Source organism: Syngnathus floridae, chromosome 13 (genome assembly GCF_059516105.1).
Source record: "Syngnathus floridae isolate MCC-2025c chromosome 13, RoL_Sflo_1.0, whole genome shotgun sequence".
NCBI lineage: Eukaryota > Metazoa > Chordata > Actinopteri > Syngnathiformes > Syngnathidae > Syngnathus > Syngnathus floridae.
In genome coordinates, this window is record NC_142425.1 from 5,743,256 (window position 1) to 6,319,971 (window position 576,716).

The 576,716-nt window shown below is 39.1% G+C and overlaps 21 protein-coding genes, 2 long non-coding RNA genes and 1 other non-coding gene across 70 annotated transcripts in view; 13 read left to right on the forward strand and 11 right to left on the reverse strand.

Annotated features, from left to right (window-relative positions):
* Positions 1–4,179: 4,179 nt before the first annotated feature.
* tbxa2r (thromboxane A2 receptor) lies at positions 4,180–11,822 on the forward strand. 4 transcript variants are annotated; one of them, XR_015862085.1, is made up of 4 exons: positions 4,180–4,492; positions 7,118–7,990; positions 9,251–10,591; positions 10,672–10,814. XR_015862085.1 is itself a non-coding variant. In XM_088394031.1 (4 exons), exons 2-4 carry the CDS (start codon positions 7,172–7,174, stop codon positions 10,750–10,752), a joined length of 942 nt encoding a protein of 313 aa, XP_088250157.1. In that variant the 5' UTR covers positions 4,181–4,492; positions 7,118–7,171; the 3' UTR covers positions 10,753–10,814. The 4 variants fall into 4 exon arrangements, 3 of the variants coding, with proteins under 3 accessions (XP_088250156.1, XP_088250157.1, XP_088250155.1); XM_088394031.1 differs by having other exon boundaries at positions 4,181–4,492; positions 10,550–10,591; XM_088394030.1 differs by having other exon boundaries at positions 9,251–10,693.
* Positions 11,823–12,024: 202 nt separating this feature from the next.
* gipc3 (GIPC PDZ domain containing family, member 3) lies at positions 12,025–19,725 on the reverse strand. 2 transcript variants are annotated; one of them, XM_088394033.1, is made up of 6 exons: positions 19,328–19,725; positions 16,754–16,939; positions 16,398–16,578; positions 14,162–14,271; positions 13,802–13,880; positions 12,025–13,198 (listed from the first exon to the last, which is right to left on the reverse strand). In XM_088394033.1, the coding sequence occupies exons 1-6, from the start codon at positions 19,658–19,660 to the stop codon at positions 13,047–13,049; spliced, it is 1,041 nt and encodes a 346-aa protein (XP_088250159.1). In that variant the 5' UTR covers positions 19,661–19,725; the 3' UTR covers positions 12,025–13,046. The 2 variants fall into 2 exon arrangements, with proteins under 2 accessions (XP_088250159.1, XP_088250158.1); XM_088394032.1 differs by having other exon boundaries at positions 13,802–13,883; positions 19,328–19,723.
* A 6,537-nt stretch (positions 19,726–26,262) lies between these two features.
* On the forward strand, positions 26,263–36,946 carry LOC148388304 (GRAM domain-containing protein 2B). 4 transcript variants are annotated; one of them, XM_088394025.1, is made up of 13 exons: positions 26,263–26,499; positions 31,255–31,428; positions 31,776–31,839; positions 32,219–32,291; positions 32,367–32,470; positions 32,586–32,684; positions 32,771–32,842; positions 33,010–33,078; positions 33,251–33,344; positions 33,870–33,965; positions 34,167–34,272; positions 34,502–34,609; positions 35,204–36,946. In XM_088394025.1, exons 1-13 carry the CDS (start codon positions 26,408–26,410, stop codon positions 35,220–35,222), a joined length of 1,170 nt encoding a protein of 389 aa, XP_088250151.1. In that variant the 5' UTR covers positions 26,263–26,407; the 3' UTR covers positions 35,223–36,946. The 4 variants fall into 4 exon arrangements, with proteins under 4 accessions (XP_088250151.1, XP_088250150.1, XP_088250154.1 ...); XM_088394024.1 differs by having other exon boundaries at positions 26,265–26,499; positions 31,252–31,428; XM_088394028.1 differs by lacking the exon at positions 26,263–26,499 and adding an exon at positions 30,415–30,654.
* A 1,260-nt stretch (positions 36,947–38,206) lies between these two features.
* On the reverse strand, positions 38,207–40,082 carry lim2.2 (lens intrinsic membrane protein 2.2). Of its 2 annotated transcripts, XM_088394155.1 has the most exons (6): positions 39,985–40,019; positions 39,880–39,914; positions 39,163–39,370; positions 38,781–38,921; positions 38,555–38,689; positions 38,207–38,322 (listed from the first exon to the last, which is right to left on the reverse strand). In XM_088394155.1, exons 3-6 carry the CDS (start codon positions 39,338–39,340, stop codon positions 38,252–38,254), a joined length of 525 nt encoding a protein of 174 aa, XP_088250281.1. In that variant the 5' UTR covers positions 39,341–39,370; positions 39,880–39,914; positions 39,985–40,019; the 3' UTR covers positions 38,207–38,251. The 2 variants fall into 2 exon arrangements, with proteins under 2 accessions (XP_088250281.1, XP_088250280.1); XM_088394154.1 differs by lacking the exon at positions 39,880–39,914 and having other exon boundaries at positions 39,985–40,082.
* Positions 40,083–40,483: 401 nt separating this feature from the next.
* LOC148388306 (WD repeat-containing protein 47-like) lies at positions 40,484–50,897 on the reverse strand. 3 transcript variants are annotated; one of them, XM_088394938.1, is made up of 16 exons: positions 50,738–50,897; positions 48,600–48,790; positions 48,444–48,527; positions 48,174–48,258; positions 47,698–48,006; positions 46,970–47,409; positions 46,768–46,861; positions 45,205–45,377; positions 44,529–44,756; positions 44,275–44,347; positions 44,048–44,205; positions 43,755–43,924; positions 43,489–43,659; positions 43,085–43,216; positions 42,534–42,752; positions 40,484–42,463 (listed from the first exon to the last, which is right to left on the reverse strand). In XM_088394938.1, the coding sequence occupies exons 2-16, from the start codon at positions 48,755–48,757 to the stop codon at positions 42,321–42,323; spliced, it is 2,637 nt and encodes an 878-aa protein (XP_088251064.1). In that variant the 5' UTR covers positions 48,758–48,790; positions 50,738–50,897; the 3' UTR covers positions 40,484–42,320. The 3 variants fall into 3 exon arrangements, with proteins under 3 accessions (XP_088251064.1, XP_088251063.1, XP_088251061.1); XM_088394937.1 differs by lacking the exon at positions 50,738–50,897 and adding an exon at positions 50,574–50,665 and having other exon boundaries at positions 45,205–45,374; XM_088394935.1 differs by lacking the exon at positions 50,738–50,897 and adding an exon at positions 50,574–50,665.
* An 882-nt stretch (positions 50,898–51,779) lies between these two features.
* Positions 51,780–75,352, reverse strand: camsap2a (calmodulin regulated spectrin-associated protein family, member 2a). 2 transcript variants are annotated; one of them, XM_088394374.1, is made up of 18 exons: positions 74,599–75,352; positions 71,818–72,077; positions 66,396–66,554; positions 65,753–65,839; positions 63,972–64,004; positions 63,020–63,161; positions 62,260–62,399; positions 60,002–60,098; positions 59,791–59,887; positions 59,642–59,673; positions 59,424–59,493; positions 57,331–59,326; positions 56,712–56,848; positions 56,124–56,347; positions 55,802–55,874; positions 54,639–54,754; positions 54,098–54,216; positions 51,780–53,807 (listed from the first exon to the last, which is right to left on the reverse strand). In XM_088394374.1, exons 1-18 carry the CDS (start codon positions 74,735–74,737, stop codon positions 53,499–53,501), a joined length of 4,230 nt encoding a protein of 1,409 aa, XP_088250500.1. In that variant the 5' UTR covers positions 74,738–75,352; the 3' UTR covers positions 51,780–53,498. The 2 variants fall into 2 exon arrangements, with proteins under 2 accessions (XP_088250500.1, XP_088250501.1); XM_088394375.1 differs by lacking the exon at positions 63,972–64,004.
* A 777-nt stretch (positions 75,353–76,129) lies between these two features.
* On the forward strand, positions 76,130–79,869 carry ddx59 (DEAD (Asp-Glu-Ala-Asp) box polypeptide 59). Its single transcript, XM_088395062.1, has 8 exons — positions 76,130–76,379; positions 76,662–77,601; positions 77,688–77,870; positions 77,990–78,079; positions 78,168–78,419; positions 78,948–79,100; positions 79,236–79,364; positions 79,442–79,869. Exons 2-8 carry the CDS (start codon positions 76,678–76,680, stop codon positions 79,700–79,702), a joined length of 1,992 nt encoding a protein of 663 aa, XP_088251188.1. The 5' UTR covers positions 76,130–76,379; positions 76,662–76,677; the 3' UTR covers positions 79,703–79,869.
* Positions 79,870–80,233: 364 nt separating this feature from the next.
* kif14 (kinesin family member 14) lies at positions 80,234–95,217 on the forward strand. 2 transcript variants are annotated; one of them, XM_088394941.1, is made up of 29 exons: positions 80,234–81,447; positions 81,679–81,933; positions 82,062–82,149; positions 82,442–82,540; positions 82,676–82,728; positions 82,811–82,841; positions 83,418–83,525; positions 83,636–83,752; positions 83,931–84,049; positions 84,745–84,917; positions 85,694–85,841; positions 86,183–86,246; positions 86,326–86,510; positions 87,158–87,260; positions 87,395–87,552; positions 87,826–87,973; positions 88,193–88,339; positions 88,630–88,762; positions 89,049–89,142; positions 89,265–89,406; positions 89,797–89,903; positions 90,110–90,210; positions 90,521–90,751; positions 91,464–91,651; positions 92,093–92,245; positions 92,909–93,031; positions 93,134–93,208; positions 94,251–94,404; positions 94,557–95,217. In XM_088394941.1, exons 1-29 carry the CDS (start codon positions 80,441–80,443, stop codon positions 94,913–94,915), a joined length of 4,863 nt encoding a protein of 1,620 aa, XP_088251067.1. In that variant the 5' UTR covers positions 80,234–80,440; the 3' UTR covers positions 94,916–95,217. The 2 variants fall into 2 exon arrangements, with proteins under 2 accessions (XP_088251067.1, XP_088251068.1); XM_088394942.1 differs by having other exon boundaries at positions 94,254–94,404.
* Positions 95,218–95,346: 129 nt separating this feature from the next.
* On the forward strand, positions 95,347–186,930 carry LOC148388310 (adhesion G protein-coupled receptor D2). Of its 7 annotated transcripts, XM_088393677.1 has the most exons (28): positions 95,347–95,622; positions 95,715–95,751; positions 95,989–96,013; positions 96,877–97,101; positions 99,440–99,625; positions 100,339–100,418; positions 100,557–100,841; positions 100,985–101,096; positions 101,336–101,482; positions 101,560–101,662; positions 101,771–101,882; positions 102,583–102,638; positions 102,734–102,860; positions 103,163–103,266; positions 103,772–103,874; positions 104,627–104,780; positions 104,988–105,121; positions 105,448–105,563; positions 107,170–107,290; positions 121,393–121,434; positions 124,443–124,496; positions 126,063–126,210; positions 136,185–136,264; positions 148,503–148,660; positions 150,401–150,442; positions 150,884–151,043; positions 177,922–178,006; positions 186,834–186,930. In XM_088393677.1, exons 2-24 carry the CDS (start codon positions 95,716–95,718, stop codon positions 148,617–148,619), a joined length of 2,667 nt encoding a protein of 888 aa, XP_088249803.1. In that variant the 5' UTR covers positions 95,347–95,622; position 95,715; the 3' UTR covers positions 148,620–148,660; positions 150,401–150,442; positions 150,884–151,043; positions 177,922–178,006; positions 186,834–186,930. The 7 variants fall into 7 exon arrangements, with proteins under 7 accessions (XP_088249803.1, XP_088249807.1, XP_088249806.1 ...); XM_088393681.1 differs by lacking the exon at positions 148,503–148,660; XM_088393682.1 differs by lacking the exons at positions 150,401–150,442; positions 150,884–151,043; positions 177,922–178,006; positions 186,834–186,930 and adding an exon at positions 145,656–145,748 and having other exon boundaries at positions 95,348–95,622; positions 148,503–148,643.
* Positions 149,398–202,527, reverse strand: nr5a2 (nuclear receptor subfamily 5, group A, member 2). Its single transcript, XM_088393685.1, has 7 exons — positions 201,971–202,527; positions 199,479–199,597; positions 196,591–196,732; positions 189,582–190,288; positions 173,212–173,331; positions 171,004–171,151; positions 149,398–151,035 (listed from the first exon to the last, which is right to left on the reverse strand). Exons 1-7 carry the CDS (start codon positions 202,050–202,052, stop codon positions 150,788–150,790), a joined length of 1,566 nt encoding a protein of 521 aa, XP_088249811.1. The 5' UTR covers positions 202,053–202,527; the 3' UTR covers positions 149,398–150,787.
* Positions 202,528–203,108: 581 nt separating this feature from the next.
* LOC148388312 (uncharacterized) lies at positions 203,109–231,379 on the forward strand. 3 transcript variants are annotated; one of them, XR_015862022.1, is made up of 8 exons: positions 203,109–203,166; positions 203,548–203,600; positions 204,683–204,818; positions 210,073–210,163; positions 217,525–217,613; positions 226,620–226,765; positions 230,763–230,827; positions 231,010–231,379. It is a non-coding gene; the product is annotated as an uncharacterized LOC148388312 (long non-coding RNA). The 3 variants fall into 3 exon arrangements; XR_015862021.1 differs by lacking the exons at positions 230,763–230,827; positions 231,010–231,379 and adding an exon at positions 227,411–228,229; XR_015862023.1 differs by lacking the exons at positions 226,620–226,765; positions 230,763–230,827; positions 231,010–231,379 and adding an exon at positions 218,604–219,621.
* Positions 231,380–236,892: 5,513 nt separating this feature from the next.
* ankle1 (ankyrin repeat and LEM domain containing 1) lies at positions 236,893–310,383 on the reverse strand. Of its 6 annotated transcripts, none has more exons than XR_015862165.1 (12): positions 310,041–310,383; positions 309,432–309,584; positions 308,955–309,060; positions 308,755–308,878; positions 306,050–308,353; positions 305,769–305,940; positions 305,468–305,630; positions 305,218–305,350; positions 304,888–305,016; positions 300,663–300,814; positions 297,852–298,005; positions 236,893–237,243 (listed from the first exon to the last, which is right to left on the reverse strand). XR_015862165.1 is itself a non-coding variant. In XM_088394363.1 (9 exons), the coding sequence occupies exons 1-9, from the start codon at positions 310,103–310,105 to the stop codon at positions 304,850–304,852; spliced, it is 3,387 nt and encodes a 1,128-aa protein (XP_088250489.1). In that variant the 5' UTR covers positions 310,106–310,383; the 3' UTR covers positions 303,870–304,849. The 6 variants fall into 6 exon arrangements, 2 of the variants coding, with proteins under 2 accessions (XP_088250489.1, XP_088250491.1); XR_015862167.1 differs by lacking the exon at positions 297,852–298,005 and adding an exon at positions 264,978–265,038 and having other exon boundaries at positions 236,895–237,243; XR_015862164.1 differs by lacking the exon at positions 236,893–237,243 and having other exon boundaries at positions 297,587–298,005.
* LOC148388314 (uncharacterized) lies at positions 281,392–304,077 on the forward strand. The gene is made up of 4 exons (XR_015862168.1): positions 281,392–281,554; positions 292,054–292,191; positions 298,440–298,524; positions 300,472–304,077. It is a non-coding gene; the product is annotated as an uncharacterized LOC148388314 (long non-coding RNA).
* A 190-nt stretch (positions 310,384–310,573) lies between the features above and the next one.
* Positions 310,574–316,244, reverse strand: LOC148388315 (alkaline phosphatase-like). Its single transcript, XM_088393897.1, has 11 exons — positions 316,130–316,244; positions 315,830–315,946; positions 314,975–315,090; positions 314,681–314,855; positions 313,157–313,329; positions 312,960–313,085; positions 312,746–312,815; positions 312,501–312,635; positions 311,970–312,161; positions 311,781–311,897; positions 310,574–311,297 (listed from the first exon to the last, which is right to left on the reverse strand). Exons 1-11 carry the CDS (start codon positions 316,203–316,205, stop codon positions 311,026–311,028), a joined length of 1,569 nt encoding a protein of 522 aa, XP_088250023.1. The 5' UTR covers positions 316,206–316,244; the 3' UTR covers positions 310,574–311,025.
* A 590-nt stretch (positions 316,245–316,834) lies between these two features.
* LOC148388316 (intestinal-type alkaline phosphatase 1-like) lies at positions 316,835–326,930 on the reverse strand. 2 transcript variants are annotated; one of them, XM_088393890.1, is made up of 11 exons: positions 326,649–326,930; positions 326,139–326,264; positions 324,143–324,258; positions 322,840–323,014; positions 321,820–321,992; positions 320,540–320,674; positions 320,356–320,431; positions 319,260–319,394; positions 318,885–319,076; positions 318,677–318,793; positions 316,835–317,803 (listed from the first exon to the last, which is right to left on the reverse strand). In XM_088393890.1, the coding sequence occupies exons 1-11, from the start codon at positions 326,740–326,742 to the stop codon at positions 317,532–317,534; spliced, it is 1,611 nt and encodes a 536-aa protein (XP_088250016.1). In that variant the 5' UTR covers positions 326,743–326,930; the 3' UTR covers positions 316,835–317,531. The 2 variants fall into 2 exon arrangements, with proteins under 2 accessions (XP_088250016.1, XP_088250017.1); XM_088393891.1 differs by lacking the exons at positions 326,139–326,264; positions 326,649–326,930 and adding an exon at positions 324,349–324,420.
* A 6,002-nt stretch (positions 326,931–332,932) lies between these two features.
* Positions 332,933–334,606, forward strand: srek1ip1 (SREK1-interacting protein 1). Its single transcript, XM_088394104.1, has 5 exons — positions 332,933–333,091; positions 333,253–333,300; positions 333,404–333,538; positions 333,864–333,936; positions 334,027–334,606. The coding sequence occupies exons 1-5, from the start codon at positions 333,079–333,081 to the stop codon at positions 334,247–334,249; spliced, it is 492 nt and encodes a 163-aa protein (XP_088250230.1). The 5' UTR covers positions 332,933–333,078; the 3' UTR covers positions 334,250–334,606.
* Positions 334,607–374,508: 39,902 nt separating this feature from the next.
* On the forward strand, positions 374,509–376,804 carry nppc (natriuretic peptide C). Its single transcript, XM_088394438.1, has 3 exons — positions 374,509–374,717; positions 375,183–375,475; positions 376,459–376,804. Exons 1-2 carry the CDS (start codon positions 374,625–374,627, stop codon positions 375,450–375,452), a joined length of 363 nt encoding a protein of 120 aa, XP_088250564.1. The 5' UTR covers positions 374,509–374,624; the 3' UTR covers positions 375,453–375,475; positions 376,459–376,804.
* Positions 376,805–379,058: 2,254 nt separating this feature from the next.
* nucleolin (nucleolin multifunctional protein) lies at positions 379,059–385,024 on the forward strand. 2 transcript variants are annotated; one of them, XM_088394360.1, is made up of 15 exons: positions 379,059–379,226; positions 380,194–380,295; positions 380,375–380,489; positions 380,852–381,112; positions 381,289–381,462; positions 381,757–381,840; positions 381,942–382,065; positions 382,287–382,423; positions 382,491–382,617; positions 382,703–382,842; positions 382,948–383,077; positions 383,324–383,454; positions 383,642–383,768; positions 383,869–384,182; positions 384,300–385,024. In XM_088394360.1, the coding sequence occupies exons 1-15, from the start codon at positions 379,209–379,211 to the stop codon at positions 384,362–384,364; spliced, it is 2,049 nt and encodes a 682-aa protein (XP_088250486.1). In that variant the 5' UTR covers positions 379,059–379,208; the 3' UTR covers positions 384,365–385,024. The 2 variants fall into 2 exon arrangements, with proteins under 2 accessions (XP_088250486.1, XP_088250487.1); XM_088394361.1 differs by having other exon boundaries at positions 382,951–383,077.
* Positions 380,644–380,781, forward strand: LOC148388320 (small nucleolar RNA SNORA57). Its single transcript, XR_015862394.1, has one exon. It is a non-coding gene; the product is annotated as a small nucleolar RNA SNORA57 (small nucleolar RNA).
* Positions 385,025–385,211: 187 nt separating the features above from the next.
* b3gnt7 (UDP-GlcNAc:betaGal beta-1,3-N-acetylglucosaminyltransferase 7) lies at positions 385,212–389,261 on the reverse strand. The gene is made up of 2 exons (XM_088394362.1): positions 389,047–389,261; positions 385,212–388,184 (listed from the first exon to the last, which is right to left on the reverse strand). Coding segments are annotated over exons 1-2 (1,242 nt in total). The 5' UTR covers positions 389,049–389,261; the 3' UTR covers positions 385,212–386,944.
* A 4,817-nt stretch (positions 389,262–394,078) lies between these two features.
* On the reverse strand, positions 394,079–404,658 carry armc9 (armadillo repeat containing 9). 5 transcript variants are annotated; one of them, XM_088394812.1, is made up of 26 exons: positions 404,463–404,658; positions 404,210–404,284; positions 403,990–404,115; positions 403,667–403,837; positions 403,028–403,183; positions 402,852–402,944; positions 402,025–402,049; positions 401,689–401,846; positions 401,324–401,422; positions 401,015–401,044; positions 400,295–400,329; positions 400,095–400,206; positions 399,864–399,956; positions 399,535–399,625; positions 399,154–399,274; positions 398,889–399,028; positions 398,680–398,756; positions 398,457–398,531; positions 398,177–398,267; positions 397,708–397,766; positions 397,271–397,369; positions 396,949–397,064; positions 396,407–396,576; positions 396,143–396,248; positions 395,065–395,240; positions 394,079–394,283 (listed from the first exon to the last, which is right to left on the reverse strand). In XM_088394812.1, exons 2-26 carry the CDS (start codon positions 404,282–404,284, stop codon positions 394,228–394,230), a joined length of 2,550 nt encoding a protein of 849 aa, XP_088250938.1. In that variant the 5' UTR covers positions 404,463–404,658; the 3' UTR covers positions 394,079–394,227. The 5 variants fall into 5 exon arrangements, with proteins under 5 accessions (XP_088250938.1, XP_088250936.1, XP_088250937.1 ...); XM_088394810.1 differs by having other exon boundaries at positions 404,401–404,658; XM_088394811.1 differs by having other exon boundaries at positions 404,593–404,657.
* Positions 404,659–404,850: 192 nt separating this feature from the next.
* polr2h (RNA polymerase II, I and III subunit H) lies at positions 404,851–406,591 on the forward strand. Its single transcript, XM_088394684.1, has 6 exons — positions 404,851–405,056; positions 405,338–405,424; positions 405,617–405,700; positions 405,868–405,961; positions 406,087–406,170; positions 406,255–406,591. Exons 2-6 carry the CDS (start codon positions 405,352–405,354, stop codon positions 406,370–406,372), a joined length of 453 nt encoding a protein of 150 aa, XP_088250810.1. The 5' UTR covers positions 404,851–405,056; positions 405,338–405,351; the 3' UTR covers positions 406,373–406,591.
* Positions 406,592–407,907: 1,316 nt separating this feature from the next.
* mfsd8l1 (major facilitator superfamily domain containing 8-like 1) overlaps positions 407,908–576,716 on the forward strand; it is a 240,800-nt gene continuing 71,991 nt past the window's right edge. The window contains exons 1-22 of one of the 8 annotated variants that reach the window (XR_015862205.1): positions 407,908–408,334; positions 409,251–409,436; positions 409,546–409,608; positions 409,891–410,010; positions 410,398–410,477; positions 410,786–411,149; positions 411,235–411,308; positions 411,426–411,639; positions 411,780–411,902; positions 411,973–412,103; positions 412,303–412,388; positions 430,185–430,276; positions 430,578–430,736; positions 441,533–441,678; positions 445,668–445,893; positions 446,270–446,538; positions 448,157–448,288; positions 497,153–497,318; positions 497,527–498,381; positions 515,908–516,103; positions 517,200–517,238; positions 550,234–550,798. Coding sequence is in view for 3 of the 8 variants with exons in the window: in XM_088394681.1 (XP_088250807.1) it covers positions 408,259–408,334; positions 409,251–409,436; positions 409,546–409,608; positions 409,891–410,010; positions 410,398–410,477; positions 410,786–411,149; positions 411,235–411,308; positions 411,426–411,639; positions 411,780–411,902; positions 411,973–412,103; positions 412,303–412,377 (1,506 nt within the window). In the remaining 5 variants the exon portion in view is untranslated. Of the gene's footprint in view, positions 408,335–409,250; positions 409,437–409,545; positions 409,609–409,890; positions 410,011–410,397; positions 410,478–410,785; positions 411,150–411,234; positions 411,309–411,425; positions 411,640–411,779; positions 411,903–411,972; positions 412,104–412,302; positions 413,744–421,654; positions 421,674–430,184; positions 430,277–430,577; positions 430,737–441,532; positions 441,679–445,667; positions 445,894–446,269; positions 446,539–448,156; positions 448,289–472,327; positions 472,434–472,771; positions 472,867–497,152; positions 497,319–497,526; positions 498,382–515,907; positions 516,104–517,199; positions 517,239–550,233; positions 550,799–576,716 lie in introns of those variants that run through there. The other 7 variants (XR_015862206.1, XR_015862209.1, XR_015862204.1 and 4 more) reach the window with 7 other exon arrangements.
* The window catches only part of ephb3b (eph receptor B3b), a 49,062-nt gene continuing 28,812 nt past the window's right edge, over positions 556,467–576,716 (reverse strand). The window contains exons 3-16 of one of the 9 annotated variants that reach the window (XM_088394671.1): positions 576,255–576,716; positions 572,865–573,020; positions 571,633–571,968; positions 569,759–569,895; positions 568,980–569,142; positions 568,643–568,751; positions 567,178–567,230; positions 566,531–566,758; positions 563,697–563,944; positions 563,221–563,436; positions 562,388–562,537; positions 562,017–562,216; positions 559,566–559,721; positions 556,467–558,048 (exon numbers count right to left, since the gene is read on the reverse strand). The exon at positions 576,255–576,716 is cut by the window's right edge and continues 211 nt beyond it. In XM_088394671.1, the coding sequence (XP_088250797.1) occupies positions 557,940–558,048; positions 559,566–559,721; positions 562,017–562,216; positions 562,388–562,537; positions 563,221–563,436; positions 563,697–563,944; positions 566,531–566,758; positions 567,178–567,230; positions 568,643–568,751; positions 568,980–569,142; positions 569,759–569,895; positions 571,633–571,968; positions 572,865–573,020; positions 576,255–576,716 (2,723 nt within the window). In that variant the 3' untranslated portion in view covers positions 556,467–557,939. Of the gene's footprint in view, positions 558,049–559,565; positions 559,722–562,016; positions 562,217–562,387; positions 562,538–563,220; positions 563,437–563,696; positions 563,945–566,530; positions 566,771–567,177; positions 567,231–568,642; positions 568,752–568,979; positions 569,143–569,758; positions 569,896–571,632; positions 571,969–572,864; positions 573,021–576,254 lie in introns of all 9 variants that reach the window. The other 8 variants (XM_088394672.1, XM_088394669.1, XM_088394678.1 and 5 more) reach the window with 8 other exon arrangements.

Sequence of the window (576,716 nt, forward strand, 5' to 3'; positions counted from 1 at the left end):
GATGTGTAATTTCTATTCAATTTAACACAGATGATGTATTGAATTGTATTATCTTCTCCAGAGGCGCTTGTTAATGTTAATTACACTGTTCTGAGGCATGCTTAGTAACGCTTCAACTTCCACTCCAATGCACATCAGTCATTATGCCCAATAAAAGCATGTTTGACTGCAGTTTTGCTAATTGTTGTCAAAAAAAGAACTTTAAACATTGAAGTGTCTTTAATGATTAGATCCCCACATGGCCTGGGGATAGTCTTTGTGAAACATCTGCCAGCAGTAAACGTTGATCGTTCTAAAAGTGTACAATGCCATGGTTCCTGTGTTTATGTCCTCTTGCTGTTATTTCCTATCATCTGTCTTATGTTCCCCGAGTCCTTACAGCCTCTCTGTGTCCAACGAAAGTGTTGTCACTTGACAGATTGCTGTCATTAAAATAAAAAAGGGAAGAGGTTTTTCTTTGCTCCTTTTCCCTCTTGTGGGCCATCAAATAGACCTTTGGCTCTTTGTCCTCTGGCTGCATAGTTTCAACTCTGTTTACGTCAGATTCCTGGTTGTCACACATAATTCACTTGAGGGTTTGTCTCAAAGTTATATGAATACTGCAAGCGACAGTACAAGAGTTGTAAACATTTTTTCCAAAATGTTAATAAGTTTACTGGATGTGTTAAATGCAGAGGAGATATTTTTTTTTAAAAGAACATAAGTGAGGATTAATCACAGTAAAGATTAGTCTTCGTATCTTTACTGTCTTTCTCTTTTGGTGTCCATATGAAAATAATGAACATTCATAGAACATATAAAGCTTGTTTGAAACTGTCCTGTATTGATGGGCAAATTAGGGTTCAAATTTGCTTCATGAACCAATTGTATTGTTTTACTCCACTAGATGGCAGTGTTGGTTTAAATTGAGGGCTTTAAGTAATCGTAAGTCTGTGTACTTTCAGCCCAATGTTAAACAGAGAGTACCATCTTGCGGACTCAAAAAATACAACTGTGGTCCATGAACAAAATTTGAAGCTTCCTATCACTACTTTCCTGCCCTGCAGTCTCCTGAAGAAAAAAACAGTTAAAAGTTGCTCTTAAACAGATTAGTCTTTAAATGTAGGCTTATGTGTTGACAAAATGGTTTCTCACAGCTCATTAGCACTTTGGTCTCAAATGTCAGCTAATGTACTTTGCAAATTGAGGCATAATAGTATCGTAACAGAAAAGCACAAGAATGATGGCGGAGAATAAAATCTGACAGAGCTGTCTGCACCAAAACACTCTCAAGTGAATAATTCAATAATAATTAAGGACACCTGAAACCGCCAGAAATGGAGCTATTACAGCTTCCCTGTAAACATGTCCATTTGGACATAATCAAATCAAATTCCAGCAGAGTTAGTGTTTGTAGTGAAAGTGTGACTAAATGCTAAGAAATTGAGCTGGAGGAAATTGAGTGAAAAAGTTTGGGAGTGTCATGATGAGCCCAGAAAAAATCTCTGGCATCAATTTTTTGATTTACCTAACTTTGTTTAATCCATACATTTCCAAGCAATTAGATCTAAAAAAAAAATGAAAGCTCTGTATCTGCTAAAAGTCTTCCTCTAATGAAGAGCGCCTTCTGCTTTCGCCTTTTATGAAACTAGGCAAAAGTATTTCATGGTATTAGTAATGTTGGGCCATGATTTTTCATCAGAGCTTCTTGGGGGTCATTTAAGACCACACATTTCCTACTGAGATGTATTCAATCAAATCATAAAGTAGTTGCTATAATTGGTATTGTGTTTGTGCTGCATATGATTCCAAATCCACAAAAGAATAATCAGGCATATTTGAGGTTCTAATTCTGCAAATTTGCATATTTGCTGATATTTTTTTTTCTCTTTCATTTTTCCCAGTTTTTTTCTGAATTATTAGTGCATGAGCGTGTGTGTGTGTGTGTGTGTGTGTGTGTGTGTGTGTGTGTGTGTGTGTGTGTATGTGTGTGTGTGTGTGTGTGTGTGTGTGTGTGTGTGTGTGTGTGTGTGTGTGTGTGTGTGCATGCGCACGCTGAAAGAAAGCCTTGTTATTTTGTCATGGAGACTTTTGTCACAGGTATGACCCTTAATCTGGCTGAGTTCACCCTAAGTTTATTCAGTTGTTTTGCATTTTCTCAGCTTTGGGTGCTCTTTCTTTTATTTCTGCAGAAATTTTCCAGCTCATTAGTGAACAAACAAAACTTCAGGCTTAAGCCTGCTGTTTGTTGATGGATACACGGAAGAATAAAAGGAATGCTAGATGAAAGCGACACTGTATTTTTCACTCAATTTGATCATATCGTTGCTTATAGAGTTTGTTATTTGTTACAGCTGCTACCTTGCATCACTCCCCTTGATAAACAGCCAATGTCTAAACAGAAAATATACATCTGGGTTACAGTTGGAAAATATAATTAAAGTATCTAATTTATTTTTAGGGCGAGGGGCTGAAATAAATTCAATAATAAAGACGACTGACTCGCATCCAAAAGCCACATTTTTGGCCTAATTAGTAGCTTGATAGCTGCCATCGCCCTAAATAGCAAAAATATGACCTGCCCTATAGAATAAACATAAAGTACCATATTTTCCGGACTATAAGGCGCACCTAAAAACCTAAAATTTTCTCAAAAGCCGACAGTGCGCCTTATAGTCCGGAAAATACAGTATTGAAAAAATTACATGAATCCTACACACTTTTAGCAACCATCTGTGAGCATAAATGTAAATGTGTCAGCACCATTTGAAAATTAAAAGTTGACATAATAATTTTTAACTTTTGATTGCATTATTTAAAATGGTCTATCTTTGGGGTTTTATGATACCCCATTGTATGATGCGGATGTACTATGTAAAAAGCTTGGAGAAATGAGAGTAGAAGAAGATAATGCGAGTTTTGTGCGGCAGTTAAAAGCCAGCCTGATTGCACGTAATGCAGTGGAAATCCTTTTAAAGTTGGATGGATTAGAGTTAGACAAAATATATGTCCGGATGTGGTGAGTCGACAGATGCAAACAATGGTTGTGATTGGCTTGCTTGAGACCACCACGTCAATGAGAGTGTGACTTGTGCAAACTAAAATGGAATGCTAATAGGGGCAGCTCTGAGCTGGGGAAAATTGAAGGAATATCCAAATTACTTAGACAAAGAAAAGATAATAAAGTTGAAGTGATATGAGCTGGGGATTGATTGTGTGTTTAAATTACAAAAGCGGCAAAGACAATTATAAGGGTGGTTTCATGGTTCAACCACTAAAATCTAATCGCCAAAATTGAAGAAAACATTAAATTGAGCATGTTTCATACAATCCTGATAATATTGTCTAGATATCCCATTTATACTAAAGTGTAGGGAATAGAGGAGGAAAATAATGATGTATAAAGGCAGAATTGAATTTCATTATTTAAGTCATGTAAAATTAGCTGTTCAATAATACCCACATTTGTGTTTTCAAGTACGTAATTCATGGCTAATTGTGTTCTTGGATTGGTTATTAGAACTTATTTCGTTTGACAAACACTTCAATTAGAGAATCTTATCAAACACTTTGTTTTTCATTTACAACAATGATTTGAAGCCTAAAAAAAAAAAACCATGTCTCGCCTCTTTAACCACTGTGACCATGGTGATGTCATGTTTGCTTTTTCTACATTTGGGTGCAACTGCATCAGCACCACACTTTGGCATTATTATAAAGTGATTGATACTACTATATAGCAGCCTGACTGACACATATCTGCGAAGCCATTTTTTTTTTAGAAAAAACAAATATCGATATTAGATCCTGGACCAAAAATCTGAAAAACTTTCATAGCTGACTTAAATTTGGATTTAGAAGTATTGGTCCAGATCTGCACCACTTAGGTCTGTCTTAAAAAGCTATTAAGCAAAACAAATAAGACCTAAACAATGGAACCATTGGCAGTGTTTTCTTTTATGTTCTTAGCTTAATACAAGTTAGATAATTTCTAAAATGTATACGTGGTTTATTGCATACACAAGCAGCTTTTATGGTTTATATGATACCCTTTTATGGGTGCACAAGTTAGAGGACGACATATCCTTAAAATGAGACAGATGCTTACAAAACCCCCACCCCTCCCCCCAGTGGACCACTTATAAATGTCTTACTTATGGTTTGAAAAAATTTTTGTGAACCTCATTCTTGCCTCAAATAGTTTCTAACTGTTGCCAAAGCCCTTCCCCTTTTTGCAGGGAGCTAAAGGAAGCATGACTCAAGGGAAAGATGATTATCTGAGCTGCTGAGAGCTGGGCAGCAGCAGAAGAAAGGATATGTTGAAGGGTTATTGTTAAGTGTGTTGTGGCACACTTAACTTTTTTTTTTTGTGTGTAACTTTCCTTTGACAGGGTGCATACCTTGAAAATGGTCCCCAGTTTTCTATGGCCGTTGCGTTAGATCCATGACTAATGAGAAGCAGATTGATGGTCTGGATGGAGAGCTCAAAGTCAGCATCTAAGCTTCTCTAATGGTAAGACAAAAACTCATTACCACCTCACTTGATAAACATACAAAATGCACAGCGGTTTCTGTTAGAAGAACAGCGTTCACAATGTTGCCTTTAAATGTCTTACTTTGGCAAGAGTTTTTTTCTGGTTGCTGGAGTTGGGTTTAAGCATATACAAAACAGTTACATAGAGATGCTGTTGTATTTCTTGCAATTAGTACCAGTGGTATTGTGGGCATAATTTTTCTGTGAGCTGTCAAATACTGTAATCTTCAAGAAAACTACTGTACAGTATTTTTAGCAACTTTTTTTTTCTTGCACAGTAGAAACTTTTATCAAGCATTTTACAAATTTGACAGTTTGTGGTTTATAACCACACACGTGCTATTAAAAAAAAGGCTACGGACCACATTAGTTTTCCATTTAAAATGGAATCTCCACAGTCGATAAATACAAAAGTCCAACTTAACTAAAATGTCACTGTCCTGCTTGCTTGGTACAATAATGCAGTACTAAAGCAACATAAATAAAAATGACAAAAGGTACTCACCAAAGTAAGCCTCGTATTTTGATGACAGAGATGTGCGTGCAAGGCATACACAATATCCATTAAATTTTTACTTCAACAACTAAATAACACACTTGCATTTCATTTTTGAAATCGGTTTACTTCTAAATATTTATTGAGCTGCTGTTTTTAATTAACTTTAATGTACAGTACAGTTTTTTTGAATCCTTATTCAAGTAGTTTGTCTTCATCCTATATTTAAGCACATTGTTAAGGTTCAAACAATCCATACTGTTGCATTAACTCACAATAATTGTAAATACTCATTTTTAGAATAAAACCTTGTTTAACGCTACACTTCTTTTTCATTTAAGAGATCCAAATATTTTTTCAAGTGCTATTTTGTGTAAAACGTGTGATAACCACTGTTTTGCGGCATATAATTGTAGCGAGTGTGAGCAGAGGCAAAATCGATCGATAGTGGCCCACTGATATTCTTTTAATGACTTTATAAACAGAGACACGGGCGGACTACAGCCGTATAATTAGCGTAATCTTTGCATTTTGCATGCAACACACACACACACTTAAGTTTCTGTGGTTTCCCATTTTCTTTCACTGAGAAACAATTTGCATGTCTCCTTTAAGCTAAACTGAATATGATAGACTGACATATTGATTCCGAAGCTAATGGGCACTTTTGTCTAATGGTAGACTTAAAAGTTTTTCAGTTCAAGCACCATCGGCCTCGTGTTAGAATTGTCCAAGGGAGTGAAGTTACTTCCCTGTATAGACCACAAATTTGGGTCTGTCAGTTACAAAACAACTAATAGTTTTAGTTACCTAACTATGTTAGGTAATTTTAAAAAAGATGCTGTTTTCATTCATCTCGAGTGGATGTTATTGTAGAAAAAATAAAGTTACCAAAGTGTTTCATGAATTGATTTACAAATGAGAAGTGGATTAATATACATTGCACAGAAAAGCTAAGGATGACTTTTTGATGTACCAATGAGGGGCTGTCTTTATCGATGTTTATTTGTATGTTCTGCCCATGCTCAACAGCTACAGGGCAATAAGTCAAACAGGTGGGAACCCGGATGCGAGCTGTCCATGATAATGTTTCCCGTTCTGCTGAGGCAGCAGATTTTGTAAATGTCCTTCTGGGAAAGGAGGGAACATCGAATGACCTTCTGAGAGCAGCGTTGGAAAGTCAGCAGCTTTCCTTCCATGTTTTTGCCTCCTGAGCACCCTCAGATGGAGCAGGCAATGTCATACCTTCTACCTTTTTAGTATCTGTGGATTATCTGGCGTATCTATTTGAAGTCCAAAATGATTTAATTCAACCGTACTGAACACGACAAAGTAAATATCAGGATATTTTCCATGCCAGCTTAATATTTTGTCATTTCGGAGTAAGATTGATGATTTCAACTATGAAACTCTCATTGTGTTGTCATTGACTGCACTGTGATAGTTATGGACTATAAAGTATGGTACATTTGTTTTATTTCTGGTTAAAATGTGATCCACAACAAACACCACTTATTTTAATTCCCTTACATGAAGTCATCTCACTTTTCCAAATGAGTCCAAGCATCCTGAAAAAAACGGGGTTACTTTGTTTACGATGTCTGAAATGTCGGAAATGATTACTGGGGGGAATTTTCGTCTGACTGTGTTTCCTTTTACTGGCTGAATCAATCTCATAAATGTTTCCTGGACGTTTATCAGTTAGGGTCGCTCTTCAATGTTCTATGCATCTTTTCTTAGTTTGTTGTCCATTAAAATGATCAAAAACATGATTTTATAGCCATGGATATTTCTTAGTTAATGATTGCACATTTACCAGTATTCACTTGCATTTAAGACAGGTAATCAGACTTGACAACTGGGAGTAAATGTTATCAGTATTCATTCATGCTTAAATTATTTATTGCAATAATTTAGATTCTGAAATCTTACTTGTATTCCTGACTGTATGCAGATTAATGTATGTAAAATACAATAGAAAAAACTAATACACATGGTGGGCCAACTACCACATTTAAAAAATGTTATGTTTAATATGTTAAGTGGATCGTATGTGTGTTGTGTGTGTTTACACAAAATAAATGATGGATTTTGTATTTCTTTTCAAGGTGGAAGAGCCGTATTCTTCGTAGTGATATTGTTCTCCACAATCTAAAGTGGACATGCCATCTCATCTGGACACCATGAACACATCAATGGAAGCACCCTCCAACGACACCCCAATCTGCTACTCCATTAACAATCCTCCATTTAAGATTGTCCCCACCATCGCCTCAGCTTACTTCTCTTCCATCTTCAGTGTGTTGGGTATCACCTCCAATCTCGTCGCCTTTGTGGTTCTCGTCAAATCGTTCCAACGGACTCACAGCAGCTCACGTTCTTCTTTTCTCATTTTCCTGGGTGGCCTGGTGGTCACTGACTTCATGGGTCTGGTGGTTACAGGCAGCATTGTGGTCTCCTTTCATGTGACACACTTCAACTGGCGTAATTTAGATCCACACTGCCATTTCTGTAACTTCATGGGCATGTCAATGGTCTTCTATGGACTGTGCCCACTGCTCCTTGGTGCTGCTATGGCTTTGGAGCGCTTCATTGGCATCACCCGTCCATTTGCACGTACCACCACCATGCCCAAGAAGCGAACAGTCTTCATTTTGCTGCTGGTGTGGTTCATTGCCAGCTGTATAGCATCACTGCCTCTGACTGGAGTCGGGAGCTACCACATGCAGATACCTGGCTCTTGGTGTTTTTTCAACATTAGTTCAGAGGGCAGTGACCTGACCTTTTCTGTGCTCTTCTCCATGGTTGGGTTGACATGCATTGCGATGTCCTTTGTGTTGAACACCGTGAGTGTTGTAACGCTCATCAAGGTGTGCTGCGGACAAGATAAGATGCAACGTCCCCGAGACCAGGAAGTGGAAATGATGGTGCAGCTTATCCTGATCATGGCCATCGCTTCCATCTGCTGGTGCCCGATACTGGTAAATCTGTTTGTCCGAATGGTAATCTAAAATATAATACTGCAATGATTTAATTTGAGTCATATTTTCTGTACTAATCATGAGAATTTGTCCCAGACACAAAAGGTATACATAGTTGTAATTTTAGTCAAGCCAGTTTCCCAATTTAGCACAGTGAACGATTCATCGTTGCCAATATAAATCAGTGAACGCTTTGTCATTGCCTTTATAAGGACACGAGACTGCAACGAAAATAAATAAGAAAACATTCACGGTACATTTCAAGAAGGGTTTCCGCATCATGTCTTTAGTACACAAAAATTAACTGACTCCACGTAGTAACCACCATATGGCATCACTCTAACATCTGAAAGGCATCTAAAGCATCCAGCACCCTATTCTGGCATTTTAATCTTTTTTTTCTTTTTCTTTTATCAGCACTACCATAATGGGGCATCATGCCATCCTAGGAGATTTTACTGTGCTTCCTTTCTACATGCTTCATTGCTCATCAGCAATGCAACGTCCTCATGAGCTGAACTAAAAGCCTGCCGATAACCTGAGGGACTTTAACTCTCTACAGTAGTTGATATTTGCTGTACAGCACAGGCAAAGTCAGCATCCTCAAAAAGAAAACTACTCTTACATGTATGTCATGTCGGTCTCCATGGAGATATTAGAAATCAGCACATTGTTCTAGCTAAAAGCAAGCTAAAAGCAAATAAAAAGACTTGCCAGCGCTCCATAGAAGGTGGTGTTAGATGATACGGTCAGTGCTCCATCACTGTCTGTTTTTGACCTTTGGCAACTGCAGCGGAACCTCAAAATAGACCAAGACAATAAACTTCAACGTAGAAAAGTGATCTACACATCTGTCCTGGCTGCTGAGTACCATTGTTTTTCACTTGGTTAACATGAAAACATCATCATAGCAACTAGCTGATGCTGATGAAAGAAGTAACAAACATTTGTCTTGCATTTTTAGATGATGTGATAAATTTTGCAAACGTGCAAAATGTCTTCATAATCTCTTTTACTTCTCTAAATACAGGCGTCACTCAAAATCAGAGTTAATGTTTGCATACAATTCATGTTTAGATTTAAATCACCGTTCAGAATATTCATGTTAAAACATTGCAACAAGAGTTGACCACGTCTTTATATAAAGATTTAGATTATAATATTCAGCAAACAATATGGGTGTGACGTGTATAGGCCCATTAAATACAATATTTGGTTTGCGGCCCTGGTCTAACTTTGATTGTGTGATACCTTGCGCAGATTTATATTCTGGTGAATTCTTCGACTGGGGAAGCCGTAAAAGGTGAAAGTATTTTGTTGTACATACGGTTGGCCACCTGCAATCAGATTTTTGACCCCTGGATATACATCATGTGTCACCTTTCCCGAATAAGGCGAGTGAAATGAGAATGTTAGATGTCTCGCACAGTTTCATCATAATCATCAGTCACCCCACTTAACATCGGTCTGGAATTCTACCAAGCCAAACAAACCATGAGGTCATTCATTTATTCAATGGCCGTTCTCCTCTAACCCACCAAATCACTGGGTTAGCCATTGTCTCATCTTTTTGTGATGCTGCTGCTGTTTGTTTATACTTGCTTTTTATGTCCTGTCATTTGTTAAAGGCATGTTACACAGTGCTGTCTTATATCATGCGGAAAATATGTAAACTGTAACATCCCACTTTTCAGCGTTTCAAATAATCTATGAGAACAATATTGCATGACTGTTTTGTATGTGTGCTGCAGTGTATTGTCAAACTAGCCTTATTGTCACTTGGCATGGATATATGGCTGCTGTTCCAAAGAGTGACTGCTTGTCGTATTCATGGTAAAGTGCAGACATGCAAACTGTTGCTCCCTGTGGCATGTCTGCCCTACCAAAGATGTATTTTCATATTACCGTATTTTCCGGACTATAAGGCGCGCCGGACTATAAGGCGCACCATTAATGCATCATGTCAGATTTTTAATCCAAATCAAATCATTTTGCATTTTATCTTTTTTATTTCAACTTCAGATGCAACAAATTACTTTATAATCACAAAATAATGATCCATAGTCTTTTTGATTCATGATTCATAGTCTTCAGCAGGCCACTTATAATTGATTTCATGACACAATGCTTCGGGCCAGTTTAAATTTAGGAATTTGGTCCATAAATAAGGCCCACCGGACTATAAAGCGCACTGTCGGCTTTAGAAAAGAGAAAATTTTCGGGTTTTAGGTGCGTCTTATAGTCCAGAAAATATGGTAATCCATCTATCCATTTTCTGAACTGCTTCATGTCATCAATAATGCCAGTTGACTGTGCAATTCAACAATAACAAAAAGCCGCTGTGGAAAAGTTAATCCAACATAATTGTCAGGCCAGGTTAATTTATTGCCAATCCAATTAATTCATCAATTTTACTCTAAACTCATTTCTCATCATACTTTGTCCTTGTTCATTTTGTATCATTAATACAAGTATGACTTCCCCGTTCGAATTATCACCACACCTATGGTACTTAATTTATTAATGTTGATTTGTTTTGTTTCTTTCCTCCTCCATCAGGTCTTTATTGCACAAACTGTGCTGAGTGGACGTCCTCTCCAGGTCATATATCTTCTGCTGTGGCTGCGCTTTGCATCTTGGAACCAGATCTTAGACCCATGGGTGTATATCCTGTTTCGCAGGGCGGTATTACAGAGAGTCTACCCCCGCATGGACTGGTCCCGATGGTCCACCTTAAACCAATCATTCAGGAGCACCATTAACAGATTAACACATTCTTCTTCACTTGGACGGCCTCTCAGCTCAGATGAAATGGGACAGAATGAAAAATTAAATGACACACCCCTTACACTAGAAAGCCACTACTTGGATGGTTGATCTGTGGTTCAGCGAACAGAAGAAGCTTGGTTATAGTAATGATCTGCTTTGCAGTCAGTGCTGACTTGCTGTCTTGAGTGACACCCTGTGGAAGATCCCGTCTTGACTCTTACCCCAACACATACACCATAATGAAAAACATGCTGGAGTGGACCATAAATTGAATTGTAATCAATAAGAAGACAGCAACAGCAACGAATCATTACAATTATGGGACTGTTGTACTTTATCAAAATAACATGTACTTTGTCTCGCATTGTGTTTGCTTTGTTTGATAGACAAATAATTTCAAAACGCAAAATCTCCTAACTCTGTCGTGCAATTTACATTTCCCATCATTCCACAGGACTCCCCCAACTGTTCTGCATATGATGACTCCACAGCACACATATCCAGTAATCACATTCCAATCAATAATAATAATGATAAAGCATGTATGCATTTTTAAGTGGAAAAATAATGGGGTTCCATAAGGAACAACAAAGATCACTGGCAATACAATATAAATACAATATACTGCAAGACATTACAATTTATGACATAGATCTTATTTTTCCCATCACATTATTTGCAACTAGAACAGAACAGAACAGAACAGAAAAAAATGAAGAAAAATAAAAACAAACAGTCAACACTAAGGAAATTACTCTACAACATCATAGCATAAAGATAGATGCCCCTGATGCCAAATCGTCACTCAATCTCTTGATTAAAAAGTTTATGCAATAATCTACTGTGATTATTTTAAACACAGGCATACTTGAGAGATAAATGCGCATATTCACATTTTCATACGTAGGAATGATCAAGTTTCTATTTTCAGATGCATGTAAGCTATGCACGATTGTCTGTCATATATGCATTAGTTGGAAAAAAATGTAAAAGTTGTGCTACTAAAGAAACCACTGAAATTTGTATTTAAATGAATGATACAAATAAATGTTTGTGGAAAATATTTGTAGCTTTATTAATTATGGTATACTTATGTTATCAATTCATGTTTGCATGAACCCTTAGATAGCAATTAACATTGATAATATCACGTGGTATCTGTCCCAAAATGGTTTTGGAAGACATTAATACAATATTTGTCGAATATTTTCCCAAGAGCCGCTGAGTAAAACATCTAAGGATGTCCAAAATATTGCAGTCTTGAGTGTTCTACTGAGAATTGTGATATTCTGCTTTTTATTCTGCTCTCCAAGACGTTTGACCTTGAGGTTTGAATGTTTTGAAAAATTGTGAGTGGAACTGCTGCCTTATAAAGACTATGAAAATTAAAAGAAAAAAAAACATCCACTCATTCAGTACTTCTCACAAACTAGAACAAAATTATATTGCGTTTTATTCTTCATTTAATATATGAAATGTACCATACATCTTGTTTATCTTTGCAAAATCAGACAACCAATAATAGTAGTCTCCTTTGAAAGTATAGTAGTGGTGGAATATTTACTCCATAAAAGGGAAATATTTTTGTTACATGCTTGTGTCTCTTTGAGAGAAAAACAATACACAATGCACATTTGAGTCAGTGTTACAAAAAGAAACCCATTTAATTCCTTGCATGACGATGATTCTTAAGAAGCCTTGAACTGAAAATTCCTCATAGACTCACAGGAAGATATCTGACTTCCTGATTTTGATCCAAGGCTGATTGTTTTTCCTGCTGCAGTTATTCCCTGACAGATGCTTTGAAGTCATTATCTCCACAGACTAAAAGGATTTTTTTTTAAACAAATACCCTGTAAATTACTTTGAAAAATAGCTGTCTGTCCAGAATACAGATAATATATTTTTTTAAATAAGCACAATATGAACAATCAATATTGTTGTAAACACGGATATTTATTTTTTCTATTATTATTGACTTTCAGTGTACTGTAAATGCAATGCATTTTCTGTGCATTATTTATTTGACTTGAAAATGTACGTGGTGGTTAAGTTCTCAGTCTGATGTGAACATTAATATGCCTAGAGACCGAAACAGAAAGCATACATTAATTTTCAGTCCCTGTCATGGTTCGAGAAGAAAGTTATTCTTGCATAAATGTTAAATGTATGCAAGCATTAAACATTTATGAATGAATTAAACATTCATGTAAGAAATGAGAAGGCTACAATGCCTTCTTATAATTGGATGTGCCAGGAAACATAGCTCTCCGGTCTCCACACAAATCTAGTTTCTCTCATTCTTCACGTCACCAATTACTCCCCAGACGTCAAACAAAAACACGTCAGGAAACGCGAAATCTCCCAGGACTGAGTCCAGAGCTTCTGCAAAGTCATCAGGGTTCTTCTTGTCTTTGCCTGCTTCCACGATGGTAGTTGCTGCACAGATAAAGGGATACACACATTTACATTTTCTCGGATTCATGTCAGTAAAAGACTGAATGATATTTGATGAGTTACATTACTTTTTAGATCAGTTTGTTCAACCATTCTGGTTTAGCTAAATAGATGTGTCGATGGTGAATGGTTGTATTTATGTCTTATATATTATTTGGAATATTCTTCACATTTACATTTTTATTTTAATCTTACCAGAATGATGAAGAATAGAGTAAGGAACAGATCAGTCAAGTATAAAATGTTCCTTACGTTAATATATTCTACACAACCCCACTAATGGTATGGTATTCTGATTCTTGTTGTGTTTGTGGAATATGAAATGAGCGACAAAATTCTTAAAGTTCTGCATCTCCGGGGGCGGCCATTTTGCCACTTACTGGAGATTGAAAATGACATCATAGAAATGGACTCGGTGGGGTTTGTGCAGAAGACTGGAGCATGCGGTAATCATAGTAGTCAGCTGCACGTGTGAAATGGCCGATTGGATACCTCCTTGCATCCCCGCTTGTGTGTCTCTGTGTGACCTTTGGCCCAAATATAGCAACTATTCATATATACTTTACGCCAGTAAGGTATTCTTACCAAGCTCTAAATCTCGAATGCCCATGTAGCTTTCCAGCAGGTCATCCACTTTCATGGTGGCCCGTTCTTCAAACTCATTCTGCTGAGGAAAATTCACAACTCAAGTTATGCATTTAGCTTTTTAAACTACAATGTATCCAATGAAATTGGCCTTTAGGGTAAAAGTGATGGCAAAAAGCTATTTTGGAGAGCAGTACATTTTCTGGGTGATTGCTTCATGTTCTTTTTATGGCAAATTTGTTGCTTTTACGGGGAATAAATTTGTTTCCATAGTTACCTGGAACCTTCCAGGTGTGGGGTAAAGTCTCCAGGAAATGTGTATGTGTCGCTGATAGTTCAACCACTATCCTCCAAACTTACCACTTCCTGGACGGTCGCGGAACCTTTGGAACGAAGGCGCAGAGTTTCCCTTCCATTGGCCATTTTGCCCTCAGTTGACTTTGGTGCTTTGGTTCTCATTCCAATCATGTCTAAACACACACACACACACATCCACACACATGACATGTAATATAATCAGAGATTACCCCTTTTTTTTGTGTGTGTGTATTATAAGATGCCTTTACCCTTTGTCCCTACTGTATATTTTTATTTAAGAAAACCTTTTCTCGTTAAAAAGCTGAAATATCTTCCTTGCAAGATGAGTATGCATCATTTCCAACGATTTATATTGTTATATTATATTGTATTCTCTCACCATTAACATATTTGACATATTCAACTGTAAAAGCATAATTTATCTAACAAGTTTTGCCAATATATACAGTTGATAATCAAGAAGCTTCCCACGAGAGTAGAAATTTAGATCTGGACTGGATCATTTGGAAAAATGATTTCATCCATCTAGCTAGTTGGAATTGTTTGTCCGTGTTTCCCAGTAAACTACGTCAATTAATGTAGAGTTGGATGTGTCACTCTCTGCCAGAAGGGCAATTATTTAGAGATGATGATGAGGGGGGGTGGTTACATTATTGACCTGCCTACATATTTTCCTGTCTGGCGACCGTGAAATCTGCATGCACTTTACAAATACAGTAAATGGCTCTGTTCCCACTCGCTTCCACTGCTCCTCGGGCATGTGTGTGTCAGTGGGAATATTTCCCACTCATTCAACAAGTACGTTATCCGGTAAGGGTTCACTTATGTTGGAAAAGCCTGATTCGCAATATCTAAAATATAGTTCATCTTGAAGCTTTGGTTGATACAAGGTCTCTTGAGTTCGTCTATTCCAACATCATTGACACATGTGGACAAACATTTTAGTCCCTATGTTAATGAAAAAATAGATAAAAAATAAAAATTGATTGAAACATAATTTCATTATAAAGTGCAATTCAAATTTTTTTGTCTGTGACCTGGGGATAAGGTCAAGAAAAGACAAACTCCCGAGTTTGTTTGTGATGTAACCTTGACCAAAGTGGCCCTTGTTACATTGTACTGTTTGGTGGAAGTCACCTCATTGACACCTCATTTTGTTTTCGATCGAATACAAAAGGTCTACCACGGAAAGGCTCCAGCCTTGTCCGTTTTATTCACTCACAACGACAAACCGGTACTCCTTAATTTCCTTTCCAATGTGTTGTGATTAAGTGTGATGAATAAGGCTTTTGGGAAAACATTTATGGGAGAGAGAAAGGGAGACAGACGCCTACATGGCGAAGAGTTTTGTAAATAAACCAAAGGTTAATTTGATGTTGTTTTGATTATGCAGGATTACGTTGCCAAGGAAAGTATCATCAAAGTGTGTACGTATGTTCTTCCCATTGGTGTATAAATGTGTGTGTGAATGGGTGAATGTGATGCATTGTAAAGTGTGGGTGTAGATAAAAGTGCTATATAAGTTCATTCCATTTACCATTTTTTGGGATACGATGTTATGTAGAGGTGTACTTATTGCAATTTTATACTATGTATAGTCACTCGGGAGAGTTGGGGGTGGTATGAAATGTTTTCTTCCCGAGGGGGGGGGTAACAGTAAAAGATTGAGAAGCACTGACGTAACCAATGTTCATTTACAGTAAATCAAGTCACATTTTTGTCCATTGGCCACTTGGGTCCATGTTCAATCACCAGACCAAAGATACAATTGCACCCTTAGTTTCATTATACAGAACCAGTTGGAATGGTGAGGTTAATCTTCAAAGTAATGCTGGGAAATGGCCACACTTCCTGTTTTGCGCCCTTTCTGATGATAGATACTGCCTGCCTTGTTTTGTTTTTTGGAGAGTTAGATTGATTAAAAGACCTACGTAACTTCCTGCAGGCTTATACGCTCTCATCATCCTAATAAGGCTCTTTTCACACGCATGGTGACTCTTTATCCATTATCTTTTTTTACATAATTTGCTGAACATAAAGTTATCATTGACGTAACGAAACATCTATTCGTCAAAGTATATCAGCTCTTACGCAATGCATTTTGCAGTCACAAGGCAGGATGGTGGATTTGACTTGAGCAACAAATGTAAAAATTCATTCTCACACTATCAAACCATGAGCATACAGTAGAAATTACTGTAGGATACTTAAAATGAAAAAAATATTCTCAAATTTACTCTGATGTTAATTATTCTTTAAAGAGCAAGTGTTATCTCACCAAAGGCCCTCTTGGGTCCAACCAGGCGTAAAGTAAAGGGAATGCCTCTTGGTTGCTCTTTGAGCATCTTGGCCACTTCGTAATGTCGACACCCCACAATGCTCTGGTCGTTGATGGCCTCAATGTGGTCACCAACACACACCGTCTTGAGTTGATCTATAGTGCTGCCTTCTTTTATTCTCTAAAGGGAGAAAGAATACACTTTTAACTCGTTTAGGTGTCCTTGTAGTCTAATTAGAAGAAACTGAAAACATAAAGGTGTCAATTTAAAGAAGATAGTTGGTTTGATATATCCAAAAAATTCTCTCATTGTGGTGAAAGAAAAATATTCATTACAGCACAATGTCCTTATTCACCTTGATGAATGCATAGCCAGCACCATTGTCTGTAATGGTGAGCCCCAATGCATCCTCTGTCTTGGTCACCTCCACCTCCTTAGTCTCTCCTCTGACATGAGCGAATATGAAATCCTCCAGTCCAATCTGCCCCCCGAGTAACTTCTGCATGTCCACTTTATAGGAGTTGAGGGTGCAGAACAGGATCTAAAATACGGGAAAGATGGGTGCATCTCAATAAATGATCAAAAAGCTAAACAAAATTTAGCATAAATACAATAACATGGAGGATTGAGCAGCAATTTTAACGCCCGCTACCCTAAAGCAAATTTCCATTCATTAATATTTAATTGTAAAAATTAAATTTATCATATTTTAATGATGTGCAAATGATGTACACATTATAAGTAGTTTGTAGGAAAATTGAAAGGATTTTTTTTCTGTGTACTTTATTGCTGAAAAATGATCGGTTGTACTGCAATTTAGCTCCAGTAAACTGTCATGTAACAGAAACTCCCCAACTGTGCTTTATGGATTTTGAACAGCAGGGGGAAACAATTTACAAGAGAAGACATGCAGGGTGGATTACATACAGTACTGTATTATGTTTAGTCTTTTATGGATTGCTTCATTCATATTTTTCCTATTGAATGTGCTTAACATTTGATTTGTAACTGCTGGTTTTAAATTATCCCTAGATATGTATTACTCTCAATGTTTCTTCAAATGTATGTGCAACCTTGTTTTTGTTTAAAACAGTTCAATTTTGTCATGTCTGAGAAGAAAGCAAAATTCAAACTGTGCCATACAAAAATATCAATAAAAACCGAATTGATTTGGGGAAACTAACTTTTTTTTTCATAGGCTGCAAGAAAAATAGAAGATAACCTCCGTCACTTATTATCTAACCTGGCACTTAGCTATTGCTCACATGCGATACTAAAGCCTGACTACAGTTCAAGGTCTTTTTTGTGATGTCGCTGCACTGTTAAGTTAGCAGCCGCACTTCAGTTCACATAAGAGCAAGGTTGTGCTCCTTGTTATCTTGAATATCCTTATTACATGTCTGACTGCTGTTAGAGGTTTTAGATGTTTGTTGAAGGATTTTATCTGTGCATTACTAAAGTTTATTAGTTTGTGAAATTTCCCTGAAAGTCATTTGGAAGCCAAGGCCCTCATGGCAGGCTGAGTTAAAAGTTCAATTTGTACATTAGTTCAACAAAATTATTTATACTACTTGATAAAATGTTAATTGATGAACTAACAATGTATTCTCAACTCATAAGAATATGAAAGTCCATGTTTTATTCGTAAGGAATTCGTAGTATTAACATCCAACATTGGATTATTTGCATCTTGCGTGACTTTAGCCAGTCACGTCAGCATAATGGTGGCTAGTGTCTTGTTGATAAGAATGTGAAGGATGGCTTTTGTGGAATATACTTGGTCTAATCTTCACTTCCGTGCGTCCTTCAAGGAGAAATGCAGATAGCAAAAGCCTTCATATCGACCTTAATATCACCACAGATTGGCACTGCAGGTGTTTTACTGCTCACTTGCTCAGTGAATTGTACAGTCTTTTTTTTTTTGAGCGAATATACTGATTAGCATAGAGATACAGTTATTGTACAGCTACATATTTGCAACTTGAAAGTTTTCAAAATCAAGTAGGCTACACGTGCGAAGGAACTGATATGCAAACTGACACTTGGATTCTGCGTCATCTTTTTCTTACTGCTGTAGATCAGAGGTGTCAAACTCAAGGCCTGGGGGCCAGATACAGCCACATCATTTTATGTGGCCCCCAAAGACAAAAACTACAAATTGTCTTCACTTTTAAAGAAATAGATATTGCTTGGAAATTGTGTTAACATTCATGTTTTAATTTTTTTTGAACAGTTTTAGTCTCCAGTTTCAAACCTAGTTATTTATCAGTTGTGTAGCCTCTACTGTATATAATAAAAGGCGTTGACGGTCATAATGGCCCTCCGAAGAAAATTATGACTACGATGCAGCCCGTGACAAAAATGGGTTCTACACCTCTGCTGTTGATAAATAACCCCATGAATGTTAGAAGACATTACTACTAATAAATAAACATAAATAAACATGACTATATTTTATATTCATAATTGAAACCATGAATTTGCCGCAAAGTATGATCCTAAACACGCTAATAGAATTGCCAATGCTTAAAAAAAAACCACATCAAATATTGCTTTACCCTCAAATATACATCTTATAGCTGAGCAAGCAGATGCACAGTGTACTTGATGTAAACCTAAGCAATTTTGGAGATGAGTGCAGTCCAGTATAAAACAATAAACATTTGACTTTATTGATGATGTCGATGCTGTTGCGGTGGCCTGATGGGAAATGCGACTGATTTGTGCATAGACTTCAGTATTTATACTGATGTGAAACCACTTGATCCATACAGTGACAAATAACAATAGCAGTTACTGTTATATTGTGCTGTCATGACCCGTGTAAAGATGAGGTGTCACTTTAATAGTGTTTCATGAGAACCAAAATAAAAGAACACCAAAAAGGCTTGATCAACTTGAATGAAATAGCACAAAACCGGTTTTGTACCTCCGAGGGAGAGATGTTGAAAACTTCAGCAATCTTGGCATACAGCTCCTTGACATTGGTGAATCCATGGATTCGACCTGTGGGGCTTCCATGAGCAAGCTGCGTGTGGAAAATAAGCCTCGGCCGTGGGTATTCCGGCGGCCCCGTTGGTGGCGGTGAAGGAGGAGGAAGTGGAGGCGCTGTGGGCTCCATACGCCCCTGATTGTGGCTTTGGGCCTTGTGTCCTTCCATGGCCTCTGCCTCAGTTGCCTTGGACTCCTGTGGGCTCATAGCCTCCCTATTCTGCATCTGTTCACGTGCCTTCCTTCTCTGGTGGTGCAACTGCCCTAGCATAAAGAGACAAACACTGACCACCCCCTAGCTAGCTGGCCAACCATCCAACCACCATCAGCTTCGGGGAGAACTGACTGATGAATTAGTCATGAAAAAAAGCACGGTAACATTAGCTTCCATGTAGAAACCAAATACCCTTCGAGTGGATGACTGCATGCGTTATACCTGAGCCGTCGGTAGCTTAAACTCGGGAAATAGAATCAAGTTGGATTGTAAAACTTACAAAATAGCACACAAATCCAGCATCAGCCTGCCTTTGAGGACTGCAACTTCTATTGATTTTTTTTTGTGTACGAAAAAGCCCAACTGCGGAGTAAGATGATTGTCAAGCTTAAAAAAAAAAAAAAACATCCCAGAAGAAGAGGTAAACTGATCGGGGAGTCTTGTCTAGCCTCACTGACTGACATGCTGGGGTGAATTCTTGGTGATGTAATGACCTTTTGGCTTGTGGAGACAGACCCTTCAATAGATATTTCATTCATATTGGCAATGCATATAACAAGAAAAACAATGTACATAATAGTTAAACAGTGCACCACTACACACTGCAAGCACAATAGTCATACTAATACATTCTGAAATTTGGTTTCTATCCACACCTGTCAGTAGAATTCAGAATCTTCCTGCTTGTGCAGCTATCAAAGTTCAACAAAATCGAGATAAACCAGCTGACCCGGTAGTTAGACGTGGTCTGATCGAGCGTAACTTTAGACCTGTCTGTCACCAAATTGTCATTTGGATGCGTCACCTAGAACACCTGTTGGCTACGGACGAACGCCCAGCTTGGCACAGACCTAATTAGAAAACGCCCTGCGCTTGCACCTAAAGGAAAAGCCACAATTGACACGCTATCGCATCTGCGTCGTCAATGACAATAAAACCCATTATTATTCACTCGAGTGATTATTTTCATTGTAAGAGCAGAATTGTCGATCCCTGTAAGGAATCTCTTTAGATTAGATTACTAACTAATTTGGAGTAATGTACAGAAACTGGTTTTATAATTGCATTTCAGTAATTGCAGTAGTAATAAAAACAGTGGTGTATGAAAAAAGACACCTGATTAAAAACTCAGCAAAGTCCATATTTAAGCATGCTAATTGCTCATAGAAAAAAACTATCTACAAATTTGCTTGCCTGCATTATTTTGGCAACACCTAACAGACTTGAATGGTCTCTCAGGAATGAAACAGTGATGCCACATTTTTCTTTCATTGTCTAACCAGTTGGAAATGACTTGTTGCAAAGTATAAAATGTGTATTCCCTTTGTTATATAAGCAGGTTGTCCTGGCAATGAAGTCAGTAAACAACATGCATTCTTTTAGTTAATTGATCAGTTTGTGTTATATAATTTAAACTGATGCTTACTACAGTGACACAATGTATTAGCATGATATTTGATTGAATATTTCTCATCACTGACAGTCATGTGCTCAGTGATGCAAACACCGCGGAAAGGACAGAACTCCATCAATGCTGATTTTCAACAGTAAAATTAATGTGGTCACCCTACCACTCAGGTCAAGGTCGATTTCCAAGAAATGTTGGGGGGGGGGGAAGAAAAAATTATGAAATGAAATGATTGTTAAAAACACGCCAAATAATTGCGCAGATCACATTTTAAACTACCAGCTGAGATTGTGTCATTGGAGCGTGATTGCAACGTGGATGCCATTAGTCAAAGAGCGCTTTAAATTGATTGCATAGTGGTCTTACCACGAGAATGTCACAGGAAAGCAACAACGCTCAATTATGTTGGAAATTGCAAGAAATACACATCCACAAAGTCTGATTAGTATGAAATGTCAGTTTATTTGCACTGAGAAGCGAATGGTGGATGGCTATTATTTCAGAACAGCATACAGACTCTCATGACTACCCAAAACAGCCATTTTTGGAATCTCTTCCTTTTTTAAATTGACATTCTCTGCCTGTGACCTCCCAGTGAATGCTGATGACAGCTAGACTTATTTTCCCCCTTATTTTGTAAGTTGATGCTGCTTATGATTACTTCTTCCACCATTGTTATGGCTTTCTATTCTGCTTATTAATCCGTATGGCACACCAGCTGTAGGCTTCAGTCCTGTACAAAATGTGCAGTATGTGCGTCATGGCCTGGTTTTTTGTTTTTTGTTTTTTTTACCAGGCTAAAGTGATGCCATGATTCCCAAGGTCAGCATGGTTATGCATGTTTAACACCCGATAGCAAGGGGGGAGGTCCTCAAACCTCCCAACAGATAAGACAGTCATGGAAGTAAAGCAATTGACATGTTTGTTCATGCAGACATAATTGATAACGTGAGTATCTCTCGTGTCGCAGAAAACATAGATTTTTCGTCGGCAACTTAGATAATGAAGTGGTTGTTTTTCCAACTATATAACTGGCCATACAGGAAACAATCTGTCATCCGTTTTATTTGTGGTTACATCATTAAAAGCCAGATTTAAGTGCAACTAAAGAGTGATGTGGACAATTCATAATCACATTGTTCCATCACCACAGATGTCTGAAAATAGACATCCAGACAGATGGGTTCTGAATATCCGAGAAAAAAAGGGAAGAAAAAAAAACAACTAGAAAGGCATACCTCTGCCAAATCCAAATTACATTATAACAATCCCCAAATGTACACCTACTCCACGTGCTTGATTTTGGTCACGAAAAACCTTTAAATGATTTACTGTTAATCTATCCTATTTCAACCAAAGACTGTTAAATCTTAACTGTTTAGAAATAATTATCATGTTCATTCTAGTGAGCTACGACGTATTTAATAATAACCTTAGTTCACTACCACCTAAGTGTTTGTTAGCAAATATTGTAACTTGTCCAAAAGGCGCTTGAATATATTAGGGGTATTTATCTTCAGCAAATGTATTCCGGTTATTGGATTCTTCCTTGGCTCATAACATTCGCAACTTATATTCTTCAATAACAATGAAATAGTAAAAATTCAAAATGTGTCTTTGTTTTTGCATTTAAAACCGTTTACACGTTTCTTTCATTGAGCTTGAACGCAAGTGTAAGCTGTTTTCTTTTTCTTTTTAAATGTTGACTCTCTCCACTATAATAATTCCAGTTTTGTGACTCAGTGTAAATATTTGCAAAACATCTCATGTGGCACATTTCCCGATATTTGCATGGCCATTTTCCCTGAACTTTTTTCTTTAGCACAAACAATATGCTGCCCAGAATCCTTCCTCACAGTGTTGTTTGGAAACTTTCTTTGATATTTGCAGTGTATTAGTATTTTATTTGATGTCTACTTTGATGTATAACGTTCTCATCAAACGTATTGTGATATTTGCATGATCATGCCTGCATTAACTATAAAGCTATACAGTGCAAAACCTTGCGTCACAAACAACAATTAATTTACTTTTATGCGACACTGTCTCTTCTGTTCCTGACCTGCATAGCTGCCCCACTGCGTGTCCTCCACCCTAAGTAAACTACTTCAAGGTCTACATTACCAAGGTCTGCAGTGAAGTAAAACATCCTAACGAAAGTTGCGTTGTAAGGAAAATGAAGCAGGTTAGTATTTTTGTCAAAATGTTACATATTGAAACACTGAGAGATTCTGATGTACTGTCGTGGTCCCTCAACTCAGTGAACTGACAAGGTTTTAGATGTGTGCTTTACTTGATTTGCAGACTGGTACCGTCAATCAGATGGTTATTTTTCTTTATAGCTTTGGAATGTCCTGGCCACTGATTTCAGATTCTTATTCTGTTGTACGGAAGAAAATTAGGACCAGTGAAGAAAAACAAAAGGGGGTGACAGTCAGAAGATTCAATATTCAAGATTCAAGAGTTTTTAGTCGCCATGTTTGAGCGTGCCAAACAAGGAATTTGACATTGGTAAATCACAGCCTCTGTTCAACATTTAGGCGACTAACAATACTCAGGACATGTGAAAAATGGCAAATATTCTCAAACATCCCCTGATCTTAAATTCCCAAGAGGGCAAGGAAAAACTCAAAACTCCAGCTAGGGGAAATGAGAAACCTTAAGAAGAGACCACAGATGGGAGGGTCCCTCTTCCAGGATGACCAGGCTGCAATGGATGCAGAGAGGACACATAGTACAAATGGTGTAAACAATTCAAAAAAAGGTGTGGAGAGCAAGGTGTTATTGCACAGCAATGACTCTGAGACTCGAAGAGTGGTGTGAGTTCATCAGAGCAACAGCCTGGGGAAAGAAGCTGTCTCTGTGTCTGCTTGTTTTGGCGTACAGAGCTCTATAACGCTGTCGGGAGGGGAGTAGTTCAAACAGACTGCAACCTGGGTGAGAAGGGTCTGTAGAGATGTTACTTGCACATTTCCTGGTCCTTGACAGGTACAAGTCTTGGATAGATGGGAGGTTGATTCCAATTATCTTTTCTGCAGTCCTGATTGTCCGTTGCAGTCTGTGCTTGTCTTGTTTGGAAGCCGATCCACACCAGACAGTGATGGAGGTGCAGAGGACAGACTGTATGATGGCAGTGTAGAAGGCAGGTTGAACTTCTTGAGCTGTCTCAAGAAGTACAGCCTCTGCTGGCGCCTGACTTTAAAGTGAGAATTCCCACTTTCTGACTTTAAAGTCAGAATTCTGACTTTGATCTCAGAAATCTGACTTTAAAGTTAGAATCCTCACTTTAAAGTCAGAATTCTGAGAAAAAAAAGTCAGAATCCTGTCACCCCCTTTTTTTTCCTGCACTGGCCCTAATCCTTTTCCGTACTTTAGTGTGGAGATACAAACATTCATTTATTTTGGAACCCTACTCCAAAACCTAACAAATAACCCCAAACGCTAAAATGTGTGTCCGTTGTCCAATCTTGCATTATACGGCAGCATTTTATTATATTTACTGCAGATAACAACAACAAAAAAAACATGCATTATGGATTTAATCATTTCTAACAGTGTTCATTTTAGAATATATGTCTTATTTAATTACTTTATTCATGCCTGGTGATGAATTTTGTTTTTACTTAACATTGTTTCCTGCAAGTAACATTATTGGCTTTCGACGGCTCAAATCTTTTTCCTGTGCCACCAACAGTGAAGATGGAATGCAGTTACTTCGACCTTGTCATCGGCGTGGCTTACATAAATGTTTAGTTTCTGTGTCAATAGAACACTAATGTACTACCAAAGCAATGTCCTTGGTAATTTTGGTGTGAAAGGTATCTAAGGTGTTCTAGTGTTAAGGTCAGCCACAAATATAAACTCTTGCTCAAGTATTTATTGTATCAGTGAACTAAGCCAATTTTTGCTAAAGTTCAATCCCGAAAAGGTCAGATAAGCAATAAAACAACATATCAGCTTCTGGAGTATACTGATTATTATCATCATTTTGCAACACAATACATTATGATTGTAACAAAGTATGGAGTAGGAAAATTGGTTTTGATTTAAAAGTGAATGCATCTGTGCAAGAACAAATAAATGAGTCTCCATAAAGCTTGAAGCCAGGCAAAAAAAGGATTAAAAAGTTATGAATGCATTCAATGGTGCTGATGATTTGTTGTTTCTTTAATTGCATCATTTGGGCTTTAGAGAGCTTATACATGTTATCTGTCAATGCATTATTTATTGTCAAGGTAATGTAATAAAAATATAGAAAGAATTTCCAACTATTTGAAATGCCCTAAAGTTAGCATGATACAATTTTGTTGACGTAACTAAAAACGACCAGATGCCACTGCAAACGGCACATTTGCCAAGTTTTGAACAAAGTGTTATTCCACAAATTGTTGACGTTTTGTGATTGGCTATTAATTCAACATAAATCCAGGCAAGTGACCAATTTGAGGAAAAGGTGCAGACTAGGTTTTGTGGCTATGGTTCTTCCACATGCTACTGAGCAATAACCTCAGTAGCTTGTTACAGTAAATAAATAAATTGTTAAATTTAAACTGCCAAAATGTCTTGTTTCATTGAATCTTCATCCAGTAGAAGAAGAGAAAAGGACAACAGCAAAGTAAGCTGTTTACATTAGCAGAGAACATTTGGCAAATTCGTCATCCCACATCTAACTAAATTGGGTGATAATGTCATAAAAAAGCTTTCCAATGGCATAAGCTTAATTTCAATAAAGATATTGTGACAACAAAAAAATAATCAACCACCAACACGTTTCCTTACTTTTTGTGCTGTGTTTCAATACTCAATGTTAAACTGACTGGTGTCTTAATATTTGATCTACTCTATTTAGCTACATTTGAAAAAGTAAATATTATAAATAGTTTAGTCCAATACTGTTGATCAGAATTTTTTTTTTTTTTACGTGGTGGGATCTGAAAATGATCGAGTGCCAGAAAACAGACGAAAAAAATATTAACAGTTTATTGCAGGCTCCATCAAACAGTTCCCTATTCGCGTGCTGGTGTATACACGTGAAAAGTTAACGCCTTGAGTAAATTATTGATTACACGGGTCCTTGACTTACCATAATAATACAGCGCGTTCCAGATGTTAATGAATGAGGACGCCCATTCTCCATATTAGGTGATAGGCGGTCTGTCCAAACCCACTAGTCCAATCTGATTGGATGGTTGGTCTGACATGACCGTTTTTAAGCAGCCTCTCTCGATGCTCATTGGTTCATGGACTTGGTCCGATTTAAGGGCATTATCCTAATCAGCAGCAGTGGATGAGTCAAGGGGAGGGGGGGTCAAGGCAGAATCCTAAACAAGAGCTGTGAGCCTTGGCGTGGCACTCCGTTTCCTCACGAACTGACCACCACTGGCAGCGGGTGAAGAATGCTCGAAAACAAGAGAGAACGCTTGAAAACCTTCATTCGGAAGATCGACGAGAAGGCCATTGTCAGAATCAAGCACTACATGAAAGAGAGGTAAGCGGAACGAATGCTAGCGACAGCCGGTGAGCATCACCCATAGAACAGATACAACCATTGATTGTCATTTCATTGATGCCTGCAAATCTCCCTGTTTCAAAGAAGGAGTCTGATAGAATGGGGATCGATATTTTGAATTGCCATAAATTTGCAACGTGGAAGAGTCGTAGATACAAATACTGCTGCTATGCGAGCTAGTTAGCCAACCTGTGGTCTGAAGATGCTAAGACCTTTAAATGAAGGGTCATACGTGTCACAAGTTCCGCATTTCAGATGCTAATACGATTTTTTTTTTTTTACCTACACGATGCTAAACTGGATTATTTCTGCAAAGTGTGTGTGCACAGTCTTTAATTCATTACCCTTGACCCCACGGCAGTTTTTGTAAACGTAGAAAGTGACGATGGTAAAATACGTGCAAGTAGTCAAATGACCGTTTTGTCATGTTTAAATGAAATGTACTGCTGTGTGACCATAAAGGAACTACGTCAGTGACTGTTTCAGTAAGTGACGACCATACTGACCAAATGGGTCTGCTCTGCTGTCCCCTCATGCTGAGCAATCATGACGTCATCCATCTCACTATATGTGGGTCAGATTGGCGTCACTATTTATTCCTCTATATTCTTGGCAGACCAAAAAGACTGAAACATTTGTAAATCACCTGGTTAAGTCTTGCAGTCACATGTCACCTTGATAAGTGCATATGCACAGTGATCCTCTACAGAAACGTCATGGGGGGAGTTACGTATCAGTGGGCTTGTTTTCTAAGAAATTGGTCTAGGTCTCATGAGTTGTGTCACAGGTGCTACGTGGTGTTATGCAGGCAGAGTGAAAGAGTTTGATTCTCTTGTAATAATAATATTGCCATTCAGATCTCATGGTGGCTTCTAAATGGAACAAAAGAGGATGAAAAAACAACATGCTTGATTCCTGCGGTCAGTGCCGAACTTCAATCAAAGGATGTGCTCCAGGCTTGTGAAGAAGGTTGGATCAAGTTAGCAGGATTGTTTGAGTTTCCCACAAATCAGCTGGTCATAGCTGAAGTCATGTGTTGCCTCTGTCAAGGCAGGGCTAATGACCACTCCTTTGTTCTTGAAAAAGTGGTTGGCTGACTTTCAGCATTAAAAAAAACAATATACAGAGAACACCATCATCATGTGTTTGACACCGTGTGGCTACATTTCTTGATTTGAATTCATAATTGAATAGCCCTGGCGTACCTTTTTGCTCATGTGTGCGCTCACTGGGAAGATTTGAAGAATGATCGCCTCTGTCCGCATTGCCAGTCCACATACAGGAAATGATGTGAGGCACTGCATGCACTGGGCCGCATGACTTTCTCACAAACACACATTGACTGCCGGTAATGCATGCACACGGACGCAAACGTGCACACCAACACACACTGCATTCTACAGGCTGGCAGGCTGCCACTAAATGCATTTTTTTTTTTTTTTGGCCTTAGCAAGTAGCTGACTTCCCTGCCCTTCCTGTCTGCTCTGTTAAAGCTCAAACACTTAGGCTGGCTGGCATGTCCAAGTGCCCATTTCTGATCTAATGCTGAATGTATTTTATATTTACAGAGTACGGTGAACCAATGTTCATGTGCAGAAAGCCCAAATTGTGTATCAACACTGGACGCCTGTAAATTCAACATTGATTCTGGTCGCTGTAACCCAGAATAATATTTTAGTTGCCTTTAATTTTCATAGTTTGTCATAGCCGCCCGTTATATGTGAAAGTGGGGTAATCACAGAGTTAAAACCAAAAGTGGGTAATTTATGGTTTTGCTCTACTTTTCTCTTATGCAGTTTTATTTGGGTGTTGACAATTTTGAGAACCTCTACTGTAATTTTTCATCAAAGTGTATACACCTTAAATGTCATTTAAATATACTGCACCAAAGTTCTGTTTCACATAACAAAATACATTGCAGTCAAAAATACCCGCATCTTAAAATGTTGGCCTTAAAACCTACCGTGTTTGCAATAACATTTAGCTTGAATTTAATTGGCACGAAACATTATTCTAGGAATCAAGCTGTAACGACGACTTTTAAGTAAGACAAAACGTTTTTCTCCAGAAGATGGTATTCTCGCACTTTATTTATTTTTTCTTTTAATTTTTGTTTAAATGTACTAGATTTTCCAAGCTTCCCTAATTGGCATTTCTATTGTATTACATTTATTTAAATCAAATTCTTATTTAATTGGGTCATTTGAGAACCAACTTAAAAGTACATAACTCACCAAAAGGTTTGTTAAAACCCCCCCATCATTTACCACCTACTGCTATAACCATTACCATAACAACACAGTCTCTGACCACTAGAAAAGACGATGCTCATTGTGTTTTTCGGCCTGGACCCCAACCACCTCTTTTGTTTTTTTTTGTTTCTCTCTACTTTGCTTTTCAGCCTCTTTGCTTGTTTTAGTTCTTGGGTGTTGCTACAGAAGGAGGAAGAGAAAAAAAGGAAAAGACCTTTACTCCCATTACATTAATCAGTCGATGTGTCTAAGTGCAAAAGGTCTCCCTAGTATTGCAGACATGGATAGAAGCGAAGCGACGATACGGAGGCGTGTTACTCGTAATGGTGGTGCTGAGGTTTTAGAAAGGTAAGACTGGAAAATCACCAAGTCCCTATCTCGATGTGAATCTTGACGTGGTGGGTGGTTAATGTTTTTAAAAGCATGCCTGGGGACGTGTTTTATTTCATTTGACTACTGTTGGGCTGCAGTTGTTAAAGCTTCAAAAGAGATTTCCATTTGATGTTTAGCAGTATATCAGTGAGCTCAACGGATCAATTGTAAAGTGTAGAATGTGGTTCTCCTCAAGTAAAACTTCCGCACATGTGCAAATGAAATTTTTTTTGTGGTCTGTAGTCTGACAAACTAAACTCAAATGAGTTTAGTTGTACCATTTTTGTAGTCTTGTGGAAAATGAATGTTTATTTTAGTAGATAAGGAAAATGACACTCACTTTTCTTAGTTTCTTGTCATGTAAATTGTTCCACTGTATGTGATTTGCATATTTGCAAACCAAATGCTCTTTGCTAATTCAATGTAATGAAGTCAGGAGGTGGCAGATAGTGCGATGCAAAAACTCCCTTTTTTGTGTGTCCGGTTAACATCCTCCCCTTTCCAAACCCGTGATGATGCTCTTTGAATACTGTCTCTGTTGGCCATTTTAGTTCAACCTCATGTCAAGAGGAAATGGAGCAGACAGACTGACAGAAAAATAATGTCTGTATGTTTGTCTGCGGCCTGTATGTTTGTCTGCGGACCAGGTGGTAGGGTGCGGGGTATCCACCTTATTTTTTTTCTGCTCATCACAACATTGAGAGGTTCTGTCAGCTGCTGAAACATGTCATAGACATGCCTTTAAGATAGAACTAGAATTAGCTCACCACTCCCAGCTTTTACTCGAATGGTTAATGCATAATGACATGGTCTGCCTCCCACTAAGGCTCCATTGCTCATCTTCCCTTTACCGCCTGACCTTTGCTCCAGATGCGGAATGTGATGCTTGGCAGAGCACATTCTCACCTGGAAAACACCAAGTGGTGGGCAATTATTCATTTTAATTGTATTATAATTTGCGTGCTGGCTCCTTTTTGTTGGATTGTCCGAATGCTAGTCTTCAAATGTAATATAATCACGTGGCACCACTCCTAGTTAATTATAACTTGACTGGCCAGTTTGAGCAGTTTATTTTTTTTGCATCTGCTTTTACTTGTTCACAAGAAGAACAACATTGATATTGACATTTGTAAGTGAAAAGTTCAAAAGTAGTTTGTGTGTGCACTTTGTGCTCGGGTATGTGTGCTCTGCTGCTTTATTTCAGGCTTGTTTGGCTTCAGGGGGGGAGTGGTTAGATTTGACGTCACTCTTACGGAGTGTCACACCACCACAAGCACATACGGTAGTGGCTTCCTCTTTCAGGGCATTCATACAAAACATAGCACAATGAAGACTGTTTCTACCCCGCCGCAAGGATTACAATTAAATTGAGAGAAAATCTAGCTTTTCTTTGAAGCCAGATATATTTTAGGATAGATTTGAGCCTTTTTTCCCCCTCGCAAGTAAGGGAAATGCCAACTGTCAGCAGGTATATGAGTTTTCGTTCATCAAAAAGGATTAAGTTTTCCAGGTAAGGTGGATGTTTTTTTTCCCCCTTCTCACCTAATAATTGTGTACTATTTGTTGATTTTAATTAGGACTCTATTTTAGCATTGCAAAGACTTCTACATGTCAGTCAGTTGTCATTTTGTTCCCCGAGGCTAGCCCAAAAAAGGACATGTGTGAAATTTTATTTTAAACACAGGTGTTGGTTTTCTGCATTCCCGCTTTAAGGATAGAATACAGAATTACACTTGTAGTTTTTGGAGAGCCTTTGTGATCTCCTGAGCTTAAGCTCAGTTCTCACCTGTACTTTCCCAAAAACAACTGTGCCGTCATAATCACCATTTGCGCAGCCTATTTCCGCAGGTGAAATTTTGCAAAGATTTTACACTTTACCTTTCACAATAAACGCCGCATTAACTTGATGCAATAGAATGACGTCTCACAAGAGGAAAGTAACAACAATGGTTGTGAAATAATGGTTGAGACCACAAGAGATTGTAGATTCTGTTAATGGGTGATTTATTTACTGTACAAAAAAGATCATGAAAAATGTGTTGGTTCCATCCTGTGCGTGCATATCAAATGATTCTCATATATCAAATGTGTCTTTTTCTATATCCAGCAGCTACCCTGTAGAGAGCGGTGGTGGCGGAGTGCCAGCCAAAGTTAAGAAGAGCAGGAGCACCTTAAGCAAAGACGGCATCAAAAAAGTAGAGGCCAAGAAGGCGTTGAGTCTGGAGACCGCTCAGCTGGAGCTCCAGGAGCAACACAAAACGCTCAGCAGACAGTTATCTCTCAGGTAAGAATTTCAGTCAGAGCTGCATCAATATAATTTTTGGGAGAAAGTAGAATGCCTTAAATCACACGCAGAATGTGCTGTGGGTGGCTTGATATGGCGTCACAATAACTTGAACATGTATCACAAGACTTGAAGCAGTTGGGTCAGGTTGTGACACACAATTGCGCTGTTCAGGCTCACATGATTTAAATGTGTGTGTGTGTGTGTGTGTGTATGTGTTGCCCTCATGATATCATACATAATGAGGTTGTCTACATAATCATGAGAACATCATTCAAGAATGTCAAATAGTGTCGCGGCTAACTGAGTACATTTGTGGTTTATAAACAACCATACTGTATTTTTAGGTCGCAAACTTTGGATGTTGAGTACAGAGGCTTCGAAAGGACTAAGGCCAGCGGCACACAAAGCGTAAGTCCACCTCACCTTTTTTGAAGTGTGTTGTTGTAATGTTAGGAGGAGGTGTGCCTCTCTGTTGTTGGGAGGCATGTGCAAACACAACAGTCACACTTGGAATGCCGCACAAGCTGAGACCTACAAGTCACTCTGTGATCACCTTAAATAAACTGCAAAACATTTCTTGCAGAATTCATTTGCTGCAGTCTGTGGAACTCATTAAACTTGTAGTGTGTAGTTATAAACACTGGTCTCTCTGTAATTTTAGAGATGGCAATAGATAACTTGAGTTTATAGCTTGGGCTGATGTTTAAATGTTGCATGGGTTGAAAAGTACTATATGGTCGACCTTTTCTTTACAAAATGACTGATCATTTTTTCTTCTGTCTTGTAGAGTTTCATAAAGCACAATGCAACATTCCATAAGTTGTTTCCAGACATTCCAGAAAATGAAGACTTATTACATGGTAGGTAAACGTGAATCAAGACCTTGACTCGGCTCTGGATTAGAATGCTGATATGAACCACTTTTTTTCCCCCAGCATACATCTGTGCCCTGCAAAAAGAAGTGCCCTACCATGGTCGACTGTACATTACTAACAGCCATGCCTGTTTCCATTCCTCTGTTCTGCTCAAGGACACCAAGGTAAGCAGGCAGGCGGTTGCAAAATCAAAATTGCAATAGCCTACCTAAACCTTTCGGGACAGATTTTTATTTTTTTTTGCTCTTTAATCTGACTTTCCCGTTGACACCATTCCAGGTAGTGATCCCCGTCTCCTGCATTCATATTGTCAAAAAGCAGAACACTGCTTTGCTTGTACCAAATGCCTTGTCAGTCCGAACCACAGATGGAGAAAAGGTGAGTTCTCCTCACACCAACGGATCTTGTAATCACGTCTGCCAGTAGCTCATGTTCTGTCTGTCCTGTTCCCTGATGTCTTTCAGTTCCTGTTTGTCTCGTTACGGAACCGAGAAGCTTGTTATCAGCTGCTGCGCTCCGTCTGTCCTCAAGTTGAGGTGAGTGGTCAAGGACGCCAGTACGCTTGCAAGTTAATCAAACTGTAGATAAATAACGCAGTGTGATGCAAGATACAAGACAATTTAGAAAGAAAAGAAAGAGGGCAGTGTTACAGACTTGCAAGTTTGTGCAGTGCCTTCATCATAAGCATGTGTTCCGTTTACAGGACCGCAGTGCCAACAGTAGTCCAGTCATCTCTTCTGCAGAGCACAGCTACGACAAGAACAAACTGGTGGTAAGCAAGTCATACTGTTGTTTTTGCTTTCTCCTGCTGCTGGGTGTGTATTGAAACCACTGGAGATGATTTTAATTCAGTCATGTCTTCTCCGTCCTGCACAAAAACATCATGTCAGCAGCTGTGTGCCGCTGGATAAACTCATTATTGTCTCTGTGTCCCATCATGACAGAACTCCAGCCAGTCCAGTCTGGATGGCAGCTTTGACCTCAACGGGTCCGAGTCACAGTCGTTACAAGACCAACCTCTGGACAGCACAAACAAAGGTGAGAGGTTAACACTTTGGATAATATTTTTTCTATTCACATCAAATAAAAATACTTTGGCAAAAACACACATCTATAATTTGTTAGTTCACCATGACAATTAAAAATAATGCTTAGTTATTCTTTAAGATTTATTCAATCCACACTTATCACACAATTGTTGACTTTTGATTAGTGCAGGATAATTCTGTGAAAATGTTTCTAGTAAAATCAGCAAATAGATTAAATTTGTCAATTTTGGCACTTGCTTGTAAGCATTTAGCAAGTAGCAACAAACTACTCTTCCTTGTTGGACTAAGTGAAAGGGACATAGCTGAGGCAACCATAGTTTAGCCTCAAATCAAATTACTAGACTTGACAAGTGAAAGGGACATAGCTGAGGCAACCATAGTTTAGCCTCAAATCAAATTACTAGACTTGACAAAGAAGCGTGAAAAAGTAGGAGAACAACCAATCCGTAAACTTGATCAATTTGGACAGGTAGTGTGAACCAAGTCATTGATGTCTATTTCTCTTTGTCTGCAGAGTCTGCACTACCCAGTGAAAAAGAATCCTCTTTCAAGAGCCTGCATGAGCCACAGAGTAACAGCTCATCTTCAGAGGACAATCTGCCTGTTTCAGGTATAAAAAAAAAAAAAATTCCCACAATATGCTTGGTTAACTGTTGGAATGTTAAAATGCAGTGTTTTCGAGTGCACCGCTTTATGCGTCCTGCTTTTGAACGCTCTTAAATAAATGATAGCGGAAAGCCAAATTTAGATGCTGCCTGCCAACGTGACATTGACATTAATGTTGTCCTTGCATGTCTGCTTCCCCCCGCAGCTGCAGGTGGCTGGTGGGTTTGGAATGTGCCGGAGAAGGCCAAGTCTCTGCTGGTTCAGAGAGAGGCCAGCACCCTCAACACGCTGCTCTTTATCTACTTGATACTGTAAGTCGCTTTGTCTTCACTCCTTGCGTCAATGCTGTCTTCTTGCGATAAACTAAATCTGCTGCACACTCCTCCTGCAAAAGGTTTTCATCTTAGTAACTATTCGTCGAAGCTCGTATGTTTGCAAACGGTTGATCAAACGTTGTGTTTTCCTCACAACATTTCAAGTTATTATTATGCCCACATAGATGGGTGTGAGTGTTTGTTTCAACTTGTCTCCGCTCCTCAGGGTGGTGGTGCTGTTGCTGTCTTCGGGCTACATTGGCTTGCGTATTGTGGCCCTTGAGGAACAGCTGACGTCACTTGGTGCATTGCCAGAGTTCACCCTACAGAGCGGGTAAGTCGTTGCCCATGCCAAGCACGAATGAAATGAATTGAGCAATACAGCTTGGGCATCACATTAAAATATAAAATGCTCTCGAAATGTAAATTTGATGCTGGGCTCGGCATAATGAGCAGATTCCAATTGCATTTTGAAAGTCAAAATTCACATTGCATCTCGGATAAACACATTACGGCTAAGAGATGTTTATGTGGCAAGTTTATCTCAAGTGTGAGCATTTTAAGTTGGAAAGTCAACCAGTAAAATATTTGTTAGCTTCAGCCTTGTATTCAATTCTCATTTTATCTTGTCATAGTTTTATTGCTTCAGGTCCCTGCTAATAATCAGCAAAGAAATGCTCCTCAAAATTAGAAAGTTTCTCCTTATTAGCAAAATTGCTCCTCAATGGGGAGAAAAAAGTTATTAGGAACCTTGTTATGACAAGTGACACTTCTGAGGAAATGAGTAGGTGGTTTCCTACCTGCAAGGCAAGTTCACAATGACAAAGTAACGGGGAATTCTAAAAATTCTTCTGCCCTACACTCATGCTTGACATGCTTGTTCGCTTACATCTTGGTGTGCCTCACTCACTCACTCTATTTTCTTTAGGTACCGCCAAGACACATAACACTCAGCGACAGAAGGAGAGGTCGAATGACTGACTTGTGACTTGGAGGATCGCTTCCTGCTGAAGACTCTTCACGTGCTCGGAACGTGCACCCAAAACACGTCACGTCAAGAGAAAGTTGGCCAAACTGTGCAATTTCTGAGACAACTTTTTAACTTGAAGGGCTAAGCTTGCAGTAGTTTAAAACAAAAACAAACAAAAAAAGATGCCACCACTTAAGTCACACAGAACCGAGCCAAAACGCATGTACATCCTGCCTGGTTGCAGCGTGTCTTGCTGTGTGGACCAAAGCTTGGAGGACGTGCGAGCGACTGTTCCACCTCTTCTTGCACTCCTTCAGATTGAACAGGGCTATACCTGTCAGCATTAGCCAGCTGTTGTGCGCACCTCGGCACCGCAGACGTCGCGCTGCCGCTAGCCAAAGATGTGCGCGTCTCTCCCCATGGCGTTCGCCTTTCCTCCTGTCTTTGGAGGAACGTGTCTGTCTTATTGTAAATGTGGGTACCTCTCTTTTGAATGTCTTCTCCTCCGAACCTGCTGTGGGCTGAGATGATGATGATGACGATCAGCCCACAGTGGTCTCCTCTCGTGTTTCTTCTGTTTCTCTGTCTCTTCCTCTTCTTTGACGTGATTTCAGAAGTTTATTGATCAATGCTCGGAGGTTGTCGGGAAAGTCGGACAACATGTTTGAATGTGTTGTCAGCAGAAGTTTTTGGACAGAGTAGCATTTCAACATTTTGAGTTAAATTTCGTTTTGGGTTTTTTTAGATACACCAATCATGTATTGCTAATGGTTATTGGGGGTCTACATGTAGGGGAACTGACTACAAGTTGTCCCTTCCCTAAGTGCAGGACAACTCAAAACCGCAATTGTTGATAAGGTCCAAATTTCAATGGTAACACAAAGAATAGCGCCACAAAATTTCAAACCATAACAAATGAGTATTATGCATGGCAAAATGTCTTTTATTCCGATGTGCTGTTTTAAAAATCAAAGAAAATGTGTTCGAAAGAAAGAAAATATGTAAGTTGAAAGGAGCGAGTGCACTTTACCAAATGCGTTGTGCCTGTCACAATCCAAGACACTGGATTGAGTAGAAATGGCGAAAAGTTGTCTTTTCAGGTGTTTGTCTGGCGGTGCTAAGTTCTTTTGTTTGTTTTAAAGTGTATTCACTCAGGGCTGGTGGGCATGACCCACCAGGTAGATATTCCTTTGTCATTTCAAAGTCTAGTGCATGTCACTGGGATCTACGTCTTGACTTGGGTGCTTCTCCACAGACCCTTTGAGAGAGAGCTCGCCACTTTAGTAATTTGACTTCATTGCTTGACTTGATTATTTCTATGTAAGAGCCTCTCCCACCTGCCTGATGATGCATATATCCACGCTACAGCTCACACTTTGTTGTGGAGGTGCTCCTTTCCACAGCAAGGTGCAGATACACTGCATCACGAGTTACGTTTGCTGCATTAGACACACGCAGTACTGTCAGTTCCCCACCAGGGGGTAGCACACGCACACATCCACGGTCCTCAAGCAAAAATCCTGATGAGGGCAGAGTTTGTGTGGATTTGCACTATTCAAAGTGTACATTTTGTAACAATTGTTAAAATCCTTAATTATACTATGGCTCTATATATATATTTATTTGCATTCTGTGTAATTCAAAGTAGTCTCTGTGAGATGACTTTGCTTTTGTTGAAAATAAATCAAATGTTGCGAAGAACTGTTGTCTAATTTTGTTTCCCCTCAAGACTTGTTTTCTTTTTCCCCCTTTAGCAAGAAACCAACAATGTAAGAGTGCCCCACCTTTTCACAGATGTCAGAAAAGATGCAGTTTTTACAATTCACAAACTATTTAAATTAATAACGTGATCCACATTAGAAAGTTTATCCAATGAGCAGAAAAAAGTTATGTATTGCACATATTGTACTGTGGTACAGTTGCAAGGCATAAGCTTGCCATCTCGTGGAGAAACTTATTCACTGCTACTGCTTTTACAAGGCTCCTTGTTTTACGACACAGGTATCAAACTCAAGGCCCGGGGGCCAGATATGGCCCACCACATCATTTTATGAAGACAAATTGTGCATCAAATTCGTGTGTCATTACTAGAATTGCAAATTGTCTTCACTTTTAATCTTTTTTTTAAATATTTGACCAGTTTTTACTCGTCTGATTTGAAAACAAGTTGTCAGTTTGTTTTGTAGCTTTTACTGTATATAATACTGTATATAATATGAGGCGCTCATACATTTATTTGGGTCATAATGGCCATCAGAAAGAAGCTATGACTACATTGCGGCCCGTGAAAATAATGAGTTTGACACCCCTGTTTTACAACATGTATTGCAATGTCACGAACGGCATTAATTACGTGAAGGTACCACCTCTAATACGTGCTAATTTCAATAAGCAATTGTATATTTTCTGAAAATGCGCCACAAGCTACAAAATAGTCAAAGCTTATAAAATCTTAATATAGATAGTTTTGTCACTACTCGTCCCCGGTTATTTTATATGTAGGTTGTCATGGTTTCTGTCCGTCTGTGTACTCGCCCCTCCCTTCCTGTTTCAACTCACAATCAATGTACTAATCACAGTCACCCGCCTCTCGTTACCTGTCTCGTATTTAAGTCCTGTCAGATGGTTGATGTCTTTTTGTTTCATGTCTTTGTCGGTCTGTTCCGTTTCTGTTATCCAGTCTGTCGGTCAGTCCTGTTGTTGGTGTTGTTAGGAAGTTATGTTAGTTTGCCGGTTCTGCTGGTTTGTCCCCTCATCCTCCCTTCCAACTACCGTTTCCCCCAATAAACCCTGGTCCAAGCTGCATTTGGTCGCCTTGCTCCATTCCGATCCGTGACAGGTTTAGGTCCTTTGATATTAGTGTAAGGGGAAAGTTGAGATTTTTTTTCTTGTTCTTTACAATTGCCTTACCGTGTGAGGCCTGCAAAACTTTATTTTTATAGAGCAGAGAAGACACACAAGGGATGGGAATGATATTTATTCTAACTACAGACAAGGTGCTGTGGTTCAACTGTCAGGAACATTTGATGGTGAAGGTTCTGCAGTTGTTCGCTGGTAAGCACAGAGTTGAAATACACCTGTAGTGGATGAGATGAATGTTTTATGACAATTATATCATTAGGATTAGAAGTTGTGATGATGGTCAATAATCAGTTACATATTTTAATGTTGAATAAATAAATATAAGAGCAGTATGACTTCTTTAAAAAGTACATATAAAATTGTTAAAACAAAAAGCTTTTAATAATCCACAGTGATGTCTGAATTCCATCACCACGCACACTAAGTAATAAGAACCATCAGAAATACCTGCTGCAAAAGCCAAGATGATGGCTACCCAGCCGATGATGTAGGACCATGAAAATCGCCAGTCCAAGAAGCGTTTCCCAAAGAAAGTGACTGTCACTCCCGTGTAGATAGAGAGAGCCAAGAGAGCAAGAAAACCTGAGAGGGGCACCAAGTAGTCATATTGCATTGAGACGGCTGGATTTTATGGAATGTAAATGTTGATTTAAAGGATTTTTTTGCGTGTCACCTGAGAAGACCAGGGCAATACCCCCCATGCGGACCCTCTTGTTCTTGGTACCATTGGTGAAAGCACTCAGGCCGAGCACCACGCCAGCGAAACAGCTGAGCACAGCCAGTAACATAAAGGCCCGTGTTGCATCCCAAAAGGCTGAGGGTCACATGTTTACTTGGTTAGTGTTTCCCCCCCAAAAAAACACTATTAACTAGAGAATGAGTGTGAGTGTGAAGGTGAAGAAGCTGGATAAAAACATGGGGAATGCTATGGAATGATGTCAAACGATACTGAATGACAGGAAGAATTATACAATGACTGACAATGATCTGAAAATGTCAGTCAAGATCATCACGTTGCGATGTTTGCCTCGTCGTCTCCCAAATTACAAACTTACCTACGGTGATGGTGTGAGCATGACATTTATGATTGATGCAAAACCTCCAGAGGCCCTGGTTGGCTGAGCTACCCGAGTAACGATACTGCATCCAGAAATCGGTCGCTGTGGATACGATCAGGAGCACAAGCGCAGCCACGCCGCAAAGTGTGCCTCCTCCGGCCAGAGTGTACAACATTTTGGAGAAGTCTGCAGAGCTTCTCTCCTCCTGAACTCACAATAGAGGATGAAAGGGAAGCACAAATAAGATGGGTGACAATTTGTGCAAACAAACAACCACAGGGAATTTGCTGCAACCACCACTAGAAATGAATTGTCTAGAAAACAAAAGCAAATGCTTTTTCAACGTAAAATGTTTTCTACGATTCGTGAAATGGGTTGAGGCTAGCATAACACTTGACCTGTAGCTGCTGACTGACAATGAGAGTGCACGATAGGCAGCGCTGAGCCATTGTTCACCCATTCCCCTTTGTGCAAATGACACTACTCTGACAATAATGAACAAGTGAGGTGTCAGCAGTCACTGTATGGGTCCAAGCAAACACAAGCTGATGACACTTTCAGAACTCTTCTATGCAAAATCTAAAAAACTAAAAACTTTAAACTATGCTAAACACACACCAGTCTACAACATTAAAAATGAAGTGCGTATCTTAAGCACAGATGAAACCTTAAAAAATAAACTACACGGTGAAGCAGAGAAGCTCAGTCACTCACACCTTGATATTTGAGGATCTTCAAATTGTTGACTTCTGGAATTTTAAAGATAATATCATCCAATCAGTAAAGATAAGCTAATAAAAGTCTAGGATTTTCTGATACCTCTAGCTTGGTTGAGCGGTCCGGTCCCTCTAGGCTGGTTGGGTTGACAGAGTGCGTATGCTTTTTAAACCCCCAAATGTTGCCTCACATTGTCCCCCATCACAAAGGAGCGAATGATCGAGCGAGGCATGTGAGCCAACTGAGCCAAGCTCCCCCCCACAGGAAAACCCAATATATTAACATGGGGGCTCATCACTAACTAACATCATTGAACATTTGAACCTGACCTTTGGGCAGTACATTCATAGCCTCTTATTGGTACCAAATGTTGACTGTTGTCATTATTAATAAATATTAATAATTTCAATTGTACATTCACAGGTAATTGAGGCTTAGTTGTGGTCTAAACGGTTCAATGAAGACTTTCAAATAAACGTTGAAATGTAGGTGATTTCATTGATAAAATTATACTTTTGTATTATTCAGGACTATTTAGTCCTTGCATGCAATATTATCAATACAAAGTGGAGACTTGGAGAAATGTTGATCTAACACCCAATCAATTATCACCAGTGAAATTGTTTTATTTCAATCTTTTGAACTCTAATGGCCCTGTGGCTGGTGAGAGAACAATAAAAGGTCCCACAGTGAGCCACAGAGGCAACATCACAATGTCGAGATATGTGGAACATACACTGTGTACAAAAGCGCAAGGTGATTGAACATATTTTAACATACAAACACAGAAGATTTATAGTGTAAGGTAAGGTAAGCTGAAGTTGGAATGGTTCAACTGAGACAGTGTGCAAGCCAAGCAACAGCTGACAATCATTTTGACACATCTGCAAGTCAAACCAACAGCTTTCTGCATAGTATCAAAGTTGAGTAAGTTTTGTCATATTTTCATGTGCACTACCTTTTCATTTAAAGTGCATGAATGAAAAATACTAAATGAATGAATGAATAAACACAAACAAATAAACAAACAAATAAATGAATAAGTAAGTAAGTAAGTAAATACATACATACACACATAAATAAATAAATAAATAAATAAATAAATAAATAAATAAATAAATAAATAAAGAAAGAAAGAAAGAAAGAAAGAAAGAAAGAAAGAAATAAAGAAATAAGTAAATAAATAAATGTCAGCCATTACTAGGAATAGGCCCCAGTAAGAACATAAAAAGGGATAAGTGGTGATAAATTGATTAACTGGGTTGTCACAGAATATGTGGCTACCATTCTTTTATAAGAAATATTTGAAGATATGAGTCACTAGTGATGGAATGAAGCTTCAAATTTGCTTTATAAACCAGTTGTTGACCATCTCAAGGAGTGAAAAAAAAATACAACTGGTTCCCAAGGCAAATTTGAAGCTTCATTTTTCCTTTTCATCCATCGCTATTATTCAGTATCACACTTTACATCCTTGCTTCTAAAGAGCACAGCTTTTGATGAGTGATTAAACTCATCAAAATAGTTCTCAATTCAACATCACCTCATCTTACGAGAAAGATGAATTGTGCTTTTCTTCAGGTCATTGACAAACACATCTGTACATGTCCGTCAACAGTCTTAATGGTGCAATTCATGAATTTGATTTGCATGCAACCAAATGCATGTGACACATCAACAAATTAATGTGTTCAGCAAGTCAATTGCTAGCTTCTATTCATGTTGTGCAATGTGATCATTGTGTTACCTACTATTCAGTCAGTTCATACCTTATAACAGTAAGACAGACATAAAATGTGCACAGTAAGCAATACTACAAAAATATACATGTGTCAAGGTGCATACAGCACATGGTAAAAATAAATATATCATTCACTTACTACATCAACCCAAAATCTCTTATAAGTGTTTAAAAAGGCACACTATGTCATAAATTCCTCACTATAGCTTTTAAGTGTATTAGTAGCAATCCTTCGTATTTCATTAATAAAGTTTAGTAAGCCAACAGGGTATAATAAAATATTTTGCACTAAATGTTTCTCTTTTTTTCTTATAGGTTTTCTATTGGAGGTCTTCTCGCAAAACTCAATTCAAATACAATCTCCAGATTTAAAGCGCGAGTTAAAATCCAAACGCCTGATTAGTTCTGTGTGTACAAGCACAGCGCACGACTAAACTATTTCAAGTCAGCGTACTCACCAACATAATATACAACTCCATTTGCTGCCATCTCCTCTCTTCTGCACCAAAAAACAAAGTTTGACGACAGCGTGATGTGACAAGCATGAAATAAATATGAGTTAGGTTTTCTACATCTTCATATGAACATTGCCTGCACTGACATTTTAGTGCATTGACACAAAAATATCAACACTGGTGTATTCTTAATGTCCGACTGCGTGCTCGCTGCTGATTTTGCTGAGGATATACCGACTTTCTCAGGGATTGGTAGCCCAGAGTACAACGGTCCGATCAGCAGAGGAAGAGAGGAAGGTTCGGTCTTTGGGATGCCATCGACACTGAATCACCTTGTCCCAGTGTTCTCCTGCCAGCGTCTGAGGGAGTGCTTTAGTTAGGTCACCTACGGTCAAAGAAAAAGATTGAAGTTAGCATAACAATGCCAATGCAGCATCATAATCGTCTGCTGCTACCTTGCAGGTCACTGATGATGATTTTGTTGTCATAGGAACCAGTGAGAAGATGATGGGCTCCAGGTGAGAAGCGTACTGAACGAATATCACTGCTGTGGGGCCGGTAGGTCTGGACTATGCGGCCTCCTCTGATGTCATAGAGCATGCAGGTGCTGTCCTCCTGGCCAGTGGCGAGCAAGCGGCCGCTAGGATCCACTGCCACCGAAACTACCGCACTCCCTGTGCGAAGTTTTAAAATCAGAGATGAGTAAAAACTGTTCAAATATTTTTAAAAAGATGAATGGTAATAATAATTGCTAGCAATATATATATATATTTTTAAATATCTTTTGAAGTGAAGACAATTTGTAATTTTAGTATTGACACACGAACTCGATGAAAAATTTGTCTTGGCGGGCCACATAAAATGTGGCGGGTCATATCTGGTCCCCGGGCCTTCAATTTGACACCCATGTAATAAAGCCATCAGAAAATAATGGAATGTACACCACACAGTCAGATGCACGGTGGCCATAGTTTCATATTACCTTGAATGAATGCAGTCGACTTACCTGAGCCATGCAGGGTGGTACCCACAACACGCACACAACTTGGAACCCGCAGGTCCCAGAACCGGACTGTCTTGTCCTGGGATCCAGAAGTGATCATCCATCCTCCCCATGTGAATAGAGTCAAAATGTGGCCTGTTCAAAAGCACAGGTGACACCATAACTATATTACCGTATTGGCCTGAATATAAGACGAACACGATTATAAGACGACCCCCTCTTTTTCAAGACTCAAGTTTGAAAAAAGCCTTTGTATAGACCCCGAATGTAAGACGACCCGCCTTTTTATTTCAATGAAAAAAAACCTCGTCTTATATTCGGGCCAATACGGTATGTACTGGTGAAAATGTTGCTTATTGAAATGTACTCAACTAAGAGCCAGAGCAAAATGTTTCAAGGTCAGATACCAGTGTGTCCATTCAAAGCGTGAAGGCCTTGTCCTCTCTGGCAGTCAGTGGTGTAGATGTTGCAGTCTCCGGCTCCAGCGCTAATCAAGATGGACCCTCCACTCTCAGGACCCTCCATGAAGGCCAAGTCCCTGATGGTTCCGTCATGCATGCTGAATTCCAGATCAGGACCTGAATGTTGTCATAAAACCACCTCAGTATAGTCTTCATCCTGCTTGGATGTTTATCGACTAGTTTATGATTACTGTAAAGTCATATTTATGGACCTGTCGCATTGCAGCTGTCAGCATTGAAAGGCAGAACTTTGACATATTTGTCATTGGAGCCGGTGGCCAAGAGCTGTCCACAGCAGCTCCATGCGACACAGTAGATGGAACCTTTGTGGTGTTTATTCCTTCTGAAGCGCACCACCGGCTGCTCGATGACATCCGGAGTGCTGAACATGCCGAGAAGAAAACAGCATACGAAGAAGTTATAATTGAATGTATTAATTGATATGTACTAATTATTTCAGTAACAACAAGTATAACAATATATGCTGCTTTAATACAATCCAGACCTGGTTGTTAGGGTGTCAGGGTAGGCGCAAACTCGGAGAGTTTTCGAGTTGGAACCAACAGCATAAAACAATCCAGAAGGATGGAAGGCCACAGATCGTACCGCCTGCGTGTCTTCAAGCTGGCTCACTTTGAAAAATTGGGTTTTGGCCTTTCCTGGCTATAAAGAGGAGTCCAGAAAAAAAACATTTATTTTTCTGGAACAATTTTTAATTGGTGGTGGTGGTACCTGCTGGGTTGTGCAACGTGTCACATGGCTGCTGGAATCATCTTGCCCTGGGGCTCTAATGCTTTCAGCTGCACTGCAGTCACAATGCACAAATACAATTACACAAAAATGCCTGTTATTAAATTGGCAGACTAATTTTCTCTTAGTGCTCAGAAGGAATGAATGAATAATGAATACAGTCCGACACACACATGGCCCCATATTAGAACTAAAATCACATGAATTTATCTTGGAACAAAACCCCCATTTATTACCTAGCAGGAAGTGGTGGCTCACTGACGTGTTGCAGCCATTGGCTCAAAGCCCCTTGTGAGGGGGTGTTGCATACACTACCAGGCTTTGCCTTTTGTACCACCCCCGGGTCTTGGATTTTGGATGTGCTGCCCTCATGTACCACGCCATTACACTGCTGGCCAAGAGGGGTCGCCTCAGCTCCATGGTGGTCAATGCCAACATTCATCTCCTCCAGTTTCTGAATCGATCTGGACAGAAAACACTGTAAGACTTTTCAACCATGTAACACATGCTTCAAAGTAATCCAACATTATTGATAGAAAGATACAGTTGTCTCAAAAATTAGTTAACAATATTATATAATATATCATTCTTATGATCAACAGCATCGCATTGAATATAATCAATTAATTCACTTGTATGGTTGACAAATAATTAATAATAATAAATAAAATAAAATAATACTAAAAAGTTATTATATTTTACAAGTAATGGTGACTCTATAATTGCTCAAAATATTTCATAAAATGTGTATAGTGCTAAATGAATACCATTCCAAGCAGCAAAGTATTGCCACTAGGGGGGAGCATGAACACATTTTTGGCAACGCTCACTGGTTGTTTATTATTGAGTATTTTTTTTAATTTTCTGCTTTCTATTCATGATTGCACTTTGCAAAAATACATAACCTCTTACCGAGTGAGGAAGGTCTCAGTGAGGTTGTTTTGCGCTCCGTCGAGTGGTTTTACACCCCCCTCAAGCAGCATCTGCTGGTAAAGCTGTCTCTGCTGTTGCTTCTGTTCCAGATGTTGCTGCACACGCAGACGCTGCCTGTAGTACTCCTGCATGTGCTCTGTGGAGTCAGGCTGCTGAAAAACAAACCAAGGCATTGTGAGAAATAATTTGTCTGTAAATGACCTTTTAAAGCGGTGTTGCTGTTTGATTGCCATTTCGAAATTTCTGCTCGCTTGTTTTTTCTGGATAACTTTGGATGGATGCAAATGTGCCAATCTATATTAGACACAAACACATATGAAAGATCATCAATTTACTGTCTGTAATAGACAAACTCTCCTAAGAGCTCTACTGCCAAGTCTTCCTCTCAAGGCTTTCTACCACATCATCCATTCCATAAAAAAAGTTTTCAGGGCCCTCATCATAGTGAGTCTACACTACTGTCCCTTCAACAACTTTTCACGCACACACACGCACCACATCCAATATGAACACGTTACTCTATTAGCTGAAACCTAGGATGCATAAAGATGAGTGATGATGGAGTCACTGAGCCATCTCGGGTACGACAGCAAATCAAACCAGATTATCTGCCTCCTTTTCCCATGACCTCCACCACTTTCATGCGGCAGGGGCACCGGGTCACAAGTGTCTCTGGACAGTTGAGGCAGGGCAGTTAGGAGGGATTTATGAGCAACGGCATTATGGAGATGAGGTGGTTCACGGGTTCAGGGGGAATCTATTCTAAATCTCTTTTTCGCTTGTTACTCTTTGCAATAATTCCCAAGACAAGACATTGCCTCAGACAACCTTTATTTGCTTTTTCAGTCTTGATTCATTGAAGCAATCCAGCCTGAGCAACCAAAAGGTGAGCGCTTAAACTATTTACTATACCTGCAATACTTCCTTTATAACACATACACACCACCAAATTGGAAGTTATTGTGTAGAGTTCTCACCAACAAGATTTGCAAAATCCTTCCTAAAATAATTAACAAAAATGCCATAATTGACCCCATTTTTTGTGATATTCCTTGATCTGATCTGCAAGTTTTGTGAGTATTGACAAGGTAAAAAATATCCATATGTTATTATAGTACAGTAGCCACAAGTTGCACTGCCACAATTGTTGTCACGGTAGTGATTGGAAAATGAAGCTTCATGAAGCATTTGTTCCATTTTTTGACTCCCCTAGATGACACTCTCAGTTCACTAATGGCCTGAGAGTTCACTGACTTGCCAGTTTTTAAACCCCTTTAATTAAACCAACAGTGATGTTATCCAGGAGTCATAAAATACAACAACTGGTTCATGAAGCAATTTTGAAGCTTCATTTTTCCATTACTAGGCCACGACATAGCCTTTGTGACACCATTGCTGCAACCTTTCTGACTCTTTGTTCACTAGTACTTGACTAGCTTTATATTGTCAAGGGACGAGATTATATAGAGATTCAAATTCATTGTCTAGAATGTTGCATCGTTTTAGAGCTCATTGCTTGTTATCATTTGCTCTTGTTGTTACCTCAACTCTCTCTGTGCATGCTGTTCCACCATCTCTACCAGGAGTCAGAGGAGTGCGAGTTGTCTTAGGACCTTCCAAACCTTGTGGATACGTTCTACAGTTAAGAAACAAACAACACAAAAAAGCCACGGACCAGTTAATGTCAGTTTATGTTCAATATTGATGTGTTTTTTGTATTTCAAGTCAAGAAGCAGATTTTTACTTCTCAGGGGAATCATCCAGTTGATGAACATTACTCTCCACCAGGCTTCGACTGAGAGCTGATTTCATGTTACCCTCCATGCCTCTCTTGTCCTGGGCAGCCAAGCCGTGGGACAGTCCGTCCAGAGCCGGGTTCAGGGACCTTGACATGTACGTGTCGGCTGAGTGCGGCCTTTGGCGGAAAGGTGAGGCCGGGCAGGGGGACAGGCGGTTGATCAGAGGGGTGAGGAGGTCGGCATGACCGGCCTTGCTGGGCTTAACCAGGCGGTCGACATGGATGCTGAGTGTCTTCTGTTGGAAGGCGCATGAAAACGCTCCAGGAGAAAGGTTTTGAAGCCAGGACAGCAGCGATAGATCCACTTCATCACAACCATTTCCGCAGAGCAAGTCTACCCCGAGTAACACCTCACCCTCAGTTATTGCCTCTCCAGTGGCTTTGCTCTGCAAGTTAAAAATGTCGTTAAGATGGATTAGCTCATACAAATGAGAGAAAATTATTAAGGTGCGCGATAAGCGTTTAGACATTTGAGTGAATTTATTCATTACAAACAATGTACATTTTAGTTCATCTATCAATGCAGAAAAATTAACTGCTCTTCCATTCGACTGAAAAAGCTATTGCTATTCATACAACAGAATAAGTCATGGTTTCAAGACGGTATTGAAAAAAAAAAAGCAACAGACACTCAGCCACTAAAAGATGTTATAGCTGCAAAAGCGTCGCCTCACTTGGCAGAATTCAACGCAGCACTCATAAAGGATTCCTTTGATGAGGAGATGGAAAAGACGGTTCCCACTCGCTCGGAAGCCCGCCTCGCTCAGCTTCCTGTCAGCTGGAATAAACTCAGCAACCATCACGCAGGCTTCCTCGAAGCAGTGGACGCGTGCCGTACTCGGGTTCCAGTCCCTGAACTCAGCATGGTGGGTGAGTCGAGGCAGCGTGAGGAGGAGGCAGAGTTTGCCGTAGTCATCCTTCGATGGGCAGAACTCTTCGAGGTTGTGCAGGCACCTGACAGCCTCCTGCATGGTAAGCTCCAGCTGCATGTGACAGAAGATTCATAACATTGGACATTTGACTGTCAACATAATAATTTGAACACGTTTGAACTAGTGGAGCACAATGCTGTTGAGTTAGACAAATATTTTTTTTTTCTTAGCAATGGTGAGAATGTTAAAGAACCTTTGTTATGTGAAATACTACGTACATTTTGAGGATCTTCAATGGCAGACATGGCATTATTCACACACAAAGCCTCAAGAAACTTCTGCTTCAGAATGATATAGCGGAACCTGAAAAATAAAGAAACATTTCAACACTGAAGTAAATCATGCAAAGATGGGTATAATTTTATTTCTGTTTGTATAGAACCACATATTTTCTTTTGCTTTGAACATAGAGTATATTGTTTGCCTTCATATTATCTTGTGACAAAACCATTTTATATTATTAATTTTAATTAGAGAATTTATTTCACCTTTTCTTGTCAAATTTGTCCAACCCTTCTAAAGGCTGAATAAACTGCATCACCTCCTCCCATTGACCATCCAGAATGAGTTGCCTGTCAATGAGGAGCAAATGCATTATTTTTCTTGAAAGTTATAATGTGGTCTGTGATGCTGTCATAGCCTACCTGAGGAAGAGCATATCATCGGAGTAGAGACCGTTGATGACACTGCTCTCCTTCTCCAACGCCAACATGCTGATGTGAAGCTTCCTGGAGCTGAGGAAGTCGAGGACGAGCTTCACCACTTCTGCTTCCTTGATGTTGATTTTCTCCTCTGCTGTCATGGTGACCCACTTCAGGTGGCAGCTTATAGGCCACTTCAATACAGATGCATTTGGAGATAGTGGATTTAGAGGCGAGTGTCAAAAAGTCAAGGTTGTGATTGATTTCTTGTGCAGAAAATGTAAAAATGCTCTACATGATATCAGTGGTTGTCTTCAAAACAAAAATACAAATGTGGTAAATGTGCCCAATGTTAAGGAACAATACCCTGACCCAGGGGTCGGCAATCCGCGGCTCCAGAGCCGCATGCGGCTCTTTAGCACGCCCCTAGCGGCTCCCTGGAATTTTTGCAAAAATGTGTGAAAATGGAAAAAATATGTTGTTTTTTGTTGTTGTTTTTTTTTTAAATCTGGTTTTTATATGGTAATCATGACACAACCATTCTTATGCTGTAACTCAACTATTTGCTTTCATTGCCAATGCTGAAGCATTGCCTGCATGTTTGATTTGCAATGAGAAGTTGTCAAATAACAAGAAGAGGAATTTGGAGCGACATTTTCAGCTAAAGCATGCTAAATTTGCTGCCGATCACACAGTTGCAACTGAGAGGAAACGTGCAATTGCAGTGCTGGTGGAGAAATTTGAGGACCAAAAAAACAGTTTCAAGAAGTGAAGAACTCTTCTACTGATGCAAATTTTGTTGCAGCCCGGGAGATAATAAAGAGCGTATCTTGGGACTTCAAAAACAAAACCGAGATCATTCAGAAAATTAAAGACATGCCTCTCCGCACAAACAATATCACCAATCAGCAAATCAAGGACATCAATTTAGCTCCAGCTTTTTCCAATTGCCTGTGATGGATGAGTCGTGTGATGTGACCGATATCGAACAGACAGCTCTGCTATGCAGGTACGTGAACTCTAATGGGCCGCAAGAAGAAATGATCAAATTGATATCACTATTTTTTTTATTTTATTATTTTAATAGTAGGCATACAACTTATGTATTGACAGTCTATGTTGCATTATAAAAGGCTTTTAGATTTTTGCGGCTCCAGACAGGTATGTTTTTGGGTTATTTTGGGCCAATGTGGCTCTTTGAACATTTTTGGTTGCCGAACCCTGCCCTGACCATTACTATCTTTATCAAGCAAATTTTGTTTTCAATATATATATTTCTTAGCAATCACAAGATTACACCTAATGCTGTGATCAGTTAATGTATAAAACAGGGGTGTCAAACTCATTTTTTTTCGTGGGCTGCATTGTAGTCATAGTTTCTTTCGGAGGGCCATTATGACTGTCAACCCAAATAAATGTACGATGAGCACCTCATATTATATACAGCATAAGCTACAAAACAAACTGACAAATAACTCGTTTTCAAATCAGACAAGCAAAAACTGGTCAAATATATATAAAAAAAGATATTTTTTAAAAGTGATGACAATTTGCAATTCTAGTAATGACACGGATTTGATGCACAATTTGTCTTCGCGGGCCACATAAAATGATGTGGCGGGCCGTATCTGGCCCCCGGGCCTTGAGTTTGAAACATATGGTATAAAACATTACATAGAAGCAATCAGTTTTGCAGCAACAGTTGTAACAATAAGTAATCGATCCAGCCATCATTTCATTATTTACAATTAATGACCCTTTGAATTACCGGTAACTCCCAAACACAGGTAACATCATTTTTTCACTTGAGCGACCACAGCAAGTCCCGTTTGCTGCAACACCAGGAAGGATATTATCTAAGACGAAATAATTGCCATTCACTGCTGCATCAAGTTTATCATAAGCATCTTTGGTGATATGCACGCGGTTACTCATTCCGACATTAAACGCGATTATAAGGCGCTCAAGGGTCTTTACCCTGCATGCAAAGTGCACAATATGTTGATCGTAGTTCTGTATGGTGCGTAGCGGGCAGGCACCGCCCATGCAGGCACAGACACACACGCAGCGGACACACACTCATGCCATTCATTTCTATGCTGCACGCTTAATATCTTGTCGAATTGTTAGCGAGTCCTGACCTGTCAGAGTGCACCAAACCACCGGCGTAAAGCAAGGTGTCTGCAATAAATCCCGGCTTGCTAGCAAAGCTCTCTTCCTGTCTTATTTGTGGAGCGCAGGTCGCGTTTCCATGCGGACGCACGCAGCCAAAAACGTCCAATCCGGAGCGCCATTGTCGAAGTCACACCTATTCTTTGTGCAAGCATAAGTAAAAGCTACAACTTCTTGGCAGGATGAGACACAGCATTTGTCTGTCCGTCCATCTGTCTGTCTATTGATTGCTCTAATGATCTTTCGTTTCAATTAATTAGGGTATTTGGGAAAAAAAATGCATTTATTCACATTTGGCCATTTCTTAACTCCAGCTGGCATGTCTTTTCTCATTAGGTTAATTCCTGGCACAGCAAAAACAATGATGCAATTGGTTGAGGGTACAGGGAGAACTAAAGGGATTTTTTTTAAATCATGATTTTAAAAAATCACTGCAGTGTCTCTGTGTAAATTAAATCATTCAGGTCATTGTAACCCACAAAGGTTGAGTCAAGGCAACCTGCACTCTTATGCAATTCTTAAGTGTGAAGTCTTCCTATTTGAAATACATTTTGTATATAGTTTTCCATTTCCCAATGGGGTGGGGTGGTCACAATAAAGTTGTTGTTGCTGCTCCCGGTTTCTCATTTTCCCTAGTAGGAGTTTTGAGTTTTTCCTTGCCCTCCTGGGAGTTTAAGATCAGGGGATGTTTGAGAATATTTGTCAATTTTCGCACATGTCCTGAGTGTTGTTAGTCAACTAAATGTTGAACAGAGGCTGAGATGTACCGAAGTCAAATTCCTTGTTTGGCATGCTCAAACATGGCCAATAAAAAATTCTTGATTCTTGATTCTATTGTGACCAACTGGCCTTTCACCTGTCTGATTTGAAACCAACTCAAAAAAAACAGCAGCTATATTCCTGTGGAATGAGGCAATCCTTTGCAGAAAAATAATAGCATATTGTTGTACTAATGTAAAAAATAACGTTTTAAATTGATTGAACAATAGTTAACAAGACTCAACATTCGTGTTTATTTTGAGGGCTATGCTGAGTTTATTGATAGCAGAAAAAAACAAACTACATGTTCAGCAAGCTTTTTTGACACCGCATTGACAAAAAGTGTCATCATTGCATGAAGATATGAATTCACATGAACACACCGTACAATAATAGTTTAGTTTAAATATTTGCTTCCCTTGGTTTCCAGTTGTCGATAACCAATAGGGAAACACACTAGACTACGTTTTAAATAAAAGTACATGCTCCTTGAGTCATAAATACCCCCCCATCACACCCCAAATTTAAATGATGCATCACGTCAGTAGAACTGTTCACACTTAACCTGTTTATGAGTTTGGCACAAACAAAAATGGTGCAATTTTACCCGTATGCAGCAAAACATCATCTGTTTCACAACACAGTATGACTTTTCTACAAAATGTAAAATTCGACCGAAGCTAAAACAAACTTTTTTTATGATGTTCATTTGGTTTTCAACGCATTATCATTTATTAATATTGTGTTATTCTAAATAAATGAAAGTAATAAAACCATGAATGGCATCCAGCAGTTCACTTAATGGGTGGGAATTCAGTTCGTATGACCGATTCCACCGTGTGTGATTGATTAAAAAATATCTTCCTGACCAAAAGCTGAAATGGTAAACCGTCAGAAATGATAATTCCACACACAGCTATTACTCATTAGCAGTGACAAATTTGTTTAAAAATGACATGTGCTAGAGCACCGACATAAAACCTGACCATTAACCCAAGTTAATTGAAACATTTTGGATTGGATGAATCGCTCGATGTAAATAGAGTTCAAACTGTGGCGTGTTGGAAAATACCAGATTAAGCTGTTCAAATTGTAATTTGTAACAAGAAAACTGGGAATCGACAATGTTTTAAGGTTTGCGCTACCTGAGCTTAGCCATTTTATGTCTGTTATCAGTCAAAATAAATATGATTCTTAATAAGTTAAGAGTAGAGAATATATTAATAAATAACTATACCATAAGTGCAAAGAAATCACAAATGGAGGAATTCTACAAAATGTACTCAATAGCGAGAAAATTGATCAGTCACTAACTATAACATGTATTTTCACACATCTTGATAGCCGAGAAGAATCTTATCAGGAGTGATGTCCTACATTCTTCCTAAGAAAATGGTCGTGTAAAAGCTGAAACCGTCTGACTTTGTTGAGTTGAACACACACGTGCTGTGTGGCAAACGCTAGCTGTATGCAATCAATCGTTTTTGGCCCTTAGATTTACGTACCTTAATATACAAACGCCTTTACTGACAAATAACAACAAAAAGGCTTCTTCCAAAGACATACAAAACAGCAACTCGGAATGTTGCTTTACAATCAGCTCACACGCTAAAGCCTAAGGCGTGTAAGGCCGCACATAAACTTATTGCAAATGAAATTCGACCTGTACATGGATTATTAAACATTCAGTGCTTCAGTGTTCTGAGTCAAATGTCCTAGCATTCATATTGTCTTTTTACTTTTGGCACAAAGGAAATAAAAACACTACTCACACATGCCTTCATTTCCAACATGACTTGTCTTTAAAAATACATAAGATATTTACATCATTCTTTATCAGTGGCTTACATTCCAGTTGTAGCAATCTGACAAAACGCAAAAGGGAAAACATGGGTGTGCACTGCAGGTGTTTGAATCATTATAGGAATAAACAGTGAGAGCGCAAACTGAAATTTTCACGATCAGTTTTTATCAGGACTGGGTGGCAGGCACAACTTTTTTAGGGGTGGCTGGCTTCTTGGTTTGCCACAAATGGCTATGGATGGTCACGGCATCCACACTGGCTGACATGGTCTTAGCGGGTATCTGGCTGAACTGCTTCTTGTCAGAGTTGTACTTGTACAGGCCGTCAATCATCTTGCGTGTGATGTTCTTGGGGCCGATACCCGTGAGCTTGTTGATCTCCTCAATGTCCGGGAAGTAAGTGTAGAGGGAGCGAAACTGACAGCCGGCATCTCGGAACAAAACCAGGAAGTTGTTCGCCTCTGATTTCTCCATTTCCTGTTGCAGTAGAAAAGAAATCTCAAAATATGAGTTGTGTGCTGAAGCCAATAACATGTTTAGGCAATATGACTTGAGTCCCACCCAGCAGTTTAACCAATATAGTAAATATAACTACACATTTTCTAGTTCTTGAAAATGTTTTAACAAAAATTATAAATATAATAAAAAATAAAACAATAAAATAACAAATATTAATAATAATAATAACAATAATAATAATTTGTGTATATATTATTCCATGCGAGAAAAAATTCTGTTGATTAAAAACAAGCACCCTGAGCTATTACCTCCAGGATTTTGTTCTTCTGTCCTTCGTTGACTTTGCCAGCAAGGCAGCAGTGGGCCAGCGCATTCTGGATGATGTGCTTGTTTGATTTGGCACTTGGTTCCTTGTAGAGCTTCGGTCCTGGGGTGGAAACAGGACCGAAAATTGTTTCAGCTTTCATCATAGTGATTATGACGCCTTCAGTCAAGTCAAACAATTTACTGCGCAATTCTTACTCAACTTGATTAATCCGAAAGCTTTGTTAAATTGCAATTCAATTAGCGTGACATTTGAATGGTATTATGAGGTCCAGACGAAGGGATTTGCAACATAATACACTTGCACTGAGAATATAACTATATGGAGAAGCAACCATTTCAAAAGAAGTTGTAATATTCCGGCTTCTATGTGTTCTTGCATGGCCCAGTTTGACAAATGTTTAAATAATATGTATACCAGCCAAAAATAAAAGTGTGATGCAGTACAGCCCTGTAGTTCTCCACCAATAAAAACCACAGTGTTTTAAATACAAACAACAGATTCTGGTGAACAACAACACTAACCTGTGTACTCTGTGGTTGATGTAACGGAGGAGGTTGTGGATCCATTCTCCCAGTCCTTCTCTCCATTTTTGCTGCTGGTGCGACTCGGGGACAGGAAGCAATCTGCTGAATCTGGCCTAGAAAACATAAAAAAATAAAAAGAAAATAAATCTACTTTTGAAATGGTTGCTACTCCATAGATGGATCCAATTCATCCAATTTATTGTATTCATGCATCAATTGATGTAAAAGATATTCTTTCACTATATCATCACTAATCTGTGTAATTTTGCAGCAAGAAAGGTTAAAAACAATCATCACTAAAGAGGCTGTCTGGTCTTCTGGTGCATAATATCAGTCACAAGTTTGCAAAACACAAGGTTGTGTGGGGCAGTGATGTGAAGCAGTCGGGTGGCAATCATCTTTGCAATGCTAACTAAATCTTATCTCACTAAAATACTTTTTTAAGTATGTAAAATCATTTAAGCTTTTAATAATCACTGTATATGATCAGGAATTCAAGTTGAGGGCATGTTATGAACAAATATACCAGTTCAGCTATCAAACAGACAAGCAAAAAAAAAAAATAGTGCTGTTCTCAATCAAGTCAAAGCCAGTGTGAGGACAAGGTACAGTGCAGAATCGGGGGCCGGAATAACATGAAGCGCCGTGATCTCAGTACCAAGCAGGAACTAACCTTCTTCTTCGCAGTTTAGGAGCGCTCAGAAACCAGAGGAGACTACCAGAGGCTAAACTAGCACTTCTGGCATGTGTGATTGAGCAGGACAGTACAAGAATATATATAAAAAAAAAAGTTAGGAATATGTTGTCGGGATAGTCAGGAAAATTGCATTGTAAAAGCAGTGTTAGATCGTTCTATGTCCGACTCACTTTGCAGAACACAAGATATAATGACAGAACTGTCACTGCGAAGGCAAGTAGCCATTTTATGCAGCTTTGTTTTTCGTTTTTTACAATTTTTTTTCTTACCACTAAAATATGAGGATGATTATCTTTGTGTATAGGCAGAATTTTTGCTGCAGTTCTTGTTATGGACTTTATTTCATGATGTGAAGTACTACTTTGCAATGTGTTTTTTACATAAATACCCAACGTACAATATATTTTCTAATTTGATAAAATCAAGGTCGCATCAGCACTTACATATGCACGTACGATCTTACCTTTGTGCTCTCTTCCCTGAGTCTACACTCTCGCCGTCTCCCAAGTTAAGGGATGCCAGGGACAAACTAGAGACTGAAAAGAGAAATTATTGGAAACCTAAATATGAGACATTGGAGATGGGACCCAGCATGACAGTTACAGCGATAACCATGCACAGGACACTGGAGGCCTGTCCATAGCAATGCAGTCTAAAATGAATAGTAATTAAAACATCATCAACAAGAATAAATGAATACGTTACAAATTTCCACATACATGTACATGACGATATAAAGCTTGGGAATTGACAAATGGGTCATAATGTGTTGACTCTGCGGTTACCTGTCGCGGCTCTGACCGGAGTTTTTGGGGAGTCGATGCTGTCGCGACGGACTGACTTGGGTCGACTTCGTCTTTGTTTAGCGCCGGCAGAAGGTCGGGGTTTAATGACCGTGTCCATGTCTTCCATTAGTTTCAGCTGCTTCCTCCTCAGATACTCCTGCTTGATGAACTCCTTCCTGGCTTTGTCTTCTTCCTTTCGGATACGCTCCTCCTCCGCTTTCAACCTGGGCAAACAATGGAAAATGATTCAATGGAATAGATAATATTCTATCCAAATATTTTTTGTGCATTACATAATATGTTGGTTCACTCAGATGAATTTAACTCCCCTGTTACAAATCTGCTTATTTATATAAACATAATAATGAGCTTTGTTTATAAAGCACCTTTTGAAATAGTTGCTTCACATAAACCCAGTCAAGGCAACTTATGAAACATAAACATGAAACTAACAAAACATGAATTTTTATTTAGGAAAAGTCAGCGTAACACATTAAAGTGTCCAGAAAAGTGCCCTAAATCTTCAGAAATCATTTTATCGAATCAAAAAAGAAAAGTTGATTTGATACAGAATTAAAAAGACCATACCGGGCCTCCTCTTTCTTTTGCTCTTGCTCCACCTCCTGCTGCATCCTCCTCTGCTGGCTCTCTTTCTCCCTCCTCATCCTCTTCTCCAGCAGTGCCGCCCTCCGCTGAGCCATGTTCTCCTCTGCCTTTCCATCCTCCTGACACAATTAGTATGAGACAAGGTCAAGTCACACACTGCAAAGGTCCTTGAAAATTCATGATGCAATCTGTCAATAGGAGGGCAACCCACATTGCAAAATAAATTTGGGCTTTAAATTCTTGTCAGACATTAGCGGAAACACACAATCACCAAAGGTAATTAGTTTGATTTTGGTTCCTTTTTTTTTGGTGTGATCACGTATTACTAACCCTCGTGCAGCTTCTCTACGAGTGCATGTCTCTGCAGTGGTGCCTGAATTATTCACATCAGACCCATTTCTGTGACCCACATCGCAGCTCACACTGCAGCTGGCAAGCAGTCCTCACAAACTATAAACAGCAAGATGAGGTCGCCCTCATCTTTGCTGAATCATTTATACCATCACGTAAAAATTACGTAGTAATCTATAACAAGATTTTGAGCTAGTTGGGTTATCTGGAGGCCAAACTGTGACAATCACCGTGTGAAATGAGAACTGACCTTGAAGAAGAAGCCGCGACGAATCTTCTGTTCATCCTCCTGGCCTTCCATTTCCGAGCCGTCGTCAAGCGTCAGGTCATTCAACGACTTCACAACTGATAAGGGAACCTCAATCAGGTTGCCCTTGACTTCAGGCAACGTGGGGATCTCCGTGGGGGTCACCGTGAAGGTCTCAACTACCGGGTGGGCCAGAATCTCAGCAAATGACGACTGTGGAGGTTCGAGATCTACTTTTTCCTTATCAGTGGTGTTTGGTTGGCTGAGAGCTTCCTCGTGGATTTTTGTATTTGAGTCTATTTGTGTTTGCTCTTGTTTGGGTGAGCTGGGAGGAGATCCGCAGACACCACTGAGGTCTTTTTCTGTGTCTGTCTCCTTGTTGGCTGGCGTCTCACCCATGTAAACAAAAGAGCTATCTGTGGGGAGACGGGGGGAAAAACGGCGCAGCCTTGGGATACTATCCACAGACTGGGGAGCTGTGAGGATGCGGTTGTAAGGGGCCAACTTGAGCTCATTAGGGCGAGCGGTGCGAGGATTGCGTGAGTGGAAGGAAGCCGATTTGCGCTTGATGCTGGTCGGAGAACGGTGGGCCGAGCGAGGCGAGTCCACCGGAGAAGAGGGTCCTGAGGATCGAGTGACATTGCCGCCTTTTCCGTATTTTTGCGGCATGGGTGTGGCACGAGACGGAGGGATGACCCAAGCCTGCTGATGTTGCTGCTCCCTCATGGCCATGATGACTTCCTGCTGCTGAGCTAGCCTCTGCATCTCAGTCTGGAGGAAGGCTAAAGAATGATTGAGCTTCTCAATGGATCGCGTATACTCGGCAAGATCCGCCTCGGTTAGCGGGGTGTGCCCTTGACCACCCTCTTCGTCTCGACTGGGCGACCTTGGCCAACAGGAGCTTGTGCTGCTTTGCTCCGCACCATCAGGTGTGTCTGCACTGCTTCGACCACACCTCAAGGTGGGACTTATCGACTTGACTTCACCCTTAAACTTCCCTCCTTCTTCTGTTCCACTCGCAGCTCCGTCTCCTTTACGCTTCACCACACTGAGGAAAGCAGAGTGACCGACCTTTTGTCGGTGCCTCGTGAAAGCTGCTTCTACTTTTTTTTTCTGCGCTTCGATAGCTTTCCGTTTCTCCTCCAAGCGCATCCTCAGCTCAACCATTTCGGTTGCCATGACCTGAGCCGGGTCATTGTGTGGAAGCTGGACAACTTTTGCAGGTGCCTTTGGCATTTGTTGACGGACGGGACTGTGTTCTGGAGTTGGGGCCCATGAAACCGATAGCGGCAAACCAAAATCCGAACCCTCTGGAGTCGTTTTAAGGGAGCTGCTGCTCTCGCGTCCTGAGTCTGGTGCTGGTGGAGTGATCTTCTTCATCTTCTGTTCAGCAAAGTTGGTAGTCCTAAATGCTGAGGGGGATTTGCTCTGACTGCTTGGGCAAGGGCTGGGTGTATCCATATCAAGGTCCATGTTCACAGAGCAGTCTTTCAGTGATGAATCTTCATCCAGCATATCGTCTGTATGAATGTGGATGCCAGTGTCAACCTCTGTGGTGTCTGTCAGACTCGAACGTTCTTTGGAGTCCAACTCCGACAGCGGCTCCAAGCTACCGTGGCCAGTTCCAATTTCTGGACCATGCAGGAAGAAGCCATGGTTGATTCCTTCCACGGGGGGCCTACTTGGACTGTGAATAATCTGAAGGGCCTCTTCTATAGAGGGAGTTGTCATGCTAGATCCGCTAGTGTAGGTTCGCCTTTCAGGTTCCATACCAGCTAGACTGTCGGGGCATCCTTCCTCCTCTATGCCAATGCTCGTGCCATTGACTGGTTGGAAGGAAAGGTTCCGCTTCATCCCTCGAGGAAGGTGGTGGACTTTAAAACCAGAACCGTCGTCAGTGCTGACCGATCTGACCATGCCACGTGTGGCAGTATGAGATGAAGATGCAGCTTCCTCTTTGTCCAAGGGAATGTCAAAAGATACTCCATAAGGTCCAGACCTAAAGAAACAGATTGAAGAAATGTATTGAGGGATAATAAATACTACATTTGAAATGAATTATTTCAAATTTTTTTTTTTTGATATGCCATACTGACCGTTTCTCTTTGGGCCAAGTACCAAGGTTGCTATCAACAAAGGACATGGAGGTTGATTTCTTCATCTCACCTGGATGACACAAGCAACATACAAAATGCTTTTATTTTGTTATTTACTCTTATGTGTGCGAAAGACTATCTCTAATAGATACCATTTCAAATCGATATATTCATGGTATGTATATAGACATACGAGAGTTCAAAACAAAAGTAGATACCTGCATTTCTAGGCTGGGGTCGCAGAGGCAAACTAAAAAGACAGCAATATCACATGAAGGTTGTATTATTATTAGCAATGGATATGGTGAATCACGGAATGCATTTCTATTTCACAAAAGCTTTACCAATTTGGACTAAAATACTATACCTTGGTCTTTCAGGACTTGGGGATCTTTCCATGAAACTCTTCTTAGTCGCTTTAGAGATTGGGACAGCTGGGATATTCTTCAACAAGGACGAGAGCTCTGGGGGGAAAAAAAATCCCAAAATATTGTTGACTCATTTTTAATTGCTTGTATTCTGGATACAAATGCATCTTACAGATTTTTACTAGTAATGTGAAATCATATATGACTGACCTGGGGCTTCGTTGTCCAAAATATTAGGATTCACAAATTCAGGCTTGACCTCCTCAAACCACCAAAAGAGCTCTGCCATGAATGCCAAGTAGTTGTTCTATGGGACGAATCAAATTAGATAAACATTAGAGCATACATTTAAATGGCTGTTGCACACCCGCATCGAACACGACTGAGAGTGCTATAATATAATAATAATCCACTATTTGACGATTTATTGATTATCAAAAAAACAATTGCTGATGAATTTAAACATTGATTAGTTGATGATTAACCATTGCATCTTTAATTCCTGTTAGCAAGAGCAACAAACATGGAGTGTGACACGTTACGAAAAGCTCAATTTACACTTACACATAATTATGTCAACAGTAGCTACCGGTGAGATTATGGCATTAACCTAATTTATAAAATAGAGGTCAGCTATTTTATTTTCGCTCTCAATCACCTGCATGTGATGCTGGCTGACAGTATGAATGAAATGTGTGATATGAATAAAATTTGATTCGCAAAACGTGAGTCTTTTAGTGACACCGAGGGCCAAGAAAATGTCTGCAGGGTCTAGACTACAGCATTTTCTATTCGGGCTCCAGAGCTTTGGAATGCCCTACCAATGGATATTAGAACTGCTACCTCAGTAGAAACATTTAAGACACATTTAAAGACACATTTCTATGATATGGCCTTTAATGAACCTGTAGTGACCGATATGGCTGGAGTTTGTTTTTGCTCCCTTTCCCCACCACCCTCCCCGGCTGGGGAGGTGGTTAGGTGGCACCCAAGCTGACAGCGGCTATCTGGATTATCGTGGACCAATTCAGGATGAGGGAACTGCAGCTCAGCATCCTCGAAGACACTGCCAGGACAATCCGGCAGCTCTTCGCTTTGACTTGGACATCCACTTTTTCATTGATTTTCATATTATGTATTATTTGTGCCCTCTATGCATCTATTGCAGCCTGGTGAACCTGAAAGGGGGATCCTTCCATCTGTGGTCCCTTCTCAAGTTTTCTCATTTTCCCCTGGTAGGGTTTTTTTCAGTTTTTCCTTGCCCTTTTGGGAGCTTATGATCAGGGGATGCTTTGAGAATAATTGTCAATTTTTGTCTATGTGAAGCCCTTTGAGACTGCTTGTGGGCTATACAAATAAACTTGACTTGACTTGATTTGGTAGTGTGTTGGTCCAGAGCTAAAATTAAGATATTGTGACTATGGCCCACCATCAAGGTTATTTTTATGATTATTCAAAAAAACAAAATTAAAAAAAAGGAAACAAACAAGACATTTTTACAAATGCTTCCATTCATTTAGTCCATTATCAATAGTTACAAATGATCATATATTTAGTTAAATAAAGTCAAATACAGTAAAAATAAGCACTTTCCCGAGATTAGGTTTGATCATTAGTCTCGTAGGCAGTTTTGGCGGTGAACATGTTGGCACACACACGTAAAACCAGAACAGCATGACGAGAACGACCTTGAGGAAACATGTTCGCCCTCCCCCCCCCATCCACCTTCTGTGGTCTGCTGACAAAGACAATGCTGCACAGCTCAGCTCTCAAGGTACCTGATTCATCAGCAACATTTCTCTCAACCATGCATTGCCACATGCAGTGAACCAAAGTCCAATAAGAACAACGTAGGCCATCAAGAATAATGTCATGCTAAATGCAAAGTTAAAATGGACTAAATTAGAACAAAATTGTTAACAGTTGATTATTCTGTGAGGATAGGTTTTAATGACCAAAAATTAAATCATTTGATACCAAATGTTTGTCAAACCTATATCTGAAGAATCATCTCATAAATTAACTGCAATTTCGGAAAAGGTATCAAGCAGTAATAAAGAAAAACTAAACGTTTGCCTCCATATCAACAATGTCTCGACTGCATGTCTATAATAAGGTCTGTGTTAGTGTGACACACTGCTACTGCGGGTGTGGATGCAGGGGAAACTAGGTCAAGGTTACCGAATTTAATTTATCCGGCTTTTATGCAGTTTGAGGCACACCGATGCTCTCAAGACAGCCATGCCCTGGTGGGTCATTTTTCTCTCGTTTAATCTGTGTCAACAGAGTGCTGAAATTTTCCCATTGACATAATTAAATTTAACATCATTAGTTTTCCGGCATGGTGGGTGGTGATACTTTTAATTATCTTGGCTTTAAATTAGATTTTTCTATTTTGTGTGTGAAACATGTTCTATTTTTGGTCCATATATGACAATATTATATTACAGTTTTTAGCTGAGGAGTACCTTGAGGCTGGACGGAGCATAGAGCATATCCTCCAAACTGAAGTGGCAGCAGCCTTCCAAGTTGTCACTACAGAAATGTTGAATGAGCTGCAAGTTGTAGAGACGATCCGCCAGCGTCATGTTCTGCTTCAGGCACACATCTGGGAACACGGAGGGAGCCATCAGCTTGCTTGTGCTCAAATTATTTTTGGTGAATTTGAAATATTACTGCTGGATGTGATCACGAATGGCGTGTTCCGGTTTCCTCTGCTTGGGAAATGTGAGGCTATTTAAGTGTTGGTGGATGACGACTGAATGATCAATGATTAAGCAGGCTGAGACCTGCATTAACGCATTTGAAAAGAAAACAATGTTCACTGATTGTTTCTTTTGTGTTGCTGTGTAAATGTGCCTGATTTTGAAGTCATCATCACACATTGACAGCTGATGTGATTTTGTAACGTCACACTCTATTGTGTACAACAGGAAAGGCACTATTGCTTAATCAATTCCCAGTCATTAAACATTGTGTGGACTGACAATGCACAAGTTAAGCACTTGTCCAAAATACATATAAATAATCTGAAATTTGGGATTTTCTACTTCAAAAAGTGAGTTTTTAAAACATCATTTGTATTGTCTCTTATTACATTACAGAGATGTGCCAAATCAAGTGCAAGTGAGGAAAATATAAATTGACATCTCTAACTTTTGGAATTGGGATTTTGTTCTTAAAATCTTTGTATGAATTAGTGTCATTATGCTGCAAAACAACTCTTACCACTGAGAGGCAGCAGCTGGGGGCAGTAGAAGTGCAGCAGAGCACCCAGTGCCGATCCATCGATGGTGTCCTTCAGCAAGTTGTCCACTGGGGGGATCCAGGGCATCACCTGGCTGCTGCTCTGCTCCTTCCTGTAGCGGGCCTGAACACCATAAACAAAGTCACAATATTGAGCACACCATGATGTAGCCCTGCAAGCTAAGGTGCCTCATTTTGGCTTTTGAACAATCAAATCAAAGCAAATAATTTGCTCAAATGAGGATAATGGAAAAATGCAATCGTAGGAAGTAATATGAAGAGAAGCATCATTAACGATTTTTTTCCTTCTTTTTTTTGTATGAGGTATGACTCATTAATAGTGATAACACTGTGGGCACACCCACTAGAATACAATGCAACACATAACAATGCATTATCAATATCTCAGTTGTGTTTGGACAGAGGGAGCAGCCTGAGGCATGACAGAGAGTGTTCCATGTGCCAATGTAGCCACGGAAAGTCTACAAGGACATTCATTTCCTGCCAAGTACTGCCAGAATGAGACAAGCGTCTGAACCTTTGTTGGAGGTTTTACACAAGGGGTCAAACCAAATGGTTGCAGTAAAGTGGTAAACCTATAATTATGGACAGTGACATCAGATGTGATAACGTTTTTTCCACCATAAAAACTAAAAAGGGTATCTTGAACCTAACACCATCTTTACATTCGTGCACAAATCTAGTCGGTGAAATGATTTCTACTTTAGCAGTGAGTAGTAGTAGAGCTTTTTTTTTTTTTTTTTGCTGTTTTGGGCTACCAGTCAAGCATATTGTATGATGATTGGCCTTGTTCTTGGTCCTGGTTTGTTTTCCTGTGATTTAAGAACTACTGTGGCAAAAGCACAAGGTGGTGGTAGTGAGGGTCATGAATGGTGCGATGAAGGACGGAATTAGCATTGATGGGTTGACTTACAGGCACAAGCTTCATGTACCACTTGGTTGGAGACTGCAGTAGCAAAAGGCAAACAGCAACAACAAAGAAAATAACCTGTTAGTGAGATTAGTCAACAACATGATTGGCAAGCACAGACAAGAGTTGCAACAACACACATATGAAACAGTGTAATCTGTTCACACAGTAATTATTGAATATATTATATGATGCACATTTGCATTTGAAAAAAAGACATGGCTCAAGGATAAACAAGTGTTTTCATTTGCATGTTAGGCATGTTTATTGATCTGATGGGGAAAAAAAGCATTTATAGACAAAAAAGAAAAACATAGGAATTAGTCAAAATTAAAATAAATGTTATAATTTAGTTCTGGTTTAGCAATCTACATAATTAATGATTCTCCTTGCATAAATTTGTTATTTTTGTTATTATGCCTTACTCAGAAGTGACTGTGAACTGTGAACGCTTTTTGTGTGGGCGTTTAAATACAAAATGAAGCAGAGTAGATGAAAGGTCACTTTACTGGTTTCTCCTGATGTGATTAAAGTCGTAGGTTTCTAAATGGTAATAGAAGTCACCAGCTGAGGTTTGATGTCTTCAAAGAAGAAACACTGTTAATCGGGTTTGACTACAAAGCTTTCACATCATGGCAAATGAAGCACAATTACAAAGAAAATTTGTAAGTGGAAGAGAAACCGGGCTGTTATTTTTTTCCCATACGGCAAGCAGCTAAAAATGACCTTGCATACACGGCTCTCAGAGTCCAAAATGGACATGTGGTGGTAGGAGGGGGGTAGCAGATTTTCTGGAAGAAGGGGAGCGTGACACGAGATGGAGGATTTGGGAAATGAATATTTGTTATATGAATAGAAGTCATATGAACACACACAAAAGTATCGTAAGGTGTGTTTTCCATTATCCTCTAACATTGAGGTTATGTTCTCATCAGCCTTCTCTTCATGAACACACACACGCATGGACACGTTTCGGTCTCCAGATGGAACAATTTTACATATTTAAGTTTACATGTTTAAATCAATGACATTAAAAAGACAAGTGGCTTGTGTTGAGCAAAAAAAAAAAAAAAAAAAAAAAAATCAAGGGAGTCAAACTACCTAACGATTCGTTAAAATTATGCTGGTGTGCTTTTAGACTTCAACTTAGATTGCATGCTTTGGAGTTTGAAAGAAGTCATGATGAAATAATGTGAGGTCAGTACGGGCATGATGTGCTGCCTCTGCACTCTGACCGGTCAAATCAGCATCAAACAGTGAAATCTACAGGAACAGGACTGGACAGTGTCACTTTTCTACATGCTATATGGAGCGGCAGAAGGTCGTAAGAAAGCCTTCATTGGGGTATTTTGAAAGCTTCAAATATCCGAATGAGTGGTTCAGTTAACAATTTATTACAAACAGTGTGAAAAAACGCACACACACACAAATTGAGCATTCTGCCTTATGGCAATTGTAATGACTGTTGATAAAATCACCACAGATTGAGACTGCAGGCTGGACATTAGCGGCCCTCACGCAAAGAAACTAATTAAACAAGATTTTCTGATTTTCTGCTTAAGGCCCACATTTAGTGAGGGATTCTTGCAAAGATTTAAACTTTTTGTGATTCCTTCGATGAAAGCTGGATTTTAATGGCTTAGGTTTCGAGGAAGCTGCTTCCAGATAGCCGAGTAACACAGATGTCAAGGACTTAAATTCATAAAGTGGATTTGGGTAGCTTGTCTCGGGCTGTCAGTCAAACGAATTCTGCATGTTTCTGCTGAGAAAGGAGTTAAACTCACCCGAGGAGTTTCTGCAGTTTCTGCATTTTGTGTCTCCTTCTTTTTCTTCTCCTCCTGAGCCACAGTGTCTTTCAAATACTCGTTAATCTAAAATGGAGTGTAAGCAGGATCAACTTTTGCTTTGCTAGTGAAAGCACTAATAATAATTAGGTCACATTTCTGCACTAATAATAGTCATAGTCTGAATATACAATCACTGGCCAACTGTACAACACACAACCTAATGACATCAAGTAGAAATTTTGAACAGACATTTCAAACAGTGCACAAATAATAATAAAATAAAGTGTCAGCCTAGAAGAAGTCATATCAGCAGTATGGTAAACTCCAATTCTAATGAAGTTAGTGAATTGTGTAAAACGCGAATAAAAAACTGATATAATAATTTACAAATGTTTCAATTATATATTCAGTTGAAAATGCATTTTTGTTTTTCATTTTGATCATCACTATAGTTACAAATGAAAGTTACGTAAAATTCGACCACCATTGTCAAGTGTGCAGTTGTGGACTGCCATCAACCTCAATAGTTTAAAATGACTCCCCGACTCGTCTGTGTATTTTAGACCTCTGGATTTTAGCTGCTTTTTTTTTTTTTTTTTTTGCATATCGACAAGTAAAAGTACTACTGTCTGTCACCAACCTTGTTGATCCAGGTGGTGACTACATCTTCTGTGTCGTAAGGTATTTCTTCTTCATAGTTTGATGAATACTGGCGAATGCTGGCCATCACCTTCTCCACACTCAGAGTGTCCACTGAGTATGCCATCATCAGAGAGTCGATCATTGCCAGATGGGCACTCTGGAAAAAGAGGAATTGGGGGCATGATAATTACATTTTAGCATCACTTGTAATCACAGTGCTAGATTGTGTCATTCATTTTGTTTTTTCCTCCTTGTCTTTTATTCATGGAGTGACTAAGGGACAAAACTGCTGCCTTCCTGGAATAGTACAATGAAAATAATGATGGTTATATTATTTTCCATGTTTGGAGACACCAATCAACTACTGTCTGAATCATCAAGACCCAAAATTTGGACCAATTTGTCAAACTAGCTATAATTATAAGGACAACAAACGAGCTTCAAAAATAAATCTGAAACTGTCCAAAGCCCAACACTCTCTTGTGGGTGTTGCCTCGAAAATAAATGCATCCTTATCTGCCTAAAATACCGAGTGTGGTGAATTTGAATGTTCAGCCAATAAGAACAACAGTAAAATATAGCATTTGTTGTAGTTCTACGAATTATGTGACTGGACAATAAATCATAAGTGATGTTTATTTTATTTTATTTAAAATAGATTGTTATTGATGTTACTAGATACAAAAATTCAAACTTAGTACATTTCATTTCAACTTTGTGACAGCGGAATAGCGGCCCAGGAGGTGTTACTTTACTTGTGGGGCAATTTAGCTAAATTTAAGCGTATGATTTTACTGTGTAGTCTATTTTCTCTGTGACGTTGAATGGTTAGTGTAATGCTAAATTTGGAGTCTGTATAACAAGCCAGCAGCAAACCAATCCCACTTAATAACAGACTGTCAAGATGTTTCTTCTTTGCCTTTATTGAGTCTGTCTAAGCACTAGGGTTGTTTCCCTCGGAGAAACACTCCCAAACCAATACAAACAAACAAACCACGTTATCGGTTACAGCTATATTTTTCACGGGTAATAAAAAATAGATAAACAATAAACGATCAGTTCCAGGCAAGTCCAATCAGAATGTGAATCTACTCCTCAGAGGTCAGTTCCCTCTATCATCTGATCTACTCTTGAGAGCAATCTCCAGATATTGATTTAAAGCTGCTGCAGTCTGAAGACATAAAATGTCAACAAAGAAGAACCAATGTTATTTATTTGACCATAAAACTGCAGTTCTTAATTAATCAATTCAGTGCCACCAGGGCCTTATAGTGAATGGGTAATGTAGCTGTACAAATTCTTTCCAGAAATAGCAAATATTTATCAGACACAATTTAAGCGAAATGTGCATAATCTAATGAGACCATTAGGGAGTCACTGGTTATTTTTAGGGGGTCCTGCGATTGGCTGGCCACCCGTGATGTTAATGTTAATGTTATTGCAGGGTGTTTCTGAAATGTAATGCTGAAATGCAGAGTTGCAAAGGAATTAGCTGAGTTGCTGTGAAATACAAATGGATGGACAGGAAATGATCAGCTGACCGTGTGGAAATGTCAGATGAAAGCTAGAGGGAAGAAAAATAGCCTGTGTATCTGGATGGAAATAGGTCGCGCCATTTTAAGTAAGGCCTTTTCCTCTGTGATATGCACAAACATCATGTTAGATAAGCTTTACATTAGCTAATTGCATGTGCTTTCTTCCAGTTTTACTTTACTTCATAAAATATTCACATACATAGGAACATATATTGCCTATATACATATATATCCTATATTTAACATGTGACCAGTGTGTCCTGTGAATTCATGGGTTACTTGTGAATCAAACACTTTACTTGGGACAATAGATGAATGTAGAGGGGATGTGTTGCCAAATATTGCAATGAATAAAATCAATTTATTATTGCATGAGTGTTTACTTGCATAGTTATAATTTTCTAATTCCACACATATTGGAACACTTACACATTTTGGGGGGCTTTTTGTTTCCATTTTTTAAACATCCTTTCAAGTTTCGGTTATGAAAAAAAAAAAAAAAAGGTGCCGTATTTTCCGCACCATAAGGCGCACCGGATTATAAGGCGCACCTTCAATGAATGGTCCATTTTAAAACTTTGTCCATATATAAAGCACACCGGATTATAGGGCGCACCTTCAATGAATGGCCCATTTTAAAACTTTGTCCATATATAAGATATATGTATACATTTGGCCCGCGAGCCGAACTTTGGACACGCCTGCTATAGTGGCTCAATATTGGCCCATATATAAGGCGCACCTTATTATAAGGCGCACTGTCAGCTTTTGAGAAAATTGGAGGTTTTTAGGTGCGCCTTATAGTGCGGAAAATACGGTAAGTATTTTTCTGTTCTGAAATCTACTCTCTTCAAGACCTCAATAAGCCATTACATTGAAAACTTAGAACGCTGTCGTGTTTACAGAGTACAGTAGTTCATGTCCTCCTACGGCAGTAATGCCCTTGAAACTCAGTGACTTTTAAACTGCAAACTATGCTGATTACAGCATCATGTCGAGTTAACTATGGATATCCTGTGGGAAAAGGAGCCAAGTGAACCGCAAAATACAACGCTGCATTGCAGTCCACTGGACCTCCTTTTGCCTGAAAGACACAAGGCTGTCGAGAATGTAGGATAAAATGTAAAAATAATCTGGTGCGTTCATTATCACAGGCCAGCAGGCACCATGCTGAGGTCAAAGGTTTAAATTTGAATCTGTCAAGCTTCAAGTAACTTCATGGAACCTCTGCTGGACATGGAAAAGCACTCAGCTGGCCCCTTTTTCTTATCACCAAGGAGGGTCACTTTGAGGACATTTTTTCCCTGCAGTATTTAACAACACTTCAATGACCTGCAGCAGTTTATTCTGACATGGGTCTCACAATAATGCCTAATTTAAGAATTTTTAATTATGCACACACATATTTTTGAAAAACTCATTTCCAATATAAAGATTTGCCTAGATGTTTCAATACTTCTGTGTGCTATACACCAAGTAGAGAGCATGACGAACACAGGAGAGAGCTATTTTCATGTCAGTAAAGAACCCAAACTCTTGATTATTGTAAACTATTGAGATAACTGAATAAGAGGTTGGTTATTATTTTGATACGAGTTAAAACTGGAAGACCAATTTGAACATTTTGGAGCTTCAGGAAAGAGAATGATTTAATACGCCCTGTTTAAATGAAGAATTAGGATTTAAGAGATTAACTAGTACAATCCCAGACTGATTAAGCCATGTCTTAACACTTTACTCCACACGGTGTACAGTCACTAGGTAATCATTTTGTTAATGCAAATGAATGTAACTAATCCGGTTACTCGGATGCATGTATGTGTGAACAGTAAAATTACCTGCAATTATATGAATGGAAAACCTATCAATGTAAACTTGTCACTTACTCAAGTGTAAAATATTGTTTTCTCTGCTTGTTAAGTGGGCTCAATTGTGCTGTGATAGCCTTTTCTCACCAAGAGAATGTAGTTAAAATGTGAGTAGCCTTCAAATTTAATTAAACGAAAATGTTCATCTGAATGCCAGAGACAGCAGCTTTATTTGGTCCAATATGGGATCAGAATTCTCTCAAAGGTTCCTTTAACTGCCACACTGTGAGTTTTATATATAGAAAGCGTGGTAAGAAATTGCCCATGAAAAAGTGGCTTTCAGTAGTACGTTCCAAATCTAAGCCTCAAATTATATAGCAACCTCTAAGTTATCCATAAAAAACTGTGTATGTAGTGTCTGGAATTACCTAGACTCAAAATAATATTCACAATATGTGTGTATATGAGCATAAATGTAGCCATGGTCATCACAAACTAACATCTACATTGTATGTATTGTGTTCTGGCAAGGGTTTTATTCCAACGTCTCATGCGTCATATTATTACATTGTGCTGTCCACCTCAGTCATCAGAATATAATTCATCAGAATTTAATTATTGTATAAAAGAAGATTGACATTGAGAAGCATATCACCTGCACAACATTTCTCAACCATTGAAAATACAAACATACATTTAGAAATTAGTATCATACAACTAGAATCTTTATCCACATTGCAAAGGTGGTGTATTACTGAGGCACCTGAAGCCAAAAAATAGGAAACCCAACCATAGATGTTTGTAGTTCTTTGTATTACCCTTGTTAGCTCTTACCAGGGGGCTTTTTTCCTCCCCGTAGTTCACAAAGCAAGACAGTCTACTCCACGGTGCCATAACAGCAATTCTACTGAAACGCACAGCAAAATTTTGACAGCAAATATCAATGTAGTAAAAATAAGATTTGTTATCATATTAAACAACGGCGGTCAGCACTGGTTAATGGAGAAAGATGCCATCATGTTCAATGCACACTGCCTACCCATCCATACTGTGTCACCCTGGAGTGCCCGTTGGCACTGAGCACAACATGCTGGCTGTGACTTCACTGAGGCTGACAAGAACAGAGAGGACTTGGAACAGCCTCCCTTCTCCCCTGCTGCGTCCACTCATCTTTGTGCATTAGAACAATTGCAGTATAATAATAAGGGCTGCGGACGTCACTTAAATGCTAAGAAATTATTGTCTGCCTGCCTTTCCTGTGTGTGTAGGAGAGAGCTAAAGCATTTTAGGATTCTTGCTTAGCTTCCATAAAAGGTTTACAAGAGCACAGCATGTCAGAATTCTTTGCCTTGGTGCTTACATTTCCAGCCCCCATCATATACACACTTTACATATGGCTTGAGCATGAGCACTCCCCACTCTAGCAACCACCCACTCACACTTACGAACAACACCCTGGCCCTGCACGCTGGAGTGTTACCATGGTAACGCATTGCCTTTGCAATAGTGTGATGGAAGCTGCAGAGATGGAGGCATGCAGAAGGAGCAGTGTCCATCTTCTTTCAAAATTTAACCGAGCTGTTTTACCCATATCAGTCACCAGAAACACAAAACGTATTGTTAATTATTCTTATATCTTAATTACCTCTTGGAGATGTTGCTGATTATATAGGCATGTGCATGCTCAGTTGATTATATAGCATCATGATTTTAAATTTGTCAGGGATATAAGAAGCTATAAGATGTTGTCTTGTTGAAGTTCCAGAAGAATTTAAGTAACTTTGTAATTAGCATAAAAGGGAAATTAGGAGCAGCAAGACTCTGTAAACAGACTGCAGGCACACTGTGTGCTAATTGTTTCGAGCTCACAGCAACTTGCAGCTCATTGAGCCAGTCAAGCTTCCTATTGAGACACAAATCAACGAGGACGCCCAATTCTTGCTTAATCCGGCAGTTGATAAATTCTTTTATTTTCAAAATTGTTCATGGGGAGGTAAGTGAACTACAATTTAATTCCCAACACTGATACCTTAAACAATTTAGAAACTTTTGAAATAATATAAAAACACACTCCTACCATTTGCAGAGGCCTCTTTTGAAGGTCCTTCTCAGTGACAACTCTGTTGTGATCGGTGACATAGAGACCTCGCTGGGCCAGAGCCTGTAAGACAGCATCGTGGCCCAGCAGAGGCTCGGCCGGATCGTTCTTCAAGATGAGGTTGGCGGCCCGGCAGTAGATATCAGCAGACAATAGGAGACTGGCCACTGGAGGCTTTAGGTGCTCCTGCTCATACTGGTCCGTGTAGAATGGCTCTTTCATGTCTGTTGGGATGTTGTCTGTTTAACAAATGGGAGGAAATTTAGATAATTGTAATAAAATAAAATAAAAATCCACAATGGCTTGGCTTCATAAATCAATGTGTACAAATTCATACGAATGCGCAGATTCGCTGACAATACTTTTTACAGCCCTTAGGCCTGTTCCTTATTCATGTCCCCTGCCGTGCCTTGGCAGTAACTTGTCATGGAGATACATGGAGAAACCTGTAATGTTACCATAGCAACCAGAGTCGGAGCGCCACACTATTGATTCATCTCGTCTGTATCTCCACAACATTCAGCTCCCTGGGAACACCCTGTCTCATCAAAAAGAGATGCTCTGTTTTTGTGTGTGTGTTGTGTGTTTGGTCACAGATTTCATTTTGCCGGCAAAATGGGACTCTTACGTTGTTACAAAGATTACAAAATTAGATTAAGGGGAAAGGGTTAGAGGTCCTGGCCATGATTAATTAACTGAATAAAGTCATTTGGTGAATGAAAGCTATGAAGATTATCAGGAATGTTTGTCAAATCCAAGATCAGCACCAGAACAGTTGATGTAAAAATTCATTTTGTGGCGAGCATGTGGTAAAGCAATTTCTTGCACTCTCCAACACAACAAATTTAAACAGTCAGTCGGTCGATGAATCACATCCTCATGACCACTGTCAATGAGGTCATCTCCAGATGGACCCTTTGTCAATACAGAAATTCAGCCTTCTTTGCTCCAAAGCCTTTTAGTGTTTACGTTCACATAGTACAGTATTGATTCTAGTCAATATCAATATTTCCTCCTGTCCCATTTACATGGGAGTCAGACGTCAAAGCTGAGTTAGGATAATGCCCACCGCAACCGATATGAAATCATTATCTGCTCCGGACATGTCAGATTCTAGTCGTGGGTATGGCTCAGGTGGTTGATATTCTCCTGGTAAGATTAGCAGCCTTCAACATGAGAAGAATATATTCACTTTGTTACTATGATGTGGATTTTGTTCCTACTCAGTGAGCAGGACATAGTTGGACAATCAGTCTTTTCAGCATTTTTCAGCAATCAATCAACAAATGAATTAAAAAAAAAATCCTGCTTATCCAAGGACTTTTTAATATGTGTTGTGTAGGCTAACAGGAAAAAAAAGATGTATCAGTATTTATATCAACTGTATTTATTTTAAACATTGCTACCCAGGCTTTAGTCTGCATTCTGACTTTTGCAACAATTTGAGAAATCATCTGTTCTTCTGGGCAGGTTTTTATTGACAACACAGCACTTCTGCGTGGGTTCAATAAGGGAGCTACATGTGAAGCATTCAGAAGAGAAAAGCGTAGGCTGAGATCTCGATATAAGCCTGCTCGCTCACAATCTCTGGAGGCCTATATTTTTGGACTCAGCCCATTTCATTCAGTGCTGACTGAAGATGAACTGAGGATCTGAAAGGGAACTCATGTTTGCCGGGCTTTTCCGACAGCCTGACAATGGGCTGTGTGCCTTGCAGCTATGACTGCATATTGTTCCAACAAAGAGGAATATATTAGTCATTTTATAATGTGAAAGGACAGTACATATGATGATTTTTTTTAAATTTATGTTATCTCTATTAATACTGTTGAAAAATACAAATCAGACATCTGAAAAATGCAAACATATTTGAATATGGATATTATAATTATTTAGTTGACATGTCCTCGCTGTTTTCTTGATAAATGCAAGATGCACTGAATCAGTCAAGCCAAGAATGCAAAGCAGTTATTCATAAAATGTTTTGGAAAACTTATTTTTCCTCAGGTAGCCTTTATAAAGACTTAGCAATATACCATCAAGAAACTTGTCATTGTGAGAGGACAGCAGAACACCATGCTTGTGTGGAAAAAAATGGACAACCAAAGCTAATTACATAATGTAAAATATGTAATTAAATTACATTAATCCTACTGCAGCTGAATTATCTGCAGCTAATCGGAATCATAACTCTATTTGGTTACACAGTAAAACAACTTCATTATTATCCCTTACTATTAAATATATCAATTGGTTAACCTAGTATTTATTATCCAGTATGACGAGTGCTCTCCATAATGCATCTTTTGTGCAACACCATCTGTAATAAACCTTTTATGGTATTAACCAGGTGAGGCACCAACACATAACGATGATCTTTAGTATGAGATGGTTGCAGTGATTTCAAGGTTACTCCTTGAAACCCAGTCGGCAACACTGAGTTACCATCACGTAAGACTGTAACATACTGTTCACTGTAAACCACTTAGGGAATTGCGTTTATCTAATCTCATAAATTGTTTTTCCATCCCACAGTTAATTAAGGAATGAAGACGCATTTGAGGACAAAAGGGTTACATCGTAAAGGTGGGTCAGGTAATATAAACAGGTATATTTTATATTTTAGTTGTTTGCTTTAGTGATATATATTTTTAATATATCACTAAAGCAAACAACCAACATCGATCACGTTTGCAGAATAATGGTGCTGAAATGATCGGGACTACAACAAAAACAATGATGCAGGTAACTGATACCTACCTCTCATATAAGATTTGGACAGAAGCCATGAGAGACTGCAACAGATTTTAGCACGGGAAAAGTCATAATGTTCAAAAGACTTGATAGATGGAGCAACGAAGACCTTCTTCGCATTATTTAGGTCCTGAACTTCACCCATATTTCCACGCAGTCGGTTTCTTCAGTCCTTCACAGCAAAGAAGCACCAAAGCATCACGCGAGTGGAATTCGATGGAAAACAACGAGTAGCTGTCAAATGAAAATGAAGCTACTGTCTCGAAAACATGTCTCGTTGGCACAATGAATCGTGGTGCATTTTATCCATTCATCAAATGAGACGGGCTTCTTTGCACAAAGCAGAAGGGTCGCGTTCCTTCAATTTCACGGGAGGAAAAGGTGGTCTTCATTAGGATTGTGGCGGTTTCCATTCTTTGATTCATCTGGAATTCTAGGATTTCTTCTTTTCCTGTCCATATGTTCTTGTTAAAAAAAAGAAGGTATGATTAGAGCCTTTAACTCTCTTTTCACAGTGCTATTGCCCTGGTACCGTTTCTCTCCCTGCAGCAGCGACTGCGAGCCTTTCCAAAAACGCTCCAACCTCTGCACCCAAATTGAGTTTAGTGCGCATGCGCGTACGGTGCTTTTATGAAAAGTGAACGATTATATACTTTTTTCACTGCGTTTGAAACCAATGTTTTAAAAAATTTATTGAGCGAAGAAGGCACATCATTGAAGATGTCATTAAGAGTATGCAGACTCTTAATGATACACTTATTCACTGTAAAATCTGTGCCTGCTTAAACGAGGAAGCATGTTTTATTTTGTTGCATGAAAGGCTTTGTTGCACTTGCTGTCATCCAAAGGAAGAGTGCTGTATTTGTTCTATCTGTCACTATACGTCATAGATTAAAAAGATATATTTTAATCAATAAATATTAATTTTATGTCAAATTATCTGAAATCTTATGATTTCTGCCGCCACATTGCATGGCTTGTTGTGAATCACTATATTAACTCGAATAATAATAATGATAATAATAAAAAAAACATTTTAAATGCAGCTACGGGGGTTGTGACCTGAGTGTCTATGGAAAGCAGCCACGGAATTGAGTTAGCACTGTTTACAACATTATCACATGTACGATTGCACACACTGCTTTTATTCTGTCCAGAGGAAGACTGCAGTTTGAATGTTCTCGAACTACCTTGTGAATGTCATTTAGTAAGAATGCTCCGAGCAATGAATTTAAATTGAGTAGGCCTTGAACTCGGGATAGATTTATTTGATTTCTGGTTTGTAGCTTAAACAAACAAACCAACAAACCAACCAACCAACCAACCAACCAACCAACCAACCAACCAACCAACCAACCAACCAACCAACCAACCAACCAACCAACCAACCAACCAACCAACCAACCAACCAACCAACCAACCAACCAACCAACCAACCAACCAACCAACCAACCAACCAACCAACCAACCAACCAACCAACAAACCAACAAACAAACAAACAAACAAAAACAATCATCAAAACAAAAACAATCATCAAAACAAAAACAAACAAATGAGCAAACAATCTCTAGTTTCTGCCTTTTTAAAAATGTATTACATGTACAGACAGAAATGGGTTTTCTTCCTAAACCAGAGTGAATACCGTCGACGGACTACAGTTCCCAGGATGCTAAGTATTGACGTCATAAATCTGCGCCTTCGTTCTGGTTGTTTTGAATAGCAGAGGTGTACCTTATTCTGGAACTTTATCGTGTTATATATTTGGAGATGCTTCTGAACGCTGCAGGTTCGTATGCTTTTTATTCAGTGCAACACGATGACATTCATTTTAACTAGTTATTTACTCATCCTTTGTGATTTCTGGAATTAGCCACTTCAGCAACAGCACACACGAGACGCCTTACAGACCGAAACAGCCAAGTAACGACTTATTGTCGAGTAAACTGATACAACTTGCGCTCAATTATAGGAAGCCCATAAATTACACGGCTTAACGTATACATTCAGCAAAAAATAAATAAATAATATAATCATTATTGATTGTGTTGTGTATTATCTGTGTTCCCAGAGTAATATCTCGTAAAATGTTTATGCCGAGAGCCCTTAAAGTGAAGAGACCAGCAGAGGACCGAAATCATATTTTGAAGAGGAGTAAAGGTGACGCAGATCAGGATCAGAACAATGGCGAAGACGGCTCGACGACGCATGTTCACCAGGGGCTCACAGATTGCAAAGTCGAAGATAACACAGTAAAACCCGGAGGGGACCCCGTCGCTGTTGTTAAGATCCCATTGCAAGAGGACCAGGAGTGTTCCTCAAGTGGTACTGAAAAAGTTGAAGATAACGCAGTAAAACCGGGTGGGGACCCCGTCGCTGAGGTTAAGATCCCATTACAAGAAGAGGAGCAGGAGTGTTCTGCAAGTGGTACTGAAGAAGAGGAAGAACCGGTGAAGTCATTTAAAAAGAATCAGAGATGGGCAGAGCCAGGAGAACCTATCTGTGTGATGTGCGGTCGCTATGGAGAGTACATCTGTGACAGCACTGACAGTGATGTTTGCAGTCTGGAATGCAAAGCCCGCCACTTGGCCCAAATGGGCTTCAGGACTGGGGCAGAAATCTTTCATCAGAAGGACACAAATAAAGATAAAGAAAGTCATCAAGATGAACTTACTACATCCTCTACAGATACTTTTGAAATAAACTATTCCTATAAAGAGGATTTGTTCATATCAGGGCTAACTGATGAGCAGGTGCAGCATATTAAACAAGAACTGTGCATTGAAACCCAGGGGAGAGATGTAAAGAGGCCAATTATAGAATTTGCACACTGCGGCTTCCCTGCTACTCTTAATGCCAACTTGAAGTCAGCTAGTTATGACGTGCCTACACCAGTGCAGATGCAGATGCTGCCTGTTGGTCTCACTGGCAGGGATGTGATCACAAGTGCTGACACAGGGTCCGGCAAGACTATAGCTTTTCTCCTGCCAGTTGTCCTGAGGGCAATAAAGGTACAGTAGATCATTGCTTCACTCAGTTTTAATTCTCTCTGTTGGCATTAAATTACTGTTCTCTCCATGTGTACCTTCTCTTTCAGGAGAAAACTCAGAGAGTGGGCAGCCCAGTGGCCCTCATCCTGACCCCCACCAGAGAACTGGCCATACAGATAGAGAGACAGGCTAAAGAGGTGGTGATTGGCCTGCCCAATATGAGAACTGCCCTGCTGGTGGGAGGCATGCCTCTACCCCCTCAGCTCCACCGACTCAAGCACAGCATTAAAGTATTCATTAAATTCAAATGTTTCTCTTCAATAGTCATTCCTCAATGAAAATATTTAGACCACCCAAAAATGATTTGACATGAAAATATCTTCCTTGTGTTCTCTGGATCATTTTGTAGATCGTCATAGCAACCCCAGGGCGACTCCTCGAGATTTTAAAGCAGAAAGCTGTAAAGCTGGATAAAGTGAATATTGTTGTGGTTGATGAGGTATGATTGACTCTACTGAATCAAGACAGTAAGTGGCTACTAAGACCGGTTAGCATCCAATAATATTTTGCTGTGACATATTTTGCAGGTTGACACTATGCTTAAGATGGGCTTCCAGCAGCAGGTACTAGAAGTTTTAGAGCATGTCCCTGAAGATCACCAGACCCTCCTGGCATCAGCCACCATCCCAACAGGGACAGAGGAGCTGGCGGCCCGACTGGTGCGTGATCCAATCCGTATTGCTGTAGGAGAGAAGAACCAGCCCTGCGCCAACGTCCGACAGATCCTGCTGTGGGTTGAGGAACCCTCGAAAAAGAAGAAGCTGTTTGAAATTCTCAATGTAGGTTCTACACACAGGTGGTTGTGAATTCATGAATTTGTGCATTCTTATAATCTTTCAGAAAACATCTCAAATGGACTAAGAATAAATAATTACATTACACGCTTTTTTTTTTTTAATAATAAATATACTGTAATATAATTGCTAGTCAATTTGCTCTAAAAAAAGGTAAGTTGGTCTTGACCAGATAATGCCGCCCATAGCTGTAGCTGTGGCCTCTGTGTGCAGGAAATGGGTGTGCCCAGACTTAAGGCTGCACTCCAAGAATTCCAGTAATGCCTGGACCATTTGTTCAAGCATCGTATAAGATCAGTCTACTTTTTTTGAGGAATATATTGGTTAGACCATTGTGTGAAATAACAGCTTGTAAGTCATCTGTGCAAATGTACCACACATATTTTGCTCTGTTCTTTTAATCTTCTCAAAGGGGAAATAGTTGTAATGAAGGGAAAAGCACTCCATGGTCTAATCATGCTTTGGATGAAGATTTGTATTCATTACTTTCAAAGCTGTCATTTGGTTTTACAGGACAACAAGTTATACCAACCTCCAGTGGTAGTGTTTGTGGACTGCAAGCTTGGTGCTGATCTGCTATGTGAAGCGGTTGTCAAGGTGACAGGACTCAATACAGTGGCAATCCACTCTGACAAGAGCCAGTTGGAACGTAATCGCATCCTCAAGGTGAGGCCACTGTCACTCAGAACACACAAATATTGAGAGGATAATTGCCTCTGCGCCCCAGATTGGGTTCAACCATGTTGGTCATTTTCTGGTTTTATGTGTAAGAGGGCTGTGTTTGTTCATTTGTGTCTTCAGGGGCTTCTGGAGGGGAACTTTGAGGTGGTGATCAGTACCGGCGTGCTTGGCAGAGGACTGGACTTGGCTAATGTCAGAGTGGTGGTTAATTTTGATATGCCGAACACCATGGATGAATATGTCCATCAGGTTAGTGATTTTGCAGATATGAATTCCTGCTTGGTTTGTAATGAACTGAGCACAAAGACATATTTGTTCCTGTTTAGGTGGGAAGAGCGGGCCGTTTGGGACACAGGGGAACTGCCATCACCTTTCTTAACAATAACAACAAACGACTGTTTTTGGGGGTGGTGAATAGGGTCAAACCAACAGGAACCATCCTACCCCCACAGCTCCTCAACTCACCTCATCTCTATGAGCAGCAGAGAAGAGAAAAACAGCAAGGCAAGTTTGGACCTGGCGACACACTGGTGAACAAAAATAACCTCATCGATATTATCAAGAAACATGACCGACGGAAAAAATAGTCTTACAATTAGTCTGCTGACTAAGTGGTCATTGAAGTAGTTGTATAGATGCTCTATGTAAAGTGATTATGTCTTCAGCTCATGCTTTCTTTCAATCTATTATGTATTTTAGGTTTACCACAGAGTATCACTTACAAATTGAACGTGTAATAAACTTGTCTCATCCACATGGTGCTGTCGAGGAATAATTTCTAGCAGTTGAAAAAAAAAAAAACTAAGAAAAAGAAAAAAACACTTAGAAAAGTTAGTGTATCTGTAGTGTTCTCACCTATATTTTAGCACAAATTGTCACGTCTGTTGTGAAATCAAATCTTGCATAAAATACTTGTTTTGTCAGTAAATCAGTAAGAAGCCATCAGGCTTTGTTTTAACAAATCATCCATAAAATACTTTGTCAGTAAATGTTGCTTTTTAACACGCAGTACGGTGCTGCTACCCAGTGTCGGCCTGTGGTATTTACATTACACCACGTGAAAATGACGTAATTTTTAAGTATCCAATCAGCTGCCACTATTGTCTTGGATTTGAAATTGAAGCGGGCGAAGGCGGAAGCGATAATCAGCGCAGTTGACAACAATCCAACAGTAACGTCTTTTACCGCTGACGATTACTTTCTTTATGAAAATTGACTTGTATATATTTTTTAAATACATCGCGGAGTGTTTGTCTGAAAGTACACGTTTTTGAATTGTTTAAGGAAACCTACGATATTTTATTTATCTCTCAGCAGTCGTTAAAATGTCGCTATTCAGCGTGCAGGCGAGAAAGCACACAGTTTACTACGACCATCTCATGTCAACAACCAGGACCCAAGGCAGTGAGTGTTCGGCTGAGAGAAAGGCAGTCAAAACTCTTGCCAAGGATGAGGCACCACCCGGAGACCCTACGTGTTCGGACAGCGATAAAAGCAGCGCCATAAACCGGACGTATGTCATCTCTGCGCTGTCAAAAAGCGAACAGACACCCCATCGCGGTCGGCTCACTCTCCAAAGGAGGTCACGGCGAAAGACCGGAGCTGATAGTGCGGAGGACACAGCGGTGGAGCCAAGCCAAAATAACGTAACAACAACTCTAGAGAAGAGAATGACCTTGCAACGGAGGTCCAAGACGCCCTCCACGGGTAAAAGTGCTACGGTACCGCGTGTGGTCAGTTCACACACAACGCCTAAAATCCTTCAAGAATCCAACGGGAGAACTCCCACTTTATCCCGCTCCATTAGCTTGAGAGAGTCTGCCAGTAAAGGACGAGAAGGGAAGCTGGCGCACAGCAAGACTCCATCCTCCTCGTCCCAGTCACTAGTCTCCACAGGTAGGCCGTCTGATGAGCAATCCCAGACGTTCAAAACCCCCACTAAAAAGACACCGTTTGTCAAAATCGCCGCACGGAGAGATGTCTTCGAGAAACTGAGTGTGAAGGAAATCCCCAAACCAGTGCTGAACAAAGCAGTAAATTCAGACAGGTCCAAAAGCAGAGTAAGCAAGCAAGCGGAGGACAGCAAACCAATCCCAGTTCCTCGAACAAGTAAGGCTGGTGTGCTTAAAGCAACCACGGCCTCACAGATGAGGGCTACTACTGCGATCTCATGCTCAAAGCTAGAAAACACCAGGATGCCAACAACCACATCTGCTGCAGCACCTAAACAGTCCTTGCCACGTCCCAGTGAGGCCTCCAAGACACAAGACTCACTAAAGATGGAGAACAGTGCAGTGGCTGTTGCAGTGCGTGTTCGTCCTTTTAATGCCAGGTTTGTGTTTGCATGGAAAACAAATGCCTTTTTCAATTTAGGCCTAATGCTATCCTTTCCTGAAAAATGATCCAAAATGCTTAAATTTGACTTAGAAAAGATTTGGGATGCTGTATGAAATTATTGAGTGCAAAAAATAACTAAAATCCATAATTACTGGTTTTAAATATTTTCAATGTGTCTTAACTCCACACTGCTGGAAAACCACCATGTGTTTCTCATCCATCCTAGGGAGAAGGCCGAAAAGGCCTCACAGGTGATTTTCATGAGTGGCCAGGAGACAGTTGTGCAACATCCAGACTCAAAACAGAGTTATTCCTTCACCTTTGACTTCTCCTTGTGCTCTGTGGATCCGAGTGATGCCTCCTTCGCCAGCCAGCAGATGGTGTACGATACTTTGGCAAAACCGCTGCTGCTGCGGGCTTTTGATGGATTTAACACCTGCCTCTTTGCATACGGACAAACTGGCTCTGGAAAATCATATACGTGGGTATTTTTCTGGCAGACTTCGTAATTCATTTTCATTCATCTATTCAGTTTCCTTTCTTTATGCTTCAATGTTGTGCTTGAAAGGTTTTCTGATCTGCTTTTTGTTTTAAATGTTTGTTTGGCAGCATGATGGGCTTTGGAGAGGAGGCTGGAGTCATTCCTCGGTTCTGCCGGGAACTTTTTTTGAGGCTTTCCGCCATGGAAAATGAACAGGTATTTTATGGGCTAGAATATTTTTACCATGTTGATTTGCTGTAACAGAGCTTGCATATTGAATGTATGAGAATTTTGCAAAACATGATCTGCCAACCACTTCATTAGGTACACCTTCATTCACAACTCTCGTTAAAGTTTAAATTAAAATTTACGTTGCCTGACAATTAAAGCTTTCTGTAAAAAATTATATGATCCAAGATAATGGGATCGAAATTATGCCTACTTACTAAAATTAGATGGCATTACATGACAGGCAAAATATTAGCTAACTTTGGTTGTGACTTTACAGGTCAAATGTCATGTGGAGATGAGCTTCTTTGAAGTCTACAATGAGAAGATCCATGACCTCCTCGTGACCAGAGATGATCCAAACCAGAGGAGGATGCCCGTAAGTACTGAGCTGTTTGCAAAATTATACCTTGTCCAAAAATGTATCTAGCCTCAAGTAAAGCACTTTAACATGGATGTGATCATTGGTGTTGCTTTTTTATAGTCTTAGAATAAATTGCATTTGTTATTTCAGTTGAGGGTGAGGGAGCACCCAATCCATGGACCTTATGTTGAAGAGCTATCTGCGTAAGAACATATTTTGTAATGTATATTTTTATTTTCTTAGTCATTTTGTCTCACCAGAATTACTTGCCTTGTTTCTTCACAGGAATGTTGTGGAATCGTACAATGACATTCAGGTAAGTTGAACCATTTTAGAAGTTTATGTGAATATCAATATAGAACAGATCAGCAAACATTGTGACCGCACGCTTCCGGGTACTCACTCGAGAGGCTTGTTCTAAAAGTAGCGCACCAGTGATGGGACGACGTGATTTCTGAGGAACGTTGTGGAAGTCGTCATTTGAAAATAAGATTTCTTATAATAATGTATTGCATATTAATGTTTGTTTCCTTACTTGTTCAAATACTTGTTATTGTGCAAAATCATTAACATAATCATTGTCTTTCACAATCATTAATAAATATTTATTATTGATAGATAACATAATAAAAGGCAGAACATTGAATTTACCTTTGTTGTCATTCATACAACAGAAATGTTTTGCTCTGAGTAATTAAATTGTTTGTAAATTGAGTTGAGATTATCATATTTCAGCACATATATTTTTTTTCAGAGTCATGCCGTGGAAATTTCCTAATGTAAACTATAGCATGTGTGTAACTTGGCTCATTAAGAGAGCACTGATGTCAACAACCAATATTTGGCTGCTCAGTTTGTTATGAAATTCTAACTGATTGTTTCATTTTTCCAGGGATGGTTTGAACTAGGAAACAAGCAGAGAGCAACAGCCGCCACTGGGATGAATGATAAAAGCTCCAGATCTCACTCTGTCTTTACACTTGTGATGACTCAGACTAAGGTGCTTTGAATGCATACCACAGTTCCCAAAAACAAATTTGGTGTATAAATTGGGTATGTAGTTTACTACATTCCATGAATATGAGTTTGGATACATGTGCTGGTTCACAGACTGAGTTGGTGGAGGGAGAAGAACATGACCACAACATCACCAGTAGAATCAACCTGGTGGACTTGGCAGGCAGTGAACGGTCTAACGTCGCACAGACAAGTGGAGATCGACTCAGGGTACGCACAGCCAATATCGATATCATAATTTGTAATTTTATTATCACTAATGAAAAGGTTGTATACATATATATTTTGGATTAATTATTGGTGCCTCCTTTACTATCATAAACCTGTTTCTATTGGGGATAATTGTTTTCCACCAAATTAATGAGGAGAATTTTTTGTATCCTTTTAGGAGGGTGCTAGTATAAACAAATCTCTGCTGACACTTGGAAAAGTCATCTCCGCACTGGCTGATCAAGCATTAACAAAGAAGAAGGTTTTTATACCCTACAGGGAGTCTGTCCTCACATGGTGAGAACACCTGATTTTTTTTTTAGGTTTGGTTGATTCTATTTGGGAATTCAACCGCAACCCCAGTCGAGCATTTATGGATGCGACAATAGTTGAGATTTTGATTCAGTCCCTTATACTGACTTGCCTCATGTTTTTATTTTTATTTTTTTTTAATTTTTATTTATTGTTTCCATTAGGGCAGGGGTGCCCAAACATTTTCAGCTTGCGAGCTACTTATGAAATGACCAAGTCACAAAGATCTACCCACTAAAAAAATAATTAATTTTATATACATATATTTATATAAGTCCTCCCATTCCCTATGAAAGTGATAATTTTTTTTTTAATCTTTTTACTTTGTCCAGCTGCCCTTTTTATACCCTTTCTTAAGTTTAAGAGAAAAAACAGGGATCTGACAATTGGAGGGAACTCGCGAGCGTTAGTGTTGTGTTGTTAGCGCCGTTGTTTGCGCACGCGTCAAGTGCGAAAAACCCCTAAAACCATTTTAATGTCACGCGATTGACCAGTAGTGGCTAGGTGATCAACCAGTCGATCGCAATCGTTGTATTGGGCACCCCTGCATTAGGGTAATGTTATTGTCCTCTCACAACTTAAATATACAAAACAAAGTGGTTACAAAAAACCTGCATACATTTTGTGCAAAGGGTTTAGTGGGAAGATCTCCCCTACAATCACCTTTACTTCTTGATCAGGCTGCTAAAGGAGAGTCTGGGCGGTAACTCTAAGACGGCTATGATTGCCACACTGAGTCCAGCCGGGAGCAACGTGGAGGAAAGCTTAAGCACGCTGCGCTACGCCCAACAGGCTCGCACAATCATAAATGTGGCCAAGGTCAACGAGGACACGAATGCAAAGCTCATCCGAGGTCAGATATACTCTTGATGCAATTTAGCCCCTACTTGAATTTGTAGACCTCTGGGCTGCAGTGATTTGAGTGAATGGATTGTTATCACCGTGCAGGTTGTGTGGGTGAGCAGTTGTGTGATCTGTGTTGCAACTCACACCTTGCTGCCCGGGGGAAAACAATGTTTATCTTCTCATGGACTGTACTTTGTTTTGCTCCAATTCCTTTCTTTTTGTTTTCTCAGTTGTGCAACTTGTTTTAGAATGTAGGCCCTTTCTGACCTTCCATCCGCCATTCCAGTTTGCTCTGCCTCTGAATATTCTTCTCATTCCCTTTCTTCATATGAGAATCTTTACTTTCCTGTTTATGTCTTGCTCTTGATCTCCCCTCTCTCCCACATGCCCTCCTGTCTGCCCATCTATCCATCACCAGCTTATGCCCTACCCACTTCAATTAAGGGCCGGGCCCTGACCTTGCCTCCGGGCCATATTTATGCACTGTCAGCCGCACATGGCGGATAACTGTCATGCAAGTATTATTTTTCATTAGATCATCAGGCTCCCGTTTGACATTTTTAGCACGAAGGGGAGCTAATGCTGTGGATTTCGCTCACGTCCCCTGACACAGTATGAAAATCATAGTGGATGTGAGTCTGAGGTTACAATTTGGGTCAATGTTAGGTCCATAATGTTCTTTTGATGGGCTAAACTTTATCTGGAGTCACCTGTTGAGTAACTTTATGATTAAATTCCTATAGACATAAATACATTTTCGTGATACGTTGTCGTGTTGCTCAGAGTTGAAGGCGGAAGTGGAGAAGCTGCGAGCCGCGCAAGCGAGCATCCGTGGTATTGAACCAGAGCGGGTCAGGCTCTTCCAGCAGGAGATCAGTTGTCTGAAGAACAAACTCTGCCAGCAAGAGCAAGAGATGATGGAGGCCAACAGGTCAGCATTACTTTGATTACCATTTATTTTATTATTTTATCTACTGATGCAACAACACAAATACAACTTCTAATTCCAAAATATCATATTGGGATGTCCACATTTACTGAAATTCTTTTTGCTTAGTGCCCAATGTGTTGTTTTTGAAAAATGTGGTCTACGCAATCAACAATGAAAAGCAATATTGATACTATATTATTTCCCTCTTTTCAATACAAAACTAAGCTTTTGATTTTTAACTTTAAAAAAAAAAGGAAAACTTGAGATGATTTGAGATACTTAAGAAGCTCTCACTTAAAATGGTTCACTTTATTTCTTTTCTTATTAAAAACAAACTATAGGAAATGGCGAGAGAAACTTGAGCAAGCTGAAATTCGCAAACGTGAAGAAACCAAAGAGTTACAGGTACGTATGTTGCCCCGCAAAGAAAGTTCACTGGCCGTAACTGATATGCTCTACTATCTTTTGTTCTCCTTGTCTGCAGAAATCAGGCGTGACATTCAAAGTGGATAACCGTCTCCCCAATCTGGTTAACCTGAATGAGGACCCTCAGCTGTCTGAGATGCTTCTCTACATGATTAAAGAGGGTCAAACGACAGTTGGCAAACTCAAGTTTGGCTGCACACATGACATTCAGCTGACTGGCGCCCTCATTGCTGACCAGCACTGGTGAGAACAAACGTAAATACTTATCAGCCACATCAATGCACACTTACCGTATTTCCCGCACTATAAGGTGCACCGGATTATAACGCGCACCTTCAATGAATGGCCCATTTTAAAACTTTGTTCATATATAAGGAGCACCGGATTATAAGGCGCATAGAATAAATAACTCAACGTTGCTCAAACGTTAATGCAGTCACAATATAGTAAAACTCGAAATAGTGAAAACGATAACAATATATCAGTAACTCAACGTTGCTCAAACGTTAATATCACACAACACACAAAAAAACACGTAAAGCTTACTTTAATAAATTAGTCCTCATCCACGAATCCATATTGGTCCATATATAAGGCACATCGGATTATAAGGTGCACTGTCAGCTTTTGAGAAAATTGGAGGTTTTTAGGTGCGCCTTATAGTGCGGAAAATACGGTACTCAAAATGAGGTCCTGTTAAGTAACTAAATTAGCCAGCCAAAATGTCAGTACCTCACCTTGAGTCTCTGCAAATTTAGACTACCAACAACTATAGTAATTAATGTCTTTGGGAAATATACCCACGTACAGCATTTTATTTTTCCAGGGTCATGTCTCATCTTGATGAGATTTTTAGCTCCAAAAACGAATGACTTTGTTTCTTGTTACAGCGTTATAACAAACGCCCATGGTACCGTCAGCATCACACCCATGGAAAATGCCAAGACCTTTGTGAATGGAAACTTAATATCAGAATCAACTATTTTGCACCACGTAAGTATGCAATATTTTATTTGGAATTGATTGTCATTTTAAGCAAACTTTTTATGATCCGAATTAAAACAGTTTACCAACCTATCTGTTTTATAAATACTGTACATCTAGTATTTCTTAATTTCTGTCGGCAGGGAGACAGGGTGATTCTGGGTGGAGACCATTACTTGCGTTTCAACCATCCCGCAGAGGTGCAGAGTGGAAAGCGCGTATCATGTTGGACCGGTGCAGGCGACGGCCATAAAGATTTTGAGTTTGCCAAAAATGAATTGCTTGCAGCTCAAAGAGCAAAGTAAGTGAGAAGGGCACAGAGCAATTATGGGTGATTAGGGATCAGGCCAGCCCGTGAATCGCAAAAATCCATATATAATTGATGCCCATTATGAATACCTTAAAGAAAATTTTGATTATTTTTTTTAAACCCTAAATGTTCAGAAAATAAAAAGAATAAATCGCCCATGAATGTGTTGATGCCAGTCCACTGTATACATTTTTAACACACTGTTTAGTGTCAGTTTATTGTCAGTTTTTCCACTCCCTTCTAAGTTATATTTTGTTATCCCAGGCTGGAGGCAGAAATTGAAGAGGCTCAGGTGAAGGCCAAAGAGGAAATGATGCAGGGTATCCAGATGGCCAAAGAGGTTGCCCAAAAAGAGCTTTCTGATCAGAAAGCCCTTTATGAGAACAAGATCCAAGCAATGGAAAAAGTGCTGGTACAGGAATTTTTTATTTGGAAAAATCCATTTGCACTGTCCACACTTGACCTTTTTTTTCCCTAGTTACAATAATTGTGATTTTAATGATTTTTTTTTCTTTTCAAACCACCCGTATCTACTGTTCATTTAGAACCAGTTGTCTTTTGACAGACTTCATTATGCTTGCTCAGCCTTTTCCACTTGTCCTGAGTTATACCAAAAATGTCATTCATTCAGAACGAGGAAAATGAGCGTAAGCGTCTCCAGGAGCTCAACCAGCAAAGGGTAGCCAGCCAGATGGAAGAACTGAAGATGGCAAATAAAGAGTTGGAGCAAGAGGTGGACTCCCAGAAGAAACGCCTCCGTCTACACATGGAGGCCCAGGTCAGGGTTTAGTAGACTAACACTTTCACTTGAAAGTGGAAAGCTGGCTTATATTGTGCAACACGGGTTTTGCACCACCAGAATGTGGAAAAATACTCCCACACAGATCATTGTGGGCAGTTTTTAAATAACAGTTTCATGAGGAGCTATGTCTTAAGGTTAGAAACAGGGTCCATATGTATGTGATTAAAGTGAAACAATGTTGTCTTGGTTCTCTTTCAATATCACAACCTAAGTGAAATTGAGACATCACACCATACAATTCAAATAATCATCATTATTTATTTAAGGTGATGGAGGAACACCATGTGTGTCAAGCAAAGATCGTTGAGGCATTGGAAGTTGAGAAGAGAAAGCTCAGCAAAGAGCTTGAAGAAATCCAGCGGAAACGGGCAATGAGGTTAATCCACACTCCAAGAGATGGTGAGTCATTTTTGTGGCTCACTAGTGACTGCCCACCTTTATGAGCAAGCTCAGTTTTGGATAGAGTAGTACGAGTCATTGTTTTTGCCTCAGAACCACTGCGTATAGCTCCTCTCTAGAATCTGATGAAAAAAAAAACAATATTTACGTTTTAATGGTGATGGGTATCATAGTAAAATTCAATTTTATTATTTTTCCCAACTATTATGCGATCCAATAGAATAATCTACAATTTTTTTGTTTTTGTTTATCAAGACAAGCACTATATGTCATGTCTTTATTGCAGTGTCTCCACGCTGGGATGCTATGAAACTCTCCTTGATGGTTGAAGAAGCCAATAAAATCAGTGCTAACTTGAACAAAAACACCGTCTTCAGCAGGTATACAAGATCACATGACAGTACACCCCAAAAAAAATCTAAGGCTGACACAGTTTAACTTAAGTGTTTGTTTGTGGCAGTGCCAGTGAGATACGTACATTGTGAAATTACTGTGTTTGTAGACACGAGAGCTCTGACAATGGCCACCCAGGCCAAGGGGATGTTGTTCAAGTCCGGGTCCAAAATACAAAGCTGGGGATCTCTACTTTCTGGAGCCTGGATAAGTTTCAAAACAACTTGGCTGCTATGAGAGAAATGGAACAGGTTAATTTTGATGTTGGATGAAATATCTGGATGGTTCTCAGAAAGAATGGTCCACCCAGCAGCCAGATGTTCAAACTCGGATTTACTTCATAAATCAATATTTCGCTTTTCTTTAACAGTTACCAGATTTCACTGCTTACAATATTGGTGACTTACTGCAGAGACAAATAAGCCAACTTAAAACCTTCTCAGTTCAAACAATATTTTAAGAAGTGCCAATCCAGTTAGAACAACTTTATAGACTTATGACTTTTTAACATTTCCAATTGGCAGTCATTGTAAAGTTCAATATTGCCTAGTGTTACAAAAGCATTTTTACTGTATGTTGATATTCTTTCCCAATAGGTTTGCCAGTTGTGTGTCTCAGCTGTTATTTCTTTTTCTCCTTAGGGTGATCCGGCTTCTAAAGAGGATGATGTGTTCTATGCACCTGATGATGAGTGGGAGCAAGATATATCATCTTCCTCAGCCTCATCTTCCACCTTTTCACGTCGAAGGTAATATTCAACATCCTTCTGTTTGGTTTATCCCAAACATGCGTTGATGACATCATGAAGTTCAAAATTTTAGTGCTGGAGGCAGCTGAAAGTTTGGTGGATGTGTCTGGCTGCCTCCAAAAATACCTGACTAACATGAAAATCATGAAAATGTCTCTTGGTGAAAAACTGTTATAATTTTCTTCTATTTTGGTGCAACTGTTTAGGAGCAGGAGTTTATTAAAGAGCAAGAGACTTTCAGGGCGTCTTTATGAGATCCGTGTTCATCCCATTCAGAGCCTTCTTAAGGGCTCCTCCCACTCTGATGGTAAGGCTGATGATTCAAAATGACTTTTTCCCCCTCTGTTTTCACAATTTAAATGCATAAGGCTCACCAGTCGGTTCCCTGGTGTAGTCTGGGAATCAGGAAAATGAAAATTCCCAAACTCGGCCGCCGCTGCATCTTTTTTTAAACGATAACATGTGATCCAAGGGTGTTGCCACTTGAAGTAAAAACGGAGTCCCGGAAGACGATATGACAAATTCAGTTTCTAATATGACACGTTGTTCAAAAAAAAAAAGTGATCTCTGATGAAGTCATGTTTTCACACCCCAAGTGATCTCTGTGTCTGTCCCAGGGTTAATGGGTGTTGCCACACCACCCTCTACACATTCCAGCAGCACTGAATCTTCATTGCCTGCTATCTGCAAGGAGCTGGTGAGCCAATCAATTGCCCGCTTACGCAGCTTTGGAGGAGCTGACGAAAGCTTGGCTGATAGGTTGGCGTCAGATTTGCACTGGGTATACACAGTTATCCAGACCATATCGGATCTGTACGACAGCTTAGATGATGACAGCCAAGAGAATGGTGAGTTAACCACACTTGTTCATATTGAGCATTTGTTTTATCGCTGATCAACAGGCAGAACACAACAAAATTACATTCAAATGAAGCAGAGTGGCATTTTCGCATTGAAATCTATATTGACCCAAATTTGAGTATCTGCTCTTATAAACTCATCATGCCATATAGCAGGGGTGTCAAGCTCATTTTTTTCACGGGCCGGGCCGCATTGTAGTCATAGTTTCTGTCGGAGGGCCATTATGACTGTCAACCCAAATAAATATATGAGCACCTCATATTATATACAGTAAAAGCTACAAAACAAACTGACAACTCGTTTTCAAATCAGACGAGTAAAAATTTGTCAAATATTTCCTAAAATTTAAAAAATAATAATAATAAAAATTAAATAAAATATTACGAAAAGTGAAGACAATTTGCAATTCTAGTAATGACACTCGAATTTGATGCACAATTTGTCTTCGCGGGCCACACAAAATGTCGTGGGCCGTATCTGGCCCCCGGGCCTTGAGTTTGACACCTGTGCCCTATCGTAATTCTGAAACCTATTTCACTCATCACATTTACTGAAAAGACTAAACAAAAACACAAGTCAGTCTACTGATAGTGACGTAATATAAAGTTAACACATGTAATAAATAGTGAGGAAAGAATTTTCACAACAAGACAATTGAAAGACATTTCTAATCTTCACTTATCCTCCCCCTCTACGTAGTGTTTGTGGGTAATGTGTCGGCCCTGACTCAACTGATCAAGGCCGCAACAGCTACCGAGAGTGCAGTGTTCGTCATCAGACAGTGGTTGGCTCGTGTGAAAGCCTCCTCTGGCCTACTCTACACACTCGCTGAAGAACTCAAGAGCCAAGTCAAGAAGATGGGAGGATATCTGCAGCTGCTCATTCAAGTGACTATACATAAATTCACTTTTCAGTCTCGTACTTCAATTAATTGAGTGAAAAAAATCTTAGGTGGCAAATAATTTTGGTTTTTGGCATAGGCTGGTTAATAAAAATTCAAAGCCTTGATTGACGGGTCTTGGCTCTGAGCTGTTTGAGCTGCGTCTATGGAAATGACTAAGCAGAGGGAATTGTGAACCTTGAGCCTCAAACAGAACATGAATATATGGAAAATGAATCTAATTTCCTTATAAGCCTCAGTACCTAAACACAAATTTCTTCTACATCCAAGTTTTTTGTATGTGTTTTCATTTATTTAAAAAGCCCCGCAGAACATTCCACCCATTTGTTCGCTTGTTTTCATTGATTCACTACTAAATATATTCAAATTCCACCTGTTGCTGAGGGCTTACTCGATGTTTACTGAAAATGAAAATCTCCTTGTTTAGGGTTGCGAATCCGAGATCACGTCAATGGTGGGCGAAGCACGAAGGAAGAGTGGTCAGTGCCTGCGTGCAGCATTGCTCACACTTAGCCACCTGGCGGTGTTGTCAGGCATGCCACTTAGTGTTATGGAGTTGGGTTTCCAGGCCACAGGCAAGGTAACAATACCATTAATACCATAGTAGCGTCTGTCTCCGTCTGGCTCTGGGATTTGCCGTAATTAAGATCAGATTAAACATTACAGAGGAATAGAACATTAGCTGTATGGAGCTCCGAGGTAAAAAAGTATTGGAATATGTGATGTTATTAAATTAAAATGCCATTTAACTAATTGAAATTGCAGCGTGCATACTAACTAAGTATATCAGCTTTTAAGAATGTTACATATGCATTTGTCCCATCTTTTTTTTTTTTCTTTCTTTCATTCATTGCTTGGATCTACATACATAAGCAGTGGAAATCAATTATTTTGTGTAGGACTAGTAAAGTAAGGAACGTAAGGTTTGCTTGGCAGTCAAAGTTCGGTTTATTTCGATGCATATTTTATTAGCCAAGGGAATTTGTTGGTCATGCAAAACAAAAAAAATCGATCCACAAATTTTGAAGGGTGTTAGGCGTCTTCAAATCCAGTGTATGTGCAGTATTTTCCCTATTTTGATGAATTTTAAATTTAAAAGTATTTTGCTTATGAGCCGATACTGCATGACTCTTCCTCATGAAATAAATATCTTTCTCATCGTTTTGATGGAAATTGTGCTTTTTAGACAGCCATTGTCTGATGTGAATGTTGTACATATAAACATCATAAAACCTATTTTCAGGTATCATTTGTAGCATATCTGATGAAAGGAACAAATAAAGGTGTACACTCCATCTTGGAAGAAAGTCTCCTCTCCACCAAGGAAATACAGAGAGCGGCTCAGTTCGCTCATCCAAGGAACCCAGTAAGATTAATAAAATAATTGTTGTGATGTGATTAGCTCCTTTTTAATGTAATCATCTAACAAGTAAAATCCAGGTGAACATTTAGCATGATCTATTCACAGGTGCTGCAGGGCCTCAAGTCCAAGGCGCTTGATTTAGCCCGCTGCATGCAGAAGTACATCCATTGTTGCATCATGGTGAGTTTGAACTCAACTCAGATTATACTACTATAATGACAAATGTATGTTGACATTTATTTTTTCCAAGCATGGTTAAAAGAGGTTTTTTTTTCTGTCCAAAATTACAAACCCTGTTGCAATATACTGGGCACGGGGACTGGTCTGACTCGCAAATAGTGAAAATGCATGTGTAATTGATGGCCATTTATATATGCATTTTGTTTATACTACGCAGGTGTATCTACTGTACATGGAATGTCTTGTAAGAATTTTTCAAAATTTGGTCTTGAGCAAAAATACAGTTCACAGACACAAGCAAGTTAAAAAAAAAAAAAAGCTTGAATATATAAGTGCATATCTAGATTTTCATTTTTCTAATAATAAAAAAAACTTTTTGCTGTGAAGTGAAAATACAGTACACCGACAGAAGCAAGTAAAAAAAATCTCAAATATTTAAATGCAAATCTAGATTTTCATTTCTTTAATAATGACTAAGAAAAAAGGGAATATATGCTGTAAAGTGTGCATGCAGCAAGGGTTTGTGAGTAAAGTTTATTATCCAATCCTGCTCAGACTTGGCACTACGCTAATAATCAAATTTCACAGAGATCCATCAAAGGTGGCCCTCATCCTTTATTGTCAGTGTAGAGCTGAATGCTCAGAAGGCTCATCTCTGTTGTCGCTAAACATTTAGTTAATTAAGGTGATAAATGAAGTGGCATTGCTTGCAGTCAACACACACGTTATCTTTGTTGAACAAATTAGTTTTTATTTATTGAAATTCAATTACGTACTCCCTCCATTGACACATTAAGTTCCAGGGCCATTTTTAATACCCATGTGTTATTGTTGTCAAGGCAGCTCAACTGAGTTAAAGTTGAAGCAAATACTTGCACAGCTTGTACATGTAGAGAGCAATGTATTTTTTTGGGGCGGGGGTTATTAATGTGTGGAGTGTGTGTTTGTACATATATATATATATATATATATCGATCGATATAATGCGCTATAAAAAATTATATTTTGGGGTTGGGTGGGGTGCTATGTTTATGGTGTTCAGCAGCGGCGTGAAAATGACCCACAAGACGTTGAGGAAAGCGAGGACAATGCTTCAGCTTCCAAATTGCAGACTTTGAGGGCTACAGCTGCCACATTGTTCAATTTGGACCAAGCCATCAAGCAGCTGCACTGCTCTTTGTCCAACACCCTGAGAGGTGAGAGTTCTTATGGATGCCACCTGCCATGTGTGCATATGAAAAAGCCCTCAAACCTTTTTGACATGGAAATCAAAAGCTTATGCACTTTCACAATGTTGACAATTGCTGTAAATAATTTACAGTCTTAAATGCTTGGAATCATTCCCCAGGTAAAGATAGACACTCTGAGTTGAGCAGCTGTAGAGAGCTCATCTCTTCCACTGCCAAGACGGTTGATGAGATTATCAGGGGTCTCTCCAAGGAAGCGGTTGGGCTTTCTCTACATCCCCCCTCTGGCCAAACTCTGATGGCTGCACAAGATGAGCTGCACTGTGCCCTGCAGTCTCTGACTTTGCCCTGGGATCAGCCGGAAGCTGTTCAGAGCAAGAACGCCGTCACATCAGAAGAAAGCAAAGATGATCAGACTGAATGCGGTACAGCTCCTCACAACAGAAGTCGAGGCATTAATAATGTTGTATATTCCCTCCCTGCGGGTGTTACGTCCAGTGGTAGCCCACGTTGGGTGTAACAGCTATGTTGTGAGAGTGGAAATTAAACATTAATATAGTATAGGAGCTTTATTATTATTTTTATCATAACATAATAGTCTTGGCAACAGAGACAGCTGCCACTGCTTGTGTTGCTCCAGCCAAGTCAACACAAAATATATTTGCACTCAGTTTTTTTTTTAGTTTTTTTTTAATAAATATATTTCAAAATATTTTTCTTCCCTACGGAACATGCATGTTGTTTGTAAGACTTTGGATATAATGTAAAAATATCTACTGATATGTTATTTTGTGTGAGCAATAAAACGTATTAAAATGACAATGTTGCACTCTTCCTCGCTGTTTTATAAATGCATTTAAATGTGTGTATTCCGGCGCATTTGAGTAAGTGATTTTAAACATAACATGTTGCTGAGAAAATAGCGCCAAGAAGGAAGCAAATGATGAATGCTCCTTGAATGACGTAATTGAGCAAACTTCATGCCAGACGCTCCAGGACCTTAGAGGCTCGTTGAACCAAACTTCGGGGCGCTGTCCTATACGCGTTACACCCTTTGCTCTTCACAAATTTCCTACCGCTTTCTCACTGCTAAAAAAGCTTCTTTCTCTTGACTCCAATTCGGCAGTGCTTGAGAAATACAAGTTCTTCCATTGCATCAAGTAAATCTGACACCGAAGTAGAGATTTAAGATGAGACATGCTAAAAGTTTCCCGGACAATCATTAAGGTAAGACGCGGCTTTGTTCATACAGAAATTCACGTTGTATGTCTAAAACAAAAGGGCAATTGTTACCCGCTGATTGACTATTTGATTTTCAGAATGCACTGGTTAATGTCTCCTCGTTCTAAACTCCTTGTAAGTATTTTTCCTTTTCTGCATATATTTGATAGTTATTGTGGTTAGATTGGTTAAATGGTTGAAGCTGCTATCCCCCTGGTTGCATCTTAAAATTTATAAATACAGTACATCTAGTTTCCTAGTATTAAAAAGTTCCTCTTCAGTCAATTTAAAGTGTGAAACTAAATACATTCAAACATATATCTGATGTATTTTAAGTCAATATTAAACTGAACTAACTGCTATTTCTCTCAGGTGTGTTGTCATGTCTTTATATCAGGTAAGTGGCTTTTTATTTTTTATTTTTCCATTCAGCGTTAGCACTGTAGAATTGCAAGACAGAATTCTGGTTAAAAAATGTAGTATTAAATAGAAATCTACTTTTTATTTTTACATTACTTCTAATATCAAACTAAGTTGCTTGGGATAAATACAGATTTATCTAGTTTTCCTACTGAACTCATAAAAACACAAATCCTTAATTTGATTTAACATTTAGAGAAAAATGTGTTTTGTAGTTTTTTATTGTTAGTAGTATTTTAAATATGCTTAGCCGCATTCCTGCATGTATTCGAAGTTCCCCTTGTTGAACACACCTGATTCAAATGATCAGTTCATCCTCATGTTCTGCAGGATTCTGATAATAATCCTGTATAATTACGACTGGAATTTGACTCCCCTTTCAGTTAAAATTTTCAATTAAATCTTATTTGTATAGAAGTCAAGATGTAAGTTGTCTCTTTACGTACTGTAGAAGTTAAATTCCATCAAGGGGAATAAAACATCTTATTTATTTAAAAAAATGTTTTTTTAAAAAAAATATATCTCCTTGTGGGATTCCGTTGCCAGTCCCACTTTTTGGAAAGAGCGCCTGCTAAATGTTAGACATGTACACTCGCTGCCCATCTGTCTTTTATTTTTTGGCTTTTCAGTTTGAATGTTTTGGTTCCTTTTACTGTCTTTGTTATTTATTTATTATCTTAACCGTGTTTGTTCTATGACTTACTTTGCTCCATGTACAGCACTTTGTATGCAGCGGTTGTTTTAAATTGCTCTACAAATCAGTTCAACTGAAACAGTTGTAGGCAATTATAACTGTTTTTTGTCGTTGTCAATAATAATGGAAGTTTTCTATTTTAACAGCTCTTTTACTGGAAAGCAGAGCCCTTATATATGAGGAGACATTGTATGAATACATACCCGATGATTTGCAATGGGGCAGTGCAGACAAACTGTGTTACCAGCGCTCTGGGGCCTTAGCGGGTATCTCCAGTCCAGTTGAGAAACAAGAGATAAATAACTATTTGAGGTCCATAAACATCTCTGAAGCTGTGTGGATTGCCAAGAAATTCACAACTCATCTGCAAAGTAAGTTCACTACTTACATATTTATTCCTGAGCTGTCCTTTTGCATGACATCATGAGACATAAGTTTCGCTTTTCTTTGGCGTTTTGTACGATCTATTCCAAAGGGGAGCATTTGCAGAGAGAGGCTTAAAAATGTAAAGTTGTACGAAATCAGGAATATACGTTTGCAAGACTGAGTTTTAAAAAATGGTTTGGACATTAAAATTTCTTATTTTTGCGCTTCAGTGTCAATGATATTTCATTCACAGTTTTATGATGATGACAGGTAGACTCAGGAATGGATTATTGCTGTAATCATTTAAGGTAAGGGTTTTTAAATGGACCCAGGTTGGATTGTATTTGACTATAAAGGTTTCGTTGTACTGTATTCTAGCTACACTTTAGTCTGCATTAGCTTTTACAATATTTCTTTTTTACGTTAACAAGGGTTATGCAAGCCAGCTTGGTCTTATAGCGGTGTTTCTGTTTTGTGTATGGTCGAGAGAAAAAAAATCAGGTGAAACTTTGGCTCTGGGGCTCAGCGAGCACTCAAACCGGAAGATTGTGCATCCTCTTCACAAGTTTTCAGACCCTAACTGCTTTGCAATTTCCAGCGCTGTTTCTTATTCCACCCAGTCATATATTAATGATTTCCAGCTTTGTGCAAACCTTATCCAAGGAAAGCCTGCACAGCTGGCTCTGCTAGTACATGGTATTCATGGTGCTTACCAAGAAGTCTTCATCCCCGACGGATCCTGGCACCGAATTTGCGTTTCTTGGAAACAGAACGGTGGACGCTAGACACTATTAGCCGATGGCCATACAATCTACATTGGGAATGTCTTGAACACTTTTGACAGCATTGGGCCAGATGGCCTTTTTATTATCGGTCAGGAGCAGGACACCTTTGGGGGCTCATTTGAGAAGTATGAGTCATTCTCAGGAAGCATCACTGAGATTCACATATGGGATCAAGTACTGAAAAGAAGTGAAAGTTTTATGGGAAAGTTATGTCCACCGAACATATCTGGGCTGATTTTCAAGTGGAACTGGGCATCCATGGAAATAGAGTCCTTTCTTCCAAAGCTGTGGAGCAGGAGCCCATATAATAGGTAATTTGGCCAGCTTTCAGCATCATCATAATGGGGGAAAAAATGAAAGGCTACCACATTCATTTAAAGAAGATCTCATCAAGAACAGACACAAATCTACTGCATGCACATGGTTTGGCACAGTATCGTTGCTGCACTGGTATTCAGGGCGGGTATGGTTGCTGTGCAGAAAAACAATCACATAGAGGCTAGTCGAAAGTCATTCTGGGATGCACACGTCCGGACTTGCACGTTTGCCAAAAATCTGAGAAGCATTTATGTGGGGAATCCACCCATTTGGAAATATGTGTGTGTGTGTGTATTTGGGGAACCAAACAACAGACTCTCAATCAAAATATTGAAAAAGACTCCCCCCGCCCCACACACACACACTTTCACACAAAGTATCTGCCTCAAACAAATTCTCTTTAAAATGTATTCTTAGAATGTAGAAAATGACATGACTGACATTTGTTTGAAAACATAAGAGGATCAAATCTTAAACTTTCAAAAGTAAATGAGCTTTTCTTATCTAATGAAGTCAGCAAAGTTACATCCAAAACTGGAGCAACTATGCATCCAAATGGCTAGCTAGCAAAACTTGTTTCATTGCCAGTACAGAACAAAAGCAAGCAATTGAAATTTAATGCAGTGATAGTAGTATTTACTTCAGATTGTACCGGAAAAATGAGAACTATAAAGTAACTATTTTTTTTTTGCAGCATCAACAACACAAAGAATTCAGTTTGAAAGCGAGTTCTTCCCCACTTTAGCCAACTTCAACATGTTAATAAAATCACACATGCTCATTATTAATGTTTAATGGGGTTTGTGGTCTGACAGAATCCCTCTCAAGCCCGTTTCCCCTGCTCTACCCAATTTCAGCTCCTTACAGTTCTTGTAAATGTTTTGTGGCTCACGTCACTTGTAATCCACCCATAACAGCAAACTCTGTCCCATTCTGACTTCATAGTCCCCTATGAGCACTGAGTGTCCAAAATTCACTTCCCAGTAGGTTGAACACATTTATACTCATTAAATAACTTGCTGCCCAGGAACAAACAGTTTTAGGGATTTGTGGATTTTTTTTTTCTTTCACTTTGCTTCTTTTGCTGCCGTAGGACTTGGGTAGGTGATTGAATAATGTAGGTTAGTAATGTGGAAATGTTCAAGAAGAAACGTTGGCCAAAATTAAACAGTGTTGTTGTTTATCATCATGGCTATATTAGTTTGCTTTTTTTTTTAACCCTCTGCTTTTATTCATCTAGGTAACATATCTGTCTTTTTGGACTCTATCTTGTCTGGAGATTCCTCAGAGAATCGGACATTTTCCCTAGAGATTGTCCAAACCCCCCAGCCTGACGGAGTGTGCGACATTTTTGATCCTGTTACAGGGAGTTTGGGCCACGACGACTGTGACACTTATCGAGGAACCGTCTGCCAGTACAAGAAAGGTGCCTTTGACAATGTGTATTGTGACAATGCTATACCATTTTCATGTGTGTCAAAATAGCATCTTTGTATCATATGTAAATAATTTAGTATCAGCTTGTGTTGAAAAGCCGATTTTTCTATTTTCTGCTTGCCCTAGACTCTGTCTCTCCCCTTCTCAAACGGAAAAGCGTAAAAATCAATTTTTTTACTTGAAGGGGCCTATTTTTGTCGACAGGTGCACCTCTAGTTTACTGTTTCAGAATTTGAGTTGCACCTCGCTGGGGACTGTTTTCTATTATACTCCCCCTTACAATTTGTTGACTGAAAATGGACTAGAATTTAGACAAGCTCGAAGCAGGTGTAAGTTGTGGCACAGGTTGTGTGATGCGATTTTGCTGGATTTGATTGAGGCGCAAGTTGGCAGAGCTTTAGCTCTAATGATGCCCTTTTGGACCTGCGCCTGTCTACCAAAATAACAAAAGAAAGTAAACTCCACCCATGTGCATAGTCAGACAGAGGTTTGGGCCAAATTTGTGTTTGGCACAAAAATAGTGGCCACAGTAGCTTACAGTAGCATAGCAAGTTTAATTTTTTTCTTCTATTCTCTGGTGACCTCCCGGGGAGGTGTGCAAAACACTTGGAAAACCACTGTTTAATATTATTAATATTTTGTGTGTAATAATTGTTTTTTTTTTATTAACTTGCTTTTATGAATGCAATTCCATTTTGTTAGTTATAGAAGTTCAGGATGATTCCCATTCCCCAAAGCTGCCATTCTTCAGCATATCGAACCAGTATCCTTTACCCGGTCCTGTAAGTTAAACTTTCTCAGTGTCCTTTTTTATGTTTGTAAATGTTACGTTTTAAGGCAAAAATGTATTATTGTAGGAATATAACACTACATAATAGCGCAAATTAATATTTATCAATAATTTCTTTTGGATGTTAAAGGAGCAGATTCCTTCCTGGGACAGAGAGATAAATTCACTGCATCAGCTGGCCCTGGCTGTCCTGCACAAAATTGAGGCTGGTGGTCCCAATGTCCTCACGTCCAATGATATCCACTATGTGTCTGAAAGGATGGAGATGGGCTTGTCTGCACTGGCTAGTAGCCATGCAACCGGCACTAATGCTGCAGAGGCCATGACGTCCATTGCTAAAGATTACGTAAAGATGTCGAGTCTGATCCTAGAGCCTCATGTGGCTCAACAATGGATTGGTTTAACAGATGGCGGGGTGAGGATTGACAAAAGTATCCTTTTGATGAAGATACACCTTGAATTATTTTCTTTTCTCTTATGTCATTTTTAACAAGCCAAAATTCCTGGCATGATGCATAATTGAAATGTTTGTTTTTTTTATCTGATTTTCTTCAACAGATCAACATGGGACCTTTTACAATCGTCAATAGTATTGACAGTCTTTCTGAAACTCTGGCAGACATACTATCTGCTGAGGGAAAAAGCTTCTCACTTTCTACCAAGAACATAGGTAATGTCTAAAACATCTTAATAGATACCATAACATATTGTGATATGCCTAGATTTGATACTAGTAGTATCACATATTTTATTGGTTTTAATTCCTCTAGAGGGTTACAAATATCAGAAAGCGTAATTTTTCACTGGTCTCCTTAATTATTAACATCCATCATTCCGGTTTTTGTTTGACATTAAATGTGCTTTTTGTGTTTTTCTTTGCCCCGTGGCTTCTGCTGTTTTTGTGAGTAGATTTACTCATAAGGAGCCACAAACTGACTGAAATAAGCTGCTGTCAATCATTTAAACCATTTGACATCAGCTCCAGCACAATGAGGGGAACTGCTCAGGATGAGCTGCTAATCCCAGACTCAGAGTTACAGAGAATTCAGAAACTTGGTAACAAAAATAGACAAAATCTTGCTGCACTTTGCTCTACATTATTTTTACCGGCACAATTTCTTTTCTGATTTTAGGACATAAGGATGTGATGTTTATTCACACTCACTACAGCCATTTGAATGAGATTTTATCTGGTGCTGCAGAGCCTTTTCTGAGTCGGCATGATCAAGTGAAAAGGTTGGACATTTAATGATCTTATACTCTGAAAAGTCAATCGTGTTGGAGGAAATGTAAAGATTTGTCCCTCCTTTTTAACTAACATTTACTGAGGATGTGTCTCTTCAGATTTGTCTCAGGTCACTTGGCTTCTGCTGTGATATCAGCCACCCTCCGCGATGCTTCAAAGGCCCAAACAATCCCTGTTGCTGTCAAGTACACGTTATCGTCATCACATGGGGTAAGCAAGCTTGAGTAATAATCCTTATATTGCGCTTCAGTGAAAATGTCTTGTTCAACATTGAAGATTGAACATGTTCATCTCATAGGGCCAGGGATCAGATATGTTGCTTGTATATACGGCTGAATGAATTGCAACTAGAAATAGGAATGACTATTTATTTATTGATTCCAAGTATTTTGAAGAATTTGACTGGCTGTGTCGAAGTGATTGCTGTGTGATCTCGCAATTAAAGCAAAATGCAGTGCACTACTTGGCTGCAAAGTTTGCACATACAAATGCGAGTAATGTAATCTTGGCTATGGGAAGTTGAGCCTCAACCATGAAGACTTTTGCCAACTATTATGCTCAGTACAACATTGGTGTTGAAACAGTAGTGAAATTCTCCAATCTCAGTAAAATAATTTTAACAAACTAATAAATAATCAATCTTCACATTCACCATAGTTGACTAATTAAATGTACTCAAATGTCTATTCCTAATAACAACCGACTTGCATACTTCACCCTTTAAGTATCACAAAGGAGATACCATATTACTTTGAGTTCATACAATGCTTGTGTTCTCACAGCCCATCCCTTATGAGCTCTACACTAGAGTTGTCATCAAATTGCAATTAGTTCACATGCCATTGCATTGCAAGTAAATTCAATAAATATTATCACCAAAATGTAGTGCTGAATTTGTTTCTGTTTCCAGATGGACTATGTGCAGAGATCTTCTCCAGTCTGTGCCTTCTGGAATTTCAGCCTGATGTAGGTTTCATCAGCAAAACAATGAATACAATTGTGTCATTTAATCACGTAGTTAGTGACTGTGTTCTTGTGCATTTCTTTGTGGTGTGTCATAGGAATAATCATACCAGTGGTTGGTCCAGTGATGGCTGCAGCGTGATCTTTGCTGGCTCTGGCGTTACTTCCTGTCTATGCAACCATACCACAAACTTTGCAGTATTGATGAATTACTTGAATCCAAAGGTGAGTCATTTGGCATGTACAGTATTAAACACAAAATTATTTTTAAAATGTACTCAGAATCTGGCAAGTAAAGCATGCCGAAAGTGATAATGGTACATGAATACTGTTCCAAAAAAACCCAATCTTGAGTCTGTTTTTATCCAACAGGTGACAATCACTGTGATCTTCTAGTTTTAAAACATGCTTATTTGAATTTGGCAGTTTTTTTTTTTTTATTGGAAGGCACAGGTTTAGTAAGCCCTAGCTAACAATATTCTCCACTCTTCTTTTTTTACGCACCCATTTTTCACCCATCGTCCCAGTGGACTCCTGAGGAAGAGCTTGTTTTGACCAAGCTGACCTTCATTGGCTCGGGAGCATCTTTGTGTGCTCTGGTGGTGACATTGATGCTGTTCACTGTGTTGGAGTGAGTATTTCCTAATGCTGTCTTGCTCATCCGCAAAATTACTTGACTCTCGGTTAATGAAAGCAGTATTCAACTGTTCTCTTAAATGGTTTTGATGTCCCACCAATACACCAAAAAGATCACTATATGGTCATCGTTGTAGTAGCAGGCATTGCTTTTCTTCTGTGGCCATTTAGCATATTGACTGGTGCTAATCTTCTAATTACAGTTGTGTGCACGTGAGTTCACTCCAAAGGTTTATGGTAGCATTTTGCGGCTGGTAATTAGCTGAAGGGTCACAGAGGGATCGCAACAGGCCATGAAGGAGCTGCTATCAAAATTTATTTACTGTAGTCTATTGAGTGTCAGCTTGCCTTGTACATATGATATGCATTAAACAATACGAGTGTATTATTTAGTTATCGATAATTTAATTCAATGATCTATTTAATATTTTTGTTTCTATTGACAGTGTTTTGTGAAAGCTTCACAAAATTCAAATCATTTTTCACTTGTTTTCCGCTAGCATACCTCGATCTGATAGGACATCCATCCATAAGAACTTGTTCATTGCGCTGATCTGTGCTCAAGTGATTCTGCTCTGCAGTGGCTCGGCCATTCACAACAAGGTGCAGTATAAACTCATTGAATTGGGTGACAAGACAGTAATTAGTGATGGTGATCAATTAGTGATAATGACCTCTTAAATAAAGTTTAAGTTTTACTCACAATATACTATACTGATTGTTCAATTTAAATGATTCTTATTCGGTATGATAATCATGATTATAATTTGCTAAATGTGTTTTTAAACTGCTAACACATAATGTGATACAAAACTCTAATGTCCTATATTCACCCAATGGTCAATCATGGGTCAGTAGTTGATCATTTGACCCTAGGCCATGTCCGGGTCAGCTGTACCTCTTGGGGTTGCTTTTTGGACTATTCAATCAATGGTTTGAAATGTACAAAATATCCCAAGCGGTCATTAAGTGTGTCTCCTGTCGACTTTAATTAGGGTTTTTTAGTCAGTTCATATTTAATTGATCAGAATTGTCTTGGGTGTATTTTTACTATTTTTTTCTGGCCAAGTAATCCAAGTCTAGTATGTACTGTAGTGACATTTGGGGATTCTCCCAAAACTAAATAACTGAAATTTGCTGATTAAAAAAAAAAAAAAAAATCACTGTGCTATTATAACAGTAGGAAGAACTGTCCTGTGTGTGCTTATGCATATAAATTTAGTAAATGTAGTGAAAGCAGTGTCTCTAAAGGTAGTATATTTACTCAAGGTACATTTACTTTGGATCATTTAAGCGTATTACCGAGCATCTGAAACAGAAAGCATAATTTTGTATCTGGTTTGCTGTGCTCGTAGGTTGCGTGTACACTTGTGGCAGCATTGCTCCACCTCTTCTTTATGGCTGCCTTCAGCTGGATGCTGGTTGAGGGTCTGCTGCTTTGGAGCAAGGTGGTTGCTGTCAACCTCAGTGAAGAAAGACACATGAAGTATTATTATCTCATCGGCTGGGGTACGGTGATTTTATCTTGGGATACTTTCAATTCTATTACATTATGAACATCCAATCTGAAATAGAAAAATAGTATTTCCATTAAAATTGTCCTGTGACATTATTTATCTTGCATTTTGCTTACATTTTGTTCTATTTATTTATGTTACTCTTCACAATCCTTTATGTCTCCACTGCTATTTTTTTTACTTCTCATCCTTCTTTTAGGTCTGCCAGTGCTTATAGTCACCATCACATTGGCTTCGGCCTCAGGCAAATACTTGGCGGATGGCTATTGTTGGCTCAGTGTCCAGAACGGTGTCATATGGGGCTTTGCTGGGCCTGTCATCTTCATTATCATGGTCAGTAAATTACACCCGAGCCGTCCCTCGATTTACAGTATAATGTATTTTGTTCATTGCTGACATGACCGATGCCACGTGCAAGTAACATTCACCCATGGTATGCCTGCAAACTGCACTGCAACTAAGAGACCCGAGATTCAAAATAATTCCATTATAAACTTCTTAATTTATCTTTTTCAGTTTTTTGTGTTTTGTTTGCTTCTTAGTCGGTACCGTGTTTTTTTGTTTGCGTGTAAGTTAGTTGAAAAAAATAATTCAAATTGTCCCCCTGATTTTTTTTTTTTGTAATAATAAGTATTGTGAATGTTTTTTTTTTATTACAGGTGAATGTCATGGTACTTACTAGGGTGGTGGTCATCACTATCTCCACAGCCAAGAGGCGCTCCATTATGTTGGCGATGGGTGCCAGTCCTCTGGAACAAACCTACGAGCAAGTTAGGTACTGGCCATGAGGGGGCGCTATTTGTCCTCTTTTTAAAGCTTATTCAACATTGCGACAGGCCTTGGAACAGGCGGCTGTCTTCTGAAGGCACCAGAGAAAAGGATTTGTCATTTGTAAAATAGTGAGGCTCATTCATCAAGTAAGATAGAAATACATTTTGAATTGATTATATTAGTGTTGTCTATAAAATATTCATCAGTTTTCAGCCACTTCAAATGCTTTCAAGCCCTCTGTCCCTGAATGTTTTAGGGTCTTTTACTTTTGATCAGACACATGAATTAATTCAGACAAATTGTCTTTTTCTGTATTGACAATTAGATAACATATTATGCTAATATAATCGGGTATACAGTTTGACTTTTTAAATGATTTGGCTCTGTTATAAACTAATGTTTATCATGCAATTCTGCTTTTTTCCACCCATTTTGACTAGCAAATTAGGAATGGGATTTAGAAAAAAGATCCACATATAGCTGAAGTTATGTATGATTTCTGCAATTTCAATGAGGAAACAAGCAGGAATATATTTAATTGTATGATTTATATAAACTTCAAAAACATTTGTTAAAAACTAAAATAACCTTTAAAAAGACAATTGTCTAAATTATTATTTTTTTCAAAGCTACTCTGTAAACTCAGTTTGCATTTTTTTGCAACATCTTCCAAATTTCATCAATACATATTGATGATAACATGATCAAGAAAATATTAAGATGAGGAAGTGTTACAAGTCTGTCTTTCTACAATATCTATAATTCTAAATTTACAGTAGTTGGTCATTTGAAGTCTGGCCAAAAATCAATTCCGACTCAAATGTCTAATCAAATAAACTAGCCAATCACGTAAACCATTGCAATATGAAAATAATTAGCTTGGGCTTTCCATTTTCATTGTCAATACGCGTGTAAAAAATGTTGGGCTGATTTGTCTTTTTTGTACTTTACGTTGCCATGCAGAAACAGCACAGCTGTGTTTCTGGTCAAACTAGTATGAACTAATCTGCGTGAATCTCTCCCACATGTGATCCAGTAGATTTCCGACCAGAAGTCTTGTAAATGATTCTATTGGTGAAAGTTATGTCAAAGTGTGTATTTTTTTTTCTCAACCTCAGCCCACCAGGCCTCACAGTAGGCACACTATACACATTTTCAAAGCTGTCCTTGAACCATTTGGCACCCCTGGGTGGCAGCCATCTTGGAAACTTAAACAAATTCCTCCAATGAATAAGCGAGGGCCTGCCGCCATCCCTGTCACAATTTGAACACACACATTCACAGCTGGTGTGGTTTGGCAGTCACCTGAGTGGGAAGCTAATTCCACTCTAAATAGAATTAAATGAGATTTAAGGTGGGAAGTTGTCACCCTGTGGGTCTTCCCAGCCACACAGCCACTGCTAGTCATCCAAGGTTAGACAACGACAAGGACAAATATCCTCCCAAAAACTGCTAAGTAGAAAAAGTTAGAAAAGCGCCAATGTCCATAAGGAATGATTTGAATATTAACCCAGGATGGTTTGCCATCATGATTAGCCTCTTTATCATTTGTGTGTGTTAAAATCATGCATGGGTACTGTATGCTTAACATTACTGTCATATGGTCACAGGGCTGCTGTTAAAGCAGTTTTGGTTCTGCTGCCCATTCTTGGATTGACGTGGCTGTGTGGTGTCCTTGTGCCTTTCTCCATTGTCATGGCCTACATCTTCATCCTTCTCAATTCTCTACAGGTACACACCAAGTGACACAATAGCAAAGATGTTACAAGCATACAATAACGCACACATGAATCATAGTGAACATTATTATTATTATTATTATTATTATCATCTAAAGTAAAGTGAAAACCTAATGAAGATGAAACAAATATTTAAACGTGGTGGTAGTTCTCACTCTAACCAAATTAGCATAACCTCAATTTCATCCTCCATTTCTTACATTCCATTAGAAAAATATAAGAATGAAAACACAACTGCAACCAGGAAAGAAAACTCTAGCTACAAACTTAATCCTGTGAGGTTTTTTTTCCTGTAATGAGAAGTTGAAAGGTTTTCCATCATACCGTCTGCTTTTTCTCTGAATGTACACAGTTTGTCAAGGCTTTTATTTGTCAGTAGCAAAGGCTAGTGCAGAAATGGGAGTAATAAAAAAATGACAGAGTTTTTTATTTTATTTCAACAGTTGAATTGCATTTATATTGTTTATTTGCATTATTCCCATCATAGGCAATCTAAGGTCAACATGATTGTGATGATCAATTCAAATGCTTTTAGTGCTAAAATCTGAAGGGTGGATTTATCACAGAATTTTAGGGAGGAGCTATATTGCAGTCAAATTCTTTACCTTGGTGTTGTTGACGTTGTTGAAAATGTGTGGTAAACTTTTATAGATAATTGCCTCGATTCTCAGATCCTTTTTCTCCCTTTTTTTCCCCTGAAATTCTCAAAGGTTAGTAGTTGTTCACATATTACCCAGAATCCATCAGCTGTAGAATATTTAATTGAGCTGTATTTTAAGGAAAGAATCAATAATGGTTTTAACTGTTGTCTAATAATTAAGTGGGCTACTCGCAACAAATAGCTTCTTTCCTATAGCTAAGGATATTTTTTCATGAAGATAATTAATGCATATGGTTTTGCCGTGCTAATTAGCCTGAACATATTGATTCTTTCTCATTAGAGTAATTTCTGTGTTTTTGGTCTAAACCTTTATCAATGGGTCTTCCTTTATCTTACCACTGTCACCTGTCACAGTTATCGTGCATATTTGGCATCTTTTGTTGTCAATGGCAGTAAATGACTTCATTAGAGAGTCCTGACCTGAATCCCATCAAACACCTTTGGGATGAAAATTGTGAGCCAGACGCTCAGGTCCAACATTTGTGACCTCTGACCTCACAAAGGTCGTTTTGGATGATTTGACATCATTCATTTCCAGAGACATACTGTGTCTGAAGTCAGAGTGTGAGGTGTTTCTTGTTGCAGTGATACAAGAGCTGGTCACTAAAAGCCTGAGTATAATGGAGTATAATTAAAAGTGGCAGGGTGAAAGCTTTGATTCAAGGTAGAATCATTTCAGGTGTGTGAGAAAATGAATGTATCCCTTTCATTACATTTCTTGTGAATTTCGATATAAATTGTGACTTTTCTCTCACTGCTCAATTCTATGGACTCCATATCCATTCCCAATAGTGGTATTCTATGCTGCTCATTCTCACTAGAGTCATTGGTGTGCCGGAGCCCATGCCAGATGATTTCAGGCAAAAGGCACAATACACCCAAGACTATGCAAAACATTGCTGAAAATGATTGGGAATTAAAAAAAAAAAAAAAGGTTTCATAGAATTGTTGTTTGCCAGTCATTTTTACTGGCCCAAGCCAAAGCACCATAAAGCTAAAGTGTCAGGCTTTTACTGTTGAATCAATAAAACAGATAATGTTGACATTTCATTGCGCGTGATCGTACACTTCTAGTCCTCCTTTTCCCTTGTGACCATCTGTAATATGCCTCCACACTTCTTTCAGTTGAACTATTGCTCTTCACTGTAATCGAGCAACTTGAGTCAACATTCACAGTATATGATATTACTGTTTTGAAACTCTGAAAAGGAAGAAGTATCCATAAGACAGTTATTTTTACATTGCTTTTGTAACTCAATCCATTTACAGCAGGCACCTACAGTATTTTGAACAATTGGAAATTCCTTTATTTTCCTCTTGGTGATTTTATTTTATTTTCCCCCACAGGTTCTATATATTTACTGTAAAATAATCAAACCAAATTTTGGGTTACTCCTTTTTTGTGGTTATTATAAATATGTCTTTTTGACAATATAATTTCCCTCACGGGATGAATAAAGTTTTTATTGAAAAGGCACTTATTCATTCAAACAATCACGACACAGCATCTGCAAAGTTTCAGGAGCTATGCTATTCTCTTGAGTCTGTTTGAACTTCTATCTCGGAGTAAGTTTTATGTGCATCTTTACCATAAATACAGGCATGCCTCATCTACTTACTTATCGGGCGAAAGATAAATAGCACATGTGGTAAGGGGGCAAGGGAGTGTTTGTGGGGCCCATAAATCGCTCCACCCACTGTCATCCAATCTCTAGGCAATGTCATTCAAAACTTTTCGCACTATCCATTACCTAGGTATAATAGGCTCTTGGCCCTGCTCTGCCCATCCTATTATTAGGCCATAACATCAAACTATCAACAACTTTGAGCAACGGGTGAGGTGAGTGCAACAAGAAGCTGAAGACAACAAAGTGGGGAGATGAAAGAAGTTACGTTATAACAAAAATGTTACGCTGCCGAAATACTAGGTGTCAGCTGATGCCCAGCTAATTTAGCGCATCTTGTCCATTTTCTTCTATTTTTTTGTTAGTTTTTGGTCTTGTAATGATGTGATGTGAAAATGAAGCTTCAAATTGGCTTCATGAATCAGTTGTAGTTTTTGACCGCTCTAGATGGTCTTGTTGGTTTGAATAGAGAATTCTAAGAAATGGCAACTCCGTGTACTTTCAGCTCAATTTTTCTAGAGGAGTCAAAAAATACAACAACTGGTTCATGAAGCAAATTTGAAACTTCATTTTACAATCACTTTTGGACAATATTGCCCACACCTTTTCAAGTTCTAATTCCCTACTCTTCTACTCAACAAACAAACTGTACATTTGAGTTGCTAGTATAACATTGAACTATTTACTCAATGTGGGGGAATTGCCTATTTTCTTATATAAATAGAATTTGACATTTGGTAGTTGTATAAGCAATATAGATAATGAATGATGTTCCATTCATCTATCCGTCCAGCAACCCACACAAGCACGGCAAGAAAAAACTCGACCGTTTTAGACATGCTAGCCACATGCAGTGTCCATTATGTTCTATATTTAAACAATAATGTAAGGATGATGAAAACTTTCAAGTTTAAGTAGTCATAGGTATAATCATGTAGATTTATTTATAAATCCATGTTTTAATTGGTGTCTTTGATAATTATGAGGTGCGGTTGAAAAACAAACAAACGCGCGACATGATTGTTTGCATTTCCATTGTGAGGGAAAATAACTTTCCCTTTGAAAAGTAGTCCTGTTTGTATTGCATCCTCAATTACCAGCCGCAGCATTAAAACGATATTCAAACAGGATACCAAGGTCAGACTGATTCTCACCAAGCCTCTCTGAGGTGCCACTTCTAATGAGGGCGTTGAACAGCCTTTTTAAGTTGTATACTATTTATAGTGTTTTGTCTCAACTTGTACTTATTTGTCCTTTTCCATGTTTGCCTGTTTTCTTGCATTTTACACTTTTATCTGTGTTTGACTTTAAATTGTGGCTGATTTTAGATTATGGTCACCTATTTTTACAGTCAAAATTAAGTCTTTCACGCAACACAATGCCTTCACTCCCCTAAAAAAAAAAGGACTAAAATGAATCAATTTCGACAGTATTGTGAAATCCTTTATTCTTAACTTGTATCAAAGAGAGAAGTCAAGAAACGGCATAATATCAGATGTGAAAAATAAAGTGAAGAACACACTTCCTGTTAAAAGAGGGAGAAAATTCCTTGCGTTGTAAGGCCTCTCTTTGTGTTAAACCTGCTGACATTTATTTGGCTTAGAATTACCTGCCTGCTCAATTTGGTAATAGCCTGTGTCATAAGAAAGCAAACCATCATTTTTGTGTGTCTCGCCTTACCTGTGTGTGGTTCTACACAGCTTTCTGGCTTTTTGAAGAACAATTTCAATTTGAAACAACTGTAGGGGGGGATTTATACCTTGTGAGGACATTTTTGTTGAGTCCTCACAAACGGCAATGTCAAAAATTAGGAAAGTGAGGATTAGAAGTTTTAACCCCAGCAGATGTGCTCTTTCATCAGTTTCAGAACTCTTGATCTCACTGCCCTCCATCACCGTCACACACCCTGTCAATTGACAATGTCGTGGGGGGGAAATGGCCATGCTATTTTTATTTTCGCCTCCTTTATTTTTGTTGCTCACAAAAATCTAGTTTTGGGGGTTTAAATTTATACATACAATACATGCATACAGTATTCATTCGGTGTTGGCTGGTTGTGATTAGGTTAGAAATTGTCCTGGTTTCTGTTACACTGCCACACTGCAGTAGATCTGTAGAATTTCTGCAGCTTTGATGCATACTTTGTGGATAATTAGTGAGAACTGGGTCAGGACAGGGCAAGAAAGCAAAACCATGTTGTTCTTCTAGTGGGTGGCAGGGAGATGGTGGGATAGAGTTGAAGTGGGGGTTAGAGTGTCGGGAGGTTAAAAGGCTGTCAAATATTAGTGCCAATTCACATTGAGACATTTTCTTTTCACTGCATTAAGGTCAAAGCAAATAAGCACTGCTGTCTGTTCTTTTTCTAGACTCTTTTTTTGGTGGATGGATAACATATCGTACCAATTTTGATATTGTTTTTTTGTGAATTTAAGAAAAAACACATAGGAGAGGTAGATTGGTATGTTGCACGCTTAATATGGTATAACTTACGGTATTTGTGGAGGAAGGCACTGGAGTCACTTCATAGGGTAATAGGGTAGAGCAGGGGTCGGGAACTTATGGCTCGCGAGCCAGATATGGCTCTTGGTGACGTTAAAAACGTTATTAAAAAGAAAACATTAGTACACTCCAAAAATCGTTGGTCTTAATTAAAATACATGCATTTAAATGTATTTAACCAGTTTTTTTTTTTTTTAAAAATGGTATGGCTCCCAATGGAAATTATTTTTAAAAAATGGGCATTTATGGCTCTGTCTGCCAAAAAGTTTCCCGACCCCTGGAGTAGAGGATTTTGCACGCTGTAGTCATTGATCCAGCAAAATTGTGATCGGGTGATTGTTCCCTTCGTATATCCGTAGCAGAAATATGCCGGTGAGATATTTCAGTGTCCTGTATGGTGAGGCCCATTAGCAATTACTAGACCCACTATTGTTCTGTGAAAGCAAACAAAACAGTGGCAATGTGAGCTAAGAAACAACAGCGTGGCCAGCAGGATCTTGATTGGGATGTTGAGGGTTATCCTCACTGGACCCTTCCTGGGGTGGCCCCTGGCTTGTCCCCGACATAGCTTAGGTCATTTCCTATGCACATCAGTGTGCACAGATACGTATATGGTCTTCCCGCTGAGTGTTTACAGCCATATGCTGATTCCTATTAATCTGCGTCTTGTCGGGACAAGGTGGAGGGTGGATCCTGGAGGGTTTGTCTTGGACTTAGAGGCCACAGAAGGTGGGTAAAATCTTCAGTCACACACACAGGCAGGCAAATGTGAACACACACACACACAACCTGAAAGCCCCATCTGACAGATTGCACCAGGCCTGGTCCTCTTTTTACACTGAGCAGATGTGGTCTCACACTTGTTTTCCTTGGTAATTATCCCTCGTTAAGTGAAAGCATGTGCCAATCAAACGGCTTGGCTAGCAAGAGCAGTGCCTGAGCCAGGTTAGGGAGAGAGCGAGGGAGGTAGAGAGACCCTCTCATCTCCTCCTCTTTTTAGAGCACTGTGTCATTACTACATTAAAGCCAATTCTTGCCATGGTGTGAGAGAGCTGCAACAGCTGCAGGACTGACATTATCCCTCGTTGGACTTTCAAGTGGTTGCAAATTTGATGATTATAACAGTTAACACTTGTCATGTTAAATTATAGCTTTATGTCATATGTTTTTTTTGGGGGGCGGAATTGTGTATTAACATCAGAATTGTTAATTCATTTCGACATTGTAAAGTAACTTATTAACATAAACTTGAATCACAAATAACGGTCAAACAAATCACTTACCTATGTCTCAAAGCTGGGAGGTTCTGAGTTTGAAGAAAGTGTAAATAATTGTCGCTTATATATTTAGTGAAGCAGCGTCTAGGTTGCTGTTGGGGTACTTAGAGTATTTGTAATTACTATTTTCGGATTAAGTGTCGTGGTAATTGTAAAAGTCCTCACATTTCTTCAGTAATTAAAATCATTAACCCACAACACTGCCAACAACTAAATTGGGCTTTAAGAAAAAAAAAGCCTCTCCATCCAAATAAAAGACAGCGATTGCAAAGAGAGAAAAAAAAACGAAGATATATGAAGTCTTCATGTCGTTGAACTACCATTCATTTTCACTTTGAGGACCTACGAACCGTGGTGAAGTGTGATTGCATGTGACAGTCGCCAAGTCTGCCTGTTTATCATGATGGATACACGCTGCCACTGTGGCAGTGCAACACACAAACACACACTTGCACAGCGGGAACTGCAGGTTTATGAAGCTCTTGATATAGAAACACATTTTGCACAAGCCACATATTCACCAATTACCACACTGACTATCAAACTCTCGATACAACCAAATATTTACATAATTTATTGCATGCTGTTGTAGAATGAATGCTTTCGTCTCTGACTAATCAAAATTGACTAGAGAATTATTGGTGATGTTAAAATTCATTTTCAACTTGTAATTATTATCCCAAAAATATTCCTGCAGCTCTTGTAAGGCCCAGATTTGCAGTGAATAGCAACATTTTTTGTAAAGCTCTCAGTATGTACTCATACTCAAACAATGTATCAGTAAGTTCCCATGAAATCCAAGGTCACATGTTCAATGCAATAAAAAAGCACAAGGCACACCCATTGACCATGTTTAACCCTTAAAACGTGAAAGATGCTCTGTCTTTCCCTTTGTCTGCACTGCTCTCGCCTCCATACTTGGTGATCTTGACACATGCCATTAACCTCAGCTCGCCTCACCTCAACTGTGAGACGGGAGAGCAAAACCATCCCATAATAATACCTGTAACCATCTTTTTTTTTTTTCCTGTTTGGTACCCAAAAGCAACTTGTTCCAATTTTGCATATTGCATCCATTTGTCATTGCTAGTCAAGGGCACTGCTGCACAGTCTTGTCAGCGGTGCAATTTTATGTTTCAGTTCAAACGGGTGGTGAGTACGTGTGTGTGTGTGTGTGTGTGTGCGTCTAAGAAGTATCATTCGAGCGATTTTAAATTTGTTTTCATGCCTACAAATGTGTGCATATGAATAAGAGGACACATTTCTCCCGTGCCCGAGGAGTAGACCAAGGGCAAATATTCAGTTGTTCCTTGAGCAAAATATGCACTTTTTATGGCCCCAAAACATTGATGTATCTAGAAGCAGACAAGCACAAGAAAATGATAAAGCGATGCTTCTTCCACGTAGGAGCATGGTTTATATTGCTCCTGTTAATCATATTATGTAGTTTTACAGTAACACTCATGCATGCTACTCGTGGTTTGTTGAGAATTTTTAATGATTACTGAGGTCTGTCAGAATAAGAGTTGGATTCACAATTCCCATAATGTGGAATTTTGTTTTGACACAACCAATAGATTTGATCTGATTTTAGTGTCAATCATAATCAAATTAATCAGGCATCCCAATTTCTTTGCAACTTTTTGACGTGTTAATCTGAAGTGTTTTCCGCACTAGCAATTTAGATCTTTTATTTAAGTGGAGGAAAAAATGAACAAAAGCCATAGTACTACCAAACTCCTCTAGCCATTTCTTTATGGACCATACTGAAGGTCAGTAAGGGCCTTCCTAAACCTTTTCCCATGAAATTGGAAGCATGCATATGTCACAACTGTCATGGTTAAGATTTTGAGACCCATCCCTGATTGTTTCATTAATTTCTTAACACTCCCAATACTTTTGGACATCAAGTTTAAGATAAACGCAGATGTTAAATTACTGTAAATTGTAGACTTTCAAATAACATATTCTCATTTCTTATCCAATGTGACTAAGTTACGAACAGTAAAAGAATGCATGTTTATGCATTCTGTTCAGAAGAATATAATGTCCGGCTGCTTTTGCCAAGTTTTCCTCCTGTTTAACACGTTTTTTCCCCTCCCGCCTTCTATCTTTGGGAAAACTTAGTGGTTAAGAAACACGCTGGGATTGACAGTGAAGGCACATCCACTTTGACAAGGGTGTGCCCCAGAGCGCCTCCTTGGATACCTTAGTATTGTTAATTAAACAGTTCTCTGCATTGGCAGAACACTTTGCCTCCCTAGTTCAAAGACTCTTTCTTTGACCCATGTGCAGAATCTTTGGATCGGTTTTCTACAGCTATGTTTTGCTTGGCGCTTAAGGCACGCCAGCCCTAAATTGTCTTGTTTAAAAGCTAGTTTGTTTACAGTCCGCTTTCGCTTGCTCTCAATAGCCCCACAACCTCTCCATCCCGTTACCACATGTGCCTCGTAGAGATTTTTTTTCAAAGGGGCATTTCTAAAAGCCATTGCTCTCCCAATAAGTCCAATTTGTGTAAACATTTTAAAATTATGTTAGCATGTGTAGCAAAAAATGGAATGATCGCTTCATTCCCACCCACCCTCGGTCATACGGGTTTATTTAATCATTAACACAAAAGCGACCGCTCATCTGTTATTGCTTCAATAACGTTTGTTGCTGTGATGTAAAATCAATATGACACACCAGCTCAATGCTAGAGCAGTGGCAAACGTCATTTGTCATCGATAGGCAATAAAGATATACAATTGATTTTAGTCTATTTCAATCCACAACCTCCACCATTTATTGCTCTTTTGTGGTAGCAGAAGAAAGAAGTGGAAGAAAAAGGAATTTGAAAAAGGCGATGGAAGGACAACCTTGCCAAGCTCAATTATTCTTAAAGAAAAGGGCTGTGATGCTTTGAGGGCACGTTTGTCGACAAGCCCTGCCGGTAAAATGTGAAGAGCAATGAAATGTCTGGTTTTTTGGTTGTCATTAATGGGATGCTTTGCTGGTGATTATTGAATAGTTTTTTTTCACAAGCATGTCCTGTATGTTTTGATTTATTGTTTTTTTTGTTCTTTGTATATTTAGTTTCACCATAGATTAAGGCTTTTCCAAATTCCCATTATACAGTATTGAGCTTTGTTACTCCAAAGATTTACAAATTAAAAAAAAAAAAAAAAAAAGGAATCAAACCACACCAACATTTTTTTCTCAAAAGCAAACACTTGATAAATGAAATCAACCATTACACTCCTAAATGAATCAGAAATGTGTAATCTCCATTTGTATATGTTCTTCCATATGTCCTTTTGCGGTATATATTGTATGCAGTTCTATTCAAGTCACGGAACTCGATCATATCCTACCTTACATTTATGCATTCTGTTTTGTCTGTTGTCAGTGTTTACGTCAGAGTTACTGTTGTGTTTTGTCGCCTCTGGCTCGTGAGGCCCCAAGTTGTGTCGGTGGTAGCGAGCAACATCTGTTTTGGGCTTGTTGTTCCTCTTGGCTGCTTTTCAATTGGATTTCCTCAAGCAGGGCCAAAAGCTGTCACCTCTGCCAGGCTCTGTTAGTGATCACTGCCGGCCCCTATATTAAGTAGGTGGTTCAGGGCTAAGCTAATAACTCTCCCTCCTCTCCTGAGCCATCGCACACCAATGAGTGTTTCCACCAGCATCGGTGTGTGTATATGATCGCTTTCTAACTATAGACCCAGTAGTGGCACACTGACTTGGGGGTCTCCCGCTCAATGTGACAACCGAGTTGAGTGCATGTGGGTGTCCGATTAGTTCTTCTCAAAGAATGAACAACGCTTTTTTAAAAGTCGAATAAAATAAGGTCAAAGCACATTGTGATAATGGTACATAGTTATGTTGATGTAATGTGAGGAGTTCTATGAGATATGTCAATTTCCATTGGCATTTAAACTAATTAAGGAAAGCTCTTTCCAACAAATGTAGCTCTTTGTCTGGTGTTCTTTGTATGGCGCTGCAGTTCTTTGTGTCCTTCTGGATCACCCTGCTCTTGGGGTCATTTTGGTAGGCTGGCCTACATGGTGGCCACCCCCTGTTCAGTCTCTGACCACCCCCTGGCCACCACTAGGATGTATTTAGAGGGGACGAAAACTTTTTAATGGCAAGATATTTACTGAATATACAGCGAAGCAAAAAAGTATTTAGTCAGCCACCAATTGTGCAAGTTCTCCCACTTATAAGATGAGAGATGCCCCAAAATCTCACTGCTCTCGAGGAGATCTGCATGGAGGAATGGGCCAGAATACCAGCAACGGTGTAAGAAAACCTTTTGAAGACTTACAGAAAACGTTTGACCTCTGTCATTGCCAACAAAGAGTTTATAGCAAAGTTTTAATATGAACTTTTGTTATTGACCAAATACTTATTTTCCAACATAATTCGCAAATATATTCCTTAAAAATCAGACAATGTGATTTTCCGGATTTTTTTTTTCCTTTTGTCTTTCATAGTTGAAGTGTACCTTTGATGAAAATTACAGTCATCTCTCATCTTTTAAGTGGGAGAACTTGCACAATTGGTGGATGACTAAATACTTTTTTGCCCCACTGTATGTACTTCATGGTTTATTGTTTTTATATTGTCATTATTTCATTACTCAATAATTCCCTTGGCTTGATTTATTCCATCCATTTAGAAGACCCACTTAAATTGCCAAATCGGGTTATTTGGCCAATAATGGGGCTCATAAAGACAGCATTAAAATACCAAGGCTGCACTGATTTCGTCACTGAGAACTCAGAAGTTGCACTGTATATATGTTGCATTTGTTTCCAATTAGTTTTACTCATACAGTCTATGTAAAACCATGATCTCACATTTATACTATTTTATAGGCTGGTTGAAGGCATTTTTTTTTTTCTCTCTATGAAAGCAATCAAGTCCTGCCCCTTGGTTGTGGGTGTTAAAGCTTGCATGGGGAGGTGTTTATCTCATCAAATTGACAGCAAAGCAGCCTGGCTGTCTACCTGCCTGTTTGTCTGGCTTCATGTGGTCTTGCCAGCTTCTCTGGCCAGCTGGAGCTGTTAGACAGGGGTGAATATGAACCGAGGACCTGCACAGCATCAACCCGGTGCTTCACAGCACTGACAGATACTTTGATTTGACATGCCATGAGCAGTTAAAGTGAAAGTTATGTATACATGTTAATTAAACTGTTTATGCATAAAGGGGTCAGAGACATTAGCAAGTCCCAGTGCAGAAGTGTGAATTTCTTGTCTTTTTTCCTACATCCCAGCATTTTCACCTCCTCTGTCTCTCATTTCCGTAATGATTACCAGGTGTAAGAGCTAAATTTTTCCTCCCCGTTTTGCCAAGCAGAGATGCAGATAGCTCTATTTGTAAAAAGTGTCTCGAGTGTTTGCCTCTAGGTTGGATTTTTGACACGGGGTCTAACTTGTTGCAATAGCTCCCTTTTATTTTTGTGGCTGTTTTCAATGCACATAAAAGTTAGTCTTTTGCTCTGTAAAAGAGAAGTATTGGTCTAGTCAAACAATTCAATTGATCTGTTATAGTAAAAATTGATCAGCATTCACCCAATATGAAGTATTATTATTTTTGCTGCCTATATTTAACATTAAGAAATGGTGATAACACATTTTCTATAAAGGAGATAGATGGGAGATGGGAAACAATATAAATATATAATATAATCAACGGAAGTAATGTGATTGCAAAAGTGTGCACACCCATCTTATAACTGCCAATGTGATTGTGTTCAGAATTAACCGATTGTAAACAACTTAAATGTAAGTCAGCACACACCTCCCACAATTTCAACAGCTTCTGATTAAATTCAGATATTACTATTCTGTTAAGCAAATGCCTGAACAGTTCGCACTAACACTAACTTCATTCAAGGCCCCACTCCAGCTGAAAAAAAAAAGGCACCCAGTACCTCTCTTTATAACGAGTGTTCCTCAAGTGATAATCAGTGTTGCCGTGTTTGTGGCAAACACATCTTCAGGAATTATGGTCCAGAAATTCAACCTTGGTTTTATCGGACTGTCACAAAATCTCTCAAACGTGGGAATATGAAACCAGCCACTATCAATATTTATTCCTGAAAATTCACACAAATCCTTCAGCAATGGCACCCACTTTTTGTTTTTGTGTTAAATAAGGATTTTCTGCTATAAATTGTGTCTAGCAAAAGTGTCCAGTTAAAGCATTAGCATGTGGCCCTTTCACATGCTAATGCTTTAACTGGACACTTTTCCAATCAGTTCTTATACAACAGTCAGAGGTTGACATATGTCGAAAGGACAACAAACCAAAAACTGGTTGCGGCTTTTGGATCAGGGGATGACACTGATCATCAACTGTGGGCTTGTGAAGCTCTTTAAGACTTTGTAATTTAGGGCTAGAAAATAAAATTGACTTAACAACATTAAACTGATACAACAAAGCGCTAGTGGATTTTACAATGGTGTGGGCCAAACTCACATCACTGATAAGTATTAAAAAAAATAATCCTTTTTTTATTGTATCAAATGTATTTTTCTGTGTTTATTTGCATTGCACCACTCTCGGGAAGATGATTGTTTGTGGTCAAACACAATGTTTGGTGGATTTAACTTTTTAAACATACAATTGTTCCCTAATTAGTTGGATGCTAATTAATTTATGCTCTGTTGTTTGAAGTGCAGTATAACAATATTTTGAAAGCAACGATGCTCATCCTATGCATACATTTGTACCATTTGCTAGAGAGTTCAAAAGAAACACGACTTGGTTAAGAAAAGTGCACACACATTTAAATAATGTGCCCCAATTTTGTTTGTGTTTGTTTATAGTGGGAATATTAATGAATTAACATTTTAAACTATTTTTAACTCAATTATTCTCTAATAGACCACTTTTCTTAATGTGTGCAGGATGTTCTTCCCACTTTGTTCACTGTACAACATAAGATTAATTACAAATATGAGCAATGATCAAAAACATGGTAATCAAACAATGAGTTGGGAATTGTAATGCAATAGAATAGTGCAAATTATGTACGAAATGTGTGTGCACGTGTACATGTGTGCGCACGTTTTTAGTGCATGCGTGAACAGTTGAGTTCAATTCAATGATACACTCGACACCTATTTACAGCTTTATACGCATTTTCATGTAACATTCCTTAATTCTTGCTGCCATTAGGTAAGTTTGGTACTTTACAGGTATTGTCTTTCCATTGGACCTTGATAATTTCTTTTTCAGGTTATGCAAAGAAAAAAGATGCGCAATACTTGGAAAAGGTTTTTTTGTGTGTGTGAACTAGAACTGAATCATAATGAGACTGGCTTATCAAAGAACCCATTCTTTCTGTTGACCTTTTATAGGATTTTACCCACCTTTTCATGCTTCTTCTTTTGTGGCATATGTTACCATTTCCACAGCGGCAACAGGTTTACAATATGGCCTGAAGGCGAATGCGCAAGCTCGTGTATACAAAAATTTCCAATGAAAAATAACAATTTCTCTGTGACCAAAAGTACAGGGTTTATACATTCAAGGGTAGGTTATTGTTGGGTTCAGGGTTCTTTGAACATGAAATATCTTCTTTTATGTTTCATCTTTTCATTATGCTGCTTCTCCTCTCCCATTCTCCGATTTGCTCCAATGGTTTTCCTTGATGGTTTTGACGGGCTTGAGTTGCTCTCTTTTTGTATGTGTGTGTTTTTGTGCATCTCTTTTAGTAAGACTTTGGAACTCGCAATGTGTGTATTACATTTGCGTGCACTTGTCTGACACAATCTGTACTGAAAAAAAACTGTAGCTCTAGTTTGGGTTTGCATGTTTTGTGACGAGGTTGAAATGAGTGACACCGCTATTATAGAGGACACAAAGGAGGCCACAGTTTGCAGAAGCTGTTCACATTTTAAGTGAGACTTTTCGTTTCATAAACTGCTCATCACTCCAATCATTAGAGCTGATTTATTTATTTTTTTGATGATAAGAGAGAAAACAAGTGTAACAACTTTGTCCTCCTATCTTATTACCCCTCTCTCTTTGTCTGTTTGCAGGGCCTGTTCATCTTCCTGATATATGGGGTGTACAACACAGAGGTAAGTCTGCATTGTGTCTCAAGGCTGTCGCAGTGAATGAGAGAAATGACAAGTTTCTGATGGGCTCCATGGTTAAAAGCTGTGCCGGTTCGGGGGGTTGCGGAAAGTAGGAGGGTGTGTGTGTGTGTGTGTGTGTGTGTGTGTGGGAAGGTGGGGGTGGTCTTGAGTGCACACGTGTGTGTGTGTGTGTGCGCGTTTGTGCATGTGTGTGTGTGTGTGCGTGTGTGTGTGTGCGTGTGCGTGCGTGCGTGCGTGTGTATGTATGTATACGACGGTTGATGGTGGAAGGAGTGCTGAGATGGAAGGGAGGGGGACATCTTTTCCACGCAAGCGTCCCACTGCCCTTCATGCTTGGACTAACTTATATGCATCCGAGTCCGACCATTAAACACTGACACGGCGTCGTTCTCAGCCACTCATTGCTCACCTACATTGCCTAATATTTCACTGCCTCTTTAAGTTTTTAAACTCACGGCCCTCCATTTAGAATCCTGACAAAGCCGTTGGCCAGTGAGGTCCCGAGCAGCCTCAGTACGGAGGAAGACAGAGGAAGAAACATGCAATGAAGGACTGAGAACATATCAGACTGAGATGCCGCATTATTACCATTTAGATAAGGCAACAGAGAAAGATGCAATTTAATAGATGAGTTTCACCACATGAAAATCACTCTTAGTCAAAAATCTCTGAAGATAACATTCTGTTCATGTAGCCACGATTTACTCAAAAACTGACAAATTTTGAGTTGGTGCTATTACTAAATGCCAGTAGTATTTTGTAAAAGTTAAATAAAAAAATACATCCATTCATCTATAAGTGCAGAAAAAAAGTTATACTAAACTTTAAAGACGCCATATATTCTGTCGTGGGTTTTTTGTATATTTTTAACTGTCCCAAATCGCAATTCAAAGTTGATTGGAACATTGCCGTATGCGGTAACCAGTTTTAAAATAGTAGTACTGTTGTTTTAATAATTAAAATAAACTCAAATATATTTCGTCCAAAGTAGTGTACGTAATAAACCATTGCGTTTTGGGAGTCGCCCGTCAGCCTTTTCCTTTGTGTCTTCAGCATTGCAAGTACACAAGTTAAAATTCATACGCATCAAATTGTAAGCGAACTCGATGCAAAAAGAAAAAAGCCAATATAAGTAACGGACAAAATAGTTTTTCTGCTCATGAAGCAGATTAGATTTGATTAAACCAAATTTATTGAATTAAAAAGCAAAAACTAATTTTGATAAGATAAGGAATATTGCCTCAGTGTCGAAAAATTCATGAAGCTGGATTTCCACATTTATAAATTTGCCATGGAACGGGCTTGCCTCTAATGTACTCGAAATGCAGTGTTTTTCTTTTTTTTTATGACTAATTACCTGAGAATAGCTCCCCATTATTCATTGCAATTAGCTTTTCCTTGGTGGTCACCTTGTATTAAAATGCTTTGATGACCTTTTATTTCCATCAGCTTCAAGGATGTCGGCAGGTGTTTGTCAGCCGCTTTCATATGTTAATTGTTTAACTTTGCATCATCGCGAAACCTTGAGTGTATGCTCAAGCCCTTAAACACATAACCATCATCTAAAACAATGCCCTTCCCCTCATTGTCAAATGATTCATTAAGTGATGTCATGTAATTGCCTCAACAGGAGGCTGCTTTTGATATCAGTGAAATCTCTGGTATGTCCCCCCCCCCCCCCATAAATAATGGATGATAATGTCTCCAGCATTTAAACTTGTTGCGCATCTTGTCAAAATTAGTAGGCTCATTATACAGTGCAAGCTCTGTTGTTACTGTGCAGTTGCATGAGCCTTTCTTCATTATGTAGCTCTCCGACAGTCTTATACTTGTAAAATATATGCATATGTTTGTGTGTGTGTGCGCAGTGTCATATTTTATGAAATGCTCAGACGTAGTGAAGCCAGAAGCCATAATGCATATTCGCTATGGCGCTACAAATTTACAGTGCTGACAATGTGTGTGTCATCTATTTAGTTCTTCACAATTTTATTACAATGACAATTATAAATACAGTTAAATTACTGCCCTATTCAATAAAGGCAGTAAGTCAATATTTTAAGTTATACTAAAATACGTGATACTTGACAAGGGTAATTTTAATTTAATTTTGTAATTGAAATTTCAATATAAATATAATTTTTGTATATCTTGATTAATGTATTTAGTAAGAATGTGTCAGAACTGATTTGACACATCTCATAACCCATGGATGCTGAATTGGGGACAAATAAATTATAGTGTAAAAATAAACTGTGCATGTACTTTATTTTTACTGCAAAGCACAAGCCAGCAATACGATTATATATTTCTTTTCAAACAGCATTTATTAACGAGATTGTAGGCATATTTAAATATGTCTTTAAATGCTTCAGGTATGGATTACTCTGAATATACAAAGAATTTGTTTTAATCGCAGTAATCATTTGTGACTGTGAAAGATTGTGGAATATTTTTAAAATAATAATTTGCTATTATTTGGCAATTATACATCACGTCAAAAAAATTAAAATTGTGTTTTATCTATTGTACAGTTATCCACAGTGTGGCAATGATATTTTACATTTAATCAGGTATAAAATTTACTCTGCAATTGTGGAAACAAATCAGTTGTCTCGTACGTGATCTTACAGTTTTCATCTGGAGTATAAAAATGTAATCTGTTCTGCAAGGGCAGTCCCTTCTCCTTCAATAGCTCCATTTGTTGGTCTCGCCGCTCTGTGTTGACAGATGATATCTCGAAGTCGTCTTCTTAGTTTGCCAGCTCTATGTGTCACTTTCAAGTCCCATTAGCCACCGGGACACACTAGAGCACCTTCTCTCATGTAGGCATACACTCTTTTTATGTTTTAGCTTTTTGCTGTCAGAATCCACAAAAGCCAGCTTAGTTTTCAAAAAAATATTTTTGTATAGAAGTTAATTGATGTTTTTATGGTATGAAAGTGTGCTTCACCAAGCAGACATACTTAAAGTATCTCTTGTTCTTTTAGGTCCGGACCACGGTCAACAGGATCAAGGAAAGGAGGAAGGCGCTTAATTTCTCAGTATGTACTTTAATTCTTTTGTTTATGTGTGTGCGTGTGTGTGCGTGCCTGTGTGTGTGCGCATGCGTGTGTGTTGCGTGTTGCACACACGCCGCAAACTCAATTTTCCAATTTTCTTTTTTGTGGGGGAAACAAAATCCTCTCTCCAACAATGCCAATGAGAGCTGGCCACAAAACAGCCTCTTACATCCACTCTCCTCTTACTAGCCGACAGTCCATGTTAGATGCCCCTATAGATCAAACACACACCCTCCATAATACCCCACCCCCCCTTTACGCTGCCCATTGCGGCACCTTCATCCCCGCAATGTCAACCTCTGTGCTGGGTTACAAGTTTCTAATCCAGGACAAGCTGTCCCCTGACATTAAAGTGTCAGACCAGTATTTATACCTCGCCGTATGCTGCTGCGACGCGACCACGTGTTTGTGGTACGTGTCAGCCTAAGCAAAGCACTTTTCGGACAATTCCAAAAATACATTTCTCATCATAGCATCCAGCTTTGCCCGTCACCACATAAACACAAATTGCAATTTGTCCCTTATTAGGGATCACATCAACTTTACTCCACTTCCTCGGTTGTGAGTGAAGGCTTTACAGCCGTTAATACTCTGTCCTATCCCTCCCACCGCACCCTGACCCACACATATACACCCACCAATATTTCCCACCTTGCACTCATCAGGTCATTGCAAAAGGAATGAATCCATTACAAAGTGCAGATTGATTTTGAAAATCTCATGTGCCCCTCCACTTCCTTTGACGCCCCCGCCACCTTCGAGATTGACACTGTAAGAATGTGAAGAAATTAAATAAATAAATAGATCAGATGAGTCTGCTGGACTGGATTGGGGGCTAATGGGGCCCCTTGCCATTGGTGCAGCTTGATATATTGGCTGCTCACGGCATCAGTGATGTCCCCCCTGCACCATCTACTGTCATTTTTACTGCTTGCTCTTGAGGTGGTGGTTTTCCAATCTTGCTGGGTTCCGCTACTAGAATGCATTTTTTTAGCTATCGCTGCCACCTGACGGTTTTTAGCTAATGCTGTTTTGTGCCATAAATCCTCTTTGAAATACCGTATCCACCTGTCCTTTGGTTGCATTGGAGGCATTTGGCTCTAGATGACCGCACATGCCCCCATATATCCCCTTGTTGTAAAACACAGGATTGGGTATTGTGCCTTGCACGGTGTGAGATGAAGAAGCTTTTGCTAGTATTACTGCATATATGGGGTCATTTGAAGATGAACGACATGAGTTGCCGATGTATGGTGTCTTATATGTAAGGGATTAGGCTAATGAGGCAGATTTAATTCAGGGGGTTCAATAAAATATGCTGTCTTGTGTTTTTGGCATAAATTTGGGACTCTATGAAATTGAATTAGTTTAAATGAATTTTGTTACGTTGAGAATTTTATTCAAATATGCATTTAATGAAGTGAATTATTGCAACACAAAAGGTGGTAAATGCACGTCTATATTTGTTCATTAAAAAAAAAAAAAAGTAAACTCTTTCTGAACTGATCCTATTCTCCTGTACTGATGTATCCCTTCCTTTGGCTGCAGAACTGTGCCAGTTCCCGTCCATCCACCTCAGGCACTTGCTCTCGTCAGATTAGTTTACCAGCAGGAGCAGCCTCCAACCCAGAGGAGGCAACCACCTTCCATAACTGCAACACCCAAAATCATCAGAAGGAAGAAGAGAGTGCCACAAGTAAGTTACTCGAGCAATACAATTCATTTGTTACAGCAACACTGAAATTGTCCAAGACTCATCTGATTATAACGTAACCCTGCAGCTATTATATATAAACTATGTAGCTTATATTAGTTTTCTGTACATACTCTTTAAACCGTCTGTTGCACTGTATTTGCGCAATTGAATTTTTTTCTTGCCGACAGTCGAGCCGATGCCGCAGGGATTAGGCATAAGTCACATTTGGCCGTCGTCGGATTGGTCTATATGGGCCTTTAATTTAAAAACGTACTTCCTATTTACCAATGTCAATGTTTTAGAAATATCACAGTCATGAAAATGACATTTAAACACCAGCAATTTCCCCACTATTCAGCAGTTGGCTTTATCTGTGATGCATTAGTGCAAGGCCCCGTGTAGTTGTTGAGTGAAATCAGACATCAGAAATATCCGGTTCTCTGTAACACTAACCAGACGCGCTGTCATCAATCCATCTGAATCAGCTGACTTAAGAATACACTTGATTGTGTGAGTTACCGGATTCAAGATGGTAAAGTTAAGGTAGAGTTTAATCTCTGGTTTGGCGTCACAAATTCAAGTTCTGACATATATTTCAAGGTAGCTAGAGTAGAAAATACCTGCAATAAACATATTTTTCAGTCAATCTGTGATGTCAGTTGCTTCGTTTCTAATCATCATAACATCGCTAAGTAGTTTGCTGAGTGATAAGCATTACATGAATGCTTTTGTAATCAACTCAATTATACATCCTACAATACGTCAAATATTTACTGTATAATTTTACTTACTATTCCATGTAGTTAATTTGAGGAACCGCCAATTAACACAACTGTCCTAACCAAATAACAAAATGATCAGCTTCCCCCAAAAATGTTTCGATGTAGCCCTATTTGACTTTTTCCTCAAGTAAGTTAAAAGGTGTGATCATGTAACAAAAAAAGTAAAAAACAAAAAAAAGCATAGCTCTAAAGTTGAGCCTTTTGTTTATTGGCATGCAATTTGCAAAAATTTGTAGTGTTTATTATGATCTTCGACATCGATTCATATGTGAAACATAAGCAGAAAATTAATCGTTCCAAACATAAATGTATGGACACAAATTACCTTGTGAACCATATTGGAGTTGTATGTATTGCGTGTAGCCCTGACTCTGCAATACGCAGCGTTGTTGTTTTTTTTTTTTGCAGGTGATTTGCATGGTCCCTGACACTCTTAATGCCTCGCTCACTCACTCAATGCACAGTTAGTGTCACTGCCTGTGTCACATTTATGCGAATGAGACCACCCTGTAAGCAGACAAATGAGGCCCTGCATCACAAATAATGTGTTTAATGTAACACAATCACTAAAATAAATGATTGTCAGATGAGATTATTCAGACCATTTGCCGCTTCAATCTACTCCCGTTTCAATGTTACCACATGCAAATTGCGTTTGCATGATTGACTGACTTTATGGCCGAGCACTCAGACATACAGTACAGTAGAGGCTTGCTCTATATTAAATGTAGCAAGGACACACTGATGGGGAGAATGCTTGTGACAACTCATCATCGCACTGTTGAATGTTACATAAGGACTAAAATGCACAAAGTGTAAGTACATTTGATAAGGGATATTTAAAAGTTTTAATATTAAACACGGTATATACAAACTATACATTCTGCATTAGTTCACTGTCAATTAAAAACAGAATTCAATTAATATTAATTAATAATATCAATAAACCACACAAGAAGAACCAAAGTTATAAGAGGTAATGCTACATAACACACACGTGGACTACTAGCAGAGCACATAGTTCTTTCAAAAGCTCTTTCTCTGAGTGATTGTTTTGTGATATGTAACTGCAAGGACAAGCTGCCCTCAATATGCTTTTATATTATACTTTATATCCCTTTTCCTTTTTACTGTTTAGTGTTTGTGCACTGCATATTGTAGGGAAGACTGGGGATGATGTGAAATGTATGTATTTATTGAAGAAATACATTGAAAGAAATAGAAAAGGGCATGTGCAAAATGAGAATAGGAGTTGAAGTGTGGTGCGGAAGGTAAGGGGGGTTGAGTGGAAAGGGGAAAGGTTATGTAGGTGTTTGTGTATGTGCATGAGTGTTGCATGCCTGATGAGATGGCCCCACACAATGGCTAAGTTGAAGGTTGCGAGCTCTTTTAAACAGGAGCTGTGTGAGCTGGTGTCATCCTCTTCATTTGTTAAAAGCCTCCATCTCACTGAGCAGAGATCCAGGAGGTATCTTGTGACAATTCTCACTTTAAAGTAGATATTCTGACTTTTAAGTGAGAATTAAAGTGAGAAGTACTTTAAAGTGAGGATTTTGAGATTAAATTGAGAATTTAAAGTGAGTTAAGTGATGACACAGATTGCTTGCCATCAACACTATAGTGTTGGCTCTGTCCTCTTATGTAGCCGTCTCCGATACAACTAAGCTTGTCATGCATAGTTAGCCCAATGCATTGACATGCAACAGGATCCCATGCTCCCCAACAATGTAATGACAGTGTCATCTGGGTACCATTTCCCCATGTGCAGGTCCTCATCATAACAGTCATGATAAGTGCTGTGCCATAATGGAAATGTCAAGTTGTAATATTTTCAAACTGCGTGGCTCGGGTAATTATCCCTTTGAGGTATATTGTCGTTTTTTATATATATATATATATATATATATATATATATATATATATATATATATATATATATATATATATATATATATATATATATATATATATTTTTTTTTTTTTTTTTTCCACAGATACAGCCTGTATATGCAGTGTTGCTGATGTGTCTGCTGCATGTGCCACATGGATTTGAACTTTAACTGTGTAATTTGGTGGTGTACTGCTTTCAGGAGTGAAAATACAATCAATGTTTTTATTTTATGGGCACTCACATTTTTGTTTAGTCTCTGAGTTGTAGCTTTTGTGAATGAGAGCGGTCGCCATGGTCAAGGCTCTACAATTGCATTGTATGAGATGAAATCGCCCACTTAAAAAAGCTAAGTTCAGTGTGGCTAAGAAAAATGCACTGCATATTTTCTGTAATTCTTGATCTTGGGGCATTTTGACAAAGAATGCCACATGTTGTTAAGGTATTTACAACTACCATGGTAAAATTCAACCATTAACAACTTACAATACCTATGATATTGGAATTATTTAGAAGTAGAGTTTATTTATTTTATTTTTGGTGGATGTTCATATATTCATCAGTTCTCCCATTTATCAGAATATGCAAACACACACACCACTTTTCTTATATTTACTCTGTAGGTTTTTCAAACAAATCCATCATCATTTAAATAACCATTTTAGATTTGAAAGTATTTTGACCATATGTGACGTATATTTGAGTTGGGTATTGTATTGTGCGATGACAAAGATCTTGATCTTCAGGCACTCGCAGGATGAACAGGAAGAATGTGTTGTTGCAGAATTTACATTCAAGATTACTCACTCGGAAAAAATGCACATTGCAGATGTGATGTGTATGTGTTCCGGCAGAATTTTGGCCTGTGAGTAGCAGCCTGTGTTCATTGTCTTCCTGATGCAAAGTGATGTGCATTAAATATACATCTGGTCTAGGCAAACAAGGTTCAAAAGATAATAGATTCAAAATTCTTTACAACTGTCCTCAATTTATTACTCACAAATTTGATCCGTTATGTTTTTCAAAGTGATTGTCAAATACGGGATTAACTAGATGGGTTTGTGCCATTATGTTTTTGTTAGACTGGCTTGGACATCATCATCATGTCACAAATTCACTCTAAAACCCTTTGATTATTTTGAAAGAAATCATTCAAAGGGTGGCCATGGTATGCACTGGCATTATCAAGTGAAACAAATCAAAACATGAAAAAAACTCTGTGGCTTTAAGAGAAACTATTTATGCATATTCTCCCAGCTGCTGCAAAGCTTGCGCAATTTTTTTTTTATACTGCTCTTCTGCATAAGAACACGTCGCTGTCACCCACCGACCTAAGTCCTAAGATGAAAATCTATTCATAATTCAGAGTAACAACAGAGCAGAAGCTGTGGCATTGTCAAGTATAACAAATTGAGGTTGTGAACATGCTGAATTTGTATCTGCTTACAGAGGCTGACTGCATTATACATACTGCAGGTGCCGCTGAGTGCGTGGTAATAGGACGGATGATGGATGGCCAAGCTACATGGGCTTCCATTCTTGGGTTATTCATCCAAAGTATTTATGTGCTTATTTATTTATTGGTTCACCCAGAAAGACCCTCAAAAGTCAGGATGGCGCACGAGGGCCTAAAGGAGGTTGGGTGTAGGCCGTTATGATTCTGAGTCATCTCTTTAGCACGTGGCGGATATATTGATCTCAGTGTTCGTGTTCATTGGTGGTGCTGTCTGCAGGCTGTGATATTTTTTTTACTCTTAGTTGGTACCTTTCCCAGAGAAATAAAACAATTTATCCCTAGAAGGGCTTTTAATCAAACTGTACGTACATGAGTTTTTTCCAAGCATTCCAACAAAATTTACAAATCACATTAGTCATCAGTCAGATGAGTGCCCTTTACCACTGCAACTTCGTTGTTTTTCTTTTTCTCTCTTTCTAATTAATGAGACATACGTTGCTGTGAAAAAAAGTGTTTGCCCTCTCAAATTCAAATTTTTTGCATGTTCCCTACTTCAATTTTTGTGATCAGCAAAGAAATGTAAATATCTATATACGAATATTGCATATGCCTGATCCCTCATCCTCAAACGCCATAAGCAGGAACAACATTTATTTCGTTGTCACTCATATTTTGTGTTCTTTCCCTCTTGCATTTATTTATTAACTGTATTTATAGCGGGAAAAACATCATTACTGACCACCTCAGTCCTGAAGCATCACCACTACACAGCAGCCGCCAACAGTAGCATAAAACCAATATCAGTCTTGCCACTCCATTCCCCAGAACTGTTCTCCATCATATGCATCTCAACAGCCCGTGGCAACGACATGCTGGCAGCTTACGATGAGCCAAAGTGGGGAAGAGAAAGAGAGGGGGGTAAAGAGGGGTGAATCGGGCCGTAGATCAGGGCAGAGAGGATGGCGGCACGGCCACTAGGTGACAGGGGAATAACATCCCTTTCTCCTCAATCGACAGGGACCATAATTCCTGTCCCTCCAGGGACAGATTGAGAAAGGCAATAGCCCTAGAGGTTGTGAAGCTCGGGTGCTTAGGAGAATTGAAAGTTAAAAGAAAAACAATGTTTTCTGAACCACTATTACTGGTTCAACCGGAATTTTACACTTATACTTTTTTCCGAGAGGGATCCGAGTGGAACACTCCCGATCAGACAATGTATTCCACTGGGTTTGTTAAATATCATATACATGCATCCCAGCAGCGAGAAGACTTACCCACCTGGACCAATTGCCAATCAATTATTGAGTCAGCACATTAAGAAAGGCAACAATTCACATGCTTTTCTGACAGTTTGAGTCCATTTTGAATCTCCAATTAAAATACAAATAGATCTTGTCCCACCAGTTTGTAATTCATATAAACCTATCATGATAAAGAATAGGATGGAAATGAACATGACTGAAAAACATAAAAAACCTTGAAAACAACTTTTTCCCCCTCATATCTGAAATTATTTGCCAGTTTCACTGCATAACCTAAAATCCTTCCGACCATTCGTCCGCTTAACATTTTGGTGTGAACTGCCAATTTTCTTTTTTTAATATTCCTAATATCTGCAGTTATCTGTGTGTATTTTCACTGTTAGAACAGAGTTTTTTTTAATCAATTATCTTCGTCATGAGACTAAAATTAGATAAAAAAATATTCCTGAAATTTACATGTTTTTTTTAGTACTTCCCGCCACGTTCACATCCTAGCCATTCACCAAATGTTTTTAATTTTTTGCTTGCTTTATTTGAAAGGTTATAAAAAAATTAGGATGATATTAGTGGCTTTTGCACTGTATATAAGTGCAGCAAGGTTTTACACCCCCCGGTCCTGCACCCTCCCCACACACACACAAATGCACATTAAAAAAACACAAACACGCACAGGGGTAGGTGAGTCCTCCTCCACGCCAGTACCTGCTCCGCTGAAGGTGAAAGAAGTGCTCGCTTGAGCTCATTGAAAAGTAGATGTGACAGTAAATTTTTCAGGCCCTTGTGAGATGGGAGATCTTGTTATAGCAGTCAGGATGGGGGTCAGGGCAGTGGCTGCTTGATGATTGAGGAAAAGAGAAGTAAATTCATTCTGCTTCGGGCACTTTGTCAAGTGCCAGTAGCTTACCGTTGAGAGCCACTCACCCATCACCGTGTTACGGCCCCAGAGGTCACCTCCCTTGCCATAAATCTACCTCGACTCCTCGTCTGCTAAACCTATTGCCTTCCACCGGCTGAGCACGAGCAGTGAGAGGCTGCAGCTGCTAGTCCTCATAGTCACTCAAATGAGAAAAAAAAAAAAGACAAGAGAATATAGATGGCGCTGATAGTGTAAGGAGCAAGACTTTGGATGTTTCAGAGACATTCAGAGGGTCTTTTGACTAATCTGTGCGGGGCTGTGATGTGAGACTACCGTTTCACACTGACATATCACCTAACCTACGTACAGGTTTTAAATTAGAAGACATTTCTACAAGCAAACAGTACAGTGTGTTTTGAGGTTGGTTGTGTAAACATTTTGTCAAGCATACATATTTCTGAGTGAAACCTTCTGTAAGAAAAAGCATTGGGCTCTTGAATTAAATTCTTAGTATGTGGTCATTTTTTCAAGGCGGATGGGGTAGGCTATGAATTTTCTATTGCCAAATAATTTTCCAGGCTAATTAAAAGGCTGCAAATACACACATGAGCGAGCATTTGTTAAAAAGAGCAAGTGCCGTCTTTCACAAACACATGCCAAAAATCCATCAGTGTAAGAGTTTGGAAGCTGATAATGGAGAAAGAAAGCCAAGATACAAGCAAAGAAAGCTCAAAAAGCAAATGTCTTGATCATGATGGTTTTACGCATTTGCATTTTGAGTGTGACAATAGTTAAAGTATATTAATACAAAAGTACTTGTCGTCATTTAGCACAATATGAAGCAATTATATGCACATAAAAAATCTAATTAGTTTTCACTTTTGAGATGATGTGTGTGGAAAAATTCTTCAGCTTTTTTAATAAAGAAAATAGTTGCGCTGGGTAATTGCCATGCTTCTTGAATTCTTATTACAAATTGGTGAAGCAACTTCATTTTTAGCCTTTGAAAAAGAAATTGTATAAAGAATTATGACTTGTGAGATTTGTAAGACACTGTCAATAATTCATAAGTGTCACCTTTGCTTTACTTCTATTATATGAATACTCCATTAAAAACAGACCTTTGGGCAATTTTGATTTGCTGCACAATGAACGAGGTCTTTGGTACATCAAGGCTGATGATCTCTTCATAGTCATACACTCTCTGAACCAACTTTAATAGATGAAAAATATTGTTTAAAAAATTGCATACTGTTGTGAGACTAAACCTCTCAACAGACACAAGCCACAGCCAAATAACATCTTGTTCTTCTAGGAAGGAATGTTAAAAATAAACTTGATCAATATGTGAATCTGAGCACTTTTCCAAGTAAGTAATAAAGGAATACTGTATTAGGGAAAATTAATGGAATTTATTGTGAGTAGTCTTGGTCTCACATGATCTGCTTTTTTTTTTTTTTTTTTTTTTTTTTAAATATGTCATCATACACCATAATTACACCTGCCCCAACTTTGTGGGTATGTTTTTTGAAGTTGATTTTTTCTTTTTCTTCTGAAGGCATGTGTGTATATGCATTCCCTTCTCCAGCATATCGCATCTAAGCAACAAGCTGCTTTCAATATAACCTCTTATTAGGTGGTGATTATCTTGACTGCATCTGGCTTCTTTCATTCACTGACTTAAAGTCGAAGAGGCCAGGGGCATGCGAGGAAGAAAGGAGTGAAAACTTCCTGAACCCAGGTTTCACCTCCTACTTCTAAACTCCAGTGTACCCCTCGAACAATCACCAAGCAATCTTATATTTCGGCTGTTTATGACTAACAATGGTGTTTTGTTATTTTTGTGTATTGCAAATGCTACGTGCTCTTTCCAAGAGAGTTCAATTCATCTTCCCGCAAATATGTTGCAACTTTTGCATTGAATTGTACTAGTTGACTAATGCTTTACTTTTATCCTTAAGACATTTACTGCATGTACATACTGTACATTTTATAGACATCTCTATACTACAAGGTAGCAGTGAAATAATTAATATTTATCTAATAACATGACAAAGTATCAAAACTTGAATTAAAATACATTATACTCATCAGAAAGTTGATGCAGACCACCTTTCTTTACTCCTGCTGGTCTGTGTAAGATAGCTGTAGCACTGATCTCTAAGTGCATTTAAGAAGAAAAAAAAAACCTTTGTCAGGTTGAAACAAGGCAGGCAGCAACATTGCTGCTGGACCTACCTTCACAATGTCCAATTCTGAAAGGGATTTCATGTAATAATAGTGATCAGGCTGGGAATTTTCCCAATCAACACATTTTTGTTGCCCATATTTAGCACAACCAATCAGAGGGGTAAATATAACAAACTATTTAGCTAAAAGATATTAACTGGTAAATTTAAAATCTGATTGTTAGGGGCGAAAGAAATACAATGGTGTGTATCTGTTCGACACACTTGTGATTCTGAAGACCTTAGGCAGATTACATTTACATGGCAACTCAAAGAAGGGGAAATCTGATTGGACAAAAAATAAGATCTGTATATTGTACCCATCAAGAAATGATGATAATGAAATACAAATGCATGAACAAAGTTAACCTAATTTGAAAAACTTGACAGCACACCCCTTCAACAGCCGTAAATGTGATCTTTGCATGTTCAAAAGACTATGAAATTGCTCTCTTGACAGTTTTGCTACATTCCCATGATCTCTAAATTAGAATGTCACCAACTATGACATGCTACACAATAATTAGGGAATCTCTATGTTAAAGGAAACAAATAATTACAGTAAATAAAAATAAGACAGAAGGAAGACGTAGATGACAGGCAGAGAAAAAATAGCCAGGCTGGCGTCTTCGTAGGACCCCACTCCTCAGCTGTCACTCTGTAGGCTTCCAAAGAGTAACACAATGGACTGGACAGATGGTCCCAAATGCACCGCAGTGAGCTTGACTCTATTAAAAGCTGCTTGCTTCATGCCAGACGCCAACAAGATCTATTTGTTTCTCAGTTGGATGTACATGTTTGACTAACAGCTTTTGTTGTTGCAAGAAACCCTCGAGCATGTTTTGGCCACAAAACGGCCATTATACGCGTGACTATGATGTCTGTGTTTATTTTGATCATAATGAAGAGACAATCAAAAGCGACACATGAAGGTGTTAAACCAACATTAGTGTGACTCATTTGCACTGAGTGGCTGTCAGCCAACCTTGCAGCATATGATGAATTTAGAGCTGATTGTCCCCCGCTCTGCTGCCCTCTCGCATTTTTATGACACAGACCAATGAAGATATTTTGCAGTATTTTGGTTTGTGGGCATTGACAGGGAAATTAGTTTTGGTAGTCGTCAATGGTGCCCCCAGCCATCTTCAGATTAACCGTCATCTGAGGAGATTAATCCCGACACAGAGAGCCTGTTTGGGGGCAGACATGACAGGCGACACAGGCTCTTCAGACAAATTGGGCGGATGTTCGATGACGGTGATATACCTGCACAGATGCAGTGTCCATAAATCTTTTGGCACCATTTTAAATTAGTGACATTGCCAAATAAACCGTTACCTTAAAATTAAAATCACTTGCTTAATGAAATACTTTTCCCTTTCAATCATGGATTTTTTTCCCCACCTTCGTTTTGGTTGCTCCACCAACTTTATGCTAATGTACCGTCTTCAGAGAAAATGGACTTAACAGATTTAACAGTGCATGTCTGTCTTTGTCTCCAGCTCAGCTGTCCATTCCTCCTGTTCCAAGGGAGTCCAATTCCTCCACATCAAGTTCCGCAGTCACTCATCTGCATAGAAAGGTAATTGACTCCCTTCCCACATGTATATATACCTACTGTAGTCATTTGCAATGGGACTTTGAATCTTTCTGCTGCCTGAAAGTTTGGCAGGTTGAGACCACTGAATTTGAGCTTTAAGACCAGAATCAGCCTCAACTCTGGCTGCAGGCAGAACGTTTAGAGTATTGTGGTAAAACACTGTCACAAATTTGTCAGTGCTAAAAGCTTCTTAAGCCAGATGCATCTGGGTTTGTTTAATTGGGTTAAGTTTTGATTTATTTTAGATCTATGCCTAACACTGCCATTGAACCGTACAAAAGTTCAAACAAAACCAGATAAATATTTAATTGATGACACGTTAAATTATTGTTTGTGTCAAGTCTTCTAAAGTGGAATATATATATATATATATATATATATATATATATATATATATATATATATATATATATATATATATATATATATATATATATATATATATATATATATATATATACTATAATTTAACAACTGACTTTACTGTATGTATTACTACTTTAATTCAAATTAATTTGATTAACAAAACAATGAAATGTATAGGATTTAACAAGCCTCAAATAATTTAATGATAAACTATATAATATTCAGCCTTACTCTCCGTGCCATATGCACACAAGCACATGCTCATTTCCATGTCATTTGTCCACATGTCCCCCTAGTGAACCATCTAAGCACTACACTTTTTTACCACTACACTGTATTAAATGATTTGGATTTCATTCATACAGGACATTTTATTTACAGTACGTTTTTCATATTTATAGATTTATTTTGATTAATTTTAACAGTTAAAAATATATATTGTTTAATAGAGGTAGATAATATTTGGTATAAGTCGTTCAGGCAAGATATCGATCAGTAGTTTTACACAGTAGCTCTCAAGGACTACTGATAATAATTCACTCATTCAGTTTAAAAGTTAAAAGGCGTAAATATACACTCACTATGGATTCTTACTCTAAATGAGATTAATCTCAAATACGTATGTTTAAATATTTGGGAAGTTACGAGTATTTCTTTTCCAAAATCAGTTCAACATCTGTCACCAGTAACGTTTTCTTTATCTGCTTCATTGCCAAACAAGTGCTGTGTAACACTGTCAGACTGACCTACCTCCAAAGGGATTGAAGCTGACTTTACTCTCCATCCAGTTTTGTTGTTTCTTTTCAGATGTTGGGTGGTCCTTGTCTCTCGCTTTCTCTTCCACTCTATCTCCTTTTCACTCATTGTCAAGTTCACAGCGTCTGTTTCTCTTTGAGCTTCACGGCATCCAGCCATGGCCTGAAACTCAATACTTGAGTATACACAATTAAGTTCACACCAGAGGTTATTGGTTGCAAGTATGGGCCCGTTCTGCAAAATGTGTGAATCAACGAGAGGATGAGAGGTTAGGAGTGCTGGCAGGTTATTTGGTCAAGGTTAAATAAATATTGGAGGTTAGCAATGTGATGGGCTACATTGGATGGATTTTACCTTTGAGGGCTTTGCCTTGCAATTAAAGACAGTACAAGTCAGTGTTTAGTTTTGGTTTAGTAGATCTGTTGCAGAATGCACAATGTGGAGTATTTGATCACCATGTGATTATTGATTATTATTATATGTAAAACAAAGTGCAGATGCAATACATTTCTTTCTTCAGGTTTAAATTTATTTCTAGCGAAACAACGTTATTCCTAATATTCAAATTCTTGATTTTGTTACACAGCGTTACAGAATATAGTCAATTTATTTATCTGAATGAAATATATTTCAATTTGTGGAAGAATGGGTAAATCATGAAAAGAGACATATAAAATGATAAACCTGGTCTTGTCTCACCCCGGTTGACCTTGGTAGCCTGTTGAATGTTTCAGTGTTTTTCCCCTGTTGTTCACACGCGATTGGGAGACCCATGACAGGCCAGCTGGATCCCCCTCATTAAGACACCCCAAGTACACACACACATGCACTTATACACACACAAACACGCACACACTAATGGCCAGTGAGTCATTCAGTCATTTGATGGGCGGTGCATGAATGTGTGTATGTGTCAGGAGTGTTTTGGAGGTTTCCTGTTTTGGCCCGTGTGCCTCATGTGTTTCCTGGCAGGGGGCTGGTGGTGTCATGTCATCTTTGGGACTGGCGATACACATTAAATTTTCCCAAGGGGTAAACTGATCGGGGATACATAATAGGACATGATAGAATAAGGCGTTTATCTTGCTGTAATCAAACATTTGACATTGTGACACCTAGTCAAAACATTCTATCCCTCCATAACCTTTTTTGTCGTTTGAAATTGGTCCGAAAAACACCCTTCTCAGGATTTAAATACTTTCCATCAAAGAAGAGGTCAAATGTCAACTTCTATTATTTGTGGTGAAAACATAGCAATCACATCACACAAAACATGCATTAACTTTGGAGATGAAAAAGTCCTGTGAGTCCAAGATATTATTAAACATTTGAGAAATAGTGCATTAAACACATGCTTCTTCGAATTCATGCACAAAAATACTATCCACCATACACCCACATATTTCCATAATATAAATACCTGGAAAAGTTCATATTTTACACAAACACACACCCACAGCCTCTACACACTCATGCAGTGGTCACATTCCATTAATCCGAAGCAAGCAGTGGGGATTGATCAATTAGCCCTGCTTAAAGGTGTGGCTCAACCTGATCAATAGCACTGATCACCAGCCAAAGGTTTTTCATTAAGACTAGCTGTGCTGCATGAATGGACTCTATTAGCATAGATCACACAGGCTGTGAGGAATGCCAAGAGCGCTTTCCATACAAGTGAATGAATGACGCAGAATTCTCCAGTAAATGAAATTTAGCGGGAATCATAAACTTGATGACTGAATAATCAATGGTTGGATTATTCCTCTTCATTTTACCAAGACCATTTTATGCTTCTGACTTTGTGGGAACCATTTTCTCTTGCAGCATGTCTATGCTTGATTGAAAGCATGGTGAAAGCCCTCACATTAAACCTTTCATATTTTTACAATAGACCCATACATACTCCCAATTTAAAAAAAAAGAAGATAATAATAATAATAATAATAAATGTTTGTTGGTTTTTTGGGCAGAGTGGTTTTTCCTCCCACCTCCAATTGTAATCCTACACCTACTGGTAGAAACCCATATAAACCACTAAAACAAGGCATATTAAAAGTGCACGTAAAGGCAATGAATGACTTCTTAAATTGAATTTGAGCGTTAAACAGCTCTCTCCATTATCGTTTAATATTATGTTTTGATCAAATGTATTAATTTTCTACAATAATAACTTGACATTATAGTCTCATTCCGATGCACTGCATCCAAATAGCCTTTATTTTTCCACAGTAATTTTCGCTTTTGTTTTTAGTTACCTGGAAAAACAGCGGATGTTGCTCCATAGAGATATTTCAAATCCACGAGTCCAACGGAACCCACGGGATCAGCCGCAGCTTAAAACACAAAAACTGCCAGTGACACTCACCTTTCTCACCCTTTCGTAACCCCCAGTGGGGTTGAGGGCCATTGTTTCACTTAAACAATCCACAATGAATTAAAAAATGGTCAGTGGAGCTGATGCATACTGCTGTCACGGAACCTGTCGTTAATGTGCCATCACTGCATTTCACATCCTCGGTAGACACAGGCAGAGCTTCCTCCATCTGTGTGTGTGTGTGTTTGTGTGTGTGTGTGTGTGTGTGTGTGGTTTTGCATGATAAAGAGAAAGACAGGCTTACTGTAGGAGTGCAAGAGATGCGTAGAACGAATAACTGAGGAGGTTGGTAGGTAGGTCATGTGTGTGTTGGTGCATGTGTGTGGGTGTGTGCCCGTGTATGTTTTTGCACATAGGAAGGGAGTTGGTCACAGAGATATTGCGGCAAACGGGAAGAGATCATTCTGCTTTGGCCGTGGCTTGATGTTGAGACCTCTTTGCACGACACGGTAAATGTACAAGCATACCGTATATCCGATGTTCATGTAACTATATAAACACTAAGCATGGATTGGAGGTTATTATACAAAAAAATCGAAAGACAACTACAGTTATAATGTTGATTATTTCCCCTCGCGCTTGACATTTTTATCTCATAATTGGATGCTCATTAATTTCAGTTGTTCAGATTTAGATAAAAGCTTCAGTTAAATATCAAAATATTAAACACTAGAAGTCAAAAGTGTTCAATGACTGTCACATTGGGATGTATCGGAGAAGAATGATATTTCCGTGCGCTTTAGGTGGGTGGGAGTGGGTGGTATGGATGGACAGATGACACCCACATCCACCTCCACTGGAGAGAGGAAGTCCCTATCAGAGCACAACAGGAAAGAGACAGAGAGAAAACAAATGTCTTTTTGGACATTAAATCCCTTCCTTTTTGGCCCACTTCCCCCACGATCCTTTTCACCCCCCCAGCACGCTTGAACCAGAATTTTAGAGGACAGAGTAATCGATTAAGCGTCTTGATCTCTGTGCAGAACAGTGCGTCTCTATTTGTTTTTATCGATCCTGTTGAAGCCAACCTGTTTTGACCCAAGTTCTACTTTTCAAGTAGCCATACTCCAGAGATCCACCGGTTCAGTGTGAACATGGCAAACCTAAACACATTCTCCAGCTTGCATTAACTAACCTCACAACTCACCTTGTTGTCATGCAACCTATCTAATGTTGGAGCAGGGTCTTTTTAATGGCATCAGGAAACATCAACTGCTTCCTTTCTGAACACAAACATCTTGCGTGTCGTGTTTTTAAACTGGGCAATACCAAATGGACTTCTATAGAAATTATTATAATTAATGAAGTTTTGTGTACATCTCGCATATATTTGTTGCACTTTTCGACTCACCACTACAAGGTGTGTGTGTGTGTGGGGGGGGGGGGGGGGGGGGGGGGCAAAGATACGACTTCCTTCCCATAGGCGACTTCCTGTTTATGTCTGAATGCAGGTCAGAAGGGCTGGACAGTTGTCCCTGCCTCATTGACTGACTTTATTCCCTAAAGGTGACACCAGGCCTGCAAAGGCAGGATGTTGCAGCACCCATCCTTTACTAACAAAATCCTTTTTGTGGTATACATTCTCGAGCTGCAGGTCATAACCCACAGAAAGCGACCGAGTTTCTTCCGGAGGGTGTCTGGGCTCTTCCTTTTCAGATATACTGAGATGCTTGGTCATCAGGGAGGGGTTCTACACGTTGACAGCGCCCAGATGAGGTAGCTCAGGCATTTGGTTAGGATGCCTTCCGGACAACTCCTTGGTGAGGCATTGTCCCAGGAGGGACGACTCAGGACACGCTGGATAGACAAGAAGCCACCTGTCATTCCAATACAGTTCTCCCCTCTGTGTAATTCATAACAGCCAGACAAATTGGCTATGACCTGGACAGGTTTGTGTTGAGATGTTATACCCAAGCCTATAAACAGCGTGTTAGCTACCTGCTGTCTGCCGCTCTATACTCATCCATCTTTGGCTGGTATTGATTAAACTGATGTGCAGTGCCTCCGTGTCCATGCTCTCGCATCCCACAGCCTCTTTCCTTCATGTACCTCACCTAATATCCCGTCTGTAGCTTGTTAGGCACTCTCTTGTACTCACTCCCACTGAAAAGGCTTGTTGAGCACCATGAGCTCCGTAAATGGATTTTCTTTCTATCTTAAATTGACAAACGTGTTTTCACAACATAATTTGTCTTTGGGGAGATGTTTTTACATTTGTGCGTACCGTATTTTCCGCACCATAAGGTGCACCTAAAAACCTCCAATTTTCTCAAAAGCCGACAGTGTGCCTTATAATCAGGTGCGCCTTATATTTTGGACCAATATTGAGCCACTACAGCAGGTGTGTCCAAAGTCCGGCCCGCGGGCCAAATGTATATTTGTACAAAGTTTTAAAATGGGCCATTCATTGAAGGTGCACCTTATAATCCGGTGCGCCTTATAGCGCAGAAAATACGGTAATTTGCATCATCATAATCATCATCATTTTATTTGAAACTTGTGTAGATAATGTTTGATCTGGTGAAATCCAGTATAAGTAAGTTAAAAAGCACTTTTCATGAAGGTATAAACTGAACAGCATTTTAAAAATATTAGTGATTCATAATTAATATGGTTGAAATTCAGTCTAAATGAGTTATATTTGAATCATAGCAAGACTAGGTTTATCTTAACCAGATTCTCAAAAGTGAAAATCCAGGTGACTCAAAGATCCCAAGGTCCTTGTGTATGACCTAATGATTGACCCAAACATGCTGAAGGGATGTAACCAGCAAATATTCCCATTGGTCCAAGCTCATGTTTTTCATAGCCATGCTAAAGTCTCTGATGTTACAATGTTTGTAGCTGACTTTGGAAATGGACCGTTCCTCTGTAGAGTCCTCAGTCACTTGCAGAAAGTGTTGTTGTCCCATGAGAGGTGTGGCAGACTAAATATTCACAATGAAGGTTTAGGAGCAGCTGTTGGCCTGTGAAGGGCTGCCAGCAGTTGGACTTGGTGTTCCGAAAGACAGCAGGAGAACTAAAAGTAGCAATGGAATAAAGGAAGGATGAAAGCTCCATTCAAGTATATTTTTGCATGTAGCGCACCACAATACAATACTATATCATACATATTTATTTATACTGTAATGTGAAATTTTGCTTTTGTTTATCAGTATTTTAGCTGGTAGTCATCACCAATCTGTTAAAAATTATTGGTTCATTGATGATATCCAAAAAAGAAGCATATCATCTTTCCTTCATTATTATTTTCTTTATTGACTCATTGTCGAATAAAATTAGATAGATAGATAGATAGATAGATAGATAGATAGATACTTTATTGATCCATAAAATACATAAATAAACAGATAGACAATATAACATCGGACACCACAAAAACAGAGAGGAAGAGAATATATCTGATTAGATTAAACAGATAGGTTATTAATACTAATTAATAGTAAGATTAAATAAATGAACAATTAATAAACAATAAACTGTATCATGACCGTGATTTCTTGCATGTATTATTTGGGCTTCCATTTTTCTGTTATTTTATGCACTCACGCAAAAGCATGTGACCTGTATTGCTTCCCTTAGACCACATGTGTTAAACTCAAGGCCCGGGGGCCAGATACGGCCCGCCACATCATTTTATGTGGCCCACAAAGACAAATTGTACATCAAATTCGTGTGTCATTACTAGAATTGCAAATTGTCTTCACTTTTAATAATATCTTTATTTTTTAATATTTGACCAGTTTTTACTTGTCTGATTTGAAAACGAGTTCGCTTTTACTGTATATAACAGGAGGTACGCGTACATTTGTTTGGGTTGACAGTCATAATGGCCCTCCGAAAGAATCTATGACTACAATGCGGCCCACGAAAGAAATGAGTTTGACGCCCTTGCCTTAGACCTACAGTGACATAGCTGGTGAATAAATGTTATGTGTGCGAGTGCTAAGGGCCATGCACGTGATGGCTGACGGTCCAGCTCTCTGTTGATTATACCGCTCCCCAGCAGTAGGTCACACAGATCAAGGGTGTTTGTGCTCCTGTGGGACTTACAAAGTTCTGGTTTTATTGGAGGCGATCTGAGGCCATCACATATCTCCAATTCATTGTGCGGAATCTGTTTTTTTTTACTGTGTTCATTCATTTTGGAATGAAAGAACATGCACTGACCTCCAGCATTATTGTACAAGAAAGTTTCAAAGGGTTGAGTTATTTCATTATCGGTCAATTCAGATTTTTTTTTAAACAAGTTTTTGGTATCTGACCAAATGCTATTGTGCTTCATCATGATACAGTGTTCAATAACACAAAAACTAATTCACCAAGTATTTTTAGCTTAATTATTTTGTAATTATTTGAGTCATGAGAACTTTAACTATCCCTTTGTTATGGTAAACTCTCAAAATATATATTAAAAGTGACTCACTATAAATTATGATCCAGAGGCTAAATAGCTGAAAAAGTTTAGTTTTGATCTTTTCTTGTTGATCCAATGGCCACTGATACGTAAATACATTTAATGGGTTCTGTTAATATGGACCTTTCTTATGTATTGTATCACGGTTTTATTCTTTGTTATCCATTTCTTAAGTTATATTCTTATTTTATATTTCATTTGATAGAACACAAACAATCCAGAAGCAACAATAGAGCTCAATCCCTGCTAAATATTTGACTGCGTGGATATTGTTAACCAATTATATTTGGTGTAAATGTTAATGAAATATTATATATTGACAGAAAAGCAATCCAAACTGATGAACAGGCAATTTCTTTGGAGGAGGCAATAAGAATTTTTTTTCCATGACAAAATAAATGTCATAACATTTTTTATTTTTTATTCCATCTTACAATTTCCCACACTCTACAAATGAAAAGCAATGAAAGAAATGCTTGAACAGCCTATGACATTTTCCACGAGTAACTTTTGAAATAATCGAGTAATTAAAAAAAATATTTGTGTCAAAATAGGTTTGCCTAATTTTGGAGAATGCCCACTTACGGAGAATTATAGAAATCAATGATGTAGTGTGTAGTGAAATTCAGGTTGCCGTTTTCTTACAGTCCAGACCTCTTTGTAGATCTCGCAGGTTTGGATTTGTTGTTTTATTTTGGCACTGTCGAGGCAAAGGTCAAGATTCTATATACAGTGAAGCATTCACCTTTGCCACTCAACTGAGCTCTGGCAAGATTGAGCCTTTGTGTCCTGCGCTCTGTATGTGCTGGGTTAATTTTTTTCCACAATGGAGCCAAGCAAACACAGAAGGAGGAGTGCCTGAAAGTGTGTTTGCGCGTGCGTGCGTGTGGGCGTGCATGTGTGTGTTTGTTTTTAAAAGACATTGGTGCAACCATTTTAACAAAGCAACTCCTATTGAATTAGATGTTCTAACCCCCTGCTTGCTAAATGGATTCCTGAAGTGGCTGTAGTTGGAGGCATTCAATTGGATGCAACCTTGAGTCCTTTTTTTATGAGCTCTGTCGGATTTAAGTGCCAGTATAACATGAGCACTGAATGTGTGCTCCTTATTTTTTTTAAATTGAAGGCTCCCCCCATTGTATAGGCAATTAATGAAATGTTGGCAGCGAGGTTCAGGTGCTTGAAAGTTGCATTTTCTTTCTGCCTCTATCGCTCTCCTTTTAATTACTTATAAAGGATAATTATCAGGGAAAAAATAGTCGGCTTCCTCTTTATGCACAATGATGTATAAAGCATGCTTTGAAATGAAACGGCAGCGGCCTTCAAACCATTACATTTCCAAACCTTTCTATGTTTGTTTAGCATGCCATAGTGATGGTTTGGACTAACAATGGCGAGTGTTCCATTAACAATGCATGCCAATTCATTTCATCTTTACATGTGTAAACTTTGTCCATCAGGTCGCCAAGCTATAGGTACAACTGCTGCTTGGAGTGATTTGAAAGTTGGCTAATTGCCTCGCTGAAGACGTCTGCTGTTTCTCTTCAGTCTCGGTGAGCCGTCATCATTTTTAACATGAAGGAAGATTATAACGCATTTTATTATAGCGCACTCAGTTAAAGTGAGAGTCTTTATCAATAAGAACATTTTGATAAAGGCTGTTTAGTGTTACAATTCTTAAGTAGCAATCCAAAGCCCCTCCTACAGTTGTGAAATGTAATTTCAAGTTACGGCTAAGAACACATTTTCACACTTTAAATTCATATTGTTTTAAAACCTACAAAAAATAACTTTTTTGTGCAAGTAATGCAGACAACTCTGAACGGTAAAATTTTCAGCATGAGAGTGATGATGGTAATAATTATAATAATAATAATAATAATAATAATAATAATAATAATAATAATAATAATAATAATTTGTAGCCGAAAATCCAATGTGACCGTGTAAAAAGTAGACATGCGTAGTTCATTGCAAGACTCAGAAAAGTCTGTGCCCGTGCTCTCTAACATTAAGTCTGATTTTGGGTACCGTATTTTCCGGACTATAAGTCACAGTTTTTGTCATAGTTTGGCCAGGGGTGCAACTTATACTCAGGAGCGACTTATGTGTGAAATTATTAATAGATATCATTTCACATGTTATTTTCACACAAATCCGCATGAGGGCGCTCTAGGCCTGTGGAATAATTCGAACTGCAACTGACAATGAGTCTGACGTAAGCCACGTAGAAGAGGAAGCGCTGCATATTCTACTTCCGGAGTTAGCGGAGTTGTTTATAAGTGACACCAAGGATGAAGATTTTGTTGGATTTAATGATTTGGAGTGACACAGATGGTTCGATAAACTTGTTAGCATGTTATTCATGCTATGGTTATTTGACTAACTCTTAATATGTTACGTCAGGCACGTTCTCAGTTCTTTATGTGTTTATGTAATGTTAGCATACCGTACCGTTCAGCCTGTTGTTGCCTATTCTATTTATTTTTTAAATTGCCTTTCAAGATGACATGTCTGTTCTTGGTGTTGGATTTTATCAAATCAAGTTCCCCCAAAAATGCGACTTACGTGTATACTCTGGTGCGACTCATATATGTATTTTTCCTCTTTATTATGCATTTTATGGTTGGTGCAATTTATATACTCTGGAGCGATTTATAGTCTGGAAAATACAGTATATATGGGTGTATTTATGTCTTAAAATAATTTTAAATTATGGCTAAAATTGTTTGTATTACAAAAGGCAAGTTTTTTTTAAATTTTTGCCCAATTTGTTTTAGTTTACTTTTTTTACTGTGCACACATTATATTATAATCTAATCCAGCTAAACCTTTTGTAGTGCATTTTTCCAAATCAAGTATCCTCACTCATCTGATTCTCAACCAATCTGGAAATTCACTTCCCAAGTGGAATTTACTTCTTCTTGTATCCCCATTTGCTATTTGTGTCAGCCTGCTACATGGCCATGCAGGAGTCATGCAGGCGCATCTCAGAAAGCATGAGTGACGAGCTTCCAGAGTTTAAAAGCTTCACATAGGACTGGCAGACACAACTTGGGGCTGTTTGTGTGATGGAAAGGAAAGCCTGTTTAGAAATTGACAGCATTACATGTGTATGCCTGTGTGTGTGTGTGTGTGTTTGCGTGTGTGTGTGTGCGCGTGTGCGTGTGTGAGTGATGTTGAGTGTAATGTTGCTTTCGGCAAGTTATTTATGTGTTTTTTCTACCCCCCCTTTTCTCTCGCCATCTACTATGTGGTTATCTTTGCACTCGGTCGGTCTGGAGCTGATGTCCACCCTCGGGGACGCACACAGCATGCATTTCTGAATATTTTCACCTGAGGCTGCACTTGTTAGAGTGTGTGGATAAATTTATATACATTATTTATACAAATTCAGAGCGAGTGAAGGCAGGCAGGTTGAACGCATTTATGGACCAAGAGGTCAGGCTCTGCAAGCCAAGCTCAAAGTGAAGCTAGCTGCTTTTCCAGCTATGACTGACCGGCATGCATTATGCTGCATGAAAACAGATCTATCAGATGATCACTCAATCCTTTTGTGTTATTGAGGGGGAAGGAAAATCGTTCCGTAAACCCTACAGTCAGGAAAAAAATAATGCCACTCACTGGCAAATATTGTCACTTGCTGGTTGGTTTGTACTGTATGTCACTTCAGAGTCACAGGTTATGGGTCCGAATCTCAGCCCCAATCGTTGCCTCTGTGAAGTTGTCATTGCAAGTTTTCTCCATGGACCCAAGCTTCAAATTTTAATTATAATAATGTACCATATATTTTGCACAGTCAGGTGGTATAGGCTGGAGTTGGCCTTGAATTGGACATATTATATAAAACGCATAGATGGATGCCCAAGCTAATTTGACCATTTACGTGCTACTAGGATTGTTTCATATATCAGAAAAGGGGAACTGTAGAAGTAGTAGTTCTCTGAGTTCAGCATAGATTTTCTTTATGTATGCCAAAATATTTTTAAGGTAATGTGGATTTGAGTCACAAACTTTCCTCCATTATCCTGAGTCATTATGGACATGCATATACGGGCAGACTGATGAATATTATTAATTATAATTTTGCATACATAATCTTGTATCAGATGGCAAATTCTGTTTGTGTTATTCATGAACTTGGTTTCTTTGGCTCCTGACTGTTTTAACTTAATGCTTTTGATTCTTCTGTTTCTTTAAAAAAAAAAAAAACATTTTATGCAATACACTGTACATTGTTAGTATTCATACTAACGACCTCCTGTATTCTTGAATGCAAATAAATAGTCCCACCTCCTCCCACACAGGCCCTACCTCCTGCACAAGTGGAGGCATCACCAGCTGATTGTAGTTTCCACATCCCCTTGGAGCTCGACTTTACTGCCTCTTGCTTCTCACCTAGAAGAAATTCAACTTCATCATAGAAGGGCCTGACTCCTCGAACGAGGACCATCATATTGAAATTGTAGGATCAATCTTTGTTTGTGTGTGTGTGTGTGTGTGTGTGTGTGTGTGTGTGTGTGTGTGTGTGTGTGTGTGTGTCTGTGTGTCTGTGTGCGTGCGTGCGTGCGTGCCAGAGACAATTTTTTTTTAGCGTCTCCTGACCTTACCTAATGACAACAGGGATTAAACATTTGTCTGAAGTCACTTTTTAGTCAGTGGTCTGTCTCTGTACTGTGACAAATTAACACTTTAATGAAATAATAGAGCATCTTTGTGAACCCTTTGTGTGTGATAATGTTATTTACGTACATACGTATATATCTTTTGTGTCTTAGAACGTCTTTACGATGCTCTTTATTTCTCATGTTTGTTTCTCATGTCACTATACACTCATTTTACTATACACCCTTTATATACAACACATCTGTGTATATTATATAAAATGGTTTCACTTTCTTGTGTTTTTAAAATTGTGTCATGTGTCAAACTTCAAAAAGAAAGAATTGAATCCATGATAACTTGGCATCTCACAATGTATGTGAATAGGGCCAGTCTGCGTCGAAGCAAATGGTAATTTCTTCTGAATTCTTCAGCCCTTTTTCCTCCCCGATTCTGCTGTAAGACTAAAACCATTTAAACAACGTCGTCTGGTACAAAAAATATATAATTTTTGTTTTCTTCAAATTACATTCAGATCAGTGTATTGTGCATGTAAAATTGCTTCCTTGGTTCCCAGTTTGTGAAAACAAAACAAGAACATTCGACTGTAGACAAATTTATTGTGGCGCCGAAACCTCACGTCATGTAACACAAAGATGGAACCCAAAAGACGCAATAAATTATCTTCATTATTAAGTGTAACCAGTGACATTCTGTACATCAAAAAGGTAAAGCACTCTAAATAATGAATAAAAGTTGTACAAAAAACTGGAACAAGAAACTGAAACCTATACAGCAATACTTAAGAGACAGAGATGTTTGAATGCCAGCAGACACAAATGAATACTTTATGTGTGATTCCTTAATGATTTTAGTGTCTCACGACATAATTTAAGTACTGATTAAAACTAAAATTAAAGCACTGTACACACAACAACAAGAAAGAAAGCAACTATTTTCAATGTCAATGATGTCATCTTTTTAGGAAATCATTGCTTTGCAATTAATGTATCATCACATTTGTCTCCCTTATTACCACATGAATGTAAACACCTGTAATTATTCTTTTTTTGTGTGTTAATTTTACAACATTAATACTTTATTTATATATATTTGTACATATTTTCATTCACATCTGCACAGTTAGCTAGCATGGTAATGAAATAAGGCATGACTCACATAACTGTGACATCACAATATTTTTTTTCAGTTTTTTTTGTTTTTTGCATTTTATTTTAAATAATACTGATTATAAAGGTTTTGTGTAATTTCCTTCATCTGCAGCAAGCTTTGGTCTTTCTGGGCAAAGGCCGGCTAGAACCACATCCAAAACCACAGTTTGTTTTGTTCCATTATTTTTTGTTTAATAAAATTGTAAAATTAAGTGTGTTTTTGCAGGAAAAATGTCAATATGCTATTGTTTTTGCTGATATTAATAACTATATGTATTTAACATTTGACCCTCTGAAGTACATAGAATGACTGAAAGGGGTGAAATAAGGACACCCACCAAATTATTTCTCTTACTGGAGTAGTACTGTTTTGATCATGGAGGGACATTTCTTTCTTACCTTAACAGTCATTTCTCACATTTTTTGGTCAGGTCAAGCTGCCGCTGCTGTATCCATGAGTTCAGTGATCGCAGGTAAGGAGTCCGCTTTGGTCGACCACATGAATGCTTGTCTGTACAGTACCAACCAGAGCTAAAAGAAGCATTTAAACACAAGTCCGCATCCTATACAACGGTCTTTCTTAGTCACTGTTGTTATAAACATTGAGTCTTTAAGTTCAAGTGTTCCTCTTGGTGTCCTGTGTGACTACACTTCTTTCCTCTTGTTCCTACGTGTGCACCCTCAGTTTGTGCAGATTTCTCGAGTTTTTACACAGCTTTCCGTCTTTACAAAATCAACACAGGGCTGAGGTGGATTTAAATAAAAACACTTTGGGCTGGAGCCTCACTCCTCACGAGGTGTCCAGCAGATGTTCCCGCCTAAGCTCTCTTGGCATGGAGCATTTCAATGAGCAGATTGTTGCAGGGCACGTCGCCATTCAGGTGTTTGTAGTAAAGGTATTCTTCGGCCTGCAGGCTGATGGCTCGAATCTCTGGCAGCCGCAGGAGCAGCTGACCAAACTTGTCTGTTTGCTGCGGGTAGTTACACATGACGTAGTCCAACAGCGCCGCGTTCACCTGCTCCTGAACGCTCTCTACCAGGTGGAAGTTCTCCAGATTCTTCACATCTACGCAAGTAAGAAAAGACAACGTCAGAGTCACTGGATTTTTCATTAACCACATGACCATTGCCACCATGTCCTACTAAATGCAACAATGTTGGTTCTCAAACGACATCTCTGTTTAGCATGGCATTGTGACGATAATGCAAAGCCAAAAATGAGTCACTCATAACCTCATTTGTTGAATTGTTTGGTTGTATGACAAAACAGGCTACTTCCCATTATTTTGCTGAAAGCTATCTCTTGGGACTACTGTGTTGAAGGAATCAGGTGAAGGCATTAAAAAAAAGGGATGGGGAGAGAAAAAAAAAAAGGTCCTCCTGAGAATCAATTCCCTTGAGTCAATAAATTATGTAGGGCAGACTTACAGCCATCCTTTTTTGTCATATCAAAACAATGTCATAATAAATAAGTGACTTCCCTAAGAAGTGAACATTTGCAGAGTGCAACAAGAGTGCTAGTGTTTTAGTGTAGATTCTTTCCTTCATTGTTGGCTCCTGATGCAAATTCAAACTTTAACCCCCCAAATCCTACCTGTGTGTGCTGCCACAAGCAATTTTCCTTGGAAATAACAATAATAAGCTCACTGGGGGCTCCTACAGATTATTGCAAGACAAGTGGAAAATGTGCTAAATGGATAATGGTGGACTACAGCGGTGTGTATTTGTCATGATCACGAAGTGCAGGGCTGAAGAATTTTTAATGAGATGGCAAAGCGACTATCCCATGTCTGTGTGTGGGTGTGCGTGTGTGTGCGAGATCCTTTATTAATATATTTGACCTCAGGTTGGATGTGCTTATACAGGCTAATGGAGAACAACAGTGTGCCTGTTTCTCGTTGACACCTCCAGACACACACACACATGTGCAACCATGGAATAAATGCACATATACTGACATCCCTTTGCATTCACTTGATCTCTCTTAATTCCCAGACATATATATGATTAGACGCTAAGCCTTGGAAATACACTCTTTCTCCTTCACTAGCATTGTATTACTCGCTAACACACCTACACGACTCAGAGCATTAGCAGGGAGGAGGGAGAGATAAATCAGCAGCTAATGAGCTCTAGAGTATGAGAAGCAGTTCCCTCAAGGCATTTCCATCTATGATGCACTCTACCATGCTATTGCAATCTGTATGCATGTGTGTCGGTGCTTTTGTTGCATGTGTGAGCTGGTGTGCATTGTGTGCATGCTCACCATGACCTCTGTGTGACACGGCGAGGGGCTAAATAAGGCCAAGACGAGGACAGGAAAGGGCTGTGTGTGTGGGGGGTGGTAGGAGGGGGTGACAAAGAGGGACTCCAAACATACACGACATGCTTTTTCCTGCTGTCACTCAGCTGTGTGAGTCGTGGCCACACTTCTGAAACAGCGTCGGCGCTGATGCCAAGCTCTAATGAGGACTTACGTACACTACAGGCACGAGTGTTGCGTAGGGATGTTATATGCAGGTCAATGTGGAATAGAAAAATAAAACATTTACAATGATGCATGAAAAAAAGTTACTGATTTGCTATAAAATGAGATAAAAAGCTTACTTTCTTTTTTCAGATCTACCAGTCAGATTTGAAATGACGATCTATATTTGGAGTGTGTCTGTGGAAACTGTTGTCCGTTTGTCTAAAAGAACATGTGTGAGGTCAGAGGTTACAAATGTTGGACCCCAAAGAGAACCTGGCTCACAATCTCTGTTCAATTCATCCCTGGGGTGTTTTTATCCAACCATGCCTTTATGGACATTGCTTTGTACACGCTGGAAGAGACAGGAGACTCCAAAACTGCTCCAGCCAAGCAGGAGGCATAAAATAAACTTATACAAAATAGCTAGCTCTAGCTCGATCCTTTGATAATTGATTAATACACAGAATTTGTCGGGCAAATGCACAAAAAAAATTGTTCCATCGACCCTTCAGCCCTCTGACATGAGATCTTATAATTACACAAAATGCAAGTATGTCACATGGCCTTCTAAAATCTAGGCACCAAACGTTTAGTTTCATATCCCCAAAACAATGTCTGTGTGTTTTATAAACTGCTATCTGATGGTCATTGCATGACTGCCATATTATTTGTTTAGTGTGATAGAACCAGCAAGCGAGAAAACCAATTAGCGAGAAAAACCACTGAGCTTCTGCAACAACATGGCAACATGATAACTAAGATGAGACGGGCAGCATGTGCGCGCGCGTGCGTGTATGTGTGCATAGATAGTTGGGGGAGGGATTTACTACGAAGAGTTAAGTATGTCTCTCTGTCAAGCTGATTAGGGCGAAATTGAGGCAAAAGGACCACATTTTAATTGCTAATTATCAGTAGCCCTTTTGAAAAAATAATGAATGAGGGTCTCCATATGAGGGGTTTGCTTTTTGTCTATAATTTGCAAATGTAATGAATACAAAAAAAATATTAAAGAACAAAACCTCAATTTTTTATGTGGTCAAAATAAATTATATTTACATAATGAGTGAGAGAGAGAATAAAAAAAACACAAATCAAAAAGCAAACAGTTGATCACAAATCTCCAGACAGAGTCAGGTCGAAGCATTAAGTGTGCTAAGTGCTCTCCTTTTTCTTCACTACCTCCCCCTCACCTCAGCCACTCCTCTCCCCCCCTCCCTTCCTCTTCCTCTAACTCATCGTTCAGTCACAGTGGGACTAATTATCAAAAAAATTTTTACACATTAAACAGCCACAGTTCATCGCAGCGCTGCGTCCGAATACTCAAATGGAAACCCTGAGGTCCCGCAGAATACATTGTTCCATTTGACGGGTGATCACACTGAAGTCAGTGACCTAATGAAAAAGCACAGACACGCACACAATTCTCCTCTCCGAACCCGCTGTGCCTTTTAATTAGACTTGAAGACTAGACGTTACCACGCTGCAAGAGTGTGTTTTTACTCTGTTATACTGCCCCCCCCCCCCCCCCCCCCCCACACACACACACACACACACACGCTCTCTCCTCCAACCTGCCCAAGGTAACACACACAAACTGTTACAGTGAAGCCTTTAAAACCGAATACATTCAGTTCCGTGATACTGGTCTACGTACATATGTCAATTTTTAGAGTTGTCAAAATGAATTGACTAATCGACAATGATCAAATAATTATCAAATTAATGGATGACTATTTAAATCATTACGTAATGAGCCACTGTTTAACTTAAAATTGTCCAAATCCTCTGATTTCATCCTCTCACCAGTCAATATTATATGGTATCTGTCCTTTATAAAAGCAGCCTCATTATATTTTGTGTTTAATCAAAAAAAAAAAAAAACATCTGCTTTGACTTTGGAAAACAATCACTGAACCAGTAACTGAATCAATTTCAAACAGGTTGGTGAGAAGAGTACATCAATCCCTCTCACAATATATTGCTTAATTGTCAATTGTTTTTTAGCACTAAATAAACAATTGGTTCATAAAGAAGATTTCGGTTTTGTAATACATTTTAATGAAAAACAAAATGTCATTATTTTATTCCATTGATGGAATAATCGATTATAATCGATTCCGAAAATAGTCAAAAGTGACATACCTATTAAGATTAAAAAGGAAATTAGAAAATCAATCGTTAACACCATTAGAAATGTTAAGGCAATGTTGTAGATAATATGTTAACATTCTGGACTATTGACATCACTTTAAGAATTATTTTAATTCCACAATATGTAACTTTAAAAAAAAAAAAAGAAAAATCTATCTGACAGTGTTTAACTGTTATACTTTTGTTGTCGCTACAATATAAGCAAAACATCCACGTTATCTTCACATATTTTTAGACAAATTCCTGAGAAGTAGAATTCTAGTTTAGACTTTCCACAATACTGGTTTTCAACACATGAACTGATTGCTACTATAAGGCCACTTTGGCCTGGCACAATTTCTCAGAGACAATAATTTTTACTTCTTCCTTCATCACACAACAATTTACCGTCATGACTTCCCGGTACGAGCATCCACCTGGCAGGGTAACATGACAAAATAACTCAATGTTCTTTCACTTTCAGTGTCCCAAATCAATAAATGTCCGTGTCATATGCTGCCGATTCACTCCTTTCAAATGTCACAACATCTGCTTCCTTCTGGGTTTCAAAACAACACATAAAAGCTGGCGGGCCATAAACAGATATTGAGTCAAGCGCTGTCAGTAAACCAGTAGACAAACAAGTGACTTCCGCCATCAGGCGCTGGCCTTCCAAAAGGCCTTTTATACGACCCTATCAAAGCTGGAGCACCTTTTACTACAACTACGGCACTTTCAAGAGGACTTGAACCAGAGTCCGGGCCTCTTTATTGCATCCCACTTGTGTTGTTATCAGCTCAGCAATGTCCTGAGCTACTTTATTCATTATTAATCCATCGAGCAGTTTGGCTCCAATCAGAAAAGAGGGCGGGAACAAACGAGAACCTGATAACCGTTGATTCTGAGTAGGTTAAAGGGACCAAGTCAGGACTGTGCAGCTACATTTGGTGACATGTAGTGGTGTGTTTTCATTCACGTCTGCATCTGTGTGTTTGTACATTGGCGCTAACAAATAGAGCAGCAGGGGCAATCAAAGCAAATAAACTCATGGGACAAGGGGCAACAGCCGCATGGTTGATGTCATCGCTTAAGTAGCTCACTGAGTTATGGGACAGTGCCCTGATCCATTAGTTGAGATTGTGGTAGGATATCACAACATCCTTCACCCCCAGCTTGACACTCACACTACCATAAACTTGTGAGACCAACCCCATACACGCACGCACGCACACACACACATGCACATAGAGTTGGACAACATTCCCCTCAGCTCCCATCAATACTCTACTTACAATTCACATGAACATGCACCTTTCCTTAGCAGGAGATCGTGCTGCGCCATTAGGCCATTAAAGATCTTTTCTATTTATGCTTGCCGGCAAACGCGTTGCACCCTGGAGAACTCAGCACACTTGTTTTCCTCCGAGTCCCTTTTGGGGAATTCCTTTTCAACCGGATAAAAACCAGGGCTACGGCTGGTGCTGTGTGCGGTTCTTAACAATTAATTGGGTTTCTGTCAGATTCAGTGCACTGGAGACTAATGGGATACACAGACATGCTCAGTACACGGGAAGAGATTGAATCATCTCATTGAGCTCTAAGCAACTGAATGTTGATGTTTACGATGAAATAGACACTTATCAATTAAATTCTGAGCACTCAATTAAGAATTGGTGAATGATAAATCATCAGCAATGGTCAAAAATATACTACCACTAAAAACTGAGTGCTCCGAGTAACACCATAATGACTGACATCAAAATGCATTTGTGTAGTAGGTCTAAGTGTTCACCTCACCCAGTGACAGTGTGAATATGTCTAAGTGCCCTGCGATTAACCGGCAACCAGGCTAGGGAGTCCTTTCACTCTAAGTCAGTCGGGGTAGGCCTCAGATCACCCTGAACAGGAGAGGTGGTCTGGAAAATAGATGAACACTTTAATTCCCCTCTAACTGTGACACAAACATATGGAAGAGGCTTGATAAATTTAAAAAGTTAAAGTTAAATACCGTATCATAATTTGGTCTTGAATAAGATGCAGTTTTCTTGGAGTAACCAGGAAATACTCCCTAATCTCACCTTTTGAGCCTTTTAAAGATAAATATTGTGTGTTATTTTCAGTGGAGTCTGACCTATCACGACTATTTGGGAAAACTGACAAACAGCCACAAGTGCCCTTGAAAGCCCACATCTATATTTAATAGGCTGTAAGAAGCTGACAAATATCACACTCGGACTTCTTATACATTCAAGAAAAAGCCTCATTAAGCTCTGAACACAAGCTATCCTCTGCTGTGATTCTCTCATTGTGCTGGTTTACAGTAATTTACTGTAGGCACATGCCCTCCAGCTAATATCCAGCCCATTGTCCAGAGGCTGACGATCCTCCGCATGAGCAATAAATAATTACAAACGTCTCACACTTCCTTTCTCTCTCACCCACAAAGGGTATTTGTCAGCATGTCAAAAACAAATATGAAGGCTCAATTTGTCTATCCAGCCATCAAAAAGTCCCGTTAACCAGTCAAGAGATGTGTTGTCATGAAGCTTTGAAATAGAACTGAGTCAAGTCCAGTTGGGGATGTACGTATTAGGTTAAAGCTACAGTTTGGCTGACAACATTGCTGTTGCTGTTAACAGGTAGCAGTCTGTTCTGTTCTGTCGCCCAAGGACAGGTCGGTGGGCAATTGAGAGGGGTCAAGAGATGGAATAGAGGCAAAAGTGCCTGAGGTGTGATAAAATAAACAAGAGAGAAGGCGCTCTGTGCAGAAGAAAGCGAGAGAGAAGAGCTTCCTCATTGTCTATGCTGGCTGCAAGGTGCATGGGGATTTGTCCTGAAGTGAATTTACTTGCTGGATCAGATGCTCCTGTCTTAGCTTTGCTCCAACAGATGGATTCACCTGGGAGCTAGCAGTCTGAAAAGGATGCATTATTTCAACATTTATTTCATTGCTGATTTTCTGTTTCGTATGATTCCAAAATTGGCCGCCAGGTGGGTGAGCAGTGTGCACGTCTGACTCACAGTTTTAAAGTTCCTGGTTCGAGTCTCAGTTCTGGTCTTTGCTTCATTAGCATGTTCTTCCAGGTACTCTGGCTTTCTCCCATGTTAAAAAACATGTATCTGAGGTTTAATTAAAACTCTGAATTGAGTTCAAAGAAAATATTACATTGTCTCAGGATAATGAAAATCAATTTGCCCGAGGTACACTCAAGAGTCACGAATCAGCAAGGAAGCCACTTGCTCTTTGAGGTCCTTCTCCTCTTCCCCCTCCTCACCTTCTTGACCCTACCCCCCAACAGAAGCACCTAAAGGACCCTTCTAACTCACCTTGCTAATATTATCGCAACTATCCTAATCTTCTAAAGGACAATTAGGTGCAAATGCTGTTAGTTCATGACAGGACAATGAGGTCATAAATTTTACACGGAACGCCTCATTTGGATTAAACAAAAACATTAGATTTACCTCAAGTGTAGTGAAATTCTTTTCACCGAGACCAATATAGTGGCAGATGATATTGTCGTGCTCTCTATAACCTTGTTTACATTCAGTGCACTTTTGCGCCCCTTGGCTAATTATACACAGGGTTTGTTTAGTAGCTGTGGGAGGGCTTGCCGAGTGGAGGGGCAAGTCAACCTTTCTTGTTTATGATAAAGTGACAGAAAATCATTGGGGGGTCAAGTACCTCGCCCACAATCCCCCCCCATCGCCCCCAAAACTCCTGCAGCAGTCGGTAAGGTGCCTGTTGTGGGAAGCCTCCCCTTTAATGGTCTCATTAAAGGGCCCGTCTCCCCGTCAATAGACGCCTCTTATTCTTTTTCTGACAAATTTGAATTAATAATTCAACGGCAAGTGCCTGGGGATGTATATTTTCGGCATGAAGGACAGTTAATCCATAGCACCCCACCCCCTTGCTCTTTCTCTCTCTCTCTCTCTCTCCTTGCTCCCCCTCTCTCATTTCACGACCACTTTCTCTCTTTGCCCGTCATTCTCTCTTGATGATGGAAAGCAGTGGGTAGTGCTGACTAAAGAGAGTGTGACCATATTTTCCACACTCCTTTCAACTTCTTTGCTCTCTGTGTGATTTTGGTCCCCTGTCACATGACAAGTGGAGTCAACTTAAGTGCAAATTGCTATATGACCGCGGCCCTTCCAATCCGGTCACCCTACTATTCTTGTGTGATGACATGCTTGCACACCACTTTCTATAGCTTAAAAGTATGCGTACTTGCTCTTTGGATCTTTAGTTACAAAAGTAAAACTGATTTTTTTTTTTCCCATAGTGGACTCAAAAATGTAAGACTAGAAAGCTTAAATCGGATAAATTGTCAGAGGACTGATGAACAAAAAGCCCAAAACAATTTGCTGACCACATTACCCACAGCTGCACCATAATGAGATTCAAAGCACTTATGTATATGTGTTCAATCAGATATTGCTTATTCCTCATCTCGGTTCTGCTCAAATATTCGCATGAGATCCAAGTACCGTATTTTCCGCACTATAAGGGGCACCTAAAAACCTCCAATTTTCTCAAAAGCCGACAGTGCGCCTTCTAATCAGGTGCGCCTTATATATGGACCAATATTAAGCCACTACAGCAGGCGTGTCCAAAGGCCAGCCCGCGGGCCAAATGTATATATGGACAAAGTTTTAAAATGGGCCATTCATTGAAGGTGCGCCTTATAATCTGGTGTGCCTTATATATGGACAAAGATTTAAAATGGGTCATTCATTGAAGGTGCGCCTTATAGTGCGGAAAATACGGTAATGCTTTTTTTATGCTCTCATTGTTCGACCGTCCTCCACAAAGATTCTATATGTACAGGACACAAGTCAGAATTTTATTCGGCTCCCATTTACATTGTTTTGCTGTGATAGTATAATCTGAACATTGCTATCTCCTTAATTATGAGTTTAGGATATTTTTTCCCCTCAATATCACCCATGACCCTGTATTTGAACTCACTCAATTATTGCAAACAAAACAGTTTTATTAAAAAAAAAAAGGGGGAATAAATTGTGTTAATGACAATGCATTTCTAGGTGGCAGTTCTACCTGCATACCTACTAAAGAGGTCACTGACTCTGTCCCATAGTTAATCTTCAATCATTTAGGAAGACAAGAAGAAAGTTTCCAGTTAGGGTTTTTATTGAGTTGTTCTATGTTTGTCAGTTGTCATTGTGGAACGTTATGTTTGAATTTACTGGCATGCCGTGTAATATGTATCGTATCAGTGACTGGTGGCATTAAGGCACTGCTCATCGTTGTCGCTCAACTTTACTTTATATTACATCTATTATTTGAGTTAGATTTGAAATTATTTGATTTCGTATGACTTATTCAACAGTTGTTTGCAGCTGCTCATTAGACTGCTTTCATTTTCAAAAAAAGTCAATAGGAGAGTTAAAGCGGATGTGTTTGTTTGTGTGTGTGCAGACAGTAGTCATGTAGCTTTGTTGCTAAAAATATCCAGGATAAGAAAAGACCAATAAGGAGCCGTGATGGGTTGTAGGGGGCAACGGCAAGAGAGCGGGGATAGGAGAACTCGGGCCAGTGAGCCACGGCACCTGTTGGATCATCTGCACTTTAAAACATTTAATCACTGTCTCTGGTTACACACAAACACTCACACACACATCCACACAAACCACAGCATGCAATCACAAAACCTTAGAGCCCCTCTGTTCTCTGTCTGCTTAGAGGTATCTTGTAACCACATTGTTTAAAGGAACTGTGGTATTATAGCAGCCACCTGACCACCGTATTACCAACACCATAGTTTGAACACATGCTTGTGTACTGTGCTCAATCGTACAAGAACACAATGGCTGACAAGCCACATGCCTGGCAAGACTGCCATGCCGAGCAGCTCCATTTATGTAGTAGGTGAATGTACAAGTTTATATGTTTACACCCCAACTTGAATACATATGACTTATGTTTTTTAAGTTTAAGAACAGCAATCAAATTATATAAAATATGTGAGATACTAGAGACACCGGTGGTAAGGGATGCCGTCAAGCTGAAGAAGGAGTCCTATCGGGCCGTTTTGGCCTGTGGGACTCCGCGGCTTCGGCGGTTGCTGAGGGAAAAACCCGGGCGTGGGAGGAGTTTGGCGAGGACATGGAGAATGACTTCCGAACGGCTTCAAGGAAATTCTGGTGCACCATCCGGCGTCTCAGGAGGGGTAAGCAGTGCGCCGTCAACACTGTTTACAGTGGAGATGGCGTGCTGCTGACCTTGACTCGGGACGTCGTGAGTCGGTGGGGAGAATACCTCCTCAATTCTACTGACACGCCTTCCATTGTGGAAGCAGGGCCTGGAGACTCTGAGGTGGACTCTCCAATCTCTGGGGTCGAAGTCACTGAGGTTGTTGAAAAACTCCTCGGAGGCAAGGCCCCAGGGGAGGATGAGATCCACCCAGAGTTGTTAAAGGCTCTGGATGTTGTGGGGCTCTTTTGGCTGTCACGCCTTTCCATCATTGCGTGGACGTCGGGGACGATGCCTCTGGATTGGCAGACTGGGGTGGCGGTTCCCCTCTTTAAGAAGGGGGACCGGAGGGTGTGTACCAACTACTGAGGAATCACACTCCTCAGCCTCCCTTGTAAGGTCTATTCAGGGGTGTTGGAGAGGAGGGTCCGTTTGAAGGTTGGATCTCGGATTCAGGAGGAGCAGTGTGGTTTTCCTCCTGGCCGTGGAACAGTGGACCGGACTTGGCAGGATCATTGGAGTTCACTCAACTAGTCCACATGTGATTTGTGGACTCGGAGAAGGCATTCGATCGTGTCCCTCGGGAAGTGCTGGGGAGGGTGTTTCGGGAGTATGGCGTGCCGAACCAACTGATAAGGGCGGTTGGTCCCTGCATCACCGATGCCAGAGTTTGGTCTGCATTTCCGGCAGTAAGTCAGATTCGTTTCCAGTGAGGGTTGGACTCCGCCAAGGCTGCCCTTTGTCACCGGTTCTGTTCATAACTTTTATGGACAGAATTTGTAGGCGCAGTTAAGGCGTTGAGGGTTTGCAGTTTGGGAACCTCAGCATTGCATCTCTGCTTTTTGCAGACAATGTGGTGCTGTTTGCTTCTTCAAGCCGTGATCTCCAATTCTCAGTAGAGCGGTTCGCAGCCAAGTGTGAAGCGGTCGGGATGAGGGTCAGCACCTCCAAATCTGAGTCCATGTTCCTCAGTCGGAAAAGGGTTAAATGCCCTCTCCGGATCAGGAATGAGATCCTGCCCCAAGTGGAGGAGTTCAAGTATCTTGGGGTCTTGTTTACGAGCGAGGGCAGGATGGAGCGTGAGATCGATAGGCGGATCGGTGCAGCGTCGGCTGTAAGGCGGACTCTGTACGTGTCTGTCGTGGTGAAGAGAGAGCTGAGCCAAAAGACAAAGCTCTCAATTTACCGGTCGATCTACGCTCCTACCCTCACCTATGGGTCGCGACCGAAAGAACAAGATCCCGGATACAAGCGGCCGAAATGAGTTTCCTCCACAGGGTGTCTAGGCTCTCCCTTAGAGGTAGGGTGAGAAGCTTGGTCATCCGGGAGAGACTCGGAGAAGAGCCACTGCTCCTCCACGTTGAGAGGAGCCAGATGAGGTGGCTCGGGCATCTCATTAGGATGCCTCCTGGATGCCTCCCTGGGGAGGTGTTCCGGGTGTGTCCCACTGGCATGGATGGATGGATGGATACTAGAGACTAAAATATGGTTGAAAATTTGAGTTAATGTAGGTTACTGGTAACTTGAGTGTCCTAGATGGACTCTGATTGGCTCACAGTGAGATAATAGAACCCTTTCCCCCCAGGTTATCTATAAAACACTAAGAGTAGCTTTTAAACATGATCAAATGCAATGGTAATACATTGGTACTGCTGAATATGAGTGAATAAATATGTAAATTGTCAAAAGTCGTATTGAGTGCTGTTAAAGGTTTAAATTAATTATTGTTACATGTTTCGAGAGTATGAGTTGCTTGTTATCTACCAATGAGCAACAGTTATGACTCATCATGAGCTAAACCATAGAGACATAAAGTAGCATATTTTCTCAGGAAATGACAGCAACAACACTTATTACTGTAGAGTCCACACATATAGAAGGGCTGATGATATACTATTCTCGTTTACAGCTTTAGAAATGATTCACAGGCTTCCTGTGTAAAAGCTGGGTGTCCATCTGTTTGCAGTTTTCATTTTAAACATTTCACCTCACACTGCCCTTTGTTGTACATCCTGTTGCGTTTTTTTATTTACACAAAGGTATTTGTTTGAGTTTCCTGTAATCCTGTCCTTGCAAGGCGGGATTTTATTTAAATAAAATAAAATAAAATAAAATAAAAGGCCCATGCACTGTATTTGGTAACGGGGTGACGGATTTTCCATAAGCTGGAGTCTTGAGCCTTTATGAGTTACACATTAGACTGGAGACCAGTCAATCAGAAAACACAAATGCAAACAATCACAATTTACCTTCACATCTATAGGCAATCTTTAAGTAACCTAGCAGGCATTTTTTTGGAATGTGGGACAAAAGTGGAGGATCTGGCGAAAATCCATGTGAGCTTGGTACAGAAAGGAGCAAGTGGGAGCTCAGTATCTTGCCAAGAGAAACTTCAACATGGTCATGGCCGTTGTCCTTCCCCTGATATCATGCCACACATATGACACGACCATGTAGTAAATCTAGACACAGTCATGTGTTTTGGATTGGTAAAAATCAAGTCAGATTTGTTAACCGGTGGTCTAATTTAGTTGGGAAGAATTTGGATTATTGTGGTTTGTAATGGATGAAGGATAGTTTTGCAGGAAACAAAACATGGACCAAAATATCTCAATTCCACAAATCACTAGGTTTTGATATGATATTCTGCAACATTCATGTTTGCACAATGTGGGCTTTCTTTAACTAATATGAGCCTGTTCACCGCAGGGCCCTAGGTAGCCCGGGCCTGTCCTTCCTGGCCCAAGCATGCATCCCTTGGCCGTTAATTGGAGTGGAGCGGGTTCCTAGGCAGTACAGCACTGGGACCCAAGACGTGACCACTGAGAATGTATTAGTATTAGCATTGCGGCGGACAGACCAGTACATAATGATAACCTGAAGCTTTGGCACTTGGGAAACACACTCACACATGTACACAGTCACGAAAACAAGTGGTGTAAGTGTAATACGGCCCCACCAGTGGGCCACTCCACGACTGGAGACGGAGGCGGTAGAGGGGTGAAATGAACTTGACTTCCATTGATCGGGACTGCGAGCACAGAACCGGGGGCGGTTTGTCCCAGAAGAGCTCCTGTACTGCTGCTCGGTAGCTCCTCATAAATGTTTGAAAGGCCTCAGCCTTTTTACATTCACACTATTTGGGTGAACGCAAGCACACACGGATAACAGGTTGGTCAGTGATGATGGTTGAGGGGATCAATCGTCATCTGTGGCATGTTGAGGTGTGTTTACAGTGTTCAAACAGGTTCAATATAAGTATTAGTATGCAGGATAAAAAAATGAAACTCCCACAACTTTGCACTCAGAGGCCCCCCTATTGGCCCCCGACGGCCCGTAGTGTTTTCAACAAATGATTGTTGCTGCCTATACCACTTAGAAAACACCTGACATGCCGGGCGGAGTATCCGTAGCTCCTAAGTACAAGCTGGCAGTGGGGGCCCTCGGCCTTATCCAGACGGTAATAAAAGTTGAGAATTGATTTTCTGTAGCAGCTTGTAACTGTTAATGTTGAAACATCAATAGCCAAAGCAAATGGGAGACTGAGAACACGGAGGGCACGGGCCTAGGCGGACTCTAAATCACAGAATCTATCCGTGCCGATCGATAGGACAGTAACCGCAAGTGTCCCTCTGCTTTCCTAATGTTTTATAATAAACTGACAGCCCGTAATAAGGCAGAGGGAGAATGGAAGGGAGAGATTGTGGGCAACAATTTCGCTGGGCCACGTTAAATCACCCCACAGGAGAGAACAGGACATTGTCAGAGGAATAGGAGGAGCAGGAGGAAGGAAGTGTCTTTTTCTTTTGAAACGCATACATGTAGTTGTTGTGCTTAAGTAGTAATTGTGTTTTGTGTAACCATGCAGGTTAGTTTCTATATGGACAGAGAGGTGCTTTCACAGTATTGAGATATGAAGAACAAGGGGGTGCTGCACATGTTATGGTCATGACTGAGTAGTGACAAAGTGATTATGACTCTTGCAAAACTTGCTTTATAACTGCTGCAACTGTATGCATTATATACACACACCGATGGTGCTCTAGTAAATAAGTAACACTGCTGGTAATTATGGAAGTTGTGGGAACGAACATGCCTTTAGGCATTTGAACTGCTAGGATACTAAAAATATTATCATGCTGAGTCCTATAATTATCAACACAGCGATATACGTATATGCATTTAATTTATTTTTAATATGTACAGTGTTTTTTGTAGATTTTATATATAAAGTGCATGAGGTCATTAATCATATTTGATATTCTTTATAAAAATGATTCAAGTCAAACTAAAAATGAATGATAATGACAAAAGAGTCACATTGTGAGACCGAACACTTCCTACTGTATGAGGGATGATGACGATTGATATAAAGCGAGAATAGTACACAACTAAAATGCGTCTAAAATGAACTAATATTTTTGGAGAGGCAGCATGTTTGTCTTTTCCTATCAAAGAAGTTGAATGAGTGAATGTATTTTGATGTCATTATTGCCTCTGACATCTTGACTTTTTTTCTGTATATTTTCTCTGTGCATTTTGGGTGACAAATATTTACATTGGTAAAATGTTTAACCATCCACATTTGATGTATACTCAAGAACTAAATCAAGTGGGAGATTCAGCTTCAGTTTGGAAAGACACAATGTGAATGAATCCTGAGAATCAGAGGTTTTTAACCGGTGAGGTGTAAAACAGAAGAAAAAGAAGATTGAGTGTGACTATCTCCCCACAACTACACACAAGTCAGCACAACAGGTCTTAATGACAATAGCCTGCATTCAGTAATGACAGCAAGCCGGAGCTTTTATTGCTTCATAAATTCTGAAAGCCTTTTCCGCAGTCTGATTACGCTGAATTCCCTACAAAGTGGAAGGTGCATTATATTTCTTTGGCTAAAACTGACAGAAAATAGGTGCAAGTATTAGGTTCATTGCTTTAGGGCATATTTCCACCTACTCCTGATGAGACGGAATACGAGAAAAGAAAAGTCTGGACACTCAAACTTGATTAGTTGAGTTTGGATCTGTCGGCTAGAAAGTTTGAGCGAACTGCGAAGGACTTTTTTATTTGTTGGTTTGCTGCCTCAGAATGAAGACTGTAGGATGCTGATGGCTGGTAAAAAGATTTGTTTGAAAAGTAGATGACAGTCCAATAGTTTTCAATCAGCATGTGTTTGCCCAGCACTTTACACGACAGTCAAAGCGGAGTGATGAAGAAGGCGATGTATTGTGCATAGATTGCGCTTTATTAGCCTTATACATAAATCTTTAGTGTACCCCCACTGCAATCACCACCACTGTATTTTCCATTACTGTTGTCATTGCACCAATCTACCAGACTCCGCTATATGACGATCCCACAATCACATCGGAGATGTGGCTCGCATAAACATTCAAACACTATACACCAAACAAACAAGGATTGATGTCACCTTTTGGCACTCTTTTTCTTTCTGTTGGAATCTTTTTCTATATTTAATACAGATAATGTATTAAACTGGGAAATAAATGTGCTGTATATCAATAAATGTTACAATTTAATTCCTGGATTAATCAAAGTAATTAATCATTGTCCAGTGGGATTCATACACCAGCTTCATCATCATCATCATCATCATCATAATCATCATCACCTAGTTTTTGGACAATAGGGTAGACTTTCTCCTATGCAATTCTGCCCAGCAACATGTATCACATGGTCAGGAAAAGTAATTCATTTTCATTACTATAACAGATGAAAAGTTTTATTAATTGTCTCAAATGACTTTTTTGACCTGTGTGATTTTTAAGCACTGCATTTGGAAGAGAATGAGGACAAACCTAAACGTCCATCTGTGAAAGTATTTTAGTTTTGCCGGCACAAAGCTAAGTGGTTGGAGTGTGTGATGTATAATTATATTTAATTGTCATATTCTGTGTCATGGGTGCCACTGATGTGTCAGACTTGACAAAAAGCGAGGCCTGAGGCAGATTCGAGTGAGCAAGTGCCATGGCGGACGCTCCAAAGACAGAGCCTTCATTTAGTTCAAGGATTATGTTTTTGATGAAATGGAAAATGAGAATTGCATCATGCAATTTATAGATGAGACACATCATCTATGATATCAACCTTCATCTGTCAGACATATGTAAGGTAGCTCTGCAAACTGTGAAGCTAGACTGGTCTGGTTAGCTCGACATTTTAGGTCACCAATAGCTGAAAATTAATGCTAGTTCTGCATTTAATTGTTTGGACAATTAGGACAATAAAGTGACATTACAGATGAGGTAATCTTGAAACTGTGCCATCCAAAATGCAATTGGAAATGAATTAAGCATTTTTTGACTTGCTTGACATTTGGTGACTTTCTAAGAATCATATTTTGGAGCAGATTTAAATCAGGATTGCTAAAGTTCAACAGTGAACATTGATAAGGTAAATCAATATAACTCCATACTGCTGAGTGCATTAGAAAAAGGGCAAAAAACTATACGTATGCATAAAATAACAAGTCTATTGCATTGCTTTTAATGAGGCTATACAGTGTTTTGGATTTTACATGCTCCATTATTTGGCCCTTACATTGTGGTCCCAGCAGGAGCAAATATTGAACCATTGCCATCTTCTTAGTATGTTAATCAATGCCCCGACGAATCCAAATGATTCGGTTCATTTCAGGAAATGAATATTTGCTGTGTGTATTGGGAATGTGGAATGGGATGGGCTGTATGAACAATCTGGTCAGGGATCAGTAGATTGATTCTGAGCAGCTCAGGCTGTTGCTTAATTGGGATCCACTTGACTGGGACTTTCGTGTTTTGCCTCTTGTTCACTATATACACAGACATGATGTGAAATGGAGATAGCGCACTGTTTTATCAAGGTCAGTCACACTGACCATGTTTGTTGTCTCGTCTCGTTTTGTTGTTTGCAGTGCTTCAGTGTGTGACAAAGTCAAGATGCGAAAAAATGAGGGAGCAATGATAGAAGTACGGATACATTAAAAATAAATAAACAAATAAATAAATACATAATACAATATTTTGTTATAGATATATGCGTTATAAAATGCATTATGTTCACCGCGGTTTATTTGAAGAACTATAAGATTAAAAAATGTAAACTCTTAAAGCTGTATTAATTTCCCAAGTTATGTGGAATAAATTTGAACCTGTCATAAATCTAAACAATGTAAATATTAGATTATATTAGAGACAACCCTCTGATTTATGCAGTTGTTCCTTATACCAGAATCATAATAATCCATATATTCTGACATGTTTTTTTTAAGGCAGCATTTTACAACTTCCACAAAGGCAAGACTTGGCACATAACGCTGGGTATGAAATGCCAAAATAACGACTTAGGAGTCCAAGAGTGCACCATTATCAGTAGACCTCCAAATAATTTACCTCTCTATCAACTTTTTTTTTCTTGTCCCTAACCACTACAATTATTCTAAGTTGTATCCACAAATCTCGCTTCTCTGCTGGGAGCATTTAGCACTCAGCAGTGCTCTGACAGCTCCTCTGGTTCTCTTCCCAGCTGACGAGGACTGGCAGTGCATGTCTCACCCAATTACATCTGACGTGGTCTGACCCACAGAGCCCAGTCGCTTGCTGGCAGAGCAGACTCTGACCTCTGAACCCACAAGTGCTTTGCCAATATGAGGGCTGTCTGTCTCTAGTTGAGAGAATTTACATCAAACACCACACTTGTGAAAATTGATAAGTGATGTTTTTTTCCTTTTTTCCTTCCTCAGTTATCCCTACTCATTACAATGCAAGTGCTAAACAGCAGAGTACTGCAGAACTCACAAAGCAAACCACATTATATAGCTTTATTTGTCAATTAATAGGAAGAAAAAAAACACTTGTTTAATTTAAAGCCAAAATGTCACTTCTGTGCCTACCTGTCACCTGACGATCACTTAAAACAGCAGCTTGGCAGTATTTCTCTTCAGCACTTACGGCTTTTAAAAGGAAATCAAAGACCCATTAACAGTGTTCTGTCATCAGACAACTAGTAGTAATTCTTTCCTGAACTCTGACCTGGGCTGTACTCTGTCTCACTCGAGCTTTAATGGTTGTGACTTTACTACTGCACATACAAGCACACACATGACCATTGCTCACAGTTCCACACACCAAGATCAATGCTAGTAGAGTGATCATCGTCCTCTTGATAGAGAGCAAAAGCCTTCGCTTGAGACAAGCAAAGAATGACAACAGATAAAAGGACACCATCGAAGGAGATGGATAAAGTGAGACAGTGAGAAAATAATACCAAGACTGGAAAAAAAGACGGTCAAATTCAGGACAAGTCTTCTCTCAGCTGGAGTGACATCTATATCTCTCTCTCTTTATCGACAGGAGGCTTAACTAAGAGTTCTGTTGTCGGGGCTGTGACTTACTGACTGCTTAGCCAGGATGGGAAATAATGGAAAAAGTCAAGTTTAAGAAAAGCACGGAAAAATAGTGAATGATGATCGTTAAATGCCAGTCTAATGGTTATTGGAACATTTATTATAGGCAAATGCAGACCATGGAAATGTCAACGACCTATCCAGAATGATGGCAGTTTGTCTTGTATAATCATATGTGGGACCAAAGGCACACCTAACCACAACATAGAACAGCTTATCTGCCTATTTCTAAAATCTGTCTGAGTAAATTAGTCTGCACAGTCATTTAATAACTACTTCACCAAGGACATTGCCGTTCTGGCCGTTCCAGAGTGAACCGCAGGCCCCCATGAAACCTGGTGTTGGGGTGTTTTGAGAAAACAATATCACACTCAAACAGTTTGCATGGAAAAAATGTTTTTGAAAAATCTGAATCCCTATTTGGACTCAGCTTTCGACCAACATTTAATATGTTCTCTTTTGCCCGTGGTCTAAAAATGAAGGTAGAAATGGATTTGTTGATTAATTCTCCCAACGATCAGGTAATAGATACTATCAAGATACGATTTGCCAGTCTTAGTCGTCAGAGGGTGCTGAAAAGATAACACAAGACCCGATGCATGCCAACATATGCCGCATATGAAAACACCCAGACCGCAGTTATGGAGGATGACAGCTCGATGTTGCTAAACAGCTGACAAGTTGTATCAGGGACGGATGGTCATGTTACTGGTCCGTATATTGCCCATGTAATTTTGCAAGATTGATATAATTCTCAATTGAATTCAAGTTTAAAAAAAAAACAAAGCTTCTGAAATTAGAAGAGTTCTGGCATCTGATTAATTCATCCGAGTGTACGTTAAATGAAACTCATCCCTCTTTAGAAGCCATTTCAACGCTCAGCAGCCTACGCAAATCTACTTTCATGCCTCATTTAGCTACAGCCGTACTAATTGGTGTTGCTGGCAGCGTGCAAGCCGCTTCTGTGAGTATTTGCTTTCTCATTCCATTACACATATTCAGATCAGCCCATCAATAGCCCACCTCTGCTCAGCTGTGTTTGCTATGAATCAACGCTAAATCTCCAGGCTTTGCATTGCTGAGTCCAAACGCTGCGACTTCCGCCACCTGTGTCGGGTTTCTTCTGTGGGAGACTCAGGCATTGCTGGAAAACAGGCACTGCCGGGGGCTATACACATCCCTGAGGTCAGTCTTTCATTATGGATGATGTTTCTGCCAAATTATTTAGACTCTGGGCCCAAGCAAACCCTATGCCACGTGAAGACACATGCCGGACATAACTAACTCATAGAGGCAAACACGCTAACATGCACACAAACGTACATGCACTCATATTCTAAGGCCCCTCTGAATTCCACCTAAACAATGGATAACCACTTTGAGAACACATACACACACACGCATACGCAAAACCAAGGTAACCCTCATGTTAGTCTATAAATTGTATTCCTTCACGAATATCTCTGACTACCTCTTCTGTTCTCTTCTCATCCTTTACCATTACAATTAACCGTCACCCCTCACTAACCATCCCGCTCTCTACCGTAAGTGCAACAATAACTTGACTTGTGATCCCCAAATTTAAATCAGTATTCTTTGTGGTGAATTTGCAGTCCATATTTAGTCTGCCAGAAATCATATCAAACATTGGAAACAGGGAGCAAAATAGCTTGGCACCAAGCTCTCAATTGTATAAATACATAATTTCCTCAATTTAAGTTCAGCAACCATTATACATTATTCAATCGTTGTCATGCCAAAAAAAAACCCCAACTAATCTCCACGCATCCAAATATCCTCTGTTTAGACTCACCAAGACTGAAGAGGACCAGGAATTTCAGGCAGACAAACTCCCGTTGGTCCATTTGCAAAGAACGTAATTTCGTCACCAGTTCCTGGGCGTGGCTCAATAGATTATTGAGGGTGGCCCCAGCCTGGGATGCGATCACTCCATAGTCTACCTGCAAAAAGAAAGAAAAAATGTTTGAATTTCAGTGCAGTTTTCTGCAATATTCAATGATTGTGAAACATTATTATATAAAGACTTATATTCCATATTACTTGACATAATGCATTATGCGGTGCTATAATATTTTCTATTACTTATATTATTTTCTATTATTTACTTACATTATTTTCTATTATTTACTTATATTATTTTCTATTACTAACTTATTTTTTATAGCATTATTTTATATTTTATACAATTCATTATCATAATTGACTGTTAAGGCATTTCCAAGGAAAGGTAGATAGATGCCTTTCTTTCCTAAAGGAGGGTCTGTGTGAGCTTCAATTTAAAATTACAACACAGAAGGATTTCAAACAATATTCATTGAGAAAATAGGCTGACTGAAATTGAATGTAATCAGAAAATGTTCAGTGAAACCTCGTTTCTTCTCTCATTTATGGAGCAAGGGAGCAGCAAGAGGTATTTGTACCCTTAAAGATTCTGTCTGTACGAAATAATCCTAATTACCAGACTCCAAACTAAGACCAAAAGGTACAGTTAGCGTGTAGAAGTCACGTGCCAGGGGCAAAACCACACAAGTCACACCCCTTAAGGAACAGTGATGTACTTTTATTCTAATAGTATATGTGGTCCATTCTCTATAGAACATTTCTCCCCCCCTATTATTTTCCCAACTGCTTTTGTACTTGCTTTTCTTTTTCCCCATTCATAAAGAAGAGAGTTATGGCTCAAGTGAGAGGGAGACGATGCTCCTTTTCCAAAGTGTCAATCAATTTACATAAAATCAACTGTGCATGAAATAACTTCATTGAAGGATTGGACTGTTGATGGTGATGCCTTAGGTTATTGCCTCCTGGCCTGAAGTACAAAGAGAGGGGAAAACACTATAATGCCACTATAGCAGAGTTAGCACTAACCCAAGTGACCTGCATATCAATCAGTCAATCAATCCTACTTTATTATTCCTTTTGTAGAGACATGCTGGGTAAATATAAATAAACCTTCAGATTTGAATCCATCCTGAATCAATATGGATGGAGGACTGGTTTGAAGTGTGTTTCCAGTGTCTTTCTTTCTTTCTTTCTTTCTTTCTTTCTTTCTTTCTTTCTTTCTTTCTTTTAAATATTTTTCATTTAAATTTCATGGACACCAGCAAGATCAGGCTGTCAAAATATCAGTGCCATCATATTGAGGGCCTTGCTTAAGCTTTCAGCAGCTCAGCCCATTTGTCATTTTCTCATTGAATGTATTTTAATGAGCTCCATTTCATGTTTCAGCCCATGGCAGGAAAAAGAACACACATAGTTGTGCCTTTGTTGGTGACCCTGAGAATGAAGTTACATTCATGTTCGCTTTGTTTGAGGTCAATGTAAAAAATGAATAGGACATTTGACATGAATCAAAGAGTTAGTTTTAAATGTGCCGAACATGCAAAATGAATACGTTTTAAAGTCTCCAAGTGCCTGCTTCTCAGCAGGGTTATATGATTACCCTGGCCAAGTTTACGTGATTTTGGCCCATGGAGCTCTTCTTCCTAAATGTACTTTGTATGCTTCAATCTTCTGCTTGGATTCCTGCAAATCAATTTTGGCTTCTGCCATGTCTGGAAGGACTGTGCCCCAATTTTAAAGGGAATGAGAACAGTCATTTTGATTGGTTGTGAAACAAATCAACTGTGTGTTCACGCCCACATTGGGTTTTGCTTTCACTGTTATTGCAAATATCCTTGGTGATATGGCGGCGAGGGAGAATAGGTGATAATGGAGTCATTCAAAGCTTCCCGCACATTTCTGCAAACACAAATGCATATCCCCTCCAACAGCAGCTGCACATTGACCAAAGTATGCAAATAAAACTGACTGACTACCAATCTTTCATTCTCCTAATGGATGCAGTTTCTTTAAACTGTCGACATCTTCACTTCATCATCATTTCTGAAGTTACCCCATTGCTGCTGCTGCTGCATTTGCCTTTCCGTGTTCTCTTGTTTAAAAAAATTACCCACTTATATGTTGAAGAAATTCATGTTTTTGGTTTGCAATAACTCACCTGCTGGCCAGTGACCAATAAAATGGAGCCCTCCTTGGCGTGCATGACCTGCCTAAAGACATGGTCCAGGATTAGGAGTTCACTCCAGCAGTTCTGCAGAAGCTTCATCTGGTCATCAACCTGCCGGGGATATTAAGAAAAGCCTCTCAATTTCCCGTAAAAATACTGTTGAGTCTCTTGAGGAACAGTCCCAGTATTTAGGAAAATAAATTAAGCACAAGCAACTGTTATAGTGAAAACATGCTCAGAGGATGTACAGATCAACTGGAATTGATTATTTCCAAACTATTTATTGTTTCAATCATTCCCAAAAGTTAGTGCTAAGTTTTCTCATATGAAACTACACATTCATTTTGGTTCTGTTTCTGGGTGCCTCTTTAACAGGTTTTGGTGCAAGTTTCTCTATTTGTCCATTGTCAACAGTTTCTGGTTCGAGTGATTAAAACATTTACGCCTGCTGAATTGCAGCCGCTGGCTCCCATGGGCATGCCAAGTGAGCTTTGGAAGCAGGTCAGGTCAAACAGTTCCCCAAAACAACATCTTCCTTTGTAACAGCCAGCCTCTTCCCATGCCTGGCCATGTTAATCATTACACCACAATTGAGAGACTCAAACAAAAAAGCCGCCATTAGGGGAAAAAAGGAATGAGGAAAATGTCTTGTTTTTTTGCATCAACAAACATTGCTCTATGTTATGTCATTAAAAATAATGTGTCCTCCTGGGGCCTGTTGGTTTTTGGTGTCAGGAGTTAGTCTTTGACTTTGACAACAGTATGTGAGAACTCCATCAGTATCAACGACAGCAGTGGATGGTGAGGAATGTGGATCAATGTTAAAGGCAGCCAAAGAAGCAGGTGCAAGTATAGGTACCATGAAAAGGAATGTGGTCTTGTACTGGAGTGCTGCTAAACTTGCACAGAGATATATTTGTTGAACTGACTTTGTGTCATTGCATTCAGAAGGCAGTAAAACAATTTATTATCATGAAGGGAAAAACACACCACTGTTTGACTGCCAACTCTGGACTCTAAAGTTGATTAGGGTTGTTATGATTCTTGACTTGTGTCCAACATAATCGGTTTACCTTTGAAGAAGACAAAGCATTCACACAGCTAAGGCACACAGAGCGACCCAGCCAAATGTGACTTAACTGGTGCGCAGTTTGGCACGTTCTGCATCTGCTTTTCATAAGTGACCAGCAATCGACAACTGGTTCGATATTGAGTCAAAAATTGTGGCGAATCGAGGGAATGAGAATACTTGTCATTGAAATGCACAAGTTGAATAATTACTGAATGGGTCGTTCACATATTTAAGCTCTCTCTTTTAATTCTTGCTTGTGTCCTCTATTAGTAGCACAATAGTCAATTTCCAATCTGCATGCGCACCAATGCACCGCTGATGCCAACCTTTATAATATAGATACAATTGCAAGGGCAGTCAACCTCTTCTTTGACAATTGTGTTATATAAAAAAAAAAAAAAAAATTTTTAGTGGCTGCATGTGATGGTCTATTACCATATAAGGGCTGAAGGTTAGGTTGATCAAAACTTTAAATGGATGTGAAAGTCAAGTGTGATTGTGTCAGCACTGTGATAGCCAGCTAGATTATGCTACAGAAAATGCTACGGCTTTACCTGAACAGTGTCATACTTAAGATATTTTGAATGGAAATTAAATACATCAACTAAAATATTTTGTACAATTATAGAATATACCAAAAGCTTTTTTGTCCATTAAGTTTCTGATCACAAGTAGTCTTCGTTCCCTTCTAAGCATTACTTCTATAGTCCCATGATGGAGGTATCGCCAGCTAACGACGAAAGCAAAATTCAAATGACATCATTAAAACCATCAGAGATCACTGAAGACTTTCAAAGGAGGGGTTTCTTTGAGCCACTCGCCGGTCCTCCTCTTTCTGCCCTCTGTAAAGATCCTGGAAGCTAGTGTAATGGTGTGTATGTGTGTGTGTGTTTGAAAGGATGGGTACATGGAATGTCCAAGATCTTCAAACAACAGCATCAGTCCCACCGCATGTCAATGCTTTTAGCAAGTGTCGGGGTCCTCCATCAAAGGGCTGTCCTGCCTGCCTGGAAGCAACCCTCTGACAAGAAGCCTAGGTCATCAAAGGGAGTGTATGGCAGTGGGTGATAGCAGTGTAGACGAGGGGCAGAGGACACCCGTCTGTAAGAGGGAGACTAGTGAGAGACAAGCATAAGGCCGACACAGGGGTTGGGGTTCAGTTGGCTGACCTTTTGAGTGCAAAGGACACAAACTGTTTCCCTGACGAGCTCTTCCTTTTGCTCTGTCAAAAGAGCGACAGGCACGGCGCCTGATCCTTCAAGATCTACTCCCTGCACACATCATATGAACTCACTGACACTACATCAGACGCTTTGTTTTGTATTGCTATGCAGGCGAGTCGCATACTTTATCTCACGATTGGCTGTTTGCCATTTACTTTTTACAACTTATGGCTCTTTGATTTAATCTGAGCATAATAGCACAAAGTTCAAATCGCAGTTTGTTTGACTCGTGCCATAAAGTGTGTGGTACTATTTTAGTTGTTAAAATCTTATCTCAAGAGGATGGAAAATTTAGACAAGTGTTTCTAACTTAGGCGGTCATAAAATCAAAGCTTGAAATCAACGTGTTGCTCTCTACTATGGATAAGGGTTGAACTCCCGCTACATTGTCATTAACGGACAAGCCAATTTGTTTGAAATTTTGCTATACGTGATTTGTGAACATGAAAATCATAGAGGCATAAGAGTGGAGATGTTTTTGGAGAGCTTAAGATGATGTAGTATTCAGGAATGCCAGCAACGATAATACCAAACATTTAGCTTCTACATTCTCATTGCAGAAAAAAAAATTCTGAAAACTGGAGCTTCAAACTGACCACAGCCCCAAAATTACATTACTTTCTCAGGCTTGGTTTACTCAACATTATCACCAAATCTAGGATATTTGAAAATCCAAGCAGGGACGACTACATACATAGGCCAGCAATAAAAAAAAAAAAAGCATATCCTCCAAGAAACCAATTTACCGCCTTGATGATCGTTCAGCTGAGTGGGATCAATACACGAATCAATCGCTTAGCCCATAAGTTTTGTTCAAACCACTGGCTAGGATTAATGGGATTTTCAAGATGTAGAAAAAGAAAAGAGAGGGGGTGAGCAAGGGAATGAACCTGGCTGGGAATGGAAGAATGGGAAAACGTGCAAAAATAAAAAGGTGATTCAGAGCAGACATTGTTGCGAAGATTAAATGAAATTAAAATTGGCACAGTCAAATACTCCCTGACACACGTCATGTTTATTCATAGACCCCTGCCAAGAGTAGAGCAATCATGGGGTGCTAAGTCAAATCAGGCTGAGGTGGTAGAAAAGTTACCGCCTTTCTTGTGCCCTGGTCTTGGTATCGTGCCACGAACGTTGTTAAGTGGCGTACGGCGCGGACATTTTTAACGAGTATACACAGCTGGATCTGATTTTAATAAGTACTTCCATTTTTGATGTGGACTAATGAAGAGATTAATGGAATCTCCTTCTGTGGATGTTAATGAATGGAGAAACTCATGATATTTCTTGCACAGAGGGAGGGGTAGCATTTGGACACCAAGAGCTAATCTGCCTCAAATTCACATGAACAATTGCTCTTTTCTGGATGGAAATCAATGCCTACTACAGGTAAGGTTTGAAGCTGACTTCAATGCTGTTGTGTGTCGAGCTGCTCATCCTTTGGTGCTGTCCTATCTTAGCATCTGTTCGCCTTGAGCCAAACAGTTCCAGTATTCACCTGGGAACACGCATTAATTCACCTCGAAACAGGGCCCTTTGTCTTCAGAGTGTTGCAAACGCTTAATTATGTCGTGCCTGCGTGCTCACATCCGTTCGGCCATTTAATTAACTCATTCTAGGCATTCCTTCAAACCAAGACGGTTATTAGAATACAATTATTATGGAATTTGAAAAAAAATATTTCATTGCAATTATATTTATATCCTTGTAGCATTGCATTACTTTACGTTCGTGTTCGTACTGGCATTATTATTCTTTGGGTATTAGCTAGGCACGACTGTCGCAAAAAAACTTGACTGGGCCTTAGACTGGTCCATGGGCACACATGCTGTATCCACAACTTTGCTCTCTACCCTCTCTGCAACTGACAAGTCACTGTTTGTCATACTATCCACAGTCAGGAATTTAGAAAATCACATCTATCTAGATTGCTCACAACATGAATAATACGAGCAGGATCAAGTTTAAGTAAAACACAATGTTTGGCTGAGCTTAATTTACTACGTCATGCAATTTTATTTGCTGTGTATTGGTTTGTCTATCTTGTAGATGGATTAATGGCTACTAGGTCTAAATTTTGAACATGATTATAAAATAATTGTACTAAGTTCATCTTGTTTTTCCTTTTTTTAATCATTTCACTGGTTTCTTTTATATCAAACAAATTGTTTTAGGTTCATTACCTGACATGTTTCAGCGGTTTCTTCCGCCTTCAGCAGAGTGGACATAAAGAAACCAGTGAAATGATTATAAAATATAATAAGAAATAATTAAAATATTTAAAAAATATTTCGACCCACCAGGCACTTGTTCTCTATGACAGATGGCTAATCCAGCCCCATAGCTAGCTGTATTGAGAGGTTGATTTCAAACCCCTAACCAAATATTTTTTTCCTCTTTTTGAAGAAACAAATGCAGGAGTTCATCATATCCCTGGGAAGAAAAACAACAGTTGTGATGAAATCCACCCACCCGGGATTTCTGCTGAAATGTGAGAGAAATGATTACCTTTCCCCCCTCCTCCTTGTCCTAATTTCCCCAAAACGAACTTGTTTATCAAGGCATACAGTTCATTTGGTCTTCGATCCTACTGCTGGTGGAGTGATAAGAACGCTGGGAAAATGTGCAGGTGACACACTGTCAGGGCAGGGGTGAGCTGTCTACACATTTTTTTAAATGTCTTTTATTTTCATTGGTGTTATTGTCCACTGCAGCTCGCCATCATAAATGCAAAGTAAAGCATCTGAGGGTCTTATGCGTGTTTTCTCATTGTGTGCCCATTTTGCACAGCCAAAGTGATCATTCAGCAATGTCTGATTGATAATACTGAGACCCTGAAATTGACCATTTCCCACGGTGACTGCGCTAATTGACTCTGCGGAGTGACCTTTGATCCTGAGAACGAAAGGCTCTCTTTCGATTGAGCACGTTCACTTCACCTCATCCGTCCACACATCCTAACATCCTCACCCGTGTGTTTGTGAAAGGATGGACAACGATGAATGGGCATCCTCCACCACCCCCACCACCTTTGTTAGTCCCTCACTCAATATAGTCCCCATACAGCAACAGGAAATAAAAAAAGAATTTACTTTCAAGTGAAAATATCAATGGATGATAACTGCAAAGCGTGTACATTGCAAATATGCAAACATAAAACTAGCAGATGTGAGATCCTGTCATAAAATGCGCACCCACCCAACAATAGATTTGTGATGCCGCAAGAATTACACTAATGAGAAGTAATTGTCTCATAAAAGCCACTCGTTATGTCAACAAACACTAACCTCCACAGTAAAACGAAAACGTGCTGTTTGCTGAAATTTATCCTACATGCATAATTATTTTCAACACTGTGTATATCAAAATTCCTGAAACATCAGAACATATCCTTTAATATCCTGTGTTTCTAATCATGGGGTCAAATTTGACTAGAAATACCGTATTTTCCGGACTATAAGGCACACCAGACTATAAGGCGTACCTTCAATGAATGGCCCATTTTTAAAATGATGTCCTTTTATAAGACGCACTGGACTATAAGGCGCACCATTAATGCATCATGTCAGATTTTTAATCCAAATCAAATCATTCTCCATTTTATCTTTTTTATTTCAACTTCAGACGCAACAAATTACTTTATAATCGCAAAATAATGATCCATAGTCTTTTTGATTCATGATTCATAGTCTTCAGCGGGCCACTTATGATTGATTTCATGACACAATGCTTCGGGCCAGTTTAAATTTAGGAATTTGGTCCATATATAAGGCGCACCGGACCATAAGGTGCATTTTGAGAAAATTTTAGGTTTTTAGGTGCGCCTTATAGTCCGGAAAATACAGTACTGGTGTTACCGTTATGCCCAAATATATCGTGAGCACTTGAGACTAAAGTCTCAAACTAATGTATGTTTTTTCAAAACGCTAATACATAGTAAGTTCATGGCTTTAAGGAAAGTATCTTTTTGTACACAATAGGTTTCAGGATACCTTCAGGAGAGAGCCTACCTCCCCACCAGACACACTCGCAACCCCATACCCCAGAAATTGTAAGGCTTAAAGCTAAGAAGCTATCAACTAATTATCAAAAACACAAAAAGAACCTAATAAATTATTCACATGAACATTAGACCACTAATACACATGCAGCCCAGGGATCTGCTTCTCCCACAAGTAACCTCCTCTCTCTCAAATGCATCGACAAATGCATGCACACACATTCACAGATATATATATATATATATATATATATATATATATATATATATATATATATATATATATATATATATATATATATATATATATATATATATATATATATATACATACATACATACATACATATGTATATATTTATTTATATATTTATTTATTTATTTTAGACCCTACCAATCATAGGAATCCTATTGATCAGCACACACCCACAACTTAATCTACAGACCGATAAGCATTAAGACTGGGCCATTGGATTTTCACACCCTGCAATTATTATTGGAATTAATGCTGCGATTTATTGTGAATAGTTGTATGAGCATGAGTATGAAAGGTAGGAAGGTCTGAATATGACACGGGGCAGAGTGCGGGGGGGTTGAATTCACTTTATAATCCCTCTATCACTCTTGGCAAGGGTGAAAGAGAGGATTTATGTGCATATATGTATTTAAACGTGTGTACGTGTGCTTTTGTGTGTGTGTATTTGACTTTCATTGAGAGACAGTGGGAAATGACCTCATAATGCTTGCCTGGCCGTCTGTGTATTAAAGTAAAGAGGAGTCCGGAAAACGAGGAGACAACGGAGACAGCAGGCTATAGGCTTTTCCTGCCTCTCTTTTGTATTATTCAGAACAGAAGAGAGAGAGCATCTTACCACTGATACACAATCACAGACATGCATTTTGCATGGACACAAAAAGTCCTGCACAAACTTGAGGGAATATACTTCTTTTTTTTTTTATTTGACGGTGTGGTTACATTTTGGGGCAGACACCGCAACCAAATGTGGCTCAACTCCAGAGATCACAGCCCGTGATAGTTACATTAAACATGTGAATGAGCTAATGAAGCATTTCTGTACTTCCTGCTGTGTAAAGACAAGGACCCCAAACCACAAGACAGAACAGCAGATGGAGGCCTCTGTCTCCCTAAGGTGCATCACCTTGTGTCTTTTGACAGATGCTGACATAAATGCATCTGTATTAGAGCATGGGCGTCTTTCCATCCGACATTCCTGTTGAAGCTAAGTCTAGAGCAGCATGTGGAGTATAAAGGCCTGAGGGACATGGAGACAACAATTCACTTTACCTGATAGCCATTTCCCCTACTCTTTTGTTTGTGTTCCTGACTCCCTGGTTCATTTCTCTAGTTTTCATAGTGTTGTCAACACCTTTCACAGAAATTCCACTTTCAGCACGGATTTAGATTTATTGCTCATCTTTGTTTCACCTTGCTTGAAAAGGTTTTTTTTTTTTATGCCCTCTTCGACAATTCGAAAAGAATGCAGTGCAGTAAAACCCGTTATTAATGCGAGGCTTTTATTTTGCATGTATGGAATCATTTAGCCAAAGCTGGTGCCAAGGTTGCCGCTGCGGCCTTTTGGGTGAAAAGCAGAGAGAGATTGACAGGATGAGTGAATGATGTGAGACTCATAAAATGGCCTGGGTGTAATGTTAAAGAAATTGAGAACAAAAGGAGGAAATTAAAACCAGCAGAGAAAGGAATGCTAAAAGTAGGGTTACAAAACAGGTGTCTTTGTCCTACTTTGCTGTGCCACCAGCAAATAGCGGACCATTTTTCTCCATGGCTTGTTTTTGGCGCGAGGCCCCTGCTGAAATTTCTCTCCTGTCGTCACAACAATGTCATAATATCCAATGTTACTCTTTTAGAACGTGTGTAAATTCAGTCATCACTGTCACTAGTTGCTGCACGTACTGTAAAACATCTTATGTACATTGTCTCCTGGACAGCCCCACACACACACACCAACACACACATACACACACACCAAAGTGTCCCCGCTCCCTTTCAAGAATAGACCAGCAGCAAATAAGCATCAGAAATAGACATCGGAGGACAACTGTTGACAGGTCTGTGACGAAAGAAGCAGAGACAGGCACAATCCCTTGGCAGGCCGGATTACATCCACATAATTGCAGCCCCTACAACACTAGAACATAAGACACTAGTATAAATTTATTGGAAGGAACAACGAGGAAGAATGAGATACAGTGATGTGCGACGCTCAGACGCTACCAGTAGAGTTGTTACCTCCCACTAATGATGCTATGACCATGATCAACTACAATTTTCCGTCAACAGAAGTGGAAATGAATATATTTGTATGACCATACTTCTGCACGTTAATGAGCAATGCACTGCTTCTACTACAGGTCAGTAGTTGTACGATAGTTAACTGTCTCTTACGCAAATGAGATGCAAAAAAGAGGAAGATAAATTAGCTGACAGGTTTGCATAGTTATCTGCGGTGTGTTTAGATTAGAGGTTGGGGTCAGCATAAAGCTACAGCAGCCACACCTCGGCCCCTCTGACCTCGGAGAAACTAAATAGCCAAAGGCTATTTACAGGCAAAGTGCTGCCTCTTCACACTTGTCTTTGAAGTTGCCGTAACTACGCCGGCCACCCTCGCACCATACCATGCCTGCACGGAACCTTTTTGCCTAAAATATCCATATCTAGGCAAAGTGATATGATAATGTAGTAGAAAGTGGACTATATAACTGTTAAGACAAAGTAACAAAGTGGAACACTGTTGTGCTTGATTGGACAAATTATTTAACAACAATAATAATAATAATAATAATAATAATAATCTCTGGGGGAAACAATTCAGTGCTATGCAGGATATACAATAAAATATAAAAACAGTTTTCAATTTCATCCGAAAAATAGTCACAATAAGGTCTGACTAACTGATACAGCATTTCAGATAGTAAGCACTCAACAAAGATAAATGCACCACAGCTCCCAGCTCAACTGAGAGGGAAAGTAGAAAGTTGTTTTGTTACTTGGATAGAACTGGTGAAGTGTTGAGTTAATTTTTTAGATCAACACCCTCACATCCACTTTGTTTACCCATTTCCTTTGCCTTTTATTATCACTTTCCTCCCCATCTTTCAACTATTCCCTCCCTTAGTCCGCTGATTTGACTGCCAACTTGTGATAACAACTGTACAGGACTGTAACCGCACAGTCTCGTCACCTCCGTCACCACATTAACAAGCAGGATGACCTGCCAATAAAAAAGGCTTTTACCCTGATCATCCCCAAACAAGACTTAAACGCGACCTGCTTTCTCTCGTAGAACGCCCAGAGTGCTCACAAATGTGAATCAGGCTGCGTTAACTTGCCTGAAAATGTACCACTGGTGGAGGCCTTTTTAGCTTTTCTTTTGTCACTTCATTAGAGAAAAGACAGCTAAATTGGAGAAAGGCATGGACAGATGGAAGTTTAAAATTGCATCCCTCCAAATTTTGACAGACAAAATATCAACACACCATCTTATCGGCTAACAATCATACATCTAATGAGGTCCAATACACTAATGTGATTTATTTTGGTTTAAATGCCAAAAATAGGGCTCAGTTTCAAAACAGTCATAATTACAAACTTCCTGGCACATGGCTACAAAATAGTTTTTTAGGTTTTGGGCTGTTGCACATGACTCCAAATTTTCACAGACCCAGGTGAAATGTAGAAGCGGGAATCCTCTGTTAAAATATTGTAGGGAGTGCTGTAGAGACGTTTTTTCAAAACCGTACTAAATTCTGTAAAGTATTTATTTGCATACCAGCTTTGATGTGCATGCAAAGTTTCATGAGTTTTTGGCCAGAGTCATACCCGCAAAAACTGCATCATCACTACAGAAACCGCATGCGACAAAACAAAAAGCTTTCAATAACTTTTAATCCTAAACATGTTTTGTTGAAACAGTTAAAATATGATGTCCACGGACCCAATTTTGAACTTGTGTATCAACATTTTTTGCCCGGCCCAATATACGTGTAAAATATTGTGAAAAGGTTTTTGTTCATGTTTAGTTCCTTAAAAATGTGAATCTTTATGGAGAACAATAATGAGAATTTCTACAAGAACAATACGTAACTTTGCAGCGTTCACTGCTCGGGACCTAAATAAGTAAATGGACATTTTTCCGAGGTAGGTTTAGTCATTTAGCGGACCTCTGTATACTTTTAATCACTGGCTTTCATCCTTCATCAAAGCAACAAGTAGATGAGCAGACTTTGCTCATGCTAACCTCCTGTTGTGTCCTCTGGGAGGGACCAACCTAAATCTTTCCTTTTAACAAGTTCCAAGTCCTTCCTTCCGGCCCCCGGCGGTCCCCTGTGGTTGGACCTACGGGACCATTACAGTATTTGGGAAGCCTGTGTCTTAAAGCTAAGTCTACAACCATCAAGGGACCCGAGGAGGAAGTTCACTTTGGAGTTGTCCACACTTAGAAACATCTAAGACACTGTGGGCACTTAAAGCCCAGAGGACAACAGGTACAACAGATGGCTGCAATTGCCATCTTGCGTGCATATATGTGCTTCCTCTTCCGGGATACACCATTCAGATTCCACCTGTAGCAAAAGTTATGTTTGAGTACTGCGTCATCAAAACAAATCCTTAAATCCAGTGACTCCTGTTTGTACCAGTGCTGACACAGCAAGGCTTGTTTTACATTATTTATGAAATAGCTAACTTGATCTCCTTTCTGATGGTCTAGTATTTATGAATGAAGTGAGCCCCCAGCTTCCTATATGCAGTAAGTAGTTCAAACTCCTGTTCCTTCCCAGCGTGACTGATCAAAGAGATATTGTTACCACTAAAATAGCAGCAGCATCACACATGGAGCTCGAGAACCTGCAGTCAGGCAGTGATAAAGACAGAGCACGGGGAGGAAGACGAGCGAGAAGACTAAAATTTTGAAATTCAAAGGAGATTTAGACAACTTTCCTCAGCTTGGTGTGAGGGTGTTCGTGTGTACTGGTGGGATACTGTACACAGGTGTTCATGTGTCTGTTGGGCTCGCGAGGGGCCCTGTCATCTATCACTGGACAAATACTAGGTTGTTGGGGAGGGTGGTGCAGAGGAGGGGGGGGGGGGTTGTTGGACCGAATGGTGCTGCTCCTCAAATGAAATAATATATCTTTGAAAGCCTACGCCCCGCGCCCGTCCCCGCCGCCGTATATCAAGCACATGAGCGTCTGGTGGAGTCGCTCCAGGCCCATTAACCTTCCACCTGTCCCCCCCACCCCCCTTTTTGACACCCCCCGTCTATCGAACCCCACCTACTGATCGTCTTTTCTCCCCCTTTGCTGTCCTTCACCGCGCTCCCTCTCCTCCTCCTGCCCTTGGTCGCCGCCTCTCGCAGCCTTCTTGTTCATCTTTCCATTTAACCCCCTCCCCTGCTCCCTTCATCTTCCTCTCCTCCTCATTTCCCTCTTCCTCCCATCCAACCCTTTTCTGACAGTGCCTTTTCACAATTTCCTTTCCTCGCTCCTGCTCATCCATTTTTGCCACTTTTTTACCACCATACATATTTCTCCATACACCAGTCTTCTCCCCTCCTAAATTCACTTTATCTGTCTTTCTCTTTTGTCCCCTCACATTACTGCTAAAATCTCGTATATTTTTCTGTCATCCTCACGTCTTGTAACTCCTTCTCTCCTGCTCATGTTGCTTCTAGATTTTTTTTTTTTAACACCATAGTGGCTACTCTAAAGTGAATGTGTTGGAGAGAGCGGGGTCTGTGTATCCTGAAGAATAATAATTCAAATGCAGTGGAGCAGGGCCACAGTTACAAATCTCTGCCAAATGCACATGGCCGCCAATCCCATCATTCTCGCAGTTTGTCAGGGCAGGGGTGTCGTGGGGGTAGCGGCTGGTATATTGTTGACCTCTGTGACAAGACTGACATTGCAGCATAAGGCTTTGAATCTGATCATGTGTATGTAGAATCCGATATCCCCAAAGTTCACATATACCAAAGCCTTTATAGCTTATTAATTTCCATTTCACCTGAAATGTGTGTGTTTTCTCTCCTTGTTTTCACTATCTCTGCATTTCTTGTCTATTTGCATCCTCTCTCATCTCCCCTCTTTGTTTCACCTCTGTTCTCATTGCCTGTTCTCTCCTCTCCCTGGCCATCTGTTTATCCAATATGGCCGCCCCATCTCAGCTGGGACCTTTCCCAGGGAACCAGACTTCTAATACAGTTCCTCCTCAACTTAATGGGCCTCCTCTCTGCTTTTGCAATCCCTGGATCATGCAGACAAAAAAGAAAAGAGATATAGAAGAAGTGTCTGGATCCATCAAAAATAGTCCCTAAATGACTAAAACAAGCAGTGAAGTCACATTTGGACATGTCACAGGTTGTCGTAACTCTTTCTTTTCTATCAAGTTGATAGATTCAGTATACTGTATGAATAAAGTCACATTAGGATTTAATACCACGGATTCTGTGGCATGGTACTAAATTGGTAATGTCATCATTCGTTTGATATTTTTTTTAACCTAAGAGACAAGATAATTGAACTGCCAAGACCATTACAGCAGAATGCATGACAAGGAGATATTCTTCTGCGGAATCTGTAAAATGAATAAAGCAGATGTGAATATGATGACTGGATAATATCTATAAGATGTTTTTTTATCTTTTTTTCTTTTTTAAAGTTTTCCAGTAATTACCTGCTGGCTAGCGTGTGTTGACTAGGCACACAAAAGTGCTTCTGGTCCCAAAATAAGAGATCCATCCGGTTTATTAAAAGGTGTGGAGAGGAAAAAAAAGGGAGACAGCAGAAGTGTTGAAAAGAAAATTGAGTTCGTAAGGTTAGACATAAACATATGAATCATCAATATCATCCATCTCCCTGCTAAATTCTCTATTCCATTGTGTTAGTTGTTTGCGTTGGAACAGCTATCCCAAAATGCTTGCACAATGGAGAAGAGCGTAGCGCTAGACCAGCATGACACAGTCCTACAGTAACTGTGACAATTAACCAAAAGTAATAAAATACTGAAAAAAAGTTGAAAAAATACTATTAATCAACTACAAATATATCTTCGTTAATCCATTCATCTACAGCACTGGCATTTAGGCAGAACAATTAAATGGTCTTCACAAAATGCAAGATCATCATTAGTACGTGTTGATACTTTTTATGGCATTTTTATTGGAGGTGCTGTGAAATGTTTCTTCTTTATGAAAATTGAGTGCCTTGGCTAAATAAAGCTTGAGAAACTGGGCTAGTGGTTGGTGTGTTAAATTTGTCCATCTTAATGTCTCCTTACCAGAAAAACAAGGCTCAGCGTGCCACTCTGGAAGAGGCCAGGACAGGGATCTTCAAAAGGTCCCGCTAATGGCTAAATGCGTCCGAGTCCCGTGACAGAGGTAAACTTACGGAAACTAAATCTTTAAACACTTGTTTTGGCAGACATCTCGTACACACCCCCTGAGCTTGGCTCGATTACCAAAGAAATTCTTTTGTTCTTACCGTGCTAATAATAGTGAGCGCTCAATGTGCAAGTGTAGTCTGTGTTAGTGCGTCAGAGCGAGAGCGCAAAAAGGAGAGAGCCCAGGAGATGAATATATATATTTAGTTACCTACAGCTTCATGCCGGCTACTCGTGTGACAAACTTTTAATTCTACTCTGCTTCCTGTCTTTGTGCTTTCTAGCCAATAACCAAACATCACAAGCCAAACAGAACAGATAGATTCTATTGCACGTCAAATTCTGAACACACTTTTTTTTTAATCAACACTAACTACTATAAATGATCATTTTTAATTAAATAACCGAAAAGGAACCACATTCACGTTCATCTAGTAAGTGGGGAGAGCTAAGGTTATTTGAGTCTGTGATTTTTCCAATGCCGTAATTGAGCTACAAACATCAGTAGCAGAATTGGGTCATGAAACACACATGTAACACGGTCACAATCAAATTCAAACGTTAATTCAAACATCCGTAAAACGTAGGAGGGAAACCATTGTCAAAAGTATTTGACGTAAGAGGCCAACTCAAAACATGGGCCATAAAACAGCAATAACAGTGCTCCATTTGTTGCATTAATTGAGCCTCACCACCATTGACACTAAAATATGCTCAATTACGTATTAGTCAGTAAAAGCCTGTGCAATGTGTTGTAGGCATCCATAGTATTTATAATCATTTAGAAGGGCCTTTTGAAAAGTTATTAGAGTAGCCCGCCATCAGCTAAATTATCATCACCCATCCCAAAATAAGAGGCTGTCCGGGCAGAGAAGTGAGGGTGGGGGGTTGCTCAGGAAGAGTATTGTCCTCTATTGAGCCCATGTCATTCTCTACTTTTGTAACAGGCACCTGGCTCATTTGCTATCAAGCTTCAGTAATATGGTGGTCATTAGGACAATAAAAAGACATTACATTCCACAGCTAATCAGGGTGCGACAGACACAAGTGGTTGTGCTAATTGAATTAGGATAAGTGTATGGGAAATTGCGGTGCAAAATGATCATTCAAAATTAATGGACAAAGAGTACACAATGATTAGCAGTAGCCGCACCCTGCATGGTTGTGTGTGTGTGTGTGTGTGTGTGTGTGTGTGTGTGTGTGTGTGTGTGTGTGTGTGTGTGTGTGTGTGTGTGTGTGTGTGACTGTAGTAGCGAGGATCTCAACTGAATGCAAATGCAAATCCCCCAAAAATGTCAATAGCTGCGACACACAGTGTGCTAAATGTCAGCATGTGCTTTCAAGTACTTTGTAATTGGCTCCCTTTCATATGTTAAAAAAAAAGAATTTATTACATGTATTATTTGCCATCTGAAAATAAAATTACTTTCAATATGTGGAGGTAATTTTATGACTGCCCTCGGCCTTTTAATAAGCACTTGAGCCTTTGGCATTGTGCTATGCCAGACAAAAGGTTGCGACAACAGAAGTACGTAAAAAGACATGAGAGACAGACTGATCAAACTGAAGACCATGCCGTTCAATATATTAACCTTCGATCAGGAAGAAAATAAAACCACGATGGTGCATGTGGGCGCTATGTCGAATCATGGCCTCGTAAAATATATACAAATGGTTTGTACCTTCACTGACATTATGTCAACCAGGTACGTATGGATACGTACATTTGGTCGCAATTCCTGGAGCTCTTGTCAGATTTTCTGAAGCCCATTCTTGGAGAAATGTAAGAATGTAGGAAGAAGTGTGGTGCTAAGCTTGTTCATATGATTAGTATTATGATTTGTTTTTGATGTGTGTCTGAGATGGCTACTGATGTGATTAGGCTTACAAATCACAAAAGAAGTTTGATGACCCTGTATGTGGTTGTCAACTGGAGGAGTCACCGTCAGAAATGTGGAAAAATCTGTAGTACAGTCAAATGATATTCCTTAAAATACAATTTACACCAATATGTCCATTAAGATGAAAAAAAGAAGTATGTCATTGGATCTTGTCAGTGACCCAAAATTCTAATATGTTGCCAATGTATACCAATCAATTGTCCAACGGTACAAAAGTAGTAGCTTTGTGGATATCAGCCCTGGGACAAGAGCGCTACTACCGGGGATCAAGTCAGTCTTGATATGCTTTCAGATCACATTTGCCGTATTGTATCTCCTCTGACTCTTCAGTCAATATGCTAACCAGTGATACATCACACGGAGTGCGCACAGTCAGATCAGAGGAATCACTCATGGGCAGATAAATCAGCCAGACTACAACCCAATGAAAAAAGACCTGGAGTTATCGCAGCCCATAGCCAAAATGTGTCATGTTCGAGAAAAATACGAGTGGCTGCTGAATTGCTGATCAGTTATTAGGACAGTTTGCGTCCACAGTCCTGTGAAGATTGGTGCTGAAGCAGTACATATGAGAGGCAGATTAAAGACATGTCTTCCATCGAGTGATTGAATCAATGTCCACTGACTTTGTTTCTATTTTTGTAGATAGTGAATCATCTGTGTAATGCATGCAGACAATCGCATATTTGGACTCAACTATTACGAACACAATTTTTGAAAGATGTCTTGACACGCCATGCGCACCCACCTTGAGTTCACGAAAGAAGATGCTGCTGCGAGCCCACTCCACGATGGAGAAGAGCGTTTGGTCAGCCATCTTGCACATGAGACCGAAGGTGTTGAGCTTTTCGTGCTTTCCCCGGCTGGCCTGCTCCTGCTGCAGGTAGGCCAGGATCTTCGCTTGAATCTGAGGCTCGTCCGGTTCACACTTGAGCAGCTCTACGATCAGGTGGGGGAAACTGGGTGGCGAGCCCGACTGGTAGGCATCAACGTAGGCGTAGCCCATGATGGACTCAGGGGAGCTGGTGTATGGGTCTGGGTACTCAGACTTAATGGTGCGTGTGCCTTGGAAGTGTCCGTAGGCCGTTTGGTAGCCCTGCAAGCTGCCGGCATGCGGTGGCATTGCCATGCTGACGGGTGAAGTGACGAAAGGACTGCGGTCATAGTCTGTCGGGGGTAAGGCGGTGCCATGATGGTGGTGGTGATGGTGGTGACTGGCGTGGTGGCCAGCGTGATGGCTCAGCGGAAGGCCCTTGGAGGCAGCTGAGTGAATGTTCTGAATGGCTGATGAGATGGTGAGGTCGGTAGGGACAGCCTGCATCACCTGGCTCATGGCCTCGATTTTCAGGCCGTTAGCTCGGATCAGTGCCTTCTTCTGTTGCTTGAGGGCTCGGTCACGTTTGTACATTGGGCCGAACTTGTTGCGTCCTCCTCGCATACGATCTGCTCGCACAGCTGGAAAAGACATAATGACAAAGAGAAAGAAAGAGGCAAAAATATTATTACTGCCATTCAATGAGCACCATGTTAATAGGATTTGGTACAAAAAAGAATTAGGATAAAACTGGCATATTTTGGAAATAAATTGTATCATTCTAACCATAACCCCCTGACCCATTTGTATCCCATTTTTGTTTGGTGTTATGGCAGGTTCTCCATGTTTTTGGCTTGTGGTTGCGAAAATAATGTCCAATTTGGTTGCAGATGAAAATGTGCAAATAGATCTGTGGAAATAAATTTATAAAACATTTGTTCACTGTTAAATGGTGCAATAGAAATGAACTTAATAGTTGTAATGTCTATGTAGGACAAAGGTGTTCTGCTGTGATTACACTTGACATTGTTGACTTTTAAAGCCCACAGGTCTACCTGATAGTGAAGTTACTTATTCACCAAAGACACAAACCTCCCTGCATGGAAATACAAATGGAAAACAAAGCTAGCCACATAAAGAAATCTTTTTAAAGACCTTTGACTAATTAAGAATATTTAAAAGCTTGAAAACCAGCCTGGATAGACCAAACTACATGCTGACAAGTTGCATGGAGGTTCTCCCCTATGCCCTATAATCTTCATGCAGGATCCCACGGCGAGGATCACATCGTGTGTGTGCTCTTGGTATGTCTAATGAATGAGACGGTTACACATTGGACTGCTACGGGGGCCATGTGTGATCTGTCTGACTGCTGCCATCGCAAAGCTGCTCTGCTGCCTCCCAGTTGGGGGGTGTGGGAGTTAATTATTCATATTTAATCACCCTTTACTCCGACCCCGTACAAAGAGCTAATAGATATCAGGGATGAAACAACAGAAGACCTCATTGCAATACTACAGCAATCGGCCATCTGTAGTATTTTATGCTTTTGGCCCCTCTTGCATTTTGATTCCTGGGATATCATGGTGACTTGGCCCTGGTCCACTACAGCTCATAATGTCTTAATAGATTAGTAAAGGAACACTTGAGGACTGAGTAGTGGGTGTGGAGTACTGGAAAGGATGAGGTCCCCCCCCAGTCCCCCTACGTACCCCCTTTACATGCACTCCAAAGCTGCCTTGGGAGTGATTTTAATGACCTCCGTTAGAAAAGTGCCTGTCACTGATTTGAATGCTACGATCTAACGCACACACACACGTGCACACACACACATGCAAGTACACGCACACGCACACACACACGCGCACACACGCACGCGCGCACATACACACGTATGTATGTCTTGATCACAAATATAGATTGGAGGATAAAGTCTTGACACCTCAAAGAGCTTGTAACGCATACGTCGTGCATTACTCAATGACATACAACAGCCTCACTGGAACGTAACACACACTGCCAGGGATCATCATGAACATTTTTACTTGTAGAATCTTGACTATAAAATTACGGGGTTGTGAGAAATGTATCCATTTAATCATTTGTGTGCGTCCATTTAAGAGTATTAACGACTTCTACACAATGTTGCAATTAATGAGCCAAGAAACCAATAGGTGGCCTAGCCCTAGACAAATGAGGCTCAGTATTTTTTTTTTTTACAGGGACACATCCGGAAAATAAGGACAAGGCGTATTTCTGTGCTCACAAATACCCCTACAAACACAAATACACTCCCAAAAAAACCCCACATAACTTAATTTTTTACATCCACAAACGCGTGCAGTACACAAACATATCTAGAGGCCTCTGTTCAGCGTCACAACTTTTTCTTATGTTCTTTTGTGTGTTTTGTACTTTTTTTAGATACTGCTTTTGTTTGTTTCCTTGGTCCCATTGTGTTTTAGTCATACAGTTACATGTTGTCTCTTGTATTTATTTTTAATAAATATTTTTTAACATACTACATTCTTTTCTTGACACACATGGAGCAACATACAAACCTTTCCATACACACGCACACATGATGCACACACACCGCTCAGTGCTTATGTCCTCTGATTTATGGTTGTTTAATATACAGGAATATTAAGTGCACGCAGGTGAGGATCCCTGTCGGTCGGCAGCATATTAATGGTTCCTGCAGAGCCTTGCTGACACCCTGTTTGTCATGTCTGGGCCTCGGCCTCTGCTCCGGATGCACCCTAGCCTGTGCTCACACATGAATACCTATGATATCTACGTATAAGTAATGGGATGCGTATCGTTTTACAGTACAGGTAGTAGGAGGCTGAATACAGACAAATCAACGGAGAGGTAGATGGATAAGAAACAGTAAGTTAAATAGAAATATATATTTTTTTAATATATATTTTTTAAGTGACTACTTAGGGAACATTACCCACCAAATTCTCATTAAAAATAGAAGGCAGTGAAAATGTTGGCCAAAATGATGGCCAAGATAATGGGCTGATATTGTCTATGAAAACAAAGTATTGTTTTGTCTGTATAGACTGATGCTGCTCTTTTATTGGTGTAAATAAAGTTGTGGATGGTGAGGGTGTGTTTAAATTTAATAGATGTAGGCCTACTGTAGAAGACCCTCTTCCGACTAGAAAGAAAGTAACAGGTCTTCAAGGTTAATTAGCTTCAATTATGAACCACACTGCATCTTTTAGGCGATCCCCTCAGTGAAGGAGACATTAGGCAAGTCACTGAAGCATATAATCAAGGTATCTTCTAGAATATCCCCCCCAGTGGGGGGTGATACTCAGATGTAACATGCTTCATCAGCTCCAGTGTTAATGGGTTGAAACCTTGCTGGAATCTTACCTTCTTTCTACCAATGGTTCAACTGGCTCATATGCCACAGTGTACAGCATATTGGCAGATCACTGTGTGCATGTGGTTAAAAGAACCAGCTCATCTCCAATTTCAAATGTGTGGTAGGCATTATTCTGAGCATTTTGTCATAAATAAATAAAAATAGAAAATAAAATAAAATAAAAATCAATCAATCAATCAGCACTTTGATTGCCTGTAACGTGAACAAACTCAAACTGCAAACATCTTGTCTGTGTTGTTTTTAACCCATCATTTTGAAGCAATTATGAGTCAGATGTGTTAGGCACTCCATTTTCTATTTACCATTTTTCATACCCTATAGTAAAATAGGGAGCATCTTAAAAATGATGGTCCTTTGATATAATTCAGTATGGTCCTTCTATATTAATTAAGGGTTTCTCAAATGAATGAATTTTTTACAAGAACCACCGAAGAAAAGGTGTGTCTCTTCGTACGAGATAGAATGGTCTGCCAGCACCCTCAGCAACTCAAATTATTTGTGCCCAAAGACCATGGGCCTGATTTACTAAGATTCCAAACAGGTACTAAATTGCGTGCTCACTCTGACAGATTTTGCGCACTATTTATGGGTGTGTTGGGTGAAATCTATTGAGACTGCTGTCTTTTACTAAGCTCTTAAATGGCCGGTGCTAAACTGCATGAATACTCAGTCTAACAGATTGCATGCTGTCGGCCAAAGTTGTAAATATGGTCAATATTTAAAAGAGGGTTTTGCACTTAAGGTAACTGACGGTTTTTCAATCATATAAACTTTGGAGAAGCACAAGAAGTGCAAAATAAAGTTTGAAGTGATGGAATTGGAAGTGTAATTGGAAAACAAAAAAATATATTATTAATTTACACCAAAGAAATCTATTACTCCCATAATTTGGGGAAAGCCAGCAACTGCACAAAAGCCAGTGGTAAGCTTGCTTCATAAAGACTATGTTAAAACTCCCAAGACCACTTCTCATTTGCGTGCTTATTTACACCTGCCTTTCAGACATAGAATGTAAAATCAGCCTTTGCAATTTGTCTGAAGTCACATTGCATGTATGATTTCAACAGTTTGCAAATACACGTCCCAGAATGTGCAAAATGAACCGCAACTTGAATTAGTTTTGCATGACTGGCAAGCGCAATCCTGGATGCCTAAAGTAAGTGGATCAATTTCCACCGCTATTTTCTTAAGCAATCATCTTTGCGCCCATTTTTGCAACCAACCCTTCAGTAAATCAAACTTCATATCTTTTGTTTTTTTGAGGGCCACCGTCGTTCCAAAGTACCCAGTGAACGGATTGGAATAGAATATAATTCTATCATGCTGATCTTTTTAAAATTAATTAAGACTGACATTCCTACTGTAGTACTATTAAAATGTTTTCTTCTTTTGAAATTTCACACACCTCCTAAAATTCCACACCGACGCGAGGATAAACATTTTAACAATCTTGAATAATTTCCAAACTAGAAACAGCAGACTGTACTGGCTGCTTGCAAATCAACCAACATTAGATAATCAAAATAAACTCTCACGCAGTTGGTTTCCACTCGTTTCACATTTTGCTCCAAGCTGCTCTGTCATGCCATGAAATAAGCGTGAATCCGAACGGGCTCCCTTTTATCATTACTGTGTCTTTCCAATTGCAGCTTCACGATCTCGCCTGTGGCCCTCTGAACACCTTTGGCCTTTTCATGAATACATGTATTTGATAAGGAGTTGTGTGTGTGTGTGTGTATGTGTGTGTGTGTGTGTGTGTGCACGCGTGTGTGTGTGTGTGTGCGTGTGCGTGCGCGTGTGCGTGCGTGCGTGCGTGTGGCAGGGGGTGTCAGCCTTCCTGTGGAGGAGGGCTTTAGTGGTTGTGGCAGGAGTCGTCCACTGGAGATCCTGGGCCTTGACAGAATGCTGGAGGGCCTGTCGTGGCCCCGAGCTGAAAGTTACTGCCAACAAACCAAACACGGAAAACTGTGCGCCCACGTCAGCTGGAAAATGGCAGGATGGGATGTCGTGCCCAGCGGCCATTCATGATTAAGAGCGATTAATTACTCCTCGCATGGAGGGAAGAAGGGAGAAACTTCCGGAAAGATTTTACTTCAGGAGTTTGTTAGTTTGCTTTTATACCATGCCTGTCTTTCCTTATAGGACGGTTGACAAAATTTTTACTATACACTACTAGTTAAAACAGTGAACACAGTTTCTCATTTAATAGAACTAGAAATTGTGTCCAAACTTTTGACTGGTAGTGTATAAATACCAAGATTACAATAGAGAATAGCAATATTGGTTCTCTATTAAATAATTACCATCTTGTTTTATTATCATTGTAAAGTGACCTATAGGCCCACATATGCCCTAGAATTTGTGATTTCAGAATAAAACTAATTGATTTGAAATATTACCTTTGAAAAGGAGGATTATTTGCCCTGCCATGCTGTCACCATTCAACTTTAGCTATGTTTGAGCCGTCTTCGGAGCTGCGTTCAAATTAAACAAAGAGGCTTCAAACTGGCCGGCCAAAAGTATCATCATTACCATTCTCACCCTCATGCCAAGTTTGAGATTTTTTTTTATTCCCTGTCTGGCAGGTATTAAGTGTCCAGCAGCTACCAGATACCCCCAAACTCCCTCTGACCTCCATTTAAAATACTAATAAGCATTGCTAGTTTTCAACACACAGGAGGAAAGGAGAGGTGTTCCAGTAGTCAAAAAAAAAAACATGCAGACAATTTTATTGTCAAAGGAGGTATTCAACTGGTGTAATGTACTTTTGTGGATATCTCAATTTGGAATAAAAGCTATTCACACTCCAAATGATCATGGAATAATACATTTCAAGCCAAAGCATGAATGGCTTCTGCTACAAAGCATTCAACTGTGATTTCATGGAAAATGACGAATTTGTCATTTCACAAGAACGCTAAAAGTTTATAAAACACCTGTGTGGACGTCCAGAGGCAGTCAGCCTCCTACTTGAACTGCTCCATGCAATAATTTTTTCCTTCCACTCTCAGTGATTGCAAACAGGCATCGTATCTTGAAAACTATATGATGCTTAGCAAAGAATGTTGCCTGTTTTTGCCTTTTCACTTCTGCAGATGTGCATAACTTTTACTTTGCTTTTTATGGAGTGGTGTTCTCATAAAACTCCCATAATGAGCAAAGTGAAGTACATAAATGTTTTTGTACAGTAAATAGATTACTGGTCATACAACATGTCAGCCTAACTATTGAAATATGTCTGAGTCTTTTATATCTTTTATGCTTGTTATGCACATAAAAGCCGTCTCCACTTGTATGCATATCATTTAGACAAGAAACTTTTTGAACTCCCAAATATATATATATATATATATATATATATATATATATATATTTTTTTTTATTTTTTTTTTGCTAAGTGAGCTTTTTAACAAAGAACACAAACGCACACAGTTAGATGAAGCAGGCAAGATGCTGAATTACACGAGCAAAAGACCAGGAAAAACATTTTCTAGTCACGTTGGCATTTGAAATGTTGTAATTGCGAATGTATTGCTTTACCTTCCAGCTTCATGCCGACAGTGAGGCACTTTTGGAAGCGGCAGTACGGGCAGCGCTTCCTCTGGGTCTTGTCAATCTGGCAACTCTGGTTCTCAATACATGTGTAGCGCTTGTTGTTCTGGACCGTGCGCTTGAAGAAGCCCTGCGGAGGGAACCAATTAACATGTCAACCTGCCTGACCCCATCCATTTGATGGTAATGCACCCATTCACACGCACACTGCTTGAATGTACTCACGCACACGCAGCTATGTCACACAGTTAATATAGAAAGAAGAAGTTATTGCGCTTGTTTTTAAATGAAATGTGCTGAGATGATTTTTTTAATATAAAGTCTCAACTCACTCACACTAATATTGTACAAAGATCGACATACAACATCTTTGTGTATGAAGTTAGTACCTAAAAAATACTCAACTCATTTATGATAGCCTCCTTTAGACTTTTGACGGAAATCAACTTTCCACTTTAATAAATTTAAGCACACGAGAACACGCGCAAATCCAATACATTTACATAATTCCCAGTTCCGGGATAATAGAGTTCCTGACTGCAACACGGAATTAATTATTGGCAAAAGCAATGAAAATCAAATGGAGGAAGGATGGGAGCAGGTATAATATATTCTAGATCCATAATCTTGGAGGACTGCATGCAGCATGAACCTGCTCTTTCTCTCCCAAATAAAATAAATTAAAAGAGGCGGCTGTCGTCAATATTTTACCAAACACGGATTTAATTAACAATCTGTATCGTTAAATAAAACATAAAGTTTGGTGAGTGCAAAAAATATCTACCAAACGTTATTAAACATGAAACCAAACATTTGGAAAGTCACTCAGTTTACCAGTAACTGCATGATGAATAAGTTTTAAAGTTTCTTTTAGTTTAATAGCGGTGTGGATATAAAAAGTACAAAATGAATCTATCCTATCCATACCTCCCACCCCCCTCCCTCCCTCTCTCTCTCCCTCATCCATCCATCCATCCATCCATCCATCCATCCATCCATCCATCCATCCATCCATCCATCCATCCATCCATCCATCCATCCATCCATCCATCCATCCATCCATCCATCCATCCATCCATCCATCCATCCATCGGGTTTACTGCACACAGCATTATTGTCGTCTACTCGCAAGCAGCAAGTATTTGACACTCCTTTATTAGTCGCACACCTGGAAATTCCAGTATACAGCAGCCAACCAAGGAGTTAGAAAACAACGGAGCTCTTTTCCTATTCCCAATAACAGTGATTAAATTATATCAAATATAACTATATTAAAACTCCATTTGTAAGTAGCCTTCATACATCCAATCATTCAAGTCGAAACAGTTTTTAATCCATTTGAATTTACTTTCAAAATGCTCACTTTGGAATTGTGCCATGACACATCTATACTTGAATTTAAATTGTGAATATTCTACACCTTGACCCTGACCTTTTCACCAACTCCTTGCAGAGATCAAAATTTCAGGCACCTCTCGCCAATACCTCACCCTAAGTCTGTTTTCTCTTTACTCTTTGCACTTGAATGGCAAAGGAAAAGCCCTCAATGCATGTATGCATGTTTTTTTTAAGGGGTGGGCTGACAGCAAACTAATACATCAGCTTGGCAATTACGAGGCTGCCATTGACAATCAAGGTGGCCTCTTTATTGAGTGAATCAATGATTGGTTAGCGGTAAATATCAATATTATTAATGTTTCAACAAGGATAGACAGTGCATCATTAAAACACCTCTTCATATGCAGCCTGGAGGCACACACAAGTACACGTACACACACACGCACGCACACACACGCACACACATACACACGATTTGGAGTAAAAAGGCGCGAGGGTGTGTTTGAGGCTGAGAAGCTGCACAGATGCCACTGACGTCTCTGTGAGCAAGTGCCTATAGCATCTCAAGGTTACAATACGGAATTCAATCTATAACATCTGCTTTAAATAGTGACCACATAGGCAAAAAATGCAATATCACTGAATCAATACTGTATTAAAATACAGTACATACTCTATGTACTTCAAGTTGTATTAACGCAGAGACATTTGCCATGCTAATGCCTACATGAAGAGAGAACAGGAAATAGGACAAAAACCTGCTGATGGAGCTCAAAGTCAAAACAGTTTACTTTGCAGCCGCGTTTGTATGAGGAAGCCTTTTTCCATTCAGACACTGTCGTTCGGCTCTTAATGAACTTGCGATGAGAGTTTCACACGTGCATAAGTATACAAAGGGAGTTATAATAACCACAACATATCTCACCGTTATGAGTCTAATAATACTCTCGTTTGTTTGACACAGAGGTATTAACTTCACAGTATTGCATTGTCTGTGTTGTAAAACTGTTCTCAACCCTTTTTATGTGTAGTGGCCCCGTTTAGCAAAACACAGGGCTCAAAATATTACAAGCGGCTCTTGGATTGATGCAATGCAGTTCTACTCTACAGATAATTACACTCATAATAATAAGCACACTTTTAGCAATTAATACTGCTCCTATCGTGCCGATCAAAGCATTATTTTTTGTAAAAACAGAATGTGATACAGCCTTTATATTGCATCTCATTATTGTGCAGGTGTACCTAATGTTGCGGCCTTGAGTTTTATTTTGTGTAGCTTAGTGTTTTGCAAAATTATGTGAGCATACCACAATAAGAAAAATATTTCGCTCTTGTAGAATTTCACTTGCTTTTGTTAGCAAATAATCCCCAAACGTGAGCAAAGTGCGTTTAACACCCTGGAATAGGTTCAAAGGTCCAAAGTCTAGGTTATGAAGCCGCGTCACGGATGTTAATACTCCCGACCCCCCGCCCCCACCCCACCACACACACGCGTGCACACACGCACACACACTAAGAGGAAAAAAATGTCCAACCTTGCAGCTTTCACAGGTGAGGAGTCCGTAGTGGTAGCCTGAAACCTTGTCTCCACACACGGGACACATCTCGTCCAGGTCTTCGTCATATGAGTAGTCCATCATTTTTAATTGTGGAACTGCAAGAGACACATGCGTACACAAAATAGACTGTCACAATGCTGACTGTATTCAATTTGGAGCGCAACACGGCCCAAATAGGTGACGCTCCGTAAAGTTTTGCCTTGGGGACGTTTATTTTCAAGGGTAAACGGAAAAACGACGCACAGACGCTGTAAACGATCTCGCTTAATTCCTGCACATTGGATTGCAAATCTGACGCACCCCCAAAAAAGAAGACGATGAAAGTGAGTCTCATAAATATGCAATACATCCACGTCGAGCTCGCTGGGGGACAGATATTAGCGTTAAGGAGTGAAAGAGAACATATTGCCGCCCACAGACAAATGAAGACACAAGTGCGCGCGCACGCACATACGGACACGCACAAGTGCTCGTCACTGCAGGCCAGCACAGAAACAACCACGATTATTCCCTTTCTAACGAAAACAAAGCTGAAGGCCTCTTTATTTATGTATTTTTTTTATTTTTTGTATTTCACATTTTTGTTTTCTTGCGTGCATTCCGCATAATTGCAACGACAACCGCAATCCCAATCTTAATTTGAAGTTGTGTATTATTCGACATTATAGTATATTTATAAATTACTACCATTAAAACGTGCAGTTTATTTTATTTTTTACCTGGTTAATTATTCATTTCACTAATTACAAAGAGTTGCCTTATTCAGATGAAAAAGAGGTAGATTTGCAAATATTACAGCCGGTATAAAGGGGGGAGCTTACTTTTCTCTATTTGTTCAATTTTGTCTTCTTCGAGGCCTTCGTGTGAACAGTTTTGCCAGTCTTATATGATTTTTTGCAATTGGAATTATAATAATTTCCAAGGCAGTTGCATTCCTATATACGGATCAGCGCAACAAGTTGCACTGTGCCGCTCGGTTATTTTACATCCAGAAAGAGTAAAATGGAATAATAATAAAAACTGTATGGGTTTTAAAATGAAGTAAAAACAAACAAACAAACAAAATACACCGCGGGGCCTCTTCTCGTATGTGCAATATATTCACACAGTTTTGTCACATTAAAAGCACTTTCGGAAAGACGTTCAAATTGTAGAGTTTAGAGAGACCTGTACGACGTTGAATTAATGAAAAATACAGAAAAACGTACAGCGAGTTGCGCTCTTTTGCACCAATTTTCACACATGACAAGGACAATGAAAATACGCATTTCTGAATCGCGAAAATAAACACAAAGTTACCTTTAATTTGTAAATATTTTCTTTTCCAATCGTTGGCTTTTTACTGAGGCAATATACTCACTACAACATATCTGGCATTTGTAATCTCTAAATACTTCCAAGAAAAAGAAAAAAAAAACGTGTCCTGAGCTACCTTGTTTTATTGCGTGTGTAAAAGCAGATAAGTGTTCCCCTAACAAGCCACTCTTTTAGTTGACTTGTCAGGGAGTCTTGGCTCTGTTATCAGCATCTCATAAACACGCGCAGCTAATTGATTGCCCGCTTAGACCGCCGCGGAATGATAAAAGTATTTCGAGGTGCAGTTTGAATTTTATTTTGACAGGTGACGCAGTGACAAAAATGTTGCAACCTTGGTTTCTTTTTATTTTACTATACACGCCACAATTCAATCCGCTCTGTAACCATTTGTAAAATGATCGAGTACCTTAAATCCCAAAATATTAAATGAATACAAGGTCACATTGCAGGGATTTAAAAAAAAAAAACTATAACACGGCCAAACATGCGAAGAAATTTAAAAACACAAAATGTCTCACTGCAATATTGTTCATTTTTCAAATATATCTGAAACTTTAGTAATGTTTCACAATGTCTCTTAGAATATTTAAATACCACCTTTTAAGCATAATTTTCCCGATATAAGATGAAGATAGAAATGAATTAGTGTAATCCATGCAAAGAGTTGATGCAAATAATGTTACAAATTTAAACACTTTAAACTCGAGATTGATAAATAGCGAAGGAGGAAAACACTCCTGCCCCTCTCCCCACCCCTCACACGCGCACTCATACACATTAAATTACCGATCAGAATTAAGTCAAACGGGTCACTGGGTGCATACATTTATACACTCTATTTCGGCAGTTTGGACAGTTTTTACGCGCTCTGCGTCAGGACACGTCCAAATATAAGCGTGACTGTAAGTGATCAGTGGCAGGATCGCAAGCCACAAAATGCTCAAGTCAAAAAATACACTTTTACTTTTATTCCGACTCACAGACAGAGACCACAATTTGCTACAGAATGCTCTGCAAACCGAAACATCTTTGATTAGTCTGACAGCCAAGGAAACTATGAATTGATAGTATCACGTTCGTCATTTTGTTCTACCTAATAAAACAAGATTGGCACGTTTGTTGTCTAAAGTGAGAGGTGTGTCAACTCTTACCTTGCACGTTTCTTGGCATATGTCCCTGTTCCCCATACGATCGAGAGAGTCCCAGCGAGTCAGTCTCGACTTTGGGCAGCATGTCAGCGCCGCCGGCCTCAGCTCAGCGGGACACTCGTAAGCGAGTGACACTCTGATGGAATGGGCGCACTTTTTGTCAAAGTGGCCTGCGTCTTTCTCGAGCTATATCTGACGTTCTTCTGAAGGTCTCGGACCAAACGGGAAATAATGTTGAATATTGTCCTTGACAAAAGGAGCGCAATTCTACATGTCAGAATATCATTTTGCCACCCAAAAACAACAAACAAAAACGATACTGAGTCGCAGTTGCGCACTGAGCAAGGAATTGGGTCACCCAAACGCGCAAAACGTGGATTAAAACACGAAATAAGTTTTCTAGAATCGTCTCCAAATGTTTTGTTGGCGCGATAAACTATTAAAGTTAAAGTTAATAACTTAAAGCCTTGAGAAGAAAATCTGCGCGCTCCCCTGTGCGTAAAACCAGACTCGGTGCGTCAAGCCGGACTGCCTGAGATGTGGAAACCTCTTTTCCTCCTCTTCCTCCTCCTCGTCCCGCTGTTTACTCCCCTCCCTCCAATCCTCGACTCATGCGGCCGTCTGACGTCATTGATCCCCGGTCCAATCACACCAATGGACCGGGACACATCGCCTCGGGTTCGTCTCTCCAAAATCTCAGCTGTTAGAACCCGTTAATGGTGTACCTTAAAACTCGGCCTTAGTATCATGACTTGAAAGTGCACGAGCACATGCACGCGCAGACGGACATGGATAACTCCCTCACGCTCGTTTTTTTATGGGTGCACATGTTTATATTATGGTTACCTGCAAATGATAAGGATATAAACTTTCTTTCTTTCTTTCTTTCTTTCTTTCTTTCTTTCTTTCTTTCTTTCTTTCTTTCTTTCTTTCTTTCTTTCTTTCTGAGCATGTTGTGCTGTTATTATTATATTATATGATGTATAACGCCATATATATATATATATAAAATATTGTAGAATTCCCCTCCAACCTATTCACCTAATTTATACAAGTCGAAAACAGGGTTAAAAGTAGGGGGTGGGGTTTCATGTCAGGCAATTAGATAAGACATTTTCTGACATGATAGCACTGCTGGAATGATTAACCTGCAGGAGTGAGGGAGCTCCTCTCCGGGTCCTGAGGTGAAAGACATTGGGGTAGATACATGTGTTGCAATATATGTTTCAAAGTTATGGACCATCTCTATGTGAATGTTTACTGAATGTTGTATACAATGCAAAAAATGTGTAATTTATGTGGTATTATATTTTGAGGTTTCAAAAAAGTAACAACAAAAAAGAGCAAAAGAAATGACAGTAGCCAAGAAAAAATGCACTCAAACTTTGGACTCATCCGAGTTTTGAAATTAGGAGCACACACAAACATTGACATTCTAGCTGTCTGTTGGTATGCAGAATTGTGCGCTGGTTTACATTTGCAGATGTGTGATGTGTTGTGGGATCAGTATTATTTGTTCATATTCCTTTTGACTTTCCATTCTGCCCCAGGTCAACTACTTTTACTTGCTCCTTTCGCAGGCCTTTGACTGTGGACCGCACTGGATTGTTGGAGGAAACGGAGTGTGTCAACAGTAAGTGTTGACATTTGGGTTTAGGAGATAAACCTCACATTGGATCAAACAAAGGCTGTCCCCTTTGAGTGGAGTGCATGTGTGTGCGCGTCGATGTGCAGAAAGGTTTCAGTGCTGCAACTTTGCTGCTGACAACCTAAAGTGGAAGGACGCTGCTATCGTCTGAGGGTTTGGTTATCTCCTTCCCAAATGATTGGAAAAAACATGAAAGTGGGGCTTGTCAGAAGGTTACAGAGAACATGGGCCAACATTTTAATGAGATCTGGCTTTACAAAACAACAAAAACAGTTGGTAACGCTGATAAATAATTATCCAGAACATTTGCTTACTTATATAAAACATCAAAATGATAATTTTTTTTAAACTATGAAATTACATATCTCTGTGTAACACATTAACTATTCAAGTTATGAATGTGATAGTGTTTAAAAAATATATTATTATTATTTTAACAATTCTGTGACAATCGACAAGAGACCTGATTACATGTGTTTTACATTTTAGTCCAATGTTAAAATGATGCATTTTGAAACGGCCAAAGTATAGGAATTAAAGTAAATCATTTGAAAGTGGCAACTCATTCTGATATGACATTAGACCTGATCTATCTTGGACTATATAAGTCAACAATTTTAATTCTTATTACAATTTCATTAGATTCAAAGAGAATTGACCCCAAAAATATCCTTCAAAATTAATAGCTGTTTTTCTGTCTGACGTATCGTATAGTAAATAACTATTGTAATGCATAGAATACAGTACGTATAGTTTCTCTGTGTTGTTTTGACAAATGCATCAGAGTTAGGTTTATTACAAGGGTTTAGTAATCCCTAAATATGAGTAAGTAAAGTGCTACAGAGAGTATCAATATTAGTGGTCCAAGGAGATTAAAAGTTGACAAAAATATGGTGGAGCAATGTGACCCAGAGCAGGTCAAGGCCTGACACTTCCTCGCATCTGATGAAATGTCAGTCAAATCAGAATGGAGGATAGTAAACCAGATGGTAAATTTAATAAAAGAGTGGTGTGAATCTGGGAAGGAAAGCCTCAGTGGGGAGTTACGGCGATAATGTTTTTCACAGAAGGAAGGAAGAGCAGAAGATGACGCATAGATGAAAGCTCAACATAGAAGAAAAGACCACAACACAGAGTTGGGAGGAAGTTTCGTGGGGTTAGAAGTCCAGTGACTTGTCCAAGATCACCATTCAGATGATGCAGGTTTGGACATCAACGCAATGTATTTTCCAATGGCATTAAACATGACGCAATTGATGCAGAATACTCAAGCAAACAAATGCTACAAAATTTACAGTTATGCCAACTTCTGCGTAACAAGACATAGATCTCTGGATTAGGTTTTGAACATGGCAGCTTTGCTCGGAAAGTGGCCAATCTCTAGTTTGTTCAGTAGGTATCTCGGCCAAGACTTCCTTCGTTGTTAAACCATCGTAATTTATGGTCTGATAAGCAAGTGGAGGCATAAACTATTGCATTTGAATGAGATACTCAAATCTACTACTATCACAAATTCAACACAACAGCAACAACAACTACAATGACCACAACATTTGATCACTTATGTATTCTTTACCAACGGCATCTCGGCATATATGAATAAACATTAAGTAGAATTCACATGATCGTTTTTGAGGCCCATCGGCAAATTAAGCAATCAGAGATGTCCCATTTAATCGCAAGCTGTATTAGTTTCTTTTCACCTAAGATTTATTGCATATAATTTTTCAAGCATATGTGCCTTGGTTTAACGATCTTTGCCATGATCCAAGGACGGGGAAAAAAAAGGTGTGGTTTGAATATATAACGTTTATTCATCAGTAAATAATACCATTTTGATTTTCAGTAACAATATAGTTGCTTTCACAACATCCAATAACAAGGAAAAAACTAAATAGTTTAGTTAGAAGGTGGGTTGTAGAGAAATGTTGGTTACCACAAAATTTGGTCAACACAAAAAATTATGCCTTGAATCTGGAATTAATCATTTTAAAACCATAGTTGTAATCAATGAAACCAATGTTTGGTTCCGTGCCTGGCAGACTTTTCCGGTGACACGAGGAGGCTAATGCTCAGGGTTTGTTTTATAGTCATAAAATGACAAGAATAATGTTTTGTCATTGGAGACATGGGGTTGTTTGGAAACGGGGGTCACGGGAACCAGGGAACGTTCACGTGACTACGAACCGGTGACTGACCAGATGCACTCTATGATCTTTGAGACTACTATTCTTGTTGTCAGTGCTCAGTAAGACTTCAGAAAAACCCTGTCAGTTAACATCGTCCATGGCTACATCTATAAAAGTCAGTTTAAACTCTCCCTTAAGCCAGATATCAACAACACCCAGAAGTCCCCGGATTCCCTGCGACCGAGCTCATCTGAGATGGACTGACGCAAAGGGGAAAAATATGTTGTGGTCTGACAAGTCCACATTTCAAATCGTTTTGAATGTCATGTCGTGTCCTCTGAGCCACAGAGGAAAAGGATTGTTATCAGCGTAAAATTAAAAACATCTCTGAAGGTATGGGGTGTGTTCCAAATCTGTGAAGGCACCATTAATGCCGAAAGGTGCCTACTGACATTGGAGTTCCCATTGAAGCAGTGCCTTTGTAAGGAACGCCACCGCTTATTTCAGCAAGACACTGCCAAGCCACATTCTGCACTTGTCACAACAGTTTAGCTTGGCTTGGAGTGTGAGTGCCAGACTGGAACGACAGCACTCCAAACCTGTATCCCATCCTAAATGTGTGGCACATTATGAAGCGTAAAATATGACAACCGAGATCTGTCGCGAAACCGATGTTGTACATCAAGCAAGATTGGGAAGAAACTCCACACACGAAGCAAATTCAACAATTCGTGTCCGTAGTTCCTAAGTGCTTACTGAGTGTGAGGGGTGATGTAACTCAGCTGTAAACATGCCCCTGATCCAGCTTTGATGAAACATGTTACAGGTTTCAAATTCAAAATGAATCAGTAATCACCCCCCAAAAATAAGTAAATAAAAAAAAGTTCTTCATGGGCATTAAATATCTTCTTTTTCCGCTGATTGTGCTCAAACCGCGCTCGTCTCAAACTTTGAATGGTCAATCAAATACAATCGTTAAGCACTCGGACTACGATGGGAACTCACGAGCTTTTATGTATTTCCACATTACTGAATTACTTGATCACCAATGAACTCAATTGAAGTTAAATTGCTATAACGAAGCGCAAAAGTGACAGTCCAACTTAAGACGTCAGACATGAGAGAACTCCAGCAAGGAGACGTTTAAATATGGAGAATGAGAAAGTGCAGCAGTATGAGAAAGTAGTCACACACATATAATTCTCCATAGCGTAAACATTTTTCTCTGAGAATGTCCTGGAATATGTGCTGCGGTGGCTGTGATTTACGCAATCCAACCACTTCTCCGTCCACACTCTCAGACATACATATGCACCCACACACGTTCTGGCATGCTGCAAATGATAATTAATGTGTCTCCTTCTTTCCAGACACTTTAAGACCAGAGGGTGTAATTGTTACTTTTGCATGTCCAAGCTCTCTCGGTACTGAATGCGCTTTCTATTAAAGTTATACTATTTAATGCGACTTATTTTTTCTTACATCACGGCAAATTTAAGCACGTGAAACATTGTCTTACCTTTTTATGACACCTGCCAACAGGTGATGCCCCTCAAGGATATGCATTCTGACCTCTGAGAAACTGTTGGAGTAATTCCTCAAATCTGGAAGGTTGGTGTTGATGTAAGAAGTCATTCTTAGAGATAAAGACATTTGATGTCATTTAAAAAAAAAAAAAGTTTTGTTTTTACTTAGGAAGCACGATGGGGTTGTGGTTAGCACTAACCACAGGCTCACGATAGAGTTTCCATGTTTGAATCACAACACTGGCAGTCCTGTGTGGGGTTTGCATGGTTGCTTGTGTAGGTTTACCCGGGGGGTCCTCTCCACATCCCCTAAACTTCCATGTAAATTTAATTCCTTGAGTTATAGGTGTGAATGTGAGTTTTTTTTTACATTTGTTCCGATTGACCAGAAACCACTCCAGGGCTTATTTGACGGTTCACCCGTGACACAAATGAAGATAACTAATTAACAGTAGACAATCATGGATTATTTGAGCAGTCTTTATCACTTCTGCATATTTTCCTTATGTACATTTGCAAAATGCTGAAATGTGAACAAAACTTTATCTAAACATTTTCCGTGTCCTTTAATCGACTTCAATGTATAGTAATACTAAACTCATACTTAATGTTTTTGTAAATTTTGGACTAGAACAAAGTGGATTTTTTTCAGCAGTCTGGAATGCCTGCATGCTCTATTTTTATTTAAATACACAAGGAATGATGGAGATATTAAAGTCAGGATTATGTAAAGTGGATATCTATGTGTACACTACGTCACAAATTTTCAAATAGAATGATAATGGAGGAAGCACTGTAGTCTTATGATATACGACATGATCTTTGAATGGATTTATCCTTTAACCCCATCATTCACATTCATTATACAAGCTAGGTGATTTGGATACAGCAAGGCCACAATCAGTTTCAGACACCAGGTGAGTGTGCGGTCATTCATGACAAGGGTGCACTTATACAAGAAACACACACACACAAACACACACACACCTGACTATAAAACCTCTTCTCTATCCACATTGCTGTTTGTCTAAGTGGATCCTGGGTGATTGTGTATGTATGTTGTCGACTGCTCTTGTCTTCTGCCAGACACACACACACACACACTCACAACAACAACTGAGGTCAGTGTGCGGTTGGCTGTAACAGTCTGGTAGGTGAAAAAGTGTCCGAGAAGGATTGGACTGATTTGCTTTCTCTGCCTGTGACACAATTACTGGTGACTGGTCCAATAGTGTCTGTGTTGGCTGAGCGGTCATTTGTGACAGACACATTGTGTCCCCTCTGGCTGACCCTTCGCACTAACACACACCTATACATAAATAGTACACGACTAACACCCACACACTAAAATATGCTCAATGTACTGTCCCATCCGCTTTTAATCCAGCGCCTTTTTTACACATGGGCTGCATCATTTGTTATCATGCTAATGAGATAGAGAAAACATTGATTTAACAAAATAATGTCAACTTTATTCATTTGTGTTTTCCAGAGTCTATACTCATTTTTATTGGCTGCATTGAAAGTAAAGAAAATCCAGAAAATTACTGCTATATAAGTAACAGGCGATTATTTTTCATAAAGAATATATTTAAGCTACTGGCAACATATAATTTCACATACCTCAATATGTGACCATTTCAAAGGCAAATTAATTTATTACCCAACCTCAAAAGTGTTTTCCATTGATTTGCACGAAAAAAAATCTAAATAAAAAAAAAAAGTCTAATGACAGCATACCCTTTCCTTAAAATGTACATACCTGTAATTAAAGAAATCCTGCTGTTATGACTATTAAAGCATAGCATATTAAAAGTGGAGAACATTAATCTGGACAATACGGTTTGGAAAATATTCTGCATATTTATGATACTTTAAGTCACATATTTTAGAAAAGGTTTAACCTCCCGTCTTCCCCCGGTGTTGACCAATTTCCAGAGGTGAACACCTCTAATCAATGTGTTGCCATTCATTTAGATCTACTATTGTGCTGTGTCATGCAGAGAATGGCTAATAAAGCCTAATTGCTGCGCAGAGATCCATAAAACCAGGCAGGTGAAGAGGCACAGAGGGCTTACTTTATGGGTTGAGAAGACAACGGTGTTGGGGTGCTCATTGTTCCTCCATGATAAATCTCTACCCCTGTGTGTATATGTTTACCGAGCTCTCTCAAAATGCCTAAAGGTATCATTTTGGATGAAATGCTGTTTGAGATGTGTTTAGGCTTTAGTGGATGATGTGCCATTCACTTGTTCATCATGAGTGTAGGGGTGCATAGGGTGGTGGTGCTAGTAAGAACTAATGGAGGGTAGACATAGATCCCAAACATTTACTATTCCATAACGCTTGGTCACTGAGAGAATAGGTCACTGAGAGAATTGTTCCTCTAATTCAATGGTATATGATTCCGGTTGTCAAGAAGCACTGTCACCGCATAATTAATTAAATTTTCAAGTTGCAAAAAATGTGAAGCATCAAACAATGAAGATACCAAAATGAATAGTTAATAAGGAATTACTGTATTTCCTTATTTTCTTTTCAACACCAGAAGGGTAAAGAAGTGAGGGTTATCTGTTGATGCTTGAGCAATCAACAGAAAGATTTCAAGTGAGGTAAGCAAACTACCAATCCCCAGTTGAAGTATTCTAATCATAGTTCTTTTTTAAATTCCAGCAAGAAAATTGCCACAAAAGATGTAACTGTGTTTTCTGTGTAAAACGTTACTTTCAATACTTTTTTTTTATTATTGCAGTATCACAACTTTGACATTGATGACTTCACAAACTGTCTTTGTACATTCAGGCCACCTGAAATGAATTGCACTCTTTCTCTGAAGAACCCACGTTGGGAAAAAAAAAAAATCTACAGTCATCTGGCACAAGGGATGGAGAAAGTAAGTTCACCAATGAGTTGACAACTAGAAGTTTTTACATAAGAAGAGTTGAGATGGGAGTTTATTTGATCTGGAACGAGTCCTTCCTGCATTGAATAATTTAGATATCCAGGCAGTCAGTCAGTCGGCGGGGCGGCTTTTGGGCTGCCATAAAAATTCAGTAATTCAGCCAACCAGTCAATCATTGAATGGGACAACAAGGAATGGTTAGAGAAGGTGGTTTTACCTTCATTTCAATTCTTCACGCTTTCTGTTTCACATATAAAACATTCATTTGAAAAGCAATATATAGCTTTGATATACAAAGTTCATTATTTAGCATTATACTAATTGCATTTTTTGATGAGTTCCACCAATACTTTATCCTTTATGAATACATAGAATGATATATGGAGTTGTCTACCTGCTATATTTTCAAATTATTGGTAGGTTACATAAAACTGAGTCTATCCAGTAGATTAAAAAACAGTCCAAACATCCTTCTGTATATTTTCAGAGCAGTAGATGCAGACGTGAGCACCTGCTGTGTATGTTCGAGAGACAAGAACCAGATCATGTCTAGAACATCACACGTACTGTACAGAGATGATATGGTGCGTCGGTCAAATATGTACATAATATGTCTTTGGACCACCCATATGCCTTAATTTTTTGGCTGGGATGGTCTACGTGCGAGTTGGTTTTGTGGCATGTCGGGTGAGCAGAAGAGCGGCGACGTTGTTACACCTGTGAACTCCGTCACGACAAACCTCAAGCTCTCTGACACGAGGCAGGAGGTATAATCGTCCAGGGTGAAAATGACTCCCAGCTGTTCCTCCTTCAGGCCCACAGTGCCAAATTTTACACGTGTGGTTCATGCAGTAAGTAAATAAACATCCAGTACGAAATCCAGATATGTATAAATGTTTGAGAGTATTCTCTCTTTGGCGTCTATACGGACATTCCTGTCAATGCCTGCTTGCAAGTACTTAGCAGGAATTTTCATAGCTTAATTTTAAAGGAACAATCCGACTAAAGTGCCTTACAAACAGGATGTGTGGTTTTATATACGAGTTGCCCTCTATTGATTTCCAAGCAGATATAAACGACTCTTCAACCTCGTCTCGGTGGCAGTGGGACTTGGGGTGGTAGGAACGTTTTAAGGCATTTTAGTTGGTGTTGGAGTCACATCTGTCACACGATTTGAATATGGCTCCAAGATTCCCACTTATAGGGAAACTAATTGTTTTGGAGGAAAGATCAGCGAGAGCAACGAAATAGAGCAAAAGAGAAAAAAAAGAGAGTAGCGGTGAGAAGTGATCTGTCAGCCGGTCCAATTTATCATGATGACAAAATGGGTGCCTTCAACGTATTTCCGCTGATATGCCAAAACATCCTATTGTAAGCAAGTTTTAAGCTGACACCTAAGTCGCGAGGGTGTCTTTGTGATAACTTCTACTTTTTGTAATAACTACAAAAATACAGCAAAATGAAGACAAACCTTGAAGAAGAAAATGAAGAAGACAAATCTATAACTGCTGCTCAAACAGAGTGCTAGGATAATTCTTATGGTCATGATTATCTTGATCACAATAATGGTGACATGAGGTATTTTTCTCATATTTGAAGGTATGACCCACAAAGCTTACATCAGTTCAAGATCCTGTAGGCTATTATGTTGGCCATTTGTCATTAACAGTTTTTTTTTTTTTTTTTAAATTGAGCAGTGCACCTCACGTTCTGAGGTTGTGTGTGGCTATTAAAAATTGGCAGGAAGTGTGCCACAGTGAGGACCTCCAAAGCGGTCAGGTCAAGTCGGCCAGAAGGCTGACAGCTTTGTCCTCCTGAGAAAAGGGTGAGCCAGCTTTGGTTTGGCAAAGACCATATACATGCTAAATTGTGGGAATGCCATATGGTGTAATATAGAGCGAATGAGAGAAATGTGCATAAATGCAAACCTTGTGCAAATACAAAAGCCATGCTGTCACTCAGTGTTGCCTTTCAACACGCAGACACCTCGTAGATTATTTCCTACATACTCAAAAGTACTTTACTTGAATCATGCTAAGGTTCTTGCATTTCTGAACATGTGTCTTGGCACTTATTTTTCCTATCAAAACCAAGAAAAAGAAAAAAAACAGCGTGTCAAAGTTTTAATTCTCAGGAATGCTTCATAGACTGAGTTCTGTTTGGCCACCCACGAAAGAAACTTTCTGTAATAAGTCGTCACTATACTTTGCTATTAAAACACCACCATGACGGTTTTACAAACATCGCGTGTCTGTTGTTTTGAAGAACCGGCAAAGAAGCATCTGAATCTAATTTTGTTCCATACTGCATTCGCACACGCTGTGTGACGACTGATTCGCTGAAGGCCTGTCAATACAAAGTGTGTGCATTAGACAAAAAGAACCCCCACCCAACTCCATTCCCCAATAGGCAGCAACATAAAGAGGTGGTGGCGGCGGTGGTGTGAGGAGATAGATCATAGTAAGAGCCAATAATAAATGGATCATGCTTCTATGTTTTTAAAGCCAGTGGCAGCTGTATTGAATGGGAAACCTTGTGTGGGGGAGAAAATAGAGGTTTATTGATCAGGGATGGCGTGTCGAGTGGACTCGGGAGTGTGGGTGGAGTGGGGGGGGGGGCAGTGTTGGGGCTTTGAGGCCTGTTGACCTCCAGAAAAATAATGTTCTCACTGAGTTTTCTATGTCTTTGATAGCACCCCGCCCCCTACTTTCACCCGTCGACACACACTTCACAACACCCAGCCTTTCTGCTGCCCTGCACTTTCTCAACATTTGTAGCGTCTTTTTTAATACATGGGTGTGTAATGAAGTAGTGTTTCAGCAGCAACCGCCAGTTTCAAGTGTTTGTTTGTTTTAAAGGTGAGGGCCCATGTGATTATACTTGAACCCTTTCATTGTTATGTTTCTTGTGGGAAATTAGGAGTGCTGAAAATGTCTGCTGTGTGTGTGGAAAAAGGGCAAAATGATCGAGTTACCTGACCACTGCCACCTCTCATGCTTCCATTGGCCTTTCCATATTTTACTGAATTATAAAATATATTAATTATAAAATGAGTCTTGTGCAATGTTTTGCTTTGGTTGTCCCCTTAGGGATGAGTGCCTATGGTATTGACTGACAATGTGTTGTGTAGATTTTCCCAACAATTTCCTTATTTCTCAATGAACGGTGCTTTCATTTTGATGACAAAATCCAAGCTAGCCTATATGCATAAGTGTTTGGCTTATCATTTTGTCCCCTGATATACTAACCCTTCGACATAGTTTCCTCACTCTGATATCCATTGCATATGTAAAAAAACATGTTCAAAGCGTGACTGTAAAGGGCAATTCTTGCACTGCTTATTACCGTTTCACCAGCTGTAAGTAGATACCCACATTGTGTTTATGTGCAAACTTCATTCATCCCTTGGCTGCAGTATCTGACCAAGTGGGGAAGATAAACTACATTCAAGTATATGTTAACAAGATATAATTGAAATGTTAGGCGCCACTCTCCTTCTCAAACATTTGACATACTGATGGTGTGGTGGTAATTTGATTTGAGGAAACTTTGTACATATTTATTTTCTCAGTTGCCCTCGCCAAGCTCAAATTCCGAAAAGGATTTTCTCCCATTTGTTTCTCCTGTCTTTGCCTGGTTTTATTTTTCATTCCTTTCTTCCCTCTTGCTCGCTCCAAAAAGCCCACTCGCATGCAGACAGGATCACCAACCAATTTAAACAGCGAGGTTTTCGGCAGCCAAACGTCGGCCAACAGGAGTGCTGCGGTCTCTGCACTACTTTGTCTGTGGTCACACAATTAAGGACTTAGGTGTGGTGATAGGAAGAATGTGGGAATCGGATCCTGGCAGCCCACACCCTACAAACTCACCGTTTCTTTCTTCAGCTTCACCACTAACTTCCTAGAGTCATTTGCTCTTGTTCTTCAGCTCGCCTATTTGGCCCCCGTGTGCTTTTGGCCCGGCAATCTTTTCCTCTCTTCACCCCCTTCACCTTCTTTTTCCTTCTTCTTCTCAAAGTGTTTTTTGTTCTTGTCTTTCCTTTCGCGTCCTTTCCTTTCCTTTCGTGTCCCCCCATCAGCCCTCACATCCACATCCACACAAACGTGTGTGTGTGTGTGTGTGTGTGTGTGTGTGTGTATGTATGTACGTATGTATGTATGTATGCATATATATGTGTTCAGTATATATATATATATATATATATATATATATATATATATATATATATATATATATATATATATATATATATATACACATACACACACACACACACACACATACACACACCTGTAACTTCAAGGCTAGCTGGAGTTGAACTGCACTTTTCAATTCATCATTTGCCATTTGCCCTGCAGAAGCAATTTAAGAAAATACCTAGCATAGACCTCACAAACAGCTTTGCCATCCCACAGCAAGATCATGTTGGCTTTTGACCCATAAACTTTCCTCATTATCCCCCAGACTGTCACCAACTTATGATCCATACTCTATGAAGGACTGCCATTTATCAGCTCCAATTAAATCAATTATCATCTCTGGGATCAGGTTTTGACAAATCACTGCAGTCGATGAGCAGGTGGTCTCAGGCCATTGGGGCGTTCGGACAGGCAAAATGAGACAGGGGACAGATAGAGTCATCCTTCATGCTAAGTGGGATGGTCCTGACGCCAAGTGAGATAGACCCCAGGATGTAATGGGCCTTTTTGCCTTGACTTTCTCTGGCCTCAACAAGAGAAGCGGTCCTGGGTCAATCAGGACCTGAATAGTTTTGATCCAAAATGAAATCGCTTGCCATTTCAAAATTACAAAATGATTAATAGGGCAAATTTATAAAATGCACTTTCATTTCTCATGCCACAAATTCAATTTGTTTGTGTTAAAATAACACCTAAATGGCATATTTGTGATTTGGCCCCTATGTGTGGAGATGGTGGACTATCAACCCTTAAACAATGTGGTTCTTCAATCATCTTTGCAATCTTTTGGAAGGAGTCATTAGGGTCAACAGACAAAGTCAAGTCTCGTGCTGTAGCAAGGGAATCACAGGATGGCAAAGTGCTAGGTCATACAATAACGATGTCAAATAAAAAATTACTAAATGATCAGACGATGTTTATTTGACATTATGTTATTATGCCGACACTTTTAGCATTCATTTATTAACTTGACTTCTTATGCATCTCTCAATCCCATATGCTTGTTTAACCTAAGTGGCATTTGCCTTCATGGCTTGGAAATAATATTTAGATGTTATCTGTTAATCTACTCATCTACTTTATCAGAGCCACAGGAGCAAAAATATGGATAAACAACCATTCACACGTGAATTTATACATGTACAGACGATCTGGTTTCCAGTTGACCTAGTGAGCATGATTTAATGTTGGAGCAAACCATTTTACGGTTTGAAAAACATTGGCACGAAAGGTTTCAGTCAATATCCTATTACATTTAGGCAATCTGAACGTATTAAATACAATTTCAGGAATTAAAGACTTATTACCAATTTTCTTCAGCCATCACTTTATGGTTATGGCATGCTCCCATGTTACAAAGACACCTGTTCAAACAGACCCGAATATGCTGTAGTTTCCCATGACTTGTACAATTAATTATGGTCTCCCTCAAACATGTTAAGAGTAAGTTTTATTGATTTGATTAGCTTCTAATGCCTAGTGTAATAGTATCAAATCCTATTAGAGAAGAATGGTTGCAAAGTAAAAAATAGGTGACTGTGGCTTAATCTGAGTGCGACATAGGAGGAACAAGAAGCGGAAGAAGGAAATAAAAGGGAGCGAGTGAGACTGTGGTGGATAGCGGGCTCAAACTGCTGCTGCCTCAGCAGCAAGCGGGCCGGTCTAGCCTGAGGTGGTGTGTTTTCCTCAGGAAATATCTGAACAGGCTTGTGGGTCAAGAAAAACGAGCCCAGCCTGGTGCTTCTTATAGCTGGGAGCTGTAGGACTTGTGATGAGGACTTTTAAAAAAAAAAACTTCTCTCCTAATTATGAGATAGATCAACCCTCATGGCAGGCTTTGGCATGTCATCATGTGTTTATTGTGTGTGCTAAGTGAAAGACATAAATCAGGCAAGTTCAGTATTAACATGTAAAACACATTTCCCTGTTTAGATTCAAGCCAGTAAAACATCTGCTTATGTTTTGATGTTTTGCTGTAACCATGATGTTGGAGACATTCTGAACATTCGGCCATTTTGGGCCAAAACGCACATGTGAAGTAAATATTTTTATATTTATAAACCAGCACACACTCAGTAATTAAATTAATTTGATTCCTCAGTCTTCTGATTTTTGACGGGCCTATCCAAAGTAATTATGTTTTATTTACATTATATGCCTGTTGAATTTGCACATAGATACAAAACAGAAAAAAACCATCTCTGTATTTGGAAAATAACACTTCAAGCAAATACATTCAAAAATTTGGGCCACAGTTTCAGTACATGTAGAAAAGACGTGTAAAAAATGACGTTTGTGCCGTTGTGGGTGCGAACACTGAAGCAGAAATAGTCTAGCTGGACTCGATGCAGAGAATTAAACCGCACAAAGCATATTTAGAAAGAACTGCAAGTAGACCATTATTTTGTACCGTTAAACATTGTTAAAATAGTTTTTTCTAGTTTTTGGTCCCCATGAAAGACAAAACAAACAATATATCATCAGTTAAAGGTAGCTAAGGTAAAATGTGTTTTTCACGCAGGTAAGTGAAGAACTTTGTTGCGCTACTCGAACAATATAACCAGACAGACAATAGGAAATTATTCGGAATACTGGCAAGAGGAAATGGTCTGTTGATATGGTTCAAACTATTAGCCTCCACAGGGACTTTAATGTAGGTTTGCACTTCAAGTGTTTCTCTATATATATGCTTCTCTCAGGAAACATATACAGATTTATCCAATCATGTTATAAAAATACATTCATTTAGACAATAGGGGGTGGAAGTTGCTCATTTAGGTTGGACAGGAAGCTGGCTCTTCATGACCAACAAGGGACCGGATTATTCAAAACAAATGTTTATTACTTAGGAACTGGATCTGGTTTCTTGAAAGAGACATTTTTTTGTCCCACGTGTCTTTGATCAAAGCAGCAACTGCTTTTTTTAAGCATTTGTTTTCTTCATATGTTGTGCATACGTATATTGAAGATGTGTGTATTTCTCGATTATGTGTCTCTGTATGTATATGTAAATAATTCTAACAGTTCCTAACATTTTCACCAAACGGATCTTGTTGTGTGCATTTCTAACATGAGTCTGTGTGACTCTGCATACGTCAACGTGGACAAGATAAAATAATGCTTTCAATACGATTTGCATGTTCTTCCGCTCAGGTTCCTCCTGGCTATCTCAGGAAGAGATTAAAAACCCAGACCAGGACTTGATCGATGCGCTGCTCTGTTTAAAAGGAAGCAACAAGTGTGTGAGTATGCAGGGTGTGAGGAGGGAAAGGGGGATGGGTCAGTTATTTTGGAAATGTCCTGACGGAAATGTGGCCTAGCCCACAGAGGATGCAGATAATGTTGTCAAGTGCACAAGCACGCAAATGCTCACTTTACATTCACATGGGTTATCAATAACATATACAAACGCGTCACATTCAGTGTGAACTTTATTATTATTATTATTATTATTACTCCCGCGCCACCAGAATCACCAACAGCTTCAGTCTCCAGGCTGTTAGGATCCTGAACTCTCTTCCCCCATCTGCGTAGCGTCCTGTACTTTTGCGCTATATTCTGACTGTCTGCTGTATGCACACTTGCTCCATTTTTGCTCCTCTTATTTATTGTGTTATTTGTTTATTTATTATTTATTCATCACTCTTATTTATTCATTGTTTGTGCCTTCTTGTTTTTATTTTTTTGTGTTGTTTAATTGTATGTATATTGTGTACTATGTCTTGTCACCGTGGGATAGTGGGAACGTAATTTCGATTTCTTTGAGACTTTGACTTTGATTATTATCATCATTATTATTATCAGCATCTTCAATTGAGAAAAGGCCGACAACTCGTCTAGTGAAAATGAACTCTATATCCCTTGCGCGAGAAAATGAGTGTTGTTAAAAACACAGACAGAGAATGAGTAATTCGGGGAGACCTGAGAGATGCAACTCCAGGGTCAATGCACATGGAGGGGGCCCTGTACACTCACTCCACTCACCCGTACTTTTAAGTTGGTCTGGGGAATTGGGTATGAGGACTCCAGTCAAAGTCCATACAGTATTCTCATCCACTTGTACCAAAAATGCTGCAAGAAAATGAAGCAATAATTAAGGTATTTCATGTTACTCCGCCCTTGTGTACTTTTTACTGGTCTTGACATGAGGGATCATCAATCTCTGCAAGAAAAGTCACAGTCAGGAGAGGTTTTTTTTTTCCCCTAAATATACTCTTGGTTTCACTTTTCAGGAGTTAAAGGTCTTCACGTGTGGTCTCACCTAAAAGAGAAGAGTTAATATCACAGCTGGAAGGTGGTGAACTCAGTGGTTAAGTGCCAAAGCAGAATCCCCCCCCCCCCCCCCCCCCCCTTTCACACAGACATGAACAAGCACACACACGCACACGGCTTGCAAACGGAATCTGTATATTTCACTTAATGACACATTTCCATTCACAGCAAATGAGGAGACATGTTCACATTCATCTTGTATTTCCAAAAAAGCCACGGAGAACTTTCAGCTTGTAGGCAAACCTCCATCAGCCAGCATCTCTTTCTTCTTATCCAACATCACCATCATAAGTTCTGGTCAAACCACAATATTATGTCAAGGTGGTTAGTTACACAGCTAGGTCTCCTCCCACAGTCACTTGACCATAATAGGGGAAGAGGCTTGTCCAACATGTTTCCCATTTTAAAAAGTTAGGTTTCCCCCTCGCCTTTTTGAATACCACCCAAGGGTGAAGTGTCTTCCAAGGCAAATGTGGATGTGATGTCATAAGAAAGAAAGTGGAGTGGTTGCCCCGAACACAACATATTAAAAGAAAAGTAATCAGTAGTAGGAATTAGCATAATTTGAAAAATCCAAATTCTTTAACAGTTAATTACAAATGAGTCCCCCGAGATTACTTTGAGGTAATTTGAGCAGATATTTTTTTTGCTTGACCACCATTGGTGGGAAATCAAGGTTTTCAAACTTTACGCAATTTATCTCAGTACATTACAAAGCATTGTTAAAAACATAATTGACCAGCACACCACAGTTTACAATGTGGTGATAGGCTTTTTACATTCGGATAAAGCAAGTCAATTAATTCATAAATACTTTAGCATGCTTACAGTAAGGTGACGGGAAGATGGCTATTGATTGATCTCTCTAACATAGCAACAACCGTCTTCCTCCGACTGGGGAGCCTTAATAAAGCAGGAGCTTATCTTAACCAAGAATAATGCCACTAGAAAACATTTAGAAATTATTGTCTTCCTCTGTTAAGTGGACAATAAACACACATCAAAATATCATTCATAGTGGTGAACATTTTATTTCAGCGACCAGTATTATTTATTCAATACATTTTGAAAGAAGGAATCCGTTTCTGTAGTTTGTTGGTGATAACGCTCTATGTGCTGCTGTTTGGGCCACTGAGAAGAAAAATGTGAAACAGCAAAATAAAATGACCTCATCTTTACAGTACCAAGATGGTCACCCCAATGGTGACCCAAACATATCGAGTATCACGCAAGTCAGCACTTCACAAAAGTAATTTCCCCCCATCAGCCACAAACAAGAAGTGATAATGCAGAATCGGTGAAAAAATCCCCAAAAGTATCAGAAAAAGCATTTTATCATCATTTTTGTCTCTGTGTAAGAAAACAAGCACAATATTTCATAGCTGCTTGACAGTAAAACTGGTTATTGAATTGTTTATTGCTCAGCAAGCCCTTCCATAGAGACCACTTTCCTATCAGGAACGTCTGTGCTCATCAGGCTATTATACCTACTTAAGGGGGGTGAATTACCGGCAACCCATCAGCTAAGCAACGTCTGAATAGAATAAAATATGAATGCACTTTGCAGCCGATTTTATACCTCTTAAAAACCCATGCAGATAAATGACTGCGTGCAACACTTCTAAGGCCAACTAATGTTGGAAATATTGAGCTAAGTAATTGAGGTGGTTTCATCAATAAGCTCCGGAAAGATAGATCATTACAGCGAAATGTGATTAACACCTAAATTGAAGGGTAGCGTGGAGAGGCATACAGATTAATGGACGGAAATGAATAAAGTAAATCATGCACACACTGGTAGAATGTGGCCTAGTAAAAAATGACAAGCAAATTCAATTGAGATAGTTGCACTAACAGTACGGGAAGATTTGTGACAGGAAGGAAAAGATGTGAGCGGCAAAAATCTACATAAATAAATAAATAAATAAATAAATAAATAAATAAATAAATAAATAAATGTGTATATTTTAGATTACGAAGAATAGGTTAATTTTGTATCCTGTTTGTGTGTCATGTTTTAAACTGTACACAATCATTCTTTAAAAAGTAAAACTGTGTCAGATCAGTACAAAAATATAAGTAGGCCTCAATGACAATTTGCGTGTGGGTACATGTGTGAGCGCACATGTATGTGCGGACATGTGGGGTCCATTTGTTCTCGTTTGGGCCCCTAGAGTAATCAGTCCGTCAACAGTGGTGGTGTACGGCTAATTTCCCCACCCCTCCTATCTCCCTCTGCCGTACCCAAGACGGATGCTTTGGGTAATAAGGCTAATCAATACACTTCCTCACAGAGCCACCCGCTGCCACCCTGTCCCAGGACGCCATCATACATTTGTCACCAGGAATGTCCCCTTTCTTATCAGGCATCACCATCTTGTTTATATGCGCTTGCTGCTGCTACACATTGTATGGCATGTTAACACACTAATAGCAGGCACGCTGTGATTCACTCTAAACACACACACACTTCCCACACAGTGATGAAATGAAACACGGGACACAAGCATAATGGTGTCAGGATCTATACAGACAAATTAATCAACAATGACAACAGCATCAGGGAATTCTCGCTGCTACTGCCACACAGTTCCACATGCTGTTATTTCCCCTGTATGATTACCCCAGAGTCCCAGGACAACTGGCAAGCCCCTCTTAATTAATTAAGTATCCCACCGATGGGAACAGGAGCTAAAGGGTACCTGATGTCACCATTTTGCTGAGTCCCAATTCTGTGTCTTACCAAGCCATCTCGTCTCATTCTTTCCCCCTATAAATGCATATTCATAAGAACCAAGAATTTCGAGATGACCAAAATTTGACCAAAACTACTGCAATAATGGACATAGTCGACAAATGAACACATTAGTAGAAGAAAAGAAAATAAATGCGTGAAAATTAAGAAATTAAGGTAAATTTCTAAAATTAGCAAAAGACTCTGAAATTGATTTAAAAATGCTAAAAAGACCAAAATTAATCAAATATATGGAATAAAAGGTTTTTAAGCGCTCTACTGGATTTACATTCAATCAGAATTTCTTTAATGTATTCAGAACCTAAACCATACAGTGATTCATAGACCCGTAGCAGAATATTGAAATATTTTCAGTCAATTAGATAAGATAATTAAATAAATTAAATAAGCCAGGTCTCCATTATTAACTCTGAAATGTATAAAAATAATTTGCAACTTGTTGATTTATGTATGTCATCAAAATATACCAGAAGCCTCTGTGCATTTTTCTTTCCCTAAGACCACCATCTACCTAATTGCATATCAGGAAGTTCCATGCATCTAGTATAGGAGCTGGACATTTTCTTCACATGTTGTACAAGATGAGTGGACCCTCATCTTTGATTGTTTCATTCCACTGAGGCACGGATACTGATTGGTTGTGTGGGTGTCTCATCCCCAAGAGGAAGCTGCAATGGGACATGGTGGGAGTTTGACCGAGTACCAGGCGACACAATTGTTTGCTTCCAATAATGATCGGGGGACACAAGATGATATGGGAGCCTTTGATGGATGACTAATTTATCAGTAGCTGTCTTGTCTTAATGATGGTTAACGACGGACCGGGTGCCTCGTCCTGGGAAAACTTTTCGGTTTATGTATCACATTGCATTTGGTTTTAATAATAAAACAAGAACAAAGGGTAGTTTAACAAAAAGTTCTGAACGTCTCCTCGGTGTGTTGATGACATCTTTCATCACACAGACCTTTCAACTATTGTTCAAATAGTTTAGTTCTCTTTCCCCCACTGGGCAACAGGTGAGGCACAAAAAACAATTACACAATGTTGATTACTCTGACTTTACTCTGACAATCCCCCATGCAGACTTCTGTCAAACACACTCCGGAAACAAATAGATTATCGTGGACAGTGAAGGGAAAAAGACACGAGCCCAAAAAGTTTTGAAAATTGAAAAACATCCCTCTCCTGCCTTTGAAAAGAGTGCTGGCGTTGAAAATATGTAATATAAATAAAGCTGTGGATGCTTTGAAAGCCAAAGCCTTCCTTCCTGGCAAAGTTCTGAGTCGGGGGAAACACCCACTTCTGAGCCCTCACTCTTAAATTCCCAAAGACCACTCTGTCATCAGCGCCCCAACTGTTACATTCAAACACGCACTTGGCCAGACTACCCACTCGATCTGTCCAGTTCTTTGACACTTTCGCCCCCTCAGCCGTTTAATGTTGGATAGGAGCCTTTATTCTTCGTATGTCTGTCTAAATACCCCCAAACATGCTCCAATTATTTCACATGTGTTGTGTATGTGGTCAGGAAGTGATGTGACTCAGATCCCACCATATGTTCTCTAAACGGCTTCTGATACCAGAACCTGACTGGCAGATGCAAGGCAATGTGTAATGACAGGTGACTGGTCCGACTTTGAAAGAACTCCACTTGAAGTAAAAACTCTTTCGGTCTGTTCCATAACATTTGGCACACTAGCCAAAAATCTCGTCATTAGAGTACATAGGCGGTTAGAATAAGTCTTTATTTTATGCCCAGATTTTGGTAGCATCGTTAATATTTTCCCCACTTTTGGATGAAGAAAACAAGTCAAACATCTAAAAAAAATCTTTCAGTATAAATTGCTGTTAATTCCTTATTTACTAAGGCCTACAAAAGCAAATCTCACTAACTATATAAATCTTACAAATGTATCAATCTAAATTTGTCAAGAATTATATAATTATAATTAAAGTAAAGTTAAAGTAAACTTATTCTATATATAATTGTTTAAGTTGAGCAAATATTTTTGACAATATGATGTCCAATATAAGATTCTAAGTATCATGTAGATATTCAATATGTGGGATGCTGAATTGAATTAAGTACCCTGAAATGCTGTCAGCAATCCAGGAAGGATGAGGGCAGCAAGTGTTTCCCTTAAGAGAACTCACAGTTAAGAAACCGGAAAGTTTCAAATGTGGTTGGTGTCTAACATTCTCCTAGACACTCTCGTATCGTATATCAAACTCAAGCTGGGACACGAGCCAGGCCCTGCTTTAAGCCTAACTAACAATGTCTAGCATCATGGCAAATACAACAGCAGTTCTGCTAAAGGTGTTTTTTAATTTTTCTTTTTTATTCGATCTGAGCTTCTAGACCAGATGGGTCAAGGGGAGGGACCAGCTGTTCATCCCAATAGTCGGACCCACCGCCGGACTCTGATTAATTTCCAGCCTCTGGACTTGCAACCATTGTAACGGACAAGCAACACGTTTGAGTAAGCTCTCTTCAATTGTTGGTTAGGTACATAGTAAGAAGAATCCCCATAGGACCCACGACAATGTGAAATGTGGGCATTTTGCCGGCAAGCAAGATCCATATTTCATGTTGTATTGCTCTTCAATGACTTTATATGAGGCGCAGAATGCAAAGAAACATTGGACACAATAACCCAAAAGGCCTTTATAGCTTCCTGCAAGATGAGACCATTATATTGCAACGTATTGTCTTTTAGTTCGCACTGAAAATGTGTGAGGAAGTGTATGGTAATCAAGTGAAAGAACAAAAAATGCTCTGTGAGAAACCGACGTAAAAAATGAACCAGGAAACGGGAGATCAAAGCTTCCAACCCGGGCTCCTGTTTGTTTTTACCCTTACCCAGGCCTCACAATAAAACATGCAAGAGTCACACTACAGACAGAAAGGGGCAGATGACGCAAGGAAGTGCTGAAATCGCTTACGTCCCATCCTGAGGATCCCGTGCCACTATCCCCATGTTAGGAAAAAGGCGCCAGGTAGTGTTTAACAGGAAAAAGGACAAGCAGCACAATAAAGTCCACATCAGAGGAAACTTTCAATGGTCTGAGGCCCTGCATCGTTAAACACAGTGTGTATGTGTTTACAAAATAATCTTATCTCTGTTTAAAATGGCACACAAACATCAAACTCAGAAATGGGAACTATGGAACTTTTGGATGTGTGTCATCAAGAAGGCGAGGGTGCGTCAATAGAATTCCACGAATTGGCACACAGTGAGCTTACTGGAAAGTGCAAAACAAAAAGCAGCATTTGGACCGGAAAAGTCAGTCCAGTCCAGCATCCCTTCATTCAAGTGGAATAATAAAGTTTTGAAGAGATAATTAAAAAAAGTTCCTTAATGACCAAGAACGTGCTGTGTAAACATTTAGTGATGTAATTACAGTTTGATGTCACGCATTAACTTGTTATTGTCAGCACAATTTTCTCATGTCCGTCTCCCGCTGACTTACAGTGATGTAAGACGGCAATGTCTGTGTACGGAATTCCATTTGTCTGCGCAGACATGTGAACTCCAAAATCAATAGCATCTTGGCCCCGTTTGACTCTGACCTCAGTCTTTTAATAGCGTTTTGATATGCAGGCAAATTAATTCTCCTTAATGGACTACAGGGGTTAATGGACTTTGATCCCATTTCGGGTTAGGTTCCACTTAGTTCTCTTGCAATGTGTGTGTGTGTGTGTAGGTGTGTTTGTGTGTATGCACGCGTGCCTCTTTGTGTGAACAACTTATCTTCCCAGGACCTCTGAATCTTTGGGTTCAGTTTGTAGGGAGTAATAGTTGCATTATGAACAATTTCCAAATGGCGACCCGAATCAAAGATGAATTATTTTGTCATTAAAATGACATCCTGCTGAAAAACATCTATAAATATCTATCTTAAGGAGCTGAATTTGTGTTCTATTTCTATCACTATCTATCTCTGCAAATAAGGAACACAAGCCAAGTGTGCTCGGGTGAGACGGATTCATGCGGAGTCTATTGACATCCAAATAAATTTTTGTTTGTGGAAGCTTCCCTTAGCTGATATTGAAGCTGGCTCACTTGTCTTCTCAGTCTGTCTTTATTGATTCCGATTTCTCAATTGAGCTGGGTTCATGAGTTCATTATTACAAGAATGGAGGTGTAATTGGCTTTTAGGTATAAGAGGCTATTTTCACTAATCTTTCTGGTGGGCCGGGCCACAACCGTCCTGTGACTGAAGACCTATAAAGACAGTCAATAAGCTCATAAAATGGATGTACTGTTTAACTGATGCTCTTGGAAAGAGTGTAATTATAAAAGATGGGTTTTGACTGGTATATTTTGTATTTGTTCAGATTTTTTATCTACCTACTAATTTATTAATTCATTTAAAGGTTTTCCTTTTATTCTCCTTCCGTTTTTATCATGTCTTATTGACTTTTAGAGCTCTATTCAAATTTTCACCATCATCTGCTCAGCCATCCACCATGTTTCCTAGCCTTGTAGCAAGCACCTTTGTTTTTACATGTATTCTTATTCTCTCATAGTTTGGGTCATCTTCGTACTCCATTTGTTTGCTCGTGGATTAACTCTACTCTCCTTCCAACTCATCCTGTGAGAATATGGCTTAGAAAATATTTGAGAACACTTTTAACAGTGTTTGAGATGGCTGAAAATAACCAAAAGTGGGACAAGAAAGAGCAATGGATGGAAGAAGCGGAGATGATGAGTAAAGGCCCAGGCAAGCCAGGGACTTCCTGTGATGAAAAGGTCGGTGGCACCTGTAAATCTGAGCAACTACAAGAAAATCAGAGGTCAGGCCTTCAGGGGGAGCGCAGTCTCCGCTCCTCCTGTGTGGTGTGTGTGGTGTGTGTGTGTGCGCAATAGCACATTGTAGGCTAGGTAACTTTAAATGTCTGCTCCAACATTCAGTTCAATTTCCTATAAAACTGCTTCGAAAAATAAAAAGCCCAATTTGGTCTAAACATTTATGCAACTGCAAATGCAATGTGTCTACAGTTTTTTTCTAAATCAGTACAAAGTAATTCAAGTGAGTATGGCCTGCACTTTATTGCTTTTACTGAGAAATGAACACAAAAAAAATTCCATGTCTACCAATCTGTGTTTGCGTGTGTGTGCGTATGCGTGTGTGCGTGTGTGTGCCTATGCGTGTGTGTGTGTTTGTGTGTGTGCGTGTGGAAACTGCTCGTGTAGATTTACTGCCTACCCCCTGCAGGACAGCTGCATGAAGCAGGAGGGCTTGGTCAAGGCTGCTTCCTCCGCCTGGAACCCGAAAGGATCCTGCCTGCTGAAAGATACCTGCTCTAAGATGACAGAACACTTCCCCCTCCAGCTGATGTCCAAATTACATTTGAAAAGATGGTAAGTCAGGCCCAGTACCTTTTATCAGAACAATAATCAAATATGAATACTCCACATCAGTTGTGTTTGTGAAGTTAAACATCTCATTTTTGTCACTCCACCACAATAACCTAATGTAGTGTAGTTGAGTGAGGGCAAAAGGCAGGAAGAACCAAGTGCTGGGAAGTATGCAAGGCAGGGCAGAAGTGAAGGGGAATCTATAAAAACTAAAACACAAAGTGAGGTACTGGATAACACAGGGGACATCCTTACTTCCACTTAGACAACATGAGATAACACACCGACAATGCCCCGGGACAGAGTAAAAGGAAACAAGGAATGACATACAAAGACCACTGAGACAATGAGGATGGAGAGAGCTGATTGGCAAAAACATTTATCAAGTACATTTGAACCCCATACTCATACTCGATTGCTTTCAAACTTCTAGCCGGAATTAATTATGTCAGAACCTCATTTTTTTTGAGCCAATGTTGATCTGCACAACAGCTTCTAGTAACATGTTGTACAGCACATATCAGTGTCAGCATGCCTTTCATATGCGCACACAGCTCCAGTCACTGTCCTCACACTATCACAGCGCATTGTTATTTTGGAAGTGGCATGTGTTTGTCTAATAGAGGCTCGGGTTTCTTGGGCTTCCAGCACAAGTCTGCAAAGGAGCTGTGACGGATGGCAACCACCGGCAGACGTCTGCTACCCCCACCACCCCTTAAAATCTCCCCCGCATTTATTTATGAGCATGGGCAACAACACCTGAAACCCACTGGCCTCCAAAATTATCTGACTGTTGAAATTGTGTACTCCCTTTTTATTCACTTTGTGCAGTTTGCACCGGGAAAAGGAAGCTATGTTACACTGATGGAATTTTTTTTTATTCTGTAGGTGAATCTGACATGTTGTACATCATTTGATAATTGGTAGAGTGGGGAAAATTTCCTTGATCAAAGGTCAGACACTTTGATATGCAAGTGGTTCGGCTGGTGGATTGGACTTTGACATGTAGAGCATTTATAAAATGAAAACCTTATACAGTCATGGGACCCCGGCCAATTAAGCACATTACCACTGTTTTATTCTAATAGACGGTGATTTCATCTGTAGACATCCACATTAAGTCTGATGAATATTCATGAAACCTCTTCTCCCAGTCTATCGGCCGCATATTAATTTCGGAAACGTGTGTCTGGAGTGCAAAGACGTGACCACATTTCCCTCTTGCCTAATATGCAGATGAATGCTCTTTTCAGCCTTGCACGAGCCACAGAGGTACATTTGATATTTCATTCATGTGAATGATGGTGGTGGTGGTGGGGGGGATGAATGTCTAACATAAACAAAAACTACCCTCAATACCCAAGTGTGAACTCTCCAGAGGTTATGCATAATTATCCTGCAGTGCACCTTACCTGCACATCTCTCATCGCCTGTCAGCGCCCGGTACACACACCACCAGACGCAAAGCACCAGAGATATACCGACACACGCACTATTTTTGCTCTCACACCGTTCATACCGTTTCCCTCCCTTCTCTCTCGCTCCCTCTCTGCCTCACTCACACACACACACGTGCACGCAAGTTCAGCTCTAACATGTAAAGCAGAGCATCAGCAAAGAGCTCTGTGGTCAACCACAGTTTCCACAGGGGAGACATCTTCAGCTTGTTTCTGACCCAGGCTACAGAGGTGTTAATTGCCCTCCTGAGTTGGCAGAATTTTCAGGGTAAAAGGTGCAGCAGCTATCCTTGATGGATCAGCACTGTTGCCACCAGTGACTGTTTTTGTTCAACTTGATGTGCACCCTGCATAGCTTGTGTCTCATTATAGCAAAGATGAAAACTATATTGGATTTAATTATTTTCCTTTAGGGATGTTTGCCTCTTATGGTTAATAGTGATGTAGGTGCTCGCATTGCTGATTTGTCTGTTTGATTTCCACTCCATGTGCCATTCATAATTACCCAGAGATTGACTGGCAACCACTCAAGGGTGTTGTCTGTCTTTCATCCTAAATCAGTGAAAAGACAAATCTGTGACCCTGGATGGATTGAACTAAATAGAAAATAGAAGAAAGCTGTTTGCAAGCTCTGTTATACCCCCATGTGTTCATCTGTTATGTATACTAAAGCCAAATAAATAGATAAATAAAAAAGTAAGTAAGCAAACACTTATCCATATTAAAAATAGTTATAGGATAGGCCAAGAAATTAGTTCTGGGGAAAAAAAATAATACTAATAATGAATGGAAAAACAAATCATTAACCTATCAAGAACTAAATTGAGACTCAAATAAAATGAAAAATATCCATCACAGTTAAATTTCCTCAAAACTACCCATAACATGGCTCAGCAGTGTGTATGGCCTCCGCATCGCCTGCATGCATGTGGAGGCTCAGAAAGTTTCACGGCCATTCTGGCTGATACTGGCGTATGCGTGGCGATACTATCCATAATAGCTATTTCACTCTCAATATGAAAAAAACTGAGCAACGGACATAAAAAAAACAAATGAAAAACTAAATGTTCAGACTACAGGGCCATTTTCGGACCTGGTTGACCGGGGTGTGGAAGGTTTGCTGTGGTAGTACCTTAAGCGGAATTGGTGGCTTGGGGTGAGGGGATTTTTAGACAATTCCAAAGTCAAAATCAACTACAGTGAGGCTTGACCAGTCTGTATTGATGCACTAAATTTGAATTGTTGCTAAAATTGTTCCATTTCCTAGAAAAATTTTACACACTGTTACTTATCTCCCTTCAACTAGATGCCCCTCACACATCCGAGTTATTATAATAATAATTATTATTATTATTATTATTATTAGTAGTAGTAGTAGTAGTAGTAGTAGTAGTAGTAGTAGTAGTAGTAGTAGTAGTAGTAGTATCATTATCATTATTATCATCATTATTCTTCTTATATTCATTATGGTTTATGTTTGATTTGCAGTTTGTTACACCTGCGGTTGTTTTTTTTAAGTGTTCCATAAAAACTTTTTATTAAAAAGTTGAGTTGAGTTGAGTTATGAAAACGGTATTTAAATTTGAGAGCCTTTAATGACACAATACTGCCATCTAACGGCAGATATAAAATTGCCACACTGTGGGTACACAAGTTTAGTAATATGCATTTACTGCTAGCAGCATAAATAACTCACAATATTCAACAATGATACACAGTATGTGTAGTTGAAATTATATAACCATATTTGTTCATTCAAAGGCTTATTTTCAGTGCACCCCGTTCTGTATCCAAACTAATTTGAAGATCCATGAGAAGAATCACAAGGTAACATGCCAAAGAACCAGTGCAAAATTATACTCACAAATGATTTATCACTTTTTGCCCAGACGTCTGCTATGATGAGGCATGAAAAATGCAGGAGACTACCTGGGTTATTTATTTATTTATTTATTTATTTATTTATTTATTTATTTATTTATTTATTTATTTATTTATTTATTTATTTATTTATCTAAGCATTTATTTATCTAAGCATTTATTTATCTAAGCATTTATTTATTTATTTATTTATTTATTTATTTATTTATTTATTTATTTATTTATTTATTTATTTATTTATTCATGTATTTATTTACCAAAGCTTGTTGGCAAGGGTACCTGTAGGTCCCGAACTCGTCACCTTTTTCAAGTCTAAATGAGCGCATAAATCATTATTTCCAACAATCCCCTTTTAGGCATGTTTCGAACAGCACATGGCTTATTCAAGAATTGAATTGAAGAACAATTTATGCACCAACAATTGTTAAGAGTGACAGGTTTGGTCATGTTTTCAAAATAAACAGCAATGTAAGCGGTATGTAGGAGCGATGTGGTATTTCAAATAATATTTTGGAATCACTTTTATGACCAGTGAAAGTTGTGTTTTTTTCCTTTTAAGCAACAAATGTTTGTTTCCACATTTTGTGCACAGATTATCTGAAATTTCATGGCAGGGTGCGAAAACAGGCTCCATTCTGAAATCATCCACATTTCTTTTGCAGAGTTCTCTGGATGCTAATGATTTTACAACACCGTCTGTCATGAGGAGCCTCGACCCAGAGAATGTGTGAGACTGTTTTAAGTTATTTTTTTGCCATAGCTCAAATTCTCAATCGTTTAGCCAACTGATAAATCAACCTGTATTGCTAGTGTGTGTATTGGCATTTAGTAATGTGATAGATTTTTGTTCCTGGAGTTGCCATTGATGTGACTGGATGATGCAAATGTCAATAACTGACATTTTGACAGCTTGAATAAAAAGGTGACTCGAAAATTGATCAGGAAGATGGACAGCATCCAGCCAGCCGTAATGTCACTGAATGATTCTGTCAGACTGCCTTCATTGCGCAAACTGAGCAATGGTGAGCATTCAAGAGGAGGTAATGTGCTCTCACTGACCATTCACTGTCACTATGGCAACAAATTGACCTGAAAACACAGATCAGATCAGATAAGCAATTCAGTCACCACTTAAGTCACCACATTTTTTCATCACTATTTCATTTTACAAACATTGTCATACCTCTTAACTCACACATACTCTTTCTGTGCTTTTTGCCAACTTTACTAAGCTGGGCACAATGAAGATTTCAGAAACTACATGTAATCACAAAACTTTTAAATGGGACAAATCCTAAACATGTGCACTAAAAGTGCATGTGTGGAATTTCTAGGAGAAGACTCAAGTGCACACACACACACACACAAATATTATGACGAATGAGAAGGTGACACATCTGACCCTGCACTGCAGGTTGTGGGAAGGTCAGCTACTCTCCTCAAATGTCCAATCTCGTCCTTCCTTTAAGGAAAAAAATATTTTATTGGCACTGTGATTAAATGTAGATTTGCAGCAATAAAACAGGTCAGAAGGTGAAAAATGTATGAAGGTGTCATCTGAAAAATATCAAGGGGCTCATAAAAACATACTGATGGCAGTTGCCACACCCCCGGCTTGTGTATTATGACTTCCAATTTCCCTCAAGCTTTATTTTACTCTACATTTACTCAGAAGTATACATGACCCTTTTCCGCTGTCGTCCAGTATATTAATAATAATCCCGAGACAGTGATGAGTGACTTCTATTGATGACACATGCATAGATTTGCACAAAAATGTATTTCTGCAGGCCTTTCCCTATAGTGAGAGCGGCCTTCACTGCCAGCGGGGTCCATAGGGAGCTTGGCCGCCCATGTGGGACCCATTAAAGAGGGGTTGCAGTGGGTGAGAGTACAGAATGTGACGGTGGTAGGTCAAAACGCTTTGTGACCAAGGAGGGCTATCATTTATTGTAATTCAGGTCCTGTCAGACTGAAGGAGAAGGAAAGTGAAGTAGCGTGGCGTGCCCTGGCTGGTTCTCATCTGTCTAAACCCCCTCCCACCACCCCGCCTCTTGCAGACAATGGCTCTGTGGTTGGATGAGATGGAAGAAGCAGCCACCATCCATCTATCTATTTTCATAAAACGTGTTCCAGCTGAGTCTGGGTTTAAGGTAGGGTACACCCGCAATTCGTCACATACATATAGACAAACAAAACATTCACACTGACATCCACACATTATGGACAGTTTAGTCTTCAGTTAAACGAGCATGCATGTTTGTTTGGAATGTGGGAAGAAATCAGAGAAAAGAGTGCAAGATCCATATAGAACGGTCTGAAGTGATTTTTAAACACATGACTGTGTACTGCAGCAAAAACACACAAGTTCTGCATTTGTGCCTAAGGGCCACATTTGGCTTTTTTAAAACAAGAATAGATGGGCCTAGTTATTTGTAGATGAGGTTAAAAATGTATAAATTGGTTTGCCGAGCCCCTCATGGGTGACCTAGCTCCTCGGATCATTGGGACACACAAACGCCTCTACCTCAGTAAGGTGACAGCTCATTGTTAAATAATTAAGATAATAAATAATAATTTTACAATACAACTTCTTATTTTAAATATTTTAATTAGAATAAATGAATAATAATAAATAAATAATATTAAAATAAAAAATATAAATCATTTTCAAACATTATTTGTTTATTTATTACAATGTATACTTTCACCACCTATTTATTTCTTTAAGTTTTTTTTTTTTTAATACATAATTACCCCAGACTCAGACGCTATCTGTTTAGTTGCTATCATAAAACATGCCAGTAGAGAGCAGCATCTTCTTCTTCAACGCAGTGACAGAAGTGGAAACGCCCTAAACTGTTCTGTTGTCCGTCCACGATTGGCCTCTTGAAAGAAAGAGAAAAGGCATGCATAGGCCTTACATGTTAAACCGTAGATCCAGCATTCTACCACTCATAAAATGCTCAATTAAAATGCATAAATCAATTCCATTGTTTCCACACAGGTAGTTTACTAATTTGCAGTGGCATCGATGTTGGGGTGTCGTACTATGACTGGTGCAAGTGGGTAAGATGTGAGATGAAAATGTTGTGTGTGCTACATTGACAATAATATGAGTTGAATTGATTTCAAGTATATGACCATTTAGAATCCTCAATCCTTAGAGTCCTCAATCAGACATCAATGGGTGTCTATCTTTCCTTCCACTCGGAGGCAGTGCTAGCCCTGTTTTTTATTGGTACCCCCCCCCCAAAAAAAAAAATTAAGCTTTGCACAAAGTGTTACGAAGAATGTGTCACTATCCACCACAATAAAGATGGAAGGCCATCGCCAAAACCTCACCTTGTGACGACAAGCTAACACGTCACGTCACTCGTGTCGGAATCTTGTTCTTTAGTTATTGGTGCTTTGCGGATAAACCAACAAATTCCTGGCCCAAAAATAAGACTTTTCCATATCTGGCTTTGAAACGGGATCTTAAAAACAAGAGGTTGGCCCAGACGCAGTCTCTAATTAGACGGCTACAGATGCTGGCACACACACACACACATGCACACACACACGCATGCACACAGAGGAAGAACACGCACGTACTGTTTGCAAACAGACACACACGTTATAAAAAGACTGGAGAGATCAAAGAGACCAGCAATGAACATTTTGAGTACATTTACTTCTCTGAAAAAACTGACATGTAACAAATGTTATGGCACTACTTTTTGATTTTTTATTTAACAACAAAGTGATGTCATTTAGCACGCTGAAAGCCATGAATGCTACCACACGGCTTGCGTGTGGGTGTGTTTGTATGTGATTTGACTCAAGTGAAAGGCTGGCTGTCATTTTCCATCTATGGGCCTTTTCAACAATGTGTCAATGATCAGCGATGCTGGTCTCGCTATCTTTTCTCATGCTGATGTTCAATTTCCTTGCACAAAGAGCATGCATCATACGTACAAAGGATGGCTTCATGCAGGCCTGTAACCCTCTGCCTCAGTCCCCTCTCCCGAAAACACACATGTACACACACACACACACACGCACACACATACACACGAATGAAAACGTCGTTCTTGCCTTGTACATTGAGATATTCACCCGACGTGAAACGACGTGAGACCGAGTAACACCCTCCGAATTTTTCTACGTATTTGCATTTGATTTGTAAGTACGCAGTGGATATATCAAAACATGACCTATTTTTGTCTTTTTGTGATGTGAGGATCAATAGAAAAGGAACTCATTTGTGTGTTTGGCTGTGTTCTCATGGTACACTATGCCTGGAATCTTATTGTTATTAAGCAATGTTTAATTTCTAATTTTTCGAGTGGTATTATTAGTTTGACTAATTTCATGAATTTTGATGACCACATGGAGTTTGGTAAATCAAGCAGTCTTGAGAGCAATGTTAATTTTGGTGCATTGCTTTTGAATTAATGAAGCCAGTAATGGATTGCACTTACTCGGCAGTAAGAGCGGAGTAGTAATTCAGTCAGACTTGTTTCCTTGCAAAATGGACTTCAGATCAAATTAAAATAATACAGTACTGCTGCAGCTCCAGCTATGAATGCAAAATGAAAAAAGTGTGATGTTTGGGGTGGACAATTTTAATCAAGAATTGTCAACAAATAGAATGCTGCCAACTGGTGCAAAGAAAATTGACAGAAGCTCCTTAACAGTTAACGCCTCAATTTTTATGCCAAGACAGATTTGAAATATTTGGAATCGAGTCGATGTCTCAAACTGACTCACATTAGAATGAATATACCCCTTGACATAAATTGATATTTCAACAACAATTAGGCCCCATTTACTTTCTTACATTTTTAGTGCGTTTGAATTTGATGACAAATGGACAATTGTCAGTCCAAAATCGTTCCTAATATTCTTTTGTTCTTTACTTTATTTTCATATTCTTCAAATAAATACTGTACTTAAATATTGGGTTCATAATTGATAGAAAACATGTTTTTTCATTAAAAATGTTTTATATTTAATAAAAAATGTTTTAGAATTTTTAATAACATTTGTTTGTTCATTTCTGATTCATAAATCAGGGAAATTTAAATACACAACATGGATTAGCAATGTCCTTTTATTATGAGGTTGATGATGATTATTATTATCATTATGATTTTATTGATTTATTGTACATGGGAGTTGACAAATGAGAACACTTTTTTTCCTTGCTGCGGGCTATTGATGTCAAACACACACACACACATACACACACACACAAATGCAGTACATTCACCGAATCTCCCTCCACATTTAAATAAATCAACGCATGAAGCATATAATTCTCCATGTAAGGGCAATTTAAAGGGACATTATGACCTGTTTTAAAATCTCATTAGCAGGGCAGCTGCACTTTGCACCCCATGCTGATGACCAAGGCTGTCTTTTTGTTTTGGTTTTTGTATGAGAGGCCCCAAACACAAACCTTAGCCCCCACCCGTAACTTTCCCCACGACTCATACCTAGACTAGCCCAGCATGCTTAAAATAAAAAGAATAGAAAAAACAAAATAGAAAGACTCATCCACAAAAATAATAATCTGACCTATAGTGACACCCCGCAACCTTGAGCAATAAAAGGTGCAAACTTGCAAATGCTCCTCTGACAGTGTATGGAAAAGTTAAAAAAAAAAAATGTAAACAACACGAGCAATATTGTAATTTAATTAGAGCCTGTGCTTTAGCCTAACTAGGTTTCATGTAACCACTTTGCTACGGTGATACATACATCCTTCTCTCATTGCCCTAATTATATTGTTAACTAGATTTTGACTTTGGCTTATTCCATCTGCACAGATTCCCATAGAGCTTATAATGGTCGATGAATTACGTCTCTAATTGTATGTCATGTCAATGATTTTTTTCCATTGGGAAATCTGTATTTAATAACCGATACGGCTATAATTTCAAATGTTGAAGTCAAATTCATTTTCTTTCACACAAGTAAATGCCAGCATTGATTGAAAGGTTGTAAAATTAAATGAGTTCTTAATTTTCTCCTCCAAGAATCATTAATCTATATTATTACATTTAGTTATTTTTGACTATCCTTGCTTACAAAATGACAATGTTTTCCATTTGATGTCAAACAATATGTCAAGAAGACGGTTTCACACCCAGGCTTCTGTCTTGGAACATTCATTTTATGGTAATAATATACTCCGAAAACGTCCCAAACCCTGAAATATGCCTTTGTATGATGGCCACTTTGTCACACCCTTGAATAGACCTCATTCTGGCATTGTCAGTATGAATTTGGTGTTAAATTGACAGTGTTAGGAGGAGGGAAGGGGGACGGGGGTTGCATAATTCAGAAAGACGTAGAATTTAGCTAGTACGTTTTATAAACATTCCCAAAGTTTACAAAATGAGAAGGTTACATGAGGCGGGGTGGAGATGGACATGAATAGGATTTTGGCAGTTATGGACCCATCATTTTGCCCTTTTTTTTTCTCTTCTGGTTTTGTCAATTTTTTTCACAGCTTTGTTTCTTCTCTTTCTTGGTCACCGAAAGGGATAGGAAAGACGGCCAATTTAAAATGTATTCAATTAAACTGTCAAAAAATGCTGTCTGCACTAGACTAAATAAGCAAGTTATTGGCTGAAGATTTGTTTACAAAAGTGTGTGTTGGTTTCTGGCATTTTGTGTCAATATTGCTTTAGCAGTTTCCATGTGTGCCTACACAAGGAATGAATTTTAAAATAATTCAGTGAAGAACTTAAACTTGGACTCATGTGTCTGTCATGCTAAATACATGTATCTCCAGAAATATATTTTTTATTGTGTTGAGGTAAATATAGAAATATTTTTAAAAATATCCGACAGTCAGCGTGGTGCAGTACCGCTTTTCATCACTGCCCTTTCACAAATATCTTCTCTGCATTGTTTCCAAATCTAAATGACACCAAATGTGCTTTTATTTCCACGACATGCTATTTGACATGTTCCATGCAAAAAGAGAGCAAAGAGAAAGAGACTCAGATATGATTGAAGCTCTGTCGTCCCTCCACCTGATCTACTGATAGAGGTCGATGGAGAGCGTAGACACCCCAGACAGGATATTAGGTTGGACGTTTCCTTCTTATACACGCCACAGGCAGCCCCTTCTCCCGTACGTGCTCTCTGCAGAAGACAGAAGAAAAGATAAAGATGTGAGTGAGGCGGACAGGCTGCTGGAATCACTGCCACCGTCGCGGTTTGGATTTTGAGATTTGGATTTCCGGTTTGATGATGAGGGGTTGATTAGTGTTATAACCAAACGAGGGATGATGTTCATCTCTATGTCTGAGGTGCAGGAAGCTTTTCGACAGTGAAATATATATAATATATAAATATATATATTTTTTTTTTCTCTATGCTTTCTGAATGAACTTGTTCATTTTCATTAATAGGATGCCCCTTGATCATGGAAAACGTTAACATGAGGGCAATCATTTTTCTTATATATGTTTAATAGGACAGGACCGCCTCAAAATTCTGAACCCCCATTTCATGCTTGGATATGAGTGGAATAATGTTTAATGAGAATGTAGCTCACTATCTCTTGACTGATGTCATGAGGTGGTTTTTCAGATTAATTAAAACATGATTTAACTCAAAACCTATACTGACTGATACTGTGCATTATAAATTAAACTCTAGTTTAAAACCCTGGTTTGACCCTGACCCTAGTTTTAAATGGGTTATTATTAGATATATTATATAATGCAATCGTATCTAATTAAGTTTTAGTTTTTTTTCACGCTTTTACAACAATTAAAATGATACTATTAAACAAGATTAAAACTAATGCAACAACTGTAATCTTTGTTAAACAATTTCAACAGTGAACAATTGTTAGTCTGTATATTTTAATCGTCTGGTTGAGTATTGAGCCATCAGAAAACGTGTGCATGCATGCATGGCAGTGGTCCGTGGATGAGCATTCCACATGTGCAAGCATATGTGCATGCATGCAGGAGGAATGTTGCCTCTCATATGTCTCGATCTCTAACTTTGTGATATAGCGTGCATGGACACCATAAGGTTGTGAAGTTCAAACTGTGTTTTATTCAGTTTTAAATCAGCAAGTTCTACAACTAATGGTGTGCAAATGAGTAACTCTTCCCAACTTCCCACATGACCCCTCGCTGTGACTTTTTACACAGGTTTATTATAAAATGACCTCATTACCATGTAAAAGTGGATCCATATGTGCATGTTGTGCATCCGCATGTGAACTGACACGTATTTTACAGCTAGTCAAGCGTGATTGAAATGTGAATCCTAATGAGACAGGCAACATTGTGCAACGTATGTCAGGATCAGATGGGGTCCAAGCCGCCTCCACCACGCATCGCCATCCAGGCCTTTGTTTCTCGGGAGAGGCAAAAGATGTAAATGGCCTGAGCATGGGTGCCTTTATGATATTCTGTGGCGTGCCAAGTAAATGGTTTTAATCTTCATGCAAAAGCTCATAAAATCCTGCAGACAGTGTCACTCATGGGTTAGACTCATAGAACAGCTCTGAAATGCGGTGTTTGTGGACAGAACTAAAACTAAAGGATACGTTTTGCAGAAATGTTTCTATGAGAAAAATACAATAGAAAACATGTAAAGATATCTGTCCATCTGTCCATCCATCTATGATATACAGCAGGGGTGTCTAACTAATTTTTACAGTTAAAATGTTTTAAAAAATGAATGGAGATAAAAATTGATAGCAATAACTCTATTTTTCAAAAGTGAACTAAATTCTTAAGTCATTATCGACACATGCAGTCGATGTACAATTTGTCTTCGCGGGCCACATAAAAGGATGTGGCGGGCCGTATCTGGCCCCCAGGCCTTGAGTTTGACACCTATGATACACAGGATAGTATACTACATATATAAAATGAGAGAGAGAGAGAGGGGGAGAGCGAGAGATAGATTATTATAGCTATATGAACTGTGCAGACTGTGATTTTTATGGTAGAACATTCTTTCTCTGTCTCTCGCATTCACTTTCCTTATCCTCTCTTCTTAAAGTCAACCTACTGTAATTGCCCTTATACACTGCAAGTTAAATGAGAAAATGTCTGGCAAAGTCAATCACCGGGTGCAGGCTATTTGCTCTCGGCGCAGATTATTTCAGTGAATGAGTCCCCAAAATGGGATCATTATGGAGTGGTCTTTATAATGAGGGAATGACTGAGTGTTATTCTAAATAGGCACAATGCTTTGTTAGTTAACTATTTCATTTATTTAATGTTCACCATTCAATCAGTTTGCCTTCCCACTGGATGGAGTAGGATGTTTGTGGTGCGTTTAGGAGATAATTTAAAAGTAGCTAATGAACAGAGATGAAATAAATGTGAAATACAAAAAACATTTGGAGCCCAAAAAGAAATGTTAATCACTTGTGGTGTACATAATGTTCCATTTTAGTTTGTGCAATTTCTTACTCAACTTAAATGAGGATTTTTCTTGCTTACAAATATTATTTACAAAAGTGTGTTTACTTTTCCATCAGCTTCTCTGAAACATACAATGTGGGTGTGTATTTTACAAAATGTGATTGAGGTTACTAAAACAAAACATCAACAATATAGATTTAAATAAAATAAACTCTTGTTATATTATCAGTGGATGTAGTCACAGCAATGAATCAACGTCTGTAGAAAAAAGACAGTTGGAGCAGTGAAGCAATTCATTGCAGACATAGATGCTCTTGTGTGACACATCCAAGTTCTGTAAACAAGCAAATCGTCAGAAAAGTGGCTCATTCTTATGTTTTCGTTTAATGGTCACCCATGTCTTAAAAACTGAGGCCCATTCAAATAATGCGAAGCCTAATTGACTAATGAATATTAGTATTATTGGTAGTGTTGAAGGAATGAGGTCGAAATACAAAAAGTCCTGCCTCGCTACAAAAACAGATATGCTCAAACCTCATTGAATAAAGTACATAAGCAGACAAGTATATTCACATATTCAATAAATAAAAGAAACATTTGAAGCATATAATTATACCTACACACCAAATCAATAAAGAAGACATAACTAGACATTTTTGATAAGTGGTGATGAGAAAGGTTTTTATAACTTTATGATCTGAAATATATATTTCTGAGGACTTTGAAATAACAAATGACTTTTGAGTCGTCTTGACCGTTCGGTACTTGATTGTATCTTATGTTTTGACTAATGCTAGACGCCAGTTTTTGATTACTACTGAACGCTCTGCACAGAGGGAAATAGTTTGCCTAACAAAGAAAAGATACGGTTGAATGCGGTACGACAGTGTATGTCCAAGATTGGAGAAGAATGTTCACAGGAAGGTCACGTGGAGATAAAACCAGTGGGTGCCAGAAGGAGCCACCCGAGAACTCGGACAAAGATGATCGCCAAGGCCGAGAGACGGGATGGAAGACAACAGCCCCCACCTACACACCGAATCGCCCATAACCAGCACCACTCCCATGGAAGCAGACTCTCCTTCGAACTTGCCCCACCCCGAAGACTCATCGCCCATCAATCCCGGCCCACAATGTGCTACTGAATATAAAACTGATCTAACAACCTTGGACTTTGCCCTTTTCTGAATGGAGACTTTCCGCTCTTGAAGGGCCCAGCGCTGTATTGCACTTTCCTGAAAACAGAGCTTTTTGAACAAGAATTGTGATTGAACTCAACCAAGCTGTCTAAGTCTAATTTCTGCTTCAGTGTCTTTGCATTTTCCTAAATCTGAAGAAATCAAACGAGCACGCAGTGAGTAAATTGAATAACAGGTGATTGGCAAAGGCTTTTGCCGTGAGGCGCAGATAACGCGCTCCCTAAATTGTGGACAAAATCCAACAAATGGTGACCATCCGACGTGATTTCTTCAGAAGGGAAAGTGCATGCTCCACAAAGGATTCTTCCTTCTCCGCTCTTGCTCAACAGTATTGCAGTCCGATCGGCACAAAAGGTAAGGGGGAAACTTTTTTTTTCTCTCTCCCAGTTCAGCAATATTGTGGAGTGAAAGCGGAATACAAAAATTAATAATTTCAGCTCTGTGTTCAGGAATGGTGGTTGTATAGAAGTGTGTGTTTGTGTGGAATTTGGTAAAAGTGATTTGTGGAAAAAATTAAAAATACAAAAACAGGTGAAGGCGTCGCTGATATAGCAGTACGGATGCCGAGCGACTCCAATAGTGTGACCTTAGAACATTATAGGGCTGTCTAAGGCGAGGGACATCTGGGATGTCCGAGTCGTGGTGAATTAAGAGAAAGGTGGTGAGGACTTTGTCTGATCAGCAAAGGGCGCTTACACCGCTGGAACTTGTGGGATGCCAGTGACTAGCATATGGGCACCTGAGTGGCCTCAATAGTAGACACTTAGGAACTTATACTGTTGCCTAAGGTCGGGGTCGATTGGATCGGCCAGGCCACCAATACGAGTCAGGGACTCGTGAAAAAAAAATATAATTAAAAAAAAAGAAAAAAAAAAAAAAGAAAAAAAAATGGTGAAGGCATCGCTGATATAGCAGGACGGATGCCTGGCGACTTCAATAGTGCGACCTTAGAGACTTATATTGTTGTCTAGGGCGAAGGGTAACTGGGTTAACCAGGTCGCTACATAATTGTTGAAGTGTGTCTATGATGATATTGTGTGGAAAGCAGGCTTGGCTGTCAGATGGGACAGCGGCGCAGCTGAAGAAGTGAGTGATTAGTTGTGGTGCTGTTCATGGGATGGAAGTGATGATTTGTGGTTCATGAAGAACAATAAGTTGATTTGTATAAAATTGTTGATTTTATTTTGATTTTGCATGAGAGTTGGAGTCAGAAAAAATGGCTTAACAAGAATTTGATAAAGAATGTATATTTAATTAGCATGAAGGTTATATCCCATTGTGTGGTGGGGTTAAACTGTAACCATTTTTGTTTTCAAAAGGGTGCAGCTCTAAAGTTTGGGCCAAACGGTCAGGTGGGCACAAATGCACCTTTTGGACAGAGGTGGGGGGTTACATTGTGCGACGTGGTGATGGCGAGGCTCTCCGCACTTCAGTTGCCCCCCCCACCCTTGTTATCAACTGGGAAGATTGTCATGTCTATGTTGTGGGCCCGTGTGTTTGTTTATGTGTATGTTTGTCTTTGTGTATCAGTTCGTTATAAAGGATGGAATTGCGTTAAATTGGTGCACGGAAACGGTGTGGTAGACAATGGTTAATCAGATTTGCATTGTTAAATGTAAAAATTAGAAATGATAGAATAATCTGAGGGTTGTGGTCAGAAACTCGTCCAACGAGGAGAGTGCCCAGCCCTCATAAAAATGTGAGAGTAAGAGAGAACATACATTGTAGAATTGGATAAAATTAAATTATGATTGCAGATTTTAAATTTAGGGGGAATTATTGATTGGTTATGACATAAGACTATACAAGGACACATGTAAGGATAAGTCAAAGATTTGAATCACTTAGAGTTAAAAACAACAAATAAAAACGACATTGCAAGGGGGCACTTTTTATTAAAAGAACACCAAGTAAAGTAAGTAGGGGGCATTCGTGATTGGGATTAAATTAAGGATAAAATTAGGTCAATGATTAGAAATCAATGGTGCTCTACACAAAAAGGCTTAAATTTTTAATGGGGAAATATTTGGAGTACTGTGTTGGTCTACATAGGTCATGGGCCGAGTTTATTTGGTTTTGATTGTGGTTTGGGTTTATTTTGTTTATTGTTAGGTTTTCCTTGTGTTTATTGTTAAGGTGTTCCTTGTTATTCTCTTATCCCCTGCATTGTAAATGTCTTCTTTATGCAGATAGATTAACAGGCTAGGAATTTAGTGAGGAGAAAATTGATCAATTGATGGGGGTTAATAATTGTCCAAATCCTAGTTACATGTTTTGAGGGACCAGAGCAACGACATTATATTTAATTTGCAGGCCATTATTTCGTATGTGATGACAGTGTCTAGATAAGTAGACTGTTTTATCAAAAATGTGAGAGTGAAGGAGGAGGTTTGATTTGTAATCTGGCATTTGGGTGCCACTTTTAAGAGTCTGTGCAGGAGCATAGATTGTTTTTGTTTGTTTTTAAAGATATATTTGACAGTTTATCTCGGTGCAGTAAGGATAAAGCAATTTTGAAAGACTTAAAATTAAAAGCAAAATTACATTTTAATTCTGACACATGCCAGCTAACATGAGGATGGCAAATAAATGAATAAATACTCGCTCAAATGCGGCATGTGTTTTAAATTGGGCGATAAGACATTCACTTTCAAGCACTATCATTTAGCGCTGCTGACAACAATAACTTATGAGATGGTAAACCAAGGAGGAGTGTCATAGTTGGAACACAGGCGCTGTATGACCTATAGATTGAACAATAACATTCACCGCATATACAACCATGTTGGTAGATTGTTAAATTACATTACAGTTTATTACAAAGGATTTCGGAACTTTATTTGATGATAAACACTGGAACGAGGATTTTAGCCGTGTTAATGGGTAGGGTGGATGGATTACTCGAAAAAAGAAAAAAAAAAAAAAAAAGCTTTTGATAAGGGCGGCTTGATAGTAAGATGATGTGTGTGCGCAACTGATAGGATACAATATGTTAATGGGAAGATTTGGGGTGTAAGGAACAAATACTACACATGAAGACTGATAACACGAAGATAGTTTTGTGAAATTTGTGTCCCAGTGTGTTCTGCCCTCGCGCATGGCACAAGTCCTGAACTGAGTCCTTGTACTCTACTGGCTGCCTCAAAATCAACAGAGGACTGTCCCTGGTCATGAGACACCTTTGACCTTTGGGAGAACAACAGGAACTATTATCATGCTTGAAGGGGGCAAGCACAGCTCTTCACAGGACAAGAACCATATAGTTGGTGGAATACACACAGTTGCAGATCAAAAAGAAAATGGACTGAAAGAACAAAGACAAGATGGACGCATTTGAGAATGGCGGACGGTCCAGCCCTGAATCATCATCATGAGAATCTAAGAGGAGAGGCTGCTAAAGACTTGCACGAGTCACATGAAGTCAAACTGGACACATTGCTAAAGACTGCTGAAGCATTACAAAGTTGGTGGAGTGTGGGACAAAAGGGATGGAAGTGTGTTTGGGTGCTGGGGCAGACATAACTGAGGAGTTTTGATAAAAGTGGGAATAATAAGGCTGCTTATTGACACTGAAACGGGGATAAAAAAAAATAAAATACATAGATAGGGACAGTGAAGATGCACTGACAAATTACACAACCGCGTGATCAGAAACTTTGCAAGGTGGACATTGATCAATAGAAATTAAATCTTTTGAATCATAAATTTTTATATGTAACTTAGCATTTCGAAGACATAATTAATCTAACTGAAATAATGAAATTTTATAATTGGACCAGTGAAAATTTGGATTCGGGCAACAGAAGGCTGAATTGCTAAACTTAATTGACCTTTATCAAAACAACAGAATTTAATTACACATCAACTGCGACTGACTTATAGGATGCATATTTCAGCTTGAATGGGTGAGGGGCCATAAGAAAGTTGGAATTCTGGATAGTCGGCAAAATAGTAATACAGTAGGGCTTTAAATAACAAATACATTGACATGACCCTTGCGACAATTGATTTAAATAGCAATTTATGATCGGCATTTGGGGTTAGGATTAACAATCCATCCATCCATCCATTACTGGTGTGGCTTGTCCTTACGAGGGCCACAGATGATTAACAATAATAACTAGAATTATTCATTTCTGTAGAAATTGCGTGTGAAAGCGAAGAGGCTGAATAAAAATTCGGGGAAAGCTACAAGGTTATGTTTAAATTTGGAACGTGATGAATTGGCTAGAAAATTGATAAAAATTTAGAAAGAATTTTGTTAAATTGGGCGTGAATTTTAAAGTTGAAAATTTGAAATTTGGGGAGTGGGAAGTTTTGGAATAGGTAGGCATAAGATGAACAGTTAAAAAAAAAAAAAAAAAAATTGAAATGAGTTGAGTCAGTGGAAAAAAAAAAAAAAGAAGAAAAAAGGAAAACTAGAAGAAATTAGAAGGGAAAAAAAAAATGAAACTTTGCAAAATTTTACCGCAATGTTGGAAGTGAGGATGTGAAATTTGAATTTCGGAGGTTAAAAGTGTAATGGAGTAAATCAGATGAATTATGTGGAAGTAGTTAAGATTAAAATAAAAGGAAGAGGAATGCAGAAGAAGTTGAATAATAATAAAGTCAAGGCAATTCAAATTTATTTATATATCCCACAAGCAAGTCTCAAAGGGCTCCAAATGTACAAAAATTGCCAATTTAAAATACAAGAACAATAAGTGTGAGGGCCACAATGATGATCATGACAGCAAAAATATTTCTAATTGGTTTTGATAGGAACAAAGGGGGAACATGGAAGAAGGTTTTCAAAATTTGTGATATAGCGTCACTCAATTATCAAGAGTAAGTATTTCTTTTTAATTCTAAGAATTGGCATCAACAAAAATGAGAACGATAATCCAAGGTTATAGTGTAAGTGGCAGGAGGAAGCTGTGTATATTTTTTAAACATTATTTTCAGTATCATTATTTCTTAGGAGGGTCAGTAATGCTTGTGAGGAGATGAATGAAGGAACAAGGTGACAGTAAAAGGGAGTGCTCTAAAAATTTTTGGTTTTTTGCCAGAGGTAGTTATTTGGAGGGATGAATTTAAACTGAAAGCAAAATGGAACTGTTTAGTGGAAGAAATATGAGAAGGTGGAAATATTGAAGTTACAGCTCAACACAAAGTGTCAAATAGTCTAAGTGTGAGATGTGAGCAAACTAAATGGGGAGTTAAATCATGTTCCAGTATTATGCATATTGGCAAACGATGTGAGGACAGGAGACCAGACAATTAGATATTAATTTTGGATTTAAAATAAAAAAGGGAAATTTTAATTGAGGAGAAAATTTTGCATAGGGAGGGTTCTTTTTACAATTTAATATTGTATGTTTTATGTGTGTGTTGTGGGATGACAGTTTGTCTGTCATGCTGTATGAATGTCAAGTCTGTACTTGGGATGGGGTTTGTATATTGTGAATGGTTAACATGATTTAAGGTTGGGGTGATGTGATCACAGCAGAGGATAACATTCCTCTCACCTGAAAAATATAAAGATACTACAGATTTGAAAAAAGCAAGATTGATCAGGGCTCATTTTGGACTAAATATGGGTTTAGGATTACTCTGGGGCACCATTGACAACAAAAGACTTCAATGGAGAAGGCCCATTTCAAGATTATGACCAGACGTGACTATACCAGCATTGACAATCAAGACTCTGAGCCAAGACAGTGTATGACAACAACTCTGGACTTACCTGACAGTGTGACGAAATGTATGTGACGGAATTTGTGATGACTTGCTTTGTTTTGATGTTTTACCTAATTGTATTGCAGCCTCTAACAGCAACCCAGGGAGCAGATTGTGCTTTATTTGTTAAACTTGCTTTACTTTGCAGGTTGTCAACTGCAGTCTTGGAGAATTTTGTGTCATGTCTGTGAACATGCATTAACAACTAACCCCTTACTTTTCATAACGAGTTTGTAAATGTGATCGGTTTCATGACAGGCTCGGCAGGCTCCAATTTTCTATTTCATGCGTTTGACATGCGCCCATGTGTGGATTATTTTTATCATTATGAATTTTATTTTTTGGTATTATGGATGTTTATTGTACGGAGAGCTGCATGCACAGCTACAGGTGGGTGGTGGCTTTTGTTCATACAGCCATGGGAGATGCTGCCAGTCGAGTTTCAGGGACTGAGAATTGGTGATTCCAGGCTAGGATGGCATCTGGAGGTACACCGAAGTCCAGCTGGCGATGGGTATGTCACCATGGATATTGTTATTTTTACTTTTTAACCATTGTGACACATTTTTTAGAATGTGTCAAAAGGGGGAGGTAGAAAAATAAAAAAATAAAAAAACAAAGGGGGGAATTGTGAGATTTTAAGTGTTTTCAGATTTGATGGTTTTTAAGTCTTCAACATGCTGGACGGAGGAGAAGAAGCAGCTCGGCAGAAATGAAGTGAATGGGAGACAACATCATGAGATGGAGCCAAAGCCTGGTAACAAGTGTGAAGAGTTTCAAAATAGCTCATAATAAACTGTAGACCTTCACAAGATAGGATCAAATAGGTGGGAGAGTATTAAATGTAAAAAATTAGAACAATAACATACAGACTCCAAACAAATTGGGAACAGGTGGATTATGAACGTTAAAGTTTGAATAACACATTATTCACGTGATTGCAGGATAAACAATGGAAGGGATTGATAAACTGAACAAATTTAAGATGATTGCGGTAGTATTATGTCGAAAACAAATAGATTCAACAAGTTTTTTCCCTATAAAATGGTGCCGTTTGGGTTTGAAGTACATAGTCGCTTCAAAGGAGGAAAAGCATGATTTAAGATACGTGATTGATCAATGAGAAGGCTATCCCTTGTACCAGGGGGGTCAAACTCATTTGTTCACGGGCCGCAGTGTAGTCATAGCTTCTTTCGGAGGACCGGTATGACTGTCATACCCAAATAAATGTGTGAGCACCTCATATTATATAGAGTAAAAGCTACAAAACAAACTGACAAGTAACTCGCTTTCAAATCAGACAAATAAAAACTGGTCTAATATTTAAAAATAAAATATTATTAAAAGTGAAGACAATTTGCAATTCGAGTAATGACTCATGAATAAAAAGCACAATTTGTCTTCGGGGGCCGCATAAAATCATGTGTCGGGCTGCATCTGGCCCCCAGGTCTTGAGTTTGACACCTGTGCCTTATACAAAGGTAAAGTAGGATTAGAATTTGATAAAACAGATATGGACATCATCATATTCCATTAGAGTTTGAATTGCTTGCAATACAATTACAAATTAGTTAACACCTGTGTGATTGATTGATTGATTGATTGATTGGGTGGTTGATTGATTGATTGGTTGGTTTATTGATTGAGTGATTCATTGAGTGACTGACTGAAGGGCTGAGTGGCCGAATGGGCAATTGTTCGATGTCTGTCTGTCTATATGTATGTACTATATATGTATGTATGTATTTCGTTATTTGTTTTACGTATGTAATTCGTTATTTGTTTATGTATTTCTCTTTCACATTTTCTTTCTCATCTTCCACTTCTTTCGGCTGCTCCTGTTAGGGGCCGCGACTGCAGAGCGATCGTTTCCATATCTTTCTGTGCCACCAACCATCTGCATGTCCTATCTTTGTCTCTGCCACACTCTCCATTATTTTGGTTAGTAGATTTCCAAGCCTCGCTTCTAACATTCTTTCCGATAACTTCATGCTTTGCTTAATAAACATAACAACACCTCTGTAGCTACTACAGTTCTGCGCATCGCCGTGGTCTGAATTAAGAAATAGAAGTCAACACCTTTCCGGGGAACTTCTCGCTTTTTAAGAATCTCCCCTGCCATCTCTCCTTGATAGTTCCATGCTGTCACTGGAATGTCGTCTAGGCCAATTGCCTTTCCACTCTCCATCTTTTACAAATGTCTGGGTATGAATTTTATCTATATTTATTTTTCTCACTCATTGGCGGCCCCACAGAGGGACTTGTAGCGGCTCCACAGAGGGACGTGGTGTGCCAACAGAGGGACCCTGGTGGCATCAACGATTTTGGTGACCTCAGTAAAACTGAGGTCAACAGAGGGAGTGAAGGAATGAGGTCGAAATACAAAAAGTCCTGCCTCGCTACAAAAACAGATATGCTCAAACCTCATTGAATAAAGTACATAAGCAGACAAGTATATTCACATATTCAATAAATAAAAGAAACATTTGAAGCATATAATTATACCTACACACCAAATCAATAAAGAAGACATAACTAGACATTTTTGATAAGTGGTGATGAGAAAGGTTTTTATAACTTTATGATCTGAAATATATATTTCTGAGGACTTTGAAATAACAAATGACTTTTGAGTCGTCTTGACCGTTCGGTACTTGATTGTATCTTATGTTTTGACTAATGCTAGACGCCAGTTTTTGATTACTACTGAACGCTCTGCACAGAGGGAAATAGTTTGCCTAACAAAGAAAAGATACGGTTGAATGCGGTACGACAGTGTATGTCCAAGATTGGAGAAGAATGTTCACAGGAAGGTCACGTGGAGATAAAACCAGTGGGTGCCAGAAGGAGCCACCCGAGAACTCGGACAAAGATGATCGCCAAGGCCGAGAGACGGGATGGAAGACAACAGCCCCCACCTACACACCGAATCGCCCATAACCAGCACCACTCCCATGGAAGCAGACTCTCCTTCGAACTTGCCCCACCCCGAAGACTCATCGCCCATCAATCCCGGCCCACAATGTGCTACTGAATATAAAACTGATCTAACAACCTTGGACTTTGCCCTTTTCTGAATGGAGACTTTCCGCTCTTGAAGGGCCCAGCGCTGTATTGCACTTTCCTGAAAACAGAGCTTTTTGAACAAGAATTGTGATTGAACTCAACCAAGCTGTCTAAGTCTAATTTCTGCTTCAGTGTCTTTGCATTTTCCTAAATCTGAAGAAATCAAACGAGCACGCAGTGAGTAAATTGAATAACAGGTGATTGGCAAAGGCTTTTGCCGTGAGGCGCAGATAACGCGCTCCCTAAATTGTGGACAAAATCCAACAGTGTATTGCTCCAATTGCCCATATGGATGTATCACAATGTATGCCAACCGAACCAACATCAGTGGTGCTGCATATATCTTATCTTAGCCATTTTTTTTTTCGTTCAGTGAGGAGCTCGAAGCATTCCCAGTTTCACGGTAGGCTGAAGCCCCAAGTGATGACTTCACCCCTAGATGACCTAATTGGGTAACTGTCATGACATTACAGCTAAATCCCCCTTATATAAAGCTTGACTTTGAATCATGCTGTGAATTATGGTCTTAAGAAAGACGCCTTCTGGGATTTGCATTCTCTCTTTTTTTTTTTTTGACAGTGTCAGAGGACAAATAATAAAAACGGGCTGCCCGTTCTTGAGAGGACCTTTGAATAGCAAATCACATATTCAGTCCTGTCACTAAATATTCATGACAGACTAAGCCTTAAAATATCTTGAGCAACCTCAAAAGTAATAAGGGCACAATAGATACTGCAAAGATTGCTGAAATATGCTATTACCACTAAAATCATGGGTCACAACAACAGCATTACGAACAGTTGTAGGTGGCAAGAGTGCAATGCTGGGAAAAACCTGCTTTCCATCCCCACATCCGAGTTTTGATACACCCTATTATCTAATGTCAGGTTTAGTTGGATGCACTGTCAACAGTCAACTAGGTTTCTCATCTGGTAGCAAAGTCTTTAAAAAACTTCCACAGTAATAACGGCCTAACACGTTTGCTCAGCACATTTCACCATCCCATTTTGTGGCCTAAAACTGGACCGCGGTGGTCACTGGGAAAGTTAGTGTAAATGTAGCCTTATAGTTTTACCAAGGCTTATTTGTAATTACTATTCGGGCAGTCTATTTGTAAAACTATTAATGCTGAGCAGAAGTCATGTTTATGTGCAATAAATCTTCTTTAGCCAGCAATGTGTTGAGGCTGAATCGACACTATTACTCATTGTTGCTGCCAAGCCGTGCATTTTATTTTACTTCCGGCCCCACACGACTGCACAGTAAAGCCTTGTTAATAATACCAGTGTGTATCATTCTTTCAAAGTTGTTGATATTATATCAACACCATTTAAATCAGTAATCAACTTGTATGCTTTCATAAAGTCATCATGGTGAAGGAATTGAGGAAGAAGGTCGAACAAGCTGTCATTTCTTGTTACCTGGAGGGTGTTCATGCCTGGTGTAAAACCACATACTTTTTATTACTTATGTTCTTCTTGTCAAGAAGTGTTGGCTCAATGCTTTTGTTTGGTCACGCCGCGTGAAGGCAGGGGAGGTTGCCTGGGTGTCTTTCCCACTGTGAAAGCACACATCCCAGATACGCACAGGGCCCCATTGGACACGTCTGCCCTGTCGATGTCAATAAAGTCTGACTGACAAGACTCTCAAGAAGATTTCAACATGTAGGTGATTTTAAGGTGATTGACACTGGGATATATGCAGATATATTCTCACGCCTCGGGATAGACTTGACTGAAACTTGCCAAGACAATAGGGATGTTTTAATGCTCAAACCATGTAAAGAATAGAACAGTGGGAAATGAAATGACAAATGTATATTTAATATGATTACTTTTTATTGATGGATGAATTTTTCAAGATTGTGGCATCATGAACAAATATGTGGTCAATCGGAGTTGTATAGTGTGTCTTTCATAGACATCTGAAGTGTACGCCACATTTCTTGTTGCACATATATAGTCTAAAAAACACTTCAATATCCTTTAGTGCACTAAGCGTACGTTTAAGGTAGAGTTAATCTCAGTTAAATAATTCAAGTCATGAAAAGCCAGGAAGCACATAAGACGCTCCTTTAACATCAGCCCATAATGTTTCCATGTGAGAATTTTTCAAAGTCGCCGGGGAGATTATAGCAAACGAATTAAGACAGAGTATGGTATTAGTATAACTTCAAGAGCTGTCATACCCTGAAAGTATTGGAATAGCCATGTGAATTAAATGCAGGAGGAACAAAACACTACAAAAAGGCTTCAAAGGTATGTTTCAAATACTTGATTTAAAAGGTCACTCTATATCAGTCACCACCTAACATTTAGACATGTGTTAAAATGTATTTTCGTTCTTGGTGGTGACGATATGTATGTCTGTGTGTGTGTCAAGTGGGCTGAAGTGCCGTCGTGTTGATTGAGTCACATCCAGCAGTGCAGCTGTGGTTGCAAAACAGCCTTCGGTATTAGCATGTATAAACAGGCTTATAAAAGAGCACTATTTGCCTGCTCATTTTCATCCCCTTAACTGTAAACAAGGCGGAACAGGCCCTGACATCCACATATAAATAGAGACCCAAAACACGCAAAGTCAGATACCGAGGCGGGATGTTAAAGTTGAGGTCAATCCTGTTTAAATTACATTGGTGCTCGGACGATTGTTTTCTTTTTGGGGCCGTTATGTTTGCGGAGCTTTTCTGCTCAGGGAATCATGTATTCTTAAATCTGACATTGCTTGTTGTGTTGTCGAGCACAGCATATTGTGTGAGTGTGTGTGTATATGTATGTATGTGTGTGTATGTGCACACCGGCCACTGACGATTGTCAGTCACATTCAAAAGGATTTAGCATGCTGGGTACCCTAATTCTGACAGAAGCCCGTGGGGGAAAATATCCAATTTCAAATCACTACATGGATTTTGGAATCAACTGCATGACACAGAATGACACCAGGAACCTTTTTAGATTTTACACACAGATCAAATATTTTTAGGGATAATTATACAATATAATAATAATAATAATAATAATAATAATAATAATAATAATATGCTCGCTATGCATCCTTCCTGCATTCCTTTTTTGACATTATGTTTATAAATCCCGGAAGTGCTGGAAAATGTGCACTACTTACTCTAATAACAACAAATAAATGTGTCTGTAAAAAATAAATTGTTATGAGAATAAATAATTTGTTATGATTATTAAAAAAATAAATTGTTATGATTATTAAAAAAATACTAAATTGTTATGAGAATAAGTAAATGTGTCTATAAAAAAATAAATTGTTAGGAGTGTCTGTTCAGATAGGAACATGATCTTCTGTAGTGTAAAAAACAGTCTGGAATAGGTTGTTAATATTTGTCTGAAATGTGCCCCAAGGTCAAATGGTGACAAAAAAGAAACTGCTAATAAAGCGATTTAATTCAAATTGTTCACACTCCTTTCAGCCATGCTGATTCACAGCATAACTAGGTTAGAAATATGTCACTCATAAGGATAACGATGATTATCACAATAGAGGCCAGGTTGTTTATTAGATGCCACTGAGGAACCCATTAAATGACTAACAGAGACAAAGCAGCCAGCATGTCATAATGAGAAATCCCAGCTTGGTTCTTTTAAAATTGCACAAAAACAAAGACCGGATTAAAAGCATGGATTGAAATGGTAAAGCAAAGTCAAATACATTTGTTAGTGTAAGGCAACGCATACTTTGAGCTCCCCCCTGTGACCTGCTCCCAGTTATTTATGATGTTGAAATTAATCTCACTTAGCGCGATGGGCTCTCGAAAGCGCGCCCTCCTTCTTAGGCGGCCGCCAAGAGAGGGATGAGAGAGACTGAAAAGTGATGAGAAAGAGAGAGAGCACAGAGCCACTGAGGACTTATTCAAATCCTCCCTCACAGATTAGCAATCGCGCCTTGACAAGCAGCCCTGTGACTTATTATTTATTAATTTTTTTAATCGAATCTGTTTCTTACCCACGTGTCAGAGATTGGTGGGGGGTGTCGGTGAGGGTAATCCGTTTGGAAATTTAGTGTGATGAGGCAGAAGACAAACTCACCAGTGTGTCACAGAGTTCTGAGGATGCAGAAAGTTAAACATGCAAATGAGGTTTATGGGCTTGAAAGCTGCTGTCTACGCAATTGCTACTCTCTTTGCATTATTTGCCCTAGATAAATTGAGCTTTTCATCACATATCTGTTGGGTGGAATCCACGCATCTCCAGCACAACTACTTTTCAGACAATTAAGACACGCTAACGTGCTTGAGTTAAGAAACACTTTTCACAGTGACGCACGTCCACCTCACAGTTAGGAGGGTGCGGGTTCGATTCTACCTCCGGCCCTCCCTGTGTGGAGTTTGCATGTTCTCCCCGTGCCCGCCTGGGTTTTCTCCGGGCACCCCGGTTTCCTCCCACATCCTAAAAAACGTGCATGATAGGCTGATTGAGCACTCCAAATTGCCCCTAGGTGTGAATGCGAGTGTGGATGGTTGTTTGTTTCTGTGCGCCCTGCGATTGGCTGGCAACCGGTTCAGGGTGTCCCCCGCCTCCTGCCTGATGACTGCTGGGATAGGCTCCAGCACATCCACGACCCCCGTAGGGACAAGCGGTATAGAAAACGGATGGATGAAAGTCTGACTGTATCGTGTGATAATGTGAGAAATATTTATCAAAAGTCAAAGTCTGCTTTATTGTCAATTTCTTCACATGTCAAGACACTCAAGGAGATCGAGTTTCCCACTATCCCACAGTGACAAAACATATTGCACAATATACATACAAAAAACAGCACAAAAAGTAAAACCAAGAAGGCAGAAACAATGAACAAATATTATAATCTGCTTTTAGTTTGATTCATGCGATTAAGAGTCATTAAATGATAACATTTGTTGTTTACACTAAAACAAACCACAGGTGACAAGCGTCGTCCAAAGGAATCAAAACAGATCTTTGGTTCCTAATCTGTTAGAGAAGGTAAACAAAGGGTGTAAGTGAACACCAGTCACCATTACTAACTTGTTCTCAACTCTAATTGAATAAGTTGGGCTTTGTGAGGTGGAAAATTGGAAGATACAACTACAGATGAAAATGTGAAAAATAGCCGTGACATTTACTTAACATCAAGCTAACAAAATTACCATGCATGCAATATACTTATATAAGAAAACAATTGCAGGCTTCTGGCTTCCAAATGCTGGTCATTTAGAACCAACAAATTTGATAAAAGGGCTCTTAAAGCAACTACATTTTATCACAGATGTTTATAAGCTGCTTCATTAGTAGTTTCTTGTATTTGCAAATGCCCAAGCCTCATATTCATATTTATGAGACATGATTTCTTTGGCACACTTCTGACAATGTATTATTAAAAGTGAAGACAATTTGCAATTCTAGTAATGACACATGAATTTGATGCACAATTTGTCTTCGCGGGCCGTATAAAATGATGTGGTGGGCCGTATCTGGCCCCCGGGCCTTGAGTTTGACACCAGTGCTGTATGTAATATGAGGTGCTCATACATTTATTTGGGTTGATAGTCATAATGGCCCTCCGAAAGAAGCTATGACTACAATGCGGCCCGCGAAAACGAGTTTGACACCCCTGTTGTAAATGAATAACAGTTGTTGGGGCCACGCCTGCACTTTCAGCTCTAACGACACCAAAACCATGTAATAGTTACTAGTGTTGGCTCGTGAGTGAACGATTCGTTCAAAAGAACGGATCTTTTCGGTGAACGACAGTGATTCGTTCTTTTTTCAGTTCATATGACTTTAACCAGTAGGTGTCGGTAATGCCTATTGAAGCTGGTGCCACCTCGCCGTAAAACAAAACGAAGAAATGACGTAACTTCCCGTTCACAAACGAGTCGTGAATTACATTTCCCGTTCACCAACGAACGAATCTGTGAGTGAACGAATCAGTGAGCGAGTGATTCGCTTTTCCAGTTCATCGCGAGAACGGATCAGTGAGGGAACGAATCCTGACTTTGCCGTTCGAGAACGAGTCAATGGGTGAACTGCCTTCCCGTGCATCAACGGATCAGTCAGTAAACGTGTTGCGTGAACTATGTAAGCCAGAATGTAGATTTACGATTTGCCAAGGAAAGAAAGAACCACTCCTGAAACCACTCCTGAAACACCACTCCTTTTATGCGGGTTTTCTCCAAGCTAACGGCTAACTTTATTGCATGAAGGGATGCGCCGTTATGCAACAACGGGGAGATTATGCTTCTCTTTGGGTAATCTTGATTTTATAACACTTATAGTAGTTTTTAAATAACGTGTATGCATACATACGCCTAAATATTGTTATCCAATATATCTACTGCAATTTCACATTGGATTGCTGGTTTGAAATTTAGTTTTAATATTATTATTATTATTATTATTATTATTATTATTATTATTATTATTATTATTATTATTGTTGTTGTTATTTTAATAAACATTTATGTTAAAACTTGTCTGGTGTTTTATTCCTTGTTTTTATATTCGCCAATTAAAACAAAAATCAGACATTTTGTTAACTGCTTTATATGACAATGTGTTTCACGTTGTTATATGAGTTGGTGTCCCCCCAAATAACAAATGTCAGCATAAGGGATTTTTTTCAACCTTTTATTCAAACACAAACACATTCGGTATAATAACTCCATCAACTCCAATCAAACAAATCCAAAATTAAAACATCAATGTCGGCATATCGTGTGTCGGCTGGCATAGCAGCAACGCTGTCTGTCACTCACTCGTGAATCTTCGCGAACGAACCTGAAAATGGCGGTGTACGTAATAGAGTGTCAGAATGACGTCACAGATCAAACAGCCAATCAGAAAGTCGTGGCACTTTTCACTTTCCGTGAAGCTTTGACCATGATTTTTCCCTAATGAAGTGGCCTGTGATTAGGTACACCTCGTGGACACTTCGATAGGTACACTACACAAGGTAAATAAATAAATAAATAAATAAATAAGTGTAGCGAATGATTCTTTTAAACAAGCCTATGAAGTGAACCGATTCCAAAGATTCAGTTCACCTGAGAACTGGAATGCACATCACCAGTACAAAACAGTGCAGACGGCCAAGTGGCATCAGGTCGAAATAGCCGACTGGTTAGTGACACGGGCCCGAACTTGGTTCGGTCCCAGGTGTGGGCATATACCCAAATGTGCTTTTAGAACTGGAACCTCGGTTTGTATACGTACGCATATGCAAGTAATTATGTGTAAATACATAAGGTGGGCCCACCCCCAAGTTGGCGGAGCAAACCAATGGATCATGCTTACTACCAAGAAGGCGGGGTGAAATCCAAGAGTGTAGGGGGCGGGGTGAAGAGAGTTAGGGTTTCAAAGTAGGGTTAGGGTTTCAAAGTAGGGTAGGTGGTTCCTATTTATTATTATTATTGTTTTACCTCGTGTGGTGTACCTATTGAAGTGTCCATGAGGTGTACCTAATCACAGGCCACTTCATTAGGGAAAAGCTAAAGTGAAAGTGAAAAGTGCCACACCCGCCCTCACCCCCACCTCCTGATTGGCTGTTTGATCTGTGACGTCATTCGGACACTCCATTAGGTACACCACCATTTTCAGGTGTACCTAATCACAGGCCACTTCATTAGGGAAAAATCATGGTCAAAGCTTCACGGAAAGTGAAAAGTGCCACACGCGCCCTCACCCCCACTTTCTGATTGGCTGTTTGGTCTGTGACGTCACTCGGACACTCTATTAGGTACCCCGCCATTTTAGGTGTTCCTAATAACAGGCCACTTCATTAGGGAAATATCATGGTCAAAGGTCACAGGTGTCAAGCTCTAGTCCTTGGTGCCGCATTCCAACATGTTTTCCAAGATTCCCTCGTTAAGTGCACCTGCGTGAAAACTTTTAGCTCCTGCAGAACGTGAAAATGAACAAAATCTTTTCACGCAGGTGCGTTTAACGAGGGTAACTTGGAAAACATATTGGAACGCGGCCCCTCGAGGACTGGACGTCGACACCCCTGGTTTAAGTGAAAAGTGCCACACCCGCCCTCACCCCTACTTTCTGATTGGCTGTTTGATCTGTGACGTCACACGGACACTCCATTAGGTACACCGCCATTTTCAAGTGTACCTAATAACAGGCCACTTTATTAGGGAAATATCATGGTCAAAGGTCACAAGTGTCAAGCTCTAGTCCTCGGGGCTGCATTCCAACATGTTTTCCAAGATTCCCTCGTTAAGTGCACCTGTGTGAAAAGTTGGGCTCCTGCAGAACGTGAAAATGAACAAAACTTTTCACGCAGGTGTGTTTAATGAGGACAACTTGGAAAACATATTGGAACGTGGCCCCTCGAGGACTGGAGGTCGACACCCCTGGTTTAAGTGAAAAGTGTCACACCTGCCCTCACCCTCACTTTCTGATTGGCTGTTTGATCTGTGATGTCACTTGGACACTCCATTAGGTACACCGCCATTTTCAAGTGTACCTAATAACAGGCAAGCCCGCCTCCTTGGTAGTGGGCGTGATCCATTGCTTTGCTCCGCCAACTTGGGGGCAGGGCCACCTTATGTATTTACACATAATTACTTGCATTTGTTTGCATATGCGTACGCATACAAAACGAGGTTCCAATTCTAAAAATGCATTTAAGTATAACCCCACAACTGGGATCGAACCAAGTTCTTCCCAAATAAGAGCCTGTGTCACTCACCAGTCGGTTATTTCGACCTGGTACCACTTGGCCGGCTGCACTCTTTTGTACTAGTGATGTGCATTCCAGTTCTCGTAGGTGAACTGAATCTTTAGAATCGGTTCACTTCATAGGTTTGTTCAAAAGAATCGTTCGCTACACTTTCCTATTTATTTATTATTTTTTACCTTGTGTATGTATATATATATATATATATATATATATATATTTTTTTTTTTTTTTTTTTTTTGGGGGGGGGGGTGTAGTTGTATTGTTTGATGTACATATATGTTGCTCCCACGGGATGTTGTAATATAGAGAAAAATGTGTGCGTTGCCGTTGTCGACATTACCGTGTGTTTACTTAATTGTTTTTTGTCTGGTGTATTGCTTAGTTGTGTGTTATTGAAGTTAAAAAAAAAAGAGAGATCGGTGTGTGTGTGGGGGGGGGCGATTCGTTGAACGATTTGTTTGAACGATTCGTTTGAACGAATATTTTGCGTAAAGATTCAGTTCACGTCACAAGTTGCTAATAATGCACTAAACATTGACTGCTAGGATAATTCATAGTTTTCCATAAACACGATACAAATAAGTCACGCTGCAAAAACATCAGAACACGTATGAACACTCACTGAATGACAAATGGCAAATGATTTAGTATTTCCTAAAAGAGGAAAATTGCCTTTAAATTTAATTCTCCCTTGTGGTTTTATTGATATGATGGTTTGTAATACAGAAAATTGATTTTTCATTGTCCTCATTCTAATTGTTATTTGATTGTGGTTAAGGGATTGTAAAAAACACTGAAATACTGAAATTTGTGAGTGTTTGTCTATGCATGAAGTGAATGTTCTTTTTTATTTATTTTTGTGTCAGAGTTCGTTCAAGGTTGCAAAAAGGTTACCTTGAACGAACCTTGACAAAAAAAGCACTACTTCACCAGCTTCATTTTTTTTTTTACTATTCGAATCAATTTAAGACTGGTGAGTGATTGTCCAATTAATTTATCTAAATTCTTCTACAATACACTATGTTGAGCCATTCTTTGGTCTCCCTGGCTGGTTCTTTGCCAAGCACTCCCCCACCTCACTGTTCTTTTTTCACCAACCCCAACCTTCCTCGCTGTCTTTTTCCTTCCTGTTCTGCTTGTGTGCCAGGGTCTGGGGGCTCGGCACAGCGTACAGCCCATGGCCTAAAAGTGAATACTTACGTAACTGCCAACTGTCTGCAATCATTAGGGGCAGCCCTTAAAAAAGACATGCTTCGCCGACAGCTGCGTCCCCTCGCCTTTGCCAGCCTTTCAGATCATATTTGCTTTAAAGGGCTCATCCGCATTATGTTTAACCCTAGAGCACTGTGTGTGCACTGTAGACTAAAGGGAAAACGAACAGACGATGCACAATTTATGCTGTGTTCCACAATAGGAGGAATACATGATGATTAGGAGAGAAGATCTAATTAGTATGTGACATTAAAACATTTTGCAACCCGACTTGAAAAAGCATCAATGTATCATTGGTAGAATAATAACAGCAACATTTGTTTCAAACAAATATTCTTATTCATTTCATGAATATCACCATTATTAGAAATTCACGTTTAACTGAGTAGTGGAATTGTGTTACTCAAGCAGAAATCTTTCTCAAAAGAAAGTTTGTAGAAATTAGGCATTCAACTTACGCTATACACAGCAACAACTTTTTTTTCCACTTCGGACCCTCGGAGGGCATGTTGTATGTTAATTAATGTGTGAAATGAAGGTTGAGATATGCTGGGAAGAGACTCATTTGTTTACATTAACTACCGGTAGTGACAATTGCCTGGCAGTTTGTGCTGAGACATGAACATACATTTCCGTGCTTTCAGCACGACCTCTCACAGTACGCTAAGTGACAGCTGGGTCAGGTCCCCACATATTGGGGACACAGCTGCCCTGCAGATATGCACACACAAGCACAGACAGGAAAGCAAAACATCTGAAGAACCTCGGAGCAGAAACACGCAAAGCATTTTTTCTATTATTTATTTATTTTTCAAAACTTTTGGTAGTTTAGTAAATTTCAGTAATGAAATAATATCCATCCATTTTTAAGTATGGATCAGAATATGACAACCTTTTCCTCAGCAAGTTATTTGTATCAGTCCTTCACTAACAAGGTCATAAATATAGCATGTATGCACAATTTTCACGATTTGCATGCATCCCGATATTCATGAGTCCAACTTGCTCTGCCGGTTTTCTCTACATGATTCTGACTTATACCGCAAAGTTGTTGTTAAAAAAAATTAAAAATGCCTGTACTTTGAAATGACATTACTTTGGACCACTCAATATTTGTTTAATATTGTGTCGTTCATAGTAGGAGTTGCATTGATATGGGCAGAATGAAATGGTTTGAGACTAACCAAAGATGAACTTTTATCTAATATGACCTGTAAATGTAAGTGTCTTCAACACTAATCAATACAATCAGAACTGTACTTATCTATTTGGAAACGTCAAATAAAGAACATGGTATTGAGAGGGATACACAATCATGTATATCTAGTTGATATCTACTTTTTAAAATTTTTAAATTTCTAAATTCTTTATTTTTTATTTTTATTTTTTATTTTTTATTTTTTTATTTTTTCATTTTTCTTATTTTTCAATCTTTTATTTTTTTAAATGTTTAATGTTTTTATTTTTTATTTTTTTTAGGTTTTTATTTGTTTTAATTTTGAAATGAGAGACCCCTTAAAAGTTTGTCTATTTATATAACATAACAAGAACAGAACATTTGAACTGTCCACTTTGGGTTCCAAACGATGAAACAAACAAGTGTTGACACAATCAGGCCCATACTTTCATTTAACAGGGAAAAAGATTTTAAAAGGATATTTAGATCTTCAACGACAAAAGCAAAAAGAGCATGCACAAATAAGTGTGTCAGGCTTGCATAAACGATCCCCCTAACAGAGGCTCACATGGCCATGAATCAACCATGAAGGATAATCAAATCACATGCAAATGTGTTTTATCTGCCGCTGATGCTTGATGCCCTGAGGGGTCTTGTCAGTTGTAAGGGGCGGGGCTGGACATAATGAGGGGTCATGCTTGAGAGGGCCTTTGTAAACATGGTAAGTGTGAGAGCTTTTATTGAGGACAAAACTAAAGAATTGGTTCAAGACAAAGGGTGTATGAGATGCTATCACATGCACTTGATATCAGTTAAATGAAGAGCTCAAGTTTTTGTTTAGGGTAAATAAAGTGCTGGCAACTGAATTGCTGCAATCACATGTAGAAATACAAAAATTTCTTATGAAGTGGTTGTATGCTGTAATAAATTTAGCAGAGATAACTTAGTTGAAATAAATGGAAAATCCCATTTTGCAGTAAGAAGAAGCATCACTGGAATAGCTTCAACTATCATACGGTCACTCATCTTCAGTGGGGAAAAACATGATAGCAAGAACCTAAAAAGTCCAACATTAGATTACACTGTACACTGTTCAGCTTTTTTTTTTTTGCATCCCTCACTTCTCTGAAAAAAATCTGGAAATGATATTCAGAAAAATCACCATTCACAATTTGAATCATATCAAAGAGGTGAGAAAAATACACTGTAATTGACTTATGAGTAAGCCTCAAGCTGTCCACTGCTCACATCCAGTAATATTTCAGGTATACTATTTGTTTTTGTTTGCTGCAAATTAGCTTTATTTATTTCATTGGATTATCATTTATTTATATTTTTGTAATTGTAGTTGTTAATTTGATGTGATGGTGGTGTGCTTATTGGGGATTAGAACAGATCACTGACATTTATATTCATTTCAATAGTGAAAGTTGATTTGATATGCAAATTATTCGAGTTATGAGCTTGGTCACAGACTACAAACGCAATAAAAACTTACGTTTGTAAGTTTCTCAGTTGAACCATTCAAACTGAGCCACGTGCAGAAAGGTTTGTGTTTAATTATCGTCTGAATAGCATTGCAATTGAAGGCCTTGGTCTGAAAAGGGTCATAACGGCTTTAAACATGTTGACCACTTTATTGCAATCAAGTCTCAGTCAACTGCTTTCCCAAAACACAATGGAGGAGAGAGGGAAGCAGGGGGTTGCTTCACATAATTGTACTTGTTCCTTTGCAAAGTCCTACGTGTTCTCTGTTGTCCTGCTGTTACGCTCTCCATCCGGGGGAAGTGCGTCATAGTGATGACAAAAGCGACAAGTGCTCAGGAGCATGCAGGCTGCTTAATTATAGCCCTAAAATACAGGAAGTGTCCATTCAATGAGGATTATAAGGCAGCAAAGAAACAGTGCAATCCTGGCTCGAGAATGGACCAGAGCCTCTGCATTTCTGTGACTCAGTCGACACATTGCTTGTTTCGTTTTGAAATAAGCAGAATTCGTTATGTTTATTTTATACACTAAATTAGGTTCTGCTTTTAAACTTGGAGACTTCAGCAACGTAACATACTTGAATTAATGTCTATAAATATTTAGATTTTTCAGAATGGGGTTATCTTATTGTTTACTATTTGTGTACAATATGTGAAAAAGACAAAACGCTTCATCACATGGATAGGGGCATAACCAACCTTATAAATGGCCTCTTTCTATTAAAAAAAAAAAAAACTGTTATCCTAACAAATTACTAAGTAATTTTTACACGTTAACATGTTGACATTGCTTACTGGATATGCAATTGGAGAAATTTCTGAAAATATTGAACCCTCAATGCCGCAAGTGCACAAATGCATCTCAAATGGGTACTGTAGTGGCCTACTTGTTCAATTCATTACTGAGATTTTTCATCGCTTTCATCTTATGTTCAGGCAGCCTCTGTGCATGACTACAAATGGTGCGTCAAATGAATTGGCCTTATGTTTGTGTGTGTGTGCGTGTGTGCGTGCGTGCGTGTATGTGAAAAAGAAAACAAGATGGGGGTTGGTATTTTGTACACATCTGTATTATCTCTTGCGGTTCAAGAGATGAGGAGAAGGTGGCCGTAATTACGACTGTGTGCCTGAGACACTCGCATGCTCTCTTTCCTCAAGAAAGGACAGCAATAACAGGCTAGAGTGCTTTTTACCGTTTAGCCAGAGGCTAAATTCTCTCTGCCAACAAGATTTAAAGGTAGTTTGAGCCTGCATCCCAACAGATCCCTAGAACTCTTTTCATTGGGTCTTGTTGACTTGTGGCATGGGTCGAGTTAAGATGGGCTAAATCCACTGTTCATTTTATTTTGGGCCTGGCTTCCCGGCATCAGTCCATCTCTTTATGACCATTTTTAAAATGTGCTGTATCAAAGCCAGACTGAGCTCTGAAATGGTGGCTAGAGGAGAAGTCTGAAATGAGTCCGGAGAATATTCTGTCAAATTGAGACAGAGATCATCCCAGAGGCGTTTTGCTTGAGCCATTCCAACTGCTGTGATAGAGTCTTAGAGTGTAAGCGTTTTATTTTCTTAATTCACTTCCACTGTATGAAGATGCCGACTCAAACAAAAAACTTCATATGGGACATTAATCGAACATCTGGAAAGACGCGGCACGGCCCATCAGTGGAAAGTTGGCTACAATTTAAACCTACAGTAATTCCAAGCATTCTTTGTGGCAGGAACCTTCCCGCATATGTGAAGAATTTTATTTGATGTTTCCATAAAGTTTACGACAAGGCTTGGGTTTCAGCCAAGAAGTGGAGGCCGGTCTCTCAGTATCTACAATTTGTAGAGCAGTTTTGGAAGATCTCGTGAGCACACTTGCAACACATCAGTGATAAGAAACATATATGCAACACAGAAGTATCAATGTGATGTAAAAATGCATTCATCTCTATGCATATATCATTTTACCATATTGATAGGAACCATTAACTTAAATGACAGAGACAACAATACCAAAACATTTTTTAATACAAAACAATCACAATTGTTCTGTTTGCTTGTTGGCCACTATAGGCTATTAATCATTTTTTGCATCGTTTTTTGAAAATGGTAAAGATAAATTTATGGGGGGAAAACATTCAGTTTTCTTTACTTAATATGAAGATGCCACATAAACACAGAATATATAGGACAATTGATGTCTTTTGAAAAATACTGATGTCAAGATGTATTATCAGTGCCTGGAATGGACGATGCTCAGTCAGCTAAGTGGTGTGATATGATGCCCATCTGCTTGCCTGGCTGCTGCCCTGTTTCTTTTTTACTACATTAACGTTAGGTCGTCAACACGGAACAGGAAAGTGTGGTGACCGTCAGATTTCAAGGAGCCGGACATTACAGTACATGAAGAAGGATGACCAGGCTGATGGCAGAATACAGCACATGACCAAGGTCAATAGCAAATAATTACTAAGTATCCAATTAACTCTGTATTCAAACCAAGCATTGACAGTAAATGTAACAGGAATAGCAGTCGTATACTTTTTTAAGCCCACAGTTTAGTCTGAATTAATTCTCTGGAAACATGATAACATTAACAAAAATATTTGTGTGCAAATACAGATATAGTGTACATATTTTAGATAAGCAGAAAGAAATTGGCTGCCTATTTTTGTCATTATGGAGGAAGCAGATGAAAAATGTATCCTCTTATGCTGACTGAAGGCTTGACATTGCCAATCTTCATAGCTAATTGTATTACTGTACTTTACGTTTTCTCTGCGCATCTCAAAATTACATTTGGAAACTAACCGAATGCTATTTAACGTTCATCCTGACTTGCACCAAGGCTCATTCTGGTTGCAAGTGTTATTTAAAAATACTTTTATAATCCATTGGATATGGAAATCAAACACAAATACAAAAATTCCATGAAGCTTACCTTTCATTTGTGTACACTTACTTTCTTTTCTGATATTGTCAACTACGACAGAAGAAGCATCTGCCCATCATATATCGATTTCCTGGAGGGGCAGACGCAGAATCAACATCACACCAAAATAATTTCCACTACCCAATTATCCTGTGATCCATATACAGAAGGTATGGCGAGTGGCCTGGAAAACAAATCTCTAATCATCAAGCAGGCGGAGTGAATCATAAATGTGATGGTGCTGACAGGTCAAAAGGTTTAGCCAAAAAGGGGAAGTTCAACTGGCCGGATGACAAACATGGGAAAAAAAATACACTACACAAATGTACTCTAAATGCCACATTAAAATTCAGCTCAGAAAATAGATCACTGACATTTACTTTCTTCTCTGTCCTAATTAACTGTGGACCAACAGGCCATGAGCAGTCACTAAATTGTCGGTAATTACCATCCTGACCACCACAGCTCAAGATGTTGTCAGGTCATCACAAACATTGCTGTAATTAAACCAGATGCTTCGCTATCACATAATGGAAGACCTACTGAACCCAGGAAAATTAAATTTTTTAGAAGAGGCTCGTATGATGTTTTTTTTTTTAAATTATTAAACGGCAAATGCTGTGTTATTTTGATTGCTTTTAAAATTAGTGCTGTTGATCTTGTTGAGTATTTTTCATGGGCCACCACAGTCCAGTAACACACAATAGTTGATCACTGACTGTGTTGTTCATTAACGTGAATGTGATAAATGTAAACACCTTATTCATACATCTGAATATCGATGGTCTGGTGGATGTATGTCCTATGACTAAATAACCTACCAACCAGTGAATCCCTAGTGAAACAGTGAAAAACAATATAAGGTTATATATCCTCACAACATGTAAAGTTTTCAGTCTTTGCATGGTTTCAGCAGTTATCTTCAATTATACATTTAGAACTCCCTCTATTAACGTTAAGGCTTAAGGTGGTGCACTGGTTAGCACATATGACTCACAGTTCAGATGTGCACGGTGCGATTCCAGCTCTGGCTTTCCTGTGTGGCATTTTTCACCGTACCCTGCAATTTTTTCTCCAGATACTCTGGTGTCCTCCTACACTCCAAAAACATGCATGGTTGAATGATTGATTGCTCCAAATTGTCCGTAGGTGTGAGTGCGTGTGTCAGTGTTTGTCTAGGTGTGCCCTGCGATTGGCTCACGACTAGTCCTAGCGCTCTAAAACAGCTGGGATAGACTCCAGCACGTCCACGACTCGTAAGGATAAGCTATTCGTAAGATGAAGATGAACTTTAAAGGTTCTTTGATGACACCACAATTTCAAAGCTTTCCATTAAAAAAAAAACCCAAACAGGTTTGGTTTAATCTCAAAACGCTGGTGCAATTTTGTCTGCTATATGTCTACTTAAAGCAGGGATGTCAAACTCATTTTTTTCGTGGGCCGCATTGTAGTCATAGCTTCTTTCGGAGGGCCATTATGACTGTCAACCCAAATAAATGTATGAGCACCTCATATTATATACAGTAAAAGCTACAAAACAAACTGACAAATAACTAGTTTTCAAATCAGACGAGTACAAAGTGGTCAAATATTTAAAAAAAGAAGATATTATTAAAAGTGAAGACAATTTTCAATTCTAGTAATGACACGAATTTGATGGACAATTTGTCTTCGCGGGCCACATAAAATGATGTAGCGGGCCGTATCTGGCCCCCGGACCTTGAGTTTGACACCCGTGGTTTACAGTATTGATCACCTTTGACATTTAAGGCTTTTTCATGCATTGTTGAAAACTCTGACCTATGGGCTGGTGGTACTCTTGACCTAAAAGTGCTAGTTTTTATTCAGTTGAACAGCATTTAGCATGAACAAAGAACATGTCAGGTCAAAATCCACACTGTTGACATAAACTATCAAGACAGAAATACTGACGGGGAAGGACGCAGCAGGTCAAGCTTGATTCAGATAAAATGCCTCACAGCCATGGAATGTTATTGCTGTCACTCACTGGTTGAACAAAATCTAAGGTGGCACTGACCAAGTCATAGGTGACTTCATTCTTTGAGATTTTGTCATTGTGCTTTCCAAACAAGAGAAAACATGGATCACTGTGACAGATGATGGATCAAATTTATGATATTTGTGATAACATGACAGCCTGAATATGATTGTGTCCGACATTTTCCTCACAAGACAGGATAGGCAATAATAATCATAGATAGATAGATAGATAGATAGATAGATAGATAGATAGATAGATAGATAGATAGATAGATAGATAGATAGATAGATAGATAGATAGATAGATAGATAGATAGATAGATAGATAGATAGATAGATAGATAGATAGATAGATAGATAGATAGATAGATTGTTTTACACCACAATCAAGAAATTCCATTTGCAAAGTAGATGAAAATTACTTGAGTTGCATCACCAGGGAGGCCGAGGCAATATCAGCTTATGCTTGAGAGAGCATGTAGGCCATTCGCCATTGGATGCGCCATGTACCCTGAGGTAGTAAGTATTTTTTTTTGAACACACACACATCAAGCAAGCTTCGCTGCATTCTTGTGACACAACCGCTACCAAAGAGTTGAGTCATTTATATGCTGAATAAAAATGGATTATCTACATGGAACATTATTATAGCGATAATGAAACACTGATGCTGTTTAAATGCTGTTTTTACTATTTTGCTAATTTACTGCAGGTGCAATGTTCCACTTTATAGCTCAAATCTGAACTCAACACACAAACAATTATCCTGACAAGGATCAACCACTCATTTTTCAGATATTCCAAAAATATACAATTTCTTGAGGCACAATCTTGATTGACCTCTATTCCTGAGGATTTGATGACAAGTCTAATACTTGCCCCAGTTTAAATCTTTTATAGTCACTGGATATATTTCATGGGGTTCAATCATCAAAGTCAAACTATCTTTCATATTTATCCTGAAGTGAATTCCTACTGTGACAAAAATTGAAGTGGTGAGGTTTTACTTATTCCTATGCTGCAATCATGTCATAGTTAAGAAATACACAGGGATATGTTCTAATCTTTATCCCTACTCTCTCTCATGCACACTCTCTCAGGTGACACTCCCTTTAGGTCAAGTTGGTGAATTTGATGGCCTCCCATTGCCACAAAAATTAAAATGATGTTGAGTTTCTCACCTGTTTCCAGCATCACGTCCTATGGTCATAGTGGTGTGCAAAACAGCAAGATTTGTTTTTCATCTGATACCAAGTCGGTATGGGGCCAATATTTTAAGTGCCAATACTTTTTCTTACAATGTGGTTGCATCATGAACACAAAAATACATGGATATATATTTACATGTGAAATTTGTGAATAAAGAAAATAAACACTTTATAAATATTATGGACAAGTAAAATGGACAAAATTAGGAAATGTATAAACGTCCATAACAAGTAAAATGGACGAAATTAGGCAATGTGTAAACATCTTAGAGGAATGAAATACCTTTTTTTAAATGAGCCTACATCAAGAAAAAAAGGGGTAATATAAGTAGAGTGATACAACAGATCATATTCTTTGACGTGACTGGGCAAACTAGTCCATTCTCTCATTATAAATCCATGGTGAGATTAGATGGAAATTTAAATACGAATAGATACATGCGGGCTAATTATAGCTCCTTATTCCAGTGTCAAGCGAAATTTTGTGGAATCTGATTCTCTCTCTCTACCATTATAGGAGGAGGAAGGAAGGAATAATTGAGCGGGAAGGGAGGAGTCAAAAGATCAATCCACATTTTGGGATTATGTGTGTTCAGATAAGATCTTACACAACAGGCACTACAGGGATCTGACTCCTATTTGATCTAAACTTTCAAGGTCCACACACACATACGTGCAACACTTGAGTTAGTATCCTTCAGGCCCCTATCCTGCATACGCCGCTAGCAACATTTGCACCTCGCTCCGCAGCCATGGTTTCTTAATGCAATTAACTCTTATCTCAACAAAGCGCAAACTACCTTCATCATCAGGTTCATCATCACGTCTATATTCGAGCCATTTCAGTCAATGTGAAAGTGAAACTAATGTGAATCCAACTAAATGAGAACACTGAGTGCTATACAGAAGGAGGATTGGAAGTTATCTATTGGGGTTATATCACAGAAGAAAGAAAACACTTTGACCGAAAGATATCCACCGCGGGATTATAATGACAATCGCTGACACAGTGGCAGCCTGCTTGAAAATTATAAAAATAGGTTATACAGTATTTAGAGTCTCAATTTGGTTAGTTTGTAGCCCTTTAAAAAAAAAAAAAAAAAAAAAAAGATTTATAACATTCACTGATACGTTCATCCAGAAGCGGAGCAATTTCAGAAGCCTGGCAAAGAGGACTGTTTTAATAATTGAACAAAAAGAGTATATTGGTCGATTCATAGATGAAACACCTTTGGTGAATTTTGCTACTTAGCTTTTTGTTATTGAACAGCAAATCTTGTAAAAAATACCAAAACTGTGAATAGTTAATTGGACATGCGTTCACACATACACACACACACACACACACGCATCTTACATATGCAGCAATCAAGTCAGATCTCAACTGAGTTCTGCTGACGGAAACACATCAGGTTCTCCCTGGTTTTGCTCACTCAGCCCACACTTTTCCTACAGTAGGCCTACACTGTATATGATATATATACATCACTGGTTTCCATTGTGCCAACAGGATCCCCACCTTTCTGTAACGAATATTTCCTTCAGCCACATAGGCCAAACCACAAAACCACGTCTTCAACGGTTTGTTACCACTTCCACCTTCTTACTCATATAGAGTGTGCTTGTCTATCTACATGTCGTCTTTTTTTCACAGTGGATAAAGCAGATGTTTAACAAAATGAGAATAACTGAATGATATTAATAACTCACGCAGTAAAAATGGAAAGACCATTATTTACATCTGATGTTTTCCATCTAATGGCTCAAAGGCAAATATGCTGAACCCTTTAAAAGTATTCACATTATTCAAGATATGGCCCTTTTTATGGATTTTTGTTCGACCCCTTTCTTGAAAGATAGACCTTCCTCACTTCTCGCCACATTTTAGTCATTAGTCCCAAGGCATTAGATGCTTATCTGTTCACTATCTAGTTTACCAGTCATCTTATCTAATACGCTGCAAGTAATCTTGGTTCACACTTCCAATGTTCTATCTTTGTGTCCTCCCTTTAAATTTTCCCTGCAACACTTCTGTGAAGTGAAATTTGAACCTAAAAAAAATTAAGCATACAGAATAATCTGCAATTAAACATTTTATTAAACGGATTTGTGATACTCTTTTATCTTTAATATTTATTTAATTATCTGTCTTTCTGAATCTTACGATGCCTATCACTGGCATCTGTCAGCATTCTTGGTTCTTTAAAAAATGATCACAATTCAGTAAGCAAAAAAAAAACATGTTTGTTGCACCATTTACATTGCAACGTCAGAGAGAAAACGTTTTCAACATATAGATTGCTCAGTTATAGGATATAATAAACGGTATGAGTAAATGAATAAATAACATAATAAATAACAAAATAAATAAATAAATAAATACTATTTGATTTGTTTTTTTCATTGTATTTACAGTTATAAGATGTACAGGTGCCTACAAAAAAAAATACCATATATTCTAAAAGGACTCACTTGAATTATATCCTATATATAGCCAGAAAAACAGCAGAGCACATAAGTATTTTTTCATACTTTTGTCATAAGGGAAAACACACAAAGAGCTCTGGCTGTATGATTCCCAACAGCAGTGATGATACACACAATTCCAAAATTGTGTTGTCATCGAGACAGTCCTTGCCGCTTCCCTTTGAGGTAACAGCAGCCATTTACCAGGTATGTGTGTCTTAAGTCCCTGGAAATCTTTGCGAATGATGAGAACATTGGGCGCTCTGGATAAATGGAGCATGTGCGCTTCCAGTTCTCTGGCTGTCATCCACATTTGCATTTTATCTACTTTGTTTATGAATATTTATAGTATATAATTGGAGCGTTACAGTTACAGTCCTAGTATGATGTCACCCTGTAGGTATTTGTCGCAGATTTCATGGTCCAGTCTACACAAGAAACACAAGAAGTATAACCAGTAATTGTTTTACCTGCTCACTTACTTGGAATCTTTTCTGATTCAAATGTCAGCTGAGCGTCAAAAAGTTTCAAAGGAAAAGGAGCAAAAAAAAAAAAATTTGGATTTAGTTGCATATTCTAAATAATAAATAAATAAGATACGTTATTGCGGAATTTAGGGAATTTATCTAACTTAGAAGCGTTTTCATAGGTGTTGAAAAAAAAAGGTGGGGGGTTAAATTATAGTTCATTGAATACATGGAATTTGTAGACCCCCCTCTACAATCATGTTAATTCTCTGTTGCTGTCAGTATCATATATGCATAACCTGACTACCATTGGTTGTTCTTTAATGTTAGGTGCAGGTTTGACTGACAAATGGCGAGCAGACCATAATATTTTCATCATGCACTCAATATTTCTTTAAAAGTGCTTTTATGTGCTAATCTTTTGAGAGCTGCTTCCTGACGGCTTTCTAAAATTAGCAAGGAAACGCCCATTATTTTAATATTTTATTAAACTAGCCCTTAAAATCAACTGTAACTCCAAATGGAGTGCTTTGGAAAAGTGATGACAGATCCCCTAGGTTGCTGTTGTATGGCTTGCAGAGTGATTTGTCACTTTTCTTCTTCCCATTTTCTTAAATATATAGTCAAGGGTGGTTCCCAAAACAAAACATGACCATATTTTCAAACCTTCTGCATCTTGACACATGTGGCCTATTGAAAAAAAAAAAAAAAAAAAAGGCCCAGTCGTTGCCTGCTGGCTCTCTGACTCACTCACACAGGCTCCATTCTTCCAGGCCATGAATTGCAAGCTGGGAGGGGGGGCTTTTTAAGCCTATGTTAAAGAGTGTATTGGTGCAGACAGTGCACAAGTTCAGCTGGAAAGTTGGAATGAATGTAGTCGTGTGTAAACTTGTGCAAAGACTGCAGCTGAGTATGCTTTATGTATTTTAGAACATTGCAGTTTGTGTGGTGTGTGTGTGTGTGTGTGTGCGTGCATGCGTGTGTGTGTGTGTGTGTGTGTGCGCAAAAGTCTGAGGAGCCAGCTGCGTTCTATGGATTTAGGGGTTGTGCATGCATTTGGTGCATGTGACAGAGAGAGATAGGCGGGAGACCTACAGAGACAATATGTCAGGATGTGTGCAAGAATGTTCAGACAGATGACCCCATGCACCCTTTCCTCAACCCAAAATAACGTCCTTGCCACATCCCATAAAATAAGTTTGCAGGGTATCTGAACAACCCTAAAAACCGCCAGTGAGTTTTGTTAACATTTTTGTCTCTGTAGCAATAAAGAGTAAGACCAGAGAATGGTTGTGATGACAAATAAAACAGAAACGTATTGCTGAAAGTGGTACTCATTAAAAAGTAAGGTTTCATTGTTTGGTTGCTTACTTAGTTTGTGACAACTTCCATGATAATTAGCGATGATAAATGTTAGTTAAAACATTACCTGTACAAAACAAAAGTTAAATAATGAAAATGATATTCCAACCACATAAATATATGTAAATCAATTTTTACATAAAAAGGATAAATCTTACACAGTTAATGATTAGTAAAAGTTTTTCGCAAATCTGTTTTGGATGATGTCGTGCTGCACTTCCTCTCTAGGGTGTACAAATCTTCCCCTTTGACTCTTGTTTAAAATAAAAATGGTATAGGACTAAGGTGGGGCGCAACATTCTTGTGCCCCAAGTTGGCAGTCAATCGACCACAACTGGCTGTGACCTCAGCTCCATAGTGAGACGGTGGTCTTAAGTAAACAGCTCTCAGAATTCGGAGCAGTTCAGGATGTATTTTGCCTCTCAGCCAAAGTCAGTTTGGATAAACTCCTACTCAACCATAACCCTGATGAGGATGTGCAGAAGATGTGTGGACAGTATTGTGAAAACCTCTCAGTCAGGGAAAAAGTCCCCTGAGAATAGGCCTAACATTTTACATTTCAAGAATAATTTACCATTAAGTGATTTTGTAGCTGCTTTTTTAAAAAAAGTGAGGGACGGTAAAATAAGGTAAAATTCCTGTCTTATGTACATTTTTCGCTCAAATTCAATACTGTATGACGTGATTTGAGCATCAAAGCCTCCCATTGATTCCGTTCTTTTATCTCTCAGTTACTGTGAAATTCTGTTACGCATTCCAACATGACCATGTTGAAGCCTTAAACCCAAATGCTTTCCACTACTTGCACCATAAGGCCCTAAATCACAGCAGCTCACCTTTGTGCCAGCCTAAGGCACAAAGCGACATCCCCCACCTTGCATTTTGTACTTTGTAGCCTTTGCCAAAGTCTGCCACTCCAAATCTCTTCCTACCCTGCCTCCTTATGGTTGCAGCGCTCAGAAGGCACAGACCATCAAGTCACGCCATCTGCTTCGGTGGGACATGCAGTGGAAGAGGGGTGCGGGCCTCCTACCTACGTCAGCCGTCTTCCTCCCTCAAGCAAATTATTTCTCCTTGCTTCACCGTCTTATTCCCTCTACCACTCCCTCGTACTCTATTTCTCTTCTTGAAAATAAATCCTCCCGATAATTTTCAAGGGATGAAGAGTTGGAATTATCAACTCCCGTTGCCATGACAACCGTAGCCAACTTTGGATTGGACATGGGAGAAGAGGAACGGGGGGGAGCAGGGGGTATTTAGCTGGGGACTGTGAGCTTGTGGGGGAGTCAAAAAGACAGAGTAGAGGCATTGTTGCATCGGCATTCATGGTGTCAGCAAACTAGAAGTAATTACTTGGCTCTATTAAAGGAAAGCGTTAAACACTTTTTTGTGTTGGTGCATACATTAAGATCTCTCAACACAACATGACTTCAGAATGGAATAACGCTCATATTGTCATTTGAGCAGAATAAGTATCGATTTTTTTTTCCGGCACAACAGTAGCGTGAGTGTCAATGAAACCACAATTAGAAACATTGTTGTAATTCTTTAGAGATAAATGCTCGGAACTGTCTAGTAGATTTTATTTCAGATAGTTAGCCAGCTTCTACATGCAACATTCCTGACTGTCTTCTGATGTACCTACATGTTTTCAGCTTCTTATCAGGCCGTCACAGCGTTCTCTGTAAAGCACAGACTTGATGACATATTTTACAGTAAAACGACACAGAGAGGCACACACATGCGGGGAGATTGTTTGGGGATGGTTGGAGGGGAGGTGGGGGGGACTACTGACACCTCAGACTCCACTTCACAGCCAGTCAAGGAAGAAAGTGAGCAAGCCGCTAAGCCTTTCCTCCCCGCAGCCGCCTGCAAAGCGGAGATACCGTTACCGTTACCGTTCACATTTGGACGGACACAACACTGTGTGCATGCCTTGTTCATGTTTAAGGTTTCTATCTGTTTTTGCAATTGTCTATCAAGAAAGAACTTTCACTTTGTAGTAGTTTGGTTAAGGTCAGAATTATTTGTGATTTGTTAAACAGACCAAAATAACCAGAAGTCTCTGTTGCAGGGGCTGTACAGACTAAGTGGTCGACTTGTCGACACGTCTCCTCCACAGTAACATTTTTGGCTTGAGGAGGAGGGACAAAGCACAGGTGCTTGGAGCTGCAAATGAGTGTGTTGAGTGAAATTATTCCGTCAATTTATACGGGAAGTATTTTATCCACTCCCCCCTCCCAAAAAAAATGCACTTTCTGTCATTTTTATTTAAACTCTCAGTTTGACCTGACAGTAATGCAATGGTTTAAAAAAAGAACATGATTTCAGTTTTGATTGTTTTAAACATTCCAAAATAAATCATTAGTTTGGTAATATTATTATAGTAACACTCCTACTACGGAAAAGTCAAGCTACCAAAATAGCAGCTGCAGACAACGGCGGGCTTGCTTACAGGACACGCATTGCTTTGGTCAGAATCACAGCCCACAATGTAACCCAGAAACCTATGCTTGGATGCTGACTATTATAAAATGGGAAATCAAAATTGACACTAAACGTTTTTGAGCTGGCCATATTTTAAAACGTACGCCAGGATTATTTACATGAGCAAACCTTGAAAGATTTTAGAAGTGAGCTGCCAGGAGGAACAAGACAAACATTTTCCAAGACACAAGGGCCCTATTTGGATGTAATGGTGTGTACTCAGAGAGCAACGAGGCAATAATAACATAATCAAACATGGTGTGATATTGTTTGTCTCTTGAGCGTCAACTGTTGACAGCAAACATTGAAGACCTCTAATTCAGCAAGTAACCAAACAGAAGGAAAAACAGTGGTGGAAAAGTCTATAAAAATGAAGACTCAAAAGGGAAACAGCTGGAGTCAGCATACGAACCAAATGGATAACAAGAAGGAAGTCTGAGTGACTTGTCCAAAGCGTACTCTCATGACTTATGCACTTTCATGTTGCATTATATTTAATTATAGATCATACTGGGGCAGCCCCCGAACACTGCCTGCTTGCCTCACAGGTACAAACAGTTAAATAATTCAGTAGGAATATGTCGGATAGGATGCAGCGTGAATACAGCTAGAAAGAATAGACTCGCTCGTATTCAACTCTCTTATTTGTCTTGCTTCAGGACAAAATGAGGATTCAATGGCATTACTGAAGTTGCATTTACAATATTTGTACATCTTTCAGGGAACCAATTTTCAGCAGTCTCTTAACTTAACTGAGTCCAAAGTACACAGCATGAATACAGCTAGAAAGAATAGACGCGCTCGTATTCAACTCTCTTATTTGTCTTGCTTCGGGACAAAATGAGGATTCAATGGCATTACTGAAGTTGCATTTACAATATTTGTACATCTTTCAGGGAACCAATTTTCGCCAGTCTCTTAACTTAAGTGAGTCCAAAGTACACAGTATGACAAGAGAGATACACATTTTATGTATTTATGCTGATGGAATAGTAGCTACAGATATGTGGATGGATGGATGGATGGATGGATGGATGGATGGATGGATGGATGGATGGATGGATGGATGGATGGATGGATGGATGGATGGATGGATGGATGGATGGATGGATGGATGGATCGACGGACAGACGCAATAGATGGACAGTCGAACAGGCGGATGTACGGAATAAGGATAATAATTATAGAAATAATGCATTTACGGTAGCTTAAATTCCCATCCTTGTATTTCCAGCTGGCTCACAGCAAGCAACATTAAAAAGCAATTTAACCTGAAGTGACCAACGTTTCCACCAACATTTTACTTCCATTAGAAATGATTAACCCTGCTCTCGCTTGAATTTCCACTACATGAAGCATGGAGGAGATGGCAATAGCTAACAGCTATGTGAATAGCGTGACATCAAACTAACACTGTTGCACACAAATAGATACCTAAGTCAACTGAAATAATATCTACAAGGTAGTGGTAACAATGAAATGTTCTGCCACATGTCCGAATACGAGATAGAAATAACATATAATCTATAGGACAGCCAGCAAAATGAAAGACAGCGGTACTGGGGGATAGAGTGACAAGCGAGCAAGAGAGAGGAATGGATGCAATGAACAAGAAGCATCCAGAATGAATTCCCTGAGATGGTCATGCATGGCTGAACTGAATTGGCCTGGATCGAGGAGGTGAAGCCTGGGTGGGGGTTTGAGGGGCTTCTACACGTCCAGCTGGACAGAAAGACGACAGAGAGCGAGAGGCCCCCGGGTGCTGACAGGTGTAGGCCTCCACTCCAGCTGAGGCCTCAAAGCTGACCTGGATATTTGGATGGCTCCCTCTCATGTTCGCCATCTGATTTAATAAGGCATTTTGAATATGCAGGTTGCAATTAAACTTGCCGCTTTTGAAACATTTTGAAATGTTAAGGCTTTGTTTTGTCATTCACACAATATAGTGAAGTGCAACAGAACGCACCTAAGGCTTGGTGCACTTATAAAAAAAAATGTTTCTTTAAAAAAAAAAAAGAAAAAAAAATCAATGACAGAGCCCACACATAAGTAAATAAAATGAGGTAAACGTTTTGGTCATACTGTGTGTGGTCTGCAGCAATTATCCCAACATAGAACACCACAAACATGCAGGATTATTTCCCATCATAGATCTAATAACAAAGTCCATAAAAGAAAACCTCACATGCTTACTTTCATAGAAAAAAATGACATGCCACTGACTTATTCATCACGTAGGGCTTTTCAGAAGTCTGAGCAAATAAAGTCACCTGGCCAATATGATGTCTGAGAATCAGAAAATATACTGGAATTGGAGTTGATGTGGGCTTTTAAAATAAGACAGATCTCTCGAGCTTTTTTTTTTGCCCCTCACAACAAAAGCAAACATTCTCAATTTGGATTGACACTGAAGATACACATAAGATAAATGACATTTTTACACCTAAATGTGTTGACTCTCTGCTGCTTTTATTATTAGCAAATTGTATTGCTCTAATCAGCACAATTGAACCAAACAAATGTTCACACATACTGCACAGCTTGATATCACTCTAAGAGTGTTGATTTTTCACGAATATAATTATCTTCAGATGTTTTTTTTTTTTTTTAATTCAATCTCATTAAATTGTCTATGTGTAGCCATCGGTGTTTGTGAATTTTATAATTAGTGCATTTAGCGCTAATCGAACTCTTCTTGTTGAATTTACCGCCAGTCATCTTTTCAAAAGCTCCTGTGTCATATTTTTCTATCTTACTCTGGTCTTTTTAAACGTATTAACAACTGGCAATCATCTGAAAGAGATTCACAATTTTCCAATTAAATGAAAACACCAAACGCACATTTGACTAAAAAGTGATTTGTTCATCTTCCTTTCAATGTACGATTATTTGAAACGTTGAAAAAATAATAATTTGCCTCACTGCCTCATTATGTGGTGACTCTCAGCATGACAAGTAAATGAGTGTTGCAACATGACAAGTTAAGATAATAAGGTCAGAGCTGCTGCGCAAAAACGCTGGCTAGTTTTTTGTCATCTGACAAAGTACGACATTAAACAATGAATTAGAGAAACATAAAAGGGTGCAAGCAGTGTTGCAATTAATCATAAGATGGAAAAAAATAAAGTAGTGAATGTGCTTAAAAAGTGCTAGTAATTCCTTCTAGAGAAAACATGTATACATTTATGATGCAAATATTTGGCATGGGCCATATAAAATAACAGAGTTAAGTTCTTGATTACACATGCAGAGGTAAACATTTTGTCTTCATTGGCTTGGTGCCACACCAATCTGGTTTCCTGTGAGGAAATCTGTGAGAACACAAGCTGTATGACTTATTATGATTGGGAAGGGCCATTTTGCTTTAGCCGTTAAATATGAGAGCAGCATGCAAGCTTGTGCATCCACGCATGCTCCTACCCAAGGCAGACACACACCACTTGAAACGAGCTTCTCACGCTCATGCACCCGGCCGACCACCCATACTCATACTCATGTGGATATTATCGGTTGTGCTCAGCTGAGGCTCCAGGCTTGTCCGGTCCCTGTGGCGTGGTGGTGACCAGGGGAGGAAGAGCTTATCTGGGCTCCAGGCCCCCCTCCCTTGGCCCCATGCCTTGGCTCCAGAAGCTGGGAGGCAGATGCCATGCGGGCTCCCAATGTGGCCTGTTACTGCTCACAAAGCTTGTAGCGTTTACTGCCGAAGGGACACGTTTTTGAACCTCATAGGATATCTTTGTGTCCATGTGTATATGTGCAGAGGATGAAGGGAGCAGCTTTCAGAAGGATCAAATCCCCATTTTCACACGGATCAGGGCTCAAAAAGGACATATTAAGGCCAATTATTTCTCTCGCACCTTTATTTAAGCCTTGGATAACCTGGACAAAGCTCTTTTTGATCAAAGCAGAATTAGAAAGAAAAGGAAAGCAGTTTATGAACAATCAACCAGATCATCACATCATCTCTCATGGACACATTGCATCATCTTCATTCACAATAAGCCATTTTCTTTTCTTAGCCCTAACAAAGGCCAGAACAGGTGTTTGTTGGAATGTGCAACTGAAAATCTCCACGACTCTTGTAGCTAGTTAACGGCTCCGGAAGGTTTCTTTCGTCTCAGAGAATTATAAGCCAAGTGTTCACAAAACACGATTCTAAATATAGGGATGGAACATGAAACAGATTAACGCCACACAGTGATGGCTCTGGAAGACGACGGGCGGCATGCAGCTTTCTTCCCACTTTGAGTGGCACAGCTTTGAACCCCACGGATTGAATTCAGTGAGTAAATATCTGTGGGTGTGTACGTGTCTACCTAGGAGCCTCAGTGTGTATCTTCTCGTAAGAACCAAGGGTGAATAACAGTTCAGGGTTTGGGGCAAATCCAGTGCCTTCAAATGTCTGGTGGATGTCTAGGGCGCGCGACGCAATGCGGTACAAGAAATATGACGCTACTGGAGTTTTTTTTTCCCAGGGTGAACATCTTCTTGGCTGTTTAAAGGTATTATCGACTGCCATTTTATCCTTAGGGGAGAACCATGTAGTGCAGATTTACAAAGACACCCCCCCCTTTCAAAACAGTAAACGTTTTGACGTTCTCAAACCCCGGTTCGTTCGGCGAAGACTCGGCGTGTTTTAATATTGAATTCTTGCCTTTGATGTGCAATCACACATGCGCATGCCCACCACTCGCACAATTACACAGACACAATGCATTTGCTGAGATGGAGCGACTGCGGTATGTTTGACCCATTTTGCAGAGGCAGGCTTTTGCTTTCATAACGATGGAGTGCGAAGGAGCGCATGTGTGTATGAATGCATATCCAGTAGCTTGCAACAGGGTGATGTACCACGGTAGGCTTTTTAAATCTTGAAAAGTGCCTGTTTGGTTAAAAAGAAAAACGGCCACTCAAAAACATGCCATCAAGTCAAAAAATTTCAAAGCTGAGAATATTCCTATAAGTGTCATAATCATTTTGCTAAATGGTTACGTTGTATTTAATGAACTGACGTGAACATGTTCCTCAAGCGTTTATTAAGCGTTCTCTCACAACAGTGGAGGGGTGTCGCTGACGTTATATTCTGTGTCACCATAGCGTATTTCCTTATTCCTGCCACTTCCCGTTAAGGATTTGAGACAAACGGAACAGGCACCTTGCCTTGAAGCTATCGCAGTAACCGTCCCACAAAGTCAAAAAAAGAGGTAGGAGAGGTCATTATGGTGGGGGGGTTGCAAGTGCCACAAAAATCAGGGAGCGGCGGCCGACCCTTGCAGCGCATCTTGGCAGCAGTCAAGTGAATGTGAAAACAAGAGAAAGCTTTGCGGAATATTGATTTAATGCCGCAGCCGGAGCAGGGGAGGGCGGCAAGATGTGCACTCCAGATTACTTGCGCTCTATTTCCCACTCATACAGAACCTTGAGTTCCTCAGCCTCCACACTGTAGAGAACCAAATGGAGCTCATGAGAAGATGTTCCATCATTGTCTTTTGTGTAGTCCAACTGTGTCGAAACCATGAAGGATGAGAACAAAATATACAGTGCATGTAAAATAATGATCTCTTTGTTTATCTGGAGAACATCAAGGCATCTCCTTGGCGATTGCTTGTGCCTTTCAATTAGCTCCGTGCCTTTTAAATAATAAATGGCTTCAGACTTCATTAGCATCAAACATAAATTAGGACGCTTGGTTTAAGTCTATCCAACCTATGCGTGATTTTATAGCGTCAATTAGTTTCATTGAACTCAAAAGCTACTGTTGTGATTGCTTGGCATCTTATGTGAAAAATAAAAAATACTATTTGACAATATTGTTATTGTTGCAATAGTTTATATAGAATAACTCCAATGTTAAACGTGTCCTGAGGGTTCTTTTAAAATACAAAAATGATGACACCAAATTAATAAAAATACAAAATGGCCAATTCAAGAAGACAAATAATAAAATGTGTTCTTGCGTACTCCCTTATAATGGTTTCGGCTTTGTGTGATTTATAAATAGTTGCAATAATTCCTTTCATCACCACTATTGTCCAACCAAACTAATCAGGTTGGCAGCTAGGGATGAGGTGGCGAGAACAGTTAAAATATGCGTCCTCCAAAAACATTTTAACTCTCTTTGATTTTGAGAGCGCGCACCAGTGCCCCCCTTTCCCCCCTTCCCCGCCGCCGCTGACGAAAACGACGAACGGAAGAGGCGCACTCCTATTGTGGTGCACAGCCAAGTGAGGAGGCGCCTCGGTTAGAGTCCTGGTCCAATGGAACACGGCCCAGCTTGGTCGCAGTGTGCGCGCTTGGCCAATGGCGCACGCCCCCTCCTGCTCACATGACGCCTTTCTATATGTTGCTTCTCCTCGCAGCGCTCAATAGCGACCAGCCCAGGCATCATTGCAGACTTGACACCGGCCAAATCGGACGACAAGCATCTACGGTATGTGCAGTGACAATTTGTGCTTGAAAAAAAAAAAGAAAAGAAAAGAATAGGGAAAAAAAAACATCTTATGAAGATGTGCACATGACTCTCACTGCCGAAGAAGGAAAGACTTTTTTCCGCAAGCAGACGGCCGGAGACGCACGGGGGCGAGACATAAACGCCCATAAGTTGCTGAAATGAATCGTAAGTAGAACATGTTGATCTACTTTCATTTCTGATTTCTGCTATCGAGAAATTAATTTAACAAAACAGTGTCAGCAATTTAAAGGCTTGCTCAAGCGTTTTTATTGCAAATGTGGTACTTTTTGCGCGGACGCGTGAGCACAAAGAGAAATTAAACATTACGAAATGCAGTTCAAAATTTGCAACGTGGTATGTGATTTGCACATGTGCTTGTCATGTCACCTCTCTTTGTGCACCCACATGAGTTTTTTCCCCCCTTTGTGATACATGCATGGGTGGGGGTCAGCTGTCTGCACAGCGCCATAGCATGAAATATAGATAAAAAGCACGCGGTAAACCCGATGACCCAAGCCTGGCCGTCTGGCTGGCTGCCTGTGCACCCGCTCCACAAGGCTCAATGAGGACAATTAGGGAGGGGGGCTGGGGTGGCCAGGCCAGAGGAAAAAAAAAAAAGAACTCTTAAAGGACTCTATAAACAGGGCTGCACTTCACTTCCACCCTCAGGGGTGGACAGTCCAGAACCTCGTTTGTCAGGTCCAAAGCACTTGGCTACCTCAGTAAATAGCGCTATAAAAAAATTAAAAAATAGACTTTTCCAATGGAGCTAAAAAATGTGAGATACATTCTCAGCAAGAACAGACTTCAGTCCATTTTTCAACCGTGCAACATTGCCCCCCCCCCCCCCTCTCCATCCCCACAACCACCGCACCCTTAAGAGGTCATGTCACTCGCAGAACCTCTTTATCGATTTGAAATTGGTGGGGTCACGGCTCTGTGCGGTGGGGGATGTAGAAACGGTGTACACTTTAAAGTCTAGACTAAAAATGGGGTCCTTGTGATTGTGCATTTGTTCTGCACAATAACAGGGAATGGCATGCAGGACCAGCGCCATTTGATGTTGGAAAAGGCGTCATATGGCTTTAATTAGGACCTATAAAATCTGTCTACCCTATTCTCCAGGCGGCACTGAAGAGCTACAAAGAAGGGGAACTGATGTATGAAAAAGAGGAAAGAAACACAGAATGTCACTTAGCTGAAGATCTTCTTATCAAATTTTTATGAACCTACTTTTTTCTTTCCCCGCACCCTTCTCGCCCCCTCCCTTCCTTGATGTTGGTGGTATGTAGGCGACGCTTTTATTCCCGCTTTGTTGGCGTGCAACCCCCCACCCTCTACCGCCACCACCAGCCTCAATCTAACTACCACCTACAGTCGCTCCAACCAGCAGACACCTGGAAGCGAGACATAATGATCAAGAGATGTTTCAGTTCACCAGAAAAAAAAGGCGATTTTTTTTTTTTTTTTTGGGAGGCGGGGTTCTATTATTCATATGTCTGCCGACAGTTCCAGGCCCATATGTTGTTAAGAGTTGTGTCTCGAGTGGCAGCGGTATGCAGTTTATACACTACCGCAACAGAGAACTCCTGCTCTTCATTGGGAACAGCGACTGAGCCCGAAGAGCAAATTTTTGTAAATAATTGATGCTCCCCTAAAATTCTTTATACGCTAACAGTTGAAATCATAAAACAAATCACAACCTATGATTCCAAAACCTTTAACAACATTCCAAACACAAATATATTCAAACATCTGTACGCATAAAAATACTGTCCAGGAAACTTAGTTTACAGCTAAGATGGCATATGGGCAATGTTCAGTGCCTGTACGTACATATATGTCAACAATTCAAATTAGGAATTACGGTAGCAGTGCAATGTGGTGTAAAACAATAAAAAATTAACAACAAAGTGTTACATCGATACTGCAAGTACTACTGAGCTGTTGGGAAGTGCGGTGTCTCCATAGGCCGAAGTTGTGTAAAATTAAGACTGTTTAATGTTATTACGGATTCCCAGCATGGCGATAATGTCATGCGCAAAAGCAGCCATTGCAAACACGATGGACGCCATCTTATCTATTCTCTCTGACTTGTCATCTCACACTGCCACTGTTAGATTTGTGATTGGATGAGCAAGTTGGGGGCTGGAAGTGGAGCAAGTGAGCGTGTGTGTAGGTGGACTTCCACCTTCCACCACAGAAGTTTGCTTGATGTTTTCTTTTGCTAGCTTACACCTGACAGTAACCAATTGCTCTCTAGATTAAAGAAACACTACTATACCATGCCATGACAATATTTTGCCACATTAAGAAATTAATAATTTATTGACTATTTTTGCCACAAATCGCAATTTTTTTTGTGTGTATAAGGGAAGATAGGTTACTAATAAAAGAAATATGTGAATAGGTATTATGGATTGCCGAACCGTGAATATGCAGGGGTCCACTGTACAAAAATTTGAGATTGGAGGATGGGTGACTCACACAGCTTCAGCAGACATTCACAAGGAAACATCAAAGAGTTCCTTCCACGTGTGAGTGCATGTGTGTGTATGCATGTTTTATCAAACACGTTTCGACATGAAACCTGGAGTTATTGTGCTGTTTTTTTTTTTTTTTTTTTTTTTTGCTCAATAGGTTAAAATATAAGATCATTCTATTGCCTTCTATGTTTGTAGATACTGGACAGATGAAACTTTAGACTTTGAAGAGAAGGTTTTTTTAAATTGATTAATTGTCTATATTTTAATTATTTTATAATAAGACACAGTTGCTGACTGGCGCACTTCAACTTTACTCAGGGGGCTTGGGGGCTTTCAGCTGGGGGCTGAAAGTTGTTTCTGAAGTCAGACAGAAGGAAACACTAATTACAGCAGGTCATTGATAAAAATGCATGAGACCACTTTCGTTTTGACTTATTCTTCTTCAAGAACATCTTCCTTTAGAGAAGGCCAGACATCTTGAAGTATTGGTTCGGGATTACATCACCCTGCCGCATTTGTGTGATAATGAGACTGGATATTTCATAGAAAACTAGTTTTACATTGGCAGTTAGATCTATGTATAACAAGATCCACAACCCAGAAAAAAAAAGCATGTTATTCAGGTCTCTCGTTCAGCTGTCAAAAAAACATTGACGCTGTTAAGCCAAACATTGACAGTTTTGGTAAACATGTTTGTTCGAGGATTATTTCTAGCCTCAGCTTCCAAAACAGCGTAATCTTGTCTCATGTGACAAGTGTAGAAAAATATGCACAGGGGTCCAGTCTCAATGCTCTTGTTTATATGTGTTTGCTGAGAACTGACGTGTGTCATGGCGTCAAGGAGATTGAGGATATCTCTCCTTCCGCCACCACCCTTTGAAGGGGGAAGTAATAAAAAGTTCAATGGGTGCAACAAGCTGTTCTTCCCTCCTACACTTTGAGGCTTTCTACCTGGAGATGAATAGGAGGCCCCTCCATAACTAAGGGGGAAAAGAGAACATTTTATTGAAGGCTAAGGATGTGGGGGATGCTCTTACAACTTATAGACACTTGGTGTGAAATAGTCCAACGCAAACCAGCTATGGTGGAGGAGAAAAAAAGGTCCGTGACTTGGTACGAAAAATGTAACAGAATTGCACAGAACAACACAAATTATGCAAACACTCAGTTTAAGTAGGTCAGATGCAAACAGTCCGGTTAAATCCTCCTTGCAGTCAAATAGCGCCTTCCTAGTGTGATGGTACAACCTCCATGTTAATGACTTTGGACAATCACAAAGACACAGATTAGGATTTTCAATAACCAGATTTATGCGTGAAGGGGTGAAGTCATGGTCAGTGCAGAGTCATTCAATTACCACCGTGCCCTTTCCTGGGAAAAGTCCCCAGCAGTGAAGAGGTTAATTGTTTTTGAATCTCCATCCAAGGGGAGAAAACGGACGAAAGGAACAAGAATGGAGGGGGGATAATTGGGCCGGCTACGGATTACTGCAACCCTTCAGAAAATAAAAATGGTAAAGGCGGAAATGCAAGGCAGGGGTGTGAAAGGCTCGCGTTGTGTGAACCCACCACGAGAGTCGCTTGCTCCTTGCACCGAGAGGGAGCACCTCATTCCTGTTTAGCCCGCAAGATGACCTTTGACTCTCACAAGCTCCTCCTTCCTCCAGGTGCAAACCCTCAATGCCTTCAGCGCCCACACACAAACATTACAAGTTCATTTCTCACACTGTGAGCACGAGACGATAAAAACAGATCCTTTTCACTCTTTTTAAATGCAATTTATTTTTTGTTAATTTGCCCCTTGTTTCCCATAATACTTTTTTTCCTCTTCTATAATGTTTTCTGTTCTGGAAAATTGATTCCATTCTACCCCTTTCCAGAACGGAGCAAAAAAAATGATGACTTTAAATGGTCCAATAATCACAAGAGTGCTAATCAGAAGCATGTCACGTATAATTACCTCAGTGTTTGATAACAACAGCGCAAATCACCTTAGGCCATTAGTGAAAGTTTCCTTCCGCTATTAATAAGTGTTAATAAATTTCAAGAAGACGTGGAAGGAGCAAGCCCTCTGCATGGCCCACTGGTTAAAGCACAGTGAGGTTAATGAACTAATCTTCATATTTGCCGCTACCATCTGGGGCAGGGAGACAAGGCAGATGCTCGCTGCTCTACACTGTTGCACCATGCATGGAGGAACATGGCAGCACCATACAGCTTGATGAACACATTTAACATTTAGCCTGTGGTTAAAGCATTCATGTCCCTCTCTGTTCACTACGAATGCATAAAACTGCTAATGTGGAGGAAATTGTTTCAAATGAATTTGCAAACACGTTTGAAAGTACTCGTAGGCTAAATGGTAAAAAAATTCACACAATGCCACGAGGTATGGCTTGCACATACAAAAAAAGCAATGTTTTTTTTATATTTATCATTTGTTATTATGTCTGCAGTGCATAATTTCTAATATGTATTTTTTCTCATAATGCCAAGGGGTGTTGATTTGCGCATGCGCATACCTCATGGCATTTTGGAAAAAAATGCACTGCAGACTTAATAATAAATGAAAAAGCTAATATATAAAAATTAGGAGTAAATAATGTTTACTTTAATTTATTATCAAGAAATTAGCATTGTTTTAACTTGCGGATGTGCAAGTCAATACCCTGTGGTATTATGGGAAAACATTTTTGTTTTTAGCTTTTAAACTACAAGTATGTTGGAACATATTTGCAAATACATTCAAATGTACTCGCAAGTACCTTCAAATGTATTTGTCAGTCACATATATTTACTCCACATTGGCAGTTTCACGTTATTGTAATTTACTCATCATTGAGTGAAAATGCCCAATAATCCTTATCTGGATCAGCATAGTACTATACACATAAAGCCATAACGAAGAAAGAAACAATCACAGTTCACATTACAGCCTTCTTCCCCCAAGAAAAATCTGTTCCTAAATTTGAAAACCGCCTTCCTAATTGACAGTTGTTGTTGTCAGCATATGTATTAGGAAACAATCAATACATGTGACTTGATCAAAGCGGACATAAAAAGGGGATAGATATAAACCCATAACTCAGTTGTCCTCAGGTTGATTGTGTTACAAAAAGAACATTCTTGATACACTCTTTTACTGTAAGAGCACACTGAGGACCACCTGTGATTGCTGAAAACGAGTGAAAACAAGGACATATTGAAAACAAATCAAAGGTTGGCATGGATAATCACACCCTGCTTGGTGGAATCAGATTAGAAAGCAAAGCCCTAATGGCAACGGTGATTGAGCCCCAAGGCAACTTGACTGGATGACCAACCCTTATTGGCACACTGGTTTACAAATGTACAAAAGCAAAAGTGAGCAGCATTTTATCAGAAAAACACCTGAGGGGGATGAACGGGGATCTAATAATCCCAGTTGGATGAATGGGAAGAAATAAATGGAGCTCTTTCTCAAAACCTTCATTTTGGCCTATCTAAAGAATGTATACTTCACTTTAATAATAAACAATAAATTCCTCTTAGTTTTTGACAAAGCGTTGAGGCTGGAGTGCGTTCTCATCCCAGATTAGCTCGTACTGTAATCAAAGGTGTAAATTTGGAGGGCTGGAATTGGACAATACAGCTACCAGGTTGAGTAGAGAACATTTTCACTTTTATGATAGTCTAGCTGTCAGATGGTCATTAAATGAGGAGGTCTGCCACAAAGCCAGCGAGATGTCGGTTCATAGTCATTTCTCAGATGAACCCTCTTCTGTGCTCTCAACTTTTCTTGAGCTGACATCGGCACCGTCTGAGCTTTTTCCTCTCAAACTAAGCTTGTACAACATTTATGCGGCGGTGAAGATGAAAAGACATCATCGCTTCACTTCATGTCAGCAAATTCCTCCCTAGAAGTTCACTCAAGCACTTGTCTCTTCTTCCACTCTAAGTATCTGTTTCTAAAAATACCCTGACTCCTTCTTGTAAAATTTCTATTCGTAGAGTTTGTCAGCGCATGTTTTTAATGTAACACCACTTCATACCTCAACAGGCTGAAGTGAGCTGGACTTGTAGTATGAAATTAGGTGATCTCTTCATTTTTGTAGTCATAACACAATAGGAAAGATGACAATCTTCAGTTGTCCCACTCGTTTGACTTTTGTGTGCCAAAGCCAAAACTAGTCTGTTACACCTTACCTACAAATTATACCTAAAATAAAGCCCAAGGATAAGAATTCAGGTCATTTAAAATGAAGAGAGCACACATAATTACTCTGGCAGATATCTTTAGTTAGCCTTTGTTTCAGAACCCTCAGTGAGATTTTCAGTTTTTCCACTTTCTGAGCCTTTTATGCTAAAAAACCTCCCATGAATGAACCCATACATATTTGGGTTTTTATCGTCGATGCGGGACCATCGCGCGTAATGAAGTTCTGTTTCCCAGCGTGAATCGGGAAGCCTCATGATTACCAGTGCTTCTCTCATTGTCTCTCATCATCTCCTACCTAATTGAAGACAATATAATGAGACAACAGGGTCTCGCTCATCATTCTGCATCAATGGTGCGCTCTATGGAACGTGCCCGTTTGCTAAAATGACAAGGGGGTCATTAGACTTATGGGTACTTGAATTCAGTCGAGTTTGTTTAATTTGGCCAAAGAAGGCGGACAATTATGCTACATTTCCCAAGCGACTGCTCATCAGCTTCTCCACTTCATGGCCGCCCACCCTTGTAAGCACTGGATGTGTCTGGGTCATATGTTGGGTGGGGTGAAAAAAAAAAGGGGGGAGTCTTGCGACGGCAAATGGTTTGAGGCGGGAATTTGGTAACGGTCTGCCTCTGGAGTTGTCTCAGATGATTAGGAGAGCCATGTGGGGAGGGTCCCCCAGTGCCTAGCCTCCTTCACCTCCCTAATATGCTCTGAATAGGCCCCCCTCCACTGTGCGTTTGTTGTGGGCTTTGATGGGAGGGGGGGGGGGGGATTATGTCTGGCCATGGTTTAGGAGTGTTTGTCATCTGCCCCCTCGAGGCCCGCATTGGTTCCTTTGTCTGGGTGTCAGGCATGGGTACAATGTCACAGTACACAATGAGCTGCAACATTAAGGGCATCTCGGGTGAAGAACGAACACAGGATTTCATGTCTAGGTTGCTTTGTAATTTTCATCAAATTGGTTTAATGATAGGGAACTGGTAGCGGTAATACATATTTACAAGAGACTGGGTTAGTGCTATTAACCTCAATATTCACAGTTTTATTGTTCTTAAATTGGTCTCTGAGATAACATGAGAATGACACAATTCAGATATTTTTCCTCAACAGTTTTAGTACTGGGAGTCATCGGAGTGTAAAGAGAACACAAATACTTAAAATTTATTCTCCTGTGTTTTTTTTATAATGGTCAGGACGATTTCATGCTACCTCCAATTGTAGATAAAAATTAGATGTGTATTGGATATCTGCCAAAGTACTTCAGTGTAAACAGACAGATTGGTTGTACCACGTCAATACGAGTCTGATGGCAGCAAAATACCACCATTTCTGTCTTCCCAAACTTCCCAAAAGAACAAACATTCTCTGCCAAAGCACAGATGATTAAATACATATGTTTTGATAATTACATGAATTATTCATCAATTAGTCATCATTCATTAGTGTATCCCTCCTCGAAATGAAAATAGCTGTTGACAAATAAGTGCAGACAGCAGCCAGCAGAATAAGGCTACCCTCATATTTAAGTCAATGGGGCTAGCTAACCCAGTCCAACTAACCGGCATGGAATTCAGTGTAAACACAATAGTCAAAACACAACTACATCCAGTATATAGTCATCTACTGTAGTGTCGTATACTATGTGATAGGGTTCGATTGCTTCAAAAGACCAGGAAATAGCAGACTACACAATCATGTCCTGCAAATTTCACGTAAAGCCTTGAAATTGATTTACTGAGGTCATTAACAAAAACTTTAAATACACTGGACCATGTGATTAAAATCAAAGGTTACATCAAAAGTAATTGTCCAACCAATAGTCTTCCACTGGCAAATGTAAAGCAAATGTCAACATTAGTTAGAAGCATAATGTAGTATGCCACCTACACATATATACCCACAAATAATTCAACCGTAAATTAAGATTTATCACAATTTCCATTTTTTTTTTAACTCAATTATTATTATTAATATTTTTAAGAGTGTAGACTGACAGCAGTCGGAACAAGCCATTACTGTTTTATGTGCTTGCACAGTTGGACGGGTGAAATTCACACCTGATCAAAGCATTTTATCCCCCGCCTCATCTTTTGGAGTGAAGCCGTTTCAGTAGGTTTGGGTTGTTACACACACGCTTAGAGACATATAATGTATGCAAATCATCTATCAAATTCAGTCTGTTTTTTCGGCTGGTACAAGAAAGCAAATCCAGTGTGAATGATCTTTGTGTGGGCAGGAAGCCTTGAAGCCTTGCATCATGTCTGCCAGGTTCTCCCTGAGGACGATTCAGCCTCCTTTACATTCACACTCACACACGCCATCTATTGTTTTTCCTCGCATCCAAGCAGAAGTCTGTCTTCATCTGTCCTATTGATTAATGAAGGATGCACAGCGGGGGAGTCCAAGGGAGGTGGGAGTCTAGATCAAGGCAGAGCTGCATCACTGGGACTTGCACACACGTACACACGCACACAAGCACTTCACACACACGTTGTCTGTCGTGTTCCGTCTGCGTCTGTTACTGCAGGCGGCTACGACACATACGTGTAGATTTTGAGAGGGTGCACAGACACCAACTACTGAAAAAAAAGCTAAAGACGTTTGATGAATATGTGTGTTGATTAATTAGGGTTCATGATGTGACTTGCCATACCATCTGTGCCCAAGTGCACATAAAGAACCTGTTGTATTCTCATTACTTGGTTATCTATCTATCTATACTGTATATAGGATATCTGCATTTTTGTTTGTTTCTGCCCAACTAACCCCAGCTTCCATACCAGCACTCCATCTCTCACTTCATAATGGTGTTCGTATTGAGACATGTCTTTGTCACTGCTGAACAGCATCATCCATAGCATGGTAAAGGGCTTGCAGAAAAGAAGTGGAGTGGGGGTGTTGTGGGTGGGTTTGGGGGTTTCGAACAAAGGATCAGTGTTTCTGCCTGGCTGTGGCTTTTTGGGCGGGTCTCCAACCGACTGGTGCGGTGCGGGTTATGGGGGGCGGTTGGAGCTGGAAAACGAGTGTGACTGAGGAGGTTTTATCTTGAAAATGAATGAGGAGACGAGCGAGGCTATCTGTTTTGTTCACAGGAATAAAGAGGACCATCAGTGCAAGTCACTTGTTTATTTTCTTCCGTTTTTTTTTTTCCCCAACATAAATTGGCAAAGCTGCCGATAGTGTGAGCGGGTGAATGAATGGGAACGCTACATTGTCTACTGGCCATTATACACAATTTGCGTAACCTTTATGTGTTATCTGTACAGCTGTATGAAACAAATGAGAAGACACGCTTGTGAACGTGTGTGTGATCGTGGTGGCAGCTGTCACAGCTGTAAGCAAATTCATTCAGAGGTCTTGTATACAGCCTGAACACATACTATTTATGCATGCTTGTACGCACACACAAGCCCTGTCAGTTTATGAGCGTGTGGCACGACGATAAACATTCGTCCCAGTGGGACAATTGTTAATGATGATAGCAAGAAGATGAAGTATGCAGCACTGTGCAGAGAGTAGCAAGTCAACACAGCTTTACAAATTGTGACTGGCAATGGGGCAGACGTATTTCAAATAGAAGTACTCACTGTACTGTATATTGTGTCGTGACTGCTATTTTGCTAATGTGCCATAGCTGACCTTAACTTGAACCTCATTGGTTGTTACACTGAGCAAACTTTATCCCTCTCCTCAAACAGCATTTTATATCTTTATCATCTACCTTAAAAAAGTGACTAAAAACAGGGATATAATACAAAACATAAAAGTAAATATACTCTGGATTTTATGGAGGCACATTCCGCCGTAGGTCATGAACTACCACCATCTGCGCTTATCTTGTTCATACATTTTTTTAACACACTGTAGTGAGATTGACTGATTAAATAGAAGTGTATTTAATTTTTCTCTACAGTTAGTGATAAAGTTATTATGAGCTGACTTCATCCCTCGTTTTGCTTCTTTGCTCTTTTTCCGTTCAGGTCATGTACAGGGCTGCCATAAGAGGAAGAAGAAAGAAAAAAAAAAGAAGCTCCAAATGCCTCCAACATGGAGGGGGGAAGAAGGGACGCCCCCAAAGACGAACATGACAAGGAAAAGACAACCATGATGAAAGAGAGGTAAGAGAACTCACTTTGCCCTAGGCTTACACATTGTTCAGGTTGGTGTGTCTTCTGGAGCCCTTTCCTACAATTTGCCTCAGTCGGCTCGGTCCCAGAACGGGGATCTCTGCTCTTTGCGTTTGTTTTGTGTATATTTATATGTACCTGGTGTTGAGTAACAGTTGAAGCAAGCAGGTGAAGACTTGAACTCCTGCCTGATTCACTTGCTACATCTTTTCCGTCAACTCCGGCATTTTCTTATTTTCTGCAAACATTCTGCTGCTTTTAACCTTTTGTCATGACAACGCACTCTGGTTACCAACTTTGATGACTGCCTCACCGTCCAAGCTTTTATCGTTTAGGGCACTGAAATAAACACTGCAGATTTCATTCGAGTTTGTATCATGTTATAGGCATATGCGCCTCAAATATTTTGGTATCCAAGTTCCGGTACAATCACATTTTGCCAAGAATGATAAGACCACAAACTGTTAAAAACTACCATACATCACCAAAACGACCATTTCAGTTGTAAACCTTTCTACCGTATAAAATATGCTCATCTCATCATAATGCTTTTCGTATGAAAGCAATACTGCTCAGTGGTTATTTTCAGTCTTTTGCTGCTCTTTTTTTCCCTTGTTACACCTCCCTTCTGTTCCTTCTTTCTTCAGCAGTCACAGCTTCATGGTCTCCCTCAGTTTGGTTGCCCACACACATGCGTGCCATCTTTCTGTTTTCATCATTTTTGTTCCTGTCGCCTGGACTGTTGCCTTCGCATTGGTCCAGGTTTTTTTTCCATCTCCTGTGGCCACCAAAGACAGCCTTTTCAAAAACAGGAAACAAGAGGTCAGAGGTCCCATGACTGCTTGATGTGACCTTTGTTTTTTTTTTACACACATCCTCATACCTCATGAAGAATTTGGACTGTGCCACCTCTTCCTTTCATCCAAATTGATGGATGCACCGCGTATAAACAAACTAGAACAAATGTAGTGACATTTACAATTACATACCCTCCTTTTTGTTCTAGGAGTGGCTGAAATGAGGCACGTGAAGCCAGGGAGGGACGAAGAAAAAAGGAAAAAAGTAGAGCATTCAAACCACCCACCCACGACTCATTTCCTCTTGAGTGTCTTTTCATTTTGCTCTTTGAGGGGTGTCCAACTCTCTCTAAACCTGCTGGCCGAAAAGAAGTAGGGTGGGTTTCTTTTTGCATGCACAGGCATGAGAGCTCAATGCCACACGTTGTCACATGGTGTCATATTTCAAAAGACGCTTACGGGAAGTGACAGCCAAGTGAGTCACTCAGTCAAGTCCGATTGATTCAATGCAGCGCAACGAGACACAGCGAGTCATTGTCCGTTTCACGCTCGCGCCAAAGGGGTGAGCGGAAGATGGGCGATGCTTTATATCGGCAAGGGGCACAAACATGACTCTCAAATCAGCTATAAATGATAAATCTGATGGACAAGTCTTAACAGTGGTGTTACATCTGCATGCACCACCGAAAATACTCTATCATGGCAGTCGCTTCAAAACGCTTCAAGGAGTGGGTGGATATTAGTATTTGATTCACGAGTTCACTACAAAGCATTAAACACTAGCTGGATGTACATGAAAGGAAACAACTTCACTATATTATATATATTATGTTATATTATATGTTATTGACTTGGTGATGTTATTTAAAAGGAATTCAATCTGTTGAGATTTATTGTTCATCAATGCATGAGCAATCACATGTGTTTGCTCAGTGCAAGGTTATAACTGTAAATAACCGTAAAATAACCATAGCAAGTTATTTGGTGTCCCAAGGTAAAGGTAGGATACCTGCATGTGAAATATTCAAAAGCTGCAGCTCTACATTCAACCTGACTGCTATATTGTTATATTTTATTTGTTGAATAAAACCCTTGTCCCTGGGATTAATGTGCAAAAAAAAGCTTCTAAAAATAACTAAATTGCTCCTCAAATGAAGTCATTGATTACCAAAATTGCTATTTTCCCCCAAGCCTTGTGTGTGGGTGTATGTAAATATACACTTCTGCCTGAACATCCAAACCTTGACACTTTGAGCAAATCTTTTGATTATTATTCTATGAACTACCCTGTCTGCCACTTTTTTCCCAAGAAGAAACTGGGATGCTTTGTGCTGATGAAGCATTAAAACAGTGGCCATTTTAACATTCATTTTTATCACTGGCTGAAAGAATGAAAAGACTCAGAGCCAGGGCCCCCCCCAGGCTTTCCGTCAAGCCTCCTGAGAGGAGACAAAGGCTCACATTGACTGCTGGGTGTCGATAAGACCTATCATTAGTCTGCCGGTGCTGGGATTACCAACACACACTAAAACGCTTATGCACACACGAATGCACGGTGCTCTTGGGTCCGTATTCTTGTAGACACTCCCCCCTCCCCGTTTTTTTTTTTTTTTTTTTTTTAATATTCACAGGCTTAAATATTTGCAAGCATGCCAAAGTAGTCAGAGGTAGTTAGACTTGATCGGAATCGAAGCGACCTCTCAAGCCGCTTCACATCAGCGTCCACACACAGCAACATGATGTCAATATTCAAGCAAGAAAAAAAGAATTCCAAATATACTCTAATAGGGGAAATAATAAAGCTAAAATACCCGTATATTATTGTCAACTTAAGCTACGACAGAGGATCATAAGTGTCAACATTTGGTTGCGACTAGAATCATTTATTTAATTAGAGCTGTCCTGCAATAATCATTGTACTAGCAGGTCAAATTTCCAAGTTACTAAGTAGATGATGAACCATAGCTTGTGTTCTCATTCCCTCATGAGCATGGCCCCTAGAGAACGTACGAGTTTACTTACCCTCGCTTGATCGGAGCTCTCTGCCAAACACAGAGCATCAGCTCAGGGTCATTAGCCTGCCTATTTGCTGCAAATAGCTTTCAATAGCATCGCGGCCAAAATACAACAGGAGCACGATTAAGCCATTGATCTGTGGCGGATAGCACATTGGAAACATTATGAGGAAACGAGTGGACAGGGATAATGGACATTTATTGTGGGAGCCTTTTCCATTTTAAGTTAGATGCTGTGAGTCTATGTTGCTCTACTGATTATCAGTTGCTTCTGGGTGTCCTCATTTTTAGGTGGACTCCAAATGCTTTTCACAAAAAAAAGAACAATCCCAGGAACGGGTGGGCACAAGATCAAAGCTCTGAGTGAACGCTTACTCTGTCTTCATGTCTTTATTGCCTCATTTACAATGAGCTTGAGTGGCATTATTGTAAACATGAGCCCACCATAGTTTTGCCTTAATGTTTACGTCCAGATTTTATTAATGATGGCAAAGTGCCACGCCAGCATGTGAATCTATGTTGCCTTCCAGCTTTATGTAACTTAGGGCGTTGGCTTCGAGAGCCGCAGTGTATAGTGTACACAAATGCCATAGCAGGCTTTTCTTGACTTGAGACGGGTATTTTCTGCCATAAAATGGCAAGGATGTGGCCATTTACAAGTCTACTAGTGCAACTTCTTAAGGCCATCACTATCACTATGTGATAAAAATACGGCAGGATCATTTTTGCCGTAACTTCTATCAAACTTCATTAGGATTTCACAATGTTTCAAAATTATAGATCGTGTGCAATTGGTCGACAAAGTGCTGGGACTTTTAATTTACAGTGCGTTTGTATTTGCAACCTTTGTAAAACTGTCTTTGTAGTATTTGAACATGTCCACCCCCAAATTATCTTCAAAAGTAATGGTGGCTCAAATATTTTAAGCAAAGAGACACACCCAGAGGATGGATATAATTAATGTAAGTCTTGTGATGATTTTGTAAATTTGGCAAGATAGTAGTTCTGGGTGGTCTTGCGCTACAGGCTTTTACCACAATATGGTTCAAAACACAGATAGAGTTTGCAGATAAACTACTAAAGTCTGTGGGCTCATTTAACATAATGGGGTAAATAATGTAAACAAGCTCTGAAGCTCTGGCCTAAATGGATTTATAATAAAAACTAAAAAAAAAAAACAGAACCTTCATTTAGTTTTGACTCAAGAACTCATATAGTATTTCTACCCATACGTCTGAATCACGTGTCAACTGTTAAATTATATTCCAAGCCCCCAAAGTGGTTACTTTCCACAGAATGCATCAATCCATCAAGACTGACTGTCATCATGTTTGTTTTCCTTAGCTCATTCTCACACTTGATAACTTGTAAGCCCTGTGATTAAAAAGTTTATTGATGATTTCAAGCAGGGTTATTGCCGGTCTGACCCTGCTGTCATAGGAGTGAAACATTTCTTTGGGATAGCCCAAAATAATCTTTCAGCATCCAGGGAATTTGTTGTGCAACTTGAGCGCTGGCAAAATAGCATACCCTTAAACAAAGTGACCACCAAAAGATGGCGATTCTCCAGTATTGGCTTCGGTAGGCTACCAGTAACTAAAGACTTACTAACACTCTTCAAATGTACATTAACTTTTGTCCATTTTTAGTACCGTATTTTTTGCACTATAAGGTGCACCTAAAAACTTCCAATTTTCTCAAAAGCCAACAGTGCGTTTTATAATCCAGTGCGCCTTATATATGGACCAATATGGATTCGTGGATGAGGACTAATTTATTAAAGTAAACTTTACGTGTTTATTTTGTGTGTTGTGTGATATTAACATTTGAGCAACGTTGAGTTATTGATATATTGTTACTGTTTTCACTATTTCGAGTGTTAGTATATTGTGATTGCATTAATGTTTGAGCAACGTTGAGTTATTTATTCTATGTGCCTTATAATCCGGTGCACTTTATATATGGACAACGTTTTAAAATGGGCCATTCATTAAAGGTGCGCCTTATAATCCGGTGCGCTTTATAGTGCGGAAAATACGGTAATCAAAAGAGAAATTAACTGTATGGGGAGCTTATAGAACAAAATTCTTTCTTACTGCAGTTTTAAGAACTAGAAATGAGATCAGCCGTTAGAGCACAAAAGATGTAATTTCTCCTGTGCCAGTCTTCCTGTGCTGACCTGTCTCACTTTATTTTAACATCAAAGCCAAATTTGAACAATTGAGGCAATTTTTCATCCAACCAAGGTCAGCCATTGTTCCTACTCCGTGATCCGGCTGGGAGGAATTCTGAAGAAATATATTTTACTGACATGTTCCTTTGTTGCAAGCCACCTTTCAACCAGTTTTGAGAGAGATTTCTGTTTTCTTTAGCAACTGCGTTTCCAGATTATTTCTTTGAATTATCAAGTTAATTTATTACAGCAGGGTTTATGTGCAGCACGGGTTTCAACAGAGCATTGTGTAGACTGTTTTAAATAACAAAAGACTTAGTGTCTGTAAAGAAAAGAGAGTTGCAATAAGGCTAAAAAGAGAGCCTTGAAATTGGCCTTAGCATCTGCATGCAAATTTGTACTTTAAGATCACGGGACTGTTGTGTAGGCAAACCAAAAATGCTTAAACACAGCATTTGTACAATTTGGGATGTTTTTAGAAAGAAGCCCTTGCGCTCACCACATGAAATTCTGTCGAATGTTTGCCAAAAAACAAATGATTCTTATGGCAAAGAATAGGGATGGGGAAAAACTCCCTAAAGTATTGTGTTCAAAGTAGCTTAAAATATATTTCTAAATATTATATTCAACTGGAAGAGGCCACAAATGAGCCCAGGCTTTACTTACAATTGAAGACAAGTTTGGATCTTTCTCAGCAGACACCCCTTTCATTATGGGTTTCAAATTCTCTCTCTGTGTTGCTTTCAAGTGTTTTGTTTGCAAACATTTCAATACAACTTCTGAACATTTTGTAGACACTCACTGACAGGCTGTGATGAAGCTGTAAAATAAAACAGCCAAAAACATAATTTTAGATATTCTGGCCAACATGCTGAGCTCACTGAAAATTAACTGATGTACTTCTTTAAGGAGTGCACAAAAAAAAAAAAAAAAGACGGATCACGTGCAAATGTACACCCAAGTAGGCTCTTCATCTTTGTTTCTCAAGACCACCCACGGTGTTTATAGGTTGCAAGTGGGCTTGTTGTACTTATAAAAAAAAAACAGTGTGACTTATAAACGGGAGATAAAGGGCATTTTTGAAGTTATTTGATCTCATTTTGTTACTCATTAGCCAATAATTCTAAATACACAGTACCACTACAAACGTGTGATGAAATGATATGAAAGAAAAATCTTAAATTTGTCATGTGTGCTTTATTACTGCTTGTATATTTTCAACTTTAAAATGATCAGTTTTTGTTTTCTGTCCAGGTCCAGACATGATGGAGGCACGCACACACATACGAAGGCACCTTGGGTCTGTCGGCGGTCTAACGCCAGCATACCACCCCCACCAGTATGTTGTCGCTTGCTGCGCACACACACACACACACACACACACACACACACACACACACACACACACACACACACACACACACACACACACACTATTGCCTTTTACGGTATGAGACCATAGAGTAAAAAGATAACGCTGTAAATGTGATATAACTTCTGCATTATCACTCCCATATTATTGTAACGCAATTACTTTACCTTTATTTTTAAAAAATGTCTGTCGACTAATCAAACAAATGCAAAGTGATGTAATTTAACCGAAAGTCAAGCGGATCCTGCATTTCTAGTTTCAATGAACAATTATCCAGACAGAGCAGAATTCACTATAATTTTGCATAAGTAAACAGCCGTGTTAAAGTGTGGCCCCTTAAGTGTGCGTGCTTCACCTCGTCTATTTTCAGCAGCCCCAACCAATCTCCTCAAGTTTAACAGCTGCACCACATGTCCCACAAACCCCCTCAGGCTCCCCAACCGGTGCCCCTCCCAAACCTCAGCATCCTGCAGCCTTCCTCCAAAAGCACAAGCCCCAAATTACAATGTCCGAGTACACCTCCCCCTGATTTGTATATCCACTGACAAAATGAATTAATGTGAGGTTATCCATGAAATCCTGTCAGAAAATGCTGGATTGTTTTTGATCGCATTCAAACTACTTTTTTCAAGGCAACCATTGGCTACCGTGATAGTACTTTTTCATCAGTTGTGTTTTGCCTAAGTGTTGCTCCTTTGCTTCCCAGTCCTGACAAGGCACAACTCAAGGGTTTGATTGCCGGTTATTAAAGCACTCGAAAATCAGAGAGGAAAGGACTTGCTCTGCTTTTGGCTGAATCTATTGATGCACCCATTTTAACACACAATGTAAATGACACAGCTTGAATTGTGCGGGAGACTGGAGGGTGCTTCGGCTGGGTGACGATAATGACAAGGAACATTATTATTTGGTGCCCTGAGGAGTCGCTCATGCTTTTTAGGTGTGTGTATGTCAGAGGAAGGGAGGGATGACGTGAGAGCAAGGTACTCTTACTCTTCCTGCAGTCCAGTGGCTATTATTCACTTCTCCCTCTTCCTCCCAGGTTCACGCCTCTCTCATGACATTATGCACTGCTAGTCGGCATGCTTTCTAATGTAGGCTACTCCCAGTAATGGTGAAAACAAATGTTTACATTTGAGGAAGAGAAAATTACATTATATTAAATGCTGTGTGGTAAATAACAAGGAATGCAATTTATTTTTTTTGGCCTAAATTAAATAGGAGAGCAAAGGAATCATTTTTCCTAAAAGTACAACAAACTACACTCAAAATATTTCAGTCACATTCCACGTTACAAATGGTGTAACAGAATGAATTAAGTTTGTAACTTGAGGTATCACTATATAAGTATGTTTGGTGTACCGTATTTTCCGGACTATAAGGCGCACCTAAAAACTTAAAATTTTCTCAAAAGCCCAGTGCACCTTATAGTCCGATGCGCCTCATATATGGACCAAATTCCTAAATTTAAACTGGCCCGAAGCATTGTGTCATGAAATCAATCATAAGTGGCCCGCTGAAGACTATGAATCAAAAAGACTATGGATCATTATTTTGTGATTATAAAGTAATTTGTTGCGTCTGAAGTTGAAATAAACAAGATAAAATGGAGAATGATTTGATTTGGATTAAAAATTTGACGTGATGCATTAATGGTGCGTCTTATAGTCCAGTGCGCCTCATATAAGGACAAAGTTTTAAAATGGGCCATTCATTGAAGGTGCACCTTATAGTCCGGTAAAATACGCTATTTTGACTTTCTTAACATTGTGCAGGTGTCACTAAATCAAGTGACCAATTAGTGCCCTAATGTCTATCCTGTGCAGACAGGGATGTGTCTATTTGAGGCTTTTGTCCTCACAGCAGGGATTCATCTGTAATTTCCTGTATGTGTCTGTATGTCTGTAATTGCAGGGCACCAATAGACAAGGCAACATTCCAGCTGTGGTGAGACTGAGGAAGTCAAGATGCATACACACACACACACACACACACACACACACACACACACAAGGCCAGAGGCACGTGAGCAGATGAGCATTAAGTCAGGCAACTCAACAGATCGGTTTGATATCAGCAGACAGACAGAGGAAGCCAGTCTATACCTGCAGGCAGTCAGCAGCACCCTCATCAGGAATGTCCTCCCACTTGTGAGACAAATAAATGTAGCTGGGCTTTCATCTCAAACATCTACGTGATCTGGTCTTCAAATTTATAGCAGTCATCAGAAATGTAATTTGCATTTAGAACAGCAAATCTACAACGATGGAAAGATAAAAACAGAATTATCAACAAAACCATTGCTTTAATTATTGGGAAACAAACGTTTAAAGTAACACTATCATTCTACCTTATAATCAAGCTTTAAAACCACTGGTTGTAGACTGGCTGCCATGGCAACCCCGCATGACCTGCTATTTGTGGTCATTATAAAGGTAGAACAAAGAATATCACCCACAAAATGAACTCGAATATATAAAGAAAGAAAATCCTTTGTATTGAAATTATATTAGCACACACTCACATGCTACTCTGATACTGACTACAGGCACTCCCTTTTGTTACTTTGGAGTAATTTGATCATCCCTGCATGAATTTGTCTGTCTGGAATTACGAGGACGTTCCAACGAGGTAACCGGTATCAATCGCGGAAACTTTGACGGTATCAATTTGCAAGACTTGCTTTGCTAGTTTGCTGTTGAGGGAACTCCACGGGGGAATGATCTGCTGTGAGAATTTAACTATAGTCTCCAAGCAGAACTAAATGCTGGGAAACACTTTAGGTTGGACTAAATAAGTAGTGCGAATAATTCCCGTCTCCTGTGCAGATTTACGGACTCCCCTCTTCAAACTAACATTGTCATTAAGCTTCTCCTGAAGATTTACATTTGCCTGAAGAAACCACCACCTACGCTTATCTAAAGATGACTCAGTAGCTAAATGTCAGAGCTGTCCATGCCATTAAGGCCAAGGTCTTTGAAGGCTGGACACCCTGAAACCCCACCCTCACTTCCCCCTGTCTCTTCTTATTCCTTTCTCACTCCCACTCTGACTTTGCCTTCATCCGCCATCATCCATCTCCCGCACATCCAGGCTGGTTTGAGGGCTGATGTGTGCGTAGACCTTGTCATTCACATTAGGGTAACAATGTCAGCTCAGGGCCCTTCCCTCTCTCCTTCTTTCTGTGCCTCTCTCATGGCCTAGATCTTTCTTCCTGTCACCCTCATCCTGCGGCCAGAGAAGACCTTATAAAGCTACATCCTTCTCATCCACTTCTGTCAATTCCAACACTGTCATTCAAATCCTTGTCTGCCAGTGAGCAGAGTTTGCAGTGAAAAGCAAACACTTTATTTTTAATTGGGATTTTGTGTGCATGGAGGCAGAAGATGAAAATGCAGGGAAATTAGGCAGCACTCTTTAACAGCAGCCATGAATAAAATTAATATCTAAAGTACTTTAAGGTTGAAAATGTTGTGTCAGCATGGTATTTTGTTACACATTACCTAATCAACTCAGCAACCATCCAATCTTTAAAAGTATCCCAAATTGCAGATTTATCTGCTGGCCTCATCTTGATTGATGGCCTCTGATGGACAGTTGCATGATTTTTAATGAGCAAACTACTGACATTGCCTGGAAGAGCAACAACATTTCAATGTTCGGTAAAATGTTTCATGCACGGCCCTGGGCAGCTATAAGCGCCGAAAAGGAAGGTTTGCATGATAATTAGCCCGATTTGTAATTTGGGTGAGTCAACAGTTTCATTTTGCTCATTGCAAGAGATGACATGAGAATGCCCCCGGTATAGACCACACCTAAAAACTGCCATGACTCAGTTGTTTCAAAATGACATCTTCCTCTCTCCACTGCCATTTTAAAGGAAATGAAGCCCTTTGCTAAACACCGACTCTATCCTTAGTGTCATAATGAGAATGTGTTAGAGGAGTTGCTATGTGCATACAACACTTGGTGACAGTTTATGACAGGCCAGCATTAACATCGCTGACTTTGAACAATGAGTGAGGCAAAGCCAGTCCTTTGTGCAAAGCCCTTGATTGTGGAGTATGCAGAGGCTCTAAAATACTTTTTTTTTCTATTCATATCAACATAACAGTTTCCTTTAAAAACAAAATCCACAGTGATTATTTTTGGGTGGCGGATATAAGTTAGGATATATGCACATGCATAGAAAAATATATTTAGATGTCAGGTAAGCTTATTGATGTGATATGTGTTTAGAATTAGAATGGTATTCATGCTTTTGCAGATTGTGGCATAGGCCAATAGGTAGGGCAAAACTGTGTGAAACATTGAACCCACGTTTCTTGATCTCCCTGGTCACCATCAGGTTTGTGCTTGCCCCAGTGAACATTCAACGCTGTCGGTGAGTTTGGTTAATAGAAGAACCATCGACCGTTGATTGTACCCTGTGGTAGGCAGTTAGCAAGAAAAAAATATAAAAGGTGCAGAATCTGCACACAGGCATTGGAAATGACTCATCGACCCTTTTCCACAAGCAAGATGACACAATTTTGTTGATGTTTACAAAAACCAACCACAAAGGTCACAATCAACATTCATTGCTGTCGGTGGGTTTAACTGTATAGAAGAGCTCACTGAACGATGAATGCAACTGTGTCCCAGATTTCAGCTGACTTCACAACGAATAATGTCACGATATGCTGATGATGCTATTGTTTATATCCGTGCCTGCCCTGCTCCAAGCCTTCCACCAATAACAGGCAAACACGGACTGCGCAGACTGACAGGAAGTTCAGATTGCATCTCGATCACACTGGCTGTGCTGGAGGGGTTTGAATCTTGCAACAAAGGCAAAGCAGGAATGGGGGGAGAAGGAGGGGTGAAGATGCAGAGATACTTGGGGGGAAAAAATGACCTTAAAAAAATTGCATTTACGTTTGATATAAAAGAGCTGAAATTTTTAACTGAAGTTAATGAGTTGCCTCAAGATGCCTCTAAGCACCCAACACCATTTTATTAATTGAAGAGTGTGCTTTCCAATTACCCAATTCATTTGATTAAGGGTGAACATGAACAGACAGATTTTTTTTTGTTTCTTATTTATTAAAACAGCATTGTATGTTGCAATCTATGGTACTTGTATTTTATTAAATAATGTCCAATAAAATGTGTTGGATTATTTTTTTGTCAAATTTTTAATCCATCCACCTATTGATCCATTTTCTCAACCACTTAAATCAGGCGAGTTGGAGCATCCCTACGTGACTCTCTCATTGACCACTAGAGGGACTCCATAAATTCCAGCACTGCACAACATAAGCACTCATACAACTTTTTTTGGTTTTTATTCCACGTGGTGGAATAGCAATATCAATAATACGTCACAATATCAATTTAAGCAAAGAAGGGAAACACATTAAACATATAACTATCCAATTTACTTTCATAATATTTCATTGAAACAGATATGTTCAATTGTTTCATGTGAAGGGACAAAAACTAATTCTAAAAACTCAGATTCAAAAGCAGAAATGTAAATTTATTTTTAACAATCATCTGAATATTGTGCTATGGCTAACATTTCAAAATATTTAAGAGGACTTGAGAATACATTCTGCATGGAATGGCTAGTTGGGAATTAAATTTCCAAATGATGTTTCAAACAAAGAAAGTAAAATCACTGTTATTAAAAAAAAACATATTTACACAAAGATCAATGTCATAAAAGAATTACCTGAGTAATTTTCAGCAAATTTAACAGAATTGATACTTCTCCAACAAATTTATTTAACATGAGGAAAAAGACATCTTGTCCCAACCCTATTACTACTTCAGTATGAACAAAGAAAGAAGCCAGCATTATTATTAACACCTTACCTAGGAATAATAGAATCCCATTGGAACTTTGACAAAACGGTGATATTAAATCCTACACACCCTTGTGTTGTTTTTTTTTTGTGATATAAAACAAAACATGACCGTGATAAATTGTTTCCACCATTAATAGGATCTAAATCTATATACAGTATAACTCAAGTGAAAAGAAATACACTATTTTTCAGAGCGAGAGTAAGAATAAACAACTGAGACAATGTCGTTGCAAAAGTGTGTATGCAAACCCGCTTGTGTAGTCTGACGCTCATTTAACATGAATTTCATCATGATTCGTTAATTTGGAACACGGCTACATCCCCAGTTATACGTAAGAAACTTCACCAATGCACTATATACAGCGGGGGAGACATCGGGGGTTGGTCTTATATAATCAATAAGAACGTAATTCCAATCAAACATCGTTTCTGTTCATTTTTTACTGTCTTATATCTGCTGGCCTGAGCTGTCGCTCACCTTCTGCCAGAAATATCTGCAGGGCCCTGTAAAGCAGGTGGACACCCAGCTCACGCTTTTTCTTCAGCTGCCAATTTGAAACCACACCGTAAAAATCCCCACGCTTCAGGTTTGTGAGCATCTTCAACCCTGTGACATGAATAGAAGCAAAAGAAGGGGGTTGACAAACCAGATTTGATGACTAACTGCTTGATGGGGTATGATTTGCATCTGACATGACAGTAACTTAAACTAGGCATCAGCAAGGGCATTTTGCAGGCAAAATATCACAGAAATGTCAATTACAGTATGTCATGCATTAAAAAGAAAGCAGTTCCTTGTTTTACTTACCCATGGCCTCTACCATGCAGGCCTCTCTTGTGTAGGCCTCCACTGGAATGACGTTCTGGAAACAATGCAGTGAGATGACCCCCTGCTTGGCGTTCCATATTTGAAGTATTTGCTGGACTTTGGGGCAAAGTTTCTGTTGCAGTTGAAAGAAACCATTCAATATATGATGAGTCTAAGTGACTTCCGCATATGATGCATTTTAGATTGGAATTATTCCATATTTAATTATACACATGAAATGAATTGTTACCTTTGAGGTCTTATCGCCTTTGTAGTAGTCCAAGGCCTCATAGAGATGACTGTAGGGGCGCGAGCGTTTTCCTTTGCCGACATAAAAAATAGCATTGACAAATGTCTGAAAACAATCCTGTAGGGTCATGCCGTGACTCCGGAATGGAAGATTTTGTGTGACTCTGATGGAGGTGAAAAAAAACACAAAGCACGGACCAGTTCATACAAGTACATTGATAATCTATTCTACACAGTTCATGTCATGCAAGACAGCTTGCAAACATTTGTAGTTGTAGACGAGATTTTAAAACCTGAATCACCTTGGGTCAAGCAGCAGGTAGTTAAAGCTGGACTTGATATTGCCCTCTCTCCACTTTCTGTTCTGATCTGGTTGATCAAATTGTTGGCACAAGGTTTGTTCGTTATCATGACAGTCAGGCATCTTGAAAGTCCGCAGGGCTAAATTTAGTTCTGCGCTATAACCGAAATGTGCTGCACATAGAAGGGGGGAAAAAAAAACAAGATTATTAGGCCAGGTTAAATAAAATAGAGTGATTATTTAGTGATTATATAGACTGTATTGTACTGACAATACTGTTACCTGTTTGTGGCTGTTCTTCTTGATCTTGTTGCTGTGATGGTTTGGAGTTAGACTCCTGCAACAGGCGGCAAAGCCTTTGAACGTAGACTGGCCTGGTTCGACGACTTATGGGGCCCGGACTCACCCCCATCTCGATGAGCCTCCGTCTGAGCTCCTTATCCGTCAGTCCTTCGACCAATCTACTCGAAACCTTCTTGTCATTGAGGCTTTCTGGTGGCTTCTGGTTTTCTTTGCAATCTTGTAAATTTGTCTGCATGGAGCGCCAGTCATAGAGGATGGTCTCGTCACTGCTAGCGGTACTCAAGTTGGAGCTGCGTGAGGTATTAGCCGTAGGTGGAATGTGGGCCTCAATCAGTTTGTGACCCTGCTCCGTATCAGTGTAAAGGTACTCCACTGGTTCATCTGCGTTTTCAATGAATGGACGTCCCCCGGGAGTGTAAGACAGGTTGGCCAGGTGCGTTGACCTGCGGTGAGTTGAGAGCAGACTCATGTTGTATCTGGGAGTGCATCCGGTTCCTGGAGTACATGGAAGTTCTAGGTTTTCTCTTGACTTCCTTGGAGAAAAATAGCTAGAGCTGGATGATGACGAGGCAGTCTCTGCATGACAGCTAGTGTCCTCCGTGAACCAGACATCTTCCTGTTGTCGGCAAGGTACTTCAGAAATATCATTTGCCGTGTTTGTTGCCTCATCTGGACTTGTCACATCATCTGTCAAAAAATCCCTACCGTCGACAAGCCCAACCTCGCCTTCTTGAAGGGCCTGGATAACCTCTGCGATATTTCTTTCATAGCAATCCGCTGACGATTCATGATTTTCTTCTAACAGAACAGTGTCACAAAGAGTCTGTGACTCAACAAATGTGCCATTGGTGTTTTGGGGAAGGCTGAGGGTATTCGCCTGGCTTGAGCTCTCACATGAACCTGCTCTGGTGCTGGACTGCGTGTCTGAGTACCCTCCGGGCAAGAAGTCGGATCTTGTGTTATTCTCTGAATTGGACGATATGAAGCATGGAGTACGTGGTGAACTATAGTTGTTTTCCTGCGATCTGGGAGTTGTGCGCCGAGTTCGCACTGGTTTAGGAAAAATGTCCTCAAATAGGCAAGAAGTGGAAAAGAAGCTCTCAGGGGTTCTGCTCTCTCTAAGTGAGCAGCGACTCTGCCTCGACTGCGTTCGGCCTGTTACAAATGGACTTGGTGTAAATGTTGCTTTGCTTCCAGATGCATTATTTGACTGAATGTCATCCAACGGGTCGTTCACCTGGTTTGAAGTAAGTATAGCAGGATCGATGCAAGCCTTAACCACACTCGTGATTACATGATTATCCCCAATCAAGCTATGTTTATCAACTTGAGGTTCATGTTGAACTTGTGGGACATCTCCTTCAGGGTATTGGGTAGTTTGTTCGGATAGAGATAGCTGGTTAGGTTGTACGGCAATATCCAGTGCACTGGTGTAATGGTCACTCTCGCAACTACTATAACTGCTGCTGCCATCACTGCTACTGCTGGGCCCACTTGGATTTGCTGTCTGTTCTCCTTTAGTACCTAAAGCGTCATTTACACCCTCATCCCCCTTCTTATCATCATCTTCTGAACTACAGTGACTGATGACTGTTTTCTCCAACTCTTCGCTTGTGCTTTCGCTACTTTCCCGACAGAAAACAATGACATGGTCTGGTGAGGTGACATCTATGCCTTGCTGCGGAAGAAGTGTTGCCAAACGTTCCGAATCCAGGAAACCAGAATACTCAGAAAGGTTGAAAGATGTGCTGCCATTACCCGGTGTACCATCAACAGCCGTCATTTTTATCGGAGATTGAGGGCTGAAAACAGGAAAATATTCGTCGACATCACAGAAGCTGACGCTTTTACGGTTCGCTCGTCTGGACAGAAATGTGGGAGGTGTGTTGGGTTTAGCAGTAGTAATTTGTCCATCTCTAATTTGTACATCTTCTTTTGACGAAAGCACATCAGTAGCAGCAAACAAATCTTTCTCCTTTGGAAATGGTATTGCGGGTTCCACTGTAGATATCCGAGTGCTTGATAAAAAGGAGGCACCTTCAGATTCCCAGAATGTGCTGGAGTTCGGATTATGTTGCATTTCAGCGTCGCCATCAAAAAGTCTGTTATGCGTTGTTGCTTTACAAACTGTCCTTCCATTTATGTTTGAGCGGTTAAAAAATGATGACCGTCTTGTGCTGCTTAAAGGGGCTTCACCAAGATCGCTTATTAGAGACGATTGAGAAGTGAAGCTGTAGCCAGATTCAGGATAGCCAGATGTGTCTGTGTGGTCGGAATAAACCGCTATGGAGAGATATAAGATGGAAAGGGTAAATATCACAGCAGAGCGCTGTTTTGCAGTTAAAACTGAAATTGGTAGATAAGTGCAATTATTGACCAATTTTAATCCCAAGTTATACAACCTTTAAGGTACAATGCATATTATTTAGTGATATCTAATGATGAACTAATAGAATGCAATGACCTCAATTCAAAGCTTGTGCATTTAAAATCATGTGTACGATGGCGTCATACAACACAAAATAAATACAATGTATAGAGCCTCCAAAAAAATATATAATCTACCAATCTCCAGTCACTAACATCACACATGCTAAATTGGGATGATGATACCTAATGTAATATTTTGCAATTTGAATAAACTGCATTTTTGTAAGCTTCCTTTTCCAAAAACATTCTCTTACCGTATTTGAATTGAGGCAGGTCGTCCTCTTCCATGCCTACATAACTGGACAGGTAGTCCTCTAAAAGCTGAGCACATCTTCCATTTTCCTCTAGTTCTGCAAGGCGCATCGGTGTATTTCCTTCCTGCATGAATGAAGAAGTGCTTTATGATAAACTCATTGTACATTCTGTGGCCAAATATACAGTGAGTAGACCTTACGTTATCTTTTACATTGGGGTTCCCACCATTCTTCAAAAGCAACTTCAGATTTTGATAGCATCCCCAAATTGCAGCGACGTGAAGAGGAGTTAGGCCGTCAGATGATCTATGAGGAAAATAAAAAAATTTAAAAAATGGATGGTCCATGTATTGTGCAATTCACATTAGTTCTTGTCTTGTGGCTATTGGCTGCCTTCTGATTTGGCTCAAACCTGTAATTTAATTACTATCATATGTATTGTGTACACTATTATTCAACTTGATAGTGTTCAGACATTAAAAATCCAATTGTTACATCCAGCAATTTTTAAATCTCTGTAAAATATTGCCACATATTATCTGCATTCCTTATTAGAAATATTTGTCAAATTCACAGTTTCTCTGTCCAATGAAATTATTTTCTTGTTGTCCATAAAACTAAGTATGATCAAAGATCACAAAAGTCTGGTTCCAACATACAAGCTGTGTGGCACTCACTTAACATTCGGGTCAGCACCGTGTTGCAGGAGCAGTTTTAAGCATCGCATGTTCTTTTCAGTTTCTTTCCCAACAGCCAAATGTATGGCGGCCACCCCCTTACTCCCCACCAGGTCAGGGATTGCACCCTGGGATAGAAGTAGCTGCACAGATCTGTAGAAGAAGAGACACTTTGTCATACTTCATCAGAAAGGACGCAACTCAACCTAACAAAACAATCAAAAGAACCTTGAATGATGCCTGATTGAGATTACGCTCTTACCGAAAAATACTCCACATCTTGTCTTGGGTTTATTTTTTTCTTGATTACTTCTTTTGTTTTGATTTATTTTGTTTTGTGTTGCAGACAGGATGATAGCAGTCAATTTATATTTTAGACATGCACACTGTGGCGGCATTGCCAACACAATGCATTTTTAATGGGATCAGTATGTGACTAACGAACATGCCTCAACCGTATTATACGTCAAACAACGTGCAATTTGACGAAGGCCACGAAAGCGTAAAAATCAGCAATCTGACGTACAAATTATTTGAGCAAGCAAACTCCAGCCTAGGTTCGTGGGAAGGACCGACATCGTGTAAACAAAGAAGCCATGCATACATCACCTTGGTTCTCCATTATTCACTGCTACACACAGTTGACTTTCCAGGCTCCTCTTCTTCCGATCCATGGCGAGATTCGTTCAATACATGAATCTATTCTGTTATTAGCATTTCACGGAGGGATTGTTTACATTTTTGCAGCAATATTAACAATAAAGTTGCGTTCGGGCACGATTTGTGCAAAATGCACAATAGTGGAAAGCTTAAGCAGTCAATGCGCGTCGATTACATAATTAAATGCAAGATTATTTTACACTTTAGAAGTTGATATCATGAAAACATAATTGCTTCATTTTTTTCCGAAACAAACGAAATTCCCTCCAAGGACAAAGAACCCTCCCTTTTGATGACGTCAGGGGATGTGCCGTTCTATCTACCAACGTTTATGCGCATTACCGCCACCTCCCGGACTGGAGTATTAAACAGTTGAAAGACAGCAAAACCAACAAAAACAACCAACTTATTTCTGTTAACACACACACGCACACACGTACACACGCACACACACACACTGAAATAAAATATTCTACTCTCTGTTTTTTTTTTTTTTTTACTTTAATTAGCTGATTAATACTTTGCAGAGTTCCCCTTCAACTAATTTTGAAAATTATAACACACCTCAGTGGGCCCCAAAACTGTGGAGACATAATAGAAGTCCTGCGTTGTTCTCTTTTCAGCTATTTCTGATACCCACTTAGTTTACGTTCCTTCTGCGCATGGATAGATGGATGGATATGATGAATAGTCAACAAATTCTCACAAAAAAATTACAACATTGCTTTAAAATAAATAATGTATAATATTGTAAATACTGTATTGAGTACAATGGCTTCAGGCCACAAAAAACATCTAATTTGAATGTACAACAAACAATTATTTCAACGATCAAGGTCAATAAATACACATTGAAAAGGAAGTTGTAGTGGTATTTTCCACAACAGTAGCCCATCCATACATTCGTTAGAACAACAAGTGATGTCAGACATGATTATGACGACGTGACAGAGGAAATAATTAGGCCAATGAGGAGAAGTAGCAAGCTAGGGTAGAAGAATCCAGCATGGTTCGAATGGTTGAGATTGCAGTTGTCGTAAGGTGGCAGACAAGCTGCATAAGCCATTACATGGGCAATGTAGCTCTGTTCTTGGACCCCATGAAAGAGATGGGACATTGGACCTTTGGCATATATAGCCACATCCTCAATACCATGGGTCTCTGAATCCAGCGGGACTGTGGCCTGTTGACGGTACTCCTTATCCACTGAAGTTTGAGAAAGGAAAAGTGGATTAGATCAAATGTCCTCCGGACGTTTCTGAAGAACATTGAATTTGAATGCGTACAGTACAATGGAATGATGGCATAACATGGTCGACTGATAATTCAAGTACGAAAGACTATCTGTCTTTTGCAGATTTGAATTTAATTGAGAGCTTAAGGAGGAATGGCGCATCGAGTACCTCTCATTCTGTATGTATACATTTGAGCACCCACATATCACACATAGCTTAGTGTTCAGTTAAATAGGTTGCCCAGTAGACTGAGTCAGTTTTTATGTAAATTGATACAACATCATAATTATTCTGGAGTTTTCTTTACTGGTGTGCTATGATATTTTTGTCACTTAAATTGGGTGTCTTAGCGCAATAAAGTTTGTGGAAGACTGCACTCACATCCAGGGCTCCACATGTTATACCACAAGATGGAGCTACTATATTACTTTGGCTCTGCGGACAGCCCACTTACTTGAAACAGTTTCATTTACATCTGGACGAGTTCCATTGACAAACTGGTATCCTGGACCATTTGCATATCCTGCCAAAGTGAAGCGCTTGCGGTCGTCAGCAGTGGCCCTGGAAACTCCTGTAGATCATGATAAAATTAGCATCAGAAAGTGATTCTTGACTCAACTCCTGCACAATGTGAAAGCATCACCTAAAATAGAGTTTCCTCTGGCTGAATATCCACCAATTGAGAAGACATGTGAGTGGTCTGCAGTGGCTATTGTCAGGGTGTCCAGCTCACTTGTGAGTTCAGCAGCTCGCCCAATGGCTCGATCAAACTCAATAGTCTCTGTGAGAGATCTTATGGCCCTTCCGGCATGATGGCCGTGGTCTATTCTCCCCCTTGAATTTCAAAGACAAAACACTCTAAGGTCACAGATGTGCGTCACTCAAATCAACTCATCCCTGTTACACATGATCTCAAAAAAGCCTTATTGAAATTGTTTTTCTGTTTTTACTGAGTTTAAGCTTGACTGGTTCGCATAACGGCCTTCAAGTCAAATTATAGGATGGTATTTACTTTCTTGAAAACATCAACTACAACAACAAAATAAAATAAATGGTCAGTTTTTCAAACGCTTTCTCAAACTACAAGTTCAGTAAGGTTAAACGTGTCATATATTATATTGATCTGTATATGTATATTTTGTGCTTCTATCTGATATCAAACAATTATACTTATCTTCCACGAAAAGAAAATATCCTTTTGGGTTTTTCCTAAGAATCCTAATGGCTTTTTCTGTCATCTCAGTTAGGGATGGGTCACTTAACGGATTGCGCTCTATCTCATAGCGACAGTCCTTGGGCTCAAAAAGACCTAAAAGACAATGAGAATAATACTAGTTATTATGAGAATGACAAGTTTGAACTGATTAATAAATGAATCATCAATAAAAGTGCACAATGCAAGCCTGATGTCATACTTACCAATAAGAAAGTCTGTGTTTTTAGGATCAACAGCATCAAACTGTTTTTTGTTCCAAACATATTTAGCCTTCTGTTGGTCATGAAAAGAACACAGATAAAGCCATTATAGAAGATGTGGATTGTCTGGTAAATGATGCTAAAAATATTTCATTGTATTTGACATTGCACAGATTATTCCACACAAGCACGCACGCTTGTAAAATGGTCCCTTTACCTTTTTATTCTTCATCCACTCATCAATAAGATTTGTTCCATCATTTCGATCTCCTAGGACTTTGGGATATTCTGGGTCTTGCATGGTCCTTGGAAGCATGTACTCTCGACCACCGCCAAGTATGACCTAGATAAGGCACGTTAGCAGTTTCAGCAGCGTAGTGGTAAATAATATACGTTCTCTGCTTTAAAACTTACATTTATCTCAACGTTGTGAACAAGCTGGTATGCAATGTCTCGACAGCCATTTGCAACAGCCTCAGGAGAGAGATCCGAGTCAGCGTACCAACCACGGTTGGCAGTGTGAGCATAGTTTGCGCCTGGAGATGCATGCTGAACTCGGGTTGTAGTGACGATCCCAACTGATTTCCCTGAAACAAAACATTTCATAGTCATATCAATAATGTAGTAGATCAGGGGTGTCAAATTCATTTCGCGGGCCGCATTGTAGTCATAGTTATTTTCGGAGGGCTATTATGACTGTCAACCCAAATAAATGTATGAGCACCTCATATTATGTACAGTATAAGCTACAAAACAAACCAACAAATAACTCGTTTTCAAATCAGACTAGTAAAAACTGGTCAAATTTAAAAAAAAAAGATATTTTTAAAAGTGAAGACGATTTGCAATTCTAGTAATGACACACGAATTTGATGCACAATTTGTCTTCGCAGGCCACATAAAATGATGTGGCAGGCCATATCTGGCCCCCGGGCCTTGAGTTTGACACTTGTATCGTAGATGATCATATCAATACAAAATACAGAATTTTTCTGTGCAGTTTTGTCATGGACACACTGTCTGGTATAAAGAGATACATTTAGCATTACAATTACAATATTATTAAAGATAGCAGTCGACTGAGGTGGAATTACTGTATTGTGACGATCGATAGTCACCATTGAACAACCCAAATTATCACGGCATCAAGTTTATGTTGAACACAAAAAAAAAATAACCCCCCAAAACGTTTTGCACAAATTTAATTGCAAACAGCTTTATAAGCAAAAGTATTTCCTGTGCAACCAAGACCTCACAAAATGCAAATGGCTGAATGAGAGTGACATATTTAATTCTACGGTATATCTGTATATACTATGTGCATGTGTGTGCAATTTTGGGTGGTAAGATGACTCAAACGATCTGACGTGTGACCCCTCCCCGTGCAGCAATTATTCTCTTGCGTCCTCTGAATACAGGGTAATTATCTTGGAATCATTTTCCGTCTGCTGTACTATAAAAACTGAAATACAGCCACGCAATAAATGTGACATGGTCTCCTTCGTCTTCTCTTGCTTTTATTGTTTGCTGATGTGGAGCACGGTAGATGTGAGAAAAAGTACTGTACTGTACTTCTTATGGTTAAAAGCAATAAAACAGAACAAAACTCCTTAAACCAATCAGACTCAAAATTCAACCCAGATGCAAAAAAAAAAAATTAAAAATGTATGTCCTCTGCTAGTCAAAGCAAGTAAAGTCTGTACAACATGTTATTAAAATTTTACACAAACAAATACATTTAATGTTAATCATCATTCAACATATTCATAGTTAAGTGGGATTATTAGATGGATATTTATTATAGACTGCTCCGAATGATCATGTGGGACTTTTCTGGGCTGTTAATATTACAAATGTGTTAATATTATTATTATATTGCTTTCTGTGAAGCGATTTGGAGTAGGTGGCTAACAATAATTAGCAAAAAACAAATAGTACCTTCTTTCTTGGCCCGATACAGCACAGATTTGACTTCGTTCCCATAGGTGGCACTGCAGTTGTACCTTGGAGTGGCAGCGGTGACTCCCAGGGTGCCATAATTGGCTTTTACTCCACAAAGGTATGCAGTGGCTGTTCCAGCACTGTCTGGCATTTGTTGGTCTATGTTGTATGTCTGCAAGGTCAAACACGACAACAAACTCTTTTTTTGTCATGATGCTTAGGGTTTTACATATAATGTACTAATGTTCAGCATCTTGTATTTGTAACCCCAGTTATGATGGGTGTACTGACCTTAGACAATGCCACATGAGGAAAGGTATCCATGACCAAACTAGTCTCTTCTCCAGAGTGTCCTGCCTTTTGGCCTTTGAGAATGCGGGCAGCAGTCACTGTTGTTACTCCCATACCTGGAAACGGGTAGGAAATCTGAATTAGATAACGTCGACAACCACACTACAAGACTGCCGTTTCATTTTATGAACACCACGAAATTCCCATGTTAGTTATTACGGATAAGGGATATAGTTCTGTATTGTTGGCCTGGTTGGATTTATTCTCCATATTGTTTTCAAGAATATGATTTTCATAGGACCATCAAATGTTATCCACAACAGGCAACGACGAATAAAAAAAAGCAAAACAGAAAAAATCCAAATTGTGGTTCTCAGCATGTACTTTTGAATTTAATGTCGTAAATGCACAGATTTGAAATGATAAGAAATGTAGATTACTAATCTTTGCTCAAAGAATAAACAGATGAAGATGAGCAATAAAAGTTATTGTACAATATGATTAGACAGGAAGGGGAATTAGGAGAAGAAAATGAACCTTTAATTGCCCCTTCATGGTGACATAAAAGGATAGACATTTTATAGATATTGCCACAATAATACCATCCATCCCTCCATCCATACTCCAATGTTTCTGTTCTCTACAAGGCTATTAGAAAATGTGTGCTATTGAAGACCTTTGCTGAAGAACAAGTCATAAGTCACCTCTCTCTGCCATAATACCCCAATATAATTTGATCACTTCATTTGAGAACTGTACTACCATAGTGATTAAACTTTCACTTCCATGGCTCACTTACCTTACTCATTCAAATAGGCTGTTTAATTAGGGAAGTAATGTCGTCTCTCAACTCACCGTCCCCCAGGAAGAGGATGATGTTCTTGGCTCGGTGGAGATTAGGCTGAATGTTGAGAGCAGTGTGAAGGGCTTCCTTCCCTTTGTGATTCCAGTAACTAGCATGGAGCTCTTCCTCTTTATGGACGAAACAAACAATGAGTGAGTACCATCCAGAAGTCGATTTGGACTATTCCGATAATTAAAGAGAATGAAAAATAATTTGCTGTCAACATTTTACTGTTCAGGTCCATATGTATTCCCAGAATTCCAAATAAATAACTATAATGAGCAATTATGAAATGAGTGATAAATGTTTACCGTTAACAGAGTCAGTCCCCTGAATTGAAATGAAAACCAGTAATCCGCACGAAACCAACAAATACAACGCAGCCATGTCTTTGGAAATAATGCACAAGGGAAAACACACCTTGGTCTTTTTATAACCACACTTAAGGAACAAAGGGCACATACGTATCTTTTACAACAGGTAGAAAAGAAGGGAAGAACGCTCACATATGGGACTGGAGTAGGGCCGTTAAATCAGTAGGTTTCTTGGCCTTTCATTGTTTATTCTTTACAAGGCTTCCAGTAAATATGACCAGAAACATGGCAATAGCATGCAACGAATGTTTCCAATATATGATATGGATAATCGCCACGTGCAAATATGATCACATGCGCAACGTTGGGTGTGTTAGTGGCGTTCTAGTGGTCTATTATCTTATTTATCTTATTTGTACTCATGATCATTATATACTTATGATGATCATAACTGTAGAGTTTCAAATTTCCAGTAGATTACTTTTTGGACAGTTTATTGGAGGAAAATATAGTAGATTTATTTAAACAACTTGGAAAGTGAAATCAGAATTTTGTGCCTAAATAGCTTACAGTATACGGTACATTTGTTAAGGTAATTGCTGAAATTGAGAAATACGTAACTAACGCGGTGAAGGTCAATTACTTAAAAAGATACGGAAATACTTGATTATTATGAATGGACAATGATAAGGAACATGCAAATTTACAAAAAAGTGTATTTAATTTAATTTGTTTATTTTTTCAATCTGACATTCTGCACAGACATTGTATAAAAATACATTTTGCATTTATAATACATTAATGGACAATGAAAATAGAGTAGTGACAGCAACTCGGACAAACAAAAAAATTAAATGTGTTGCCCATGAGGTGAAGATGTGATAAAATTTCATTAAAACATTTTTTGAAAAACCTGGAAAATACATACAGTACCATTACAAATTCTTAAGTTCTATTGGTGTTCGAGCTTGGCATGGCAAGCTGGTTCCTGGTTCAGAGTCCAGCCCTTCATTCAGTGTCAACATGTGCATCAACAAAGTGAACAGTTATCCTTGTTGACTTCAAGTTATTCTCGGTGTGTCAACCTCAGATTCATGTGTAAATAATTGGAATGATGAGACGAGGACAGAAACCTGACCAGCATATTTTTGTAACAACATACTATGACAATATTGCTTTATATGAAATAACCACATAAAGCTTTGCATATTCCAATGGTTGACTGGTGTTTACCTAAAACATTGTTATTCTTGCTTGCATATATGCATGATGTCTAAATAGCTTGAATTTCAAGTGAGATGGCTCAATACACATTTACTTCAATTATTCCTTGCTGCAAAGATGCTATGCACTTACTTGCATTACACCTCTGTGAATTGATCCATTTCTATTGTTGATGTCATCCGGATAGCCAGAAGGCAATTAGTAAAAAAATTAGATTTGAGAATGTGTGCACACACGCCCTGGACGTGTGGGAATGAGTTTGAGGGGGACAGTCTGTATAGGGTTCCAAACAAGCAGCATAGGCCATAACATGAGCCACATAGTTCTGTTCTTTGACCCCGTGGAAGAGGTGAGCCATGGGGCCTTTGGCATAAATGGCGACATCCTCGCCACCATGCGTCTCAGCATCAAGAGGAACGGCGGCCTGCTGCATGTACTCCTCATCATCTGCAAATAGAATTGGTAGAAAGGAGAATATAACTGAGCTCTAAGCTTATGAAAGCACAAAGAAAAGGCAGAAACATCGTAAAGCCACAGGCCTCAGGGTGAGATCTTGCTTTTGCCAGTAAGATAATTAACTGCTTAACTTTTCAACCATAATTGCAAGTCTCATTTACTAGTGTGAATATGATCCGTTCCAGTGCAACTGAATCACTACCTAAGTTCATACTATTAAATCTAACATGTGTCTTTCTGGGCACTCGGTGTATTTTTAGACACCCATGAACAATGTTGAATGAACCCATGTTCAGTAAATCAAGCAAATCTGGGCCCCTCTCTTTTTTTAGTATTTTCCATAGGATGATGGTTTCTATCATATATACAAAAAAAGCCAAAATTTTATGTACTTTTATCAGAATAAACAGTGTCATGTTTTCAAAACAAATATATTTTACAAACGAATCCCTCAATTGTAATCACAAGCTAACCGAGGTACCAGATGCGTTTCACCTGTCAAAACAGATGGTTTTACGATTGTTATATTCATGCAGACAAAATTTATGTCTTATAGAAATAATTCATCCTAAGAAAGTGTAACACATACGCCAAGTATATCATGCAGTCAAATCGGACAGAACAGGAGGAACCGGATCAGTGCTTGTACAGTCTTTCACAAAGAAACACAAAAGTTTTTTTAGGTGGATATTAAACTGCACATTTACACCAAGAGTTTAAAACTAAACAGAGCAGAGCACAGTGAATCCTATAAATATTATAGCTGAACTTTTGCTTCCCAGTGATTGAACGCAAGCTATAATTAAATCAATACACCCAAGCAGAGACAAGTTCTGCATCTGAAAGTTATTATCATGTCCTTACAGTAATCCACCATCGTGATGTTCCCTCTGGTTCCATTTATATGCACATAACCGGGGCCGTTGGCGTACAGGATGCTGGTGAAAGGCATTTGGTCATCTGCTTTTTTTGGTGCTAGCCCTGAGTTGCCAACATGAAAAAAAATAACAACATGGTGATTGAAAATAATCATATACCGGCCTAACAGAACATGAATTTAAATGAGTCATACCAAAGATTGGATTTCCTCGTGGTGTGTTGCCGCCAAAAGTGAAAACATGCGAGTGGTCAGCCGTGACGACAGTCAGTGTATCAGATTCTCTGGTGAGCTGAGAAGCTCGATCGATTGCTCGATCAAACATCACGGCCTCTGTCAGTGCAAGTTTGGCTATGCCATCGTGGTGTCCATGATCAATTCTTCCTCGTAAAGAAAGAAGAGAATATAATTTATGTACTGATAAGTTCTAAATCAGGCTAAATATGAACTGAAAGCAGATAATGAGCTCAGACTTAAATTACCGTGGTTCATTGATTAGGCATTTCTCAATACTTCTGCTATTTATAGTGCATAGGTATATCAGTTCTACTACTAATATCAAGTACTCATCTTCCACAAAAAGAAAATAGCCTTTTGGATTCTTGCTCAGGATCTGAATGGCTTTCTCAGTCATCTCCACAATTGAAGGGTCCCTGGTGGCATTTCGGAAAACTTCAAATCTCATATCCTTTGGCTCAAACAGACCTGGAACAAAGAAAAGTGAGAAGCTAGATGCTGTTTCGAGTAGTCTTTCAAAGATTCAATGAGATATGTACATTTTGGATCAATAAAAAATGATATTACAAATATATGCCAGAATTTTACATTAAAAAGAAAAGCAGGACATTTGACTGAAAAATACACTCATCTGGCGTTGTTGTTGTTTTTTGTTTGTTTTAGCAACACCGAAAAAGTAAAAGTGGTGGAATCATAAGTTTAATAATGTGGAGTGAATGCTTGGAAAAACATGTTGTTAACACACTTAATTCTTAACAGGTGACTTTAGCAAGGTTGGCAGCAAATGCTAAGTTGTTCACATGCAAGGAAGTTGAGACTTAGAACTAAATTTTGCAGCACTATGACAGCAATAGAAACAAAACAGAGAAAATAATATATTTGGCCCATGGCATTCACCAAGTGCTCTAGAATCTGAAATGGCTGAAAATGAATATTGACCACCAATGCGTCAATAAACAGTTGTGGCTATGAGCTCGTGCAAATGCAAAGTAATGGTGATGAGTGAAATAGTGATGAAGCAACATGGTGATGAGTGCAATAGCGATGAAGCAACATGGTAAAACGATGCTTCCAAACCTTGATAATGAGCTACAAACTTTTACTTATTTGACCAAACATAAGATGACAGACACGATGGTGCATGGTGCATAGAACAAGAAACGTGCCTTTGGGTTCTTATCACCATGGCAAGGTGATAACGACATACAGCTATCAATTTAGAGTTGCACGCTTTGATGACTTCATATACTAGCTGTTAAGATTCAAGTGGATGTGTTCTTTCTGAACCCTGGAACAGTTTCACAACATAAGATAAAATGTCAACAACTAGGTAGCCTAGACACAGATATGCAAGTACTGGATGTGTGTGTAGAACGTTGCCAATGCATTAATACAGTTTCATGTCCTATATGTATTGCAAGTTACCCACCCATGAGTCGATCAGTAGTTTCAACGTTTATTTCGTCAAACTCCTTCCTGTGCCAAACATAGTGTGAATTCTTGTTCTGAAAGACATAGACAAAGACAAAATCTACATTGTCATACGTATCTCCTTGTGTGTAATGAAAAACATACTACTTGTGTTAAAAAAAAAAAAAAAAAGATGATCTTACTGGTTTAGCCTTCAACCAGACGTCTATAAGGTTCCTCCGGTCTTTGCGGTCCCCCTTGCGCGAGTTGGAGGCTGGATACTCAGGGTCGGAAGTTCCTTTTGGTGTCATGTACATTCTCCCTCCTCCCAAGATCACCTAAAAAGGGACACCAAGAGTATTGTCTTTTTGCACTGCATCATTATTTGAGTGTATTAATTGTGTAATTAAACACACACAAAATGCTTCATAAATTTGAATGCTATTTTTGCTTGTGTTCATGAATAACCTGTAAAAATAAAAGATTTGGCACAATGTAAGTTTCATGTTCATGGCACTTTTATGCAACCTCTGTGTAAAAGATGCTAATGACAGTTGTGGATGTCTACTCTAGCCAAACAGGATTAACTGACCGTCAAAAAAAGAAAGCTCTTTTTTTTTTCCTCACGATAAATAGTATGTTTGATATTTGGCAACGTGGTTTATTGGCCTTCAACCGTGCGGTCCAACATGGGAAATCAAGAGCAAAGAAAGTATCACAAAAAAGTGGCTTGTAATTTATCAAGACAGACACGAGAGTTGGCAGACTGATGACAAGGCTTCCTGGATGACGTTAGTCAAAGTACTATGTTGAAGGACTCAGTTGAGCCAATTGGACGCCTTGAGGGAAAAAGAATAGTAACTTTGGCTTTAGATCAGCTGATAGAATTGTCAACTGAGCAAAACTGCCTGAAAACTGCACAAGGCAGCAAGTATCATTGATACTATTTGCTCAAATCCAACTGAGTGAACAGCACCAAAAATCTGTGCATAATAACAACCCTACCCGTGTTCATAATTGTGACAATACAGTATGTTTCTGCACAACTGTCCTGTCAATGCTCTTTGATCGTTTAACCAGACCAAAGTCCTTGCACAGCCATTATTACGCTGTATGAAAATTGCGCCATAAAATCATAAACATTTAACTGTACCATCAACCAATAAACTTTATGCAAAGTGTTTTCTATACGGTGAATGTGATGATGAAATCAGTACAATGTACAGTATAATGGGGACAAGTAAAAATGCGAAGTGCAAGTCCATCTCTCCATCTATAAATTGTATGGGTCTTAATATGTTCAACCAAGAAGCGGGCACTTCCTGAAGAGGTTGACAGCCAATTATTTTGGTTATGAGTCAAATGCGCCACTGTACCACCAGCCTATGCAGTACCATAAATTCAAAATAGTGGCTTGGAATTGTTGGGGAAAAAATTAAACTGTACAATCCTCATACATATAAGAATACAAAAATAATCTCACATCAATGTCAACGTTGGTGACTAGTTGCGTGGCGATGTCCACACACCCTTGATGACGTGCGCTGCTAGGAAGATCTGCATCACTGTACCAGCTCCGGCTGACTGAGTGTGCATAGGCAGCAGCCGGTGATGCATGCTGGACCCGAGTGGTAGTCACGATACCGACTGATTTACCTGGACAGTGAAAGCAGGACATGGTTTGTTAAAATTCAAAATTTATAAAAATGACATATACCATATTTTCTGCACTACAAGGCGCACCTAAAAACCTCCAATTTTCTCAAAAGCCGACAGTGCGCCTTATAATCAGGTGCGCTTTAAATATGGACCAATATTGAGTCACTACAGCAGGCGTGTCCAAAATCTGGCCCGCGGGCCAAATGTATATATTTTATATATGGGCAAAGTTTTAAAATGGGCCATTCATTGAAAGTGCGCTTTATAATCTGGTGCGCCTTATAGTGCGGAAAATACGGTACTTGCAAGCAGATTGCTGATACTGCCTGACACACACACACACGCACACACACACACACACACACACATAGAACCCACTGGAGTAATGTCAAGGTCACCAATTTTTTAAGGCTATGGAGAAAAATGTCAGTCTGCATTAGGGTTATGTGCACACAGTTTGTGGGTTGTTTCAGGTGTTGGATAAACACAGATTTTGAACATGAAGAACATAGACAGCCATTAAAATTGGATATGCAGTAAGGTAATAAACAGAAATAAAAAAAAATCTTGGCTTACAGTATGTTGTCTTATCCTTTTCTGGCTATGCAATGTTGTAAAAAAAATGCATTATCTGTGATTTAAGGACACCAAAAGAGTCAATATTATAAAACTTCTGTTTCAAAGCCATCCAAACATTTGCTAAGCAATGGAAAATCATCTCCTAATTCGCCTTCTGTGAACATTGAACTATAACCGGTGCTAGTCCAGTAACATGTTTATCAGATGATTGGTTTATTCATCCAATAATACAGATAAGAAACTCTTAAACGTGCTGACCCTTTACCTTTGGCTTTTGCACGTCGCAGCACAGAGTAGACCTCGTTGCCAAAGGTGGTGTTACATTCATAGGCCACTGCCTTGCCGCTCAGTCCAACAGTTTTGGCATTAGCTTTCACTCCACAATGGTAGGCTGTAGCTGTGCTGGCACTGTCTGCCACCTGCTTGTCTACACTGTAGGTCTGGTGAAAAGAAATATGTTTGAATGAATGCATGCATGAATGAATGAATGAATACTTCAATTACTCGCAGACTTCTAGACTTTTTTTGTTATTTTGCAGGTATAAAGGTGGAAAGTATTCAATTTCACTGCAGTCAACTATAAAAACTACCAAATACAGCATGATCATAAACATCCACGTTTACTGAGATATGTGAACCAATATGGATTTATTTTTGTAGATTTCTTTGACATCAAGAAGTTGATGTGCAATTCATTCATTCTGTTTTCCATCTCAGACATGGTGTACTCAAGATTGAACATTAAAACTTCCTGTTAGCTCCCGTGTCAAACTGACCCATTGCAAAGATAATTTTTAAAGAGGTAAGTGCAGCTTAATGAACTATCAATATTAATGAATGGTGATTAATGGATGACATCCTTTGTTGTGAATATGTGTATCAGACACTTTGGATAACAGTAACGTAAGTGCATAAAAAAAGTTAATTTGCATGTGACGAACGGTGAGTATGTGTACTGTGATTTTACTTGTGCTGCCACATATAACATATTCTTGCTTTGGAAAAAAAGGGGGGGGGTTGGTTCCCCTTTCAAAAAGGTACACAGATTATTCCGCAGAAAGACCTAGCAGATGAGAAACTACATTATTTACCATAACATATAGAGTAGAGCTTTAAACTTTCCTTCTCTCTATGATTACCATAATTAAAGACTTATGATGTTGGCTTCAACTTTGATCCCACCTTAAATCTATTTTCTCGTTTTTCCACGGTGTCAGCATTTTGACTTAAACTGTTGCCTTTACTCAGGTTTGAGGGCCAATGTCTTAGTGAGAAGGCAAGAGACAACACGTTAAAGAAAGTAAATTGGTAAAAAAATATATATATATATGCACGACACACTATCAACTGAGCTTGTTTCACATACATACTGCAACAAATATTGGATCAGAGCTGACACATTGTGATAAAATAAAAAAATGTCACCGAGAAAATGTAATGAGATCCAATTCAACACTCAAATGCTAAGCTCAGCAAGATATGAATCAATTAAATTCAGCACATGATAAGGGCAAAATATTTGTTTTTATGTTGTATTTTTGAAATATGTGGCGTTAATGTGTTGTCACCTTTGAAAGTGCCACATATGGAAAAGTGTCCATGGCCAGTACTGTCTCCTCTCCTGCATTGCCCTGCATTTGGCCTTCCAGAATTCGAGCGGCCGACACAGTGGACACGCCCATTCCTGGAAGACAATAACTGGTTAGGTTACTGACTTGCATAGTCATTTCGCATAGTCATATAATCATTTTGTATATTCCTGTCAGTTAATGACCTCAATGACCCTTGAAAGTTTCCAAAGGTTTTCTCAATTTAAAAGCATCCAAAATCCAAAGCAGACATTTTCATCCTTGGTTGAAAAGAAAAAAAAAAAAGTTTGTTTGAAGAACTAGGGCTATTCCTGTCAAATTGAGGTGAAAAGAGGATTTGACCATCTTCCAAGTAAACAAAGTTTATGCCATTAACATCAACTGAAAGCAGCGCTTGGCAAGTATTAAGACCACTGTTTAAAGAATACCTCATGGGTCAACATGTGCAAAATTACTACTGTGCAACATCATGGAACTTACTGTACAGCATGGAACAGCTCTTCTTGTGTTTGCTTTTATTTATTTTTTTAGAACAATTACAGTGTTCTATCCATTCTTTGTAGTGCTTATACTTACTAGGGTTGCAGGTGTATTGGAGCCTATTTATAAAATTGGATTTCATAAACACTGTCACCTTTATTGGTATTAGAACTGTGAAGTTTTTTTATTTTATTTTTTACGATAAACTGAAACAGGTTTGGTTTCATTGCCCAAAACTATTACATTAATCATTTGAATTTTAAATCCTATGGAATGTCTATTCTCAGTCTTAGGTTTGAGTTTTGCCAACAAGACTCGACTAAAAATAAAGACTGCATCTTTACTAGGTTACGGTGGAAGTAGCATTAAAACCTTAGCGATAAAGCTGTCTGAGGATGGAAAAACATGAGAATAATAGATGCGATAAAATGGAAAAATCTGATCAAATCAGAGCCATTGAGTAAATATTTTGTAGATTTTGTGAAGAAACCACTGGTGTACAAAGTTGCATGGGTAGACTAATGAAAACAACAGTCCATAATGATAAGAAGGAAAACGTGGGAGACCCCAACATCTGCTAGAGACATCAGCAATAACCTCTTTAAAGCAGGGGGGAAGGTACAACAATCTAATGTTTACATAGGACTCCAAGAAGAGAGCTGAAGTAGATGTCCCGGTGCTACTGGTGGAACAAAGCTACATCAACCATTACCCAAGAAAGGTTGGGTTTAAAACTCAGCTAAAGTGAAGTCTAAAATATGTTTTTTTTAAAAAAACATAGATTTAACGGTACCATTCTAACTTTGATGGTAATTTTTTTCCCCCTCAGTGATCGCTGTTACCACAGTTCCATTGCTGAAAGAGGTCACATCTTACTGATGTAATCCGACAACCATCGCTGCACTAATCGACATTGCCACCTGAATTGTCGCTGCACATCCTAAAGTCCTCATCCCTGACTTACATAATCGTTCACGCAATGCCATTGTGCATTTCGACTGTCTGGCCACCTGATGAATAAAATCCTAATCATTGTAACCCTGACCCTTTTGGAGAAGGGTCTTTTCTGCTCCAGCATGACTTTCCCAGCGCACAAGGCAACGCACATAAAGATATGCTCGAATGACGTTAATGTGGAAAAATTTGAGCCCCCTCGGCCTCATTCCACCTAAGCAATATTTATTGGAATGAAGCCAATTAATCAGGTCTTAGACGTTGAATCTCAGTGAGCTTCTCACAATATGCTCCAGATGGCTGGTTCACCATCATTTTCCTACTGAGCACACACACATGGCCCTCTTATTCCATCCGCAACCACTCAGTCCAATGGGATCGAGTACTTATCTACCCACACATACACATTGTCCTGCATTCAAAAGGCTCCATTTTCCGACAGTTTGTCATCCCGTATTTTGAGGTTACCCTTGACCAATGTCACACTTGCTTTTTCAGAGAAAAATACTCCAAGAATAATGACAAAAAAATATATATATACCATCTCCAAGGAACAAGATCATGTTTTTGGCCTGGTGATCCCGAGGGCGGAGTTTCAACGCAGCATCCAGCGTCGCCTTGGCCTGGGCATCCCAGTAGGCTGCCTCTCTTTCATGTTCGTACAGGACTGTTGAAGATGACCAAGAATATGATCAGTACATATGTTACCACAATGTCAGTAGAAATTAGGAGTGTTAGTGATTTACTTGTCAATAACTCATCTACCGACCGAGCTGTACTCAACCTAACCACCTGCTTTACATATTAAGCAGAATGCATTCAAACTTAAAGAAAAACAAACAAAAATGTGCTCAACCACACTTTTTATTCATGTGCAGAATTGCAGACTTCTCTCTCTGCACACAAACCTGAGTTTGTGTATTTTGTTCTGAGGGACAGTCTGTCCTGACTCCTCACACACATTAACATGTTGAGTTTACCTGCATCTGCACACACAGTGCTAGAAATAGCCCAACCACAGGGACCACTCGTATCTGTGTTGACTCCTCACCTTGGCTTTCCACAGCAACCCAATCTCCTGCCAGCAACATAGTTCCCAGAAAAATGAGTGGGAGATTCCGAGACCAGCGATGTGGCGTCTGCATCCCTGGTGTGATGTGACTCGGAGGCTGAAGATGCTGGACTCGACTGGTGTTCAGAAGAAAACGCCAAAACCAAAAAGTATGGAGTATGAGACCTGTGAGACCTGCCTTTTTAAAGCCCTGCTGGGTGTGTAGTAAGTAAGGGCCCTCGCCAGCTTATAGGTTTGGACAGAATGTGAGAGAGGGAGGAACCTATGTGAAAGAGAGAGAGAGAGAGAACGAGAGAGAGAACAAGAGAGAGAGAACAAGAGAGAAAGAGAGACTGAGAAAGAGAGAACAAGAGAGAGAACGAGAGACTGAGAGAGAGAGAGAGAGAGAGAGAGAGAGAGAGAGAGAGAGAGAGAGAGAGAGAGAGAGAGAGAGAGAGAGAGAGAGAGAGAGAGAGAGTGAGAGAGAGAGAGAGAGTGAGAGAGAGAGAGAAAATGGGGGGGGCAGAGACCACACAGGAGTACTGTAGCATCGCAGGCCCTTTCCACTCTCTCTTTATTTTTTTTAAAGGGTTTACTTTAATGTAGTCCTCCCCTTCCCCTCCTCACACAAATGCGAGTGATAGAAACTTGAATGGGCCCTTGATGTGGTAAATGTCTACCAGCAGCACGCAGCCGGCTTAAATATGGGAGAAAAACGAGCAGGCGGGAAAACCGCTACACCATTTGTCTTGGCACGCACCACAAGACAAATCATAACCATTTCTCTTTCCATTTCTTTCCCCTTCCCCTTGAGAAGAAAGTTTATGCTATTCTTGAGAATGATTGAGTCTTGATGTGCTCTGTTTCATATGAGTGGAAAATGGTTGCATTTCCATTGCCACTTCCTTTCTTTAGCTTTGCATTTGAAATAGACCAATATTTCTCACCAAATCAACTCAGTTCTTTTTTTCCACATTTAGCATTTTCCTGCTGTGAGTTAGTAGCGACCGCCTGCAGGATGAAAATGCTTCTCTCCTGCGCATGCACAAGAGCCAACGTGTGAAATGAGGTGATTTGAGCCGACTCTTGTTCAACACGGCCAGAGGAATCACATTTTAGCCCAGCGACTCTCACCTTGTGAACCTCATTACAGCATCTCTCCTTTCTGCCAGCCGCTCAACCGTTGCCAACAAGGCTTTATGGTTAGTCAAGTGCTTAATCAAAACTGTGGTCAAACTGTACTGTAGAGCTGCGATAGGCATTAAAGAGGCCAACAATGCATGAAGTGGGTATACCACCGGCGGCATGCATGAACATGATACAGTAACTTGAAATGGCACATTCCTCTGTCCATTTGTCACGGGTTGGCTCCTGAGAGAAAGTCCAAATCATAAGTGTATAGAGCTGCGGGCTGTTTTCACTGTGGCTCATCCATGCAAGAAAACGTACTTGCAGTTAGTTATTATAGCAGCTGTTAGGACTTGTACACTGGCAGTCAACTGCGTATTTTTTTGTTGTTGGTTTTCCAGCATCCAAAACATAATAATGTGAGTTTTTGGTTTTTATCTCAAACAGATCCACCCATCCACCAATGTTCTCTATAATTATCCATGTGTTAAAACGCCCAAAGCATTCTTTGGAGCACAGAGGCCAAACCAGGATAACACCTATCCAAAACCGAAGATCGTTGTTACAAAAAATAACAATAATAATCAAACCACCTAAGCAAAATTATAAATATAGGTTTGCGACATGAATAAAATCAGCCCTGGTTTATTACTTTTATTTTAAGCATCATCAATTAAATCTCAACACAAACTGTTTGAATATTGTCCAATAAAAAATGTTGACCAGACATAAATAATGTCATGTGCTTAAACCAAAATGTTCTGTTTTTTTACCTCTGGAATGAAAGAATAAGCCTTATTGAAAATAATCCATCAAAGGGTGAATCTCCGGTTGCTGACCACGGGTAGTATGTGGGGCTGCTCTGTACATATCATGTAGCACAATGGTTGTGGGGGAATTTATCAAAACTGCCTCTGTGACATGAACTCTATATTATGGATGTTCCTCTTCCAGTTGGGAGGATGACATTCACCCTTCATAGGAGATTTTTCTTAGGGAATAGTCCCACATTTTAAAACAATGTTGAATGTGTTGGCGCATTCGAAAAACAAAAACATATGACCCAGTATGACATTTCTTGGTTCCTAAACATCTTAAGATGCCAGATATAATAATAATAATAATAATAATAATAATAATAATAATAATAATAATAGTATGCTCAATTTGCCCTTCTATCACCATTGCATCAAATGTGTTTATCAAATAAGTTTTTGCAGCAGGTAATGTTTAAGTCCGAGTGGTTTTCTGAGTAGTCAAAGTAAGGGTTTAGTCCTGAGTCCTTTACATAAGGAAGGTGTTTTCAGGTAAACATATTAATTGTTGACTTGAAAGGAGGGCTTAAGCCGAAAAATAAACATTTGAATTAAGGCATTGAACTGCGGCAAAAAAAAGATAATTTTAATCAACACACATCCGTGCTGTATCCGACTGGCTGCCTCATATTCTTTGTCTCTCCTGCCTCATCACTAAGCTCCGTGCTTAGCCTAGATCCCCTCCACATCAAAGCCTGTCATTACTGAACTTCTACATTTGCAGAAAGATTCTCAAAGGAAAGAGGTAGCCCGAAGGGAAGCAGGTAGGTGGCAATTCATCAGGGGAATGTAGAGCAACTTGCACCTCTCCTATATACATACGTATGTGCAGTCGATAAAAAGCCATTGTTCAAACGCAAAATCATTTCAAAATGTTCCCATCATTAATGTGACCTCTATGTGTTGCAGCTCACCTGCTTTTTGAGTTTGGTCATGTGATGTTCGCAATTCCAGCTGAAGGGCACGTCGACATCAAAATGTCTGCGCTCGCCTGCCTTTTGACCAAGATGGATGGTGGTCATTATATTTTCCCTCTGCCATCAGAACAGTACTTTTTTTTTTTAAATCTCAGTCCCAGCCCAAATACCAATAAATGAAAGCCAAGTCAAATAATGTTAATAATTCAAGATGTCCAATCATTTGTCGGGTGTAAACTTGGATTCTACTGCCTGTTCTACAGGGCTTGTGTTTATTCTTCCGAATCCATGCCAAAGCCAGTTTCCTTTTCCTTCAACGGCCACCCAGTCTTGAGGATCAAGCTTGTGGGAGGAACATTGTGTCAAGTGGTCAGGAGACTGCTCACTCTGACGCTTGAGGTCAGACACAGGTTTATTTACATGGTGGAGCCATGCTGAAACCTGGTTGGGCCTTGGTCCAAAAACATCCTCCACCATGGCCAGGTGTTGACCAGACGCACTGCGAGATGAGGAGCATCTGACATTTTATTTCCGTTAGCATTTAGGTCACAAACTATTTTGTAGCTTATCAATGTAGCATAAAATAAACAGGCATACAATACCTAGTACTACAAAGAAGTGTGATTTATCAGCCTCAGCCTCAGGGGTGAATCTGTAATTTCATAAGTGGAGAAAGAAATTGTTCAGGAGCAAGTCACCTTTCATAAGCAAATGATTATTCTCTTACATTCAACGGTTCTTCCTGATGGTAGGCAAAAAAGGACAGTAAATAACCAATGTGTCAAACTCTAATTGACCTCAAGGGTTGAGGTACGTAAGATGGAATGCCAGAAAATTAAGATGATACAAAAAAATCAGTAAAAAGCCATTCTTGCCACTCAGCTTATTGGACACAAAATGGGGTGGGGGTGGGGGTGGGGGGGATGTGTGAACCATGTATTAAACGGTATTTTAGTTTCTCAGAAAAAGTTTCAGAAAATGTTGAATTGGCTCACATCAGTATTATTGTAAAAAAAATTGAAATTACCGTATTTTCCGGACTATGAGGTGCACCGGACTTTAAGGTGCACCTTCAATGAATGGCCCATTTTAAAACTTTGTCCCTATATAAGGCGCACCGGACTATAAGGCGCACCAGTAATGCATCATGTCACATCTTTAATCCAAATCAAATCATTCTCCATTTTATCCTTTTTATTTCAACTTGAAACGCAACAAATTACTTCATAATCACAAAATAATGATCCATAGTCTTTTTGATTCATGATTCATAGTCTTCAGCGGGCCACTTATGATTGATTTCATGACACAATGCTTCTGGCCAGTTTAAATTTAAGAATTTGGTCCATATATAAGGCGCACCGGACTATAAGGCGCACTGTCGGCTTTTGAGAAAATTTTAGGGTTTTAGGTGTGCTTTATAGTCCGGACAACATGGTATATCTGTCCAAGTCGGTTAACGCTGTCACATTGTTTAAAAACACACACACACACTGTCAGTTGTACTTCATTTGAACCGATGACAGAAGGCAAGTCATAGCAACGAAGCTAAGATAAGCATGAAAGGAAAGAAGCAGCAGAAAGACACAACAGAATGTCGTATATCGGCAGAGACATCAACATGAACAAGCCTGTCTGTAGCTGCTAATTCATATTTATGAAAACGTCATAGGCCTCTTTTCTTTAGCAAGAGGCTGCTATTTCAAAGTATGAGCATGAAAGAAAGAGTAGTGTTGAGACAAAGTTCTTTATCCCATGTTTCAAATTGGTCAGAATGAGTAAGATGCTGGTTTTAAACCTCAGCACTGACTGAATTGTCTAGGAAAAACATTTGGAGGTATTGTGGATTAAGCTCCATTTTGAGTTTGTGGTTAGACCTCATGTAACTAATGTACGCAAGTAGGTAAGACTGTCTGTTATATTTTAGCTTGATGATGTGATCGTGTGTGTGTGGGTCGTGGTATGTGAGGTGAGGCGGGGGGGCTTATGACAACATTTTCCATATGTCAGTGTGACTCTTGCTTTAGAACCACAACAGACTTAACTGGAAAAGCAATCAGGTGTAAGGCAAATATTATTTCTGAAAACTAAGGATGAACATTTGATGCACTAAATTACTGCACACCAAAATAGAGACTATTAAATGTTTATACTGCCTGTATTATTCTCGCTCGAGGTGGGGAAGGCAAAGTTGTCAACAAGTTTGTTACCTTCTATGAGGTGCTGCAGCCTATTTGAAACCCCAAAAGACTATAAACAGTAAGGTGTAAATCCAAAACACACTTTATTTTCTGGTTAAGCATTTGATTCACAACAGTTCCAAGTTCTCAAAGTAAAGCATCCATTTCACACAAAGCCTGTGTAAAATAGTTTATCCAGATGGTTTTGTGGTCTTCTGTCATGACGTCGAAGAGTCCATTTTAATAGTGTACCACCTGGATCCAGGGCCAAGAAGACATAAGTCAAGATTTGTTTTCATCCCCTGAGACTCTGGGCCCTATTTTGCTTGGCGTAAAAACATGCGCATCATAATTTTCATGCTAGGGCAAGCCTAGTTTAATGTGTTTTAGAATCGGCAGACCGCGTTGCACCTTGCTGGGCATTCTGCCAATTTGGTGACCAAAAGTAGATTCCATTTTAGACTAGCTAAAAGCAGCTCTAAATTGTGCCACAGGTTGTGTAATGCAATTTTGATGGATTTCACCGAGGCATAGGCTGACAGACCTCCACGGACGCGTTAGTTGCATGTGACCATATTCCATTAATGAATATGATTTTTTATGCAAACCCACAACCCTTGTGAAGATAAGCAGTTCGGAAGATAAATGAATGAATCAGTTATTATTATCATTTTTAAGAATATTTGAATAGCCTCTTTCAGTAAACTAGATGTTATGTAAGTGCTATATAAAAAGGTATAATTTTTAGAATGGAACCCTTTAACGAACCTAATTATTTTGATTTTGTTTAATATGATGAATATTTCCAGCATGAAACAATAGTGTTAATGACATGAGTAACATCAAAAAGATAAGGAGGAATCACACTTCTGGTGCCAGGTTATAAATCAAAGTCAAAGTATGCTTTATTGTCAATTTCTTCACATGCCAAGACAGACAAAGAAATCAAATGCAAAGAAAAAAATCTTTGCCAATCTGTCCCTTAGTCTACTAATTGCAACTCAATTTACAAAATTGTATTCTAAAGCAAAACCAAACTTGATTAGAAAACGCTGGAAGTGCGTCATCCAGCGGTAGAAAAATAGTACTGGCCTTTTGGGTTTACAGTTTTTTCTTGCACTTATTTCTTCAGGGGTTTATTTGTACGATCCAGGACATGACTGTACACTTAATATTTGTGAATATGAATTAATAATTGATTCATCATTGCAACAACAAAAATGCTCTTTGTGCTTTTCCAGAAGAAAGCGAAGAGGTGAAACACGGTGGGAACAATATATCATCCGGAACTACTTATTCAACCCGGTTCTATTTTGAGTGAGGACCTGAACCATTCGGATGGTTGTTCTCGCGCTTTAACGCTTTCATCTACTTCGTCAACACAACGAATATGGCCCTTCCTGGTACGTATTGGTTTAATAACTTTATGTTCCCGAGTACACATTTTGTTATTTTAGACTACGGAAGTGGATTAGCCTTCCGGGAAGTTGCTACCTTTTACTAGCCCGCAGTACAGGTTTCTTTGCAACACACTAAACTCTACTTATCCTTTTCAATTGAACAGGCCCGAATAAGGACAATATCAGAGCAGGATGCAAGAAATGCGGATATCGTAAGTCACAAGATGCCTCCGTCTTATTTTCTTGCCATTCAGTTAATGTGCATCCCATGCTCATGCTTTTGCAATTGTTGTGCAATATTTTTTTCTTTTAAAGCGGGCCATTTGACCTTTGAGTGCAGAAACTTTGTGAGAGTTGACCCCCAGAAAGACATTGTTCTGGATGTAAGTAGCACCAGCACTGAGGAGAGTGAAGAGGAAGTTGTGAATCGATGTGGGCAAAGTCGTCGAGGTAAGATATATTCATCGCACATCCAAACAGCAAATAAATCATGGCCTCTTTGGGGCAGCGTGATTTAGTGTAAGCATGGAGACACAAAAAAGAGTTGAAGAATAAAGTAATGATTTCATAACATAATCCATGTTTACCTTAAAGTATTTCCACACAAACATGGCATGGTTCCTACTCCGTCTGCCCAGAAGTGTCTGGTTGGTGAAGTGGCATCAATGTCAGAAGATTTTTAAATGTCAGAAAAAATGAATGAGGAAAAAGATCACAGTATTTGCATTCATGCTGGTATTGTGACTGGACTTATGACTAACTTTGCATGTTTCAGACTCTTGTGATGATGACCACAAAAAAGAGAAGCATAAACTGAAAAAGAACAAAGAGAGAAAATCAAGAAGAAGGTATGTTATTTCTAAAGAGTTGTCATTACTGTCAATATTTGGACTTTGTGAAGGTCTGCGTTTTACTGAGTCCTCTTCTTTTCTTCTTAGATATTCTTCAACATCAAGTGATGAAGAAGCTACCAGAAAGAAAAAGAAACGTAGCAGGTCCCTCTCTGCGTCAGATGATGACGAGCGAAGGAAGAAAAAGAAACTGAAAAGCCACAAGAAAAAAAGTAAGAAGAACAAACGGGATCATGGAAAGCATAAGAAGAGACACAGAAAGAAGAAAGAGGAAAGCTCCACCAGTTCGAGTGGATCAGATAGTGATTGAACTGTGTCCAGGGGTCCTTTTTTTTTTTTTTTCCATTCCAATTTTTCTTGACACTCAAAAAATGACTTGGTAAAATAAACTGATGGTAGTAAGTGTTGAAGAGCTATACTGAAGAAGTAGCAGTTTTTCTTCAGGTTTATTCATGGGAACATTTTGAGTTATTTCGGAAGGTATGTAAAGCATAAGAGAATCTGCTGAAAAGTTGTATGCTTTAAGTACATCAACTGTAAGTTTTTAACAAAACCAAAAAAACAATTAAAAAAAAAGGTTATCTGATAGTAGTGATCATATGTAAAATTAGAAATTGTTGACTATGCTATACTTCTATACCCAATAAAAGCAACATTTTTAATCATACTTCTTTGTCAGCACAACTAGTTGATGAATACTTTAACTCAGATGGACCGTCTTTTGGATATTTATAATTACCATATTGTTTGAATCTGAATTAAATAGACAAACATTACTTTATTCAAAATCAGTGTATGTATCCTAAAGTGAAGTGGAACAGATAATTATTTTCCAGCAGATGGCAGCAACATGCAGCTTCGCGATCTCATTTGAATATTTTCTCAAGCTTATACAATTTACCAGATCAACACATTAATCAACAGGGTTTTCTCTATCAGTGTTGGCACTGGTACTATACTACTCCGATTTTTTCAATGGGGATTTCTGTAATATGCTTCTCAAGAATGTATATCACTATACTTTTAAAAGGCACTTAGAAACCGTTGAGAGGAAACCTAAGTACAATAGTCCGCCTAGTGGTCACAGTTGGAACATCACGAGACAATTTTCAGAGCTTGGAATCCCATTTAATTTTCCAATGAAAATGCACTCACACATAAGAATGCAACTTTCTTGGGAGGGTATAGAAGTATTCAATACATCATCCGTTTGTTGTTAAAACCCACATTGAATGGTAATACTTGTAGGCCCACGTGCCCAACATAAATCTCAATGCAGTAGATGTTGCAAGGGGAGGATGATAAACACACGTGTATTAGGTCCATACGGAGCACAAGCCAATATGTACACTATGTGCAAGCAACACACACATGCACTAAGCCATAAAGTTTTGCTTTATGACGGTGATAACACATTTACACTCTCCACCTATGAATCAAATTAAAGGGATGTTGAATAGACAATTTCCTGTGACGATGTCCTGGCAAGGAATCCCAAAAGCTGAATTTTCATGTCCCCGACACTGTCAAAGCTTAACATTTGGGAAGAACCTGCAAAGGCTTTTCAAAAAACATAAAAGCTTTGGCACTTAAAATTACATATTAAAAATAAAATGGTAACATCAACATGCACACTAAAAGTTTGTGGTTATGCTTCCAATATTTTGTACCAGATCATATAGCAACGGATCTCCCATGGGTATGTTGCCCACGAATGTGCTCCCAAGCAATTTGAATAAAATACCATCATATTGGAATTGGCACCTTATGTTAATGCCTTGACTATTCATTTGCATCCATTTGCAAAAAAAAAGTCTCAGTTTGTCATGAATGCACTAAAGATGCTTGCATAGAGGCTCAATCACTGCACTGCTGCTGTTAAAGTCTCTTCAAAGAGACTTTGAAAATCTAATTTTCATGCAAATGGCTCTATGGGGTCACATTTGCTCTCTGTTTCCCTGTGCAGCCCCAAAAGGCTCAATAAAAGCCAATGGACTGAGGGGAACTAGTTGTTGTTGCACAAAACAGCATGTGTTTTGCTCAGTGTGGCTGCACATAGACACTTTTACTTTGCCTTCATTTCATGTTCCCCCACCATCTGGGCCATTATGAAGTTTTCTATACTTTAAAGAGTTTATTTCATGAATATTCGAAGCTGGTAAGTACTCAAAAATTTGTAGTTATTTCCCTATTAAAATTGCCCACTTTGTCCCAACAATTAATGTTTTATTGTAAACCTTTAGCTCATTTGCCCTATTCACTACACATAAAAGCACAATATAAATATTCCTTGAAATTAAATAAGTCAATTATGTTGAGTGCACATAGATGTCCACAAAGACTATTGAAATATTGTTTCAGAGAAGTCCTTACTTGAGGACAAGTGCTGGTTACAGGCAATACATTTGCTACCAATTTAGCTTCAACATCTTAGATTTCATTTTTCTCTTCCTATTCTGTAGCAAATAACCTCTAGGATAAATAGACTGTAGTCCATATGTCTCAAGTCATACAAAAAAAAGAGGCTGTAATAAATACCACACAGCTTCACAGGAAGTGTGTTCGACATACTCCCAAAACCCACAAGGAAAGATAATAAGGGGTCAAACGGGGTGAGGATATTCTCTTGAAAACCTTCTGGGTTGTTTGAGTATAGCTAGAGCTGACCTAGTTCCTGCAGATTTTTCTTTCCGACTACAGCTTCTTTATATTGTTTGTACAATATGCAATTAAACAAAAACACCCTGACTGGGCGGCGGACATTCGGGGCTTTACTCAGGGTCGCATTGGATCAAATTCTGTATGACCACTAAATCTAACCTGTGCTGACCATTAAGATTTTTTTTTCCCATCATGGCAAGTGTAGTATAGTGGAGATGATGCAAACTTTGAGGACAAATGGTGTCATGATCCTTTTTGTGATTTATTTTTTCTTGAACGCTCTTTCCACTTTATACATGTATTGTGTAATTTTGTTCGATAAGACATCTCTTGTTCTTTATTTTTTGTACGAACCATCAAATGGCACATGACAGTTTGAAGCTGGTTTTTATCAGATCCATCAGTACTTTCTGTAATAATATTGTTAGAACATATTACTCGTGTCTTAACATTTTAATAACCACAGCACAATTAGAGCACATTAGAATTCTATTTAATTCTTTTTTTTTTCAGTGACAGGCAAACTCAGCATTTAACACTGCATCCTCTTTTTTTTTTGCGTCCACATATTTTTATACATGAAATGGATTTACAAGCATAAAGAACCAGTGTGTGTGTGGGGGGAGCAAAGCCTATTAGGAAGTAGGAGTAATGCGTCGGTGTGCATTTAGTGCATTGTTGTACACCTAAAGATAAATTAGTCAATCACTCCCGCAAGCTTGGTTTTTAATTGTGAACTTCAATGCTGTTAATGTTCTGCCATTTAATGAAGAAATTCTAGGCGAGTCATTTTTTGTCTATGGAAAACAACAAAGAGTAGTTTTGGTTAGAACCTTGTTTCTCATACAGAAGGCAAATGTTTTATCTTCAGCTTCAGGGACTTCAACCACTATTTTAGAAAATATGTGACATGTTTTGTGAGGAACAGGAATGCCTCACATTTTATGTCTTGTTTTATGTCAAGCTCTGACAGTACTTTTAAAAAGGAACCTCCATTTTGTAGCACCAAAACAAACTAATAGACGTTGTACTTTTCATATACAGAAGAGAAAATAGTTCAATTGGCAAATCAATACAGAATCAAAATCAAAGAAAAATGACATTAAATAGACAATGTTAAAGTGTGATGAACATACACCACCAGGAGAAGAAAAATTAGAACATTTTTCTTGCTCCTATTCTTTGCCAGAGAGAGCATCTATACTGCATTTTATTGATAAATGTTAATTTACATCTTCAGTGTCCTTTGATTTTGTACATGTACTAATATTAACAAAATAATCTCAACTGAGAAGGATCTGTGTCAAAAAAACAGTAAGGGCTCTCTTTTCATGCACAACGCAAGTCTAGCAATATGTATACTCTCACTGTCCGCCTAATTTCTTTTGGTATTTTCATTGATGCGTGCAATTGGAAATGGGAGTTTGCACCGTTGTGGGCGTGAACACAGCCAAGCAGATTCTTGACCAATTAGATTTCCCTTTACAATCAGAGCGTTAAGCCTAGTGTTTTGATCTTTGTATGACCCAACATTTAAATGAAAGGCCGATGCATGGTTTTGACACCATTGGACGATTCTCACCAGTCTTTTTGTGAGGGGTCAAAGTAAGAGTGTTGTCATTTTTCATTCATGACTTAAAACACGTTGTAAAAATTGGTAAGGAGCATAACCACAGAGGCAGAGGTAACCAGAGATGTTTTCTCAGTCATTCCCTCTTGGCTTTGGCTAAAACCACGCCTGCAGCACATGGGAAAGGTGAGAGTCAGGAAGACTGAGACAAAGAGTGCATGAAACACTGGCAAAGAATGAAAGAAAGAAAGAGAGAGAGCAAATATAGCATGAGGGCTGATAAAGTGAATGAGACTGATGGGAGGATGAAAGTGACAGATTATTTTTCTGCAGGAACCTCAAATTCCAGGTTCAAAGTCAACGGAAAGTAAAAACAATTATTTGAGCCACTCCAAAACACCAAAATGCCAATGCTTAGGACTTTATTTGAATATTAAATCCTGTTGTTTTTTTTTTAATTCTCACTAGGCTGGATCAGATAAATTCTGAAATACAGTATAGCATACTGTATATTCATTCTCAATAATTATTAAAATGTCAATTTCTGTTGAATTGTACAATAAAAACAATAAATCAATATTGACCCTGATAACAATGAAAGCATATTCTGATCATACATGTTGCATCCAAGTATAAAAAAGAAATTACAATCCTTGTATAGTGAAAATCAAAATGTGCCAGATTTAAATACATATCAGATTGCCAACTCGATAAAATGAAACAAAACATTTTTCAAACTTCTATCACGTCCATGAATTGACATTATTGAGTCTTCTTTTGGGTTTTTTTACGGTGGGGGGGCAACAGCTTCAAAAGGCATTACCGCCATACATTATAGAGTCTTTTACAATTATAAAACCTAAAAACAATCAAATAGTCTTCTCTAACTGTACCTACAAGTTACAATATGTTAGGTGAGGCATGATCTGTTTATGTCTCATAATCGTTGTATATTCTTCTCTGTCTTTTCAAATAATCTTGCTCCTGCTTGCTTTTGAAGGACAAAAAAAAAAAGCCACGTAACAAAAAATAATTCAAAGTATTAAACGTAATTCAACAGTTTGGAGGGTTGATTTTCTTCACTTTGAAGATAGCTCCAACCTTACTTTCCAGTAGATCATAAGGAAATTACTTTTCCCTTAATTGAGTCCTGTTGATTAGTGTAATCTGCTGAGTATACTTAAATGCTGTCTTTTTCTGATTGGTTGATTTTTTTTTTATGATGACCCAACTGTTTCTATTAGGTTTATACGTGTGTGGTGGGTACATAAAACATCATAGCAAGCCAGGGTGGTCCTGTTGCTGAAAGGGCTAGTGTTGAAGAGCTCTGATTGATCTGTGCTAGAGATTGATGGCGGCCCGGGTCATGCGGTTCCATGTGCAGGTTGAGAGTGATTATATCAGTAGGAGATTTGAGTTATGCCCTCATTCCAAATACAAACTGCTTTTCTCACCCTGGGAAAGTGATTCTTGCCAACTTTGCGTTTGTGATTCGTTTTGACTGTTACATCATGCAAGTTCTTTGTTTTGAAAACTGACTTAGCTTCTCATGGATTCTGGGTTTGATTCTGTACATTAACTCTGTATTTTACTATTTTAACCAAGCTACATTCATTCAACTTCATATAAGCCAGGATTCAAATTCATAAATGTGGGGAGATGGGGAGTTGTATGTGGCAGCTATGGGGTTGTTTAAAAAGTCTTAAAACAAAATAGCGACTAAATGCTTTCACAGAATTGAAAAACATCTATTTTTTAGAGACGAGCAAAATATCATGAGTCTCTAAATACAATTGCCCATGAAGTCATACAAATTGGTATTTATTAGTACACATAACTCCAGAGCTCAACCAGCCTTCAGTTTTTATTTTTTGCATGCGACTGTCTGCGTGAAGGATACAAATATTTTGAAAGAGGGGAAAAGGAATTAGGAGCACTATAAAAATGGGGCTGGATAATTGAATCCTCAAAAACTGGTCCACATTATGACACACTGGTACTAACATTATGAGCAATGCAACTATGAGAAGAATGGAAAGTGCATCAGAAAGTCATGAGCTGTGTTAAATGTTAAAGCAAGCCATCTTGCCTTCTGTAATCCTTTAAAGGTTAAAAAGTGAAATTTTACTATGATTAAAGTTTTTATGAAGTTGACACTAAAACAACAATGGGCATTTTTATTTTATTTTCAATTTGAACAAATCAGAAGTTGGCCAGCATTCAGGAGCAGATATAGTGTTCTAAGGATTGTCCATTGTCATTTATCATGTGTGATCTAATTTTGACACAATCAGCTCGGGCTTATTTTATGGCTCTTTTGCCCTCTGAAGCACATTGATAGATAACGCCATATATATCTTGTTCAGGGTCACACAATAAGTGAATTATGTTATGGGGTGAGGGTTGTTCTAAATACATTTGTATTGTCTATTTATCTTTTGAGCCATCAGTATTTTGAAAAGCAGTAATTGGAGACTTAAGTAGCTGACCTTGAGTTTTGTTTCCCATATCTCCGTCTACCAAAATTCGATCTAAAATGTTTTAGATTAATGATGTCACTATTTTGACTACAGGCAACAGTTTGATCTAAAGGGGCCAGTGCCAAGTTGTACATGAAAAGAGTTTGAAGCACTAAGTGGGCTATTCAAATCAAAAGATTAAGCCTATTACTCTGGGAACACCCGTTTGAGACATTGAAGTAGATTTCAAAGAAGTTGGATGAGGCAATTGTTTTTTAATGTCGAATCAAGTTGAGAGCCAGAATAAGTTGGTTTCTTGACTAATGTCTATGTCTGTCCACTAGGGGAAAAATGTTCAATGAGAGGATGCAAAGAACAGAGGTGAGCTAAAGTCAGATAAAGAAGATCTTAGACGACGTGCTTTAGTTGTAGCTGTCACTTCTCACAGGAGCTGCCTTTACCGGGAGGCGAATTACACAAAGAATTCGTCATTCATCTTTCGGTTTATTATCCATAGGTTAACAAGGTACTTGAATTCACTTGGGGACTCAAATCTCTACCACACCCATCATTGACTCAGACTGCAGGAAGAGGAAATTCGTCTGAATGTCTGACCAGTCAAAGAAACTGATATTATTTGGGAGGTGTCCTTTCAAAACAAAGACAACTAAGCCTTATTTGAGTCAACTGTGACTCACTATTTTGTAATGTGTCGAGATGTACCTCAGAGTAGACTCATACAACATACACATTCAACGGATGTTTTCAAAGTACAAACATGACCTCATTTGTAATCTGATATAGATTTATAAAATTTATGAAAAATGTGAAAGAGGAAAGCAAACATTTACATTTTATATCATAATAAACTGATGCCAATAAATGACCACTTTGACTTCTTGGATCGGCAATTTATTTTATTGGAAAATAACTACCACTAATAAATATGAGCGTGTGAGAAATTAACTTTTGCATAAGACTTGGGTGCTGAAGAACAGCTCCCTTCCTGTCCACATGACACCATGAGAAAACTATTTGTTCTCACATGTAACTCGTGTTAAGCCACTGTACGAGCATAATTAGTTTATACATTTAAAGTAAGAATTATAACCGTCAACAATTGAAACTTGACATATAATATAATGACTATAAACAATGAAAAAAAAAAATGTAAATGGAAGGGACACTTCAATTTTGGTCTTGAGTATTAAATTCCGAAAAGTCTAAATCTGGGCTAGGGTCCAAAGTTACAAATCCTCACCATTACAAAAAAAAAAAACTCTACGTCTGTGTTTTTCCCAAGCTAATTGAACATGTTCCTGAACAGAAGAACATACTTACATCTCCTGTCCATTCATTTTCGGTTGTCAAGCAATATTGTTTTTTATTTGGACCAACAACCCACCTACCTCCAAATAAGATGATGTAATATGGCTGGAAAATCATGACACAGGCAAGTCAAATGCTAATTAAATTTGCAATTAACACATCACAGTGACAGGTGGAAGTTCCTGCCTCAATGCCGATGGTATCTAACTTGGGGTACGTTGGTCACAGGGATTTCCACCCTATGGAAATGACAGATGCCCTTGTGTAATCATTGGATGCAGTTATACAGGATCACCCTCACACGGATTCATTATCCAATTGTAGTGATGCATTAGCCCTGTAGTTCCTCAGAAACGATTGGCTATGTCAAAACGCAATCCTTCCTTTAGCACTCTAAAATTAACATCTCACTCATGGCTGGACATAAATCCCCATATGGGTTAAGAATGAGAAGACAAATGACTCTTCAATATGTCTGTACAGGACAATTGTGCCCATGTCTGAGGATATATTATGAGGCCATTAGCTACTCAACCTCTACAGGAACTCCAATAAAGCACAGTGAACGTATGACTAAGCAAATAATGATCTGATATAAAACCAGAGGAAAAGGAATTGTACATTTTAAAATTGGCTCTGTGTTGTTGACTGGGAAGCCTCAGTGACCCGTTTGAAACGTGGCAGAGCAAAAGGCACTTTATGAAATGACAGATGACATGTCATCTGTTCTACTTCCTATATGATGGGAAAGCCCTTCTCACGGCCTTCCTGAGGAGTCCCTCTTATTGTTTTCCAGTGCAACACATCAAGAATTTTGATGATTTCAATTGCACAATGCTGTCGTCAAACTTTAGTTTGGGCATGGGATGGGTTATATTTTAATGTCCCTGCCTGTCTTTGTCTCCTCTCTGTTCATGCAAGAATGGATCGCAGTAACAGGCTCAACAATCTGCACTCCTGGAACATCCGTCACAGACGTCCGTGGGGGACACAGTTGAATTCCCATTTAATTGCTCAAAGTAAGGTAGTGTTCATTAGCTTTATAGATAGAATTGCCTGCTTTGCCAAGGCATGGAGTTTGAATTTGGTGGCCCAAAAATCTGGTCTCAGTGTTGCTGGGTGCTTTATTTGCATATGAAACTCCATCCATCCATCCATCCATCCATTTTCTGACCCGCTTAGTCCCCACGGGGGTCGCGGGCATGCTGGAGCCTATCCCAGCCGTCAACGGGCAGTAGGCGGGGGACACCCTGAACTGGTTGCCAGCCAATCGCAGGGCACACAGAGACAGACAACCAATCGCACTCACACTCACAACTAGGGACAATTTGGAGTCTTCAATCGGCCTACCAAGCATGTTTTTGGAATGTGGGAGAAAACCGGAGTGCCCGGAGAAAACCCACGCGGGCCCGGGGAGAACATGCAAACTCCACACAGGGAGGGCCGGAGGTGGAATCGAACCCGCACCCTCCTAACTGTGAGGCGGACGTGCTAACCAGAGTGCCACCGAGCCGCTGCTGGGATGAAAATTAGAATAAGAAAAATAGAATGTGCCATGTGGGTTTGGAGTTTGACCTCAATTTGGGAGTTTGGCAAAGCGGATGGAGCAACTTATTTCAAAGTTGGGCTGCTGTTTTGAAAGAAGGCAGATGAAGTTGCTCGAGCACCTTGTGGACATTAGGAGCAGATCTAAGACCTGAGATCAGTGGACGGATGGATGGATGGATGGGTGGATGGAGGGATGGAGCCTTGGACAGTTGTGATCGATCTTCCTTGGCAATACTAGCTTCAGACAGATGCACAATTCCACAAGTGCTGTTTTTATAATGGGAAGGAGAGCGTTGTCATAGTTTCCCACTCTGTAAATGTGTCATTGGAATTCAGTGACCTAGTTGACCAATTGAATGATTATTGTTGCAGTATCTTAAAATGCACTCAACAAATGTTCCACTATCCAAGGTAGACTAGTGAAAACATCAACTTAAATATAGTAGACTACATATATTCCACCTGTCATCGCCAATTTATGTTGATTACTTTCAAAATAGATAAGTGAAATAAAGTACAGGCCACATTCTATTTCGGAATGAGTTCCTTTTTTGTCCCCCCCCCCATTCAGAGGGTTAACTTCAACCACAACCTTAATGTATTTAACAGTTCAGTACTAATTCAACACACATGCAAAGTTGAAAAGGTCAAAATATTAATATTGGATTGCATCATATATAGCATATTAAAACTGGAGTTACATGTTTACATTAGTTTTGACCTGCTTATGGTGCATGCAAAGCTTATAATAGTTCATTTATATTTTGGAGGGCAGCTTCAGTATGTTCCTTGAATCAGCAGCTTATTAGATGACAGCGCCACTTCCCGGTGGCTCAGGTTGCCAGGGAAATTAGCATCCACCTCGTAAAGCCTTTTAGTGTGAATATGCCCCCGAGATGATGTCATCGGAATGGGACACACGCACGCACACACACTAAATAAGTCCACATGACTTTTATGTCAATTAAAGGTTGAAAAGATTGATGGATGTGAGACAAGAACAATTTGAAAACACAAGGGTTTTCAAATGGTAACGCATGACACATGACTGAGAAACGAGTCTCAGTAAATGATCAGAGTCTATCAAATACATCCAAACTTGCATCCGATTGTGTTACCACCTTTCATCACCAGCGATTTTCCCTTATTGGAGGCTAGTAAGAACTGAATGATGCTTGTTAAAGTGTGTGAATCACCCACCTATATAAACAGAGACACATCCTCTTCAGTGATTCAAACAAATACGAGGAAGTGAGAGATCAAAGTGTCGGTGTTTCTTACCACATGTGCAGACAAGTATTTACTGTAACACCTTTCTGCAAGAGTAACTTACAGTAAATGGTGAAACAGCATGAAGTCTGTTTTGCTTCCCATTTACATAAGCTCAAATGGTCAATTTACAGCACATTATTTTACTTATCTTCACCATCTATAAATTAAGGTAACATAGGTGAGTGGTTATTTGAGTTAGTGGATGATTTCATTGCTAACCTCTCAATCTATCAATTAGTCATCAGTGTTCATCATCTTATAAATATGCTGAGAACGTGTGCAAGGAGGGTTAACATTAGGCAATTGGTGTCATACTTGAAGACATTTTAGCAGGGTTGAATAGCACTTTATCAGTCGTGTACTTTGCTGTCAACTATCTGTCAGTAAAGTGTTGCAATATCTTACAAAAGCTGTAAAGGTATGACAGCAGTATAATACATAAAGTGTGTTTTAGTTCTATCTTGATGTACTTTTTAATCACACCACTACAGACCTACCTCTTGGAAGAACAATAAAAATGTGCCTGTTCTCTTTGATAGTTTGTGCATGATTAAGTCCCTATTATTCGCATCACTCAAATAAAGCAAAGAACAACTGATACTATTACAAAGCCTACATTTGTATGACTTTGGATACAAGTACCCATATATATATGTATTCCTTGCACGCATCCTATCACAAAAAGGTATAGCTGTCCGGATTTGCCTGGGACCACTGGGGTGCCGGGTGCAAAACAAGACGGGCCATTAAAAATGAATGCCAAAAAAGGAGGAAAAAAGGGAAACTGTAACAAATGGGGGAAAATAGCCATTGACATATTGCACTGCTCTAAGAGAAAGTATCATTGTTTGGATCTTTTTTTGTTAGCAACAGGAGGGGGAGGCTTCCAGCAAGGTCTAAGAAATATCATGTGATTCACTTAAACCACTGAAAGAGCAAATCGAGGGCCAAAACTTGGCCTGGACAGCTCTAGGGGACTTTGAAGTCAAATAAAGCTACCTCATCGATCACAGAGTCAAAGGCCCCTTTTTTCCCTCCTCTTGTCTTGCACTTTCGCTTTTCACTCTCGGGACCCTTTTGTTTGTGATAATGCTGTTATAAAACCGCTTCACTTCCTCCAGAAAGTAAAAATAAAAAGACAATCAAATTTCAATATAAAGACATTTGTGACTATTTTCTTAAAACCATGCAGAATAACCTAACACAGCTGACCACCTGCATTAATGTCAAGTGTATGAAACGCTCTCAACTAGGTTATAGCTAACATTGCATCACAATTTCCAAAGTAATTCTTTACACTAATGGTTTTGAATCTGTTTTGAAGGAGAGGAAAAGATTGAACTTGGATTTAAATAGTCACAAAATGGAACACCGGTAAAATTAATGTAAAATTAATGTTTTGATTAGGTAATATGGTGTTGACATCAACGGCTCAAAATTGTGTGAATAGCTCTTTGAAGGGGATGGCAAGATGGTGGCTGATTCTAGATTGCATGATGTCAGAATAACTTTACAAAACTGCACGCTCATCTACCAGTGGAACCTTTTCCAAGGCAACTTAAAAATGTCATCAAAAACCTGGGGTCTCTCTGACGAAGGTTGGATAATTGAGGTGCCAATGCTGAGCTTGCCAACCTGGCATCCATTCCAAGAACTTTAAAAAAGTGTATGATGACTCTGATGTTTAAAATATTTGCAGACAGTAAAGAAAAGACAGGTGGATTTGAAGGTGAAGTACAAAATAGTTGTAAAATTAGTTGGTACATTTGAAAGTCTGCATCAACAATACAAGAGGTGAAATGAACGTTGCATGCAGTGTCAGACAGATGAACTGGTTTTAGTTATGAGCTCTCTTTTGGTGCTCAGCGGAAGTCTAGCACAAAGTGGCAGATCCTTCGTACTTTTGGGATTTATACCTACTTTTAGTTTTAAGGTGACCTTAAAACGGGTGTCTGCGCCGTTGTGAGAGTCAAGTCAGTCGACTTCCAGTCCTTCCTGGGCAATAGCAACGGGTCCTCGCATTCCCTTGCAGCACAGGAAAGGTGCACTGTCTACATGGCCGAATCGTAAAAGTACTCACTGAAGCCGAGCAAAGTACGCTTCTAAGGAACTGCAAGAAAATCTCCACTTGTAAATGATCTAAAGTTGACCGCTGTGAAGTGGGCACTTCGAGACCACCTTCTTTTGACTAACCCTGACCCACCAATTGATAGCTGTGCCACGGCTAGGGGGGTTACTTTTCAAAATTGATCAAACAATAATAGTGCATTTTATCAATTAATTTCTTCAATGATTACATTACCACAGACATGTGTATGTAGCACATGCAGTGAATATATCAAATTGAAACACAAATGCAACATGTACCTGAAAGAACGAAAGATAAAAAAAAAAAAAAAATTATGAAGTCAACATAAGAAAGGCTCAATGGAAATGTTTATCATTGCAGGTCATTGAGTTAAAAAATGACTAAAGAAAAGGAAAAGGTGGAGGATAGATGAGGATATACTTTTAAGCGATGATCTCATAGGTTCCAAAGTCCCTCTTTGGGAACACTCTCATCGAGCTGGTCCCAAACATTGAACCATTTTTAGAAAGTCATTAGTGGCACCTGAAATATGAAATAAGCCAATCGGATGCAGTTATTTTATAACAATTTGCGGTTGCTACATGGAAGTATGCCTTCAGGAAGAACTCCTCACCCCTCTTCTTAGTAACCTTGCGAAGGAGAGCACACTGTTAATTGCTTGTGTCATGTTTTGGTAAACCCAAACCACTAATTGTTCTTGTGCCTTCTGTCTTGCGTTTTCCAGCCGTCCCCTCCGCTGTACTCCCCCTCCCCCATGTCTTGCTCTCTTCTCGTCCATGCTCCTTCAGTCTTTGTTGAGTGATCCCCCAGCCTCCCCCATTTCCGCCCGGTGCAAAGTTGTGGATGGGAGAGCTCAGCCAAGGGTCACTGGTGTACTCTTGCTAGCTCCATCCCTGCGCACCTCTTTTATTTGCTTCATCTCTTGCCACAAATGCCCTCAAAGACCGTTTTCACTCTCAGTCACCCCAAAGTCAGTGAGGACACAAGCTGACGTGTGAAACAGCACTCGGGAAGAAAACTAGAATATTGTTCAATGTCTTTTGTGATACAAGCATTCAAACTTTTGAAAAGAAACTGACTTGAAAGGGGTTCGGAGGCAACTGAGTCCTCTATATCAGTGCCAAAATATTGGTGTGACTATTTTTGACATCTTGTAGGGTGTTGTAACTTGTTCTTAATGGTTATCAGTAGAAATTTGAATGAAAAGTAAATTGTAAAAAAAAATAACAAAAGATGACGTTTTGGTTAAAATACTGCAGTCTGTATTGACAGAAAATTTGTATAACGCCGAATTTGCATGTGACTCAACAATAGTAATTAAATACATAAGTACAGTATAGAGTGTTAAAATTATTGTGTGATTAAGAATTTTAAAAATATATATAAATGAACACAGGGTTACATAAACTGTTTTTTTCACTAATTCCTGAAATGCCAATGGCCAACAAAACTTGTGAATGTGTTTACCTACACTTATTTTTCTAATACTCACAATTTACTTTGCGCCATAAGAGTTGTCTTGCCGTTCATGCTTCTGGAATATTATACACAATGCATGTCGCAACTTTGGGAATTTTTTTTTTTTTTTTGAAAGTCGGAGTCCTCAATTACATAGCTGATGCTTCATGACAACAACATCATCTGTGATTTGCATAGACTACTGTTCATATTTGCATTTTTAACCATTTATAATGGCTCTGGGAAACTACTCCAAATAATAATCTGACCAATAAACTCCCTGGTATAAATGACACGTGACACAAAAGATGACAAGATTAGGAGCTAAACAAATGTTGCATTTTTTCTTCTGTAGTTTACACCAGGTTGTCCCCATAACTTATCTTCAATGGAGCTTAGTGTGTGTGTGCATGCATGTGTGTGTGTGAGTGAGTGTGTGTAGAGGGGTAATGAGAGCAATAATGGCTTACATCTGTTGAGCCCAGACTTCAAAACCCGCAATATCATCTGCTAATGTGAGCAACTGAATTTATACAGAAGCAAGTTAAGGCATAACATCTCAAGTGTTGTAGTTATTTCATATATTTATTTATCAGGTACCAGCGGCTTGACAGAAATTGGCAAACTACAGTGAATGCGGCCAAATTCTGTGGGGTCACATTCTCCTCGACATGATTTCATACTAACTGGCAGTAAAGATAATGTCTGTAATTGTTTCTTTAACACAACAACTGCAAGTTTAATGTGCTTGATAAGATGGGGGTACGTGCCTTATCCCCCATCTCGTCTGGCTGAATTGGAGTTCTTGAAAACATGTTGGATGAGGAGTGTGAACATGAACACACGTAGCTCAACATCAATATGCAGAGTGGCTATTTGAAATGAAAATGTGGTGGGGCTCTAAATACTTAGGTCGCATAGCAGGAAAACCACAATCCTCTCACTGCTTTTTAAAGTTGCAGTAGGTTTTGCAAAAAAACATAACTGTAATGATAAACATTAAATTGGAACATCTAAATCACACCAAACCAAAAGCATATTCTATCACAGGCTCCTTTTGCACCTGACAATTAGATGAGGCCTTAACAGGAGGTTCCTCAAATAATTTCAGATTTTTAAGCAAGCCATTCGACTGAGATATCAATGTGCTTAGCTTGGAGCATCATCATCAAGTCGTGGGAGTAAATGGGCGTTTCTGTCGGTACTCTGCACCTCTTTGCCTTCCAGAAAAAAAACATCACACCATCCAAAAGCCATTAAACCAAACCGGTCAGTTGCAAATGTTAACCACTTAAGGAAATTGTTCCAAGTTACATTCAACACGCCATAAAACTCGGTGGTTGTCTGTTATATCTGAAGATATTTGGAGGTGTTCATGAACATGCAGACACAAATTTCAGTGCCTCGTATAGATCATAAAATTGCACATACTATACAAATATGTTCACCAATGAATGAAAAACTAGCTTTCTCACATGAACTGTCCCTGTCATTGTTTTTCACAATTATGTTTCTGCTGCAACATTACTTTGGCGTTACTGCAAAATGTTTGTCAACAGTTTTGTATTATGCTGGGTTTTATTCAAAAGTGCAAAAAAAAAATCCTCATTGTCTCACATTTAAATGTTTCTATTCTTTTCCTTGGAAATAAAGCAGCTGGGTGGTCAGAGTAGATTGTGGCTGTGAGACAACAATGACTCGAAACGCACATTGACCCTTATCATACAAAAACACACATAAGCCTTACTCTCACAGCAGCGGCGGCACTTTCAGACGTCACTGTGACGGCATCCCACTGTCCTGTATGTCATTGAAAGGCATTGTGAGCATGATGTATGACATCTGAGGGCAACAATCAATCAATTGGACCATCCCAAGTGTGCAAATCATAGTTTTTTTCCCCTCTCACAGTTGCAATGATTTAAAAATGTATTGTGTGATTTATTGACAATAAATGACACTGTCAGAAATGAATTTAACAAATACGTTCATCATAGTGTTTGCAACAGTCAAGATCTGCATTGCATCCGATTTTGACTCTCTCTTACATACCTGAACAAGATAACCAGCTATTTATATAAAAAAAAAAAAAAAAACATTCAATTATTCAGAAAGTTTTTTTCATCATTTTTCAACTGTTCAAACAAACCTGTGAATGTGTTTTGGATATCCCTTTCAGAGTAAGGAACAATATTAACATAAGTTGGTTGTTGCCATGAGGAATCAGACTGGAAAAAATAAAAGCAATTATTTATATTATTATATAGTTAGATGGTGATAAGATCAACCTGGAACAGATTATTCAAATCGTACACGGTCTTTTGTTGATCCAGATTGTTCTACTCTTGCATTTAGTTAAACTACATGTAGGCCTGTTTTACTATCCATCCATTTTCTTTACTGCTTGTCCCTACAGGTGGTCGGGGGCGTGCTGGAGCCTATCCCAGCAGTCATCGGGTGGGCAGTAGGTGGGGGACACCCTGAACCGGTTGCCAGCCAATCACAGGGCACACAGAGACGAACAACCATCCGCACTCGCACTCACACTTGGGCAATTTGGAGAATCGACCTACCAAGCATGTTTTTGGGATATGGTATGTAACCGGAGTGCCCGGCGAAAACCCACACGGGCACAGGAAGAACATGCAAACTCCACACAGGGAGGACCGGCGGTGAAATCGAACCCGCATACCGTGCCACCTCCTGTTTTACTATTGTGTCACATTCGTATTTGTCATTGAGGGCCTGTGACGCCCTTTGGGCCTCGTTTGGGATTAAAGGCTAAATATGTCTTGACCTCTGGGCCATGGGGGAGCTGACGTTGGGTGAGAAGCAGGATATACGCAGAACTGATTGCCAGTGACATGCAAGCAAAAATAGAAATGTAAAGGAGCTGTGAGGAAGATTTGCTCCACTGTGCTGCTAATGATTTTTTTTTTTTTTTTTTAGAGTGACATCCTAATCCCACAGTATATTTCCCTTAATACCATTTGAGACCCACCCCCCCTCCTCCTCCTCAACAACCTCCAAATATTTTGTGCATGCTTATCGTGTCTACCATCACTGCCCAAGTGTGAGTTAGCAACCTCTCATACTCCTGACTCACCACACGCTCCAACACTGACTGCCCTTGCAACCATTTACCTCAGTCTCTAGGGAGGATCTCTGGACGGCAATGCCTTGGATTTATACGGGAGAGCTTGACTATTATTCATCCGTGCTCATTCCGGATGAGCAGCCTTTTAAAGGTTAATTGCACTGGCTAATTGCTCTACCTCCCTTTTGCTAATGAGGGTGCCTTCCTTGATGATGTCACCAAAATGCCTCTCGGACAACTTTGGTGCATGGTTTCTCACTTCAGAAGGGCACAGCAATGTCTAATCTGTGAAAAATCTTTAAAAATACAAAAAAGGTTTACAAGAATTTCAGCATGGTGGATAACTAGTTAGCACATCAGACTCACAAAGGTTGAGGGTTTAAATCCAGGTTCTTGCCTTCCTGAGTGGAGTTTGCATGTTTTTCCTCCCACATTCCCAAAAATCCTATTTTACATAATTCTGAAGAGCATTGTTTCTGTTTTATGCCAATTCCCCAAAGTTGAAAGTATAGAAGACAACACGTGCGCTCAGCAAATCTTATTTTAGGCCTAAACATGGAGGGGGGAAAAAAAAAAATTCGCTGCTTGTGCTTCAATTGAAATAAGTACTCGCAAGACGTTTACGATGGTCATAAAGAGGAAGGAATACTGATGAGCTTCGACGCACGAGGGCTTCATTTTTGCTCTTTCGTGATGTCAGTGAGTTCGTCAATGACCACATGGTCACTCAAAGAGTCCAACATTTTATATTCTGAAAATAAAATATTAATGAATTGATGCCATTTTTAATTTGTAGACTGTGGTCACACAGGTTTGGTTGAGTTTGAGTTGGGCAAAGGTAAACTCTGCCATTCCAATCAAGAACACAGAGTAGATGTTGAAAGGGATGATGTACAGATCACACTCAGACAGAGTTTACTGTTCATTAAATATTTGTGTTGAAGAACAAAATTTAAGTTTGACATCTGAGATCAGCAGGAATATACAACATGGCTGATTCAATCACAGAGACAATAGTCAATGGCCAAGTCATGCGTCACAGTGGTTAGTTCATTGAATCAAAGTGCCTGTTTCCTGTTACTGACAACTTTACTGACCATTTCATTTAATTATCATGTTCACCTCAATCATCATCATCTATTCATAACAATAGCTACGAAAAGCTCAAAAACACATTTCAGCCTTTGGACTTGAATAATTCTGTCTCGGGCGCAGGATAATTTTTACAGTATTTCCAGTGTAAATATTTCTGCGGGTTTTCGACAATGGTTTGCTCATTTCTCAGATGGGATAAAATTTGTCTTCCAGCATCCCTGTACTAGATTGCTTTTATTGGTTATAGAAAACCAAGCCGAGTGACGTCAATGTTAAATTGTCCTACCTGTGTATGTATTTAATTTGACCTTGCCTATTCTCATCAGTGTACATCAGGAGACCACATTTGTGCTCAATAGCTACATTTAATTTTTAACAGACAGATAGGCCAGATTATCCTTTGATGAGGCAAAAAAAAAAGTTAAAGTTTAGATGTAAATTCTATATTATAATAAAAGAATAACTACTTATGTTTTTATAAATAGTCTCATCATCATCAATGTTTGGCCGGTAAGTCAACCAGTCACCATAATGCTATTCTTCAAAAGCTCCATTTGCCCTTCCCATTATCTATTGTTTTCTACTTTAATATTTTAATCCATCCTGTCATCTTCTGGGTGACTTGGAGCCTGTCCTATAGCTGAATTTAGGAAAGACGTGGATTAAAATCTGTACTTGCTGGAACATTTTCAATTTGCATGGAGGAAGTTAGTCTGGACTCTTGGTGTTATGGCGCTCAGATCAAAATCCAATAAAAATATAATAAAATCACCAATTGGTTTGAATACATTCTGAGGACTCGCTTTGATTTAGTATTTGAAAACAAACTCCACTATGCATGCCATCATTTAAATCAAGAAGCGCTCACCTACAGAATATTGGAATGTTTTTTCCACATGATGAAAAAAAATAAATAAATACATGTCCTCCCATAAAAATATTTCTTCCCGGCATTCGTTTTGCATCTCAGACACAGGTTTATGAATGTTTTATTAAACTATTACACATGTTCAAAATACACAATGCTAAGCATTACATATACCGTCTGCGGTAAAAAAAAAAAACTTTCCAGCTCGGCAGGTGCACTTGAGCTGAATAGCTGAAGTCACATCATTTTACACATTTGCATTTACTGATGCAGATGACATGAAATGCAGAGACTCCTGATATCCACTAAATGTGACAGTGGTAATATTATTGTACAAGCAGTCTTCATGTTTTACCAGTGGACCCACCCTGTTACAGCAACATGATCAAACAGAAGAATGACATGTTTCAAAACATTGTTACGCACCGGCCTGCCGCTGTTTCAAAGCTCTCCCAGATTAGATTGAGCAGGTAACTCCATGGAAACACATGATTAGGTTTAGAATCTGCGAGGTTAGGAAAAGGTAACAGTGCAACTGAAACCCAGATGTGACCAAATGTTAAGACCTGTGAGATTTTTCCCAAGAACTGCACTGAGGGAACAGGATGGGAATGGCAAAGATGGCCTATTATTGCTATAAATCCCCCCAAACACTGCGTAGGAAATGATTTATGTGCATAAATCTGCAGAGTGGGGAAAGGTGGCAGATCAAATGACTGTTTCTGTAGTTGTGCATTGGGGATCTCGGGTGGTGCGTAACAGATCCTACTGTACACACTGACGGTTTTGCATGCGTTGGCAGAGATAGCTCTCATATCATCAGATCATTTGTCCTGCATATACAATGATTGGTGAAAAAGAGCACGTTTGCATAAAAGGGTACAATTTGTTGATGTAACCTTTCATGTCTCTTCCAATATCGTATCACATATTAAGCAGGTGTGTCAGACTGAGAAGCTCGGGACAGTTATGCAATGTGTTAATAACCTATTCTGTATACTGAAGATTCCCACTGACTAAAACAAGCTTCAGGATTATGTACATGTCATAAATTACATGATTTGTGGCAATGCACGGACAGTGCGAACAGTTGAAATAACACCTGAACAACAGAAAATGCAGCTATGTATACATCACTCATTTAATTAGCTTTAATGTCATAAATGACATGATTTGTGGCAATGCACGGACAGTGCAAATGGTTGAAATAACACCTGAACAACAGAAAATGCAGCTATATATACACATCATATTCATTTCATTAGCTTTAATGAAAATACTGAACTAAAAAACCTCAATAAATATTTTGCATAATCTGTGACTTCAAATTAACTGCATACCTCAATAATGTGCATTATAAGTCATGATGATCAATTGTATACATATATATCCTGCATGTGTACAGCTCTAATTTGTTTCCCTGTGCATAAGAAACTTGCAGATGCCTTCAGATTTATATTCCTTTGATTTAGTATAAAAATGTCACTCTTATAGTTACAGCAAACTTGAAGACAAACTTACATTTGTCATGGGCGGAGACAGGGCCACCACGTGAAGCATGGACCAAGGTTTATTGAGGCGACCTCTGTAGTGGAGACCCAGCTAACGGGTCAAGCAACAGAACAAACTGACAGAGAAGGCTGGGTGTGGGGTTTATATAGGGTGGCTAATGAGCTGGGAGCAGGTGTGGAAATGAGGTGCGGGCAATTAGCATAAATGATGCTGACAGGATGGGAGGGGCAGGAGGGATGAGCTGTCCAGATAACTGCTCATATAAGTCATATATATCACAATAAAAATCATAGAAATTCACAGATCATTACACAACAAAAGAGGATCCCTGTCAGAGTGCAGTGAAGTGATTATTACACTAGTTTATTAAACTTGATTATCTTATTATACAAACACTTTCTTTACCCAAGTGCTTAGATTCATCCCTTGGGATTGCTCCCTCAGGAAATTCTGATTCATGAACAGAACATTTTTCCTATTGATGACTTAGAGCATCATTATGTTATTATTCAAATAGTATTCAGGGCACATATACGCGTGAGAATTAAAAAATGAGATGAAAACCCCGCCCTATCTAAACTAGAAAGGATGTGTCAGCATGATGGACTTCAAAGTGTGAAAGCAAGGAAAGAGGAAATGAAGAGATTTTTCGGGGCCACTCTCTGAGCTCACGTTACATGTGAGAACTCACATTCAATTTCAGCCACATCTCATCTCATATTGTGTATTATTTAATTGTACTGCAAGTTGCTTATCAGGTGGATTCAAAATGAGTCAGTAGGTAATACAAACAGATATCAATTACCAATGACTTGCATAAGGGTTTTTACATAAGACAGATTTTATAGATCAAGGGCTCTTATATTCTTCTTTTTTGTACATCTTTAACCCATTTTACAATTGCAAATGAGTACTGGGGCCCCTGCCATATTGCAAGCAAAATAGTCGTAATAAATAAAATAAATTTGTTTTTCACAAAAAAAAAGTCTGGATTTTCAAAGAATAGTAGCAGTTGCTGTTTTTTTACTTTTGGAGTTTTTAATGTTCTAGTAAAATAAAGACTTTATACATATACCCTATAACTTTCTCGTAATCAATTGTATTACTTTATCCACACAATTGTCTCTTTTCAGTGTGGGCCCAATAGAACTTTGTAGCATTTTACATCCCAGTGAAAGGATTAAATAGCAACATCATTAGGTACTTTCACTTCACCACAGCAACTTCAGAAAATATCAAATTACAATCGCAGCTCATATGTCTTTGCTGTCTCATTAAGAGGACTGTGAAAGAAAACAAGGAAAAGGGCAGAAAAAAACATCTAGTCTTTCTTACTACACCAAGGGAGAAAGTAAAGGGAAAAAAAGCTTAATACTCTACAAACCCCAGGAGTCCTTATGTACCTGAGTTTCCACAAGACCACCTAAATAGCAGTTCTCCAACACCGGCAAACTGAGAATAAGGCTGAATTTATAAGAATAAGGATTTTTTTTTTATGGACAACACCCTTGCCAGGTTTGCTTCGCTCAGAACAGGGAGGGTTCACACTGGACTGAACTATACTCACAAATAATGTGATGGCAGTCAGTCAAACTTGTGCAATTCCCCAAATGCCTTGAGAGCATCATGGCAGCCTTTCTTGTACGGGCGTGAAACCGAAATGTTCCTTTTCACTTTTATGAGATAACACGCAAAAGATAACACTTTCAACCTTCTCATCACTTCTTTTCATCTACAATATGTCTGTCTGTGTTTGCACAGTGCAGATGGTTAATCTGCTACAGCTCTGCACTCTCACCAAATCCAGTCCAACACTAACATTATGAAATGAGCAGCACAAATTACTATCAAAATAGAAGACCCCTTTAAAATAAACCTGGTTGATTTTACATTTACTGAAATATTCGTTCATCTGAGCTTCTGTCCACATTTTTAAACCACAATCTCTTTTTGTTCGTTTTACGCTACACTTTTCACTTTTTCAATAACAAGTGTATATATTTTTTTTCTGGTGAATGACTGAGCCAATGTTTCCTCTCCCGAAAATATCAAATTTAATGTGGTGTGCCATAATCTTAACAGATGTAGTATTATAAATTAAAAACAAGGTAAGAATAGAACTCAATCAATCAACCTTTCATTATTATATATTATATTATATATTCAATACCTATATATATATATATATATATATGAAAAAAAATATACACACCTATATATATATATATATATATATATATATATATAGGTGTGTATATTTTTTTTCCATCCCATTCTGCTGTTAAAGAAACAATTTGGGATGAGCAGAACCCCTTTACATGATGGGAAATGTAGAGTGCCCACCATAGTCATGATCTTTAAAAAGATGTATGTGAATCTCAGAAGCTGTTTCCATTGAGCATGTGTTTAATTTAATAAATGGAAGTGAAAGGTCTGAAGGGAACAGGAAAGGAAGTGGTTTTGCTGTCGTAACCTTTGCTGTTCATTAGCAAAATTCTGATTTTATTCATCCGTTAGTGATGTCATTTTCTGAGTTCATCTGTGCTTGCATGGTAAGATGGAAATGTAAATAAATAAGTCCCATCCGCTCATTATCTTTCCTAGAAATGCTTTTGTACATGTAAGCTATATGTATCCTGGCTGTTATGGCAACAGCCAGAATAAACGCCCATGTTAAAATCATTATGAGATCATGACAACAAAGCTGCCAGAGCTACTTCCACTTGGGAGGTATTCCAGGTGTACCACCATACCTTTTGACATGTCTGATAGTGGTACCTATGCCAATGTTTAATTAGATTTCCTTCTATATTATAATAATTCACTGTTTAAACTGTATCCACTTGAAGTTGTATATTTTTACTGACTAGAGCTATTGTATTGCTAGTTGTTGTGTTGGTGGTAGCGGCAAGCAAAGTGTATTTCTTTTCCAAAATTTAATCAAAAAGGCAAAACAGGCATGTGGAATGAAAAATACTGAACCAGTAGAATTAAAAAATATATACTTTTGATGGCACCTGTCTACAGTTATCTAGCTCATTTGTTCCTTGTAACTCTTCCACTCCTGCTGTAAAACGTCACTCGGACAAATAATGTTAGGGGGATTACATCAGCTTTCCTTAAGGCCACATTTAAATGTAGATGGGCTGACATCATGCCTGGTAGCGAGGGCTTTTCTTATCCGATTGAACTTCCACATTCCACTCCAACCTTATTCCTTTTTTCTTGGACTCGGAGGCTTCCATCTGTTGACAATCATCTGTCCTTCAAACGTTGAATTGGGACACTTTTCACCGATTAGCATCACCTGCTAGTAATCTCTATAAGGTGCTGGTAGTGGGTGCAAACCAGGGCCACCATTTAATTCCCCATTCAGGGTTAATCACTGTTTTGTTGTGAAGGTATCATTTCTCAGGATATGTCATGACACATTGAGCTACTATCAAACAAGATAAATTATATTTCACATGGGGACCACTAAAGTGGAACTCCTTATCTAAAATAATTCACCAAATACATTAAAACACACACGGAATTTGATTTTTTGTTTGGTGTCGCTCATGCATAGAAAAAGAAAAATAGTAGCAGTAATACTGATTAAATGTCCTATATTGAATGTACATACATGAATCTCTCCAAGACCATATTTATCTAGTACCGTATTTTCCGCACTATAAGGCGCACCGGATTATAAGGTGCACCTTCAATGAATGGCCCGTTTTAAAACTTTGTCCATACATAAGGCGCACCAGATTATAAGGCGCACCTTCAATGAATGGCCCATTTTAAAACTTTGTCCATATATAAGATATACACATTTGACCCGTGGGCCAGACTTTGGACACGCCTGCTGTAGTGGCTCAATATTGTCCCATATATAAGGCGCACCGGATTATAAGGCGCACTGTCGGCTTTTGAGAAAATTGGAGGTTTTTAGGTGCGCCTTATAGTGCGGAAAATACGGTAAATGAATTTGTACATAAATGTGTCTTGAAAAGAATATTTGTACAAGAATTGTAAATTTAATTAGTTCTTGCCTCCACATGTTAAAAATAACCAAACATTGTCTAATTATCAGATTACTGGGAATCTATTTTGAGTACTATAATTAAATCAACATGTTTAGTATAGCACAAATTAAAGTCGTGTGAAACTGTACGTTTTTACTGCGTTTTGTGTAATTAAATGATTATTGACTGTATTCAAGAGGGAACATTAAAATGTGTTTGTTACTTCAGAAATAAAGTAAATGTCAAGTAAACAGACCTATTACCTGTTCTAAAATGCACATTGATAGCGCGAAAAATCATGTGCTCACGTACACTTCTGCATGATGACGGTCACATAAAATGCGGTGTGACTTTTCTCAACATTTCCGAATGAAAAAAAACCAAACAATTATGGATGTGCCTTGGTGAGCTATGGACAGCCAGCAGGGTGCCAAACAAATAAAGCCCAGAATAATGAGGAAAGTGTATAAACCTACAAAGGTTCTGGGAATGGTTGTGAAGGCGAGGCATCATCAAGGGGTCTTTGGCATTGCTAATCTGGGATGGAAACACATACTTTCCAATATCCCGAACAAAAACAAAACAAAACAAGAGGAGCAGAAGTACACCAGGCTCTCTGGAAAACACCACTGTAAGCAGTTGCCTCATGGAATTCTCATGGAAACTTTGCCGGCTAGAACTTGAAGACCTGCCCGGGACTCCCTTTTTCCCGGGAAGGGACACCAACTCGCGAACTAAAAGAGCCGGGATCAGAGAGGTCTTTCTGTGTTTGGATTCTGTCTTGTGGCAACTGCCGCAGCAGGAAGAACAATTGCTTCAACGGAAATTACCCTGATCACATTCAATGTTTCGCTTCATAAAATTTTAAAGCTTAAGATATGCCTTCCTCCTCCAGTTCTCAAACAGAGCTTTAAGCAGCAATAATGAAGTGGTGTCTGACTTTTATCAGTTTGATAATAGTCTGTTAAACTCCTCCCTGAGAGAGCCTAAATGCACAGCGTTCTGTCAAACCGGATGATTCAAGAGATTTAACAGGTTTTTCTGGGATCAGTGAATATAGTTTAATCTCCTGTTTAGTATCTTGCAGAGAAAATTGGAGCAAACGAGATAATTCCATGCAAATACACTCAAACCTAATTTGCCCTGGCATCTTACACAGGGAATCTACAAAGTGGCCGTGAGGACAGAAAGTCAAGAAACATGCTCTGTGCGCAGGATAACATTTCCTTTTCCTGGTTACACAATTTATATCCCCAAAGGATAATGTGATAATAACTGCTAATTTAACATAAACCACAAGATATGTTTTTCCAACATAAATATGATACGTGTAATTTATGGACCATTTATTTTCATTGTGTGCGGGCTATTATGGTCAATCAACGCATATATTGTCGATTAACTAACTAATACTACGAAAGAAGGCTTTCTTTGCATGATCTGGATCGACAAAGTTTATTATATTCCCACTGTTAATATGTCAAATAGTAATAGTTTATTTGAACAAAAAAAATAAATGAATAAAAATAAAGAAACCCAATGTTTGTTGATCTGCATCATAGTATTTTAAACTTGTGCGTATCCTAGTGGCAGCCAAACATGGGGAGCTCTACCTGAAAGGTTTTATGAAAGCAGGCAAGAGCCCTGACAAGAAATTTCCTTCTTCAAAATTCACATGGAACAAATTACATCGTCTTGAAATGCCCGCAGATCCTAAAGATAGCTGTAGGTAGGTCATTGCCCTGATGAAGTTCTTGGATCACACACTATGACTTATCCCACTCCATCAACCCCCAGAAACTTTTGACTTTTAACAACAAAATGAAAGAAAATCCAAGCTGATAAAAACACGTTCAGTTCAAAAACATCAACAGGCTTGAATGAGGAATCATTGCAGGAGTCTACAGGGACAGCTCAGTGAATTCGCACTTATTTTCAGTGCTAATAATGTTGTCACCGCTGCTTCTCAAGTGGTAAGTGGCTCAACATGCCTCTCTGAGGTCATATCCTCTAAGGATTAAAGACAGGCCCGTGCCCCCCGTTCCACTATTATGTGTGTTGAGCTCACGTTGCCAAAAGCAAGCTTGAAGGCTGTTGAAAGATCTAAAGAAAGTGCCATATAGTTTTTTCACGCTTTAAAGCTGCAGCAAGGAATACCAATTTGTTATTGTTTGCTACTAATTTGTATTGCACTTCACTTCTCAAAATTTGTCGTGAGTTATCACTAACAACCACAAGTATGTGTTCACCAAAAAAGCATTCTTATGTGATTTCATGCAACAATTATGAATGATGAGCAATTACTTCTCAGCCAGGGTGTTTGCTTACTGTGTGTCAAAATAATGGATATAACTGACTTTCACTGCATGAATCAAATATTATATTAGAAAGAGAGATTCTTATAATTAAGACTTTTTTCATTTTATTATATTTTATTTTTTATTATATTTTATTTTTCTTATTTTTTAATTAAGACATGATTCCTCACCACCCCTGGCTACCACTGATGTCTCTGCCACTGATATTGATTGGTTTCTTTTGCCAGTCTGTACTGCAAATGGGTTAATGAGCTGCTCCCAATAAAATGTGGGCTGGTCTCTTGGAGTAAAATTGAGGAAAGTACTAATTAAATAGCAACAAATCTAACAAAAGACCACAGTCCGCCGGGTATCTGCCCTGCACGCCACATGGCCTGGCTCAGGGTCCGTGGTCTGGTTGATACATCATGACAAAAATATTGCAATGCTCACCTCACAACTGTTCCATGTATTTTCCATTGGTGGTACCCTAACATTTGGTATGAATAATATCTCTTTATTTTATCTCCTCACATGAGACTTGGCAGGCCATTTTCATATAATTTCAGATTTTTTCTCATAGTATATGCACAATGAATACCCTTTTAGTTTTTGTTTTCAAATGTTTTTTTTTTCTTACCAAGAATAATTTTTTGTGACTCACAAAACTCTCTAATTTGGTGTTTGTTGCAAGTCACTGTCTGTGTATGCACCTTTCCTAAGTAATTCCCGAGATCATCAGGTTTGCTAATAACTTTGTGGATTAATAAAACTATGAACGGAGTCAATGGGATCCAAAAGTCACTTTCTAACTCTATCCGGAACGCCTGCGCTACATTCATGCTGACTATTGGCTCTTGTCATCTGTCAAGGTTGCTAAGCGACCAGCAAGGCTGCTTTGTGTGGCAATGGTAAATGTGGGAAAAGTTAGTGACTCAAGGGGACATAGACCAGACTTTCTCCTTTAAGAATACTCATTTCCGCTTTCTTTCAAGGATGTGGTGTCCGAATTGAGACACAAGTTGCACGTTGCACCAAGTACTGCGGTAATGCAGAGTCGTTGGCAAAGTCATCGCGGTACCAACCAGTTGCATAGAGCATTGGAGTGACTCAGTTTCATTTGCAATTCTTTGCAACAAGGTAGCCACTAGCCAGAGGTCTGGGGCAAATATTAGGCTTCAATTGGCCACTAATTATTAAAACATTGGGAAAAACTTTGGATAAAACAAAAAAAAAACAACAGGCGGTTGTATCTTCCACAATAATTTGCTGAGACACCGTGTATGTACATAAGCGTACCGTATTTTCCGCACTATAAGGCGCACCGGATTATAAGGCGCACCTTCAATGAATGGCCCATTTTAAAACTTTGTCCATTTATAAGGCGCACCTGATTATAAGGCGCACTGTCGGCTTTTGAGAAAATTGGAGGTTTTTAGGTGCACCTTATTGTGCGGAAAATAGGGTAGTTTAATACTCCTTGTTAAGCCCAAATCGGTTTTAACTTTAGTGAGAAACACATTTTATAAAAACATAACAAACTGACTTGACTTGACTTAAAAACATATAAACGCATTGCTGTATTGACTTCTCACATCACAACAGTGATTCTTGTAAAGATAAAAGAAAAAGGTTGCTAGCTCCTTACTCCTCACTTCCGTACTTTATTTCAACACATTTTATGTCACCTTGCACTCAACTGCTGAATAACTTCACTTTTTCTAGCCAAATTGTATTTCATCATTGTGACCACTGAATAAACTATGATAAAGGGTTCATCAATCGTCTACTGACACATTTCCTTTCTGACTCACGGTACCAGTAAAGCCCAGCCTCTTAAGCAATAGTCAATCTTGATTTAAAAATAAGGCTTCAACCTTTAACTCACTTTGTTTAGGAAGGATATGGGGAGCACTCAGGGAACTGCAGTGACTACTACGGAGATTGTCGACATGGAGCGAGAGATTGTGTCACCAGTCTCTTCCTGTTGGGTATACACTTAAAACGCCAAGATAAGGGGCATCCCCAGCAGTTGAGATGTTGCAGGATGATGGAAAGAAAAAAGTGCTTTCTGAATTGGGATTCACTTTCTCATGGTACCCAGGCAGTTGGCCATGGGCCATCAAATGACATCAAAAAGTAACAACTCCCATCAGGTGTTCCCTCAAAGAGTCCCTCATATAATTATTTGTGGTGAATGCCCTTCTCATTTAAATTCATTATATTTTACTTTAATGCTCCCCATGATGAACCAAGGATTTCAGTTTTTTCTCATTTCCTTTGGATTTTGAAAAAAAGTCTGACTCTAATCTGGTTGGAAAGATAACTAAGTTCTAGTAAGATCCTATAGACATAAGACTAACCATTTACAACCCAATATGATGACTCTTAATGTACATATTTCAGTTTGAGGCCTAAAAACGATGCCTGGTCACAAGTGGCCATGCAAATGTGAATTCACCAGGACAAAAAATTCTGCAGATAGTCAAACTCAATATTTAAATTGTCAGTATTCCTTGCCCAGTGTGGTCAGCCATTTTGTTTTAATACCCGACACACATAATGGAGGTCTCATAGTAGATGGATGGAGGTTTGCAAAAAGGTCTTCATATCATTTTCTGATTGCATGCTATCACATATAAAAATATATATTAAACACTTTTGTTTGTTTTTCCAAACCCCAAATCCATTTAGACAAGTGGTAATATACACAGAATTGCATTCATGTATTACGATACCAACCCACAAGTTGTAAGGAGACTGGTCATGAAATGAAGTACCAGTAATACATTTTTATTGACAATATGTACTATATCCAAACCATTGGCTTTAATGACAAATAATTTGTTTTTTATGGTTTAGTTTCTTCTTGAGTCCTAGACTGCTTATGCACACTATCCTGATATTGTTTCAAGTGTCAAATACACACAAATCTTTTTTTGTGTGTTTGGGCCTTAATTTCTTTCCAAAAAGGTCGCAAATACAAAAAGTGTTTTTTTTCTTCCTGCACTCTGTTTGTAAAAATGACAGTTTCAATTACTCATTTAGGTTTAACTTAAACAAACGGGCAAGCCAAAATGTCAGCTGGTTGGAGAGAAAGGAGTCTCATGATTGAAGCAAGGTTACTATTAGACAGAGCGTACGTCCTCCTAAAGTATTGGAACAGGGTAACCCCCTTTTTTGCTGCACATTGAAAATATTTAAGTGAATTGGTATGAAATAAAAATTAAGTAGTCCCAGCATTTTTAATTTCATGACACTAGTTTACAACAATTTCAGTAATATGTAAAATTCAGTCATATATTTATTTATTTATTCAGCAACTATGAACTTGCCACTTTTATTTATATGAAAAAACAAATCTTCTCAAAGCCAAAGATGGGGAATGTGAGTAAGGGTCAAGGAATATTAGTGTATTTAAGACATGTCAGTCTACAGAAATACAGAATACTGAATTATTGAGAATGTAATAGGGACGTGTGTGAGTATAACATATAAGGAGGAAAAGGTGAACGTGTGTATTTTGGTTCACAAGTACCAATCAAGAGAAGATTATCTAAGGAAGTAAAAAAGTAAGTAAAACAGGTGGGGTAGAGGCAGGAAAAGGGATAGTCTTGGTTTGACTTTATCAAAGAAGCCCAAGGATTTCCACCTCCTAAACAATTGTCGAGCTTCCTGACCAGCAAGTACGTGTTAGTGTTAAAATATAGAATTACTGCTATACACATTTCATTTAAAATGCAACAATTAGAATATTTTGTTGTGACTTACACATTGCTAGAAAGCATCCAAAGGAGCATTGTTAAGTTGTATTAGAAAGAAAATAAAAACATGGTGGTCTACTATCTACCATAAAAACATATACGTAGGAGTTTCATATATAGCACAGTCATATGACACAAATGGTGTGCTTTTATTTTAGCAATTTCTTTGGTAGAGGAAATTGCTCATGGTGACATTTCCCTTGCAGTTGTCTCAGCTTGCTGTGCATGTAAAAATCATACTGGAAACAAAGCTTCGGTGTTTAGTTTCAGGAAACCAAGAACTTACCACTCCCTGTGAGAACGCGACCACTATCTCCAACCTTTTCCTGTTGGTTTGTACAGCGAGACCACTAAGTAATAACCCTGCAACTGTTTGGCTATTGCAGTTAAAAAAGAGGAAACTTTGAAGGGCTACGTATCTGTATTTTCATTTACGAACTACATTTTTTTACCTGAACAAAAAAAAGAAATACCTTTTATTTACCTTCGTTCTATTTGTTTGTTTTATTATAGCTATTATTTGCGATATAGCCAAGTATGCATTTTTGGAAGCAATTATTATTGTTACGGTGCCATCACCACACATGTAATTATGTTAATAGGGAACTTTCATCAGCTATGTGATGAGCCACTTTTTCAGGAGTGCAGTGTCAAAGTGGCTAATGGCTATCAAGTTCTATCCATGATTTTCTTAGTTCCCAAATAAACATAAAATTTCAGTTCCTTAGTGGTCGCAACAATTGACACACACAACACAGCTGCACAAAAGTAGCTATGTGGAAAACTAAGGTGATGCAAAACAGAAACGTTCAACAGACGGCAGGGTTGCAGGCAATGGAGGGGACTCCGTCTGAGAAGGGATGACTAGTCACTCGACGCTCTTGGTGGATTTGGATTTTCTACACTATCAATCAAAAAACTTGGCTGAATGATCGTTGGTATTTGTAGTCTCATTGAACCGACATAGCAACTACCTTTTGGAAATATGTTGAAAACAAAATGTGGGAAAATGTGTCATGATTTAATGTCACGAAGACATTTTGGCCACAATTCCCAAAGCTTTGCTGCAAAGTTTAGTGCGAAAACACTGTGCCTCACTTGAAGAACACCATTTTTCCATTAAAACAAATTGATAATATAGTAATAGTTATGTAAACACACACTTATTCAAACAAAAAATGATGACACACACTTCTTGACCCTATTCCTAGAAAGACACATAAATGATTACAGTGTCCTTTTGGATTCTGAAAAGCATGATTTATTCATTTACTTCATTTATTCGTCATTAATGTCAGGATTTTAATGTCGTTTTGGACCACTTCAATTAAAACTGTCTATTCTAGCTCTGGACACCAACACAGAAACCTGCCCAAACACATATTTTACACGCTGGAAAATACTCAGCAACATTCCAGTCGCAGTCCAGTTAAAACAGAATATTCTAAAAACATTTGTTGTATGACAGTTGTATTTAATGTTTGTCATGTAGGATTTATCGTATCCTCGAAGGGCATTCTTAACTCATATTCAAACAAATGTGTAAACCAGAACATGTTCCGTGTCTGGAGGTGGTATTTAAATTAACAGTTAGACAACTCCCAAATGTCACTATAAATCTCATTTGTGAGGCATTTACTGAAGTTTACTGTTTGGTCATTTTTGCTCTCCATCTAAATAGAGTAAAAAAGACATGACATTTTGGTTCAAACCAGTTTTAGAAAGGAAAGTGATGGCATAAATAGAATCACAACCAGGACAAAATTCCAATCAAAAAGTGAAAATGACTAGTAGAGAAAAATAACACATTTGCATTGAAAAGTCATTTGGTGACGTAATGCAAAAATATATTATCACTGTGATATAATTGCCTTGGCTTTAATGACACAGAGCTTTTTATTCAGTGCCAAATTGCACTAGCCTAATGCCCTTTGGGTGTTTCTTCCTACTTGTAGCACCAATATTGGGTTTCCCGTTCATTTTTTGGTTCAGATCAACATTCCCGCCCAGAACAAATGGTCTACCTCAGATGACTCTCCAAATACAAGTTGGGCCCAGCAGGTCTCCAGCCGTGTTTCCTATAACCTTTGATAGCCCTCGGAGGAGCCTCTTCTCATTGAGTGTTAGAGCGGAGGTTTTGGTGTTTTTCTGTCTGCTGTGTGTTTCCTGTCTATTCACTCGGCCAAATGACTTTAATTCAGATGGGGTACAGATGAAATTCAAAATACAGCTGTCATGTGCACCACAAATGAACCATCGGTAAGTGAGACCATTGTGAACTAGAAACTCATAGTTGAAGACCACAATGTATCCCAACGGATATCCTTTAGATTTTCTCATGCTATCCAATACATTAAATGAAAGCAACCATTATAGAGCTTTAGTGTGGAATTGTTATATGAAAACTGTTAAACGACTTTCATCAACCAATCAGCTCCTATAATTATGTTTCGCTGTCAATGCACAAAGTAGCAATAGCACTATGATATAAAGTACATACAGTGGACAATCAAATTCCCCTGAAATCATATAATTCAGAATTCAACCCATAATTGTGAGAAATTACCTTTACATGTTTTGTAAGATTTTCTATATTAAAAAGCATATATTGTGAGGCTAGGGTTAGGTTAGGGTTAGGGTTAGGGTTAGGGTTAAGGTGAAAACGTAATAATGTACTGTTGCACCAGTTATATGCTTTCACCTCCATGAACGTAGTGTAAGATTAAACCATGATCTAACTTTTAATAGAGAGTAGTTTGCACACAAGTGGAATAGTTTATTCTCTGGTGTAAATACATCACAGACTTTGGTGGATAAAATGATCCTCAAATTAGATAATCAGGTAAATTGATATTGAAATTAATATGTACTGCCAGTGTTATTGCCCATTGTACTGGCGTTTCCCATCAAACTGGGACAGTGCCCTGCATTCAATTGTTTTTGTTTTTGAAGAAGTCTGTGATAGACTGATGATAATTTCGGGATATACCCTGTCAGATTCAGCTTCCTTGTGAGCCTAACAAGGATGAAGAAGTCCAGAAAATGAATGGATGGATGGATGCATGTGTGTATATGTGTGTGTGGGGGGGGGTGAACTGTCATGGATGTTATGTTCACAATCATACAATATGCAGAGAGACAAGAAAAAATTGACAACTGAATTTCCACACAGATTAGGACAACTATCTTAACCCTTACTGACATGAGACATTTCAGGGTATTACAGGATTTTCAAGCACTATAAAGCATAGGCTCCAGTCATGGAATAAACAAGCAGGATGGATGAAGTAGCCAATTACTAACATAATTAAATTGTGGAACATCACTTTCTCCCATTGATGTCTGCCTTTTATTTTATCTGTTTGTTGTTTTAGTTACTAATCCTCTAGATTAGCTCGTAATGAAACAAATCTGGCAATCCACCTCAGGAGCAAGAACCAAAGGAAACACAGATGGGAAATGTGAGGTGGCCTGCACCCTTGAGTATAATGCCTCAGACATGGACTTTAGGGCCATTACCAGTTCCTAATTCCGCTGAACAATCCGGAGCAATCAGGAATAGCCTCGTCTTAAAGGACGACTGGTAAAACTCAGCCAATGGAAAAGTCTGTCTGCATAGCAACATGCAACAACAGGCTGGTTCGAACCCCTCTTGAGTCAGTCGTGTTATGAGAAAACAGACTCGGGCAAACCGTACACCTGAAGTGGACATAAAGCAGAAAATCGCCACGTCATGTTAAAATACTGTAGAGCCATCTGACAAATGTGTTATATTGTATTGCTCCAATGACACGAAGATTATCATTATTGGAGACAGGTTGACAACACTTTTGTGGCTCTCCGACCTTGTATACGTCTTGAGTGGGGACAAGGTATTGACGGTTTAAATCTATAATAGAGGGAGCAAAAAACTGAAAAGACTTTACCTTAAACTTGAATGACATCACTACAAATGCTAGACAAGCATGAGAACAGATCATATAATTCAACAAATTATTAATTTTGCATTGTCGCTGTTTTTATTTCACGAAAATATTACATCCAGTCGAAGTTTTTGTCATTAAAAAAATATCCACTTTCAAACTGTTCCCATCATCAAACCAAATGAGCAATGTTTTAAGTGTTTTTAACAACCTCCACTGTTAAAATAAAACAATAAAAATAATAAGACCTTTGAAATATTTTTCTCTTTTGATATTACGGTCAACTATTTTTTAACTGAGCACCAAGGCCGCCAGTACAACTTTCTTCTCTATGTTCCATTTCCTCTTTTTCCAATAATACTGTCAAATCTTTTTTCGCTTGCCCCCAGTGGCATCACACAAAAACATGACCAAATCAAAAGCAAACTAACAGAGGCAGACTCTTGCAAGCGATGCTGGACGCTGCTTATTTACCAGAAAGAATCAACTAGAAAAATTCTGTTCTTTTCAGGCCCTTTGCACAAAAGCCTCACTCCCTGCATTTGCAGAAATACAACATATAGCGTAAAGCCAACAGCTTTGTTGTAAAGCGGAGAATCCTAGATTATTTTACTAATACTACCCATTGCTTTTGTGTCCTCCAACATCTGTGAGTGAGTGAATGACTTCATGTGAACACACTAATGTGTTGCCACATACACGTAGTCCACAACCGCACCCCAATTTCTCTTACTGGCCATGATCTTTCACTTGGAATCCAACATGACCTCACATGCTGGTTGATGATGCGCTTGTGGTTACTTGACTTTATCGCGAATGCGATTAATTCAAGTTGAGGGAACCTAGACATGCGATGTCCACTAGTGAGCCAGATAAAATAGTCAACTACAGTTGACCCTGAAAAGTGCAAGGGAAGAGGTCACTCAGAGGTTATGTGAGCAGTTTGACAGCAGAGCTGAGATTGTCTTCAATACTTCCAGTCAGCCGCCCTTTTACAGCATTTAAAATGACTGCCGCCTTTCTTCTCACATTTTGGTGCAGCATATGTGATGAAAACTGATCTTTATTGAATTAAGTGCTGACTGTAAAGTTACCTACAATCAAGCAAAAGGAACTCTCAGGTCTCATGCCAGCAAGTTACTCTTGTGCCCTGTTCCGTCTGTCACACACAATGTTCATGTAATTCAAACAATTACATTCAATAAACACCAGTTCAAAAATCATTTCTGAGGTCATACATTAAACCTGAAGCAAAAGAAGCTCATGAGCCAAATCTCTGTAAACGTGTTGCATTCAGTAAAACAAATGGCAAAATGAAAACAAATATATGCAAATATTCTCTCGATGCTGTATGCAAACGTGCTCGAGATAAACATGAGTGGCATTTGTGCAGAACTACAAAGTTTGACGTCAGCAATCACCCACTCAATCACAGACACATGGGACAGAGGAGTGAGTGTTGGTTTGAATCCCCTCCTACCTGCCCATACCAGACTTGATTGATTTGTCTGATTTGAACAGGAATTCGCACGATTACGGTCACATTAAAATGGTGGGGATATCCCGGCAGCCAGTGGCAGCCAGGTAGACTTGAAAATGCAACATCATAATGGTACCAGATTTCCAGTCAGCCAGAACTATCGCAAATGTTTTTCTTCTGATTGGCTGCAATATCAGACTTCTTGTTTTTGGCACTCTCGATTGTGTTGACGTGCAGAATAATCTTTTGACAAAGAAAACCTTGTACAATTTTAGTGACTGTAGACATCACGAATCATAGACATCCGTATTTCCCCGACTGTTCATTATTACCTTGATAAATGACAGTTACATTCAAATTTAGTATATATAAAATGTGATATTAATAATTGGTAATTAATAATATTCACTGAGGGTGCAGTTTATTCACAATTCTCTTCACACGTTCTTTAAGAACTTCCTGAGCACTTTGGAGGGATAAGACACATCGGTGCGTAATTATTTTTTGGAGATTTATTTTATTTAGAATTTTAAAAAATGCCCTCCATTAAAATGTAAGGCCTTTTAAATTTTAGGTATTCATTTTTTATTATTCATTTGATTTTTAAGTTGATTTTTCTCCTTGTTTTGTTCATGCTTTGTTTTCTGGGGTGCCTGATTAGTCATATTAGTCTCAACTATGTCACCTCTGATCAGTTTCAGTTTCTTCCTTCCCCTTGTGTCCTGTGCACCTGTTCACAATCTTAATGTCTTCAATGTGTTTGGTTCCCTGCTGTTATTTAGTTCTTGTCAGATCCTCGTTACATGATCCGTGATGTTGTGTCATGTCAATTTTTCCCATTAAAACAAGCAATTTGATTAATTTTTAAAAGGTGACCTCCCAGCACAAAACCGATCACTTGGGTCGAAATTTAGAAACGGCGATATATACATTAACTAAAACGGCAATAAAAATGCTTGACAATAATGATTTCTAGATTGTAGGATATTTGTTGAAATTACATTATGTCAATTTAGATATTTGGAATTAGCTGGTCAATAGAGAAAATCATAAAGTTGGTGAACTGTACTCTTTGGCAACGCATATTTTCACTTATCAGAAATAAATTAAATACATTTATAATCTATATTTAATATAATTCTATTGAATCTCACAATTTTATATATCTAAACAGGGACTTGTATAATGCTCTTTTGTTTTTAATATTTTTTCATTTGTTTTTTAATGTTCGATTATTTTGAAAAATAATAATAATTATTATTATTATTATTTTAGAATCCATACGGGGCATGTGCAAAGTAATTCTGGCCAATTAGAAGCAGCCTTTCAGCATTAGCCTAGCAACAAGGATGTTTTGTTTGCATCATGAGGGATCGTATAACGGCAGCTTCTTGATGGACTGTATGTATGTGTAATGACATAGATTTAAATTTACTCCAGCACTGTAGAGAACATGCAGCTTTCTGTTCATACCGGATGTGGTTTTCCTTGTTTTGTGCACTGCTGCAACAGTTTTAACATACAGTAGTAGCACCAAATACAACCCTGTGACTTTGGTTGGAAATCTCCCCTGTGGGGTACCAAGTTTTCTGGCTCCCTAGCCATCAATCCCTCAAATTCCCCCACAGGCTCTGATCCCAATTCCTTTGCAAAGCAGACAATTGGTCCAATTCCCACTTACTTCAATATCCTGGTCAACCCCAATGACCCCAGTTCTGGTTGCATAGTAGCCCAGGCACCCAGTTCCGACTCCAGGCAATGCCAGTCTGACTTTGTACAGTACTAATGCAGCAGGATTCGCCCAATTTCTGTTCAGTTCCTGCCCAGCTGGGTGGTCACAGCCGTTCCACCTTTTCTCAGCCAGACCTGCACAGATCTACCGTAGTTTGGTATCAGAGGCACTTTCCAGACCCTCCCCAGAAGTTTTAAGTACCCCATAATGCATGCATCTAAACTGGCTCTTTGACAGGCTCTGTCAAAGCACTTGTTCCCGCCATATTGGTGGGTCCCCAGAACAGGCTCTTTCGAGCTCAGCCCTCTATCTGTATGTTCTCCAGGCTCCCTTCTGCCATCGTGTCTAATTAGTATTACCCATGGCTTGTCATTTATTCTCTTGACAGTGGAGCTCTCTCTCTGTGTCTCCTCCAATCTTCTCCTTTTTTTCTTCTGGTGTCCTCCACAGCTGTTAATAGCCTTGTAATAAATCTTTTGTGGATTTGGTTTGTTCTTGTCAGATCCTCAGTATGTGATTGCAGTGTGTGCTTCTTTTGTCCTGGGTATTTTTCATTGATTATTTAAAAAAAAATGTTCTTTGGAATTTCACCTGCCTTTGTTTCCTGGTTTCTTTTTCTGTATTTGGGTGCTACGAATGTGATACATTCACCTGATGTCCATGCAGGCAACGTTGCTTCAGTTCCCATTCCCATCCATTTGCTAATCAACAACTTACTGCAATGAATCTACTCCAACATACCTGTTCTTATCAAAATTACATAGAATAAAACAATATCAATATTAGTTTTCACTTTTGCATTCTAAATTGTAAAGTACTTTATACTTCTAGATTCTGTTTGTTCATTTTTTTATTAAAAAACAATGATATTACATGTATATTGTTTGGAAACATGAAGTTTGAGAGGACAGGCTCTTATGGTAGTCAAAATGTTATCCTGGTATTGGAGGCCAAAACTGGTGATACTGCAATAACTGTTTAGACTTTTCATAATTTATTTCACTGTATTCTTTTCCAGGGCATGTGCTTGTGTGTCTCTATGTAAATTACCTGTGTAAATTACAATGGCATGGCAATCTACATGCTCGGTAATATTTGATTCACCAGTTGTTTAACATAATATCCAGGAAACCTGTCACATGCTAGTCTACTTCTAATGTCTATTGCTCTATGATTCATAGTCAAATTAAGCAATGTTTTCATATCCATCAATGTGGTTTGTACAACATACTGATTCAGTCTCACATAATAGGGTTTTCCCAGTTCATGAAACGTTAAGGCGGAGGGTCAGTTGTTACAGTGTCTGGTTGCTATCTCCCGCAGAAAAGTCAACTCACCTATTCCAATATTTATTTCTGGGAATATTAGGATGAATAAAAGTCCTTGGTAGTATGACTATGCCACCGAAATACCCCAACTGCTCTCCAGGAGCTGGAAAGCTCCCCACTGCTCCACTTTCTCACTCATGTCTGTGTTGATGATTAGGTTAAAAGCAGAGGGCACATTTTGTAAGTATGGACATGAAAATAAAAAAGGGTCTTGTGTAATGTGAAATGACGTTTAAAGACAGGTTGAAGGTTGAATCTCTTACACGTATACGTCAAACTTACTAAGTGTTTTCATATGCTCACATGCCGCTATTAATCACTTTTACTTTGGATGATAGCGAGCCATTAAATTTGCACGAGTGCAATTCCATTTTTCGGCACAGCAAACACTGCCACTTTGTGTTTCAAAACAGACAGTGCTGCATGAGAATCCAACTTTCAAACTCTAAAAGTGTTCCCAGTGGTTATGGACAGTGATGTTATATCATGAGCATCCTAAATTTTGAATAAATAAATAATAATAAAAATAATTATTTAAAAATGGTGCAAAATGCAAGACCTTGTAGCATAAATGTCAAATTTCCCACAAACTTGCTTCAGTGCATGCTGAATTAATGTCCAATTGCAAGATTGGTTGTAGGTCAAAAGTGGAACATAATACTGTTCACAAATGCAATCATTTGTGATGTCAACTTAGAGAAGAAACGTGAACTTGTGCACCTGATTTTCATTTCTGCCTTTATTCTTTGCACCAAAGTTGCTTCTACAATTCCCAGCCTTTGAAACCACCTTCAGTTTCAGATGCTGCATCCCAGCCAGAGTTTTTAAGTGGGGTTTTAAAAAAATGTAGCCTATGCATATTGATAGATCAAAGTATATCCCATTTCCTCCGATGCCCCCATGACCGGAGCTTGTATCATTCAATTAATCCTTGGCGTGACGTACTCAGGGGCAGGTACAGAAAACAGAATTGGCGAGGAAGTACGTCTAGTACGCAGGTTGTCATGCATGACATCACCGTGGGCAGGCTATAAAGTGCTCTATGGGTTCATACACACAACCAGAGGAGCACTTGAGAAGCTTTGGACAACAGGACGAATCCGAAGCTTTTATTGGCTTCCCGCACTAATCGTACGCCCATCCTCTTGTTGCGCTCTGACCAGAGGAATCCCCCTCAGAGTACAGTTTTGAAGATGAACTTGTCTTACTTGGTAGCTTGTGGACTTATGGTCACGTTGCTTTCGGGGAGGATGCGCGCAAAACCTTTATCTGAGGCGCAGCAGAAGGTAAGAATGTTCGCTTTGTTGAGTGGAGAGCTGATGCTGCCGCGGGGGAATCTGTTGATTTCTACTTTGCGTTTTAGTCATGCCCGTGAACGTTTTAAAATATTTTTTTCTGCACTTCAGATGCACTTCTAGTTATACCCGCGACAGAATGCAACATACGAGTTATTTGTTGCTGTTTGTTCGTAAAATCACCATTACGCACAAACCAGAACTTTGTACCGCTTATAGTAGACACATCCATCCAGACCAGAGGAGCGTGCACAAAAAGCACCTGCCCGGCGAACTAAGCCTTTAAAGGGCAAAGCGGGGGTTTGAGCTGGGTGATATTTTGCGGCATTCGAAGACGTGTGCACATTGCTCCAACTTTAAATTTCCCAAATAACGTTGTTATGCTGCTACCGTTATCCAAAATCGTTTTTGTTGTGACGTCATTAATAATCGAGTTCTGATGTTTGTGTGTTATAGTCTCTCAGAAGTTTGCTGGGGGACGAGCTGACGGATTTTCTGGAGGCAGAGGAGCAGGACAGGCGGGTAGATGCTGTGCGCGCTCGGATGCGCTTACTGCGAGATTTACGCATGGACACCCGGAGAGGGATGTGGGCTCGGCTGCTCAACGACCAGCCCCCACCGAGGAAGCACAAATCTGGAAGCAAGAAAGGGGGTTCCACGGCGCGGAGTGGCTGTTTCGGACATAAGATGGATAGGATAGGGACCATCAGTGGTATGGGCTGCTAGTAATGGATCACAGCTATTTGACGGTGAGTGTTGACCATATATACAATTTACCCTTTATCAAATTTGCACTTCGCATTGCTAGCCTATAGATTAATGCAAAAACACAAAAGCTATCATAGAAAAGTGAGAAAAACAGATGGAGGGTGAGGCTTGAAAGAATAACTGAACATCCAGAATGCGTTCAATAGGTGGTAGCCTCTTGGCTGCAGAAAAATGAGCATCTCCAAATATTCCCTAACAGGTGCACTGCTTATATTTTCAACACTTGACTTGTGTGTGAATCCCACTGTTTGCAAAAAAAGCTATTACTTTTGGCTTCAATAATTAGTCCTATGGAATAAATTACTAATCCTACTGCAGGGACACACATTTATTCTAACCCTGTCAAGGATATACGTTCCATTCTACTATCCATACGTTATGTTTGGGTTGATGTAAAAACACATCACAACCATTTTATTCGTGATGTGTTTTGTATTGTTTGGTGTTTGGTGGAGCAGTCATTAAAGCTTACATGCTTGTCATCTTGGATGTCAAAGAGTACTACAACTCTACTCATGACAGGTCACTTCCGCTAAAAAGCCTAGGAAGCTATTTGAAGTTATATGTAGGATGCATTCCAGGTTGTTTTCTATCAAGAAATGTTACCACCATTACTGATAATAAAGTAGAAAGAAAGGTAGTGGTTGCAGCAGCACTGGAGCCACATTTTAAAAATCTTATTGCGGAAGTACATAATAAATAATAATATAATAATAATAATAAAATAATTGAATAAACTAAATGACTCACCTGTACAGTAAGTCATCATTGTAATATAATGGGGTGTGTGTATATTTGATCATGTAACACCCACCAGTCCTCCCATGAATTTCAAATGCATCATATTTGTCAGCTTGTGTGTCTTCTCTTGCAAAAATGAAAGTATTCAGTCACTTTGTAATATGGAACAATGCAATGCAATGAGTTGACACCACTAACATTTCATCTCTTCTCTTTTCCCCAGATCTCTGAAGGATGGGTTTGGAAAAGATCATTTTGTTCTCACCTGAAGGGAAAAAAAACTCAACAAGTGTCAGATTTTCTGTACGAAAGTCATCATGACCAGTATAAAAAGAGACTGAGACTGACAGTGCTACAAAAACCTCATATAAATATATCTAATAAATATGCAGTTACCTGTATATAAAGAGATATATACCATAAAAAATTTTCAGACAAGGTGTAAAAACTACCAACTGCAAAGCTGTATACTGTTGCTACTGTACATTCATGTACTACATCTTCCCCCTACAAAAAAATGTATTTATGTTAAGAACTATTTATATGTTTATAAAAAAGAGGTATTTATAAATGAGTTTTATTTATGTCACATTTTGAAAAATGATGCAAACTGCAGGTCAATTGTTTTTGTAAGTTTTTCTTTTGTCTCAGTTGTGATTGTTTTCAAAAATGATAAAAAAGAAAGAATATCCCATGTGTTCTCGGGCTTTTATGTTTTCATGAATGGAGTATAAGCGCAGTAGTTGATTCCCAAGCAGGGTAAAAGGTGTGATGCAACTTCTGGACGAATCCAGCTACGGTATATATGATCCATTACGACAGCAATGCGCACAAGTGTCCCGTGAAATATCATCAGCAGTGCTGCAGGAAATTATCCAACTTCATTTAAGTTCTCTAAAAATTACTGTTTTTCATTAAAAAGTCATGCATTTTATGTAGTAGAATGACAAGCAGAACAATTCAATGTTCATCCACCAGATGGCGTGGTTCACTCCCCTTTGTCTCCCACATAGTTACCCTTATAATATCATTTGATGCGTTTTAGATTCGCTGAGTTAATGCTAAATAATGTGACACTTTGAAAACTAACACATTTACACATGCTTACCTAATAAGAGGCATGTAGCATTCACTTTTTTACATTGTAAAAAGTGTACAGTGCAGCAGTACTACAAGTGATGCTGTCAAAGTGTAATACTGAGGCCCTCCGTTGGAGGGCAGACTGAATCTGAGGGAGCACTAAGACACCAGTTACATTTCATAATCCTATAATGAGTTTTGTACTTATCAGGTTCTAAATAATTCCAAATAGCAAAGTGAAATGAAAAAAAATCATATCAAGCATGTGGCTTAACCTGGAATATTTGTACTTTTATTTATAGTGTAGAGAGGGTGAATAGTCTGTACACTGTCTGCCCTGCGCTTGACAGAACTGTAACTTGTCCAATTTGTAATCTGCCTGTTGCCTGTAAATAAATTGGAATAGATTCAACTACACAAAAAATGCATTGATGATGTTGAGAGGAGTTTGATGTCCACTCTACACAGTGTGCGCAGAGATCAAGAGTTGAGCAATGCATAACGCAATGCTGCCTCGGTGTGGTTTTGATGGTTAATTACTCAAACATGATGTTTGTGTAGCATCTGAAGGGTGACTTGAAATTCAACCATTCATGCCCTGAGTTAGATGCACGCCCAAACTACGAATGGTGTCATTGTTTTGGAATGCATAATGACAGTCGTTATGATGCCTTTGTCCATCAATGAGTTGGTGGGTGGAAACTCATTACTATTCCATTCCACTGTGAAAGGGCCACGGAGCTGCCTCCAAGCCAAACGAGGTCATGTATACATCTATATGGTAAAAGCAGAATGGCTGAGTCTTTTGGAATGGAGGATAGGATGCCATTGTATGTGGATGATAAGTGGTTTTGTAACACCCCTTTTATGTTTAGCGATGGTCTTCCCACCTTCATGTACAGTCGATGACCTCTCACTCTTATTTCAAAAAAACTTTCTTCTTTGTCCAGAAAATGCACACTTTTAGTCAAAAAAAGTGTGTTGTTTCTCTTTCAGGTGCAGGTCAACAGCATGAATTGATGAAGCCCTGTTTGGACGAATGGCAAAATGTCCAGAAGAGTCCAATTGCAATTTAATGCTTCAAAAACCCCAAAACAACATTTCATCAGTATTCTGGGTATTACAATCCTAACCAGAACGTGGAATCAGGATCTCATATTCTGGTTTAAAATATCGATTTCTTGATTTAATTTTATCCACACAGAACTGATCCAGACTAAATGCTCTAAAATATGGGTGAAGGCCCACCTTTACTACTACTCTATTACTACTCTGACTACTCTGAGCCAGAGATGAAATTTAAATTATTTCATGTCATTATAAACGTGTAAATATTTGCATGGTCTATTAACAGTAGTTTGCAATAAACCATTCATGCAAGAACAATCCAAACAGTTCAACACAACTGTAGAACTACAACTAGCAAACATGTGCTATATGGAAACCACGTGGTCTTTAAGACAGCTGCCTCTGGTCCCCAGCATTGCCACATGTGAAATGCAGCCTGCCTGAACGAAATTCACCAAAATGGTTGCCATACAGAAGTAAACGATTTATTTCAAACTTTATTTATTTTCGTACAACAACCACTAGACTAACTTGTATTATTTAAATGTAGTGCATATCAAATAGTTGGTTGTGTTGGGGAAAAAAACTGCTTTCTCCATGAAGGCGAAGCGCGGGCGCGGTTCAAAGGAACTTTTGTCCGATTGGACGACACAACCACGTGGGAGGGGCCTCTCGTGAACGCGCTTACTAAGAGAGTAAGGAGCGCGTCCTCTTCTCTGTCTTTCCTGCGCAGTGCCCCATCGTGTCGGCACAACCACGTGCATCCAGTAGTTATTTGCTTGGTCTTTTCTACGTCCTGTTCATCGAAATACACACGCTATCACGATGGTGAAGTTAGCGAAGGTAAGGCAACCAAAAATTCTTTTTTTTCTTAAAAAAAAAAAAAAACGTATTCTTTACGAGTCCCGCGCACGAGGCCTTAATGTTGTAGTCGCGTCTTTTCAGAAATACGATTATAATCTACGGGAAGTTACATTTCACCTCTGCCAGTAAATGTTGTATTGAATCAAACCCATGTCGAGTGCCAGGCATGAACTAGGCAAATGTGATATAATTGCACTAAAATGAGCGCATCTTCCTAGATTTTGAGCGGCCATGTTGCCTTCCTCTTGGCTGCCAGCGAGGCCTGCTAACAGTTAGCAATTCAAGATGGCTTACATGCGCGTCCTCGTCTCGATCCCGCAATTTCAGTGCAAAGATTAATTCTGTTTACAGCCTGATTTGTGTCTTTCGACTCCGATGCTGCGCATAATATCTTTTTAATCATATCTTAATAATATTTTTGGGGAAAATGTTTAACGATTGCATTTACACGAGGGTTAGCAGAGCTCATGTATTACGGTGGCTCTTCTTTGACGTCAGTCGTTACGACGTGCTTTCTTTATCCTGCTTTGTTGTTTAAATTTTAGCGCCATTTCTCATCGTATTTCTTTGGTAAACAACTTAGATTATTTATTCCAGCATGGTTTGAATGTCTTTACACATTAGCTTCAATGCTAACGGGCTCATCGGCAGTGTTCCACGTGGGTTTTGCGCCTCCTCCATCGTCACACACGAGGCAGAACACGCGTCGCCCACGCCAGACCTCCAAACTTATGGCATACTGTACATTATATTGAACATAAACATGATGTACAATATTCAATTTTACGAATATTTCTAATACAGTAATTCCATTTAGGTGGAACGTTCCACATACCAAGCGATTTGAATGAAATGACTTCGAAATGAAACTTGATATTATTTAAGTGATTTTGAATGAAATGACTTGGATTGAAACTTGATATTATTTATTGTTTTCTAATTTTAGGCAGCAAACAAACAAGCAAATCAGAAGAAAAAAGCCCCTCCACCTCCCAAAGAAGTGGATGAAGAATCAAGTGAAGAGGACAGTGAAGAGGAGGAGGAGGAGGTATGGTAACTTTTCACTCCATTTGTCATGAATGTTTTGTCAGATAATTAACCACTTGCCTTATTGTCACATTTTACAGACTCCGCCACCAAAAGTGGTAAAAAAAGCTACACCAGCTAAAGCTGCTAAGGTTAATGCCAAAAATGGCCAAGCTGCCAAGAAAGCAAAAAGTGAAGATGATGAAGATGAGTCTGGTGAGTTTTTATTTTACGTGTCAATAAAGATGGGAGGGATAAGGGAAGCCTTGTGCTTTACCACCTAATGTTTGTAGTAATAAAAAAAAACTTTTGTTCATACGCTATCCAGAATGCAGGTATGTCCTGCAAGGTTGTTTCAATATGTACCCACCCTCCATTTCTTGGTCCGCATGTGGTCATCAGTACTCATGCGGGTAATGTTCGGAGGAAAAGTAACCTACAGCGCTATGTCTTCGGTGCTGGTGTGTTTCATTGTCCACCAGTTCTATCCTCAATCGCTGTGACATGACAAATGCTTTCAAGATAACGTCGTACTTTGCACCCAGTTTGGGAAAATTTCTAATTTGACGTGTTTGTAGATGAGGAGTCTGAAGAGGAGCCCCCACCACCCAAGAAAGGGGCTAAGCCTGCTGCAAAGGCCAAGCAATTGAAAGCCAAACCTACAAAGGAGCCTTCAGATGATGAAGAAGAAGATGATGATGATGACGACGACGACGATGAAGAATCTGAGGAAGAGGCCCCCCCTCCAAAGGCTGCAAAACAAGCTGCTAAGCCAAAAGCTAAGCCAGCTAAACAGGAGGAAGAGGATGAGGAGGAGGATGAGGAAGAGGATGAAGATGGTAAGCAAATGCAATTTCTTAAGATTTGGGATATTTTGCAAGTGATGATCAAAGGGACTTAATACTGACATTAAACTGTATGATGTCACCTTATTTACTTATCTGATGCATTAACATGTAGTTTATGCTTGGCCCCCTACATTGTCCAATGGCTGAATAACTTTCTGTGGTTTCAGAATCAGATGAGGAAATGGACACAGCACCTGCTCCAGCAGCTGCCAAAGCAAAGAAGGCAGGCATGGTAAAAGCTAAGGAGGAGTCTGAGGATGAAGATGACGATGAGGAGGAGGAGGATGAAGACGACGAGGAGGAGGAGGATGAAGATGACGAGGAGGATGATGAGGCAGAGGGTGGGTTATGACATTGAAATGTAATGTTTGAAACGGGTTTAAGTGTTGCACTTGCCCCCTTTAAATAATCTTGATAAACTATATGAAAACATGGAGAATGGAAGGGCTCATATTATAAAGGTTAAAGGTGTCGCAGTAAATTCAGCTTACATTACTCCATTTTCATTGTGGGGTTTGCCCAACAAATTGTTAAATCGCTAGGGGCTGGTTTCAAAATATTCTTGAATTGTACCAACCCAACCGACTTGGGCAATTTGAAAGCCTGAAAGCTAAGTCTCTGACCTTAATTAACAGACGCCCCGGTGACTCCTGCGAAGAGGAAGGCTGCTGCCAAGAAGGACACACCTCCTGCCAAGAAGGCAAAGTCTGATGGAGAAGGTAAGGATTTTCTAACTCGCTGATTAAATGTCTTTTTCACACGTCATTTGACAATGGCTGATGTTGCTTGTACTAACGAACATTCTAACTTGTGTTTTAAGGTTTCTGTCTGTATGTTGGCAACTTAAACGCAAACAAAGAGTTTGATGAAATCAAAGACGCAATGAGGAAATTCTTCTCCAAGAATGACCTTGAGGTTTCTGATGTCCGGTTAGGTGGTTCCAAGTAAGACATTTTATTGCAAATTCAATTAACAGGTTAAATTCAGAAATCTTATTTTTGTTCTAGAAACATTTCTACTGGTGGTCTACTAGTGAACTGATCCAAATGTCCTGTTCAAAACTGTTTTGACAGAATTGCGAGAAATTTAAGACGAAGCATTTTCTACCACATTTACCTAGATGTGATTTCCAATGTCATTTTGATTCTCACCTGTTTTTCAACAGGAAATTTGGCTATGTGGAATTTTCAAGTGAGGAAGATATGGAAAAGGCACTGGAACTCAATGGCAAAAAGGTTATGGGCCATGAAATCAAGATAGACAGGGCCAAAACCAAGGGGGCCTCCCAGGATTCCAAGAAAGGTACAACTGGTGCCCACTAGATCACATTAGGATGACATTATTGACCATGTTGATTTTGTGTTCTTAGAAAGGGACTCACGGACACTTTTTGTAAAAAACCTTCCCTTTGCTATCACTGCTGATGAATTAAAGGAGGTTTTTGAAGATGCGGTTGATGTCAGGGTGCCATTGGGCCAGAATGGAACTGGCAGAGGGTAAGAGCATTTACTAAAGACTTGGTAAATGTACCTACTTGGGTTATGAAATGTTCATTTTGCGTAACATTCCCCTCCCTTCCAGAATTGCCTACCTAGAGTTCAAAAGTGAGGCCGATGCAGAGAAGACTCTGGAAGATGCACAGGGTTCTGACATTCAGGGGAGGTCCATTGTTCTCGACTATGTAGGAGAAAAAAGCCAAAAAGGACCCAATGCGTTTGCAGGTAAATGCACAGCAGATTGCTTTTCCTTGTGTGAACTTGGTGTTGAATATAGTGGAGAAAGGAGCATCTACTTCATTGGTCTAATGTGCATTTTGTTTCTTTCAGCAGCAGCTCCAGCCTCCAAAACACTAGTGGTGAATAATCTAGCCTTTAGCGCCACTGAAGAGGCCCTGCAGTCTATGTTTGAGAAGGCAGTCTCCATTAGAATCCCACAGAGAGATGGTAGACCCAAAGGGTAAGTAAATTGTTTGGTAACGTTCAGCATGCAGTTTTCCTGCAACCTTCTCATGAGCTCTTCACAATCTTGCCATGATTGTGCATGGATTCGCAAGAGAAGCAGAGCTATTGCACAGGTTATGCAGGTTTACCCCAGTCATGTGGGGGGTTGACTGTCCATGTTTGCTGTGCTACAGTGTTTTAACACATGGTGACCTTGTGTAGTTTGAAACCGGTGAGCTCATTTTGTCTTCATTTTCCACAGGTTTGCATTTTTAGAATTTGAAAGCACAGAAGATGCAAAGGAAGCCATTGATACAATGAACAACACAGACCTTGAGGGTCGCACAATAAGGCTTGAATTTAGCCAGAACAGCGGCAGCAGGTCAGATGGAGGTAGGTCTTCAAACAGGGTACTTGGATTCTGTGCTTGCTCAAACATGATGAAAACTTAATCGTCTGAAACTCTGATGAGTTCAATGATAGTCAAGTGCTGATCTTGTTTAACACTGTACCTTGAGGGTTGACTTTGTTCTAAGTTTAAATGAGCCTAACAATTTTGTACTTTGTGTTTTGAAACCAGGTCCAACAAAAACTCTTTTTGTCAAGGGTCTCTCAGAAGATACCACAGATCAAACCCTTAAGGCTGCATTTGACACAGCAGTGGGTGCTAGGATTGTCACAGACCGAGAAACGGGGTATTCTAAATGGTATGTTGAGTCTTTGACAATTTCCTGTCCCACTGTGATAATAATGTTATAAGTTGCAGCTATGTGCTCCAGGACTAAAGTGAAGTGGTTTCTTTTTTAGCTTTGGCTTTGTGGACTTCGATAACGAAGATGACTGCAAGGCAGCCAAGGAGGCTATGGACCAAGGTGAAATCGACGGGAACAGCGTGACCCTGGACTATGCCAAGCCCAAGGGAGAAGGTGGCTTCCGTGGTGGGCGCGGTGGAGGTGGTTTTGGCGGTGGCAGAGGAGGGCGTGGTGGCTTCGGCGGTGGACGTGGCGGCCGCGGCGGTGGTGGCTATGGCGGCCGTGGTGGCGGATTCGGCGGTGGATTCGGCGGCAGAGGAAGAGGAGGTCCTCGTGGAGGGGGACGTGGACGCGGCGGCGGCTTTGGGGGTAAATAGTTTTGGGCCTATTTATTTTATCTAATAAAACTGGTTTTCCCCCCACAGTTCCTGTTACCCTGTAGTGTTTGTAGGATTGAAATTTTCTGACAGACCATTGTCTTTTTAGGTGGGCGCGGTGGTGGAGGATTTGGAGGCAAGCCCCAGGGGAAGAGAATTAAGTTTGATGAATAATTTTTTTTCTTTTTTTTTCCGTTTTTTTTACTTCATGGACTCTGGTTTAATCTGTTTTCAGAGCTTTTGGACATTCCAAAAAGCATCCTTAATAAATATTTAACTGTAAGCGGGCATTTTAGCCCATGTATTTAGAATCCGCCAGCTTCACCTACCCTCCTGTGCCAATATGGCGCTATGACCTTTCAACTCGCTCGAGTACTGAATGTCCTGAGTAATATAACCTGCGCCCATAAACCTCTTTAGTTTATAATTCTAAGAGGGACTGGGTCTGGCAAAACAAGTTTGCTGTGAAAACTGAGGCTAGTCCCCCATCCATTTCTCCCACCCCTCTCCCTCCGAGACATACATGTGTAAATTAAACTGCTTGTATAATTTCTATTTTACCATTTTGTAAAAAAAAATACACTTGTATCCACTTTTGGTTTTGTTTGTCGTTTAGTTTGCTTTAGTCTTACTGTAATGTGTAAAGCATTTTGATAGGATTTGAATCTCCAAGAGTTTAGTGTTATGGCGCTGGAATATTCATGTTTATCGGAATGTGTGTTAAGTTTGGAGAAAGACTGCACCGCAATTGTGTAACATGTTTGTAGTGTTGACTGTTTCCCATTTGAGAATACAATGTCTCGATGAATAAACCTTGAAGGTGGTGATTTTTAACCGGGTGATCATTTCACTGTCAATTTTTATAATTTCAAAATCCATACTGACTTAGGTGTATCTAGGCTTGCACTCAATGTTTCATCAGAATGCAAGTTGAAAAGATTCTTTATATGCACGGTTAGCATTTCAAAATCAATGGTTTGTGACTAAACCATTGATTTTGAAATGTGCTGTTTTTCTTGGGTGAATTTCGTCCACTAGGGGGTAGTCAAGCGACAGCTGAGGGATCTAGTTAGTGTAATTGCTATATCACTCATTTTAAAAGAACAATGACAGCACAATGGGACTTGTAAAGCTTGAGCAGACTTAGCATTTATTGATACAGAATTAGTTTACTTTGCCCAGCCTTACCCCATTCCATAATGTTTGCTTGCTGTGATGTGCTTGAATTATCTAGTCACGTGATGCCTGTCAGTGCTTTACTAAATACTAGTCTTAGGAAAATTTAAGATTAACTAAACCAGCGATTAAATATACTACAAAGACTATACTAATGTTGCAGTATAGTGAATGAATATATTCCTTCACTATAATCTTACATTAGTACAGTTCTGCAACTAAGGAATGCTTTTAATTTGAACCCAAGTCCTTAACATTCTCACCTCTCCTTGTACCAACAAAGTTGTTCTTCTTTGAGCCTTTAAGAAAAGATTGAGTGGTAGTGTGAAAGACTGCTGTGCCCTCCAGTTAACCTATTAACCAGACTGACATGAGAAGACTCCCCCAATTCATGTCAACAAACATGGTGTTGATCAGCAGGCTACTTTGGGAACCCGTGTGTGTGGTTTGAGTGGAATAGCTTGAGTGGCAAATTTACCCTGGATTTACCATTGCCAGTGATTGATGTAAATTTCCACAGGGACAACCATGATATGTAATTGCTGTTTCCACCAGGTTAAAAAAATAAAATCATTCCCTATTTTAGTTGGAAATTTTGTGTGCAGAATGTAAGGGCTGAAATCTCAATACCTTAAATGGCTTAAACGGTTAAATTAAATTTAGAGCCAAGACAAAAACTGCTGATCGAGGACATATTTACAACACTAAAAATAATTGCTGGCACCAAAATGAGATATTTATTTACACTCATATTCACATATAGAATATTGCTTAACATCCACTCCCAGTATAGTTATCATGGATTCCATGCTTTAAAATTAAACATCAACCCCACATTTGACACCCATTTGTCAAGGACAGGACTCTTAAATTAACGTCTTACATATTCGTACCGCTGATAATTTTAGTACAGGGTCATAATGTAAACCTATTTTTGAAATACCAACAATCCCAGTACTATAGAGTAGCAGATGTCCACGGCAGTCACATTCTTTGCCAAGTGCAATACAAAAATTGATTAAAATATTTATGCTTGTCCAAACAAAGAGCACTGGTAATTTTATGATATAGGCTGATGCCTTTTAGCCACACTCCTACACCCAGATAAAAAATATTTTTATTGCTAACAGTCATTTAAAAAAAAAAAAAGGAAGGATTTGTTTCTTTGGACAGGCATAAACATTCATAACTATGTTTACGAGAGATCACATTTGTGGGTTTATCATCAGTTACATCATTGACCAATTAGACAATTAATTAATTATGCTCAAGGATGGAGGCCCACAGTGTCACTGAGCACCAAGCTAGGCCAATATCACAAAGATCACTCTATGTCTTTTGTGTTTCCATTGATGCCACAGCGTTAGTGTTAGGTCTTGGAACTACCTTATAAATACCACAATTTCCCACTCTATAAGTTAGGGGATTTTAAAGAACCTCTTTGCAGTGTGCAGAGCTGGCAAATGCTGTCCCATTTTCTCTCCACAGAAAGGAGAATATACATTGCTCGCCAGTTTCAGCAGAGATCAACATTCAGCTAACCTTCTGGGTGCTGTCCATTCCCTTGTCCTCGTCAAGCTATAGGATCTCAACTTTCTGCGAGCATACCAGGTCACTGTTGACCAGATTCCACATGTGTCGAAGTTCCAACGGGAGCAGTTTGTGAACAACAATCATGCTCCTAAAGAAACAAGGTTCTCTGTTCAACTTACTGCTCTTGTTTTTCACAAGGCCAAAGGTCTTAAAGGCGTTGTGTTTTATCGGAGTGACCTGAAGCACCTCGAGGCACATACCCAAGAAGACGTCATCAATGGGGTACAACTCCAGGGTGTCTGCCACCCAGTGAAGCCTCCGTGCCACCGTTCCATCCATCAGAAAACCTCCTCCGCCAGCATATGGAGGGTAATGAGATTTGTTGTACAGAGCTTGTGGGATGTAGTACTTGTTTTCCTTTCTGCGGATTGGCTTGGCCTTAAAAATCACATCCCCGACAAAGAGATTCCTCACATGGCCCGTGCTGTCGAGAAACTCGAAAATGTTCTCCACGTTGACGAAGACGTCATCGTCGCCTTTAAAGATGTAGCGAACGTTCGGGCAGTAGGTGTGGAACCATTTGAGGAAATGAGTCTCCTTCAGGGTGAGATTGAAAAAGCTATCCAAGAAGTCCCACTGGAGGATATCGCCGAAGATTTGGTTCTCATACTCCACAAGCTTCTGATGGTTTGCCCTTTCGGCACGACTGGATGGTGTAGCAAGAAGGAAAAGGGTCTTTATCCTCTTGCCATTCAACACTCGCTCCTTTCCCCAAGTTTTCCGAATGACCTCTCTACGGTCATACTGGGTAGCCACCGACTTGATCACCATCAGTAAATATACGTCCCCTGAGCACTTCTCAGGATGGTTGAGGAGCATTGGAAAGTAACGGCAGTGTCGATAAAGCATGAACTGCTTGAAATTTTCCTCCAAGCCCCGGAACCAATCCTGGCCTGAGAAATTGAGATTGGCGCTACAGTTGGAGTTGGTTACACCCCAGGTTGTAGGAGTTTTTTCTTCAGTGACATGCGAGTTCCGGGTGGTTGACCGACCAGGTGGAAAAAGCCGGTGTTTGCTCGTCTTCCAAAAACTCGTTATTCTCAGAGAGGAGTGTAAAGCGCCAGATTGCGCTCCGTCTGAGGCATCCATGCGAGCCAGCCTCTCGAGTTGGGACTGAGCCACCATGTTGATGCTTCCCCTGTGGACAACAGTCAGTGCCACCACTGCAAGGCAGAACATGACAGCCACACTCTTGTACACCTTCCAGCGATCTCTGTTGTTCATCCTGGTCAAGATAAAGCAATACATTTCAATCCAGTGCATTGTATTTTTAAAATATTTCCATTGAAGTCAGATAAAACCACAAATTTCGGACTGCAGCCAGACACTCAAGACATTGCTTTAGCTAAAACTCATTCACTGCCATTCACAAGTGGCTACTTAGAACTTTTGTAAATAATTGGGATCGGTATGAGAGTGCCTGATGCTTCTCCACTGTAAATTTCATACTTGGAAACAACTTTACTGATGGACAACCGATGGAAGTTCACAGGTGGAAACGGATGGAAAAAAAAGCTTTTTTTCCCTTCATTTTTTAAACTTTGCTTGAAGATAACAAAATAGCTGTTTAGGAATGTGACTATTGATACCTAAAGAAAATACAATGGGTGAATAAATACCCATTTATTCATTTGCATTTTCTCTAGGAGAAATTTGATGTGCGCTCAGTAAAATAAAATTTAGTTGCCATGATCACATATTTTATTCTTATGTATACGTTTTCCTTTGTGTAGCCTGCAAATCAAAGAATGCGTTTCATTAATACTGTACTCATTTTTGCGTGCAAATAAAGGATGTCACATACTGAAAACTGACCCCACCCCCGCCCCTACCCACCATTCCTTTTTTTTAAAATAAAAATATTATTATGATGACATTAAGTGCTAGAGTAAAAACTGTTCATTTGTGTGGTATCACTTTTGTCAGAATTTGTAATTGTCACGTTTCCATCATTTCATGCCAGGGCTCGTTGCGCTTTCCAAAGACACTCCTATATGAGACCTTAGCTCTTTTGTTTCAAATTAAAATTCACCTCCCCTTAAACTTGATTTAAATACAGTTCTACCCATCATTCAAAAAACACTTACATTGTGCTCGGGTCTGTGGAGTTGTCGAGGTGATGTAAGGAAACAAACCAGTTAAATCAGAGCAGAAAAGTCTAGAAGAAGATGGTAAAAATCCTTTCCATGAAAAGTCTTCTTGCAACTTATTGCAAACACAGACAGACACACAAATGAAAGAAGACGTGTATGTTGCAGCTGCATACTCCGCTCACTCCCCTTCGGACTTGCCTTTTCAACACGCACCCACTGCGCGCACCGCATCCGCGCACACGTCACACGAGAAAAGCCCACCCAACCAGAACGGTGCAAACAAATGTCAATTCATCAATATTTTATGGAGCATTTTCTGATATTATCGGGACGAAAATTATATTCTTTTTCTTTTGTCTGGAAACTTGGCTTTTGACAAAGTAAAATATAGCATATGCTTTCCTACTTACTGTAGCAATTGTGGCCATGTTTAGAATACCAAACTCAACAGCAGCAGCAATACAGTGAGCCCTCTCTACTTCGCGTTTCGTTTATCGCGGCTTCACTACATCGCGGATTTTTTTTTCCAAATTAAAAAAAACATTTAAAAGTCAAAATAAAACTTATATATTGAGGAAACGTGTCTAACCTTTAGGACAATATAGTATTGCTCTAAATGTTCGTTTACATTCCTTAAGAAGTCCGTTTTCGCGTGTTAGCACGATCGCGAATTAGCATCTTTCCGCTAACTCGTTAGCCTACCCAGTACTTCTTGTTGGTGACCGTACTTCGCGGATTTCACTTATCGCGGGTGGTTTTTGGAACCAATTATCTGTAAGAAACGAGGGATTACTGTACTATAATAATAACGACAGTAATAGTAATTCATCATTCCATCTATTATCCTAGCCGATCAACCTGAGCGTGTGCTGATTTGTTTCATAAAAGTATCTGATAAAGATTGCAGAAGATCAATTTAATTGGATGTCATATTGGGATTTCCATTACACGTGCGCCACAATGACTTACTTAACTATTATTATTCAATGAGGAGTGGACAGGGTGCTGTGACATCAGCAAGAGGCCTGCTGTTAATGAGCAGTGACTGTGCAAACTCCCAAAGTTTTTACGAGCCTGTAGACCTTTCCTGGTCACTGTGTGATTTAGGCTTATACTGGGGTTAGGGTTGGGGCAGGGCTACTCAATTACAAATTCGGTGGGGTCAAATTTTCAAAACAAGATATGTAGCCAGGCCATGCACAGCATTCTTTTTAGTTTCTTATGTTTAATCTGGCATCAAAACGTAAAGCAACAATGACAAGCACAATACTGGGACCAACAGTGGTCTTCCGCTGCTTTGTCAACTCGTGAAAGGACAACAACATGCCTCGGTGTGTTTCAAAATAGGAATTTTCTCAATCCGAACACAGCTGTGATCCAAATGGCCCCCTTCCTATCGTTCTCTCTATTTCCTGCATCCTACAAGTTATCCTTCTCAGGGCCATGTGCATCCTGTTGCCTGCCGACGCTGCTTTTTCCCGTTTGGATTCTTCTCCCCCCTCTCTTGCAGTGACATTGTTCATCAGTGACGGCCCACAGTCCTCATCAAGAGGCTGCATGGCAGCCCGCATACAATGTGGCTTTTCTCACCTCCACGAGGCATTTTAGCACCTCTTGGCGCTTTGTTTTACTTTTATAGCTCGCATACGTCAGCTTGGTTTCTACAAGCGCAGGAGGTTATTTTTAGTTTAAAAGATATTAATGGATATAAATATTTTGCAACATTTTTGTTCACGTCACACTACAGCACAGGTGTCAAACTCAAGGCCTGGGGGCCAGATACGGCCTGCCACATCATTTTATGTGGCCTGACAAACTGTGCATCAAATTTGTGTGTCATTACTTGAATTGCCAATTATCTTCACTTTTAATAATATCTTTTTTTTCTCAATATTTGACCAGTTTTTACTCGTCTGACTTGAAAACGAGTTATTTGTCAGTTTGTTTCGTAGGTTTTACTGTTTATAATATGAGGTGTTCATTCATTTATTTGGGTTGACAGTCATAATGGCATTCCAAAAGAAGCTATGACTATAATGCGGTTAATAATTAGTGAACAGATTCCCTGTATGAGAAAAAAAGCTGAATTTTAAACAGGTAGAATGACTTGGTTGACATCTTTGCCTTGCTACGTCTCCACCAGTTGTTCCTTTTCATCTTTTGTTATTTACACAAGAACAACAAAGATGTCAAGGTGAACAGCAATGAAAGAAAAAAACAGACTGTTAATATGAAGTGGAAATTTCCATCTTTTAACCCAGAGGAAGTTTACCCTGATCCTATTGTTGTGTTAAGCCCACCTGAGAGGATTACCTGAAGTCTGTCAGGTGTTCACCATGAAGGAATTTTTACTGCTGAGCTGGGGGCGTGTGAGGGGGACATGCTCGAGGGTATACCGACCCCCTCCGCACACACCTTTTCCATTCAGCCATCAAGTGAGGATGTTCTTGTCTGACAATTAGGAACAGAGATACCATCCTCTTTCCCCAAACACCCCGAAGCATGGACTGATGTCATACACACAACAAAAAGGTTCCCATCCTGTGTGCACAAGTCCTCATTGGTAAGCTGATACAGTCGCCAGCTGTGACACTGATTCTTATTCCTGTTCACAAGTCAACAGAGCAATATAACTGCCGAGTGACTCTGTGTCCCACAAACATGCTAACTCGCCCTAGTGTACACACTTTCATTCATGCAAAAGGTTAATGGTTGAATTTGTAGAAACATTCCTGAGAAGGCAGAGCGTGTGGTATCTAAACATGCTCTCCTCTACTGGATGTATAAAACAGCAAAATGTCACTTTTCATTGTCTTACTGACCTTTTATTTGATGTGCTCACCCAAACCACCAAATATGCCCTAAAAATGTCAACAACAAAGTCACAGACTTGTGAGAATGGGTGGTGGGGTCACTTGGACCTATCTATTTCCCAGGACTGATTAAGAGGAAACAGGAGGTTTACCAGAAAGGCGCACTGAAATGGTCTTCTTGGTTTGCGTCACCCATTATCAACAGCGCACATGGCCGTTTACTGATAAAAACATCTAAGTGGGGTTCTACTGATCCTAACACCTTAAATTGTTGTTGGAAACTTGGTTGTTTTAAGGAATGAGCTACATCATCACCGTGCTTCAATGTAGATAAGACGAAAAAATTCTCACAAACACTCCAACATCAGAGTCAAAACAGCAGATGAGCCTTTTTGTTTTTACAAGCATGGCAAATGGAAAGAAGGCAAAGCCTGCAAATCTGAGCGGGAGCTTTCCGGTGCATGATGCCAGTTGTCTTCTTTGTATCCAGCTTGACATTTCCGTACTGAAATAGCACATGTGACACATATCTGTCCGCACTTGACGCTGCAATACAGGCATAATGCAATGGGAAGTGTTTTTCATCCTTTTTGTGTTACAAGACAGAATATACATCTATTTTTTTCTTTTCATATCTTCGTTCATTGTTTTGTTTTGATAAAAAGCAGCGGCTTCCTCTCTGCTGCAATTACAGCTGGACGGTACCAGCATGCTAGAGCTAAGGGTTACTAAGCCACCTGCATGCAAGTGCGTCAATGTGTCATGTGCGACTTATTTCCTCACATTGTGCTTCTTCTCGCTGGCAGCATCCTCAATGAAAATCAGTGGACGCGTCATCCCTCAGGAGACTAAAAGTGAGCCAAGGAAAAGCCATAACGAGCCATATTGCACTTCATAAAAATCTAAGTATTCATCTCCAAATATAATAATTTAAATATCATGACATAACATGAGTAGATAGATAATGACAGATACAAGTTGGATTTCAAGCTGTTTATTATTATTATTATTTAGTGACAATAAAAAAAGTGTTGCATTCCACAAAAATATACATGACTGGAGTTTGAACAGTGCAAATGTACATTGTAAAGAATGATAGCTGAAACATTCACAATTTCATTTTTTTGGGGGGGGGGGCTGTGTAAACATTGCCACGGATCTAAAAATAAACATTTAAAAAGATCATACAACTAAAAAGTAGCAGTGTAGTTTCCAATAAGCGATGTACATTACAGATTTGAATTCAAGGACTGACAATAGACAAGTTACGATCCATGAAAGCAAGCCTCTTGGATCACGTCATTCAAAATGGCAACAAATAGATTCATGATTGCTTTAAAAGTTGCGACTGGTTGTTGTGATCCAAATACCAGCAAATACGTACATTCATAGCCACATGACCAAATAGTTAACAGGTGAGTTGTGATTAGTTACCTGAGCCCTGAGCAACTGATGTCATTTTCAGCTATGAAAAATTTTTTGCTGCTTAATTCACAGAAAAGCAACATTAATTTGAAAACAGTATTTAGACTAGTGGGGGTCACACTGAACATATCAAAATCAGAGAGAAATCATTTCTATGATCATAAAATTTAGATTATTGCGATACAATCATGATCACAGCATGCTACAACTACAATATCGTAATGTACATAAAACATAAAACCCCATTGACTGACCAAACTGATCTTTGTTTGAAAAAAATCTGTAATTAACCATTCATTGTTTTGTGACAGCATAAATGCTGACATTCAGAAAAAACAGAATTTTTTTCTGGATCATGACACACCACTTTAAACCAGTGTGATTTATACTACAAGTACTTCCTCATACCTTGTTTGAAATGTGATGAAAAATTAAATAGTTCCTGGTAGAGTGAATGTTTCACTTGTGATCAGAAAATAAATAAGAATTTATTTTTCCTTTTTTTTTTCCTTTAAGTAAGCTGTAAAATGCCCACATGACATTGGGCTTCTCTCTAGTTTTAAAACTAAGGCTTATCAGTTCTGTCATAGTGTCAGGAGGTTCCGCATATTTGCGTTTGCCAAGTGACCTTGTTGAGAAAGAAAGACAGAGCAGAGAATTGAGGGCCAAACGAGGCCGCAACGAGCACCGGGGTTGGCCGGCTGGGGGATGTGATTATTGTCTGACCCCATATCGGGTTACAAATGTCTGTGCTGAAGCCGGGAAAAAAAAAAATGCATGATCACAATCCTTTGCATTGTTCGAGCCCCTTCGCCTCCCATTGGTGATTCTCAACCCACTCGTTACCCTGACCCTGATCAAAACCTGGAAGGATGATGTTACAGGAAGCGTGATGTGCCGGGGGAGATAGATCTTTGCCGTGGTGACAGCGGCCTCCTCACCTCCGTGTTGACTGGCTGCCTGAAGGGGGAGACTGGGAGGTGAGGGATGAAGCTTTGGAGGGGGGAAGGTACAGAAAATGGATCAAAGGCATTTATGAAGTAAAACAATGACAGGACCTTTTTTTTTGATTGTGTCGTAAAGGTGTGTCATAATTTACCCCCCGAAAATGTAGACTGATTCTAAACTATACAATCGCACAGGCTAATAAGCTATTTCTAAAATGGGCTTACTCAATTGTAAACATGAATTCAATATTACAGAAATTTGCCACTATGGTGCAAGTGTATTATTAACAAAATGTAGCAATCATTTCATGGTCTTTCCATTCTTCCATCATCCTTTGCTTACTTGCAGTGTGGGCGGCCGGGGCAAGGCACATGTCTATTGTGTAGCAAATAAGCCTAAAGGGTTATGTGCCTTAACATGCAGCTGCTACATCAGGAAACTAGCAAAACTGCAGATATTACTGATAATAAACCCAATGAGCAGCAGAAACTGCACTCATGTAAACTAATAGGACCGATAGCAGACAAGTTGAGGATAAAAGCAATGGTAGCGCAGAATAAATGTCCACTTACTCTCTTTGTTGTGTCATGTGCTTCTGCTTATTTGCCTCAAAGGTTCGATTAAGTGACTTCCGTATGACTTCATTGATGTATGACAAATGCCAGAACCTCACAAACACACTTATGCTTGGTTGCATGATTGATGGATGAGGTTACGGCCAGAGGTATTATGAAGATGGAGGCAAAATATAAGATACTACAGCTACAGATACTGTATAAGCGTTGTGACATTTATTTATGATTACACTAAATGAATAGATGCTTACCTCTACTTTGTTGTTTTCCTCCACTCGTGGAGCTTGTGGAGCACCGGTTGCACTGCTGAGGTTCAGCCTGGGAAAATTTGGGCGCCAGACTATATGCAGTGTTTCTCTGAATGTCTCCTGGGTCAGGAGTCCGTGGTAACCTCGGCCTGCTTGCGAACCCTTTTATTGAATCTCCACTGTTGACAAGAAAGATGACAAATCAAGTTAATATGTACAGGTTTGGTTGGTCACTTCGTTTGTCCACTACTGGTATAAACGTAAAATAAGCAACGTGAACTGGGCTGAGTCATCTCCTGACAATGTTATCGAGTCACTTTGCAACATCAGTTTTAATTGAAGCCACTTTCATTGGGTTGTAGAGATCCTTTATCCTTCTCCTGTTTAACGAGTTGCTTCGTGGGCACAAAGCTCACCTTGTACATGACCTTTGAGCTTGACATGTGAGAGCACTCATTCATTTTAAAACCTCTGCTTCTTCATACCAGACTTGATTACTGATATTTTGGAGTTAGCCATCAGTCGGTAGATCATACCGCAAACTCTTGTTACTATATATATTGGTTTCAGCAATCGCACGGGTTTCGAAAGGTGTAGTGTAGCAGTAGTTATAATAGAAATTTTAAAAAGTCCTTAAAAATGATTTAATGTAGTGTTGAGCAAATTTGCCTGCCAGTTGGTTCAATTTTTGTCCAGAAGAAAAGGTGAGGCAAGCAAGCATTGGTTGGACTAAGGAATGTACAGACAGTCCCAATTTCATGGCTGTTCAAACAGATACAGGAAGGACATAATACTGTAACATGAAGCCACATCACCAACTCATATACTTAGTCTGGAAGTTAAAAGTATGGAACTTGAACAGACCATTCATTGTCTTACAACTTATCTCTTTCAGCCAGAGTAATTGCAAGTAGTTAGTAATGAGTCTTAAGTCTCCCTCTAAGACGGGAAGACATATTTGTAGCTCTCTTAATAGATTAGATAGTTGAAATAGAATACAATAAAAAGAGCAAGTTTCAACCCCAAAATATCTTAAAATATTATGAATAGTCTGTGATTATGCACTTTTGTGTCAGATTACCTTTCAAAATGTCCATTGAGTTTCTCTCTGAGGGCTCCTTTTCGGACTCGCACCTCATAGGAGTGCTCAACGTCAGAAGCCTTGACTTGCCGGCCGGACTCCAAGTCTGAATGTTTGTGAAAAACGGTAAATGCAATGATGTTACAAAATGAAATACACCATGACAGTAGTCAGGAAGCGGACTGGCTTTTTTTTCCCCCATCAACTCACAGTACTGAAACTGCTGTCATATTAGTTTATGCGTATTTGCAATGTTCTACCCACCCAGGCTTTGATGCAGGGAATCGGCCGTGTGTGGGCGATTGCCAGAGCTCGTGTGAGGTCGAGAATCGCTCTTGGGAAGAGGGGAGTTTGCCTTCTCGCTCCTGTGTCCAAGGTGAGGGGATTCCACTTCTCGGTCAGTGATCCCACCCTGGATAACTTGATAGTTATTCCTATTCATGGAACATAAACACAGATCAGATTGTATGGTCCAGATAAAATGCAATAATCGTTGATTGTCATGTTCTTTTTGTCTTGAGCTGCAAGTGTGTCTGCACTCATGCATAAGTATTAATATGGCAGTCTCGTAGAAGTGAGAGCAGCACAAGTGCTGACCTAAAATTGCGATTTAAAAAAAAAAATCTTTATTTCATACCTCAACCGAAGCACACAGAAGCCAGACAGGCTTTAATTTCAGAGTACATTGTTATCCTATTTACTGCACGATGCAGGAATTGGGTGCATAAACGCACAAGGTCCGATAACAAATAATAAAAGAAAGAGTAAAACTCAACACAGCACGCATATTTTGTTGTTTCACTTACACAACATTTGTGTTACGATGGGAGCTTGGGGTCACCGGTCGCTGTAGAGGCTCATCTATGCTTGGTTGGCGCTGCGGGCTCGACTTCTTCTTCACTTTGGGTAGGTTGGTGATAATCTGCACAATCAAAACACAGGAAAATTAGCATGGCAGACTTTATTTTTTAAAATAATTACTCGGCAATTTCAAGAAAGAAATTCCCACATTTTATGAACAAAAACACAGTGAAAACAAAAGAACACCGTTCAACAAAATCTTGGAATTTGTCCATTCATTTAGAAGCTGAGGGAACCTCTTGGTGTGTGTGTGTGTTTTGCACTTACACCCAGGTACTCTGTAGTGAGCAGACTTTCGCCAGACAGCTCACTGGGCTTTGGATGAAGGACTTCATCTTTATCTTGGTCCGACTCGATTAAATCTTCCTGTCGCAACACAAACCATGCAGCACCTAAGTATAACATCTGCTGTTTTCTAATCTGTATTTTGTAACAATAAAAATGTCCCTGACAACATTTCACTGAGCAGTTCTAATAATAAAATTAGTTTCCTTTAAAATGTGTACGCACAAAACCTTTCATTAACATTTATCCAGGTGGGGGCGTTTGATTACCTAAGACACATGCATAGTGGGTAGAAAATTATTATTGCTATGGTTGCTTTTACCACTGAAATCTGAAAAAAAAATCTGCTGTAAATGTTACAAAGATGACAGAACAGACTTGTGGAAACAGATGCAGTAAAGTATTAACATCAGACTTACGTCATAGTCATCCTCATCCTCGTCATCGTCATCGTCTAATTCTGGTCCATCTGTATCCACTGGATGGAACACAGTATTTATGTATTTAATGAAGAAAATTCTCAAATTCAATCATATGTTCAACTAACGCAGCAAGGGGTCTGAATAACAAAATCTAGATATTAATGAATGGAACATTTCAAGTTGATTTTTTTTCCCCATCTTAAAGAAATGCAAAACATTACCAAAGAGTAAACCAGAAAGCATAAGGACAGGTAAGGTGAAGCACGTGACCTCCAACTAGGGAACCATTCATTAATAGGAGTTTTATTGCCTCTCATTTCCACTTTGATTTGCACAATAGCAAGTGAAATTCAAATTCAGTCTTGTTTCCAAATTGGATAAGTTGATATCCCAGAAATGTGATTGTGTTACATTGCAATGATTCATTATTTATTTTTTAAAGTAGTGTATGAGTGCTTCCACTGACCTGAGTTGAGCTGCTTAATTATACAGCCAATCTGTCTGTGAAGAACTGGATTATCCTCCTTGCAGAAGCAACAGAGGATCTCTTCCACACTCTTAACGCATTTGAGCAAAACACACATTATCAATCTGACCCCCGAGCAACAAGTATAAAAAAACACAATGCAAGTGCAAACATCTTTAAAGACTGAACATCTGCTGGGTGTGTTGAGACATTTAAAGCAAAGAGAAAGGCTAAGTCAGCATCCTGTAGAAGGGTGAAGACATCTTCAGTACTATCTCACCATTTCTTTTGCTTCCTGTCTCACGGAGGGGATACTCAGGATGCTGTACAGGGCTCCATTCACATATGTAGGAATCTAGAGAAAACAACACAGATGTGTCTCCATTTGCAAAATCAACAGATTTGCACACAACGTATAATTGCATTCAGTTTGTGTGTTGAAAACACCTTACTGTCATAAATACACACAGGCACACAGTTTTCAATAAGACCTAATGTATCACCTCATGGTTGTCATGTCCGAGGAGGTTAGTTAGTACATTGAGCACATGTTTGGCATTTTCTGCACACTTCATTTTTCCTGTACAAAGACAGCCATCTTAGAAATGTACACAAACACATGACTTCACAGTATGCATTAGTTGAATATTTCTAAATATATATATACACGTGAAACTACAATCTCACTTATTCATGTTTCTTCTTCATGTACCTTTTGTTCGCAGGCACAAGTTCATGAGAAGAGATGCAGAATACTCCAGAGTGTAATCGCTCAGACAGTCTGAGTCATCCAATTCATCCACCAGCCAGCCAATCAGATCATCTTCAATCATGACTGTCTGTTGGCTCCTCCTAATAGAACAAATGCAGCGATCAAAATGGCTAAAATGACATCACATATTTATGCATTGACTGCTGAAAAATGGCTGATTGAGACTTTGTTTTTGATGCGGTAGGGTTTACAAACTCACACTTACATGAGGCTGAGTTTCTGCAGAGCCACCAGCACATTCTCTCTGGTCAAGGAGTCCTTCTCCTCCCTGAGTGTTTGCATCAGGAGTTTTAGAAGTGATGGGATTTGGGAGAGGTAAACTCGACCTGTAAAATACATTTGTCATATTTCTCAGTCTTTAAATGTCACTTTTTACTTTAAAGCTGCTTATTTGCTGTCCTTGGTCTTATTCTATGATTGAGAAATTATGATAAAACATCAATACCATCGCTTCAACTATTCTACAACAAAGCACAAATGAAAATGTCAACCAATATTGAAAGGCTTGCCTTCCAAACCACCTCTGTTGTTATTTCAATCCCTGAATCATGCCTACAACCATACCAAACTCTTATGTGACACTTACCGTCTGCAAAGGAGGAAAACGTATTGATGAGACGAGCCATGTACTGCCTCACCATTTCGTTCTTTGAAGTCAGTAATTGAAGCACAGTTTCCTATCGAGAAAGAATGTGCGTACTAATTTTCATTAGATGCCTTGAGATGAAATCCATATTCAAAAATGCAATTAAGACTTGGCAAGGAGCCACTGCAGGAAAGAAAAATAATCAAACCTGGAACTAATTGCTAGATATGTACCATTTTTACTTTACCAGGATTGTTGACGTTTCACATTTGTTCAACATTTCATAATAAAGTAGTAAAACACAAAAGGAAATATTCAAAGGGCTCCACCTGCTTGGTACTGTACTGTTCCAATAGATCATTGGTTATGTAAGCTTGAAGCGCAGTGTCCCTCTGTTCACCAGGAAGTGAGCGAGTAAGTCTCTAAAATTGATCGACAGATTGAGAGGATCAGGATAAGTGGTCAGGAAACAACATGCCAAAGGTCGGCACTCTTACAAAAGCAGTGATCGATTTTTTTATTTTTATTTTTTTTAACCATGAATTGTAAAATGTACAAACCCAGCGCAGCGCCTGAAGCAAAAGTGACTTTAGACGGTCTGATCCTTCAAGCAGGTCCTTTTTCAGTTTCACATAATCCAGAGAGGGCAGCATTGGCACATCCTTATGTCTACTGAGGATTGTCAGAAAAGACATCCAAAATAAATTTCGTTATCAGGATGTTCAAAAGAACCACAAGTGTAGAAGACCAAAACACTTACTATGGTGCAATGGATGCTTGAAGTATTGAGGAAGCCTAAAAAAAAACACAAAAAACATCTTGTATCACGTTTTTATTTTAAACTCATGCAATTGTTAGACAAACGTGAGTTTCAATCATTAGTAAGTGTTGCATTCACATGCTTATCATGCATGTGGGCACATGCACAAATCCCAAATTTATATTTCTGTTTGGAAAGATACCCAATGCAGAGACAAGTCGGAGAGGATTGTTGGAGTTAATAGTAAAAGCGCAACCACGACAATGAATCGAATATTATGGTTTTATGTATGTAAATAAATGTCATCTTGGTAACAGTCTGAAACAAGTCTGAGAAACGTCATTTAGTACATAACGAATATTATTACGCTTTCATATTGTTGAGAATTGAGCTTGGTCTCAAATGACATTTTTCCACATAACCCAAGGTTTACATAAGCACTGGCTATTCTGTCAAGTAACCTTTACTATCTTGTAAAGCCATTTATTGTTCATGTTATTGACTTCACTGACAGCTCTGCTACGAGTTTTCTCCAGCATGTAAAACGCAAGCAAAGAGACAAAACAAACCGTCCATTATGGTTAATCATGGTGTTAACATTGGAACATCCGCAAAGTACAATGTGGCTTTTCTGTGGAAGAGGACACGATGACGAGAGCAAAAGAGCAAAACAGTAACGGTGGAAGAAGTGAAATACAGATGAAAGTATGATAAACTTACATCATCATAGGGACTCAGAGAGTAATATCCCTTTTGAGGACAAAAGTGTCACACACACGTACAAACACAAAAAGAAAGGTTTTTCAGTCTACCTTTAAGAGATAGAACATTGTTCGTGTCGGAATTGAGCAGCTATACTCTTTATTTTGCATCACAATCAAAATCACTACACGTTATAATTGCCTGCAAATCATATTTAATGCATTGATTTTTTTTTTTTTTTTACCCTAAAGTCCACTTTTATGTGACTCTCATCATAACCACCAACAAACCAGATTAAGTAAAGTGTAAAAAAGTTGTTCTACTCACAGTGCCAGGCCTGGTAAGGTCAGTCATCTGGACCGTGCTCTGCCTTATCTGGCTGCTGAACAGGCGAGCACACACACTTTGCAGGTACTCGGCCGATATCTGCAAAAACATAGTAGGCCACATTCTATAAATAAGTATAAATATAAGTAAATGTCATTTTTGTATTTCTAACTGTAATTGTACATCCACCACAGTAGGTGACAGTAGCACATCATTGTATAGTCATTTTCTAAACAGCCATGAAAACTGCATTTTCCATAAGTATCTTCATTTCACTTCATTTGTACTTGTCACTTTGAATACAAAACTTTTAGCCAGTATTAAATTTATGTCGTGGGCATATTTGAATTTGCAAACAGCACTACATTTTTTCCACTGATGGAGGCCTTTAAGGTGTCAACCAGCTCAGCTGTGATGCCAATAAGCTGGTAGTAGTCTGCTTGCATCTTGTTGAACTTGCGCACGAAAGAGGTGGCACGGCGCTCTGACTCAAGCAGCTGCACCTCGAGTTGCTGCAAAGCTTCTGTGGAAAAAGAAAAAGGGGGGGGGGTTACAATGCATACAGATATAAGTACAACAGATTCATATTGTATCAATTGTAATTGGTAATGCAACATGGGATGTCCAATGTTAGTGAATAAATTTGAAATTGACAAGGTAGTCTTACATTCATCACTAAACACATACTAAGCATCATTTACCTTTTGAGCTTTTTCCACCCTCCTTCTGCATACCGTCTGTTAAAGAACACACGTCATCACACTCATTCAACATTTCTAATGTGTATCCATTTCTCACAATGTCACATAACGGTGCGTAAAGAATACATGATAAGTGAGTCATAGAAGGTCCTATATCCTGTTGGAAGCTGCCACTGGCCTCACTAAGACAGTTTGTACAAGATTAAGACAATTCATTTTATAGTGTGACGGCAAACTAGTGTCAATATGTGATTAATATAAGTTTGTTTTGTAGGGAGGGATGCACTTCATTTTCTTTTTAAATTTTCATTGACCAACACCCTTTGATGGACCAATACAGCTGTCATGCATGACTTTACATACACTTTAGAGTGGACCTCTTACACTTAACTTGTAAGACAAATAGGTTTTCCAAGCAGCAGTCTTTTTAATGTATGTGTGTGTGTGTATATATATATATATATATATGTATATATATATATATATATATAAGCATTTGACACGTCAGCTGTGTGAGTGTTTGCATAAGAAACTATTATATGCGTCAGATGAGCTTAATGGTGGTTTGGGTTATGTTGTATGGAGTGATTATAGTTACGTTACGCATTACATTAATATGAGTAACGATTGATATTTCTAGGTTCCTTTTGTAGCTATATTTTTTCATACAAATCACCCAGGGAATGTTGGTGTGACATGAAATGACCAGATTAGGATGGGTTCTTCTGTTAAGTGATAATTAATGTTCATGGACCTTGACCTTGAATTGTCAAGCGTTAGGTATATTAGCCAAGTTATTTCCTATATTAATTTGCAGCAAAGGATACATATAATGTTAGCAGTCTCGGGCAGTTTGGAGGCTTCATAGTCATAGACAGAAAGTCTTGAAGTTTATTCTTCAACTTTGGTACCCAGGTTTCCTAGAAAAGATAATAGCTGATTGAAAATGTTCCCCTGACAAATAATCATTACAAACATATAATAAATTAATTTAATAGACAACCTGAAAGAGATCCTTGAAGAAGGGATGGTTAGTGGGGTTGGACACATAAGGCAAAGCATAATAAGGCAGAAACTCGGTGTTTTGACTCAGTGCTCTTCCACATGTCTCCAAGTATTTTTTGAAATAAGAAATTCTCTCTTCAAACTCCGCCTGGTCCTGTAGATGATAGAATCTGTTATGTCATGCCAAGATTCCAATGACTTTTAGGTGAAAGACCAATTTAAAGCACACAAAAAATACCACGCATTATTTTTAGTATTATAAATGTATCCCTTGATCAGTAACCATTACAAAGCTTGTTTTGAGGGAGCAGACCTGTCTCATGCAAATTAGTTATTTCTAGTATTTCGCTTGCTGATGATGAGAGGACCGACCAAGCAGCAGCGCACACGCCCTCCAGTGGTCACCGTTTTGAAAAGTAACTGTGTGTATGTACTACATGGCTTTTAAATAAAAAGTAAGTATACGCCTTTGGAATCACGTGGATTTCTGCATAATTTGCTCATAAAATGCATCTTGATAGTCATTAAAATAAAAACAATAAATAAATACTGGCTGTAATTGCTCTACTGCAACATGTTTACTGGACATGTTGAGCAGTTGACACTTGATCCCACAGTATAAATACAAAATACATACTTGTCTTTCAGAATGACTTCTCAGTGGGTAGATGGTAAAATGGATATAAAGATAGAACTCCAGCTTTTGGGCCTCAGTATCGGCGCAAACTAGATCAGTATCAATATTTTCTTCCCACAACTGAAAAAACACCTTATGGGCTCCATCATCGAAAGAACTGAGGAGATCTTTCTGCACACAGATGGGATTAGAAGAGAAAATAGTCAGACATCTGAAATATACAATCAAATTGGCCATGTACTCTAGATCCAAGACAAAGCTGTTAAACTTGTCATTTTACATATTCTACTAACCAAGTATAATGCATCAGTTTTACAATTTACCTGGACGATGTGAGTCTTTACGTCTCTCAGCGCATTTCCTTGAGGTTTGGACACAAGTTTTCCTTTACTTTTGCACTCCATGTCAAAACTGTTTACTGTGATATCAAATTGTTCAACCTTAAGGTACTATGGTAGGTAAAATAAACAAGCAATAGGGGTCAATGACATATTTTGATTAATGTGGACACAACATCAGATTGATTGATTGATTGATTTATACCTCCATGATCATCCCAAGCAGATTGGCTTCAGTGGCTAAAATGTCCCCCATTCTGTCTTCCTCCTTGGAACTCATCTGAGTATCCACAAGTTGTTAATTAAACCACACATAAATAACAATTTGCACTTCTTGGTAGCTGAATGTTTCTGTTTTTCTACGAAAGATTTGACTGATTCCAGCGTGTTCATTACCGACGAAAATGAAGTGAACAACTGTTCGATGATATGCTAGCAGCAGCAACAGTTCTGCATACCAGATCTTATTCTCGCCGTCACTCTTCTCAATAACAAAGATAACATCTAAACGGGCGCTGTCATCCTTGCTCCAAACGTCACAATCCAATACCAAATTATTGAAAAAAATCTCATGATCTTCTACAGTACCTCGATATTACTGCGACATCCATTAGCTAGCAACCGTACGCGGAAGGGACGCTGACTACATAGCAACCAGAGTTTAGGCTGGAAAGTGGAAGTAAATGTCGTAAAACAATTATTTAACGATGGAAAATTTTGTTTTTGTTCCTTTTACCATAAGAATGGCCTATGTATGTGTATATAGTTTAACCCCCCAAAATGTGTGGTGGTTTAAATAGATTGAATATGTTGCAATATTCATTTTAACACAATAAAAGCAAATGGAACTCGCCGGAAGTAGATTATGTGTCAAAGGTTGAGCACGTTGTTTGGGTTAGCCGCCGCATGTTGTTTTGAATGAATGACGAGGTAACCAAACAAGAAATTTAGTGCACCCCATATTTTCACTTTTTACTACAACCTGCAGCCGAGCACCGTAAAAGCCTTACTGTGTACAATATAGAAGAAGGTCGTACACGAACGTCCAAGAGGTAAGCTTCGGGAAATGGGCGCACAACACGCTAAAGCTACTAGTTAGCATATACCATATAACATTATGGACAATCGAAATTTAAAGTCAACGACTAGCCCCCACGGGACCTTTTGTAGTGACATATTTCTAATAATGTTCGACTAACCACGATAATTTCATAACTACGACACCTTTTCTGCTCATGTCAACATGAACGCTGTTGTGCACTGTTGTCCCACACAACTTTCCAGCCTAATTTTAAACTGCATGTTTTTGTCATTCTTGTACATCTGTGTGCAGAAACAGGGAACCAAATGGCAGGAATCTTGTTTGAGGATATATTCGACGTAAAGGACATTGATCCAGATGGCAAGAAGTTTGACAGAGGTCTGTTATGTCTTTTGTGAAAAGCTCCTTAAATCACACACTGTAACAGATTTTTTTTGTATTTTATTTGCTCCCTTTAAGACTACCATGGATGTTTGATCATGAATGCAAACTAATTATAAACATTATACCTGCTGATATTTACTAGGGAATCTAAATAAGTTTTTACATTTTATTGCTTATTTTCCACAGTATCTCGTCTGCATTGTGAAAGTGAGTCATTTAAGATGGACCTCATCTTGGATGTGAACATTCAAATCTATCCAGTAGATCTTGGTGAGATCTTACATCTTCATACTAAAAGTGCATAAGTCATTTAATTGGTTGTTTTTATCATGAAGTAAGGACATTAAAAGCATATGTATGGTCAGTCAATGAAGCTATACAAAAAACACATGATAGTGCACAGTAAAAAAAAAAAAAATTTTTTTTTTCTTATTAAGGTGACAAATTCAGATTAGTAATCGCCAGCACGTTATATGAAGACGGAACGCCAGATGATGGGGAGTACAATCCTCAGGATGACAGACCATCTCGGTATGTTTCTACTAAACCTCAATAAGACATTTGTTTTATTCATTTTTATTTGTCTAGTTATGAGAGATTGCGTGTTCAATGGACACAGGGTGAAGCTTGAATTTAATTTTTGCAATTTTTTTCAGATCAGACCAATTTGATTATGTGATGTATGGGAAGGTTTATAAAATTGAGGGTGATGAGACGTCAACAGAAGCTGCAACACGCCTGTGAGTTATTTTGTTATTTTCTTTTTCTGTTGTGTAATGCTAAAGGTTTATGAACTTTCTTGAATATCCTCTCTCTCCTTTCAGTTCTGCATATGTCTCTTACGGTGGCCTCCTCATGAGGCTGCAGGGAGACGCCAACAATCTTCATGGTTTCGAGGTGGACTCCAGAGTGTACCTTCTCATGAAGAAACTGGCCTTTTAAACCACTCCCCTCTTTTCATTGTTGCCTGTATCACAGTCTGCATCAAAACCATACTGAACCAAGTGCAGTGATAAATAACAAACTGAGGATATATAGAAGTAGTGTTTCTATTTTGCATTCATAGATTGGAAAAAAGTTGGATTGTGAAAAGATTGTAAAATTTAAAAACTGTTTCACCCCTCATCTCCTCAAAATCTGTAAATAGATTTTTTATACATATGTTCTCACAAAAGGGCTCTTTATTTTTTGGATAATGTACATTTAGATAATTTTGTGGTCCCAGAATTATGGAATAGTGATGTTTGCAAAAACTATGCTGTGGATTTAGGTTTATAAAACTGCAGTTTTTGATGGATTTTCTTTATTTTAAACAAAGTGAAACCTCGATAATCGAACAAACGCACATTTTCTTCGTGTTTACTGTAGTGAAGGATTTCAAATTACCTTGATTTCTGCATAAATTTATTATATAATGTGATATGCTCTTCATCTACATTACAATAGACAAAACAGTCTACTTTAAGTAATACCACACTGACCATTATGTTTTCATGTTTTTCTTTGGACAATCATTTAAGTATTAAGTAAGTAAAGTATGTGAACCCTTGAATTTATTTGACCACCACCCAAATAAGATTATTTGATTCCTTAGGCCTATAGTTAATACACCAAAATGTTGAAGTATTTTTATTAAACCAAATTATAGTTTTACTGCCAAAATATTATAGTTCCTCATCACATTTTTAACACACAATGCAGAAAAAATCCATACACCGCTTTACCCATAACATAATAGAAACACCTCTGTCCTTGCACAATGGATACTGAAATTGCAGATTCTACTGTAAAATCAAACGTTTTGTTCCCTAACTGGCAGAGAACTATTTAGTCCCTGGCATGCTGGAGCCTGTTACACTGATAATAGTGGACACTCAAGAGTCAAAATTTAATTTAGAGTAGAACTGAAAGGGGCAGAGTGTTATGTGGAATTTCAGCACAATGTCACGTTGGTAATGGATGTCACAGGATGGTGACACCATGAGAGCACTGAAGAAGCTTGCACATTTAAATGTGAATGAACATGGACCTATTTCTCTGCTCTCGTAGTATCAATATAAAAGTGTTCAGATATTCTTGCACATGACATTATTTCCATTATATGCAGTATCTCACAAAAATGAGTACACCCCTCTCATTTCTGCAATGTTTAAATTATATCTTGTCATGGGACAACACTGAAGAAATGACTGATCCAATGTTAAGTAGTCACTGTAGAGCTTGGATAGCAAAGTAAATTTATTGTTACTTCAAAGTAACTCAAAATACAACAATGAATATGTAAAATGCTGGCAACAAAACTGAGTTGGTGGAGATGCATGGAAGATGCATGGAAGGTGCATGGAATTCCACAAAGACGATAGAGATGACGTGCACCTTTTAAAATCGGATCAAAAGAAAACAGTTGGCATGGTGATATTTTCGTGTTACGAAAACACATATTTGAATGTTTCGTTGAAAACCCTTTATTGCGGCTCTGTAGTGAATCCGAGTTTGTTATTGGTCGAGGTATAACAGGATACCCGGAAGTGATGTTTGCGGGATTAAAATGCGCAGGAATGGGCCGGTTGCCCTTTTTCACGTTTGCACTGGCAGTTCTACTCGTAGGACGTTTGAATTTAACTAGGCATACTTTTAGCTACTCGTAGGAGAAGTAAATCCATCCGACATTTTTATTTGTGTCCTACAAAGACGTAGTTACTCACTGGCTGTAATTGGAAGCAGTTTCGATAGGATTTCGTTCATTGCGGTGTTTTATTGGTGACGCTAAAATTTATAGCCGCGGAATAATGAGGATGAATATTAAAAGTGTATAGCAGCCCATCACTATGGATCATGGACGGAAAAGGAAGCTCACATTTTTCACCATTGGACTCATCTTTTTGCTGAGCGGCGTTGAATATGGTAAATACTCCTTTGAAAATGCTATGTGGCGTTAAGTCTTGCATGTTCAGTCTTTTATCCTTTAAATAAATACTGACCATAATCTTGACTCGAAGTTAATCACATTATACTTTAACTACATGTTGTGTGTATACATGATTAGAATTAAAGCTTGAAGGGCTAAACTGGTTCTACAGATATCTGATTGGGCTGTAGCACCATCGTTATACAAGCATTCCCAAATTTCTATCTTTGCAGAAACTGCCAATCTGAAGAAGTCCCACTGAAACAGGCTCGCACACATTGGAACCCATCTTCTTATTAGTCTCACATACACGCCTAAAAATGCTGGTTTATGACCCAGGAAGTTGTGTCAATTTGATCCTACTTAAAAGTAGGGTCAATTTGACCCAGCAAGTGTCTATTTGACCCAACTTCAACGTTGTGCCAATTTGACACACTTCCTGGGTTATTTTGCCCAAAGTTTGGTCGCATCGACCCAACTTCCTGGGTAGGTCCAGTTTTATGGTTTTAAATACATCTTTCTCAGTGAGCTGTGACAATGACATTCACCATGTGACCAGTGTCTACAAATTTCTTCTTCCTGTGCACACCAATTTAAGTAATGTGAATCAATGAGTCACAAAATTGCTTTTGTCCATGTATGCCAAGATTTGAGTAGAAGTTAGTGTAGAAGTGCGCTGATAGGCCTTGAATAATTTGTAGTATGGGAAGATCTGGTATTTGTTTGTACAGCGCTGTAAATCTTAATTTATAAAATATCTTTTCAAATCATCATGTTGTCCAAGAGTCACACAATAATTTTATAGTTGTCTAAAATCTGTTACAGCTCTTGTATTCTCACAGGCCTCTACACATCTCTTTGACACCATTCTTGTATATCTAGTTTCAATCAAATCCTTCTCTTTGTCCTCAGCTGTGATACTGCCCACAATATGGAAGTATTTGCAAACATTAGAGGCACCATCATACTTCCTGGGTTTGACCTTATCAGCATTCAGCCTGACCGGCCTGCTGTCGGGGCCACTGTTTGGCCACTGGTCTGATAGAACGCGAACCACCAAGAAGATAATCTTATTTGCCAACCTTTTTGAGATTGTGGGTGAGTTCGCATTTCTCTTGGACGCAATCATTGACTTGCTCATATTTGTAAAAGCAAATGTTTTTTCTTCTGTTTTATATTTGATTGTTCCCTTCTTTTGACCGTTCAGGTAACTTCATGTACTTTATGGGCTTTTCCAAGTGGCTCCTACTGTCAAGCAGACTCGTGGCAGGTAAGGCCTCACAGTACGTTTGTCATTGTTTCTGGTCTATTTGAAGGGTTTGCTTTACTTTGAGTTGTGTAAATACCGTTTTTTAACCCAAGCTACTTATTGACTACTGATTTATGCAAGATATAACTTTTGAGACTACTGCAGGTTTAACTGAAGTGCATGCGAGTTGCAGATTATTCATACTATAATTGACAATCCTGATTACTTCATATATCTAATTTCTTCTCTAGAGTTCCAATTTCCAGAACTGTAATGCATTTATGCTGGGCATGCTCTCTTCAGGTATTGGCACAGGCGCTGGCTCGTCCATCTTTGGATTCCTCACCAGAAGCACAGCTTCAGAAGATCGCTCCACTGTGTTTGCTGCTGTCATGATCTGTCGACAAGTGGGCCTTCTGATTGGTGAGTGCTACGAAGCTGCTGTATAAAATGAATTAATTGTTTCTTTTTTTTTTTTTATTGTAGCTCACCATGGACTGAGGGCTTTTTTTTTTTTGCAAAAACATTCATATTTAATATTGAGCAATGATTACAATTTTAAGTAAATGTGTCTCTTGCTCTGTAATTTATTGGCAACCAGTCTGATGTTTACCATAGCTTCAGCCCAAAGTCAGCTGGTATAGAAGATGAGCAGTGGATTAGTGGATGGATGTCTCTCTTATAATGCTGCTAATCATCAGTTGGTTATTTTTCAGTTGATAAATTTCCCTGTTTAGGTAGAAACACCAGTAATTGTAATATGGTGACTTTCCCCCCGTTGACCACATTTTACATGTACCTTCGACATAGGTCCAGCATTTAACATCTTCCTGAGACTCTGTGATTTCCATTTGGGTCCTTTCGTGGTCAATACATTCACTGCACCAGGGGTAAGTCGTCAGTAAGTCTGTCTAAATTGAATTAAATTACTAGTTTCTAAAAATAGAATAAAGTTATAAATTTGTCTAAATGGATTTTCAATTCCACAATGTTTCTCTTGTCTGTTGTACAGTAGCTTGAGCCAGCTCAATCATACATTATAGGTTTAAATTTTTGTCATTTTTATATGTGCCAGTTAGTCATCATTGATGAAAACAAGCTTCAAAAGCAAAATCAAGTTTTTACAATAAACACAATGAGAACATATCCCAAATGCTTAACACTAATTTTGTGGAACCTCTTTGTTTGTTCCCTCTAGTTATTCATGTGTTTCTTGTGGATTCTTCTTCAATTGGCTGTGATCTTCATGTACTGGGATGTCCCACCTCTGCAGAGTGGGAAAGAGACTATTAAAAGCAAGTGTAGTGACACAGTAAATAAACAAAGGACTGAGGAAGAGAGAGAGGAAGCTGAGGGTGAGGAGGAGAGGGATGAGGAGGTCCAGCCACTAATGCAATCACAGGAGCTGGTGGGCTCTTACGGCTCTGTGCCCGCCACTGACTCGCACAGGAATCACACTACTGAAACTTCTGATGCAACCTTCAATCAAATTTCATCATCTCCTGAGCCGTCAGTGTCCCATGAGTCCTCCAGTCCCTTTAAGAATTTCAGTCTCTCACGAGGTAGGTTTGTAATTAACTTCACACATTCCGACATGCACTTCCATGGATTCTTTGACCGTGATCTTTCTCAACTGTAACTCTGCAGAGTTCCTAAGAGAAGAGGTGGTCGTGCTGCTAGCGGCTCAATTCATCACCCTCTTTAATCAAACGGCATTGGAGGTACTTACCATTTACCATTTTAGACTCATACTTATACATTTTTTTCTCTGCTGTCTTGATCCTACGTCCTAAAATGACACATGGGAATTGGTAATGCTCCATTTTTTTTCCCCCCAGACCATGGTGACACCACTGACCCAAAAGTACTTCAACTATGGGGAGTTGGAGAACAGCATTATGTACTGTCTCTGCGGCGTTGAAGTGATTGCTGGCTTCCTGTTTGTGCGCTGGCTGAGTCGGCGTGTTGCTGAGCGAGTGATTCTGGCTGTTGGACTCAGCATTTGCAACATTTCCTGCGTCTGGTGCCTCATCTTCTTGGCTAACCCAATAGGTCAGTCCACATTATGACCGCTGCATCATATGCTTAATTTTCTTACAAAGTGTCAGAAGCCTAAAGAAAAGCTGCAATAATAGTGCCCCTTCTAAAAATGAGCCTTTCATGAACCTGTTCTGGTTTGTGCCTTTGTGTAGGTGGTTTCCCTTGGCAGTTGGCAGAGTTTGTCATAGGCGTGTTTCTGCAAGTTCTGGGTTTGCCATTTGTAGCTGTTGCCCAGGTTTCCCTCTTCTCCAAAGTTACATCTGAAAAAACGCAAGGTAAGGATGACACCATGAATTCTAATTGTTTGCGCTAATTAGTATTTATAATGTGTTGCTGGCCTTGCAGGTTTCAGTCAGGGTGTTCGTCGCTCAGTCGGAGGTCTGGCAACCATTTTGGGCCCGCTGTGGGCCGGTGGCCTCACTGACAACATGTATATCATGATGGGTGTGATGATGGTGCTGCTGTCACTCCTAACGGTAAGTGATACCAAAGGAAAATAAAGGAAGCCTTTGAACGACACATTATAGAATGTTGCTATGTTCACAAAAGAAAAATAATTGTGGAGTCACCCTGAAGATGGGAAAATTGTTGTCATACTATTTAATGAAATTTGAATTAGAACTAAAGAGTTTATTACACTGTGAAACTTGGACGTGACGTATTATTTCTCTGCAGATGATGCTGGCCTTCTCTTACAAGCGGCTCGTTGAACCTTCTCGAGAGGAAGAAGCGGAGAGCAGAGATGTCTGATAATTTATTTGGTGAGCTTGATAGAAATCAGTTGCGAGTTCATATACTATATTTTTGTTTTACTCTTGTTTGGGGTGAATCTAAAACTTGAGACAACTATTGAATTTAATGCTATCAAAATGGGACAAAATTTAAAAGACCTTTAAAAGAAAATCCCCAAATGGTCACTGAATTATCAGGAGTTTATTGCAGAATGTTTGCATCTTAACTACCTCACATTCTTTTGCCCGAAGATTCTTCAAACGTTCTCTACAGGTTGAGGTCAGGGGAGGATGGGCTCGCATGGCTCTCTCCTTTTTTATATCCATAACAGTCAATTTATTTATTCAGTGCAATAACTGTTTAGGAAAATAAGAACAAAAAATAACATTTGTGTAATATGAAACCGAGACAGCTGGAACGGTGCCAGTTTCATCAGCTTGTTTTTGAAAAATTGTTGAAGCATTTAATTTAAATTTGTATTCTTAAAATGTATTATTACTCTGCCTTTTCAATTCCAAAGTAACTGCAGTGACTGTTGTAGGTTTTTTTTTTTTAAACAAAAGGTTACCCCAAATTTTTTTTATATACTAGTTTGAGTGTGGAGATGGCTTGGATTTCTTGAATCAATTTGCTCTAACAACCCTACCCCGCTTTGCCAGAGAACAGTGGGATGTTGAACTAAGTTCCTTTGGCAGTTCCACTTTTTCCTGGCTCCCACCATGGGGCATATTTGCACACACATTCAAGAACCGCTTTGTTGAACATGTACATTTCCCATGGAAATATGGAATCCAAGTGACATATATGTCTAATTGTCATCTTATATGTGCTCCAGCACTGCAATATTTCCTGATTTAAGTTATTGGTTTAGAAAATGCCATGTTGTTGAATTGTTCTGTATTTATTAACAAGTGTGAGTTATATATGCCTGCCATATAAACTGTTATTGCAATTAATGCTCATTCTATGCATTAGCTATTTTCAAGGCATCCTAACAAAAAACAGATTTCTGGTGGTGGTGTAGAACTTATACTTAACACTAGAGAGCGCACTTGGACTTCTAAAGCGGATGACAAGGCTTCCAAGAAAGTCTGTCATGAAATGTCAAACGCTCCAGTGACTTTTTGAGACAAAAACTTGTACATTCAGTTAAAAGCCAAAGCAAGCATTTTAATATTGAATAATTTAAGTAAGCTCAACCAAACTAAAAATCTCCAGCAATTGTTTTTGCTAATGCAATTGTTTTTATGCCAAATATATTTTTCTGAATAATAGTAATTATGAATATCGGCAAAACTATTTATTGCTTTTGCTTTGTGCATCTCTGAATTAACTGTTGCTATGATTTTTTTTAATCCAAGAAGTTATAAATGATTTAACTGCACATTGTGTCCTTATTTTGATATCGTTTATTATTTCAATTGAATAATTTGATTATTCGTATGTAACGGGGAAGTTGCTATTGCTATAACCACAGGCAAATAACTGAAACTAATTGTGTAGTCAGAAGTGAGTTAACTGCCACAAATTTTAGTGCATACTTTTATATCCATTTTATATTTACTTTCATTTATTATTCATGAGCAAACAAATTGTGGGATCTATATTACAGAAAAAATCTCATGGGGAAACTCTCCCAATTAGCATTCAAATACAAACAATTTTAAAATGCTATTTACATTTCTATCATTTATACTCTATGAAATGAATACATTTCCTGATTACGCCCAAAATGTAATTTACACACGCACGCACACACACACACACACACGCACACATCCATTAAATAGTCATAACATTATTAATAATTATCACTCTCATTAATTTAGGACACATTATATTCCTATATTATGCAAATATTGATATTTGTTGTTTTAAAAAAAAGTCAACAATGCACTAATTTATGTACAGAAACAAATTGATAAATGTTTATTCGTTTAAATAAATGCACTAATTTATGTACAGAAACAAACTGATAAATGTATATTCGTTTAAATAAAATAGAATGAGAAAAAAAGACATTGTCATTGCTCCGTACATAAAATCTGCGGCTTTCCTAACAGTTCAAGAGCGTTACAGTTGATATTTGTTGTTTTAAAAAAATAAGTCAACAATGCAGTAATTTATGTACAGAAACAAATTGATAAATGTTTATTCGTTTAAATAAATGCACTAATTTATGTACAGAAACAAATTGATAAATGTATATTTGTTTAAATAAAATAGAATGAGAAAAAAAGACATTGTCATTGCTGCGTACATAAAATCTGCGGCTTTCCTAACAGTTCAAGAGCGTTACAGTTGCTGAAGGTTCAGGTCCACTGGGTGTCATCATCGTGTCAGAACTGGAAACAGGCGACAAGTGGAGGCGTTTCTTGCTCGTGACGTCACTGCGCTCGCCTGACGACATAGTGGCGAGGGGGTGTGGTTTCAACCGTGAACTCTCGCTGAACTTGCGCTATTTAGGGCGATATGGACTCTAAAATGTCACACAGCAAGATACAGTGATATTTTGAGCTTATACCTCTTGTTACCCCGCTCCCCTCCTGAAAGTGTCACCCCCATCTATAACCGCACACACATAAACAAACCCCAATCACACTTGGCCTGCAGCGGCATTCTGACCGAACAGTGACCCTGCATATCAGGGTCAGAGGTGTAGAACACGTCAAGTGTCATATCAACAGTAGTCAGGGTATGTTTGGTTCCTTGTTTTCAGCCAGTCACAGGAATAGTTTGAGGCGTATAAGGGCAGGATTGCCAATGGTAACAGACGTGAACTTTTGGTGAACTGTGTTTTTTCTCTCGAAAGGCCAACGAGGGCATGTAGAGCTTAAGTATTTTATTGTTTGTGTGTGTGTGTGTGTGTGTATCTTCTATGCTTCATTAATGATTCGGCTGGGATACATTTAGATGACGTGCTGTGCCTTACACTGAATGTGGGTTAACCTCCGATCCTACGAGTAAAACCGCACTGCAACATAATTTCCCTCCATTTTCACCTTTTTCTTCCCCCCTCTGCACTGCTAAATGTGATGGGCAAGAAGTTCATAGTTCAAAAAAAGATATACTGTATTAGACTTTTATGACACTAACCAAAATGGGAAATAAATAAAGATGTACTTAAAAGCTGGAGCAAGTAATGTCAGGCTTGTAAAATATTTAGCTGCGCACTTGTCACACTTTCTTTTTTCGTCAAGGTGTTCCACCACACAGTCAAATCAAAATGGTGGCACCAACGGAAACCTGTGAAAGGATGCGAGTGTCCTCACGATGGGCCGCACTCGAATCCTTTTGAATTAATAAAACGTGTCACTCTGAAGAGGAGCAATGTCTCAAAAACAAGACGTTTATGGGTCTTAAGAGTGGATCAGAATAGCAGCAAAATTAAGAGTGCACAGTGATAAAAGGTAGAGATGTGTGGAGGACTTCAGTTTTAATTTAAAATGTTGGCTCAACTTGAACTCTATTTAGTTTTGCTACATAAAGCTATTTGATGTTTATATATATATATATATATATATTTTTTTTTTTTTTCTGAATAAATGAATAATAAAATATGTTCAGCCTACAGCTACTGAATCAAATGCAAACTGGCCAACTGTCAGCTTCTCTTGCATTGAGAGTTACAGAATATTTTTGCCGAACAGGTCATGCTTCAGTCATCCTTTCTTCCTTCTAATAATGCCCGTCTTCAGTGTTTTTAAAAAGAAATTCCACTTTAGATGTGAATTCTAAGTCGGTCTTCCCTTTACCCCTCTTTTTGCTCAAAGTATACACCAGAGAACAGACTGTGTTTTCTTATACTTAAATGGGATTTGTATTCAAAACCTCTTCCTTGTATGATTTCTAATGCTTTTTAAATCATTGTGTGGGCATTTATGTGCTGACTCTTTTCAGTTTCAGTTGTTGAAGAGCATTTTGTTTTAATTTTAGGAGGAAGGCGTTAGAATACACGTTCTAACCTGAGTTTGACTCATGTAATGTTGACCCATGTGAGCTTTGTCATTTTGTTTAGGGTAGATGTGACTTTCATTGTAATTTGTTAGTGCTTTATTTTATTGGTTATGCACTTAGCTCTTTAGAAACACAGATTTGCCACATTATTTTACAGGGCCTGCAAAGGTTGTGATAAACTATATTTTGAAAATAATAATAATAATAAATTTGTTTAAGCACATTTAAGGATAGACTATTTTGACTATCCCACTCATAATCCGTGTTTTTTGGTCCCTTCGAAGATGTGATATAAGGCATATTTTGGTGGTGTTATTTTGGATTACAAAGAACAATTATCATTTATCTTAATTTATTATTTTGAAAGTGCCAATGAATCTGTACATCATTGACTGATAAATGTTTTTGTAATTCTAATTTAGGCTGAAATTAAAAAAAAGTACAATATGAATTTTTTTATATTTTAATATTTAATTGGTTGTGGTTATGTGATCTGGATGTTATCTTACGAGCATTGGTAAAAGCACGTACATTAGCTTGTTAGAAACCGAAACCAGCTAAGTGAAATGGTTGGAAAAAAAAAAAAGAATGAAAACAAAGATGTTGTTTCAGTGGTATGCCACATGTGTAGAAATCCACGTATAGTGTTCTGCGTGCACATGAAGTTGAAATAATGCGATCAGACAGACGAACAGTGGTGATGAAAACATCCATGCCAGATAGTGTGTGAGGCAACTATTCACATTCAAGAAGTCAGTCAAGCTTCTTTGTTGAATTATTTATGTGATAATGAATAGGAAATACAAAATTTGTCACTTTTTCATTTTATTATTTCTTGTGATTTCAAATTTTGATTTCCAATTAAAAATAGAATGATCATTTGATATCCACATTATTGTCACCTCATGAATTTGAAAACTGTTTAACTGGGTTGAGTGTTGCATTTGTAAATAATACAGCACGGCAGCTTTACAAATAGAAAAAAAATCTCAAGTTCGCCTTATTTTGTCTCGTCACCGTATTTCTAACTGCATGTCTGAGCCCGTGTGACACCATTTTAATTTTCAACTGACCATATCACCCTCAGCCAAAGCTAGGCAATCAGCCTGCCAAGATGTGCTTCCACTCTCAACCAGAGCAGCGATTACTCGCCCATCTGGATCACCAGAGCCAGGCCGCGTTAAGCCGATGGGAGCCCTGCTCAGCAAGGCACCGGCGCAGTTGTTAACCCCGATTAATGTGATGTGTCGTTCAATAGAGGGAACAGTGTGAAAATCAAGCTAGTGTCGTGACCCACTGCCCTGCCACTGAACCATACAGAAATTGGGCGAACTTAGGGAGGGATGATGAGAGCAGAGAAGCGTGGAAAAAAAAAGAAGAGGCAAATAGCAGTGAGAATAGAAGACGCCTTAGTCGTCCGCCCCACCACTAAATGGATGAGAAAAAAAGATACATGAATCTGGTGGTAGAGCTATAAAAACAAAGTGTCAGGAGCAATATAGATTCCAGCAGTAAAGCATAAATTTGTGTGACTTTCAGGGCTGTGATGATGGTAGCCCTGCATGGCCGCCGGGTCTAGCCAAGGCTATTAAACAGTCCGTTACTATTATAGCGAGGTTATTATCACACAGTGAACAGGGAAGACTTGGAGCCCTTTCCTGTATTGTGTTCATTAGACGAGCTTGAGAATTTAGATTTCAATCAAACCTTGGCCACGAGGCACAATAGAATTTATCATTCACAGTCTCTACCCGTTAAAGGATATTGCATTCATTGCTTTCTATGAAAGAGTAATAACAATGTAAGACAGTAGTAACAATGAAACTTCATTATGCTACAGTTTTAACTAGTTATCAGGTTAAACTTTGATTAACATGATTCATTTAATAATTCGCTCATAGTAACCTAAATGATGTGCATAGTGCACAAATTGAAAAACGGGATGGTGTATCTCTTCCATGCTGGTGCTACTTGTTCTGTAGTTCGGCTGAATCTGCACATCAGATTTGTCTCAATAAACAATTGATACATAGTGTGCCTTCACTTGGGGAGTAGCCATTTTGTAGGGTTTCATATTACAGTACCTCTGTGACCAACAGGAAACAGAAAATCATACCACGCTCACAATTTTGTACGTTACTATGCCTTCGGGCTTTTTAATAATTTATTAAATCTATTTTAATTTTAACTCTGTGTATTTAAAAGCATTTACTAATTATTTCTGGTATAACATGAAACATGTTTACTGATTTTCCCTTAAATACTGTATTATAACTTCTGTGTTAATATTCAGGGAAATTTGCAAGTCATTTCTGTGAAGCCTCCCCCCCCCAAAAAAAACTACTATCAACTTTAAAGCTTTTTTTTTTTTATTTAATTTAATTTTTTTCAGTTATAATTTATTTGGTTAATGTCCAGTTTTATAGGGCAGATTTCGATTTGAAGCTCTATCAGAATAAATCACATTGGTTATAAAAAATTAAGTCTAATTGAATTGTTATTTGAGGTCTCTGTGGAATGGTTTTGCCTCCAATAGCACAACTATATATTTAATTATACAAACATACCAATTACAAAACAAGTTCAGTAGGGATTTCAATAGGAATTGTTTATATTTATTATGTAAATATTATTGTATTATTAAATGTGTATTATAAATACTATTGTATGTAAATATGTTATAAATATTACATTACTACATGTGTTAATATCCAGTGTGTCTCACTCTCTCCTTAACAGATTGGATATGTTGGGATGGATGTAGAGAATAATACCTTGCAATAACATCCCCCAACAAATGGTGAGAAAATAATATGTTGAACTTCCTAATGAACCCAACAGGGCACCCGCCCTCCCTCAGCTCAGGAGCCTTTCTCCTTTGGCCTAATAAGCAAGTGTTGTAACTTGTAAGCATTAGGAATGTAGCCGAGAGCTACTTCGTCCTCAATTCATGCATGCTCGTGAGCATCCAGAATATCCCTCCCACTGATGAGCATATTTTCTAAACTGGCCCTTAAATATGAATGTCAAAAGGAAACAAAACAAAAATAAAATACATGGCGTAAGAAAAGTATTGTTGGTACTTCTGTGGAAATGGAGCTATCAGAAAATGAGAGCTGTATGGACTGTATGTCACTGAAAATCCATGCATAACTCATCTGGTCAATTAAGATGCACTTGTCAGTGGATACCAAAAAAGAAAATGAACAGGGGGATTCTAAGTTTTTGGCGATCTAAGATCTAAGTTTTTGGCGATAAACATTCTGATTTGATGCCACATTTAAGAAGTTGAGTCATAGCGACAGTAAATGTTTTTTTTGTGATTAAGGGCTATATAAATAAAACCAACTTGTGTTACACTGCTGTGATGTGAACAAAATAATATACACTAATTAATTAGCCATCTAGCAGTCATCGAACTTTTAATTTTTTTTTTTTTATCTCCTTTAACCTACAGGTGTGATCGCACCATGCGCTCCACACCAATACAAGCCAAAACAGCCATCTTTAGGGGCCACCCGTGTTGTGAGAATGTTGACAACTATGTGGGAGCAATGGAGGGTGAGAGGAAAGATAGATGAATGAGCCAGGAAGGCGGGAGTCCTGCAGAAAGGGGGCTACTAGAACCTGTAGTTGTCTAGAGCACTGACCCAAACGTAAGTGCAGAGGACAGTAGCAGTTTGATTTGATGGGGCAGTGCTATGTTGTTAAATCACTCATTAAATCCAATTAGGGGTCAGTAGATTGAGGCAGACTCTTTGGAGAGTGCATATGGCCGATGCAGCTTTAGTTTGGCTTCTCCTGTTGAATGACGCCCTGATCCCAAGTGAGCAGGTGACGATACAAATCTGAAGTTTTGATCAAAATAATTACCTGGGAGCTATCCTTTTTCAACACTTTATTTATGTATTTATTTGGCCATAGTTAGTTAGTTAGTTGAGTCGTCGACAGTCAATCACAAGATCGGCAAAGTCGCCGAACACGTGTTAACTGAGAAAATCTAAAAATATCATCTGATGAGCTATTTTATGCTCTATTTCCTTTGTATTACATGATTGGCTAAGCTATAGGGGGACTCTGCCATATCCCGAGCTGATGTTTGGCCTGGGTGGACGTCTTTGGACTCCAACAGTGAAGTGGAAACGAGCGGTGGTCAGCTTGTGAAATGCTAAAAGTCTAATTGGTGCGACCGGTTGTTCACGCAGATCCATAATCACAGTAATTAATGTCTGCTCAGATTAATAGATTTACTCTCACTTGTCAAACAGACATTTGAGTCACACCCATGCGGTGCAAAGACAAATGCCAGATAATTGGAAAGGATCGCTTCCCTCTCCTGTGGCCTCTCAATAACCTTTAACATAAGACCACCGGACATAGACCAGACTTTTTCAGCTCCAGACACAAATTACAAAAAGTGGTTCCTCACTGGGATATTAAATAATTATATGTATTAAAAAAAAAAATAATAAACTGGTGTTACTAGGTTCTACTCTTGACCATGAACCACCTTATTTCAAAATGCTACGTTTTATTTTATTTTTTATTTAAAAATTAATTCATAATCGTTCACGTATGCCCCCATTTATTAATACCAAGGTATATTTTTGCTAAAGTCTGTTAGAAAGATACAATAAAAACTAATTCCCTAAACACAGAATGGAAACATTGATAATAATGACCAAGGGATATCGATGGATGACATTTTCGTTTTTAGCTTGTTCGTACTCTATTGTTCGCATTTTGGCACACGGATCCCATCATCCATGTGATTCTGGTTTCCTATTCCCAGAGGAGACGTGTTAATTCCTTCAAACTCTCAGGGTCCCGCTATTCATAAATATTAAATTTGACATTTGTTGCATATCTTGTTTTTTTCCTAATCAAATGTAGCTCAGAAGACAACAAGCTCTGATAAAACACTCACATGAACATTTTGCTACCTTCACAAGAGTCGCATGCCGTTAATAAAACTGAACTACTGAATTTTATTTTATATTGCACATTTGTGTTTGGAGGACAATTTGTAAATGCCTTCACATGGATTTTCCTGTGAATTATGATTCTTATTCACTTAAAAAAAAATGCTTCTTCACTGAAAAAAAATATTTTTCACAAGCAGTTACGATATCATTGTCAAAGAACAGCAAAATGATATATCATGCAACATACAGCATATAATTAATCTTTTATATTTCCTTTAAGTGTGGTACTTCACTACAACAGGCTTTTAAGACTGAATAGTGTATTAAAACTGAAATACGAAAATGCTTCAACCATAAAGTCATGCGCTGCTGGTTTGTGTGCCGAGCTTTTCACATTTACTTCTGCTCCATAGCACGGAAAACATCTGCCCCCTGCACGTCAAAGTTTATCATCATAAGACCGACAGCAACATAGATGTGATGGAGGCGAAGGGACGCAAGCCGCTCATGAACATGCCCACTGCAGGCAAAGCGTTAAGAGTATACAGCCAATAGGGGGAAGAAGAAAATGGGCCATTGCCTTTCGGGGGCCTCCTTGACCGCAATTATTACAACGGGTCTGATTTATCTTAATGAGGCCCAATCCTTTGTCTAGTCCTAAGTGAATCCAGACTCCTTGCAACCTATATTCTGCTGGGATATAAATTGGACCGAATCAGGAATTTGGGTAAATTTGACCCAACTTTGGGTTGTTTTTCAAGAATTGGGTAAATTTTACCCAACTTTGGGTTGTTTTTCAATAAACAACCTAATTTGTGGGTTCAATGTATTTTTTTTTTCCCCCCCCAAAAATGCAGAAAGTTGGGTTAATTTTCTAAACAAAATTGGGTGGTTGTTTAACCCAGCATTTGTAAGTGTATACGCATAAAAGCATTTTTTTTAAGTGCCCCTCTCTGACAACAATACACACTCATGCTAAGGCAGCACTATAAAATACCAGAGGCAGCATGATTGAAGATCAAAATCCAGGCGTGGTAGGGGGGCAAAAAGAAGTTCTGAGGGGCTCTGTTGATCTTATTGTGACTCTGAAGTTACCTCATTAGTGGCCCCAAGATGAAGCGTGAAGTAGGGTATAAACAGTCAGACATTAAATCCAGAAGAAAATGTCTATTGCATCTTCGTCTAGTAGCACATTGATTTCAGATCTATGGACTGTAGAACACACTTTATGCCCATTAAAAATGCTAGTGGTTCTTTCCAAAGGACATCAATACGTAAGGTAATCGGTTCTGCATATGACTCCTCGTGTTAAACATTTTATGAAGCAATATTTGTGCCACATTCCATTAAATCTCCAAGGAGGATACTCGAAGAGAGAAGACCCTCATACACTAGCTAATATTTTATATATCTATTGTATAAATGGAAAGGGGGCAAATGGCTCATAAAGAAAGAAAGAGATTTGTGCAGAGCCTCTAAAGCAATTTTGAGCCACAACATAAGGTTAGAGCTGTTCTGGGCTACTGGCCCCAAGATGGGAATGCTTGACTTAATTGCAGGATTTGGTTTTCTAAACTTCAATCAGTCAGGTGACGCATAGGCCCACTGATAATAATTTGAATTGTTCCCAGGACAAGACAGGCTTTTGGCTCCTTGGCTGAATCTGCCCTATATACTATCACACACTTGCCTGTGTATCAAAGATAAATTTAATATTATTCACTATCTTTAACTTTTGGAAGCTGTTTGTTAGTCTTAAATCGAATATTTGACGATATTTTAGTTCTTTACTTATTTATATATTTATTTATATTTATTATATATATTTTGTTATGATGTGAACATATTCTGTTCTATTTATAATCTATTATATTGTATTTATAAATCTGCTTAATATGAAATATGATTTGTTCTTTTCAAAATTGTCATTAAGTGCACATGTTTAACATTTAATTTTTTTCCATAAAAAAATGGATGCATATTTGAATTCACTTAAAGTTGATGAAATTTTGATTAATAACATGTATATTCAATGAGGGCAACTTATTATAAAGTCTCTTTTTCTTGCTTTTCTTGGTTTTAAACCTTTTGTTTCATCGATGCAAAAATAATTTATTTTATTTTTTTAATTTAGGGGGTTCTTTTTTTTCTTTTTGTATAGCCCCTTTTAATGCCTTACTGCATGTTAATGAAAAACAAAAACAAAAAACACCTAATGTGAATGTAAGACAAAAAAAAAAAACCTGAAGGACATAGTTTCTTTGTAATTTAAGTTTATGATAACAATAACACAAATAAAGACAACGGGTAATGTATGTTCATCGAATCCATAATGCAGTTTTTAGAACATTTCCTTGTCAACCAGTACTATTTAACAGTAAAAAAATACATATACATTTTTCTTTATAGGGGAAAAAAAAACTCCAGATAAAAATAAGCTTTCTTAGATTTTTGCAAAACATATTTTTCTTTGTTCCATCTGTAACCAAGCCAGACATGATCATGAACCCAAATGGTGATTCCACCAAACAAGGCCTGTCACATCCGCCAACTGTTTGATGCTTTATTATTATAAAAGAAGCTTACACAACAACTCAGACACCATGAACTCTGAATGACTCAAGGTTCACAGCGAGGTCACTGGTTGAAATTAGCTAAAAGAGCTGGAAAAAATGTCTATATAGTATTCTGCATATTCTGACCACAAGAAGGCAGTATATCACCGTAGATTTTGGGTGCTTATGATGTTGAGATTTGAGGAAATGGTAGCATGAGAGAGAGAGAGGAGTGGTGGAAAAGAAGTTAACCACTGTTAAATGGTAAAATGCCAAAATAAACCAGCAAATTGTAAACTAACAAACTAACCAAAACCTACCACTTCATGAAAAATGAAGCTCTGCTTGGTCTTTGGTTCCAAAACTGACAACCTCATCTCATTATCGCAATTCATTTTGATGTCTCGTTCAGGAAACTCACAACAGAAAGGTACTAAAACATTTAAATAAATTACTCAAGTTGCAATTTCTCTTTAAGTGTCTCTACATTTAAACAGAAATTGCAACTTGAGTCATTTACGTATAATAAATAATGCATCGTAAATACACTTGTTCTAGGGTTAATCTGTTGCGATATGATAACTGTTTTTAACGGACATGAATAATACAATATTATTCAATGCTAAAAAGACCATTATTTTTAAATAAATAATAATATGCATCATAAATACACTTGTTCTAGGGTCAAACAGTTGCGATACGATGACACGTTTTTAATAATACAATATTATTCAATGCTAAAAATACCATTATTTTCACATTCTAATAATTGACAACATTTAAAGGTAAAATATAATATAAGAAATAGTATAGTAATATATCAATCATCAATGGGGCTACATTATAGTATTGTCACTGTCACATCCTAAAAAAAATAATGCAGCTCACTCGTTATATTGCACCAAGTTCCATTTTTGGCTTTGGTTTTTCACATTTTTAAAAAAACTCTTACTGGCACATGTTCTGTGGTAGTGTAAAAAAAAGCAAAATGAGCTTGTTGAAATTAATACTCACAAAGCTGAAGTGAGGCATAGCAGTGGTTCAAATTTTCAGTCAAATTCTAAAACTTAGAGACATTTGATTTTTGAGGCAGTTTTTTGTTGAAAACTAAAAGAAAGCAAACAACTTTAATATACTGCCAAGAACAAAGAAAAGAAAATACCAAAATTCCAAAAGTACTTCAATTGTTGGCTATTCCAACAGGTGATTTACACGCTATGAAACAATTCTACCTTAAGGTGTGTTTGCATTTGTTATACACATTTTTATGCTTAGTTACGTGCAGTAGGTGGCCGGTCCGGTTCATATAAAAATGTCTTGACCGTGAAAAAAGGAACCTCCTGGCCCATTTGTTTCTTGTTCCACTTGATGCTTTTTCCTACACCTCAACTTTTTTTGTCTCTGTCTTTTCTCAATCACCGTTTCATTGTAAATGGTTGTTGTTAATTGCTATCAGATTGTCAGGTTTGGATAGGCACCATTTTGTATCTCAAAGTGCTGTACAGATCTGCAGAGAGTGAGACTCTGAGTATCCAAGTGTTTCAAACTGTTTGGCCCACCATCAGGTTCCCCTCACAGAGAGCTGGGCCTGCAATCACGTGCATTGCTTCCTGGCTCAGATGGCCCCAAAATGTGCACATGCATGACAGGTTTCACGTGAACGCCAAAATCTGGTCAGGGGATCTCCTCTCACGGGTGGTTAGCACCTTAGCAGAGACGAAGCAGGACAGCTGAGTTGTCTGTGGTTTGAGGTGAGAATGAAGCGAATGGGCTGAGCGAGTTGATCTGCTTCCCTTATTTTCTGCTTTTATGGCACCCGATAGCTCATTTCTACAATCTCATGAAACGCTGATATGCACTTGTGCTTGTAATTTCAAAAACATCTTGTCAATTTTTTTTTTTGGGGGGGGAGGGGATTTGTGTTTTTCTGTTGTGTGTTTGCTGAATCCTGAAATTGGCTGTGGATTTGAATTAGTACTGTGGGGTGACAAATTGGATATTTTTTTTTTTTTAGAAATTAGAGTGTATGAAAGATAGTGAGGGAATATCCTCCAAAAGACCCCCCCCAAAACTTGACACTCCTAATTATCACCCACATTTTCTTTTTCTAGTAATGTTTCTATTTATTTGAACTTGTACAACACATTTTTCAGAAAATGAACGATTTACTGGAAGAACAATACTCACATACTGTCGTTTTCAATTGCTAGGAAAATGAACTTCTCAAATAGATTTTAGAAAAAGCAGCCAGAAGAACAATTTGAAAATAATGAATGTCCTCCACATTGTATACTGTACCTCTTGATTGAAATGTAGCTTTAGTAACCTCAGTCTCGTTTGGAAAAACAAACATTACACGTAATGCAGATGTATTCATTCAGAACAGTCTTCAATTCCTTTTTGATTTCTTCTCCCATATACAGCTGAAAGTTAGTTGTGACAACCTCTCAGTTATGACCACAGGAGAATTTTGAACAGCTCTTTTCCAAACCTCCCACAAACCCTCTCTTCCAATACCTGAAACCTTCATGACTCAGGACCTTGTTGTTCCTTTGCCAAGCACTCTTTTCCCCTGTTGGCAGGTTTTGGCAGCCAGCACTTTGGGGAAAGATACTGGGAATGAGATCCAGTGAGAGAATACCTTGAATATCTTCCAGGTGAAATGTGAGATGGGAAACGAAGCTTGATTGTGCAAAAACGTTTCAGGGAAAAGTTAAAAGAGAGCTATTTTCACAAAATGACTATTTGAATTACTATTATTTTTATTTTTTCTATTATATTTTATACCATTTTAAGATGTCCTAAAATAGAGAAATTATTACTTATAGATTTCAAATAGAAATAATGGGAAAAAACATCTGTATTGAATGTTGGTAAGTTTCTTCCTTGTACAAAAATCCCGCAATAGCCACCATCCATCTCTTGAGTGACCTGACTTCAGTGGGCATGTAAAGGATTGATTGCACTTTTTTTGTAGATTATTCCAAATGTCATTCGTTTATGAGATGACTTTCCTTCAAAGGAAATATCCTCCCTCTGCATGAATGGTTTAGAATGTCACATACAATACAGCCTTTGCAATAAATAAAGGTTTTCAGCATGGTTTGCCTTCTAGTTCGGATCATTTCAATATTCATGATTTCTTACAGAAAAAATCCAGTGTAGCTGCCTTTTATGATGTGTCTGACTTTAGAGGTTCAACTGTAAGAAAGCGTAATGTCTTAAAAAAGAAAAAGACACTCTCCCCAAATGTATCAAGTCTTAAAATCCATCCCAATTTGTATGTGGGTCAAGAAAAACCCTGACTGAAATGTGGTCTTGAAAGGTTTTCTCATCAAACCAAATAAGTTTTCAATTGGTTAACACAAAAGTATTAAAACATATGTAAGTTACTTGTCAATACGCATATTATTCTTGCGAGATGATGAGGTGTTGACATTTTGCTCTAACAACCAAGTGATATAGCATCATTGAAACAGACTAAGAGTAACCTAATTAGTCTCCATATTACATTTCCATATAGATCCAGGCCAACATACAGTCCAGCTATTAAGTGTGCTGTAACTTCCAACTCGACATTTCTAGCTCTTTGGAAACAGTCTTTTTTATTGTGAAACAGCATCAGATAAGAGAACAATGCAATTCAGGCACTTTGATTTTATGAAAGACAAGTTCTCTGTTGGCTTTCATGGACGACTACAAGGCAAGGCGTGGGCACGGAGGGGAGGGGGCTGCGGGTTCTCTTAAAACGTTTCCATTTGGTTGGACTGACAGTCATTTCGCTTACATTTTAATTAAACTCCAGTGAGGTCAGACAGATCGGCATGTTATTTTGTAAAAGCTTTTTTGTAGAAATACAATCCCATGGCCATTTTACTAAACTGGAGTCACCTTATCCTCACTGTGTGCCCCATTGCAGCCATCTCACATTCTGAACGCCATCCAAACACAACAAGAGGACACCGTACACGGCGTTAAGAAAACACTCATAATATCTCTCTTTTATTTTTAAACTTTTATCGTCATTCTCCCTTTCTGTCTTTCACCCCTGCTGGCACATCCGATCAAATTAAACCTGAGGAAAGCGGAGCCAAATTGCTCTACAGCGGCCCTCGATTCATAGAAGAGGATCACCAGAGACGTGGCTCCACTTGTCACCACCCCTTTACCCCCTTTTTTTATTTCATGTAATCCCAGTAAGAAACCGAAGAGAGGAAGAAAGGCAACATGTGACGCCCAAAGACGTTACAATAACAGAATGGAAACCAAGCAGCCTGATACACCAAAACCCTTCCATAATCTCGGGCATGGAGGGAGGCTTTGGAACAAGTGACAAGACTGGCCTGTATGTGTATTTGTGTGCGTGGACGGCACACAAGTTGCGCTCATGGGTAACAGATGGTGCCTTATCATTGGCTACCATCAACTGTGAGCACACATTCCTAGACAGGGGAGTAATGCCTTTTATGATGTTCACTTGGTGTCACTCTTACACACAAACATACTATCCATCTGTTATTTGATCCATTATCAGTACTGAAATCATCAAAGTAAGAAGAATGCAAGTCTTTCAATGGCAAAATTGTTGATTGGGTATGCAAGTGGATGCTATCACGCTTCCATGTCTGCTTACAAGGTCCAAAAACACATTTGCTCACTTTGCTGTCCTTTTTTAGTCTCTTTGCTCATGGATTGTTTTTAAATTCCCACCAATGTCAATTTCATCAGAGGCACAAGATTAAACCCTGTCACTCAGGATAAATACCTGAAATTGTTGGATGAGAGCCTAAATGAGACAAGGGCGGGGGATGCGCTGAGGAGCTTTGAGTGATGGATCAGAGTCCATAAATGCTGCTGTTGTGACCCATGGGAGAAAAAGATAAAGTTGGGAGGCGGTGGGAGGACTGGATGAAGGCCAAGTGCATTATGGGTGAGGAGTTCACACTAGAATGCAGCAGGGAAGCTTTTGTGCACCCTGGCTGGCCTCTGCACTGCCTCATCAGTTTGATGATTGATACATTGCAGGACCCATGGCTTGATCGAGAAATTCAGAATGAAATTCCAATGGATGATGAGAATTGTTTAGGATTCTAAGATTAGTTTTGAGTGACTCACCTGTGACCTGAACTTCATAAATTTATATACGTCGACAGTACCATTCTCTGGATAATTTCAGAAGGAATTAATTTACATACTATACAGATTTATAACTGGACACTCAAATATCAAAGGTTTTCCCGCAAACTGTTGCAGGAGAAGCTTTTCAAATAAATCAGTGTGCAGTTTTAGTCATTTTTCCGATCAATGAGCTACTCCACCCATAAGTGTTTTTTCACCTCCCCATGGTTTCAGTTTGATAAATGTTGAAATAATCCAATATGTCACCAATAATAAAATGCTATATAAAAAGACAGCCTGGAGATGTTTCTCCAATGACTTGACTTGGCACATCTCAAAATAACTGTATTAACTCTAATCTGTATTAAATCATCCCTTTGGAGGCAAACCGGGTCCATAACAAATGCAGTAATACTCCCTACACTATATGTTAATACATTTTGATGTTAATATTCAGATGGAAACAGGATGGAAAATAAAATAAACATTCCTCTGTTTGCTGTCGAGCCTGCCCGAAAGAGCACAGAGTGACATTTGCAGCTCCATTGCACCAGGAAGCCAAACACTATTCTTGTCTGCAGCAATCAGAGCAAAACGTTGTTCAGGTGTCAAGGATGAGGATGTTTACCGAGAGTTTACAGTGAGTTACTTTCTATGCACAATGTGTTTTCAAATTGTTAAATTCAAATTTATTGGGGTACCTGATCAATCCGCCCTGAGAAAATACAACTAAATGGCTATGTCTGCACAGCTCTCAAGATGTCACCGAGGCATAGAACTTGATCAATCAATACCTGTTCCCTGGAAGCATACAATTGCCTAAAATATTTCAATAAAACACATACTGTATTTTCCGCACCATAAGGCGCACCTAAAAACCTCCAATTTTCTCAAAAGCCGACAGTGCGCATTCTAATCAGATGCGCCTTATATATGGGCCAATATTGAGCCACTACAGCAGGCGTGTCCAAAGGCCGGCCCGCGGGCCAAATGTATATATCTTATATATGGACAAAGTTTTAAAATGGGCCATTCATTGAAGGTGCGCCTTATAATCCGGTGCGCCTTATATATGGACACAGTTTTAAAATGGGCCATTCATTGAAGGTGCGCCTTATAATCCAGTGCGCCTTATAGTGCGGAAAATACGGTAGTTAAATTCCAGGGGTAACCAGAGGTCTATCCCTAGCCCTGTATTGATTCATTATTTGATTCGCCTGTTGAATATTAAATACTGTGTATTTTACACCATTGTATCTTTTTCTGACAGTGGCCGGAACCCAGCCGACGTATTTGGATAAAATTTGAAGAACTATCGTTTGTACACCCAAAAAGGAAACGATGCTGTCTGTACATTACGTGGTAAGTTGAACCTTTATTAGACGAGTAGAAGCTTTCATTCATGTGTTTTGCCCTTTGCTTTCTCAACCCCTGAATTACAAAACCCCCTTTGCTTATTTTTCTCCAACTCACCTCCTCCTCCTCATCATCATCATTCTCATCATTTTCCTGCCGTCTTCTTCATCTCGCTGTGCTGTGATTGATTGTTTGGCTGTGAGGCCTGCTGAGACTGCGCTTTCCCAAACCATTTAAAATCGTTATTATAATTCATAGAGTCTCCACGCTATGTTTTGTAACTGTTGCTCTGTGTTTGCCGTTCCAGGCAGAGAGACTCATGGGAAATGACACTAAGTTGAAGCTATTTTAAAAACAAAAAGACTCAGGGTTTGGGAGAGAACATTATGAGCTTAAGCCAAAGCCCCCATGCGGCTCAGCTTCTCTTCCACATCTGGAAAGATTTTAAACAAGAAAGTACTTTCAGGTAATGTAACACATCCTCTGACAGGCCAACTGCAATTTTGCTGTACATAATATTAATAGTGAATGCTGGATGATCATCTTAACAGAACAGAACAAGGTTAATTTTTTTGACACCATTTAAGGAATAATTTCATCGTTTTGGAAATGTATTCATTCACTTTCTTGCCAAAGGTCGGGAGAAAGGCAGCATGGCTGTCATATACAAAGTGTATCAATGTGGAGAGCTTGGAAAGTAGTGGTAAGTAAAACTATACAGTGAATAGTGAAAATGGACAAACATGGGCTGTATAGTTTTACTTTCAGTTGTTTTGCACTTGTTGGAGGAATTTAAAGTAACTCACAAAGCCAAATTCAAGTACCATATTAGCTCTTCTTTTTTTAATTTCACAGCAACCAAACCAAACCAAACCAAACCAAACCAGTGAAGTAACTAAACTACTCTACCAAAGCGACAACCTTAATTGAAGGGTAAATATGAAAAGTTATGTCTTCCTTGCCACAAGAGTTCTTTATTGAATCAGTTGACGCAGTTCCCAGGTGGGAACAGAGATCGGAACTGAGATGGAACAGTGTCCCAGACCATCTTTAATTATTTTAAAATTAAATTTAAGTGGGGCATGGAACACATGCGCAGTCTGCATTGACCCATTTATTCATCATTAATAAATTACATAAATAATACATCCTTATTCTCAATGAAATAATTCTAAAATAATATATTATTATGAATATAATCTTAACTTTGGTGTATGGTTACAACCCTACTCACATTGTTAGGGTCGTGGGGAGCTGGAGCCCATATGGCGAGCCCCTCTATACATAGCAACATTTTACATTTTATCTGTAATGGTGAAGACATTTGGAAACGTCACACTATGGGTGACACTTAACTACTAATAGCTAAATGTAGATTTGCAGTGCATAGACTCTATAAGGTAATTCTACACTAGCAGTGCATTACATGTTGACACATTGACTGATGTTAGTACCAAAATGGCCTTGTTTTGATATCCAATCCTCAGTACTCTCCCACTGAGAGACGAAGTGCCCAAAAGTGGTTCTATGACAGACTTACCTCATTGGTTACTGTAAAGAGTGATCGGCCAATAGGAAAATTAACCTCTCATGCTCTATGAGCGAGAGCGCTGAAGTATACTTTTGATTAAGAGTTGGGCATAGCATGCACACACACACATGCACGGACACACACGCGCACACACACACATGCACACACACACACACACACGGATCACCTGTCTGGAGTCAGGGTGGATCATGGGGAATTAAAGGGGGACACTGTGTGATTTGGCTCTAAAACTTGGGGTCCTGTTGTTGTTGGCGTAAGATCTGATCTTCTGCCAAAACACACTTAGTGGAAAGTGGAACCTTTAGATATGAGCATTTGAACAGTGCTGATGTACAACTGTGCCCATGAGCGTATCATGCACACACATGCACACAAATGTGCACACACCCAGCAGGCAGGCAGCGTGTCTCCTGTCCAACAGTAGCAACTGTAACAATGATGAGGCTTAGTGGCTAAGTAGAAACTGCCCCTGTAGATTGACATATGAGACTGCTGTTCATACAGTGCAACCATTCACGGGCAGAGAGCTTAATAATGTACTTTTAGTCAACATTAGCCTGCAGCTGTTGCAATTAACAGTGAGGCCCGTGCATGAAACGTCAGTTTGTATTTAAGTGTTAAGCAAAATTGTATCCAGCAAGCATAAACTATGCTGTGGAGGAAGAGAGTGTCGGAATTGATCAATTTGCATTTTTGGTGATTATTTAATATACTGTTTTCCATCCTCTAGATTAATCTTCTGGTTACTACGTTTATGCACCTACTTGCAGCCACCAATTTTCAAATTTGCAAAAACAGCTTTCGGAAATTCAGTCTGACTTACATGACTGCTTTAATATGTAATTCAAAAAAGAGACGTCAAACAGAAAAGGCCCGCAGACACAATCCAGCTCGCATACCATTTTATGGGGCCAGCAGGAGCTGTAGGGTTATTTTAAATTGTGTTTCATTCTGCTTTATTGTTTGTAAAGTCCATAAACTACATGTGTCAGAATGTAGCTCAAGTTTAGACCTTATGGAATGACAGCGTCAAGCCCCTATACATATTTCTTTGGTTATCGTCCAGGTTCAGAATTAACTGCGTGGCTGGTGACTATCTAAAGTTACCAGCCAATCATAATTTCCACCATTTTTTTTTTTTTTTACTTTAGCTTAGCTGTTTTTATCTATCTCTTCACTATACGTGTTAAAAATCTTACACAATGGCGGGTCAATACGGGCAGACATTTACAATGTGAATGACGACATGTAATTTCGCTTGCAAACTTGACATAATGAATCCCGTCCTCTTCGTTGCTGATGTCATGACAGAATTGCGAGATTGTCAGAAGACAATATTTCATCATAAAATAGATTACCTATCATTCCAATAGCCAACACTGTGCATTATGTTTCTGGAAGCAGAACTAATAATCTTCCAGCCAGATGAATTCCTTGAACCATAACAGCAATAAAACAAAGGGCTGTCTAAACTTTTAGATTTCCTGAAACCAAGCAGCAAATTAAAAGGCCACCGATAAACATTTTACATTTGATTGAATGCAAATAGAGTCAAAAGAAGCCTGCTTATATTTCCTCATTTTCTCTTTGTACTCACATATGTGATGTGTGATGCTCAACAGAACTTTTTATTTAAAAAGGCACATAAAAATAATTGTCAAAGTGCATTCTTTTTCAAATATTTTTTTATTATTTTTCCATTATTGTACATATAAATTCTTCATGGCCACATAAATGACAAGTAAATCGTCAATCACGTGACTGGTAATAATCAATGTCTATGGCCCGGGAAGTGAAAGCTATGTAGAGGTGTATTGTCTTTTGGCACAGACCTTTACAATTTTTGATCCGGTCCGCTGTTGTTTTTTACATCTCCGCTCTCCTGCGTATGACCTTTGCAGCTGAAATAATACAGCAGTGACGCGATTATGATGGGTTTATGAGCTAGTTCCTGCAATGTCATGGATGGGTTACAGTTGACTATCTAAGTCAAAACTGCCTGAATTCAGTTTGCCCAGCTCATAGCAGAAACTGCACGGTAGGCTTTGCATCACTGCCGCCATAACAGAAACATATGGCACCCATGACGTTATGGATACAAACTTAACACATTTTTTACATCAATATCTATTTGGTATGACAGCCGTAATGTTTTGAATTGATTATATCAAATGATGTATTACTGCATTGGCGTATGTTTAACCGTCTGCCTTGCTCCTACGTTCCCTCATGTTGGGCACTCTTAAGTCAAGTTGTGGCTGCAGTACGGTTGTTTAGCATTATGTTAAATAATTGCTAATCCAAACAGTTATTTCTCTACCTGTGCTTTTGTGCACATGAATTTGCATAAATGCAGAGTTGGTTGAGCTTGGTGTTGAAGGATTAACTGAAACATTTTAAACCAGACCTTTTAATTTCCTGTATGATTGTGTAATGGCCAATCTTCTGTCCTAATACTTTATTATTGTTCAAAGAAAGTGCCAGTACAAGATTGCTTCTCCAGTCAAAACTGCCATGTTGTTAAATTGTGGCTGTGTAATACTACTGCAATATTTGCACTCTTTGTCCTTGCGTGAGGAATCTATACGAGTGAGTGCATTTTGGCACTACCGCATTGTACATTTGTGATGAACAGTCCAACAAACTCAAGGATGCAGCCCATCTTTCTACCCTCTGACAACGATTTGTCATCTGGTTTTAGTAATTACACAGGCGTAAATACAGTCAGGAGACAGTAGTTTGATGGCTGAATAAGATCTATGTGTAGAATGTGTAAAGTGCCTGGCAAGCTCAAAAAGAACTTGAGGTCAGGTCAAAGCTTTCCTCTCAGGAAGTCATGGTAGATTTTATTGGACATGGCTCAGACTGTTCACCTTTGAACTCCTGACCTCTAGTGAAGAGTAACTTTAAACGGGAAAGACAAACAAACAAAAATGCATTCATAAAACGTTTTTTGTTGGCCCATTTGGTCAATCAATCATAAATCTCAATCAGTTTTGAAATCTTTGTGCCATTCTATCATTTGTATTTAATTTTCCAGAGAAGCTCTGGCCTTCTCCAATAAATTAATCATCAGTCTAACAAACAAATTGGAAGTTAAAACTATAAAACTTTGTTGTATTCTTTTTGGAAACATTGATTGTTTTTATTTGTGACTTAAAAAGGAAAGAGTGCATCCAAAGTTTAAGCAACTTGTTTGGGGACACTGCAGTGAATTAGATCCAGAGGAATATTTTGCTTTCATGCTGTTCTCACAAATATTGCTTTTGGTGTGAAGTGAGTCCTGTTTTTTTTTTTTTGAACCGCACACTTGCACTGCTCCCCAATCGACCACCCCGCATTTCCCTTAAGTATAAGACCGAGAAGTCAGTAAGTCCCCCTTGAACCATCAAGTAAAACGTCCTAGGAATAAAAATAATGTTTTTATGTATGAACATCTTTGACTGAATCACCCTAGAAACAATTCATAGAAGCAATAAAACTGAGGGCAGTAAACCAGTTGAGAGAGATCACTGAAGGAGACGTTTGACTCTTGAGCTTAACAGGGAGCATAAAAACACCTTAAATCTTTCATTACAAGCACTCTATTTTAGACTTTGTGGTTGGATTTGTTATCTTTATGTGTCTGTAGTAATAAAAGATAGAAGTAGCCTTTATGCTGCAAGGGTCAGATGATCTTCACCTCCATCACCGCAACTGAGTAAAAACTAAGAAAGTGTTCTACTTTGGTGCCCGCATTGTCAGAGAATGTAAAGTGCAAAATGAGGTTACTTCATACATCAATGAAAGAGCTGTTTTAAAATGGCCGGTTCTCTTGCATTGATTGACATTTTTACTCTGCCCTGTGGGTCCGTGTAAGTTTTCCTTCCACAACGAAATGTAAGTTTATTTCCAGTCGACCAAGCAAGGTGTTGATGTAAGATCACATGGCGGGACACGGTTGCTGGCCGATGCTCCTCGGGGAAAGGTTAAATGTACGATATAAGCATCAAGAAGCTTTAAAGATTAGGAAGTATCAAAATCTGTGTTAGTGTACCGGTTGCAAAGTGGAAGAAAGTTTCTAAAGCACTGTCAGCACTTGAGGCAAATGTGATTTGTTACTCAAATTTGATCCTGGATGTCTACTGTCAGCGTTGTGAGTTAAAAGTGACCAAACAGTTTGGATTTGTTGCCACTGCAACAGTGAATTAATGAGTAAATTAAAATGACATAATCATTATCTCAGTACAGTGCCTTCAGCGATAGAGAACAATAATAATCCTAATATTTTTCAGATTTTGTCATTCTCTTGTGATCACCAGCTCACTCAGCATTTCTGTTTCTGTTATCAAAATGTACCCAAGCTCACAGCTTCCTTTTTCTCACTCCATCAGCATTTTGTCTTCCCTGATTGTGTTTGGCTATAAACCAGTGCTGATTGCTGACTCAGCAGCACCGCAGATTATCCATATTCGATACATGCATCTTAAAAGGGAGAGTTCAAGGGTGACAGGTAGTGCAAATTAGTGTTGCAACCTTAGTTTAACTTTTTTTATACTGATAATGATCGACTGAATGATTTATCTTTAGGTGTGGTTTTTATAATTGTTCAAATTCTTGCCGGATGAAGTGTGTAAAGGCAAAATATTCCAAAACAACAATGTAGTTGTCTTTTATTAATGAATGGGCATCAGTAGGTTCTCTAAATAATTGGTTTTAAACAGTTTGATTTTACTTGCTTTACAACTTGGTTAAATAAAGAAATTCACTTGACACCAACAATAGAAACAACAGCAATTGACATTTAATATACACCAAAAACGACTTTTGATGACGACTAATACAGACAGTTCCAGCATGGTGAAACGTCCTTTTTCCATGTGCCTCACAGAAATAACAGTGCCTCTTTGTCATCTTTATGACTCACCATCGCCACAATACATATAAACTAGGCTAGCCAAAGTGGCTAGTCAGAGTGGCAATTCTACCCGCATGAAAGTTAGTCGCATTTGGCGGATTTGTGGCAGTTCATGTCATGTCCCATATATATCCCATCTTCTTTTTCTTGGCAACTCCACTGAACAAACATTGTATGCAGAATAACAATTAGAAATGTGATGTCTCTGGCTCAAGGGTTTTCTTCTCAATGGACCACCACTCATAACTTGACTCAAAAGACCAAAGAACAAAAGTGCTGTATGTAGCGATGTAGCTCGAGCTCAGGTCCAAAAGGGAAGCCAAATGACAAATAAAATGGTAACAAAAACAACAAACAACCCCCCTGAGAGTCTTTTGAAGCTTTCTGCTAGAAAATATTCATGGGCCTGATGAAAGGTTGCACTTGAATTCACAGGACATTGAGGATTTCACAGTTTTTAAGGGGAGCGTCGTCGGTTTCTCATCAAGCAGCTTTGTTCTTGCTGCTCCGTGGTGCTGCTATTGTCTCACTTGATTTGAAGTTGCTTGCTAATGCATGAAATCGAAGTATTCAAAAAATAGTTTCTTTTTTTTTTTTTAATGTGGGAAGGGAATATTTGCCTGTTTAGAGGAATCGCCATGCAGAGGCTTAAAACTGGAGCAAATAACTGAAAAAGGATGGCAAACAAACCAATCATGACAGAATACATCGGCCCGATTTTGGGGGAATTGAGCAGCTCTTTTACTGCCTGTCAGGAATCTCTTCATGGGGAAAACAAACAAACAGATAAAAAGAGTGGAAGGGAGAAAGGGATGTCTATGAGCACCAGAAATCCTTTCTGAAGTGAAGCATGAGAAAGAGAGAGAAAGAAGTGCACTGTGCGTTTAAGTATTTTAAAGTGTATTCATTCAAGGAGGACACTTTTTTAGTGCACAGATATTTAGGGAGGATATTCATATATTTTGGATTGTGTTGCAGTCTGCAACATCTTTTACATTGGCCAGTTTTACCGATTGTTTTTATAAAGCTGTGAGGCTTACCTAAGGTGGACATTTACAAAAGTCCGCTTGATTGTATTTGGAATTTGACAAGAACTAGCTGTGCTTTTATGCTTTTATTTGTCAAGGACAAACTATCAGCTAAAATGGAAGGTGCAAACAAAATGGGCCCCTACAGAAAGTCTTGTTTGTGTGAATGGGCTGGATCATGCTTTAGCAATATATTTCTCAAGCCCGAAGACGCTTGGAAACGGTAGCCCATCATTGCCAACACAGACCTGCCGAATACGGTCAAATCTCTTGCCTACTTGTTGCTATAACAAAATGTAAAAACTTGTCGTCAACATCTGACCCCAGATGGTTGCTCCACATTGTAAATTTGCCCGGTTACTCCCCAACCTTCACCTTTTCATGGTCGTGTCCTAAGCAAACAAGTACCTCAAAGTGAGTGTAGCCCTTGAACACCAGAGTAGAAGACAATACAAGGTCTCTCTAGATTTGCTCCTTGTTCCTAATAAAAGTCGAAAGGGTTTGAACTCTTCTTTGATCTCACCGAATCAGACTTGACTTTTATTCACGTAGCAGCCGTTTAAATCCATCTTGGTTATGCGAGCCTTGATCTTGGTTTTCTCCACCACCTAGAGAAATGGCAACGGTGCCTGTAGAGTGACAGCCAATAGATCCAGCAGTTGCAAAGATGAGTCATGCTGACAAAGTGTTTGAGACATTTCAGACAGCTAATCTGGAGCCTGTTCTACCAAATAGTCCTGAAGCCTTTGTTTTGTACGTATATGTGAGATCCTTAAAACAACAAAGTCATCCATGATTTTTCAGTCTACAATGTCGGTCGGATCAACTGCGATGTCGAAACAATAGCTTTGGCTGCCTGCTTGCCTAAGATACAAAATTGGACATGCAAACTTACTGCCTACTATTTTCCAGCAGCTGTGTTTATGGTGTGGCTGCTTTTATTTCAGGGGAGGTTTATCTTTCAGATGCCGTGTGACTCACATCTCTAAAATTTGCATGCATAATCAGAAAAAAGTAATCTAGCGTCATGAGCATAATAAGATTTTCAAAATAGAAAAATAGCAAGCCACGTCAAATTGCATCCTTGATAAATTGCCTGGTCTGCTGTGTAGAAACGTCCACAGTTGATCAAATTGATGTGTGAACGATGTGCAAACCGTTTTACCCTCTAATACATTAAAATTGGGAAATGTGACAGGTGATGGACATAATTGAAGGGGACAAATGATTTATAGTTCATGAAATTATTTGTGATGACGTCTCCCCCTCTATCCGGCTAACTTGTGTTATTTTTGGCAATGAAAGTCACTTGTTTCTGCCAGATGAAGTCAAGAATCTGAAAATATTTAGCTAATTCAGTCTGCTAGGCACATACACGCAACACACACACACACACAACAACAATCTCATTCAAATCAGCTGCAGATTGCTGAACGGAAAGCTGTCACTTGTGAGGAACTTCATGAAGCAAGTGGACAGACAGCCTGTGTATATTTCCCAGGCCTGCCCCGGCTGAGTGGATGTTAGTGCCAAGTGGAGCTGTTGCTGACCTCCCTGGGGCCAGAGGCAAAATTCTGTAAAAAAGCATTACTTTTAGCTGACCGTAGCTCACACTGAAATCCTCCCTTAAAATGCTTAGGGGCTAAAATGGAGCTACACAGATTTTTGACAGAGCTATAATCTTTCCCTAGCCCTGGTGCAACGCCACTTAATCGCACAACAAAAAGGCCCCTCTAACCAAATTGATGCAATTTTTTTTTCAGCTGCAAAAATAATATTTGTATACTTTCATTCTCTTAAATAATAGATGCAGTTGTATTTGTGCTTTCAAAATTCCTTGCCGGAAACAAAACGCTGACAGGGAAGTGATGCTAAATCCCGCCAGGCCAACAAGACAAAGCCTGAGATGCACCACAAGGAGCCATTACTTTTAGGTTTCCTTCTCGAGTTAGTATTTCCACAGTTCATTTCCATGCTTTGCTTTCCTCTTTTCATCACAAGGGTTCTTTTTTGTAAACATCCATTTTTCTGCCATCATAATACGTAGCTCTAGTAGAATGCTATATCTATCTGTTCAAGGTCTACCAAGGCTAATTTTGAACTGGGTTTAATTAATAATTCAGTTTGAATTGAAACAGACATAATTACACTTATCCACAGTTTCACTACATTAAGAATTCATCCAAGTTAATATGTCAGTTATCAATTTTGCGCACATACCTTGAAACAATGAGACATTTGCGGACTACTGTACTGAAAATCAGGTTGACTGAAAGACATTACACGAAGCTTTTCATTTCTTGTGTAGAAAAGAGAAAAGTATTCAGTTTTTTTTTTCTTCATTCTGCCTCAGCAAATACTAGTGACTCATGCTTCATCTTTGCTGAATGTGCACCAAAGATTGGTCTCTTCTCTGAGGGACACTGTGGTAAAGTCATTCAGACAATAAAAGAATGAAACTAGCATAAACTATTCACACTAAAAAAATCTCAAAAGTCTCATTTAGCCTTCCCCTTTTCTATTACAATAACAACTGAGAATAATTTTCAGTTTCTTTAGTTTCTCTAAACTTGACCATATCACTGTTCTTTGCTCAAACTGCTGTTTTTTATTTAGTCAACGTGGCCTATACGGTATTCCGGTTGACTAATTTCAAAGATTTTAATGGGGATAAGTTAAAATTTTACACATGAAAACTTCATAGACTCTATCTTCAGATTCAAATCTGGGCTCATTAGATTTGTGTACATATTCTCGCCTCTCTACTTTCACACACCTGTAATGCATAACAGAGCATAATCTCTAAATGCTTACCATATGCTGCTGTTTGCATTCCAAATCCATCTTTCCTCTTGATAAATTGGGTCTATAGATGTAATCTGGGGGTTTATTTGCTCAATTTAACGATTTACTGGACATTTTTTTGAATGCAAACACCAATGCACACTCACCTGATTTCGTTTTATGAGGGACTAATACAATACATGAGCTTTTGTATGATATTTATTTTCTTTATGCACAAAAATATTCGGCACCATGTCTATAAGACCAGCAAAAAGTGAAAATGGAGGACAGTGCATATTGTTATATTCTTCATAGACGACTATCTACAAAATTTTGGGTTGTGAGACTTCACCTTGTCCTTCTCGCTGCATTGTTTAAATGGGTTGAGGTCATGATGTGAGTTTCTTCCACAACTGGGGCACTCTCATTTTGGAAAGTAACATGTCTTCTCAAAAATTCACACAAATTGGATGCATCTTCTTACTGCAGTGAAAGTCCATGTAATAATTGGAAACATTCATAAAAAATGTAAATAAAGGCGGACTATGACAGCTCCCTTGATCTGAATTCATAAGAACAAAAATTGTCTCTGCTCATTCCACAGTCTGGCCAACATCCATGCAAGGACTTTCGATGAACCCTGCATCGAGAGCTTCATCTTAATTAGTTCATTGTTTCTCTGTGTTTCTGCGATATGCAACTCTCCTGACAGGAGGTTTTGTGTGAGTTTATTCAAACCATCACCTGGGGCAAATTTCACTTGTTGGCCCCCCTCTCCCTGCAATGACTTGTTTTTTTTATTCTACTCCAAGTCTGTGCTGACAAATATACATTCAGACAGACAAATGTACTGCTATCAAGGTTTACCATCTGCTTTTTCAGCACAGAAGAAAAACGACAGGAAAGTGGTGGAGTGGAGAGTCTGTTTGGATTGCTCGCCTGTTAGTTTCAAGTTTGAATGGAGTCCGATGTAAAGAGCATCCATTGTGTCCACTTCCTAGGATGAACTCGTGTGAGGTTTCTCTGGAGATGTCAAGCAAGAAAGGTGTCAGCCTCTCAAGAAGTGTCCTCAACATGGATGACAGGCAAGCAGGCAGCAGCCTCAAAGAGAGCTCATGTTTGGAGCACTTGAGATTCAAATGTTAAGGTAAAAAGGATTTTTTTTTTGGTCTCACTAATTAAACCAGATAAAATATTTCCTCTGCTCTTTGATGTATTTCAACTGATGAAAATGATCATGTAAAAAAATATTCAAGGCTGTAGGGTGAGACCGAGGCAATTATTGATGGCATTTGAGATTAAATTGACTTCATTACATGGAATATTTGGGAGACAAGTCAGGCACTGCCGAGCCTCTTTACAGAAACCACAGATCTCAGATCACTGATGATAATGGTCACTTCACACAAGTCCATACATTGTGCAGTATAAAGAAAAGAAAAAAGCTTTCCTGGTGGCTGTGACCATTACAAGCCACGACTTTGTTAGATGAAGTCCAACCAGTTTTTTTTTTTTTTGCTTTATGCCAACTGGGGGCGCTGCAACCTTTGTAACAGCATAAAGAAGGCACAATGTGGTTCCAGCAAGTTCCTCATTTTGGCTTTAACCATCCTTTGTTTATGAATCATCTTCTTGAAACAGACTGGATTCATTAAAGTAGGTGTAATCAACTCAATCGCAGTATTCTAATGGGCACTCAATACAAAAATATATTTAAATAAATATATGTATATATATTCAACTTGTATTATTTATAAAAAGGACACTGGGATTGATTAAAATATTCCAAACAGCACCTGGTAGCAGCGGGTACTTCAATTGCAGAAGAGGTGGAGAAGGATCGTGAGAATTGAGAAATTTGACCATATTTGGGCAAGAGGTTTCCTCCTAACAACGACGATACACGGTTTGAAACAAGAGAGCCTTAGTGACTTTGATTAGATTAAATCTAGCTCAATCATTTATTACATCTTGATCAATCACACTAATGACCATGGGCAGTTAAATTCTTAATTCACCCCGCACTGCAATATTAATAGGACCTATGGCTCATAGAATCAATTAGTGATGATAATGCCAACATTACAAAAATTATAGTTTTTGATCAGTTATAGTGCAGATCATCATCTATATAAATGTAACAGATTAAGAGATGCATGTCACTTGAGAAAAACAAACCAAGTCTGATTAATATGATCATGATCTGCTTAAACTCAAAATTTCCACTTAAAAGCTTTCTCGGTCACAAGACCTTTATCACAAATCTTCTACTCTTTACTCATGTCATCACCTCCACTCTCCATTTTACCTCTTGTGCTCACTGCCAGCAAAAGACCTATTAACCCCTTGCAGTGCTCGATATTGTTGTTAAATAATTGAACATCCCTCTTGCCCCAGTGAAAAGGCAACTAAATAATGAATACGATAGGTGTCTTTAGAGGTGGAAGAGCTATGTGAATTATTCACTTGGCAAATTGCTAGTAAAAGACACTTGTTGCATAGAAAAAGATTTTACCAGCCTTAGTATGTTAATTTCTCAGATCACGGCCTGGGAACCAAAGTGGAAACATACAATCATCTGTCACTACAAAGAGACGCAATCATTCAAAATGCATACAAATATTTTAAGCAGTGCCAAAGCCCTTCCTTCTTTATGCTGTTACAAAAACCCAATTTCAAACTGCATATATTATTTAAGTGATATAAAAGGATCTTAAGAAGCCATTCCTGTCATTAAAAGTTATCAAAGACGGCTGCAATCACAGATGGGAAAATGTGTCATGTGGTTGTGTCATGCAGTAGAAAGACTTCTGTTTGGGGTCACAGCCACTGCCGAGAGCACACCTGGCACCACATACATGTTTATTTCCTACAGCGGAGAACTTACGACACACCCATACAAACCAATGTATGGATGTGCTTAAGGGACAGATGGCAACAAGGAATTAATGTGCACATTAGAGTTCGAAGGAGGCAAGGGTGAAGGCAAAACAAGGGAGACTGTGCATTCATGAATGCATTCATTTAGGCTGAAGTCGGATGAATACTCAAGGTGCGAGGTTACAGTTTTCAGCTGGTGAAGGTAAAGGGCACAGGTTTGAATGTTCAGTGTTTTGTACAAAGGCTTCAGAAAGGCACCACTAAATTGGAAAGATAGGAAGGTGCTAAGCTGTGTAATATTTTATGTGTAACAAAACCTTAAAATCACCTCTCAAATAGACCGGCCGTAGCTAATGCAAGTTCTCCACCATCGGAGTAATCCGTTTATGTTGGCTGGCTGTTCAACCTTCATGTTGTTTTGATTTCAAATGAATTTTCCCATTTAAAATGCTATCACCTTTCTAAAACTTTGAAATAATATACTACATATAGGTTTTTAAGAAATACTTTAGCTTAAACTCAAGCTTTAAACAAATTGCCATGTAAGTGTATAAAAAATTATGCTGTTAATTGTTGAAAAAAAAATCATCAAAGTACCACACACTATAATGCTATTAAATAAAGCGAGAGAAATCCACCGGATGAAAGTTGGTGATTTGTTGCACTCGTAAGTGAAGCTACCACTGTACTGCTGTGTGCTACTGTCAAATTGAAGTATTGGAGGCTTTTATACTATTTTATCCTCACCATCCATGAGAAAATCTAAATTGGGAAGCACTTTAACACAGTTGTTGGAGCTCTCGTTGACATGCACGTGGGCCAAGTGCAAGTGGACCTGGTTCAGCACCTTGTGGCACTCCTCTGCCACCATCTGCTTTGCCAGGTCAGGCATCTCAGATGTCACAGGACATTTTAATGGAAAAAGATTAATCATTTATAAAGCAATGTTACGGAAGCTGAAAAGATCCACATAGTTAGCTTTTCAGATACAGACACACACATTTATAGTGTACATAGATATATTAATTAAAACTGACACTGATATTCAAAAGATTTTGATTGATTATTCCTATTTTTACAGAAGAGATGCAACAAAAAATTTATATGATTTCATGTGACAAAAAGGATAAAAAATACATAGTCTTGCTCTGTTAACTGTCAGTTAAACTAAGGCGAGCAAGACGTATTGATTATTGGTATGACCCGAATTGTTACAGCCACGGTCTTACTGTTTTGCAGCCTGTTCTCAGTCTTCACACTTGTTCTCATTCATAATGAATAAAGACGGTCCTGTAATATTAATAAGCCTCCATTGCCTACGGTACTGGGTTTACTTAAGGTTTCAATAGAAAATGACCATAGGGGTGAAATAATATCTCTGTGATTGTGCAAATGTATTTGAAATTAAATGTATTTTTAGTAAACTGAGAAAAAATTTATGAAATCAATCCCAAATTACAAAGTTCCTTTTGTGTTTCTTAATTATCTTTGGTGATTAAGCGCTAGAGGGGAAGTTAAAATTGAAAGACTATTGGTTTTCAGTGGATACGTTTGTCAACAATTCCTGGCCACCTACAAGTATGCTGTATGAAGGATAAATTGTTTTCAGTAGGATCTAAGATGACTGATAACATGGCACAAGTGCACTTTGTCTTTTTGATTTGAAAGGATATTGCCTTTAAGATGGATGGATGGACGGACGGACAGCCGGATGGATAAATGGATGAAATCCAACAGTTCAGTAAATAAGTAATTGGCTTATTGGCGTATTGTGGTTCATAAAAGAATTGATGAGGCCATTTACGTCTCAGACACATCTACAGTGTGCCTTAATCTCGCCAAGTTCCTTCCTGTTAAATTGTCCTTCAGCCATTAGTCCTCAATGGTGCACCCATTCTTTTTTCTCTCTGCCATTAAATTGTAATGACATAGATGTTAATTTTACATGTCTAGTTTTGTTTAATTATACTCAATGTCCTAATTCGTTTAAATTAACCACTCCCATTTTGACAGAGGTACTTCGAGAAGAGTGTCCGTGGAGTTTGAAGAAAGATTCTTTATGACACTGAACATTGACACTGTAGAAGAAATCTGTCCATGACCCTACGTCTCCCATTGCTAGCACTGTGGATCACATGACTTAGTTTTATGCAGCTAATCAATTGCAGATTCTATTAAATCTATCAAATTGGACCAGAACATATTGACACCGGATTTTAATTCATTACGTCACCATTTTGCCTCATCTGATTTCAGCCCTACACAATGATATAGTACGATGAAAAATTAATTATTCAAGGCACAGTCCAGAGCTTTAAAACCAGAACTTGAAGAGAAATGGCCTCAGTGGAAGTCAAGTTATTTTACATAGGCATCAAAAGTGAGCGACATACCATTGCTCTGTTAGCGGCTCCCAATGGGAAGTGGCAGCCTATAGGCCAGCAACTGATGGTGGAACGGAGTGGCTATGGCAGCGTTAATGGTAAGTGAGAGGTAATTAGAGAGAAAACGACTCATGCGCAACTCTCCATCCGGCAAACAGAGAGGGGAGCCGGCCTCCCCGCCGCCTCATTCATCATCATCTGCTTAGCAGGCGGCTCGGATATAGGATGAACGGAACAGCCCTTGCCATCTCTCTCCTTATTTTAGTGTCTTTCTGCTGTTGCTAAGAGTCTTCTAAACGTCCAATGTGCTATATATGTTTCACTTGATCTAAAACTTTGTCTACGAATCGTATTTCCCAATCTGTTCGTATATACCGTAGTCAACTTTGTGTCTGTCTTACACCTTACTTCTTGTAACCTGTCATGAATTTAATATTAGTTATTTTTTCTTCAATTTCCCTTTATGTTTTAAAGGTCATCATTATCATTGCTGTACTTAACAAGTGGTACAACTGGAATAACATAGCAAGGCTCTGGAAGGCACACAGCAATATTAATAATTGGTTGCTAAGGGTGACAAAGAAAAATGGAGCAAAGCTCAAAGAAAATGAAACTGAAGAGAAAGACATGGACTGAACTCCAGGGTGTGACGAGCAAACAGAACTAATTTGGACCAGAAAGTAATTTGTGGAACTCTTGACTGGCGGCAGTTGTTGGAGCAACAAACAACAGATACTTCCAAGGTACCTCAATTTGCCACTTGAGCACTTGCTTTCTACCTCTTCTTGACTTCTAAAGTTGTCCTTTTCCATGTATAGCTACACCCTTTGAAACTTTGTAGAAAGTGATTGATTGAACATAGTTATAGTATTTATAGTGTTTGTCTATTGGCACAATGCTGAGGTTACAAATGAATTGCTGCATCAAATCCCATAAAGAGATGTCATCATGCAAAATGTGAGTACACCACAGTTCAATGGAATGATTAGTGGCAATGGCTTTGACTGTGTTTATGCCCACAACAGCACAAACTGCCCTTCTTTAATTGCTAGACTTTGGCCGTAATTCCGAATTTCAACCTCAAACCCTAAAATTGTGAAATTGCTTTGTGGAGGGTACTGGTCTAACAACCAGTGAAGAAAGACTCGACACTGTACATTTGTTCATATCAGATTATCAGCCATTTGATATATTGCCCAATCTGATTTAATGTGCAGCCCATTTAGAGACTGAAAATAATCTTCTCCAATAAACCCCAGAAAGTCTCACATATCACAGTTGCCTATTGTTTGGAATTTGGCCTCCAAAGAACAAAAACTATTTTCAGCTGCTTCACTTTTATATTCATGCTGCCTCTTTCAACATGCACTGGAACACATAAATAAAGCTATTAGGTTGCGGAAAACTTACAAAACTGTCTCACAAGGGACATAAAGCACATATGGCTCTCTGATCAAGGCCTCAAGGTATCGCCGCCCATGAACGCCAGCCTTTTCCAATCAAGCAGAATCTGATAACATATTTATTTAATGAGGGAGGCTGACATCATAGCTGCATCATAACGCAGCAATGTTTTTGCTTCAGCATGTTGCTCATAGGCGCTTTATTCAATTTTCAAAGTAAAGGCTGAGGATTCCATTCAAAGCAGTAGAAAGAGGCTACAGTATATTACTGTCAAAATACAGAAAGTTCAACTTTTCAAAACAGTAAAAAAAGGTTAATGCCAATTTAGCAAAGTATGTGATTAGAAATGCTATGTTCTTTTGACTTAACCACTTTGACTCAACAACTTTGGCCTTGTCTAAACACGAGTTTATCTTGAGCTTCACCCAGATCACAATCTTGCCTAATAGTGTGCCCCATGCATCACCAGTCTTGCTGAGGGCATTATACACCAAGATACTCTCAGGCATCAGACTGTCTCAATTCTAAGGTTGTTTGGTCACATCCTTGATAAGCCGCTGTGATCCAATCCTAAGAGTGTGTTTAAGATGGTTTGTTTGTGCACTGGTTTGTCACATATCACCGCAGCCTTACCAGCATTCATTCATTCATTCCATTCTAAAAAGACCAGCGATAGCTGTGTAGGCACTGGAATAAAACCTTGGATTTTAGAATCAATATTGTTTGAAAGATAGCATAAAATGAAATATTGGTCCACTGATCCTTGAATCTTTTAGAAAAGCTGCAAAGATGAAAGCAGAGCTGTTTTATGAGGACAAAAGTTTGTCAAAAGAGAGGAATTTTTTGCTGTGTATTTGACACTGTAACAGTCAGTTATAATAAATTAATTGAAAGTGTATCATGCGCATTTTATTCTAACTTTCCCTCACATGATTTATTAATTCTGCACGACGACAGGGACAACTCTACACAGTATCTGATCATGGTCCTGTCAGGATGGAGAATGTATTTTCAAGGTGGTGTGAATGCTTGCTTACTCGCCCAATCAGAATCTGCAAGATAAGGAACTGATGACGCTCACAAGAAAAGGTAAGAGAATAAAGTAAATTGGAAAAAGGTGGTTGAGGAACCAAAGTATTTCATATGGTCATCCTCGACTTAATCCTTTTGTTGCTATATTTGTAAATATGTGCTGTCACCTCTCATTATGTCCCAATTTCCCTTGTTGCTTAAGTAATCTTACTTTTAAAAGAAAAATACAATGTTAATGTATTAAATACAGTCAGTACTTGTATCGTTTTCATTTCAGACTCCCACATATTTTTTTATTCCAGTGCAGTGATTTGGGCGTAAATGGTTCACTCAAGAGTATCTTATTTGCACGAGAGAAAACATGACTCACTCACTCCATCAGAGAAAGTCCATGGTCATTATGTGGTTTTAAAGTGAAAAACCTTCCCTCTCCAAACTAAGACCTGGGGTTATAAGACCATACAAATAGAGGCCAAACAAGTGTTCTCGTAAAATTGACAAATTCTTGTTTCAATATCAAAGTGTAGCAGTTAGTGAGGTATGGACTCTGGAAAACTTTTCTGTTTGTTTTTTTTTCTTTTACTTCATGGAGGTAATCGACCCACCGCTGCTGTAATAGTGATATATCACTTGTGTCTTTATAAAAGAAGATGCTTGGGAGGTGGCCTCCAAATATGGGTGTAAGTGGTTTGTGTATTGTGGAAGTGGGTTTAAATCAAAGCAAGGGACCACAAAGATTATCACTGTGGTACAGATGTGCAAATCACAGGGTAGCTACTTACTACACTAGAGAAGAGTTTGTCCCCAGACACCATAAATACAAAATTGCATGTACTGTACTTACCTCTCCGTGCTCCAGTTCAATGTCTTTGAGAGACCTTCTGGTTTTTAATGTTCATGTGGTAGCAATCACAACCCCTCCTATCACTACTACATTTAATTACTCCTCTCTCATTCAAGTCGCTTTAGGGTTATGTATTTAACAACACAATTATTCCTTCTTGACAACATAACTATTCATCGAGGCCTTTATTTGATGTGTAAGCATCAGGAAAGCAATGCTGTTACAGTTCAACTTGAAATGATTGTCACCGGTTCCATCGACTACGCAGTGTTGAAATATCTCAGCAAGTTTTTAATTTGCAGTATGTATGATGTGTCATCAAAAACAAAAATAATATTAATAAAAAATGAATAATGATGAATAAAAATATCACCTATTCTAGTTCCAATGGAAGATAGCAAATTCTGTGTTCCATCCATCCATCCATCCATCCATCCATCCATCCATCCATCCATCCATCCATCCATCCATCCATCCATCCATCCATCCATCCATCCATCCATCCATCCATCCATCCATCCATCCATCCATCCATCCATCCATCCATCCATCCATCCATCCATCCATCCATCCATCCATCCATCCATCCATCCATCTTCAACACTGCTTTTCCTGTTCAAGGTCGCGCGGGGTGCTGGAGCCTATCCCAGCTGACATCGGGCCAAAGGCAGACAGAACCCTGAACTGGTTGCTATTCAGTCACAGAGCACATGTTGAGACAAATAACCAGTCACACCCACATAACTTTAAGCAAAATACTTGTTTAGGTTTGACCCTCTGCCACTGGCTGCTTATCATTTTTGCTCCATTAAATGTACTGTCATGCTCTGACCCGGAAGAGATGCAGTTGACCTATATACAGTCAGCTGTTAGTGAGCAGCCTCAAGCCATGAGAGCAATCTGGTTCCTTGGCTTTCTCAATTTTGCTGCTATCTCTCCACGCCTGCTCTTGTTGCTTTTGTTGGACCTCACACTTTGGACTCTGAACTACCGCTCAACCCCCACATTTGTCTTTTTGGCTCTCTTCTTGCTTGATGCTGAATAGCCTTGGGAGATGACCTTTCTGGCAGCCGGTGGACTGTCAAGCCTGATTACAATTTAGTGTTCTTGTGTCAGTGTACACAGACTCCCGAGTTTGTTGAATGTGACATCATCTGGCATGTACCCAAGGCTCCGGTGTCACTAGAGGTCGGCAAGCCTGAACTTTTACAGCTAAATCATTCTAATGATTATTTGTTCTCAAGAAGAATTTGTTTCAAATAGACCTGTTTTTCAAAGCACGGTGCACAAAATTTTCCAAATAATTTCCTCTGTGATAAGTATCTCCATCCGCCCATCCGCCAGTCTGTCCATCCATTCGTCCGTTCATCCATCCATCCCAGCCTGTCCAGGGTAGTCCCAGGGAGGTGTCAAAAACAGATTCTTCCCACCTCATTGGGCTCCTTTGTGTTTGAATGTTTGACAATGTTTAGCTTTTTTTTTTAGCTTGTTTTGTAATCTCATGTTTTTGTTCTTTTACTGTATTTTGTTTTTCTGTAGTCACAACACCTATCCTTATACAACAGCGTCAGCGATAACTCTGACTCACCAAACACAAGGCTTTAATTGATGCTGTATTAGTGTTGCCTGAATAAATATTTATGAAGCAAATGGAAATTACATGCAAGTGGTAGTTGAATTTGGACACAATGCCTGGTTGCAGGTGTGTTGGCTGCTGTTTCGTCAACTCCACGCCTGAGGTAGAAGCAGGTATTTTGGGAATTTTGCAGACCAGTATATTGTGTATGGAGAACATTGGACCGTGACCTGGCTTTGTAATAGGATCTTGTGCTCACGCTGAGTAATTGGCCTCCGGGGCTACATCCAAACTTGAAGAAAGGTAAAGTAAGAGCTTGTCAGAAGACGAGCCAAAAGCCAGTACGAAAATAAAAGACGGGTAGGCCTTAAGGTGTTTTTTTTTTTTAGATTGGCTGGTCTCTGAGAGGGTAACAACCTCAGTGTCATTCAACTTTTCTTGCTAACATCTTTGAGTTTGGCTTTTATAGTTGGAATTGTAGAGGAATCATTCACTTTGTTTGAGGGAAGTTGGAATAAGCCTGCACATAAACACTGTTGTGAAAATCACATTTACATTTGGCGACCTTGAGTGCCTCGAAAGGTGCCTTATAATTAAAATGTATTATTATTATTATTATTATTATTATTATTATCATTATTATTATTGTTATTATTATTTGAGTCAGCACCTTTCACAAGGGCAACCATGGTGAAAAAAAAAATACAAAAACAAAAACATCCACACACACTGATGGGTGTAATGACTAATCAGTGAACCCAGCATGTAACCTCAGTAACCCTAAGACTGCTACTCCAGACACATATTAGTCATGCAAATCCGTAACCTTGGACTCAAGACACTCCTCCTGCCAGACTCTTCTGTCTTGCAGCAGCATGAGCTTTGTCTTTTTGGCTGCTCATCACATTTGCAATCATGCTTATCACCTCCTATTCTTTCCATAGCCTGCTGTGGTATGGGTTTGTGTATTAGAATATATTTAGGGAAATAAAATGGGAAATTGGAGCCTAAGAATGTTTACATCTTTCCTCTTGGCTCATTTAAAAATGAGTTTTGCTTCCAATGTAATATCAATTTAATATTGCTGGAATGGCCCGGCACATGACCCAGAGGGAGCATTCATTGTTTTATTACAGATTAAACAATCTGAGTGGCTTCTCTGTGGTTTGTATACCCGATTGTCCTTGGGCGTTTCTTTCAGAGCAGATTGTTATGGTCATTCAAACTTCACTGCAATGCAAACAGCAAGGAACAGCCTGTCTCTTATTAATCATTAATGATTAAAAAAAAATCATTACAACAGCTTTACCCAAGAGAGACACTTCAAATATTGAAGCATTATAATAATGATTTTATATAAAATTCAATGCGCTCAACCAGCCATCTAGGTAAGACAAAATAAAACAAACACACTCTATTCCAGTTTGATGTGCTTTTTAAATTCAAATGTGTCTTTCAATGTTCACAACTGCCATAAAACTTTAGCTTTGGAACAAGAATACTGAAATGTATTTAGCCTAATTTTCCTGGATCAATTGTATTTGTTTCTGATTACTGTACGTTGGGATAATGTCTATTATCTCCAATTTATTTGATCATTCACAGCGATCAGGTCAGTTATTCCACCGGCAATAATTTGCCCTGTCTTAATTCCAGACCTGATATGCTGGCAGTGAGATGTTATAGCAGCCTCCGCTGACAGACCCTGGCAGGTTTGGCCTTTTCCCCCTCGGGAAGACTTCACTGTCAAGGGTAGCTTACCTCTGCCGGCAGGGGTGGCTCAAGTGAGAGACATGTGGGTGAAAAGAAGACAGGGAAGTGGGTGAGGAGGAGCAGGTTGTTTAAGAATGCCACTCAGGTTTTCAATTGGAAAGAGGAGGGGCCTCTTTGGGATGACAGAGTGTCTCGAGGATCTAGCGGGAAGGCCAACCAAAATGTGGGGATGAGATCGTTGGCGAGGTGCTGAGAGAGGATGCAAGTGATGGATGGCAGTTGTTAGCCTCAGTAATTGTGTTCAGGTAATTGACCCCGTTCGCCCCTTCCTTTTGTGGCTCTCTTCTGAGTGAGCCAAACACTCTATCTTGCTTTTACTTGTGTTCCACAGATGGGAGAAAACATCAGCAAAGAGAGCCCAGCGCAATTACCTTGGCAGCATCGCTTGTTTAGGAAATTCACATTTCTTCCTCAGTAACAATTACAAACGCACATTGCCAGTTCCTCTTTTTGGAATGATTTCTTGCGAAACAATGGGAAAACCCCTTCTATGTCCATTTTTTTAAAATTCCTCTTAAACCCCTTTTTTATTGTATGGTTTTGGAATAAATGGTGTGTTTGTTTACCACATTAACTTTTAATTACAATGAAACTTCAATGATGATTTGAATAGTATCTTACAGTAATTAGTTTGAAAATAATTGTCTTTCGAACAGCACATTCACAACGAAAGTGATTAAACTCAACATCTAAAAATGCTTTGAAATGGAGAAGGAGATTTTAACTCCCATCTTCATGCATCAGCATATTATTATGGCATTCATCTCAGGTCCTGGACTCTGTGCTGATAATTGCGTGACTCTATCTTGATCTATAACCTCTGATTTATACTGAGCTCTGCAGGGTGTCGAGTTCAGTTTAAAAGTCAAGGCGGAAGAAAGCATGTTACTCCCAAAGCTCTGCCAATTATGATATGGATATTCTTGCAAATGCTGACAATCGCATAGTTAAATACCTAAATGACTACATTTATTTCACCTAGACACGGTTGTAGTGATTAAAGCATGCATGTTTTATTGGAAATCGGGAATTGGAATAAGGAAATCCAAACAGTATATTGATCATCACACATTTTTTTCTGATCATCAGCCACTGTCTACTTAAATTTAAACTGTAAATCTTTATTTGGAAAAATTATTCACTTCAACACAAATTTAAAAATACAAGGGTGAGATTGATTTCTAAATATTAGTGATGCCCAAAATATAGCTGGGATAGGTTAGAGCAGGGGTGTCAAACTCATTTTTTTCACGGGCCGCATTGTAGTCATAGCTTCTTTCGGAGGGCCATTATGACTGTCAACCCAAATAAATGTATGAGCACCTCATGTTATATACAGTGAAAGCTACAAAACAAACTGACAAATAACTCATTTTCAAATCAGATGAGTAAAAACTGGTCAAATATATAAAAAAAAAAAAATATATATTAAAAGTGAAGACAATTTGCAATTCTAGAAATGACACACGAACTTGATGCGCAATTTGTCTTTGCAGGACACATAAAATGATGTGGTGGGCCGTATCTGGCCCCCGGGCCTTGAGTTTGACACCTGTGGGTTAGAGCTATCCTGCGATGCTAATGAAGGGGCATATAAAACTTGCACCTTGCACCCCTCCCTTGCCTCCTGCAACCTGAATTCGGTTCACATCCCTCGCCATGCACCCGCACACATTATGATTTCTATTTCATTCACAAGGTTGTTATCTTCTGAAAAGCAATAAGCTATCAATCCATCACTTTACAACTAATCAATTTTTAACTATCAGACAAAACTTAGGGATGTAATTCGGTAGTAAACATGATTTTTTTCCACACTCACTTTTATGTTCAATCAGCCATTTTAGGACCAGGCGGTAAATGCTAATGACACGCTACTGACACGGACCATAAACTGTACCCATCGTCAACTTTGTAATTTGCCAGACCCTTTCGGGAATCGCAGTGTGACGACATCAAGTTGTCTGATCCGACAGAGGAATGTCCTGCTGATGTCCTGTCTTTCTTGACCTTGCTTGCATTGATTCACAGTCACTGTGCTGAGGCATTGTGGGCGTGCAATATCCTTGCCTGGACATTTTCATTACAGACACAGACTATAACACTGGCAGATGTGGTAAATCGCAAAGCCTTATTTGTGTTCAGTATAAAAGCACGGTTGGTTTGGTAAAATGTCACGATTTAGGAAAGTCTCTAGTGATGTGTGTCAGCTGTTAGTTACCGTATTTCCTCGAATACAGGTTTTCCATTCGGACAACAATGTATGATTTTGTATGAAGGTTGTACCACACAAAGTCACCATCACTAATCTATGCTAATGCACGAGTAAAGTCAAAATGACAATGAATATCATATAATCAAATAACGTCACCATCCCCCCACCCGTAGGATGTCTGGTCCTCTCTCCGTTTGAAATAAGCACCACAGGCAACTACTTATAAGGAAATAAAATATAAATGTTCAACTGATTTAAAGGGTAGTTAATAAATGCACGACACGGTTCCTGTCATATACATGATGCCACACCTCAACAATTTTCTAACAGTAGCTGGCTTATATGATTACAGCCACTCTGTGACCTTTAACCTCAGATGTTTAACCGACAAAATTCAAGCAGTACCGCCATGATAACATGAGGAATGGCCCATTTGCTGTTTTCTCAGACTGAATAACCCCAGAGGAGACTGACCTGAGGTGAATTCCACCAAGATAGATATGTGATTAACATCAGTTCTGTGGAAAGTTGCCAATAATTAGGGAAAGATAAATCAGGATCATCTCTCTCCAAGGTCAATGAGCACTGACAGTTTTGTCTTTGAGATACAGTCTTTTTTTTAACTCCAGCGCTGGCTCAGTTTCAGCACTTCTAAATTAACAATGCCACTATACATTACAAGACAAAGTGAAATTCAATGAAAAGCTCAAAAAATGATATTCAGCAGCTTCTTTTTTCCCCCCTTCTTTTTTCAGCTTCCTCAAAGTACCCTCAGTTCCAACAGATGAAAGCATATTTTCTTTCAATCTCAGTGCGTATTAAATCGAAATAAAGGCATGGTCACACATCCCGAAATGATCATTTGAGCCATCTAATATCTGACATTCATGTAGGTCACAACGGACTTCAAAATGACACTGCACCTGACATCGCTGTGAGTCAATTAGCCAAAGTGTTGGATCTAAGTGATGGCAGACGGCATTTGGCAGTGTCAGCCAACACTCATAACAGCCGGCCTTTATTGATCTCACTGCCGGATAAATTATGAAGAAGGGTGCTGCATTTCTCCTACTGAGCTAAGCTCACAAGAGTACATTTATACTCTGAGAACATTTCTAAACTAATTAATTGAGGCTTAGTATTCAAGACATTGTGGGATTCAGTAGAAATCACTAATTAATTTAAGCAGAAACTGTCGAAATAATTAATGTATGGAAAATAAACGGGTGTCTAGGCACAGCTGAAATACAATTTTGCAGTCAGTGGGACTTGCAACAAAAGGCTCCACTAAACAATTAATGTGTTTCCTTGGCAAAACATACACTTTTGAAGAAAGAAACTATCTTGCATTCCTTTGTGATAAAGTAAAGAGTCATTTTGAGTTTATTTTACATTGATGATCCTGCCCAAGTTAATATTTATTGTATTTCAGAATCTCAGGCAACATAAACAATCATTAATTGAACGTGCATGTTTATGGAACATGGGATAGAACAGGAGTAAAACCCATGCACAAAGAGAACACAAATGTGTTACCTAGAACAACATCAGCACCACCATGCTGCCCTTTCAAAGGAATTTTTTTAGTAGCCTCCAGCACTATTTGTTAATAAAGATAAAGTTTTGTTTTATGGCATCAAAGATTTGTCAGCTGTCTTTACAAAGAGTGAAAATATACTCTCCATCAACAAAGGCAGGAAATGAAAGCCAAAACTAACCTCTTTAGAAACAGACTTCTAAAGATATTTTCTTCGGACACCTAAAAGGGGAAAACAAATCATTTGAATTATATAGCACCCACCAATCAACTAAAATTTTTTAATTATAGCAACTAAATGCTTTTTGAAATAAGGGCGATTATAATATAATAATACACTGATATGCCATCTAATTTTTTGCAATGCCTGTGGTTCTCATTTCTCCACATGACTAATCTCTGTTTGGCAAAAACTGATCCAGTTCAGCGGCTATCTCTTTTTGTAGGCAAAAACAAAAAAGCTTATCTCAAAGCCTATAACCCTTAACCGTAATGGCAGGGGACTTTGTTTTGCGTATTGGGGAATAGTCATGCTGAAACTAAGAAGGACTTCCAGCAAACTGCAAGCAGAGTTGGATTAAAGTATTGTCTAGAATGTTTTATTATGATCCTGTATACCCAGGAATGTGGAAACTAGTTATGTCATCTGAGCCTTAAGCAAATGAATATAGTGCAGAAAAGCATGCTTAATTTCTAATAGGAGCAGATAAAGACGCCAAGCTTATTATGACATGATCAGTCTTGAGATGCTCACAGATGATGCCTCTAATCTAGGACACAAGCCCGAAAGCCCTGAAGCTTAGTAAAGCCACTGAAAAGCTAAATTTTTATTTAGGTCAATGATAACTTCAGGATGCACTGACTAACATGTATATATAAAAGTTTTTGCCGTGACTTTGTCTTTTATTTAATTCATTTGGTTGAGACATAACCATTTATGATCTTCAAGATCACTGCAGGGACTCGAGCTTGTCCATGAGAATTGGTTTGGAATCCTTTTCCAGGAGCAGAAAAGTCAGAGACAAACCTAACTTAATTTGAATCTCAAATGAATTCATTTATATAATATCAAAGAGACTGACCAGAAGTTGCAGTTATTATCTTCTCAACATTAGCCCTGATATTTGTTTTTTCTTGTTGATAAACTTGGCAACACCTGTGAATTACATTCAGTTTGTAGTTTTGCCTGTTCTTTTGTAGATAAACACTAATCATGAATTAGTCAATGGTTTGGCCAAGCCTTTAATTATATACTAAGCAAACAGCAATGATTTACAGCACACTGGCAATCATTCAACAAGAGTCTCATCAGATTGATAAAACAGCCAGAAAAATCTGTGCTTTACCAATATGGTCTCTTTTGGATCATTTTAATTGCCTTCTTAAATTCTATTTCAACTTGGTTATCCAGTGACTTCCTTTGAGTTCTGAAACTCCGCTCTGTATTTATGATATTATAACCCATACTAATATTTAAAACCCCACCACAGATATTGCACTTATGTGCTTCAAACAAAATGGCTCATAATGAAAATCTAAACCCTCTTTTCCCTCAGCCGAAAGATATCGCTGAGTGCACAACACACTAAACAAGCCAAACGGTTAGGGCCTTGGCAGCTTCGTTGAGCACAGCTTAACCTTGCCTGCTGCAGCATTATCAGGACCAACACATTGATGGAGTACTATACCTGATGCTCCTAACAGTGCCAACCCTGGCCTTGCTCCTGCCAGACAGATGCAGCACCTTGTTGTAAGCTCCTGTGCCACTTGAAGGAACGCATCTGCACACGGAGAAAAAGGTTGTGTGGGTTTTGAAGTCATTGGGCTGTGTAGCTTTGTTCCGCTTGTTGATGAGTGTACAACTAAAAACAATAGAACAATGAGAATGTCCAGTTCATACGGTACAGAAAACGTTGAAGGTGAAAACTATGCTGCAAATTCCCACAAAGCAAGTGTTGGATTGGGGATTTTAGAACGAGACTGTCATAATGGCAGTGATTGAGTAAATGTACTTGTTCTAACAGGTTTTTATTATTGAAAACAAAATGGTGTGGAAATGGAAGATGCAAACCATAGTCATTGTGAGCAGGTAGGCGAAACACAATAGGATTAGAGAAGAGATTTATCCTCGCTTTGTGTTCTGCAGTTAGACCAGATTATCATCATTTCATTGTGTGAAAATTGCCCAGAAATTTGTTTTCAATTTGCCATGCACTTGGATTGCATTTGGACATGCCTGATTGTGCGCGTGGAGAGGGGCTCTGTGTTGTGCACTCTGAAGTTTGACAGGATTAAACACTTTCGCTCTCGCCATGATAATTGTGTCATTTGTAACACTGTTTTTGTTTGATACTTGCAGACCTGTTAGCATTAGCTCATGCCTGAACGACTGAGTGTTTAATATCATTAACATGTTCAGTTTTACAGTGGGTCACATGACATTCTCCCTCTGATTTCCACCCGACAAATACTTTAAAATGCAAAAAAACATGGTACTTAAATGTCCTTTGCTTGCGTCAATCTCCTGCATGGACTCCAAAGAGTCTTTGTCACGTCAAAGCTTGTGTGCACCTCTCTTGTGCTGAATTTAAAGGGACTAAGAGGAATCTATTTCATTGGCCGGCCGGGAAGCAAATAGTCTGTTTTCGCTCTCTCAACGGCGCAAACATCCCTTTCTAACAGCACCTGAAAGTATCAAAAGAAAGAAACCTCCACCCATATGCAGTTAGACTGTAATTTGAATTGCGCTGGGTGTGAAAATAGGTTTACACAATACATTGAATAAGCTCAGCATGTCGCACGTAACCATCCAGTTGTACCTCATTTGTTATTATTAGTATTTGAATTGAATTGGACTGTGTTGCCCGTGAATTGGAAATAGGATGTGAAGCTGAGGCCATCTCAGTTCCAGTACTTTAGCCAGAGTTCTGCCTCAGTGAGCTGGGCTGATTGGGATGCGGTGGGGTTTCTCCATTTCTCCCCCACTCGCTTTCTCCTTGTGTGCCTCATTCTGCCTGGCCTGAAAGACATTGTGATGAAAAGATGGGGGGCTTGGAGCTGGGGGCAAGTATTTGATGAGGCAGGACACATAGCGGGATGCACATACATTTGAATTTGATCGTTTTTTGACATAAAGTCAGTACTACTCCCAAAATGACACAGAAGCACAGAAATTGAACTTTTGTCTGTAAGATGAATTTCCAATCTTTTACCTCAAATTATTTAAAGGCATAATGACTGGAATAAATTATTGCTCTTACAGAATGGGCTATAATAAAATCTCCGGTAGTAGTTTGCTAATTGCATTACACGTACTTGAAAAACAAGAAACAAGCTCCTTTTCCGAGGACAACATTTTGAGGCGTTTGTGGGAATTGTATCTGTCCATATAGCCTTTTATTTTTCAAACCGCATGTCCTCATTTATTGGAAAAAAGCAAGTCTCTAGTGCTTTTGGAGACACGCCCAGCCTTCATTCCATATGTAAGCCCCTGTGTCTACACATTTGTCTGAAGTCAGTGAGGCAATTGAAGATTAACCAGAAATTTTTATGTTTGCATCGTGTGTACATCCAGGCTGCCTGTAAATCGGGGAGAACAAAATACCATCCGAGCATGTCCAGGATTACCATCATCTCCATGGCAACTGCCTCCTCCTCCACCTCCCTATTTCCTAGTCTTTACTCACTGCTTGGTAATTGTGGCGCTCATTCTCCGACACCAACTCATTCATATCTGAGCTGCAAAAATAAAATATTCAGAAATTGCGAAGCGATATGAACTAAAATTGAGCACAACCACTCTCACTGAGCACTATTCCATTGAGCTTCCTTGATTTACAATATTTTTTCACTCACCAACCTCCTTTTACAATAGGACTGTCACATGGTCACATGGAGTCAAGGCAAATTGTGCTAGATTCAATTTCTGTCATATAAACATGTTGAGTTGAGTTTTGAGATAGAAGGAATTACACTGCATCTGGAGGTTATTGTACTGATATCCAGAATATTTCATGACTAAATTACATTTCTGATAATAAAAACTCAAAAGATTATAACATAAGAACAAAAAACCAAAATTTTACAAAATATATAGCACATATTTTCCAATTTCTCCAGAACATCAACTTTATTGATATTAGGTATTATTATATTGCCTTTTAAACATTTTTGTAATCAAGAGACAGGACAAGCATTTTAATAATAATGATAGATGCAATTTAACTCTAGAGCTGTGAGCAGCATTGGAGTACTGACACATTGGAATTATTTAAATTAAATACACCAAATTAGAAACTTATTCAGAAAAATATGACCTTTGTCATATGCCCCAAATATGGAAATATTGGAAAATATATATTTTGGGAGAGTTAGGGTTTGAATAGAGTCTGTAAATGTCTGGTACCGATTCTACCCTTATGTTTACTGTCCCTCTAAAGATAGTTTAGCCCTAAACGTACTGGCTCTTTAATGGTAAATGTATGCCTATACCAGTCTGAATTTCACTCAAAACAAATAGAATCCTGTTTTACACCATGCCTTGCATGTCTACAACTTGTTGGGACATCAAAGCCTACGTGGGCTTAAGTAGCAGCAGAAAAAGTAGGGAAAAGAGGAATTTCGAAAACACCTCGGTGAATGCATTGATATAAGAGGATCAGACATGCAAGAGTGGAATCAGGCCCTTAACTATACCAAAGGAGAATAAAGGGTGACTTATCATTTAATCCCTCCATGGTCAGGACAAGGGAGATGAGGAGAGAAGAAGCATGTGTTTGTGAAACAAGTAAAGGATGGAGGGTCACTGGGAAAATTTGTCAGACAAAGGTTGGCGACTTGGGAGGATGCGTTGTGTATCGAGTGACATGGGAGAGGGAGGGAATGATGCAAATTAACCTGTTTCCAGAGTTCACAAGGCAGTCTGGTGACACACTGTCAGAATTACATGACTGTTTTCATTTGAGCAAGCAAAAAAACATTCTTATTATATTTGAGCGCAGAATCAGACAGAAATGCTTGAATCAGGAGTCTATAAGCATGCACAGCTTTAAAAAACTTTTCTTAAAAGTTCCAACAGCATTGAAAAATTTATAAGAGTGGGATGAGAGCCATCGGGAAAGGGGGGGGGGGGAAGGATACTTCTTGGTGAAGAATAGGGACTCAAGGTTATGGGATGTAATTATATCTGCAAGAATTAAACATTTATTAGACAGATTGAGAGTTTAAAAGTGCACAGACACAGGGAATACTTGGTTTAACTGGAGGAGAATTAACAGGAGCTAACAAATCAAATGGATTTAGTGTATGTTTACAGTGTTCCTGACTATGGTGGATTTTGGAGGCCCAGAATTTAAAGGAGCAGAAAGGTCAGTTAAAATATTCAACAAAATATAATCAAAATAGTGTAGGCTGCAATGCTGTGTCGTTTAAACAGAGATACAATTTTGTATTGACAAGCAACCAAGGAAGGCACTGTGCCTGCAAGTTGGATGATCTCCTGGGGGTCTATAGCAGCGAGCTTGATGGTCACATGCAAGCTGGAGTAAGGGCAAGTAGCCAAAAGGACTATAAGTACCTACAGGGATGATAACAGCGACCTAGCCAAGAAAGAATAAATATCCGGGAGGACAAATCAGCAGGTGGTCAAATTCAACGGCAGCAGGGTCACCCTGGTGGGTGGCTATCCAACCGCTGGATCCAGTGAGTCCTCTAAAACAAATGATTCTGGCTTGACAGGCAGTCCTCCCATGCCACTGATAAGTCCAACACCTTTCCTGTCTCCATCACAGCATGCAAATTAAATGGGGTAATTGTGTGAATGCTGTGAGACAAGCATTCCCAACAATGCAATTGTGACTCGCAGTATTAAAACCATGCATAATAGCAGCACTTTTACTCACTCAAGTATTTCTCAATTTCCCACTTTTTATGCCTAATATTGGCAATGGAAATATAGGCATAACAAATATCCTTGGCAGGAGTACAAAACAACAACAACAAAATAATGAATTATGTTAATACTGTTTGCATTTCAGCTCTTCGTTTTGCTGGGTCTTGTGGTTTTCCCAATTAAGAAGAATGCTGAGTTTTTGTTGACATTACACTACACAAATACTACATGTATTGATATCATTGAAATGTTACATTTATGTATTGGAGACTAGGAAACAAAACAAAAATCACTGTCAGGCGGTTCTACTTTTTGCCTTTGCTCAGCATAGTTCCCATTTGCACAATTTCATCTCTAAAATGGCTTCATAAAAATTGTTTACTATAATATTGCAAGATGGCCTCAATGGCTAATACTTCTTTCTCCCTAAGTGCAGGTCTGATTCATTATGCGATAGCTGAGGAGATAAGATGCTGAGGCCTATGTGTTATTATAGAACAAGACTATCTGACTTGTGAACATAAAACACTGTATAAAAGCAGAGTGGCCATGGTACGCACTCTAAAATTAATGATTGTGGATCACATTTCCTCTATGGGTAAAGCATTATAAACAACAGGTGGAGGCTGCCCTTTAGAAGAACTAAGATCTTTCCATTTAAGGAAATATGCTGCTTTACTTTAATCCCATTTGTTTGGACAAAAGCGACACCAAGTTGGATGGTTTTATGTTCTGGACTCCTTTGCTAATATATAATGAATGTTTGCTATGCTTGCAGCCTTGATTGGATTTGTCAGCTATCAAAAAAGTGTTCTGATTTTTCTGTCAGCCAATCTACTCCATACCTGCTGATTTATTCTACCCCGTTTATCTTATGATTTAATAAGGAATAACTACACACATGATCTTCCATGAGGAGTGTGGGGACAAGTTTGGTTCAAGGCAAGGTACACTACCTATGTGTACTTACATTGTTCTTTTATTGTTTTGCTGCAGTCCCAAGGGAGGTTTTCTGCATTTATTCATAAGAACCATAGGGAGCCTTTTGAAGATGATATTCTACAGATCAATATAAATGAGTTTTGTTTTTGGGGATATGACCCTATTTGATGTAAGTGCCCTGTTGTGTATGACTATGATTTGAACAATGAGCTATGAGATCTGATGACTGGCTCCAGGCACTGGTCTGGTTTTCAATGTCCAAAAAGTAAATCACACCTGTTCTATGTAATTCCTTCATACTATTTTTGGCTGGAATATAGACTTACTAAGTCAAATGTGAAGCATAGGGTTTCCATAAAGTTGGACAAAAGGGAGGTTGGTGCAGGGAAATTTGGAGAACGTTTTGAATGAAGGTTAAAACACAAGTGGTGGCAGACATACTAAGGCTTGGTCTGTCTCCCTTGTCGTGACAGTTCCTTTTTGGCTAAAGCTGGGGGTGGAAGTCCCGGCTTAAATTTCTCTGATTTAGAAGATTGCATAGACTGACGCGCAAGGATAAAGGATCGACACGCCTTGCTTGATGTAACCCTAGCTTGTTGCCATTCTGCAGGTTAATTAGTAGGATTAGAGGGGCAGATGTTCGTTACTTGTTAGAAGACCAGGTTACACCTGAAACACAGGTAGCTGTGGGCTTTTCAGAGTAGCATGAAATTGCTACACGAAACACAATTGTGTTGTTAGGAAACATCCATGTAAAGACTTAGAAGCAATCTTGCATGTCTTAAGACTATATATATGCAAATACAAATGCATTTGGTCCTTTTTTAAGTCACTGGCCCTGTCAAACAAATCTCTTTTTAGTAACTATGACAACTGGACGTTCTTTTCATACTAACGTGAAATTTAAAACTTGAACAAAGTCCGTGAAAAAGAATGTGGCTAGACTACAAAGAGGCCATTTGTGCAAGCTTGGTTAAAACAATGCCTGAGGGTACTCTTGTGCTTTTCAACAAAGTCTGATCAGGTTCTTTCCATCAACCGAATGTTCTCAGCTGTTTGCTTGGTCATCATCTATATTTTCTTAAAAATTGTTCCCCAGATCTTGAGACAGTATTTGAGTACTTAATCAAAATCACTTCAGATTAGATGAATTTGGAGCGAGTGACAGATATATGCGTATTATGATTTATCTTGATAAAGTCGAACCTCCAAAATTGTTGTGGATTATTATTTTTTTTTAAATTACAATTTAGAGAGCAAATCATGTTTGACTTGTGAGGTGTAAATCTTATTACTCTTATCTTTATGTCTTTGTACTGGTTTACAACATAGACTAGATGGATTCATTTATTTAGATCCGCCTGAACTCCTACATATCGGAATTTTTAGCCAATTGGGAAACAACTGATTCTTAATTTTTGTCTGTGGTGAACAATAGAACCCCCAGCAACATATTAAAAAATGCCTAATTTCTTAATGCACTCATTAAATATGGATTCATAATCGTGTTAAGAGCTTTCTAAAATGATTCAAAGGAGGCCTCGACATTGTGTAAACAAGTAGCTTGCATGACTTCATATAAAAATTAACGGCTTAAAGAGTAATTATAGCTGAGTGACATACTGCATGGTTTGAATGCTGTGTTTAAAAAATAAATAAACCAAGCTAAATAATTTCACATTTTAACTGTAGCTTCCCTTCGACAGTCTGTTATTGAAGGGTTTGCCTTCTTTTGAACAAGACCTTTGTGTTCAGGTCAGTGAGCACACAAGCATCATGTCAAAGCATAACACTTTGCAAGAGCAACACTCTGCGGGTTCCCTTAATGTTGTCACATGCGTGACATGATCTGCACTCAGACCAGACATAAAGACAGCCATTTAAGCCTCTAAGGTGTAGCTATTTTCCACCCCTAGTATATTTTCTCAGACTTTGGGAAAATTGTCCTCATTTAGTTATTCATCTCAGTCTTGTTAGATGATTTGTTTTAACTTGCCTGTACATCCATTCGGCAAACCAGCGAGCCCAGTTATTAGTTGATGATCTTAGACAAGCCTACAACCTTAAAAAAAATATATCTCACGAAAATAATGTAGAAATTATAAGATCTTAATTGAAGTACCCAAAACCTATCTCATCACTAATGTCACACATCAAGTTATCATTTAGTTCAGCACGTACAGCAAAGCATTATGTGAAATGTAACTGAGAGAAAATTACATATTTGAAGATTTATTTGCATCAGTGTTTCTGATACTACAATGCAGAGGTATCCCAAATATACAAGTTAAGATTAAATGAACAAAAGTACACATTTGATGTGACTCGAGGTGAAAAATTATCAGGGTTGGCTGAATATTATTGAACTATTGAAGTTTTGATTTAAACCCAAGGCACTATTCTATAACTGAAACTTATCATGGCCTTAATGTGTGAAACTTTAATAGTGTGAAGAACGAAGCACATTTATTCTAAACCACTGTAAATGCAATCGAAAAGGAAGAAGTTGATTAAGAGGGGGCCGATTGAGTCAGTGTGCCGTATCCAGAGGCCTGTTGCTGCTCCAATAAGTGTAACGACTTTGAATGTAGCACTCAGCACTGGCATTTTACTAATCCCGTTTTGTAATGTAGTCTTTCCTCCCCCATCTTTTTAATTATCATTATCATGAAGTGAAGTGAGGCCAAGGAAGCTCCACGTGCTGCAAAGTTTTATCCAATTACTCGCTCGAAAGAGTTGTATTTTTGTCTCTATTATAGATTAATTTTGATGTTTGATGTCATTTTAAAAATTGCTTTGCTATACATTACAGTGAACCAACACACAGTCAAATACTACATGGACAAACTAACAAGGGCATAACTGATGATGATATTCTTATGATTATGAATCATATTTTCTGCTTCATGTTTTTCCCTACATCAAGAACATGGTGAGATGATTTATTTTGGTTCATTTATAAGCAGGCTACTTAAAAAATATATATATTCTTGTATAATTTACATGCATTTGAACTGTTCAAAGGCTGTTTATGTCTTTTTCCATGTTGTTGATACAAGACAGGCGTAGTTTAGACTAAAATTTATATTTGTGTTTGAAATTGCCCCACGGAAAATGTTTAAAGACGAGAAAACGTTTGCTACTGTGCAAATGCGAATTTAAGAACTAAAATAGTTGACTGTAAAAAACAGGAAACTAATTAGTGATTTGTTATGAAGTGAAATGTTGTTAAGAAAAATATAGTTCATCTGAATACACAATTATTCAATAAAAATTTCATTATGATCATTGAATGCTGAAACATTCAAAAGCTGCAGCCATATATTCAACTCCCCCATTATATTGACATATTCATTGTTTACTAAAACCCTTTCTTAAATTCCCTGAGATTACCCTGCAAAATGTCATTTAAATCCTTTAATGTGTTCTCCTTTTGGCTACAAATAACTCTTGCAATCTGTTACTTGTTTTCACACACACCACTAATCATGTGCCTGTCAGAAATATTTCTTGTTGCGGTTTTGGATCTGCCAGACCTCATACAGTGATAGTGGAGGAACTTCCTTTTCCAGAGATTTTAGTTATTATTTGAGATGACGTAATGTCCTATCTTCCATTGTCCCTTTATGGAAGGAAATTTGCCTTCCTGCTGTAAATCATGTGTCAATATTTCAGAAAGTCTAGCAGCACAGTCAGTTTGAACATGTTTTTTAAACAGAGAGAGATCTTTTAGAGCTTCAATAAAATTTGGATGACACATTTTACTCGTCAAACTGCACCCAACCCCCCACCCCCCTAATTTATGATGATATGAACAGGCTTATTCTAACTTTGGGCATTTACCTCTTTGGAACTGCTAACTTTTCATACTTAATAATATTCTCTGATTGCATTATACATGATACATTTGTGACGATTCTTTGCTGAGTTCATGAGGCCCACAATTAAGGAGATAAGATCATTTCCTCTGGGAGCCAAGGAGAGCAGAACTGTCGTTTCACTCTTAACAAGCAGTTGTAGCCTTTCCATATCTGGCTCTGAATGGGGAGCCAGGGGTTAAAGTATATCCTGCAGAAGAAGCCATCAGCTCACTCACCCAGTCTTTGGTACCCTTTAGTAAGAACTTTAAATTACGCGTCTACAGACGGGGCTATGCCTTAATTGTATCGTAGGTCTTCATCAACTATGCATAGACACCAACTGGTAATTACTCAAGACAGCTCCAGTCACTTGGCTGTCTACACCCAAAGGCAATGCGAGACAACTCCAAGGATGGAAAGAGCGTTCATTCTGTTCTTCAAGCTTTCTTCATTTCAACCTTCCACCAAGTCTGCATCGATCTAATCAACATGGATGCTTTCTGACAGGAAATCAATCTGTGTCTTCCTAATAAAGCACTTCTCATTTTTAAGTTGCACCTCTCGACTGCCTGGGGAAGACCATGAAGAGCTGATGATTTCACACTTGTAAGAGAAACTTTTAAACGCCTCTTGAATATGAACTTTTAGTTTATTGAAGTGCTTATGTGTGTGTGTGTGTGTGTGGCTCCTTCCAATACAAGAGTGTGCCGCTTTGTGTTAAAGAGGGCATAAGGCAGTTTGTAAAATCTTGAACATTGGTTTTAAAAATGTATTTTTATGGAAATCAGAGACATTATTCAATTTAAATGCATTGCCAGTGCTGAGAATGATTGAAATAGAAATGTGCTCCCAACTTTGTTGATCCCCTGCTCGCTGCTGAAACTGACCCAACCCTTCAGCTATCTGCCAAAATGTGCATTGGAATAGCAGATAATGTGATGAAACTGAGAAACCCATCAGGCCAGTGGTCAAAAGCAGCTAAATGCTCAACAATCATCAAATCAATAACTTGTCCGCTTTTTTTTTTTTCCCTCAAAATTTTCTCATTAGGGTCGTGTGTGAGCTATAGCCTATCCATGCTGACTTTGGGTGACCCTTCACTGGTCTTCAGTCAATCACACCCGTCGGAAAATCTTGGTTGAGGATGCCAGATAATATCTCATCCATATCTGACAGTACTATTAACCAAAGTATCTCACGTAGATAACTGTAATGACACATTCAGATGATTTCAAATACTTGAACACACACTCGAATATATACGGGAGACTTATGTACGTACAACATTACGGCCCCAGATCAACACGTGTGGACAATCTTGTTCATTTTTCCCAGTACTGTTTAAACAATGCAGATACATTCACAGCAAAGTATAGAATATAGTATAATGCATGATAATTTTTTTCGATGGGTATTTTTAGCTTTTTGTGACAGCAAATATTGATGCCAATAATTCAAATAAGAGGATTACGTAAAGTTATGTGTTGGGTGATAATCAAAACTACAAAAGAGAGTTTAACAACCAGACATTGTATCGTGCATATCACATGTTAAACAAAATTCCCAAAGTGTATAGACTGAATACAGACATCTAGTTTCTTGTGTATGCCAAGTGTTGGGAAGTAACATCATTAGTTAAAAAGTCAAATTAACCTTAATTCTGTGGCCACCAAGCTTGACTGCGCCTAATACCTTCAAATCCCAATTAAAATATGGTAAATCTTTTCACAAAGTAAATTTGGAGATTTGGCTGGATGAGTTTGATGTGAATGGCCTGAAGGATTGACTGGAACAGAGATTAATGCAGATCCTCTTATCCAATATTAATGACCTCCTGAGAAATGTTGTTTTGGATAAATGGACAAAATACCCACTGCAACGCAACTCAAAATCTTGTAGAAATGATTCCCAGAGGAATGGGAAATCTTGGATTTCTTTTATTCTTTTACGTTCACTTGCAGTCCTCTTTCCAATTTTTTTTCAAAGCGGTTATGGTTAAGAATATTATTTTGATAATATTTTAAAAACTACTCTACTCAGGGGGCCATAGGATCTACCAAACTGCAGTACTGTATTATTGGAGGAAATAACTCCGATCACCACATAATCTCTTTTTACTGGCCACAGTTTTGATAAAACCTCTAAGAATGGTATCATTTATCAATACAAACAAGAGTCAAATTGTTACTGAAATATCCCTTTCTGTTGTAGCCTCGTGCTCATTATTGTGTGAAATATAGGCCAAGTATATACTCCCAAACTGTATTTTGACGATCTGCAGACCTTGATTAACTACTGATTGGCTAAATGCCTTGAGAAAGAACTGATATGGGAGAGTTTGGCAAGGTTTTATCCATGAAGAAGCTTTGGATTAAGAAAATCGATCATAATAAAGCAAACATCGCACTGAGCCAAATCTCTGCCTGCTATATGGCCCTCACCCCTGCATATCAAAAAAGTGACATGTGAAGGAGAGCAGAGAGTGTAAATGTGAGTTGCTGAAAGTGAGAGAGTGGGGATGGAGCCACAGAACCATCTGGCTGCTTTTGGCAGACTTTCATTTCAGTTCTCAGGAAATCACAGACATACCTTGCAGACACAAAAAGTTGGGACCTGTTATGCATTAGTCAATAAATGCCATCTATTTTTGTCTCGACTCTTTACTTGGGGGGCGGGGGCGGGGGGGGGGGGGGGGGGGGGACACACCATTCGGATCGTTACCGTATTTTCCGGACTATAAGGTGCACCTAAAAACCTAAAATTTTCTCAAAAGCCGGCAGTGCGCCTTATAGTCCGGTGCGCTTTATATATGGACCAAATTCCTAAATTTAAAATGGCCCGAAACATTGTGTCATGAAATCAATCACAAGTGGCCCGCTGAAGACTATGAATCATCAATCAAAAAGACTATGGATCATTATTTTGTGATTATAAAGTAATCTGTTGCGTCTGAAGTTGAAATAAAAAAGATAAAATGGAGAATGATTTGATTTGTATTAAAAATCTGACATGATGCATTAATGGTGCACCTTATAGTCCGGTGCGCCTTATATAAGGACAAAGTTTTAAAATGGGCCATTCATTGAAGGTGCGCTTTATAATCCAGTGCACCTTATAGTCCGGGAAATATGGTACTTACTTACATTGGTTACAAACCTGGAGTAGTTTGAAATGAAAGAACCTAACAAAAATCTACATGGCTCAACATATTTGTATGATACACGGCAGTGTACATTTGGATAGTATATTAAAAATGCCCTTCTTTTCTCATGTAATTTACAATAGCAGGTGAATTTTACAGCTAAGTAAACAGGGTTGTACAATACACTGTTTATTTTCGCTTTGACCTGCACACTTTCTCTAAAATCATTGCCACTGCTGGTTGCTATGGAAACCTGCCGGCAGCATCCCAAAAGATTTATATTAAAATGAATAGCGTTGTGTAAAAATAATAACTTTTTATGTTTTTAATCCACCTTTTGCCCCATGAGCCTTTGAGTTATTTATGTGTGCAATTTCCTGTATACCAAAACCGGCATTTTATTTTTTAGAAGACGAACATTGATATCAATTCTGCATTACTGTGGCTTACCACTCTTTAATATTTTTTTTTCTTCAACTGCTGACATGTGCATCGCCGAGTGCACGCCGTCTTGTGGTCCCTCATTGTTTGGTTCTTTTTTGAAGAGAAAGAAATTCTTTGAACTCCACTTCACCAGAGACATTTTCTCTCTCCTTCAAACCAAGCCGACAAAAAAACAGACAGAATCTAAAATAGTGGACCTAAGCAATGTGGTGTGACAAAATAACAGGTTTTAAATTGTCTAAAAACCAGTAAAGGGCAACATTGGGTGCCAAGTGACGTAGGCACACACCCCAAAAAGTAACCTCTGCTGCTCTTCTGTTTATTGTTGTGTGTCATGTCTTCTTCTCGTTCCTCTGATGTGCTGCCAGTAAATGCCCGGTTTCTTATTTGACAAATGGTCCTCTGGGATATCCCTTTGAAAATAGGAGCATTATAAGATACAGACTAGAGGACACAACAGAAAGGAAGCAGTGACGTATGTACTGTCACTTTGTAAGGCCAAAGATTTTAGGAAGCCTGTCAAGCCCGGACAGCATATGTGCAAATTTGTCTACAGATCTCTACCAAAGTCTCCAAGACTTAAGTCCTGTCCCTCGACACCCCCTCGGTGATTTCTGGACTTTGTAATAGTTCATTTTGACACGAATTGCTCCCTTTTCTAGCAGATGGCCCGGACATTTGAGACCTCTAACTGAGATTACCCTCAGACCGGTGGATGTCTGCATATCATAAGTCTGGGGTAGAGCCCTGAGAACGTTACAATTTGTGAGAAAATTGCTTCTGTTGTGTGAATGACATTCTCATTCATCTCAGTGATCAAGAAACTCTCACAACTTTTAAGTCTAGCCGTGACATGCTTCTTCATACGCTGTCCAGGAAACAGACCAACGATTTAGACTAAGAAATTTGAGAGGATCCTCTATATGGCGTCAACAGACTGCTGGCAGAGTCTCTTTAAGAGGGGCGGAGAAGCAGAGTAGCATGTTTTTGGAGGATTTTATCCATTTGAAAAATCCTGGCCTGGCTTTTCTCTTCTCAAGTTCCAGTCTCCCCCTTCTCCCGCTGCTGAGGAAATACATCCACACATCTATCCTTGGCATTGCTGATTTATAGCAACGATATAGAAAGAGAATCCTATTTTCCCTGCATGTGTTCTTTATTTATAGGCAACAAATTGAAAAGTGAGCTCATCTTCTAGCTCTTTGTTTCTTCTTGTTCAGGTTTTCTCACCCCATGCAACTATCCATTATTTACTGCTATACAGCTGGAACGAGTTACAGTCACCTTTCGCCCATAAGAAGGGAACATCAGTCCATTAGAAGTACTATGCTTATTTGGGGAAGATGTTAGGAATGGGAACCACAGCGGGTGTCTATGAAATATTCATTGCTTACGAGGTTCAAATATTTTGGTGCAATCATTATTTGATGCGTTTGACAGTTGTCTTCAATTGGAATATTTTTCAACTGGGGTGCTTTGCTCATTTCTGTAATATTGCATAATCAATCACAATATAAAAGAGACCCCTTCATAGTGCACAGCACAATAGATGACAAGAAATAAGAGGAGTAATGAAAAATAAGAACATTCTGTACCTCTTTACTGTATAAACAACAATGAACACTAAACCGCTATGCCTGCTTTTGAAGTGTTAATTTATATTACTGGATTTTCAGAGGTTATGGATGTGCCCCAAATGCACCCCATACCCCACAAATAATAAATACTATCGAACGTCCGTGTGCCTGAGCTATTTTCAGTTCTTATAATAGCTTTTTTCCACTAACAAGTACGATTGGCAGTAGCATAGCCTTGGGGGAGCAGACTGTTGGTGTGTATTCCTCCAACCTGTGACCTTCTTCCCTCCCTCTAGATACTCCTTGTGTGATACTAAAGGCAAAGACTGCTGTTAACTAGAGAGGTACCCTCAAATACAGATACAGTCGATTGCCTGTATCCTGTGCCTTCAGGCTCCAGATAACCAATAAAGGTAATCCCCCCAGATCCAGACGTAGTAGATTATACCTTTTTTTGGCACACGTGTCAGGTGTGGTGGACACAACGGTATGGATTAGAACAAGAGGAGGTCATTTTTACTCCGGGTAAGAAGAGATATAAGAATATCTCTTGAATATATCCTTCAAATATTCAAACCAGGGAACCCTGTCTTAATTGTCATGTATTTCCATTTTTGTTCATGAGGCAGAGGCATGTGAAGTGACCATGCCATGTCCAGTAGTGTTGTGTTGCCAAGGCTTCCAAGCAGAAGCTAGATTAGCCACCACCATCACTCACTCACACTGTTTCGACTTTGCAGAGCCCTTACTGGGAGATAAGGCTTTGGATCCTCTTGGCTCTACAGTTTGATCAATCTGCAGATTTACAGCCAGCCCTGCAGCACACTGATGAAGCGTAAGAGCAGTAAATTCTGCTCCACTCATAAGAAACTCTGCTCTCTCTCTCTCTCTCTCTCTCTCTCTCTCTCTCTCTCTCTCTCTCTCTCTCTCTCTCTCACGTATTGATATAACTGTTGAATTAATTTCTTGCTCTTTCTGGTTTTCAGTCTGGAATACAGAGTAGATGCCTGGTCTTGTTCTTGTTTGGGCCATATTCCTGTTTTTTTTTTTATCCCATTCTCTATGCCTGGTTACAAAAAAGAGAACACATCGTAGTAAAAAAAGTGCTTGTTCTTTTGGATTGCTGCTTAAATGACATAGCGGAATATGTGGGAAAGAGATTTGTGATGTGCTTGGTATTTATTAAGCAGATGCAGCATTTTCTATATTCATCAGAGTTGCGAGTGATCACCTCTCAGGTGATTTTAGACATGACGGAAACCAGAACTTGGTCACCAGTCAAATATCAATAATCTCCATGCCAAGTCTGTATTAATATCGGATCAATATTTACTCAATGAGATCAGTACTTTCAGTTTCGCTCACACAGGCGACAGTGACAACGACAGCTTGGCAGATTCGCGGCACCCTTCCCAGTTGCCCTCCCTTTCACCCCCCTCTCTCCTCTTGTGTTGTGCGGTCTCTAGTATGTCACTGTGCGGACAAGCAAGCCAGCCACCGCCTCGGATCCGACCGCCCACAAGCACACACATGCATTCACAGACATAAGCAGCAGCTTGGCGGACTTTCCCATTAAAAAAAAAAAAAAGACAAAACCAAAAGCTTTGTTCTGCACAAGGTGGCTTCTTTGTGAACCTAAAGCCTTTGGGGATTGTTGATTAGTTTGCTCTTAATACATTGTGTCACCAGTTTGTTTGTATTTTTCAGGAAGAGAAAGGACATGAACTAAGAAGTGTGTGTATTGGATTCCCTGAACATGCATTATACTTAAAAAAAAATAGGTTTCTTAAATATTTTAGCATATTTGTTGTTGAGTGATAATCCTGAACAACTTGTACAAGGAAAAAAAATTCCGGTGTTCTACTTGTGCACATTATTTAAGAAAACTTTTTTCCTGGTTTTTATCTGTTAAATAATAAATAGGAAACATCACAAAACACCTAATCATGAACATGATTTGCAATCTATCAATTTGATGATGCGTTAAAATAAAAGTTGCGGTATTTATTGCGCTGTATTTATTTGGTATTTGATCTATACTAAATTATGCAGTATCGCACACCACTCGTAAAAGGTGCATTGGGGGTAAAAAACCTGTGTTAGCCTTTTCTTGAATACATATGTCAGAAAAGGTAGCTCTGTGAAAGGATAATGGGGAGGGGGCACGGGACTTGATGGCAACCTGCATAACCTTTTGACCTGGTTTTGTGGATGGGGGATACCTGACCAGGGCTAAGATAAAAGTCCCAAGCTTTCTAACATATGGTTCAAATTCCACTCAGCTCTGAATAACCTTATTTTATGTTGTTTTAGCCAAGGGCATGGTGAGGGAAGATAAGAATTTGGAGCACTAAATTTTCAATATCACTATCAGCATGATAACTTTGGGTGAGCGAATTAGTTGTAGTTAAACATGCTTCATGGAATAAATACTATTATTTGAAATCACAGTCAAAACTGTCACCATCTTATTACCTGTATGCACATTTTAACATTAGCTATAGTCATTCCAAAATGTGACCTTAAAGGAAAGTAGATAGAGATTTAAATTGTTACCTGTTGGGACACGGCAGTAATAAATAAGTCCAATTGCTCTATTTGACGGAGTATTATTGTGCATCTTCTTTTAAAATCCCTGTTTGCTCATGTTGTGAGCTTCAACACATTCAAGATCTGACATTCTACTGTACTAATCCAAGAAGTGTTCAGAGGGGCGGTAAAAGTTACTCCTTGTTAGACATATTTGAGGCCCAAAATAGACTCTGATCTCTTTACTGCAACACTTTTGCACTTTTTCTCTGCAGCCAGATTCCTACTGCCAGAGGATCAAAGAAGCCATTCCTTGAATCCCCCCATTTACAGTATTCCTTGTGTGCATGTTTGTGCTTGGCTCAAAATGTGAGCTTTATCTAGTATGATGAGATATGTTTGTGTCCAGTTACAGCCTGCCAAAACTTGAGTTTAAAAATGTCTGGAGTCAGCGTTACAGATAAGGCATACCTATAAGGGATCACTACTGACAGCGAAAGCAAGGCCCAGGAGGAAAGCCTCCTTCAGACCTAGACAACTTATTGTACCTTACATTCAGCAAACTATAGGGGGAGCCATGACCTCACGTTCCAGGGGCCCTGTTTTCTTTCTCCTTCTTGTGCTCTTTAAAAACAACTTCAGGACACAGTTCTGAGAATACGTTGGGAATAGAATAAACTTACATTAGAGGCACAATGTATTTTTGCATTAATATGGTTGACATGCCATGTAGCAATCTCCACTCAGTAATGGTGTTTTCGTTAAAGTTTTGTTTGTATCAGCCCACTGAGGTGGAGTAATGTATAGCCTATCAATGTCACCTTGACTGTACTCTTCTAAATGGTAATCAGGCACTAAGATGTTGTCACATCAATATTCAGTTATCACAACTTTGCTTTTGTTACAATTTCAAGTCAAGTAACCTATTTTCCACGGCACTTGGATATTCCTTACGACTTATTTATATTTAGAGTTTATGCAACAGTCTCCAAATATAAATGTGTACCGGTAATGACATTCATGAATGCACAAGGATTTCCCACTTCTGACTGAGCATGAGAACCCACTTGAAAAACAAAAGGGGATGTATCTGTTTTACCCCCCCACACACCCAACCCTTTTCTCAATAAGTGACCACTGGATACCGACAATGTTTAAGTGCGCAACTAAGTACATACTGCTCAATGCTATTGAGGATACAACATTCCTCTGACCTCTTTCGAACTACAGGGCAAACATGTCAACTACATGCTATGAATAAACACTATAAAGAAAGGGTTATTCAGAGATTCCAATATTCTAAAGCTAGTTGATGTGTTCAAGCATTTAGGGAAGAACTAAAGCTCTTCTTTGGTTTATTAAGGTCTATATGAAATTAAGCTAATGACGCAACTGTTGTGGATGCTTAAACATCTTCATGCAAAAGAAAATATTCAGCCTGAGGTAAAGTATGCATCTGTATGTGGTTTGAAGCACCTTTGGCAAAGTCGGATAATTGTATCTAATGTCGATTGTGTAAAGTAGTATTTGAAATCACACAGGTCACCGGTCTTTGTTGCACAGTTATCTCTGAGCTGGTACGTGTCTGTATAGTGTGGATGAAGCAGACATTGCTTATTTACAATATTTTCCCCCCTGAAAGGATGCCTTTAAATTCAGAAATAAAGCAAATTGCATATTTTAATATGTATTTTCTACAATACTTTTCTCCTTTTTTTTTTATAAAACTAGGCATTTACTTAACAAAATATTTTTAATTAAAGAAATCAAATTGCATATTTTAATATGTATTTTCTACAATACTTTTCTCCTTTTTTTTATAAAACTAGGCATTTACTTAACAAAATATTTTTAATTAAAGAAATCATAATGTAAACAGCTGCAAGTTTTTACCCTGTTCACCTGTTAAATATGGCAAAGTACTGAGGATTAATTCAAGTGAATTTACATTTAGAAACAAATACTCCATCTAATTCTCCCAGATTTATTGTGTGTGCACTCTGATAGGCAACGGAGTTGTGGCTCATTACGCTGGCAGCGAGTGACTGCTTTATCTCCTCCTATCTGTTTCCCATTTTAAGGAGTTTTCTACACGCCTCCTTGTAAATGTCTGTCTCTCTCTCATGGTTGAGCGTTTCTTTCCTTTTGGTCAACTCTGATTATCAAAATGCAACACTTTCCTTTTATTTAAGACCCATGTAAACATTACATTTTACATGTTTGCTTTGACTGCATTGTAATGATGCATCTAGGAATTTACCACAGCTAGTCTTTCTGTATTTAGAGGAAACTCATTAAGAATTCAGACGTTTACCTCTTCCTCTTTAGTGCTTCTGTCACCTTTATTTGTGCTTTTCATTTTTCACGCCAGCTCTTTCAGCCACCTCCCCCCCACCCTCAACACTCCCTCCACCCACCCCGCTGCCTTCCCCCATCAACCGTGCACCATTGGGTGTTCATCCTGTGCCCTCGCCGTCTCGTGTTTTCTATCACCAACCTCCATTGCAAATCTGGAGCATTGTGGTGCAAGGGCTGTGAATTGTGAACCTGCATCGGGTTATGTTTAAAGCACCCGTGACTGTGACTGACATGTAAAATATGTTATCAGACTTGGTCAACCATGGCAGTTTTCTGCTATTGTTCACTTTATATCCATTTAATGTGTCAGGCTGCTGCAACATGGAGCCCCACTTTGTCTATACCACGAGGCGTTCACACTACTGCACATGCATACAAAGTACATTCCCATCCAATGCAATTACCATATTTGAATCAATTCTGCCATAGAAGATTTAATGATTTTTATTCTACATGCTTTGTTAATATTCTGTTGTTGCAGTTAGGTATATTAAGACTTATTATCAGCCCATTTAAATCCCATATTTCTGTCAAAGACAGAATAGAATCAGCGCTTGCATTTTTTTCATTTTATTTGTATACTCTGTATGAAGTTGTTATGAAGTACCATATTAGTCATATGTATTGTACATTATTTAGTAAATATAATTTATAATATTAGTAGTAATGTGATTGAACCAAGCATCAACACTCTAAGTCAACTTCAACATTGTGAAGCATGTTTGTCAATGTTGTATAAACCGCCGAACCTCTCTTCATTATTAAACTCTGAGGAGAAAATAAAAGCCCAACGGTCAACATTGGCTTAGCTGGTACCACAGGCTTAATCAGATCCAATGAACAAAAGTCACCTTGACAAGTTTTGCTACTGTGTTGTTGTTATTGGTAGCCAACAATACTGTCCAAATAGATGTGGGGTGTTAAGCGTGTTAAAGGACATCACACATGGTCCTGTGGTGCCACTTTAAACATTGAAACAGAGGTGACATTGTTTTGCCAGATATTGCAATATCTGTGGGCAATATCATCATATTAGGCATTGTAGTGCAGTTGTCGGCTGCGTTTTCAGTTTCTCTAACACGTGTTCAGCCGAATGAAACCCTTATTTATTCAGCAATATACTGAAAACAGAGATTGTTCAATATTGGTTCTCACCTAAACACATCAAGTCCCTTCCACCATCTGTCCCTATAGGCCCTATATCTCACCCATATTATTGGAAAGCAATAAATAAGTCATACTGACATATTTAGTGAATCTCACCAAAATGATATATAATCTTAATGTGCACTTCGTTTTTGCCTCGTAAAAGTTCCCAAATAAAATTTGACAGAGATATGAGTGCAGTGTATGCAGGCCTCTGACTAGTCCCACTATCACAAAATTAATTGTATTAAACTTCTGAATATGTCAACACTACAAGTGAGTATGAAAGCAAAAATGACAATCAACATTTTCATCAAGTAGCGTAGTACTTGTGTCGTGTTCACACTACCCGACACCAAAACTTGCCTACGTGCAGAACTTCACTGAAAGAAAGACAAGGCCAAGACCTTGGAGAATTAAGACCGAGTCACGACCAAGAGCGAGAAAAGCTGAAACTGAAATAAGACCATGACCTGGGGAAAGGAAAGTCTGGGCTAAAGCTACCCGTGATTAATTCATGATTAATTATCTTTAAAATGTTTGCTTGAGTCTGGTCTTGAGACCAAGACCGTTTTTCAGCTACAAAGTACAACAGATATAATGAAAGCAAAACAATCACTGGCTATGTTTCCTTTGAAATAAAGTAACCTTAATGTGTATGTGTTTGTAACCCTGAATTGTTCCCGATACTCCCCCAGTAATAGCATTGAGTTCCAAGAGAGTCTTATTGGACGTCTACTTGGCAGGAGGGCTATTGATTTCATTAGGACGATGTTGGCACACATTACAGAATGATGACTGCTTCATGGGAGGTCAACAAGGAATCAATATGAAATTATATTACAGCTGTGGCTTGCTGAGGTGAGGCCAGCTTACACACAGCAAACAGTGCAAACACTTGATGGCTTGGCAAGTAGTTCTGGTTGTTTACTGTGAGAGTGAAATGAGGTGACGTTACAAAAGAACCAAGGGTCAACTCGAACCTTGTGTTCTAAAGCAGATTGCTTGACATAAAAAAAAAACAAAAACATGCACTTGAATAGTTCAGTCCAGTCGACTAGAAATGACCAACATTCACTTGAATAGTTCAGTCCAGTAGACTAGAAATGGCCAAAAGAGCAAAATATTTAAATGGCCTGAGTACAACAGAAATTAGCAGCACTTAAAAGGTTCTGCCAATCTTAGGAAAAGTCACATTTACCCAAATGAGGGGTGAAAAAAAGCACAAATGAGATTCATCAAAACTGATGCTGTTAACTGTTGGAGGCAGGTTCAGTTGGCATGTGAGCAAACAGAAAAAATGTTGGGAAAACACAGCTTGGCAGATGATTTATACTGCTTATCGTTTGTATGTGATATCACGAAGCAGTGAACTGCTATGGAAGACCTTGATGATAGGCGGTTAATTACAAAGTGAATTAATTCACGGTTAATTACAAGTCATAGTTCTAGAAGAAAGTTCTTAATTGATTTGTTTCCCCTCGCTATCATTTCACACCTCAATTTGGCAACTAGACTGTAAACATACGCTTTGGAGGTGCGATATGGGTTGTTATTATTTAATGATCTTCCTTTTGGTTTCATAAAAAATGCAAGTAAGCAATGTCACCAAAATGTTCGGCAATCACACAGACCTCTATAAATATGCTCACGAATGCTCTAGGGGTGTGTCTTCCAGTCTTTTTTGGAAACCCTTTTGGCAGTGAATGTTTTGCTCAATAATTTAACATAAAAAGGGAATGCATCTCTGAGGGGACACAGTGGCAGTGCAGTAAATTTACACTATTCTGGAAAACTGATATAGTTGCACATGTCTATGGTGGACTATGGTTTTGTCTCGAGAATATTCATTCGCTGGGTGTGTTTCTGTCAGTCAGCTAAGAACAAGTAAAATCCAATGATAGTGTGATAATTTCTAAAACAGGATCGTGGAATTTATGTGAAAGAATTCTGGCTATATGCAAAGACATGCTAGAGTTTTTGGGTGGGAAGCAAAAGGGGCTTATGGCCTTTCACCAATGAAAGCCATGTTGTCTCAGAAAGGGATGAAGAAAAAAACAGCACAGTGAGTGACAGGTTAATTGGCAGGATCTTTGGAACTTTGGGTCTGGTCCTCATGTGGAGGACAGATGGGTGGGATGGTATTCCAGCTAATCCGCCTTTTGCCCCCCACCCCTAAAATGGAGGACAACCTCCCCATAGAGTAAATACCAGCTCAAGGAGGAAGCTCAACAATAGAATTGTTCCAGTTTTGCTCTGATCCAGTCAGAGTATGAGTTACCTTGAGAATATATACGGATATAGTTCCATTTGTGACTTGACTTCATTCTGCACAAACAATTCAATAAATTGTTCTTCCTTCTACACTCAGCACATTTTAATGTATTATCAAAGAAAAATGCTCTTTCCGAAGCAGAATTACAAGACTGTGCTTGACTGAAAAAGCTCGAGAGGCCCATTTTGCATATTTATCGTGGCAGGAAAATAATTTAAATTCCCCTACTTATGAATGTCCAGATAGATAGCATTAATTTGGCAGTCAAGGGGCAAATACAAGTACTATTAGTTAATGAATTGAGATAACCAAGCATTTATTTGACTAAATTTTCTGTATTTATTTTGCTTAATAAGAAATATTCTCCTCACAGTATTAGCTTTGTATGCTTTACCTAATGGGAGTATGTTTGAGCTTCACTTCCTTCCCTCCTAAAAACAAGAAAATGTAGGACTAGTTGTGGGCATAATAATAAGAGGGGTGGGAAACGAGCAAATGTCAAGAAGAGGAGCTTGCATCAGCGTTAGACGAGTGTTGATGTGTCATGGAGCTGAGAGCACACAAGGGGAATCACATTGCTTTGCTATTTCCAGCCTCTCGTTGAGATAAGATGAACAGGGGAGTCTTTTGTGCATATCTTTCTGATAGACCATTTGGAGTCTTCCCACACTCAATACACTTTCCCAACATGACTCAAAATTAACTCCACTTTCTTTTTCATGAGAACCACGAAACAAAGAAATTAGAAACTTGCAACAATCAATTCCTATTGTGATTACTTTTTCCACATGCTAGAAACTCTAAAAATGAACCAAAACTTTGGTAGACACACACACATACACACGCAGCATATTCCTTGTTAACCCTCAAGGCCAGCCCTGGCCCAGGAACTGCTCCCAAGATGGATTAAACTGCAATCGTTGAGGAAGAGGGCTCTTAAGCCTAAGGTTATGCATGGGCAAGATGTTCTCCTCCCTGAGGCTGAGGCCAGTCTTATCATGACTTTTTTTGTCTGCTTGTAGGACATAGTGGCACTATGTCATCAGCTTTTCTGTAAACTCTATAAGTTTACAGTTTAATCTCGTACTCATGTTGCGGGATTTTCAAGTTGTGCAGAATCCTTGTACCTCCAAAATTGTCTGTTTCCAGGAGACCCCCAAAAATTCACATTTATTTAATCAGTAAAGTTGGGTCCTCAAAGGGAGCAAGTCATCATTTCTATGAATAACACCCACATGTGTGGACTGACTAATAATATAGATTTGATTAAAATAAAAATAAAAAATTGTGACATCTGAGGTTTCGGCCTCATGCCAGTGATATGAAGTGATGTCACGTGCAATATGTCAAATTCAGACTGAAAAGCTGGTAGTCCAAGTGGGCTGTTTTTGTATTTGTAACATAAACCAGTGCTGGCTGCTCATTTGGTGTCCAGATTTGTCTTTGCGGCTTTATTTGAATCAACTCCACTTTAAAATGGCAATCTATTTTGTTGCTGACATGAGCCTTCTCACAAAGAAAATGTACCCCCTTATTGTGGCCAATAGAGTTGTGCAGAGACATTCAGTTTTGTTATTCCAATTTAAGAAGAGATGTAAATAAAGAAAAGGCCAATCTATATGACAATCCTGATATTTAAACAGACAGCATCTGCATTCATCAGCTCAATTGGGATTTACTGCCTTGAACACCGGGTGGGCTGGTAGCTCTGATTCTGTTTGCTCTTAAGTGGTGAGGATGGTAGCAATAAGATTGTTCTTCCTCAGGTGCAGTGGATACTAAAAAAATAGAAAAGCAAACTCGGCTTTAAGACTAGACTCTTCCATGTGCCTTCCCTTGAATACACAATTTCAACCGCCAGCTTTATCAGAGCATCTGTTCTCTTAATACGAGGTTGCCTTTCTCCTATTTGAACATAACTACTAAACTCATGGAAGAAATTAGTCAGATGAAGCACCAAATCAATCAAAGGTGGCATATTTTTGTCTTTAAAGTCAGACTATTGGTCAAAATCTCTCCAAATATGATTTGCTTGAATTATAAAGCAATATTTTTAAAAAGTGTCTGCTCATGTGGAGGGGCATATTGTGTTGCAGAGTAGTGAAAAAGAGTGCTAACCTGAACACTGGAGTATAAGGTGGGAAAGAAAGCGAAGGACAGGGGCTATCAGTGAAGCCATCCTAAAGTACTTCAATCGCTATGTGTGATTCTCTCAGGAGAGATGAGGTGCCAGGACACTGCATTCCCAGGCAAGAGGGGAGATTAAAATTCTTGGGATGCTACAGTATGAAGAGCAGCAAGAGCTATGAGAGAGCTTGTCTCCGGGGAATTGCCTCACTAACAGGATGTAATGGAGAGGGAGATCTTAATCGGATTCCTACGTTGTTTTACACATAAAAATCAGTTCATGTATGTCAAAACAAGTATAATACCCACAAAGGGGAATTGTTTGCTCTTTGTTCTTTGCAGCAGTATCTAGCCTAGCCTTATTAGTTTATTGTTAAATGAAAAATGAAGCCTTACGACAACACACACCTTGGAAAATTATACCTTTCTCCCTCTGATGATAGTTAACCGGCCTTCTTTCGTTCTATGCACTATTCAGATAGTTGTGTATGTGTGTGTGTTTGAGTGAGGGTTATAACAGTTGTCACAGGAGGAAATATGGGCCTTTGAAAGGAAAGTGTTGTGACATGCAATACGGCACTGAGTAAGCCTTATGTGTCTGTGAGTGTGTCTAATGACAGAGGACAGCCACTGTCTGCCGTTTGCCCTCCCACTACTTCCTATGAACTTGTCTTTGGTCGCAGGACAAAAGACTCCTTCAGTAAGCTCTGTCTGCTGTCCAGCCGAGCAGCACAGGCCATCTTTATCCATGTTTGACAATAGAGAGATAAAATAGGATCACTCTTGGCGATGTGAATATGCAATGTGTGAGAGTGAGAAGTGACAGTTACCCTTTACATTGTATGTACTGGTAATTGTTGACAAACACTGCCAATTGAAACGACGTCCATATTTTTTAAGTCATCGTTAACTTTTTATCAATAATCACATAACCTTGGACAAGGAGGTATTAAATATTAGCATATAAAGACTTGGTCTGGAGCTGGAGGTAAGGGGGACAAGGAAGGGAGGGACATTAGCTTATCATCAGCTGCCTTGTTTTATTCCGTCTTATCATTTTGGTGTTTCCATCTCAGTTTTTTAGGGTTTAATTTTGTGCTCTTTCAAATGTGGAACCACTGAAGCTCTGAGGCTCCTCTGGCAATGACTTTCCCTGTTCATAAAGTTAAAAGCTGGTCTTTTACACTGTATTATGTCCATATCTATGTATTTGCCCTTCACCCGGTAATATTCTGTGACAAGGGGTATGAGTCTGTCTTGTGTCTGAGATGACACTTGCTCTCAGACTGAGTCAGAAGAGCTTCTCTCAAATGTGTTCTCTGACCCCAAACTGCTATAAATTTTATATAGTTCTCTCATTCCATTGTCGAACATAACTACTCTCTTATGTACTGGAAATTCCCTCATTCATAATTGACAAAAGAAAATTTGTGTGTTCACTAGTTTCGCAACAATAACGGGTTGACTGTTGCAATGTTAGCAACAGGCACACTTCGCCTTGAGCAAATGTGAATTTTATACTAAACATACTAAAATTCAGTGAGTGTTAATCACCAAATCTGAGCTGTCAATTATACTCTGTAATGCTTATGAATGAGCCAATTACATTAATATAAATAGCGTTTTCCAAATTGCCCGCTGTATTCCTGTTTAGCATTTTACAGTCAACTGCAATTTTAGTTTTCAATTAATTTCTTTAAACTCTGCGGTAAGAAAAAACACAACAGAAAAAGTTGTAAAACTATAGAACAGAATCTTTTCATCTATATTCACAACTCAGCAATATAGTAAATACCAAGATTGGCCACTTTAATATAGACAGTAGCCTACTAACCTCATTCATTTGTTAGAGGGTGAATATTTAAATATATTGTATTTATGGAGCAGCTTAAAATCATATAATCAAGACAACATATTGGATGCTGGTTTGGGTTTTGATCAAATATTTCTACCCTGTGATTCTGAGTCCCCTTGCTGCCACTCTGCTGCTTCTGTTGCATTTTTAGTGAATTCACTGAGACCTGAATACAGATTTAGTTATCACATCTTGAAAGCTTTCCTTTTTTTAGTCTGGCCTAAGCGAGAGGGGAAGAAGGTCCTTGTCAGGGAGACCAAGCACCCAAAGCATTGCTGAATACGTGTGCATCCTCGATTGGCAGCGAATATACGTACACACTGGCGTTTTATTTTGCAGCGTCCATCCAACTCAGAATTTGCGCCATAGCTCAGCACCATAATTGAAGGGGTAGGAAGGTTTTGGGTACACCTTAAAAAACTGCCACTGACTAGAAACATTAGACATGATTCTTTAAGTAATATGCAAGATGTTGGTAAAATACATACAATTACTGAAACATGGTTATTAGTCCCTGTCTGTCTGAGTTTTGCATCTTTAGAGCTTCAGACCAATGTGCCAAGTAATACATACCGACAAATTGAATAGGTTGCATTAATGCTTGTATATGTTTGCGTACAGATGACCTAGTTCCCAGCAAACTGGTATTTCTTGTCATTCACAATATTCTTGACAGCTGGTTTGCTTCTCATCCCTGCCCCGGTAACCTCTACTTTACCATTATCCAAAAAGGCTCAGGATGTGAATACATTTCCCAGAGTATTCATGGTGAAATTTAAAGTACCACTGAATTGGGTGGGTATTGCGAATCAGGTGCAGGGTGGATGCATTAATGTAGGGGTGAGGGTGAAGCATCTGAAATGAAGCAATCTCTTTTGGGCGGCTCTTTCCTCCGAGTTGATCCCGCTGAGTTTAATCCATCACATCGCGAGCAAAATCCCACCTACCATTAGCTACGGTTTCCTCCGGGCGCCTTATGGATTTGGGTTTTATCAACCTTGGGAATGGTGGCACATCAGTAAGTAAATTTTGTTGCTCTTGTGCTGGGATGGGCCACTTAAATGCTGGAGGGGGAGCAATTTTTATTAGTGCTACGGGGTGGGGCTCTAAATTCCTCAAAATCTCTGAATCTCTCAAATTTTGAAACTGGACATATATGTATATTTTTAGCTGCAAAGTTCAGCAAATGGCCTTATTAGTGCAGTCCACATTTAACTGATAAAAGGTATCTCATCACATCCTTTGACTATAAATGGATGTTAGCACGTGAATAGGAAACTCGAAATGGCTGCTTCTTTTATCTGTCAGGAAGAATGGTTAATGTTACACTTTCACTGTATGCTCATCACACATGTTCATGTTGAAACATGATGGATGGTGTGATTTAGCACGTCATCGCGATCCGTCTTGAAGGCTAGATCATGAACAGATTGGGAGCTCGACGACCATTTATAATTCACCTTGAAATGAATGCAATGACAGTGGGATAGCGGTACACCTTGATGATATTAGTGCTCATTGTAGCACGTGGCTTAATGGCTACTTGAACAGGATATTGACCCAAGCAGAGCATTCCTGCACGGCTTTATGATTCCTATCAGAACGAAGGAAGCTCCAGAACCCGCTGAGAGTGATACTTTAGCCATCCATTCCTAGTCATTCATCACTGAGGCGAGTAGTAAGATTCATATATCCATTAGGCGAAGATAGATTCACAGTCCCCCTGTGACCATTTAAGTAAGCAAGAAGGACCAGGAGAGGTCACCACTTGAAATAGCCTTGAACCTACCTTGAGATGTCAAGAGCTTTATTTTAGATCTGCAGCAAATTATTGTTGACATAAAATTGTGGCCTTATTTGTTTTTCAAACTTGAGGCGTTTGTTTGACGAATCCATTTGGGTCTCTCCCCGAATGATGGATGATGGCAGCTTATTGGAACACAATAGGCAGGCCAACTATTCAGTTTGCCAACATATTTATGATCTAATAAATTAAAATGTGGGAGAACTCATACTGACTCTTAGTTTGAAGACATTGAGATACCCAAAACAATCTGAAGCTGTTTTTTGACATTTCACAGCTTTACCAGTGTGAAACGTAGCATATAAATATTGTTGCTTGTATTTTCATAGAAAGGGATACTAAGATTACTCTTTACAAACTCATATTGAGAGTTCCAGTCCAAAACAAACATCAAATATAGCCCCTCTAAAAAGACAATAACAAATATTAACCATTTTACCCTCGCAGAGACACGTTTTTTTCTGACCACAAACCAATTACGTTTCACAATGATAGATTGGTTACGGAATTTCCTCCAGTGGCGTCAAGTTTTTGATCAATGCTAAGATCTGTACCCCTTCAGGCTAATTGCTTTGTAACCACCAAAAGCAAGACTCAATTTGCAGCAGACTCAACCTCAAAGGCTGGAGGTACTAGATCCTAAATTGCTCAGTGGTCTTTCTTTCAGCCGACGCGCTGCCAGATTCAAGGATGTCTGCCGACCATCTCAATTAATGCTTTTGGAATGGCAGCGTTCATTAAGCTGTGAGCAGAAGAGGTACTTTAACAGCTAAAAGTGAGTAATGAATCTCTGAAACCTGCTCATACGGTATCAAAGAAACCCATCTCATCTAGCCTCAATCAACATTGTGAACTAGAGTACAGGGAACTAGTGGACTCTCAGGGGCTGGTGTAGAGGGAATCATCTTTCGGGATCTAGTTAGGTAATAGCAAAACTAAAGAGGTACCGTATTTTCCGCACTGTAAGGCGCACCGGATTATAAGGCGCACCTTCAATGAATGGCCCATTTTAAAACTTTGTTCATATATAAGGCGCACCGGATTATAAGGCGCATAAAATAAATAACTCAACGTTGCTCAAACGTTAATGCAATCACAATATAGTAACACTCGAAATAGTGAAAACAATAACAATATATCAATAACTCAACGTTGCTCAAACGTTAATATCACACAACACACAAAATAAACGCGTAAATCCTACTTTAATAAATTAGTCCTCGTCCACGAAGCCATATTGGTCCATATATAAGGCGCACCGGATTATAAGGCGCACTGTCGGCTTTTGAGAAAATTGGAGGTTTTTTGGTGCACCTTATAGTGCGGAAAATACGGTAGTTCTAAACTTGACGAGGACTAGTGTTACCACTAAGCCTATCCCCATCAGGAGCGAGGAGATTGAGCGTGTGCAACTGTACAACTACTTGGAAGTACAATTGAACAATGGATTGGAGCACTAATAAGGATGCTGTTTACGAGAAGGAATTGAGCAGACTGTAATTTCCCAAGAAAGCACAGATCGTTCTCAATGTGTGCAGCAAGATGTTGGCGATGTTGCAGCAGCCTATACAATCAATATTATTGAAAGTACAATATTCTGGAAACATACAATGCATAATGGATCAATAAGATCTTCCGATTTCTCATTTAGAGGCTTGTTTTCTATTCACTGTACATCAAATACAGAGAAATGACACACCTCAAAGATGAGTGTGTCAGTTGGTGTGAAAGTGTCTGTTCTCAGCTGCTTCCATTCCTCTGATCCTTTGTTGGCATGGGTAGCAAGCAGCAGGAAGCCTTCACCCCAATTTGCCATTCTTTGTCACAACTTGCCCCGGTGACACACACAGACACCCACCATAATCTTTTTGCAGAGGTGCAAAAAAAAGGTGAAATGCAAAGTGTGAAGATTAGCACCTGAGACTCACTTCTCATTCCTCTTTTGGATTTGAAGTAATTATTGCTGTCACAATGACTTTGACACACATCTAATTATTGTTCCAGGGTAAGCTTAAATTTGTGTATGAATTTTGGACAAGGTCATGTCTTGCTTCAGCAGTTCTGTCTAAAAGCATTTTGCTATCGCACATATAGAGGCAAAGTTTGAAAGCAGTGTGAAAATAGCCATCTTCTTTCGCAAGAAAAATAAGTACATATATTTTCTCCAATCAACTTCATTCCTTATTCAGCATTTGAAGATTCAGTGATGTATTTAGTGTGTGTTAGACAGCTAGAAATTTTATTAAGCAAATTATCTTTTTTTTATGGAAGTCTGGGTTACACCTTCCATGGCTGAAATGTCCTCCTTTGTAACCAAGGTTGATTTAACCACTGGGAATGTTGGACTTGAGATTTGTTCCATTCTGTCATTAATATGCTCTTTACTTTACAAGCACTTACACTCGAGTTTTTCATGACCACCTGATTAAAGTCTCATTTTTATTGCGACAATCTATCAAGGCATAAGAAATTCATATCCGTGTCATTTCCCATATTATGAGGAAAATTGTCACATTCCTTTCAGTGTACCAAGTTTAAAATCAAGATTGTGTACTTTATCCGGTCATAAATTCAGCTAAGGCACCCCGTGAAGTGGATTCGTTTTGTTGATAGGGAAAGCTCGGGAGGGAATTTGGAAGTGGGTTTTGTCTATTATTTTGTATCCTGGGTCCTGACTGTTGCTGGCATGGTCAATCCGTGCTCCCGCTTATTGGTGAGGGCAAGCCAGAACCCTGGAATGGGTAGTATAAGTGTTAATATGAGGGCTTGATGCCATCTGGACAGTGATGGTGTGATGATGGGCTTAATTCTCTGTCCGCCTTCAGATGGATAGGAGGATGTCCACAGTTCTCCCGCTGTGGTGGCGGCACCAAAACCCCGGTAATCAAAATGAATGCTTTTCAGTTCTTTGCAGAACCACCCTTGGTTCTTTCTTGCAGACCAGAAAGTAAAAAAAAGAGTGAGAGAGGGAGAGAATAGATTTTCATTATAATTCAAGAGTCTTCTTTCTCACACACAAAGCCACTTGGCTATCAGCCATTTCCTGCCATGCAGGTCCAACATATTCACCTGCCAAGCGCCGAGAGCTGCTAAAATGAGCTTCTGGCACACAATGCACATCACTAAGGTTGGACTGTTTTTGTGAAGTTCAGAAGATACCAGTTCTGGAGTGTCCTGCGCTACTCACAGCAAATGATAAAAAATCTGACTGACGAGCATAATGTAATATTGCAAACACCGGTACAGAAAGAACCTACTGCTACTCAAAATAGAAAGATGTGCTGAGTGACAGGCTTTTTGTGCTCTACTACTGCAAAAAATGTCAATACACTTTCAGGGTGAGACATAAAATCCCTGGTCAAATAATGTTGAATAAATAAATATTGAACAGAGGCTGAGATGTACTGAAGTCAAATTCCTTGTTTGGCATGCTCAAACATGGCCAATAAAAATTCTTGAATCTTTAATACAAATCGCCTTTTATGATTTAGTATCATAGGTAAGTTTCCACTACCCAAACCCAACATTCTTCTCTTAGTAATCATTGCCTATTTTAATAAATTAATAAACCACACAATTCTTTGTGGACAAGATATTCTATTATAGTCAATATTCAACAACTCTAAGAGAAGAAATAAGTTTTGGAATGTGGCATATCAGCGTTCTAAATCAAGCCGTTAACCGCTTTTACGACGAAACAGCAATTTACTCAACAGGCTTTATTTTAAGAGTCGCTGATTATATCTCTGATCATACCCTTCTCAATTAAATGTGTTACTGATTAGCCAACAGCAAGCTGCCAACCAGCTGGTTCCTACATTAGATACAGATGTATTTGTTTGAAAATTCATTTAAGGTTCAATTAAGGATATGTATGCTTGTGATGTTATCAGTTCACAACTTAGAAGAAAAAGTTGGAACCAAATTTGACTGCAATCTGGATTTTATTTTATTTTTTTACGATAGCTTAATGACGCCTGTAGGCTATTATACACATGCACTTCTCTTTTTACCAACCCTATTTTTGTGACGGTATTACTTGGTTCCTTAAGCCCTAAAATGTAATGAAATGTTGAGCATCATGAAATAAATCTAACACTGCTTGAAATGCATTGCATTAAACTAAATCAGCGTAACTTGACTTTCAGCAGCAGAGGTGTCATCCTCAAAGAAAAATAACTCATCTTCATGGAGGAGTCTGTGCCGAGGTGTCTTGTTGGTGACTTGCTGCCATTATCAATGAAGCATGTCATCCAAAACATACCGTAAAATCCTGTGAATAATACACACCCCAGTATAATACATTCCACCAAAATCACCCTTAAAAATATTTTCTTTCTGTTTACTTGTGTGTAATATGATCCCTTGATGTGCTGGCATCCTTTATTACACTGGTAAACTCTCTTTACATGGTTGTATGAGAGTATGTCTGCATGTTGTCAAATTTTCTGGCACTTTCCTTTCTCATGTCTTTGAAAGTTTTCTTGTTTTTTTGGGAGCATCTCGGTTTACTTTTATCAATGTAGAAGAAGGCTTCTTGCGCTGATCGATTTTTCACAGGGGCTCGAATGCTTTTGGTCTAAAAGGAATCAATGGAAGTGCAAAAAGCCTCGCCTCTCTACTCCTCTGACTCTTTCTCATTTCTTAGTAACACAGTGAAGCCCAGACTCCATTCAGGCATCTTTTGTAATTGCCTCATTTGATAGAATTGAGCAATTAGCCCTATTCTTTGCCAGTTCTTCAATGATGATCAAGCTGACAAATTGTCCGATGCAAGACTAAGATATGTTGTTCCTATTCTGCCCCCATTGTGGTCATAGTCCAGCAGATGCACTGTGTGACTCAATATCCAATCTCACACATCGGAAAAAAGACTTTGCGCACTAACAGTGCTAATGAGCTAATTACATATTTAATATAGCTCATTTTTAATATGGCTAATTTTTGCATATTGTCTTAAAATTAAATACATTTTATTTTCAACTATTTTGTTTCTCAACATGTTTCCATCCAAAAATATTGAGGATAGTAATAATATGAATTAAATTTATGATAGAATACCAACAACAATTTGATTGGGTAGAGTCAAATAATTTCTTTGTTTAACCAGTCAACCAATGGCTGCCAGCCTAATATAGGCTGCTTCCCACACAATCTGTTCTCTACAACACACATGAATATAAAGTTACTCTAGCCAATGCTGTGACATACTTACAAAGATAATTTTACATTCTATTGTGTACTTTTTGATATAAAGGCAGAGGGAATTGATTGGGCACCAGTAAGTCTCGCTCTCCATAGTACATCAATCCCTTGCAGAGTTCAGTAGCGCCTTGACCTTTCAACTGTGTTCTAATTACTTTCATGTCCTGGGGTAGACTGTATCCACAAAACAACCTGACATCTTTCTATGAACTCACCACTGGGATTTTGTCTCGGCTGCCCATCACCTGGGATCTTGGCTCCCCCCAATGATCCCCTCCTGCTGTTCACCCGCTAAATGAACGAAGCGGTCGGGCTCAGCACTGCCTTGGTTCTTTCTGCTCAAGCATCTGGCTCTTTTCACATGTCACCCATGTTGGCTCAAATGTGGGGCCCCTATACCAGACTTCTATCTTAGAGGTCAGCATGTTCAGTGAGTTGGGTGGTGGTTATCAGGAAAGACATGTCGAACCACATCAGCTCCGCATGGGCATCTATAAAAGCAGCTGAAAGCAGGCTTGGAAGAGCCAAGCTGGAATTTCTGCCCAATAAAATGATTCTAAATGCTTCACTGCACACACTGTATTTTTCTGGCTGCGGTGGTGCTACTAGAGAGCAATCTCAGTCTCTGAGAAATGGGTTTAGTTTCAGGCAGAATTGGTTGACTAAGTGATAAGATTAAGAATACAATTCAGTAAGCATAAAATCACTTGTTTGTTAAGCTTACAGTTGTTTGCAAAGGATTCATATTTATATTCCACCAAGGGATTTCAGTATCTAACCACTAGACGAGTTATGCCTTAACCTGCTGTCCGATAATTTATTTTGTTGCAACACTAGAGATGGTGCACATGTGTGTGTGTGTGGGGGTGTGCGTTTGTGTGTGTGTGTGTTTTTAACAGTCTGTCAAATAACTGTGATCGGTGAAACGTGAAACTGTCAAGGATGGGTCAAAGCTGAGGAGTCACAGGGCGCAAACACAGATGGATTTTTGTATTAAAAAAAAGGGGGGGGGGTCAGAGGGACAACATTGAATGGAATGTTTATTATGTTTTATCGAATACATCGAATTGTATTCTTGAAGCCTCATGAATGCTATAGACACCCCATATACGAACATAAAAAAACAAGAGGAGGCCATTGTAAAAAAAAAAAAAAACCCATCCTATAGCAACAGGTAAAATCAGCTGATGAATGAAGATGCTTTAAAAAAAAGGAAAGGCAAAGGGAGATATTAATGGAGGCTAAGAGAATGATCATGACAGAATATTCAAATTTGCACTTGCAACAATGCAGAATTTTGTTTTTGGATGCATTTATCATATCTGCTGCCTGCAATATCATATTGTGACACAGTATTATAAAACATGTATAAAAATATTTTCATCAATTTACTAAATTAATTTTATAAGACCTGCATCTTATTTTCCCAATATTAATATGTAGTTGATATTGTATTGTATGAGCACTATGACCCTTTATTATATCACATCAGGATTATGAAGACAATTGCTTTTCGTAACCCCATTACATTTTGCTGTATGATATGAATCTCTCTGAAATGTAGAAATACGTACATGCATTATTTTAAACAGACAGAGACAGTGAAGTTTCATTATGATGGGTTCCTAACAGAAAACAGAGCACAAATAATGCCTCATTATACTTTCCAAACTGGTGTAATGGAAAAAATATATACTATATAATATGTATATACAGTAATCCCTTGTTTATCGCGGATAATTAGTTCCAAGACCTTGTGTGTGTGTTTGTGTGTGTGTGTGTGTGTGTGTGTGTGTGTGTGTGTTTGAATTCCCATTTTACAAATCATTCAAATTTGGCAGGGTTATTAACACCACTCCTCTCTGTTTTGTGTCAAATTTACAAGACATCTATTTTGGGTTCACACTGACTTTAATTTCTGGAAAGCAGATTTGCAACCAGACATGCTTACAACTAACTTTTTTTTACACTTCAATAATGTGCTCATTCTCCATGTCAGGATGAGTTTTTAGTGGTTTATCGACAATTTGGCTCTTATTTCCCTCACATGCCGTAGACCAGCGATGGAATCTTTTTGCATCCGTTTTAGCTGCTAAAAGCTCTTGGAATCTCTCTGCCATGCATCATTAACACATGGAGTGTCACTGCTACAGCTGCAGGCCAGCAGCAGCTCCACCATTGTGTCCTGGGAAGAAAAATGAGGGGGGAATTTTAACACCTGCCTCGTGACTTGTCAGGGTGAAGCTTTGGCTCCGATTCATGGTGGGGTCAGCTTGTCTGCTAATCTGCTAATATGGTGGGTATAATTGCAATTGAATGGTCGGCGGTGCGATGTATCCAGGGGAAACAGTTGTTTCTCCCCATTGCCAATGTTGTGGTACCCAATCAGAGGTAATCACCGCCGTCAGACTGATCAGCTTAATGCAATTGGATGGGCTTTAATTCACACATCTGTCTACAGCACAGGTGCATGTGTGCGTACATCTCTGGCTCTGTAATTCCCTTTTATAAAGATTCCATTCCAGTTTCCATACGTGTGACTGTCTAAAGTAAATTCCAAGGTTGATTTATAGTCTGCACGTGAAGAGGAAAAGAATTCAACCTAGCAAGAAAGTATTGACATAAAGATTAAAAAAAGGTTTCCATGTGCATAGAAACTTAGAATTTCTGCTAAAGTGGTGTGAAAGTGCATTGTGTTAGCACACATGCAATGCAGTGAGCCAACATCATGAATCAGGTGTTGGCCGCAGCAAAGACAAGCAGGCTGAGATTCAGAGCTAGGCTAGACATGAGTCTGTTGATTTTGGGAACAAAGAAGAAGCATAGTAAGAAGAATCCCTTTTCTCCCTCCACATTATAGTGTCAAAACTCCCTGTCACTTTTTCCCCCTTCCTCATATAATTCTTTGCAGACAGACACTTGTGAGAGGTTAGATTTGCTTTTGCATTGAGGCACAAATTGTTCATGATTTAAAAAGAAACAGGGAAATTATTTAAATCCAAAGCAATTCCTCTCTCCTGTTTTATGACCTGATATATTCACTTCTAGCGAACTATGAGATCCTTCACGCACTTAGAGTTTAACTAGAAGCTAAGTAACGCCTAAGCCATCCCCCCCGCGCGTCCCGCTCTCTGGTCACATTCGGTCTCAACCCTGCGTGCCCGTCTGTCTCCATTTATATGTATTCTTTCAAAGTTCCATACGGCACCAACAGCGGTAACACAAGCCCTTTTGCCTACGAGAGTGACAGTGTAATTTACATAGATAATACACTTCGACCAAGGTGCTCTGGCAACTTGCACTATTTGATTTACTGTTCAACTTACTGTTTGGATTTACAGCAGCACTTACTCAGAAGGGGTCTTTACTTCTACGCAGTGAAGGGCCGAGATTAAGTTTGCAGGTCATTCATTACAATAAAATCAAAAGAGGTTGTCAGGTAGGTAGGGAGTAAACTTCCTAAAGTATTTGTTATGCATATAGCACTTATGGTGATAAATAATAATTGCCATGAGATTTTTTTTTTTTAAAGGCCAATGTTTGTATAACCATTGTCTCACAATGTAATTGTCTAACTTAACATGCAGCTCCCTATGGCAAAAGAAAGTACTCGGTTTATCATACATGGCGTTGGGCTGAGGGGAAATTAAATTAAATCCACTCTTGTGACAATTTCAGTACAAATCCACTCAAGTTATTGAAAACCTCAGTGTTTGTATAAGTGGATGAAAAACACCCCCGAGAGTTCACTTCTTTGCCCCTAAATAATGTTTCTCCATATTCCATTTGGTGATTAAATTCATCACGGGACTTCTGTCCTTTCTTTGGGCACTGCGAACTGTTAAACCTGACTTGATCATTCTGCTCACGTTTCCAATTGGAAGAATTGTATGGAGTGATTTTAAAAAGCTTGTTTTCCTTTTTTTTTTTTTTTTTTTGCTGTATATTTCAATTTACCTAGTTTGGTAGATTTTTTTAATCCTTTCCAACCCCTACATAGAATTGAATGCATGTCTGAATCATATGTGGATACAAAATTATTAATTATGAATCTGTAAATGTAAAGCATCGTATAATATGCATATGTGTAACAAATTAAAATATAAATAAAATATGTTTGTAGCTTTGTGTACTTGTTTACCTGCATTCCGGCTGAACTCATGCACATGTTCTCTGTTTTCTATTAATATCAGCATGTTGTTATTGGAACACTTGAACGTAAATGGATAACTGGATTAAATCAAGCAATATAAGCAATGAACTGGAATTCGGAATTAGGACCTCCAATATAAATTCAGTTTCAGAGCTTTGTTCTTTTCTTTTGCTTGAGTGTAACTTGAGTCAGTTTTCCAATTTAATGACCAAGGTCAGGGTTTGGGCTGTACTGTAATTCTTTGTAGCAGCTTTATTTTGCTTTATTCCAATTATCTTCTCTCCATAAATATGATGTTACTCGGCATTGACTCGATACAGATACCCTCAAATTTTGCTGCATATGTGATTACATTCAGTTGTGAATTACTCTGGTGAAAAAAAAAACAGTTTTAACTATTTTAACCCAGCTACTTAATTATAACCAGCAAGCTACAGGGTTCCTTATCTCCTTTGAATAATTATGACACGGATGGCTCCCGGACCGTTTATTCGTATGCATGAGACGGCCGAAATGAAAATATTGAAAAAAAAAAAAAAGACGTGTATGCATGTGTAAGAAAGTCAAAACTAGACAGCTGAAGGGCTTATCCAATCATTGTGGAGGTTAGTAGAAGTTGCTTTCTAGGACGCGACGATCAGCTCCCCGTGCACAAACCCCCACTGGCCACCTCTTGTCACAGGTGAAGAAGTTGCAGAATAATTACCTCTGTAGCGCCAATCCTTCCCGTTTTCGCCCCACTAACTGCTGAAAGCGTTTCAGACATTCATTTCCATGTTCATTTCAGTCCGACCCAGGAGGAAACACCTGTCGCTGTTTCAAGCTTCTGTGTTTGTCCCTGTAACTTTGCCATTCCCCACTTGATAGTCACTTCAAAGGTAATTACACCTTAACGTTTAGTTTGATAGGGTGTGAAGACACCTGAATGCAAATGAAATAAAGGTGGTGGAGTGGAAGAGAGCCAGGTTGGGAGCTTTATTTTGTTTTCCCCATTCATTTCACTTTCAAAGTCAATACTGTTGACAACAGCCAGTGTACATCTATATGGGTAGTTTTTGAAGAGTGGTCCAGTTCCGCTGACTCGCTTCGAAAGTCATTATTTTCACTACTTACATCATTACCGGTTGACTGTAGAGATAAAAACAACTTGATTGAGATTTGTGCCATCATTTATAAGTGAGTGTATTTTGAGTGATGGAAAATATCTCTTCCGGCAGCTGAAAACATGAAAACACAGCAATTAAATTAACACCCCTTTGTACCATTAAAATGCATCATCCTCAAATAAAATGTTCCTAATAAACTGGCAGAATGTCAATGCAACATGATACAGTTTAATCGACCCTAATTACACTAACTTGGTAAAATTTATCAGCATATATTGCACCACATGAAACAAATCAGACGCCTCCGTCTGACCTTAGTGTAAGTTTTTTCCTCATAGCATCGTCGTCATACATGTCAATGAATAACTGTAACGATAAAAATACGATGAAAATGTTTTCCTCCATCAAATGAAAATGAGTAAGTAAAAGTACAGTGTTTGGTTTTAAAGACTGAACTACTAACCACAAACATCTATTATATCCGTTAATGTGCCTCACAACATAATAGGCAACTACAAACTTTGGCCTTGTCTTCTTCTGTCATTCCATCATTCCCTTGCTAGGGAACAACCCCAGTATGGGGGCCCTATTTCGATGACAGACCAAAGGGCAAGTCAAGTTTCCCACTGATCCTGAAGGACAAAAGCCAGTCATAATAAGTCAAGGCTGATCCGTGGACCCCGGGCCCCACCGCCAAGGAAGACAAAGAACTGAATTCTCCTCACAAAGGCAAGTTATTACAGCCAAGAGCCTCACATTGCTTCAATGTCAATCAAACAAGCCAGTTAGAGAAGTGAGCCAGGACTGTTTTTCTTCTCTTAATTTGAGGAAATCAAAGGTATTCCTTCTTTCACTCTCCCCTGTCTACTGCCAAAATATTCTCTTGCATTCCGCTTATATACATTCTCATTACCTCCACTTGCTCTGTCCTCTCTAGTTACAGACGAGTCTTTCATCCACATGTCCAAGGAATAGAGTGATGGGATTGAGATGACGACTGGAGAAAGAAGCTCTGTTGCCCTTTACCTTACCTGTCCAATACCACACCCTGGCCCTCTAATAACCTGCAATTATGTATGGGCCCCCTTGAGATTGTTGCCTTGCCCTCCAAGCCTTTTAAAAAAAATATATGTCTTTAAATAAGACACTTTCAATAATTACCGCTACTTTCAAATGTTTCAACTTCAAACAGTATAAAAGTTAAATCAATATTCTCCTTAATTTCTCAGAGAGTGACACTATGGGTAATTGTTCTGCAAAATTCAGTTTTCCGCAATAGAACTCAGTGGTCCGAAACATTGGAGGGAATTAAGTTATCAGTGATTCTGTCTTTGCAATAGCAAATGCATATGAAACAATGTTCAAGCTCATACAAATTGTGATTTTTCCCCATCTGCTCAAAAGTCTGAAAGACAAAATCCCTAGTTGGCTTCCTAATGTCGTTCTTGGGTTTATGGAGGCTTATTTACTGTTAGCTCTAGTGCTTCCCAAGTGCTCACTAATCTTGCCGCTTTGGATTTCTTGGTGAACTGCAGCTCTGACACTCCAGCACTTTTAGCCTGACAAAAAGGAATTAGCTAGATATGATGTAAGACCCTCATAAATTGTAACATTAATCCATGTGTTAGATATATACCTTTCCATTGTAATACTAATCAAGTCTTGCCCTTTTTGTCTTGGAAGCCAGTTTTTGTCTTAGAGCAGATGCCCAACTGCACCCGCAGTGATATCTGAGTTCAGAGTGGGATCCCCTAGAGTCAGAGTCTTTCCCAGGAGCATGCATTCCCATCGGGTAAGGGTAATTAGGCCAGGTGAATAGGCCACCGGCCTGTTTACAGTGGAGTCTTGTTCCCTTCTGTCGCAGAGCCCATTGTTGGAAAAAATGGGATAAAAGACGAAACGTTCTGTCAGGAAATGAAACAGTGACTGGGACTTTATTAGAGGCACCGTAATTGGATATAATATGAAAATCCACTTAAAGAAGCCAAAATGTATGAAGTGCAAGAATAATGTTTTTTTTTTCTACTTGTATCTTGCATGAACAAGCCCTGTTTTGAATCTGTGCAAATCTCAGAACCATCAAAGCATTCTGGAGTGACATTGGCTGCCCGATGTTAGAAAACACACAGCAAAAAAAAAAAACACCTAATAATGGCAAAGGAAAAACACTTACTAGACCATAAGACTTGGAGAATAGCAACAATTTAGACACCATTAAAAAAACTCTATGATTTTTACCAAATAGACCAAACATTGGAGGAGTTACTTTTCACTGGCCATTTTCTGCCTGTTCTATCCTCTACTGTTCCATCCTAGCCTATAGCTACGCTCTTCCGGACTGTTTTTCTCTGGTGCATGGAGCTGCTACAGGCAAGATAAGACTGGTTTCCCCGAGTTAGGGCTTAGCATAATCCCTCTTCCTTCATTGGGAAAAAAAAAAAAGAAAAAAACATTGCAGAAGCTAATCAACACATGACTGAAGTAGAGAGGAAGTGATGGAGAAAGAAGACAGGAGTGAAGGAGGTGTGAGAGTCCGGTTAAACCAATATAGAAATGTTTTTTACAAAGTAAGACTCCTAAAAAACATTTGACTAAATTTCACCAAACTGGAAATAACAAAGAAACAACAGAGCAGAAAACGGTTTTGCATACCAGACGATCGGAGTGAAAGCTAATCCTTTAACAAGAGGTCTGGGGAAACCCAAGCCCAATGCCCAGAGGCCTGACATGCCTAAAACTGGCATCCCAACTTTCAGTGGCAGGGTTCAGACAATGCAAGCTGGGAGCTGGTGCCCCAGAATTAGCGAGAGCACAACAGTTCAAAGATGGGATACAGACAGAGCTGCAGCCTGTGCAGCGCCACATGACATAGGATGCTGCTAAAAAGCTGATAAAACAGCTTATGTGGAATGGATGCTTTGAATGAATGCATGCTTTGCCAAGGGATTGGAAGGAATGCATTCCATTCTCATTCTCATGCAGGTAAAACTGGAAAGATGACAAATGCATGATGCATGATACACTGCATTACAAATTACAATGACACATATTGGGTGCATTATAAGTCACCATTATATCATTTTACATTCTTCTCATTTTACTATGTCAGGTCTCATGGCTCTGCACCTTTCTTGTGTGTTTGTGGAGGCGGGCTTTGGGTGGGGGTTGTCATCTTGCAGGATTGGTGGAACGAGTGGTACTGGGGCCAGGTGCAAACAATCATCATCAGTGTAGTATTTAAGCTAGTCCCAGGCTCTACCTTGTTGCCAGATCATCACACTCCACCACGAGTGTGTGCAGCAAACCAGTTTTATAGTGTTTCCGCCAAGAGTCTGACTCTCCCTTGTTCCCTGCATTCCTGCAACTGTTTATGCCCCTGATCCTTGCTTGCCAGGAGGGTGTCCAGCTCTTTGAGAAGCAGATCTGTCCCCCCCTTCTACTAGTTGGATTCCCGGGACCTGGAACTGGTTTGGATCACTGCAATCACAACCAGTATTGGTTCAATAGGTACCTTTTCTGTCAATCCGTCTCAGCTACTGGGTTCTCCACAACTCACTGCCCTCAAATCTAGCAAATTATCAAAGCAAGACAATATGTATTTTATAAAAAAAAAAAAAGCTGAGGTTAGCATGTTGGCTTTGGCTATTCGCTAGCGTTCCATATTCTCAAGTGGCCCCTTTGCAAAAATATTTGCTCACCCCTGGCATAAGAAAAGACAAAAGTCCCTGAAGAAAATCATTAATGCATCTTAAATTTGCATGAAAATCAGCTCATTTAATGTAATTTTAAATCTGGCGTGTCAACTAGGCACGCTAAAGGAACATGCTGCAACTGCATTCCAAGACAATGTAACTTGTACATAGAAATCGTTTGGGAAAAAAATAAGCTTCAGGTAACTTCAGCTGTTTGAGTTCGGATTCATAGGCCATTTTCTGACATTTGTAGAAAATGTTTTAAGCTGGTGCAAAGGGTAAAACTAAGAAAGAACCCAGTGGCTGTTTTTGATTTATTTTCACCCGTTGTTTAAACTCAAAACTTAGTACAACTTGCAGAACCAAATATATGAACCTAGAAACATTTGACTGCGATCCTAACTGCTTTCACCATCTACACTCCCAAAAAAAAAAAAAATACGGACTACCTGATAAATAATAGTGAAACTTTAAGTTGGGAACATAGTTTTGTTTTTTTACACCCTGAAAGCTTTATGAACCCTTTATCGTCATATACCACGGCAGCCTGCGGCTGAGTCCTCACCTTTATATGGTCATTAATATAATCTTTCCTTGACCTTACAACAGTCGCTGCATACTCTGCTCTACTCAGTACAGTACCTCAAAATGAGCTATTGTAGATAACCACATCACATCTGTGATTACCCAACTATGGCAGACCTCAATTGACCTAACTGTTATTGGTAGTGCAGACCTGAACTATTAAATCCATACAGAACACTGCTGAGAAAAGCTTTTCTACAAAACCATTATATAGTATAGTTTTTTTTCTTCTGAAAGCATCTCAAAAAGTCGACTAAATCATCTTGACCTTGGCAGCGGTATGTTAACCTCATGGATTTGAGGTTAGTCGCAGCTCACAGAAATAATGATTTGGAAGATTCCCTGGAGGATTTATACTTTTACACAGAAGGCTGTTTTCTTCACAATTATAAATCAAACAGCTGGTGCCCACTAACGTGAGGAAAAGCAAACAAAATGATTACTATTAGACTTGATTTAAATAAAAAACCTCAGTATTATCCCAACTTTTCAGTATTGGATGACTGCTTTCCATTTAATTCCAAATGAGGGGTGGTACTTTTACAACCTGTTTTCATTGTTTGCCAGTTCTAACCATGCATAAGACTGGAGAGTGATTGATAGGTATTGCTTGTCAATTTTTAATCAAACATTTTAGCTGAAGATTGTTTCACTTTGAAAGAGTTCGGCACTCTCATAAATTCTATTACAGTTTAAAAGCTGCAACCACATCTACAACAAGAAATCTGTGGCCACTGAGAGGAAGTTTTGATGGACTGGATCACTGCATGGAATTAAAAAAGAAAAACCTAAAAACTGCCATTCATGTTCTAAAGAAAACAGTGGCTCATTTTCAAATGTTGGGCATGGTGCCAATCTAAACTAATACCTCAACACATGCACAAAGAACATCCACTTAGTGTGGAAAGAATGAAAATTCAAACATCATCTAATTGCTCGGGCGCTCTATAATTAACATCCATACTACAATAAGTGAGGCTGAGTTAGTAAATTAGCAAATATGTTCTGAGATGACCACTTTATTCATAAATAATCATGAGGGTCATGCTGGGTTTAAATGCAGACTACTCCATTCACTGCTTAAACTGAGACTTTGCTCTCCGGGATTTTTTTTCTGCAGAATTGCTGAAGGAATCATGAAGCAATCCTAGGCTAATAACTACTTCTAATTTTATGCAAAAAATGGAGAATTGGCCCACTTATGCTGTGATTTGTCACTTTATGCATGATGTTCACAGGGAGAATGTTAAGTACAGTAAGTGCGGTAATTACTAGGGCAGTTGTCAAAGGGTCTTCTTTGCATTGCGTATGATTAATAGTCACAGCTAAGTGAACAATCGTTTGAGAAACCCCAGGAATCTAAAAGGTTGCAGTAATCCTTGTTTAAAATGTGCTCCGGTATCTCTGGGATTAGAACCCATCATAATCACATGGTAATAGTGATTATAGATTAATGTAGGAATTTCACATTAAGGTAACATATTCCACAATAAAAATAATGTTTTGACCCATGGACCTACAGTATGGAGCTCTTTGGTTTGCTTCCAGTTCAGGATTTAGACATTTTAAAGTGAAGTTTTTTTCAACATAAATCATGTTATTTTGTGGCCTGCATTATTCTATTTAGATAGACTACTATGTCCACACACCTCAAGGCTAACTACTGACATGGTTTACAATCTCAATCCCTTGCAAAGGATAATATTCGAAGCATTATCCAAGTCAGGGTAAATTATTGCAAAATCTCGGTTATTTATCACCCATTTGGAATTTAAGTAAAGATTATAACAAGGCTCATAGAAGTTGGGTTTCACAGGCCACGTAAAATGTTGTGGCAGGCTGGATCGGGCCCCCAGGCCTTGGGTTTGACACATGCGCTTAGGTCTTTAATTATTGTGACTTAAAAATGCATTTCTCCTTTGTGTCCTTTTTAATTCAGAAAAAGATTCCTGATGACATTTTATCACGTCTTAACTAAAAGGCTAAATTATGCATATGCTCATTATTTTTATGCAGAATCGAAACAAGGGAGCTTTTCTCTTTAACTTTTCTGTTTTTTCTCCTCCTTTCTCTACTTACTCTCATTTTCAGCATCATTACAGGCACTAAATCCACTATCAGAGGGCTAAAGTGATTAATGTCTTGGGTTGGGGACGTCTTATGTTGAGATAGAGATGGAGATGGCAGGATTTAATGCACAAATTCTCTGATGAAGGGAATTAAAATGAAAAATATGCTGACATGTCAGTAAAAGCATATAGCAGGGGGATATGGTTAAGATACAGCTAAGACTTAATTGGTAGGGAAATTAATACAGTATTTAAGATAGCAGCTTGCACTTTTGAGCCTATGCCAATCCATATAACTCAAGTTTAAAAAAAAAAAAACATGGCAGGTCAAGTAAATACTTGTGGCGTGGAGGATTATTTGTTCCTCGTAAGGAAAAAGACAGACATCCATAATACGGTTTTTTTTCCAGTGTAAAAAGTAATGTCAGTGTCAATCACTTCAGCCCTCTCCTGCCTCTGTCAGTCTAATTGCAATCTCATTTTAAATCACACTGTAAATGCAGCAGTATGTGGACTATGTATTTTTAATGTTTTTCTTTTTTTTTTGTCCTTGCTACTTATATGATAAACATTAAACATGAATTATTTTTCAATCCCTTCTTTGTATATACATGTCGAGCTTTGGACCATGGCAACTGTGCCCGAGATCATATTTTAGCAAAAGCAAAATGTACAAACGCAATTATTACATAAATTGCACCTTCCTTTGATTTGCACAGTCAGAAGATGCCACACAGCTGGTGGATTTTGTGCGACTGTTGCATTTGGCTCCATCTGCCACATTATTTGCTCCAGGTATTGATTTTTCTTTCATGATATGGAGATTCATTCACAAAGAAGTAGCTATCTTATCTCTAATTGCTTTTTAACCTTGGGAAATAAGCATGCCCAGGCAGTCAAGCAACTGAATACAGTCGAAATTGTTGGACTGGCATACATTTGCATAGTTTTGAGTGGTCCCTCAGGGGATTCCTGTAGCCGAAAGCCTCCCAGGCTTTTTTGCTTGTGCGTCCGTGTGAGCATCTGTGTTTGTGTGCATGAGCGTACACTTGTCTGTGTGTTCACGCCCTGCTTTAAACCCTCACTTAACCAGGTAAGATAGCTGAGAACCAATTCTCATTTAAAAATGATGACTGGTAGCCACTCCCCGAATCAATACACTGTAGATGAAAAATTGTAATAGCATTACGGTGCAATTGTTGCACTGTAGTTTCAGTTTGAGTAAGAAATTATGAACATCCTACTCATTTCTTTTTTGTTCTGTATTTCCTCCTGCTGCTTCACCTGGGTTCTTACCTTGGCTACAAACATGAATTACTCCATGCAACCATGATTTCTACAATAATTTCTCGCAAGGGTTATATTTAATACAAGTTACATCAACCCTAAAATTTTGAAGAATCATAATCATAATTATTAAGTATATATTATTGATCTGCAAGTGAATATAATGGTTACTATTATTGTTAATTTTTTTAAAGTTTCTAAGGAGAGCTTACAAATATTGCATATGGGGCCAGTGATATGATTACTGTTACTTTTATAATGAAGTGATCATTTAGAACAGGGGTCACAAACACGGTGCCCGTGGGCACCAGGGTGTCTGTGAGGACCGCATGAGTCGCCCGCAGGACTGTTCTAAAATTAGCTCAAATAGCAGCACTTATCAGTGAGCTGCATCTATTTATTTTATTTTATTTTTGCTACTCTTGTTTAAATCACTCTAACAAGTGAACTGGAAATGACAGTTAATAATAACACACAGTTAAAACTAAAATTAGCAAATTGGCTATTTCAGAAGTGTTTGTCAAACTGGTAGCCCTTTGCCTTAATCAGTACCCAGGTTGGTGACCCCTGATTTAGAATTACGTTTAAATTTCAGAGGTGTTCTTAGTGAACTGAAGAACAGGTAATAATAGAAGCGGACGAAAGTTAGATTTTTGTCGGAAGGACAATCAGAAATATGGGACAATATGTTTGAGTATATGGAGAGGATTTGTGGATGTGTGTACCTGGGGCCTTGTCCAGGTAGAAATGCATGGAAGCAAGCTGCCAAGGTGAGAGAATGAAACTGAGCCTGACATCTATCTCCCAATGTACACAACCCCGCCCACCGACCACCATTTACATGTGATTGATTAAAGCGCAAAAGCCAAGCTTGTGCATTTAAGGCTGACAGGCCAAGAACAATGACTGGTGAAGGATGAATGGACAAAATTCAGACCTGCTGTTTCAACATAGCACAGTCAGACCAACATGAACATATAATCAAATTGTGCAATGACACAACTAAACTATTTTTCACTGTATCCTCCTTACGAACGTCTCCCTGGAATTGCCAATGTTGGCAAATGTGGCTACAACTAACAATTTAATCTGTATGACAGTATTAATGTTTTGATGCAAAGTATCTGTATGTCTGATTCCATTTTCCCACATTTGTATTCTAATGTGGTCCAAAAAGTTGTCACTTGCTCTTGAGGTGTGCCACCTATAGTCTCAAAATGTCATGGAAATGAGTGGGGTAGTTGGAGTGTAATTCTGATAACGAACACACAACAAGAATGAAAATGATGCCGCATACCTCCAGGCTTAGTGATGGTAATGAGAACAACACGTAGTATAGTATGTGGTGGTATCGTAGAATCACAAATAAAAATCCCAGCTTCCTATGACAGCATGTATTGCTCGGAAAAAGTGAGACCATTTGTTTTTACAACAAAAATCACATTTTTTCTATTTCCTGTCTGAGGAAGACGCACTTTTGTCAACTGTGAGTCATGAGGGTTTCTGTTTTCTTTCCCACACCTCCATTGCGTGTTTGAAGGGCCTTGTTGACATGAAATGAGGTGAATCCGAGCTGGACCAAAGAGAATACCTTGTTTCGTTCTAGAACAACATGTGGTTGGAGCTGCTTTCAAAGCTTGGCAGACTTGGCATGAAAATGGGCTTCTCCTCATTCAGCCATCTGAGTTTATGCTCCACTGAGACCTGTGAAAATAAAGAGTCTCTTTGGCAGTGGTGAAGCGATGCCGCACAACATGCAAACTTTGGGTATCATCGTAGAAGATTGTCCTTCACAGAGTAAAACACCGTTTTAAGATTTTTAGGAGTGGGGCATTTATCGCTGCTGCTTAATGGTAAAATAAAATGTCTACTTTTGTTAATTGGTGAGTCTGTAATTTAACATTACAGGTACTGCAGCAGTGACATAAAATATTGATTTGTTTACTTGTTTTTTAGTGTTGTTTTGGAATGTCAAATTTCATAAATGTAAATAATATGACCGTAATTGAAGATGATTTAAATTAAACATGATTTAAATTAAAGTAATTATTCCACACATAAGTAACATGTAAATAGGAAAAATGCAAACAAGACAAACATCTTTGATCCTTTGTACAGTCTGCCTTTGCTTAGTCAGGTAATCCAATAATACACCACAACAGATTCAAATAAATGAATCGGAATCTGAAGTCTCGCTTCCGCTCTTCTGAGGACGAGCAGGGGTAAATTTACTAAGTGTCCATGTGTCCCTGTCAAAATAAATGAATTAAAGAAAAGAAAATATTGATTGAAATGTGATTTAGGTGAAAGGTCATAGAGAACTATTGAATGTTGTATGGAAAATGTCAAATGCAAATTGCTTTACCAGTCTAAAGAATCCTCTTGTATAGTCGAGTGATCTCATATTGACCTGACCTTAAAAATTCAAGCAAAACGTGCTCTATGAGTTATTTACATTACATTCTATTATTTTTGTGCAAGGCAAAAAATAAATTTATATCGTTAAAGATTATTAAAACCAGACATAGTATTTGCTTCATGTTTTGAAACATTGATCTTGTGCACTCTCCAAAGAATGTAGCCTTCTTTTTTTTCCCCACTCCAAGGATAGACAGTTTATATAGTGTGATGTGTACAAGGGAGAAGGAGGTGCGGGACGAGTGATATCTTTGAAATGGGTGTTGTCAAAGAAGATTTAAAATCTGGACGGGGATGACGGTGGAGGGTGCATTTCTAAGACAGACCATCTCCTTAATTTTTATCCCATTGGAAAAGCATAAAACATTTAAACAAGTAATGAAAGGACTAAGAAAGGGATCATGTATATATTTTTGTAGAAATCAGAAAATACACCCTAAATTTAAAATACAATGAAGTAATAATAATAATAATTAATAAATCATTAGATTTAAAATAATTGGAATTTGGCATCGACCTGATGTTGACCTCTGGATGCCAGCTGTTATTCTGCCTCATTATTTACTAAATTTCTGGCCAGCAGAATACATGTATACTGCTTCACATATCGTCCAAACCTAAACTGACACACAGTCACATACACCAACATACATAAACACCAACATCCAATATTAACCTAACACTTAAAAGTCAGCATCATGTGAGTGGACAGATCCCTCATTATAGCCCACCTTTGTTCCTGAGACTCTTTGAACAACAGCACATCTTGGACTTGCACTGTATGCAGGCCTCTTTTTGTGTGAAAGAAATCAAGTGAGCAGAAAGATAAGAGAAACACAATTTCTCCCTCTTTGCATTTTCATGTCTGGCTTTGGTGAGTAAATTTGATGCACCGATAGATGTTGGTATTCTGGTGAAAATGACTTTATTATCGCAGTAGAATCAAATCATATAGTATGCTCAGCAGATTTACTGATGATCACAAGACTGAATATAATAAAATCAAAAGGTGGAAGTGGAATAAGCATCTTCAGTTGCACAAAATATAGCAGTCGAAACGGGCAACCTCATTTCTCCTAAAATGTGCAAACCTGAAAGCAGAAGGTTGACTGGCTAGCTGCAGTCCCATTACATGTCACTTGTTATTAAGGTTTTTTTTTTTTTGTGTATCTGTTTTGCAATGATTAACATTGCTATTTGTATTTGAAACATAGTGTCATTCGTCTGTCCGCCCACCTGTCCATTTTTTGTCATGTGAGTGAGTTAGAGGCGAACCTAGCTGACGTTGAGCGAGATGCGGGGAACATCCTGGCCTGGCCGCCAGCCAATCACAGAAATATTGGTCGACCAGCATCCCAAAATTAATTGTGACTTGACCTCAGGAATTACACTAGCATTGAAACACCCTCTAACCAGGAATATAGAAAAATAACTACAAGTTAAGATGTGATCCAATCACCATTTATGACGTTGAGGTGATTTTTTTTCCCTGTTATGTGCAGTCCTTTTCAAAGCAAAACAGACTTTCAATCAAATGATGAAATTTTGACAGCTGTCTTAGGTCAGCAAGACACCAACTGTTACGTATGATGCAGCTCGGGCTTCCAATGTGCAAAACTGAAGTAAAGCACGATGAGTCATAATGATCCATAGTAGTTATCTTGATTCAGTCATGCTTGGCTAACAGTAGGCTTCTGAAAACAATCCTTGTTGCTTATTTGTGCTTGAAGTAGGTCAGTTCTAATTCGATTTTTGAGCACAGTCATTAACGTACACTTGGAACTTGCTGAACAGACAAATTGAAACAAGATTATTCTTGCAGGACACATTAATTCTCTCCCAAAAAATATAAGCGTAAATGCTGGAAAATAACTGTTTGGACTATTACACAGTCAAGAATAAAGAAAACTGATTAGAAGAAAGTTCCTGCTGCTGCCTATTCTGCAGTTTTTACGTTTTAATCCATTTAATGTGAGTTTGCTGGTTTCCCAAAAGTTGTGTACGACCTCAGGGTCGAAACTGCATAATACACTTTACACCTTTTAAACTCATATTGCACTTCATGTTTCTATCGTGTGGACTAAAATGTTTGGGCTTAGATAGCAGTTTCCCTTCCAAGGTGAATCTTTTTTTTATCCAGCCTACATTTTGTTCAGGTAGAATAATGAGACGTTTTTTTAATACGATACCTGACAAAAAAACACATTACAAAAAGACTAAGAGAAATGAAAACTGTGCTAAGCATAAAATAAGCTAACCTTCTCTAAAAAATAACGAAATTAAAATTAATTTAGAGAAAAAAAAAACGTAAAATAAAAAAGCCCAAAACAATTTTCACCTTAATATGCTCACCAGTTGCAGGAAGTGCTGGGGAGAGTCAAGTGCAGTGTGACCTTGCGATCCAATCTTCAACTGCAGAGGTTAGCTTTAGGGATGTGAACCATTTTATCTCTTTAGTACGAGAACGTGTGCAAGTGTGTGAGTGGTTCTGGCGAGGCATAGTTGGAATCACCCAGATGGCCGGATTGATATCCAGAACTAGCTATCACTACAGCTTCACTTTTAGGAGTTGTTTGTATTACAAATTTGATGAGAAACGGTGTATAGGTGAGGTCACAATCTCGCTGGTATGGACTCTCCATCCAATATACTGTAGACTAAAGTCAATATAACTATGACAAATTTTAAATTGAATCTGATATGCATACCACAGAGGTTCTATTTTGGTTTGTTTCTGCTTTGTATTGCACACACAACAGTTGTGTTGATGTAACACACACACTGATGGATAAAACCATCCCTCAGTAGTTGTTGGTGCATGCAAGAGGCAAGACATGCCTCGAAATGAATAATATTGATTGGCTGAGCTTGGTCAGGGAAGCAGAACCAGATCACATGCTATTTGAAGGAGCGTCATCTTGCTGTGTAACAGCCCCAGACTGCACTCCTGTTAGAGGCCCGCCACGCTCATTGATGTCTCGAATGCCAGCTTTCATTCCATCTCAGCCTGGAAGCTCTGCGGTTTTTACAACTTTTAATCAGTTGTGTACTTATGGTCAGGGTTGTCTGGAGGAGACGGTTGAACTTTGTTGAATCATTTGAAAAGTTGTTAATGCGTTAACTCTGGAGTTGTGCTTAGGTTTAATTTTGATGTTTGCCTGTCTCCATGGGGGTCAAATGCTGAAAGGAGAGATAATTGCAGAGGTGATAAAAAAAGGAATGTGACTTGGGCGCAAACTGAGATTGGCAAGGGGAATTGGGGAGGAAGGTTTCACTCTGAACGACGTTTTGTGTCACAAACAAGCATTTTCTAATTACTAGCAAATGGACTAACATGAAGCTGCAGTGCTGGCTTGTTTGTAAATATTTAAATCAGTGGTTTGTAAAAGAGCACAGAGCAAGAAATTTCTGGAGGGAATAATTAGGACTTGAACCACAAAAGCGAGTCACCATAAAACACCCCCACCCTCATCCACCCCTTCCCCCAACTCCCACACATTCAGAATATCGGTGACCCAGAACCACTGGCCGCAAATACGCTTTTAGAAAGCTGTCAGGCTCCCAAAGTTAAGGGCACCCACTTTACAACAGGGCAGAGGAGGTGAGATGTCAGAGGTTAACTGCAACTCTTTGGGCTGAAACGAACTTTGATGACAAGTTGTGTTGTTGATGTGCCAACAGTGGGGGTCAAACAGTCTCCCGGCAGAGATGTGTCACTTCATCACTTTAACTGCAGAAAAAACAACCAATTTGTCAAGTGCCATACGCTTCCACTTGTCTGGCACAACAATGTATGGATATGTAATGATTTTGGTCTTTTTTTAATTGGCAAGTGCAAGTTATTTTTGGCTGACATTCGATGATGGTAGTAACAGTCTTAATATATTGTGTTTTTGTTATAAGTAGACAACACAATCAATTTTGGTGAAAATGAAAAGACACAATACATCCTTTACTGCACGGCTTTTCATTATTGATGGACCATTTGCCGACAGCCAAAATGCACAATATGTCTTGCTATTACTCTCCTGACCTCATTCCGGCTTGGGGACAGCATTACACATGGGAGAGGAAGAGAAAGAGGGATTATGTTAGTAGGAGGATATATTGTGAGGGTGCACATGTGTGGCCATGATAGAGGCCTGCAGAATTATCACGAACCAAAATCCTCTTGGTGCACAAGAAGATATCAGAAGTCAGCATATGTAGGAAAGGTGACAGAGGGTTCACAGTGGCAGAAATTTGAGCAAAATTTCTGAATTCTCTTCAAACATGGAGGGGATTGAAACCTGTGCTGGGCTCAGATCAACTTTTATCTCAATTTTGCAGCCAAATGTGAACATTGTTTAGAGCCAAAGGGCACCTTGAAACTTGGCAGTCAAGTCAAGGTGAATGAGGTGAAAGCAATTTGTTTTGACATAAATTCTAATATGCAGCTAGGAAATACACTGGGTTAAGCAATTTGATAAATTAATAAACAGACGGAAGCACCGTTTTTTTTTTCCTTAAATTTAGCACTACACTAAGCAATGTGCATGTAGTTCAACATACCAACTGTCAAACGATGTAAGTGCAAAGGATATAGGAGGAGGGGGAAAATGTGTATCGTTTTTCAAGCAAAAGTAAAAACATCTCATCTGTCAATCCCTGTGCATCTATCTATCTAATTGAGATGTCAGGTAGATTGCAGAAGTCGATGGGCCTTTGGTGAAGTTATGTCTTCAGCACAGATTAAAATTGTCATTCCGACATTAGTGTCTGAGAATGCAATCAGGCAGAAATGCTGGATTTGCATACTTTCTTGATATCTCGTCTAACGAGTGGCCACATGAGAAAAAGGAAAATAACGATATTGTCAACTTTAAGAACAGTCATCTGGTGATAATTTATATGTGAAATGTCATCTGATGATATTTTATATGTGAAATGCATTTATTCTCTATAATTTTCAGATATCAAATACTTAGAAGTTTTAACTTTGCATCTAGATTAACCATGTAAATATTGAATCCCCCCCCCAAATATGCCTCCAAACAACTTCAAATTAAAAGTGTTAGGGAACTGTTGTAATAGTTTATCAAGAGAATATTAATGTTCACTTTAAAATGGGCATAAAAAAAGTCAGTTGAAAGGGTAAAAATAAATCACTTGTAGATATTTGCAACAATAGATTTACTAATTACAATGAAATTGGTTTTGTACTTAAAACTTGTGAAATGGGCTGACGATTAGTTGAAATGAAACCTCTAATTATATCTATTTTCCAATTAATGTGTATGCTTATTTTGTATAATAATCTTTTTTATTCAACAACTCAGGTGATATTCCTCCTCCTTTGCTCATTTTGTATTCAGTATAATGCAGAGTTAATGTGGTGTTAAATTATGATGGACTACACTGTGGTCAAACACCACGTAGATTAACTAATATCTTTGCAAATTTAAAAAAGTGTGCAGAACATGGAGTGGAGAGGTAATTGGAGAATGTTAGCAATTTACTGACACACAAGGGGGGAACAGGTTAAGGATAGAAAATTGGAAAGAAGCTAAAATAAACTCAGGCAAACAGATTCTCTATTCATTTGCCATACCAAAAATGTTTTTGCTTGAAAGATAGATTGCCTTGAATTTCTAATCATTATCCCTTGTAATATAAATATTTTTTTGTGTAAGAAGGAGTCAAAATCTTCTGCTTTCCTCTCAAACACTTGAAAAGTTTCAGATGAGATTAGCCCTAAAGATAACTTCTGCAAACAAATTGGGATGAAAATTAAAAGGACGCAAAAATAGAGGAAATCAAAATAGCCCAAAGCAACTAGTATGTGAAACAAAAAGATTCCTTTTGAAGTAAAGCAAAGATGGTGGCTCCATGATAACCCTTTCACCCTCGGCCCTTGGGTTGCAAACAGGCAAAAAAGCATGTAAACATGGTTTATTACAACATAAAACTTTGACGGTCTTATAGCGTGTCTGGACTTTATTTGTCAGAGAGAGGCTGTCCTAAATAGAGTGGTCGTAAACTTGTATGACTAAGTGCATGTTAATGGCAAAGGGGCCGGGGAGCGACTTACTGCTCGGCTTAACCGTCAGGTTGAAGTGCTTGTTGCAAGTCAGGCTACACAGCACCGTGCAACAGTTCTATTTACGGAAATAACAAACAGAATGGAGGAACAAAGACAGAAATATATCACTGACTCTTTTACTGGCCTTGTATCCAGTCCACATTTTCAAGAGTGGGTACGTTTTCATTTGAAACTTATATAACCCTGGTCGAGTGGCCTGTCAATTAAAAGTTTCATACAGGTATGTATGAAATGTAAGGTTCTCAAACTTAGAATTGAAACAAATTGGACTTGCCTAAAAGTAACCTGTAAAGGGAAACAATAGAAAGAAATCCCCTCCATATTTCAAGTGCAGTTCTAAATGTTAACAATAAATCATGGTTTTCTGAATTAAGAATTCAATTGCATTGTCTGCTTCTGTAGCCCAGTCGAGTATTATTAATTACCTGCAACATATTCCACAAACATGGTAGACATACTGGTCATAAGAGACTATATTGGTCGTATTGTGGAATACTTTCAATTCATATGTTTTTTGAGTCATTTTTCAAGGAGTCTATAATGTAGAGCACCTACCATATGGGAATCTTCCTCAACTACTACTACTGTGAGAACAGGCAACAACTTTTGCATTAAATTAAAGACATTTTCAGAGTTTATTAACTAAAAATGTTTCATTGTTTTAAAACAAACTCGTGTGCAATTTTTCAAGTGCACATGAAACATTCAGACTAGTGTGTGGAGATCTTTTTAAAACAGCACATATTTTGGCCATAATACACACACCATTAATTCAATTTAGTAACTCTTTTTGACAGTTTCCCAATATTCTAACATATTTACAGCTAAGGGCGGATACAAACTTCTCTTTGGCTGTTCAGAACCAAGCACCAAACTACAGGGGGTGTTAAGTTCAAAGGGCCACATGTAGCCTTGGTCTTTCTCCAGTATACTATAAAGACTCTGTCTCTGGACTGTGTCACACCATTGTCTCCAGTGTTAACCTTTATTTTATGTGCTGGTATTCTGTTACGCATGTGCTTCGGTGGGAAAGAGTATCTGCAGAGTTGCAAGTTAAGGGAGTGGTTGACATTTTGGCGGTTGTTAAGTTTTGAGCAGCTTCAGGAGCCAGTTGAGATAAAAAAAAAAGAAACTGTAAGTGATCACCTTTTCCCACAATGCTTGGGCAAAAATGAATAGAAAATGAAATTAGAATAAAGGAAAATACAATAAGTCATAAAGATCCTGCTGTCAAACCCCATTTCAACAGTTGCAGTATCGTCCTCTACCTATGTCCCCAAATACATTTATTTATCTTCCCTTGGCTCCGTTGATTAATGGATAGAGCCACGGCTTATGAATTAATAACGTTAGTGCTATGATAATGGTGGTGAGAGCTAAAGTGGTATTGATGACTCAATCATAGATGGGCAGCTTCAAGACAGTATCAGTATTCTTCACTTACTGTGATTGTGTCTTTTATACCTTGTAAAACTATTCTAGGTCATATGGATTATGTGAAATCATGGTTCTTCTATTTCCATGACGCATTAAACAGACCAACTTAATACTGCTACATCTGTTGTTTCTTTTAATACAGTAATTATGATATAAATTCAATGGACATATTTCCTTTCTATAACCCGCTTTCATTTCCTTTCAAAGCCTCAAGTACCTGATTATTTGACTTCAGCTAGCAAAGAATGTAAATTTAATCCATTGCGATTCCTAAGTACAAAACCAGTGCCCTTGATTTTCCTAGAGAGGGCTAAATGAATCAGTATGCTCTTATTATTTTTCATAAGGAATCTTGATGAAGCTTTTTATCCTAATGTGAAGTGAGTACTTTTGAGCATGAATTTATTTATTTTCACTCTAAGATCAATCATATGCAAAGGAGATACACCACCTTGTTGCCCCTGATATTTTAGTTTTCCAGTTGATATTTGATTGGTGATGAGTGAACTTAATTACTGCAGGTTTTCTTCTCGATCATCATACTATGTAGAGTTACACTCGCTATTGCAAATTACCGTAATTTCCGGACTACAAGCACCAGCTAAAATTAGGGCAAAATCCTGTTTTGTTCATATATAAGTTGTAGGGGTTTTAAATGAAATGTCCTCATCTCTATAACCTGTATTACCAAAACAATCCTTTTCCAACATCATAAAAATAATGAAAAATCCATCGACACATTAAATGCACTGGATTATACGATGCAGGGTTCAAAGCTTTTGCAAAATGTAGTGGCTTATAGTTATGGTGGTACATATGACATTTTTCAATAAATGATCATTGTAATTGGTGTTTAACATATTTTTTGGGTTCAGTTTGTTTGTTGGCAACTCTACGTTTTATGTAAATTAGCAATGTTTTTTGTAGCTGCAAACCATTTTTAATGTTTGTCACATGTTTAGACGGTGTAGAAAGGTCATTCATTGCAGTTTGCCTCATTCTAGTTTACTGTCTGCATCTGGCAATGAATGATCCATCAGTCATTGGTCTGCACACCGTTCTGAAATAGCCCATGTTTATACAGGTGTGTGTGTGTGTGTGTTTTCCTCTGTTAGCAGACAGGCTTTCATCATTTTTTTGTGCTACAGCAGGTCATTTTACTCTTAAGATATATGATGGGCATTTCAAAATCTGATTTTCAACGCAAGGTCCTCTTGTTCGAGACGCAATAAAGTCAGCTTAGCGAATAACACTGAACCCGAGAAATTGCAGGTGAATAGTTCCCTGACTAATGAATAACTTAAATGCAAAAGTAGAATTGAGGACTATATGAGTTGGAGCATGAGGGCATGGTGTGTAACATTTTTATCGCCATTTTTATGTAATTGAAGCTCCCTAATCACCGCATGTGAAAGATTGCATTTTACCACCATTAAGCGAGCACTTTTCCTGAATTATCCCGCCCATGACAGAAAAGTCTTTCCTAAAACATGGCATTATTGATGTGAATTTAAAATTGCAATTGCAGTTTTACGAAACGAACAAAATACGGCATGATGAGTTTTTTCTTAATAATTTTGACTTGTAAAATAACTATAGCGATGCAAACAGTTACTGCATATCTTTTTGGAAAAACATATTCTGAACGTTGTTTTGTCCTTTGAATGTTTGGCCTCCCAATATGGACTGCAGTACATGTGGGTGCCTATCTATACACATGCCAACGTTTCTCTTTGTGCTTTATTTAGATACCTGCATTTTCCGGTGTGGATTGATGACACTACCGGGTCTCGCCTCCCACGCCTGCCCTGCCCAGACTCACACAGGAGCTGCTAACAGATAAGCAGTGGGGGACCTGCAGAGTTCTTATACTACTTGGAAGACTAGCCTGACATGTTCCGCTGTGAGCACAGCAGTTTCATAGCTGAGCGTAAATATTTCAAGGTCAGTTTTACTGAAAAGGTTGAGTTGATACAATGTGGTTTTGAGGAGTATGAAGTGAAATTTTTTTATTATTTTTTTACTTTCTGGCACAAGGAAGGAGCCACCTCCACAAGGAGGCTCAGTTTCAGTCAGTGGGAACAGTGAGGCAGAAACATATCCCTTCCCTCAATGGTGATTATTTCCTGCCCACTACACTCACGCACGCACACACACACACACACACACACACACACACACACACACACACACACACACACACACACACACACACACACACACACACACACACACACACACACACACACACACACACACACACACACAAACACACACAAACACACACACATACACCCCCCACACACACACACACACTACCATCATGCAGTCCATTGATACTCCTTGAAGACAAGGTCGTGCTCACTTTCCAGATGACATATTCTTAACTTGGGGTCCTGGCCTTAACACACAGGAGGAGCATAAGGACCACAGTGTGGCAGAAATTGTCACCCAGAGTGTTAAAATTCCACCAGGAATGTTAATCTGGTTGGTCCCTGCCAGCACACACTTTAGAAATCCCTAACCCCATTGCATAAAACCGATTTGGTTGTCCAGCACTTCTAAGCCTTAACACTCTTCTGTCAGCGTCGAAACATGAGCTTTCCATACTCCAAATCCAACTGTCAGTCAGTTATTTTTAACATTTTAATAAAAATGTATTTAAGCTTTTTAATGAACATAATTTAAATGATCTCACTTGAAATGGAAAGTAAATGTTTAAAATAGCATGCCATTTAATAGACAAACTATCATGATTTGTATATGTCTACATTACATTTAGATTTATTTCTTGTTTTCTTGTCCTAAGAGAGAGATATTTTTATTCTTTGATTGTTTTAATTGACATTTTGTGTGTATGTTGTGCAACTTGTCCTGAAATCTAAGAAGGAGTCCCTACATGGCTCCTGTTTACTGCAGAAATCTATGTGGACACATGAGGAATGTTTTTTTAGCAGGGTGTGTAACATTGTTTTGTCAGTGTGCAATGTTTACTTGCACAATCATTGCCCTCATCTGGCGTCTTTTGTGCCTCCTACAGGTGTCTGTTCTCACCATATCCAGAAGAGAGAGGCACAAGGTAATGCAAAGCCTTTCTATTATTTTACGTTCAGTGGTTTTTGCCTTTCTTTTAAATGACACCAGTATTTTGGAGGCAGACAATGAAAACTGCTAACATTGTATAAATGCATTTGTTCACTGTTTACAATAAAATTTCAAAGAATTCTACCATGGGCCGAGAACTCATTGGCGGATCCCATGTAGTTAAGAACGGAGGAGTGCGATCAAAAAACCTCTGGTCTGATTTTCCTAATGGGTATAGAAATTATTGAGGTGCCCTTGAGCAAGGCACTAAACACCTCTAATTGCTTAAACATGAAGACTTTTTCTGTCATTTTTGCTATGTTGGTATAAAAATTAATCTGTACAAGATGTGGGGATTAAACACTCTACTGTAGTCCAACAACGGAGGAATTTAGCAAGGAATGCACAAGTGGAGGGGGTGTCCCAGAATTCGTGAGACTCCCCTTTTGCTTGTATAACAATGCAATGATTCATAGCTGACTGGAAATTGACTAGGTTAAAAAGATGCCAGGTGGTAGAAAGTCATCCCCAACTCCCACTCTACACTTCTATGGCTTGTGTTGACAGAAATGTAAAAAGGAGTCAGCTCTGCAGGCGTGTGTCTTTAAACCCTATGACACAATGACCCGGTACAGCGTTGATGTGTTGATGCTGCTCTTTTGTAGTTATTGCTCCAGTGTTCGGTCAACATGACAATGATTTGCTTCCTTTTGTGACAGCTCTGATATCCATGCTGGTGTTGCTGTCAAAGCTTCAACAAACATGAGTGGTGTGAAACTAATGAGGGCTGAGGCTCCATTGATGTGTACTTGCATGTGCAGACGCATACTCAGCTGTGTTCAGCCAGGTGTTTATAAACACGGATGCCAGCGTTACCATACAAGTTGCCACTTGTTATGCAAGTTGAGGTGGAATGTTTGCATTTTGCACTGGGAAATCTAGCTTTACACTTGTGTGACAAAAGGTTAAAAAGGTGAGGTGAACCTGTAACAGGCACTACATTTGCACTTAATTAAAACTGAGCGTTATAATAATAATAATGATAATAATAATAATGATAATAATAATAATAATAATACATCCATTCATCCATTTTCTGAACCACTGTAATCTATAAATAATTTTTAGGGATGAGCAGTTTAACCCTGAACCTAATTATCATTTTCCTTGCTTAAAATTAACTTAAAAATCTCAAAAGCGAGGCATTGACTAATGCCCTTTAATTGAATCTTATACACAGTTTTTTTAGCATGCCATTTAGAAAATAAAACATACATTAAAAGTTGTTGTAATATGTTTTGACCCCAATATTCTAATAAACTGGTGTAGCGTTGATTGTTTAGTGTGTTTCTGAAGGCTTTTTGCATTACTATTTAAAGATCAACATTTTTTTTAACATTTCTGTGAGCTTTCAAATCTGCACTTTTGAGTATCCAAAGATATAGTTGGCATGACAGCAAAAAGCAAAAACGACACTGTTCTATTCATTTTCATGGCCTCATAGTATTTGATGGTATGCCTTGTTGTTGGATTTCCTGGGTTTGGGCCTGCACTGGATAAAAAGGCGGCGGCATGGAGAGTGAAAGCATAAGCGATCACAGAGCTGAAAAAGGTGGCAGGAGGATGGACAAACTCACAGCTTGTCCTACAGTTCCTGGCCTGGCTCACTCTTTGTTTGACACCTCAGCCTAAAGCAGAGCTCTGTCAGCAACGTCCGCTGCTGGCTGACAAACAACATATCCTGTCTCTGTCGGCCCACCTCTTCCTCTTTCAGCCAGCAGTGAAGGTGACGAACAAATGGGAGTGCATAGGAGAGAGAATAAGGAAAACACCAGGGAAGTGTTAAATCAAGTTTACTCACAGCTAACAATCTGAAGTAGGCTTTGCTTTGCAGATTTGCGATTGTCTACATTTTCCACCAAGTGTTCAAACTGCTATTCAAATTTACACTAACTCATTTTGGGTTAACCCACTACTTAGCAACATCCAGGATGGAATCTCAGTGTGACAGCAACATTATATCCTTGTAGCTCAATTATTTTCACACATATTCCAGTCTCTGCAGACATTTTTACGAAAAGCTGTCAGTTACTGAATTTCAGAAGATGGAAAAGGGATCAAGGGACATAAGGGAGAGAAGGTGAGAAAAAGAACAGATGGCGTGTTATGTGTCATGGTGGCCTAAGCAGATGTTTACTTCAGAGAGAATGTGATCAGCCATCTTGAGACTTTGTTTTGTATGACCAAGAGGAGTGAAAGTAAATTAAGTTAGCATGTGTATATTAATATTGCTTCCTCTTTTAATGGTCAGCCCTACTTTTCTAATTATTTCTAAGCTACTATTATAGCTATACAAGTATCTATATCCGAATACATTTTCTAAGCATACTGTAGGAATTGTAGTTTTAAGGCAAGTTTTGTTTTTCAATGGGGTAGGAATCCAGCCACAGCAAATACGTGCATATCTTATGCATCATTACATGTTAACTTCCTGTCTATCAGATTTATGTTTCCGTTTGGAAGTTTGCTGGAGCGTCTCTTTCCTTTCCACCTGTTACTACTTTATGTTTCATACCTGTCTCTGCACTAGACAGCTACTTTTTCAGGATCACGGGAAAGCTGGAGTCTATCAAAGCTGACTTTGGATGTACCTAACTAGTGGCTCTTCTTCACAACCCAAAGTGTGCTAATGTGTGACAAGATCACTGGGTCTTCCACAAAGACACAGATTTTCTAAAAGAGGGAACATTTGTGAATACGTCATGTCCTTTCCTCTCTCGAGCTATGTATTGCTGCCATTACTCTAGAACCAATGTGGTTGAACATCAGTGACGTCTGCACTTATTCTCTGTATTGCAGTGGCTACTAATTGCTGCTCTCTCAGATAAACATAGTGTTGCTTTATCTCTGTCTGGCCACACCACGCTCGAATGGATATCCCAGCAGCAGCAGCGGCATCAGCAACAGCCTATTACCCCAATTGTCCATATCTAACGCAACCAGTGTCATAGCCTCCAATTAAACCATTATAGTAAGGAAGCAAAGGGACAGGAAGCAGGCCAGGAAAAACAAGGAAGAGGCAACATGGGCGTATCAACAGAGCAAAAGTAATTGAGAAGATACTAAGTCGGAAATGATGCATTGTTTTGGCATGTAGAGGAGACAAAAGGGCGCATGAACAGCTTGAAATTTCTGGCTATTTCCCCCAGAGTGCTACGGAGGGAGGGAAAGATTTTTAAAGAAGAAATGAATACGAGAAGACGTTATACAGTGGGTGATTTACACTCTTCGTCTCAGTAGTGTCTGGGGAGCCTGAGGACGAAGGAAATGGAAAGCCACCAGCAGATAAGGAGTCTTTGTTCAACAGAGACATAAAGAGTGTCACATAGAAAACCTTGAACTCCTGTCTAGCTTGACCAACCGGAAAGGTAACAAACTGAACAAGCAATTTGACTGTCATTAGCAGTATTCGGTTACATTTTGATGACCCAAACATGGGTAAACCCAAAAGGATAGAAATGCATAGTTCAAGTCTACTTTTCAGAAACGCACGAAACGCAGATTTATTCACAAGTGGGTAATGAAGCAATTCCTGTAAGAAACTAAAAAGTGATCTACACTAAAGTTTTTTGTAAGGGTGTCAAAAGGGAAGTTGTTTTGTGTCTGTGTGTTGTCTCCTGCTGGATGTGTGCATTTGAAGAACTTGAGAGGCCTGGCCAGCACCCTGACCATTAAACACCTTTGCGATAAACTAGAACTTTCCACGTCCTTTTCAGTGACCTCTGACCTCACAAATGTTCTGGATATATGGATGAAAATATCCAGCAGACACACTTCATAAACGTAAAATTTTCACACGGTAGATTGCCAACACTTATTACTCCCTAATAGAAAGAAAAACATGTACTTTGAGGAAAAGAAAGATACAAAACATTTCAGGAGTTCAGTGACTAAGGGGTAATCATTTAGGTTTGGCTGTCTGTGTGTCTGGAGGAAGGTGATGATTCAGGGGCCACCTCAGGGCCTATTCTAGGGTGTAGTATGTAGAAGGGGGGAGTTTGAGGTTAGAGGGTAAGATAAGATAACACTGACAACGGAGGGTGGGGTCATTTAATTGTGTTTTTCTGGAAGTTTGGGAGTGTTGTGAGAGTGTTTGTGCATTTGTGTGTACGAATGTGTGTTTGTCCGCATGCTGTGGGGAAGCATCCCTGTGGGTCAACATGGCCTGGGAGTCATCTCAACTCAGTTTGACACAGGGGAGACAGATCACCAAGGCGGTGGTGGAGGATAACACAACACACACAGGACGTTTAGTGGCGTTTGTTTGCATCCTGTCCCCTTCTCCTTCAATACCCCATGTCAGAAGGAAAGACGGACGAGATTCACCCCCGAACTAAACTCCAAATCACCCCCTTGTGCATTTTTAACTCCGCGGATCCAGCAATTTCCTCCCACCCATCAATTCATTGTGGCAATATGAGATTGCTGATGGCACTGACAGACTAAAAAGTGGTTCCTGCGCCAGTTAATAGCATAAACAACCATCTAATGGACAGAATGGTTTATTACGACTTCAATCATCCTTGACATGTGTGTAGTTAGTCTCATCGTTAACCTCTTAAAGTAACCATCCTCTAGACTGAGAGGTGGCCAGGTAGAATGGCCTCCTCTAATGCAGCCCTTACCTGCAAGCTGTTAGGGGGACCACCGCCCTGAGGCAATGATGAATGATAATGGTGCCTATTGCCTCAGTTAAGTGTTCCTGTCATATCACTTATCTCATGTTATTATTGAGATTGTTGTTTTTAGACGGTTAACTTCTCGGGAAAAAAACTGGGACCTTAGTCTGGCTGAATTCATCTGCAACTGTTATAATGGAGAAAAAGGAATCCCTTTGTCTCTTATATATAAAGATAAAGAGGATAATTTTTTTCAAAGTCTGCACAAGGCAAGCCCAGACCAAGCAAGCACACTTACCTTGGGCATTCACAGAGGCCAGCAATGATGTGTCTCAGACAGAGAGGAGATGAGCAATTCAGTCATAGTCATAACAAATAAAAGCAAAGGTCAATTTGGCACATAAATCAAGGTGAACAGAATTCCATGACCAGACAGAATTAGAATCTTTATTGTCATTGCATCTGGACGGTAAAATCTCCATTACGTACAATTTAGACATAAAAAAAATCAAATTGTAATCACTCCTTGCTTCCAAGGAAAGAAATGCCCAGTAAAAAATGATAACAACACAGGTGATAATTATGTCACTTTGTGTATGAATCCAACCGTGTAATGTGGATCTTAAGTAGATATGATCCACTGAGTTCCATTTGGGTGTGAAAAATAATTACTCAGCCAGGCCTAAGAAAGCACCTGAGTTATTTAGTCACTCTTTTGGGGAAAGGGAAGTCAACTGGAAGCTGCAGAGCTGTTCTAACTTGTCAGGCGTTCCTGGCAGAGACAGATCGAAGAGACAAACACACCTTTTCCCAGTCGGTGTGAGAAATGTGATTATTTTAGGCCAAAGCTTAAAGACTTTAATTAGCAGTAAGGAAATATAGCTGAGGAAATCCGAGTCAATGACATTTGTCTTGTTTTTATGCATTTAAAATCTCTAGCGCTGAATCAACAGTAAACACAATGATAAAATGAGATATTCTTTTGACTGAGCTTTCACATAACTAATGATTATGTAAATCATGTGTACATACTATATGGCATGAAAATAGAGTATTATCAGTTTTATAGTAATAGTGCATTAGGTCACAAAATCTGTTGAAATTTCTTAGATGAGATTAAGAGGTGTTGGTGGAAAAAAAATCAATGGAAAATGGGACAATATCTGCAGAGTAAATTAGAGAACGAAGAGTCACCCCTCATGGGAATGAATGTTCACATTGGAATAAGAAAGTCTGGACATTGTTTTTAACTTCTTCCAAGAGAATGACAGCAGCAATGTGCTGGCCATCTCTCTGAGGAGTGTGGCTGCAGGATAAATTTCTCATTGACAACACTTCACACACTCATTACAGCTGCAGTATATTTCATTTGGCAGTAAGTAGAAAAGTACAGTACGCTAGTTAAACTGGATTTTTCATTCGATCTGCGTGATTCCGTTGTATTGGATGTGACTGAGTCACTGGTGCAATTCATTTTGAAGTTGGAAAATATTTTGTGGGTGCTGAATAGTAAATAACAAGGCAGTTCAATTATCATCTTTGTTTGACTTATAATGCAGCCTAAAATCAATATAAAAAAGTTACAGTTTGTAAATTCTTCAGAACTAATACAAACTTATTCCTGAGGCTAAAAAACAATAATGGCAAGGACGTTAGTGCCTTTGCCTATTTTAGCTTGTACTGTGCTCTAGGACAAGTAGTATCTTACGTTTCCTCCATATAATGACTTCCATGCCTTACCCTTCGTGTTCTCCTTGACATCTTATAAATTCCTCTGTCTTTCCTTATTCAAAAGCAAATTGCCCAGCAGTTTTTCTTTGAAAATGACCCAAAAATACTTGCCCTCGCTATTGGTGAAGATTATTCACAATTAGCCTCTGAGCTCTGCCAGGAAGGGGCCTCAATAGTATTTCCATCAGCATACAGTCTATGTCATCATCTCACTGTTCCACTAGGACACCATCAGTGGACACTTTTGTGATGTGTAGTCTCAAGTGACACAACCAAAAATATCATATATAATATATCATACAGGAACCATTTGCCAGGAAGCAAGTTGGCTGTATTCACTCCAATAAGGAAGCACAACCTGCGCATGTGTACAAAAATACAAAAGGAAAATAAACCCCACACATACACACAGTTAGACTGCGCTTTGGGCAATCAGCTGGGCACGGAAATAGGGCCCCTAACATCAAAATATATGTCACTCCAAGCGGCCTCAGTCTCTGCAGTTAATAGCTTTCCTCAAAGTAACTTCAATAGCATTTAAGTCTTGAGCAAGCCATGATTGCTTTACTCCCCTGCACTTTTTCTTTGCTACTAATGATCATTTTTCGACTGTACACAAACACATAAAACCATTCTGCACGTCACTAATAACAAGCCAATTCACTTGCAGGGTTTATAAAAAACATGTTTAAAGACACTGTCTCTGTTTCTCACGCGACAATGGGAAGCTAATTATTTCAACATTGTCTGTGAAGAAGGTTTTCGCGTGGGTATACACACTATGAGAACTCCACTTTGAAGTCGCAAATCCGTCCAATATTCGGCACCAGACGCTATTCTGCTAATAATTATTTGGCTCTGCGTGGCTTAGTCATACCCCAGTAACCACAGAAAAGGTTTTAAGTGCATCTTTAGATATCTGTTTGCCTGTTGTGCCCCATTACTATATTGATGACGAGAGTAAAATTTATGAGGGGAATTACATGACAAAATATAGTAATCTGAACTATTTAGGCTTTAGAAATTTTGACAAAATTTTGCCTACAGCCATAATGTTTTTTTTATGTTTTGTTGCCCCAGCCAGTAATGAACTGAGCACCACTTTAATTTGTGCCATCATCATGAAGGAAATTGTGTTGCGGAATGAATATGAAGCATTTTTTGACTGCAGGATAGTTGCAAAAAAAACACCACAAGGACTTATAGAATCATGAAGTTTAATTGACTGGTAAATGGAGATAATAAAGTGCAGTACTTGCTGAAATTACCTGAGAAGTGTGACCATACTCGTTTTCCCACCTCATCTTAGCTGCATATTTCATCAAATATCCATTATTGTTCAAGGTCTTAAACTTACTGAAGGATTGGACATTAGCTGGTTGCACGCTTTACTGACGGTGCACCAAATATCCCAAGTGGAGTTAATGTGAGAATCAATGCTCCATCCTCACACTCTACATTCATCCTTAGAGAGGTTGAAAGTCATCGATCACTGTGCTCACCCTCATCTCTGCATCGGTCTCACTGCGCAAAGAGGACAAAAATATGTATTTCCCCCTGCAAATGGATCAGAGTTATTACTCTGCATGTTGACAAGCAATCAATTCTGAAAGTGATTTTTGTGCTGCTTGAAGGAGGTGCTTGATAAAAAGAGCCATGCAAACCCCACATAGGATCTGGCCACCAAAGTTGGACTACCGCCATTTACGCCGTCTTTGCATGTACCTCTGTACGATAACTCCCAAGTGTATAAAATTTTTCGAAGGAATTAAATGTGAAAATGTCTCATCAACATATGATCTTAATCAGTGTGCCCTCGATGTCTTATCGTATTATCTTTTATTGATGTCCAGTAACTGAAAGTATGAAAAATCCCACAATGTAAGCCAGCAGAAAGTCTCTTTTATTCTGCATTCCGTTTGAACTGACACTGTTTTCAAAGGAAAAAAACCAACCAGCTCCCCAAACCCCTTCCAACTCATCATTTCATGTCCCACTGCTATTTTATTTTTCATCCCTTTGAGATTGAGAACCTGAAAGTTAACAAAGTAGCTTCTCTGATCTTCCCGCTTTTTTAGCGTCACCCTCACATTGTCTCTCATGACTCTGACCATATCCGTAGAAACTTTTCTCACATTATCAGCATGCCTTAATGGTCTGCAATATGTCAAGAAGGCCTATCTGTCTCCTCGCCCACTCATCTGACAGCCTTGACTGTTTCCTCCGTCCTGCTCCGGAATGTGATCGATAGCTCGTCAGTCCCCCACACTACTGTCTACAGGTGAATATCATTTGTAGATGACAAATGTCCCATCAAACCAGTCAGTTCTCCACTCTCTGCATAAATGGTAAAACCAACACATGTAGAAACAATCATGTCCACATATAGTCACTAAGTTATTGCTGTGATAGTCTAGCTCCTAAATATAATATAACCCGCAAGTCTGTCTGCAGATCACTGTTAGGAATTCTATCTGCTCAACACGAAATAAATGTAACATTTCCTTTCGAGTTCAAAGATTTATGTCCATTTTGCAATTTAATAGTTTATCGTCATGAGGACAGGAAACCAGGGGGACATGAAGAAGCCAGTCTATGAGCAAACCTCATGTGCTATAGTTTCTGTTGGAACAGAAGCAATTGTTTTTGGAGTTACTCTTCAACTCAACTCTGGGTCACATACAGTTGGAATTTGTTTGTGTTTTTAGAAGCAATTTATTGCCTTCATTAGGATGAGAAAGTTATACCTTATGGGTTTCTCAAAAATGTTCCCAGTAATGGATGGATGTATTGTGCATAACATCCAAGCCATAAATATAAAAAAAAAATCCTGATGAAATATGGTAAATGCAGTATCAAGTAACTAACGGTGTATTCTTAAAAATTTGCAACACCCGATCTAACAGATTTACCTCGTCACAATTTGCACCACTTATGAAGACAGAGTTGTCAGACTACATTATGAATGTCGTAGTTATTAGTTAAACACAATGCCAAACATATAAACAACAAGTTAACTCGAATTTGTTTGTTTCCTCCCACATTTTCAGACACAGGCAAACAAGCCGTGATGGCCCTTGATGCTTGAAAAGGGTCAAGAAAAGTAGCTTGGTGTTTTACCAGAACACAGTGTTATTTAGATAATGACCAACATTTAATCGAGAGAATATCAGATAGTCACGAATAAAAATATTATGGGAAAAAAAAAAACTACAAAAAGCTTGACATGGAAAAAAATGGTGCATCAACTTCTTCAGAATCCTTTCATCGTCTTAACAATAGTGTCATTTGGTTTGAGTGGTTCTCAGCTGTTGTCAAGCTGGGGTCTGCATTTTACTAGTGTCCCAACCCACATGAATAGAAGTTAGAATCAACAAAGAAATTGAATAGTTCAAACATATCCTTTGAAAACAATTGCACAGTACATCACGCTTTCAACAGAACAGATGCGTTCACATTGAAAGAAAATAAACTGTGGGTGAATATATGCAAAAAAAAATCCAGTACAATTAAATGAAATATTATAACTTCATATCACACTATTGCCACCAAATGTCATGTATACCTTGACACGATCTCTTGTTTTTATGAATGTTCAAGATAGATAGATAGATAGATAGATGGATAGATAGATAGATCCTTAATTGATCTCCGGGGGGAAATTCTGAACCACACTTTGCCTTCTTTTGAAGGAATAAATGATGTGCAACAGTTTCTTTTTATTCAATAAAAATACCAGAAGCATTATGATAAACTGCTTCAATGCCATTGGAGGTTGCGTTAGCACCGTGTTTGTTTATTTTTTAAATTTGGACTCATGTTCAAATTTGACGTAGAGCCCAAAGCATAATCACTGAGATGCATGTTAAATATCCATGACCATCTTGAGTAATCATGACGGAAGTCCTTTTCTACGGTGAACGAGTTAAGGCAAACTCCTTAGAACTAACACTAGAAGGGACACAAAGCTTGTGCTGGATTTTTTTTTCTTTCTTTGCTGTGATACTGGCATGTCTATAGAAAAGGCACAGGCAGACAGTCGACCACTACACCATCAGTGACTCACTTGTAAAATGACTCTGTATTTGCTGAACACTAAAACTGCATTAGACATTAAAAAAAACATTCAATGATGTAAACTACAGTAAAAAATATGACCATAGGACTGACAAATTATTTCAATACAAGTGAGATTCAATACAGTACCTGTTTGAAACATTGTAGTATGGTTTCCTAGTTTTTCTGCCTTGCTGCTTCTTTATACAGCGAGAGAAAACACTAACTCGTCCAAATGCTGCATAATGCATAAGCATATTTCTCTAAGGTAGTAGCCAGTTTGTTTCTGTGTTCCGAGTCTAAAACACCAATCTGCATCACAGTAGTTCCCCCTTTCATCTTGATTAATATATCCTTGTTTTAAGCCATTCACGTCTCACTAGCCCATCCCGGTCTGTTTAATTTAAAACGCAAATTTAGACCTCAGAATAAGCCCAGTATGATTTTGACTCCCTAATATATAGGGAGGCTATGATTTCAGCTTATCTGGTGTCATCTCTAGCTGTGGGACACTCCCCAGTCCTTGTGATTCTAGCTATGAGGGTGATACATCAGACAGGCAGTGAGGAAAGGGAGGAATAATGATGTGAGGTTATAGGCTGGAGCAATGTTGGAGCTATCTGTACGCTCCAGGCCCCAAACTGCTCTGTTTGACTTGGCCGACTGACGAGAACATCGCTATCATCAAGAATTTTGCAACATGATATATAGCTGGCCATTGTCACTATCATTTTCGCTCTTTATGACAAAATGTCAAGCGATCATGCCGAAAATATGTTATTTTGCACCATCATTGCCAATAAAATGTAGTATTGTAAACCAGTAGGGAAAAACGTTTACCTTTTCTGTACCAAACTGTTGTAAAAATGGTTTGTGAACCTTCTCCAGGTCAGGTGTCTGCAAAATTTTGTAAATCAGTCAGCTGCATTCCAGTGTGAAACATCCTCCTCCCTGATTCTCAAACGCTGAAGCACCGCCGGCGAATAAGAGGAAAATCAGATGGTCCTGACGAAGTCGAATTTGATGATCACGTAAATACGGTTTAAATAATGAACTGAAGATGACAAACAGGTAGTCTGGCCGCAAACAAATTTACTGTCATGCCCACATCTGCAAATAAGCATAACAAATTTAAAGGTTTTCCACATGAAAATCTGAAATAAGCTGTGCTGCTGAGCTGCAGTTGTCTTTAGGATTGTCTTTATTGTCAGCTGGAGAGGTCTCGGACTGAAAAACACAATGTGCAGGGAAGCATTAAGTTTTAATAAAATGAAATCTGAAACAATTCATGTGTTTCAATGTTTGATGTGTCTACAAGGAGAAAATACTAATTTTTTTTTCCCTATAAAATTAAGTAGGTCCATTGGATCATTATATATTCCATGATTCAACTGCTTCTAAGGTTGGAAAACGGACCTAGCACAGATTCACATTCATTTTATTTATAATCGAGTTCCTCTTTTTCCAACGGTGAAAGTTCCAGTTATGTGTTAATGACTGCACTCACTCCAGCCGCCATCTGTTTATGGGATTTTGAGAATATACAGCGCTAATGTGAGCTTTATGTTATTAGCAATGACAATCAGTTCTGCAGAAAATCTGACGACCATATGTTCTTTATTAATTTGACCTAAATCTTTATAAAATCTTAAGGTAAAAAAGTCTGTAGCATTTCTCAGGAAAGCACATCTTTTAGTTTCCCCATGGGCATTGTGCTTGTTTTTGTATGTCATGTAGACATATCACAGAAACACTTTACATAATAAATTAAGTAAACTTAAATGACCCATATCATCACAGGGTCAAGTACATAAACAATTTCAAAGTCCCAAAACTGTCTAAGGGGGGGGGGGGGGGGGGGGGGGGGAATCAAAGGGATTAATTACTTGTTTAATTTGACATTAAGCGTGGAATTTGTTGGTGCATCAACATTCCTCTATCAAGCAATCACTGAGTCTTGCTTCACCCCCCTCCCCATTCACCATTTCTTTGAACATAGTACAGTATCTGCAAATGTTTCATTGTAGCACAGCACAATAGCCAGTGACAAAAAAAGCTAGAAGCCTTGTGAAAGAAAGAGAGCAAAGAAAAACATATAATGCAAGGGTTGAGAAATGGAATCCAGTCTTGTTGGTGCTGTGGTTGATTGGACTTGTTTTTTGTTGTCTACAATCTTGATTTATTCAAAATGTATTTTGGTAACACTTTCTAATGAGCCTTAACGCACCCTCCTCCCTCAACTAAAATATCCCCGGTTATTATAGTCTAGGCATTTCTGAGCCGGAAAAAAAGTGTTTCCTTCTGTTTTGTCGATTGTTGAATTTTGTTGCCTACTCGTCTCTCATTTTTTTAGTTAACACCTTCATACATTGTTTTTGTGTAGTTTTTGTTTTGGAGAGTATCTAGAAATTACAACCCTCAATGCTTCTGATGGTTCTGCTTAATCTTTGTATATTTACATTATACTCTCCTCTGTTATACAATATGTTATGAAGTATATTCTTGATTTGCTGATTCAAACGCTCCTTACTAAATAGAGGAGCTTAGCAAATCCGGCAAACAGCATGAACATAAAATTGTTATCAGTGTAAACTCCCAGTTCAGTGGCACTCCTATCAGTCCGGTACCCATTGTTCTCATTGAGAGGAAAAGTGACAACAACAGAACAAAAGAAGATGAGGGGAGTGAGAACGAGACACTGAGTATTATACATCGCTTCTTGTACTGCCTTGAGCGATACATCTCCCTTGAGAGTTTCCCACTGACAACTTGACATCGAAAGAGGCTGAACATGGGGGGAGAATGAGAAAGGTAATCATCCGCTACAGGCATGAGAGGTATGGAGATGAGCGTGGACTATTCCCATATCACTCAGTCGTCTTCACTCGAGAAATAAATGACTAACATCAGCCGCATATAGAGTGACCCGCATAAGAGGACGCATTAATGATTGTAATCTGGAGTCGATGACAATCAAAAAGCATAGTCACAGCTACATTAGATGTACATTAACCTTATCTTGAATTAATAAATAAAACGATCAAACGTGCCACAGGGATCAATCATACCAAAACGACTGGGCTAATTCTATTTCTAATTCTATCTATGTTTCTCTAGTACACAAAGCAAACTGCATAAAGACTTAAATGTGTCTTAAAGCATTTCCAACCCTTAACTCCACCTTTCATATATTCATTGTTAACAGCCTACTTGCATGTGGTGGTACAGTTAAATTACCTTCACACTTGTCCCAAGTGGATTTAAAATGGACATTAAGGATCAGTGTAATGCACCCGGCTATTGAAAACAATTAGATGTGGTGGATTGCACACTGGAACCGTGGACCTTGAAGAATCTGGCACCTATGACTGAAATGTCTAGGAAAATATGCTTTTGCTATTTTCAGACAACACCCAATAAATGTCAATTTTTGGCTATGTGAAGCCCTTTGAGACTGTTTGTGATTTAGGGCTATACAAATAAACTTGACTTGACTTGATTTTCATATTATGTATTACTTTTGCACTCTCTGCATCCATTATAACCTGGTGATCCTGAAAGGGGGATCCTTCCATCTGTGGTCCCTTCTCAAGGTTTCTCATTTTCCCCTGGCAGGGGTTTTTTGAGTTTTTCCTTGCCCTTTTGGGAGCTTATGATCAGGGGATGCTTTGAGAATAATTGTCAATTTTTGGCTATGTGAAGCCCTTTGAGACTGTTTGTGATTTAGGGCTATACAAATAAACTTGACTTGACTTGTTTTATTTCTTACTGGAAGAGTGTTGTAATCGGATCAAGATACTTTAAACAATATACAGTGTTTTTGTATTGAAACTATGATCAGTGCTAACTAATTGAGCTACCATAAATGAGAGCAACCTTTTTTTTTTTAAATCAATCAATCACAAGCAACTTAAAAATGGACTGTCTGCTGACTGATGTATTTTTCAAAAGGGCAGTCCTTCAAAGAGTGTGATCCTGTGATTGTGAGTGAGTGACTTGACAAAGAGACATCTGTTTGTCAAGCTGACAGGCTCTCTGTGTCCATCAAAGTGTTTAGGATATGTGGCTCAAAGGCATGTCACAGCAGTTACTCAACATTACTAGGTCCTCCATATGATACTAATTATAATCTGGACTCATTTTAGTTATAAACCATTAAACCATTACATGGAACACATCGATTGTCGCTCTAATGGAAATTTGAATGGCAATGTAAGATACTGTCCATTCTCCTTTATAGACAAAAGCACAGTAGGATTATTTTATTCACACTAACTGCAGATCACTGGTAAATAATATTTCAAAAATACATTCATTTACTATCAAACTTCAATAAATGAAACAAAAACAAAATAAGGTAGATTCATTGTGTAAAATATTTACTATCACCTCACTTTAGCAGGAGAGTGTGCACGACCAATCCAATCAGGGTCAAGTGGGGCACTAAACCTTCATCTGCATTAGGAAAAAAACAATTAGTATTCTATGTGGCTGTTGGCACCCGCGTTATAATGTCCATAATGTAAATGACTGCAGTGGAATATGACTGCAGTTAAATGAGTCAGATTGTTCAGTTCTGCAGCATTTAGAGGGACTTAGAAAGAAATGTGCATTCTTTTTTACAGTGCCTCTGAATGTGGTTAAAATAATGAATGTCTTCAAACACACAAGCGCATGCAAGAGTACACACCTTACTGGAAAATACTGCAGACGAATTACTGAAAGATCCCAGTCCTGCCAGATGAGGAAAGGAGAGGATTAAGAGCTGGAGAAGGAAGTTAGCAGCAAACTGCTAAGCAAGTATTTGACAGCCCTGGGCGCATTCACCAGGCTTGCACAAAATGTGTGTATCAACTCATGCATCCGTATGTGTGTATGTGTGAGGAGGAGAGCATGCTTTAGGTGCTCATCATTAGATACACTTATCCTAATCTGTCTCCAGCCTTCTCCATTCCACTCATTTATCTGGCTTTTGCGGTCACACTGGCGTCACACTGTGGAAACCATCATTATGTTAGCCCTTGTAAAATGGAATCATTGTTAAGCAATGAGGTCATTTGGTGACATGTTAGAACAAACTGATCAAAACTATAATAATTTGATTCATTAATTTAGGTCCAGAAATAAGTTTTGGACGACTAGAGTCAAAGAGTCAGAAAATCTATCGGCAAGGGCTAGAAGCAAGGCTTACTCCTTCTGCATATAGAACTTATCCAGGATCCATATTGAGCCTTCCAGCTATCACAGATGACCTTCAGTTAAACAAAACTCGGGAAAATGTGTAGTTTCACAAGCTTTTATGGTTATTTGTCCCTCCATAAAAATAAAAACAGCATTACTTGTGCTAGTTTGTATATCAAAGGTTTTCTGATGTTATAAAGACCTTATGAAAACATTTTTTTTTTTCCCATTGTCATTCAGAGGCTCATCCCATAGTATTTTGTCAAGACTCTGTAACACGGAATGGGTGTGTGGGGTTGGGGTGCAGATAGTTCAGGGGAGTCAAACTCATTTTTGTCACGGGCTGCATTGTAGTCATAATTTTCTTCGGAGGGCCATTATGACCGTCAACGCTTTTTATTATATACAGTATAGGCTACACAACAAACTGATAAATAACTAGGTTTGAAACTGGAGACTAAAACTGTTCAAAACCTTTTAAAAGATGAATGCTAACAAAAATTTTAAGCAATATCTATTTCTATAAAAGTGAAGACAATTTGTAGTTTTAGTATTTGTCTTTGGGGGCCACATAAAATTATGTGCCAGGCCGTATCTGGCCCCCGGCCCTTGAGTTTGACACCTATGAGATAGTTGGACCTAAACACAGGGAAGCAGGAATGGCAAAGAAGGAGTGATTGGGTTTCAAATCAATATTTATTTCCATTTATTGCTTTAAATGTAAATGGAATGTGTCTATGATGTTTACTATGGTAAATTACAATGACCAGAGAAACAGTGCATGGAAAGGCGTGCACTGTATACTTGCTGATGTCAGCCATGGATGCGCAGACCGGATGTTGGCAATTTTGATCTGCTAGCCTGTGCTACAGTAGTTGTCACATTCGACTTCAGTCAAGGCTAATTAAAGTGGCTTGTTTCATCCCCTTTCAATATGTGTCACGCACCAGAGTCTTGCCATGGCAGAAGCATATCTATGCTGTGAAGTGGGTACTTGGAGATCCCTTTTTGCATCCAAGAGAGGCAAATTTGTCAAATAGAGGACCTTTCCGCAGCTCAGGGGTGTCTGTGAAACTGCTTCCCTTCAGACTTGACACATTCAAGTGTCCTCATAGGGCTCAAGTTTCCCCACAGCCGGAAAAACCCGGTGTTAGCTCTGGGTCAGGCCTTTGAGGTGATTACCTGTCTGTGTCATGCCTCTGCTTGTTTACGCCTGTCTTCTCAGACCGTTTCTCTTTGGGTCATTCCCCTCTCATTTTTGTCTGAAAGAGTTTGCCTCTGTCTTCATACCTTCAACTCATTTTCCATTCTTGCCCACCGCTCACTTTATATGTACTTCTTGCTCTGCCCTGCCTTGTCATTGTTACCATGGTTACTGGCAATGTCTAACACTTTGGGGAATTAGAGGGACTGATGTAAAACACAGCACCCTGTGATATTCGTTCCATTCATCTCCATCCTGCTTGCTCACCTCTTAATTCCTTAACTTTTTTTTAGGCCTCATTTAAATGCTGCTAGAGGAAAGTCATTTGAGCTTGTGCCAGATTCACTCTATTTGTTCATTGATTGTTTCCCGTCAAGTAAAGCAACACAGGCATTTGGCAGATCTAATTCAAAGGCAGACTTCTCTCATTTTGGGAAGAATTTAAAAATAAAATCATAATGTGTTTTTGTTAACCTCCAGTCGGTTATTCAACTTTCTGAAAAGTAGTACAAAGCCTGTCGTTGTAATTTTCTCAGCCAGTGATGTTGAAAGTATGACATCTTAACATGCACATATTTTGCATTGAATCAATGCATGCAAATCAAAAACATCACAATTGAAGTTCATATTATTGTGTAAATCATGCCTAAATCGTATCTGGGAGGACTTTATCCACCCTTGACTCTGATCCGGAGCTGTGTTTTGCTTGTTAGATAAGAGAATAAATAAACACACAATGCATAGTGTGTGTGTCAGGTACCTGCAGTGATCCCTCAGCGGCTCAAATGATAAGCGTTTCCTAATTAAGGAAGGAGCGCCACATGTACACACTAAATTGCAACAGTGCAAAATGTGATTATTTAAATCTGCCATGGCAAGATTAGCTGGAATCTGGATTTTATTCACAGCCTGTTTTTTTTTTTAAATATATATTCACAAGATTTCAGAGGCTTCCTCTAACAGCAGTAAATATTTCAGTTTGCAAAGTTTATACCTAGTATTTATACAAAGTCATCATTTAAATTACTTTCACCTTGTTTTTGCTTTTTATTTTTGTCTTTATTTGATTGATGATGTATAGTTTACATGTTTGAAGCAAATAAAATTCATTCATTCATATTTTCCTCTCCCTTTGGGTGAATTTAAATTGTTACTTATAAACTTGCTGGGATGGAGACTCATAAGGACACTCAAAAGTAAATTAAATGTGCAAGTGTACCTTGTTTTTAAGTTGCATTGTGATTGTAATTAAATTTATGTGATTAGATCCAAAACTTAAAGGTTCAGCTACTGTATGTGACGCTGCAGTTTGACTCACCGCAATCATCAAAACTGTTTATGGAGTAAAAGTATACAACACAAGAGTCAGAGGAACCCAGAGAGAGGTTCATGTGATGTATCGCAGACGATGAATAACATAGGGGCATCAAGAAAGAAGGGAAAGATGTCTTGGTCTGTGATGAAGATCAAAGTCTGATACCCAGGGAGTAAGGAAAAAAGAAAGAGGAGAAAACACCGTGCTTCTGTGTTTGTGTGGGTGTGTAAAATCACAGGAGTGAATCCTGTGAATAAAAAGGGCAGTGATCAAAAGCAAGATGAGGTGATGGTGAAGGTGTACCAAGGGGAAACAGAGAAGTGTTTCTGAGCTACACCACCTGTGCACACATACCAATTTTAACTTTTGGTGTAGCACCTTTACAGGAGAGCTTTTTTCTATGTCTGTTTCTCCTTTGATAGAGTCTACCTTTCATTAGAGCTACACATGTGCCATGCACAGGGACCCCCCATTACGGTAAAAGCAGTCCACACAGTGCCCCACAGTTTTGGTAGCCTCACGGTGATAGATTTAAAAAAAACAAAAATAAAAAGCCAACAAGCCAACTGATGTTGCAAATGTTGTTACTCCTTCCTGTGCGACCCAATTTAGAGCATTTCCCTCACTAATGAGCAAGCGCACATAGAGGCAAAACAAGGGAACAGCATGAAGGTTTAAATACACACGATTCCCACAAGCGGCAGTGATTTGCATAATGCTTCCATAATTACCCGTCTCCCCGCTTGCCTCCACGTTGACATACTGGTCTTGGGGGTAAGCTGAGAAGGAAGGAATAAAAGAAAGGGGAAAAAAGGGGACAATGTTTGGATTTCCTGTGTTGCAAGCGATAGATAATGAGATAATAATCTGCAAACTCGACATCAGTGGCAAAGATCAGGAAGATCCCATTTCCCGTGTCTGCTTTCTGTATTTCCATATTTTTATTGTTCAAGGCCATGTCGCAAGGTCTGAGAATTCCCGGAATTTTCCTAACGCCATCATTAAAGCCTTTATATTGAATAGTTTAATGAAGAAGACATTGAGTAGAAAAGTAGAACCTCTGAGGGAAAACCCAATACGTGGTGGGATGCTAGTTGAACTCACATTAAGTATTGGAAATGTCAAACTGTTGCCAAAATAGAATCTTTGTTAAATACTGTATATAAGACGTACGTTCTCTGGGAGTCCCATAAAGACGATAAACCGGTTAACGTTCAAATTTTTTGACACTGTGAACATTCTTGGGTGAAAACATTTAAAATTCCATAAGTATTGTATATAAATTTGTTACCATTTTGCTAAAAAACAAGAGGGTCTACAAACCCAACAGTGAGCCACTTTATTTGCGAGTAGCAACACAAGACGGCTGCCTGTGACTTCCTTTTCCTCAACGTTGAGTAGGCGGTATTACGCATCCAGGTTATTTTTAGACCTCGGTACGTCCAACCTGACATACTTCATACTTGTGTGTTGATAGTTAGTTCCTGTTAACCATCAGTGGCAAATTGGTACTTTGTCAAGTATGCAAGCAAGCAAACCGGACAGCGCATCAATCATCAACATCAGGACTCTGAGGGCCCAACCTTGGCCCGGAGGTTAGGAACCATTGGGGCTGCTGAGATGATTGTCTTAAAATAATATGTATGATACACAACGTAATGGTTCAGTGGTGGCTGTCTGCCACAGCGGCACATGAGTATATTGACCAAGGGCACCACAATTACATTGACCTCTGCTCGCTCTCTCCAGTGTGTACCTCAATGGTGGGCCTCAGATAAATTAAACAGCCGGGCCAGATATACAGTACTTGCAACACAGCAGTCTTTGTTCTCAATTCTCAAGTTTTATTGACTTTTTGTAACATACACTTTCGTGGCCATAGGATAGAATATCAGAAGAGCTTCCCATAATTCCACCTTTATAAAAGTAATACAAAGTAATTGCAAGGATTAATAGGGTAAGTTTAACTCTCTACAAGGTGAAAGAAAGTTCAGGAGAGCTTTGTGATTAGACTGATGAAAAGGTACAATCGAAAAGAATGCAACGGAAGACAAAGGTGATAGTCGACAGATTGATGGATGACTGAAAGACACTGAGCAAAAACAGAGCTCACAAAGCTAGAAACTACCATAATTTGGAAACTATGAGTCATAATCAAGTATTAGTTGCTGTTTTTAAAAAAATAAAAAAACCTTTTGCACTGATTACAACTGTTGTTTTGGTCTTTAAGACAATCAGCAATGTAGGGCAAATAAATGACATAAACTTACATCATGTTTATTGTGTGGTATGCCTTCATGAGTTGTTCTTCTCCTTCTCTACACAATACTGACTTCAACAATTTGGTCTTGTTTTTTTTCTCTGTACTAAACAACCCTTTTTATGTTTTATTAGACTTTGGTCTAATCTGGTTTACCCATGCATTAGTATTTAGGAGAATAATTTGCATTTTTAAGAATTATTGCATATCATCAAAGTACACAGAGTAGTAAATTGTATACTTTCCATTAGAAAGCTCTTAATGCTGCAGCAAATGTTTAGTAATCATTATGCATAAATTCAAATCATCAGCTCATCTGCAAGCTCTGCAGAAGCATGATGTTGGAGGAGGGAGTCATCTAAATTATGTAGGATGGGTGCCCTCACAGACCGGAGTTGGTGACCCGTGAAGTGCTCAGGTGAGTACATCCTTAGATCCCAGATCACTGAAGATGCATTTTTAGTATTTTGTTTTTTTCAACCCTTATGAGTAACAGTATCTCAATTACATGCACTTGATCAGAGAGCTTTACATTTTAATACAATTTTTACAGATTCTCTCGAAATAACTTTACACTGCTTCCACTCTGAGACATGTTTTGGAACTGAAATTTGAAAGAACTGATGAGATTCCCGTCTGCATCGTTATCCACACATAACTATGTATACAGCCGTCAAGGTTTTCCCTTCTATTTACTCACAGTGAACCTTTTCTCCAGATGCTGGGTAAAGATTCTCTAGGTGGTGATGTTGTACATGATATAAACATGAAGATATAAATGACTGCATATATGATCAGCTAATGTGCCCAAAGGAGCACTGAAATACAATGTTTTGGGCCATATGAACCATATAATGATAGTTGTGGTTTGATCTTTAATGGTATCATTATAATGGTGCATCTACAGTTTAGTTCAGATTTTTTTTTCATGGGTAAATAGACTACATGAAATAGAAATGTTTACATAATTAATAAGATTACTCAGTATGCATGTGAATGAATATATATTTTATGGCGAAAACAATGTTGGTGATTTATCAGAGCAGATCATTTTGCAGTAGTTTTTAAAGAAAATATTCACAAGTGCTATAGGCATTTGTCAGTTGTTCTCAATTGCTTGCTCTCACGGTATTTGCTGTCTCGCTCCGTCAACGTCTCAGCTTGTGAGGTCTCCGGTTACGGTGCCGAGACGCTATTTCAACTTGGCTGTGTGCCACCATCCCAGCCAAGTTGCCTTCATTTTTTTTTTTTTTTTTTTTTTTTTTTTTACAGCAGGCATTTTGGCTTGTCATGGGCATAAAATGCACAGGTGTAAATAATAATACCCAAGTCCATTAAGTGGCGCTGCAAATTCATGTCAGTCAGTGAACAAGCACAATAGCAGCCCCCTAAAACTGGAGTTGAGCCATCATTCATGTAATTAATCATCATTCCAGATGTAGGTTTCGTCCTTTGACATGCTAAAATGTCTACTGTCAGATTGTGCAGGAGCTGATTCATAGAAGCCAATTAATTTTTTACAAATGGCCAATTATTACCAAAATAGTGCTTAACTTATATAACATAATTTACTATATTTGCTGTCAAAAACTGAGGCAGGTATAAAATATCTTGTGACTGCTTTTAGTTATACCATTATCTTGTACTATTCAGTGACACTAACCTAACAGTTTGAAACAGGGTCATTGAGAACTTGGTGATATTAGTAAACATTAGAAAAGCAAAAAATTCAGATTCCCTCCCATTGCGTCATATTACGAATGGAGGCCGGCATTGTTCATTTTGGTCTTTTGTGACTGAACACATAAATACATTTTGGTGCTTTTGCTGAAGATTGTTATTAAATCACAAGAGTAAGTGATGAAACACTCAACGGCACATAGCACAGAAAACCACAAAACATAAATGCGTGAAATAGTGTACTAATATTACAACAAAAATATGTAAAATATTATGAATCTTGACAGTCTCATTGCTGTACTGATAGAATTTACTCTAGCTGTTCTTACCTTTTGTTTTGCCAAATACATGTATGTATATTACTAATAATAATTGCTGCTGTAGGATCTGATCTTACCAGATGATATTTCATTTTATTGCACAAAATTTAAATTACCTCTTTGTGGGCAATCTGAATATAAATGTCTCACTAAACATTGATGTGTAACATTGATAAAAATCTTAATTTTACTGGTACTCTGCTTTATCTCCGTCTTGCTGCTATGGAAGCTATATTGACTGTGCTGCTGTGGTCAACTAAGAATAAATCAAATGCAAGCTACATGACCACCTATTGTATTTAACTAGACTGAAAATGCATCAGAAAAATATATATTTTTATATATGTATGTACAAACTATGTTGGGTTATTTGCAAATCAGAAGTGGTTACACTTTCTTTTAAAACTTATCTTTACTGTCTTGAATGCTCTGTCTGTAGACTGTGGTTGAACTCCATCTGCAGACACTTGCCTTGGATCACTGTGCATTTGACGTATAAAGGAAACCTGTCAGATTTTATTGAAAGTGAACACGTGTATGAGCTGCATTCCATTGTGTACTGTAAGCTTGCAATGTGCACACACCCATGAGAGGTTTAGGTGTTTGATTGATTACCCAGCTGCCTTTCAGCACCTTTACACTACCACATCTATCGCTTGCTCCTCTTGCACGCCCACCCTAGCTTACACGTGTGCACACAAGCCTTTTCGGGGTGACAGAGGGCCAGCTAACGGCATATTAGCCACCTGTGGGCAAGCCAAGTGCTGTGTAAATACCCAGGGGAGAGAGCAGATGAGCTGAGCCACCCTGTCAACCCTAATCTAGAAGGACACCTAATCTTCACAATCTCCTACAGATATGTCGCCATCACTCTTTGATAGCTAGTAATAATTCTTGAAGCGCTGATATGACAAGATGAGTGCAGAAAATAGTTGCAATTTTTAGACTGGATGCATGCATTTATTACGTGTCACTGTGCATATTTGATTGAAACATAGTGAGGAATCATTGGATTTTTAAAAGTGACAATTTAGGCCATTTTGGTTTTGTGTCAGCATTTTGCTTCTTTAATGACTGGACATAACCCCACTCCTAAACCCTGCTGCAGCAAAGTGAAGAATATGCACTAACAAAATACTGCAGTATTATGATCAGACCTAATGTATGTACATGCATGTTGTAGGAACTGGTTTTGTCTGTTTTCGTGCAATTACGAATCTGCTTGACTGGAAACAGCACGTGTTATTACTTGCCTTAATAAGTAGAAACCCGTTGATAATGAGAAAAATACGGTTGAACCAACGAACCAAACATCTGGTAGTCACACAGACTTGCACAAGAAAATTACTCTAAAAACCTCACTGGGCAATTGAGTTTATTCACATGCATTACTTTCCCAGTTGACTGACTGGTATATAGTGGATATAAAATACAAAGAAATAAACTCCGGTGGGGCACTGCCATCCTCGATAATGCAGTTGTCACTGATTTATTTGTTTAATTATATTTAATTGCGATGGCCTTTATTAGAGACTCACCTTTTGTTCAATATAAACAAGAGACATAAATGACTGTTTCATGTTTTTGTGTGTTAAATTACCAGTATCCTATAATGCAGGATACATGTGGCTATGTTTCTTACAAATTTTGTAAAGATATGATTTAATGTTGTTGCAGCTGTAACAACCCATTCACAAGACGTTGCTGTTTCCACTAAGGTCTCTAATTGTGGTTGTTCAGCAGTTTCCTGTTCATAACTCAGTTGAAGTTCAAAAGTGTGCCCTTGACCCATAACCCTGACTTTTCCATACATTTGTGGGCTGAAAAGGGTGTGGAGGCAGTGTAACAATAAATGATACATTTGTCTGAATATGAAGCTTGTTTAGTCATGCCTCCAATACTGAATCAGATATGTTGGGCAAGGACGGGCATATACCGGTAATAACTCAATTGGCTTCTTCTGAAGGACATCAAAACACATTCCTTTGGTTTAAACATCTGTTAAAGTGACTGGTCAGAGGCGGAGTGGGGAGTCTGTTTTTATTGGAACAAGGACCTTTCTGTGGAAGTGGATTTGAGCTGCATCTCCACCCCAAATGCAGTTATCCGTACCCGAATGTTGCCGCTGTAATAGCACGGCTTCACTTCAAATAGCACTCAAAAGGTGATGTTGGGGTTTGGGGAGGGGGAGCAACAAGCAATTAGCATTAGCAAGTACCACTCAGACAGTTGGAGTGCTAATAAACAATTCTATGATCCATTAATCTGGCTCTCATTTGCACATGGCTGCCATCAAAATGTAGCGCTTGAATCTCTGTGGTGCCATCAGAAATTGTAATGAGACAATGGAAATAGCCAATTAAGTGACAGCTTGAAATAATTCTCTGTGACATGGATAGTTTTATTTAGAAAATCTGCTAGGTATTCAAGGGTAAAAGATAAAGAGAAATGGCTTTTGTTAACAAATTACATAGTATTATGCATTGGGGTTTATGCATTCAGTCTCACATATGGATAGAAAGAAATATTGCACCAAACCCACAGTCCTAATAAATGCTACAAATATAATTATTAAAAAAAAAAAAAAAGCTGCAGGAAACCAGTTAAGAATAGAATAGAATAGACTTCTGGCTCTCAGTGGCCTAGTGGCTTAAGATAAGTTAAGATAAGAAAACCCAAGCACAACAACAGTTTGGGTAAACACTTTTTATTTCATGCTCCAACTGGAGTAATGGTCATGTGTCCTTTCCATTCGTAGATAAATGTAAAGCTTTAATCATCATAATTTCCCTATCGTACTTTCATAAGCAAATGTCATTGTTCATTGTGACAAAATATTACTATTAATCATTAGGCTTTCTAAATTAACTTGACAGAGTGATGTTATCATTGCAATGTATTTAATTCCACCTTCTATAATGACATTCATTTTACATTCATGCACAATTGACACGTGGCTGGCTGTAAAGAATAAGTATGGAGAGCTGTTACACATGTCATGAAACATTACCAGTTATGGAAAGTTTATTTCTACTGCTCTAAATATCAAAAATCCATTCAAAAAATGTTTTACACAAATATCATGAAGAAGTGTTAACGTGTGGTCCAAAATGTGTAGCACTAGCGTGGTATCTACTTGACCTAATGTACAGTTTGGTTCCTCATTCTGGTTCCTCATCACATACCCCCATAAAAAATCAAAACAGCATTAGTGCCCCAAGTGAACTGAATACATTGCCCTCTTTGTTCTCCTACCTCCCCTCTCCAAGCACTGAGAACCGCTGAAATACTTGAATTAGATCCCAGTGTTGGCCATGTGTCTCCTCCAACTGGCGTCCAGTGATATGCAAAATTCCTGATCTTCTCAACAAAAAGGGCAGACAAAGAACACGTCAAACTGTGTGTCCCTGAATTGGGACTAGTGATGCTGGAGGTGGCGGGGTAATATTGGTGTCATGGGGAGTTTATGCAAAATTAGTGTGTGTTGGCTGGCAAGGGATGCACATAAAATACTCATGTTTCTAAATACGAGTGCTATCTTCAGTTCCATCACCCTGTGACACAAGTTTCGCTTAAAGTGCGGGTGGGGAGGAGGGCGTCTGGTGTTACCGTGGTGCCCTAAGCCAGTTAATGATAACAGGCAGCAGATGGCTAATCTAACTATTGTCTTCCTTTCCTAGTCCCTTACAAGCAAACTCAATCCATGCAAAATGCTACTTTTTACCCCTAATCCGACCAATTCTAATCTTGTTTAGCAACTTTCTAAGATCTCTGAATGGCTATCCCTATCTCACAATTTAAACACCCCCGTCCCTCATTCCCTCTCCTTGGATTCTAGCTGTTGGTGAAGGCAGTTATCTTCAGTGGTGTCAAAGGAGGGATTGGGCGAATGGCGTGGGTGGAAGGGCACCATCGGGAGGGCCAAGGAATGTTCGGAGTTTCTTTCAAGGCAAGTTCATGCCCTCGCCTAATTAGCAATTATACTTCATAGTTTTTGCATTCACTAATATGTGGGGGATGATGGATATGGTGCTGACATGCTCAGACTCCTGATGCTGCCCTCCCACCGGGCAGGTCAGCCTTGCTCTTTTCTCATATCATCTGTCACTCCGCATCCACCATGTCAAATCGAGCTACTGTCTTGCTGATACTGCAAGAATTCCTTTCCTTGTATCTGAAGGAAGGTGTCTCTGTTTGACAGATGCCATTGTGTAAGTGTGGCTTGGCCTTTTAGGACAGAATTTTAAGAAGGTTTTCAGAGATTTGAGTAATTGTAAAAACTTGATTTTCTTTTTCAGTGTAGGATATTTTGTGTGTTATGAGAGGTTGAGTTTTACTTTTGTTACTATGATATCAAAGCATTTTCAGTTCCTTTTCTTAGCTTGCTAATAGGACACGTTGCCATTTATACAGATTTGAATAAGTGGATAAGTAGCACAAAGGGCCCCCACAGAATAGGGAATGACTTGAAACGCTTTCATCGGCTGCTGAAAAGGACATTGTTACTGTCCGACCTCGCTGCTGATTTTCACAGACGAGGAAAGAAGATTACAGGCGTCGAAAGAATCCACTTAACACATTTTGTTTTGTATTTTTTATCTTTTATTCCATTTGCTTGATGTCAGTTGCATGAAAAGGAGGAATTATTGGTAAATGGGATTTGTGCCTGTGTGTTGCGCCCAGGTATCGGCACGCCTTGACATCTAAGGCTGCGGCATGGCTTTGAGGTTTAGCGTGACCAGCAACACCTGTATCGTTCTCGTAAAAAAATGTCGGTCACACTTACACTCAACACCTGTGCCCGAGCCAAGCTTGCAATCTGGGATTTGTGTTGGTCAGAAAATCCATCCGTCCTTTCTCTATAGCGCTTATCCTGTTTAGGGTCACAGGGGGTTGGAGCCTATCCCAGCAAAAGGCGGATTACACCCTCAAACGGTCACCAGTCAATCACAGGGCACATAGACACACACAAACGTTCACACTCACACTTTTACAAAGTGGGAATTGAATCCATGCTGCCTGCAAAGAAGTCAGGCAAGGAGATGATCACTATACACCATCAGCAACTCAGTCACAAAATGTCTAAGTATGCAAAAATAAATGAACAATATTTTCACATGGCTCTTAATTAGCTAATGTGGATTTGATGATATAAAAACAGTGCTTAGATAGGATCTGATATCTCAACACATCTTCTTGGCCTGCCACCTATATAATGAGGTTTCTTAAGCCTTGTGAGAAATAGTTAATGAAATAGTAGCTCCTGTGAAGCAACCTCTTCAAACATTCAGTGTTTGCATAGTGTCAATGTGTCTTGGACGTTTGCGAGGTTATTTGACTAATACACCTTTAAGGTCAAAGTATATCTTTCCTGACACCTGTAAACGTCCAACCCAAATAACTATACGGAGCTTATCATTTATTTATGTTTTTTGGAGGAAGATCTTTGTATTAGAAATACGACTTTTGTTTGAAAGACTCAAGGCAAGTTATTTACATTTAAAGCCGTTACCTGAGAAGCACAAGAGCGCATGCAGGCTACAGCATCAATAGCTCCAACCTGGAATGTGTTTCCCAAGCTTAATGAGAAAACGACAATACAATGAGAAGTTTTGTTCCTCCAATGATGAGCCAGCAAAAATGGCCAACCTCCGCTCTGAATCATTCTCCCAGGAAATGTCCTTCACCACCGGCTTTTTTTTTTCTTTTTTTTATGCAGTAAGTCTCCTTCTGCTCAGACTCCAGGCACCATAAATGGCATGCTGGGTCAGAGTAATTGAAATCATTAATCGTGTTTTATTCCACTTTGGGGCAAAGTAAGCTTCACTTGCGAGGAGGCTCGTATGGATTACGCTCCAGTGTTTGTGCAAAGTGTGTGACGCAAAATTGAGTTCCATACACTATTGAGTTTCAAAGGTGGAATAGATCATTAGGCAATCATATTAAAACCATTGATTTATCGTTTGAATTTATCCTCATTCTGATCTCAGACACCTTGAAATACACACTGATAGCCCTAAATGCATTTTTATATACGCTGCATTCGCTGCATTCGCAGAAAAGAAACAATCATTTGTAGCTATTTATTCATACCAATTTGATTATATTTAATTGAATCATGTAGTATAAGCACTAAATCTCACAAATAGAGCGGAATATTCTGTATGCATCCAGCAGACAATTCAACTCAGTTGATTCAAGATTCAAGAGTTTTTTATTCGCCATGTTTGAGCGTGCCAAACAAGGAATTTGACTTCGGTAAATCACAGCCTCTGTTCAACATTTAGGTGACTCACAACAACACTCAGGACATGTGAAAAATGGCAGATATTCTCAAACATCCCCTGATCTTAAACTCCCAAGAGGGCAAGGAAAAACTCAAAACTCCAGCTAGGGGAAATGAGAAACCTTGAGAAGAGACCACAGATGGGACGGTCCCTCTTCTAGGATGACCAGGCTGCAATGGATGCAGAGAGGACATATAGTACAAACAGTGTAGACAATTCAAAAATGTGTGGAGAGCAGGATGTTATTGCACAGTAATGAGACTCTAAGAGTTCATCAGAGCAACAGCCTGGGGGAAGAAGCTGTCTCTGTGTCTGCTGGTTTTAGTGTACAGAGCTCTATAACGCCGTCCGGAGGGGAGTAGTTCAAACAGACTGCAACCTGGGTGAGAAGGGTCTGTAGCGATGTTACTTGCACGTTTCCTGGTCCTGGACAGGTACAAGTCTTGGATAGATGGGAGGTTGATTCCAATTATCTTTTCTGCAGTCCTTATTGTCCGTTGCAGTCTGTGCTTGTCTTGTTTGGAGGCCGATCCAAACCAGACAGTGATAGAGGTGCAGAGGACAGACTGGATGATGGCAGTGTAGAAGGTCTTCAGCAGCTCCCGCATGCATGTGCTTGCTGATTTATTTACTGAAAGCAAACATATGCGAGATAACTTTCAGGAAATATTGTCTTACTAATTGCTGAATGGTTTTGTGTTGTGTACTGGTTGTTCCTTTGAAGCACTCGTGAACCAATTGAAAGCACTTTGTGACCAGATAATGTAAATGCATGGTAGGTGCTTTAAACAAAGCAGATGATTCCACTTGTGTATTCATTGAGAGAGGGTGATGAATTGGATATTGACATCCGTGCACTAGAATATTGCTCACAAATTGCTGTGCACGGATTTGTTGTCTTTGTAAATCCAGACAACGCTGTTCAAAATGACACCAATGACTCATAAATGTCATTCATTCTTGATACAATGGTGTAATAAAACAAATTGACCTGTTGTATCATTTTACTTTGATTAAATTCCACAGATTGATGTTAAAATGTCTTGTTGCCAAATTCTTAGTCAGCAACGCTCTGTAACTCCAACAAATTTGGAATCTCACACAAATTAAGATTAGCTTCTGCTAAAGTCTCTGGTGAACATTAATCATCTTTAAATATGTTGAAAAAGACATTTAATCTTTTACAAGGTTAAATGTTTTTTTTTTAATGTGTAGGACAGACAAATCCTATTAGAGTTAAATTATTTCCTGACAAAAAAATCCGACTACCCTTTCTTGCTAATGGCAATTATCCGACGAGGCCCACTCCAAGAGGTGTGTGAACCCATTTTGCAGCTTGATTGAAAGCTATTCATCACAGTCAGAATTCCCCTCCCTTTGGTGCTACATCTCAGTCAACGTGGGAAGACCATTCAAGCCTGTTTTCAATGTGAATAAATACAATAACACTGTTGCCTGTATTGATAGATTTCAAGCCCCGCCCCCATATCGGTGAACAAGACTTGATTCTCACCCTTCTAAATGCTTGTTACACTCAATAGATTAATTTTTTATATAAAATAAACAATAAATACTGAGCGGATAGTTATAAGATGCCTTCATGAATTAATATGAGCGGAGCATGCGCTGCACTACGGCAGTACACACGGACAAGAAAACATCAGCTAATAACCGTGTTAAAGTTTTTCTTTATATCTCAAAGTGGCTTAGATTGAGTAGAATCCCGTGTTGTTTACTTGCAATCCTAATGACGTGTAGTCTTCGTTAAATAAATTAAGCCACATGCAAGCAGGATGGGCAGACAGAGAGAGAGAGAGAGAGAGACTGTAGCTGGAGGATCTCGATCAAGGGTATATAAATGACCCTACAAGACCTGATCTTTCTGAACATGACCTCAATTTGACCTTTCGTACAGAAAAGAGAGGCAGATGGAGATAGATTAAGAAATTGGTATTGAATGAAGGAGTGCTCAAAGCATAAAACAACACCAGATAAGTGTTATAAGAAATTAACACTTCCTCAAGTGCTCATTTGTGTCTTTTTCATGTATAAACCACACCAAGGGCATATCATCTTAATCACAGCTTCTCTCCACTAACATCAAACTGATCGAATTTTCTTCTTTGCTTCTCAAGGACCAGTGTCAGTGTGTTCAAGGTGAATCATGTGCACAGGCATAGACAATTTTGTGAATACCTTATGTTAGGGGATGCAAACGTGTGCACTCGTGTATGTGTGTGGGTGTGTGTGCGACGATGATCGTCCGTGGTAAAGTCAATAAAGTCTGAAGATTATTACCAGCCCACCGAGAGGATGTATGTCCTGGGGAAAGACAAGCACCCCAGTAAACACAACCACATGATGGGAACTACTCATAGAAGCAAGTTAAGAGTGATAGAATTGAGCTGTTGACCAGAGGGTCGGCAGTTCAAACCAATTTAGAAGGTCTAAACAGGAAGGTATGTCAGTTTGCCATGTCAGTACTATTCATCTGCCCTCGAGGTATGAGACGTGACCCGTTAAGTGGTATATGGACGCACTTTAGTACAACAGGGCACAGCATGGATTAAGTGTATTTTTAATTATTTTATTCATGATGAATGTGACAAAGATGAGCACGTCCTGGATAGTCCACCCTATTCTAAAAAACCTTTGCCACCTTTTCGAGACAATTTGCTATTAGTCCATGGGGTTAGGCAGAAGCAACATAAAATAGGTTTGTATAAAATCCAACAATGATGTAATTTGGAAAATGAAATGTAAAAAAAAAATACATAAATATTTTATATTTTTGTCACAATCACAACATTTTTGCACGAGGCCCTAATTTGGTCAAGGGCCACCCTGCCTCAGTTTTTATCATATGTAATGTAGCTTGTGTAGTAGAGGCTGCCTGAATTCTTGTCAAGCTTGGCTGAATCCACCCCACCACCCCACCACCCCCACCCATCCAAACCTGTCACCCGTTTTGTGTCACACAGCAAAGTAACACCTGTGAAGACATGCTTGCAAGAAATGCATGTTTCAGTAGAGTATTCAACCAACATTACACATGTACATGCAATCTTACATGTACCCACAACATAGGTCCTATGTATATGTTCAGTATTCTAGAGTGAGCTGCAAAAACATTTTGCTTTTAGTGATTACATTATATTAACTTTTTTTTTTTTGCTTATTTGGAATACATGCACAGATTTCGTAGACCAACAACCAATATAAGTTTGATACTTCAACTGTCCTAGTAAATTTGTTACCAAGACATTTTGTCATAATGGTAAATGCATCAGTAGAAGGAATTTTATAATTTACCCAAAAATAAATAAATGAATAAATGCATACAAATATGCAAAGCACATTAATACGTAATTTGCCCAAGTTTTAGTTATTGTGATATACATTTTCATTATTTATCTTTGTTTATTCCTATTGGCGTGGTGCCGAATAAAGGCCTATACAGTTATTATTATATAATTAACAATGTGGAAAAGCTCAGAATAAATTGAAAAATAAAACGCATGTAGCTACGTATAGATATGTGGTGCATAGCTTTTTTTCCAGCACTTGCCATGTGTTTATTATGATGGCTCTAATGATGTAGAATGTAATGAGAGGTAATTGCTGGCTGTAACTACACAACTATGGAAAGCCTTTATTGTTCTTTATTGGACACCATTAACATCCTGATAGTGCACTCTGCTAAATTAGGCTTGATGCAAATCTTTGCTAATGTGCGCTATGCGAGCTCTGTGTGTTTAGGCTCGTTTCGCTATAGCGATTAAATACAAAACTCACTTGTGTAGCATGAGGCCAACAACTACCATTAAAGCGTGAATGTCTAATTAGATTATTCAAATCTGTGCCTCGTTTCAGCAGAATGACGGCTTCTCTGTTTACTAACTGTCCTACTTTTTATTTCACAACCCTACCCATCCTTCCTAAAAAAAAAAAAAGAAGAGGACTTTACCCAAAATGCATCATGATGTGGCCTGTGTATGACCCCATTCACCATGACTCCAATATCTGGCTGAGGGCGGGGTCACATTTTTGTCCAATCGGAAACGTCTGCCGTTACCAAATGGCTGTGAGTGGTCCAGCATCTGACTCCAAGGATGTGATTGGATTGAGTGCATGAGAGCAAGTGCAGACAGTATATGAAAAAAAAATTCACAATGCCCTACTTTTCGTCAAGTATCGTCTTATCCTATCGAAAGAATTGGGTTTCTCCCTGTATTTGCATCACATTCATTTTTGTCACTGCTTTTTTTTCATGGCAGCTCCAAGCAACTACTGTTTGCAGGTCAGCGACAGTGCTGAAAAGTGAGGCTGAGACTATAATGAGCTGACACCTGCTACCAAAAAAAACCCACCACTCTGGCCTCAGAACCCACACAGCTGTGAACCCCAGAAGAATGTTAGCACATTAGCCGATGCCCCCCGTGGACGCACCTTTGTTTGGCTGCCACTTGACATTAGGCTGCTTTTCTTTGGCCTTATTAGAGGTCTTTAGTGGGTTCAAGGGGCAAAACTGGACACCTGACAAAAGACGTGCATGGCTAGTTTATGTGTTACCATCAGTGTGTGACTCATATTTTTAATGGTTGCCAGTTAATTCTTAATTTATAAGATACGTGCATAATCTGTGATGTACCATATGTACGTATGTATGTACGTGTATGAGTGTATGTAGACATACGTACATGGAAGAATGGATCCATCCATCCATCCATCCATCCATCCATCCATCCATCCATCCATCCATCCATCCATCCATCCATCCATCCATCCATCCATCCATCCATCCATCCATCCATCCATCCATCCATCCATCCATCCATCCATCCATCCATCCCTCCATCCATCCATCCATCCATCCATCATAGACATTATAAGGTCATTGTAAAACTAAAACTAAACGCCACTCTCTTGTTGGATGGGGCTCACAAACTGCTTCAGCCATACTGGACTGTTTAACACACCACAAATCAAGGACAGCAGGGAGGATGAGGTATGATTGCTTTCCCACCCAGGAAGTAATCACAGTGGAGCTGCCACCGCTCTGATTAAGACTGATAAATATCGACGAGCAGTTAATGAGATGTCAAGCAGGAACAAGGCCCTTACCTTCATGCCTACCGATGGCACCAATGGAGAGGAAAACTGACCTTGAGATGACAATCTCCCCAATGTCTTTCTGAAGTGTGAGTAGATCAGGCTATTTACTGTACTAACATTTAATTTAACACTTACCCTAAAATGTTGTTTTTTGTAATTAATTGTCAATGCACAAAAGGCTTAACGCTTTACAGGCCACTTCATATAATTATTATAATTAAAGCTTTCTCAAACATTAACCTAATTAGTACACTTTTAATTATCATTTTGATTTAACTTTAAAACCCCTAATACTGTCTTCTAATACACTAACTAATATCCTAATTACTAATAAAAAGGTTATGAAGAAAAGTTATTATACTAATTAATAATAAACACTGTCTTTTACCTCACAAATACTTTTTATATATTTCGGGTATTGCCCAGCATTTCTGTCTTAAATTATACAGTTTTAAATTCCAGAGTAGAAACAATGCATTTGTGTGGTGAAGGTGTCCACGTGGTAATGCATTTCATAATGAATCTGATGTTGTTTTTTTGCTATTTGGCTGTGAGAAAAAAAAAACATGCCTCATAGTAAGGTTCAATAAATTCCAAATTTGTAGGCAAATTTCGTTGCTTTTCTAATATGTGGCCACATATGAAATACCTTCCTTTGTTTGTTTGTTTTTTCATAAAATGAAGAGTCCTAAACAAATGATTAAACTCCAGTAGAAACAGATTAATATATCCACTTGGATAACATATTTCTATTCTGTTCAGATGAATTGCACAACAATTATCTTATTATGTATTAAATCCTTACAACAAAGCATAAGTAACAAGTAAAATGCATGTTTGTCCATTGTCAATGAGTTTCCATGTTAAGCCATATGATTTGTTAGTCATACTTGGTATTTCGTTAACTGGAAATACGTTTACTGGAAATTAAGTCTTTAATCTTAATAATGGGCCCCAAGGATGTCTTATCTCCTCACAGCAGCATTTTAATGTGCTTGTTGAACGTCCTCGTGTTGTACCTGGAGGCTATCGTACCTCAACCATGTGACACATTCTTACCACCTGTCGAGCTTCAACCGTGAACTTCAGGTCACCTGCTTGGTATGTGCTTGAGACCGTGTTGACTGTTGTCCCGCTGCTCTGGCAGACATAGTAATCACCCATCTCACAGAAGGAACATGCAGCTGCACCCAAACAATCAACAATAGGTGGCTTATGTGGACCAGCAAAGGTCTGCTGCCCTTTTGGATGGTTGAGGGCATAAGTATAAATATGACAGGGTTTCACAAGATGTTTGTCCTATATAATTCCCTTCAAATGTTAAGTATTTGTAATGCATTAATTCTTGCTCTATGAAATGAATTGTTTAAAGCACCACACATTTATTTTCAAATGGTTACCGAAGTCAAAGCTGGAGAGGGTACAAAACAAACAATTTAAGTGCGTGGGTGGGAAGGTGTAGTGGTTGTTGGCTAAAATGTTTTCGTGTTGAACACACACACACACACACACACACACACACACACACACACACACACACACACGCACACACACATGCACATGCACACGCGCACTCAAAATTCTTCACTTCAGTTTTGGAATAATAAATCCAAATGCTTTCAACCCCAAAGTGGGACCTTTTAAAATCAAATTAGTGAGGAAAGCCATATGCATTTGCTGATCTGTCAACATTGATTATGCTAATAACAATTAAGGCTAAGAAAGCTAGATAGATATATTTTTCGGGGAGATTTAGGATTAATAAATGTGTTCAATGTCTTTGTGACATTTTCACATTACAGCATTGTTCGAATGGATGTTTCTGTGTATATGCCTGCAAGTGTGTGAGTAAATTATTAGTCATTGCAATGCAAAGTTTGAAAGTGTATTGGCACAAGCTGTCAGGTTAAGATGCATTTGTTTAGTGTTATTTTTCATGGTAATAAATTCATTTATACTTTCTTTTTCAGCAGTTTGGGAGTTCTTTAATAATGAATGAAAACAAAGATATGCACTCAGTAAATCTTTGTTGGGACTTCCTGCCAATTAGCAAATTGTGCAGTCGGAGCGGTAATTGGGTTTTCCAGTCGACTGGAGTCTGTGCACAGCTCAGCCAAGAGCAGTCCAACGCTAAACACCTTGCTATTTGTCCGGCAATTATGTCGGGTCCCTGTGTCACCGTACAGACGTGACCAATTAGCTGTGCCCAACTCCAATGAAAGAGAGGGATTACTGCAAAAGTGCAAAGAGGGGAAGAAAACGTAGCTTGTTGTGTGAAGCTTGTAAGGGGGAGGATGAGGCAAAGTCGCTCGAGAGATGATTAGGAGTGTGTAGTGGTGTGCATCTCTACCGTGTGTCTGTTTCACATTGATCATCATCCTGACCGACATATGGGTTTAGGCATGTTCATGCACACTGATATTTATGCTAATACTGTCCCTCTGATTGAGCGAGGATTAGAAATTAATCCTTATTGACATCCCAGTCATTTTATCCTACATTACAGTATATGACATATTTTAATGAAACACACAATCAATAATTTCCTTCTTGGAATCTATACTGTGACACTATGTCAATAGATGAACATTGCACCAGTTCATCCTACAATATATTTACTGCAAGGTGACATATTAGCAAGAAAGAATAGAGTATTTTGCAAATCTCAATGTGCATGTTATTGTCTGTCTGTCAGGACACAGGATAGTAGCTGCCAAAATACATAATGCTGCTTGAAATGAATCAATTCCTCCAAAGAAGTACTATCCATCACGTTGAGATTGTGAAACTCTCAAATATGGTATTTTTCTTTCTGCCAAATGCTACACACAAAAAAAGAATCTACGTTGTACATCAAGAGGTAGAATGTGTTGAGGCCAAAAGTTGCAATGTGCTATATTTTCTGTAATTGGCCAGGGAGAGGAAGAAGACAGGAGCCTGGGGACAAGGCAAGGATTGGATGAAGAAGAATCTATGATCTGAGCATCTTTCTCTTATTAGCTGAGAAACAAAACCGTTGGCTCAGTGCCCTCGGAGACTAGCTCGTATTAATTGGTGGGTAGGAAATACAATACAGGGAAAGCCTGTGTTGCACTTTATTGGCAGACTGCGGATTTCAAACAAACCCCAAAAAAATTTCCATTATTGCCACAGCTTGAGAAATCGTCTTTGCCATCTTCCTCATCCAAGTACTGCCGAGATTGATTACCTACGCAGAAGGTGCCTGTTGTATTATTGAACTATATGCTCTATGTATTTATATGTTCTTTTACAGCTCATTTAACTGTAAATGTCATCAGGTTAATTGACGACACAATGCCGTGAATTTCAAGTCAAGTAAAATGAGTGAAACTCAAGTGCTTTGCGAGTTATTCAAATTACGCCTATAAAATAACACAAATATATTTTTATCAGTTTTACAAGAATAGTCAGGAATGCGAGTCATGTTTCTTAAAATAATTTAATAACAAAAGAGTAATTTAAAAATATTTCTACAAGAATGCATCACCTATATTTTTTTCATTTTGTCTGCATCATCTAAGTAATCTCAATAATCTCAAAGAGGACATTTATCTCCAACAGTTTTATAATATATCCCATCTTCCTATGGTTTGTACCAAAAAGTTTATATGGAAATTAAAAAAACAAAGTTTGGAACATATACTGCGTGTTAAAACCAACAATTGAAGCAAAGACACCCAAGTGGAATGTGAAAATGTTTGAGAAACATTTGCAGTATGTGTTAAATGAAATACAGGACAAAAAGAAAATGACTTGTAGTCATCAGAATCTGAACTGAGGCTATGCTGAAAATGTTCACTCAATTTAAGGTATAAATAATGTCAGACACAGGCCCATCATTTTTTTCAGCAGCCAGAATTGTTACCAAAAAGAGAAAAAATATTTTCTGTCAATGTTAAATCTTACAAGCACTGCCTATGAGAATAACAGAATCCAAATGATCTCTGGTGAAAGTGAGTTAATGTTCATGCAAACTCCAGAGCATGTCTGCTGCTGTGAATACTACATACACATGTTTTTGCCTCCCTTAATTATTGTCCATTTTGTCTTATTAGATTACACACATAGTAAAGGGCCATGTTTCTACCATGGAACAGTTCAGACTGCCAAACCACAATTTAGAATTTTAAATCCTGATTTTTCTCTTGTTATAACAGCATTGGCCATCTTTCCAATGCACCAAAAAAGTAGAAAAGGTACAACTAAGCACATCGCAAATACCATATGGAAGATAGCCAGCATTTTGTGTTCTTTCACATTTGTATGTGGCTGTTTGACAACAAAAGGCGCATTTCAGGATTCCATTTAATTCCCGTTTACACTTGACAATACTGTTATCCAATCGATGGATTGTATTCGTCTCACTTGCAGTAGTATGATATGAAGAAGTCATTTGGTACCTTTTCCACCATGGAAGCACTAGCTGAAAATCTGTACACTGGTTTTATATTTGTAGCATTGAACCTGATTGAGTAGTGTTATGATGTCAACTGATAATATTGTTTTGTGGTGCAACATATTTCGAAAAGCCCTGAAGTGCACTAGTGTGGCAGGATTTGGAAGATGAAGTTATGTAAAGTAGGAATCACATGGTTGATTTGCATAATTTCCTTTGTGGCTATTAACAACAATCTATACAGGACAGACATTTGCATGGCCACTAACATCACAACATTGCATCAATGCACATCTTCTGTAAAATTCACATACAAATGCATTCACCCAGAACACACTGTCTGGAAATTGACAACCATGACTCCCTGAATGGTCTGTATGAGATTGACGCAATTATTTAGTACGGCAGAGCCTGCAGGTTTTGGTAGTTTGCATGCCAGGGGTGTTGATCTGCAGAAGACTGAGCCGAGACAGGATGATTGCAGGCCAGACAGGAAATGAAGAGAGATAATGATAGGTCAGCCTGCCATAAGTCTGTGTTCACTGTGTCCCAGCAAAGTCAGACTGGTTAGAAGCATTAATGGACCAGACAGACAAAACCGATGGGTTTCTCTTCTGACAGTGCTGAAGATCCTCTTTTGAAGTTTATGGAGGATCCTTGTATGGAAATCCTACTACCACTTACTGTATGCTTCTACATAAACATGAAATAAGTTGATTTTAAAAAGTAGCTTGAAAAGGGGGGTTATTTATCATTTGACTAAGCACTGCTTCTATGTCAGTATATTAAGAATATGGAAGATGAATTTTCTCTAACTAACATGAATTTGTAGTTTTAATTATTTCGTTTGACTATACACACTCCGAGTCGTTATTTCACATTGCTAGAAAATCTGTTATTTCACTACTACTTATCTTACGGATCTTACAAAACACGAACTGGCGGTTTGGAACGACAACAAAAATACAATATGCAATGTACTGTATACGTATGTCATTTATTTAATCATCATCATCATCATCATCAGCTGAACCCTCTTTGCGTTTCCATCTGATTGTTTCAAGTCCACTTTTCCAAATGGTCTTGCGAGCCATCTGGTAAGTGGTGGTAGGGAAGTGTGGGAGAGGGGATGGGGGAACAAATAAATACATAGGGAAGGATGTCAACAAATTAAAACAATATTTTTGATTATTTCTGAATCCAGGTACTAGTAAGTAGAAAGTTGTCCATAATGGGTTCCTCTGCATACTTTCTATGCATATATATGTTTTTCCAAAGTTTGTGATTCCATAAAAAAAGGGATGTTTTTAACAGTTGTCCACAGAATATAGCATAATTGTTCCAGATATAATTGCTCCTCGTCATGGTTCAGTTCATGCGTTAATTCTCCACAGTGGCAAATAGCGGAAGCTGTATTGTACAGTATACTTGTGTGCAACGTGACACACCTGCACATCCAAGCACACTTAATTACACGTCCTCTCAAACACACACACACACACACACACACACACACACACACACACACACACACACACGCAAACACGCGCCCACACACACACACTGAAAAGGCCTAGTGGTCTTGTCTATTGTGTTGCCACACCTTGTGTCCCCGTCTCACAGAAAGAGTCCACTTAGGGTAATTCAGTTTGACCAGCCATTTGAAAACCACAAATCTCCCTAAAATGTAATAATGTCAAAAAGAAAGGGAAAAGTTCAATATGGACTAAAAAGAAGAGGAAAAAAAATGAACCAGTTGATGAGCATGTGATCCTGATCTCATAAAAACCCTCCTTCAGGTCAAGAGTGCAACTGTCCTTGAACAAGCATTTGACAGACCTCCATAATGAACCCTGATGTTTTACTTGAGTCCGTCATAGTACCTCACCCTTCCTTAGCAAGTGCCCTTTTAGATAACACACCTTCAATATGAAGATGGAGAAAAACACATGCACAGTGAAACAACTTCTGGGAAAGAATTGTCCCCTGTCCCCTTTTGCCTTCCAGCGTGTTAATTCTTTGCTACTGGTTATGTCCATCAAAGCTGGGTTTAGGGGCAGAGGGAAGGGGGCTCTCACATCAGGATCATTGTGACATTTTACTTACCAAAGCCAAGCTCCATAAAACACACGATCATGCAAAGTCAGCCTACAACCAGAGCTTGTGAAGCGCAAACGGGATGTGTAAACTGACTCCTCTTTCAGAACACGCACAAATTGTGATTGAATAGAAAAATGCACATGATGAATAACATAAAACGGGGAAGTAGTAGTGGTGAAAAACTAAGAGTAAACAAGTTTGAGGCACTGCAAGTCAGTTTTGTAGTGTCTAATTGACAGAGATGGGTCTGGCAGCTTGGATTTTTCCAATGGCTCGATCTGGCACGGTTCCTCCCCCTTTCCTTCCTCAAACTGGTCGTCTTGAGACTGCACCACTGTGGATGTCTTTTCCTCACACCTGGACAGGAAGTGTTTGGTTCATCTGTAATCTCATGTCCTGAATGCTACCGAGGATCTTCTTCTGGTGGCCGGCCAATGTAACCCCTATCCGCAGCAAGTCTCTGAATGGAAAAAGCAAAAGAGGAAGAAGGGAAAGTGAGTGCAGGTGGTTGAAGTCATAAAAAAATAAAATCAAGCAAACATCACATTTCAAACGGTGAACTGTAAATCTAATTTCAGTCCCAAGTAAACATAGGCAGGATGATTCACCATCTTTGTCATCACCATAAAACACCTCGCTCAGTTTAAGTCAACAACACGGGGAACGCGGGAACATGCTGCCGTTGCTCGGCAGGTGTGCAAAAAAAAAGCAAGAGTTAAACTGCCAGAAAGTTGCAGCTAATGATTAAATCGCAAGTATAGCTTCCGTTAGGCAGATGAAATGTAGAACAGCCTGACATGCCTGAAAGCTTTCCTTTTGTGTTTCTTGCCCAATAGAGAAATTGTAGAAGACAAAATATCATGGATTGAGGTCTTCAAAAATAAGTACAGTTCCATTTCATTTTTCGTTTTCGATGCACAAGATTTCTGTCGGGTGATTTCTGACTGTATATAGAGAGAATTGTTGCGTCGGATGGGGTCAAGTTGGATGGATGGATGGACGTATTGATGGATGGATGTTTTTTTGTTTGATGTGACATATAGTAGATGTTTCCATGCAGGTAAATAAGGCCTAGAAGAGTGCACCATCTTCATTACTTAAGAGGGTCTAATTCAATCCCTTGGGGGCAACGATTAGTTTACTGTTGGGGCTCTGCCACAGTCTGTGTCCTCTCCGTTCAATCACACACAAACAGCGGATAATCTAATATTACACTCAGATACCTAACACTGCTTGACTGAGAGACATTTGGCTTCATGAGAGCCAAATGCCGAGTCCAAACATGCAAAGAGAGCGCAGCCATGAGCGAACACAACTCGTTTATCCTCTCCAAAGCTCAGTGAGGGCATAACACTGCAATTATGCACAAATACATTAAGGTTTTTGTTTTTTCATAGTTTGTCAGCCCCATCAGCACAGTGACAGAGGATGAAATGATAATAAATGGGTGCCATTAGAGGAATTACTGGCCATTTGGGGCAACAGAGAGCCACAGTACACCACACCTGTCAGCCTGACCAAATTGAAACAAATTACTCCCACCTCTAGTGCCTATTACGTGGCTAATGAGGAGGATTTATTTATCATTACAATCCTAATTCATTTACTTGATCATCGCTGGCCTCCTATTTTCACAAGTTCCATTACATAATTTCCTCTTTGTAAACAGCAGGAGGAGGCAGGTGAATTTTCAAGGTCAACAATTAGTTGCTGGGGGATTGGGAAACAAACAATATGAGTCTGAGTTAAGTGTAAATCTCCAAGACATTTTTCTGCGGTAGTTGCATGCTTAAGTTCCATCATTTGTTTTAAATTTACACCATGACTGCTCCTTCACTATCATCACCACCTCATTGTGTTTAATTTAGCCATGAGCCGTCTTAGAATTATGGCAAGGTCAAGCTGCAGTCCACACATTTTGCTCTCAACCTCAAATCAATTGCTTTAGGCCTGATTAGCTGAAACGACTCCACTCACTCTGCTGTCATCTGGGCAACCAGGTCAAAGGAAGCAAATCCGGCATTGATGAAATTGTCATGGTAGCGGCTCATCTTGATTGCGTCCAGCCAATCTCCCACAGTGGTGAATGTTGTATAGTCTGGCACGCAGCGGTCAAGCAAGGGTTGGGATACCCTGCGTAGTGGAAGGCAGGTAAGGAGGAGAGAAAGAGAGAGAGGGTTAAGGTGGTTACTCCATTGCCTCTATCGGCCAACCTAACAGCCCCAAAATGCCTCCCTGCTGAGCGCCACCTCACCACCTCTCCTCTCTCCTCTCCTCTCCGCCACATGTCATGAGTTGTGCATGTGTGTGGGGGGGTGGGTGTCACTTTAATGAGTGGAGAGACTGGCTGGAGGTTTGGTTGGTGGATGCTGGCGCTGCAGCTGGTGCGGTGAGGTGAATGTTAACAAATAAAATCTTGGATATATGATGAAGCAAGCAATGGAATCATATATATTAAAAAAAAGACTCAGACAGTAGGTCTGACAGATGGCCTTTGCAGCTATTAAATCAGAATATTGGCAAGATAACTCTGTCTTTAAAAGGTTGCGTAAAAGGTGCTTTAAGGTCTTTGTTGTTATACAAAGGTGGGGGAAATCCTTGGTATAGGAGACGTTGGAATAATAAGAGGTAGCGTGAGTATGGAAATCATCTTTAAATGAGGAATTAATTAATCAATTATAATGCGGCTGCTATGACATCTCTCTATCTGAAAATCATGACTGAATGTCCCCTAAATTTATTTGCATGTGTGATAATCAATCTCTGAAAATATTAGAAACCTGCAAGTTTTTTTTTTATTCACTTCACATCTTAAAGTCAGGTATTTTGTTCCTTTGAAACAAAACTGATGAAACATGCTCACCATTTTTGACATACATTTCCAGATGGCCATTAAGGAATACTTGTGAGTGAATATATTGTTTATCTTCATGGCGATACAGTGTATGCTGATTCATTCCTGCAATGTTTTGCATAATCCCTCACCAAAAGAGCATTCCACAATGGGCCAAAGAAGGTTCCCCTTTTAAAGAACAACCAAAGCCCTTTTGCTGATCAGTGCTCCAGAGCGTTAGCCCACCTTGGAAGTTTAATAAAACTGTAACAACTCTGAGAAAAGTGGAGCGGATGAAGCAGAAGAGAGAGAGAGAAGAATTAGAGGGAGGTGTGTTGAGGGAAAGAGTTTGAAGGGAGAAAGAGGTAGGAGCAGCCAGAGAGAAAGAACGCTACTGTCTCCCCTCCGCTCTGCTCTGTTGATTCCTGTCATCCTTTTTGATGGCATTAGATTCATTAACAATTAAAAGAGGAATGAAGAACGGTGGAAAAAAATAGAACAGGCAAAGAATTGTGGCTAATAACTGTGATACAGAGGCTCCATTGAGTGGTGTAGATTGAGTGATTTTTAATAAGAGCTATGCTTCGGTGCTCAAGGCCTCGGGCTGTCGTTAAAGCCAGAACTGGGCTCTTCTTTAATGGGGTTTTGTTAGTGTTCCTTCTCTAAAGTTAGCTTCAAAAAGATCCAGTATTTTGCTGGCTACATGTAATCAACCAGTAGGAGCACAGTAGGAATGCGGAGTAGAGTCTGAGTTTTTCCAGTGGTGATGACACCGCAGGTCACAACTAAAATACAGTTTTGCCAAACTTCGATCATTATTTTTTTAAGACCGCAAATAGTAGCTGTTGGGAATTTCTGTTTGTCTTCCTGAGAAGCAACAGTTGAAAGAAAAAGAAAGCATATTGGTCAAATTAAATTTGAGCCACAAATATTATCGCTCATTACTCTGACCACTGATGGTGCAGTTGTGATATCATGCATGACAATTTTACATGACACAAAGAACTTTTTGCCAAACTAAGTTAGGTAGCCTCCAGCTAGCCTTCAATGCCAAACAGGACAATAGTCTCTCCCTATTGCAGCATTGTCGGCAGGAGGCCACCTCTCTGCTGGCCCGTTTTAAATCTTGTTAGTGGCTAATTAAAAGACGCTCTCATCTTCCTTTTGCATCGACTTAATCGAGCTAATTAACCGCAAGCTTAATCTTCTAAGAACGGCACTACAGTGGCCAACCGAGACCCTAGTTTCCCCCATGAGCAAAACCCAGGATTGTTTGCAGACCTCCCTCAGGACAAAAAGACCCTGATGCAGGGACAGATAGGTAGGTCACCCCCTCCCCAAACCCAATCACTCAAACGCTGCCTCCTAATATCCTCCGAACTCTTTCTAGGAAATAGTGGCTAAGCAGTGCCATGGACTGCACATAGAGCATAATTGAGCTCCTTGTTTGCAAAAGCAGTCTTGAAATAGTTGCATGACTGAAGCCATGATGTCTCTGAAGTCTGAACCAGTACACATCTTGGATTTTTTTAGAGACCAAAGCAACCAAAGTAAACATTCGTTCCTGCTATCTCTCAACCAACCCCTCTCCTTACCCAGTAGACTGTGTGCTGTTGGTGACAACTTTGAGGCTGGCGGCATTGCGGATTAGTTTATCCAGGGTGGCAACAATCTGGGTGAATTTTGGCCGTAGGTTGCGTTCTTTCACCCAGCAGTCTAACATGAGTTGATGTAGTGCTGTGGGGCAGTCCATTGGCGGGGGAAGTCGATAGTCCTGCTCCACTGCATTTATCACCTGTGGAATGATAATAAAGAAGCAAACAACAGTGACCTCTACTTTCTGAAAAAAGGCAGAAAAGACCAAATAATGTGACACAAGGAAAATAAAGTATGACGTGCAATGTAAACAGAAACATTTGACAGTCTTAAATACGGTACATCTGAGCATGCCACTTCACAAGCTTACATCTTGATTGCTCATGTCCCAATACGGCCGCTCTCCATATGACATCACTTCCCACATGACAATGCCATAGCTCCACACGTCACTTGCTGAGGTGAACTTCCTGTAGGCAATGGCCTCTGGTGCCGTCCATCGAATAGGAATCTTCCCTCCCTGTGGATATGCGAATGAGTAGGTGAGCATGAAATACTGGAGGGATGGAGCACAAACACAGTCACACACATACAAGAGGAAAAGAGAGTGTGAGATAAATGCAATCCGAGGAAACATTTATGCACAAACACAAGGGTACAAGGCGTACGACACAAGGTTAGTAGCATGGTTACAAAACAATGACATGTAGTGAACATATGAAGTTTTGACAACAACAATTGTAAGTAGTATGTATGGCAACTAATGTTTACTGGAAAAAGCCAATGTTTTTATTGCTATTATTTTATTTGTTGGAATATATGTTTTCTGAGTCTTTGTTTAACCAGGTAATTGAGAACCATTTCTCATGTAGAAAAGTATTTTCGGCAGCAATAATTGTAGGATACGTTGCAAATGGGGTACATTACTGGACTATGATTAGGATTTGCCCCAAATTTCCCTTGAGAAATGTTGTAGCCTATTTTATCACATGGTTCTGCTGTCCAAGACCCTTTTCTGTGTCTCTTAGTACAAAATGATGGTGTCAAGTGGGAGTAGACCAGCTATAGTCTCCTGAATTTATTTGGTGAGTTGGGCACAGATTAATAATGTATTTATTAATACATGTAAAAGTAAAGGAAGCAAGTAAGAAGGTTAGATGCAGCACAAGTACAGACACAAATGCACACCTTGTGGAAACTTACCAGTGAGCTTGTGTATGTGGGGTCTGATGGGTCATCCTCAAGGAAACGAGATAGGCCGAAGTCAGAAACCTTGCACACCAGATTACTGTTGACCAGGATGTTCCGGGCAGCCAAGTCTCTGTGTACGTAATTCATATCTGACAGGTACTTCATGCCTGCTGCGATGCCACGCAGCATGCCAACAAGCTGAATCACTGTGAACTGCCCGTCATTGAGCTGGGAAAGATAAAATATCAGCGATGAACTTTTTATTTACATCTTCTCATTATTTGGTTCATTGCATCTTGCATATGTACTTTATGAGTTCCAATTTCTCTGTGGAATTGTCAACATCTCGCACAAAATTAAAAATGTGATAATGTAAGTGGGATAAATACCGATTTTGGTGCAAATGTTTGCAGAGCAGGGTCTAAGTTTTACTCAAACCGGATATCTCATGGATCTAAAACAAAACCTGGATGTATGTTTGTCCTCACCCTTAGGAACGAATCCAGGGCCCCATTTTCCATGAACTCTGTCACAATCATCACTGGTCGACTCTTGGTGACCACGCCTTCCAAGCGGATGATATTAGGGTGGTCAAACTGGCCCATGATTGATGCCTCTGAGAGGAAGTCTCTCCTCTGTCGGTCAGTGTAGCCCACTTTGAGAGTCTTGATGGCAACAATGATCTCACGGCGGCCAGGAAGCTTGAGGCGACCGCGGCATACCTCACCAAACTCTCCTGCGAGAGCCCAGGTGGTGACAGCCAGAAAGAAACGGGAGAGAGAGAGACAGAGAGAGAGAGACAGAGAGAGAGACACACAGAGAGAGACACACAGAGAGAGACACAGAGAGAGAGAGACACAGAGAGAGAGAGACACAGAGAGACACAGAGAGACATAGAGAGAGAGACACACAGAGAGAGACACAGAAAAAGGGTCGGGAAAAATGTATGATGGAAAAGTGGAGGAGAGTGGGGGAGAAGAAGGGAGAGGGGACAATTAACTGGTTAGAACCAAGGAGCCAGGGGTTGGGCAGCAGGTGTGGGACAGGGGCAACTGCACAAGAAAGCTAGGACTCTAGGCCATAGTCAAAGGACGGTGATGATAAAAGAGCATATAATGATTATATGCCAATGAATTAAAAGCATTTGATTCAAAAATGTGAGCTGATGCAGAAACATAAATAATGGCATGTGATGGCGATAGGAGTGGATCAGGTAGTGATTAGGGAAAGGTGTCATTTACAAGGGGGAGTGGAGCTAATCTTTGGATAGGTCGGAGAAGTAGACACGGGAGGAGGAGATAGGTGGAGAAAGAAGTTTGGGTGTTCTGGGGGCGGTGGATGGTTTAAGTTTTGATTCTACTCCAAGCGTGATGGCCACAACAACAGGAGTCAAAAGGTGGCACAGTGAAGGAAGTTGTGGGCAATGGAGGCGGGAATGTAAGGATGGAGGAGGGGAATAAAGGAGAGGAGGGGACATGGAAGACGGGGTTGTCACTGCGAATGCTGGGAAGCAACGGTTTTCAAGTAGTAGCTTCAGCAGCAGGAGAACTGTCGTAGTAGTAGTAGTAGCAGTAGTAATGGTAGTAGCAGAAGCAGTAGTAGGAAATCCCTTCTCTGCCATCACAACGCCTTCTATTTCGCCTCAGATACAATCATAAGAAAAATCAAGCTCACTTAGCACACTTCTCCAAAATTCTAAGCAAAGATTCAACTATAAATGATATCAAATATATTGAAAATGGCGACCATTAAAAAAAACAAGAAAAAAACACCAGGGAAGGCTCTTCAGGGGTAGAACGAACCAGAAGAAGTATTATGTGCAAGGATTGTGCGTCAAAGTTAAAACTCGATTGGAAGAATGTATTCTCAAATTACTTAAATGGAATCCAACCAATTTTGCCAATGGGGTCGCTATTATTTCCTGCTCTTTATAAATATACCTTTTACTCTAGGGGAATATGCGGGAAATGTTAGCCAGTGCCACTCTGTAACTAAATAAGTTATGATGATTGTATTACAGCCCACATTTGTCCCAAGAGAACTGGCAACATTTTACAAACTAGAAGCATCTGACTGGAGGTGATTTTTTGAAACTTTTTTTTAACATAACAATAGTGAGACTACAGTCACATACAGCCTAAATTCTGGTTTCCGTTGAGTCAAGCGACAATTACAATGTGTTGCCATGCAATACTCCTTTCCAAAAAATAATACCCTTGCACAGCTACTCTCTGGTTCCCTGGACTGGTTTCACAAAAGTAAACAACTATTTTAGTTGAGTTCAAACTTGACTTTGACTTTTTTTAATGGTGCAGTCAGTTACACTGCATGATCTTTAATCTTACCATTTTCTTTTTAAATAAAAAAAAAATATATAGGTATATATTCCTGAAAGATTTAGCAAATAGATAGAAGGGTCACAGGGCAAACCATGTTTATTTCACTTTAAATCTCCTCGGGAAAATCACTGTGGGCTGTAAGTTTTAACTTTTGCTAACTTTATGACTTAAGACTAATGAAAAAGCTGAATTATTGGCTTCAGGAATAATAAGTAGCTTTGTGTGTTGTCTGTTATGTCATCCTTTTATATGACTTACGTAGGTATATTTCATGAATATTGCTTTTTCAGTTAAGCAGTTTGGAGCTTTCATAATTGACTAGATTATTTTGTCGCGGGCCACATCATAGTCATAGTTTGCTTCAAAGGGCCATTAAAATTGTCAACCCAAATAAATGTCTGAACGTCTCATATTGTGTATATATATACTATAGTATAGGCTACACAACAAACTGATGAATAACTAGTTTTCAAAACAGACACCGATAAAAACTGTTTAAATACTTAAAAATGAAATATTGAAATCAAATATTTTAAAATAAAAATATATATAAAAAAAGAATGGTAATAAAAATTGCTAACAAGATCTCTATTTTTTAAAAGTGAAAACAATTTTAAATTTTGGAATTGACATATGAAATTGATGCACAATTTGTCTTCGCGGGCCACCTAAGATGATGTGGCGGGCCGTATCTGGCCCCCAGGCCTTGACTTTGATACTTGTGGACTAGATAGATATTAACAAACTGTTTTGCATGTATATGAAAGCACTTTGTGAAACCAGTCCATGAGCTGAGTTCAACTTCACCAACACAAGTGAAGCAATCATCTGACATAAACGGTGTTACATCTGACCAAGAGGGGGTAGGGGGTGCCTCCGGAAATGAGATCTAATAAAAAAGTCAGATTTTGAAGAAATCTACGATACTAGAGAGGAATTTCTAAGAAATGACAAGTCAGACGGGGAAAGGGGTAAGGGCATACCGATGAATTGAGTGAAAGTACCGCTTGGTGTGAAGTCCTCTAACGGTATGGCCTGGAGGTGACTAGCAGTCTTCCCCCTGTAGCTCAGGAGCTTTGGTGGGTTACCTGCGCCGATGACCTCCTCGATCTTCACGCAGGAGACATCAATCTCTTTGGCAAACTCCCTCACGGCTTCGTTGGGGTCCTCGTAGGTAAACGGGTCAATGTAGACCTTCATTCCCGGAGTGACTATAGGAGATTCAGTGGCAAGAACGGGAAAGTGAATCTATGTTGCCAAGTTCAGTTCAAAAGCTGTACATGATGACACCCAGCAGCGCTGGTCCATTTTGCTTGGTACAATTCTTAACAAAGCTGATTGGGCTTAAGTTTCAACCACAGAGTGTGGGCAGGATGGCACTAATAGAAAATGAATCCCAGCCACTCCAGCTATCATGGCTTGTATCTCGGCGCAGGGTACCATATAATGACATGCCATGAGTTAGTTATTTTGGCAAGCCAGATAGCAATGCTTTTGTGGTGCTCTGAGAGCATCAAAGAGCATCTTTTTAGAGTTTTGAGATGCTTGTAGTCATTTCTCAGGGGTGAAACATGTTTTTTTTTTCAATTGATGGCACAAAAATGAAAAACATGCAGGCAGAGATACTTACTGTATTGCTGTAGTTTCTCTGTGTATTCTGACTCTGAACCATTTCTTTGCTTTCTGTTGAACAACAAATACATGTGCATATAATAATTAAATAACCACGTGAGCAACAACAAGGTGAAAATATGGTGACAGTGCAGATACGGATCACTACTGATGTCTGGAACAGCACGACCACACACTGCTTTGGGAATAAAAAAATCAGATAATAGTGATTGCATCAGTGCTGGCTGGTGCCACAACATTGCCTGAATGAGCAAGTAAAACTTGAAACTTCAACCCTCTGTACTTTCACCACAAACAGCTTGGAGAAAAACAGACACTATTTATTTTCTTTCCTTACAATTGGAGCAAAGTATTTAATTTGCTTTGCCTTAGTTACTCCTCAGGTTCTTTATCTCTTGCTCTCTTTTTAATCCAATCCACGGTTTTATTTTTCGCCGCAGATCCTTTCTCTTATGTTGCCTATTTTCCATTTTACCCCATCTGGAAGTTGAATGGTGACGACAAATACGATGGCATAGCAAGAGGGCAGGATTTTCCAAATGACATCTCTACGTGCTTCCTTTGTTGTGTCAGCAGTAACCAGGGCAATAATACCCGGTGGTGATTTGCATCTTATTTCAAATTCTAATTTGATTCCGGAATATACCAAAGGCCAGCTTTTTTGTGTTATTATTTTCGCTGTGTTCTTTTATGGCAGTCAGAGCAGTAGTTAAACTGAGACCCTGCATGAGACACAATGAAATGGTGTGAAAACAGAGGAGAGCAGAGAGGCAGGAGGGGTGAGCGGAGAGGGAGCCGGGGAGATTATTATTCATTGTTGCGTGACCGATGCCCACGCTTGTCAGCGGCTGCCTGAGCAGGCTTGAGAAGGGAACCGAGTGGGCGCCTGTCGGTGGTTGGTGCCAACCTTTCACACGTACATGTGGCAGTCTGCTTGACAAATAAGTTGTGTAGGGACAAACAAATATGTTTAAACCCAAGTGATGTTCCACTTTGTGAAAGGTGAGAGGAACAGCCTTTATCCTCCAAATAGTGTAACGGCAGACGAGGGCGCACCTTGGCTCTTTGTGGTTTGAAAATTGCACACTTGGTGCTGAAATTGGAGCCCAAGCCGATTAGGTCAAACAGCTGCTCAATCATGCCGTGTCCAGGATGTAAATTAATGTTATAACTAAAGATATTTAGTCTTCAGAGATTCACAACTGTCTGGAATTCAGTGGCCTTATTGGTGGCACACAGCAAGTAATCGACTGTCGCCGTCCTGGGATGGATGGGAGGACATGTAAACAAAGTTGACATTTGAAACAATCTATGTTCTGTCAAGTTGAACTAAAAATATACTCGGCAAAAGGTCCCACTATTTGAACAGAACTAAGTTTTGAAAATGTGATTTTTCTTTGTACCTTGCTTGACACACCATGTCATTTTTTTTATTCTCATTTTTAAGACAATCATTTTTATACCTGAGGCAGACAATGGCGATGACCACAACAGCAATGATGAAGACGAATACTGCAGTGGCTGATCCTACAATGAGGGGTAGTTGCTCCTGCCACAGTTTGGGTGGGTCAGCTTGAGGATGAAGCAAAAAGAACATTTGTAATCCCGATTGATTGACATTTATGAATGAATAGACTTTTATCTCACACCATGCAGGTTCTTTTTTTAATGGAAAATGGGTATAAGTATCATTAAACCATATAACCAAAGGTATATCCATGCTACTTTTAACATCTTAGAAGTTTTGCTTCTAAAACCCATATACCATAGAATAACAAAACATTTATGAAAGTGACATACTTTGCAGGTTGGTACTGAAGTCAGCTGGACTGCTATAGCGGCCATACCCAGCCACTGTTCGTGCTCGAACCTGCACCACATAAGGTGTACCAGCCTTGAGACCTTCAATGCGGGCATTGCTCCGTTGGGCCGTCATTGTATGAGCAATGGCTTCACCCTGATCCTGCAGAGAGACAGCCAGCCAATGATAAAAATCAGTGAAAAACAACATAAGAAACGCTGTACAAGATCCCTGGCTTGTCTCATTAATCCTCATCCCACACAGATGAGCTACTGTTCCTAGCACGGCTGACCAATTTCACTTTGTTAACTGGTGAAAAGGGAATGAAAAAGTAAGAAGCAGAAATATTGAGACGCGTTAGAGCTGGTTTGCTAATCCATTGGGATGAGGGCAAGACAACAAACAGCAGATATACACTCAATGCCTTTGTTTACTCCCTCAGGCACTTCCAGTCACAGTTCTGTGCATCCCTGAAAAATACTTTCTAATGGAAGGATGGCGAGAAGACAAGGGGTAATGTGGAAGGCAAAGAGGGAGAAGAATCAGGGGTGTACAGAAATCCAAAACAGAATGGCAATGTAGTAAATACTATGGCAGGGAGAGAATGAAAGAGGCGACTAATTCGGGGAGGATTACGCAAACAAAGATTGGAAATGGTGACTTGCTTTGCTGCAACCATGTGTTTATCAGTAGCGGCATTGTTTTCCTCATTTACAAATGCACAAACGACACGGTGACCATGAGTGTCAGTAAAATTCGATTGAATTAGAGGACTTACATTAGTTCTTACCTTCTCATGGTACTTAATCTCATAATCCAAAATGATTCCGTTGGGTTTTTCTGGAGGGAGCCAGGACAGGCTCATGGTGCTCGCTGTGGCTGCCATTAGGTGAACTGTGGGTACTGCAGACGGCGCTAGAAAAAATAAGACAAAACACAATAGTTCAGATTTTTTTTTATTTGGGGGATTCAATTCTCAGATTGTCAAAGAAATTGAGGATTAATGGAACACGGTCATAAACCACCAACATGAGTTTCAGGCTTTATTTATCTTTTCGAGTGAAGTGATCTCTATCTCGGTTTCTCCTTTCTCTCTTCTCAGGTCAGACCTGACTCACTCTCTCCTACATATAGGCCTTTGTTTCATAACTTGAGCTCAAAACCTCTCCATTTTTCCATACTTAAAACCATTCTTTGACATTTTGGTAGTCAGTAAATCTTAACATTTTATTACCATTGCAGTTCTATCACCCCATTGTCTTAAACTTTCTCACTTTCCTTAACAAGACACAAGCCCTGCAGGCTCCCCATTCTTGTTAAAACTGAGGATGGAAACTCCATTTTTTGTTCTTTGATCCCCCGCCCCTTGCATTTTCTATTCTAAATCCTGCTTGTGTCTGGGCCCAGGAATCCTTCTGTTCTTCCTCTTTTGCTCCCAAAAGCTTTTTTCTGTCTTTCTGTCACCCTCCCCTGCAAACCCACCCTATCCCAGACCTCCACCACACCTCTTTCTTTCTCAAAAGACAATGCTTCCAGGATAGATCCCCTGCTTACTTCTGCCGGGGGATTAGGCTCTGTCCTGCAGGAGCAGATGTAGAAGTAGCCATGGAGGTTGGCCTTCGCGGCTTATCACCACCCTTGTATTTATTTTGGTTCTTAACGTTGAATGCACATGTGGGGAAGGTCTTGGGTCTATACCGGTAGTAATCTAATCACAGATGATGCACTCTTGCCCCTCTTTTCCTCTCCTCCTGCTCTCCTCTGACCTAGGCCATGAATAGACACTGGTCTCTGCCCTTGTAGGGCACCACCCCTCATAAAACAAGGAGGCTCTATCATAGTAGACTATAGAAGTCCATGAGCCAAAAAGAGCAGGCATTCCCACAGCATCTCAGAGAAGATCAGAGACCCAAGGGAAAGGACGAGACCACAGAGTGAAGATGATTTGGGGGATGGGGGAACAACTAATCCTTTATGTTGTCTAAGCCAATGGGAAGACCAAATTTAACAAAGCAACCAAATATAGCCAAAGAAAACCTTAACAAAAGCCATTACTTGTCTCTCACCATTAAGAAGCCAAACTCATCCATTGTAATAAATACTAATAATAATAATAGCTGATGAAATCATCAAAAATTATGATAATATAATTTTTCAAATGCATTTCAAATGCACAAACAAAACAAAAGAATGACTGATTACATTGACCTAGTTACTGGTGTTGCTGTAGGCTGGTGGAACAGTGAATTAGGAACAGTTGGTTGCTAGAATAATGAGGCTTCAACATATTGAACAGACTCCTTTTTGCTACTTGGGGTGGTGATCGAACAAAGCAAATGGCGGATATGTGAGAAACGTCCTTTACTAAGTATATTTTGAACAAAGCCCATGGCCAATACAGCTCAGGCTACAGTCGTAGATCATACTTAATATGATATAAATCTTTATTCTTAATACCACAATTTTAGATTTTCCACTTATGGAATTGTGGCATGTCTTGACATCCGTTATACTTACAGATGTGTTTATTTGTCAACAGGATATTAGTTTTGAATTTAATTTTTTATTCAGCTTTTTTTTTGTATTTTTATATAAAACATGTTTTATAAATAAATGGATTAAGTGGCCTCACAAGTGCACAACTGCACCTACCGGCTTGATTGGTGGTGATATTCACAGCAGAAAACTGAGGTGTGTAAGGGCTTTTGTTGGAAACTCCATTCACAGCTTGGATTTCAAAGCTGTACTGCGTATGGGCTTGCAGGTTGCGCACCGCCACTCTACGCTGGGTCAAACCCAGGTGACGTGGCGAGATATCCACGTTGTCATCGCAGCGGGAACACATTCCCCGTTCGGGCAGGCACTTCTTACAGATGACGTTGTAGAAGGTATCATCGCGGCCGCCCAGATCCCGTGGTTCACTCCATTCCAGTACAAGCGAGGTTTCATTCACACTGGAGATGACATTGCGAGGGGCGGAGGGAACAGCTGCAAAAGACGTGATGGCATGAGGAAAATAGGTTGGGAATGTGTCCGAATTAAATCTCCGTGCATAATAGGTGGATCCAAATCTGTCTTTTTGACAGTACAGTCATGTACGAGACAATAAAACTTCCGATTGCTTCATTACACTTTAATTTAAAATATATTCAATCACATCTGCAATCAACAACTTGTGACCCACAAATGTTCCCTTTTGTTGTGCTATTGTTTTCACACATTAATTGGAACAGATTTCTTTTCCTCTTAATGAGTCTGTTCCACCCAATCAGTGAGGAAAAAAATGTTTCAATTTTCAGTTGCATACTCACTTCCACTCCCTGCCTGCCTGTGTGTGCGTGCGTGCATTTGTGTAATTTGGGATGGCATGTGAGTGAGAGAATCCATTGGCAATTCTTATCCAATTACCAAAACCTTATCTCTCATTGTACTGGGGGGCACTCATCCCCACACACCACCCCCATTAACCAGCTCACACTAGCAAATGTAGATTCTTCCCAAGTCTCCAGTGAATGTATGTGTGCATGTTTGCATTTAATAAAACCACAGTTAGAGTCTGTAAAAAACACTGAGGAAAGATAGACTTCTCTTTGAAGGCAGCTGTGCCAGGATGATAACGTTTCAGATCACAGTGGGAAAACAAGCAGAAGTGTTTGCCTTCTGTGTGCCCTGGTGGGAACAAACTCCTGTTCCGAGCGGTGATAACACTTACTGATGGCCTAAAATCCACAAGGGAAGGTTAGGCCTTATATCCATTGAGTTTAAAATTAATTGAGCTGTCTCGACTACTTCTCACAGCAGGTTTACTTTTGAAAGAATGGTTGTTGGGACATGGAGAAAAGGACAGAAGGTTACATATAAAAATATAAGCAATCGTCACTTACTTGTGCATGGGGAGTCTGGTGTGTCTGCGTCTGAGCGGTAGTAACCGTTTCGACAGGAGCAAATGCTTGCCGCTCCAGCACTGGCACGGCTGTTTGCGGGACAAGGCAAGCAGAAGCCTTCCCCTTGCTTGTACTTGAAGGTGCCGGGACTGCAAGCTAACATGGAAAAGAAGAAAGATGGAAACCAAAAGTGTGACTAATCCTGATTTACTGATCCCGAAAAGAATTTGAATATTGCCGGATTATGCACAATCATATTTGGTCGAACATATGTATGTCCCATTTTCCAAATAGGAAATATGGATCACTATCTTCCTTGAACAAAAACAACATTTTGAAAGGATTAGTGAGAATTTAATTCCACAACTATGCTTTACTATGTGGCCTACATTGGAAATATTGTCTGAGATTGCATGATTTGCATTTTATCTACAGTAGTCGGTAGAGGACAGGTAAGCCAAGAAAATTTATCATGTAACCCTTGGAACCAAAACAAGGACTAATTGCACATGCATTTTTAAAAAAATATATATAAATATACGTAGATGTATTTGAACACAGCCTGCAACCTGGCTGAAAACTATTTCCCTACTATCTCACTTAAGTTTTTAAAGAAAATAAAGAAGTTGTGACCGACAGACCCAAAAAATGTACAGGTGAAGCTTTGGTGATTGATTTTCGTTTTGCATAATTGTTTAAACATAATTTTAAAACAAACTATTGAACATAATTTTAAAACAAACTAGACTGTGTATTACAAACAATCAGATAAACTGGAAGTGGTATTTCGAAGCTATGTTATCTTTGAGGAAATGTCTCATGAAGATATGTGTGACTTCAAAATAATATATAAAATAGCAAAAAAAAAGAATGCAACTCATTGTTGCTCATGGATCCAGCTGCATTTTTTTTTCTCTCACCACGGCTTCTGACTTTGATTTATTTTGGTTTAGTCTTCCTGTTAAAAGGTTGGAGGTCGCAGCAGTGGACCACTTATTGCTCCTGCTGCAGCGTTCCTTTTCACCCAAATTCAATATTAGCACATGGTCGGCAGTTGGCTGTGTCGTATACATTAGCGCTGAGTGTGTTTGTTCTTCAATCATTAATCAAAGTTATCCACACCACTGGTTAAAAGGAAGTAGCGCTAGATAAACACATAAAAATAACCTTGACATAGAGCAGGCGGCTTCTTGCATAGCCATAGGTTGGCTGAGCCCATTGAGGTTCATTTCAGTTCAACCCAATACAAAGAAAATCATAAGCAATTTCCCAACTCAAGAGAGTTAGAAGTGCAGGATTTTCAACATGTTAGCCAAATCAAAGAGGTTGAGGAAGCTTCCCCATTAAATTAAGCTTTTTTTTCCCCGTGTTCTAAAGTGCTGATCAATCACTTCTTGCGAGTAAAGAGGTCATACTCTGCCTTTTATCCATTTTCCCCTAAGGAAACGACTAAAGAATGAGAAAGAAAGAGACAAGAGAGTAGAGGGAGAAGATGTGGAGGCAGTGAAAATGTTAATCCAGCAAACGTCCCCCCCTCCTCTTCCTCACTCTCCTGTGTCTTATCCTCTCATGCAGAACATAGAGTTTAAGAAGCTGATTAAAATGAATGGGGAAGTTGGAAAGTGTGGCGCAGAGAAAAAGAAATAGCAAAGCAAATGAGTGGAAAGGAAAGGCGAGGCTCATCGATTAATAGCGATGCACGTGTGTCCTTACTATAAATCGGATGGTGTATTAATGAGAGAAATGGCCTTCAGATTAGAATGGAATGAGGTGTCGGAGAGGTGGGGGTAGTCGAAAGTGGGCTGAATTAAAATTGGGAAGCTAAGAGAGCTACTGTCCTTTAGATGAGAACGGGAAAAGAGTATTATAAGGTAAACTAAAAATCGAGTACACAAAAATGACTGGACCAGTAGAGCTTGAGTCCTTGTCATCAGGGCCTTGACCATATGCTACCAGGAATAAATTGGTTTACAGTGCAACGTAATAGCAATGACCGGTCACTTTTTTCGGGAAACGATACCTGATAAAGAGCTAGTTCACAAGTGCAAGATTTGGAGTTTTAATGTCTAATTCACTTGAAAACCCTGTTTGAATTGGTGAACTATTAATTAGACCAGTGGTTCTTAACCTTGTTGGAAGTACCGAACCCCACCAGTTTCATATGCGCATTCACCGAAAATATATTTTTTTAAATTCACGACATAGATGTTTTTTTACTGGTGCACAAAATGAGCCGTGTATGAACATAACCTTGTTCAAAGAACAGAACCAACACAATGCATGAACTCACAACAAATTACATACTGGCAAATCAGAATTTACACAAGAAATCAGGTTTGTTTGGACCTCCTCAGTGGAGGCTCTGTCGAACCCCTGAGACCAACTCACCGAACCCCTAGGGTTTGATCGAACCCAGGTTAAGAACCACTGATTTAGACCAAATCATTAAAGTTTTGTCTTCAGATGCAAGAAGCCCTATAAGTTTTGAACTCCCAACAGAGGACCAAACATATTTTTAAAGGTATACCTCTCTCACCGTGTCTATAAAAACTTCAAAATTTATAATTTACAATACAGCCCTATTGGATTCCATTAGATTGTGCCAGTGTCCCTAATGTGCTGACTGTAGTGATTGTTCAATGTAAAGCAAGAAAAATGCTTGTTCACTTGTGTCTCTGCAAAAAGGCGTCTTCTGAACCCTAACAGCAAGGCTGATGTGCTGAAAATGCACAAAGTATGCATACACAGGCAAGTCTCCATCACCTCTCCTCATCAATAACTTTGCCAGCTCCCCCCTTATCTCATCCTGCTGTCTCTATTTGTCCTACACAACCTGAGCCTAATTTTACGCCCCCATGCCCCTCAACACACACTTTCCATTTATCCTACCCTCTCCTGCTGTCACCTGCACTCCATTTCAGCTGAGACCTTGCTCGGCTAAATTCACCTTGCTCTCAACCTCTGTGAACTCGCTATGTTCTCCATCAGCCTTGAAACTATCATCAGGGACCTCCCTGCTTTCATAAATAGGCAGCCTCTGCCGCATTTCCATTTATTTAGCAGCCAGGTGTATTGGCTTAAACCAAGGTCAGAAGGGCAAGCGCTTGCTGATAGTGTCATCTAAAATGTATTGTTCTATCTTGCAGACATTGGATTCATGTTGCATCATTTCTCAGAATGGCCAGTTCTTTGTGACCAGTATTTTTAATTTGGAGTTTTCATACCGAAAAGTGTCGCGCATTAGGAGACAGGAAAGACATTTTTATTTAGTCCGTTTTTCTAATGACTGTTGTGCAGATTTTGGTGTTTCGTCGACGATTGATGGGTCAGTCGGTTCAAATTGGCAAGTTGTGGCATTATGTTTTTCTAAATGTCACATGTAAAACTTACCTTGGCATTGCGTATCCGTCATGGCTGGTTCAAAGCCAGCCGAGCAGGTGCAGGCACCCACAGGAACCATCCATTCCCCATCTCCATTGCAGTACAGCTTTAGAGGCACAGACACCTCCAAGGCATTGGGGACACAAGTTCCAGGTGCAATCACCAGAGACGTTGCCTCGGCTCCAGTTGCTGTTTCTGGAAAAACTGCAAAGTTTGCAATCGTGGTGGAGCACTTCTTATAAAAAACCCTCACTGAGATGAGTGACATGCAAGCCCCAAGGTCCTGGAAGGCCAAGTAGAACCCGGCTTTGGACAGTGGCCCAAAACTTCTGACTTTAGTGTTGACCAGTCCGGAATCGAGCTTAGAAAAGCTTGTATCCGGGGCAATGGTGTCTACTTTCACATATGGGTTTTCCATCCAGAAGGGACTGGTTGCTGTGGCTGAGTCTGAGTCGGACTCATAGTAGAAGA

Bases quoted from the DNA above. Each gene is read 5' to 3' on its own strand.
- tbxa2r (XM_088394029.1), top strand. From the start codon at position 7,172: ATGCCATCTCATCTGGACACCATGAACACATCAATGGAAGCACCCTCC. The intron at 7,991-10,549 runs GTAAATCTGTTT...CTCCTCCATCAG, and splicing joins TCTGCTGGTGCCCGATACTG to GTCTTTATTGCACAAACTGT.
- gipc3 (XM_088394032.1), bottom strand. From the start codon at position 19,660: ATGCTAGGGCAGTTGCACCACCAGAGAAGGAAGGCACGTGAACAGATG. The intron at 14,272-16,397 runs GTGAGATAACAC...GTGTGTGTTTAG, and splicing joins TGGACCCAAGAGGGCCTTTG to ACATGATTGGAATGAGAACC. The intron at 13,199-13,801 runs GTAAGAATACCT...TTATCTGTGCAG, and splicing joins CATTCGAGATTTAGAGCTTG to CAACTACCATCGTGGAAGCA.
- LOC148388304 (XM_088394024.1), top strand. From the start codon at position 26,408: ATGCTCGAAAACAAGAGAGAACGCTTGAAAACCTTCATTCGGAAGATC. The intron at 32,471-32,585 runs GTAAGCAGGCAG...ACACCATTCCAG, and splicing joins TTCTGCTCAAGGACACCAAG to GTAGTGATCCCCGTCTCCTG. The intron at 33,966-34,166 runs GTATAAAAAAAA...TTCCCCCCGCAG, and splicing joins GGACAATCTGCCTGTTTCAG to CTGCAGGTGGCTGGTGGGTT.
- lim2.2 (XM_088394154.1), bottom strand. From the start codon at position 39,340: ATGTTGTACACTCTGGCCGGAGGAGGCACACTTTGCGGCGTGGCTGCG. The intron at 38,922-39,162 runs GTAAGTTTGTAA...TGTGACCCTCAG, and splicing joins TGCTCACACCATCACCGTAG to CCTTTTGGGATGCAACACGG. The intron at 38,323-38,554 runs GTATTTCTGATG...CATCCACTACAG, and splicing joins CATCTTGGCTTTTGCAGCAG to GTGTATTTCAACTCTGTGCT.
- LOC148388306 (XM_088394935.1), bottom strand. From the start codon at position 50,642: ATGGGCGGTGCCTGCCCGCTACGCACCATACAGAACTACGATCAACAT. The intron at 48,791-50,573 runs GTAAAGACCCTT...TCTGTATTGAAG, and splicing joins TTGTGCACTTTGCATGCAGG to TGGCCTATAAGCTGCCACCT. The intron at 46,862-46,969 runs GTAAAAATCTGC...TCTTAACTGTAG, and splicing joins CTGGATGATTCCCCTGAGAA to AACGTATCCACAAGGTTTGG.
- camsap2a (XM_088394374.1), bottom strand. From the start codon at position 74,737: ATGGGTGAAGTTCAGGACCTAAATAATGCGAAGAAGGTCTTCGTTGCT. The intron at 72,078-74,598 runs GTAGGTATCAGT...TTTGTTAAACAG, and splicing joins GTCCAAATCTTATATGAGAG to ACAACATCCCAACAGACATG. The intron at 56,849-57,330 runs GTCAGTTCTCAT...TAATTGTGTCAG, and splicing joins GTCGCGGCTTCTTCTTCAAG to GAGGATGGAAAGGCAGAGGA.
- ddx59 (XM_088395062.1), top strand. From the start codon at position 76,678: ATGTTTATGCCGAGAGCCCTTAAAGTGAAGAGACCAGCAGAGGACCGA. The intron at 77,602-77,687 runs GTACAGTAGATC...CTTCTCTTTCAG, and splicing joins TTGTCCTGAGGGCAATAAAG to GAGAAAACTCAGAGAGTGGG. The intron at 79,365-79,441 runs GTTAGTGATTTT...GTTCCTGTTTAG, and splicing joins TGGATGAATATGTCCATCAG to GTGGGAAGAGCGGGCCGTTT.
- kif14 (XM_088394941.1), top strand. From the start codon at position 80,441: ATGTCGCTATTCAGCGTGCAGGCGAGAAAGCACACAGTTTACTACGAC. The intron at 82,842-83,417 runs GTAAGTTGAACC...TCATTTTTCCAG, and splicing joins AATCGTACAATGACATTCAG to GGATGGTTTGAACTAGGAAA. The intron at 93,032-93,133 runs GTAAGATTAATA...ATCTATTCACAG, and splicing joins TCGCTCATCCAAGGAACCCA to GTGCTGCAGGGCCTCAAGTC.
- LOC148388310 (XM_088393677.1), top strand. From the start codon at position 95,716: ATGCACTGGTTAATGTCTCCTCGTTCTAAACTCCTT. The intron at 96,014-96,876 runs GTAAGTGGCTTT...CTATTTTAACAG, and splicing joins TTGTCATGTCTTTATATCAG to CTCTTTTACTGGAAAGCAGA. The intron at 99,626-100,338 runs GTGCCTTTGACA...CCATTTTGTTAG, and splicing joins CGTCTGCCAGTACAAGAAAG to TTATAGAAGTTCAGGATGAT.
- nr5a2 (XM_088393685.1), bottom strand. From the start codon at position 202,052: ATGCTGCCCAAAGTCGAGACTGACTCGCTGGGACTCTCTCGATCGTAT. The intron at 199,598-201,970 runs GTAAGAGTTGAC...TGTCTCTTGCAG, and splicing joins TATGCCAAGAAACGTGCAAG to TTCCACAATTAAAAATGATG. The intron at 196,733-199,478 runs GTTGGACATTTT...TTCCCTCCGCAG, and splicing joins TCACCTGTGAAAGCTGCAAG to GGCTTCTTCAAGCGCACGGT.
- ankle1 (XM_088394363.1), bottom strand. From the start codon at position 310,105: ATGGATCGGAAGAAGAGGAGCCTGGAAAGTCAACTGTGTGTAGCAGTG. The intron at 309,585-310,040 runs GTGATGTATGCA...CTTCTTCTACAG, and splicing joins GTGAATAATGGAGAACCAAG to ATCTGTGCAGCTACTTCTAT. The intron at 305,017-305,217 runs GTAAGTAAAACA...TTCATGTCACAG, and splicing joins CTGCATGGTAGAGGCCATGG to GGTTGAAGATGCTCACAAAC.
- LOC148388315 (XM_088393897.1), bottom strand. From the start codon at position 316,205: ATGGCTGCGTTGTATTTGTTGGTTTCGTGCGGATTACTGGTTTTCATT. The intron at 312,816-312,959 runs GTAAAGGGACCA...CATGACCAACAG, and splicing joins AGTGGATGAAGAATAAAAAG to AAGGCTAAATATGTTTGGAA. The intron at 311,898-311,969 runs GTGATGCTTTCA...CATGATCTACAG, and splicing joins CAGAGGAAACTCTATTTTAG to GAGTTTCCAGGGCCACTGCT.
- LOC148388316 (XM_088393890.1), bottom strand. From the start codon at position 326,742: ATGCAGACGCCACATCGCTGGTCTCGGAATCTCCCACTCATTTTTCTG. The intron at 319,077-319,259 runs ATGAGTACTTGA...TTCTTTCTTTAC, and splicing joins CTATTTTCTTTTTGTGGAAG to GAGGAAGAATTGATCATGGA. The intron at 318,794-318,884 runs GTATGACTCATT...TTGGCAACTCAG, and splicing joins ACGAGGAAATCCAATCTTTG to GGCTAGCACCAAAAAAAGCA.
- srek1ip1 (XM_088394104.1), top strand. The intron at 333,301-333,403 runs GTAAGTCACAAG...TTTCTTTTAAAG, and splicing joins ATGCAAGAAATGCGGATATC to CGGGCCATTTGACCTTTGAG. The intron at 333,937-334,026 runs GTATGTTATTTC...TTTTCTTCTTAG, and splicing joins GAGAGAAAATCAAGAAGAAG to ATATTCTTCAACATCAAGTG.
- nppc (XM_088394438.1), top strand. From the start codon at position 374,625: ATGAACTTGTCTTACTTGGTAGCTTGTGGACTTATGGTCACGTTGCTT. The intron at 374,718-375,182 runs GTAAGAATGTTC...TGTGTGTTATAG, and splicing joins TATCTGAGGCGCAGCAGAAG to TCTCTCAGAAGTTTGCTGGG.
- nucleolin (XM_088394360.1), top strand. The intron at 381,841-381,941 runs GTAAGGATTTTC...TTGTGTTTTAAG, and splicing joins GGCAAAGTCTGATGGAGAAG to GTTTCTGTCTGTATGTTGGC. The intron at 383,078-383,323 runs GTAAGTAAATTG...CATTTTCCACAG, and splicing joins AGAGATGGTAGACCCAAAGG to GTTTGCATTTTTAGAATTTG.
- armc9 (XM_088394812.1), bottom strand. From the start codon at position 404,284: ATGAGTTCCAAGGAGGAAGACAGAATGGGGGACATTTTAGCCACTGAA. The intron at 400,207-400,294 runs GTAAGTGTTTTG...GACAATCCTCAG, and splicing joins CAAGCATCCATTGCACCATA to TAGACATAAGGATGTGCCAA. The intron at 395,241-396,142 runs GTAATCTGACAC...TCTTGTCAACAG, and splicing joins CTCAATGGACATTTTGAAAG to TGGAGATTCAATAAAAGGGT.
- polr2h (XM_088394684.1), top strand. From the start codon at position 405,352: ATGGCAGGAATCTTGTTTGAGGATATATTCGACGTAAAGGACATTGAT. The intron at 405,425-405,616 runs GTCTGTTATGTC...TATTTTCCACAG, and splicing joins TGGCAAGAAGTTTGACAGAG to TATCTCGTCTGCATTGTGAA. The intron at 406,171-406,254 runs GTGAGTTATTTT...CTCTCCTTTCAG, and splicing joins ACAGAAGCTGCAACACGCCT to TTCTGCATATGTCTCTTACG.